At 38.0% G+C, this 576,716-nt stretch overlaps 8 protein-coding genes, 1 long non-coding RNA gene and 1 pseudogene across 21 annotated transcripts; 6 read left to right on the top strand and 4 right to left on the bottom strand.

Annotated features, from left to right (window-relative positions):
• The first annotated feature begins 28,584 nt into the window (after positions 1 to 28,584).
• YPEL2 (yippee like 2) lies at positions 28,585 to 86,852 on the top strand. 2 transcript variants are annotated; one of them, XM_033089168.1, is made up of 5 exons: positions 28,585 to 28,809; positions 47,015 to 47,328; positions 76,676 to 76,719; positions 77,761 to 77,869; positions 82,102 to 86,852. In XM_033089168.1, exons 2-5 carry the CDS (start codon positions 47,212 to 47,214, stop codon positions 82,189 to 82,191), a joined length of 360 nt encoding a protein of 119 aa, XP_032945059.1. In that variant the 5' UTR covers positions 28,585 to 28,809; positions 47,015 to 47,211; the 3' UTR covers positions 82,192 to 86,852. The 2 variants fall into 2 exon arrangements, with proteins under 2 accessions (XP_032945059.1, XP_032945060.1); XM_033089169.1 differs by lacking the exon at positions 28,585 to 28,809 and adding an exon at positions 42,468 to 42,585.
• A 17,629-nt stretch (positions 86,853 to 104,481) lies between these two features.
• On the bottom strand, positions 104,482 to 125,230 carry LOC117013930 (uncharacterized). The gene is made up of 3 exons (XR_004421387.1): positions 125,023 to 125,230; positions 111,692 to 111,803; positions 104,482 to 104,964 (listed from the first exon to the last, which is right to left on the bottom strand). It is a non-coding gene; the product is annotated as an uncharacterized LOC117013930 (long non-coding RNA).
• Positions 125,231 to 192,714: 67,484 nt separating this feature from the next.
• DHX40 (DEAH-box helicase 40) lies at positions 192,715 to 228,588 on the top strand. Its single transcript, XM_033090843.1, has 18 exons — positions 192,715 to 192,964; positions 193,780 to 193,947; positions 195,041 to 195,186; positions 196,670 to 196,789; positions 196,984 to 197,211; positions 197,425 to 197,491; positions 198,414 to 198,545; positions 207,560 to 207,659; positions 209,301 to 209,387; positions 209,524 to 209,706; positions 213,327 to 213,407; positions 214,050 to 214,207; positions 221,888 to 222,002; positions 222,517 to 222,625; positions 223,082 to 223,176; positions 225,721 to 225,790; positions 226,058 to 226,286; positions 227,304 to 228,588. Exons 1-18 carry the CDS (start codon positions 192,853 to 192,855, stop codon positions 227,441 to 227,443), a joined length of 2,340 nt encoding a protein of 779 aa, XP_032946734.1. The 5' UTR covers positions 192,715 to 192,852; the 3' UTR covers positions 227,444 to 228,588.
• An 8,289-nt stretch (positions 228,589 to 236,877) lies between these two features.
• CLTC (clathrin heavy chain) lies at positions 236,878 to 301,236 on the top strand. 4 transcript variants are annotated; one of them, XM_033089105.1, is made up of 34 exons: positions 236,897 to 237,151; positions 257,463 to 257,670; positions 258,683 to 258,685; positions 260,463 to 260,731; positions 261,203 to 261,364; positions 264,007 to 264,120; positions 264,544 to 264,717; positions 268,561 to 268,758; positions 270,581 to 270,781; positions 272,892 to 273,044; positions 273,543 to 273,665; positions 274,317 to 274,454; positions 274,675 to 274,839; positions 274,987 to 275,167; positions 276,547 to 276,710; positions 281,077 to 281,202; positions 281,837 to 281,979; positions 283,657 to 283,891; positions 287,274 to 287,396; positions 288,362 to 288,507; positions 288,732 to 288,915; positions 289,116 to 289,308; positions 289,764 to 289,921; positions 290,134 to 290,298; positions 290,423 to 290,530; positions 290,616 to 290,783; positions 290,906 to 291,055; positions 291,150 to 291,281; positions 291,399 to 291,509; positions 292,391 to 292,561; positions 292,950 to 293,171; positions 294,406 to 294,426; positions 298,036 to 298,111; positions 299,862 to 301,236. In XM_033089105.1, the coding sequence occupies exons 1-34, from the start codon at positions 237,110 to 237,112 to the stop codon at positions 299,984 to 299,986; spliced, it is 5,052 nt and encodes a 1,683-aa protein (XP_032944996.1). In that variant the 5' UTR covers positions 236,897 to 237,109; the 3' UTR covers positions 299,987 to 301,236. The 4 variants fall into 4 exon arrangements, with proteins under 4 accessions (XP_032945000.1, XP_032944996.1, XP_032944997.1 ...); XM_033089106.1 differs by lacking the exon at positions 258,683 to 258,685; XM_033089107.1 differs by lacking the exon at positions 294,406 to 294,426.
• LOC117012717 (ran-specific GTPase-activating protein-like) lies at positions 244,795 to 245,277 on the top strand (annotated as a pseudogene).
• Positions 301,237 to 305,044: 3,808 nt separating the features above from the next.
• On the bottom strand, positions 305,045 to 310,811 carry PTRH2 (peptidyl-tRNA hydrolase 2). Its single transcript, XM_033090201.1, has 2 exons — positions 310,598 to 310,811; positions 305,045 to 305,705 (listed from the first exon to the last, which is right to left on the bottom strand). The coding sequence occupies exon 2, from the start codon at positions 305,703 to 305,705 to the stop codon at positions 305,166 to 305,168; it is 540 nt and encodes a 179-aa protein (XP_032946092.1). The 5' UTR covers positions 310,598 to 310,811; the 3' UTR covers positions 305,045 to 305,165.
• A 25-nt stretch (positions 310,812 to 310,836) lies between these two features.
• On the top strand, positions 310,837 to 417,995 carry VMP1 (vacuole membrane protein 1). Its single transcript, XM_033090200.1, has 12 exons — positions 310,837 to 310,967; positions 323,897 to 323,998; positions 326,301 to 326,436; positions 327,726 to 327,816; positions 329,226 to 329,336; positions 350,206 to 350,373; positions 357,708 to 357,839; positions 390,966 to 391,046; positions 394,471 to 394,587; positions 399,525 to 399,586; positions 416,029 to 416,131; positions 417,168 to 417,995. Exons 2-12 carry the CDS (start codon positions 323,923 to 323,925, stop codon positions 417,309 to 417,311), a joined length of 1,221 nt encoding a protein of 406 aa, XP_032946091.1. The 5' UTR covers positions 310,837 to 310,967; positions 323,897 to 323,922; the 3' UTR covers positions 417,312 to 417,995.
• Positions 417,996 to 429,160: 11,165 nt separating this feature from the next.
• Positions 429,161 to 448,631, bottom strand: TUBD1 (tubulin delta 1). Of its 4 annotated transcripts, XM_033091188.1 has the most exons (9): positions 448,495 to 448,631; positions 447,439 to 447,661; positions 445,754 to 445,901; positions 444,770 to 444,986; positions 443,807 to 444,038; positions 440,881 to 441,045; positions 433,474 to 433,614; positions 431,970 to 432,153; positions 429,163 to 430,435 (listed from the first exon to the last, which is right to left on the bottom strand). In XM_033091188.1, the coding sequence occupies exons 2-9, from the start codon at positions 447,608 to 447,610 to the stop codon at positions 430,333 to 430,335; spliced, it is 1,362 nt and encodes a 453-aa protein (XP_032947079.1). In that variant the 5' UTR covers positions 447,611 to 447,661; positions 448,495 to 448,631; the 3' UTR covers positions 429,163 to 430,332. The 4 variants fall into 4 exon arrangements, with proteins under 4 accessions (XP_032947082.1, XP_032947081.1, XP_032947080.1 ...); XM_033091189.1 differs by lacking the exons at positions 445,754 to 445,901; positions 448,495 to 448,631 and having other exon boundaries at positions 429,162 to 430,435; positions 447,439 to 447,573; XM_033091191.1 differs by lacking the exons at positions 444,770 to 444,986; positions 445,754 to 445,901; positions 447,439 to 447,661 and having other exon boundaries at positions 429,161 to 430,435.
• RPS6KB1 (ribosomal protein S6 kinase B1) lies at positions 441,943 to 482,860 on the top strand. Of its 4 annotated transcripts, XR_004421370.1 has the most exons (16): positions 448,886 to 449,119; positions 455,984 to 456,033; positions 457,055 to 457,175; positions 458,387 to 458,455; positions 465,550 to 465,697; positions 467,823 to 467,880; positions 468,508 to 468,760; positions 469,331 to 469,431; positions 471,216 to 471,306; positions 471,491 to 471,581; positions 472,071 to 472,178; positions 472,465 to 472,527; positions 472,705 to 472,782; positions 475,382 to 475,489; positions 477,933 to 478,045; positions 479,021 to 482,856. XR_004421370.1 is itself a non-coding variant. In XM_033091186.1 (15 exons), exons 1-15 carry the CDS (start codon positions 441,951 to 441,953, stop codon positions 479,256 to 479,258), a joined length of 1,449 nt encoding a protein of 482 aa, XP_032947077.1. In that variant the 5' UTR covers positions 441,943 to 441,950; the 3' UTR covers positions 479,259 to 482,856. The 4 variants fall into 4 exon arrangements, 3 of the variants coding, with proteins under 3 accessions (XP_032947077.1, XP_032947076.1, XP_032947078.1); XM_033091186.1 differs by lacking the exons at positions 448,886 to 449,119; positions 468,508 to 468,760 and adding an exon at positions 441,943 to 441,962; XM_033091185.1 differs by lacking the exon at positions 468,508 to 468,760 and having other exon boundaries at positions 448,840 to 449,119; positions 479,021 to 482,860.
• Positions 482,861 to 483,848: 988 nt separating this feature from the next.
• RNFT1 (ring finger protein, transmembrane 1) lies at positions 483,849 to 495,791 on the bottom strand. Of its 3 annotated transcripts, none has more exons than XM_033091182.1 (9): positions 495,728 to 495,791; positions 493,908 to 494,361; positions 493,613 to 493,689; positions 492,416 to 492,516; positions 491,379 to 491,532; positions 490,594 to 490,752; positions 489,829 to 489,894; positions 486,668 to 486,769; positions 485,307 to 486,052 (listed from the first exon to the last, which is right to left on the bottom strand). In XM_033091182.1, exons 2-9 carry the CDS (start codon positions 494,305 to 494,307, stop codon positions 485,918 to 485,920), a joined length of 1,194 nt encoding a protein of 397 aa, XP_032947073.1. In that variant the 5' UTR covers positions 494,308 to 494,361; positions 495,728 to 495,791; the 3' UTR covers positions 485,307 to 485,917. The 3 variants fall into 3 exon arrangements, with proteins under 3 accessions (XP_032947075.1, XP_032947073.1, XP_032947072.1); XM_033091181.1 differs by having other exon boundaries at positions 495,622 to 495,778; XM_033091184.1 differs by lacking the exon at positions 495,728 to 495,791 and having other exon boundaries at positions 483,849 to 486,052; positions 493,908 to 494,333.
• Positions 495,792 to 576,716: the final 80,925 nt, after the last annotated feature.

Here is a 576,716-nt window from a genome sequence, read left to right as displayed (position 1 = left end):
CTCTTTCAAGACGGAATGGGTTGTAATTTATTCAACAAATATTTACGAATGCCTGCCATGCCTGGCGCCTGGGTTACAGCTGTGAACCCTACAGAACAATTCCTGTCCTCCTTGAGGCTTTTAGTCTCGTTGGTAGGTAATCAGGAGTTGAGAGAAGAGAAGAAAGCAGTATCTTTTTTCTTATACTCCAGGGCAGAATGGGAGTATAAAAAACTGGGATGTTTTGCACTTGAGAGAGGATAGAAGAACTCAATTGTATTAGTCCGCTCAGGCTGCCATAGCAAAATACCACAGATGGGTGGCTTAAACCACAAATTAATTTTCTCAGTTCTGGAGGCTGGCATTCCAAATCAAGGTGCCATCAGGGTTGGTGTCTGGTGAGACCTCTCTTCCTGGCTGACAAACGGCACCTTCTTGCTGTGTCCTCACATGGCCTTCTGTCTGTATGTAAAGAAGAGAGAGGGAGATAGAGATAGAGATAGAGATAGAGAGAGAGAGAGAGAGAGAGAGAGAGAGAGAGAGAGAGAGACCTGGTGTTATTCCTTATAAGGACATTAGTACTATGGAAATAGGACCCTACCCTTATGACCTCACTTAACCTTAATTACTTCCCTAAAGTCTCTGTCTCCAAATAAGTCACATTGAGGGGTAGGGCTTCAATTTATGAATTTGGGGTGGGGGTGCACAGTTCATAACAGGTGGGGATGGGGGTCAAAGTGGCAGAGGTGGAGATGGGAGGGGTAAATTGAGGAAACCTGACAGAGTTGGAGAATGAAGTGCTAGTAGCTGACCATGGAAGGGCTCACATGGGAGGAAGTCTGCTGTGGCCAGGAATTGTCAGAAAGAAGCTGATGTGTGTTTGTTTCTTAGTTTCCTAAGTTACCTACTTGGAGATTTACAGACAGCTTATGCTAAGCAAGCCCGCAGATTGCTAGAGAAGAACAGCAACAAAAACAAAAAACCTTTCAAATGTTTAAATTCAGATTAAGCTTCAAGTGACAGTGAGTTCGAAAGTTTGGGTATTGCTGAAAAATAATGTCACATTTATATAAATATTTAGATTTTATTCACTTTTACATACATTCTCATGTGTCTCTTACAATAAGTTGGTATCACATTCCCATTTTTTAGATGAAACGGAAGTGAGGGAATTTACAAGTTTCCCTGGTTAGAACTGGTGTGGTTGGTTCTTCTCTTCCTCCTCCTCCTCCTCCTTCTTCTTTTACTCTCTCAGCCACTTCTTTTTATTTACAGTTTGTGTTCAATGCAAATCAATTCCATAACACAAGAAGTTACTATGAATCAAAGCATAAGTGCACAAACACAATACACAATCCAAAATAGATGTACAGCATGCAGGTATGAAACAAAAGGGAATGTTCAATTCACACACACAGGAGCTTGAGATCTGTTGGTGTCTTGTGTAAGTTTCTAAAGATGGAAAAAAATGACTTGAATTATCAAGTCTACTGTGGCCATATTAGATATTGGAACATATAAGCATCCGTGTGTGACCACTGCGAACAAAAGACTTGGGGGAGTGTCTATTTTTAAAAAGGTTTCTGTGCATAGAGGCAGTTGTGAAAAGATTTACTTTCCAGAATCTAGCCCACAGTAGGAGCAGGTTCAATCTAAAAATATTGAACGATAACTAAGTGTTCCAAATGTGGCTATTCGGATTCATAGTTTTTTTGTGTTTTTTTTTAAGTATATGCAGAAAAAGTATAAAAGTTTTTCTGAATTTAATGTAAGTAAGCTTCCAGGCTTCACTTTCCAAATACCTGATTTACAGTTTTGGCTCCTTCACTATTTTCCTTTTCTGTTTTAAGATTTGTCAGTTTTACCTTCAAAACATACCTTTTTTTTTTTTTTGTAAAAAGTGTTCAACATACAAAAATAAAAAGCATTTTGAAGTTAGTTGAGGGTCAGTGTTCTTCCACTCTTTGGAATTAGTTTAGCTAAATGAATCCGGCACTCTTGAATAGGAATAACTGGTACCGTGTTTCCCCGAAAATAAGACCTAGCTGGACAATCAGCTCTAATACATCTTTTGGAGCAAAAAATAATACAAGACTCAGTCTTATTTTGCTATAAGACCTGGTATGATATGATATGATATGATATGACATGACATGACATGACATGACATAACGTAATGTTGGTCTTATATTAACTTTTGTTCCAAAAGATGCGTTAGAGCTGATTGTCTGGCTAGGTCTTATTTTTAGGGAAACACGGTAAGGAAATAAGCAAAATTTACTCATTATGCTTGGATTTGGGGTGGATTCCAATCCATCATTGCTCTGGCATATGTCAATTGTTATATAAAAAGTCACATGCAATGTCCAATCCAGAGCCTCAAAGGAAAGAGTTCAGTACCCAAGAGAACAGTAATCACTTAACAATGTAAAACCTGATCCAGAGTTACATATACTGGGGTACCAAAAAAATGTATATACATGACTTGTATTCATTTTTTGCTATCGGTATATATTGAGTATTACAATTTTAATACAGTTTTTTCCTTTCTTAAAATGTGTACACATTTTTTTTGGCACCCTCGGTATATATATTAGTTTTTTCTAATGGAAGAAATAAAACCTTACAGAAAAAATGGTATCTGAGTCCTATCCCTAGTCCTATTCTCCTTCCTATTTGGCCAGTGGGGATTCCTAGCATGAAATCAGAGAGAGGGAGGAGAGGGAGGCTGGCACTGATTCTCTCAGGTCCCTCTCTATAAAATCACTTCGGGCTGGCTGAGTCCCTTGACTGAAGGGCAAGCTTATTTCACGGTGGTTCTGTCTCCAGGACCTTCTCCCTCTTGGTTCCAGTAACAGCTTCCAACTTTTCTCCATTCTAGCCTATGGGTGGTAAGAGCTCTGCTATTACTAGTCCTGGGCCATTTTATTATCCTTGTGGTTTCCTCATACCTTTGTAAATGATCTCTTATTAAACAATACTCAAATTATTATAATTTGAATATGCATCTGTTTCCTGCTTTTCCCTTACTGATTCACCAGGGAAGCTAGCCCAAATACAGATTTTTGAGACTTTCTCTCGCCTTTCTTTTCATTAATTCACTTAGTTATTCATTAATTCAACAAATATTTGAGTGCCCCACGTGGCAGGCACTGGGCAAGGTGCTTATGGATACAGTGGTAACAAGACCCAGTTCCTACCTTTGGGAGAAGACAAACAATAAAAAACTTAATTATGGGCAATTATAAAGTGATAGAGGGTTAAGGGGGCCGAGGGCAGCTTTAGATTTAGTGGTCAGGGAAGGCCTCTGAGGATGTGACATTTCAGCCTGAAGTATGAGATAAAACCTGAAGGAAGAGTGTTTGAGGCAGAAGAAACTGCACGTGCAAATGGTGGGAAAGCACTGGGCCTTTTCAAGGAGCAGTAAGGAAACCAGTGTGCTTGGAGCAAAGTAAACTGGAGGTGCAGCATAAGGCTAAAGAGCCAGGCAGGCGTCAGATCATGCAGGGCCTTTCAGCAGGCCATGGTAAAGAATTCACATTTTATTCTAAATGCAAAGGAGAGCCGTTAAAGGGTTTTAAGCAGATGAGAGAAGATATATATATATATATATATATATATATATATATATATATATATTTTTACAGCTTTATTAATTTTTTAAAAAGATTTTATTGGGGAAGGGGAACAGGACTTTATTGGGGAACAGTGTGTACTTCCAGGACTTTTTTCCAAGTCAAGTTGTTGTTCTTTCAATCTTAGTTGTGGAGGGTGCCGTTCAGCTTCAAGTTGTTAAGTTGTTGTCCTTTCAGTCTTAGTTGTGGAGGGCACAGCTCAGCTCCAGGTCCAGTTGCCATTGCTAGTTGCAGGGGCGCAGCCCATCATCCCTTGCGGGACTGGAGGAATTGAACTGGCAACCTTGTGGTTGAGAGCCCACTGGCCCATTTGGGAATCGAACTGGCAGCCTTCGGAGTTAGGAGCATGGAGCTCTAACCACCTGAGCCACCGGGCCAGCCCAGTATTATATTTTTAAAGATTATTCTTGCTGCTGAGTAGAAATAGATTGGAAAGGGGCAAGATGGAAACCGATATGGCAGTGGGAGTGGAGACCAAGAAAATGGCTGGATTTGAGATATATTTTAGAAGTAGAACCAATGGACTTGGTGGGTGAAGAAAGGAGGAAAATCTCTAGGTTAATTGATAGGTTTGGCTTATTCAACTGGGTAGTTGGATGATGGGCAATTTACTGAGATGGGAAAGAAATATATTTCTGGAGGGAATATGAAAAATTCTGATTGAAGTCACTCCTTGAGAAACCCTCTCCAAAACCCTAGGATGTATGCTTTAATCTCTACAAAATAACAAGGTACTCTCCCTACTTGGTATCACATCTGTTATCTTATTTAATATTTACCAGAGTCCTATGAAGTAAGTGATATTATCTCCGATATATATATGAGGAAACTGAAACTCTGATGGGTTGAGTGACTCACAGATTGCACAGCTAGTAAGGTGACGAACCTAGTTCTTCAGAAACCAAGTTCAAAGCTGTTTTCACCGCACAACACTGCTGTTCACAGGCTAGTTCTTTTTCCATAACCTTTGTCACTGAACTTCTTAAATATGAACATGGGAAGAGTGTGTTAAAAGGAATCAAATTAGCTCATGTATTTTCCTTCCTCTTCCAAGTAAGACTTTTGTTTAAACAAATTAGTGTTTAATATACATCAGTGCCAGGCCTCTTCCAACTGTTGTATAGTGTTACATGGAGGATTTGTTTTTCAGTTCCTTATTCTAACCATTTTAACCATATTATAAAATAAAGAAATTTGACTTTTAAAAAGTCCGGAGTTTCATCTTTCCTGTCTTCTGTGATGTTTGAAGTCGAATATTAAAGCTTACCAATGATGAAGCTATATTCTGTGTACTTAAGTAAAAGTTCAGATGAACATATAACTTTTTTACAGGTTCTTTCCCAGTGCCTTCTCCTCTGTAGCTAATTCACTTCCCTTTTTCTTGGGTATATTTTTGCAGTGATCATGTTTAAATCATGTGATTCTGAAATAAGAAATATTGATGTGGCTTTGCAAAATGTAGCAGGGTACATCCAGTCCTATTAATTACTAGCAGCAATCCGAATTTAACCTATCAAAAACTTAGATAAATGATACCATCTTAGGAGAAGAATACCTCTTGGTTCAGGTTGGAAATGCTGAGAATTATGGCAACATTTTTCTCAGGAAAAAAGGTGTCTTTTTCTAAATTCAACAGCTTCTGGAATAACGTCACCCAAATAACTTGTTTTAAAAAGTTATTAGAACCACTTCACAATCATTAGAATGGCTACCATAAAAAAATTCCCCAAAATAACAAGTGTTGGCAAGGTTGTAGAGATATAGGAACCCTTGTGTACTCTTGGTGGGAATGTAAAATGGAATGGTTGCTATGGAAAAATAGTAGGGTGATTCTTCAAAAAATTAAAAATAGAATTACCATATGATCCAGTAATTCCACTTCTGGGTGCATATATGAAAGAATTGAAAGCAGGGACTTGCCAAGATATTTGTACACCATGTTCATAGCATTATTCACAATAGTCAAGGGGTGGAAGCAACCCAAGAGTCTATTGACAGATGAACGGATAAACAAAAGGTGGTGTACATACAGTGGAGTATTATTCAGCTTTAAAAAGGAAGGAAATTCTGACATATGCTGCAACATGGATAAACCTTGAGGACATTACGTTAAGTGAAAGAAGCCAGACACAGAAATACAAATAATGTATGATTCCATTTATATGTGGTACCTAGAGTCATCCAATTCATAGAGACAGAGAGTAGAATGGTGGGTGCCAGGGAGTGGGGGGAGTGGGATGGGAGGAATGGAGAGCTTTTGTTTAATGGATAGAGTTTCAGTTTCTTTTTTGTTTGTTTGTTTTTTAAAGATTTTACTGGGGAGCAGTGTGTACTTCCAGGCCTTTTTTTTCCAAGTCAAGCTGTTGTCCTTTCAATCTTAGTTGTGGAGGGTGCCGTTCAGCTTCAAGTTGTCCTTTCAGTCTTAGTTGTGGAGGGCGCAGCTGAGCTCCAGGTCCAGTTGCCATTGCTAGTTGCAGGGGGCGCAGCCCACCATCCCTTGTGGGAGTCGAACCAGCAACCTTGTGGTTGAGAGGATGCGCTCCAACCAACTGAGCCATCCGGGAGCTCAGCGGCAGCTCAGCTCAAGGTGCTGTGTTCAATCTTAGTTGCAGGGGGCGGAGCCCACCATCCCTTGTGGGAGTCGAGGAATTGAACTGGCATCCTTGTGGTTGAGAGCCCACTGGCCCATGTGGGAATCGAACCGGCAGCCTTCGGAGTTAGGAGCACGGAGCTCCAACCACCTGAACCACCGGGCCGACCCTAGAGTTTCAATTTTGCAAGATGAAAAGAGTTCTGGAAATAAATGGTAGTGGTGGATACACAACAATGTGAGTATTTTTAATGCCACTGAACTATACACTTAAAAATGGTTAAGATGGATTCAATAAAAAATGTGGTTAAAAAAATAAGCTCAAAATAAATTTGATAATTTTGGGGTGGTGGATAATTAGGGTTTTCCATCTATAGAGTCATCCACAGAGGTTACCAGAAGGACCTGTACCGCCAAAGCAGAAATTACTTATTTGAAAACAAAACATGAAGAAAGCTTATATGTGTAAAATTGGCCAACTGACATTTTATTAAAAGTCCACTCAAATCTTTTAAAAAAGTTTTTAAGATGGTAAATTTTATGTTATGTGTATTTAAAAAAATTATTTTTGTTATTTAGAAGACTATAATAGGACTTTGACAATATGGGAAGATAAATATTTATTTCACCTGTCTTTAGATAGAATTTGGGTTTATGAAAATATTTTAGATTTTTAATATTTTTAGAATGTTAGTATTTATTAATCATCTATTCTAAACTTACCCAAAAAGGAATAGTTCTATCCCTGATAGAAGAGCATTTATTCTCTAATCGTGCTCTTTCTGCGATTGGGAGCTCTCATAACCACAGAGAGCAACCCATTTCAGCTCTTTGATGCCCACTTTGGTTTGCAACTTAAATTCCATAAGCTGTGCTGCTTTGTCCACCTCTAATCTACAAGAAAATCCTTATAAAATAGTCATTTTGTTGCACTAGAGTCCTATCCTGATACCACCATTAAAATGATTACCTTTTATTAATGAGTATGCTTTTAGTGTCTGTGTTATACTACTTTTTCAGTACATTTTCTTGTCTACCGGAAACATCAGAGGGTAAAAATGTTGTTCTTAAAATCCAAAAATTATAGACATATGTAGAGTAAAAAATGGATCTCTCATTCTTCAGCCAGTTCCACATCCCAAAGATGACAATTACCTGCCATGTGTTCAGAGTATTTTCAAGAACAAACCATTCCATTTTATCACAAATAATATCATACTATTCATATTGTTCTATAGCTTACTTTTCTCATATCGCCATCTAGTTTGTGTTGATTTAGTTATTTCAAAGTCGTCTTTCTATCCACAGGACATTTTCAGGCATTAGTGAAAACATAGTGTAGGCTACAACAATGGACTGTGAAGGATTTTCATGATACTGCTTTGTCTTATTGTTCCCCCAATTGTGAAAACTTGCTTACAAACCAAGGATTTGATTTGAGTAATATCTAAACCTGAGCTCTGGTAAAACAAATTTAAAAACCTGGCAAATTGCTTTTGAAGAGCTCCTGTAGGAAAACATAAAAGTTAATGAGCGTTACTGTATTTTGATTTTCTGGTGTCATTCTTTTGGGTTCTTGAAACTAATTATTAGCACTAATTCCTGAAAAATCCCTGAGCAATAGAAATCCTGAACCTTGCCAGTACCTTGTTTTCTGGGGACACTCATTGTATCTTCCTGCAGGATCAGGTAGAGGGCACTTGCTCCATGTTCTTCCTTCTACATTCTATTTGAAATATTGTTCATATTTTGCTACCTGACATCTACTTTCCTGTGCAACTGGCATTTGGTTTAGGGTAAAGTCTGAGATTCTGCCAGGTGTGGTAGAAATGCCTTCAGTGACATTCCTGCCTATAGTCATTCAAATTCAAAGTGGAAACATTATTGTTCACTCCAGGAGCAAAATCTCAAGGACTGAAGGAGGAGCCCCAATAACTTTCCTGCACAAGTAAAGATCTCCACTGTGTTACCACTTCAAGATTAAAGGATTTGTAGGACATAATCCCCAGATGCATGGTTCTGGATTAAATCCTGGTTTTGATAAGCCAGCTATAAAGGCCATTTTGAGATTGGTGAAATTTGTATGTGGGTGTTAAATGAGACGAAAAGTTATTGAACTAAGTAGAGATCATTAAATTGAAGCAGATTGTAAGGCAACATGTATGTAAAATCTCATTTTGGTAAAAATGCATGAATTTATTTATCTCTCCATAGAAAAGTATCTCAAAAGAATATACAGTAAGGTATGATAAGACAGGGGATTGTAATGGTGGCACTAAATCTTCTATTTTGAGATTTGGACCTCTGGTATGATTCGATTTAACAAGTGTAATTTAGCTTGGGATTTTAAAAAAGTTTTCTTTGCCTCCCTCCCCTCCTGCCAACTTCAGATGTAATTAGGACTCAAGGCAGCAGTCTCCAGCAGACTCTGCCCAGCCAACTCGCCTCTTACTTTAGTAAATCTTCCTTCTGTATTTCTACCTGCCTCATGAATTAGGTGAGCAGCCGCAACAGTGTCTTCTATGTACCAGGCACTGTCCTAGATGTTGGAGATTTAATAAGGAATAAGATGCAGTCTCTCTGAAGGGATGGGTGGGGAATTATTATTTCTAAGGCATTTTTATATATATATTACCTTCCTTGATTCCTGTAGAAGTCCTTTGAGGTAGTCATAAAGAAGCAGGCTCAGAGAATTCTGAGAATTGCTCAAGGTTGATGACCAATAAATTGCAGAGTATCCAAACCAAGGTTTTCTGATGGCAAAACTCATGATATACACCATGAGGATTAATATTTATAATCTGAACTTGGAGAGAACCTGGAGACCTGACTTACTCCTCTGTGGAGTAAGGATACTTTTTTATGGTAGGCACAGGAAATTTTCATTCTTAGCTGGTAGTGCGTTTGTATTTAATATTTTGGAGAACCAGTAGGGTTCTGGCTCTTTATGTTTTGAGACTATTTAGGCAACATTCTTTAAAAGATCATAAACGATAGCATAGACTCCAAAATGCTCTTGTTGGAATTTTTGTTGTCGCCATAAAAAATAAATACTCTTAGGCCGGCCCGGTGGCTCAGGCGGTTGGAGCTCCGTGCTCCTAACTCTGAAGGCTGCCGGTTCAATTCCCATATGGGCCAGTGCGCTCTCAACCACAAGGCTGCCAGTTCAATTCCTTGAGTCCCACAAGGGATGGTGGGGCTCTGCCCCCTGCAACTAAGATTGAACATGACACCTTGAGCTGAGCTGCCTCCCAGATGGCTCAGTTGGTTGGAGCGTGGGCTCTCAAACACAAGGTTGCCAGTTCAATTCCACGACTCCCGCAAGGGATGGTGGGCTGCGCCCCCTGCAACTAGCAGTGGCAACTGGACCTGCAGCTGAGCTGCACCCTCCACAACTAAGACTGAAAAGGACAACAACTTGAATCTGAATGGCACCCTCCACAACTAAGATTGAAAGGACAACTTGACTTGGAAAAAAGCCCTGGAAGTACGCACTGTTCCCCAATAAAGTCCTGTTCCCCTTCCCCAATAAAAAAAAAAAGTAAATACTGTCCAGGGCAGCCAAAATTTCTTACATTTTTCTTTCTGTCTGCAATGTGTAGTGTAGGTATATAAATTTCACTTTTCCTTGGGGTGTTGCAGTCATGTACAACAAAACGAACTTTTATTACACTGAGCTTCTGGAGTGCTGGAAGCTCATCTTATGCACCTCTGCTATTTCCCTCTTTCCCACATGAGGTACATGGTAGATCCTCATTAAAACTTCAGGTTGAAAAGAGCAGGAAAAGAGAAACCAAATTACGGAAACTCTGTATTTGGGTGGACAACAACATTCTTCAGAGTTAATTTGCAGATACTTTAGTGAATCTAATATTTTCAATGAGGGGGGAAAAAGCTAGGGATCTATGAACTTCTTTCAGAATTTAATGAATGAAGATAAAATAGCTTCCCTTGTGTAAATAAGAACATTCCTGTTTGGGTTTTGCTTGGTATTTTCTTGTCACATAGTCAGCAGTCTTTGAAAAACACGTCGAGGGGGAGGAGGACTGGAGGACTGCGGGAAGAGGCAAGAGGCGATAAGGAGGTGGGTTGAGCAAAGTTGTAAACAGGACTCTGCTCATACTGGCCTGAGGCTTATCTGATCTTGGCCAACCCAGTAAGCTGGAATCAGAAATGAATCTTCCTGAGGGGCCTTCACTGAATACTTGCCCTTTGACCTAAGCTCAGAGAGGGGACTAGGGGCCACTCTGTTCTGGAATGCTCTAGTCCTGAGATTGAGCAGAGGTCTCAAGTGTTGCTGCTGCAGTTTCCCCAAAGCAATGAGAGGCCAAGGACAAAATGGTTCCTTTTGTTCAACACCACAGCTTGAAGAAAACGTGAGATGCAGTAGCCAACTTTCTTTATAAGTGTGTGCACAGAGTTTATTATTATGTGTTCATTCAACAACTCTTTGGGTGCTCACAATATGGAGGTTCTAGGGATAAAGGAGTAGAAAAAGCAGGCAAGGTCTCTGCTCTGAAAATCTGTTCTGAAAGTTTTAAGCCAACTGTGTGCAGGCTGACTAAACCACCATTGTGTATTATCTGACGCTAAACACCCTTTTTTCTTTCACCAACTCACCATGGAAAAGGACAATCTAAGAGCAGAAAGCATGAATAGTATCTGATTCTAGCCGATTAAATGGATTAGTATCCCTTTCCTTTCTTGGAAAAGTGATCACTCTCCTTTTTATTGCCTGGAAAGAATGAATGCCAAGGGCTGCAGGTAAAAGCTATAGACATGCAATATTAACCAGTTTTGTTTCTGTGCTTTTCCATTTCCAGGATGTGTCCTCAATTGCATGTTGGAAATACAAATTCCTCAACTGTTTTTTTCTACCTTTGTACATCAGTGTGATATTGAACAGGAAGTCGGCAAACTTTATCTGTAAAGGATTAGACAGTAACTATTTTAGGTTTTGCAGACTCTAGGGTCTGTCACAACTACTCAACCCTACCATTACAATGTAAAAGCAACCATAGCTCCTACGTAAGTGGATTAGTGGGGTATGCTCCAATAAAAATTTATTTATAGATATTGAAATTTGCATTTCATCTAATTTTCACGTATCACATAATATTATTCTTCTTTTGATGCTTTTTCAACCACTCGAAAATGTAAAAACTATGCTTAGCTTGTGGGCCATGAGTTACAGCTTGCCAATTCCTGACATAAGGGACTGGTTAGTTCAGTTAATTAGGACCTGGTGATCAGGCCACGGCTGCAGATTTGAATTCATGTGAGTGATCCCATCAGCTTTGCACCGGTGAACCTGTTGCAATCTCAAATTCCACCCTCAGTGTTTGAATATGACTTGAATATGTAGGCCATTAGTTGTCACCAGGGGAAGCTTTCATTTCTGTTATAGAACAGCTTACTGATGATTAGTCACACTTTTTCTGTCACTTGAAAGTTTTTTAATTCCATTTTTTCAGACTAGGGTGACACAAATTGTAGTGTGCTCTTCTCACCCCCTTTGTGAAGGCAGTAAAGGCAAAAATCTATGGGTTTTTGTCATTGTTAGGTAAGAAAACGGACTCGTAAGCATTTTGGATAATTCTCTGAGAAGGCCAAACAGCTGTGCTGTGCATATTTAATATTACTCTTGTACTGTTTCTTGACCAGGAGCATTTTATTCCATTCCCTTAGGTTTGCTTTGCACTGGGAAATAAGAGGAGTACTTTTGTTTCCTCTTGAGGTCATTTCTGTGCACTTTTGTGAGACCCAGAGCTCTGTTTACCTTAACTAAGCATTACGGATAGCTTTGTGCTATTTTCTTGTGAGAAGGCATTACTTTTCCCGACCTAGATTTCCTTGCCTCTTCCACACCTCTTGCGTCTCTGCTTTTTACATGGCTTTGTTTTTGAGGTGAAGCAGCTGGCCATGGGGGATTTGTGAAGTGTAAATCACAAATCCCTTGGAGGAGATTTATAAACAAAGCCGCTCTTTGTCAGGTATAATTGTAAACTGGCTGAAATCCCTCCAGTATAAATGATTTTTTGATTACAGGTATAAGTAGGTTCCAGGCTGTTCCAGCAAAGCTGTCTCATGGACTATTGCCTAAACTTGATGTTATTATAATGAGGTTTGAAGGAGTGACCCCTGCTGGATTCTCTGTGTGATCAATTCTGCCAAAGAGTTTGTACAGAAGACCTGGGTTCAAATCAGTAACCACAAGATGGCCACGGGGTTTGAAAATTAATCTGGGGAACGTAATTTAGTGGTTACCAGAGGGTAAGGGGGTTGGGGGGTGGGAGATGAGGGTAAGAGGGATCAAATATATGGTGATGGAAGGAGAACTGACTCTGGGTGGTGAACACACAATGTAATTTATAGATGATGTGATACAGAATTGTACACCTGAAATCTATGTAATTTTACTAACAATTGTCACCCCAATAAATTAAAATAATAATAATAATAATAATAATAATAATAATAATAATAAAGAAGACCTGGGTTCAATCCCATCCTACCCAAGCTTGAAAACCTGGAATTATGCTTGATATTAAAACTTGCTTTTCTTGTACTCCAAACCTATCAGAGAACCCTGTCAGGTCTACCTTCAAAACATATCCAGAATCAGATGCCTTCTTACTTCTTCCTAAAATGCTGCAACCCTGACCCAAGCTGTGGGGACAGAGCCCCAGAAAGCAGTTTCCAGGCTCTCGGCCTCATGTGGAAAGGTGCTGGCTCAGGTAGTAGATGGCCATCAGCTGTGGCTGGTTGGCCGTCAGTTGTAATCATTGAGCCATTGGCCACTAATATAACTGCCGCGGCTACGGAGAGAGGAGGAGAGAGGAGGAGAGAGGAGGAGAGTCGGTCAGTTGGCAGCAAAGCGGACAGCAGGTCGCACGTCGTGTAAACCCAGCGAGACCATAGTGGTATGACTTCCCTACCTATGGCTCCGTGGGTGTTCCTTTTTGGCCTAGCCATATCCTGCGTTCTTGTGTGGGGAGCGGGACCAGAGACCCTGCCTGACACCCCGCATGACACAAGCCCAAACCATCTCTTTGCTAGATTACGGCAGAAGCTCTCCCTGCTTCTTCCTTTGCTCTTCTTCAGTCTTTTCTCAGCAGAGCAGCTAAAGGGGTCCAGTTAAAAACTTAGGTCATATCTATCCTCTGCTCAAAATCCTCCAATGATTTCTTCTCTGTCCCAGCATAAAAGCCTTACGATGGCTTATTTTGTCCTTCCCCCCAGCTCCTACTTCTCTTACCTCATCTCCTGTTACTCTCCCCATTGCTTACTCTGTTCCAGCCCCACTGGTCTCTTTGCTTCTCTGACAACACACTTCTGCCTGAGGCCTTCCTACTTCTCTTCCAGAGGCCAAGTGTTCCAAGCAGAGCACAATCCTTCAGGTCTCTGCTTAAAAGTCATTTTATAAACACGTATTCGTAGAATGGCTAAAATGAAAAAGATGGACGCAATCAAGTGTTAGCAGGGATGTGCAGGAACTGAAATCTCATACTTGGCTGGCAGGAATGTAAACCGGTTCAATTGCTGTTTGTCATTAATTACTAAAACTACACATACACCTACCTATTCCATGACCCAGTAATTCTACTCCTTGACATATACAAGAACACAGCAGTTTTATTCATGATAGCCTCAAATTGGAAATGATCCAAATGTTATCAACAGGCGAACAGATAAACTGTGATCTAATCATGAAATGGAGTAGTACAAAGCAATAAAGAGAACAACTGCCTTTACATGCAACAGTATGGATTAATCTCACAGACATTATGTTGAGTGGAAGAAGCCAGACACAAGTGGATACATACTTTAGGATTCCATTTATTTGAAGTTCAAGAGCAGGTAAAACTCACCAATGGGTAATAGAAGTCAAAATATGTAACCATTTGCTTTCAGAGGGAGCAGACAGGGAGGGGGCACTAGGGAACCCCTCTGGGACACTGTAAATGTTCTATTTCTTGGCCTGGGCAGTGGTCACATGAGTGTATGTAAAAATTCAAGTTATATATAGTTGTACACTTTACATACTCTACAGCATGTATGTTATACCTTCATAATTAAAAAAAGAAAAATGAAAGAAAACAAATGCACGTATCTAAAATAGCCCATGCTACCTTCTCTTCACCTCTCCCTCTTCTTCTGTTTTATTTTTATCCATAGTACAAATCATCAACTAGCATATTTTTTTGTATTAATGCACTTGCTTATTTATTATCTGTCTCTCCCACTAAAATGTAAGCTCCATGAGAGCGAGGACTTTGTTTACTGCTCTATCTCAGAGCTCAGAACAATGCTTGGCAAAGAGATCGCAATAAAGATTTGTTAAATAAATGAATACTGCAGCTTCAGCTCTGGATATGCTTACAAATCAATATTTATCCAGGACACAAGATACTCCTCTTTCTTGATAATCAGCACTATGACAAATCTACATAATGCAGTTTTTGTTTTGTTTTGGTTTTTTTACAGTGAAAAACTGATTACAGATTGCAAAATGGGTTTGGGGACAATGATGTCAATCTTTGGGTTGAGTTGCAGGCACTGGGATTTTATTGACAAAGACATTATTTGGTTGACTTCTGGGCCCAAACCTAAGAAGGCAGAAGAGTGGGTGATATCGGTTCATATTTCTCACTCTCCCAAGATGTTTGAGTTGTGCAGTATTATTTTCTCAGAAGCCGGAAGAGGGAAATGAATAAGACTTTGTCTCCCTAAGCTAAATGCTTGTGCTATCAGTCAAGATCTTTGACCCTGGAATCAGATAGAAAGAATGAGCAAAGCAAATCTTAAGAAATGTGATATAGTGAAATGGACTGGGGGGGGGGGCGGGGGGAGTTGGTCCCTTCAGATCTAGAATGCTCTTGTTGATTTGAAAGGTGAAACAGAGGGAGAGGATAAGGAATATACAAGAAAAAGAAATTTGTCTTAAGGTAGTGTTTAAGTGCAAGAATGTAGACATGAAAAAGGGAAATGGGTAGAGGATTTTGAGAAGTACAGGAACATGAAAACAGTGATAAGTAAAAATACAAATTTCTCAACTATAAACTCAGTCAAGGTGGGAGGAGCTGGCATGGTTGGAAATAAGGTTGATTGAGTACCTACTATGTATTTCGTATTTAATACGCTTTTCTCATTTAGTCCTCGCAACAGGTGTTTAGGTAGGTATTATTGGCTTCAGTGTTTTATTAGAGATCAGGAAATTGAGGTTATAAAATTTGTTCACAGATGATGAGAGAAAGAGCTGGGATTCCTGCCTATGTCGAGATTATTGTGGTGATAACTCCCTCCCCTGAATGCCTACAGTTATTATCTGTGCCACTCATTGTCATGGCTTATTTTACGACTTGATTACTTATTTGATCTCATCACTGTTGTCTGCAAGTTAAGGTCCAAACGGCAGGTTTAGCTCCCTTATGGCATGCCATGCTTTTCAGTCTGACTTCCACCATCTTTCCAGCCTTTCTTCCTATTTCCAAGCTATCCTTGGTGCCAGAAGGAACGATTTTTGTCAAAAAGTAATTCTAATCAAAACTCCTGCTGCAAAACTTTTCCTTACTGTATTACTTTGATGATCAAGTTCAAATTCCTTACATATTATGTACCTCTCCCTATCTTTCCAGAATCCACTCCCATTTCAAATTCCCCAAACTTCAGCTTCACCAAACAAAGGCACGGTTCTCTCCAAAGACAGTGTTCTTCAACGCATCCCTAGCAACCCTCATTTGCCTTCCCTCAGTCTTTCCCACAGAAATGACCCAACTTCCCTACCTTTACATGAATTCTTTCTCCACTTTCTCCTTTCTTTTCCTGGTGAACTTTTGTTTACCTGGCATTGTGTGCCAAATATTATCTCCTCGGTGCAGCCTTATTGACCTTCCTTGTGGCATTTTATTGCCTTGCTTTATATTATTTAGACCATCTATTCATCTTTCCCAAGAATCAACTCCTCAAGGACAAAGAAACAGACACATTCATCCATGTGTCTTCAGAGCCTGTCATACCACATATGCTCACTAGATGTTGAGATAAGTGAATTAATTAACAATTCTTCTACAATTCTAGTACATCCCTCCACTAGATGATACCTTTTTTAAATATTAATTTATATCCCCAATGCCTGACAATAACCAGTGAAAATGTCACAAGAAGACCTTCCTCTACACCCTTTTCACCAAGGCAATCAAAAGAAAAAAAATCACTCATTAATACTAACAAGAAATTTGAGTGACAAAACAAACATAAATTACTAAGAAACACAAAGAAATACCTGGATAGGTGGAGAAATAAACCACATTTCTGAAGGAGAATACTAATTCATACTAATATTGATGTTATCAAATCAACCCTTAGTGTGGATTAGTTTCCATCGAATCCTCAAAAGCAGATTTTGTGGATTTGTTTTGTTTTCATTTGAGTTTTGAAATACATTATTTGAAAGTTTATCTAGGGTGTTCACTATATAGTTCTTTTTACTTTTCTTTATATTTGAAATTTTCATAATTAATTATGGGTAAAAAAGTCTGTTAGGAAGAATGAGCAGGCAAGACCAGTAAGGAAAGTGCTACAAAAGCATAGTGTGTGTGGGTATTGGCTTGCCCTAACAGATTTTAAAATGCTATTTTAATCATCAAAAATAGAACAGAAAAATCCAAGACAGATCTTGAAACAGATCTTAGGATAGGTAAGTCCATGACATTTTCATTGCATTTACTAAACAAACATTTATGCAAAGATTACTGTAGGCCAAACACTGTTTTAGATTCTTTACAAATATTAACTCATTTACAATTTAACTAATTTAATTAAGAATGGGTCTCTGATGCCAGTCTACCTGTGTCAGATTCCATCTCTGCCATTTATTAGCTGTGTAACTTTGGACACCTTACTGAACCTCTCTGTGCCTATTTCCTTAGGTGTAAAATGTGGATAATAACAGTTAACTATCTCATAGGATTTTTAAGAGATTAAGTAAGTTAATATTTTGTAAAGTATATGTCACAGTAGGTAAGAAATTGTATCATCAATTGTGCGTAGAAAATTGTATAAAAATGCCTCACTGAGGCTTTACCTCATACCATACACTGAAAATAAATTTTAGAACTTGAAGAAATATATCTAAAAAATGAAAGTATAAAATATTTAGAAGAAAACATAGATGGATATTTGATTAATTCTAAAAATGGATGACTTTCTAAATATAAAATGAAAATGAAATAATAAACTTTAATGTAGCAATAAAAGTTGAAAGTTAAAAAGAAAAAAACTTGGAAATAGATAAAACAAATGGGCTAGATGACAGGTGAATATAATTTTACATCAACTTTTATAAATCAGAACAACATAGAAAACAGGCAAATACATAAACAATTTACAGTCGAAAATACAAATAGCTAATATCTATAAGCATGTGAATAAAATGTTCAGTCTCACTAATCAAATGCTGGTCAATTAAACCAGTGAGATAACATTTTTAACTGATAAATTGGTTAGGATTAAAAAATAGAATATTTAATGCTGACAAATGTACCATAAGACAGGCACTCTCACATACAGAATAAATTTGTTATGATCGTCTGAAGAAAATTTTGGCAAAATGTATTGAGTCTTGAAAAATGTTCCTATGTGTTGATCCTGTGATTCTATTTTTTATGGTTTGAATTGTTCCCATCTAGGAGGTATGTTGATGTCCTAACCCCCTTTAACTCAGATTGTAACCTTATTTGGAAATCGGGTCATTGCAGATATAATTAGTGGAATGGGAGGGTTATTAATTCAATATGATTAGTGCCCTTATAAGAAAAGAGTATGAGACATATCTACCAGCCAAGGAATATCAAGGATTTCCAGGAAACAACAGGAGATAAAATAAAAGAGGGAAGGAAGGATTTTCCCCTCCATGTTTCAGAGGGAGCATATCTCTGACAACACCTTGATTTCTACCTTCTGGTCTCCAGAGCTGTGAGACAATACATTTCTGTTGTATTATAGTAAGTCACCCAGTTTGTAGTAGCTTGTTATGTCAGGGCTAGAAAACTAATACATTATCCTTGGGGAGTAATTGATATAAATAAAGATATATGTTTAAGGATACTCATCACTGGATTATTTATAATTATGAAAATTTAGAAATGACTGCAATGCATAACAATTGTAGAATCATTAAGTGAAATATAAGGTAAAATAATGCTAATAATAATAATCATATTTTTGAAAATCTGGGTAAAAGTTTCATAATATAACACAATATAATAGTGAGAAAAGGCAGGAAATAACACTATATAATACCATATGATTCAAACTTCATTTAAAAAATCATAAATTATATACTTATAGAAAGAAAAGCTGGTGGTAAATACTCTAAATAATTTAACAGTGGTTAGGTTTCCTTTCTATAGTTTTCTATAGTTGTCATAGCAAAGTATAGATGTGAGAAATGTCAGAAAAAAAGAGACAGTATATATAACTATGATAATCTCAGGGACAAAAATGCAGAGACAAGAAAAGGAATTATACATACACATTACACAATAGAAAACTTATACTATTTCCCCACACACCTGGGACTTGCTTTACCTTTAAAATGCAGCCCACTTCTAGAGCAGAAGGTGGCAAAGACTTAATTCAGGTCCAAACCTTTGTCCCCTCATACAGAACCTAAGGTAGAGGCTATCAATTTGACTCTTGTATTTTCTTTTCTTTATATTATAGCCTACACAGCCTAAGAGAAAGCACTTAAAAGAATCTAATGAGAGCCAGAGGATATTCTTTCTTGCTTGAAGTACTCAGTTATATTTAAGGATTACCAATCTCCATGTGACCCCAAGTCCCCAGGAAGGAGTGAATCCTCACAGACCTACAGAAAAGACAAGAAGGGCCTTGTCTTTGTTTATAGGAGGAAGGATGTGGTGCCATAGCTGCAAGTGCCATGGACACTAGCAGGGAAGCAAGACCTAATCCAAGGCCAATGTCATGCAGCTAAAGGCTCTGTATAACTGCATGGATGTTAGATACATTCCTTCACCTCACTGCATATCTCTCTCTCTCTCAGTCTCTCTCTACACACACACACACACACACACACACACACACACACACACTCCCTATCCTAATTCAAATGATCTCAAAATGTTATTTACCTACAGATGTGTACTTTTAGGAAGATAATTCATCCATGAAAGCAACATAAGCTAATACAAACTTATTCCTAATAAATAAGCAAACTTTTAAACAAGTTGCGGGTTGTACGGTAGTGAAGGCCAGCTTTTGTATTGCCTGTGGTTCGGTAAATTGGTACGATCTTTTGGGAAGGCAACATGACAATAAGTATCAATAGCCTTAAGGAAAACAAGGAAGAGAATAAGAATAGCAGAAATGGTAATTTGTCTACTTGCCAGGATCTATATCATGTACTTGGCATACATAATCCAACTTAATCATCACCACAATCCCCAGAGCATCGGGAGCTTAAGCAAATCACTCAAGTCATGGGTAATAATGGGCAGAACTGAGTTTTGAACCCAGGTTGTTTAATTCCAAATTCTGTGTTCCTATGCTCTCTGCTTGTTGCTATATACTGTTCACACTCTTTGACTCTGGAATCTGCCTCCTAGAAAGGTGTCCTAAAAAAATGCTGTAACTAAAGAAGAACACTGTATTGCAATGTTAGTTAGAAAAAAGTCTGAAACAACATAATTGTTTACCAATAGAAGAATGGCTATAGTATGGTTCACCTACATTATGGAATATCATATAGACATTTAAAAAGATAATGGGGACTCTAGGAATATGAAAAACACATTTCAGATACAACATCATTGAAAAAAGCAGAATATGAAGTAGTTGTACTCGTATTCACTGATTGCAACAACATAAAAATATGTATGTATAGGAATGCAATTTTCAAAGTAGTTGTGAAATGTAGTCGTAACAGCCCTGGGTGCAATCCCCCCACCCCCAATTCTTCGTAGTTTAAAAAAATTATCTGAAATGAACAATTTTATTACATAATCCTCTCCTCAAACCACTGGCCCTGGTTTAGTTCCTTTATCTACTTGCACCTCTTCTGCTGAGAACAATTCCCATTGACCATTTGCTTGTGTGCGGCTCCACAGCATGAGCTCTTGCCATTCGTATTTGTGTGCCCAAGGTTGGCGCAAATAGAAACTGCACATTTACAGAAGTGACTTTACCATTTCTTCCATCTCTGCTGTGATCAGTAGTGTAGAGCTGCACATTCTATTGAAGAAGTTGTCCTCTTTTTCTCACAAAACAGGTCCTTCCCCCTCACCCCATTATAACAGTATGCTTTTGAGCACGGCTGTACCCTTTAGACACGTGTATATAGCTGTTGGCCACAGGGCTTCTCAACCTCGGCATGACTGACAGGTCAGTTCAGAGAACGCTTTGTTGTATGTGTCCTGTGCATTCTAGGATGTTGAGCAGCACCCCTGGTCTCTTGTTACCAGATGTCAGTAGCATCGCCTCCCCACAGTGTGACAATTGAAGATGCCTCCAGATGTTGCCAGATATTCTCTGGGGCTGGGGGGCAAACTCATGCCTTGTTGAGAATCACTAGACTGAAGGAATGTCAGGGGCATAAAGTGAAAACCTGTAGCTGGCTGGTTATGCCCTCATTTAACCACGAGAGGTCTCCCTAGACCCCATTATGGTTGTAATCTGGAAAATACAGGTCTATGGCCACCACCAAATAGATTGTCGTGACTTGGTGGGTGGTGACAGCAAAAGGTTTACAAACAAAAGCATATGATCCATTTCCAGTGTACAATAATTCCAAATAAATTATCTAGATATACTACTCTAAAGGAGGGGACCATAACTCCCCACAGTGTGGGCTGTTCATAGTGACTTCCCCGCCAAAAAGTACAATATGGAAAGTGGAGACACCTGAGCCAGGTGATCAAGGTCAACATCAACACTAATAAATCATATAGATAGCATTTACCCTTGATATGATGTGATGAAAATGCCATTTTACCTCTGTGATCCTCCTCCCAAAGCCCTATAACCCCAGTCAAATCATGACAAAAAACATCAGAAAAATTCCAGGAGAGAAGGGCATCCTACAAATACCTGACGAGAACTCCTGAAAACTGTCAAGGTCATTAAAAACAAGGAAAGTCTGAGAAACTGTCACAGCCAAGAGGAGCTTGGAGAGTTGACAAGTAAATGTGAAGTGGTATCCTGAATGAGATTCTGGAACAGAAAAAGGATGTTAGGCGAAAGTCCGTAGGTATAACTATGGACTTAATAAGAAAGTATCGATATTGGTTCATCAATTATAACAAATGTACCATATTAATATAAAATGTGAATAGGAGAAACTGTGTGAAGGGGCAGGATTATAGGGGAACTCTATTCTGCTGAATTTTTCTATAAATCTAAAATTGCTCTAAAAATTGTCTATTAATTTTTTAAAAAGCATCTGATCAAGCACTGCCTTGGTAAAAAAACAAAGAAGATTTCAAAATGGTGGATTTACTAGGATTCTGATTTCTGATCGAAATGAAATCATTTGGTGAGTGTAACGAGAAATGCCACCATCACGAACCCAATCAAGCCCCTTTATACAGTATCTGGTAAGAAAATTACCAAAGATTGCTGCCAAAGAAAACTTTTAATGGAATAAAGGAGTCCAACCACTTCAAATAATTCTTAGAGATTATTTCATTCTAACAAGTAGGTAAATGTGGCATGATTATATGAGAATATCAACTATTATATCTCATTGATACCCCTTTGAAGATGGTGCTGTATTTTGTTTTATATTCACACAAGGAAAATTGAATCTCAAAAAGATGATATATGTGCCTAAGATCATAGAGCTAATAAGTGGAAAAACTACAATTCAAATTTTTATGTCTGATTTTAAAATCTTTGCTTTTAACTCCTGTGCAGTATTTCCTCCCTATATGTGACAGCCGAAATTATTCACTGTCACTTTAGAGTATGTGTTATGTAATTAGAAGAGTGCTGAACAAAAACCAGGAGTCTGGGTCCTCAGGATATTAATTTCCTTACCAGAAAATGGTGGATAATAATACCTGTCCTGCTTACCTCACTGGGTTATTTTAAGAGTCAAATGAAAGAATATATGAGAAAATGTCTTGCCACCTGTGAAGCATGGCATTGTATCATTAACACATTTTTACTTTTGCAGCTTTTTGCAAATATGTCTGAGAGCTAATTGCAAAATGGTATGTGTGGAGATGTTGGAGGGGAGCTTCCGACCAGAAGGCTTAGAATTGTGCCAACTTCAAATCCTCCCTTTGAGCAGAAGATGCCAAGTCTGTGGTCTTCATCACTGGCTGCACTTATCACCTGGGAACTTCTAAAGGCATCCATGCCCAGGTTCCACCCCAAGCCAATTAAGTCACAAGTGCTAGGAGTGGGGCACAGGAATTGCTATGTTTAAAAAGCTCTCCAGATGATTCTAATATGCAGCTAAGGCTGAGAACAGCCGTCCTAAGGGATCTAAAGTCAGCCCAATTCCATGGGGCCCACCATACCCTTCCTGCACAGGCAGCTCTTCACGCCTAGAAATTGCTGGAGTTGGAACATTGCCATCAGGCAATGAGGCTTAAAAAAAAAGTCTGGTTAGCCAAGCTGCTAGGACAGCTGATGATATTGTCGTTTGACTAAAGAAAACGGATCTATTTCAGTTTTATTCAAAGAAGGAAGAGTCCAGTCGTGGGAGGGCGAATGCTACCGTGTTTCCCCGAAAATAAGACCTAGCCAGACAATTAGCTCTAATGCGTCTTTTGGAGCGAAAATTCAGACCCGGTATATATTATATTATATTATATTATATTATATTATATTATATTATATTATATTATATTATTATACCTGGTCTCATAGTATAGTAAAATAAGACTGAGTCTTATCTTAATTTTTGCTCCCAAAGATGCATTAGAGCTGATTGTCCAGCTAGGTCTTATTTTTGGGGAAACGGTACAGAGGGCAGCTATGTAATTATTCAGCACTCTGCCACAATAGCAGGCCAGGATAGCAGAGAGGCTGCTCTGAACCTTCGTAAACTCGATTCTGTAGGTCAGTGTATCTTGGCTATCGTGTTGTCCTTCAGCCTTTGTCGAGAGCATGGAGCTTGGTGTCTGGCAGACCAAAGCAACAATCAGCTTACAAGTTAGTGAATAAACACTGTTCAAAAACTGAGGCCAGAGAAGAAATAACTGTCGAGCAAGAATAATATTAGGTGTGCTACAGAATTAATACAATACAGCGCTATAAACTCCCTTATTTTAGACACAAGGCCCAGGTTTCTATATGTATTGCCTCTCAGGGTCTTCAGTGGAAGAATGTAGGTTATAGCACTGCCGGGAGAGAGTACCGAGATGGAGAAGACATCTGGGGAAACTGAGGGTACCTGTCTCTAGGGTCTGGGCATTACCTTGACAAATCCAGGAACTTCCATTTTTCATAACACTCAGAGGTGAGCAGTCCCTTGGGGATGGACCCACAGGAATCAAGCTCACAAGAGTCCAATCTGAATTATGCAATGACCAGACACGGGATGGCACATTCCCTACCAGTAAGAAAGGTAACAGCATGGGGAGTCACATTTCACCATAAATTGTACTTGAAAATCAAGGCTATAATTAAGAAGTGAGTTGGGCAATCTTAAAAGATGGTATCAGCTGGATTCATTCAGTCTTTCTGTAGGCGTGAGCAGTGAAGCAGGATGAAATCCCCCAGACTCTGGGGCACCTTCTCTCTGGACCACAAGGTTGTTGTGAAGTTTGGATTAAATGAAGCAATGTATGTAAAGTGTCTGGACCAGCTCCTGGAGCATAGGAAGCACCAAGTACCAGTAAATATTACTGTTGTTGTTTTAGGATAGAAGTGCTAAGCCCTTAAACTCTTGTTTCCAGGACTTTTAGCTTGGCGGTAGGATTTTGCTTTGTGGGGTGGTTTGATGTTCAAATGAGTTTCTTTGTAAAGGTAACTGGGATATTTGAAGAGAAGAGGAGAGAAGCATTTTCACTCTTTGATGGTGTAGAAGAAAGAAGAGGAATGGGCTTTGAAGCCAGAGAGATCAGGGCTCAAATTCCATAGGATCAGCCTCTTTAAAAAAAAAAAAAAAAAAAGGAAAAATACCTATCTTGCAGATTGTTTTGAGGATTAAATATTAACTAAATAGAAGAGAAACTGCTCTGTACACAATATGTGCTCAATAAATGATAGTGACTGTTTTGTTACGGTATGTTCAGGAGGGCTGAGGGACAACCCTTAGCCATGTACAGTTGAAAAGCATATAATCAGCCACTTTCGTGAGTGAAAAAGCGGGACTTAGACAACAATCAGAGAAAAGTGGGACTTAGACAACAATCAGAGAAAGCACTTATTGGACACAAAGAAACAAAGCACCGTTACCACGATCTGTCTGCAGGAAGACAGCACCAGGCCCTCTGCTGTGATGTAATCTCATGGGACTCTACGTGTGTGTGGGGGGAGGTGATGGACGGATGGAGAGGGTACAGTGAGGCCTTCAAGGAGCAACTCCTCCTCCCCACACAGACAGAGGGGAAAGCTTTCCCAGGTGGTGGTGTATGTGAGAGCCTGTAGCCTTTAGCCTTCAGGAAGTTCCCATTGTACTGTGGTTTTAAAATGTAGGTTTCCCCCTTTATTGTAGACTCTCCTGCAGCTTTAGGTTTAATGTCATACTACAAAGTAAGACTGCTATCGGTCGATCAGTATACCCTGAGGACAGACCCTATCCATTTCTGCTCAAATGCCTACTGGATTCTACTGAGATATAAACTTTGGAGAGCCTACCATGTGCCAGGTGCTGAAAATACAAAGACGATCTGATAAGTTTCCATCCCAGGAGGGGCTGGCAGAGAGGATGGATAACTGATAACTCTTAATAGGGAGGGCAGAGTGTTGAGTGATGTAACAGAGCTATGAATAAGTGCTATGGAAGGTACTGAGAAGAGAAGAATTCATTTTTCCAGGTTGGGGGAAACTCCTCCAAAGAAGTGGCATTTGATCTGATCTTTGGAATGACTCATCAAGCAAAAGGCTTTGAGAAGGAATGAGGAAAGAGCAGAGGGAGGGAAGGGGGCATAAAGGAGAAAATAACATTCCAAGTGAAAGAAACTGCAGGGACAAAGGTATGAGGCAGTAGGCATATTCATTCATTTACTCAGCTATTTATTCAACAAACAGATATTGGTTGAGTGTCGGACACTATTTTTAGTGCTGGGGATAAAACAGGAAGCAAGACAGACAAAGCTCCTGATGCTCTCATGGAGTTCACACTTTAGAGCTGGATAGGACTGAAAACAAATAAATAAGTAAACAAGGTAATTTCAGAGCGTGATATGTGTGGTGAAGAAAGTAAGTTGGGAGAAGGTAAGATAGAGAGTACCCTGGCAGGGGGTGGGGGGAGATATGTAAGATTGGGTAGTCAGGGGGGTGTTCTCTGGAGGGGACATTTGACCTGAGAACCAAGTGTTGAGAAGGCAGCCTTCTGGGGGCAAAGTGTCCCAGGTGGAGGGAACAGCAAATACAAACGCTGTAACAGGACTTGGCTCCATGTATTTCAGGAATAGTAAGGCAGCCATCTTGACTGGAACAGTGTGAACAAAGGAGTGATGGGGGAAGAGCAGACAGGGGCAGACCTGGTTAACAGGGCCCTGTGGCCATCATAAGGAGGTTGTTTAGAAGAAGTAACATCTGGCTGCTGTGTAGAGAATGGATTGGAAGCAGGGAGATCAATGGGGAGGCTGTTGCTTACTCTAGGCAAGAGATGTTGGTCTCCAACCAGGGAGGTCGCAACAGAGACAGACGCATTCAGAGTATATATATATATATATATATATATATATATATATATATATATATAGAGAGAGAGAGAGAGAGAGAGAGAGAGAGAGAGAGAGAGAGAGCTGATAGGACCTGCTGATGAATTGGTGTAGTAGTGAGGGAAAGGAAGATGTAATCATATAGAATGTTATGAGAGGTCGAATGAAATGAGCACATAAAAGTGACCTTATTCATGGTAAAAGTGACATCTGTGTGGGAACAGTGGGAATATGAGATTGAATAGAGAGGATGCTGGAAAAGAATGGCTGTGAATGCTTTGGAATGAATGCATCTGGCCTTCCACAGAGGAGACAAGGCTACTGGGCCATTGACAAAGCCAGGCTGATAATCTGACTGTGAGGCCAGGAATCTCTAAATTTTACTACCAAAGGTTTTTTAAAAAGAGCCCTTTGGCTAAATTTGAACAAATTTGTTTACATCTCTCCATCTCTCTCTTTTTTTTCCCCGGGCAGGATACATATCTATCTATACTTACACACTCTCCATTGGCCTCAGCTTTTCTCTTCTCAGTAGATTCTTTAGTATGTGTACCATCATCCAAGTCAAGCAGGAAATTTTGCACATTATAGGCCCTAAGTAACAGTGTACCGAGGGGCAATTAGAGGTGTTAGCTTTCAAAGAGGAAGAGAAGTCATTTTTACTACTTTGTTTCACTTCTACCTTCTGGATTAACAACTTGCAACACTTGGTTCTTTTGCCTGGGAAGAGGCATGATTAGGTTTATGAAATGTATTTTTTTTTTTTTTTTTGGTGGCTGGCGGGCTCATTCTATTGTTTTCTGGTCCTACCGTCTGATTGCCTCATCCAGTCCCCTGCATACACACACCAGGCCTGCAGGGGTCCTCAATCTCCCTCTGAACCTCGGCACCAGGCTTGTCCTCCTTAGCTAACATCTTTTATTTAAACAGAAACAGTAGCCACCAATTTGTTACATAACATACCAATATCCTAGGGTGTTAAACTGATGTAGTACCTGCTGTTGGGGAGTGGTAATCTGTCAACACAAATATTCACTAGGAGAATATTACAGAAATGTTGTAACAGATTTGACTTTCTGGCCCTAGAACTTAGAATTTTGGAGCTGGAAGGGACTTTAGAGATCACCCTATTTCAGTTTTCTTTCTTTTAAACTGAAAACCAATGCCCAGAGATACAAAGACATTTGCCCAAGAGGCAGATCAAAGGCTAGAAATCAAGCTCTGGATAATCTAAAGAATCTATCACATTTTAGATTATGGATTAAGTGTTAAATCTTTCTTGTTCATGATTCTTTCATATCTCAACAACCTTTTTTTTTTCTGTTCTAGACTTCGAAGTTTGTCAATTCTGAACAGTGACCTGGTGTTCCTGCTTTCACCGAAACACCAAATTTGAGACTGATACATAACATTCAATACCGTTGTATTTGAGGTAGTTTGGGATTTTTTGCTAACATTTGACTAACTGGATTGGGACTGGATTCACACCCAACCATGCAATGTATATTAACTGAATCAAATATATTTTAAAAGACAACAGGGTGGAGTTGCCAGAATGGGGTGGGTGTAGTTTAAACCACCTGCGGAGGAATGCATCCCAGTACCATTCTCTTTCTGGTCTCTGAGGAATTGCAGGAACCTCAGTGACCAAGGGAAAAGGCTAGGCTGCTCTCTTTCCCTGACCCCTGCCAGCATTCTTTCTCAAACGACCTGTTTTCCTGCTGGGAGAATGCCCCACTCCACCCACCTGGTGCCTCCCTGAATTTCCTGACGGCCAAGGGCTTATTTTTTAACCTTCTGTTCCTTGAAAAGTGCCACACCACTGACCCAGAACGTGGGCTCCTCCACTCTGGTCCCCGACCAACCTACTCTCCTGGGCTTACCATCCTCATCTCCCTCTAAATGCCTTGGAAAATCAGCAGTCATAGGGAGCTGAGCGCCGTCCAATTTCCCTAGGGCCTCTTTCCTCTTAACTCGATGGAATTACTAGCAGAGCAAAGCAGGGAAATGCCTTGCTTTTGAGTAGGGCCTGGCTGGGCCAGGTCGGGCTGGCACTATTTTATTAAATTCAACTGCCCCAGGTCCTGAGGGCCTCCTCAGGTAACTTCGGCTCTGGGTTAGGGATGGCTAAGGTGTAAGGAGGAAGTTACCATCTTGGTCCTCTAAGAAGAAGCAATATAAAGCCTCCTTCCTCTCTACTCCAGGTTCTGGGAATCCCAGTCTTGACCTGGGGACAAACCCCAAATCCATATAAACAGTTCCCTCACAGACGCCGAGAGCCTATCCATGCTCATCACCCTTTCTCCCTGTTCCTTCGGGCAGTCGCCCTGCTTAGCCAGGCTTCGCTGGCTGAGCCTAGAGGGGCCAGACCCGTCACTCACTGCACTCCCCGCACCCAAGCCCGGCCCGGGCAGAGGGGTGGGGGGTGGGAGGTAGGGGAAGCAGGGGGCGGAGTTCCGTCCTTCGCTGATTGGCTCGGGGCAGATGGGCTGCGGCCGTGCCGAGCCAACCCGCGGCGTGTTGCTATGTGCTGAGCCGAGGGGATAGGCGCGGGGGCGCGTCCGTCACAGGGCAGCCCCCGGCCCCGACCCGGAGGGATGCGGAGTGGCGGCGGCGGCGGTGGCGGAGACTGTGGCTTTAAGAGCGCGCCCGGAGCTCGGGATCCAGCCGGGCGATCCTTTGCTGCTGCGCACCCCCGCGGAGCCGAGCCCGGCGCTGGCCGGACAGGGCAGCCTGCTGCCAGGTAAGCAAACCCCGAGCGCGCGCGGGTAGGGCGCGCGTGGGCGTGGGGCGCGCTGTCAGTGCGGGTGCCGGGCACCAGGTACTGGGCACCGATCCCGTGGCCCCTCGGGCTCAACCCCTTGGAGCTCGGCGCCCTGTGCCGGACGAAACCCAGGCGGGGTCGAGCGTGGGGTCCCCGTGGGGGCTGCGGGTGCAGGGGGCGGGGAGCGGGCCGCCGGGGCCACGTGACCGGTTTGTTTACAAACACAGCCGGGGCCCGGCGGCGGCCAGCGGAGGGAGCAAAGGTGCAGTGGGTCCCCGGGTCCAGGGCGGGAACCTGTTGGGGGAGTCAGGCAAGTGTGGGGTGCGCGATTTGGCGGAGGGGACCTCGGGTCGCTGCTTCTTCCTTAGCATAGTTCCCGCGGGTTTGGACTCCGGGGGAGAGGGTGGTGGCTGCGGAAGTTTTCTGTCCCTGGTGACGCTGGGTGTCTGCTGGACACACTGGGTCCGGGTGCGCCGCCCTCGGGGGCCCCCGCCTGCGGGAGACTGGCTGCTCTCGAAACTCCCCGGAGTGCTCTGCCGGCCGTGGGCCGAGGTGACCGCAGCCGAGTTCCTGCCTGGCCGCTTCCCGGCGCCGCCTCAGTGTCCTTGCCAAGGGGGTGGGCACGAGTTCTCGCCTGCCCGACGGAATGTCGGGGCCTCTCCTGCGAGTACCTCTCGGTAACTGACGCTGAGGGGCAGCCCCCGCCTTTCCCTGCTTCAAGTTCATCCTCCTTGGCCGCTGACCTCTTCGAAGTGTCTTTATCCAAGTGGTGGCTTTTTTCCCCGTAGGGGGATGGGGAGAACCACCTGTTTTTTACCCAGCCCAGGAGACTGCCATCTCTGACTTCACCCTCACCTTATAAGCTGTTAAAAAGCCAAGTGAGTGAGTGTCGTCCGTTTTTCTCTGTTCTGCATGTAGCTGACCTCCCACAGCCTTGAAGCTCTGAATGGCACACGAAACTGCTCCTGGGCTTTGCTGGGGTTTTTGCTTTCTGGCCTCCTGGTCAGTTTGCTCTCCTGAAGTCTTGAAGCTCTCCTCAGTGAGTCTTTGTTTCTGGTGAGTCTAAAGGATAACAAGACAGCTAGCCACTCATCCTTTTTCCTTGCCTTTCCTCCCTTGTTCCTCTCTTCTGGTCCAGCAAGATGTGCAAAATGGGGCTCCCTGTCCTAGAGTACTGGCCAAGAAGGGAAACTGTCTGCTACCCTGTACCCCTCTTGCTCAGAGAACATTAGTGGTGCAAAGAACCTAGGTTGAGAAGTTAAGCGACTTGCCTAGGGTTCCTCAGGTCACTGACTTGTGCTGGGACTTGACCTCACACGCTTGTTGCTCTCCAGTGCTGTCTGGGTTCTGAGAACTCGGCTCTGTGATCAGTGGGCTTGGACTCAATCTTCACTGGCTTTCCTTTGACTTAATCACTGCCACAGGACTGCACATGTGTACCAAACCTGAAACTGAGTTCTGTCCATCCTTCCCCCCTTTTCCTTCGCACTTAATACTGAGGCTGAGTCTTGCCCTGATGTATATTTTAATTCTTCTGAACTATGGTATGAGTGGCTACAAGTTCTTTATCAAAGAACAGGTCCAGCCTGAGGAGAGTTGTGCAAACTTCCCTTTGACACTGTCCCTTGTCCCCAGTTCCATAAGTGTGTCCTGTAAAAGGAGTGAAGGTCTTGGGCTCATTACCCTCCTCAGTTTGCCTTTGCCTTACTAGTTTAAGATTTGATAACAGCACTTCTGGGATCTGTCTTGATATCTTGTGCTTGAACTAAAATCAAGAAGCTTAGAGTTAGGGGTGGAAAATAGAAAATTAAACACCACACCCAGGAATACTGTTTTCCTTCCCTCTAGGAGAGTGGTTTTCAAACTTTGAGTGGGATCCACAGTAAGGAACACACTTTATATCACTGTGCAGAATAAGAACTGCAATAAGTTCCAGGAAACAATTGCCCTTACTACCTGCAGTGTGCTCTGTTTATAATTTTTTTTCCTACTTAATTAAAAAAGACCAACTGCTGGTCATGACCCATTAATTTGATTTCTTGACCAAATGGCTCATGGCCCACAATTTAAAAAACGTTGCTCTAGGGCCGAGGTCCTTAAACTTAACGTGCATGAAGATGACCTGGGTAGTGTTTAAAAATGCAGTTTGTCAGTCCACTCTGGAGATGTTTATTTTCAGTGGAGCATATTTGTAATAAGTGGACCATGAGATTGCAATGCAGGTGGTTGAAAAGAAACCCTCATCTAGTGGGTCTTGGGGGCAATGAGCAATGAAAAGCTTTCCCTCGGACATGAAGCCTTAGGTGTGTGAAGCCCTGTGCAAACCCAAGATCACTCATCTGCTAGTCACACTAGCTTAGGCTTTGAAAAGTCTAAGGGTGTAGTGTTGGCTTTCAGCTTCTGTGAAGCCTTGGCCGTAAGAGACAGATCCCCCTCCCTCCCGACACCTCTCCAATCTGAGGGCTGCTGATCACTGTTCTGTGCCACTGGATGTTTCCAGATGCATGGGGTTGGGGTTGTGAGTAGAGCTGATGCATTAGTGTACTATTCACAGAGACTTGACTTTTCACAGTTTTAGTGATTTTAAGGCAGCATCGCAGTCTTTGTGCCTGGGATAGTCACAACTGGTCATCAGAAAAGGTTGATTTTATTTAACATGTGTGTATTCCAGGCTGTGTAGCCTGGGGCAAAGGCAGGTAGGTGATTTTATTTTTGTTTGAGGGTGGTGATGGGACATTGTCAAGGCTTGTCTATCAACAGTTGTTAATGAGAAGAGGCACAAGGTCCCCTACCTCATGGCTTCCCTCAGCTCTGGTTCTTCCTGTGGTGACAGCTCTGCTCTTGTGTGCAGTTAGATCTCGTTAGTCATCCAGTTTCTGATGCTGTTACCTCCATCTCTACATTTAAACACAAACATACACACATCGAATGCATCCACATGTGGGATGTTTTTCAGTTATTGTGTCCAGATATGCTGGTAAAAGAAATTCCCTTAGTTAATCAAAGCTTCAATTTAGCTTCAAAAGAACTCTATAGTATTCAAATTCAACCCTTGTCCTTCCTGTCAAAGGTATGCCTTATATGGGAACACTAACTGTAGGTTTGTTGAAATTAACTTTAGTAATGCTCAGTTTGGTCAAGCAGCACCCATTTAGAATGTTTAGTTTTGAGCCTGTGGAAAAAAAGAAAAGAACAAAAGGATAGCAACGGATAGGATATCCTAGGATAGGAAAAGCAGAGGGAAGAAGTGTTCAGGTGGGATTAAAATGGAGGACCAGGATCACTTTCCTTTGTATATTATCTTGGCATTTCCTTAGGGTCTGTTGACCAAACCACTAGGTGCTCTGACAATTGCATTCCCTTAGCTTGAAAGGGATATTAAACTCTGGAAAAGAAGCATCTTTTTGACGTTTACTCTCCAGTGATGGAAAGCCAGGGCCTTCAGGCTAAAGGTATTTTGTAAGAGTTTTCAGTGACATTATCCTTAACAAAAGGTGATGGTACTTTACTTTCATCCTAAAGGACTTTACTTTCATCCTACCGGAATTTCCCTGGGAGCTGTGAAGGGAGCCCTGGAGGGTTTAAAAGTAAATTGGATTATGCTACTCCCCTGCTTACAATTTTCCAGTGGCTTCCCATTGCCGCCCTTCAAACATAATCCAACTCCTTTCCAAGCAGGGCTTGCCTTCTCCCAACTTTTCACACCTCATCCCCTACCAGTTCTTACCTGGTCCACACTGCTTCATTCTGCTCCTACTGCACCAGCCATCCTGAGATTTCTAAACTGTGGAAGGTTTGTTTTAGTCTTTGGGTCTTTTCTACTGGTAGTTTCTTTTTTCCAGAATGCCTTTTCTCCACATCTTTGCATGATTGGCTTCTCTCACATGGGTCTCAGAGAACCCCTCCATGCCCAGTTAGCTAGAAGAGCTCGTCCTCTCCCTGCCCCTCAGCCTCTCTTAATCCCTTTAACTTTATTTTTTTCAAATCTCTCTAATACCATCTGGAGATACATTGTCTACTCGATGGCCAGATTGGAAGCTTGAGAGCCTTTGTCTTGCTCTGACAGTGCCTGGCATGCAGTAGCACTGGACAAGAAATCTATCTGTTGTTGGAACGAATGAATGAACGACTAAAGAGAGCCAAGGTTCAGAGTCTCTTAAGAGTAGGAAATATTACTTTATTTTCAAGAGAAGAAGAGGAAAAATTTTTTTCTCTCCCTTTTCCTGGGATGGGGTAGTATTCCTTTGGGATTTCTGCTTTTCACCATGTTTGTCATTGTTTGGTTCTTTTTATAGGTTGCCAAAGTCTCTGAAAAACTATTGTTATTTTGTTGTTAATGAACAACTCTTTCTTCCTCCGGTATTTTTATTCTAGGGCTCATTGTTCTGACAAACGTAAGCATTTCTCCCAGTAATCACATTTCATTAATACTTGGAGGCACTGTAAGTAAGGGTTAAGAGGCTGGGTTTTAGAACCAGAAAGATCTGGATAATTGGCTCTGTGACCTTGGGCAGCTGGCTAAAATTTTCTAAGTCTCTGTTCCTTACTGTAAAATGGGACTAATACCGGGGGTTCCAAAAAAATGTAAACACATGACTTGTATTCATCTTTCGTTATCGGTCTATATTGAGTATTACAATTTTAGTACAGTTTTTTCCTTTCTTAAAGTGTGTACACATTTTTTTGGCCCCCTCTGTAGTTACTATCGCACAGGATTGATGGGAGGATTAAATGAGAGAATGCACGGAAACCAGGCACAGAGCTCGCCACATGAGTAAGCACTTGGAGGTAGCATTAAAAACAACATAAATGTTAATAGTTAGATTCTCCTTCTCGCTGACTGGCAGGAATTCCCAATTCCATTGACTTGGGAATGGACAGTAAGAGGCAAAAACTACCAATGTGATTGACTGTTGACCTAAGAAGTCCAAACCTGTAAAGAATTTCTATTGAGTTTTATTTGAACCAATTTAAGGAAGAGTACGTGAAAGTGGGAGAAAGCAAGGCAGGGATTGGATTACAGGGTAAATAACAAGATTATGTGCTCTCTTGAGGGTGATTACACTTATTTCAAAGGTATGTTAACTTGGATGCCCAAGAATTATGGACAGGGCTTGCTTTAGGCAAAGATAAACCTTTTACTAAAAAAGTTATATGCCTGGGGCATAACTACCCACCATGATCTGCCCAGTTAGGAATTTATGATCAGATCATCCTGTGAGGTTGCTTAGAACTCCTTTTACGTCCACAAAATCTTAAATTCGTGTAAGTAAATGAAGGCCAAAAAATGTTGCTTGGATCTATTAGAATTGGAATGGAATTTAGAAATGTGCAAGTCTTAATAAACATCCATTGAAAGAAGTAATATTTATAGAAGCTTTTGGAAGGGCTTGTTGTCTACCTGTTCCTCTGGCCATTCATAGTTTCATCCTTGGATTAAGGTGGGGCCACTGAAAGCTGTATACTTGGGCCATCTATCTCAGCTCCTCCGTTTCGAGGTACACTGTCTGAGATAGCCATGTATAACTTGCTACTATATTTAAGGGTTTATATTGTTGAAAATTTAAGCTCCAGTTTCACTGAATATCCCTTTTAAGAAGTTAATTGGAGAAACTTCTTTCAGAATCAAGTGCCAGGGAAAGCTTTGCCTCTTCTAAGGAACTGGTATGGTTTTTCTTTGTGGACAATTGGAAATTTATAACTGATCCTGTTTCTCTCTTTTTGCTTCGGCTACCAGGAAGCACAGACCCAAAGTTGTGGCTGAACTTAGTAACTGGAGGGCCCTACATCTTAATTTTCTTTTGTGGTGTTAACCTTGTAATTTTTATTTTCTCTAGTTTCAAGTTAGTGATTTATAACTTCTTATTAATTCGATATATGCTGGAGTGGATATGAAAATCTACTTTCAGTATTGCATTTTAGAGGTATGAACATTGAGGCTCAAACAGGCAAAAAGGATTTGCTTAAGACACAGATTTAATTAGGGCAAAACACTGACTAGAAACCATACCTTTTGTTTCCTAGGCCCAGGGCTCGTTCTACTCCTATGCGTTCTGGAATAATACCAATTCCTGACTAAAACCCCAAATAATCCATAATGTCTCAATACTAGGCAGGGCCTACTTCCTTTCAGTGATGGGGCAATGGAGCAATGCCAGTCAGGTGGGACACTACCACCCACGTCCCTGCCGCCTGGCTGAGTCAGCAGCATCATGCCCTCCTGTCTCCTGAGCTACAGGGCGGCCAGCCCTCCTCTGTGGTCTTGGGAATGTGGTGAGTCCAGATTTAGTGACTCTGATCTGAAACCCAGATTGCCAGCTCAGAAAGAAAATAGCCTCTAGTGTCTGGAGTTCCCTTATCTGTTTCTTGATATCCAGGAAGGAAGGCTTGATGGCAGATGGGTGCCACTGAGGCTCAGACAGGGTCTTCTGGGGGTGAACGGTGGCTGAGTTTGGTTGGCCTGAAGAAAGTAGCTTTATTTTATCTGATATGAAATTTAGTTATAGGAAATATTGATCTTCCTCATGATTTGTTTCATTTTGTTTTCCCATGGTGCTCTGGTTGGGAGTACCTGGGGCAAGAGAGCATAGGCTTGGAACACATCCTGCCAGAGTCAGGAAAATTTTTTGATTTCTATTTTGAGCGAGAGAAAAGGAACCTCTCTCTGGCCTTGGCCTGAAACTCAACCTTGGTTTTGTTTTGTTTTTTTTCCTGGGTAATAATCATTAAATAGGTAATAAGACCTCTGAGAGATAAGGATAAATTAAGATATGGCCCCTGCCCCTAGGAGCATATGGTCCAATAGGAGCAATTAAGCCATATGCATTAGTTAATAACCAGAGTACAAGGTAGAGTTTAAAGTCATTACAGAGATACAGAACGAAGGGGAGGCATTTTGAAGACGGGACTGTGAAGGATGAAGAGGATTAAAACATGCAGAAACACTGTGGGCAAACAGTGCGTGCAAAGCCAGAGGTATGGACATGAGAGGTGGTGTATGAGGAATGTTCAGTAGGCTCGTGAGGTGTGGGGAGGGAACACTGGGGTATTGCGTGGGCTACCATTGCTGCAGTTCGGAGTAACCCCATGGAAGTGGACTGGGACGTCCATTCCCAGTGGAACCCTTGAGGATGAAGCCCTGTGAACAACGGCCAGTGGACATAGACAATGTGCATCCTCAAAAGTGACTGTCCCTAGGGGTTCTCCATCCTGGCTGCCCTAAGTGTCCTAGTCCAACCAAAAGCCCACAAAATCAGATTGTTCAGAATGGGGGATCTAGTAAAGCAGGCAAATAATAATCAAAAGAAATCTTTCCCAGGTTTTTCTAATGCTGCCCACTCCACGCAGGCCTGAGATCTGGAAATCGCTGAGGTGCTTGGTCTCCATGGCAGGAACCAGCCACTTAGCATCCCTGACCTTTGGCCCCCTTTCCTAAACTGACCCTTTTTGCCACTTCCTTATCGCCTGTGTGTCATCCATTATATTTGCCTCCCTTTATCTCTTTTACCACTTTGGTCTCTGTCTGTTGGGGATCCCTCCCTAAATTGAGCCACTGCCATTGGACCATAAGATAAAAATGAATTCTCTTTCAGTATTTGCCGCATTAATGGTATAAACATGTATATTATGTAAACATAAATTAAATAGGGCTTTTGGTTAGTTTTGTTTACATGAGTCTTAATTTGTTTACCTTGGGATTTGAGGGTAAAGTACGCCCACACAGACTGTAGCCTTAAAGCTAAATATCCCATTGGCAGGAACACAAGAACCGAAAACCAGCTTTTTCTTGGGCCTAATCTGTTGATCCACCTTCTGCTTCAGGTTATCCCCTTCCCTCATTTGTTTTCTCAGGTTTCTGCAATTAAAAGTTGAAGCTCTGAGCCAACCCTGAGAGTCTGAAGATGTTTTAAGAGAACTTGACATCTTTGTTTGGCATTATAATTAGTTGATTTAGACGCTCCCTCTGGGAGATATTCTATTTGTTGCTCTAGAGGACTCGGGGACCAAGGATGAGCGTCTTCAGAACCCCTCTTGCTTGTCTGGGTTGCAGGGTCCATGGGGGGTGGGCGATGGGGTCCCAGGATTCAAATGTTGGCTCTGGTCCTTTCAAACAGGTAGTCATAATAATGCCTGCCTCCCTGGGTTGTTGTGAGGATTGATTGAGATAATGCATATTAAGTACCTGGCCCCTTCTGGGCCCCCAATAGGAAATTAATAAACGATAGCGTCCTGGAGGCTTACTGACAGTTCCTGCAGGGCCTCAGATGACTCCTGCTTACCTCTGCCCCTCCTCCCCCTGTTTCAACCAAGGCTTTTTGAGCTCTTACTGCCAGCCAGGCTTTGGGCTAGGTATGAGGGTTGATTAACCAGTCCTGGTCTCTGGCCAGGAATGGCTCACAATCTAGTGGGAAGACTGACCCATAAACAGCTAGCTTTGTGGAGGTTTCTTAAATTATATGAAAAAGCTGCACTGGCAATGCGCATGGCTCCCCTGATGTGCCAGGCCTGAAAGGAAAAGAGGCCGTAATTCTTGTTAAAATCCATCTGCCACTCGCATAAAAGGAGAAACCCAGAAATTTGCTCTAGAATCAGTCTCTCTCTCCCATCCTACTCCTTTTCCTCTCTTTCAATAAATGGCAACCCTAGATGACAGTTTAATAATTCTTAGAACAAAATAATCCTTCTTTGGGCTGGTGAAGGCTGAGACTTTAGACGTACAGGCATCCTTTTTAAAGTGCCTCTGCCCTTTCTTTCTCTTGAGTTTTAAGTTTAATTTCCAAATTCCAATTGTGGAAAGGCAGGGAGCCCAGCCACAGATGTCAGAGTCTAGAGTTTTGGATTTATTTGAATTGAGAGATTAAAGTGAGAAAGCCAAAGGCATGCTGACAGCTGAACAATGAAATTGTATTGGCAGATTTGGGATGGATGGTTTGTAACTAATTGGGGCCCCAGCTGTGCCCTGGGGGAGCAGCAGTTAAAGAGAAATCAAGGTCACACAGTGCCAAAAGACATTCATTTATTCAGTAAATAATATTTGATATTTGAGTGTGGGACACAGACGGCAATCAAATAATTACCTCAATAAAAGCAAAACTACAACTGAAAAGTGCTACACATGTAGAAGAGAGGACCTGACGTAGTAGGGGTTGGAGGAGGTGAAGGGGAGGGTTCCCTGGTGAAGTAACTTTTGAAGATTGGCCACATCTCTTACGCTGTTTTCCAAAATGTTGTTTTTTTGATAGATCTTCTAAATGGCTGTTTTACATTATGGTTCGAGTACGGTCTTGTCTGAAGGCAGAGGAATGGACTGAGCCCTCTCTAGGTCCCCGATCGTGGGGAAAATGTGTTTGTTTTGTTTTAACCAGGATTATCATCTCTGAGCATGGCCATATACAAAGCGAAGAACTGATGCTTAGATGGCAATCTCTGGTGGCTGGAGGACAGGGGCAGAGCTGGCCCTCTTTCCCATGTGGAGCAGAGGCAGGGTTGAGGGACCGCTTTTCTTCTTGGCCTGAAGCAAGTCTGACACTTCAGTTTTCTCTATTTTGGTCTCACCTAGAGTAGTATCTCAGACTGCCCTGGGGTTTTGTGGGGACCACCTTGGGAAAAAGAAGGTTCCTGGGTTGGCAGTGGGTCCAGAAGTCAATGCCAGCCTGGGGAGGGTTCCTTGAGATGGTGTGAAGGGCCAGGGAGGTGGAATGGGAAATGTTTCTGCCATCAGACAACAGCCAGGTAAAACCGTTAGAGGTTCGTGCGGTGTGGCTTATTGGAAATATGGCTCCATGGTACCGAGTTTTATTAGACTCCTGCTAGCCCAACTGAGCTGATGTTACAAGAGTTTGCTGCCGTTTTAACTTTGTGGAGCATGAATGGCGTGTGAGTCCCATGTAATGCTCAGAATTAGGTATTTTAAGTGTACTGGGTATGGCAAAATAAGGAAATTATAAAAATCACTGCGTACAGCGCAGCTCTGTTTCACTGATGGTCATGGTCCTGATATTAACACCAAGAATCTCCAATGTTGTGGACACCAGGAGCCCTGGGGAAAACGTGGCAGGTGAAAACTGGACTTCTGACTGTAGGAAGTTACCAGTCTAGTAGAGAGACAGGCACACAATGTGCTAAAGGCTATTCCAGAGAAAAAAATGGTTTTCTGCATGCTGGAAGAAGGAGGCCACAGGCACTGCATAGGGTCTCGTTTAAACTAGGTATTATGGGGTGAGCAGGCATTTCCCAGGCGGAGAAGATGGGTTGAGGCAACTGCAGGGGCTGAAGCAACTTGAGAAAAGGTATCGAGGGAACTTGGTCTGCTGGGGAAACGGGTTTGGAGTGAGGTGGAAAGGGGATGAGAAGATAAGCCACCAGGTTCTTGGTGCCACTAGAGGGGTTGGACCTGGTTCTATATGTTGCCAGGAAACCACTGGAGGTTTTGAAACAGAGATGTGATCAGATTTTGTTGCATAAATAGAATTCTAGATGGGCTGGAGAGGTAAGAGCTGAGTCAGTGAGTCCAGTTAGGAAGCCGTCATGGCTATTCAGGATGAGAGAGGACAGTGCTGCTGGCCGGGTGAGGATGGCCACGGGAGGCTGAGTTTCAGAGCCAGAACCAACTGTCTAGGGGACAGATGAAGTACGACAGAAGAAAGGGAGAATAAAGGGTGTTTTCTGTTTGAGCAACTGGGCCAAATAGCATTAGCATTAAAAACTATTAGTGTTTTGGGCAGCCGGTTAGCTCAGTTGGTTAGAGTGCATTGCTGCTACGCAGCACCAAGTTTGCCGGTTCGATCCCCGCATGGGCTACTTTGAGCTGCGCCCTCCTTAAAAAAAAAAAAGGAAGAAAGAAAAAGAAATATTAGTGTTTGGACCTGGCACGTTGGAGGCTGCCCATGTTTTTGTTCCTCAAAAGCCGGGTTGTGATAAATGACATTCATGGAGCATTGCCAGAAGGTTCTGTAGCTCTTCCATTTCTCCCGAGAGTCTGTAACACTGGATCCAGCCAGACCATCAGAAAGACATGTTCTTCCCTGATTTGATCCCATGTGGAATCCCTTTTACTGCATTGCCCTTTGGTGTTGGTTAGGCTGTCCGTTTTCATGGAGGGATTTCTCAAAAACAGTCTTGCAAGAGGGTTACAGGGTAGGAACTGTTGGGGTGTGTTGGGGATCTTGTCTGCTGGGTTACCGATTGTCTCCTCTATGACTACCCAGAAGAGAAATGTCTCTCATAAAATCTGTATCCGGAACAACCCAGGTTCTTTTATTTTATAGGAAATATAAACCTCATAACTGCTGACATTTTTTTTTTCTGCCTTGGTTTCTGGGGAACTCGAGGCCAAATTTGCAATTAAAATCCAGTAAATATTTAGCAACTTAGCAGCATGCATTTCTATGCCCCAAACTCTCCTTTTTTCTTACCCTAATTTCTTAACCTATTTTATAATGGTATTGTATTGTTTATATTTTTGTAAGCCACCGTAAGTCCTTTTTGGACTGGGAGTTGTATAAGAAAAAGAAGGAAGCCATGAATGAACTATTGGCAAATGTCTTTGGTAACCTCTCTTCAGACGGGTTTTTCACATTATTTTTGATTGAAATCGTAGAAACAACCCAAAAGATATGATGTCTTCATAGCCAGCCAGCAACAGTTACTTCTATCTAATATTTAGTAAATTACATGCAAGTTTCAGGATTTTCAAGGGAAACTGCCTCTTCTCTATGTAGATGTTCTAACAGATGCAAGCCTCACTTGGGGGCCTCCCCAGGCAAAGTGCTGAATGAAGGGCCATATGGCAAATACACTGCTGTGCTAACAGATGTTTCAAAGGCATAGTCCAGCAGCCATCTCTGAGTGGACTCTGTGAGACTGGCATGTTCTGTGACCTCATGGAAATCAAGGTCTTAACAGAATGATGGTTGATGGATGGATACGTACTCTGCTTTAGGGCAGAATTCAGCTGGCAGAGACATCATTACAATATACTGTGTTTCTCCGAAAATAACACCTAGCTGGACCATCAGCTCTAATGCGTCTTTTGGAGCAAAAATTAATGTAAGACCCAGTATTATATTGTATTATATTATATTATTACATTATATTACATTATATTACATTATATTATATATTATTACATTATATATTATATAATATATAACATTATATTATATTAAAATAAGACCGGGTCTTATATTAATTTTTGCTCCAAAAGATGCATTAGAGCAGATGGTCCAGCTAGGTCTTATTTTGGGGGAAACATGGTAGAATCAGGACTTTAAAAACTGAAGGAATACTAGAGATCATGTAGGATTATCATCTGACAGATAATCCCCCTGAAATCAAGACTAGGCCCTGTATCCAGGATAGAGATGAATGGTTGGTTTTGTTTACCAGAAGGTAGTTACTTGATATCAAAGCTGGTTTTCATTATTATCAACTGGTTGGATTTGCAGTACACCTGGGTCCACTGCTTTACACTGGGTAGCGATGAAATGATGACATTCAGTTTCCGGTGTGCCTTGCACATTAGTTACGTGGCAGTTTGAATCCGGGCATTTCAGTCAAGTTTACACCCGTGGCCCCATCCTGGGATTAGTCTCATCAGTGCAGACTGCAGAGGTAACTTTTCCTCTGCATTAAGGGATGGAATGGCCTGTTGTTTGGAATGACATCCATGTCATTCCCCAGTTAATGTCAGATCCCCAGTTAAGCCACAAAAACCTACTTAAACCACAGTGTACCTTTAAGTGGATTAATTTAGGTCCTAACCCTCTAAACACCATGAGTCAGCATCGGAGGACAGGAACATTGCTTTGTTTGGGTGTTGTGAATAAACAGTTCCTGTGCTTTTTCACGCTCGCTGGTAAGGGTGATTATAGCTAATCGAGGTTATTGAGTACTAACCATGTACCAGGTGCTGTGCTGAATGCTTCACTTGCATTATGTCATTGGTTCTTTTGTCTCCTCCGTGAGGTAGGCACTGTTGTCATTCCCTGTTAGGCAACTTGCATAAGGGTGATGCAGCTCGTGAGAAGAACCAAGACTGAATCCAAGCGCATCTGCCTCTAGATCCTGTACCCCTCAACAGTGGGCTATGCTGCCTCCCACTTCTCTTATTTGGAAGCCCCGGGAAAGGCGTTCTCTCTGCTCCCTGGCCAGGGTTCAAGGATTCTGGTGAGATTAGGAATGGGGAAGGAGGTCAGTCCTCTTGGGATGAAGGCCTCCCACAGCCATTCTCTCTCTCTCTCCTAATTCTGTCTCCCAGTTCCTGAAATGGCTGGTCTGTTCCCCTATTTATTGCCTCCAGTAAGGGCTTTTCTCTTTCCTCACCCATGATGGAACAGAGCAGGGCTACTCCGTCATGTTCCTCCTCTCCTGTCCTTAAAGCTAGCATACAGCCCTCTTTAGGCTTTCTAAGAGTTCCTACAATAAGTAAACGATGGAAAAGTTGGAAAGTGGTTCAGTTGTTACCCCAACAGCTATACACGTATTTAACCTAAACCCTGCAAATGCAAAGAATGGGCATCAGTGCCAATGACAGGCCTTTAATTAATACCCAGGACTTAAAAATTCACCCATAGCCCAGATGAACCATAGTTCTGGGCATCTCAGCACAGGGTCTGAGTGGAGAAGGGTCTGGGCCTGAAGATCCAGAGTAACTTTGCCTCCTGCCTCAAGGGAGGGGCCTCAGTCATGCCTGCCACCTACACAATGGATGGACCGGTCTAGTCATCAGCCAGATGCGAAGCAGTGGGAATTGAGGTAAGTGACGGCCTCTACGGTGTGTCCTGTGCTGCTGAGTTCAGGGGGTGCAAAAATGATTAAAACGCAGTCCCTACTCTTGGAGCTTACCTCTAGTAGAGGCAGGAAAGGATAATTTCAGTTTCAGTAGGGTAAATATTAAGATAGAGGTGAGCGCAGAGGAGGCGCCAATAAGCCCAGGTGCTGAGGTGACATTTGAGCTGAGTCTTAAGAGACACCAGGGCATGGTGAGCAGTGGTGGGAAGGGTGTGTCAGGCTGAGGGAATGGCATCCACGAAACCTTGCAAGAATGGAAATACATGTGGTGTATTAGGAGGGACTACAAAGAGTTTGGTTGCCAAATCTGAGCACTTAAGAGAGTTCTTGACACATGGTTGACCCTTAAATGTTGGTTCAATAAGGGGAGTACAGAGCATGAGGTGGTAGAGATGAATCCGAAGCCATTTATGGGTGTCAGTGGTCGATGGTTTTCAGTAATACACACTTAGAATTTGTTGTATACTTACTACATGCTAGCCAGACGCATGTGTTGAGTACTTTATATGTCGTAGTTAATCTGCACAAGAGTCCCACAAGGAAGATATTACTCGTATTTTTTAATAAGGAAAACGAGGTCCAGAGAGGTTAAGTAACTTGTCCAAGGTCACACAGCTAGTAAATGATAGAACTGGGATTCAAAATCCCTGAGTCTGGTCACAGAACCTGTCATTTTAACTGCTACCCCATATTGCCTTTCTGAAGGCAATGAGAACGGTGATGTGGTCAAATCTGCTTTTTAAATAGACAATATGGGCTGAAATGCAGAGGGTAGGACAGGGGCTTAGGGGCCTGCCAGGGCTGTGTGCCAGCACTGTGTACGCCCTTACATCATCTCATTTAATCCTCATAATCCTATATAGGTTTTTTTTGTTAGAGTTAGGGAAGCTGAGGGTCAGAGTGGTTGAATGATTTGCCAAAAATCACTCAGCTAGAAAGGAATAGAACTGGTTTGTGATTCCAGAACCCACTTCTTTTCTAGGCAGTCTTTGCCTATCCTCTACCAAAACACCCCCCAAAAACAGAGGCCCATCTAAGGTTGGTCCCATTCTGTGGCTGGAGGTGTTACTTCCCCTGAGTGGGTTCCACCTACTCAGTTTCTGTGGCTCTGTGTGTGGCAGTACAGTCTTGCTTCCCACATTATTCATTGAGTTCCTTCATGGCTTACCTGAAGAATTCATATCTCTTACCCCTCCTTCCTGGGGACACTCAAAAAGTTCTGTTTTGAGTCCCAGCTGCTGTTGTGGCTCCTTGGAAAGTAGGCCTGTCTGTCAGGTGGGCTAGCAGGTTTGGTGAGTGCTCGCTATGCATTTGGCTCTCAGAGTGGTGTATTTAAGGTCTTTGTTTTTAATCATAATAGTTCACATCTTTTGTTTCCATTCTGATCAGCGGGAGGTGGCTGGGGATGGTAGCAAATCTTTCTTTAATTTCCACTGTGATGGATTATCACTTCACTTAAAATGGTGTTTAATTTGCACATGTGCCCTGATTTTAAATATTGAGCTCATTTGATTATTATTGGAAATCAATTTGGACTTCACAATATGTGCAACGAGTTGGACTTATGAAGCCCCATGGAGCCTGCAGCTCCATGCCCTCAAATTCTTTTTTTTTAAAAAAAAATTCTTCTATTTTGTCTTCTTCCTACAAACCCAACTCACAGAAGCAGTTTTTAAAATTTTCCCACAAGAGGGAAGAAGCCAGTAACAGGTGATTATTTTTTGGTCCCTACTTCTTATCATTTTTTTCCTCACTCAGCCTACTCTCTTCTTTCTTCTCAGGTACAAGGACCCTTTCCTGAGCCTACTTCACCTTGCTTTCAACTCACTCCCTCTCATTCCCTCTTGTTTGCCCTGTACCAGTTGAACAAGATTCATATTTCAGCAAGCCACTTTTTCTTTCCTTCTTGGGGAAGGAGTCAGCTTTTGGACGCTTGTGAATTCCTATGAAAGCAAGAAGGCAGAGTGACTGGAGCAGCAAAAACTAATGCCTTCTGTCGAGGCTCTCCAGAGTTTTTCTAGCACCAGGCAGCCTGGGATATTTTTTATGTGGTCGATTTTTCTCTTGTTTTTTTAAGTTCAGAGCTATGGTGTGCAATGAATGTGGGTGCATGGGTATGTGTTTGTATGTGACATATTCACATTTAATACAGACTATAAATGCTTATTGCTCAAAAGGTAGCTTTGTATAAGTTTCGGAATTCAGATTTGAAGCTGAGCATAACCAGAAACCCCTGCCTGCAAACTTTTTTGGGGGTTTCCTACAGAAGAGAAGTAAGAGAAGAAATAATTCTGCTCTGGGGAAATGCATAATTTAGAAGCCGGCTGCATGTATAAGAAAACAGACTCTGTGGCTGCTCTATAAACCCAGACTGGCAGCCAGGGCTCATTGTTTCCTTTTCTTCCCTCAGTGTTTATATAAGACTGAAGGGGCCGGTGCTCCTTGTGCTCCCCACTGGGCAGCTAAAGTTGTGGACTTCAGAAGCGGCTGGCCTCCCTGCTCGCTTCCTCTGCCTGTCTTTTTGATTCCGTACCCTGACCTACCACCCCTTCCTTTCCTGCAGATACTGTTTTTCCTGAGAGTGCAACAGCAGGAGTATTGGAAAGTATAGAAAAGCCCAAGTGGGGTACATGGCTCTTTCTACTACCTGTAATGCTGCAATACCCAACAGCATTGGTCTCCTGTGGGCTTTTGTTTTGCCCACTCACCTTACCCACTCCCAGAATATCCCCAGGGTGAGATGAAGGGTCTCTGGATCCAAGGGATCATGTATCTTCCTTCCTCATCTCCTATTATGGCCAGGCCTAACTCCAAGGCAAAGCTGGGGAAATTAATTCTCACCTCCATATGGAAGTATTTCTGTAATGTTCAGTTTAACCTGATTTTACATCTTTAAAAATAGACTGAGCAGGGAAGACATTATGCCCCCATAAGTCTGAATTTCTCCAGCAGTTGGACATCTCATGTAGAATTGGTCCCCCCTGCTGTGGAGCCTACTTGTCTCCGGGCTGCAAAAGGGACATGCAGGATAAGGGGCAGTGAACACTGTTGTCCTTCAGCCTGGTGCTGGGCAGTGGTGTTGGACGCTCAGGAAGATATACAGAGTCCCAGGGGTAGAGTGGCCTTCAGTGATTGCCGCGGGGGAAGGAAGTCAGGGATAAGGGAGCTTCCCTTTGGAAGATTTGGTTCCCGTAAGGTTTAGAAGAAAAAGAGAACTGTGATTTGCGGGCTTTCTCTAGACATCCAGATGGATCCCAGACATAATCCAGCAAGGAAGGTTGGTTTTGTTTGTCTTCCTCCCCCATCTCTCTAAATAATTTTATCTTCACAGCATGGCAGGTGTTAATTAGCAGTCTGGCTCTCCTCGGAGGTAGGCAAGTGGGAACACCACCCCGCTAGTGAAGGCCAGGGAATAGGCGGGTCGAGAAGCCTCAGGTAGGTGACTCTGAGAAGCAGAGTGAGTTGTAGATCTTGGGGCTTTGCCGTCAGACCTTTACTTGGACATATCCCGAGAGTTACCTCACTTTCTCAGTGTCCTTGGTTCCCAATAGAATAAAAGAGCTGAGGTTCCGGTAGGAGAGCTGTTGGGTACTGTGGGATGATTAATGGGAAGTTTGAGGGTTGAGGAGAAATTCTGGTAAAATTCACTCTCCTAGTGAATTTTAGATGTGGGAGTCTTATTATGCCATTGGTTTCATTCATTCATTTGATTTTTCAACAAAACAAACACACAAACAAACAAACAAATACAGAGCGTCTACTTCTGGACAAAGTCTTGGACAAAATCACTTCTCCCAAAAGAGCCACGAGGGACCCTGCTGGTTGGGAACTTGATCCTTTGTATCCCATGCTTAGTCTACAAGTAAAGGGTGGTAAAGGGTGGTGTGGGGGTTTATTGTCTCTGCAGGTGGGGATTTCAAGTTTTGGAGGATTGCCGGCATCTGGAGATGGATGAGAACTCCATATGTGGCTGTTGATGTAGTGACTCTCTAGAGGCCGAATTTCTTTTCCTTTAGCCATTTATCTTAGTTGGCTCAAGAGAGTAGCGGGGACTTAGGAGTCCTCTCGTGGGGGCTATAGTTAGCACATCTTTAATCTGGCCATTTCTAGAACTCCCGAGGAATGGTGATCATGCCTGTTTGCTGGATGTTGGTGAAGGGTAACTAGGGACTGCTGAGAGCTCTGAGTTGATATTGAACCTCCAACTCTAGAGAAGTAGCAATACTGGTACCTCTAGTGGTTTCTTCTTCATTGGGTATCTTGACACCGTGCAGGAAAAGGGGGTCATTTTATCCTGGACATGTTGCCCTCTTGGTGGCAGCTGGACTCTACTTGCTTTGTAGAAAGCCCAGCTCCATCAGCTAATGCTCCTCCCCTTATCTTGGCACTGCAGGCTGCTGAGAACCAGCCCTAGACCTCTGCTTGAGGCTCCTTCCTCTGAAGACATCACCAGTGTGTGGAGCCTGCCCCACACCCACCCCCTGCCAAACCACGGCCTTTACCTGTGTCTTCCGGTGTTTCCCGTGCGACCCATCCTGTGGGAGTGCCTCGTGGGCTGCCCCAGAGTTCACTCCACGCTCAACAGCGCCAATGGTGAAGATGACAAGATCCAAGACTTTCCAGGCCTATCTGCCCTCCTGCCACCGGACCTACAGCTGCATTCACTGCAGAGCCCACTTGGCCAATCATGATGAACTCATTTCGAAGGTACAGGTTCCCTGCAGGCCTTCCTTGCCTACCATGGGGGAGGGCACGTCCTGCCCCTAAGGTTGCAGAGGTGTACAAGCTCTCCCAGAGAGCCGGGGATATCTGTACTCCATTTTCTGTACAGGGAGGGCTGACCCACAGGGCTGTCTCATTCAACCGAGAAACAGCTCTTGAGTTGGAGAGAGAGTGTACTAGTTCTCTCGGTTATTTTGGAAATTAGATGTCATCCCTGTCGGAGGCTGTGGGCCAGCGGCTTGCAGGCCGGAAAGGAGAGGCGTTGAGGAGGCATTGGAGGCTTAGGTTGGCAGAGGAACTCTGTGGAGAGGACTGCCTACCTGAAAAGTGAGTTTTCAGAAAGGTGATGGGGCCAAGATGTCTTGTAGCGGGGGTTTGAGCTGAGATAAGGAGGGTATTGCCTTCCAGGCCCCAGAGAAGGATGAGACTGTTGAATTACTAAAATGGGCGGCCCTTGGGGAGGACCAAAAGTGGCTTGGTGAAGACCTGATTCACTGCCTTGTGAGGACCTCTAGGGCTTCTAAGATAGCAAGACATTTGATCACAATCAAGAAAAAATGGAACCCTATTTTCCCGGAGGAGCCTTGGCAACTGCTTCCCAAAGTTGGGGCAGGGGAATTATTAAAAAAAAAAAAAAAAAAAAAAAAAGAAAGAAACCCAGCATCCCAGTTATGCAATCCAGGAACTGGCTCCTCAGGCAGCAGTCTCAGGGGAGCTATCTCCTTCCTGGCCCTAAATTCCCAGGAGAGGAGAAACAGGTTTTACTAGGCTTCATGAAAAGGGAAAGATCATGGGGGACTTTTCCCTTTAAAAAGCCTGTTTCCTCAGAACCTGTGCTACCTGCCATTCAAGTAAAAAAAAAGAAACAGACAAACCTTTATGCAGACCCAGACTAAGTTAAAAAAAAGAAAAAAAGAAAAAAAGAGTGTTGTTGATCCGTCTACAAGAACTGCTAGAAAAGGTGGCATCACTTTCCCTGCCTCTGGCTTGGTAGCCGCAGCCAGAGAGGAATGCAGGATCCACAGTTACAGATCAGCCCCATCCAGCTGGCTGATTTGACAGGAAGTGAGGAAGGCTGCCTGAACCACCACATCTGTGGTAGTCGGGATTCTTAAACCAGGACTGAGGACCGACCTCCTCCTTTTACTGCGCTTCCAGGGTCTCAGGTTACCATAGAGCTTGAACCCTGGAGCCCTGGCATCTGGCCCACGTTCCCCTCTGTTACTCTCCTTTGTGCTATTTATGTTCCAGCCAGCCTATAGTTTCCTTCTCTATCACCTAACTCATCTTGTCTCAGATTCCTTGGATCTTTTGAGAACCCCTTGAGTCTGCAAGTTTGGAAGTGGAGAGGCTCTGTCAGTGAGGGAAGACGGGAGTTAGTCCTCTTTGCTTTGGAAGGGTGCCTGCAAGCTTGGAGGGAAAATGTGAGTTGTCCTATTTCTGAAAGTCTCCAGAGAAAGTGGAAGCCAAGACATTTTTTTTAGCATCAGAAAGAAGTGTGCTATGTATCATAAGAAATTGAGGTACTAATAAAATGTATTTTAGCACCTTCTCTATACTAAGAACTCTGCTACTTGACACTTTACAGCTGTTATCTCACTTAACCCTCATAAGCCTTTAAGGGTAGGCGATGTTAGTCATTTTTTATATGGATAGAGAAATTGAGACTCATAAAAGATATCCAAGAACTCAAGTCAGAGGCTCAAAGGAGAGAGAGCAATTACTTTGAGCATGTTCAAGAAGGATTTCTGGAAGAGGTGGTATTTGAGCTTGGCCTTGTAAGGTGGGTCGAAGTGAATATATGAAGATGGTAATGACCTTCGAAAGTACTGTGTCTTCTCTCTTTGGCCTGGTATACAGGGTCTTGGTGATCTGACAGAGCTGGTGTTTTTAGTTACCGTTTTTCCCCAAAAATAAGACCGGGTCTTATATTAATTTTTGCTCCAAAAAACGCATTAGGGCTTATGTTCAGGGAATGTCATCCTGAAAAATCATGCTAGGGCTTATTTTCTGATTAGGTCTTATGTTCGGGGAAACACGGTAAGTCTTCTGTCAGTTCCCTTGCTTTATATTTCAACTACTTGGAACTAAGCAGTATTCCCTGAATATACAGATAGGGGAATTTCAGGCCTCTGTGCCTCAGCCAAGAGCAGCCCTCTTTCTTCACCTTCTTCCTCTTTCCCAGGAGCTCTTACACATCCTTTTTCCACCTGGGGCCTTTTCCTACTAGCTTTGTATCTCTGGCTCAGAACCTGACCCATGGCAAGAGCTCAATAAATGGTCAAATAAACGGATGGATGGAGCGTGAGCCTTGGGAGAAGACAAATGATGAGCAAAAAAGACTTTGTTGGCTTCATGTCCTTCTTCCTGCCCCCTTTGGGGCAGAAAGGCTTATTCACAAATCCAGGCCAAAGTCAGCACAGGCTTCAATTTCATTGGCTACAACCGGTGCACAGATGGGGTGCATTAGAGCTCGATGATTTAAAGAGTTGGGTTAAATGCCTGGCTGTGGGGAAAGACTGAGGGAACTATGGCTGGCATTGTACAAAGATTCTTTTATTTCACTCCACACACAGCCACCCCCGGCGTGAAATCTATAGATTCTTATGCAGGTCTGCTTAACGGAAAGATCATTGCCACAGCCCCCTCCTTGGAAAATGGGCCTTTCTTTTCATTTTGTTTCTCTCTTCCATTTAAGAAAGTTCAGGGAGAGAATGTTTCTCCTGTTCTTCCCTCTTGACATAATCTCCTATGCGGTTTCAGAATCCGCCCAGTGGGAGTTAGGAGCTGGGAAGCAGATAACTGGAGCAGCAGTGTAATTAAATGATACTTTGTACTTGTAATAGAGCCTTTCATCTGGAAGCTTGACATTCCATTGTTTGGTCTAACAGGAAAAAAAAAAAAACCAACCCCCCCCACCACAAAAAAAAAACACACAAAAAAACCCGAGTCTGCCTTCCTTAATGGAGAAGGCAACACAAAGGTCCAGAGAACTAAAGCTCTGAGTATGTGGCTAGCAGAGAGCTGGAGGACAGAATCAGGATTTCAGGCTCCCTTATCCCTTATCCTTATCCCTATCAGAGTGCTAAGCCCAGTGGAAATGTGTAATTGTCAAGACGTAAAACAATTAGGGTCTGCATTGAAATGGTGGTGGAAAGAATTCTGCACTAAGCATTCCACCTTCCCACCTTGCTCTAGATTTCTTAGAGGCCTCGTTGCTGGGAATCAACTGTCCAACCTCTGATTCTCAGTTTCTAGCTAATAAAATCAGTGCAATAATAGTTGCTGTGCCTAATGCCTAGCAGCTAGCAGTTGTGTGCTTACTATATGCCATCCCCATAACAGCCCTATGCGGTAGGTGTACCTTATTTGGCTGGGGGAGGGGAGCAGGTTTACCTCATTGGGTTGGTATGAGGCTGCATGAGATCATAGATATGTGGGTGGTTTGCAAATCAAAGCTATATGTGAGTATAAAGTAGTCTCTTTGCTTCTCTTGGCCTTGCTGTCCAAAAAGGAAAGAAAGAAAAGAAAAAAGAAAAGCAGGGGTTGGGGTGGAGGGGATTTAGTTTAGCCAAGCAAATATAGTTTAGGCCAGATAGTTTCACTTTAGAACCTGGAACACAGGAGTTGACTGTAAGAGAAGAAATAGACAGGAAAGTTGTACATGTCTGCAGAAGCGTGACAGCACTTGCTCTGTAGGATGGGGGTGGGGGGGAAGGGAGGAACTCTTTGAATTGATGACAGAACTATCTAGGGAATGTGTTGAGTCTCCTCCGATTTCTTCTTGGGGGTGTTGTGGTCTCGGTGCTGGAGTGTTTGCAGGCAGAGGTATTTTGTGTTGGCATGAGGAATTGCTCATACTGTTGTTTCTTACCCAATGGTGCAAGCCCCAGGATAAAAATATACCTTGGTTTTATAAAATAATGATAGTTTCAATTGGAACAGTTGCCCTGAGTGAGAACAAGCTAAATGCTCATTTCTGTGTCTCCTATTTCGCAAAGCATTTCCATGAAAATTCCTGTCTGTCGTTCTTACCTGCCCTCCCGCCTGCTAACTTTTTGATGGCATCTTGGAGGAGCCCATTTGGGACTGGTGAATTGCATTAATCTATCACGATCCCACTTTAGGGATGGTGGCTCCACTCCAAGACACAGGTTGCTCTAGTGTGCTGGGTTCTTGGAAGGAAGGTGTTATAGGAGGCTGTAGAGTGGGGGTCCAGTGAAGGTGACAGGAAGAAATCTTTTACTCGCCCCCCCCCCCCCAAAAAAAAAACCACAAAAAACCTGTTTACTACTATGTCAAATCTTCAGGTCAGATTATCGTGTGTGGACAAATAATAGAATTCCCAGAATTGCAGATCATCTCGCCCAGCCCCTATTCCTGAGGAAACAGGCCATGGGCAACTCAACGATCAGCCTGAGGTGACAGCCTCAGAGCCAGGCATCGCTGCTTCACACCCCTCAACTGCGTTTTGTGTGAAGAGCTCTGGTTTGTCTTGTTTTCAAGAGTTGGGCCTCCTCAGGTGGGGTGCTTTTAGGGGGTAGGTTCTTTTATTTGTGGGATTCCGTTGGGTTTACAGTGGTGGCATTTTGGTTTTCCCTTCTTGCCTACACATTAGATGAAGTATTGCTTTGAGAAAAGTGGCAGGGAAGAAAATGTTCTGAAGCCCTGTATTGATCTAGTAGCTGCTGAGAGGCCCACTCTGCCCTGCGTTTCCTACCTCTGCTTCTGAGCACTAGTGTTCTACACCAGCGATTTGCATCAAGACTTGTACCCCCAACACAGTAGCTTAGAGGTAGTGGACATGGAGGGGGTGCCAGTATGGAATTACAGAGATCTGTCCCATCCTGTCTCCTCTACCTGTCAGGGATTTGTTTCTACCACCAACCAGCTTGTCTTTAATGTACAATAAAACCAACTCTCGGGGTGGCCAGTTAGCTCAGTTAGTTAGAGTGTGGTGCTGGTGGCACCAAGTTTACCTGTTCGATCGCCGCGTGAGTCACTGTGAGCTGTGCCCTCCTTAAAAAAAAAAAAAAAAAAAAAAAAATTAAAAAATTAAAAAATCCATATTAAAAAAACTCTCCAGATTATTAATGCAATTATTTAGGTCCAGAGAATTTTGTGTAAAACATAAATACAGGAATAGAATTTTTAAAAATCTACTCACTTCTTCTTGTTATAGTGAGCTTTGGATTATATTAGTAGTGTTAGTGATTGCTAGGTCACATCAAACAGAATAAGTGATAAAGTACATGTACAATAAGATGTGTCACTTAGATCATTCTGTGAGCTTCTCTAACTTGAAAATTATATTTTGAATTGTAATTTTATTGAAGGATTTTTGTTATCCAATGGATATATGCCAATGATTTTTACAAAAACCATAATTCAATAAAATTAGTACTTCTATCCTAGCAAGACGAGAGAAACCAGGTTGCATGTACACCTATAAATGTCGATCATAAAAAGTGAACGTTTTGTTTTTGAAATAGTGGGACCCAGGCTTTGACCACAGTGATTGATGAGCTTTCAGCAACGCAGTAGGAGTCTTTGTTGCTTTTGCCATGTTTGTAAACCATTGTTGAATGTTTGTCAGTGTTTTCCTAAAGAGCATTTCTGAGGTACAGAAAAGGCAGAAGTGATAAATTATAGAAGAGTTCCAACATAAGTCAATAAGCCAGTTTAAAAACACATTCAATCAATTTTGCTTCTGTAAATAAAAATCACATATCTAACCTAACATTACTTACTACTTTTCCACAACTATTTGGCCTTTGAAAGTCCTAATCTCCTAACAATGAAATATTAGTTCTGAAGGAGTGCAAAAGAGCTATCTGTTGACCACCCAGGAAGGGGTGACAGGTGAACCAAGTCTGTACAGAAAATCTCCAGACAAAGGGATGTCATTAGATTACTGTGTGTGTGTGTGTGTGTGTGTGTGTGTGTGTGTGTGTATGAAAAGAAACCATCTGGAGCTTATAAAATATAATATCTTACGGCATCTTCCCCCTGTAGGGACAGAGATTGAATCACTTCAGACTGAGATCAGCCATAAATTAGGCTGGGATAATTTGTATGGCATTATTCTTCCAAGATGAGACGGCCATAACTGGATTTCAGAGGCCTGTGGGGTATGTGGGTGGTGGCAGTGGGCCTGTATACTTGCTTTTTTGTCTCACTGGTTCTATCCTATAATTGTACAGAAACTAAACACATATTCTGCGTGTGTATAGAGCACTGTACTAGATACTTTGATACCACCCTTAAGGATTTTATCCTCAAGGAACTTTGATTCTAGTTGGGGAGTTAATAGGTTCATAACTCATCCCTTGAACTCATCCCTTTGTACTTCACCATATATTTATCTTAAAGCAGTTATCACAGTAATGATGCATGTCTAACATTAGCCTGTGAACTTCCTGGGGAGATGCTTGTGATACTGCTTTGTGTCTCTAGCACCTGGCACAGCTCCTAGAGACTGGTAGATTTTCAGTGAATATCTGAGTGAATGACTTAGTACTCGAAGACAGAGACAGATCACAGGGGGGGCTTAATCTGGAGTCCATGGACTGGCTTTAAGGGATCTCTGAAATTGTATGTTTAATCTGTGTGCGTGTATATTTTTCTAGGGAGTGTTCCCTAGCTTTCATCAGATTCTCAGAAGGGTTGTTGGTCAAAAAAAACCTTTAAGGGATCAAATATATGGTGATGGAAGGAGAACTGATTCTGGGTGGTGAACACACAATGTGATTTATAGATGATGTAATACAGAATTGTATTCCTGAAATCTATGTAACTTTACTAACAATTGTCACCACAATAAACTTTAATTTAAAAAAAGAAAAAAGAACACCTTTAAGATCCATCTGTCTAGAAACTGAAGATCTGGGAAGACTTGGTAGAAGTGACATTGAGATGTGTCTTGAAGCAAGAACCTAGACAGGTAAACATGGATGGAGTGGGGCCAGTAGATAGAGCAGAATCAACAGAGAAATAGAGGCAGGAAGTATGCAAAAAGTAGCCGTTCTTTTGAGTTAGATATTGAGGAACTGTGTGCCAACAGATTGAAAGGGTAGGTTGAAGCCAGATTGTTGGAAGAATAGAAGTTTAGACTGTATCCTGCTGGCTGTTGGGTGCTACTGAAGACCTTTGAGTACCTAATGACATGATGAGAGCTTTGCTTTGAGATGGTAAATGTTGTTGTGGGGTGGTAGTTAAACTGCAGAAGAGACTGGAAATGGAGAAACTGGTGCATACGCATTGCAGTGGTCTGAAAGTGTTCCGGGCATGTGTGGTGATCCTTCAGTGAATACTTATTGACTACTGCTTGGAAAAGAAACACAAGCATTCTGGGATTTAAAAAAAAAAAAATTCTATCATGTATAGCCATGAGCAAGAGGAACTGAATTCAGGAAGTCATACTCTTGGGATGGGAGGTAGACTTATCCGACAGTATTGCTTGTTCCCTGTGAAAATTAATCTGGGCACAAGTAGAATTGCTCACTAATTTATTGTCAAAGGAGCTGCCAGGGACCGAGCCTGGTGAATTGTCTGTTTTTCGCTGAAGACAGGCAGCTAGAGCACACGGATCTGCTCAAATGTGATCATTTCTATGTGGTTGCTTTAAATACCAAAAGGAAATGACTTGAGCTATGAAGCGTACCCTGAAAATTTAACTCTGTGGTTTGCAAATACCTATAAGGTTCCAGTCATAAGATTGGTTTGTACATTAGTGTCTCGGCATTCAGTAAGGACGCTAGTGATGGAAGCTTGTGTCCCTAGTCATAATCCAAAGAAACTCTTTTCAAAAGGGTGTTCTCTCTGGAAAGCAAGAAGTGGGTAGAGGACCTCTTCCCTTGTGTTTCTGGTTGAGCATTGGCACTCCCTCCATCTCTAGAGTGGTAAAGTTGCACCATTACTGGTTTGGCTGCTTGTATTTTGGGGCCTGAGCAGAATCCACTGTCATACACTGATTATTCAGTTCAACAATGTGTGTGTGTGTGTGTGTGTGTGTGTTTCAAACAACATGCTAGGCTCTAGTCTGGGGCTAGGGATAGGGAGATGAAGCCAGCATGATTCCTGCATCTTTGGGGTACATGGGAATGAAAGGCTCACGGTGGAGGGAAGAAGAATGGTACAGATGAGGTTGTACTGGTGTCATCATTTAACAAAGTATGAAAATCTACGTTGCTGCTATTAACTACTATTTATTGAACATTTACTATGTGCTAGGAACTTCTTTAGACATTTTCCTTACCCCATCACTTAATTTATAATATCCTTTCAAGGTGGGGATGAAGCAACTTGTCTAAGGCCACAGGTTACCTAGAAGTCATACGGGATACAGCTCTAGATAGGTCTGTGCCCTCTTTACATAGCTTGACCTAGGTAGCTCCTCTTGGCCTCAACTATTTTCTGGTCTCTCTCGGTAATAGTGGTGATAAATCCTACCTTGTCTTCCCTCCAATCATTTCCTTTGCCTGAAGGATCCTTCTTTCTTTCTCTGTTCAGTTTCTACCCATTCTTGAAGACCAGCTTAAGTTTTTTCTAGGGTATCTTCTGGACTATAGAATTCTCTCCCTCTACGGAACGTCTGTAGAACTCACTGCCTGGATAATGACTGTCTTGTAATAATATGGTCTGTGTTATTGTGGTTACATGCACTTTTTATGTATAATTGTCTTGTTTCCTAACAAGATTCTAATAACCTGGAGTCACAGGCTCTCAGAACATTAGAGCTGGAGGGACCTTTGAACCTGGGTTTTCTAGTAGACTCCTCCGTTTACAGATCAGGAAACCAAGGCCCAGAGAAACTGACTGCCTCTTGACTTTGTACTTTGCCACCTCCTCCCTGCCACACCGCCTACAGCCGTGCACATAACGGGTGCTTGTAAATGCTGGAGGCAGCCCTGGGGGAGAGGGCTGGCAGCTGGGAGAATGAAAGTAGCAAGCTGTGTGATCTTGGGCAAGACTGTTCTCTCTTGCTCTCCTTTCTCTTCATCCTTCCAAATGAGGCATTAGATTAAACAGACCTTAAAGGTTCCATCACCTCCGTCATCTTCTGATTGTAATATAGCAGCAAAAGGTGATCTGAGGCACCGTAACTTGGAGGTGAACTATAACCTCTGAGTCAGAACATTCACTGGGTTCAAATCCTGGCTTCTTCACTTAGTAGTCAGGTAAGTTAAGTAACCACTCTGTGTCTTAACACCCTCATTGGGAAAATGAGACTAGTATTAATAATTAGATAGATACCCGAAAGGATTTTTGTGCAATTAAATGCTGTAATCAATATAAAGTTCTTATTACAGTATCCGACATATAGTAAGTACTCAATAAATGCTGGTAGCCATTGTTATCTATGACTATTCATGAAGCAAAATAAAACAGAAATTGGCACCCAAGCATAACTAGGTCCTGGCACCCATTAACTGTCCTGGTATATTTGCTCCTTCCGTCCTTTTGGAGACACTCAGCTTTTGCCCTTTAGCTCTATAGCTGGTCTTCTGAGGCCTCTGTGATCTTGAGTTTCTTGTTTGTTCCTTATGATTCCAAAAGGACCGGCCGGTCTCCGGAGGTAATTAAATCACAGCAGCAGCCTCCACCTTGCTCTCTTAGGGCCTTGTCTGAAAGCGGGTATGAAGCCTCTCTAGAATTTAAATGGAAAAATCTGCCCCTGCCCCCTTCCCTTCTCTTCTGTCAGGTGGTTATTTTGCCTCTGACCACACATCAGCTGGTTACAGAGACCTCAAACTACTGTGACAACCGCAGTCCAGGCAGCTGGAAGAGAGTTCCCGGCCTGGGTATTGGAGCAGTAGCTAAGAGCTGTTTGTCAGTTTGGTTCACTCTGATGGTTCACGGTGGGGGTAGGGTGAGCTTCCTTTGAAAGAAGCCATTTTCCTTATCCTTTAAAAAAAACAGAACCAGAAAAGACTCTCCGATGCCATTGTTTCCAAAGCACTGCACCGGTTCCTGAGGGGAGGGTTTGACCTGGTGACCCAGAGTATTGTCTCAGGTCAGGGCTGCCAGGCCTTAGAGAGCTTTAGCGCTCTGCTTCCCCTGTTCTGGTGGCTGGATGGTGACTCAGGGAAGGAGGGGGGAGGAGAGGAGGAGACAGCTCCGCCAGCTGCTGCTAAAAACAACATCTAATCAGTCCACAAACTCCCTCCCTCCAGACCACAGTGATGTCAAGAGGCAGAGCAGGTGGCCCTGTGCTCCCCGCCCCCTCCTTCCCAGCACCTTTGGGTCTTTGAAGGGGCTACTAACAATTGTCAAAAGTTGAATTATCTATCTTTTGGGGCCAAGGAACTCTTTCTTCCCAGGTAGGGCTGGTTCCATTAAGAGCATTTCACTGTAACTTCAACTCGCCAGCCCATAAAGGAGGGGACAGAAAAGCATTTCCTTGCCAAAACAGAAGACCCCAGAGTGAACCCTCCTGCACTAAGTCCTGTCATTTGTTCTACATTTAGCCAGCTCCTCTTAGATGTTAGGTATTGGGGCAACAGTGGCAAACGGATGTATGCCTTACTCTCACCCAGCTCGTACCCAGTACCCTTTGGTTACTGGAAAGCCCACTGTGTGAAGGAGCAGCTGGTGGCAGTAGAAGTGGAGCTCTCCATCCTGAGCCGGGTACCCAGGGTCGTTTGAGGCAGCTGAGAAGCCATCATTTCCATATTGCTTTCCATCCTATTTGCCTGATTTTCATGAGACACCCAAACGTGTACAGCTTTTTCCCTCACTATCCCCGTCCTCTCCTGCCATGTCAACCTGGGCTAGCCCCGCCTAGTAAAACTGCCAGCTGGGCGCTTGCAGCTCAAGGTGGCCAGTGAATGAAACCTGCTGTTTTCTGATTGTCTTTGGAGGAATGTCAGTTCTCAGGACCAGGCCTCTCACCCTTGAGTGGTGGCTGCTTTGTTTACTTCCTTAGCTGGCCCCTCCCTTTTTAATGCCACTTGTTCCAAAGGACAAGTAGGGCTCTGAAGAGTCTTTCAAGGTTCACCCTGGAAAAATTTACCCAGGAAACCTGAGGAGAGAGGAAGCGAGAGAAACCAGACTTCCTGCAGCTCCTTACACTGTAAGTCCCCGTATATTTATGGGGGAGGAGAGCTCCTCCCTGTCTGTCTCCTCTGTAAAAACTACAGGCCAGTCTGCCCCGGGCACTGTGGGGGCAGGTGCTGGGTAAACACACCAGGAAGGAAAGCTGATAAGATATGGTGTGACAAATCTAGGTCACCAGGCTGCTTCTAGGCACTTGTGCGACTGGTCACCTTGAAACTGACAGGAGAGAGAGGGTGGACTTTTGTTCTGGGCACAAACTGGCCAATTTCCCATGCTTTTGTTTGTTTGTTTATTCAATAAGTATTTCTTGAGCAGCATTATATTCCAGGCCCTGTGCTAGGTGTTTTAGGCTCCTGTGTGTCTCCCTGAAGCAAAATCTCCTGGATCCCCAGCCTATAACTGGTGCTAAAAAAAAAAAAATGACATCATGCAAAAGCCAGTTGGTCCACTAACTTCCAGAGTGGGGGCAGCCGGTCTCTTGGTAGATGAAGGCGCTATTTGAAGTCTTAATTTCCCTGTTCCTTCAGCTAGATCAGGAGTCGGCAAAACTTTTCTGCAAAGGCCAGATAGTAAATATTTTAGTCTTTTCTGGCCATATGGTCTCAATCAGTCAATTCTGCAGCCATAGAGAATGCATAAACAAATGAGCATGGCTGTGTTCCAGTAAAACTTTATTTACAAAACAGGCAAGAAGCCCAATTTGGCCCTTGTGTATTATTTGCTGACCCTGAGGCTAGCTAGTTGGAATGAGTGTTGGAGAAATGGGTTTATGCAATTCTAGGAGGGATCCCAAATCAACAGGTCTGGAATCTCAAATCAACAGGTAGCTACATTTGGTATGAATAGCGTAGGAGTTGATGCACTATCACTGACTAGGTCTAATTGACAGTCTGGTGTCAATAGAGCTACAAGAATTCCACTCCACAGGCCACATTTCATCCCTAGCCACTTAGCACCCACAGGTTCCCACCAAAGGTTACAAGGTGACCAAGCCAAACAGTGCGTATAGTTTCATACAGTCTCAGCACTCTAATGGGAAAACAATGTGGGGCCCTGCTGATGGAGAGTCAGCGGCACCATTTTTAAAGCCCTGAATGAAGGTATAAGCTACCTCTGCTCTACCCTGTTTCCCCGAAAATAAGACCTAGCCGGACAATCAGCTCTAATGCGCCTTTTGGGGCAAAAATTAATATAAGACCCGGTCTTATTTTACTATAATATAAGACCGGTTCTTACATGATATAATTAATATAATATAATATAAGACCGGGTCTTATATTAATTTTTGCTCCAAAAGACGCATTAGAGCTGATTGTCCGGCTGGGTCTATTTTCGGGGAAACAGGGTAGGTGTGGCTCTGCCATTCACTGTTCCGTGTAGCACTGGATAAGTCACTGAACCTCTCTGACTATTCAGCATATATTGAGTACTATATAAAGCACTGGGGATATAGAAATAGATGCAGCAAAATTCTTGGCCTTAAGTAGCTTATGATCTAGCAGGGAAGACACATAAGATGTAGTGAAACGCAGGCTTTGAGGAGGTGATTGTTCAGGATGCTATGGGGGCAAAGGGCAGGATGGGTGTCTACTACTAAGTGAATAAGAAAGGGGAGTGCATTCCTCATAGAGGCAGAGAAACATTCTAGAGGAGATCAAGCCTAGGGAGCCACAGGTAAGAGATGGAAAGGGCATGTGAGAGGGAATCGGAGATCGGGGTGCATGCGGCGGTGTGGGGGTGTGGAGGGTGGGTGCAGAGTCCCAGGTGAGGGGTTCAGACTTAATTCTGTGTGCTATGGGGAGCCACGAAAAGTCTTAAGCAAGGGGTTAAGCATTTGATTCAGATTGGACTCAACTTCTCTCCAGCTTCTATAAACTGTATATCCACGAGCTTTGTGTGAAAAAGAATGTTGATAATGTGTAAAGTTAATAAGCATGATAATTAAGCCAGTGGCTATAATTAATAACCAGTCCCTTGCTGGTGAAGACTTCAGCTAAACAGCAACCAGATAAATCATTGATCTCTCCACCAAGCACCCTTAATTCTGAGAAGAGGGCCTTTCAGAGTTCCCCAGGACCTGGGTCCCCTGGTTTGCTGGGCCACTTACTCCCTCTCGTGTGACCCTCCTGGCTTCTTGAGGCTCACTGAGTCATCATTAGCTGGCAACTCCACATGTATGGGTTTTTCTGTCATAATAAAGGGAGAACTGAGTTGCAGAATACAGATAGCTTTTGGTGTATGTAGCTTTGAGGTTTGGGACAGGGCACAGTGAAGGGCGATGGGGAATAAGTGGCTTCTGCATTCTTCATGTATTTTAGAGCCTGCCTGAGAATAACTGAAACTGGCATTAGAAGATGGGGTTTCTTGGGCAGTGATTCCCAAATCTAACAGCACGTCAAAATAACCTGGGATGAAAAGGCTGATCTCCAGGTCCTACCCACACGGATTCCTATCTGTAGGTCTGAGTGTGACTAGGAATTAGGGCCCTGACTAGAGGAATGAAACAAGTCACCTAGGATGTAAGATTTAAGGAGGCACGCACTCTTAGGGATGTGCAAGTGCAAAGGCAGCACCTCAGAGTGAGTGCCTCCTTAAATGTTGTGTTCTAGCTTTCTGGCTGGCCTCACCCTAATCCCAGCCCTACTGGAGATCTGTGGGTTTTTTTGTTTTGTTTTGTTTTTTAAAGATTTTATTGGGGAAGGGGAACAGGACTTTATTGGGGAACAGTGTGTACTTCCAGGACTTTTTTCCAAGTCAAGTTGTTGTCCTTTCAGTCTTAGTTGTGGAGGGAGCAGCTCAGCTCCAGGTCCAGTTGCCGTTGTTAGTTGCAGGGGGCATAGCCCACCATCCCTTGCGGGACTTGAGGAATCGAACTGGCAACCCTGTGGCTGAGAGGACGCACTCCAACCAACTGAGCCATCCAGGAGCTCAGCGGCAGCTCAGCTTAAGGTGCCATGTTCAATCTTAGTTGCAGGGGGTACAGCCCACCATCCCTTGCGGGAGTTGAACTGGCAACCTTGTGGTTGCCCATGTGGGAATCGAACAGGCAGCCTTCGGAGTCAAGATCATGGAGCTCTAACCGCCTGAGCCACCAGGCTGGCCCGAGATCTGTGTTTTTAACAAGCATCTGTCCTCTCCCCCTGAGACTCTGATGCAGCTAATACTACTATTGGGAGCCACTGCTCTAGGACAAATGTTCTCAGTACTTGGAAAATAGCTACACGTGCTGTCCCTACCATCCACAACCTACCATCTAGCCCTTTCCATTCCCTGGAGGCCCAAAGGGTGGTTTTGAGTAATATTTGTTTGAAAAAGGAAACAGTTCTTTGGAGACATTCTTCTAATAATGATGACAATAGTTATCATTTTACCGAACGGAACGTTTACTAAATGCCAGGCACTGTACTGGATACTTTTTTAAAAATGTGACTCACATCTTTTGCCTCATACCAACCCAGAGAGAGATGTGCTACTATTGTTTCCATTCCAGATGAAGAAAGTAAAGCTTAGAGAAATTAAGTTGACCAAGCGGGCCCAGCTAAGAAATAGTAGAACCAGGATTGGAATTCCGGTTAGGACCCCTAAGTATTCTACCACACGGTCTATTTCTTGCTCTGAATTAGCAGAGGAACCTAGCCCAGCCCCCTTTCCTGGTAATTCCCAGGCTGTCTGCCTGGCTCCTAAATCTCTGTGTAACTCCCTGTTCCTGGGGTTTTTGCACTTGGACCAAACATGGAACCCCAAATTTCCTCTGGGTCTGTAGGGTGTTTTGTTTTTTTAAGTAGCGTTTCCTGACCCATAGAGCCATGGCAAACGAGATGGAATGGAAGAAGAGCACAGGTGACCCTCAGCAAGGGCAGAAGAAAAGTTATTCTTTCTTAAGCTGTTTACTGATTAACTGCCTTTGCTCCTAAAACCAGAAAGAAGAGTCAGCAGGGCTCAGAACCCTAATTAATTTGTGGTCCAACTGGGTCAGGAGGAGTGACCCTGTGCAGTGGCCTTTTTTTTTAATAGATATGTGTGCCCAGCTGACTAGAGCAGAGTTCCGTGCACTGAGGGCGAGATTCCAGGTCTCCCCCTCCCCCGGGGGGGAGTTAGAGCTCCTGTGAAGCACATGTCTGCCTATTCAGTCCCTTCCTCCCTGGCCCTCTGGCTGGGCTCCTGCTGGTGTTAAGTTGCCCCAAATACCCACTCTCGTATTTCACATCCTCAGGCAAAGAGCCCACAGCCAAGGTGCCCTTTCAGCTTAGCTTTCCCATCCCTGCTCACTGATAGATAAGCTTCTAAGAAGAGGGAAGAGGGAGGGTAGAGAGTTGGGTAAAACCTGGAGCAGACCCCTTTGTCCCTTTGTCATGGGGCACAGTGGGTCCTACAGCTCCCTAGCATTGCGGGTTTGTCGGGATGGTGGCTAGCTGCCTGGCCCCAGTCCTTGACTGGCAGGTGGAGCTCTCCTTGGCGGTGAGCCACAATTGGACATACGCTTGGGCTTTACCTTAGGGTAGAAATTGGAGTTTGCAAGTGTCAAGAAACAAGGAAACTCTGTATTCAGCGTGTGGGCTGGGAGAATGCAGGGGCTCCTGAGCCAGGCTCTGTTTCTGCATAATCTGCCATGGCCGTGCCAGACTCCCTGTCCAGACTTCGCAGAGATGTTTCATTCCTTGGGCTGGGTGGAAATGAGACGTGAGTGCTGCTGTGAGTCGGGAGGGGGAATGAGCCAGTGGACACAATGTTCTTGCGCCTGGGTGGACCAGCCACAGCCCAGGCTGGGCCTCTGCACGGCGAGGTGAACCCTTTCTCCTTTCTTTAGCCAATCCATATTTTGAGTAACCAATTTACTGCTGGATGAACTGGTTTTAATTTACCTTTCTGAAGTGTATAAGTACTTAAAATAAAAATGGGAGTGACCAGGAAGTTTGTACAGTTAGCTCTGCCAGTCTCACTGCTTTGGGGGAACGAATTTCTTCCTCTTCTCCTCTCTTCCCTGCCACTTGCAACCAAAGCAAATACTAGGAACCTAGTTATAGGGATTATTATGTTGTGTGGGTGCAGTTAGTCGATATTCCAAACAATCTCAGGTAATTTCCCCAAGAAGAGGTCCCTAGCCACGGCCTCCAAAGATAACCCTGTAGATGGTGCCAAAGTGACAGAACCGGGCCTCTGTGTATAGGCTGGTACCCAGAATATATATCTCGAGTGTCCAGAGGCTATTTTAAAATGTGTACATAAAGGTAGCGATTAAATGTTTGTCTTGGAATAAGGCTGGCCTCTGCATTCTCCCAGGAGCCCTTGCGTAGGAATGATGATTAAAAATAGATCTGAGTAGCACTTCCTGCTTGGCAGATGGCTGATAGCAAACGCTAGGGCTTTCAGCTGACCTTTCCTTTCTGAAATCTGCTCTGTGTTTCCATGATGCTAATTGAGTCCCTCTCTAGACCTAATCAAAGAGCTGGCTGAAAAAAAAAAGAAAATAAATTTTAGAATCCATGGCTCCCTGTCCTGGCTGGACTGAGTTCATGGAGCAACTTGAAAGTGCTGGAATTTGCATGGAAACACCCACTCTGTGGTCCAACTGGCTGGTCCTTGTTTAAAAACGAACAAGTTATGCTTTCAAATTTGCTGTCCAGTGCTGTTAAGGAACCCACACCCTCTCCACCCCCATCAGTAAGGAAAGATTAGTGGATAGGGGAGTAATAAGAGTGGCCTGTGTTTAGACGTGTGCACAATAGACAATGCTCACATTCACTAAAACAAAATAGATGTCCAAAGGGGGCAGGGGCTTCTTGAGATTGGCTTCTAGGAGTGGCTCTATCCCCAATGGCTGTTGCCTTTTCTCACTTATAAAGCACGATACTACTTGAGACAATGCCTTGAGACGGCATCAAACGATGGAAGATACAAGATACCATTGTTTCTATCATTATACGTAGCAAACATCTAGGGACTGCTAACTTTTCATTGAGCTATTATCCTCCCCTAGGAAAGAGATGAGGCTAGGCACAGGCTGGGCTGAGTCCTCAAGCTTCTTCAACCTCACTTCCTGCCCAAGGAGAGACCCCTGCTCTGTCCCCCGGTGCCCACCTAGAGTGCTGTCCTCTCCAGTCCCATCCATGTTCTCAAAATTCTTCTAACATCCATAAAGTATTATAGCAACATACATTGTTTTGTACGTCTTTTATGTATTGTAGTCTCGTGTTCTAGTTGGCTAGATTGTAAGCAGCTCCTAGGCAGAGCTAACTTGCAGTATTCTCCATGGTGCCCAGCTAAGTCTGGGACAGAGCTGTTCATTAAATATTCCTTGATTTATAATTACGGAGGCACCAGTTTCCTTTATACTCGTATGACCACATCACACGATTCTGAGCCATACCCTCCCTATTGGCCATTAGATCGCCCCCCTCAATCTTTTGGTATCATAGATTATTTTAATGTGACACAAAACTTTTTTCTCTGGGAGATGATTTTTCCAGGGTCTGATATTTCACAATGTGCCGGAGACTTTTACACTGGCCAGGGGAGAAGGTTGAGCACCAGAGTACGTGAAAGGGAATTAAGTGTCTATGTCTTGAGGATGAGAGTCTCAGGGAGAAATTAACAGAGACGATAGATCAGCTGATGAGTAGAAAAGACCCTTTATGCAGATTAACAGGCAGTTTAAAAACGCAAGGGAAGAGGTCTACCTCTGAGTCAGAAATGTTTGTTTAATATGCGAGGCGTTATTCTCTCTTGAGAATATGGACTCACAAAATGTTCACCCTTGTAAGAGACCTTCCTCAACCCCCTCATTTCACAGATGATGCAACTCCCGGCTGAGAAGATCAGGGAACTGCCCAAGGACGTCATACTAGTTGGAGGCAGATGATCTAGCCTCGCCTGGCAGGGCTGGGAGTGTTCAGGCTGGTTATTCTGACCCAGTCATATTCTGTTTCTAGAGGGAGTACCGACCATCACCAGTGCCCAGCTTTGACGCTTTGGCAAGTACCCTGTGCTCAAATCTTTCTAACATTTACAAGCTCATATCTCTTTCATAAGCGCTCTTTGGCTGTGATTTCTTCAAGCCCCACCACGACCCTTACTTACTACTGTCACCCTTTTAAGTAACATCATCCTTCATAACTCTGCTCCTAAACCCAGTCCCTAGAGGTTTGTGAATACAGAGGTTAAATGTAAATATATGCTAATATGCTCACGGGAGGAAAGCCTAATGCTGGGCAACTGCCACAGAGGGAGAACACAGTAATCAACCTACTTTAGTTTGTATGTGCAACCTCAAGCTCAGTTGTTTAAGTAAGGCCTTATGCTTTGGTGAGCATTTCCATGAGAAGAAAGTGTTTAGGGAAAACCTAGCATGAAATGAAAAACCAGGTTAAGAAGACAGTGGTGAACTTGGTGAGGGTAAAGCCATGCCATATATGGGAAATTTGAAGGAACTGGTAGAAGAAAGGGTACTACCATTTACTGAGGCCCATTAGATGCCAGGCACTGTACTTTCTGTGAAGTGGGCATTATCCCATTTGGCAGATGAGGAACTTGAGACCAGAGAGGTGGACATATCCAAGAACACACAGTAGAGAAAATGCCAGAACTGGGAACTGAATTTATTTCATCCACCTGCATAGTTCTTTCATTATACCACGCTACTAAACTGGGAGAAGTTTAGCCCACAGAAGGAAACCTTGATGTGGGCATGATAATAGCATTAAAGCTGTAACCAGAGGTGTTATTTGGCATCCAAGGATGTAAAGAGGGAGGATTCAGGGAGCTCTCAGGAGACAGAGTTCATTCAGCTCATGTAAGGAATTTTGGTACTATCAGAACAACTGGCAGTAGAATGGGCTTCCTCTGGAGGTAGTGGTTTCCTGTCCCTGAAAGTATTTAAGCAGAGGTTTGGTAGAAATGCGGACACAAGCCATGTACCAGGTGAGTGGTTGGCCTTTGGGGCTCCTTCAATCCCTGTGGTCTATGGAATTAAAACTGGATAGTCATGTGCATATTTTATTTTGAGATCCTCCACTATACTCTACTGCATGATATTCTTGCAGACTGCAATTAGTTAAGTATTTCTCTTTTTACAAACTCCCCAAGCATTCTTCTGGGTTCTCTACTCAGTCTCGGTCATAAATTTCAGGTGGTGCCAAGGACAGAAAGGATTTTAAGGGGCTCCTTCGCTTTTAATTTTTCCCCCCATGGGTTGTGAGATGAGAATCATTCATTCTGTAATGAGCTGGAAAAGCTGTTTTTAGGCTGGGATACAGAGACCATCCCTTGGTGGTCCTCAGTCAGCCTAAAACATTGTAGGTTTACAAATTTAATTTTATCCTGTCACTCAAGAGTAACCAAGCTCCGGTGAAGAGATTCCCCTAACAACTCACAGGAAGCTAATTCGTAGACCAGAATTCTAATTCATTAATTTACAGTGGAGCAGATAATTCTGAAAGCTGAGGCTGTGTGTTACCTTCCTTGAAGGTAAACCACTTGAGCGAGAGAATTAGATTTAGGCAGTTGCTAAGTAAATATAGAATCAGAGTAAAGGAAGTTGACTAGCCTAAGAGATTTTCATCAGTTCTGATGGCTTGATCCATCCTTCTTCGTCAAAGAGACAGATTTTCCATGTGAACACACTCTAGAAAAATCTTGGGACTTGGAGTCAAAACCCATAGGTTTAAATTCTGGCCTTGACTTTGACTTACAAGCTGTGTAAAAGTGAGCAAGTCATTTGAGCCTCCCTGGGCTTCAGTTTCCTCCTCTGTTGTTTTGGAGGTTGATTCAGTTAATATACCAGCGGTGCCAAAAAAAATGTATACACATAACTTACAGGACTTATAGTCATCTTTTGTTATCGGTATATATCGAGTATTACAATTTTAATACAGTTTTTTCCTTTCTTAAAATATGTATACATTTTTTTTTTGGCACCCCCTGTGTGTGAAAGTGCCTGGTACATTTTGGGGTATTACATATGTGTCGGTATTAGTCTAACTCTGTTAGGCTCCTTTCTTTTAGGAAGTCACTTAGACAACAAACACCTTTGTTATCCCATCTTCATTCTCCCCTAGACTTTGGCGCCAGACTGCCTGGGTCTCTGTCATGTATTGGTTGTTTGACCCTGAACACATGTCTTAACCTCTCTCTGCCTTACTTTTCTCATCTGTAAAATGGGGAAGATGATTGCACCTACCTCATTAGATTGTTGAGAGGATTAAATGACCTGGCTTATATAAAACAATTTGAATCCTGCCTGGCATTTAGTAAGCACTATATAAATGTGAGCTGTTATGGTTTTTTCCCCCCACAATTTCCAATTTAATGAGCCACCTCAATCTCATCTATAAACTCTCTCCAATTTCACTGTAGGCATTGCTTGTTAGAAAACATTTTAAAAGCAATCCTTTCTATAGCTTAGTCTTGGAGGGAAGCCTGCCTTTTCTGGCCTTTTTGCCTGGATTGGTTGCAGGGAAAACTTACTTTGAGAGTCTGTAGGTTTTGCCCACTGATTTCACAGGCATCTTTTATAGTGTAAGGACATTTTCATTTGCCAATGCCCAGTTGATTTTATAAACAGAAATGTAGATTAAAACATAAATCTAATAAATTGGCAATTGTCCTTCCTAGGTATATTAGCTTGCACTATCTTTTTAACCTCAGCAGCTCATAATGAATTGTTTTAAAAGGCCTTGTGGCTTTGAGAGAAATTTGAGCTCTATTATTTCAGCCCTCTTAAAGTTTTAGTTTTATATTTGAATTAAATACAAAGGGCCCAGCTAATGACAGCTGGTCGTCATTACATCCTGATTCTACCACCTTGGCTCTCTAACTCAGAAACCAGTCTCCCTATACAGAGGGTGACATGTAGGGCTTTCTTCTCTAGAGTATGGGGCTTGTATGATTGTGGGAATCCCCTGCTCTTTATCCTTCTCAAGAGACATGTTTTCCATGCCTTTTCTATGGAGAGCAAGGAGGGAATGCAGGATGTTGCGAGCTGGCAGCATCTGTTTTCCCACTAGCTGCATGTTTACATTGGCACTTACTGTCCTGACCATTTGCCACAGACTAGAGAGCCTTATCTACCCTTGGTTCATCAGAGACCAACCACACAGCCCCAAGCCACATCTGACGCCCTTGGACAGCTGGGAGAGGTGTGGGAGAGGAGCTGTGGAGGTCTGTAGCTAGAGGGGCGGTTTTGGAAGAGAGTCTGGGGAAGCTCTGGTCAGACAGCCCAGCCCTTCCAGACTAGTCATGCAATTCCCATTTTAAATCCTGAAAGCCTGTGGTGGTGTGAAAGGAAACAAACATTTATTAAATGCTTTTGATGAGCCAGGTACTGTGCTTTGTGTTCAGGCACTCATTTAACACTCACAATATCCCTTTGGAGGAGGGCATTATGGAATAGGCATTATGTTTCTCCCTTTTGTAGGTGGGACTCTGGGGCCCAGAAAAATGAAGTAACTTGCCCAAGGTTACACAACTAGTAAGGGCTGGATCCAAGGCCTCCCGAGCTCCAAAGCCCTCATCCTTTCCACTAAACATCAGGCAGGCGTGAAACCACGAGGGAGGAGACCTTGCAGGATCGTTCTCTATTTCATTTCTCTGTTCTAGGTCCGTCCCTGAAAGTAGTCATGTAGGTCAATAAGGAAGGTAAATTTAAAAGGTCTGATCAATAAATAACTTAGATCTGAGAATCTCCCCCTTTCAGCAATAAAATGTGGCTCTCATGCCCCTCACACACTTTTGTTTTGGACGTTCCATTCCTTATAACGTGTATGCTCCCATGCCCTTGGAATTTTATGACTCCGCACAGCAGATATTTCCTCCTTTAGAGCCAGTCTCTTCCCTGCCCCTCCCTCCATCTGTTTTAGGGAATGTGAGGGTGAATTGAGACCTACCAAAGCTCAAAGCCATGGGAAGAGAACTGTAGGAGGCTGGCCATACTTCTGCCCCAGGCAGCACACATGGCTTTTTACCCCATTCAGTTTCTAGACAGATTCGTGAAAGCTTTGCATAAACCATAAACACATACAGATGGCTTTGTCCTTTTCTAGTCTTTCCTGGTGACCTGTGTCCTAGTGTGGAAGTCATACAGAGTCAGGAAATTCCTCCCTTATAATTAACCCGAGTCTCCAATTTCCATCTAAGTCTATTTCCTCTTGCCCTTATTGCAAAGAAGAGGGAAGAAATCCCCTTTATTCATCTTTCCTCTTAGCTAAATGTTCAGTTTCCTTTTCAAGTTGCCCTCGGGTTCTAATCCTGGAAGTTTTCATAATTTTCGTTGTTCTTTATTATCACTCTTTCCGCTTTCTCCATATGCTTCCTCAGGGTGAAATCCAAACAGGGTCCAGTATTATTTTGCTTGTGTTTCAACTCTTTGGAATGGAGCCTGTAGCTTACTTTGCCCTAAATAGGAAACTCTACCAGGTCTAACCATGGAGAAAAGAATGAGAAAGGAAAACGGACTGGCCTGACCCTCCCCAGCCTAATGTCAGTTCTGTTGAGGAGGGGGTGTTTAGCCGACACCCCAAGGGCAGGGGTTTTACTAACCCTCCTTTGTATCGCTCTACCTAGTACTTCTGCAGCCTTTCACTGAGATGATATGTAGTATAGTATATCGTTCCTTGAGCAAATCGATACATGTAGAAACTAGATGTGTGGTTGCCAGGATTTAGGGGCAGAGGAAATGGAAGGTGACTAGTAATGATGTGAGATTTCTTTTGGGGGTGTGAAAATGTTCTAGAATTGGGTCGTGGTGATGGTTGCACAAACTTGTGAATATACCAAGAGCCACAGAATTGTATACTTTAAAAGGGAGACTTTTTTTTTTAAAAGGGTGACTTTTATAGTACTGTGAATTACATGTCAATGAAAAAAACTCACTTTCTGTTTGTACCAAGTTATTTTATAGCTATATAATAAAACAAGTTCTAACAACAACAACAACAAAATTTATATAATGTCTTGAAGTTTAGGAAGCTCTTTCTTTTATACACATTATCTATTTCGTATACAAATCTGGTGTGAGTGTGAATACTATTTTATTGTGCCCATTTTACAGATTAGGAAATTGAGCCTTAGAGAAGTTCATTGCTTGCTCAAATTAGTAACATGTAGCTAGTACATGGCAAAACTAGGACTCAAACTCTGGCAGTCTGCCTTTTTGAAGCCCATGTGATTAAAATTGTGTGGATTGTAGGTTGTAGAAACAAGCACCAAGTACTTTAAAGGATTCACAGAATATTATAACTGGAAAGGATCAATCCTATTCCTCCATTTTTATAGGACATTGAGTTGCAAAGAGTGGAAGACTTGCCTTTTGTCATAATAGTAGAGAAAGGGGAGAACAGCATCACCAAAGAAAAGGATGTTGAAGAACTGAGTAAATTATAATAGAATCAGCCCTTTCATCTCTCTTCTCCAGGCTCCTGAACAGGTCAAAGAGGAAAGATAGGGAACTGACCTTTTAAATCGGCACTTCACTTGCCTTGTTTTACTTACTATTCTCAACAACCCCGTGAGATACAGGCATGGTTTCCATCTACAGATATAAAAGATGTGGAAGCTGAGAGAGGCCCAATAATTCTCCCAAGGTCAAGTAGCTAGTAAGTTGAAGTTATAAAACCAGAATCTGATCCTGAATTTCTGGTGCCAGGACTAGGTCCTCTTATCATATTACAGCTGTGTAGGCAGGTGGACATCTGCTTCCCTCATCTCTTTGTGCACCTCCTGAGGCACATGCCATGTTGATAATGGCTGACCTTCCCAGTGAGAGAAGGGGCCTGTGTTTGAGAGGTTGTGCTTCATGCCTGGAGGATTTCATGCCTGTGTCTTTCAAGAGAATAGATCTCCAGGATGAAGACCTGCGCCTGTCACCAAGGGGAATGAACCTACATGTTTGCTCTGTTGTCACCTCCCCCCAAAAGTATTCAGTTTTCAATGGCCCTCCTACTTTTAAAAGGAATTGCTGTCATCCAGACTTTCAGAGGGGCCAGAAATCAGTGGTTTTGGTTACTAAACAGGAAACTCAAAGCCCTTTCCGTTCCTTTGAGCTGGCTGGAAGGGCTGGGCCTGAAATGATTACTTTCCTTTAAAAGGACAGAAGAAAAGTTTTGTGTAATTTGAAAAATAACAAAAACCCTTTCCTGGAACCCTGAGCACCAGCCTTGGTTAACACACAACACGGAAAAGAGCTGCTTTGTTACCTGGCAGTAATGACAGCAAACAAATGTGTCCGACCGTCTGTTTGGGATCTCCTGGGCTGAGGTTCTGTTTGCTTCGTGCTAATGGGGTCCTTAACCTCCTTTCAGTCTCCCCACCTTTGGTACCATCCTCACTCAAGGGAGTCAGGCCGTGCCTGGTTGTGCCAGGCTGGGCTGGGCCCCACAGGATACAGTGACCCAGCCGGGGCTATTTGTGTCTGTGTCTATTTGCAAGATGCCTGTTGTTCTCAGTCGCTGTTTTTCCCATCATAACTGTTGACTTGGCAGGAGCCCAGTGTGGAAGCCATGGGGGAAGAGCTTCCAGAGTCCTGCCCCAGGATATTCAGCTGTCCCTGAGTGCCAGGCTGAGCAAATAGGTTCACAGACACTGTTGCTCAGCGGTTCCTGCATAGATGCTGCCACTAAGACGGCCTTGCTTGGGTTCGGCAGCCTTTGCAGAGTGTGGACCTCTGCCAGCACACTCTCGGAGAACAGGCCTGGAGGAACCCCAGTGGCTCGGTGAGGCGCCTCTGGGCCTGGCTGGCGTTACTCGTCTCTGCCGTCTGTCCTCCCCTACCCCCACTCTCTAGGAATTCTAATCCGTCAGGCTAGAGAAAATTACTCTTAGGCCCTACCCTGGAACCCCCAGAGCAGTGGCCTCCAAGCTTTCAAAATCAGTAAAACGTTTGAGCATATACTCCTAATATATGTATACTTATAAAAAGTATACGTGTGCTGCTATGTAATATGTACATTATAAACATAGATAAGAAGAAACGTTTAATAATTGATGTAATTTTTAAGGATGGAAGAAAAATAAAACAATTAATAAATTTGTTTTTAGTCTTCTTTTATTGAAGGTATACGAATATGTTCTTTTTCAAAAAAAACCCCCACAAACCTTGCTTATCACTTTCTGATACAGTAATTCAAAGGTGTGCCCCAAAGAAAGTGCATTTCAGTCCTTCATTGTAACAGTTTCCTTTTCTGAAAACCTCCTTACAAAGAAAGGTAGGTTCAGACAGGACATGAGCATCTTTGTGCTTACAAAAATCATGACTCCCCATTTTCCACTCCTTCCTCTAGTTATACAAAGGTTTTTGCTGAATTTTGCGGTTGCTCTTGCAAATTTTTCAGAAAAGTGGTTTTTAACAAGACTTCAAATCCCCCTGAAACTCTTTGTTTGGAATTCTTTTAAATAGATTAGGAAATTATTTACAACTCCTAATTGTACAAATATAGGGGTACAGTGTACAGAGATGGGAAATTTTAGAGATGGCTTATTTTAAAAAATTTTGTTGGATTAAAAAAAAAATCATTTCTAATTTTACACAGTAAAATTCACTCTTTGGTATAGGGTCCTATGAGTTTTGACAAATACCTGGTCTTGTAACCACCCCTTCAATCAAGATAACGGAACAGTTCTATTGCCCCTGTTACCCCTTTGTAGTCAAATTCCCCCCTCACCCATAACCTTTGGCAACCACTGATCTTGTTAGCCTCATACATTTCATTCAGACTCATCCATGTTGTTATGTGTATTGATAGTTTGTTCATTTTTATTACAGAGTACTACTATATGGATGAACCAGTTTATCCAGTCACCAATTGAGAAACATTTAGGTTGTTTCCAGTTTTGGACAATTATGACTAAAGCTGCTAAAAAACATTCTCATACAGGTTTCGTGTAAACATAGATTTTTGTTTTCATTTCCCTTGGCAAAATGAAACCGCCAAACTCTTGTCCAAAGTGGCTGTGCTGTTCTGTAATGTAGGACAGTTCCAGTTGCTATGCATTCTTGATAGCACTTAGTTTTGTCAGTTAAAAGAAAAAAATTAACGATTCTAATACGTGTGTAGCGCTATGTTATTGTGTTTTTAATTTGCATTTCCTCTAATGAATAGCAATATTAAGCATCTTTTCATGGGCCTGTGTCTAAGATATCTTTTTTTTTCCCTCCCCCATCCCCCAAACCCGCTCCTATCTAGCAATCATCAGTTTTTTCTCTGCATCTCTGAGACTGTTTCTGTTTTGTTCGCTCATTTATTCTGTTCTTTAGTTCCACATATAAGTGAGATCGCATGGTATTTGTCTTTCGCAATCTGACTTATTTCGCTTAGCATAATGTTCTCTAGGTCCATCCATATCATAGCAAATGGTAAGATTTCATTCTTTTTTTATGGCAGAGTAATACTCCATTGTGTAAATGTACCGCACTTTGTTTATCCGGTCGTCTATTGATGGGCATTTCGGTTGTTTTCATTGTGAATAATGCTGCAATAAACATAGGGGTACATATATTTTTTCGAATTAGTGTTTTTAAGAAATCTTTTCTAATATAAGGTCACAAAGATTTTTCTCCTGCATTTTCTTCTGTCATCTATTTTGAATTAATTTTTGTACAGGCATGTCAATTTTAAACTGCAAAGATCATATAAAATGAAAATAATACCAAATTCCAGTTCTCTCCATAGCATAAGTTTCTTTTGAAAAGGAATTATATTCCCATTCCCTGTTAAAGTGTCATCTTTACTTTGAAGGGACAGATTTAGTATGTTTTATTTATTTATTTATTGGAAAATACTGCAAAGTAGTCTACTATCTGCTACTTTTTACCACAAAGGCCAGCTGCTTGCGATTGCTCATCTTTTTGCAAAAGACAAATGCATAATTTATCTTGCCATCTTTAAGTACTTTGATGTAAGTGAACCTCTTTGTGGTACTTGATCCCAATACAAACAACTACAAGGATCCTACTGTTTAAAGATCCTGTTTTTATAAGATCAGTGTCATTACTGACATCCTATAGCATAGAAACCACAGGATACATGATGTGCTAAAAGCAAAGGCAGAAGGGTCCCCCCCACACACACACACAGTGAGGGCCCCACACTTCCTTCTAGAAACCTGTACACACATGACACAGACTCGTTCAGGAGAGATCCCAGTGGCAGTCCATGTAGTATGACTGGTAGATAAAATTTCTAGTATTTTTTCCCTACCCTGGAGGATTGTCTTGTTTATCTTCTGGGGATACTGCTGCCCTGAAAAATCTTCCAGTGCTGCCTCTCTCCCTGCATTCGCAGTTGTGCCAGATAATAGATGACCTGTGAGTATCTGAGAAATAAGTGGGTTGCTTTATGTTGTCATTTTCCTGTCCGCTTTCTTCTAGAATTTGTTTTCCCGTAGCCACCTTCTTCTAAGCTCTGAATTTAAAGGTCTTGGTAAAAGTTTCTTAGAGGATGACACTCCCAGTTAGCCATAATTTAGGACCATGGTATCAGAAGAGAATATGGTTTTGGAGCTAGAAGGGGACTTGGAAGTCAGCTGGTCCAAATTCCTTCTTAAAATCAAAGAAAAGAAATGACGGGGAACGAGAGGAGTCCAGAACCCGAGTGCCAATGGGTACCTCTTCCTGGGAAGGTCAGGGAAAGCCTTACGACAGAGAAGAAGCTGAGCTGAGACTTAGGATTGGTCCGGTGAAAGAGCCTCCCCACCTGCGGGAACATAGTGGGCAAAGTTGGTGAAATGCAGGAACTGCATGTGGTTTGGCCTGAGTAGAGCAAAGGACACAGTGGGAAAGTAGCAAGAAAAGAGACTGCAGAGGTTGGTGGGGCCAGATGGTGAAGCTTCTGCTGCACTGGCAGTGCTTGGGTGTCTTTGTGCTCCCAGGTTGAGCTGTCAGGTTGGCCAAATCTATGATTTGCGTCGCTGGGACATTGTCTCATCCAAACACTTGGCAGGGACTTCCAGGTCCCAAGTTTTGAAGCTGTGACACTCGTATTCATGCTCAATTTTAGTCTGGGAGCTCCCATGTTCCTGAGAGATGTTTTAAGACCCAAAGGGAAAGAGAAAGCGCTGGTTTAGGATTGAGCAGCAGCTGTGGAACATCTGGAGCCACACCTGGAGCGAAGGCTTCTGGTGCATATGTATGTTGGAGGCAACCAACATTCTAGCTGCCCCAAAGGCAGTTTTTCAACAAGTCAAGAATTTTGCCTTTCTCTCCGGCTGGCGACACTGATCCCTAAAGTCCTGTGCTTCTGACAATGACTGTCTTGTGTGCAGTGATCTGTGTCCTGTCTGGTTCTCTCCTACCCTCTGGTCATCTGTTAACCAATCACCCCCGGATTTCTCCAGCTATTGAATAACAGAGGTCATGGGAGAGCCCTTTATTTGTTTGTTTGTTTTTCAGAGTGGTTTTCAGAGCAGACTAGGATTTTTCATTCAGGGTACAATTGTCAGATCACATTAAAAATGCAGGCAGCAATGCAGAACACGGCTGGCTCATGTCAGCCAGACATTTCAGTGTAACCAGAGGAGGAAACCACGGATAGGGGCTGTGTTAATGGAAGTAGATGCCAAATTGCATGGCAAGCTCTGGCTCCTGTTTCTCCTCTTCCCTACCACCCTCCCGCCGGAAGAAAGAAGCTCATATTTAAGCTTGAAGTTAAAATGGGATTGCTGCTTAATGAGCATTCCTGTGATCTAGAGATCAAGTTGCTTACACCTCAAAAGGAGAGCTCCCATTTAGAGGGTTGTAACTGTCATGGCAGTTAGGATCTACAAGAAGGCAAGACAAGTGAGAAGGTGGGTTTGGTGGTTTATTCTCATCTAGGGGATTCTTTGCTGTCTTCTGCAGGATTGGACCCTGCAGGGCAAGCAAAGGTGCTGGCAGTGGTTTCCATACCTTAGACAACTCAAGGAAAGCTATGGCCAGCACAGATAACTGAAATCAAGTGGGTCTAGGAAAGGCCAATGTGGATTAATAATCGCAGGTGGATTCATTATATCAGACCATGTGAGGAGGGAAGAAGTTTTTAACGATACTGTGGAGTTTGGGCTTTTCATATCTTCTCACCTGGGCTGGTGAAAACAGTCCCAAGTGTGGGCTGGCCCTGACGCTGTAGCTCTGCTTATTCTGCTTTCTCCTCCCGCTATGCCATCTGCCAGCTGGACTATTAACTGGCCTACTGTTTTCTTTCTGTTGTGTCAGTCCTGGAAGATCATGCCTGTTGTGATTTGGGGCTGGTTTCCCGAATGGGTGAGTGAAATGGACATCTAACTATCGATTTGTTTTCTTGCATTTCAGTCGTTCCAAGGAAGTCAAGGACGAGCATACCTCTTTAACTCAGTGTGAGTGTCTCTGAATAATACATCCACTGTTTGGTGCAAATATTAAGGGGTGGGGAAAAAAAAACAACACTCAAAGATAATTCAATAATGGACCCTGTCCTCTGTGCCACAAGAAATAAAAAAAATTAAAAACATGGAGCATTACTCTGTACAAATGGTAGTTACCTTTGGGGAATTTATTTTTTTTTTGGAAGCATCTTTGGCTCAAAATAATATATTCATTACCCCCAGTAGGTATATCAGAGGGCTGTGGTCTCATAGGGAAGAAGCTGAAGTGCTTCTGAGAGCCTCAACATGAGGTCTTCTAACCAGGTGTGCAATATGTGGTTGGGATAGAGACAGCGGGTGAACAGAAGATACCAACCTCTGTTGAAGGACCTAAGGCTGGAGGGAAGGCCCAGTTAGGAGACAGTCTTCATCCCCTCCTGCAGACGCACAATCTACCACAGTCCTCAGTCGTTACCTGGGCACATCATGTATAGCCTCTTCTCTGGGAAAGGAAGGTGAAGCTCACACAAGCCTGATGACCTGTGAAAATAACAATCTGGCATGTTTGGCTTGAGACAATGCCTGCTCTGTGGAGGAGGAGAGTGTATTTGATCCCCAGGGCTCACTCAGCCTTGATCAGGACGAGCCTGGCCCTACATGTTTGCCATCTCCGGCTGCATCCAGTCTTCAGTAAGCTCTGAGGCTGGATGGGCTCGTGGCTGGACTTCACAGTGTGGTTGTCAGTTTGTCCCCTTACATCACAAGCTTAAAAGCATTTTTTAGAATAATTCCAACCAGAGTCTCAACCATAACGACTCTTTTCAGTAGACTCATTGAATCAGACCTGAAATTCACTTCAGTAGAGATTTTCCACCTTTTGGGGATTGTAACTGATTTCAGTGATAGAGGATGCCCTCCCCGGTGTTGGCTTCCCTTGAGGCAGCCATGCTCGGTTAATTTTCTGCTGGAAGCTCAGCTTGAACAACTGATGAACATGTGACTAACGACTCTCCCTCTCTTTCTCTCTCTCTCTCTTTCTGTCCCTTGGCATAGAGTTAATGTGGGCTGCGGGCCTGCAGAAGAGCGAGTGTTGCTAACAGGACTGCATGCAGTCGCAGACATTTACTGTGAAAACTGCAAAACCACTCTGGGCTGGAAATATGTAAGTACTGAGGAGTCTGGTTGATGGAGAGAAGGCCACGAAGGGGACAGCTGAGAGCCTCACAGTAGAAGAAAGCTTTCTGTGGCCTGGGGGGATTGTCTTAGACCAGGACGGGAAACTGAGCTCAAAGGGCACTTCCTGGCACACTCTGTTTGCCACTCTCATTCTTCCCCTTTCGCCTATAGTTAGTTCCCTTTTCCTACTCATTCCTTCACACCCGCCCCTGAGATACGTACCCTTTTACCTTTTAATGTAGTCAATCATAATAATAGCACATAGCATTTCCTGACAGCTTACCATATTCTAGACATGCGTTATTTTATTTGCTCTTCACAGCATCCCTAGAGAATCGGTCATATTTTAATCCTTATTTCATGGATGAGGAAATTGAGGATTAGGGAGGTTAATACCATGTGTCCCAGAAAATAAGACCTACCCCGAAAATAAGTCCCAGTGAAACTCATCAGCCAGACGGACGCATTTAGTACGTTATGACGATGTTCCAGAAGAAGATGACATGACTGTATTGGAATAAATGTAGATTGTTGTACATGAAAAAATCAGACATCCCCTGAAAATACGCCCTAATGCGTCTTTTGAAGCAAAAATTAATATAAGACCTGGTCTTATTTTCGGGGAAATACGGTATAAGACCCGGTCTTATTTTCCAGGAAACACAGTAGTATGTCTAATGCTATCTAGCCATTATGTGGCCAAACCAGGATAGAGTCCAGGGAATGGTCTGGCTGCAGAGCCCATGCCCTGTAATGCTGGCGTAAACGTCCCCAGAACATTTCAGGTCCCCGGCACTGTGCTAGGCGTCCTCAAACATTGTTAATTACTGTCCACTGTCAGACATAGTCATGGCTGGACTTTCCCAGCTGGACGGTCATACCTTCATTGCTTAACTCAACAAATATTTATCACATCTTGGTACCTAGGAGAGTGCGTCCTCTGCCAGGGTAGGAGGAGGTATACATGTTCACTGAAAATAAACGTGTACTATTGTTACTGCTGTTATTATTATTGGAAGCTCTTCCCACAGTGCTCTTCTTTGCCCTCTCTGTCATTATGGGGATATTGAAAAATGAACCTTCCCATCTCTGGGAGGGCATTTTATTTCATATAAAAAGCCTCACGGCCGGCCCAGTGGCTCAGGTGGTTAGAGCTCCATGCTCCTAACGCCGAAGGCTGCCGGTTCGATACCCACATGGGCCAGTGGGCTCTCAACCCCAAGGTTGCCGGTTTGACTCCTTGATTCCCGCAAGGGATGGTGGGCTGCGCCCCCTGCAACTAAGAACGGCAACTGGACCTGGAGCTGAGCTGCGCCCTCCACAACTAAGACTGAAAGGACAACAACTTGACTTGGAAAAAGTCTTGGAAGTACACACTGTTCTCCAATAATGTCCTGTTCCCCTTCCCCAATAAAAAAAAAAAAAATCTTTTAAACAGCCTCAAATTTCCTGTCCTGTCAGTTGCCTAGGGTCAGTGTGGGGCTGGCTCATATGGACCTGCATTAGTTCGCTTCAGAAGGAGCGTGAAGGAGTAGTCAAAACCGCTGGCGGAGTGATAATGCTGTGTCAGTGTAGGTTTGTTGACTGTCACAAATGCACCATTCTGCAGGACTTTGATAGTGGGGGAGGTTGTTTATGTGGGAGCAGGGAGTGTAGGGGAAACCTCTGTGCCTTCTGCTCCTTTTTGATGTGATCTAAAACTGTGCTAAAAATATGAAATCTATTTTTAAAATGATGTTGAGCAATGGAAGCCAGGCATAAAAACATGCTTCCATTTAAATAAAGTTCAAAATAGTGCAGATCTGAAAAACTGCCGCAGGTGGAATCCGCCGTGGAGCAGCAGCACTGCCTTTAGAGTCCATCTTTTACGTCTCCCTGGATGTGTTCAGGAGGAGAAAGAAGAAACACCTAGACAGTGTGATTCATGATGCCAGCATGGTTTAGCCAGAGCTCCCTATGGCGGCCTTGGCTGTTCCTTGTGGGAGAAACTGGCCTTGGCCATTCTGTTCCTTCTGTGCGGCCACTGGTCCCCTCTGGGTGATCTGGGGGCCACGGTTCTGGTGTTGATGATCCAGAAATGTCCTGCCCCTTCTGTTTCCTAACCTCTTGGTTATCTTACTCCTTTGAGGAGGTGTTGGATTACAGACAGAAGATAAATCTGACTTGATTGGTTTTACTCCTTAAAATAATTCACTCCTTTGACAAAGCTTTATTGAAAGCCTTTGTGCTGGATACAAAAGCGAAGAGATCCCGTCCTTGCCCTCAAGGGGTGTACAGTCGTGACACCAAGGAGGAAAAGATACAGGTAAACAGATAAAACAGTTTGACAAGTATAGTGATATGCACGGGACAATGGAGAGACACCTGTCGCCCCAAATGTTTGTTTATTGCTCACCTCTTAGGTGCCACGCCCAATGCTCAGATCTTTCATTCCATTATTTCTTCTGACCCTCACAAGAAGCCTGCGAAGTGTCTATAATTATCCCAATTTGGAAAGTTGATAATTCTGTAAATTGTCAACGCTTCTGATACTAGGAAGCAGAAGTGGGATTCACTCTGGGGTGTTGTAAACTCCAGATGGTAGTACTCTGTCCACTGGAGTCCAGTTGTGACAGTTTGCAAATGCCCTGTGCCTTGAGGGCTGTTGATTTTTTTTCTTTTGTTTTCTTTTCTTCTTTTTGTTGTTGTGGAATAGAGATACAGTCTCACTTTCCTAGTTTTGTTTTTATTTCCTCTCTCCTACCCTGAACACAACTACTATGGAACAATGGGTCTTATTCCTGACCCACATTCTCTGCTGTATACACACCTCTTATACACACATACGACACCCACTCACTGGGGAATAATGAAGTGTCAGGGAAATTACTGCTGAGTCCTCAGCTCGTGTGTGTCTGTGGTGTATTTGCTCATTCTCTCTTTGGTGCCTGCCCCTCCCTTCTCCACTGTGTGTAACGATTCCTCTCTCAACAAGAGACTCAAGTCTGAACTCCTGTTCTGAAACCCAAAGCCCCTGAGCTCCAGCACAGAAGATACAGTTCATACAAATGCTGCCCAGAACCTATCGACTATAGGATTTAGTTACTTATATGGGGACTCGGGAGGAAGAGCTGATGTCCACTGCTTCTGTACAACCAGCTTAGCCATCTAATGATTCTGATGATGCACCAAGATGTTTGGATGTATCTGTCTGCTAGTAAAATAGCCCTTTTATCCTATACCTATACAGGACTTCTTTCTGTGAGGCTCATTATAAGCTGGGAAGGTCCCCCACAATGCAAGTTTAGGATGGTCACCTGCCAGGTGCTTTGTACTGAGCTTTCCCTCTGGAGGCCTGGCAGCGGGGTGGGGCTCGAGGGCTGCCAGATTCTTCAGCCTGGAGTGCAAATAGCTCCTGCCTCCCTAGAGAAAGGCAGTGAAGGAAAAACAGACTTCACACATTTGACAGAGAAACAGCAAGATAAGAAATTAAAAGGAGACCTGTGGGGCCCCACAATACTTTTGCTCCCTGAGTGTCTTTTTCTCTAAACTTAGCAAAGTACAGTTTAAAATTATGACTCAGAAATTTTATGGATACACCATAGGACAGATTTCTGCTAAGTGTCAGAAACCGAGTTCCCCTAGGACAAAAGCTATGTATGTGCATTCATTCTTTCAGCAGCTGAAGACCTATTTTGTGCAAAGTGGTCTTCTAGGCATTAGGGACACCGCAATGAGCAAAACAAATGAAAATCTCTGCCTTCCATGAAATTTATACTGTAGTAGTGGGAGACACAGGACACAAAATAGATAACCAAATTATATTGTATGACTGAAAGCTGTAAGTGCTGTGGAGACAAAGCAGGAAACGGGGAGAGGGATTGCTGCAGTTGTGATTTTAAGTAGAGTAATTGGGAAAGACTTCACTGAGATGGTGACATTTGGACAAAGACTTGAATGAGCAAAGAGCCTAAAGAAACTCTACTGGAAATATTGAGAAAATATTTAGAACATTTAAATTCACAATACTTAAATTCTGTAAATACTGGGAAAGTCCTAGTGTTGCCTGCGTGCTATAGTGAATTGAAAGGGACAGCGTGTGCTTGCGTGGTGGGAATTCTCTCAGTGCTTCCGTGGTCCTGATGCCTGTCATTGGCCCCACTTTTGCTCATTTGCTACAAAAGTCACCTGCTTGTTTTTCGGTCATTCAGTGTCTTCTCTCTTCCTTGTGTTTCCTAGGAACATGCCTTTGAAAGCAGCCAGAAATATAAAGAAGGAAAATACATCATTGAGCTAGCACACATGATCAAGGACAATGGCTGGGACTGATCGGAGAATAGCCACCCAACCCAGTGTCCACGTGAACGCCATCCAACTGAACATTCTACCCAAGCGTGAGAGAGTGACTGAACACTTGGTTCCATCCATTTAGGGGCCTTGCCATCTGGGGCATTCTCCCACCTTGCTGCCGTCTCTCTGGTGACCGGCCTCTAAATCGCTGTCCCTCTGTCTCTTTGCTTTGTATCTGTTTGTGAGTTGATCCTGGCTTCTCTCTCTGTTCTAGTGTTGGCTGAAAAGAAAACAACAAAAAGAACAGACGCCTCACCGCATGGCAGCAGCCCACCTTGATGAGGGCCCTAGGGCCCATGCAAGAGCTGCCTGATGGCCTCTGGCCAGTAGAGCAGTGGCACAGCACGGGGGTGTGAGGAGGAGGGAAAGGGGGGGAACCTCGAGGGTGCCGGGGGTGGGCAGGGGACGGGAGGGTAGAGGTAGGAACAACATTGTGCTGCTCCTGGAAGACCTGGGAACTTTAGGCTTGAAATAACCAACTTGTCTAAAAGGACAAAGAGAAAAAAAAATACCTCATGACTGCATTCTCTCTGATCAGAAGCTTCTCTGTTCCTGACACCAAATGTGCCAGGTTAGCATGTGAGCACAAGAAGTGGCTCTAATTCTAGCTGGCAGGGTAGTAGCCTGGTTCTCCTGGGCAGAGTTGGGGGCTTGTCTTGGCAGCAGTGAGTAACTCGGGGAAGAGCCCAGATGGGTTTTGATGACTCTGATGCCTCACTGCTCCTCTCGTCACCTTCTTTGTCTCTTCAGCCCCTGTAGGTGAGCGGAGAGGGGACTGCCGTTTGCAATGAGTGCAAGATCCAAAACACCCCAAAGGCTTTGACCAGGAACCAAGTAAAATCAGTAATTGGGGAGAAAGGGAACAAAGAGGGCTGCAGTTTGGGAGCTCCTGCAGAAATGGCTCCAATATTGGGCCAGAAGAAAACAAGTAGAACCAGTTAGCGTTTCTGACTGTCTGACCTTTCCCCCTGACCCTCACTAAGAAATGAGCATTGTGGCAAGGAAGGGGTGGGGGTGGGGGAATGGCGGGAGTAGTTTAGATTTTGAACCATTACAGGTTAGTTGAATCGTTCCTCTTTGGTATGCAATAGCATCAGTGAGATCAGCAATTATTTGTACGTAGAGTTTTGGGTGTTTTTCTCCAGTTCTATCATTGTAGATTGTGGAAGACAAAGTCCCAAGGTTGGCTGGTAGCTTCCTCCTGCCCCTTGCTGTTCTCCTTGGACTTGAATGTTTTGCATGGAGGAAAAAAACTGTCAGAGTGGTCCAGCAGTGGGGAGGGTTTAATTTGATGTCACATCTCAAGTTACAAATTCTAATATTACCCCCCACCCCCCAGAATCCCCACTTCCCTACCCAAAGTTTGTTATATTTGGGGAAGTGGAGAACAAACCCTCGTAAGGCTCATGAGAGAGAAGAGTTCGTTACATTTAATCAACACTGTGAAGCCTGTTCTACAGCGATTCAGCCAGTACACGGTGCATGACCGAAACTCATCTAAGTGAGTTAATTTCATTGCTGAGACTGAAAATATTATTGTTCAGATATGAGTAGGTTATGTAAGGTAATTCTCAGTATCTCACTCTCCAAGTAGGCTGACCCTAGAGGAATATTCATCTTAAAAGTCACAAAAGTCTTGGAGATAAGAATCTGTAAAATTGATTCACCAAGATTCAAGCAGCCAACCCAGGACATTTTCAGAATTGAACCAAATTCCCACAGGGAATGAGTCCATGTGGAGATGTCTTTTTGTGTCTCTGTGTGCTGATTGCAGAACGGGGGACCTGAGATGGGCATGGTCCTGGCCTGACAGTGGAGTGGTGGATGGCAGCACTGACAGGAGGCAGGGTAGCTCCAGATTCAGCAGTAGACTGCCTCTGTAAAACGAAAGGATTCTTAGAAATCGAATTGTGTTCCCAAAGGCTTCCTGCCCACATCTTTTGGTGCTTTACTAGGTAGTCTTGGGAGATGAAGTTGTTCTCCCCATATAACTAAAAAGTAGACTGAGGTTCAGAAAAAGTATTTTGTTTCTGCTCCCAGAGAAACAGCTCCTCTGGCTCCCAGGCACTCCCAGGCCCAAGATCTAAATAAAAAACGTTTTCAACTTACACATTCCTAAGCTGGCTTGCCAGCACAGAAGTCATAGGTTTCCCTCTCTATCCCTCCTGAGGGTAGTGGCCTTTGTTTATGGATTTTGATTAGCCCCTTTGCTCAGGGACTGTCCTGGCTATTGATACTCCTTTCCATAAAAAGAAAATGGGGATTATTAAACACAGGTAGGTGTTCTGTCTAAAAATGGAATGTGGTGACCTAGAAACCAGACATGGGGTGCCCTAGGATTTTCAGTGGGCAGAAGGGACCGATGTGTCACTTCTTCCTTGGGGATGGGGTCTCTGTTGCATGGACCAGAGCAGGCTCCAATGAGACCCTGATTTGGATTTTTTTTTTCAGTTACTATCCATTGAGTATCCAGTGGGTGCATGGTGCCATATTTGATGCGAGAGATCTGAGTAAAATATTGGTTTTACCATAATTACATGGGGAAAAAAACCCAACTCATTAGATTTCCCTTTATGTCAATGAAACCAAAAGTGCTTCTTATAACTTTTGACTCCATTCATGGCTTGTCTATCTAATGTCTAGTCGTTTTGGAGAGACCGCAACTGAGCAATGGAGATGCATCAACTCATGGCCTCAGTCAGTTCATTTTTTAATTTCCTCACCAATTATTGACTCAGAGCATAACCAAAGACCTCATCCATTTACCCTCCGTAGGTTCAGGGAATTGGAATTCGATGTAAAACTTAGGCGAGGTACAGGGAATAGGAAAGGGGAAAGGGAGAAGTGAGAAAGGCATGGAGTTTATACCTCAGCCAGAAGCTGCCTTCATTTTCAACTGAAGTCCAGCCATAGGCTCTCTAGTTCCATCTCCCCTGTGCCACCCAATGTCGTGTGGCCTTGGTGGCTCTGGATTACACCCCATCCCCCATCCCACCCTTGGTATTGGTCTCAGGCTGCTGATGGGCTGATTTGACATGAATGAAATACAGCCAACGTTGACACTCACAGACTGTCAGCTGGTCCTGACCGAGAACTGCCCCAACTCCTGTAACAGTAAGATCATGGAAATAGGATAGAATGAACTTTACTGGTGGATCGGTGAAAAAGAGGTGTCCCCTTTATAAAAAGATTTTCAAGTGGATATATATAAAAGAAACAGTTGCTTGTGAAATATACTTTTGTAAATAATATTTAATTTTTTAAATAATATATTTGGTGCTGTTTTCTCAGATCCCCTGAGAGCACTTTTTATTTTCATTTTTAAATTCTATGGTTTCCTCTGCATTTCTTGAAGTATATTTTAAGGGAAACAGTGATCACCAATGAACTCTTTTTTAAAAATAGATTTCCTCACTTTTGTCTGGATGGAGGCAATAGAGCAATGCCTCTGTATTTTTCCCAAAGGAGCAGACTCATTACCAGGTTGAGAACTGAAATGTTTTCTTGCACCAGTACTGGCTAGAAAAGAAAATAAACAAAATCAAATAAATTTAGTAACAACTTAGAGTGAATGATCTTGTTGGAAGAATTTCCAACAAATTAGAATCTTGAGAGAGAGAGAGAGAGAGAGAGTGAGTGAGTGTGTGTGTGTGTGCGTGTGCAAAAAGCACTTTGGATTGTGCCTCCTGTTTTCTTTTTTACTGGGGACACTACACCTACAGTTTACACCTTGGGTTTTTCTTCACTTTCTCTCTGGTAGTGGTTTTGTTTCTGAGTGGACCAACAGCACAAACCACGAGGATTTTGTTTTCCTGAGCATGGAGCTGTTGCCAGCTTGTTCTTTTTTCTTTCTTTGTGTGATCAGCTTCTACAGACTGTAAAGGAAAACTGTTGTTTGTGAAGATCAAGCAGAGTCAAATCTGCATTGCTGAGATGTGTGTGGTGTACTCATCACATATGCCAGGGCACCAGTTGTTGTAGAAGCCACATCATGTAAAACACTGACTGGCTTGGGTCAAGAGAACATAAATCAAATAATATACATACTTTATTGGTAAACAGCTTTTTTTTTTTAAGGTCAAACTGCCTCAGGTTCAGTAAGAGGCTGAGAAATCAAATGTTGAACACAATCAACTTACATATTTTTAAAAAGAGTCCACCTCAAATGAGAAACCATGCTAGTGTTCTAGGTAGAGAAAAGAGAGGATTAATTTTTAAAGTTTAAATACAACCATGAAATCTGCCAGTAGTGAAAGGCAAAGCCAAGGTGAGACAAGCTATTCTCATTTTACCAAATTCTATCTGCCCATATGTTTTTGTATAACGTTTTGGTGAAAGTGAGAGTTCCCTTTTCCAACCTGCAGAGACTATCTTTCAATACAGAATTTATGCTTGTGTTTACAAAGTGTATTTGTTGGGTTTGGGTTTTGTTACTTTCTATTGTTTGTCTTTTTGTTGTTGTTGGCATTTTTCAGGTCACTTGGCTTCAATAACAAAGATAATTATTTTCAAATAATTTGTCTTCACCTTTTCCTGTATTTGTACATAGTGACTCAGTATTAGAGAAAAGTGCATTGTTTCTCTCCTATTTCCAATCTGTGTTGGTGCTCATTTGAGAAAATAAAGTTTTCAAATATTAATTCTTTGGAGGACTCATCTTTTTTTTTAAATTTAAAGATTTTTATTAAAAACAAAAAGCTAACATACAATATTACATGAGTTTCAGGAATGCCCCATAGTTGTTCAACATCTATACACCTACAGAAGTGATCACCATGATAAGTCCAGCAACCATCTGACATCGTACTATGCTATCACAATATTGACTATAGGGGTGGACGGGTGGCTGTGTTGGTTAGAGTGTGAACTCGGCACAATGGGCTGCTGGTTCGATTCCCACATGTGCCAGCGAGCTGCACCCTCCGCAACTAGAATGAAGTCAATGAGCTGCCGCTCAACTCCCAGGTGGCCAGATGGCTCGGTTGGTTGGAGTGCAAACCACAGGTTTGCCGGTTCGACTCCTCGACTCCCACAAGGGATGGTGGGCTGCACCCCTGCAACTAAGATTGAACACGGCACCGTGAGCTGAGCTGCCACTGAGCTCCCAGATGGCTCAGTTGGTTGGAGCGCGTCCTCTCAACCACAAGGTTGCCGGTTCGATCCAAGGGATGGTGGGTTGCGCCCCCTGCAACTAACAATGGCAACTGGACCTGGAGCTGAGCTGCGCCCTCCACAACTAAGATTGAAAGGACAGCTTGACTTGGAAAAAGTCCTGCAAGTACACACTGTTCCCCAATAAAGTCCTGTTCCCCTTCTCCAATAAAATCTTAAAAAAAAAAAAAAGAAAAAAACAATATTATTGACTATATTTCTCATGCTGTATGTTACATCCCCATGACTTATTTGTTTTATACCTGGAAATTTGAACCTCTTATTCCCCTTCACCTTAACCCCCTTTTTAATTTTCCAATGACAGTTGATATTCAATTTTATATTAATTTCAGGAGTACAGCCTAGTGGTTAGACATTTATATAATTTAAGAAGTGATCCCCGTGACTAGTCTAGTACCCACATAGAACTATACGTAGTTTATTGACTGTATTTCCTATGTTGTACTTTACATCCCCATGACTATTTTGTAACTACCAATTTGTATTTCTTAATCCCTTCACCTTTTTTGCCTTGCCCTCTTACCCCCTCCCATCTATCACCCCAACAAATCTAGTACCCATCTGACATCACACGTAGTTATTACAATATTATTGACTATATTCCTTATGCTATATCCTACATCCTCATGACTACTTTGTAACAATCAATTTGTACTTCTTAATCCCTTCCCTTTTTTTCACTCACACCCCCAGCCGCCTCCCCATCTGGCAACCATCAATATCTTCTCTGTATCTATGAAAGTGTTTTTGATCTGTTTATTTTGTTCTTTAGATTCCACAGATAAGTGAAATCGCATTGCATCTGTCTTTCTCTGTCTGACATACTCCACTCAGCACAATATTAATACCTTCTAGATCTATCCATGCCACTGTGGATGGCAAGAACCCATTCCCTTCCATGGCCGAGCAATATTCCGTTGTATATATACACCACCTCCTCTTTATCCATTCTTCCATTGACAGACACCCAGGCTGCCTCCACATCTTGGCCACTGTAAACAATGCTGCAATGAACATATGGGTGCACATGTCACCTCAAAGTAACATTTTGGGTTTCTTTGGATAAATACCCAGAAGTGGTATTACTGGGTCCTTCTTTGTGTCTTGTTATAGCCTGTTTTAAAGTCTATTTTGTCTGGTGTAAGTATTGCTACCCCAGATTTTTTGTTAGTTTCCATTTCCATGAAATACCTTTTTCCATCTCTTTCCCTCTGTGTGTGTCTTTCAATCTGAAGTGGGTCTGCTATGGGCAGCATATGTAAGGGTTTTGTTTTCTTATCCATTCATCCCTCCGATGTCTTTTGATTGGAGCATTTAATCCATTTATATTGAAAGTAATTGTTGATAGATATGTAGCTATTGCCATTTTATTCATAATTTTGATTTTTTTTCCATCTTAAAGAAATCCCTCTAACATTCCTGGTTTGGTGATGATGAACTCCTTTAGCTTTTTCTTGTCTGGGAGTCTCTTTAGCTGTCCTTCGATTCTAAATTATAGCTTTGCTGGGTAGCACTCTCATAGATAAGGAGAACATATTGATGGTTGCCAGATGGGAAGGGGGTTGGAGGTGTGAGTGAAAAAAAGGGTAGAGTAATCTTGGTTGTAGGTCCTCACTGTTCATTAAGTTGAATATTTTGTGCCGATCCCTTCTGGCCTGCAAAGCTTTGGTTGAGAAATCAGCTGCTAATCTTATGGGAACTCCCTTATAGGTTACAAGTTGCCTTTCTCTTGCTGCTTTTAGGATTCTCTGTTTGTCTTTAACCTTTGCCATTCTAATTATAACGTGTCTTGGTGTGGGCCTGTTTGAGTTCATCTTGCTTGGGACTCTCTGCACTTCCTGGACTTGTACCTCTATTTCCTTCACCAGGTTAGGAAAGTTTTCAGCCATCATTTCTTCAAATAGGTTCTCAATCCCTTGCTTCCTCTCTTCTAGTACCTCTATGAGCAAATGTTGTTATGCTTGATGTTGTCTCACAGGTCTCTTAAACAATCCTCATTTTTTTTGGATTCTTTTTTCTCTTTGCTCTTTCAGTTGGTTGTTTTTTTTTTTTTTTTTTTTTTTTTTTTTTTTTTTTTTTTTGTTACCTTGTCTTCCAAATCATTGATTCAGTCCTCTTGCTTCATCTAGTCTGCTGGTGATTCCTTCTAGTGCATTCTTCATTTCAGTTATTGTATTCTTCATTTCTGAGTGGTTCTTTTTTTATGGTTTCTATGTTCTTTCTGCTTGCTATCTCTTTGTTGAACTTCTCACTAAGTTCCTTGAGCATGCTTATAACCACTGTTTTGAACTCTGTCTCTGACAGATTGCTTGCCTCCGTTTCATTTAGTTCTTTTCCTGAGGTTTTTCTCCTGTTCATTTAATTGGGACGTATTTCTTTGTTTCCTCATTTTGGCTGCCTCCCTGTGTTTGTTTCTATGTATGAGATAGATCTGCTCTGTTTCCCAGTCTTGGCCAGGTGGACTTATGTAGTTAGTGCCCTATAGGGCCTTGGCACTCTCCCTGGTCACCTGCTTTGGGTGCTACAGGAGTGTCCCTTGCGTGGGTTGTATGTGCTCTCCTATTATAGTTGAGCCTTGGTTGCTATTGGCATATCAGTGAGTGGGATTGACCCTCAGGCTGATTGGTTGTGGGGTTTGGCCATGACCACAGCTTATGGGCTGCTGTGTGTGGGGTTTACCCCAATGAGTGGGATTTTCCCCAGTGGGCTCTGGTGCTTACTGAGACTGCCCTTTGTGTATGCTGCTTGTGGGGCTAATTGGGCGGTGCTCTGCTGTGGTCTGAAGCCAACCACCAAGTATGTTGGTTCTGGGGCCTCTTGGGAGGGGCTCTGGTGCAGGCCTAGGTCACCCACTGCCTGTGACCAGCTGGGGACTACTTGGTAGGGTCTACAAAGCAATGGCAAGTTTTCGCTGCCTATGGTAAACCTGGAGGCATGTGGGAGAGGCCACACTGCAAACTAAGGATGTCTGCCACCAATACCGGGCCTGGGGTAGCTCCGCAAAAAGCCAGGACACTTCGAGGGCTGCTGCCACCTGCTGGCTCCCTTAAAGTTCAGCCACTGATAAAGCCTCATGCAATATGTGAGTTGGGTGAGGCAGGGTCTCAGAGTCACTAGTGTGGGAAGAGTTTTGTGTTCACCAGGTTAATGTAGAGTCTGGTTTTGCGCAAGTGCTGAGCCTAGAGCTACTCACGAAAAGTCTCAGAGCCCACTGAGGCCAGTGGTTGCCCACCTGGATCCCATGGACTCCTATAGTTTTCGAAGAAAAAGTGCTATATGGGCGGGGCTGGCTTCTCACCTGAGTACTTGCATCGGGCATTTGGGAGTTGTGGGGGGTGGGGTCTCAGTGAGTCAGCAAGGTGGAGCCCCAGAGCGCACTAGACCAATCAGATTCACATTTGGCCGTAAGCATAGGGGGAGGGCTCAACACATTAAAGATGGCAGCTGCCTGCCTACCTGCAGGGGAGTAGGACCCCCACACAGGAAAATGGCGACTGTCTTCAGCCCTGGCCTCAAAGCCTCACACCCCATTCTGCTCCCCGTATGCCTCTGACACCCCCCAAGTCACCATCCCTCCGCTGGAGCCCAAGGTGAGTGCCTACAAGTGAGTGAGTCTGTAAGCAGGCTGTTTAATAAGAGGACGTCTGGGTTTCCTGCAGCCTTCCGTCCCAGCCAGATGGTTGCAATCCCCGTTGGTTTTCACAGCCTGATATTGTGGGGGCTTCTCTTCCCGGCACCAGTACTGTGGGCTGGGGAGCCTGGAGTGGGGCTGGGGTCCTTTGCTCCTCCAGGGGTGCACCTCCTCAGCTGAGGTATCCCTCTGTATTTTCAACCGCCACATGGAGGTTTGGGACGAACTTGATTTGCGTCTCCATCCCTCCTACCAGTCTTGATGTGGCTGCTTCTTATCCTTAGTTATAAAACTTCTGATGGTTCTCCAGGTTGATTGTTCCGTAATTTAGTTGTAATTTTTTTTTCAAGACTTAGTTCTTTCTTTTTCTTTTTTTTAATTGGGGAATATTGGGGAACAGTGTGTTTTTCCAGGACCCATCAGCACCAGGTCAAGTCGCTGTTTTCAATTTAGTTGTGGAGGGCGCAGCTCACTGGCCCATGTAGGATTCGAACTGGTGATCTTTGTGTTATGAGCACTGCACTCCAACCACTGAGCCAACCGGCTGCCCTAGTTGTAATTTTGATTTGTTCATGGAGGGAAGCAGGCACGGTGTGTCATCTTGGATCCCTGGAGAATCTTAAACCTCAGGGCACATCTGTTTTAATTCATCTAGCAAGTTTTATCTTGACATTTAACATTTAAGTAACTGAAAGGCCTGTAGGAGGTCATCTGTCTAACCCCATTCACAGATCTGTCAACTGAGACCCTGAGGGGTTATTTTTTCCAAGGATAGTTGGCCAATTAATGAATAAAACTCAATATCCTGCTTGTCTACAAATGTTTCTCCTGGCTTTAAATATCAGAAATACATGAGTGACCTTTATCATTTCTGTCTATTAAGCCCCTTTTTCTTAGAGTCTGCAAGCTTTTCTGCTTACACAAATTGCTTTGGCGGAGCTAGGAATGCATTAGGTGAATGGAAAAAAGTAAACAGCAAAAATTATGTCAAGAAGAGGCAGCATTATCTCTGAATAATTGCCTAACAAAGGGAGATAAATTTTCACAGTTATAATATATGGAAAATCAAGTCTTCTCATTAATCATTGAACAAATATTTATTAAACATCTATTAGATTCCAGGCACAGGGTGAGGCAATTCAACCGTCCTAATAAATCTGCTATTTTTGTTTTCCTAGTATCTTTTCTGCAGTCTTGTCCATATGCACACACAGCCAGTTGTTGTAAGCACAGCTTTGTATTCTGGTGCCTTCATTTAACAGGCTAAACATTTTTGCCTAAATATCATTAATTTATACTATATTTTAAATAACTTTTTCCAAAGCTTGCCTCCATAACCTATGGAGTTCCCACATTGTATAGGCAACCTAAATCGCAAAGAAAAAAATATTAAAACCACACAAGGGTATATATGTCTGTGTGTTTTCTTATTGGTGATAATATTTTAAAAGCCTATTCCTAGAAAATAGAAAATCCTTTCTCTACGTCCCATGAATTTTCACCTACCCATTTGGGCCCAGCTACCGTTGACTTTTCTTTGTCCTTGAGTGTGTTATCTTCTTCCTGTGACCTGTTTTGCTTCAGTGGATGTGACTGTTATCATTTCATGCTTGTTTGCCTTTGGCAGATAGGGCAGAGAGAAAACATAACATGTGCAGGAGATAACCAGTCTCAAACCGGCAATCCTTGGGTCCTCACTCTTCCAAGCTCTTACTCCCCACTGTGACTGTCTAGGAGATCAAGCTGGGAGAAAGAGAAGGGAGCACATTAGTGTTCATTGAGGGCCTGGTTTGTGCCAGGCCCTTGTGTTGGGTAACTTTACATAGGATCCTTGCAATGAGGTACTTTCTCACATCCTCCTAGGCATCCCCACCACCCTGTGGAAAAGCTGATTCATAGTTAAATGCTGACTATCCTCATTGTATAGATGATGAAATTGAGGTTTTGCAAGGTTTCCTTACCAGTGACACAGTCAAGACTTGGCCTGTCTGACTTCACAGCCCTGTGCTCTTTCCCTGTACCGTGTTCCAAATGTCATCCTCTCTCTTCCTCCAGCCTTGTCAATTTTAGGGTGGCTTCACAGGACACTGTCCCAGTCTGCCCACGTGACTGCCTAGTATGTAAGCGTTCAGGGAATGCAAATTAGAAAATTAGTGCCACAAAAGTCAGTGCTACCTGAAAAATGCAGTCTATTCCATAGCTGAATATAAGCTGGGCTTTGTTGTTTAATCATCAGTAATGGATAACATATGTAATCCTTGGCCCCTTGATTAATAGTAGGCACTTAATAAATGCTTTGGTGAACATTGAATTAATGTGGACGGTGGAGAATTAACAGCTTTAAAAAATCTGTTTAATGTGTTAGTGTCCCTAAGAGGAGAATAGAGATGAGGTTAGCATTAAATGTTTCCTGTGTGAAGTGAATGATTACACTGTGAGTGATCACTTTATTATTTGCGTTTATTTATTCAACAAGCATTTTTTTTTGACATAATAATGTGCCTAATCTAGTCAGGAAACTAACCTCAGGGAACAGAAAATCAGTGGTACTAGTTGTGCAGAGTGGGAGAACAAAGGATTATGCATGATCCTCCCTACTGTCGCCCAAATATCCAGCCACATCAACCATGACCCTCACAGGCAGCTGTTTCCTGCAGAAGCAATTGGTCACAAATTCTTTCACCTGAACTCAATAAATGGCTCATGTCCTAGAGCAGGGCACAGGGCAAACTCTGGAGTTAAAGCACCTGGTCTCAAATACCAATTTCCCTTAGTGAAAAGGTAAGAAGTCAATAATGAAATAATTGTTATTATTGCAGATTGCTCAAGGCTACTTTTAATTGGGAGTGGGGTAAAGAGGAGTATTGTATTTGTTCTTTATGTATGTTATTTGTTTAATTTCACAACAATCTTATAAAGCGAATATCCCCTGTTTATGAGGAGAAACTAAGGCTCAGAGAGTGTAAATAACGTGCCCATGGAAGAGCTGGGATTTTTTAAACTCTTGTTCTGATTCTGAAGCCTACACCCTACCTGTGGCCCTGGCTTGCCGTTCAGGAAACAGGAATAACTACAAAATAGGAAACTATCTAGTAGATCTAAGCACACACCCAAAATTTCATGGCTATTTTTCTCTCTTATGTTTTATTCTTTTTTCATGAAATGGAAATCCTGGCTTTTCCAGTGGGAGTCAAGAGCTTAGAACTGAGAGAGAGTGGAGTTGTATTATACCTTTATTTTACAGGCTATCAGGCCTGTTGATTGCAGGGAACAAAGTGTTGCCTTCAGTTGTTTAGATGTGTTTAAAAGACAAACATCCCAAAACTTGCCCATGCAGAACTGACTAAAGTATCCTAACATATGACAACACCTCTCTGGGGCCATTTGGAACTAACTCTTCAGGGAAGCTAGGAACAAGCCAAGGATTAAAAGTTCTTGTCACATGAAGACACTTCTAATTCCCAGGTGATATGGGATCATGTTAATGAGAGACAGAATAGCTAGAGACGCTGGATTTTTCAAGGTATTAGCAAATTATTTGAAAACTCTGACAGAACTCTTGTGTTTATTTTAAATTAAAATCTGTTAAGTGATTTATCCCAAGTTCAGAAATGAGCAGGGTCAAGTGGAAAGAAGGTTGGCTTTAGTGTTGGACAGATGGGGATTTGAAGCCTGACTGCATGCTTGTACATTGATCACTTTGAGGAAGTCACTGTCATTCTCAGGACTAGTGCCCCTCGTCTGTAAATCGAGGGGATATCAACACCTACATATAAGTTATTGTGAGGATCACAGAACAGCCATAAACTAGACCAGCACGTTGCCCAGATCGAATATGATTTAGCAAGTGTCACTTGTCTTGTTTTGTTTTTGTTTGTTTTTTGTGTGTGTGTGTGTGTGTTTTTTTTTTTTTAGTGACTGGAAGTCACTATGATGGGCATTGCTAGTACATAGGATATTTAGATCCAACATTCACCCCTCTGACCTACCTCCACAAAGGAGACTGAAACCCAGCGAGGTTAGAAAGCCAACACTTGGTCACGGGCCTGGTAAGTAGTGGAACTGGAACTGGAACAGGAACCCAGAGCACATAGGCCATCAATCAGGCCAGTGCTCTCTGCACCATGCTGCTTGCTTCTACTTCTAGAGGAGAATGTGTACATTTATTGGGGCGGGGGGGGGGGGGGAACGATGTCAGCTAGAAAAACATTTTAGGACCCTGTTTTTGTAATTTTATAGTAACCATCTTCGGTGGTCTTCAATAAAGCAAAATTTACTCGTTATCCTTGCACCTTGCCTGGTGTGATGGGCAGGCCACATGTGGGAGAGGAAGCAGAATGCTCTCAGATTTGCTCACTTCCTTAGCCTCCCCTAGACTGCTTGCCACCAATTCCAAGCCACTTCTCCAGAGCAATGCCAGGTAAGCATAGCAAATGAGCAGTTGCAAGAGGATATTTTATTTATGGCTTTAATAATGGAATCTCGAGAAAATTTTGGTGTCCCGTTCCTAGAGACAAAAATGCATCTACAGAATGTTCTTGAAATTTATTACTGCATATGTTTTTTTTCCTACCACATTCTTTGAACCACCTTAATAAAGTTTAACATGTCCCTTTACAAAAGTAGGATTATTTCAGTTGTCATTTACTTGGCTGGCATGTTCTGTACAGTGTTGAAAATTGAGAATATTGGTTGACAATGCTGCTGATCATAATATGAACATAATCCTCTGTTAAACATGCCATGTTTATTACCCAAACTGCCACTAATCCAGTAAGAGTTTGTTTTAGCTTTGTCCAGTCCCCAGTCCCTTATTTCCATAGCCTTTAGGAAACTACCCACATCTCCTGGAGGCACACAAGCTTTAGGTTGTTTACATGGTGACAAGACCCACCCAAGGTTCACATTTCATTTCACGTTTTAAATCTCAATGATATTAAAAAGAAATAGTACCAGTGAGAATGCCAGCCATCTGAAGGAAGAAGATTGAGGAAAGGGAGCACCACTGACCTTCTGGGGCCCTCGCTGTAGGAGAGACCTCTGGGAGTTTCTGTTTAACAAGGGGAATGGGTATTCATCCTGCAAAGAAAAGGTCAGAATAACCACAGAGTTCATTGGTTCGCACCTGTTGTATCCAGTGCATCGGATATTTCAACTTGCCTTGGGTAGACCTAGGTTTAGTCTGAGGGAGACTTGCCTGAAAAAGCAGTGCTACAAGGCAGGAGAACTCAACCTGAGAATACCTGTAAAGATCCTTTCTGCCTGTGGACAGGAGTCTAACAGGCATGTAGGAATTTAAAAAGCAGACCTCCAAGTTCTAGTTAGCTTGTGACCTTGGGTAGGTCGGTTAGCCTTCCGAGATTCAGTTGACTCATCTGTAAAAGAGGGTTGTAAGCAGTAAGTGAGATAATGCCCGGCTCTCTAGAGCTGGAGAAATGTGGATTGCTGTTGCTTCAAGAGTGGTGAAGGCAAGGCATGGATGTATGTTTTTCAAAGTTGAAAAATATATGCAACTCCCTAGACAAATCCTACTGGATTATTAGTAGGATGGCTTGTAATTTGGCATACACTTTCTAAACGTGTTTCATATTTCTTCCCAGGGAATTTGGCAAATATTAAATATTCCCCAAAACAATAACTTACACATTCTTTCAAAAACTCTTTATGAGCCAGGCATTATGCTAGGGATAAACAGACAAGGTTCCTGTCCTCAGGGAGAGTTCTCAAGCCTTTCAGGGAGTGCTTATTTAAAAAGTGGGAGTGGGTAGTTGCCCACACACACAAAAAAAGTCAGAGTTACCACAGAGTTACTGGTTTGTATTCGAAAGTATAATTCTGATAAGGCTTCCCAGGGGTCCCTTGCTGCCCATCTTCCTCTGGGCCCCTATAGCACGTGTACCAGGCCTCTGCCATGGTCCTTTCCAGGTTATATTGTCTGTCTCCTTCCCTAGGTCTCCCTTCAGGGCAGGGGCCCAGACTCTTAAACAGGTCTCAAATGGTTTAATTCAGTCCAACCTAAGTACAAGTACTGGGGAGCCTGGGGTGCCTGGCAGTCACTCATGTAATAGCAAGGAGGAGGATTTTCCTACATGGAGTATGTTGGACAGAGAGCTGAGCAAAGTCTTGGGGTGGCACAAACAAGAGTCATTTCATCTGGCTCATCAGAAAGTGATGTGCTATCTGCTGCCCAAGAAAAGGTGTTACCAGTCTGGCCTGGATGCAGGCAGTGTACAGGTTCACTCAGTTGTAAGCTGGGCTATTTGTGAACGTGGACTCTAACCCTTTCTGTGAGGTCATTTTTGGTTCAGCCTTTTTTATCTCCAGGCCCCATAGGTCTCTCTGATCATTTTCTTTTCCTCTCTCTTTCCTAATGTCTTTGGTCTAGGGAATCCCTTTCAGGTAAGAGATGGAGGTGGAGAAATGTAGCATTCATTTATAGTGTTTTCTACCAAATACTTTGTTCTTGCCTAGAGACTTCTTTTCTTACCCTTGATGGCCTAGGAATTTGAAACTCCAAGCCCAAAGAAATACAAATATTTTCAAATTAGGTATAATTTACAGATAGCAAAATTCAGTTATGTAGCTCTGTAAGTTTTGACAAATGTATACAGTCACGTAACAAACCATCACCACAATCAAGATATTGAATATTTCCATTATCTCACAAAGTTCCTTCATGTCCCTTGTATAAGGAACCCCCTGCTCCCATCCCAGACCTCGGCAACCACTAATCTGTGTTCTGTTCCTGTAGTTTGGCCTTTTCCAGAACGCCATACATTATGTCGCCTTTTGGGTCTGGCTTCTTTCATAATGCTTTAACGTAATGCTTTAGAGATTCGTCCATGTTGTTGCATGGATCAGGAGGTCATTAGTTTTTATTGCTGAATAGCATTCCACTGTATGGATATACTGCAATATGTTCAGCAGTTGGTGGACATTTGTGTTGTTTCCAGTTTCTGGCTATCATGACAAAGCTTCTACAAACATTTATAGACAGGTTTATGTGTATATTGTGTATATATTTTCACTTCTCTTGGGTAACTTTTTAGATGTGAGATTGCTGGGTCATATAACCAAAGTCGTTGTACCATTTTGCATTCCCACCAGCAATGTGTGAGAGTTCCAGTTCTCCACATTCTTGCCCGCACTTGGAATTGTCTGTCTGTCTGTCAATTTAGTCATTCTAATAGATGTGGATACTCATTATTTTTCCTTTCTGGTTTCTACTGCCCCATTCCTACCTAGGGATAAATGCACAGAAAATCCTATCTGACCCAACAAGGTAAAAAGACAGGAAATTTAAGAGAAACTTTACATAATAAGCAAAAATATCTTTTGCTTCATAAGAAAACATAAAGACGAGAATGAAAAAACTAAGAAGTAAAAGCGCAGGTGTTGGAAGAGGGGCCCAGGTGTGGGATCTCATAAACTTTACAATGATTAGATTTTGCCACCCCTTTAGGTAGGAGACATGCCCTTTGGCCAAATTTTCTGATTAATCCATTTGGAAAAACCCATTCTGCTCTTGGAATAGATTATAAAACCAACCATTTTTTGTTAACTCCTGTTTTCCAACCAAGTTTCCTTTAAACCAGAAATGCCAGTTCTCGCAGAAAGATGGCTGGGATAATAGCATGGTTAAAATAGCCACATACAAAATGGTCATAAAAAAAATTGCACATTTAAAGGAAAACATCACCCTTGACCCAAAACTGTGTTATTTCAGAGTTCTTTAGAAAGTAATTTGACATGAAGAGTCTTTGAATCCTTTTGAGGAATCATCTTGTTCTTTTCCTTGTCACTCCTCATTCACTTCATTGGCACACACATTTGCAGGATAATCTTGCAATTTATAACGTTGGCCATTTAGTTCAAAGCTCTTTTGAGACTATTGTGACCTCGCAAAGAAGCTGCTTGGATAAAGATCTAGAAAAGTCAGATATGAAAAAGAGACTACAACCCCCCCTTGTGCATGAGAATTGAAAGGAAAGCATTTCTTCCAGTGGTTTGTGGAACACACACTGGTGGCTCTCTTTACCCAGGGTTACTTCTTGTTCACCTTTGCACAGCCAACAAAAGGAACAAAACACTCCACAGCCTACCTGGAATGTCTGTATGTCCCACTTCTTTTCCTCCAAGGAGAAATTGCTGCTTGTATCCAAGACTTGTATACTAGTCACTTCTCTTTTACCAAATACAAAGGAGAACAAGGGTCAGAAATGTGAAGATTTTGAAGAATTCAAGTAATCTGCGGACTGGTTGGCAATGGCTACTTTTGGTTTCTAGACAATAAACCATGATTCACAAGCAAAAGGCTACCCCTGGTTTCAGCCACTATCTGCATCCATATTCCCCAAGACCTTGTATCCAGGGTGACCCAATACTATGGCAAATGCAGGGTCTGCTGAAATTGAACATCCATGTTCAAAAACCACATTTGGTTCAAAAAGTGATGGTGACACAATGGGGTCAAGTGAAGCTGTTAGGAAAACAGGTACTAATAATAGCTCATATGTACTGAGCACTGGCGCTGTGCCAACCACCAAATGCTCCACCTGTTTTTTCTTCATTAGCCTTCAGATTAACCCTAGAAAGTAGGTCCTATTACCAACCCTGTTTTATAGTAAAGAGGCTTAGTGAGATGGCAATTCCTAAGGGCCCACACCTAGCTAGATGGTAGAGTCGAGTTTTAAACCAAAGTAATGTGTCTCTGGAGTCTTCATTCTGAACTACTATACCAGGGGTGCCAAAAAAATGTATACAAGTGGACACTTTGGTCAACATTGCTCAGGCAGTAGTTCGCCGTAATCAGAAGTGTCTGGATGCTGATGATAACCACTTTGAGCACCTCTTGTAATTGCAGAAGTCAAACGTGACTTATATTCATCTTTTGTTGTCAGTATATATTGAGTATTACAATTTCAATACAGTTTTCCTTTCTTAAAATGTGTATACATTTTTTGACACCCTCTGTATATTCTACCTACAACTAGAGCTCCATTGCAACAAAAATCCCCAGGCAGATAAGTCTACCAGTGGGAAAATGTGAGGACAAAATGATTTCTAGTTTTCAAATTCTACTTCAAAAAACAGATTAATTTCAACAAGTCATTAATTTAACAGAGATTTATCAATAGGTACAGATGCTGGGGATACAACAGGAATAAAGTAACTATGGTTCCACCCTCATGGGAAAATCTTGAAGAGAGACTGTAAAGAGAAAATTACAACTAAAAAATGATGCATTTCATCAGAAGTATGAAGGGGCAATGCCAAAGAGGAGGAAGAGCTGCCTAAATCTGATTGTGAGAGGAGAGAAAAGGCTTCACAGAGGAGGCATCTTAAGAGTTGAGTCTCAAAGAATAAAGAGGAATCACAGAATGGATAGGGTGCATGCAAATGCTTGCATGTATGTGTGCGCATGTGCACGTGTGCTCATGCATATGGGGTGGGGGTTTTGAACAGAGGAGAAAAGGAAGAAGCTCTCTGGGCACAGTACAGCCCCAGCATTCAAACCTGAGAGGGCACATTTGGTAATGCCTGGAACACAGGGCTCAAGGAAAACAACAGGAAAGGAGGGTAAGGCTGCACAAGGAGGTCAGGGCCAGGTTGAAGGGATTTGTCGGGAGTGTGGGTTTTAACTCCCAGGCAACCATTAAAGGATTTTGAGCAGAAGCCTCACATGGTCAGATGGACATCAAATTCTAACTTGGCCAGTTATGGAAAGGAAAATTAGAGAGAGGCTACATGAGGACAGGGAGGTAATTAAGGAATATGTAGCAATATTGCAGATGAAAAAAAGATGAAATGCCTAACCTCGGACTGAATCCATGAGGATAAAGAAGAAGAGACAGATGAGTATGATTAAGAAGGCAGAATCCCTGGGATCTGAGGATGGTTTCCCCATGAGGTAGTAAAGTGATTAACCACACAAGCTGTGGTTCCAGACTGCGTTGGTTCCATACACTTACTAGCAGTGGGACTTGGCTGAGTTACTTAATCCCTTGGCCTCAATATCCTCATATAAAATGAGGATGATAAGTACTTACAGTATAGGGTTGTGGTACAGATCAAATGAGATCCATGCACCTAGAACAGTGCCAAGCACAGTAAGTGCTCAACAGATGTTCTATTTATGCCATTTTAGTGAGAAAAGGGGATTGATCTAGGCTGGTTCCCAGCTTTCTGACCTGAGTCAGAAAGGTGAGTCACCTTGTCGATATGAACTAGGAGCGGGGTTCCTTCCTTAAGAAGGCTGCAGTCTAATAGACCACCTACTAAAAACATTGTGAAACTGATCCTAATGGGCCACGACAAAGATTGGATGAACTTGTTTGGCCGTGGAAGTAATAAACGACATTCCTGAGTAGCTCCAGATTCTGGGCGGCCTGACTCACAGCAATATTTTCTGCCTTTGTTCTGATCAAAGTTCTCAAAAGTTATTTTTCAAACATCAAAAATATTTCATGTGATCCTGAGGCTCTTAAAGTAATCCCAGATCATTGAAAACAAAAATACTAGGAAATGCTTCCTGAAAAGATAATTTTTTTCAAATTTCTGATTTTTTTTGTGTTTTTTTTTTAAATAAACCTTTTTAGAGCTTTCTATGTTTTTTTTTGTTTGTTTTTTTTTCTCTCTCTCAAGTGAATTCTATCTCCTTTGAATTCCTGGGAATAACCCCAGTGGGAATTTACATTTGGCTCTTTTATTTTTTTTCTTTTCAGGAGATCTTTCCAGTTTGAAAATCTGCCACTTTCAGAGAGACATTTTGGTACCAGTGATTTTTAGCATGCGATGTTGCCATCTGCCAATTCCTTGATTCATCCATCCTTTGAGCCACCTATCCACACACCCAGCCATCCATCCATCTACCCATTCAGACTATTTGACCGTATAGTAAAGTGGTGAAGAGCCTAGAATTTGGAGCCAGACACACCACTTAACTTAAAGCTTATTAAGCTTTACCACTTAATAACTATGAAATTTTGAGGCTGTCATATAACCTTTCTGAACCCAATTCCCTGTTTGTAAAATGAGGATTCAAGCAAGTATCTCCTCACAGGTCTCTTGTGAGGATTAAATGAGAAAGAATATAAAGTATGAAGGAGAGTGCCGGGCATGCATTAAACACTCAATTATTGGTAGTTTATTTTATTATTCTGCAATCCATGTGTTGAACCAGACACTGAGCACATAGCAGTGAACAAGAGTTAGGGGGCTTGCTGTCATGGAACTTACAGTTTGAGGAGGAGAAAGATGTGGAACAAGTAATTTCTCCCAAACAATCCCATCTTATTAAACAATTCTACTATCCTCCTAGTTTATTAGGTTCAAAATCTAGAAGTTATCTTTGATCCCTCTTTTTCTATCACCACACACACACACACACACACACACACACACACATCTAACCCACAGGCAAGTCTTTTAGCTCCACCCCCCAAATATATCTTAAATCTGGCCAATTTTCACCATCTTCAATGCTACAATCTGGTTCAAGCCACCATCTGCCCTTGCCTGCCCTCCTGTAACAATCCCTACTTTCACTCATGCCACTTACAGCACATTTCCAAGAAAAGCTGCAGGGATCTTTTCAAAGCATAAATCATACTTTGCTGGGCCCCTGCTTAAAACGCTGCAATTAGAATAAAATTCAACTTTTCAAGATCTACATACTCTGGCACCTACATTTTCACTACCCACAACCACATGGAAATTCTTTCAGTTCCTTCGAACACATCAAGCTTGTTTCTTCCTGGAGACTTTTCACTGAGGTCTCTGCTCTGTCTCTGATCCTTTCATATCTGGCTCCTTCTCACCCATCAGGTCTCTGCTCAGATGTCATCTCTTTGAAGAGGACTTCTCTGGCCAACATATCACATAACCCTTTTACCCCCCACCAATTTCCATACTGTTCCCTTGTTTTATTTTCTTATATCACTTTTCTTTGTTTCTTTCTCTCTCCCCCGTCTCCCCTCCCTCCCTTCCTTCCTCTCTTTTCTTTTTCTCTTCTTTTTTTTAAGGAGGGCGCAGCTCGCAGTGGACCATGCAGGGATTGAACCGGCAACCTTGGCGTTATTAGCACGGCGCTGTAACCAACTGAGCTAACCCGCCACCCCTCTTTCTTTCTTTTTTAATCTTTACTTGTAGCTGGTCTTCATAAGAGGTAAAATTTTGTCTTTTTGCCTCCATGTCCCAGGTGCCTTGAATAGTACTCAGCACATAGCAGGTATTCCATAAATATTTTTTAAAGTAATGATTGAATAAGTGATGTAAATACAGTGAAGTGTGTGTGGTCCCAGGAGTAGTACCACTGGGGCAGCATTGGTGGTGGCTGCTGAACTATGTACTGGAGAAGATTTCCATCTGTCTGAGATTTAAATTCAGTCCTGCCCGATAGCAAAAACTTGGACTCGAGTTTTCTCAGGATTCCTTCCAATCCGAGATTCTGGGATCCATGCCCTTTACCATGTCCTGAAGTGTCCTCCTTTCACCTGGTTCTTAGCAATATACAGATTAAAGAGCTATTGTAGCCAAATGGATGGTGAAATGGAGACCTGGCCACCATTCTTAACAGTGCTACAATCAATCGTTTTCCCAAGAGGCACTGCCAAAATGCTAGTCAGGTTATTTTATAGCTGATACAATAACAAAGGTTCCCATTTGTAAGGCATCTACTACATTCCATCCATCTTGCCTACCTCTTGGCTAATTCTTATACAGACTTCCACAGAGTAGAAATTATCCTCCTCCTCATCTTGCACATAAGGAACCTGAGGCCCAGAGAAGACTCTTGACTTGCCCAAGGTCATAAAGTTGATAAGGGGTGGGGGTGGGGTGGGGGAGCTGGGATTCAAACCCAGGTCTGTCTATCTCCAATGTCTGGATTGGTTCCAAACAGTTAGAAGGCCGACTCCTTAGAGCAGGGGCTAGATGGCATTGATATCAACCTAACTAATGCTAATTTAGGAAAACAATCCTGAGATAAAGAGTGATAGAAAGAAGACTCTATAATTAGCCTGCTGGCCCAGAGGAATGGTGAGTTTTATCTACTGCAGGTTAGAGCTATTTGGCTTCTGGAGATTCAAGGGCAGGATTGTGGGGACTTTGGAGAAAACTGTTTTCAAAGACAATGAGCCCATGAAGAGCTTCTCTAGGCTGAGCCAGGAAGGGCAATGTCCTCACAGTGATGAGAACATGTTGGGGGACAGGAACAAGGAAACACTTGTAAGGAAACAAGTGTGCCAGGAAGGCCCTGGACAGAGGACAGATGGGTGTGGGGGTTGGGGGTGAAAGGGAAGAGAAGTCTTCCAGCAAGAAACTTGGAAGGAGGGTTTTGTAGCCCCCTCTGTTCTCCCAAAATATTCTTTACTGTATCCCTGGCTGAGGTACCCTTTCCTTCTTAGAGCTGTCAACAAAAATTCCCAATCCGAGGCATGGAAAAGGAAAAACTTTATTCAGATGAACAGTTTGCAAACCAAGGAAATGCAGCCTTTGGTGGAAAATTGAAAGTGCACTCACTCCCCAGAGACAAAGGGGAGGCCACCTTCTATAGAGAAAGTTCCCACCCAGGTTACTGATTGGCCTACTTTTATGCAAATGAGGTTTTCTAATCAGTACAGTACTGGTCAGTGTTGTGCATTCTGATTGGTCGTTATAGAGCAGTTCTGATTGGTCATTTTAGATGCAAATGACAATATAATTGTACAGTTCTGATTGGACGGGGCAGGTCTCACTTCATTGGTTGAAAGATGAAAACAGGAACTTCCTTATAATAGTTGATTCAGATGGCAGGAGCATAGTACAAGAAGTTGAAATCTCAGTCTGTGGCAGAGTGTGTGAGAGACTTCTGTTAGCAATGGCCGCTAGACTCTGGTTATGAATTTAAGCCCAGTTAACCATGAGAAGTCCTTCTTGGCAGATATATTCCTCCTTGGCGTTCACAGAGCCTGGCATTAGGAGAGAAGGGAACTTAACTGAGTAGAGAGAGGAAACTTTATGGGCAATTGCCACTGAAGTCCCCCCAAGTCCTTAAATATCACATCCTCAGAAAGGCCTTCATGACCTTCTTATCGAAATCAGACTCACACACCCCACTCACCACCACTATTCTCTACTGTTGTACCTGAGTACTTCTCTCACAGTAGCATTTCTCACAATATGTAATTACATATTCATTAATTTTCATATTCATTGTCTGGCTCTCCTCCTAGGGCAAAGACCATCTTTGTTTTATTCACCAATGCGTATTCAGAACCTAGAACAGTGCTGGTGTGAGGTGAACGTTCAAAAACTATTTGTTGAGTGACTGAAGGAGTGAATGGTGTCCAGGTGGCTGATCCTTAAATTGGGTGGTCTTTGTGGCATGTACGTAAATTACAGTGTGCTCATCCCCCTTCAACATTTGCATATAGATAAAATCATGTTAGGGTTAATACTAAGAATAGGTCCACAAGAGAAATAAGGACATTCCCCAAGAGGTGTCACGGGAAGTCCTGCTCCTTTGCCTGCTGAGGTGAGGGGAATTCTGGGCTGCTTTTATGGACATGAGCCTAAGTCAATTTAGCCCCAGCTTTCTCCTCCCCCAAACTGGCCCCCAGTCAGTGCCCAGCTGGGGGCAGGTCATGCTGGGGCTTGCCCCACTTGTTCTGCCAGGAGCTCTGGCTGGCTCCCATCAGATATATGACTGCTGTTGGCAACCAAGAAGGAAGCAAGCCGTAGCAAGAACAAAGTCCACCCCACCACCGTCTCCCAACACCCCAACCAGAGTTGAAGTAGTCAGCTGAAGGAAGCCAGCTTGTACTGGGTTAAAGAGACCCAGTTATTTGCCATCTAATAAGCAGGTGTTTGGGGAGCCGATTATTTCTCAGCAGGTTGAAAAACAGGGCATGCATGCTATTTTGTTTCTCCTTTAGCCTTGCTGATAGCAGGGTTCACCCTAAGGTCAGGTCAACCTGGTTCTACATTTCAGGAGACTTTGAAATGTAGGTAAGCACACAGTGGTAAAACAGACAGATACCCTTCTCTATCCTTCACCTACCCACTCTTCTTGATGCCTTCCTTTGTTTATGAACTGAGACCTCTGATAAATGTCATTAGGGACAGTAAATGGAGCCAGGAGACTCATTGTGGCCTCAGCAAGACATATCACTATCCAGATTAGGCCTCTCTGTGGGACTTCTAAATGGAATGAATCTAGAGAAGGGAAACAAAGTTCTTGTTCCCATGTCTCTTCATATCAGAGACATTTATGTCATGGGTCTGCACATTTAGAAATGCTGGTCATTTCTAGTATGAGGGGCTTGGATAGCCTTGGTTTGCCCTTTTCCCTGCCTTTCATTTTCTGGAAAGAAAATTAAGACAGTTTATTGATCACCTACTATGTTCCAGGCATTGTACTAGGCATATTTTCCAAAGCTGTCTCATTTCATTTGTATTAAGACCATTTCAGGAGAGATTATCATTTATTTCATATACATGAGAAGATGGAGGTTCAGAAAAGTAAATAAGTTTGTTAAGCCATTTCAGGTGAGTCAGACTGAGTCAGAATTTGAACCCAGGGTGTCTGGTTCCTAAACTTGAGTGTTCTTCCCACCGAGGGCCCACAAAGAACAAGAATGCTGGAACAAATTACAGGGTGATTCCATACATTGCTTATCAGTGTAAATCTAACACCAAATATTGTTTAGTGTGTCTGCTTTTACTGGGAGAGACGGGGAGGTGGCATGAAAACTTTTTGTGTGCTGGAGTTCAATCAACTCTTGGAACCCTGTGCCATCCAGACAACTCCATCCTCTCTGAGTAGGCCACCTTGTTACTGTAATGTCAGAGGAAAGGTCACCTTGGTAAAGACTAACCCCAGCTTGGCCCAGAGGGTAGTTGAAGGATCTGCATTATTGGATAAAAAAACAAAACAAAACAAAAAACACAGTTTTTCAGCCCTGCACAGGAATATCTATGGGAATAAAAGCTCCAATAAAATAAAAGTTAGCTTGCATGCTTGTCTCCTGCCCTAAACTAGGGGCAGCTCAGCAAGAGAGAAACACTAAAGCAGTGACTTATTTCAGAGGTGAGTGACTCCTCTATCCAATTGCTCCTTCTGCAGAAAACGAGCCCCAACCTCTGCCTTCTGGATGGAGCATGAGCTCTATAGGCCCTTGGAAACCCAGCTCCAGGAAGTTTGCTGCCTCCTTGTTTGAGATGTATTATTAAACTGTAATCATACTGTGAGTGAAGCCAGCCAAAGCAGTGGCTAATAATAGGAAGGTGAAGAAAGCTGACTCAGGAGGAAGCTGACTTAGGCTGGAGAGCAGAACCTGGCCACCTTGGCCTATAATCCTCGGCAAGAGGTCAGTGAGGGAGACGGAGACCTGAGCTCATTCTGTTCTTGGGCTGGAGTCAGCGCTATCTGTGTTTCTCAACTTTGGAAATAGAAACCCCAAGCAGTCCTGATCGAAGGGATATATAGACGTCTTTCCCAGGTCCTTAGGGAGTCTCATAGCCCTGAGAACAAATAGCTTAAATAGCTATGACACAGCAGAGCAGCAACTCTTCCCTGACGATGTCATCAGTTAATGAAACTTGGAAAAGCGTGCTGGGGCTGCATTTCTGTGGCCTCCCAGAACCGAGAAGCCAGCCAGTGCTGACCCAGGCCTTAGCTGGCCAGAGCTCCTGTTGGCAGTGATGTCTGAGTAGGAAGACTCTATTTCTGGCATCTTGATAAGGCTTGGGGAAGTGGGAGGAAGCAGAGAGGTGAAGGTCCAGAGCGAACAGAGGCCATGGTGCAGAAAGTCCTAATGATCTGGGAGAAAGTTTTCAGTAATTTTTGTAAATGTAATGCATTTCTCACAGTTAAGACTTTAGCCGTTCAGTGGACTTACCATCATCTGGCAACTAGAAGCAGGATAGATTCCAAAATCTGGCCCAAGGTATGTCAGAGGGAAAACAGAACTGCTCCTGGATGCTGAATGCATAGTGGCTCTGACCCTGTACCAGCCACTGAATACATGCTCTCCATTAGTCCTCACCAACCCCCACAGGTGGCTATTATCATCCCTCTTACTGGAGGGAAAAGTGAGATTTCAAAAGGTGAAGTGACAGTCACGCAGCTAGTAGGTGACAAAGATAGAACTAAAACCTAGGTCTGTCTGAGGCCAGAGGAAAAGCCAGGCTGCAGTGAGAAGTCTTTGTACCCGAGGTATGTCCCCATCTTTTCTGTTTCTTCTTCCGAGACCCAGTTGTCTGTCCCTCTGTGGCTATTCCAGTGCTCACACTGAGGTCAGGGTGATGAAGGTCGGTGTGTCTTGATGGGAGGTGCTGAGAAGTTGGGGGAGTGATAGGTTGTTATCTTCTCACCTTCCTTTTAGTCGTTTAGGTGGGCCTAAGTATGTTTCCTAAAACTGGAAGATTCGTTTTGGTTCCTGGATCTTTGACAAAGGACGTACAGGTGGAGATAGGATTTGGGAGATTTTCCCCTTTCTTTCTAAAAATATTTATTAAGCACCTATTGGGCTCAGCTCTGGGTGCCCTGGGCACTTTCAGGCTATAGAATAATTGAATAACATTGTTGATTTGGTATTCTTCTCTACTGTTCTTCACATATCATAGGAACTATCTACATGTATATATCTCTTTAGAGTTACACAGGTATCATCAGCTACGTACGTATGTGTATTCCTAAAATACCTTTTCACGGAAAAGAAAGAAGTGGCTTTCCTTTTACTGATGGTCACGGGGGTCACTTCCTGAACCTGAAAGCAATCCCAGGACCCCAGACACCAGTTTCTAAGCTCTAGCAAGTACATGAAGAAAGAGTTTCAACTCCCCTATCTGTCAGGAGGCTCCAAGTACAGAGGTGGGACCAGGCCAGGCTTATGGGAATTTGTTCATCATTTTATAGCCATAGTATGGCTCATCCCGAGAGGGCTAGAGCGTAATTTCCAAGCTCTCAGACAGTAGATAATCTAAGCTATTGTTTTGGGGTCTTATGTACTCTTTTGGTCAATTCTTTTTTCTTCCTGTTTTGAAAGGCCAACAAATGGCTTAACAGCAATAATAAATAGGATGATGGCAGCATCCAGGGTCAGACCGTCACCTCCTCTCACTGTTGTCAAAGTTAATTAATTCCCATTGTACCTTGAGCTAGGTCACCTGCAGGTCTGTGATGGAGCCTGACCTGACAGTCAGGGGAAGGCATTTCTAATCTGGGTTTTGGTGTGCTTTCCTGGGCCGAGGGGTGGAGAAGGGGATATGTTTCACCTTTGCATGGGATTGTCTCTCCTTTTCTCCTCTAGGGAAGTGACCGTATGCAAATCTGTAGGTGGGGAGGAAAATCTTCTCTTCCAAAAATGATCTCTTTCTGCAGTGGGGTTTGAAGCTGGACCAAGCTGCAAGCACTATTTTTACCCAGCTTGCAGTTCAGAGTGTAAATAGCAACTCTGGCTGTTTTTTCCCACAGCTGACAACAGACTCGACCTCTTCCAGGCAGAGGCATTCTGGCATTTTGCACAGAGGAAACAGAACGAAAAGTTGCCCTCAGGCCCAGGGAATGATTCCCTGACCATTGGGTCAGGATACAAACAGGGGCGGCATCTCCATGATTCTTTTTATCTCGGTCTCTGCTGTAAACACCAGGTCCCATGATAGCTGCTTGGCTGATGCTGATTTAAAGAAGCGCAATATGGAATCATGAAGGAAAGGCAGGCCCATAAATCTCTACAGAGCATGCTGAGGGTTCCAGGAGCTTGAGCAACTCTAAGCTCCAGCTGGCTGTCCTCCTACCCTCCCTCTTACATTAACAAGTACTTCTCCAAAGTTGCTGCCCTTGGAGGATTTCTTGCCCCAAACCCACAAGATTAAGAGCTGAGGAAAGACAGCAAAAACATCCACTCCAGGCTGCCCAGATGACAGAATGCCTCTAAAAATATATGCCTCCTAGTTCTCAAGTGATTGGAGCTCCCACAGTCTTCAGGATTGGCACGTGTCATTTAGAGGTCATGGTGAGAAGACTGGCTTCCTCCGTGCCTCATGTGAACAGAAGCTGTGAAACCAACCAAAGCCTCACCAGTTGTGTTGGGGGAGGTGGGAAGATCAGCTTCACAGAAGCTTCCTCGTTGGTATTTTTGATGAGTGAGATAAACCAGCGAAGACTGAGATGTGTGCCCATCTCGTTGGCAATTCCCTATTACTTCTCTTCTGGGGAAGAATAGGCTTCAGTGGCTTGTCCCTAAGGCCAAGTTCCTTACCCAAATCTTTCCCCGGGGTCTTTGATTTGAAATTAGGCAGGATTTTATGATTCAGCAGGAAAATCGCTCTTCATTATGAATTACACAATTCCTTGTGGAGCTGCCCGTTCCCTTCCTCTAGATACACATCAATCAATCACAACTGGCATTTAGACACATGGTTCAAGTTTCAGGTTCTTCCAGCAGATGACGTGTAGGGCAAGAAAAGGATTGGAAGATAGGTAAGCAGCTGAGTAATCCCCAAATCTGCTTTTTTGGAAGTGGTTTCTGTGCAGCTTCTTGGAATGGATTCTGGGCAGTTTTATTGGAAAACTCATTGCCAATTATCGATAACTAAAGTGGCATCGGAGAACGTCTGATGGTAAAAATAGGGGCAGGTAATAGGAGAGAAAATAGCCTTGCATTTGAGAAGAGAGGATGGGTACATATTGTCTCAATCTGCTATGTTGTGGGTTTCCATTGTTAGCTTGGGTTCTCTCCCAGGACTGGCCAGAAAAACCTCCTTAGCAACCTCCAGCAAAAAGTCCATCAGGGAGCTGCACAGGACGAGATCAGCCTCTGTCTTAGCGGCCAGACCAGAGGAGAGCCATGCTGGGTTCTCACTGGGCTTAGAGTTACATTCAACAGCCAACACCACAGTTTTCAGGAAAACCCACTGAGTTTTAAATGTCTTGTTGGCTAATTTGGGTTTTTTTTTTCCTTGCCCAGTTCATCTGGTAATTCATTTGTCAACCAAACATCGAATTTACAAACAATGGTTTTTTGGGAAAGCCTCTTGAAGCCTGGATGGTAAATGTTTACTTTAAAGAAAGAAAGAAATTTAAAAAAAAATAAATAAAAAAAATAAAGAGCTGAAGCAGGAAAAATTTCCCTGATAAGTAAAACCAAAAGCATGTGGCAGACAGTCCCATTACTAGACTGACCATTTGTTTTCAAACATGCTCTCAGCCCCAGCCTTGACATTGGGGAAATTGGGAATATGATAACAGACTTCCTGTCTAGTATTTCCCTAGATTTCCTGGAATCCAATTTGAAGTGCCATTTCCCCTGTGCCACCAAGGAGTTAAACTTTGGCTGTGCTCTCATTGTGACTAACAGGCACAGTGTGGCTCTGAGATCATCCAGAAAGAAACTGACTGGTGTGGGAAGTATGTGAGATGTCTGTGCCCTTCAAATGCCTTTGATGGGAGCGCAAGGATTACAGTCACCTAGGGCCCCTGGTTGTGTAATTTTATTGTGAATTCTTGTCTCTTCCTTTGAATTTTGCATGATTTTAAATGATCTCTAGCTCCTTTGGGAGATTGATACTACTGTGGTGTGTGAGTTATTCCATAGAGAACGATAATTTAGACAGCGAACCAATTCCACCCTGTTGAAAACTAACCCATTTTGATTGAAAACAAAGCAGCATCAACTGATTTGAGCAAATTACCCTTGGTGGTGTTTGGGAGACCTCATCTTCTCATTCTGGTTGTTTTCTTCCTTGTGAAAGGAGCTCAATTATTATAACACTCCTGGCTTCTCTCCATCCCCCTCATTCTTCCCTGGAAAGGAGAAGAGGTTTACTATGACTGGTACGTTTGTAAGGAGAAACTGTTTCTCATACCATCTTCCCTTTCTTCTTGGGAGTCAATGCTCCTCCCTCAGGGTGGGGAAGGGAGGCCTATTCTGGACCAGTCTAATTCTGAACTTGCATATTGGGAAGCTCATTAGCCGGATAATATAAGCCACATCCTTTAATATCAACTTCATTAGTAATAAAGGTAATCTTTGGTCCTCATCTAGCTTACTGCTATCTTCTAATTCAGTTGAAAACTCACAGAGAAGGGGGACTGCTGTTTTGGGGCCTCCTCAAAGACCCCAACATATTTCCTGGGAGGCTTCCTGGTGGTTAGAAAAAGCTTAATATTGGGGTGAGATCCTGCCTCTCGATCCACAGCAATACTTTCCTACAGAACACCAGGTTCCTTAATGGTCACATGAGTAAAGGGGAGTTTATAGAAGGTGTTCCTTGCAGCTGAAATGTATCCATTGAAAACAGATTTATTGAATGCCTACTGTGTGCCAGGGGATAGATACAATGGTGATAAAGGTAGACACAGTCTCTGCTGTCACACACTCACTAGGGTGTATCAGTTAGAAAGTTTAATGTTCCAAGTGAAATAAAACAATCTCAAATAGGTGTAAGCAATAAAGAGACTATATTGGCTCATGGGGGATCCAGGCACAATGTGACCCAGGACTCAAACTACAGAGATCCATTTCTTGGCTCTGCTTCCTCTGGGTAGATTCATTCTTTTGCCACCACATGATACAACCCCTTCCTCTCTCCTGGCTGCTTCAAGCTGTCCACTATGGCTGCAGCAGAAATATGTGCCATTGCCCAGGCTAAGAAGTGTCCAAGTCCCAACATTCCCTGCAAACTCCTGAGGTCCACTCTGATGAGAGCATTTTAGGTCACAAGCCATCCCTGAAGCAATGATTGGGCCCAGTGTGTCAGGATACACTGAATGGCTCAAATGCAGGGGCCTCAGCAGGATGGAGGAAAGTTGGGTCCTTCCCACATAGCCATGTGGGAACCTATTAGGAAGAGGGAAGGGCAGCAACAGATAACTCTCTATGATAGAGGGAAATTATAATAAATGAGATGATAATTCTGCTCTGAGGGAACAATTCAACCTGCAGAAAACACAGACATCCTGTTATCACCTGGTGAGTCAAGCCCAGGCCTGGGAATCCAGAAATTTGGATTCCAAATTCTGTGCAGGACTCCTATATACTACAGGCCCAAAGTTTTGGAGGTGAATAGACTTTACTCCTTGATGGGGCCCCTCAGGAACTGCCCTGGGGTTGGATTTTCCAGCTCTGTGGTCTCTTTTCTCTTTTTGGAAAGGAGATAACACTGCCTGAGAGGAACATTAAAAGGATAACTAAGGTGATATGCACAAAGCACCTGTCACTAAACAAACCCAAGCTGTCTATTGGTGTATGTTTGTTATTCTTCCAGACTTAAGGCCATTCAGCCAGTGGTTTAGGAGGTAAACATTAATCACACTACATCAGCACTACAGGAGCTGTGAGCTGTGAAGATACACAGGCCGTTAGTGTTCTAAGTTCAAAGATCTGTGTGAAACAAGATATAACAAAATGAACTAAAAATGGACAGAAATGCAGTCAAACCTGCAGGGTAGGAAGACTGCTTCAGCTAAGTACCACAGCTAGTTCTCAAGAGGTATGAGTGCTTTCCAAACAACTCAAAAGTACCAGTGGGTCCTGAGAAATCCTTTACTTCTTTATTCAATAAACATTTATTGGGTGCCTTCTATATAAGAAGCTATAGCAGGAACATATTACCAGTTATAAGGCTGCCACTTAAATCCTTTTTAGAAAAACGAAAAGATCTTCATTTACAAGTAGGTAAATTATTATAAGAAACCGAATTAGTACATGCAAAACTAAAATGAACTAAAGAACTACTATTACACCAGAGGCAGAAGCAAAACTAATTTCATGTTGGGGTGGAAATTGGAGGAGTGGGCCAGGCCTGGATCTGAGTGAATCTTGCATTAAAGCATGAACAAATATATAGGGTTAAACTGAAAGACTAATCAATTACAGAGTCTTTTTTGGTCTCCCAAATAAATATGACTCAGTTCCCTCCACACCCTACAGCAGCAGTTTATTTGCACTTTTCTTACTGCTCTTATTTTCTCTTGTATCACTGTCAATTATTTATTCATTCAATTATTCGGTCAGTCACTCATTGAACATTTATGGCAGGCTTGAGGTGCACCAAGTACTGAGCCAAAGGCCAACATGTAAAACAGAGGAGACATGGTTCTTACATTCTAGGCTCTCAGTCCAGGAGGGAAGAAGGCATATAAAGATGATTATAAAATAAGAAATGTTATAATAGAAGCATGCACTGAGTGCCTGGAGGTGAAGTCTTTACAAGGGAGATGACATTTGAGTGGAGTTTGGAGATAAATAGGACTTTTCTAGGCTGAAATTTCCAGCATCTGAAAAGTCACTGAAGGAGGAGCCAGCACAATGTGCTGAGGAAATGGTAGAGGTAAGGTCTGTAGGGAGAATGTCCAAAGAGGAGGCTGAAAAGGTAACTGGGGTAAAAGGTACGTCACGCAGAGTCTTGTAGCTCCTGCTATGGGCTTTGACTTTATTGGAGAAATAAAATGGATTTGTTGAAGGACTTTAGGTAAAGGAGGAGCACTACTGGGTTTGAGCTTTAGAAAAACATTCTGACAGCAGTCCGTCTGAAGGCACAGTTATCCTGGAGAGGCACTGGAGGCAAAGAAATCAACAGGAAGGTTATTTCAATAATCTGGGTGAGAAGTTATAAGATATTGATAGTTGAAACGGAGGGAAGAGAATGGGCTCAAGGAAGAATTGAGAGATTGAATGAACAAGACTGGATGACTGATGGGAGAGGCTGTGGGAAAGGAAGAATTTAAGAATGACTAAGAAATCGCTAACCTGCACAGCTGAGGAAATGAGGGCTCCATTAACTACAGTAAGAAAGAGAACAACAGGTTAGGGAGGAAAAATAATGACATGTTGCATTTAAGATGCTTGTATGACATTCACATGGACGAGCCCCACTGGCTGTTAGAAATACCTGTCTAGAGTTGTTGAGAGAGATAGAGGCTAGAGATTGACTCAGGGTTAGGTAGGTATTGAGGTCATGGAATTAAATGGCACAGACCAGACAACTAAGGGGCAAAGCTTTTGACAGTGAGCGTTTGATAATCCCCATAGGCCCTGGCCCACTAGTTTTCATAAAGCAGGCAGTAAATATTTTTACTTTATGTAAAAATAATAAAGTAAAAATCTTCAGATACACATACAGATGAACCAATGTGGAGATTGCTAGTAACAGCTAGATACCCCAAGACTTCCAATTTGGAACCCCTGCAACTTTAAAGACTTACTTTAGGGTCAAATTGACAATAAGAAGAGTACAACTAGCATACAGATATTCAAAGAAATTCTAGCCTCCTGCTAAATTTTATTTAAAAACTATTGTTATCGCCTTGTGTATTTCTTTGCATTGGGTCTTCCAGGGAAGATCCTATAAAATGAGGAAGCTGGGGAAGTACAGTTTATCAGAATGGAGGAGTTCAGTTGCTGGAACACAGAAATTGGCGTCAACGTGTTTGACCTTTTGAAAAGTCATTCTGAGGACAACTTCATGGTGTTTTAGGAACTAAGCAATGTATTCTTCAAATGTCATACACTTACATTTTGCATTTGCTCATTCTTTCAACAAGCATTGTCTGAGCGCTTCATATGTTCTAGACACTGTGGTAGGGACAAAAGACATCGTCTCATCCTCAAAGAGCTTACAGTCTAGTAGGAAACATAAACAAGGGGATACAATTAAAACATACTGTGAAGTGCTATGTTAGAGGTAAGCACTGTGTGCAACTGAAAACAAAGAAGAACAACGTTATACAGAGGGGAGGCTATGAGGGCGGCAACGTGGTTAGAGAAGTCTTTCCAGAAGAGACAATGCCTGATCCAGGTGAAACAATGAGAGGATGTGGTTCCAGATCAAGGGGAGAGCAACTGTACAGGCAAGGAAGAACAGAATTCACTATGGCTGACCAGGGAGGGAATGGCTAAAGATGACCTGGGAGAAGTGGCCAGGGAGTCCCTATGGAGTCTGAATTTTTAGCCTGAAAGCAATGGAGGGCCACTGACGGATTCTTACAGAAGACTTCAAGGGAAGTCCTTTGCTTTTGATTTTTCTCTTATTTCCCATTCTATTTTTACTACTTGCCTTTTCCTTCTTTCTTCCTTCCCTCCTTCCCTCCCTTGATTCCTTCCTTCATTTCTTCTTGCTTGTAAGCATGATTTTGGAAAATGCTTCTGATCTGGCCTATACCTAAAGGACAAGGGATTTATTTATGGTTTGTCCATGCTTGGGCTGGAGAAAAAGAAGCCATTGCAGATCCCTGAAACCGGACTTTTGATGGCAGTAAGAAGCAAAGTGAGAGGATCCCAGAAATAATTCATATCACCCTGAGACTCTCCTTCCACTGAAACCCAGAGATGCCTGTATTCAGTTTTAATGAGGAGGCTTTTACTTCCAAGGTGTGGACAGGAGTCTCAACTAAAGAGAGGTCTATACTCCTGGCGCTTAAAATGGAATCCCTGGACCGGTAATCAGCAACACCTGGGAGCTAGTTAGAGCAACAGAAGCTCAAGCCCCACCCCAAACCTACTGAATCAGAATCTCTATTTTTAACAAGATGCCTGAGTGATTCCCATGCACATTCAAGACTGAAAAGCCCTGATCTACAAGATAGGAAAACTGCTTAGCTAGGAAATCTTATGTCACCATGTTGCAATCATGGCTGATTGATATGTAATCAGTTTGTCAGCCTCTATGATGATAAATTTATGTACAAAAGTAAACTCCATCAGGGGTTAAACCTTTTGTACCCTACTGAGCATTTCTAAGAAATCTCCTTGAAGCAAATGATGTTGAGATCCCTTTACATAAAGGGCTTGATCTCTGGCTGATGGATGAAAAATTCTTTTTCTTTTCTCCTATTGTGGCAAAATATACATAACATAAATTTACCATTTGAACCATTTTTAACTATACAGTTCAGTAGCAGTAAGTACATTCACATTGTTGTGCAACCATCACCACCATCCCTCTCCAGAAAATTTTCATCTTCTCAAATTGAAACTCTGTAGCCATGAAACAGTAACTCCCATCGCCTCCTCCCCACAGCCCCTGGAAAGCACCATTCAACTCTCTGTCTCTATGAACTTGACTGCTTTAGGTACTTCACTTAAGTGGAATCATACAGTATTTGTCTTTTTGTGACTGGCTTATTTCAGTTAGCATAATGTCTTCATCTACGTTGTAGCTCATACCAGAATTTCCTCCCTTTTTTAAAACTGAGTAATATTCATATATATATATGTATATGTATATATACATACATATATATATATATATATATATATATATATATATATATATCACATTTTTGTTTACCATTCGTTTGTCAATGGACACTTGTGTTGCTTCTGTGGTTTAGCTATTGTGAAAAATGCTGCTGTGAACATGGGTATAGAAGTGTTTCTTCTTATAACCAGCATTCATGCCAAGCAGGCAGTTCCTCTCTCTCTTGGCTTCTTCACATTATTTCCTAGAGGCGTGCCACAATAAACATTGTAAAATTCACAGTTAATGAATGTTCTTGGTGAATTGTCTTTAACGTATCAAGTCTCTACTTGACTCCTCATTAAGAAAAGGGAATTTGCTGTTGTTGGGAACAAAATGTCTGTTCCATTTAGTGTCTCCGTTTGGGAGCAATGGCCTCCTGAATATAAACACAGATCCAGAGCCAAGACATTAATCTGTGAAGCTCAGGTATTGATTTGGTGATGCCATTGTCTTTCCCTGATGCTATTCCTATCAACCCAGATTATCTCTGTGAACACAGGAACCATTTTCTCCAGGTGCACTAGGCAGCTGGTGACAAGCTGTTTGCTGACAGGCTCTGACAGAGATGAGCAGTCAGCTGCTCCTGGGCAGTCCAGGCCCTCCCTGCCAGTGTGTTGCTGGGCAAAGGAATTGGCAGCCCTGAAACCGAGGGGCAGATAACCACCTGGACACACTCAAGGCTCCATCTTGATTTCAGCGACCCGCGGTAGGGCTCAGAGAAGGGGAAGACTCCCTGAGCTTATAGTGGAACTATTCTAAAGAATTATGGAAAGGATATTATCTCCTCAAAATGATCCTATTTCTCTTCTGGAGTCTCCAGTTTACTTGTGCTGCTTCAGGAAGCCGGGGGACCGGCTCTCCTTCTGTGCTTTCCCTCAGGCATTCAGTGGCGGCGCTCTTACACTCTCCATTTCATACCCACTACATCGTGGGACAACCCTTCTGGTTATCAGACATGTTTATGAAGAGGAGAGTATTACAATCTCACCAGCTCATCTGGAAAATAAACACTGAAACTCTCGGGTTCATCTGTGCAATCACTTTTGTTTTGCAATCTAAATCTAGACATAAAGACTGGGAACAAGCAAGTTCCCCATTTTCATGTTAATTCCTGGCCCTCAAGGATGATTAACTTTATCTGGAAACTGAAAACACATTTGCACTAACCTTTTATGAGATCTGATTAAGAGCTTTACAGAGAAGATTTGTACTACATTAGAAAGGCTCTAGCAATTTAGGGGAGTGCACCTGTAAAGAATTTCTTTTCACCTGATTATAAAAGAACTAGAAATCACAGCCAAGTGCACAGGAAAGGGAAGCATGAGGACCTGCTTGAATCGAAAGAAAAAAGTTTGCATATTGGTGAGTACGTTCGAAGAATTCCCAGGAGAACCACTGACAAATCAAAATATGTAGCATGAGATGATGTTATACGCATGTTGCAGCCACAGCAACATCTGATGCACTGGAAGGATCCAATGAAAGTCTGGGGACGTACATAAGATAATAAAATATCTGTAGGCCACTGTCTGGAATTTACAACTTGTTTCCTGTCCACTTGAAATGCTCTTCCCTGTCCTTCCCCTCTCCGTTTAGACATGCTTATCAAATTCTCACCACCTGTGGGAAGAATGTCCAGACTGATCCCTCTGAACTGTAATCATTCTTTTGTACTCTCTCAAAATATGTATGTTCTATTTGTCCTGGGGCAGCATGCATGGCATTAATTACACATTCCTTAATAGTCCTTTTCATGACATTTGTCACATGTGTGGTTTGTGCTCCTAAACCAGTCTATAAGCTCCTTGAGGACTGTTTGGGGGAAGCCGTGTTGTGTGTTTGTTGTTGGTTTTGGCCTTTTCTCCAGGGTGCCCTAAAGCAGTGCTTCTCAAAATTTAATGGGCATAGGAATCAACAGGGGATCATTCTCAAATGGAGATGCTGATTCAGTAGGAATGGGTTGGTCCTGAGATTCTGCATTCTTAACCAACCAGTCAGGTGTTGCTGCTGGTTGGAATACCACAATTTGAGTAGCAAGGCCCCATAACACCCCGTGTGATGCTTTGATATAAGCAAGTAAGACTTTATATTACTAGCTGTTCCCAGGGAAGTTTCTCTTCTGAGGCCTGACCCCTTCCACAAAAACTACCTCACTATAATGACTTTTCCCTTTGATCATTAGACTACTCTCTAAATGATTTGAAGCCGGTGGACATGATTCTGTTATAATGCAATTGTTTGAATTTGTGTTCAAATTCTAGGAATATGAGTGGTTTTACTAACGTGCTTTGAGAGGATTGGTAACTTACTTAGGTGTGCATGGCCCAGGCCTGTCACCCTAGGCCATTCTTGCTTAATGAGAGCCATAGTACTACTAGCTGGTCCCATAAATGGGAGCACACTTAAGCCCGCATAGAGTGCTGGGAGCCATAACTTCCCTTCTGGATTAGAGGCCCTCACTTTTCTCCATGGTGAGGTAGGTAGGTGGGGGCAGAAATAAAGCTTACTTTTGTTTACCTGGGTTCAGTAACTCTGTTTCCCGCTAAAGTCCTGCTCTGTCAGAGGCAAAAAAAGAAAAAAAGAAAAAGGCAACCCTCTTAATTTCACCTTCAAAAATAGAAAAATTAGTCTTTAAATATAATAAGCAGATTTCTGCAAAGACATCTATGTGACTGGACTGGTGGCATGGCGCCAACAGGGGGATGAGTCAAGTCTGTCCGGACTTCAGACTTCGGGTTACTTGTCTGTCACATCAAGGTGTTAGATGGGAAGATTCTTATCAGCCCTAACAGTCTGCTTCTAATCAACACATCAGGGAAAGGTTCAGAAGGAGACAGGAATTCCACACCAGGCTACTTGACAGCACAATGTGACTGGAAGCCTCTTGGCTGGCCCTTATCCTCTGTCTGGTCTCAGCCCAAGTGCTTGCCCTGCTGTGGTACTAAGTTATCCCTTCCTAGACAGTTTGGTGCCTCACATGCACCAGCCTAGTGTAGAAAGACTAGAAAAGATATGCCCTGTGCTGCCACCTAATGGTTCCTATTCCATCAAGGTGATTCTTCAGCACCGGTTGCATAGGATAGAATTTTTAGCCCCTTTATACAGAATCCACCCGCTGTGAGCATCTAACAAGAGGAGAATAAAAATAGGATACGTCCAGGTGCCACCTCATTAAGGGAATTGGGGACTATGACTGTAAGAACTATAAGGTTTTTGTAAACTTTGTAATTTCCTCCTTACTGTTATTTCCTGTCTGTTTCCTTGTAGTGGTTAGCAGTAGAACTCTTAAAAACAAAAAAGGCCAAGGTATTTGTTTTCAAGGGCAGCAGGGAATTGGGGAGACAGTATACCAGGGTTTTAGGTAAACAACTCCAGGAGATGGAGTGGGTGGAGGGAGCCAAATAGCTGAAAGGAAAGCAGGCTGAGTCCTCCAGCTTATTTGAAAAAGGAAAGAGGGGGAGGTGGGAGAATGAGGTTGCATTCTAGTAGTTGAAATGAAGGTAATGGTGTTAATAGCACTGGCATTCTTTCCTGTTTTGTCTTCAGATATACCAGTCTGTTTTCAAGCCACGAAAATGAAGCAAATATATGGCTATCAGCTGCTGTTGTAGTTCAGGAGGCTTTGTAGCAAATGATACTCTCTAAAGTAAGGATCTTAAATGCAACTGTCTGCAGAAGGGCCCGGCAGATAAGGTACCTGGGTGGGGGTACCAGGGGTAAGACTGTAGGGAGTTGCGGGAACTGTGATGAACTGGAAAGCATCAATCCAATCTAAGGAGGCAACAGCTATTCAGCCTCAGGTGGTTATGGCCCTAACCAAATTGTGTACGCACACTGCCTGATCTTTCAAATTTTCAAGAGAAGATGAAAGTTTGGATTATTATGTGAAGTCTCCTTATTTTTATTTTTAAATTTATTTTCTTTTCTTAAGTCTCCTAGTTTTAAATGTTGGCAGCTAATGCCGCTTTAAAAACAAGCAACAGCATAAAAAAAAAAAAAGCCCAGCAACATTGTGTGGATCAAATGAAATATGTGTGAAGGTTAATAAATAGAAACCTCAATTAAATTGGAGTTGGGAGAGTCTGGCCAATAAAAGACTGTTACAACTCAGCCAATGAAAAGCCACTACATTTTGAACTTCCAGTTTCCTCCAATAGACTCTTTGTTTACAACAGCACCTCTGAACCTCCCCTTTCCTCTATAAAAGAACTTTCCCCTCCTTTGTTCTCTGGACTCACATGTGGTTTGCCATTAGATAGCATGTCCTGAGTTGCAATTTTTGTTGTTCCCAAATAAACCCCTTTTGCTGGAGAAATATCTAGTGTCTGTTGGTTTAAGGTCAACACTTATCAATGAGACATATTTAGCCCAGAGGCTAACTCTTTGAAGACTTAGATCTAGAGCAATTTGCATTCTAGAATCTCAAAGTACTAACATGATTCTTTTGAGGTATGTGTCAATGGTAGCAAACTACCATCAAATAAGCAAATACCAGATAAATTGGGGAAGTAAAATGCTTTGTGTTTAGATTTTTTAATTTGTCAATTTTTCATATCCAGCTGTAAAGCCTTGAATGCACTTATTCAATGAATCCAGAAACAATTATTGAGCATCTAATAGGTGCTAAGTAATGATAAATAAAACTTTTTCTGTAAAAGGCCAGGTAGTAAATATTTTAGGCTTTGAGGGCCATACAGCCTCGATTGTAACTACTTGGTTCTGTCAATTGTAGTTGAAAAGCAGCCTTAGACAATGTATAAACAAATGAGTATGGCTGTGTTTCAATAAAACTTTATTTACAACAGACAGTAACCCAGATTTGGCCAATGGGCCATCATTTGCCAACCCCCTCATGTAGAAGATCTACGAGATCTTGCAGCCTAATGCAACAGTTTTCTGTAAGGAAACCTACATGTTTATGCTTTGCTTATAAAGACAAGGAATTAGGGTGATATCACTATGATTTTAAAGTTATATTTGTAAGTAGGATACCAAAAATAACTCCCTATAATTACTTAGTATAATACAATATATCATAACTATCCTGTAAACAAAAACAAGTTACTATAAACATTGGGAAAAATGCTGGTTCTACCTAGCTACTGAAGTTAGTTTTGCAAGGCGGTCTGAATACAAATTTAATTTAGGGTAATTTCACAAAGGGAACCATTTATACAGGAAAACATTAAATATTTGACTGAGATAGTTATCTCAATGGAGTGATTCAGTTCCTGTTTCAATTGGATTTGAAACTGTTGTGAAGAGGCAACATAAAGCTGAGTACACCTGTTTGTCTCCTGAGTCCTAAGACTTACTATTTGGAACTTTCAAAAATATGTTCTGAAGAGAACAAACAAAACAATATATCACTTTCATCTTTATATTCTCAATGAAGTAATAGTACATAGAAGATGCTTAAAAATTTTTTGCTTTATGAATGGAAAGCATAGACTATGGCCATGTTAACTTCTTTAGATGTAACTTTCATGAAATAGCAACTAAAGATGCCTAGCTATTTACATGGCTGTCGATACTATGTATTGGGAACCAAAAGCTATGTGTGGCCCCCTTCTCCTTTGTGTTCTTCTAATATAGACTTCCTTGCGAATAAGGGCACCACATGTTCCAATTTTGGCCATCAAAATATAAACACAAGTATCTGCCTGGGACTTCTAAGAATGTTTCCTAATAGGGACTGATTCATTGTGGCCTCTTATTCTTTCCCTCTTCTTCCTGGCTTAGAACACAGGTGTAATATCTTAGAGGTTCGGTAGCGTTTTGTAACCATGAGGACAAGAGCAACAGATTGAAGATGGTAGAGTCTAAAGAAAAAGGAAAACTTGAGGATGTCATTGAATAGTTCCACTAACCCTGGGCTAACCACCTTTCGGTTTTTTATTACAAGAGAAAAAATTTAGTCCCTGTGAGGTAAAGTCATTATTATCTGGTTTTCTATTACGTGCAACCCAACACAATCCTATTAATTTGGGGCTATTTAGTTTCCTTCTATTCTCACATTCCTCAACATTGCTCAGGAAATAAAATTCCTAGTGTCCAATGCGGTTTTATTAATTCTCCAACTCTTGTTTGCCACTATAAAAAGTAGGGTTAATGACATTTAAAATTTTGTTGCAAACTCAAATACTATCTAAAGATCAAAATTCACTGGTATTCTTAGGAAGAAGTCCGATTACAATACATCAACATCAAGTTCAAAGCAAATGTTCTACAGTATCGCTTCTAATATACTGTCAACAGATTCTTTCTGAACTTTTTTTAGGTGGAAAACATTTTATTCCAACAAACTACCCAGAAAGTATTTAAAAATATATGAATATAGACTACATTCTAGAGTTTCATGGCCCCAAAATCATCATATTTTGTGACATATGTATTAGGTTATTATAAAGACTGTTCAAATTTTAGATTTTAAAAGCTCTCAGTTGCCAAATTTAGGACAATTTGAGCATCAAAGAAGTTAATGATTGTAATGAATTTTATAACACATTAAATGAAATGTAAAAAATTTATTAGTTCACAGTGATTCGCAAGCCAGCCAGCTAATAAATGTACGACGTGACAAATGATAGAATTAGAGTTTGCAACTGCCAATCTAATAACATTCAGGGTAGCATCATTAATGGATGCTAAAGCCATTAAGTGAAAGGATGTTTGGGAACAAGATAGTCGTGTGATTTCAAAGTAGCATCCCATATTAATTGATGCTCAATTAATAATTCCAAAGGGAAAATTTATCTTTACCATGAAGAGATCTCACCAGTGGTAAGATGGGTTAGTACGTGACCTCGTGCAAATCATTTAGCTTGGTTTCCTCATCTGTAAAAAGGAGATTCTCTACATACTTCAATGTGGCTGAACTTTGAAAACATTATGCTAAGTGAAAGAAGCCAAACACAAAAGCCACACAGTATATAAATGATTCTCCTTATATGAAGTGTCCGGAATAGGCAAATCCATAGAGACAGAAAGCTGATTAGTGGTTGCCAGGGCCTGAAGGGAAGGGAAAAGGGGGAAGGACTTCTAAGTGCTATGAGATTTCTTTTTGGGTTGATGAAACGTTCTAGAATTAGATAATAGTGGTTGCACAACTGTCACTATGCGAAAAACCACTAGCTTGTACATGTTAAGAGGGTAAATTTTATGGTATATGAATTATATCTCAATAAAGTGGTTATTTGAAAAATTCAGTAACATACAGTTACCCAGCAATTCCAATTCTAGAAATAGGCAAATGGGAAAGAGACAGAAAGATTAGTAATTGCCTAGGGCTAGGAGGGATGGAGGACAGTGAGGAATGACTGCTATTGGGAATGGGGATGATGGAATTGTCCTAAAATTGATTATGGTGATGGTTGCACAACTTTATCAATATACTAAAAACTTGAATTGCACGCTTTCAATGGGTGAATCAAATTGTACGGTATGTGAATCTATCTCAAAAAAGCTAAAAAGGTAAAACATTAAAATATTTTAGGTGAAAAAGGGAGATTGTAATATCTATATATGAGGTCTCAATGAGTCTTTGCTCTCATCACACCCCATACTCCCCTCCCCAGCACCCACTCTTCATCACACGAAATCCTCATCGTGTATGCCTTTGTCTTGCCCTTGAGCTGCGAGCCCTTTAATAACAGAAACATTCTAATGGACCCAGGACCAGCTTCCCGGCCATGCAACATGTACAGTCACACAAGACCCCAGACTCAGAAGGGCCCCACATTTGGATCCATGCTCTGCTGTCACTGTCTTGAAAGTCTTACCTTTTGAACAAGGTGCAGGTCATTTTTATCTTGCGCTGAGCCCTGCAGAATTTGTAGCTGTCCTGAAGCCACCTTTGTACCAGCAGAGCTTAGCGCAGTACTGATGCTCAGTGAGTGTTCAATAAAGGTTCATTCTCTTTCCCAGTCCCAGTACCCTGAGACTTCCCTCAGAACAGTGCATTGACCTTCAGCACAGATTTCCCCGGAGCCTCCTGTGTGCCAGCAACTGTGTCAGCAGCTGGGGATACAGCAAGGAGCCAAAGCAGGCAGCTGAAGCTCTCCCCCCCTCCCCCTTTACAGTAGGGAAACTGTCCAGAAGGAGGCTGTTCACGCAGTGCCTACCTCACCACTTATCTCAAACAGCAATGACAGCACTTGACTCATTTGTACTTTCAGTTAGAGAAAAACACATCACTTTGGGATCCTAATTTTGTGAGTTCTGCTTTGTGACAGGAAGTAGAAGGCTCTGATGAATGAGGATGGGACTTCAGTTCTTTTCCACGGTGTGAAATAAAAAGTCAGCTCTACCTTTTGCAGTATGCCTGTGGTCTATCACGTTGACATCTATTATTAAAGAGATCTGTCAGCACCTCTTAATTCAATTCAGTTTCTATGTATAAAACACTGTGCTAGGCACTGCTGATAGGGAGGTGGTAGCTGGAGCTTTTTAAGCTTGTCACAAGAGCTCTTTGGAGAAAGATTATGGCGGGCTACATCTCCATGGGGAGTCAGCAGAAAGCAGTAGTCAAAACTGACATCCCTAATAGACCTGGCTTCCACAGATAGATGTTCTGTACTCGGGGTGGGTCCCGGAAGCAATTCCTTCATCTCTATAAACTTCAGTTTTTCAATCAGTTAATTACAACCCTGGTGTCAAAGGGCTGTTATAAAGATTAAATGAGATAATGCATGTATAACAGGGGCACGGTGTCTGGTAGTTAGTAAGAAAGCCACAAGAAAAAGAAAGCCTGTAAAACTGTGCTGTTTCGCCTCCCAATGCCTGAATACCGCAGTAGTACTGTCTCTGGCACCCAGCCACATGTCATAAAAGATCTCTGCCTGCAGTTTCTATTTTTCCAGCTAGAGGTGAAGGTAAACAACTCCAGCCAACATCCCCTGATGCTGTGAAGTCAGTGAGGTCCTCTTCCTCCCTCTCAAGCTTGGTGGTGACGCCCACCCCAGGCTCCCACATCCTCAGGCACAGTGTCTTGTTGAGGAGAGGCTAAGCAAAGCAGCTGAAATGCCTGCAGTTTCCAGTGGTGCCACTTGTGGGGAGAGGGCTTGACTGGTCCTGGCATCTTTAGCTTCTTTGGAACCTGGAGCCGCTCATCTCTAACACAGTCTGCCCACTGAGCAGCTAAGAACTTGGGCTCTTTCCCCCACTCCCAGCCGCCCATCATTGGCCAGTCATTAGAAGTGGCTGCCAGCCTGCCACCCAGGAGAGCAACACAACCTTGAGAAAGACGGCTTTCTTCAGCCAAGGGAGGGCAATTCTTGAGGAGACACTCACTTGAGAGCTGTCAGCCACCTCTCCTAGCAAGTTGGGAAATGAGTTCCTCAGTCCTGAAAGAGGATTCGAGGTAGGCAGCATACCACAGAATCCACTACAATAACTGAATGGTGGGAATTAGTGTTCTAAATTTCAGCCATTCCTAGGAGTTCTGGAATAGAAATGGGTTTGGGGGAGGTTAGAGAATCGTAAGGTATGCTGTCTGCCAAATTTCATCGTTGATTACATGAGAATATTCATGGAAAACTGCACATATTATTGTTTTATGTGTATTTAACCAAACTTAAAGTTGATCCAAGCAAAAAGTTTCTAAGCAGATCACCAGAAAGTACAAACAATGCCTTGATCATAAAATATTCACCCTTTATAAGATTCTGCTTGCCTTCTTTTTAAATCTCTATTGTTGTATAAAACAAAAACAAAAACTTGGGCTCTGGAAACAGACAGGACTGGGTTTGAATTCCAGCTCCACAACTTATGCTCTCAGTGCCCTCTCTTTCGTGACCAGTGTAATTAGATAATATTACCTACCTCACTGGATTAATGAGATAATGTACCTGAAGTTCCCACCATATACAAATTGCTAAGTAATATTTCTTCTTCTTCTTTTCCTTCTCATTATTATTTATTCTGTTTCCCTATCTGAGCACAGGAAAAAATACTGTGTTCTCACTTTCCAATTCCTGCTCTAATAATCCACATTATTAGTTTATTTTCCAGCACATTGATGTTTTGCTTAATATTTAATGATATTCTCATCCAATATCCATTTTCTGATGTTCCCACCTCTGATAGTAATTTGACGATAAAGTGAGGCCTCTTTGTTAACAAATTTTGGTGTCACTGAAAAAGCATCTTCACTAGGTAATCTTCTCTATAGCTGACCCCAATTCTAAGGGGTGTTGTGTTCTTTAACATTAAGTCAACAGTGTTTTACTTGTTTCAAACCACTTGGTCCATTCACCATAAAACTGGTTTCAAAGATCATCTGTTTTGTTTCTCCAGTAAGTAGAAACTATGTCAGCTGAGAAGATCATTGTGCTATAGGGGAGATAAGATGTATACAGAGAAATATAAAACAAGATAGAAAGCAGTAAATGTCTATTATAGACTAAATGTTTGTGTTCCTGTAAAATTCATATGTTGAAATCCTAACCCCAAAGTGCTGGTATGAGAAGGTGGGGCCTTTGGGAGGTGATTGGGTCATGAGGGTAGAGCCCTCATAAATGGGATCAGTGCCCTTAGAGAAGGAACCCCAGAGAGCTCTCTTGCCCCTTTTGCCATGTGAGGACACAGCAAGAAGGTGGCCGTCTGTGAACCAGGAAGCAGGCTCTCACCAGACACCACATCTGCTGGCTCTTCAATCTTGGACTGACCAGGCTCTAGAATTGTGAGAAATCAATTTTTGTTTTCTAAGCCACCCAGACTACGGTATTTTTGTTATAACAGCCTGAATGGACTAAGACAGTATCATAAGACAAATAGAGAAAAAATACAATTGAAATTCAGGAAGAGATTTATTTCTGACTGGGAAAGTTAGGAAAGGCCTTTTAGAAAAGGTAACCTTCAGACTGGCCCTCATACGTGGGCCTCAAAAGATGGGGAAAAATTAGACATACAGAAATGAGTTTCATGCGAAAGGAAAATTACTATTCGTATTTAAAATTACTATTAGTATGATGGCAACAGTTTACACATCGTGGGAAATGCTACAGATTTCTTCTTTGTTTTAGGAAAAAATCAGTGATAGGCCTTTTGCATATGAAAAGTAAGGCCTAGGGCAAAGAGGGAAAGTAGAAGTCAAGAGGAAGCTGAATTCCCCAGCAGAATTTGATAAACTGGTGTCTTCCTGAGATAAAGAGGTTGTTCCAGTATAAAATAATATTTACTTCCTTTGGGCAGGTTACAGGATAGGCTCCAGGACAGGAGTTCTGAGGGGCTTAGAACTCAAAAAGGTAAGAAGGTAATGAGATTCTATGAAAAGAGAGCAGTCAGCAATAGGGCAGCAGGTGGTGGGTCATGAAAAAATGGCTAGTAAATAAATTCCCTATAGCAGGAGGGGCCAACTAACTTTAGCCATGGCAATGCCTATTAAACACCTCCATTATCCCCAAAACTGCAGTACAAGTTATTGATTATTCAACAAGTATCTATGGTGAACAAGACTGATCAGGTTTCTGCTCTCGTGGGTTTGCAATCTAGTGGGGAAAACAGATAAAAGTGAATGATTAAATATCAATAATTGCTTTGTAAAGCTTTAATGCAGATGGATATGATAGTGTTGATGGCTACTTAACACAGGTTAGCCAGAGAAGGTGTCTCTGAGGAGATGCTGAGGTCTGAATGACAAGCAGGAGCCAGGTACCAGGCAAGGGAAGACTGGAGGGAAGACCATCCTAGGGAGAGAACTCAGCGAGTGCAAAGCTAGTGCAAAGGTCCTGAGGCTGGAACAGGATTGGCTTGTTCAAAGAACCAAATGGCCAAATGGCTGGAGCATAGTGAGGGGGAGGCTGAGGAACACACACTGTAGTCAGAGGTTGACTTACCATGAAGCCAAGCCAATGGAATGAAATTTTTTAAAATTATTATTTATTAAATTTTATTGGGTAATATTGGGGAACAGTGTGTTTCTCCAGGGCCCATCAGCTTCAAGTCATTGTCCTTCAATCTAGTTGTGGAGGGCGCAACTCAGCTCCAAGTCCAGTCGCCGTTTTCAATCTTAGTTGCAAGGGGCGCAGCCCACCATCCCATGAGGGAACTGAACCAGCAACCTTGTTGAGAGCTCACGTTCTAACCAACTGAACCATCCGGCCGCCCCAGAATGACATTTTGCAACATTTCAATAAACAAGTGAGAAGTTATAGATTCCTCATTTGGATATGAAGGGTACCTTCTTTTGAAACCTTTACATTTATTTATTAAGAAACTGAAAAAATTTCAGATTAAAAATTAATAGATTATAAAATAAAAGTGATAAAGATTAGTGATTAATTCAATAGTAAATACTCTGATATTGAGAAATGAATTAAACAATAACAAAACTTTCCGATCCTATAGAAAGTACTAATGTGTTAAGAAGAGACAAAACTTGAATACAAATAATAAACTCTTAGATTGTTTTATAACTCAGTTAATGAAGATGAGGGAATTGTGGGAACCCATTAGAAAAAAATTTGAGTTCTTGTTGATTTGACATGAAATATTGTTGATGAAAGTAACATAACATTCAGATTTACCACTAAAGCAAGGACTTCAACAACAAACCAGTTAAATGGTTATTGTCAAATAAAATAATACTTAAGATTAATTTTTAACAAGAAAACATAAAATGCCCTGAAATCTTATAGCTCATCGGTGATAGAAATTTAATAGAGGTTTGGCCAATATGAAAACAGTCCTAAAATTTTACATAATGATAGAGGAAGATGAATGATCTTTTTATCATCTCCTTAGAAAATTAAATCTAAAATGATATTAAAAATTGTTATCATATGAAAAGACAAAGAATCTGTAACCAAAAAAAGTAGGAAAAAGTATAATAGTTGTTAAGTAGTTAACGCATAAAAATGTTATACGCTGTTATTTTTCTGAACTTGATGATATTTTGTAATATTTGTGAGCTTTTGTAAATTTGAAATTTATTGTGGTTTCTTCTCAGATCCTAAATAAATTCATTTTCAATTTAATTTTTTTTGAAAGGAAAAAGAACTTTTTGTATGTATTATGTAAAATGGATTAACAAGAACATTTAAGTCCAGATTAAAGTGATATAGATCTAGCATAAGTTATTTATTTGTCATGTAAGAATAATTATATATTATTTTTCATTAAATAATTTGTAATAATGAAGTATGGCTAAAATAACTTTTTTATTAGGATCATGAGTAAATACACATTATTTTTCAGTAATGTGAGTGAGTGGACATATTAATCAGGCACTTTTAATTTAGTTTTTATTTGTGATTTTGTATTTTTCTCTTTACGAGTCTACTCCTTCCAAGAAATAAATTGTATAAGTTTCAGGCCCTTTGAAACTTAAATCTATCCCTGGTATGGCTTTGTTGGCAAAGGGAGGGATTTAGATTATTTTCTAGGTATGATGGGAAGCTCTTAAAGGGTTTTGATTAGACAAGTGACAAGAGCTGACTTACATTTTTAAAAGATTGCTCTGGATGCTGGGTTATATGCAATAACATGGTGTTAGTGGGGACATGAAGAAGAGAGGCTGTGGCCCTGTTTATGGTGACATCTGTGCAACAGCCAGAGCCTATGGAGAGAAAACCAGGACAGGGGTTCAGGGCAGGAGGTCATAAGCCCCAACTGGGAGAAGGTAAAATAGCCCTGGGTGGATTCAGAAATACTGAAGAAGAGATTGAATTTCCTATAGGATGGTGGTTCAAGTGAAGGAAACTGTGATCTGAGAAGGCTAGAAGATGGGGTTGCTAGAAGGTACTTGATTATCAGGGAGAAAATAAAAAGACACAGAGGAAGTGAAACACAGGACCTGCAAGGATAAAGGGACAACTGAGAAACTGGTTGGACTGAAACAAGGGACAATAATAATAATAATAGCTAACACTTCCATAGTGTGCCAAGTACAGTTCTTTGCACGTATTAACTCATGTATTTTAGAAAGATGGGCTGCATTCAGATCATGGTATGCTCTAAGTGTTAGGCTAAGGAATGTGGACGCATTTTATTGACACGGGAGCCACTGTCAAGATTACTTACATGGGGGAGCTGAAGACCCCCTGAAATTTTAAGTAAATATTTGTGTGTCTAGCCATGTTTCTTTTTCTGGGGAGAGAGTTGATAACAGTCGTTCAATCTCAAAGGTGTCTGAGACTTCAAAAAAGGCCAAGAATCACTGACGTAGCAGTTTCAGGCTTAGATGAGCAGCAGAATAGTAGTAACATGCAGAAGGGGCTTTAGGGCGACAAGTAAGGAGGTGGAGTTAGCTGGAAGAGAGCAGAAATGACCACTGCCCTCTGAGATCTCACTTTTAGGACGCCGTGGGTGGATTTTCCAGTGGTTCTAGAGGCAGAGAACCCCTGCAGCCCTCCCGAGACTGTAAGGCTGCAGCCAGAGGCAGGGCATGACCTCCATCACCAGCTGGAATTTGAATGACTTTGTCAAGAAAAACAGAAAAGAGGGCCAAGGACAGATCTTTGAATATATTTAATCTGTCTGCTGTGCCTTTTCCTAAGTGCTTTCCGACAGATTATTTTTCTCGACACAGGAAAGTCACATTTCGAACTTTAGTTCCTAAAATCAATTACATCCCACTTTAGCTTCTATGGAGGGGCAGGAGGGGATGCACATAATGACTGCTTATGTGGGTCACTTCTCATCTGAGGAAATTCTCCTTCCAAAATAATCAGGTGCTGCTGCCCCTGTCTGAAAGCATGTGGGTATTTTGCCGCTAAGTTTGGAAGTGTATAGGATAATTGTTAGCACTCAGAGGACCTAGTTCTAGCCCGCTGTTGAAATCTCAGGAACCCACAGAATTCTTCCTCTCCAGGGATACCTGGAGATACCTGTTACTCCCTCCCTGCTCATGCCAGGAAAGCTATTTAAAATATTTGGGTAAAAGGGATGACTTCTCCCCATCTATACATCCTGTTATGGGTTGAATTGTGTCTCCACAAAATTTATATATTGGAATCCTAAGCCCCAATAGTTCAGAATATAATCATATTTGGAAGTAGAGTCCTTGCAGATGTAATTAGTTAAGAAGAGGTCATTAGGGTGGGCCCTAATCCAATATGGCTGGTGTCCTTTTACAAAAAGGTAATTTGACACAGACACACAGAGGGCAAATGTCATGTGAAGGTAAAGGCAGAGATGAGGGTGATGCTTCTACAAGCCAAGGAATACCAAAGATTGCCAACAAACCGCCAGAATCTGGGGGAGAGGCATGGAACAGAATCTTCCTCACAGCTCTCAGAAGGAATCAGTGGTGCCGACCCATTGGTCTCAGACTTCTAGCTTCCAGAACAGTGAGATAATACATTTCTGTGTTGAAGCCACCCAGTTTGTGCTTTGTTACAGTGGCCCTTGAAAACTCATAGACTCTCTTTCTCTAAAATTGTAGACCTGTTCCATTCTGCTTCTGGCAAACCTAGTCCTGGTTTCCTAAACCAGGTCACAGAGGAGCTGAAGCTACGAAGAAGCTTTTCAATCAAAATGGCTTCTGCGGAGCTTGCAAGATATGCAGAGCTCATTGGAAGTCAGCAGGCAGAGTAGCATGGGGACCTCCAGCCTTGTCTTGTACTATAAGGACACGCTGTCCTATGTGCACATGTTTATGAGAAGGCATTCCCAGAGTAGCTGCGTGCTAACTCTCTTGTGGGATCAAAATATTCAACCCCAAAGTCTGGAGCATGGCTTTTGCTTAACCTGGCTCTTAAAAGTCTTTGTTCTCAGCCTCTCTCCCCATCATCAGGCTGTTACCAACTTGTCTTTAGTCACCTGATAAAGGCAGCAGGTTTCCATGGTTACCTACAAGCATGCAGCAAGGTGTCATTCCTAGGAGGCGCCAGCATAAAGCAAATAACAAGACAGGGCCTCTGGCACGATGAAAATAACCTGGCTCCAATGATCAGAATGGAATCTGAGGCCACTGGGTCTCCAAAGCAAGTCAGAAGCATAAAGGCAGAGGCAGAGCAAGGATCCTGTTTAGGACTACTGTCTGCCAGATAGTGAGCCCTTACTATGAACTGAGTGCTACACCAAACACTTCATGTGCATTGCCTCCTTCTGTCCTTGCTTACGAAAGCCCTCTCTTTGATCAAAGAAGAAACTGAGCTTAGGTGCCATGTTGAAGATCACACAGCTGCTAGGTACGGAGCAAGGATTTGAACCAAGGTGCTGACACTTTCCATCTATCCCTGCAGGTCTGCTCTCTGCTCGTCTCCAGCCCAGAGGCTGACCTGCATGGGCTGCATCAATAGCCTCCCTTGTCCTCTAGCTCCAGCTGAGTCTGTTACTGGAGAGACCCGGAGATAAGAGGGAAGAAAGGAGAGGTCGCTTTTGGCTGGCTGTGCCTTCAAATGGCTGCCTCTACAGAATTCTCTCCTTCCATTTCCTCCCCGTGTGTCTTGGAGTCCAGGGTTGCTATTCTTGGCTACTGCCCTATTCCTTGTGGTTGTCCGGGACCCACTCTTTTGTAGGAAACCCTTTATAATCAGTCCTTCTTTAAATGATCTTTCTAGTGAGACCCTGACCGCTACACCAGATCTGTCTATTGCGGGAGGTTTTGCCTTTAATTCCTATGCCATGCTTCTCCCCATTCCCAGCCAGTGAGACAGTGTTGAGTCCCAGTATTGGGTCAGTGCTCTTAAACCCCTACAATCTGGGGTCAGGATTGGTCTCTGAGAACTGGGGCTGCGGGAAAGAGCTACTGAATCTGAGGTAGGTCCCCAGTGCTTATAGGTATAGGGAGAGGGTCACAGCACAGCCTAGAGAATTAAGCAGCATCTGCTATTCACCAATAAAGACCTTCAGGTTTCACACGGTCTTTCCTGTCCTGGCAACTCCCCAGTGTTTAGCTACTGCAATGAGTTTAGCTAACTACATTTTGAGTGAACAGTCCCCACAAGACCGCCCTCAATCAGATACCAGCTACAAATTTGTGGGTTCCCAGGACCACCCTCACTTCAGACCAGTTGGCTGCAAATTCAAAGGTTCCCACGACCACCCTCAAGTTCCATAATTTGCTAGAACAACTCACAGAACTCAGGAAGTGCTATACTTATGATTATAGTTTTCTTACAGCCAAAGAATACACATTAAAATCAGGGAAGAGATGCAGGGGCAGAGTTAGAGTCCAGGAGGGTGCCAAACGTGGGACGGCTCATTGTATTCTCTTCATGGAATCGTGGAGTCCTGACCACAATGTGTGTGTGACAATATGCTCGTAGAACTGCCAACAAGAGAAGCTTACCCAAACCTTTGGTGTCCAGAGTTTTTACTGGGGGTTGATCACATACTGCCTGTATGGCTGATCTTTAGTCTCCAGCCCCTTCTGGAGGTTGGAACCGATATGGCGGGGCCCAGACCTCTGTCATAAATCACATTGTTAGACTGTTCAATGACCAAAGCTCCTAGGCAAACGAAAACACTCCTGTTAGGCAGGACATTCCAGAGACCTAGAGATCACCTCACCACAGCGGAGGGCAAAAGCCAAACTTCTCTTGGGTCAGTTTAATTCTTCATTACACATCTGCTTTATTTCCTCCTCCTGTTTGGCTGTATTCTTGGTCCTCTCTCTCCTGGTCTGTCCAGGGCTGTCACCATTCACGTGTCCATTGAAGTTTGGAAAGACGCTAAGGAGATACTTGATACAATCCATGGTGAGCTTAAATCTTACCCGTTGCAAGATTCACCCCTGCAACAACCATCTCTACCACTGTGCTAGCAGATTCCATGTTTGTATCCATTTGTTGGGAAGGGAATATGATTTATAGAAAAGTTCTCCTTTGTGGCACTGGAGGAAGAGTCCACAGTCTCCTTCTAAATACCTGTACACGAAACAAGTGTTGCCACACAGGGTGGCCCCACTCAGTGAGTCATGGCAAACATGTTCCATTCTACCTTTATTCTGTCACCTACCACATTATATGTCTGCTTCCTCCTCTAGTCTCAGGCCTCTTGAAGGCAGGGGATGTGTCTTATTTATCTCGTACTTCCAGTGACTACCATGTGCTAGTCTCTCACAGGCATTCTGTAAATGAACTACCCAGTTCATCTACTCAGGAACACCACTGCATTTAGTTTCTTTAGATAAGAGTTAGCAGAGAATCCTCTAACTGCATGCCTGCCTGCTCTTTAATGATAGTAACTCACATTTATTTGGAAGATGGACCCTGTTTACAAATATTATCTCTTTTACCCTTTGCACCTGCGAGATTGGTACTTTTACTGTGACCATGAATAGATGAAGAAATTGAGGCAAAGAGAGCAACTTCCTCAAGGTTGTCTACCTCCCAGGTAGGATGGAGCCTGGTCTGTTGTATTCCTGAGCTCCAAGCCCTTAACTACTATTTCAAAATGACTGGGGTAGCCCAGTGAGAACAATGCCATTGATAGGCCATTTCCAGAAGAGACTTTAGCTTGAAATCAGATTTAGAGTTGGGAATGAAATAGTAAGATAAAGTGACTGAAAAATCTGCAAAGGACTGAAGTAGAAGCTAGTGATTATGACTGAGAGCGTACTAGTAGAAAAAAATAAAGATGGTGCCAAAAAATGTATACACGTTTTAGGAAAGGAAAAAAACTATTAAAATTGTAATGCTCAATATATACCGATAACAAAACATGAATACAAGTCACGTTTGACTTCTGCAATTACAAGAGGTGCTCAAAGTGGTTCCCATCAGCATAATTTTCATACAGTTTTTTCCTTTCTTAAAATGTGTATACATTTTTTTTGGCACCCTCTGTATATTGATCCTGTTTTTATTTTACTTTTTTTAAGGCAGTAGAAAGCCACTGCAAGTGGGTGAAAGAGATCATTGTTAAAGCTACAGGTAAACTATAAGCTGAAACATTTCTGTGTGTTGTTTTTTCTGACCTTAGAGTAAACTTTGTAGCCCTCTTTTTTGCTAATTTTTCATATTGCGTGGACAATCCATACCTTTAGTTTTAGGTTAATTTCTATTTTTATACTTGTAATTAATGTATATAATAGTATGAAAAGGTAATACTGTCTAAAGATTTCCAATAAAATCTTTATTAGACAGCCCAAGCTGAGCTCTCAGCCAACTGCCAGCATCAACTGCCAGGCACATGACTGAGCCAACTTGGACATCTGGCCCAGTTGTGACTTCAGACGACTGCAGCCCCTGCCTCATCCGTCTATACCTCCCAGTTCTACTCCCCAGAGGCAATTGCTTCCAACTCTTTTAGCTGTTTCTTTTAGTATTTATCACCATGCTTTCATTTAACTTTTTGATTAATTGACTTTAGACATAATCTATCGACTTCCAGTAGTGAGGGTTTCACTTGTCCATAATACCACTTTGCCCATTTCCCTTTCTCCCATGTTCCCTGCAAAAGTCATATCCCATGATATAACTCTTTGTTATATCAAAAGTCAGTGTTTACATTATTATGGCCAAGCAAATATTGTTGAGAGAGAAGCCAAGTAGTATTCTCAACCACACTTCCTTTCTTGTATAGTTTTCATTGTTGCAGTGTTAGAAATTGCCATGTTTTTTTTATTTGTATATTTGTCCATCCAATTTTCCCCCAAGTATTTCAATATTCCTGTCATCTACATATCACCAATGTCTCCCAAATATTCACACATGCCATTTCTATAGTTTTCCAAGAACTCTCCCAGAATCTTCCTTTGTGCTCCTGTCTGGACAGAATGTTCTCTAGGGCTGTACACAGCTGCCAATCTGGGAATTCCTAGCCTTTTATTTTTGTGTGTTATTAAAATGTAAAAACCAAAGCAAGGAACCACTGATGTTTGTACACTATACCTTCTAAAGTTTATCTTTCTTGCATAACAAATCCCTACTTGAATTTTAAAAGGTAATCTACTAACTCACTATTTAAAAACTGGAAAATGAAGGGAATGAACCAAGCATTTATTCTGCCATTTTGCTTTTCTTCTTCAAACTGTATCCTTGGGTAACCAAATGGCAGATAAAGAAAAATTTCTCTCTATGGAACAGTTCCAGATAAGTCAAAAAAGAAACTTTGAAACAAAATATCACAACTTTGTAATTCTTAGCAAATTAACAGATCTGGGCATTGAGCATCAATGACTGCTGATGTCAAAATAAAGAGAGACAACCAGATATGTGCCTCCTGATGAGAGAACTCAATACCACCTATGAAGTGTGTTGCCAAAAAAAAAAAAATCAATCTGATTAAACATTGATATCCAACTACCAATATAGAGGATATACAGATTTTTAAAAACTAAAATTGTACTACCGGGGTGGAGACAACAAAATGCAAATTATGGGACATTTTATAGGACAAATAACCCAGGTAATTCAACTAATAAATTTTAAGGAATAAAAAAATGGGATGGCAGGGGAATTTAAAATTTATAAAGACATAGTGACAAATTGCAATGTGTGGTCCTTATTTGGATCCTGATTCAAACATATTAAATGAAATTATGACATTTATGAGACCTTTGAAATTTAAATGCCAACTAAATATTTGATGATACTAAGTGATTATTGTTGATAGTTTGGGTTGATCAGACTGTTTTTAAAAATTCTTATTTTTAGATACATATGAAAATAATTGCAGATAAGTCAATATAATATCTTAGACTTACTTTAGAACATTATGGGAGTTGAAGATGGGGAGGAAGGTGGAGGAAGGAGGGAACAAAATTGGCCATGAGTTGATAAATTTCGAAGCTGGGTAATGGGCACACAGGAGTTTATTATATCATTCTGTTTGCTTTTATATTTGTTTGAAATTGTCTATCATAGAAAGGCAAAAAATGTAACCTAGAGATAATTACACCCAAAGCGAAATTAAAAGTCTTATAAACGGTAAGCTGACTATGCCAAAAATTATCAACCTGGTTGTAGTGATTTTAAAGACATGGCCCAAAAATTCTTTCACACTTTTCCCATTAAGCAGTGGGCTCCAGGTCTTTGCCTTTTGAATCTGGACGAACTTGTGATTGCTCTGTTCCATAAAGTTCAGAAGAAGTAATGGTATATAACTTCTGAGGCTGGGTCATAAAAGGTGCTGCAGCTTCTTCCTGGTTCTCTTGGGATGCAGGCTCTGTGGGAAGTCAGCCACCTTGTCAGAAGTCTGACAATACTGAGACCACCTGCTAGAGAGACCACTTGTAAACAATTCAAGAGACAGCCCAAGCTGAGTGCTCAGCCAACTGCCAGCATCAACTGCCAGCCACATGAGTGAGCCAACTTGGACGTCTGGTCCAGTTGTGTTTTCAGATGACTCTAGCCCCAGCCAACATCTAATTGCAGACTTGTGAGAGATCCCAAGATAAATGTACCCACCAGAGCTCTCCTCAAGTTCCTGACTCATAAAATCACAACCAAAATAAAATGGTTGTTTTTTACTAAGTTTGGGGGGCAATTTATTATAGAATAGTAACTGAAACACTGGGAAGTATAAAAACCAAAATTAAGAATATATAAAATAATAAAATTGTTTTTCACTTTTTGAAAACATGAAGGTTGTATTTTAAAAAGTTATTAATCTCTTTGGCTATTCATATTTTCATTTACGAACTGAGGTATAGAAAGAGGTTTAGGTCACCTTTAAGAATCCTTCTAGTTCTAGCATTTTCTAATCAATAACAACAAATAGGCAAATATTTATATTATTCATCCCATTTTTCACTATCTTTTATTTAAACAGCATCGTTTATTAATTATTTCAATTAATATTTGACTCAGGCACTTTTGCTAGCTGCTGGGCACTGTTCTCGTATTGTCTAAGGGAATTTGTTGGTTCAAATTTAGGCATGGCATAAGCAGAGCAGACTGTCCCACATCCCAATCGCCCCTTTCTCCAATCCCCTTCATGCCTTTGCAGGTTAACTGGAGTTGGTACTAAAACACTCTTTTCATGGTTTTTCATCTTTTCTGAAGAAAAGGCCTTTTTACTCAGTAATTACCATATACAACACTGAACTCTGTTCTTTTGGGTACATAAATATCAATGAGAGTGGCTGAGCAGGTAAATATCAAGGAAACTGGCATTAAATTCCAGGTTTTTCCATGGCAAAACTGCTACAAAAATAAATAAAATTATTATTTTACGCAACACTGTTTGGTACTCTTAGAGTACATTTCTAGTCTGACATTTGGAGCTTGGGCTTTGTTCTCAGGCTGGAAATGAGTAGAGCTAAATGAAATGAAAGATTAATGTCTTCTTTACCTAAGCAATATGATGAGACTATGGGCCTAAGGGAAATCAATTTGAATTTTAAAGAAATGCTCCAGGTAAACCTAGGCTCCAGTTCAAAAATTGTGTTTGCTTATTTTGGTTTCATTAAAAAAAAAAAAAAATCCCCACCAAGTTTATAATGTTTATCTGTGTGTGTTTGTATGTGTATACATACATATATGTGTGTGCATGTGTGTGTGTGTGTATATGTGTACATATTTTTTTTCTGTTACAAAACACATCTATAATACTTAGGCCGTACATCCGAGTTTCAATGCCCCTCTCCTTGGGTTTGATAATTTGCTAGACTGGCTCACAGAACTCAAGGAAACACTTTGTTATATTTACTGGTTTATTATAAAGAAAATATTAAAAGATATGAATGAACAGCCTGATACAGAGACACATATGGAAAGGTCCAGAAATGTCCTAAGCATAAGAGCTTCTGTCCCTGGGGAACTGGATGTGCCACCCTCCTGGCATGCAGATGTGTTCATTAACCCAGAAGCTCTCTGAACCCCACATTACTGGGATTTTTATGAAGGTTTCATCACATAGGCATAATCAATCACTAATTCCATGTCTGGCTCCTCTCTCTTCTCTGAAGAACTGAAGGGAAGGCGGAATCTTCCAAGCTTCTAATGATGGCTTAGTTAGTCTCTTTGGTGACCAGCCTCCATCCAGGAGCCCACCAAGAGACACCTCATTAGAACAAAAGACATTTCTATCACCCAGGAAATTCCAAAGGATTTGGGAGATCAGTGTCAGATGCTCCTATCATTCAGGAAATTATAAAGATCTTAGGAGCTCTGTGTCAGAAACCTGGATCAAAGACAAAATGTCACAACAAAAGATTCTTTTAGTGCCATTATTTACAGGGTTTTAGGAGCTTTGTGCCTGGAACTGGGGGTAGATACACACACACACACACACACACACACACACACATACACAGTGTGTTGGTATACATTGAATATTGCAATTTTAATACAGTTTTCCTTTCTTAAAATGTGTATACGTTTTTTGGTACCCTCAGTATGTATCTTATTATTTCTATAAGATGGTATCTCACTTTAAAAAATTTTTTAAATTCAATTTGTTTAAACCAGTTCACCCATTTCTACCATCCCCTATCCCCACCTCTTAAAACCACCAATCTAGTCTGAATCTATGAGCTTGTTTTTTTGTTGTTGTTTTGTTTTGTTTTAGATTCCACATATAAGAGAGATCATACGGTATTTGTCTTTTTCTGACTTATTCACTTAGCAGAATGCCCTCAAGATCCATGTTGTTGCAAATGGCAAGATTTCATTCTTTTTTATGGCTGAATAATATATATATACCGGGGCTGCCAAAAAAATGTATACACATGACTTGTATTCATCTTTTGTTATTGGTGTATATTGAGTATTACAATTTTTTTTGTTTTATTGGGGAAGGGGAACAGGACTTTATTGGGGAAGAGTGTGTACTTCCAGGACTTTTTTCCAAGTCAAGTTGTTGTCCTTTCAATCTTAGTTGTGGAGGGTGCCATTCAGCTTCAAGTTGTTGTCCTTTCAGTCTTAGTTGTGGAGGGTGCAGCTCAGCTCCACGTCCAGTTGCCGTTGCTAGTTGCAGGGGGCACAGCCCACCATCTCTTGCGGGAGTCGAGGAATTGAACCAGCAATCTTGTGGTTGAGAGCCCACTGGCCCATGTGGGAATCTAACCGGCAGCCTTCGGAGTTAGGAGCATGGAGCTCTAACCACCTGAGCCACCAGGCCGGCCCGAATAGAACAATTTTAATACAGTTTTTTCCTTTCTTAAAATGTGTATACATATATATACATATATACACACACACACACACACACATATATGTATATGTATATATACATACATACATACATATATATATATATATATATATATATGTATCGAGGGTGCCAAAAAAATGTATACAAGTGGACACTTTGGTCAATGTTGCTGAAGCAGTAGTTCGCTGTAATCAGAAGTGTCTGGACACTGATGATAACCACTTCGAGCGCCTCTTGTAATTGCAGAAGTCAAACGTGACTTGTATTCATCTTTTGTTATCGGTATACATTGAGTTTACAATTTTAATAGTTTTTTTCCTTTCTTAAAATGTGTATACATTTTTTGGCACCCTTTGTGTGTGTGTGTGTGTGTGTGTGTGTGTGTGTGTACAAAAAATTTTTTTCTTTATCCATTCATCCATTGATGAACACTTAGGTTGTTTCCATATCTTGGCTATTGTACATAACACTGCAATAAACATGGGGGTGCACATATTTTTTTAAATTAGTGTTCTTGTTTTTTCAGTTTAATACCCAGAAGTTGCTCAGAATTTCTGGAAATACTTAGAATTGCTGGATCATATGGTAATTCTATTTTAAAATTTTTGAGGATCATCCATATTTTTTTCCATAGTGGGTGCACCAATTTGCAATCCTACCAAAAATGCACAAGTATTCCCTTTTCTCCACATCCTTGCCAACGGTTATTTCTTGTCTTTTTGATAACTGCCATTTGAATAAGTGTGAGGCGATAGCTCACTGTGGTTTTGATTTGTATTTCCTTGGTATTTAATGATGTTGAGCATCTTTTTATGTATCTGTCGGCCATCTGTATGTCCTCTTTGGAAATATATCTATTTAGAGCCTCTGCCCATTTTTAAATCGATTGTTTGGGTTTTTTACTATTGAATTGTATGAGTTCTTTGTATATTTTGGATATTATCCTCTTCTCAGATACGTGATTTGCAAATATTTTCTCCCATTCAGTAAATTGTCTTTTCATTTTTTTGATGGTTTTCTTTGTTGTGCAGAATCTCTTTTGTCTGATGTAGTCCCACTTGTTTATTTTCACTTTTGTTGCTTCTGCTTTTGGTGTCAGATTCAAAAAGTCATCACCAAGACCTATTGTCAATAAGCGTACTGCCTGTTTTCTTGTAGAAGTTTTAGATATCTTACTTTTAACTTCATGATACAACCTCCAAGATTTTAATTGTCAGGATGCTATTTTATTCAAAATAACAGCATCAGTGATAATAATAGCTAACATTTATGGAGTACTAGGCACTGTCAAAGCTTGCTATGCATTATCTCATTCAGTGCTCACTACAACCTTATGAGGTTGATATTATTATTGGCTCTATTTCACAAATAAGGAAACTAAGGTCTTATATCAGTGGAAAGTCCCAGACTCTCACCCAGGTTCAAAGCCTGTGCTTTTAACCTCTATGCTATCTCTCCTCTATAATTAGGAAATTAAGCTGAGCAAGATCATTTATTTATGTATACTGTTGTCTTATCCCAGAAATGACTTCAAGCATCTGGTTAAGTAACTTGTCCAAAATCACCCAGACAATTAAGTGGCAGAGCCAGGAATCAAATCTCTTCCTCTCACGGACTGTGTAAACTAAGTGAGATATCACAGATGTAGACCCACATCATATATTTCCTCGTAAACATGAGAAAAGGAAATGGGGACATTTGCTTTGGCTGCTTTTCATTTTCATTCTGGTTGGATATGTTCTCAGCATTAGAGTTCCTTGCTCTACCTTTTGAGAAGGGACAACTAGGACAAGAGAGATTCAGGAATAATAGGACTTGGCAGTACGTACATGGGCTGTTCATGACGAGATGAAAAGCCTGAGAGTATCAGGAGGAAAGTGCTTGGTATACGGCAGGCAGCCTGTAAACACTGCTTAGTAAATACACAGTCTTCAGAAGGAAGGGTAAGAAAGAGCAAAGAGAGGGTAAAATAAGGAGACAAAGAAAGAGCTGGGAACACATTAGGGGAAGTGGAGGGAAGGTGGGGGTAAGGGGAGACACTAATATCTGTTCAAGAGTGAAAATAAAAAAAATTTAATTTGGTTGTACAAGGTTTCAGAGAAGAAAAGTATGAAAGGTAAACACCACTAAAACAGCCATTTTTAAAATACCACGTAACCTACAGTACCTCAGATTAGGGATAGTCCCTTCAGATCTGAGCAACTAACAGTTCTGTCCATCACTCTCAGTGCTCTCTTCTTGGGTCTGTAGCCTCATCTCTGTCATGACAAATACTTAATCCTTTTTTTTTTTTTTTTTTTACCTCTAAGACTAAATCCAAACAAGGTTATGTAAAGAACTGTCTTTTCTTGGCAATAGCTTGAAAAATAAATAGAATGAAATATATACTTGTTCTTTTTTGTGTGCCTAAAAAGTGGAGCATTCATTTGCTTTCAGTTTGAATTATTATTAAAACATTGCAGAACTTGTTCTCAATCTTCTCTCTCTCTCTCTCTCTCTCTCTCTCTTTCTTTCTGTTTTTGTTTTGTTTTATTTTGTTTTTTTCTTTTTGAAGGAGCCTGTCTCAATTTAGTATCCTTAACCAAACATGTTTTAGTCTCCGGGCAAGAACTGGCTATAAAGAAAATACAGCTCTCTTAACAGCAGCTGTTTAGCCCTGGTTGTTCACTGAAAGCTAACCGTAAGTGCAAGATGCATTTGAAACCCTTCTCATTAAGAACCATGATGTTTTACTTAAGTTTGACTTGGCTACTCTGGTTAATGCGAAACAGAAGTCACTTATTGAGAGGCAGGGACAGGAAGAGGAAGTGGTTGACTTGTAACTAAAGTTCTCCAAAGGTGATAGGTACATTTATTAATCTCCTGGGACCTATATTTAGTTAGCAACTTGAGCTGACTAGCACGTGTATTGAATAATGTTTAAATCATAAGAGTATACATACACGAAGTAAACATCACAGGAATTTATTTCCTTTCCCATACCACCTTTTTAGACATTTCCCTTTTTTGCCTAGACTATGCAAACAATATTCAAAAAAAGCAACTCAACTCAGGCTTGTTGGATAGAATACTGTGGAATATTGATCATTAGAACTTCTGTTTTGCCACCAGAACTGGACAAAGAGTTCTCTGTTGTAAGTGAATTAATCCAGGGCAAAGAAATTTCCACATTTCCTTGAGTTTAGTTTGGAATTATTCCCTCTTTCTCTAAAGGTGGCATAATGTATATATTTATTTTTAAACATATGTATTATATTTTTAAAATGCAAGCAATTTAATCTTTTTTAAGGATTAAAAAAACCTCTCTGAGATAATTTAAGGAGTTGCAAATTCTACAAAGTAAACAGCAAAACCATGATGTTCTGGAAATAGATAGAAACATGTGCATAGTAGAAAGTGTATCATTATGATAACCAGTGACTAACAGCCTGACCTAAATTAAATTTAATCCCTCATAGACTAATTCGTAAACAGGTCCAGTGCAAGCAACAGCCCTGACACAAATGCAACAGAGGCACAAATGTATTAGACTTAAATGCCAAATAAAATAATTTGAGACCTAGAAGATCTGTGCCCTGATACTATTTTTTAAAATTATGACTGATAAGATGTTCTCAGCTCTGAGAAACACCAAGAAAAAAAAAAGTGACTCATTCCATAAAGGCATTTTTATAGGGGAAGTGGATTTAGAATTTAATGGTGACATTTAGTCATTTATAAAGCAGATAATTTCATGAAGAGTAATTTGATATTTATAACAGCATTATTGTCAATTAAATTTATAAAGAGTCAAAGTGAATCAAAAGTTCTTGATGAGCAAAGAATGATGAAGTGGAAGCTCTGTAATAGGGTAGCTAGCTGTTAGGAGAATGAAGCAAAACAGAGGGGAAGATTATAATTATTATAGTTGTTCTTGTGTTTAATTGCACTGATCTCTAGATCTGCGTCATAACAGAATCAAAAGCCCTTCGTATTAGGTAAATGTATGTAAGTTCAGATTTCTTGATGGCTATATCTTCTTGGGGATTTCATTGTCTCCTTTATTTTTTTTCCTTTGGATTAATCATCTAATGTACTAGTTTCTCTTCTGCACTGCTTCCTTAAGATTTTGTTTTGTTATAGTTTTTGGTTGGTGAGCCATCCTTAAAAGATGGTAGTTTACCACATTCTAGAAAAGCCACAAACAAGGAATGTTTCCATTGTCCCTTGGTGACACATTCCAATCTATTCACATGGTGAACCAACTTGTTTTTCTGTTTGTAGTCTGTAGCCTCATATACTCTGTATTACCTTGTGAGGACAATGTAGGTTTTGTAAATGTCAGAAACATATGTAAGCAATCAAACTCCATTGTACAATATATTGTGCCAAGAATGTATTTTTCACACACATGGTGTGTTAGTGAAGAAACAAAATCTTAACTATAAAGTGTTTTCTATTAGGCTATTTAATATAGAAACAGCATGTGCCCCAGGGCAAAAATTAATTGGTGCTTAGACATAACCTATTGACTTTTAATTGAAACCTGGCTTATTTTACAAGTGTAAATCTATGAACTAAATCATATTCTGAGTCTAAAGATTTATGACTGGAATAAGTTTAATGCTGAATTAGCTCTTATAAAATATGCTTTCTTAGAATAGTAGCATTAGCTCCAGTATCTAAGTTCTTTGGTTGCTTTTATGGCACCTAAGACAGAATAATTGAAATTTGGCAATAGTGTAAAACATTTGCCTTAATTAATAACAGCACATATTTTTAGAATAAAGTGTGTTCAATGATTGTTTTCTAAGATCGCAGCATCTGGAAATGCATTCACAATATCACCTGACCAGCAAACAAATATTTCATTTTTAGGACTGAAAAATGAAGCTCTAACCCCTAATTATTAAGGCTATGTTTTCCAGAAACTATAGTGTATTGTTATAAGGCTTATTTTCTTTGTAAATGTCAGCTTTGAATTTTAATTTATTCCTTGGGGTTTGTGGCTTGGTAAGACATAAATGGCCAATATATTTATCTAAAATTTTTTTTAAAAAATTTTCTCATGACTCTTCTAATTCACCAATTGGAATTTTAGAAGATCAAAAGGAAAGTAAGCAATAAATGCTAATTATTTAAGGCATAAAATAATAGAATGCCTGGCTCATTTATTTCTAATTAAGACCTGCATGAAACCATAAAAATGAAAATGTTTTTATGTAACCCATTTAAAATCCAACCAATCCAGAGAAAACATCAGTCCTCACGGGGTGTGTCAATATGCAGTTTTGTAATATAAGAAAAGAAAAAGTAACCCAAAACTTTTTCCAGTGATAAAGGAGATCCAGTGGTAATCTTTCTACATAATAGTTTTCCCCACCAGATACAGCTAAGAAACCTTTGCATAAGTACTCAAATGAATCAAATTAACATCTGCACATGGTGGTTGCCTCTCGGTATTAGGGGAAAACAATGATGGATACATTGTGCAGAGATATTCATTGGTTCACTCACCCCCACTGGGTTAGTTATTCAGCAGCCAGAATGTGCCAAGCACTGTGCTCAGTCTTTCCAAGTGCCAGATGAGTAACAGAATTGGGTGAGTTAGCAGATGTTTTTGTAGTGAAATTATAAATGTATCTATAGGTTGCCTTTCTTTTTCGACCCATTGTTTCCTTAAAATCCATGTTTTTTAGACATTTTCTGTCATGGTGAAGGCTAAATATATTTTTTAAGAAAAAGTTAGTATTAGTTCTCCACTGTATAGACTCAGTTTGAAAATGTTCTTTTTCACATCACCCCAAGTGAATTATCCCGTGTTTTCAGGTCTGAGTTTTGAAGCTGTCAGGCCTCCATCAAAGCTCTGTTTGAGCCACTGTCTGTTGAAAGGGTTAGTAAAATATCTGTGAATGTTAAGAGCACATGGGTCAGTGTGTTACTTTGATCAGAGATTTTTGCCCAACCCTGAGGATGAGTTTGACATTTATTCAAAACCCTGAATCGTTTGGTGGCAATGTACACTTTTCTTTCTGGGGTATTAGCCTATGAACCTGTCAATGCTAACTTTTTTTTCATCGAAAAATTTAGACTTCTTGGCATTTTTATTTTCATAGCTATTCTCTACAATAGTCTCTGTTTATCAGTATTCAGATTAGACTTTCCAGATTTGTTTCTTTAGAGTCGGACCCTCATTTTAGCTCCTTGATTTGCATTCTCATGTTCTCGTGAAATAGGATTCTCCAGTATTCAACCAAGATATCTCCAGGGTAACAAAGCAGAGAAGTCTGCTTTAGTATAGGATATACTAAATAAGACTCTGAGCCATTTCAAATATTATGTGGAGAGCAACCAGGAATAAGCAAAGGCACTATAGAATTCCTAAGACAGGCACTCTTTAAATGAACATAGATTGAAGGAATAAAATGCATGTAGAACAGAGCCAAGCATCCTATTTTTTGTGTAATGAAAAATGAGAATAAAAAATATATTCCTATTTGATTATATTTGCATAAAGAAACACTGGAAGAGTAAACAAACAAACAAACAAAAATTGTTATCCATGAAGTAAAAGAGCTGGGGGTGAGGGCAAGGAAAGGAGTAGAATCTATTTGTGTATACCTTTTTATTTAGTGTTGACTTTTCGATCATGAAATACAAAATTAAAGTAAAAATTACTTGGCAGATCAGGATTCCCAGTCAGCAGTTGGGATCTATAAAGTTATCTTTAGGTCTTTCTAGGTAGATCCTCTCTCTACTTGCTCCCACCAGCCCGACAAATCCTAAACCTGTTCTCCTCTCTTGCTCACGTACTACATTTTCTGCAGGCTCTACCTACATTTGATGCAGGTTTCCGAAAACCCAACCCAAACTGACCTATGGGGGAAAAAAAAAGAATTGAGATAAGCCAAAAAGTCCAGGCACAGACTTTCAGGAACAGTTTGACTCAGGCATTAAATTAGAGAACGTGGGGATCCAGTCCTCCACTCTACTTCCTCAGAGTTACTTCTGTCCTGTAGTTGCCAGTGGTCCCTGGCAGCTACAGGCTATCAACACCACACCAACCAGTTACAGAAGAAAGACCCACTTTTCCTCTACTAGCTCCAATAAAAGTCCCAGAATCAAGTCTTAAGGGTTTTTATTGGCCTGTTTTGAATCATGTGCTCACCTCCCAACCAATCACTGTAACCAAAGAGAGAGCATGCCATCATTGGCTTAGTCTAGGTCACATGCTCCACTGAGGGAACAGGCAGTCAAGTGAGGTTTATCTGAAGTGCTTAGCGTAGAGAGAAGGAGAGGAATGATCCCCCAAAGTGACAGTGGGATTCACATTGTTAGGAAGGGATGTTCAATGCTGAATGGACGGCAAAAACACTAAGTATTTACCACACCACCTCCTCAGAAAGACACCTCTATCCCACGGGGATTTTACTGTTAGTGCTCCTTCGCTCTAGATATCTCAGGTTTGGGGGAGATGACCCAAAGTAGCTTTTTAAAAAAGATTTGAGACTCCTGAATCAAAATGAGTTTCTCAGCCTGAAATAGGCTACTAGGAGTACATTTTTCTTTTCAAAGCAGGTCAGAAACATTGCTAGTTGAGTCAAGAAAGAGCAGAAGTTAAATAAAAACTGCTTATATCCCAAAGACTGAAATTTATGAACCACTTAATGATGAACAATTTAATAGAACTGTTTTTCTTGAGTTAGACAATAAACTATTTTTGTGTTATTCTTTTGTCAAAAAAGCCAGATAATTATTTGGGGCTTTAAACTCTCTTTTAATATGTATTATTTCTGAACCATGACCACAGCCAGTTTTTAAATAAATAAATACTCCACAAGGAAAAGACTGAAAGGAGGCATTCTTTCCAGGCGAGGTTTTACTCTTATTCTGTGGCTGGTCTCAATTAGATTTCTGCCGCCACCACGGATTAGTGAGAATGGCAGTGGGCGTAAAGAACATGTCCATAGGTCCGTGGAAGATTTCCATTTCCTCTTCACTTCTGACACGCCTGGAACACTTCAGTCCAGCACACATAACCAGTTTGAGTGCATAAATACAACTCTACTATATATAGTATGAGCAAATTCCAGGATGCAAACTATATATAGTTGAGCTAAATAACAAGTTCTGTCTCATGTTATTCAGCTTGGCAATGTTTAAAACATTAAACCGTTCTTTCCAGTCACTCCCTGTTGAACGCTGGTCCTTACTGGTGCCTCCTTGGTGCACCCTTACTTTGAGCGGGGCTGTTTTCACAAGTCCCTTTTTGGACTTTTGTCAAGTGGGAGCTGTTTCTCTCTGACTTCCATGTCCAGAGATGGTGGGTGCTAGCTTTTCTAGGCAGGAAGACCTTAGGGCAGCAATCTTGTTGAAGAATTACCTGGAATCTTTTTGGGGGTTACTTGTGGGTGCTGATGGAGACTGCAGAGGAGGGAGGACTCACCCTAGGCCATGTTTTGGTGCTGCCACTACCCACACATACTTTTTTGTTTTCTTGTAAAAACTGCTTATTCTGGCAGGCAGTTACCCAACCAGTTAAGCCAAGCTCACCCAACAGAAACTCTCTCATTTTTCTCTGAGCTGCCCATTTCCATCAGCAGGGTATTAAGGGATCCTATAAACATTTATTTGGACATTGGGGATGCCAACAGGAACAAGGCCCTTGTCCCCAAGTTGGTCATGGTCTAAAGTGGGGGCAAAGGGATATACAAAAACCAAAATGAAATATTATATATGCAATGACTGGTAGTGTGATGGTGCTTCGAAGGAGTAAGAGTGTGGGCATAAGGGAAGGTTCCACTTACCTCATATCTGCTCTCCCTATTTGTATCTCCTCTCTTGAGTCTAGATCCACTCATACTTCTTTTTCCCCACATTCAACTCATTTAACAAATATTGAGTATTGACTCTGTGATAAGTGCTGGAGCTGTAGCTGTGCTAGATTTTTATTCCCGTTAGGGGAGCAGATAATAAGCAAGTAAATAAGTTATTAGATAGTGATAAAACAGGCTACGGGGTAAACAGTGACTGGGGGGAATGTTTCCATACAAAAAGAAAGTTTGCTACAATAGGCACAGAAATCGGAGAAGGCTTTGTGAGGGGAGGTGACATTTCAGCTGAGACCTGACTGGTAACAAGTAACAAGCCCTGGAGAGGTCTGGGGGAAGAGCATGGCTGGCAGGTAAAACTGGAACGGTGGAGACTGTAACATGGGAAAACGTTTGGGGTGTTCCTGGAATGAAAAGAAGGCCAGTTTGACTACAGCCTAAAGCAAGGGCAGAGAGTGACAGGACCTGAAGTCAGAGAGATCACCAGGGGCCAGACCATGAGGGCTGAGGGATTTTTGGTAAGGAGTTTGAATTTGACTTCCGGTGCAATTTGGAAGGGGAATATACTTTTCCAGTTATCAGACTTACATGTTTCTTATCCAGGGTACCCTCTTCAGCATGGAAAGGAAACAGAATTAGTGACTAAGATATTGGCTGCTTGGTGAGCATAGAATTAGAGTCAAGATAAATGAAAAGGTCTGGAGGGATATTTTACATAGGCTACTGAAGGATCCACATCACTGGGGATTTTCCCTTTGAGATGTCTGAATATTTATGAGAACCAGATATACTACACTCTCTTGAACAAATTTTCATTCCCCAGGTCTCCTCGTGTTTTGGGGTTGACAGAGTCCCTGACCATTGGTTTCTATTTATTAATACACCTTTCCTCATTTGCACAACTTTCAATAGATCAAGTATCCTCAGTTTGTAGAGGATATTTAATCACCTCAAGAATCTAACCCAAAGCCTATTATTACAATGTATCCTCGTGGGAAGTACATAGTTGTATAATATCCCATCCATGGTTCATGAGTAATTGTCAGTATCAACCTCAGAGAGTGAGATTTCCTGACTTAGTCTTTTGGTTTGAGGTGAGTCTTCCTTTCAGGTTTGTCACCCTGTAATCCCCGACCACAATATGAATGTGATTTGGATGTAAAGTAGAATTTTTCCCCAAAGGATGTGTTTACCTAGCAACTTCGGAACCCGTATCAAAGAAGTAAAGTAGTGATTCTTCTTTTGGGAACTTCTTAGTTCATTCATTCAAGTACCTGGAGCCCCAGATAATGCAATGGGCACAATGAATAGAACAAATGCATGGCATGCACCTAGCGCCCAAGTCTGATAAAGCTGTCATGTGTATCTCTGGTCTTAAAATGAACAAATTGTCCACTTACAAACTGTATATTTATAACTGCCCTGGATTGAGAGGGTGTGTTCTTCATGCAGCTTACAAATATCTGTCTTTAATTATCTTCCAAAGACTAACAGCCACCACAGCTTCAGATTTCTCCTCTCTACCCCCTCTGCCTCCTTCCTACTACCTCCAGAGCTCTGCTGTTGTTGCCATGACAACTGAGATGAAAAGCCTTGGAACCTTATCTGTTCCTATGGGTATAAGTCTTCCCATAAGGACATTATTGTATGCCAGCCAAACTGGACTCGCCTGGCAGCTGTGCTTTAAATATACCATTAAGTCATGTGGAAATTGGGACTCTAGAAGCAAGATTATGATGGTATTTAGTCAGGGACCTAGGAATTTGCAAATCCTGCTTTCAACTAGCCATTTCTTTCTTTGAGGTCTTCAAAGAAAATATGTGTACTAAGGACAAAGCGACATATAGAAATACTTTTCACTAACTGGAGCTTCACAGCTGAACCCTAGGTAGAGTTCTCGTGAGTACCCGCAGGCCTCATGGAGATCCCTTTCAGCCTAAGCCAAGTTGGCCTGAGAAACCAGCTTGACCACTAAGAGACTGGAAGAAAGATCCTTCAGCTCAAATCTGTCCCCTGAACCTCGGGCGCTAATAGCCATCTGCCTGCTTGACCTTTTCCCGTGGATGATTCGTAGACATCTTCATCTTATCACTCTTTCCATCGAGTCTTCCTCCTCCCATAAATAGCTCCACCACCTAATCAGGGGCCCAAGCTGGAAACCTGGGAGCCACCCTTGATTCTTCCCTTTCCCATTCCTCCCCCATATTTTATCCCGTCAGCTCTACCTTTGGCAACAAACTCCAAGTAGTCTGCTTCTCTTCATTTCCACTCTTGTCACTTTAGAAGAAAATGTAGCCATTTTCTACCTGGATTATTTTAACAGCATTCTAACTCTTTCTCCTGATTCCACTTGTTTTTCCCCGAAGCTCTTCTCCATAGAGCAACTAGAGTGATCTTTGAAAAAGATAGATCAATTCATATCCCTTTGCTCTTTAAAACTCTTCATGGCTTCCCATTGTTCTTGGAATAAAACACACGCTCATCATCCTGGCCTAGAGGGCCCTACCCAGCCTCACCTCGCACGACTCGCCACCTGGCCCCTACTCCAGTTACACTTTTCTTCTTTCACCTCTCTGTACATCTTGCAAATATCTGTCTTTCATTTCCTCCAAGTCAAACAGCTGCCATAGGTCTTGGTTTTCCCACCAATCTCTTTTCTCAACTCCGAACCTTTTTCACTTTCAGCTCCTTCTGCCTGAAACACATTGCCCTCACTGTGGGGACAGAGCCAGGAGTGCCGTTTCCAGGCTCTCGACCTCACATGGAAAGGTGCTGGCTCAGGTAATAGATGGCCATCAATTGTGATTGGATGGTCATCAGCTGTGGCTAGTTGGCCGTCAGCTGTAACCAGTGAGCCACTGGCCACTAATATAACTGCTGTGGCTACGCTAGTAGAAAATGGGGGCTGGCAAGAAGGTGGTGGCTGAGCTAGCAAGCGTGGATTGCGAGAGGTGGATGCCACCAGCGAGAATATAATGGTATGACTCCCCCCATCTATGGCTCCGTGGGTGTTCCTTTTTGGCCTCACCATGTCCTGCGTTCTTATGTGGGGAGTGGGAGCTGAGACCCCGCAGGCCGCCCCGCATGACACTCGCCCTTTGCCAGCTCTTCGCATGGTAACTGTTTCATTCTCAAACTTGAGGTCTTAGTTAAATGTCACCTTCTTAGAGGACTTCCCTGACCACCCCACCCAAAATTGCCCTCCGGCACCAATGACACTTTATCAGTTCACCCCGTTTATTTCCCATTAATATTTCCCAGAACATACAACAATTATGTTTATGCATCTGTGTATTTACTAAGTTTGTCTTCCCAACTAGGAAAGTAAATTTCTTGAAGGTAGGGATTAGCTCTGTTTATTTACAATGAGTGGCATATAGGAGAAACATAATTAATAGTTAGATACATGAATGATCCTGCCTGAAATTCTGCCAGTGACTTCTGCATGCTAGAAAGGAATAAGAAATTCTTTTCCTCTTCTTCCTTCACTCTCTCAGGATCTTGATGGATGGAATTCCACTTAGATGGTACGAATGACAAAATTTAATGAAGGGCTTATTAATGGATATAGGGGCAGGATTAACAGAACCAACACAGGATGTTGAGATACCAAACACCAGCAAGAGCAGTGAGCTAGTTATACCCCCAATACTAAGAGCCAAGAGCAGCGAGTGGTGTTTCTTGAGCCCTGTAAGACCTGGCACTGTCGGGGAGGGGCTGCCCAGCTAGAGATGTAGCCTTGGAAGGACACAGCCACTGCCAGAAGAAAAATACCTCATCCTCTCTCCCATCTCAGATCAGTGCCCCCCCTTGGAGCACAGAGGAGGTGATAAAAGGAGAATAAGCAGTACACATGTTGACTCCTAACATCTGAAGCTCAGGCTCCTATGGAACTTGCTCCTAGGACTCAGAGGTCCATCAGATTTGGGATTTATGCTTGGAACTTACCTACCATTTATACCCTTGTGCCTAAAGAAAAACCATTTGGGTTTCTAAACAACTTACTAATAAACCCGAGAACACAATTCACTAGCGCGTTGGAGTGAACGAGTGGGTGAGGTGGTTTTATTATTAATGAGCACAGCACGGCCTACTTAAGGAAAAGAAAATTCCTATAATCTTGTTTGACCACCTCATAAATTGAATTATGGAGCATTTTGATGATACATAGTATCCTCATAAAATACATGAGACCAGTGTTTGTCAAATTAGATTTCTAAGTTCTGTCAAACCAGTTAAAGAGAAAATACAGCTAGATTTTTTTTTCCCTGAGTCAAAAATGCTTAAAGTCTTTGAGTTCCAGTTTTTCTCCTGCTCTGAACAGTTGCTGTGTGAGAATGCCCATTTCTGACTCATTTTACTCTACACATACAGAATTACAGCCAGCTGATTTTAGGGATATCGGTCATCTTGGAGTTTGGGTAAGGTTTTACAGGCGTATGCTGGGGTAAAATAAGAAGTGAAATGCAAGTCTTCCTAAAAGCTGATAATGCAGCTTGGAGCAAAAAAGCCATTTCATCTTTGTAACTGTAACAGTAGGAGCTAGGGCTGGGTTGCATGGCCGGGAGAATCACACTATTAATACAACTACTCTCTAAAACTCTTTATTTCAGAGTATGACTTAAATGCTCAGACAAGCTATATTGAGTATTTCAATAGGAGTACAGTGTTCTTAGGACAGAAAGGCAGCTGCCCAAGTTATGTATCTTTGTTAATGAAGTGCTAGATCTCTGAATGGAGCTCCATTGTAGCAAACAGCAACCTCACTTCCAATTCATTTTTCTCTTTGTTTAAAATGTTCTAAATATTGGAGACAAGAACTACCAGTATGTAATTAGAATGTCCCCCTTCGTCTAATCTCTGCATTGTGTGATAAGAAGCATACAATATGTTTATTGCGTTTATTGATTTATTTATGCTTAGAAAATACTAGAAAGCCGGTTTAAGAGAAGCTGGATTTTTATCCTTCCATTGTGTAGAAAAAAGGCAAATTGCTCTAAGCCCTCAAAGAAAATTCAAATCTGTTTCTGATTTTGCTGCATTCTGAGATTCCACAGACAGAAAGTTCTCTATTAAAAGAACTATATACCACCTGGCACATACTCCAAGAGAAGCAAAGCAGGTGGATGGTGAAGTGAAATATAAGCTCAGTGGAAAAATACTTGGAAAGCCCCTTTGTAACAAGAAAGATCTTAATTAAATCACCCAGGACCTTATTCCTTCACAATATGCACCAGGTGTTTCTGCTTCCATTTAATCAGTTCAGCATTATTCTCCTTTTAGAAACGACACATACTGTTGGGGTGTATCAAGCTGAAACACATCAATATAAAGCATAATACTTTTAAAATGTGGGGTATTTTCCCCCAATGTATATAATATTAAAATGGTCTCATTTCTTTTACTATCTGTGGACTAACCTTAATGGGTCAGGATGATGGATAAAGTAGAAATAAGGCAGTTCCACATTTAGAGACACAAAAACACAATAACTGTAGTTTTATGGAAACTAAGATTAAGAAAGGCAACGCATTTACTATTTTTCTTAGAAACCTCTCAGATGTGGGAGAAATATGTGTAAGATTTGGGCTTTCATTTATCCAAATGTGAGGAATTTGTCAGCTAAAGTCAACCGACTGATAGTGGATGGAAAGGATTAATGCAGGCCCTATTTGGCAGGCATCTCAAAAACCCATATGCTCTCTGACATTGATTATAATTATTTTTCCATCATTCCCAAGTTACGTTCTTAGCAGGAATGTGAGCCAACTCTCTCCCTAGAAAGTTTCCTGCTGTGAAGCCATCTTTGGCAATGAATCTTTAACAAAAGATCAGGAACTTGACGTTTATTTTTAAGCATGAGAAGAAAATGTGTGCAATGTTGGAAGCAAATAAAAGGGAGAGGAAGAGCTTCTAAACGGTTGCAGAAAGGAGCAGGGGAAGAGGAAGAAGCATTACATGACATGACAGTGGCTTTACTTTTGTGAAATATCAACTAATAACTAGGTCTGGAATGTGTAGACTATATAATGTTAAGCTTTAATGTATTTTTAAAGGAGCAGTGTGGGAGCAATGTGTTTAATTGTTATTTTGGACCAGGTGTGTCTGTATGATTTTATATTCAACTAATCATCAAAGAGATTGTTAAGACTGTGGTTGAAACAGAAATTTAGGATGATATTTAAGACACAGAAAAGTCAATCATTTTTGTTCTAATTGACAAACCAGCAGAGATTTAAAAAAAAATTTTTTTCCCAGAAAGAGCATGTGCATTGAAATTTGTGAATTCATTCATCCGAGTTGGGGGGTGAGTTCTTGGTGGAAAGGTTAAATAAAGTACTCTGGATGTTTTCATGGAATGGGAATTTTTCATCCTTACACTGTCCACTTATAGTAAGGAAATTTCTTCAAAATTAATTTAAAAAGCAACAGATGCAAAAAATGGCATGGCTGTTAGAAAATTACCAAAGTAAACATAAAAAGGTGTCAGTTTCTCTCCTAAAGGATGCTTACTTCAAGCTCATGGCTTAGTGCACTGTAATGATTGGTTTCTCCTCTAAAATCCAAAGGAGAATATAATTAAGTAAATGTTATGTGATTATATGTCTTTTAAAATTCTACTAGCTGAAGGACTCACCAGAGAAAATAATAAGTACTTTAATAAATGTCTTGTACCATAAATTGTGTTCAGATGTGACTTAAGATCAGCACAAACCTCATCATAGGTAGTTTATAGCCACTGGACCGCTGAATTTATTTTATTTTATGTTTCTGCTGAGTTAGATAGACTCTTCTGACCTTTTTGATAAAGTTCCTAATGGTATTCTTCTTTCTATATTCGTGAAAACTTTAGCCCCAATAGATGTAGGCATGTTTATACATGAGAATGAGAAAAATTTTGATTTAAAAAGGAAACCACATATTATTGAAAACTGAAATGTATCATGATAATGGACCTGGGCATGCTACCTTGAAATTCATTGCAGGAGGATAAATTAATTACCCACCCTTGTAATAGAGTTTTTAGACATGGAAAATTACTGTTTTTCATGTTTCAACATGTAGCTTTACATTTGGTTACAAAAATCACAGTTCAATTTCCATCTCAAATTTTTATTGTCACATATATGTGTGTGTGTGTTTGTGTGTGTGTGTGTGTGTGTGTATCAGCTTTCTAGAAACCATTATTATTATTTGTACTTTGTGTTTTTTTCTGCTTTCTTAATTTGGCATAATCAATGCTTCTTTCCTTATTGCAGATGAAGATATTAATGTAATGGGGAGAAAATAATAACAATTCTCCACTGCTAGACAAAGGAACATACCCACCAGGATGCAAGAAAGCAAAAGAATTTCCATTCTTAGCTTACCTTATCTCTTCCATTAGCATAACAGCTAATGTGTACCAAAAGGGCAAGGTTGTCTGCTAAAATTTTATATGCAGTCCCACATTTAACTCTCATTTAAAAAATCTTCAGTATTTTATATATTAAGCCTCCCAACAACCCCATAAGAGAGGAAATAATATCCTCATTTTATACTGAGAAAACTGAAGCTTAGAGAGTTGAAGTTACTTGCCCAAAGTCACACAGGGAGGAAATCATCTTTTGTAACCAACCATCTGTGTCTTCCAGGAAGCAGACACTGAGATGGAGTTAAGAGCGCATGGAGTTGATTTCGGTAAAATGCCTGTGAAAGAAAAGAAGAGGAGGAAACAGAGTTGGACAGGGAAAACATTTGGACCATGATGAGACTCTGACACTTGTGAAAGAAAAGTGGGGAGGAAACAGGCTTGAACAAGCAGTGACTCAGAACACAGTGCAGAGCTGACAAAGTTTTGGCAACTCAGTGGGAAGCTCTACAGCAAAGATGGCCAATGAGAGGGATCCATGTTGGGCAGAAATAGCCTGGCCCTAGTTAAATAACCATGTTTAATTATGCTCTAGGGGTTATTCAGGAAAAGGGTGGCCTCAGCTCAAAAACTGAAGGATGTTCTGAAGATGTTGCAGCTGGGGTTCTCAGTTAATTACTCTCCTTGGAGCTTGATGGGAGTACTTTCTGGAAGGGATACCCAAGTGGGGCATCTTACTGACTGCCACAGTTCACCCTCTTGTACATCCTCATCACATTTGGGGAGCAGCTCCTTGAGGGTTCCGGTGGACCTTTCTTCTTGCAGAGAAACTTAGAAGAAGGAGGTTAGTGGGATAAACTATAGTCCTCATCACTGCAGTTGGTCTTGGGGCCACAATTGGTACTCATCCTCTCCCTACTCCGTGATCCATTCTAAATTTACTTGCCCTTTGCTGTTATTTCTCCTGGTCTCAGTAGACCAGGTGTCACATACCCGGGTCCTCACCATGGCATAATAGACTGACCGAGCCAAGCAGGCAATCATGTTTGAAGCTCTGCAACGCTAATTATTAAATCTGGAGTTTGGTCTTCAGCTTTTTCTGCTCTCTCCCTTCAGGAATAAGGGCCTCTTTGTAAGCTATCAAAGAGGCCCTCTCGCCTTCATACTTAGTTTTCAATTGTTTCTTAGTGGTCCTCAGTTTTTCACTATCCTATAGAATATCAGTGCAACTTACTAATAACCCAGCAGTTTACTGCCCTTCTATATATTGTCCCATCCTCCTCCCTAGCCAACATCCTATACTTTTCAAAGTCTAAACTATTGTACCTGCCAGGGCATTTCCCTCCTCTGAAACATTCTCCCAAGTCACCACCAGTGAAAGCTTTAGCAACTGGGCTGCCACCGTGGGCCACCAACTCTCCATGTCCCACCTTCCATCCTGGATGGGGTCCCTTTTGCCAGCCAAGTGGTCGGCCGTCCAGTCTTCAAACCCCATCTCACCACCTGCTTTCTCAGTCCACTCCTGGAAGCAGATGCTGCGAAGGACTTAGGAACACAAGTGATAGATTGGTGGAACAGATAATATCTGTGAAAGATAAAAGTGAGGAAGGAAGATTGGGCAGGGAGAGCGTCAGCACACTGTGCAGACCCGACAAAGACTCAGCCAAGCCAACAGGGAGCTCCAGAGCAAAGATTGCCTGTGAAAGGGGACCTGCATTGAGCAGCAATGACCAGGCCCTAGCATCACTGCTGTGCTGACATTGGCTGGGGGCTACCAGAGACAGCTGGTCGAAAGCGGAAGGGAGGTGCTGCAGCTAGAGGCTCTCAGCTAAATGCTCCTAGTAGCTGAACTGCAGGCGCTTTCTTGGAGGGAGACAGGAAGGGCTACATGGCTGTCACCACATCATGTTTAGAAGTATTTGTGCGGCAGCCTTTGGTAGATGATACAAAACAGTTCCACGTGGGTGAAATAGAAGTTCTGAGGAAGAGGCTGTACACAATGGTGTACAGAGCATGAACCCTGGAGTCAGAATACCTGTGTTCAATACCTACTTCTACCACAACTAGCTGTGGGATCGTGGGTGAGTTATTTAACCTTTCCGTGCTCCATCTCCTACCCCGGGGATAGTATGTCCTTCCTCAAAGCTGTGGGGAGGCTTCAGTGACTTATTTTATGTAAAGTATTTAGACCATTGTCCAGTAATTAGTGAGTGCTCTGTCGCTATTAGCTGCTTAGCATATCATAAACACAAGACTGGCATATGTTATATAAAAATACAGTGGTGTTCAGTGGCATACATAAATCCAAGGGAAGGAAACTAACTTTTATCAGGTGCCTGTTCTCTGCCAGGCACTATGATAGCTATTTTCTTAGGATACCTCCTTTAATCTTCACAGTAACCCTATGAGGTAGGTATTACTATTTGCATTTTACTGAGAAGGAAACTAAGGCTGAGAATTGTTTTATGCTCAAAGTAACAATAACTTATTAGCCACGTCGAAGTTAAGAAATGTCCCAACCTGTAGAGAGAATTTTTATAAGATCATACATTTTTATTTAAGCTAAAACTGATGACAATTGCCGGGAAGCAAGATCTAAAATTTTCCAGAGAGTAACAGTTTTGCAGTTTCTTTTATGCATTTGAGATTAAGGAGGGAATTTAGGGAAGGTTACATGAAGGTGGGAGAAAGCAAGGCGAAGTTTGGATTACAAGGTAATTAACCAGGTTATGTGCTCTCTTGAGGGTGGTTACGCTTATTTCAAAGGTGTGTTAACCTAGATTCACTGAGATAATGGACAGGGCTGGCTTAAACCCTTTCACTAAAGAAGTTATAAGCTGGGGACGTGACTATCCACCATGATTTGACCAGTTAGGAATTTCTGGTTTATTACAGCACCCCTTTTCCACCGACAGCCACAATCTGGATATTCAGTCTTTGTCCTCACACTGAAAGTATTCATGTAGTTGTGAGTCACCTGGTGAGGATCCTGACACATCGCCCTTAGACTGCACTGCCAACACTGCAGGCACATTGTGGCTGATCCATGTCAGCCAAGCCAGATGGCAACTTTCTTAGGGATTGCCACGCCTATAGTTAGACTGGGTCTCTCCCACAATCTTGCTACCACCACGCGTTTGCTGTAGTGCTATTTCAGGGACTGCCTGATGTAGGCAATGGGCAATATAATGGATAGTCATTATTTGCTGCCCCAGCATCCACTGCCTTTTAGTCAGCTAACAGCATCATGATTTTCCTCCATGGAATTGGCTCCACCCTCCGCTCCAGGAGGGGCTGTGTGTGACTACTGGCACCTAGGTAACCATAGTGGTGCATTCTCAGCCACAATGATTGGTTTGGGATGCATCCAGACCGTGCATGTCAGGCCTGTGGACTTTATATTGATGGGAATGAGAAGTCTTCTCTTTTTCTGCTTGGAGCTACAAGGACATTAGCCCGCCACTGCTGGTCACCATTTTCCTCCTATGAAATGAAAGTATGCCTGAGAACAAAGCCAGCGCAGAGGGAGGAAAAGCAGAGACATCAAGACAGCTGTGGTCCTGATAACATCATTGAAGCCCTTGACTCCAGCTATGCCTGAAGCCAGAATATTACTGGACTTTTTAGTTACGCAAGCCAATACATCCCTCTTTCTTCTTTTAGATCATTTGTGCTGGGTTTTAGATCATTTGTGCTGGGTCACTTGAACATAACTAACTCCTGATAGTCATTCATTCAGTCAGTCAGTTGAGTATCTTTAGCGGGCCAATTGTTCCAGTGGGAATATAGAAGCAAATAAAACAGGCAACTCCCTGTTTGCCTACAACTTACATTCGGAACTTACATTCTTGTGGGAAGAAAAGAAGAAGGAAAAAGTCAATATGTAGACGCATATCAGTTAGCGATAAGTTTTGTGGGGGAGAAAATAAAGCTGGGTAAGAGGAAGGAAGTTTTACAGGGTACTCAAGAAAGGCATTAATGATATGTGACTTTGAGCAGAAGCCAAAGATATGAGGAGGGAGTGAGCCACAAGATAAGCAGTAGGAGGGCTCCAGAAAGAGCGAACAGCAAGGTCAGACGCCCTGAGGCAGGTGTCTGCTTGCAGAGCAATGAGGCCAAAGCTGTGGGGTTCTGCTGAGCAAGGAAGTGGGGGTAGCAGATGAGCTCAGAAAAGTAGCAGGTTCAAACCGTCTAGGCCCTTGGCAGCCATTGGAACTTGGCAGTTTTATTTAATGTAGGGTGGGAATCCATTGGAGGGTTTTAAGAAAAGGAATGACGTGGGTTAACATATTTTAAAGGAGTTCATTTGGTTGTTGAATGCAGGGGGCAAGGGCAGAAGCAGGGAATCCAATCAGAAGTCCAGGTGAAAGGTGAGGGTGGTTAGGGCAAGGTGGTAGCAGTGGAAATGGAAAGCAGTGGACAGAGATGGGATATATTTTGGAAGTAGAACAGACAGAATTTCCTCATGAATTAGATGTGGGAAGGAGAAAGAGAGGAGCCAAATATGACTCTAAGGTTAGTGGCCTGAGCAACTGAAAGTTTCAGGTAAAATTACAGTCCTTTTTTTTAAGTCTGAGATGCCTATTAGATATCCAAGATCTGACACTAAGACATTCAGGGGAGAGGCCTAGAAGAGATATACATAGGCCTATGAGATATACATGTATCTAAAATTTGGAATATTTTTTTGAATGAAAAAATTGTAAAAAACAAGAAAAAGTTTTTATTTCTCGATTCCTCTTTGTACAATGATATCTTGCATTTTATAATTTGGTACAGGAAGTAATGGTACAGCACTAGACTTTGAATTATGTTGAAAATTTGGCAAGGGCTTTAACCTCACTAAGTTTTTGTTTCCTTATCCATAAGAAGATAGATAATAATATGTTTGAGAATATACCCAGAACCATGTCCAGCACATAGTAGGTATTCAATAAATACTTTGTAAACCTGAAGATGTCACATGGACCAGACCACACAGTGACGTGCAAATTTATTCCAGATAAATAAGTCATTTGACATAGGAGGTTTCATTTACTTGAGAAGTGAGTCAGAAAAAAGGAAATGTCGCTGGTAGGTTGCATTTCCAACAAAAAGCATCTGAGTGTGTCTCAAGATGGAATAAGGACCGTAATGCATTGAGATTAGAGTTACTAGTATGGTTACTTCCTATAAAAATGTAATAGTTTTGAGGGGTTTTGTTTTTTGGTTTTTGTTTTTGTATCTTCTGTCTTATTATAGATTCTATAGTTCAAGTATCATTTTACTATAGACCTAAAACGGGTAGAGTTTGGTGAGACCAGTCCCCCTAGAGCTGCACCTTCCTCTAGATTGCCCTGATTTGAATTTTAGGCACAGAGTTGGGTAGAGCAAATGCCATGGCTTTAAAAAACTGCAAATTCATTGTGATCCAAGTGTTAACCTCAAAAGGTTAACTAGGAAGCTCCTAAAGGATCTTGTAGGTTTAAAGTAGGTAATGATTATATTTTAAAGGAGATGGGTCTTTTAGCAGGGGGAAAAATACACTGAGTGAGGCGGTTTAAAGGGAGATGAGACAACCAGTCGGAGAGTTATTCTGGATTATCACTTAAGTAGCCTGGGCATGCAGCCAAATCTCTTGGGTTAGTATTACTTCTCCTTTGTTGTTCATGATTAAACAACAACATGGACTTCTATCATTCTGTTTCTTTGTCTTTTAAACCAAACCAACAGATGATAAACAGAAGTTTCTTTGGATCCTGAATAGTTGGCCATCATCTTACCCTTTGTAGTTGCCCATAATGGATGACATTTTGGTACTGATGTGTTGATACTGGACATCCGAGTGAGGGGGTGCCAAAATGATGACTAAAGTCCTGGGTCTTTAGAAATCAGTGCTCATGGGCAGGTGCTAGACATTACAAGATGCTCAGAACTTGAAAGACCAATATTTAGAGAAAATCTCCAAGGATAAACTCCCAAATTGGGAGAAAGTTTGTATGCCGACCCTTTTCTCTCTCTTGATAATAATATCTTTTGCCATGAAATGTGAGTTATTGTAGTAATAAGGGGGAAAAGGCTGTATTGGAAAGGATGTTGAAATATGGCAATAGGAAAAAGGATTTTTAAGTCTTCAAGTCTTAAAAATCAATTTTTAAGACTTAAGTCTTTAAGTCTTCAAGGAAACGGCTCAAAGTATCACATTGTGAATTGTGAAATCCTTTTTTTTTTTTTACTTGGGCTTCACAAGGACAATAACACCTCCAAAATTACTGAGTCTGACTGGTCTTTGTCATTATTATTACCTCATTTATTAGCACTTCCTAATATTAGACATTGTGCTAAGTTTTTTTGCATATATTATTCCATTTACTTCTCACACAAGAACCTATGAGATAGGCACTAGTAACATTCTCACTTCATACAGAGAAAAGTGAGGCTTAATTACAGCATCAGTAAGACCTTGATGATGTGTAGTATCAGAGTAATGGGAAATAAGTGACTAGAGGAGGCGCTAGAAAGGAAGAACAAACCCAGTTAAGAACAAGTAAACAAAGGCTACGGTATAGTAATGGTGGAATAAGAGAACTCAGAAAAGTGCTTTCCCAATGTTTCTAAGACTTTGATGATAAGAAACAAATACATCAGATTTTTTATCCATTCATATTTTGCTTCCTTCCATGAGTTGGGCACTATTTTGGGAGAGGGAATGCAATAATGAATCAATGCAATTCGGAAGCTATTGAAAGACAGATAATTCAAAGAATGGTAACATGAGAAGTGTTACAGGGATGTTTCCAAAACTTTTCTGAAGATGGGAACCCATGGGTGACTTGTTAAATATACAGATTACCAGTCTTCTCCCATGGAAATGCTGAGATCCTGGATTAGTTAACAAACACCATAGCTGAGTCTTATATTCAGGAAAGTTTGTGTGCCCAAATGCTTTGAGAGATCAAAGGCGGGGTGTCTATCCAGCCTGGAAGAGTTATGGATGGCTTCAGAAAGGAGGTGACAGCTGAAGAGGAGGTACGAGGACAGGAGGCATTCCATCCCCCAGCAAGGGGACTCTCATGTTCCAAGGTGTGCAGGTCTGAGCAAGCACTGACCTATTTAGGATGCTGAGAGCAATTAGACACCGTTGGAGCACAAAAGATACAAAGGGAAATAGCAAAGGACAAGGCTGGAGAGAAAGTTGGGGGACAGATTATAAAGATCCTGGAATGCCATGTGAATAAATTTAGATTTTAGGAGATGCATTTTAGATTGCCTTGGCCTTTATATTGTTTATATTGTTTTTACATATTTATATTAAATGTAATATATATTACTTATTTAATAATTACAAGGTATTTATATATGCATACATGCATATTACATATAATATTTATTATTATGCTATAATATATTATTGTATATACACAATTTTTATTTACTGAAATTAATTCATTTTAAATTTTCCTTAGACAAGACTTGGTGGTGTGTTACAGAGGAATGAATGATATTTGGCCTTCTGCAAAAGGTTGTTGGCCACTTTGCTGGGAGTAAATGTGATCATGGGAATCAAAATGAGAGAACATAGATAGAGAAGCAGGTCTCACAGGCAATAGGTCGGGGAAGACAGGTGCAGCCATCGCCTCCTTCTTGAAATATTCTCTGTTCAAGCCCAAAGAGGATTTTTCTACTTAGTTATTATAAGACTGAATGTAAGTGGAATCATACAATATTTGTCCATGTTTCTGGCTTAGTTCACTTAGCATAATGTTTTCAAGGTTCACCCACGTTGTAACAGGTATCCAAATTCATTCCTTTTCCACTCTGCAGCATCAGTAGTTTTAAAAGGTCCCCAGGTGATTGTAACGTGCTGCCAGAATTGAGACCCACCTCCCTCCTTATTCAGATGACAAAACTGAGGTTCAGAGAGAGGAAGTGACATTAATTTATCATCCACTCGTTCCGCACATATTTGCTGCCCACCTACCACATCCCAGGCATTATAATGGGCACAGTTAGACTCACACAAAGCCCTGTAAATTGGAGCTCAAAGCTCCTGATTCGAACTCTGGGAAGCATCAGTTTCCCCTGTTATAACACACCCTTTGTGTTTGAAAAACTTCAAACTTTAATAGCAGTAAAACAGTATTTTCCACTCTGGGGCGATTTTGGAAACCAATTTTTAATATGCTTTTATTTAGACTTCTATTTAAAATCATTTTATTTTTTCTAATTATAATCAAAGTTGAATATAGTAACCAGGAATCCAAATGAACTATTAATTCAGTTGGCAATAGCTGACTTACGGTGTCTTTAAGTTTATCCTCTATACCAAAAACTACCTGGTAAATAAAAAATTAAAAAAAAAAACAGAAAATCCTTAAATTGCTGTTTCTCTAAAAGATGGTGGAAAAATTCCAGCCTTCAGTTTAATTTCATCTGGCCACGGGACAAATCCAAAGAATTTATACCTGAGGCCATTAAATTATAACCTTATCTTAAAGTATATAATAGCAATACCCTTTAAATGTATTTACTGCATAACAAAAACCAGCCAACAAGGTTCGAAAAAAATGTTTAAAGCAAACAAAAGAAATATTTCATATTTCTTTAGATAAAATAATGAATCCATTTTACTAGATTTTTTTGTGGTAAAATTTTTTGTTGTGGTAAAATATACATGACATAAAATTTACCATTTTAACCGTATTTAAATGTACAATTCAAAGGTATTAAGTACATTCACAATGTTGTATAACCATCACCACTATTTTCAGAACTTTTTCATCATCCCAAACAGAAATTCTATACCCATTAAACAATAACTTCCATTCCCCATTTCCCCCATCACTGGTCACCTCTTTTATACTTTCCATCTCTATGAATTTGCCTACTCTGGGTACCACCTATAAATGGAATCATACAATATTTGTCCTTAGCGTCTGGCTTATTTCACTTAGCATAATGTTCTCAACAAGGTTCATCCATGTTGTAGCATGTGTCAGTATTTCTTTCTTTTTTAAGACTGAATAATAATTCCTTTGTTTGTATATACCACATTTTATTTATTCATTCATTTGTTGATAGACATTTGGATTGTTTCTATTTTTCGGCAATTGTGAATAATGCTGCTATGAATGTGGGTATAAAATGATCTATTTGGATCCCTGCTTTTGATTCTTTTGGGTAGATACCTAAATGTGAAATTGCTGGATCATATGGTAATTCTAAGTTAAGTTTTCTGAGGAACTGTCATACAGTCTTCCACAGCAGCTGCACCGTTTTTCCTTCTCAGTGGCAATACACAAGGGTTCTATTTTCTCAACAACCTCCTCAATTTAAGTAAAATTTTACCTTTATTTATATAACCCTTGATATAAAAAAGTTTTCTAACCCCCTTATCTTTATTTTGCATTTCTACATTGCATGGTCCTTTCTTAGTTAAACACAAATGTTTAAATTCTTATTCTATCTTAAACAAACACCTTCTGATTATAAAATCTCATTGTTCTCATTGAAAGCCTGTTTTTCCAGGTTTCACCATGCTGAGAATACTGATGCAGTCACATTAACAGTAATATATGCAATTTTACTGCTTTTTGTTGTCTCTTGTTCCCAAACAAATCTCCTTTTCTTCTGCCCTGCCTGGGATGTTTGTCCCTGGAAATCTTCAGGAAGTCTCTGCATGAGCTGGAGTACAGTCACTGATGTACTTACCTGAAAAGCCACTGGAGGGCAGCAGCTCTCTTTCACCCCTGACCCCAGTCCTGGAGAGGAAACTCCCACGTGGCCAAGAGCATTCCCGAAGCAGCAAACTGTCCAAGTGCTGCATGGCAACTCTACCGAAACAGGGGGCTAGCCCTCTTTCATACTCTTGGTCACACTTTGTCATCTGGGTTTCATAGAGTTCCATGTGGAAACTTGAGTACAAGTCTGAATCCAATTAATAACTGATTGAGAAAGTGGAGAAAAAACAAACATTGTGACAGCTGATAGCTGGCAGCTAATAGCTGGCCATCCTGGTCCCCCACTGATGATAAATAGTTTTCACAGCGTAACAATAATTAGACAAGGTCACTCTGTGACCACAGTAGAACAAGACAATAACAGGACCACACCATAATCATATCCGAACATGGACAGAAATAAGGACATTAAACCACCACGAAAGTAACCAAATACTTCCCTGTTCTAGCTACAGGAGTGACTCTAGCCTCCTAGGTAAAAATTAAGATAACCAATCATTGAATTGCCCCTGCTTCTTGACAGAACTCAATCTAGGACAATCCCTTGCTTCCCCCCCAAATCAACCAGCACAAGCCCAACTCCTAATAAGACTCTCCCAACTGATTCTAAACCTAGACACTCCCAGATCCTGGAGTGTGCATTCTCCCTTTGCAGCAAGCTTATAAACCTAACTATATTTGACAACAGCTGTATTCTTGGTGGCCTTTGGCTGGCAAGCTTTAGCATGCTGGAGCCACCAGCTATTGTCCCCATCTGACTACTCTGCTTCCTCACTGGCTTCAGCCCACTTCCTCTCAAAAACACTTTCATGCAAATTGCCTGTAGAATGGCTGAGTTTTAGGTGAAAAATTTTTTTCTGTACTTTCTGAAAATATACATATTCATTCACTTTTATGGTAAAGGAAAGAATTATACCTTTAAAATAATAGTACCTAAGAATATACTCTTTTGCCAACTACTCCACTGGTTAGAAAACTTTGAAAACCCCTGTAATTTTCTTCTAGCCTTACACAGCAAAATTAATACCGTACCCCTTTTTCTTTTTGTCAGTTTTCTCTCTCTCATTGCTCGTTACTTTTTTACTCTCCAAACGCTTCTTTTCTAAGCTCATGCACAATTTTCCCTTCTTTTACTTCATTCTCCCATCTATAAGTTCTAATGTAGGGCCTGTGAGTTCTCAAATGGATAGCAGTTTCTGGCAGAGATGGCACCAATTCTTCCTGCCCCCCTTGGCAAAAATCACTACTTGATCATGGGTCCCCTTCCCATGGACCCTGAATGGGACCTCAAAATGCTGCTCAACCCAGCAGTCCTGGTAGCTACAACTGACACACTGGGTCTGACCTTTAAGATGAAAATGATTCGTCATCTCCTAACATAGGTAACAATCTTGAAAACTAAAATTCCTTTCATAATTTGCGATCGCTTCACTTAGACTGGTATAAGACTCTTGAACAGTCTTTAAAGAAAATGATATTGGCTTGATATGAATTCCCTAGTGTTAAATTAAAATCGAACCCATTAACTATTCAGTCTATTTTATGTACCCTCACCACATGTAATTGCAACAACAAATAGAAAATGGAGGCAAACAGTGAAAATGATATAATACAAAAATTGATTCTCAAATGTCCGTAAAAACTAATAACACTTATCTCTGGTCAGTATTCATGTGGTGACCAGGGCTAGTGATAGTGCCACAAGCTCTATGTGGCGGAACTGTTGATTTTTGAATGTCCGGACTCTTTCAATTATAAAATGACAGAAACTTAACTCAATCTAATTTAAGCAACAAAGAGAATACATGGGCTCTTGGAAATGGGAAGTCCAAGTAATGGGTCCTGCTTCAAACTTAACTGGATCTAAGAGTGCAAATCATGTCATTAAATCTCTCCTTCTACTTTTCTCTTTACGTCTCTCCCTCTTTCTTCTGTTTTCCTCTGTGTGGCTTCACTTTCAGGCAGAATTTCTCCAATGGGAGCAAAGATAGCCACCCACAGCCCAGGCTTATATTATTTTCACGGATAGCAATTCCAAATGCCCCAACATTTTCATTAATTTTTGGTAAGAACTTAGATTATGTCACTTGTTCTTTCCTGGACAAGTGTGTGTCTAGGGGAATTAAATATTCTGCTTGGGCAGCCTGATTCACAAACCCATGTAATTGACAGGGCCATCAGAATCCTGTGGAGTGGGAGAGTGATAGCTTTCAAAAGGAAAGGACGGAAGAAGACTCCTCCACACCTCCCTCCACCCCCCCCAAAATAGTAACAGATGGCCACTTACCTGAGAGTTTCCCCTAGGAGTCACAATTCTTCTTGCTATAGGAAACTAAATAAAATTCAACAGTTTTAAGAAGAGCATACTTGAGAAAATTGTCACCTTGAAGTGATGGATGGCTTAATTAGTATTTTAAAAAGAAAAAACAAAACAAAACTCAACCCACAACATTATCCAAATTACTGGAGGTATAACATCCTTGGTTTCTAGATGTGTAAATGATTCACTTGTATTTTTAGTTTGTAAGGAAATGGTGCCAGGTTTCCATTTTGAAACTGAAGCCACATTTTTATCCATACAACTTCACACAGAGAGGCTCATCTTGGAGATGAATATAAATCTCAAATTATTCTTATCCAAATATGTCCAACATTGTACCTAATATTTACTAGTCATGATATTCTCACAGCCATGGATTCTTCAAATCAGATGTGGACTCTTCCTTTAAAAAAAAAAAATCTCCCTTGAAGTACTTTAATGCAGCTCTGGGACTTGATTTGATCAAGACACATTCTATTCGACTTGCATAGTAAATAATCTTTCATTGTTTCTTTCAGAACCTGCCTGACTCCCAAATTCTATATTCTCCTTCTCTCCAAAGATACCAACCATCTGGTCCTTAAAATAAATCTTAACCTCTAAAAGATACTCTCTTACTCATCACGCAGGGACGTGGCACACAAAGCATACTCACTGCTAGACCAGCTCTGACCGCCTGCTCCAATAACTGGGCTCCTGACTTGTCTCCAAGACCACAATTTCTGGTAATCAGTTCTCATAATGACATCTGTTCCCTGTGCCTGAATCACTAACTTAGAAACTCTCTCTATACCTGGGGGCCATGCCTTCTTCTTACCAGTCCCTATTCTTATAACAGGGACTGAAGGTATGCACCATGACCTCAGCCTAGATACCTACCTGACAGGTGACTCTCAGTATTTGGAGATCTATGAAGGGAAGAATTCAACATGTACCATCTGAGAACTTCAACTTTGTGCTGGGCCCATGCTTTCTTGGATTGTTGCCTGCTGTCTCTTACTGTACCTTCTGGAGGTAAATCTAGCCCCAGTATCTGTAGTTCTCTCTGTCCCTTTCTATACCTCCTTTACCTCACTGGGGAACCCACTTCCATCCAGTTCTTTCCCTTCTCTACACGGCTGAGGAGAGCAAGATTATTTCTTGTCCTGCTGCATTTTCTCAAAATTCTGAGTTTTAGTTCATGAAAAACTTACTCTTTAAGAAGAGTAATTTAATTGAGTGCTGGAAGAGGAAGGCCAGCCTAAATTGTAGTCATTTTTACTCTTCTTTTGCACTGCTCTCATAAAGATAATTTATCCTTAACTTCCCTTACCATCTGGATTTGATTGTTTTTGTCTCTCTAGCATCCTTAGGATTAGGAACTAACCTTTCCCGTTTCATAGGACTTTGGGTCACAAAACTCTTGACAGCTTTGGTCTGAGTGGCTGGACGCATAACCAGGATCTGGCCAATTAGAGCCCCTCCCTATGAGTAGTGTGTTTGGTCCTGAGGTTAGAACTTGACCAAGCATGGCCATCCAGAGACCTTCCCTAGGATTTGATGTATACAAGTTTGGAGAGAAAAGCGAGGTTGTTATGCTGTGTTATAGGCCTGGGGATAGTGGAGCTATCTTCCCCACAAAGTGGTGGAGAAAGGCTGAAAACACCAAGAATGAAGATGTGAAGTCAGAGAATGAAACCAAACCAAGAAGAGATGAGAAATTAGGGGCAGAAACTTTTAATTTAACACACACTTCTGTTCTTCCCAGTATGTGATCCGATAAATTGCTTTTTGCTTAAGCTAGCTTGAGTTGAATTTTTGTCTTTATAATTAAGAGTCCTGACTAACAGAACACTATTTCAAAACAATCACATATCTAACCAAAATCTGCTGGAGATCTGGGGGCTATCCTCTCCCCCATCTCACTCTTCAACTTTTCAACCATTGAAAAGTGGGTCTAGGGACCAGTTCTGTGTAAACTGCATTGAAACTTGCTTTAGCCTGAGGCTAAATTAGGGCTCCTCCTAATTCCTCTCTCATCTCATCCTTCCAACCCATCTCTAAGAGTTGGATCTGCAAGGAAGACACACCCTCAGCCAGCAGTAGTTGGGTTCAGGACCTACCTCATAAACCCTGTCACCAGCAGAGCAGAGAGCATATCAACCATATTTGATGATATAAGCCTCTGGACTCCCTTTTTCAGTGCAGTGCTCCTGTTTCCAAGGCTTGCCCTGATGTCACTGATTATGTAAGTCAGTCTTACCTGATGGTGCAGAAAATGATGGTACCCTTAGGGAATCAATTTCTATAAAAGTCTTTCTTCTGTGGGAACATGAAGAGGAGTCACCCCGAGTCTTGGGTTCCCATCTCCTTTCCTGTGGTCTTAGCACCTCACCCTAGTTCCTCCCTTATTATTCGTAGTACCTTACCCACATGGATTGGCATATGGCTCAGAACAGACCAATCAGAGCCCATCTCTCAACTTTCTGAATTGAATTAGAAGGAAACCTTCTACATTTCCTTCCTCAGAAAATGCCATCTACAGAGTTACTCTCCTTTCTCAGAGCCTTCACACAAGCTGTTTCCCCAAATGGAATGCTTTTCCCTCTCATCTCTTGATGAGATTTTGACTAGATTTTTGTCTTTCTTTAGACCTCAAAAACTTGACTTCCTCAACTTAAAAATTAACTCCTCAGAGATGTCTTCCCTGCCACTTCTATTAAACAAGGACTCCCATTGTGATCTCCATCTCAGCTGCTTATTTCACAACAAAAAGAAGTGATCACTATGTTTTAAATATAGACTTACGTAAGAAAATAGAATATATTTACATCTAAAAATTGAAAAGAAGTACAGGTACTTTGAAATGTCTTTTAAAAATACACTGTAAGAGAAAAATTGTCCCAAACCTGGACTGGGAAGAAATTAGCATTCCTGATAAAATGCTTGGAAAGTTTTCTGAAATTTAACTGGATTAGGATTTATCCTGGGAAAACCAATCACCCCCTCCATTTAACTGACTAGAGTGACCTTAAATAAGCATTCTTTTATATGCAATCTAAAAAAATGATTAATTTTTCTATTTTCCTATAAAATATTTCTTTTTTTCAATTTTAATAATGTACCCATTATACCCAAAATAATATTATTTCAACATATAATCCACGCAGGTGGGTGCCATGATTTCTTATAAAATATTTCTGCCAAGAGTCAATCTTTGGTCTCCTAGAAGCCTTTCCCTTGCAGTCAGATTGTAATAAAACTGCAATGTGCTTCTAATTGAATTGTCTGAAAAGTTTTGCTTTTTTTTTTTAGGAAAAAAAAAACAAAAACAAAAGTACCATCTTATAGTACATTTACGTGCTCTATTTGTTCATAACTTGTTTTGGATCTTTTCCTTATACTTGACCATAAACTATTAAGCTGTGAGCTCCAATAGGGCACAGGTTTGTATTACTGGGTGCTTATCCCCAAGAACAAGTAGCACAGTATCTGGCAAATAGTAGGGGCTGCCGTGATAGTTGTTAAATTAATGAGTAATCAGTGAATGAGTACAATTTAAATGTGTGCACATTTACAGACTAGATAAAAAATTAGTGTGATCCTCCTCTTTGCTTGTGATGGAATTCAGGACATGCTACCTCAAAAGGTGGCACCTTGGTATATGGAATATTTTAAGCTGATGGCGTGTGAGAAAACAGCAGAAGCAATAAGTTTACTCTGACCTTCACCTCCCTCTTGGGGGCTGAACCGGGTCATCAAACACTCAGGCGAGAGGTGCCCTCCTTATACCAGGAGGAAAGTTGCTTTCTTATCAGATCTGAAGATGAAGGGATGCCAAGAAGAATTCAAACAAACAGGCCTTACTTACTAAGTTTCACCAATTTACTACACTTAGATCAAACTCCTTAACTAATCATATTTCTATATGACTGCCCGCTCTTCCTCAAACCTCACATAAATTCACTCAGGTCTAACTGTTTCTTTGGATGTTCATTTCCTTATGAAGTCTCCCATGTTACATAAAGCTTAAATAAATTTGTATGCTTTTGTCCTATTAATCTGTCTTTGTTAGTTTAATTTTCAGACCCAGCCAGGGACTCTAAGAGGAAAACCTTTTCTTCCCCTACACTTCTAAAAAATACACATGAAGGAAAGGAGTTCCTTTTTCTCTCTCCAACCTGTAACATGAATATATCTGACATTCCTTGGCCCTCTCTAACTCCCCACAGAGGTCACTCTCAAATGTCATCACATCCAAACAGAAATCCCACTGCAACAATATTGGCGAGTAGTGATTTTTTAATGAAGGTTTCAAGGGAAATAGAGAAGTGGTTATGTAACACATTACAAGCAGCCCCTTTTAAATACCTACTGGAAAATTTCTCTCTCCCCAAAGTTTCTCAAACATCAGCCTCACATTTTTTTCACTTTTCTCTTCCTCACATCTCTTCACCCTCCTTCCCTGTCTTTTGCATTCTTACTTCCTCTCCTCCTCCTCTTCTTTCTCCCCAAGATCGTCCCCTTTATGTCTCTTTCCTTTTCCAAAGTAGAGCAAGTGGCCCTTTTTTGGCTTCTTCAGTTGCATTCCTGCCTCCTCAGTAGGTTCTCTGAAGAAAGGCTTTTCTCAGGATGAACCATTAACAGAAGATGGGAGAGAGAAAGGGATGGCAAATTACTAATCATTTTTCTTTTTCTTTGTTTATATTCCTTCTGTTTGAAATTGCACAAGGGAAAGGGGGATTAATTGAGTGTGCAGTACAGTAGAGAATAACACCAAAATATAAAGCCTGCACCCAAGAGTTCTGCAGAGACAATCCTTTGTACGTAGACAGATTGTCTGCTAGAGAACTAAAAGGATTAGTGATTTGTCTTGGCTTTTGTACTCTGTTAGTGCCAAAATGGCTTGTTATAAGTCACTTAATGACTCAACTTGTTAAGGCTTCTCTATGTAACTTCTAAAAGAATGCATTACAAATACCTTCTGTATGATTTTTAACTCACTCAATGCTCTCTCACTTTAAGGTGTCTTCTAGTGTCTTCCAGATGCAACCTTTCTCCAATTAAAAAAAAAAATGTATTGCTACATCCTTCACTGAACTAGTAAGTGCTCGAGAGGCAATAGGCCTCCTGCACGTCTTCCATCCTCTTGCCAGTGTGGGCTGTCAATTATATGAATGTAGGTCTAAGGACACTGGAGGAGACATTTGCAGCATTCCACCATTCAAGCAAGTGTTCAGTGTCCAACCAAAGCTAATTCTATATGGGACAAAAATAGATGGAAATGTGATATTGTGGTTCAGCTTGGCTTGCTTTTTGGACTTTAGCAGAGAACTGGTTTCATTTTTATATGCTGCTATATTCTCTACAGTGACTTTAAAACATAATATAGAATCTTTAAAAAGAATATCTGTTGTTCCCAATGGCCCCAAATGGATATTTTAAAGAGCCTAAAGCCAAAATATAATGCAATTCATTGTAGTGCTGCTTTCAGTATAATTTGGGTCTTTTAAAAAGACATACTATAATTTTTTCACTAATTATAAAAGTAGTATACACCTCTTGTGAAAATTTATAAAACACATGAAATAAAAATCATCATTAATTCTAAAATTCAAAGATAGTCACAATTGGCAATTTGCAATATATTCTTTCAGTTTTTTTCCTACAGTCAGGGCCAAGTTCAAGGGAATAGGACCTGATTAATCACACCAACTCATATTCAGAAGGGCCCAATGCTTCGTAGAAGGCTCTACTGTTGTTGTCTTGGAATTATTAATAAGTTTTGAACAAGAGGTCCTGCATTTTCATTTTGCACGGGGCCCTGCAAATCATGTAACTGGTTCTGTTGACAGATATTAATGCACACATACATACTGATTATATATACATATACATGTTATATTCATACACACATATCATATACATCTATATTTATAATCTGTGTTATTAAAATTCTAAAATTTTTTGTAAATGTTATTTATAATGCTTGGAAACATAATCGCTTATTTAATTATGTTCCTATTTATGCAACCTAGATTGTTTAAAATTATGTGTTGTTTCAAATAATGATGAGAAACATCTTTTCGTATTGTGTGTTTTAAATGTATTCCTAATTAGTTGCTTAAAATAACATCGCAAAAGTAAAACTGAAAGGATAAAGGGATATGAACATTTCTGGACCTTTGTATTTAAATTGCCAAATGTCTTTCCAGAAAGATTGCTATTACCAGCAGAGGGTAAGAAACTCCCTGTTCATACGCTCAGCAGCAAAAAATATCATTTAAAAATATTTAGTAATTAAATAAGTTAAAATATTTTTCAATTACCTTAATTTCCATTTACTTGACTGCTAGTAAAAGAAGTTAAAATATATTTATTACTCATTTTAATTTCCTCTTGGAATTGCCCTAGAATACAAACTTCTCAACGTGACTTTTAAGGTCGTTTGTGTCCTCCCACTCTAGCTTTATCTCCCACCACTCCTCTCCTTATCATTCCCCCACTCTATTATAAGCTCCAGCCATACTGAATTGTATTTATCCTAGAATTTGTCATGCTTTCTCTTGCTTCTGGCCCTTTAAACATTCTACAAACATTTCTGAACACCTCTTCCTATATCTCTATCTGGTTAATGTCTGTTTGTCCTTCAGTTCTCAGCTTAAACATTACTTTCCCTGAAAGCCTTCCTTGACCCCCAAATTAGGTTGAGTGTCACCCTGATGTCCTTCTTCTCCGCTTCCTCCTCCTCTCCTCTTTCTTCTAAGCAAACTTTTTATTTTGGAATAATTTTAGATCAACAAAAGAGCTGCAAGGATAGTATAGAATTTCCGTATACGCTTCACCCAGCTTCCTCTGATTTTAACATTTTATATAACTGTGGTACATTTGTCAAAACTACAACGTGAACCTAGATGTGATAGATACTATTAACTAAACTGTAGACTTCATTTGCATTTTATTAGTTTTTCCTCTAAAATTCTTTTTTTGTTGTTGTTCCACAATCCAATCTAAGATACTGTATTGCATTCTCATGTCTTCTTAATCTTTTGTGCTACTCATGTTATAGTACTTTTACACTTTTCTCCACTTGCTGCCTCCCCTTCTAGAATATAATCTCTGTGAGAGTAGGGACTATGTATTTTTCACCATTGCATCCCCAGTTCTTACAGTATTCATTGTAAACTGGTGCTATATATGACTGAATATAAAGCAAGATTTTAAAAAAGAATCTCTCAAAAAAGGACAAACCTCTTTCCATTTAAGTTCATAGAAAATCTCTTATATTGTGGTACATTTTCTCAATTATTCTACTTAGAGCAATAAAAATAATGTTCAAGGGACACATACTAGCCTGAAATGACTTCATTGAATGTTTGGATGCTTGTAGAAACCACCTGTTGGAATCAGTAAAAATGGAGGCAAAGACATTTAAAAATATTTGGTTATCTGTGTTTTGGGGGTTGTGACCTCACAGTTGTACAGGCTGGATGTCCTTATAAATGAAGTTTTTAAAGGGAGATGGGGGGGAGGGGAAAAGAGATGGAAACTTAAGGAAAAAGTCTTATTATAAAGTTCATTTTAAAAAAGCAATGCAGCTATTTAGGCGATTAAGTGGACAATTTCTGGATCAAAACTATTGTCTCTTGCCTGGAACTTGCTACAATAGCCTCCTAAATGGTATCTCTGAAGCTTCTCTTGTCCATCTACAACCCGTTCTCCATCAGAATCCAGAGCAGTCTTTTCAACATTTAAATCTCCGACTTAAAAACCTGCAATTGTTTTCCAAGTGATCTTCAAATGAAGATCAAAATCCTCGAGGGACTACAAAACCTTGAATGCTCACTCTCCTGCTCAATCTTTCCACCCTTAGCCTGCAATTCTCAGCCCAAGCCTCACTTCCCTGACCATGTCTGTCCTCCAGGTCTATGCAAATGAGCTTTTCTTATTAGCCCTTGTTAGTTATAGTCATAACTATAAACTCTATGAGAGCAAGCCCCAGGTCACATTTTGCTCATGTTTGTATTTCTAACATCTAGCCAAGTACCTGGCATAGGTAATTTGGGAGCGCTTGTAACTAATTGAAATGAATGAACCCCTTCAGCAAGAGTGGTCTACCCAGTGGTCTAACAGAGTATCCTTTAATATTTGTATTTTTCTATTTCTGGGTACCCACACTTTGAGTTTGACATCATGAGCATTGACCATCTAACTTTTTGAGACGATTTACCTTTATGATTCTGGGATTAAATACCTGTCCAGCTTAAGTGAAGTCTTATTTAGAGATCTTCATTTTTAGATGTCTATATCAAGCTAGTCATCAATAACTGACATCTGCTGTCTGATTCTCTGAAAGATCTTTCATCTCCACCTAATTTCATTCCGATATTTACCATATGAGAATTCTCCCCCTGAGCTCTCTTGGCCAGGGTCCTTCTTTAGACTTTCCAAGTTGTTCCCCTGGTTAATGACGGTTCGGGTATCCTACTTGGAAATGAACGCTCACTTTCCAGTATTTGTACCTGACATAGAGAAGGAACATAAAGCTCTGTGCAGCAAATACGTCATGAAATTTCCTTGGAGAATAAATGGTTGCTTTTCTGTATCTCATTCAGTTCTGTAGCTTGTGTACTGCTTGTAAGAATGAAGAGTACAGTTAGCCCTCCCTATCTGAGGTTCCACATCTGCAGATTCAACCAGCCATGGATCAAAAATATTCTGAAAAAAAGTTACATTATTATTGACATGTGTTATGTAGTTAGGCCTATGACGGTTGCATCTGTACTGAACATGTACAGACTTTTTTGTCTTGTCATTATTACCTAAACAACATAGTATGACAACTATTTTCATAGCATTTACATTGCATTAGGTATTACAAGTAATCTAGAGATGATGTGTGTAGGTTATATGTAAACACTACACCATTTTATATAAGAGACTTGAGCATCCTTAGGGGTCCTAGAACCAAGCCCCCAAAGGTAGACTGTAATTCAAGTTACCAAGCAGCTGTATCTCAGCTATATAGAAGAAATTGCCAGCTTCTGTAGGGTGTACTGCATGGTATTCTGTTTGTAGAGTAAAGCTGAGTTAACAGCAATTGTTTATCCCAGTGATACAATGCTCTATGCAGTGTGTCCTGCCTATAATTTCCTTAGAGAAAGTTGTTATCAGAGTTGCACAGAGAAACCATGATGTTCTATCTCCCCAGGCTACTTCCTTACTCCCTGGCCACAGGCCTCACCCAGAGTTCCAATCCTACAGAACTCTTTGTGCCCTAGCCCCATTCATATCTTCTTCTTCTGGCTCTCTGAAGGGTTTCATAGTTGTCTATTCAAGAGATCATTGAGTTAAAAAGGAAACCTCCCTTCTTTATTTTTCCATAACAATCATTATCATCCAACATAACAAATATTTTATTTGTTCCCATGATTTATGGTCTGTTTTCCCTCACTAAAATGTATGCTCCGTGAGCAGGAATTTCTATTTTATTCATTACTGTAGTCCTAATGCTTAGAACAGCGCTTAACACATAGCAGGTGCTTAATAAATCCAAATACCTGTTCATGGAATTCACGATGCCCAATCTAAAAAATAAAGAGTATTCAAGATTAACTATATGATGCATTTAGTGCAATTTTTTTTCATTTTAAATTGCTGAACAAAATTTTCAAAATTAAAAAAAAAAAGCCACGATTCCGGAAGAGAATGTAGACATATGGAAGAAATGAGGTGCAGAATTATGGAATTTAGATGAGAAATACCACTGAGAAGTGAGCACTTGGAGACAGGCTGGCTAGGTATAGCTATATAGCACACATGCATCTGGGACCTTGGTTGCTAAAAATAATTGCCCTGAATAATTTCTGGGAGTGTATATCATGCCTGATCTTCTTGGCTCCTCCTGCATCCCAGGGCTCAAACACTTGGCTTACTTCCTTGGCAGAGAAGTATCAGGAGATAATAGCAGAGTCAAAGGCTTTATAACAATGGGAATGAGGTGAGGCGAGGACTGGGTTGCAACAGCAGTTTCAGGAACCTGGTTCCGCCTGTCTGAACCTATGAAGGTTCTGGCTTCCCCAGGGGCTTCTTGGAGAAGCCAGATAACTCAGCTCAGAAATGCATGAGAGATGAGTTTTTTGCCCTTCTTCTCAGCCCTCCAACAGATAGTTCTGAGACTCACAGCCTCTCCAGAGATCTCGCATGTGACCAAGCAACCAGTTGTGTCTCTTTGAGAAGCTGTGGCTCTTTGCCTCTTCCCCTTTCTCCCTGGATATGTATTCATCTCCCCTCACCACCCACCCCCCTCCCTATGCACAATAAAAACGAGTTCTCTGAGCTTTGTCTCAGGCTTTGTTTTCTAGAAAACTCAGGCTAAGACATAGAGAAGAGGTGGAAGTTGGCACAATTCGGTTTCAGAAACCTTACACTAAATCATAGACACACCTTACAGTTCAAATTCTTCTGTTATAGCTTTACTGCAAAAAAGTATATTTCCACTTTAAAATATTAATATTAAGATATTAATATCTAGCAAATGTCAAATAACCATAAAGTGAAAAATTGGAAGAACTTCAAATGAAAACTGAAAAATGTGGAGATGAATTCTTGTAGTCAGAAAGACCTATCTAAAATTCATTCATTCATTCACTGAACAAAGAGTATATACAACACTAACTGAGGTGCTGGAGACACAATAATGAACAAGACAAATGGGTCCTTACCCAAGGAGCTTAAATACATTATATTAAACGGACATATTTAACATAATGTCTGACGGTAATAAATGATATGAAGAAAAATAAAGAGGAAGTGAGAGCTAGAGAGTGAGGAAATACTCTTTTAGGTAGCATGGTCAGGAAAGGCCTCTCTGGAAAGGAAACCAAAGCAGAAAGCTGAATGAAGTAAGAGAGGTATCCATGTGAAAGTCTAGAAAGATTAGCATCCAACTAGGCACGCTCTTACTAGGTTGTTTGTTAGATGAGCTTTGAGCTGAAAATAAATAAATAGAGCAAGGGAAGGAGAAAAGTTTTTGCTTTTCTTTTTTGATCTCACAATCATCTAAGCCTGAACCTCTTCTAAATTCCTCTTGATGGCTGGTTGTGTTTTTTAAATTACTCAGTATAGGCTGAAGATACTTCCTCCTTCTTCAATGTAAGATTGTTTCTAATCGTATTCTAGCCCCACACTTTGGGTGGTATTATTGCTATTTATTTATGCATCTCATATCCATGTAATATGGAATATGAAAGCAAAGTGCATATATTTTCAGCATTACATTCTCTGAACTATTTGGCATACTGCCTGTCACAAAGTAAATAAATAATTATTTGCTGAATTTAAAATTTTATTTTTATTGCCATAGGTACTTTTTGCATCAAATCATCTGACACCTTAAAATTCCTAAATCACAAATAAGAGTTCAGTTTAGTCTCTTTGAAACTATGTTTATGCATGTACTGATTTTTAAAAAATAAAATATCCGGTCTTGGACAAGTTTACCTAATCTCTTTGAGCCTCAGTGTAAATCATACAGAAATAACAATTCTTATTTGACAATACTTGTTGGTGCAAGAATTTAAAAGAGAACATAAATCATCTAGTATAGCACAAAACACATGGTAGTATTTAATAAATTGTTGATCATTTGATCAAGAAATTAGGAATTTTCAAGGTTGATCCAAAACCAGGTTATTTGATCATGTAAAGAATGTTCTAATTATTTGTTAACAGCATTTGTGTGTTATCAGTTATTTCCTATAAGAAAACCATGATATTATGACAAGATTCTTTTAAAATCAGGTTTATTGAGATAATTGCAATAAAATTAATCATTTTTCAGTGTACAGTCTTTGAGAATGCATACAGCTGTGTAATTACCACCATAATTAATTTGTAGAATATTAACATCACTGTAAAATTTCCTTACACCCCCTTTGCAGGCAATTTCATCCTTCCATCTCCAAACCTGGCAACCACTGATTTGTTTTCTGCAAAAGATATTCTTTATTTATTAAGCAAATATTTATGAGGGTCTTCTATTTGGAAGTCCTTGAATATACAAAGATAAGAATACAGAGAGCAGTGAGACAGTTTGTGTCCTTAAATAACTTAAAATCTAGCCTAGTTTTATGGAATTTTGAGATTACTTGTCTACAAATAATATGGGACTGAATTTCGATATGAATTATGCCTTCAAAAGAGGAATAGGGAGAAAAAAATATTGCAAATGATTCCCTTTTAAAATACAGGACAAAATCGTACATTCATGAGTGCAACTAATTATGATTTTCTTTAAAAAGGCACAAATTTATGATTGCTCGATGTTCCAGATAATTATTAAAAAGTAAACTTTTAAAAATTAAGTAACATATACATAGGAAAAAAGTGCAGAAATCGTTAAGTGCACAGCTTGATCTTTCTAGGTTATGTAATGACATCCTAGGCCGGCTCTTTGACCAATACAGGAAAAAGGCAACATCCTAAAGCCTTTTGGCTTAGACAGAATAATTACATCATTGAAAGAAAGAAAGAGATAAGAGAATAATATTCTGCAAAGGCGCACAAAGAATTGTGGGGATAAGTCGTGAGAAAATGGATGGCACATTAAAATTCATGAGGAAATGTCGGTTAAGTTCCATGAATAACAAAGCGATTATTATGCAGGATCAGGTTTTTTTTTTTTCCCCATCGTTACAGAAAGACACAAAATCATTATCATGATCTGCCATATGTTTTTCTTTTGTTATGAGATGCTGGGACAGGCCTATGAAATGGCTTGTGAATGGTCACAGTGGTGAGGAACCATGGTTGTGGTGCACGTGGCTTTCTATGGTTCTAATTATAAGTGCATTTAGACTCGGGGAAAGGAATAAATTAAAAAGGGCAGACCGGCTGGGTGGGCATTTTCTTGTGATTGCAAAGAACAGAGTCTATTCTTTGTTGTCGTGTTGTAAAATCGCATTAATTTTGTTGAACTGAGTCTATTCGTAACCTTACTGCCCCTTGCTTCATGCTTTACACCTGCCAATTCCAGAATAGACAAAGCTGGTATTTGCATCTGGAGTCACCACAACGGGGACTACACTTTATTTCAAAAGGGGTAATACATGTGAATTGAGAAAGGTATTCACATCAGCAGAAAAAAACAACCTGGAAACATAATCCTATAAAAATGTGCATCGTGGGGTCAAAAATGTACCTGCATCATGATTCCAATACACAAAGAAAATATTGCTCTTTATTTTCTTTGATGGACCTAATTTTCCTTGCTAGCTTCTATAGACGGAGGAAAGAAACAAAAACAAAAACAAAACAGACTTTAAGCTTGTCAATTCAAGCTAACAACCTTTTTCAGTTGAAATGAATAGTCACTTTTGAATAATACATTTTCTTTTGGGTAGAAGCAAAATGTTTCACATTTCTCCCCCTTATCCTTGCTTCCCTTCTATATCGTGTCTAACTGTATAGAAGGATTCGTGACCTTATGGTGGTGAGAAGAGGAGGACCCCCTGTAGGGGTCTCAAGATGGAAATTTGTCCCTGTGGCAGAATGGCATCTCTGTGGACTGGTGGTAGGTCTTACCTAGCTGTTGGACAGTCTGCTGGTATCATTACTGCGTCTGTTGGTTAGGCCATTTGTTCTACGCACTGCAGCCTCACAGTTTCCATTAGACTCTTCCCCATTTCTGTCCTCCCTCACCAGGACCCCCTGTAGGCCACAAAAGAACCAGGGCCACTGCTTCAAGCTAATCTATCCACCCACTTCTCTGTCACCGCTGAACAGTTCGCTGTATTGGATGTTGCACCAAGTCAAATAGAAGCAGGGCATGAGCCCTTTTTTACTTTCAGCATTTTCTTCATGCTATACTCTCTAACATACGATGAGTGTCTTCCTTCTCTAGAAAGCTGACCTGGAGAAGAGCACTCAAGACACAGAGGTCTAACTCCTCTTTCCCCGCCCCGTTCAGGGCCCCCTTCACCCTCCACTCTTTCTTAACAGGCTTTCTTTTTATCCTCTTGCTTCACTAGAAGGAGGTGTGCACTGTATGGCTCCATCTTAATGGCAGACAGGGCAACTTTTCTGTACCATGAAAGAGACCATTAGCAGTGGATCCTGATAGGGTTACTAGTCTTTCCTTGCAAGACAACTGGGAACTGGGGGTTTATGCAATACTTATTTATTTTCCCCAAATATTGTTCCAGTTTCTTTTTGAGGGAGCCTGGTAAATGTTCCCTAATTATATTTGCCACAGTGTTAAAAAATTATGACTATCAAGGAGAGAAAAACTAAATTTATGATTTCACATTTTAAACTGTTCATTATTTCAAAATTGTATTCAAAATGACTCACAAAATTCCTATTTGGAGCTTGAGATGCGTCACATTGAGGAAGAGTGCATTCTAATTCTTATTTGAAGGATTTTATACCTTTTTTTTTTAATTTGGTCCCTTCCTCTCTGCTCTGTCTTCTTTGACATCAGAAAAAGATTAATCTAATTCTCCCAATGACAAAAGAACTACATTGCCTCGAACCTATGAATAGCCAGATAAACAAAACCACTGAAGCACCAAATCACACATCAAAGGAAGTGTGTACCTTTTATATGCTTCCATTTCTTTCCTTCCTTTAAAGAATACTAAACATTGGTGAAGGCACTGTTTTGGATGCATCATAATATACAGAAATATAGTCTTGGAATTCAAGGATCTTCTACTTTCAATTTCTCTGCGGTAGTTAAGTCATAGAGATAATTGGGAAGGCATGTGGTATGGTATGTGTATTGCCTCCCCTATAAGCTATGTTTACAATTGATGTCAAAAAGATATTTTTGCAGTCTCCTTCAATGTCTTCATAACCAGTGAGAAGGTGTTTATAAATATTTAATTCTTTACTTGCACAACAGGCTTATTCACTGAGATTTTTCTGTGAGATAATGTTTTGGGGTTTTTTTAACGTTGAGTTCATATTCCAATATACAAAAACGATAGAATATAACATGGTAAACATTTATGTATCCAATAGCAAATCTTAACATGTTATATTATTTGTTTCAGTTTCTTTTAAAAGAAATAAAATTTACAAATATAGCTGCAGCAACCCTCCCTCATTCTCTTCTCTACTTACTACAGGTAACCAGTATCCAGAAGTTAGTAGGTATGTATCCCATGTTCTATAATTTTACTACATAGGTATATATCCATAAGCAATATTATTATTTTTTGTGTTTAAATTTGTATTTGTATGGTATCATGCTGTAAGTATACTTTAGCAACTTTACTAATATAGCATAATTTATTTCTGCTCTCAGTCTACAGTGTCAGAAAAAAACCCTTGCGATTAGTTCAGAAGTTAATATTTGGTTGGAAAGGGTAAGTAAGCACTAGCCCAGAGGAAGAGGAAACCCCTGGGTTTCTGGATATCAATGTAGACCCAAGATCTTTATTGTCTTTTTCCTAAATTTTTGTTGATGAGAAATCTGCTGAAAAATGTATTATTGTTCCTTTGTAGGAAATCTTTTTGTATCTTGTTGCTTTTAAGATGTTCTCTTTCTGTTGTGTTCTTTTGTTTCAGTGTATATGATTTTTGTTTTTTTACTGTATGGGGTTCAGTGATTATCTATTCAACTTTGCTTCTTTCCTATTCTGTCTATTCTATGACTCTGGAACTCCTTTTTTTTTTTTTTTTTTTTTTTTAACAGGACTTTATTGGGGAAGAGTGTGTACTTCCACGACTTTTTTCCAAGTCAAGTTGTTTTCCTTTCAATCTTAGTTGTGGAGGGTGCCATTCAGCTTCAAGTTGTTGTCCTTTCAGTCTTAATTGTGGAGGGCGCAGCTCAGTTGCTGTTGCTAGTTGCAGGGGGCGCAGCCCGCCATCCCTTGTGGGACTCGAGGAATCAAACTGGCAAACTTGTGGTTGAGAGCCCATTGGCCCATGTGGGAATTGAACTGGCAGCCTTTGGAGTTAGGAGCATGGAGCTCCAACTGCCTGAGCCATTGGGCCAGCCCCTGGAACTCCTTTTAAGCATATATTGGGCTTTCTCTTTCTATTTTCCATACGTCTGAATTTCTCTTTCATATTTTCCATCTCTTCATAGTTATGTGCTACATTCTGGTTGATTTCCTCAAGCCTGTCTGAAGTAGAAACTTCATTATTTTCTCTTGATTTGTTTGAGCTGTCCATTGAGTTTTTAATTTCAGGGACTATATATTTTTATTTTTAAATGTCTAAGATTATTATTTTAAAAATATACTCTGCCTTTGTCTAGCTATATGAACTTGGGTAAGTCACTGAAGATGTTGAAGTCTCAGTTTTCTCCTCTCTAAAGTGGAGAATGGCACTCTCTACAGTTTACCTTTTTAAAATTCTCGTTAGTGTCTTTTGAAAATGCCTCAAAATCGACACTGAGAAGTGAAATAAAATGAGAGATAGGAGAACCAAGACACAAATTGCTCTTTTAAAATGGGGTGTAATATTTGGAAAATAAAGTGAAAACAATCTTTTTATTTTAAAATAAATTTTATTGGGGAATATTGTGGGACAGTGTGTTTCTCCAAGGCCCATCAGCTCCAAGTTGTTGTCCTTCAATCTAGTTGTGGAGGGCACAGCTTAGCTCTAAATCCAGTTGCCATTTGCATTCTTTAGTTGCAAGGGGCGCAGCCCACCATCCCATGTGGGAATTGAACCGGCAACCTTGTTGTTAAGAGCTTGTGCCATGTGAGAATAGAACAGGCAACCCTGTTGTTAGGAGCTCGTGCTCTAACCAAATGAGCCATCCGGCCGTGCAAAAAAAATCTTTTTAAAAAGTTGAAAAAACTCTCAAACAAGATCAATCACAGATTTCAACTGTATAATTTAAAAGTGTAAGTCACTTCCTTTGCTAAATTTTTCTTCTATGAAGAAATGGTGCTTGAACAACTGGACATCTACCTGAAAAACAAAACAAAAACTTAACCCATACAAAATAATCAACTCAAGATGGATTAAAACCTAAATATAAAACCTAAAACTATAAAAGAAAACATATGAGAAAATCTTTCTGACCTTGGATTAGGCAAAGATTTCTTATCACCAAAAGCAAAGTCGAAAGAAAAAACTGATAAAATTGGACTTCATCAAAATTGAAAATTTCTTCTTTTTGAAAGACACAATTAAGAAAATGAAAAGATAAGTCGTAGACTAGCCAAAATATTTGCAAAGCACATATCTGATAAAGGATTTGAATCTATAAGGAACTCTCAAACTTAATAATAAGAGAATAAGCAACACTTCTCTCCCACACACAAGTCAGCAAAAGATTTGAACGGATACCTCACCAAAGATATAAGGACTACCAATAAATACCTAAAAAGATATTTAACATCATTGTCATAGGAATATGTAAATTAAAACCGTAATGACATACTACTGCTACCTAATAGAATGGGTCAAACAAACATACAGACAATACCAACCAAGCCCTAGCAAGGATGTGGAGCAACTGAAATCTCATACATGGCTGGTAGAAGTAAAAAATGGTCCAGCCTCCTTGGAAAAACAGTTTGGCAAGTTTCTTATAAACATACATTTATCATTCAACCCAGCAATACTACTTCTAGGTATTTACCCAAGAGAAATGAAAATGTATGGTCATCTAAAATCCTGTACATGAATGTTTATATGACTTTATGCATAATCACCCCAAACTGAAAACAACCTAAATATCCCTCAGCTAAGGAATTGATAAATCGTGGTACATTTATACAGTAGAATACTACTCAGTCATACAAAGAATTGAATTATTCATACACACTACAATTATATTCAACTATAGATGAATCTTCAAGTAATTATGCTGAATTTTCATTCAGACCAAAAAAAGCCAGACCAAAAAAGAGTACATGCTATATGATTGCATTCATGACATTCTGGAAGAGGCAAAAACTATATAGACTGAAAACAAATCAGTGGTTGTCAGAGCCTAGAAGTTAAGGAAGGAGTTGACCATAAAGTAGCACAAGGGAATTTGTTAGAGTGATAAAACTGTTTTGTATCTTTATTATAGTAGTGGTTACAAACCACATGTACTTGTCAAAATTCATAAAACTCACAACTATACACTAAAATGGATGAGTTTTATCATTTGGAAATTATGCCTTGATAAACCTGACCACCCCCCCAAAAGACTTATAAACAATATTTATCACAGATTTCAATAATACTTAAAAGGATAAGCTCCTTTTTTCTTGTTTTTCTCTAATGAAAGAATTGTGTTATTAACTGAGAAATCAGTAAGGACAATAAAATTTTAAATATAAAGTGAAAAATATTTGTAATGTAAAATCTATGTGCTTTAAAATGAGTAATACTAAATATATGCAGTATTTAATGATCATGTTCGTAATTTTTTTAATCTTTTTCACGTTTTGATTTTTTGAGTTAAATGTCAATGGAAGTTTGTTTTTTTTCAGAGAAATAGAAGTTTCATTTTTCTTTCACATCATGTTGACGCTGAAGTTTCTCACATAAACCCAGCTTGCCACCTTCAGGCAAGTGAAAGACTTACAGAGACCATCACCAGAGATAGAACATTAATTTTGCAGATTTCTCAATAATCCATAATTAACAAAATTTTGATCACTCTAGTAGTGCCTTTGTGAGATTTCCTCTACCCAGGATCTTTCCCTGGCATTCAGTGAAATCTTCCCAACTTTCAAAGCTCAATTCCAATGCCACTAACTCCAAGCCTTCCCTGACCACACTAGCTAGTTTTTCCTCTTCTAAATATTTTATCTCCTTGAATACATATAATGCCTTTAAAGGTAGTGATAATGTAGAGGCATTTCTATGCCTCTGCATGGCTATTTAATAGGGTGCATATAAGAGTTGTGCATTCTAATACTGAGAGAATATATGAACGAATAGGAAGTTAGCGTAATCATTGAGCCTTCACTTGAAAGAGGCCCTATATTACTAATAGAATAATGGGAATCCTACACATGTATTTGATTATATGCATATGTGTAAAGTATCAATTTCATTGACAATGGCTAGAAGTGTCGCAATCTTTACTAAACTCTCAATTAAATTATATCATTGATGAGTTAAATGACTGCTTGATGATTGGTCCTGTGATACTAACTCAAATCTTAATATCTGGACACTTGAAACATAAAATCAAAAAGAAAGTGAAAGAAGAGTGATAATAATGTCTTTTACTTTTGGACTGAAAGGTGGATACAACTCTAAGCTCTATTATATGACCATTTAATTATTTTCCTCCAGATTTCCAAATTGCTAACATCCCATAGGCACAATAGACTATATAACAGTGGCATGGGGTCCAACACTTCACTGAGAAAATTCCCAATTGTTTCTCTCTAGTTATACCTGGTTTAGGGAATGAGGTTCTTCTTCATGCTTCCATTCCCTCCAGAATGCACAAGCTCCTCTTCCTCTCTTTCCAGGCCTACATGACAAATGGGTCATTGGTTTTGGCTTTTTAATTTTTCAGGAAGTGGTCCGCACTTCAGGATGGCTCATTGTCTTGAAATCCATTAGAACTTATTAATGAAAAATCCTCTTTCTCCTGCCTATGTTGAGGGCTCTTTGTGACTTCTATCTGTTCTTCCTTTCTTATTACATTCTCCTTTCTCTCTGCCCTCTCTAAGTCCAGCCTTATCCATCTTAGAGAGGAAATAACCAGTTCTTCAAATATGCACAGGAGGCTCTTGGCTTACCGCTTAGGTCAGCGGTGTTCTTGGATCTGTTTCTGCTCTGGTGAGGGGTGGAAGAAAGTCCCTTGGTTTACAGGTAAGATAGAAATAGGGAGGGAAATACAAAGAAACAACCAGATCCATACTTTGGAATACACATCTGTCACCAATGTAGATTTATAATACTTACATTGACTAAAAGTTTGTTCTCTCTCCTCCGGTCCTGCATCCTTTCTCAAAATGTAAACTTGCTTTTTCTCCATCATCAGTACCTCTGTGTTTCAACTCTCCTAAACATACCTTCTAATTGTACCCCAATAATTTCATTTGACCAAGCCTTTTTAAAATCATACATAAACTGTAACAGCAGCATCTTTTTCTGGCTATTCTTTTCTCTCCCTTTCATTTACCTTAGTTGATTCTAACCAGACATCTCCAAATGCATTAAGTACATTTTTGATTTGCTTTCTAATTCTCTTCTCATCCCTTATAATCTAGCTTCTATCTTCTTCTCTTTATCAAAACAACTATTGTTTTGGTCAAATTCATTAATTTAGAAAAAATCCATATACTTTGATACCATTACTCTCTTTCCGTGACTTCCTATTATGATTAGCTTTCTACATATCGCCACTTGTCTAACATTTTTAACTTTCTGGATTTTATTGTATTAAAATCTTTGATAATTTTCCTGTCACTTCAGTTATTTATCTTAAATTATAACTGGTTTTATGCTCTTCTTTCTTTCCTGAAGATGATTTAAAATTTCATTTCCATTTTTGTAAACTTTTAATATTGAGCTCCTTCCTGTGCTTTGGATGCTCAAAAACATTATTTGGATTGAAGAACATTTTGAAAGACTGCTTATGAAGCAATAACAGCAGGATGCAATTCATACTTCTCACACTTTCAATATAATTTCTTTCAGGTTTATTTTTGTTGTTGTTGTTACCCAAAATCAGGAAATAGATTTAATGTTGTTGGAACCACTAACCTTTCTTCTCAGATTCAACTCATGTATTTTCTGTTTTCACTCTATATTTGTATCTTGTTTGCCTTTGTTATTTGTAAACTCACTGGGCAGGAAATAATTGTTGATCTTGTAGGCTTGGAATAGTCCTCCAGCACATAGATATTAATGGTAACATATTTTAAATGTCCTTGGTTTTAAAACCAACAATGTTAGAAAACATTTAAGTTTTTCATGTTTACTTTTCTTCATTCTTGGTTTGCAGGTTTTATTCTGGATACTCTCATTAGGTGGTTCTCAAACAAGAATGGAGTCATTCCACAAGAGCTGATAAACAAAGATTGGAAGAAAATACTATGTCAGGCACCAAGATAATTCCATCTCCCATTACAGTACAGTGGTGATTAGTGGGGCTTGAATTATAGTCCTATTACCTCATTGTTTTGTTGTCTTGGGCAATATGTGAGCCTTGATTCTCACATGTGAAAATTAGGGATGATAACAACCTACCTCTCTGGGTTATTGTGAGGAATAAATGAAAAAATGTGTATTAAATGTTTGACTACCAAGTGCTCAATAAATGGTTAACTATCATTGGTCTGAAATGATTCTGCTCATTTTCTTAGAAAGTGACTTTATTATGTCACTGATATAGCTGTCTTGTACTGAAATGCCTTGCTCTGTGCTCACCAATACTTTGCCTGTACTACAAATGTATTTTTGCTTTTTTTGGTTTCTTCTTCTGATTTGTAATATTTTGAATTTCTAACAGAATCCAGAAGGTTGGGAGATTCCCTTAATGGATGAGAGAAATGTGGGATGTTCTCCTATAACCAGATTTATCCTTGTACCACCAGGTTTTGAAGATATAATGTTGTTAGAAAGTTGCACTTCATTGGGTGTCATTCAAAATTTGACAAACTTGCATTTTAGGAGATGTTAATTAGACATTTTTAAAAAACTTTTGTAAATACCGTTTATTGGAACATCCACCAGCTCATTTATATATGTTTTTGCAAAGATCTTTTTTTAAAATAAAATAAAAAAATTTTCGGGGCCAGCTTGATGGCTCAGGTGGTTGGGGTGCCGTGCTCCTAATGCCGAGGTCACCGGTTCGATTCCCACATGGGCGTTAGCTGCACCCTCTACAGCTAAGATTGTGAACAACAGCGCTCCCTGGACCTGGGCTGCCATGAGCAGCCAGAAGTGGGTGTGAGCTGCTGTGTGCTGCCTGTAGGCTACTGTGTGCTGCCAGGAATGGCAGGTGGCCAGTGTGAGTGGCAGGTGGCTAGCGTGAGTGGCTGGCAGCAAGTGTGAGTGGCCGGCAGCCAGTGTGAACGGCCGGCAGCTGGCAAGAGCTGCCGTGAGCTGCTGTGAGCTGCCAACCCACCACCAGCGATCAGCTGCATCAGCCGGAGGGGAGTGCAAAGCTCCCCAGCATGGGCCAGGGTGCTGTGTCCTACATAACTAGACTGAGAAGCAATGGAGTAGGGGGGTGGTGAGGGAGGCGGAAGAAGAGGAAATAAACACTTTTTTTTCAACTAGTTAGCATTCATTATTTTGGTTTCAAATGTGCAGCATACTGGTTAGACGTTTATATAACTTACAAAGTGATCCCCTCATAAGTCTAGTACCCACCTGACACCATACAGTTATTACATAATCAGTTCATTTTAAAAGGAGTTGATTAAAGTACATTTTTAATGAGCACAGAAAAATCTGGGGGACCAATGACATCTTTTGAAGCCTGGTCAGATAGGAGAATAGTGACCATTAGTTAATGGTGAAGTGACAATTTTGAGTTGTCTTCTTTGGCAGTGTTGTTTAATTCTAACAGTAGAAATGTCCAAGAAACAATCTTCTTGCATTGATTTTGTTATATTGACACTATTAACAAAACCGCAAAGTTCTATAACAGAAAGATCTGCTCCCCAAAAAACCTTTTCTGAAAAGTAGCCCCATCTCTGATTGTCATGTATCTAGTTACCTTTTCAGTTCCTGTGGTTTCCAAGGAATCCACATCCATTGAAAGAGATCTTAATTCCTCTGGAGCCCAATCCTTCGTTCATCCATCCAGCAGATCCAACGAATATTGTCGGCCCACTTTGAATGACTTTGCTGGGCTCTGAGTGTATGGTTTTCTAAAGTTCCCACCCTCGTGATTAGTTGGGGGAAATGGGAAGTCAATAAGCATGGAAATAAATTAAAATACAGGATCCAACGAAAGAAATGAACAGCGTAGGGGACCTAAGTTTTGGACACAACAAAAGTAGAAGCCCTGCAACTCCGTAGCTGTGTGTCTTGAACAGGTTATTTCAGCACGAGCATGGTGAGAGTGTATTGTGAAACGTCGCATCTAGGAAGGTTCCAGCTCCTAGCAAAGGGTCACATTACGTTCGGTGTGTGAAGGCAGAATAGGCGTGCAGTGACCACTGTGGATTAAGAAAAGGCGTGTCGCATGGCTCTTTTGCGCACAAGAGGAGAAACAGGAGGAGGTTCTTCCGGACCCTGAAGATGGTTTCATCAACTGAGGCTCAGCGTACACCCGCAAAGGGCTGGAAACTCTCGGGGGTGGGTCCTGGGCTCTTGGCCCCGCCACGTAGCGAGGGTGCGGAGCTTTCCGGCCGCCACGCGACGCGTCATCAAACAGCTCCCCCATCCCTGTTTTGAGTCGCACGCGCGGAAGTAAATACCTCAACGTCATCAGGACGCGTCTTCGTCTTTCCCCTCCCATCTCCCCGGATCGGTGGACGTGCTCACCTCCGCTCCGGGCCAGGTCTATGTCCCGGTTTCCCGCCGTCGCGGGCAGGGCGCCAAGGCGGCAGGAGGACGGTGAGCGGTCAAGAGACCCCCCGGAAGAGCGGCCTTCGGCTGTTTCCATCGCTGATAGAGGTGCGTTTCGCGGGACGCTACGAGGCCAGCGAGAGTTAAGGCATGGAGGTTTTGGGGGGATAAAAGTCTGTCTTGGGCATGCAGAGAAGAGTGCGAAAGAGGCCGGAGCGTTCTCCTTGTCCTCCAAGCCAGAGGCGAACTTTGCGTCCAATGAACACTTTGGTTTAGAGGGGGGCGGTCCCAGACCCAAGTTGGGTGAAAACCCAATTGGGGGACAGAAAAGTGAACCCCAACGTCGAGACGCGCTCTGCTGTTAAACAGGCTCTTAAAGCCTTTGTTCTCTACCCATCCTTCCCCCTCCCTCCCTCGTCGGGCCGCCAGCCTGCCTTTGGGTACGGTATAGAGGGAGCCAGTTTCCAGGAGCCAGTTTCCATGGTTACGCACCACTTGGCCTTCTGGGATATCAGTCACTCTGAACAGGGACCTAACTTGAACCATGAATTAGAAGCAAACACAGGTGGCTTTTAATTCAGCTGAGAGTTTTCTGCTGTGTTGCAGTTTCTGGTCTATTGTTTCATAAAATTGGGTTTTGTGCTGCTATATAGGTATGCTTGCATATACATTGCCTTGTGTTAGGCTTACTTTGTTAAGTACTTTTGAGTCGCATTAGCAAATGCTCAAGTTGTTAGATTTCACTAAAAAGTTTTCTGGGTTTGTAAACCCTCACTTAAAAATTGGACATAGGTGATTTAATTGAGAAATCATGGCTTGATCTCTTCCAGCCCTAAAATTCTTTTGTATTTTTCTTTTCTGGAAATTTGAGTCAGAGATATCTTTACAGACCTTTAAATTGCACAATTGTTTTTCTATTACAGAAGAGAAAGGATGCACATCACAGGAAGGAGGAACTACTCCAACTTTTCCTATTCAAAAACAAAGAAAAAAGCTTATTCAAGCTGTGAGGGACAATTCATTCCTTATTGTTACTGGAAATACAGGAAGTGGTAAAACAACTCAACTTCCAAAATACCTATATGAAGCAGGTAATTTTATTCTGGGGTAATATTAGGAGTATTTAAAAAAATATCCCCTTAAAGACTGTAGGACTTCTGTATTGCACAAATGCCCACTATTTGTTTTACAGTCCTAATTCTTCTCTGGACATACTCTCTCTTCATCTTCCCTGCTTTTTTGTGGTTTTATTTCAGATTCAAGAATTAGTTGAGATGACATTTTTTCCCATTTTAGTTACCGTAATAATTCAAAATAGAATTATAGGTAGATATTGATTCTCTACTATGAAATAAAGTTGTTTTGCTGTAGACTGTTAACCATTGGGTATTGAAATAATTTTCCGAGGGAAGGGATATATTGATATCTGTTGCTGACATTACTATTTCTTGGTTCTTTCTCCAGAATGTTATCAGGTAAATATTTATTCCCTGACTCTGCTAACACCAAGCCAGCTAACAAATTACCTTTAAAGAGTCTTTTGCTTCATTATAGTAAAACTTTTTATCGTAGTTGGTATAGAACAGAGTTATATTGGATATTATTCATTTAAAAATAACAAAAATTTCTTGGTTTATATTAACTTACTCTAATGCATCAAACTTAAGAAGCCGTCTATTAAGACATACCACTATTCTATATAGTATTAATAAAGAAAAAATGTCGTCAATTGTAAGAGGCATCTCCCTTTCAAAGATATTTAAAATGGTAAAAAAAAATGCCTATAGAATCTGTGAAAGGTAGTATATTTAAACTTCTTTGGCTAAATTAAATCTATTTTAGGAAGTGTGTGGAATATTATGAATTCCTAATGATTAAAAAATCTTGGCTTACTCTTTAGAGTAAATTTTTAGACTGGACTTGGAAAGAAAACCAAACCTAATTAAAACATGTACATTGTTTTGAATGGTTATTAATATGTATTGTTATTTTTAATTAATACTTAATATCCATGATACAAATATAATACAGAATGTTGTTAATTTGCAATTTTCTTTTGGAAACAATGGAACAGTTTGTATTGATTAACTAGATACAATTTAGGTCTAATAGGAAGCAGCTGTTAACATTTTTGTGATTTTTTTTTAATTTTTTTTTTATTTTATTTTTTACCTCTTTTGGTAGGGTTTTCACAGCATGGTATGATCGGTGTGACTCAACCACGAAAAGTAGCTGCCATATCAGTTGCTCAAAGAGTTGCTGAAGAAATGAAATGCACTTTGGGATCCAAAGTAGGATACCAAGTTCGTTTTGATGATTGCAGCTCTAAGGTACCAAAATTTTGTTTGTATTTGTTTAAGTACTGTAAACTTACAGAAAGAGTGGAGAAAAGTATGAAAGATTTTTAACTTTGAAATTTTATTTATATTTTAACAAAACAAAGCCTCAGATTAGAATTAATTCTACTTGCCCATAGTTAATGCTTTAGCTCTGGAGTTTCTAACATTTAACCCATTTTCTCCCTTTCTCAATTGGTTTATAAGTGACAGTTATGTTTATTTTTCTTAGGATTCTCTTACTTTATGTTTTTTTAGCTGTAAGGATTCTATATGTAACTTACATTTATGTTCTTTAAACTTTTTTTATTGTAGTAAACTATACATAACAGAAAATTTACCATTTTAACTGTACAATTCAGTGGCATTAAGTACACTCACAATGTGTGTAACCACCACCGCTATCTAGTTTCAAAACTTTTTCATCATCCCAAACAAATTCTGTATCTGTTAAACAGTAACTCCCCATTCTCTCTTCTCCTGAGCCCCTGGTAACGTCTACTTTCTGTTTCTGTGCATTTGCCTGTCTTATATAAGTGGAATCATACACTATTTTGTCCTTTGGCTTATTTCACTTAGCATATTTTCAAGGTTCATCCATGTTGTATGTTTGTATTCTTGAAGTCAGTGGAAAACTGACAACTCAATTAACAAAGTCTATAAGAAAGTATTATATATTGGGCATCTTCTATATTCGTGGCACTAACAAGTTTATAATTGTTTTTTTTTTTTTTTAGTGGTTTATAGTTATAATTTACATTATCTCAGGATTTCTTAATCCTAAACCAGATACAAAATGTTCCCTGATTTACATATGGTCCCTAATAGCAATGGCCATCAATTGTGGCCATAGTTTTTGGGGAGTCATTCTTGACTCCCCAAAAACTATCGTTTTCTTCGTAGTGGTCACTGCTGTGGTTCTTTTTCTTCCGTTGTTTTATGGATTTCACTACTGTTAACTTCTAGTCTTTGGACCTTATTCTCATCTTATTTTAATGCTAGTCGACAGACACTATTTTTTTAATAGGAGAATGAGCAGGGAAGAAGAGATGAGAAGAAATTGTGTACTTAATCATATCCTCTACCTTTTCTCCCGAGTTCTCTAAAATAGTGGTTGAGATAGGGCGATGAATCCCATTTCATTGCTGTTTCCCACAACTTATTCACCTGAAACCATTGCATTACCTTACCGCTTTTCACTGACTTCATTGTGTTTCCTTATTGGTCACTTTTTTTGCTTTGTCTCAGAACGTCTACCTTAGTTCTTTATTCCTGTCTCTGTATAGATCACAAGTTTCATAATTTGTCATCCTTGTTATTAGACTATTTTATGTACTATTTTATTGAGTCAGGTTAGTTTGATCACCTAATGTCTGTACATTTTGGGGAAAAATTTAGTTTGCGAAGTAGGGGTAAATTTCTGTAATACTATATGTATGTATGTATATAAGTTGATACACTGTTGTTTGAACATTAGGAAACAGCAATCAAATATATGACTGATGGATGTTTATTGAAACATATTCTGGGAGATCCAAATCTTACCAAGTTCAGTGTCATTATTTTGGATGAAGCCCATGAGAGAACTCTAACTACAGTGAGTATTTTAATATATTGGTATTTATTGGACAGTTTATATTAGGGCAACTTTTTACTGTATAGAGAATTGCCTCCTCTTAGTTACATTTTAATCTATTGAAATAGGAATCTTTGGTTAGAAAAGGAAAATATTTAAAATAACTTTCTTTTTAGGTACACTTGTGACTTATTAGAAATTTACTTTCCTTTCAGGACATCTTATTTGGTTTATTGAAGAAGCTATTTCAGGAGAAGTCTCCTAACAGGAAGGAACATTTAAAGGTCGTGGTGATGTCAGCAACTATGGAATTAGCCAAGCTCTCTGCATTCTTTGGAAATTGTCCAATATTTGATATACCTGGAAGGCTCTATCCAGTCAGAGAAAAATTCTGCAATTTGATTGGGCCACGGGACAGAGAAAATACTGCATATATTCAAGCGGTATTATATGGCATCCTTTTTTGTCTTGTTTTACATCTGATTCTAATTGATTGAGTAGTTTGATAATTCATTTGGTCACTATTATTTTAATGGCAGCCCTCATAGGTCCTAGAACTTTTGAGAACCAAATTTAATTTTTCAGTGGAACAAGGGGAGGTGGGGAGGGAGGACTGTATTTCTACTAGCATATTATGCTTATGTTTCTTGCTTTAGATTGTGAAAGTGACCATGGATATCCATTTGAATGAAATGGCTGGAGACATCTTGGTTTTTTTGACTGGTGAGCATTCAGTATCAGGTTTAAATTTACCGCTTATAAGAAGGGATGTAGCACCATGATAGAATATTGTCTTTGTTGGGAAATCTGGGTTCTACTCATGGTGCTCTAGCTTTTTATGATAATCTAAATAGTTTTTATATGTTATATAAAATCTAAAATATATAATATAATTCTGCACTGCCATTAAAAACGTCGGTCTCATTCGTAAACATGTAAAACACAGTGGCCTTTTAGTAGAAAGATAGTAAATGTTAAAGTGTTAATATTTTTATTAGTCTATCTTACATAGAGGTGTTACCACACTAAACAGTTCTGGATCTGAGTAATTCTGCTATGTCAAAAGAAGTCCTACCAGCTCCTTTCTTCTTTGAGTGGTGGGATGGTACTGTATGATAGTACATAAGGTGTGGAATCCATGTCTCATAAACGAGCCTTTTTTGGAGGTCAAAAGTAGATTAGTTAAATCCCAAATTAATGTGGTTCTTCAAGTAGCAGCATCCTACTAATGGAAATGAGTCATTTCACCACTCACCTCCTACTCTGCTTTGTACTAATGTTAGAAGTGAGACGTTGTAACAATCTCTGCATTTTCAAAAGCTTAAGTATTTTCAAATGCACCTAAATGCAGTATTTCCTGAGCTATGTTCATGATTACTGAGTCTTCCTCAAATACCATATGAATAAGATGAACGGCTTGAATATTATAAACAGTTTTTATTCCTGTAGAGATTTAAATTCCTTGGAAACTGGCTCTTCTATTTTTTATTGTTGAGGTTTGGTACAACTTATGTGTTCATCTCTTTTAGATCAAATGAGAGATTTAAAATAACCATTATGCAAAAATGATTTTAATCTAGAAGGCTTTGTTTCATTCTTAAATTAATTTTGCTGATGTTATCTCCACCCCCGTACCCCCTTTCAGGTCAGTTTGAAATCGAAAAAAGTTGTGAGTTACTTTTTCAGATGGCAGAGTCTGTTGATTATGATTATGATGTTCAAGATACCACCCTAGACGGCTTGTTAATATTGCCATGTTACGGATCTATGACGACAGGTAATTCCTCACTTGAATAGAAAAATTGACTTGATACTTTAGAAACTTTTTATTGAATAATCACATATGTACAGAAAAGTACACAGACCCTAAGTGTTTAGGTCAATGGTTTTCACAAACTGAACTCACTTTTGTAACCAACACTCAGGTCACAAAACAGAAGGTTAAGAAAATGATCATTAAGGTAATTTTTTGACATGAGGACTGTAATTTTTTTTTTTTTAAGTGTGTGTTTTTCCAGGACCCATCAGCTCCAAGTCAAGTAGTTGTTTCAATCTAGCTGTGGAGGGTTCAGCTCACAGTGGCCCATGTGGGGATAGAACCAGCAATGTTGTTAAGAGCACTGCGCTCTAACCAACTGAGCTAACAGGCTGGCCCTGTAATTTCTTGATAGTACCATAAATCAAACATTTGCCATGGCCACAGAATTTCTAGAAATCGTACATATTCAGTTATATCTGAGATTAAACACAGTAGTTTTTTTTTTAAGTGACCACCCATTAGTCTACTTTTCAAGAATGATGCTATTCTTTTGTAAATTCAGAGAGATGTACAAATTCTTATTCTGATATTTGTTCATAATAAATGTTGTTAATGAGGCTTAGAGTTGGTTTTGTAAAACTATTTCATTATAGATTTTGATTTGTAAAACTAAGGGGAAAATTAACCGTAGCTTCCTATTTAGAGTTTGACTGGGAGTTTTACATTCACATTTAATGTAATGTAAAAAGCATTTAAATGTTTTTATATTTTATGTATATTTTTGTTTTGTTGAGCTCTTATCCTTATATTAACAAAAAAAGTTCAAGAATGTATATGTTGGTTAAATAACCATAGACCACATACTATTTTGGAAATCTCTTTTGTCATATTAGGCCCTGGCTCTCAATATTGAAATCTATTTTTAGATTTTTACATCTTAAAGGGAATTCTTAGTTGTTTAAGGTTCTCATTGTTTTTTGGGGATTTGATCCACTCTTATAATTTACTTTGTAACTGATACGGTAATTCAAAACCATTACGGTTGCTTTATAATTAACCATTAACTACCATATTTCCCCCAAAATAAGACTGGGTCTTACATTAATTTTTGCTCCAAAAGATGCATTAGGGCTTATGTTCAGGGGATGTCCTCCTGAAAAATCATGCTAGGGCTTATTTTCCAGGTAGGTCTTATTTTCGGGAAAACACAGTAGTTACCACCCATCAGTCTACTTTTCAAGAATGATATTTCCCCGAAAATAAGATCTACCTGGAAAATAAACCCCAGTTAAAATCTCAGCCAGACGGATGCATTTAGTACGTTATGACGATGTTCCAGAAGATGACATGACTGTAATTGAATAAATGTAGATTGTTGTACATGAAAAAAATGAGGCATCCCCTGAAAATAAGCCCTAATGGAGCAAAAATTAATATAAGATCCGGTCTTATTTTGGGGGAAACATGGTATATATTTTTTCTACATAAAGTAAAAATTTCATTCTTCTTACTGCCACATTGAAAATAATGTTTTGTATGTGCTTTTGCTTCTCGTTTGACATCCTGAAATCCAGTTTTTATACTATTAAAGGTTGCTAGTAACCTATTTCTCAAAACTCATGGCTTTTTTAATCCATTAGTTTGTAGTTTGATTTTGTGGTAATGGTAAGTCTCCTTCTTGAAATGCCGTCTTCGGGGATACTTTTTAATTATCTGGTTCTCTTGACCAATCTTTCGCTGAGGCTTCTGCCTTTCCACCCTCCCCAGCCTTTGTTCCCTTCTAAATGTGACTTTTTCCTAAGGTTTCATTCTTAGCTTGCTGTTTTCTTAGAATTCTCTTTTTTTTGGTGAAGTTGTCTCCTAGGACTCACCTGTCACTTCTCTGTGGATGATTCCTGAAAGCCGTCTTTAGTTCAGACTCTTGTGATCTAGACTTCCTGGGACTCCTCAGAAGGCTTTTTGGTGTGTGCATCAATCATATCACCCTAGATAATTCAATCCAAACAAGTGGCAACTCCTACAGGTTTTCTTTTACCCTCATCCTATCCAGGTCATTCATTCTTTTTCTTTTTTCATTATCATTGTTAGATTTGATATCCTCAGTTTGCTTTCCTCAATTGTTAACATAGTCTGCTAGCCTGTTTTCCCTGATTTCATTTACCATTCTACATAATCTTCCAAAAGCCCAGCTCTGATTGTGTCAGTCTCCTGTTGGGTACCTTTAGCTGTTCCTTATTATCTACTGAATTAAAATGCCAACTTAATAACTTGGCATTCATTATCCTTCCAGCATGACTTCAGCCTGCTTTCAGTCTGAATTCCCAGTGTGTGTGATTTTCTGTGATGGCGCATATGTGTAAATAGGAAAGATGTGGGACTGGGAATGAGTAGAGCCATTACTGAAGGGTTTCGTTTATTTGAGTGTCCTTTCTGGTTCTAAGGGCACTGTGTGGGTGAGCTACTGGTGATGTATTCTGAGCATAATAATGTTTATTGCAGCAATTTATACCAGTGCAGAGAGAGAGGCATACAGATGGAGCCGATGGAGTCCTGAGTCATGGGTGAGGTGGGATTGGGTGAAGCAGTGTGTCAGGTTCCTGGGACCTTAGGCTTTCTTTTTAAAGCCTGGTTCACACAATACAGCATTTATTTTATTATTGCTACTTTGGGTGGTGGGCAGAGACACGATTTTAATGTTAATTTTCTTTATTTCCTGTTATGCTTCAGGTACAGAAAACTTGCACCTGGGAATGAGGAGAGGGAAGAAGGGTTTCCTGCTTGTAGCCTGTAGTGAGGGGAGTTCACAAATGACCCATATCTAGGCTTAGTGAGTAGGTAAAAATTAGGAGGTGGATATTTTATATTTGTTCTTATTTTGGGGCTAGTCATGAGGGTGGGTGACTGTTTTAAAGAGCTTAAAATGTGTCCTTAATTTACAAAAAATTCTCATCTGTCAAATGTGAAGAGGTACTGTGGTATCCTTTCTACTGCCAAGGTTACGTGATCCTGCTCCCCGGCTGAACTCCTTCAACCCCCACCCTTTGTCATCAACATTTCTTTCAAGCTTGAAATGTTGGTGATTTTTTTTATTCCTTTTCCTCCCACATCTTTTTTTTGTAACTGTGTTTGCTATTTCTTTAACTTGAACTCCTCCTTTCCCTTTTATTCTCCCTCTCACTGGCTGAAATCCTGCTATTTTTTTTCACCAACTCCATAAAAACCTTTCCCGATTTCCCTCCTCGCAACTGGCTTTGATCTTTTCTTCATTTGAACCTTACTGTGTTTTGCTGTACTTCTTGTGGCACTTAACACATTCTACCTCGTGTTATGGTTGTCTCATCCTCTCTATGAATTGTGACCTTCTTGAGGGCAAGTACAATATGTTGACAAGTCTGGATGAAGTAATTGTTAAAGGGTGTTCCAGATTTTTTTTTACTTTCCGCTGGACATTCTGTTAATGTCTTGCATCAGACGCTATATCTAGAAGCTCATTCTTACTTCTCTCAAACCTTTTTGCTTTTCGGACTTCCTCTTTTGGCTCAAGGTATTACAGTCCTTTAGGTTTTTCCTAGATAGGAAAAGCTGAACCCCACAAAATTAATGAACTGAAATATACCTGTTACTACTTAAGTGACAAATACTCGCATGGAATTAGACAATTTTAGAAAATAATTATCTAATTCAGTGCTTCTTAGCCTCTTTTGGAAGGTAGAGTCTTAGATTCTTTTAAAAAGGTAATGAAAGTCATGTCGTCTTTCTCTAGAAAAGCACATATACCTATATATGTTTTTGCATAATCAGACTTCTTTATTTTACAGATAGAGGCTAAGTGATGCTCCTGAGGTCACATGGTAAATCTGTATTTGGTAATTGGTTATTTATTCAGTAGTGGATGATAAAACAGTATATGTGTTTCCAGAATACATGAAGAAAAGGAAAGGAGTTTTACCATGAATTAGTGTACAACATTTTGAAAGAGGAAAAGCTGCTCATTTAGATTATTGCATAAATTCCCAAATAGTTTACTTTCTTCTTCCTGCAAAGCAAAGACATAACATATGGCAAGTACCTACAGTTTGACTTTGTCTACAATAGTTTCCTTAACTGTTAAGATTAAAGGTGTGGGGGAAATAAGGCTAGTGAGCTTCACATCACAATTTTTGCTTTATGTGGAGTCCCCCAAAACAGGAAAAAAATTTTTTTGTCTTATAAAGAAATACATACTTAAAAAAAAATAAAATCAGCAAAGTAAGGAAAATAAACTCAGATCCCATCAACATGGTTAAGTGATAATCACTATTAATGTTTCGAGGTATATCGTTCTGAACTTTATACATTTAAATATATTTTTACTGTTTAGTTTTTTAAATAAAAATGGGATTATGTTATATATGCTCTTTTATGTTTTGCTTTTTTGCCCTTTGTGGGAATTTTAAAAGTACAGAAAAGTCCAAAAAACAATCAGTTTCCCACTATGCAGAATTAACACACTTGTTAGTTTTTGCTCCAGTTTTCTTCAAAGAAATACTACTCAATTGAGGAAGAATGATAGTTTCATTTTAAAGAATTCAGGCAGTGTACAAAATTACAAAGGTAAAAGTAAAAAAATCACCTCAAATTCCTCCATCTAGACATACCATCTTTAATGTTAGGAAACCATTATTCAGAGGTAGGTGTGTGTGTGTGTGTGTGTGTGTGTGTGTGTGTGTGTGTGGTGTGTGTGTGTGTGTGTGTGTGTGTATGTGTGTACATATAGAAGGATAAGTAAATAGGTAGGCTGATAGAAATGCTTTTTAAAAATGAGATTATACTATTGCTTTTTTAAAAGGTATTTAATTTTACTTGAAGAAATTGTTAAACTTCAAGTAAATCTTTACCACATGAGATAATATTTTATAAAAGATTGCTTTAAAGTTTAAAAAGAATATCTTCTTTTTAGACCATATTTGATTGGAGATCTTATCTGTTGACTCTCTGATTTGAAAGATGAGGACTTAAGTACTTTTCCTCTTCTATATATATCCTCTCCTGATTTTTGTTAGTTACCTTTATTCAGATGTATTCAGTGTTTACCATCATTTTTGTTTTTAAACCATGGTTTGTCCATTCCTATGTTACTTTTGGTTAATTTTAGATAAGGGTGGATTTTAACTTGTTTTTTAGAAGGGCTCTTGAGTGTTATTTTTGTTGCTCTTTTATGTTTGAGAATGTCTGGCTTTTGCCTTTATACTTGAACTACATCTTGGCTGGGTTTTATGTTCTTGGGTCACACTTTCTTTTCCTTAGAACTTGGTAGACGTTGTCCAGTTGTCTTCTGGCATTGAATGTTGCTGCGGAGAAGTCTGAGGCCAGCCTGATTTTTTTTCCCTCCTTGTAAGTGATTTGCTTTTTCTGTCTGATTGCCTGAAAATTTCTATTTTTATCCTTAAAGTTCAATAGTTTTAATTAGGATATTTTTTGGTGTTGAGTGTTTTACGTTAACGTTTCCTGGAATTTGATGTGCTCTTTTAAAAAAAATCAACCAGCTTTATTGAGGTATAATTTACATACGATAAACTATGCCTATTTTAAGTATTACAGTTCAATGAGTTTTGACAAATGTACATGCCTGTGTAAACGCAACCACAAACACGATGAACTTTTTTGATGTGCTCTTTTGATCTGCAAATTCAATTCTTTATTTCAGCGAAATTTTCTTGTGTTATGTCTTTGAATATAACTTTTGTCTATTTATTGGTTTCTCTATATCAGAGGTACCAATTATTCTTATGTTGATTGCCTGTCTTCCATATTTTTTAGCTTCCTTCTAGTTACTTTATCGTTTTCAACTGCATTTACTGATTATCTCAACCTTTTCTCTGTGTCAGGAATTTGATTTTCAGCTGTGTTAGTGAGAATTTTAAAGCTATTTTGGACTCACTCAAAAATGACTTGTGGCGCAGGAGTAGAGTTTGAGCTGAGCAGTGTTTTACCTCTTTATTCTGCTCCAGAATTGTCATCTTTCCCCCTCTTTGACAGTTTCTGTTTATTGCCTTAAGTAATGTTCATTTTACTCTCTCTCTCTCTCTCTCTCTCTCTCTCTCTCTCTCTCTCTCTCTCTCTCTCTCAGACATATTTCTGCTTTGGGATCTTTTTGCGGGTAATTTGGGACAAGAAATTCTATGAGAAGTTTCAGTTGGCCTCTACATATAATATGTCACATACATATATCTTAGGAGCATTATTCCATTAAGAGTGTTGAGTAGTCTGTCCTCAGTGTCCTGATTTCTTGCTAGATTTTGGAACATCTTTCTGTCTCTTGGCCCATTTTCCACCCCCTGTTAATAGCATCCATTATTAGGTACTGGGATAGATGGGGTAAGGTATATCAGAATCTTTCTTCGTAGGTAGGAAATTCAGGGAATGGAAGTCATCAGGAGAATTACTACATCTCAATGAAAGCTTTCAATTTCCCCTTTCCTTTTTGGAGAGAGAGAGAGTGAGAACGTGCTTTAAGATAATATGGATTTAACTTTTACCAAACCTTTATAAACAAACATAACTGGCATTTGCTTATAATTCTGGAATATGTTGTTAAAGTATATGGATAAATGTAAATGTGAAACAAACACGAGTCCTGTCAAAACAGCAGTTTCAGGACTTTAATTGATTATAGTGAACAAAATGAAAAGTGAAAGAAATTTTGCTTAAAGCGAAGACTACAACAAATTAGGTAGTTTTAGAAATGGGTTGATTGAAAAACAATTGATTACAGATAAACATGTTCAGAAAGGACATTTCTAGCATACGTAAAATTTTAGGGAAATGTAGGATTTTAAAAGTAGAAAGATCTTTATTTAAGAATGCATTTTTAGTTTATCAATTTATTCAAGTTTATTGAGCACTTTCTATGGTCCAGGCATTAGATACTGGGAATATGTCTTATATAAAAAGTGTTTTTATTCTCATAGAGCTACATTGTAGTAGAATAAATAGACAATAAATAAATGTATAAACACATAATTTGAACTGCAAAGTAGTATGTAACTCCTTTGAACCATGTAGAAGATAGGAGCTACCTAACCCTAAGAACTACTTAAGTAATTTTTAGCACTTATGTTTTTTACCAGATTAATCAAAACTGAAAGAAATAGATCTTTCTGGAATTATTTTTATATTTATATCACAACTTCTCTTCAGGTATCTTTTATAAATTGCCTTTTTAGTACTTTTTTATTTGTGAAATTAACTGTGGAATGATGTGGAAGAATAGCAGCATTACTCAACTTTTTAAAAAATGTATTATTTTTTTTTCAATGACAGTTTCAACTTGATTTGGAATTTTCCTGTCTGTATAGACAAGCCATTTAACCTCTGGGCTTTAGTTTCCTCACCTATAAAATGAGATGGTTGGCCTAGTTCCATGATTTTAAAGCTGTTCATCTGTGCCACTCCTTTTCTCTCTCATAATGGTTCAACTTTTGTCTGTTTTGTGTATTGAGAATGCATGGCTCTTTCTAGGATTTTATTTGAAAACATGCTTTGTACTTTATTTGAAAACAGGTTTTGTTAAGATTTTCTTGGCTGCTGAAAAGAAAACAACTTGAGGTTGCTCGAGTAGAAAAGTGAATTTTCTACACAAATATGGGTATATCTCGTGGAAATCAAATGCAGCCAGACATTAAAAATTTTTTCTTTTTAAAGTATATATATGTACTTACTGTTCTAATATGTAATGTACAATAGTAAACACATGTAAAATAAATAGTTGAAAAGGATGTTATGAAAAATATAAACAGAAATGCTAATAATTTCTTTTAATACCCCAGTCAATTGATTTGTGTACTCTCTGGAATGACTATTCCTAATTTTTGGAGAACATGGAAATGGGTGATTCACCCAAGGAAGTTCCTTGACCTCTTTAGCTTACTTGATCTTTTCCTTCAATCCACTTCAGCCACTCATTCAAAAGCTTACATCTTAGACTTTGTCATTACCATCATTTCTGGTCTCAGTTTTCAACATCTTTCTAATGATTACTTCCTGTTTCTGCCAACTCACTCTACTGTTGCTGATTCAACAATTTTCAAAATGCACTGAGATTTGTCCTTTACCAGCCTTCACTTACCTCCTTTCGCCCATACTGTAATTATTTCCTTACAAATATTCTTAACTCTCTTGTCCTGTTCTCTGTGTAACTGGCAGAAGAGAAGAAAGTCTAGTTAAGTCCATCCTTCTACTTGTTTTACACACAGAAGTGCCAGGAACCCAGAAATACTCTCGTCAACTCTCATTAACGATTCATTTTTTTCTTTCTTTAGACTAGCTTTATCTCCTTCATGTCCATTAGTCACTTACTTCCCTATGGTTCAAAAGTTTAGTTTTCCTCTTTGCAAGGGACTAGGCTAATCAAAATCGAGCATCTCTTGGACCTTATTCCCGATTCATTGGAGAATCCGATTGGCTCAGCTTGGGGAAGATGTTTATCTTTGGTGCCATAAATTATGGCCAGAGGAGCAAGGTACCATACGACAAGCATTGCTGTTGGGCTTCACCCTTTAGAATGTGTGAGTAGTGGAAATGAGTGATTACTTTAAAGAGGTAATCAATCATGACTTAGGCAGACACAGAAAAAACAAAAACCTCTTGGCTAATCAGTTTTTAAGGCAGAGAGAGGTCCTTCATCTGTAGTCCACGGATGGGCTTCAGAGAGTCCCTGAATTCCCTGAAATTGTTTGCAAAAAAATTTTTTGAGTGTACATGTCTGCCTTTTAATGGAGTAGAGGTCCACGGTTTTAAAATAGTCTCAAAAGGAGCTATGACCTACATAAAGGACTCTGCTGTAGGGTTTATTTTAGCAATAATAATCATTCCATGGATGTAGAAATCTTAACAGTGAAAGGTGAGGAAAAAATAGTTTTTGCTATTATATTTTGAATTCAAGATAATTAAAGAGGTGAAGAAAATACAACTTTTAGTGAAAAGAAATGAGTTTTTCAAAATGAGTTTTACAAATGTATGTTATAAGTATTTTATCTTTGCATGTATTTTAGATCAACAGAGGAGAATATTTTTGCCACCACCACCTGGAATTAGAAAATGTGTCATATCCACCAATATTTCTGCAACATCTTTGACAATAGATGGAATCAGGTACAACTTTTAATATTTCTTTTAAAGCCAAGGAAGCCACTTAGGGAATCATAAAACATTGTGTTTGCTTCTCTGTGCCCTCTACTAATTCCCTTCTCACCTGCTTAACTTGTAATCACCTATCATTTTTTGTAGTTATTGATTAGCTATGAATAGGAGATGGAGATGTGCACATAATATTCTTGTTCACACTTTTGAACTGCTTGTGCTTGGTGATTTGTAGCTTTCTCTTCCCAAATTTAAGATTATACTTAATGCTTCATTGGTTTCACTAAATAGGAAGCCAAATCTGTTTTTCTATTCTCTCATTACTAGCATATACCTACAGTGATATTCTCTCATTACTAGCATATACCTACAATGATCTGATAACCCTTTTCTCACCTGGCAGCTCCACTTGATAGAGTAAGCTTATATGTTGAAGTATTTATTGGGCAGTACTGTTTTTCACTTTTCGCCTTTTTGTGAAATGAACGATGCAGGTCTCTTATTTTTTAATGTAATCAACATTGCCACGAAATTTTTGAATAGATATAGTCGAGAAACACTTGGAAATTTAAAATCTATACTGATAGCTAATGTGAAGTTCTTTCAGACTCTTGAACAACATCCCTTTTGGATATTTATCTTTTACCCAATGTATTTTATATCCTTACCTAAATCTGTCTGCCATTGGAAGTCTGGAGCTGAATCCCCCAAATCCTATGTATTTTGGGTAAAATGATCACCCATATCTGAGAGGAAGTCTAATTTCCGCTCCTATTCTCCTTTCTTTAAAAAATAATGGTTTTACTATAGTCTTAGCGGAAAGCTCACCTGAGTAAATTTCTGTTTCTAGCAAAAATTATTACATAGCGTGTTCCAGAATGTTCCCTTAGTGAATGATAGACTTATTGCTATTCCCAATTTGTTTTTTTACTTGACTTGTTCACCGTTTAATTGGCTTAAAATGGCATTGTTAAAGGCTGGCTGGAATTAAATTCTGAACCTGTTAGAATGGTCTAGAGATGAATTTCAATTTTGATTTTTTTTGTTTTAGAGAAAAAATTCATATAACAAAATTTAGCAATGAACAGCTAAGTAGTATTTAGTACATTTACAACATTGTACAACCACCACCTCTATCTAGTTTTAAAATATTTTCATCACCCCAAAATAAAACCCTGTACCCTTTAAGCAGTTACTCAGAATATAGTATATGTTCCATTATATGCATGTGCCATAATTTGTTCATCCATTCATCCCTCAGTGGGTAATGAACATTTAGGTTGTTTCTGCCTTTTGGCTCTTAGTGCACATAGTGCTGGTGGTGCTATTATGAACGTACGTTTACAAGTATTTATTCAGTACTCTTTCAGTTGTTTGGGGTATGTATACTTAAGAATGGAATTTCCGGATCATATGGTAATTCTATGTTTAGTATTTTGAGGAACCTCCAAACCGTTTTCCACATTTGCTAAACCATTTTACATTTCCACCAGGAAATGTGAGGGCTCCACTTTCCTGACTTTCAAGTTTTACAGTTAACGTCAAAATCATCATGTAGTTGTTAGTTTGGTGGGAAAGGGGAACCCAAAGTAGTTGAAAATTAACAAGTCTTTCCTTATTGTCTAGAAACTTAACTGTTTTCATTCTCCTTAGATATGTGGTAGATGGTGGCTTTGTGAAGCAGTTAAATCACAATCCCAGGTTAGGGTTGGACATCCTGGAGGTGGTTCCAATTTCAAAGTAAGTCTTCATGTCAAGCCTTTTTGTTTAAAGAATAGTGGATTACATAATTTCTGGTTGGTTCGGGGATGGGAAGTTAATTACTTAGGAAATCCGCAGAACATTTTGGGGACTTGTGGTTTTTTTCCTTCTAAAGGAGTGAGGCCTTACAGCGAAGTGGCCGAGCTGGCAGGACTTCCTCCGGAAAATGCTTTCGGATCTATAGTAAAGATTTCTGGAACCAGTGTATGCCTGACCATGTGATCCCTGAGATTAAGAGAACTAGTTTGACATCTGTAGTTCTGACCTTAAAGTGCCTTGCCATACACGATGTTATAAGGTATGTAGACAACTTTAAAGAGAAAAAAAGAAAAGTTTGTCACGGTGGAGCCAGGTTATTTCTCAGAAATTCTTTTGAAGTATTTGACCCAGACATTCCTACATCTCAGGGTTCAATTAGACCCTAATAAAAGGCTTCTTTGCGTTGCTTTATTGGAATTTGATCTCTTGCCCATATTTTAACTTTGGCTTTATGGTGTGCCTCATGCTTCTATTATTTGGATCATTTAGTGACCACTGTTTATCTATTATGAAAAGTGTATAGTGACCCTAATTCCAGCTCGAAAGTGTTTTTTTAATAGCATCTTTTGTTTGGCCAGCATTGTACCACACACTGTGAGAGACAGAGTCATACTGTGTAGTTTTTGCTTTCAGTAAGCTTAAGTTATATTGGGAAATAAGATTCAGACACACGAAGCAAAAAATAGAACAACTGTTAAATTAGTCAAATGTTAAACTATATAATTCATTGGTACAGTATAGAATATTACTGTAGGGACTTAAAATTTCATATTATACATGGTAGAGGAAGTAATGAAAGAAAGTAATGTCTTGTTCTTAACTTTGGTCTTAGTTGTCTGGGAATGTAAAGTGTCAAGAACTTGGGAAAAGGTGAACACACATTCTTTAAATTCACAATAAGGGGAAATAATTACTAAATGCATCCAAATATGTATTGTATACTCTTGGGAAGCCAATTAAAATTTTTTTGGATACTATCATGAGACTAGAGATTTTTAAAATGAGAATATAGGCCCTAGAAAGAGGAAAGCATGTAATACATGAAATTCTAATTATAAATGATACCAATGAGAAAGCAGAGGCATTTAAAGAAATCTAAATGGCCAAACAACTTGCAGATGAACCCAGATTTAAATGTAATATTCACTAAGGATAGCAGAACAGCATATGACCAAGAATAAATATATATTAGAAAAACCTATGTTAGAAAAATAGGAACAATAATTACTTAATATCATCTGTACTGAGTTATTTTTCCATCTTAAGTTTTAAGACTTAGAATATACTAAAAGTCCCCAAAGTAGAAGAAAGAAAAAAAAGACTTCGGTCCCTTTCTTTTTAAGATGTTTGTAGAATAAGGTGAGATAGAACCAGTATTTGGAGTAGATGGTATACTATTCAAGGATGACAGAAAGAAAATGGAGCTTTTTAGTTATTTTGCTTCCCCTTTCTCTTCCATCACAAATGATTTTAAAACCGGAAAGATAAGAACAAGTCTAGATAAGAAGGAATTGATGATGAAGATGGATTAGAAAATAATAAGAGAAAACCTAACGACCATAAATGAGTCTGTCTTGAGGATTTAACCATTATTTTCATGGTACTAAAAAAATTTGCATGTTAGAGGTATTGTGGGTCGTCCATGAGAAATTATGTAGAAAATGGTGAGAAATGCAAATGCCTTGATTTTTCCATTTAAGAAAAGGGCAGATTCTGGAAACAACTGCCCAGAAAGCTTGACATTGATTCTTAGAAGACTCTAGCATAGTTTATTGGAAAATGGTTTAAGAGAATTTCATGGTGATTTATAATAATCAGTGTGAATCAAAATGGTTCACAATGAATGTGTCATTATAAACCACTTCCTTTTCAGTTTGAAGACAGGACCATCTACACAATGCGTACATTAAAAGAATTTGTTGAATAATACCCTGATGTCTCTTGTTTTGAACACAATATTTAACAAGATCACATCTGACATCTTTGTGAATAAGGAGGTGACAGTACTGCTGAATAGTATATATTTGCCAAATAGCCAAATCCAGAAAGTATTGATTAATTGCTTAGTGTAGCCGAGATGGAGGTTTTACTGGTAGTATGCTGAACTTTTCTCTTTCCTAATAAGCATTTTGAATGAAAATATTAAAAATATTGAAGCCCTGATTATCAGATTTCTGGAAAAATGTCTGGATATCTCATTGGTAGATGATTAAAACCAAGATCTAAAATGATCTCAACAGGCCAGAACCTTGGGCAAAAATTAACAAGGTAAAGATCTGAAAGGATACATTTCGTATTCTGTGTTTTGGTTGCACATTAAGAAATTCATTTGAAAAATATCTGAAATTATCAGATTACCACAAACTTAATATGAGTTTGCAATTATTATTCTGTTTGAAAAACGATTTAAGAAATCCCACTGGCATAGACTTTGGTTATATTAATAGACAGCAATGTCCAGATGACTGGGAATGATAGCATCCCTGTTCTGTGTTGGTCACTACATTTGGAGTTCAGTTTTGGATATTACTATGTTTTATGAGCAGTTTGACACTAGAGTTTTTCTAAAAGATAATAATTAGGTATGGTAGGTCATTTAGAGACCAAATAATGCAAGGAGTGCTTGGCAGATTGGGAATTGGTATAATCAAGGGAGAAAAATAATTGTAGTTTTCACATACCTGAAAGGGCTCTTACATAGAAGAGGAAGCTGACTAGTTTGGTATTGCTGTAGGGCAGGGGTCACAAACTATGATTCAGGGTCACTGACCATTTTTGTAAATAAAACTTTATTGGAACATAGCCATGCCCATTCATGTGTGGCTGCTTTCGCTATAACAGCAGAGTTGAGTAATTGTGACAGAGACCATATGGTCTGCAAAACCAAAGTATTTGCTCTCTGGCCTTTTACAGAAAGTGTTTTCCAACTCTTGCTCTAGAAGAGACCAGGACTTATTGGTACAAGTTGTAGGAAAGCTGACTGGAACAGTCTGTGAGGTTTTTGTTTATTTGTTTTTAAATAGAGCTGTTAATCTTGGATTGGACTTTTTAAAAATAAGATATTGGATCTTTTGTCCTTTGTTGGACCTTTTTCAAGGTACACAATTGGAGCAGATGATTTATCATTGCAAAGACCTATGGTGGAAAAAATAATACAGTGCAGAAAATATTAATTGTTCTTGTGTAAAAGTGTGTGTGTGTGTATATGTATTCATGCTTGGTTATATGCTGCTCCGTTACTCTTTAAGAATAGCTTTTATTGTCCTATGTTCATTAATGGTATTGCGGTTATGTAAGAGAATGCCCTTATTTTCAGGGGATTCATGCTGAAGTATTTTGGGGTTGAATTAGCATTATATTTTCAACTTGCCTTCAGGTAGTTCAGGAGAAAATAAGTACATATACATACATACATAAAGCAAATATGGTAAAATTAATTGAATATACTTACCGTTTTATCAGAAGCTATTTTGAAGTACTGTTAAGTAATTTGTAATTTTTGACCACTTGCAATTAATTTTTCTCCACTGTTTTATAAAATTGTAATAAAAATTGTGGACTACAGAACAGAGTAGAGGTGACACTGGCTATGAAGAATGGGGCAGGGTTAAGGTAAGTAAACAGGAATGATGAAAGTATTCCAGCTAAGGGAGAGCCAAAAGAATTGCTTCTTGAATTAATAGAAGAGTATAATTCAGAAAAAATTATTTCCTCCTTTGCTGAATGCTGATCATGATCATAGAATGCTTAAAAAGAAACGAAACAAAAACAAAACTAGAAAAATAGGACAAGTAAAACTTTTTAAAGAAATTTTCAAGTCTGTATAAAATTTACCATATTCAAGGAATGGAAACTCATTTTATATCTCATTTAACACAGGTTTCCCTATTTGGATCCACCTAATGAGAGACTTATTTTGGAAGCTCTTAAGCAACTTTACCAGTGTGATGCTATTGACAGGTAAAAACAAACAAATAAAAACCCCCAAAACCTGACCACAGCAGATGTTAATCTCTTTTTAAAATGGGTTCTTAATACTTTCATGTATAAGTAGAAAATGATTTCTTTGAATTGAAAGGATTGTTTTAGCTGAAATTAGAAGTTGTCTTCAGTCTTTCTTCACCTCGATTCTAAATTTAAAAATTATACCGTAAAACTATTTTCGTTTGATATTGGTGTTATTTGACAAGTAATTTCTGAGTACCGTTTCAGTGCCAGGCGTTATGCTGGTGCATCAAAATGATAGAACCAGAATCCTTGTCTCTCATGATTGTGTAATGGGGAAAGATCTAGTAATTATCATTCTCTCATTTCTTCAAGGACACTCTGTTTCTATAACATTTTGTGTCTTTTATTATACTATTTTATTCTGCATCATTGTTTAGTTTTTTTTTGAATGTATTGGCTCTTAACAGCAGGGAATTAATCATCTTTATATTCCTCTTATCAATGACCACAGTGTATCATGTTTCCTATATTGAATTGAATTTCTGGAGGTGATTTAAGGTAATCTAAATTATGTCTGATTTATTATGAATGATGAACATTTCATTTGTACTCTCCTAAGATAGAAAGACTTAAGAACTTTTTCTTTCTATTAAGGAGTGGCCATGTGACCAGACTGGGTTTGTCTATGGTGGAATTCCCTCTCCCTCCACATCTGACATGTGCAGTAATAAAGGCTGCTTCTCTGGACTGTGAAGATCTATTACTTCCAATAGCAGCAATGTTGTCTGTGGAAAATGTCTTCATTAGACCTGGTAAGAAGCTTATTGATGAGCTTTATTTTTTAATTAATAGACTTTATTTTCTAAAGCAGTTTTAGGTTTATAGAAAAATTGAAGGAAAGTACAGACACGCACTGTTTCCCCTAGTATTAATATCTTTTTTTAGCATGGTATATTTTTTACAATTGATGAACCAATATTGATACATTATTAATTAAAGGGATCACTGTTTGTGTTGTATATTCTACGGGTTTTAACAAATCTGTAATGACACATATCCATCATGACAATATTATACAGAATAGCACTGCCCTAAAGATACCCTGTGCTCCACCTGTTTATCTCTACATCCCTTCCCCATACCCCTAGCAGACATTGATCTTTTTACTGTTTCCACAGTTTTGCCTTTTTACTGTTTCCACAGTTTTGCCTTTTCCAAAATTCCATATAGTCGGAATCATACAGTAGGTAGCCTTTTCAGATTGGCTTCTTTAACTTAGCAATGTACATTTTAGTTTCCTCCATGTGTTTTTGTGGCATGATAGCTTTTTTTTTTAATTGCTCAATAATATTCCATTGGTTTGGAATTTATCCATTCACCTATTGAAGGACATCTTGGTTGCTTTCAAGTTTTGACAATTATGAATAAAGCTGCTGTAAACATCTATGTGCAGGTTTTTGTGTGGACATGGGTTTTCAGCTCTGCTGAATCGTATGATAGGAATATGTTTCGATTTGTAAGAAACTGCCAAACTGTCTTCCAAACCTTCCAAAGGTCTGCAGCATTTTGCATTCCTACCAACAAGGAGTCTGAGAATTCCTGTTGCTCCACATCCTCACTAGCACTTGGTATTGTCAGTGTTTTGGATTTTGGCCATTCTAATAGGTAATGTAGTGGTATCTCGTTGTTTTAATTTGCAGTTCCCTGATGACATACGATGTTAACCTTATTTTCATATGCTTATTTGCCATTTGTACATCTTTGGTGTCTGTTCAGGTCTTTTTAAATTGGGTTATTTGTTTTCTTACTGTTGAGATTTTTTTGTGTATTTTGGATAATAGTCTTTTATCAGATATGTCTTTTGCAAATATTTTCTCCCAGTCTATGGCTTGTCTTCCCATTCTCTTTACATTGTCTTTTGCAGAGCAAAAGTTTTTAATTTTTTTTTTAAAGATTTTATTGGGGAAGGGGAACAGGACTTTATTGGGGAACAGTGTGTACTTCCAGACTTTTTTCCAAGTCAAGTTATTGTCCTTTCAATCTTAGTTGTGGAGGGTGCCGTTCAGCTTCAAGTTGTTGTCCTTTCAGTCTTAGTTGTGGAGGGCGCAGCTCAACTCCCGGTCCAGTTGCTATTGCTAGTTGCAGGGTTGCAGGAGGCGCAGCCCACCATCCCTTGCGGGAGTCGAACTGGCAACCTAGTGGTTGAGAGGACGTGCTTCAACTAACTGAGCCATCCGGGAGCTCAGCGGCAGCTCAGCTCAAGGTGCTGTGTTTAATCTTAGTTGTAGGGGGCAGAGCCCACCATCCCTTGCGGGACTCGAGGAATTGAACTGGCAACCTTGTGGTTGTGAGCCCACTGGCCTATGTGGGAATTGAACAGGCAGCCTTCGGAGTTAGGAGCACGGAACTCCAACTGCCTGAGCCACTGAACTTCTTAATTTTAATGAAGTCAGCTTATCAATTATTTCTTTCATCGGTCATGCCCTTTGTGTTTTATCTGAAAAGTCATCACCATACCCAAGGTCATCTAGATTTTCTCCTATGTTATCTTCTAGGAGTTGGATGTCCATTTGTTCCGGTCCATTTGTTCCTTTGTCAAAGATCATTTACCTGTGTTTTTGTAGGTCTGTTCTGGGCCCTGTATTCTCTTTGATTGGTCTATTTTTCAATTCTTCTGTCTGTACCGCACTGTCTTGATTATTGGAGCTTTTTAGTAGCTTTTGAAGTTGGGTTGGGTCAGGTCTTCGACTTTGCTCTTTCCCTTCAACACTGATTTGGTTATTCTGGATCTTTTCCCTTTCTATATAAACTTTAGAACAGTTTGTGGATATCCACAAAATAACTTTCTGGGACTTTACTTGGAATATCGTTGAATCTATAGATCAAGTTGGAAAGAACTGACATCTTGCCAGTATTGAATCTTCCTATCCATGTACACAGAGTATCTCTCCAGTTATGTAGCTCTTCAGTATTTCACTGAGCATTTTTTGATTATTATATACCTAGTCCTGTGGGACATGAAACTGAGGACAAACAGGTTTTACATTTCGTTATCCTTTAACCTAGTTGTTTGAAATAGGGAGTATATAATGTTCTTAGCTGAGAGTTAATTTCCTTTCACTGGTAAGGAAAGATAGTATGGTGAACCTTTGCCCTGTTATAGTACATTAGTAATATATTAACCTTTTTTTAAGAATCAAAAGAAATGGTGGTTTGGCCCTTGTCCCCTTAGAGAATTTGAGGTTTCCATATCTTTAAACTTCTGCTTCTTTCCTTTCTTGGTGTGTCAGTATGGGACACAACTTAGTTTGTCACATGTCAGCTTTGCTTTCTTCTAGTTGGGGGGTGGGGGGTCCACAGTTTTTCATCTGTAAAACCAGTGAGTTGGATTAAGGTGATCCAATTCTAATAGTCTTATAAGACCAGAAAAAGGAAATGTTTTTCTTTGTTGGAATATTTAAATAGATGAAACCAGTCTGGTGTTAGCCTCTTTTTTTTGGGGGGGTCACATTTTATAGAAACACAATTTCAAACTTACAGAGTTGTTGAAAGGACAGTAAAGGAACTCCTTTATACCTTTTATCTAGTTTCAGCAGTTTTTAATACTTCAGCAGTTTTAAGTACTTGCTTATTTATTCTCTCTCTCTCTCTCTTTATATATATATATATATATATATATGTATAATTATATGTGTACATATATACATGTATATTTATAAAAATACATTTTCTTTTTCTGAATCATTTTAGAATAAATTGGAAACATTGTGCTCCTTTACCACAAAATATTTACATGCATATTTACTAAGAAAAAGGGGAATCTCTTATTTAATCATAGTACATGTATCAAAATTAGGAAAATTTAACATTGATGTAATACTATTACCTAGTCCAGAGTTTGTGTTGAAGTTGTCCATTGTCCCTAGAACATACGAAAGTTTCAGATTTGCTAAGCTATACCACTGTGAAAGGCAACCTGTTATAACTAGAGTTCAATATTTGTTGCATTTTTTTTAAAGTGAAATTTACATGTAGCAAAATGTAAGTCTTAGGTATATGATTCAATTAATTTTGTGAAATACATGCACCCATAACCCAAACCCCTGTCAAGGTATATACAGTCTTTGTATTCCGTGCTTTGATTTGATGAGAAATTTTAAGTCTTGTCTTTGTGAAGCACTTGATTTCAGAGATGTTAATGAATATGAAACATGAATTACCCCCAAAGCACTAAGGTAGCTCAGAGATTTATCAGTGTTTCTAGATTCCACACAGCAAAAATATAACTATAAATAAAGCAGTAGCCTTTTCTATTGTTATGTTAGTTTCAGGATTGGGTTTATTTTGCTTAGACCTAGGCCTCTTTTTAAAAAAATAGATAATATGTGTGTTGTTATTGTCCAATATATTACATTTCTATGTTATAGGACCAACAGTACAATTTTATAGATAATGTTTCATGTCATTTCTTTTTAAATCACATAAGGGAATATAATAAAAAATCATATACTCTTTTTTATTTTCATATATATTTACTTTTATTAGTACTGTTTTTTTAGTGTCACTCAAATTACCATCTGGTGTCACTTCCTTTCAGTCTGAATAATTTCCTTTATTATTTCTTACAAGGCAGGTATGCGAGCGAAAAGTTCTCTCAGGTTTTGTTATATGGGAATGTCTTTGTTTTACCTTCATTTTGAAATATAGTTTTGCCAGATATAGGATTCTTAGTTGACAGTCGTTTTCTTTCAGCGCTATGAATATATCATCCCTTAATCTCCTGGCTGCTATCATTTCTATTGAGAAGTCAGTTGTTAATTTTATTGGAGTTCTATTGTGAAAATATCATTATTCTTTTGCTGCTTTTAGTAGTTTGGCTATTATATATCTGTGGCTCTCTTAGGTTTTATCTTACTTGGAGTTCATTAAACTCTTTGAATGTGTAGATTTTTTGTTTTAATTAAATTGTGGAATCTTTCAGCTGTTATTTCCTCAAAAAGTTTTCTGCCCTTCTCTGCTGTCCTTTTGGCACTCCCTGTGCTTAATGGTGCCCCACATTTCTCTGAGACTGCTCATTTTTCATTTTGTTACCTCTTCTGTTCTTTGGATTGCACAATCTCCCTTGATCTATATTTTGATGATTCGGTCTTCTGCCTGTCCAAATCTACAGTTGAGCCACACCGAGTGAAGTTTTCATTTTGTTTATTGTACATTTCAACTCTAACAGCCAGCCACTGATTGGTTGGAGGTTGTACCTCGACCTCTTAAGCCAGTGATGTTTTTACCCTTTACTATTGGATCAGTGTTGTGTGGTTTGAAGACAGTTTTCACGGTTCATGGAATTTATGAGTTTGTCCTGTCTTCAGCCAAAAACCAGAGACTCAGATGTTCCCTTTCCTTTTGCTCCTCCAAAAGTACAACCTTGGGCATCTGCACAGTCTTCCAGAACATTGGACAACTATAGCTTTAGCAGGTTTCTCTGATCTGTTAAATTTTTGGCTGCTCTGCCACGTTTTGTACCATACCAAACTGTTAAGTCTCCACTAATTGCTCTGTTGTTTTTGACAATGCCCTAGGGCATAAATTGCTCCATAGTCTGATCCAAATGAAGTTGAGCACCTTTGCAGGGGCAAACTATTGCCAGTCTTTGACAGTGTGTGTCCCACCCTGCTCTGGGAAGAATCCCTGTGCTATGGAGCATTAACTGGGGCTTGATTGGGAACCTGCTCTTCAGTGGCTGCCCCTCTTGGCTCCTCCCCATAGAGCAGAAGCTTGAGGTGGGAGGTGGTGGGAACTTGAGCTCCCACCTCTGACTAGTATGTATCTTCCTCAGCACAAAGCTTGGCAAGATGGGCTCTGTGGATATTCACTGTCTGCCAGAAAAATAATATCTGAATAGCTCTAGGAAACTGGTAGTAGTGGGAGCTTCTCCTCAGCTGCTGAACTCACTGGAAACAGCTCTTCTACAATAGAGCTGTAAAGAAATGGAGGGCTGCACTGTCCTTAACTGTTCCCCCATTCATTTAGCTGCTCAGCCTTGCTCCTCCCTACACAGTAGGAACTGTGGGTGAAAAAAAGGGTGCCATTCTCAGGCTGCCAAGCCCTCTGGAATAATCGTTCTTCACACAAGCTTTGGGGGGATGAGTGTCATTCCTATTTGAATGCAATGCTTCCTACTGTTCTTAGGGAATTCCATAGATTCAGTCACTCTCCAGAGACCTTGAATGACTATCTTTGATACTTTGACTAGTTTAATAGATGTCTCTCTGAGAGAGAGGTTCTGCCTACCTCTTCATACCACCATTCCCAATATATGTATATAGTTAAAAATTCAAACACAACAAAAATTAAATTATAGTCTTTATAGGTTAAGCGGTCTCTTCTGGCTTGGGTTTTAGTCATTATAGATCACCTAACTTAGTTTACTATATACTTATTTACTAGCTAGTTTACTATATACTAGCCGGGTAAAACTGGCTAGTATTCTCAGATATAACATTGAATCTCGATTTTAAACATCAAAATGATGATCTTGTCAACATTTTTAGTAACCTCTTTGGCTGTAGTAAACTGTGTGCACAACGTCTGTTATTATAGATGTAGCTTTAGAAGTCAGACAGTGAAGTGAGGGCTGTTAAATATTTTTTAAGCGGTGAAGAACATTGCCTTAAAGTAGAAAAAATTTAAAATAACAACATTAGATTGGTTTTAAAGTTTTTCTTTTAATTATTTTAACTGTGATATTTTTAGAAATAAAGGGTACTTTATTGGTATGTGACACGTATAGCCTTATTCGGCCACTTCAGTTCTGAGGACCATTATTGAAACTCTGTGTAAGGTTTGTTTTCTGATTGATTATTATATAAAGAAATATTGAATTATTTTCCCAAAGGGAGTGATATAGCCTTGTTTTGCTGCTTTAGCTTTTTATTTATAGTTTTTGCCTCAGTAGCATCTACCTATTTGCATGATGTAAAACTGAATAGAATTTTATCTGGGCAAAGATAATAAGTTAAAGAAAATGCCAAGTCTACCGGGAAAGTAATTAGAGATGGATAGTCAAACTACTGTTGGGTCAGAGGATAAACTTGCTGAGATTGTAGGAACTGTGTATGATTTGAACTTCAATATTACTTTAGTCTCTCTCCTTTTGTCTCTAGCAGCTTCCTTCAGTGTTACCCAGGTAACATAGGTAGAAACTACTTAAAGTCTGGGATGGAAGTCTTTATATCTTTATGAGTATTTTTTAAAAATCAGATTGCTTTCTTCCTAATACCAGGAACTGTTGCTTTACAGATTCCCATTGTAGTTTATATAAATACTGCTCCCTGAAATCAGGCAACGTGATACCTCTGCTAAATCTAGCTGTGATGGGTATACTGAATGAATAGGAATTGTGGTATGATGTGGTACAATGAAGCAAGAAGCCCTAGGAAATTTTGAAAAATGGGACTGAAAGATTAGCCTGGGTAAAGTGTTACGTGGTGAACTTGGGCAGTCCTGAGTGGAATTGGGTCAAAGTCAGTAACAGATCATCTCAAAAAGAAAATGTTGAGCAAAAGACACCAGACAAATAAAGTGCATTTATACAAAGTTTAGAAACAGGCAAAACCCTTCTTTGGGGTTAGAAGTCATGAAATAGTTGCCCTTGTGGAGGTTAGTTATTGGAAGGAGAGCAAAAAGAGGGCTTCTGGAATGTTGATAATACTCTATTTGTTGATCTGCATGTTGGGTACATTAGTATGGTATGTTTATTGAGCTGTACAGTGATGACCTGTGTAGTTTTCTGTATGCATGTTATATACTTCAATATAAAGTTAAAAAAGAAAACTAAAAAGTTCATAGTAGTTCAGTTCTGCCTATATGGCTGTCCTAATTGCCCATAATTAGGAATTGGATAAATAGGGACTTGGTTAAATTGTGTTATGTTCCTTATACCCCTGGGGAATACGATGTAGCTATTTTGAGAAGGAATAATTCTGTATGTACTGACATGAAGCTGTTATTAAGTGAATAAAGGAAGTTTCAGAACACATATCCCATTTATGTAAAAATAAATCACGATATACATATGCTTATTATATACATAGGAAATATCTTGAAGGACACACACTAACCAGTGGTTAGCCTTGAGGATCGGTTTATGGGTAATGTGACAAAGTGGAGAACATTGAACTTTGACACAATTTTTAAACATGTAAGCTGGGTTACTCTTATGATAAAAATGAATTTAAAAAATTCCAAATACTATTTTAAAGGCAAATGGATTGGGAGAAATAATGTTACTATTCTGGTAAAATCTCAGGAAGTGTCATTAAAAGAAGAAAAAGAAATTACGGGAGGAATTAGAGTCCCCCCGAGAAGAGTGAATATACTTGCACTTTATTCCACCCCAGAGGGTTAGACAGATTTTAATGAGCTTGAATAAACAAAGTGAATGTAAACACTTGATGTAAAGAAGAACTAAATTGCCTCTCCAATTGTCATTTTAGTTGATCCAGAGTACCAGAAGGAGGCAGAACAGAGACATAGAGAACTGGCAGCTAAAGCTGGAGGATTTAACGACTTTGCAACTTTAGCTGTCATCTTTGAACAGTGCAAATCTAGGTATGTGAGTTCTATGTACTGGAAATTGTCAATTTGAAATATAGTTCCAATCTGTACTTACTACTATCATAGGTGACTGTAGAAAATTCGGTTCAGTGAGGATGATATTGACCTCAAGGTATTTTTATGAACATTAGTGAGATTTATCTATGTCAGGTGACTGTTAACTCAGTAGGCATTTATTATATAATATTAGTTCTCTTCTCTCCCTAAACCTTTCCAGAAAAATGACCTTATGGAATTTTGGTTCTATATAAGTAGCTCAGATGAGAAAATGATTGGATATTTGTTAAATCATGTGATTAAAGAGATACCCATTTGCAAATTATTTTTTAATTCACTCAGCATTAATTTGTTTTTTCAAATTCTTTAAAGTGCTTTTTTCAGTAATTGGACAGTTCTCATAAAAGGGCTGACAATTGCTTATGGGTTTCTAGTTTTGTAATAGAAATGAGATTGTTAGACTTTCACTTAAAGAAGATATTTTTGAGATACCAGTACTTTTGTCTTACAGTGGAGCTCCAGCTTCGTGGTGCCAAAAACATTGGATTCATTGGAGGTGCTTATTTTCTGCATTTCGTGTTGAAGCTCAACTTCGAGAACTAATCAGGAAGCTTAAACAGGTGATTGTTATAATGGCTTTTTTCTTGAGTAGCATTTTGGCAAGACCCACTGAGTACCAAAATCATATAAATTATGAGATGTTCCAGTTTGGCTTGTAGGAACAGGCATCATTCCTAACCCTGTGTGAGCACCAAGCATTGTAATCTCTTATCTTTGTAGGAGGTTCTTTTCCTGGCTTTGGGCAGTTTCCTCACATTGCTATGCTGATCAATACTCACCTTTTATTTCTCAGAGATCACTAACCCTTATTGCGTGATATACAGTATTTTGGAAATCATTACTTCATACGTTTTGTCCATTTTTTGGTTGTTTCAAGCAGAAGGGTAAGTCTGGTCCCTCTTACTCCATATTGGCCAGAAACAGAATCTTTAGAAATACTGATTTTTCAAAAGAAAAGATTATTTTAAATTGTTCTGTGAGATTTACCACCACATATATATATATTCTTTCAATAGCAAAGTGATTTCCCAAGAGAGACTTTTGAAGGCCCTAAACATGAAGTACTACGAAGATGTCTCTGTGCAGGTTATTTCAAAAATGTAGCCCGAAGGTAAGCAATATTAGTGTGACTACATTATTGAACTATTTAATATTAAAGATTGACGGTTTGATTTAAGCTCTGTGATTATGATGACATCAGCTACGGTGAACCTTTTCATAACTTGTGCAGGGGGAGCTGCAGCGATTCAGAGTGGGATGTTGGAGTTCAAGTGGGGCGACGGGGGCGTCTGTAGGACAGCTGTCCAGCACGGGGTATCAGTGCCTACGTTGAATTACAAGGTTTCTTGTAAAGGGATGGCTCTGTGGAGTATGAAAGCCAGACAGGTTGAGGTGGCATCCCTGAGGAAGGGAAAGTTGGTATGGGGTATCAGAGCTTGAGCAGGATGGGGAAAGCATTCACATGGGAATTGTTCAGTGCTTAGTGTCCGAGTTTGAGTGTAGTGAGAGAAGGCATCTTTGTAGGGAAAGGGGTAACAGTGGTGGTGATGGGAGATTCGTTAGATACAGAGGAACAGATCACATAATTAAATACATTAAAGATAATGGCGCAGAGAGTTAGAAATATGGAAAAGGAGACAACGAGAAGGAACTTTGTAGTCCTGGAATGGAATTTCAGGGTATCATTATGAACGTATGTTTTTTTAATATAGTTGGATGGATAGTTAGATATGAGAATAAAAATAGATATTACTGTGTGTATATATAACATATATGTGTGTCTATAAATATTTATATACACATATACCCTAGCTCTAAAATGAACTGGGAGCAATGACACCATTATAGCAATGAATATACTTAGTACCCAGATCTTGACTTGGAAAAACCATCTGCCACATAAAGGACTCAGGGCTCTTTGGAGAAATAGGACTGGGAAAGAACAAGATGAGCCCAGAACATCTTACTTTGCCTGCAAGCAAAGAAGTGATCAGTGAAGTTTGAGGCCGTGTCAAGTACACGATCAGTCAGTCCTGTACTGATCAAATATGGAAAATTTTGAGCATCAAAATAAATAATGATAGTAAGGGATTATACAATCCATTGCATAAAATGTGAAATCCTGGGTCTGTAATCATAAATTAATAAATGAGTAAATTAAAAGTTTAATGACAAATGGAATTATTTACATAGTTGAGCATCTCTCCACAAAATTCTTATTAATTACAAGGGAAAAAGTAACTTTTCAGTGGAGAAGCCTGGCAGATGCTTCTCCACTGAATCCAGCAATCAAAGTGAACATTATCAGTTATGAAACAAATCAAAATCGTGTTCTTCCTGATAGGATATAATGAAAACACAGCATCACTTCTGTGATATTCCTGCCAAAGATGCATAACCTGAATCTAATCATCCTAAAACAGACAAACTCACATTGAGAGACATACTACAATATCACTTAACCTTTAAAGGTGTCAAGATAATGAAGGTCAATGAAAAACTGGGGGAGTATTCCAGAATGAAGGAGACTAAGAGGACATGAAAAGTAAAGGCAATACATGATTCTGAATTGGATCCTTTTGCTATAAAGGATATTAAGACATTTGGTAGAATTTCAGTGGAGTCTGAAGAAATGTTAGTCATGTATCGTGTTAATTCCCTAGTTTTGTTGGTTGTATCATGGTTATGTATGTAAATGTCCTTTATTATAGGAAATGCACACCCAGGTATTTGGGGGTGATAAGGCATAGGTTGGGAATTAACTCTCAAATGGTTCAAGTAAATATTTTTATACTATACAAATACCGGGGATGCCAAAAAAATGTATACACGTGACTTGAATTTGTCTTTTGTTATCGGTATATATTGAGTACAATTTCAATACAGTTTTTTCCTTTCTTAAAATGTGTATACATTTTTTTGGCACCCTCTGTATATACTGTACAGATATATAAAAAAATAATTATAATGCAGTCTGATCTGGGTTATAATAGGAATATATATAAGTTCTATAGGAAATCAGTTGTGATGATTGAACAAGGGTTATTTTTTTGACAAGTTTTTGGAATAACATTTATGTAGGGAAGTATAGAAGAGGATACGAATTTGATATGAAGACCATGAATTAGAAAAAGGATAGATGAGATGTTGTAATTGTCAGATTTTAGAATGGTGAAACTCATACCTTGAAAAAGAGATGTAACATAATATAATATAAAGAATACTATGTTTAAGTTAGAAGACTTATGTTTGGAACTTGCTTTCACCAAACATTAGCTCTGTGACCTTGAGAAGGCTAGCTAATTTTTTTGAATCTCAGTTTTGATCATAAAGTGCCTGGCTCTCAAAACTTACAGGTTCTTTTGAGCCTTTATTATAAAAACATTTTGGAAACTCTAAAACACAAAGACAATATTATTGTTAATATTACTACTTATTAACCAAAAATATTTATACTTAACTGAAATGACTGTTTGTTTAAGTTGTATCATTAATTTTAGATGAATTGGCAGAGAAATTATAGTGACAATTGAATAAACCTGTTTATAGTGTTTTTTGTAACAGAACATATTATAATAGTTCATTGTTTGACTTAGTGCTTTACTTGTTTGTTTTACAGTATTGTCTTTATCCTTTGGTTTTTTTTTGTTTTTAGATCTGTTGGGAGAACGTTTTGCACAATGGATGGGCGTGGAAGCCCAGTTCACATTCATCCTTCCTCAGCAGTAAGTACCTTATTTTTAATAAGGAGAAGAACTTTGTAAAGGTATAGGAATAAGTAATATGTAAATGTCTTCTATTTTTCACTTTGAGGTTAAGTTTAGCATACGTCTATATTACATAAAACTGAAAAGGTGTTGAATAGGCCCATACCTCCTGTTTGAAGAATACAGGGATTAATTCAGGAGTTTGGGCTATTAGTATTTGATTGATCTAATGTGGAATAAGGCAGTTTATTGAGTTATCATCCTCAAATTAATTCTTTTATATAGCTTCATGAACAGGAAACCAAACTTGAATGGATAATTTTTCATGAGGTATTGGTTACCACCAAAGTCTACGCAAGAATTGTGTGTCCAATCCGTTATGAGTGGGTGAGAGATTTGTTACCCAAGTTGCATGAATTTAATGCACATGATTTGAGCAGTGTGGCCCGACGTGAAGCAAGAGAAGATGCAAGAAGGAGATGGACAAATAAGGAAAATGTAAAACATCTAAAGGGTGAGTGTATCACTTGTTCTAGTGATATAAGTCCAGAGAACACAAATGTCCAAATTCTCATATAATTACAGAAATATTGTTACACGGCTTAGATTCTGGCTCTGTCTACTCAGAAAGGAAAGAGTTGTCATGAGTCTCAGACTTAGTTATTTTGACTTCCTTCTTTCCTTTCAGTTAATCTTGTTTTTCTTAACCCTTCTATCCAAAAACATTATTAACAACAGTATGTACTGAGGTTTTACCATTTGCTAAAAGCTTGTATTACCCCCATTGAATTTTCACAATAACCCTATGACATAAGTACGTATCTCCACTTACAGAGGAAGTATTTAGCAGTGTGTAATAATTTGCTGAACATCCCATAGCTAATAATTAGTGCGTCTGGATTCTGAATCCAAGAAACCTGATTCTTTGTCCTGTACTCTTTCTTAACTATTACGCCATAGTGCTTCCCAGTATACTTTACTATTTTTATTTGGTTTATAAAATTTTGTGAATTGTTACTTCAGAAGATCTTTTATTTTCCATAAAATGTTAGGTCCCTAGTTGGGAGGCTGAAACAGTTGTGCTACTGATCTAGGACACAAAACTTATTTCTCAGCTCACACTTGTTTCTTACTTGAGAAATAAGGAAACTTATTTCTCAGTAAAGCTTTCAGAGGCTGATTGATGGAGCAAATTATATTATCCTTACTTGATATCCCTGAGAAATAGAATGGTGGGAAATTTTGCTCAAGATCATGGAACAGTCATTTTAGAAACATTAGACTTGTGTTTTGTTGCAGGGTGTAACTGCACTACATGCTTGAATAGGGTCAATTTGTCTGACTCCTTAGGACTCAGAAAACTGACCATTTTTTAACCATAGAATACATCATTTTTTTTGAAAGGACAGAATTTAATTTTCTTTTTTCTCTATAACATTAAAAATCTGGGCATCTTTTTCTCTTTAACTTAAATTTCTAGTACTGAATCTCAAAACTAAAGTTTTACTGAATTAATTTGTAATGTTTTCAGATGGAATATCAAAAGAAGTCCTAAAGAAAATGCAAAGAAGAAATGATGATAAATCCATATCAGATGCACGTGCTCGTTTCCTTGAGAGAAAGCAGCAGAGGTCCCAGGATCACAGTGACACACTGAAGGAAACAGGCTAAGCAGTTAACCCTCCAATTCAGGAAGTAGGAAAAGCAGCCAGGAAGTGTGCTTCTACTTTGCCATTTATGTCAGCACTACCAAGAGGGAAGTGGTCAGCAGCTGTCATTAGCATACGAGCTAAAAGTAAATCAAAGCTCGTCAATGCTAATAAATGGAATTTTCAAAGGAAAGATTGGATTGCCATAGTCGTAGGTAATATTGTATGAAACCAATGAAAGACAGGACATGTGACATTTTTTCCTCACTTCAATTTTGCTGGCCTTAACTGGTTTCAAATGCTGTCGTTGAGATATTTTCAAAGGACATTGAATTGTATGTAATCAACGTGTATTCCATTTGCATTGACGCATTAAAAATTATTTTCCTTAAATCTCTTTAAGGCCTTCTTGTTGCTGTTAGAATAGTATTATATCAGGTTATCAGGTATGTGACCATTTCCTTCAGAAGGCTGAACATAAGAGGTTGTTACTCAGCAATACTTAGATGTCTAACTGTTTAATTGCTAAAGAGCTTTATAGATATTTAGAGAAAAGAGTTAATCAATTAGTAAATAAGAAAATTGCCTATGGCAAGATTCTTTGTTGAATTAATATTAATCCTTAAATTGATTTTTCTGGGATTATACAAATTCCTTTTTATATAAAAGTATATTGTTTAAAACAGTAGCTATAGCCATTAACCAAAGGACAGATGATATATATATATGTTCTTTTTTTAGCTGTCCCTGCATACTTGTATCAGCACCATGTATGTAGGTATGACAGAGTTTCAAACAGCCCCTCCACCTGGCATACTCTCTTGCCTCCAGCTGCTTGGGTAGGACCACTTAAACATCTACTATGCCAATCTTGAGATGGGATTTTCAAAGCAGCCAACACTACATCCCCAGTGTCTCAAACTGGAACCTTGAGGCTAATTAGCATCACACTCAGGCCACATTCGACACTTGCCCACTCTGTTGTTTACTGCCTTGTATTCTAGTTATTTGTGTACTTGTCTCCCCCACTAGATTATACGCTCCTTGTGGGCAGGGACGATGTCTTTTTCATCTTTGTATCTTTCATGGCACCTAGCACAGTGCTTTGCACATAGTAGTCACTCAATGTTTGTTAAATAAAGCTATTAGTGTCATTAAAATTCAAAAGGCAGTAGAATGTGTGTTTTTAGATTTTTATTTTTTTTTTTGGTAAAAACTAATAATCTAATGTTTTTATAGGTGACTAATACTTTTGCAGTTATTTCCTTTGGCAGCTAAATAGTTTTCTGTTCAATATTAGAAACTTGAAGCCTTTATTGAAAAATCACATGTGGACCATGTGTTTGTTCTTGAAGTAAGGTGAGTGGTGATGGTTTCTGTGAACATTCCCAGAATTGTTAATTTGCTCATTTTAATCTTCAGTGTTCCAGACACTGTTTCAGCACATTAGTCCTATCAGTTTCTCTTCTCAGGTATATGTATCTTTGCATTTCCTTAGATGTGGATTCTTGGAATGAAAGCTCTTTTATTTCAGTAAATATTTATTAAGCACACGACCTGAATCTATAGTCCATACTCAAATTTCATTAATTCTCCCAATAATGTCCTTAGTAATTTCCCCTGTTCAGGATCCAGTTAAGAATTATGTATAATTTTTAATCTGGAAAAAGTCCTTAGTCTGTCTTTCACATTTAACATTTTTGAATAATATTTTAAAATAATACAGGCTAGTTATTTTATAGAATGTCCTAAGTTTGGGTTTCTCTGATGTTTACTCATGGTTATGCATTTTTGACTGGAATACTGCATAAGTGATAACAGTGTCTTTCTCAAGACATCAAATTTGGAGGCACGTGGTATTTGCCCCTTATTGATGATATTAATTTTGATTAGTTGGTTACAGTGTTTTTTTTATTTCTTCAATTTAGTTACTCTTATAAGTAATTTGGGGGAGGGATACTTTGAGATTATGTGAAGTAGCCTATTCCTCATAAATTACCACCCTGTGGGTTTTCATGAACTGATGATTCTTGCCTGAATGAATTTTATTCATATGGTTGCAAAATGGTGATTTTTTTTTCTAATTCTTTCCTATATTTATTTGTTGGCATTATATTATAAGGAAGAGCTTTCCTTGAAGAAGAATTTCCTATAATCAGATGGGTGCTAGGAACTGCATAGATCAAGACAGAATTAGAAAGCAGGGGGTATCTGAGATAGGTGGCAAACTGTCCAGTTTATTTGGTGCATAGAGTATATATAGGAGAGTAATAGGCTGAAAATGTTGGTTGAGGACAGATTATGGAAGGTTTTGAAAGGCACATTATGGAATTTGGGTATGTTCTGTGCTATATGTAAATATATTGGAGGGGAATGGATGACATCATTACAGCTTTAAGGTAATTGTGAAAATGGTGTCAATAAGAGGAATTTATTTCCATTGAGAGGGCTGTGAGAAGTAGTATGAATGGAATAATACTGGATCTAGTTAAGATGGAAGAGCTTTGGAGGAAAAGTGGTGGTTATAAAGTTTGTTCTTAAAAGAATGAGGATTACATTCTGAAAGTACACACTGTTCCCCCAATAAAGGCCTTGTGAAAATGGTGTCGATAAGAGGAATTTCCCAATGAAATCTTTAAAAAAAAAAAAAAAAGAATGAGGATTCACCTTCAAATTACTCAATGAAACAAAACAAAAAGAAACAAATGAAGACAAATGTTATCATAGAATATTGGGCAAAGGACCTGATCAGTCACTTCATAAAGAGGAAACATAAATGGTCAATAAAGAAGATACTGAATCTTCCTAGTAATTAGGAAAATACAGTTGAAAATAACAGTGAGATGCCATCAGGTTGGCAACAATTCTCTTCCATCAGATTGGCAATAATGAATATGTCTGAAAAGTATTGACATAGAATAAATTGTTCTTATTTTAGAGAACATTTTGGCACTGTCTAGTGAAGTTGAAGGTGTGTATAACCTGTGGCCCAGCAAGCTCACAGAACTCTGAGATTATATAAAATACTCTGTTTCTTATAAAATGTGACTCCCATAGATTTAGTATCAGTTGATTTATGTTAAATACATTAAAATCTTTAAAATAAAGCATTCATAAAAATGTTATATATTCCATTGTTTCTATAGTAAAACATTGAAAATATACATATAGCTATCAATAGGGAAGTGGTTGAATAAATTGTGGTATGTTTTTATGGTCAAATTCTTTACAGCACTGAAAGTGATATTTGAGACTCCTGATACCTATTCCCAAACGGCTTCGCAGAACAGATAAACCAGTTTACATTCCTAACAGCAATGTAGTAAAGTGCCTGTCTTACTGCAGCTTTATAGTCTCAAAAATATTATGTTAACTAAAGACCAAAAAAGGTGCCTCATTATTTTGTTAATTTACATATTTAGATATTCCACCATTTTTCCTTATGTTTAAATTGTCTACAAGAAATAAAATTAACTCATTTGACTTTGATAAGGCCAGACAGTAAATATTTTAGACTTTTGGGTCATAGTCTCTATTGCAACTACTCTATTGTAGTATAAAAGCAGCCATAGATAATACATAAACAAATGCGTATGTCTGTATTCTAATAAAACTTTATTTATGGACAATGAAATTTCAATTTTATATAATTTTCATGTCAGGAAATATTCTTTTGATTACATTTTTTTAACCACGTGCATTCTAATCCAGGGTAGCAACTTTTCATATACCTAATTAAAATTATTTTATTTGAAAGAAAAAAATCTTAATTTCATGAAATACCCGATTTTCCTGGTTTTCGCCTTTTCTTCATAGCAGAACTGATGGGATTGAGCATGTCAGGAATCAATAATTTAAAATTTTAATCTTTATTCTCCCAAAGATTTTTAAAATACCTATTGCTTGTTAGCTGTTCCTTTAACCTTAAAATATGAATACAAAACTCTCTTGTGAAGCTATAGAAGATTTTTCAAAGAATCACATATTCAGATAAAATCTCTGTATGTTTCTTAACCTAATACTGCTTGGTGCTCAGCTGAAACATAGGAAATGAGATCAGTCAACCCAAAATATAGCCTACCACCCAGTTTGGTGCTTTTTGTATATGGTGGTATTTAGAAATGATTGTTGTGCCAACTCTGGGTGTGATTATTAACAACATAAGTTAGCCAAGCCTTCGAAATAAATAGGTGGTGCAGTCAATAAATGCTATAATAGCTTGAGAAGTAGGGTAAATAGATTTTAAACTCAGTTTTTTAGGGAAAGTAGGACTTGGACTACAAGAAAAAAGACAGGATTTGTGTGGTTGGGGAAAGGAGTGAGAGTTAAATAATGGAAAGATTATCAGTATCACCTTGAGAGGGGCTTTTTTGAAGTGTTTTGCAGTTTCTAGTCTATAATTTGGATTAACACTTAGTAGGTCAAATGAAGAATAAGTTGAGTGCCACTCATTTTGCAGATAGTTAAATTTGAAAGTCATCTTGGACTGGGGTTTTCCTTTTAAAAAGTGCAACATTTATAGACTGCCATTGCATGCCAGCTCACTATCCCAATAGTTCCTTTTCAAGAAATGGAATTTTAAAATTATTATTATTTTTTATTGGGGAACAATGGGAAACAGTTTTTTTTTCCAGGACCCATCAGCTCCAAGTTAAATCACTGTTTTCAATCTAGTTGTGGAGGGCACAGTTCAGCTCCAAGTCAAGTTGTTGTTTTCACTCTAGTTGAGGGTGAAAATTCCCATGTGGGAATTGAACCAGTAAGCTGGGTGTTAGGAGCACTGCGCTCTAACCAACTGAGCCAACCCGCCACCCCAGAAATGGAATTTTTAAGGCCTCCTCAGGCAGGGGGCATGTAATCAACTGATCTAATAGTTAGCTATAACTGATCTAATGGTTAGCTAGATAATCTGAAAATATAGAGATGATAAAGGGTTGTCTTTATCAGATTTTTATTTTCACCCTGTAGAAAGCTGTATATTGGTACATCTAACCTGAAGAGACCTTTTCATTTTTCATGCCTTTTAGTGCTAACAGGGTTGGTTCAAAGAAGAAAAATAAAATTTAAATCAATAACCATGAGGTAGGTTCATATGAATACTACATATTTTTCATTACTGGAGTGTAATGAATAGTAGTTGTATGATTGTATACATTAAACTCACAATTATTTGGAATATGAGCAACCAGGAAAAGAAAATAACCCGGTTTTGGGTTTATTTTACATGATCCTCTTTTATCAGTCATGACATGTTACTAAGGCAATTTTTAAAAAGTCATTTCTAGTGTGTTCTAAATTTGGTACATACTCGGACCAGGCAACATTTGCAGGAGTATTGTACAAAAACATCACAGTGATGAACCTGAGGCCTTTTTAAGTTTCATAATTGCTTTCCCTACATAAAACGTTTTTTTTTTGAAAAGCCTTTTCAAAAGATTTTAACATTATTTTTCATTTTTTTGTACTGAAAAGTATTTGTTGACCATGTAAATTCAATTTTACACTTCCTTGAAACTTTGCTATTATTCAGTTAGTGAAAACTTTACCAAATCTCAGTCCTTAGCCATTCTGTTCTGAAGTAGAGTTTACTACCATAACAAGGCCACATATGTGTACATTGCCACTGATGGGAGTACCTACCCCTGGAGTGTGACAGAATTTTAAGATTACTGAGAGAACACGTTTGTGGGTCATGCCTTATTTTGAATTGGAGACAGTAATAACTCTAGAAAGTGAAAAGACAGTTCCACATGTTTAGAAAGGAGGAAAAAAATAGCCCTTAACAATCATTCCCACGCCTTGAGCCTCATTGCCCTTCATTCTATAGATCCTCTCAAGCTTCTTGTGACTTGTTTTTGGTTGTAAAAGAGATGTTGTGATGTGGCATTTGATCCCCTATTGATCAGCAGGGTTATAACTTCTGGGTTTTCTGTCCACAATGCTCTATCACTATATTTGAACCAACCTTCCTGAGATGACTTTGTAAGGTAGTGTTATTATAAGCTTTATTCCTCTGCTGGCCTCTGATTTAACCTTTAGAAAACATGCGAGGGGCCTGTGTAATATGAATAGATTCCAGACCGTATTCCCACAGGACTAGTCTTGGCTATCCTGACATGGAATAAAGATTCACTATAGATCTTATTGCCATCTTTGAAGCATTATAAACTTGTCTATGTAAATTAGGTTTAGGGCAAGCCTGAGTGAATGATACTGAGTATCCGAGTTAAGTTCGAGAACATTTCATTCTAAAAAAGGCCACAAAATTTTTTTTCTTTTTGTGTCCTTTTGGGTGAGCGTTGCCTATAATCAGTGCCTTATACAGGGCTAAAATAAAGCGAGCACTGTATGTTGACTGATACCTGAGCCACTTACTGTGCGTTTGATGTACTGCCCTTGATTTAATCCTGCTGGGATTCGTATCAGTGGCCCTAGAGGGCTGAGATGTTTCAAAGCTGCGGTTTAAATGGCAAAACCACTTATCTTACTTGGGTAATGCTAAAGTATATCCTGTTTGGTTTTGCTAAAATCTGAATTTTAAATATTTGGTACTGGTGGATTAGGTTTAAAGTTCTGCTTTAAAATTAATCTCTTAATGTTTGAGGAATGCCTTTACGTTGTGGTTTTTGCAATGCAACTAGCTCACACTGTTTTTAAAAGGTCAAGTTAAACAGCAGGGACCTTAATTCAGGGACTGCTTGAAGATGAATAATACAGAGGAACTTTCGACAATGATAAGTTTTTCTGAGGTGTCATTCTCATGTGAGGTTAACCTGTATTATAGTTATCGGCATAAAACATAAAAAAGGTTTTGAGAAATTGGCACGCCTTAAAATAGATGAACAATGCAGTTTTTGCTAATGGTGCTTGCTGTGACTCAGAGCAAGGATATTCTGCTAAAAAAATAGCTTCAAATTGAAAGAACTTGGACCATTTTTTAAACATGGCTACCTTACCTAAACCATTTTCTGAAACCAAAGGATGATGATACATTTATAGTAGTACTCTTATTAAAAGACTTTGTCATACTTAGGGGGGAAAAACCCCCAGCATTTGTTTTCTGGTTTATTAGGCTATTTATTTTCTTCTCTAACTTAATATGGTACCTGAAAACAAAGCCCTTCAGTTACTGCTCAGGTAACTGTTCATAGTGACTCAGCCTTTGGGGCTTCTAAACCAAGGATTGACAATCTTTTTTTCCCTGCCTCTGCATCTTTAGCGACAACAGCATACTACCATACAAAGCTCTTATTACCTCAGCCAAAATTACTGATTTTTAAAATGCAATTTTGGTTTTTCAATTTTTTACCATCTGGACCATTTTTTTCTCTTGAAAAATTTTGGATTTTTTGATTTGAAGTATACAGTGTTCAAAATGAGCGGGTATATTGTAATCTATTTTTATTCTCCCTAAATGATTTCTGAGAACTATGCATTCACTAGATTTCTGTGTGTGATGACACAGCAGTCACTTTAACACAACCTCAGTGCACTTTTGGTTAGATATTGCCCACCAAATATCCAAGCTAAAATCAATTCCTTTGGGGATTCTAAATGTAGTTAAAATTACACAGGTCTGTACGAAAACACAAGTTATTAATAAATTTCAGTGGCTTGTTCATGATATAATTTGTATCCCAGATTATAATTGGAAACGTTTCTTAAGCTATAGCTTTTACTGGAATAAAACAATAAGTCCTATAGATTTTTAATTTAGAATTTGTCTATTTCCAGAAAGGATTGAAAGTAGCTATTATACTGGTATTAGGAAGGTCATTTACAATGTTGCAGAATACAGAACATCTTCAAGTATTTGGCTTAACAAAATGAAATTTTGCCAAGCATAAATATTTACTCTTATGACATGGTGGCAAGGCTTTTCTTTGCAGAACGTTCTCTGCTGTTTCTTACCTGCCAAAGATTCTTCCCTCATCCTCAGTATGTGACATATATTTTGGAAAAAACAAAGCAATTTAAATGATGAAGCAAACTTCTCTAGGCAAAACTGCTTAACACACAAAATCATTGCATACTTAATAGTGTTCTACGTTTTTAACTGGGAAGGGCACTAAAAATCACTGTATACTTGAGTATTTCCTCAAGATCTTTCTGGAAAAATAATCACATCTCTTATCAAGATGAAAGGCACGGAACTAAATTTTTTTTTGTCATTGTATTTGTGCTAGTATGAAATATTACAGCTTACAATTTAGCAATAAAGTACTGGGAAGGTTATTAATCGTTAATTAATACCATAGATACATTAATGCTGTTAGAAAGACATGACACTCCTGCTTTGAAGCGCTTACATTTCCAAACAGTGCTAATTTATAAGCAATGTGGAGGTGGCCCTGCCAATAGTTAGTTAATCCCTTTCTCCAAGAGTGTTCATTAGCCACACCGAGGAAGAACCTTAAGGTTTTACAAACCACCCTTAACCTAATTATCTAAATCTTCCGAGTCTCGTGATTTGATGTGGCCAAAAGATTCCTGCTACAATTTTGGTCCAGTTCTTCCGCGTATTTATGATACTCAAACCCTTTAACACCAAAAAATGTATTACTAAGCTAGGCCGATATGCATGTCCGCCAAAATGTCCGCAGAAACGTTAAAAGCTATCACAAGGCCAGTTTGAGATACCTCAGAAATGGCCTTCACTGTCCTTCGAGCCACTTTTTAAAGTAACATCCGAAGAGACTGCTAGCTCTTAGTTAAGAATCCAAGCGTGTCTCTCCAACCGTCAGAAGGGTGTGCATAGGGCAGGGAGGATTTTAAACCCCATTTCACTCCCCCGTCCCTGAGATGTAAGAAAACACCCACTATATGAAACTAGGCGGGGGAGAACTGCAGCCAGCTGCCAAAAAAGCGCTCTGCAGGGAGGTCGTTTCCCTGAGTCACGGAGAGGGCGGGAGGCTGGGCCCATCTGCCCACTCCACGTTCTCTTCGTAAGGGATTCAGTTTAAATAGGCAGGACCCACAGGGAACGGGAGCAGCACCACCATTCCTCAAGGCGGTCCAACAGCCACCGCATTCCCAGGAGACTCCACATTTCTCTAGAACTCGTTCTGCATTCTGGCAGCAATCAGCCAACCCATCCTGACCAGCATCACGTGCACCCGGAAGTACGTGGGTGGGACCTAAAGCGCCCACGGAAATGACGTCGGTCGCCCCTAGTCGCATGATGTGGCAAAATGCAAAAAAAAAAAAAAAAGAAAAAAAAGAAAGGAGGGAGGGAAAAGCCGGAGGCTGGGGAAAGTGATGAGTCCAAAAAAGTAGTCCCTTCGCTTCCTCCAATTCCCCTCATGTGTCAGCAGTAAGCGAGTCCCACAGCGCATTGCGTCCAGAATTCCTGCGCCCGCAGCACCGCGGCGCTCCGTGGAGGGGTACATAAGACGGAGGGGGTGAGGTGACTTGGGCGGAGTTCTGTCGCCGGGATCCCTCCGCAGGGCTCAGCCGTTTCCGGAGTCTGCGCTGCGCCCGGTTCCGCCATTGCGGCTCTCCCGGACCCTGGAGCCTCCGCCCCCGACCCGAGCTCTTTCGTCTGCCTGCCAGTTTCCTGCGTCCCCGGAGAGTATCCTGCTGAGCCCAGCCTACCCCCTCCCTTTTCTCCTCCTCTCCCTTGGAGAGTCCGGGCAGCCACTGCCCCGCAGCCCCAGTGACAGGAGGAGACCATACCCCCGACAGCGCCATGGCCCAGATTCTGCCAATTCGTTTTCAGGAGCATCTTCAGGTGCGACTGGGCCCTGGCTGGTCAGGGCTGTGGAGAGGGTGGTAAGGAGGAGAAAGCTGGAGTCTAGGCCAAGCAAAAAGCTGAATCGGAGGTGGGGGTGGGGGTTGTCGGTGTCCGGGGTAGATGGAGGATGGGGGCGCTATTTTGGAAAGCTTAAAGGGTTAAGTGATGTGGGGTTTGGATGGAAAGGACGAGAGTCGGGGTGCAAAGTGCCGCGAGGCCTGTCGTGGGTTCGAGGGCCTTTCTGTCTTCGCTTCCTGGATGGCAAGAACTGCGCATACTAACTCCACCCCTCTCCCCGTTTTATTCAGTTCATTCATTTGGATAGGTTGGAGCGGGGGGAATTCTCCGTGTTTCTTCCGGAGCAAGGGTTTCATCGCCTAGGTCAGTGCAGGGCTGTCACCTCCCATTGCTCTTTTTCCCCCAACGTGTCTGCACCCAGGAGTTGTAGGGCGGGTGGGTTGGGGAGGAGCAATCTTTTTCTTCCTTCCTTTTGCGGCTCTCATCTGGGAAAGGCACCTTCCCCTGGGGGTGGGGGGAACGGCGGTGGTTTGCCTCTTGCCATCCCCGAGGCAGTAGGAACAGAAGGTCACTGAAGGAACTGGAGGATAGAATGGAGGAACGTATTTCTCAGGGCGGTGTCAATCTGAGTGCGTGGGGTCAAGGTCCCTAGGGGAACTCGCCTTTTTTCCCCTCTCTCTTGAGTCCTGGGCATGGAATGGCCCTCAATCCCCTCTTTGGTTCTGGAAGGTAGGAAGGGTTATGGAGAGGTTATCTTGGGGTCTGCTGGAGTGTAGCAGGTAGTTGTGGGCGTGAGTACCTCCCTCAGGTTTGCTGGAATCAAATCAAGCCCTGAGGATAAAGCACACCTGCTCTGAGATATGCAAGGTTTTGGGCCTGTAATTGGCTTCCTTTTCGTAGGTTCTAGAATTCTTCCCCATGGTGCGTTATCCTGTAGACAACATACTGTCTTATCTGGCAACATGCCCAGGGAGGGCCCAGGCAGGTGATCATTGGAAGGTTTGACTGAATTAAGCCTTTTCTGAGCTGATTTCCCTGGTTCACCAATCCTGGTTTCACTTTGGCTGAAATAATTTATTAATATTAATGTGCTTTCTTCCGAAATACCCCTTAAAGAGGCTTGCCTCAGCTCAATCTTCTGAAGAGCTAATTTCACAATGATAAAAGAGACTGGTTTGACATGACACTAATACTAGTGACCTATTGGCTATCGGACACTTTACCACTAGAAGGCTAATTTTATTTACTTTTTTCCCATTGGTATAACATACATTAAGGATTCTTGTTAATAAAAAGGTTTAATGTATCAGTAACATAATTTCATATTTCTTTACAGGTATTATCACCTTTGCTTGCATCAGCAAGAAATTCTTTTCCTTTTAAGTCTTGAAATGTAATGAATAATCTTTACTCAGAAAATGAGTTAAGTAATGCCTTTTCTTCAATCATCTATGGTTTTCAGATAACTTATCTGAAGTAATGGAACACTATTTTACAAAAGGTTAAAAAAATGTTAAGTGACCTAATGGACACGGAGAAGTTATTGTTTATGCTCAATCTAAATTTTAATTGCTGTGCTTACTTCTGTTCAAGTGGGGTGTAAATGAATGTGTAGGTTTAGGGGAAAAATGTCCTTGGGTGTGGGGGAAAACACAGGCTTCTCACACTGAAGTGCATATGATGTATAATCTTTCTGCAGACAGAGGTTTGTAAAATCATACACAAGAGAAGCAGGTATAGTTGCTGATTACAAGGCAGAAATACAGCCCACTAGTAAGTCTTATTTCTTAACTAGTGGTGGTTTGAGCAATAGCTTGTCACACCTAATTAAGAAGAAACAAGAATTGTTAAATAATCCCAACGATTGGAATCCAACCTTTTAACTGATTGAAGACAGGTTTAATGTGAAGACGGTCTGATATCTAAAGTATTTGAAATTTCTGCAAATACTTGAGTGAAGCCATTTTCTTCTCAAATAATTTGAAGATTTGAGCATAAAGCAGCTTTGTAAATATACTTGAATAATTTAGTCATCCCTTTTTTGGACTAATATGCCATGCCTAAACTTAAGCTTGCTACTGTGACTTTGTACTCCAACTGGTAGTGATTAGTTGTGCAAGGATCCCCAATCACCAACCTCTTCCAGGAAAATATACTCCTGACTTCTCATTTTTATCCCTTCCTTTTTTAAAAATAAATAAGAGTTGTTTTAATTAGCATTTTAGGTCTTTGACCTCTGAGTCCTGCCAGTTTGCTAAGTAGCAGAAAACTTTCTGAAGCACGTAGGATAAAAATTGGGAACAAGAATTGAGGAACTTGAGTGTAGAGTTAGCTTGTGAAAGGTAGACTGTAAATGAATTTATTTCTATACTATGTAACTACTTTGGCCAACTGAAGGATCTATCATCAAGGCTTGAAATTGCAGCAAATAAATAATAATATTTTAAGTTATGAAAGATTTTTTTTTTCTCTTTTAGGATGTTTAGGCTGATAGCAGTCAACAGATGAGTGCCTATTTGAGACATTGCTAGAGTTGCAGATTCTAAAAAAAACAAAACCTTAGGCTACATATAAAATGTTGCCTGCAATTCTTAATTCTTTGCACATTAAGTATCTTTATGTCAATGAACACATTCCACTGTTTACCAGGTTTCTCAGGTCTGTAATTAAAAATCTCCACTCTGTTTTCTTCCCTTTGATCCGTAGACTCAGGCATGGAATATGTTGTGAGTTGAATGGTAGGAGTTTTTGCTATGGTGGTTTTGGTTTGCAAAGAGACAGCAAAGCTAAGTATTACTGGGATATGGTGTATGTTTAACGGTACTGCCTGGAAGAGGCATACTGCTTGGAATTGTGCTGCATTCTATCCTGGGAATAGCTTCCAAGTTTAAGATGTATCGTGTTTTTCAGAATTTTCCTAATGATCAATTTACTTGGCTTAAAGATATGGCTAATTCTAATGACTGTGCTTTTACTCTTTAGGAAATAATTTAAGACATGGAAGTGTGTGTGTGTGTGTGTGTGTGTGTAGAACCTCAGTCATTTTCAGTTTTAGTGTGCAGTGAAATACATGATTTCACAAACCTTAACCTGTGATATTTGAATTATATTTAACAAGATATTTTCTTCTAGCATTGTTACAGATGTGGTTTTTGCTTCATGAGTGACTGTCCAATAGAACTTGCCTTCATAATGAAAATTTGTGTTAGGTACAGAGGGATATTGAGCACTTGAAATGTGGTTAGTGTGACTGAGGAACTCAGTTTTTACTTTTATTTCTTTTTAATTGATTCAAATGTAAATAGCCACAGGAGGCTATTGACTGTGACATTGGACTATGCAATTATAGGCCGTACTGATACGATTTGTGGGAGTGAAGATTTAGCTAACCACCCATATTTATTTGTTTAGAACATTTCGTTGGCTAAAATTAAAACATTCATTATTTGGAAGTGTTAGTTGATTGCTGTCTCTTGGAGAAGTAGTGGTCATGAACAATGATTAGTGAATGGAGGGAGCAGCGGACTTCTTGTGAATGCCTGTTACAGCTTGTGAATGTGGCTGGAGGCTTTTAGGCCTTTACTTAATCCCCCAGCATCCTGAAACTGCAGAAAGTGAGACCCAAGGTAGTGCCCAAGGGAACACATTGTCAGAATGGGGTTGGAACCTAGGTCTTTGGGCACAAAATATTTCAAAGAAAGAATGATTGGCCTTAAGAAAAGTTATACAGTGTCCTAGTGTGCTTATTTTTTGTTGTTGGACTTTGCTCCAAGAAGTTAGTTCTCTACTGGTTAAAAATGTGATTGATGATGTGGTATAGTAGACAGATTAGGGGTTTGGGGGTTGTTGAGACACCACTGCTGTTCAATAGAAAAATAGTAAGAGCCACATATGTAATTTTACGTTTTCCAGTGGCCATATGAAAAGTGAACAATAGGTGAAATTAATTTTAGTGTTTCTAAAACTCAATATTCCCAAAATGTTACAATTTTAACATATACTCAGTATAAAATTTTCAAGTGAGGTATTTTACATTCCTTTTTTTGGGTGCTGAATTTTCAAAATCTGATGTATATTTTGCACTTAAAGCTCATCTCAATTCAGACCCTTTTTTCATTGTAAATATTTGATCTGTACTTGGCTTTCGTAAAATTTACAGTTGGAAAAGCAGATTTGCATACCTACCATGTTTCCCCGAAAATAAGACCTTGCTGGACAATCAGCTCTAATGCGTCTTTTAGAGCAAAAATTGATATAAAAACCAGTCTAAAAGACGCATTAGAGCTGATTGTCTGGCTAGGTCTACCGGGTCTTATTATCAGTTTTTGCTCTAAAAGATGCATTAGAGCTGATTGTCCGGCTAGGTCTTATTTTCGGGGAAACGGTACATTATTCCAAACATACTTGTTTTTCATAATTAATCATCAGTAACTTGAACTTAAATTTTAAAATACATTCAGTCACAGTAAGCACATTTCAGTTGCGCAGTACCACATGTGGCTTATGACATGTGGCTACAGTATTGGAGAATGCCGGGTAAGATTTAACCTCTTTTTTCCTCCGTTAAATAGGTAGATCTGCCGCCTCACAAAGTTACCGTGTGTGTGAAAGTACTTGGTGTAGTGCTCTCAGAGCATGGTTAGCTATATCATTTTTGTCAAGTACAGTTTATGCAGGTATCTCAAAACCAATGATACATTTCATTTTCAGACCTGGCTTTTCATGGCTCATAAATATTAGGTACTCACCTAAGATTTGATACTTACCATATATCAGCAACTGTATTAGATGAGGGACAAAGTGCTGAACAAGACTGATTGTAGCTTGCATTCATGTTTGCATTGATTAGTTGACAAAGACTGTCCCCACATAATTGCAACCATGGATGTCATTGCATGTTTGATATTGTACAGAATTTGATACAAATACTAATGGGATACAAAATTGATCTTGCTCTGAAACTGTGCCCAAAAGAAAGAATTTTAAAAATCTTTTATTGTATTCCACAAGTGCACATTGTTTACATTTTGGTACATTTTTAAAATTAGTGTTCCTTAGTTAGATATATTTGAGAGACCAAAACATATCTGAGGAAATACCCATGTGGAACACCCGTGAGGCTTTTGTTCGTGTTGTTATATATGTCCTTCTATAAGTAAATGTCCTTATTTAAATGGGAAATGAGTTTATTACTGATAGATGTTTTAGTCCTGTATGTTAGAATGAAGCTCTAGTTCATTTATCTCTAATTCATTTACATACATGCCATGCTAAAGCTACTTCATAAAATCAATTTGTAAACCATAGCAAAGTTTACAGCTCTAGGTATCTCTTTTCTCCCCTCTTGGCCAAGTGCCTGTGGCTAATGCTCTTAACTCAAAGGGATGGCAGGATGCTTGGGTCTGAATGTATTATGCAAAACCCATCTGTCAGACTTGGATTTCGTGTCTCTTCTTTTGTGTTAAGGAAAGACATAATTTAAGATATTTTGCCCTAGTTTAGAGGGAATAACTATCCATCACATCTTAATTGCTCTGAAATCTACAAGATCAAAATAAATTGACCATTATAGCTGTTAGAGTACCTACTGTGTGCCAAGAACTATGCTAAATATTTTATGTTTGTGATTTAATTTAATTAAGATAATCCCTTCAGGTAGGCGGGGTTAGACTTACTTTGCATATAGGGAAACTGAAGTTCATAGCAGTTAACTTGTAGAGTCACACAGCTTGTGAGTGGGTGGTCAGACTTTAATATTTGTTCTTCTTTCAGTGTGGCACATTGCCTCATTTGGTGAATGAGCTGTATTGTTTGAACTACAAAATATACCACAATTTGTATCTATGCTGTGGTGGTCTTTGATGTACACATTCTACTCGCAGTTTGTCTTTAGGTCAGTAGTTTTTATAGTATGAGAAAAATAGGGGCCAGTGAACCAACATTTGATTTTATATGCCTTAAATGGTTATTTAGATTATGTTTTTAAAGACTTTATCCAGGTTCCTAGCAGAAAATTGAGCAGAATGATTGGGACCAGGTTAACTTCTAACCAGGGATATCAATCTATATCCCTTTCATGAGGCTGAACTTCTTAAACTTCTCTATAGATTTTTCCTTAATGACAAGAGAATGAATGTGTTCCAGACTGAAGCCACTTGTGAAAGTAGCTTTCTATTTTACTATATTATTCATTCTTTTTATTTATACTAATGTAAAACTTGAGTAGAACTCAAGAAAAACAATTGTGCTTGGGGGAGGGAGAGGAGGAAAATGGGAGTAGAATATGCTTGCTCAGGTTGAATAGCATAACCAGAGGGGAAAGTGTTTACAGACTTGTAGGGTTGTGCTTGGAGGCAGAACTTCCAGTAATATTAGTACTTCCTCTTCTGAATCATTGGATGAATAAGGACTTATCTTTAAGTTCTGTAGTAAAGCAGATTTTAAAGCTTATTTCTGAAAGAATAGGAAATGAGTTCATTAAAATCATTTCATCACATTAAGAAATTTAGATTCTGTAGTATGCTATTGTAGAAGATATCTCAGATATTTAATCCAAGCTGTCTTTTTAGTTTTCTCAACTTCCTCATTTATTAAATTAATGCTTTCTGGCAATTGTAAAGTTAGACTATAGTATATGTGTTCGTATTTATCATACTATTTGTAGCCCTTACAGACACTCAAATATTAGTTCTATGCTGAAGGGGAGCCTCTCTTTATCCAGTTGAGTTGAACATATATATGCCATGCTAAGAGAAAAACTACCATCTACCCAGTTACTGAAGGCAAGATCTTGGAGTTACACCAGACTCTTTCCTCCTAGTCCATTTCTGGAGTAGAGACGGCAAGAACTCTCATAGTGAACACACTGGGGGTCCTCAGCATTGCAGTTTTTGATGACCACCATCTATTGAAACTGTTGGAATCTTAATATAATAGATGAAAAATGGGAATTGGGTTGAGAGTTGCTTTCATCTATTTTTGACCAGCTGCTCATGTAAGAAAGGGTTTGGGTTGGTCAGATGGCTCAGTTGATTAGAGCATGAGCCCTGAACAACAGGGTTGCTGGTTCGATTCCCACATGGGCCAGTGACCTGCACCCTCCACGACTAGATTGAAGGACAACGACTTGGAGCTGCTGGGCCCTGGAGAAACACACTGTCCCGTAATATTCCCCAATAAAATTAAAATTTTAAGAAAAGAAAGGGCTTAAATACCACCACAGTGGGCAGAGTAAAGCCAAAGACTATCATATCCACTCACCTTGGCAAAGAGCTGACTTTGGATAGATCCCCTTATTTGAAATCATCTGGATTGGTAAGAGGTACATTGATCCCATCTAATAATTATTCCTCTCTGTATGGCCTCAACAATTACAACTGTTACAAGCATACATTTTAAATATCCCTCAAAAAGCAACCTGTTAGGGAAGGGAACAGCCAATGGTCAGGTGGGAGGTGCCGGCGCTGTGCACAGAGGGAAGGAGCACAGCCAGGCCTGCCCGTCTGCCGCCTCCACGGCACCAAAGACTCCATCCACCGAGAATGCAGAAGAGTCCAGCCACCACCTCCAGTTTGAGCCTGTAGTTTCTCGAGCAAGAAATTGAAACACTGGAAGAAGGTGATGAGGAGCTTTTCAAAATGCGGGCAAAGCCATTACGATTTGCTTCAGAGAACGATCTCCCAGAATGGAAGGAATGAGGCACTGGCGGCGTCAGGCTCCTGAAGCAAACGGAGAAAGGACCATCCGCCTCATGCGGTGGGACAAGACCCTGAAGATATGCACCAACCATTGTATCACGCCGATGTTGGAGCTGAAGGCAAAAGCAGGCAGTGACCGCCCAGGGCTTGGAACACCCATGCAGTCCTGGCTGGCCCACAAACGACCTAAGCCAGAGCTGCTGGCCATTCACTTCCTCAAGGCTGAAAATGCACAGAAATTCAAGGCAAAGTTTGAAGAATCCAGGAAAGAGATGGAACAGAGAAAAGAAAGAATCGGACAAAAATGATAATGCAAGAGAGTGGCTGAAAAGCTAGAACCTCTCTTGGTGAAGGCGGAGAGCGGCGAGTCTGAATGAGACCATGGAAAAAGCTGAGAAGAAGCAATAAGTCTTCTGCCCTTGTTTTCTTTTCCCTTAAAAAAAAAAAAAAAAAAAGGCCCTGCCTTTTTGGTTTGTTTTTATTGTTTTGTTTTTACAAGGGACTTTATATAGAGAGAACTGAATTACAACAACAACAACAAGCAATCCATTAGGGATATGTTTCTGGAGATCATAATCCAAAAGTAAGTGACAAGACAACTCATAATATGCAAATGGAATTTGAGGCATGTTGTACAATTCCCATGAAAGCACCATAATGATTTTAAAAAAGGTTTGGATTGGAGATGACTGTCAACTGCAAATGAAGACACTGATGTAAAAAATGCATGTGAAGAGTTTAAGTAAAATGGTGTCTGAAATGTGAAAAGTAGAAAAACATTTCTGAGTTAATTATAATTTTAAGTGTCTATAAATTAAGTCAAATGTCTACTTGAATTATATATTAAGCATATATATCTATATGTATATAGATATAAGCATATATATCTATATATACAGCTATATATACACACATACGTATACATATATAATATCTAATCCTTAGGAGTTTGTAGTTTAATGGGACCAGAAGCCTTTTAAAATTAAGTAAAATTCATTAAGTTTAAAATTACCTCTTTTAATGTGAACAAATTTAGTGGTATTTAGTACATTCACAATGTTGTACAGCTGTCACCTATATCTAATTCTAAAGTGTTTTCATCTCTGCAGAAGGAAACCTCATATCAAGCAGTCTTTTCTTCCCCACTCCTCCCTAGCAAGCACTAGTGTGCTTTTTGTCTATGGATTTACCTGCTCCTATAAATGGAATCATACAATACATGTCTAACTTCTTTTACTAAGTAGAATATTTGAGATTCAGTTATGTTGTACTATGTATCAATACTTCATTACTTTATGGCTGAATAATACTCTATTGAATGGACATGCTACATTTTATTCTTTTCATCAGTTGATACTTGTGTTCTTTCCACCTGTTGGCTATTGTGAATAGTGCAGCTGTGAACATTAGTGTGCAACTTTTTGTTTGAATACCTGTTTTTCAGTTATTTGGAATATCTACCTAGCAATGGAATTGCTGGGTCACTTGGTAAAATTCTGTGTTTTAGCTTTTTGAGGGACTGCCCAGCTTTTTCAGAGCAGCTGCACCATTTTATATCTCTACCAGTAATGTATGAGAGTTCCAGTTGGTTTTTGTTTTCACATTCTCTTCAACGCTTGTCAGAAGGTTTGTTGGGTGTCTGGGGAATAGACTACTTGGGAAAATGAATACCCTATTTGGTCATGTATTATATTTTTAGTTCTGTGTTTTCTCCCAAGCTTTGTAGCCCTGCCCTTCCTTAAATTGTGTGCCCTTCTTTAGATTTTGTTTCCATTTCTTCAGAGATACCACATGTACCCCCACGTATATCCGGGTTAGGCATGCATCCGGTTCACCGCACGGCACCTTTGTAATTGTTGTGTGCCTGTTACGCAATGAGCAGAAGAGACCGTACCTCGTTTACTGTGGAATTCTCTGTATTAGTATAGTGTCTGGCATACAATAGCTGTTCTGTAATTGTTTAAATCTGTGATTATTGGAAAAAGTACTACAGAATTAGGAAGAGACTGGGGGAAGTACTTTAAAGGCTTCTATAAGAACCAGAAGAAAACTGTTGGCATCATCTGTGGCATGCAAAAACACTTCATACAATACAAACAGAAAGTCCCATGGAGATAAAGGGTTGCAATAACAAAGTGTACAGAAACAGTTGATCCTGATGGCAGTTAAAAGCAGAATTGGCCCTGTGGAAATCTGCAATGTCAAAGATTAACTTGAACATTTATTTTGAACATTTTTAAATTTAGAGGGAAATTACAGAATTAAATAAAATGGGAGGTGTGACAGAATAGGTTACAAATCTTAAGAATGATAAAAACCAAAGTAATTGGAAGGGAAGCTTTTTTCAGTTAATGGAAGAAAACTTGCCTGATATGAAAGAAGCAAGATTAAAGAGTTTGGTGTCTGAGACACCTGGGGAAGTTTTAGTACCATGAATTAAAAAAAAAAAATTAACAGAAACAAACTCATAGATAATAGAGAACAGTTTGGTGGTTGCTGGATGGGAAGGGGGTTGAGGGACGGGTGATTTAAAAAGGGGAAGGGATTAAAAAGTACAAAGTGCCAGTAATAAAAACAGTCATGGGAGTATAAAGTATAGCATAGGGAATATAGTCTATACGAGTAATATTGTAAAAACTATGTATGGTATCAGGTGGGTACTGGACTTACCGAGGTGATCACTTTATAAGTTTTATAAATGTCTAACCACTTATGCTATACACCTGAAACTAATATCATATTGAATGTCAACTGTAACTGGAAAAAAAAAAAATCAAGCGTCCAGGGCACACCCTATCCCTAACCAAAAAACTCAAAGCAATCTTTAAATGTCACACAGTGAAACAGTATCTAGGTTGTTACCTCAGTAGTAGTTTAACACAAAGGAAACAGTTTAACGGAGAACTTGTACTTAAGTAACAGGTTATAATATATTGAATTGATACTAAGTTGCCAAATAATAGGTGCTCAATAGGTGTTAATAGAAAATAAGCCTTAGTCATGTAATCATTGTAATGCTTGGAATTCCCTGAATTTGTTAATATTAAGTGATTTTGAGATAGCCTGCAAGTCTTTGTGCTGAGTGTTACCTCATTCATTCAACTGAACTTGACATTTTTGCCCTTTCGGTTTATAAGGAAATATTCCAGTGACTCCAATGTAAAATAAAATCGTTCTAGACTTGTAACTTACAGCACCTCGGTGCTGATCACGCTTTAAATGATTGATCCAACTAGAAAAATAAGCGACACAGCATAATGTCTAATTTCCTAGCAGGTTTGTCAGTATAAAGTAGAAAAATACATGAATATGTGTATCAATACTGAGGTTGAGTTGAAACAGCTGGGCTCCCACTTAAACTACGTTTTGTGAAGTTGTTGGTAAGTTGTGTTATAGAATAAAGTTTCTTTGGGACCTTTACAGTTTTAATAGTAAGGAAACTGATCACGTATTTTATTTGTGATCATTCTAGGAAACCAAGCCCTTGGTGTCTGCCCTGGGACACTCAGATCATCCTTTGAAGGTCTTTATGTTAAGTCAGCACTAAATATTTATTGTAATCTTGAACCTTCAAAGTAAGCCTCATTTGTGGATCTTTGAAGGGAAAGTGGATAAATTGTGACCCCCATCCCCATTGCCTACTCCCACACACACCTATAATCTCTTACAGTTTTGGTAGCATTCCGTTGTTCTGTGCCAGCTGAATGGCATTTATACCAGAAAGGGGATGCATAACATTGGAGAGTCATACCCATCTGCAAGATGTGGGGTGTAAAAACTTGTATTCCCTTGCAGCTTGGTCAGAATTGATATGTAGTATTTCACCTAATTATTGGATTATTATTTTTTAAGAATGAGTCAAATCTAAAGTTTTAAAATTTTCTAGTCAGTAGTTGGCTATAAGTAGGAAAAATTCCCTTTGAGTCTCCTGATCGTTTACCAGAGCTAAAAGTCTTATAGTCTGTCTCCAACTGTAGTTCCTTTCTTAACAATTGGGAGTGAGTGATGAGAATCAAAAATTTTCCTAAGAGATAGTCATTGCCTCAGAGGCTATCGTGGGGTATAAATTTATATATTTTAAGTGTGGGGTCAGCAAATATTAAAGGCATTTTTCTTTGTTGCTTGAAATGTGTGAAGCACACAGAAAACAATGGCTGATACCCTATTGATGGAAGAACTAAAGGAATGCTGCATTCTCAGCATTTTTCTTCATTTCCTGTAGAAGACAGCTACTGCAGTATTTATGTGACATTCTGCTAGTTTCCTGGAAGAGCTTAATGAAGTAATCACTCAGCATTTTTTCCCTTTGTGATTGATATTAATGAAGGTAAAGGATGTTTGGAAATTTTAAAGGAAATTATGCTGAGTGAAATTTGGGGTAGGAAGTTAACCAAATCTTCAGCCACTTAAAAATATCTGTATTGCGTGATGTCCAAGTATCAGCAGTTCTTTCTAAAATTGTTGACTGCTTAACTCTGTAGTGGTAACACCTATAAAGTTTATCAAGATACGTGATTCATTTACAGAAAGGTAACGGAAATGGGACTATACATAGAACATTTACAAAATAGCCTCATCTGAGATACAGTAACTCATGCATACTTCCTTTACATCCTAACTATTCAGATGAAACAAGGAGGAAGGATCTGGAAAGTGTAAAGCCAAGCACTTAATTGTGAAACATAAGTTCTTAGTAATGCTGTCATAAACACAAGTTGTAATGTATTTTGATTTTCAGCTGATACAGCTGGTAGTTCTGATTTGAGTTTACTAGTCATTCATTAGGAGGCAAACTTCCTGGTAAGCATATAAAAAAGCCTGTTTCCCATGAGTGTTCCTATCTGACAAAATGTAAGAACTGCTGGTAGGCTGAAAGTAAACCTATTGCTCCTTTAATTATGTGATCTTTGTAGGCACAAAATTGTGATTGATTGCTGAGATAGAGACTTTGTGCTAATGGAGGGTCTTGTCTTTAGCTAGTCAAAGAATTGGACATTGAAAAATACTGTGGTTTTACTTGGGTGTGTTGTCTTATGCTAGCATTTTCTGCTCTTAAATGTGTACCATTTGGATTAAATATATTCATTGTCCATTCTGTCTCTTTAACAGTGTTTTCATAGTTTGATCACTAATGTATTCTAATGTGCTGACTCAGTGCCATTGGATTTCCTGATTCCTTGAATATAAAGGTTTTTCTGTCTTTAGTAAAATGTTTTGAACAAAGCAAATTGGCCCACCCTAGGTTTGACTACGTGTTAGTAGCCCTACATCAGAGCCAGTCTGTTTTACAATACTATGTCATACTACCATGACCCCAGAGCTAGATAACTGCAAAAGGACAGAAATCCTTAAAATAGCGAGTGCTCATGTACCCCTACACTGTTCTAAGTGTGTGGTGTGTGTGAAATCACTTTCATGCAACACCTTGGCACGCTTTGCTCCCCATAAAGCAAGAATGGACAATTTTTTCTGTTTGCCACATTTACAATCAATTATAGTTTCAAAAGCAAGACAAAAAAGACAAAGCTTTAAAGCATTCAAAACTGATGAGCATTTAACTTAGAATCTTTTTACCAAATTTCTTTGATCTTACCACAATCTCTTTTCATACTGACCATTTTTGAAATTGAGGATTCATCTTACAGTTGTGTACTCTTTCCCCAAAAGCTTTATGATATTGGTGAATATCTTAGAAATTGCGAGAGTGGGAGTTGACCAAACACAGAGATGGGCCTCTCTTTTTCTCCTGTTCTTTGAGGAAATTGCATCTTAACCCCATCTGCACATTCTCAGTCCTCAGTCCCTTATAACACTGGGCCCCTGGTGTTTGAATGTTTTGTGATTTCTTGAAGGGAAATGAGGTGCCCATACTGAGGAGTTTTCCCTTGGGCTCTCACTTCTGCTAGCTTTGAACTTTGCAGATTAAGCTTCCCCCAAGCCTTATAGAGATATCTGGACTCTGAAACCTGAAAATTCTGGGTTTTTTCTGTGTTTCCTTTTCTTGTCTGAAATCCTTGCATAAGTTGAATGTGTCTCTATACCACCTGTTCTTCATATTTTGCCACAGTTTAATGTTAAAGATTTCCCTTTTCTCTTTGTTGGACTACCAAGAAAAACTTTGAAAACAGTACTCTCCAGTAGAACTGTATGATGATGGAAATGTTCTATATTCTGTGCCTTCTGGTACAGTAGTCACATGTGGCTGTTGAGTACTTGGAATGTGACTAGTGTGACTGAGGAACTGAATTTTAAATTTTATTTGCTTAACAAAATTAAATAGCTGCATGTAACCCATTGGATACCATATTGGACAGAACAGCAAACCTCTCAGTTCTAATTGGGCAGACATCCAGTGTACAGCTCCTTTACTGAGTGTAAACTCGTGTGCTTGAATTATTTCACTCTGGTTTGATTTTCATCTTCACCTTTTGAAGTTGTAGTCTTCCTTCCTGCCCTACAGGTAAATTATCTAATAAAAATCTGATCCATACAATTTAATTTTCAATTTCTATAACCTATAGAAGAGTGGAGATGAATCACTTTTTGAAAACTTTAAAAAAAATAAATTTGTAAGCCTTCATAAGACTGAGGAGAGTCATATACCCAATCATTCAGATTTTTAATAATGTTTTGCTTTTTTTTTTTTTTTTTTACTTAAACATTTTAAAGAAATTTGGGCTATCATGACATTTCACCTCTAAATATTCCAACATGCATCTTTAGAAAATAAGGAAATTTTCTTATAATCACGGTGTTATTATAGCAACCTAATACTTAACAGTTCCTCAATATCTAAACGCCAGTCCATATTCCATATTCAGATTTCTCTGATCATCCCCAAATGTTACTGGTTTGTTTAAATCAGGATCCAGGCAAAATCTACATGTAGCTTTCAGTTATGTCTCTTTTAAAAGAGTCTTTTAAAAAACACTTTTTTTTAACAGAGTTCCAGATCAGAAGGGTGTAAAGAATTCCCATATATACTCTTTACCCAGATTCTTCAGTTCTTAACATTTTTTTAATACCTTTGATTTATCCTCTTTTGTCTCTCTATACCCATATTTTTTTACTAAACTGTTTGAAAGTAATTTGTAGATATGGTACCTCTTTACCACTACATACTATAGAGAGTATGTTTACTAAGAAAAACAAAATGGTCTTAATAGTCACTCTAAAATGATCAAAGTGAGGAAATTGACAATACTGTTATCTAATCTCAGGCTTTATTCAGATTTCATCAATTGTCCAATAATGTTCTTTATATCAAAAGAAAATCTGGGATCATGAGTTGTCCTGTCTAGGTTTCTTTAATCCGGAACTCTATTGTATTTGAAGGCATAAATATTTTTGAAGAATATAGACTGTTTATTTTGTGGAATGTTCTTCATGTTAGGTTTACCTGATGTGCTGTCATGATTAGATTCAGGTTGTATGTTTTTGGCAGGAATACCACAAAGGTAATGTGTTCTTTGTAGCTCACACGCCCTCGAGAAGCACAGGCTGTCAGTTTGACCCATTCCTAGTGATACGAACTTTTATTACTTGATGAAGTCTGTGTCTGACAGATTTCTTCACTACAAATCTCTCGTTCCCTTTGTAATAAGCATCTTGGGAGATACTCTGAGGATATGTTACTCCTCAAAATTTCAGTCATTAATTTTAGTATCCTTTATGATTCTTGCCTGAGTCAGTTATTATGATTACAAAATACATATAGTGACTTTAAAAACAATTCTATCAGTCTTTTACCATTTTTAAATTAAAATTTAAAAAATTTTAAAAAATTTTCAACTACTGTTGACATACAATATATTACTTTCAGGTGTACAACGTAAATCTTTTACCATTTTTAAGTTAGCTTTCTTCTCTAAGGAACAGTTTTTCCTTTATTATATATATATGTATTTTTAAATTTTATTGGGGTAGAATTGGTTAATAAAATTATATAGGTTTCAATTGTACGGTTCTATAATATGTCATCTGTATATAGCATTGTGTGTTAATCACCCAAAGTCAGATCTCCTTCTGTCACAATATTTTCAACCCCCTTTACCTTTTCTACCTGCCCCCACCTCCCTTTCTCTCTGGTAACCACCATTGTCTGTCGTCTGTGTCTGTGAGATTTTTGTTCTGTTTGTTTTGTTCATTTGTTGATTTCAGTTTTTATATCCCACATATGAATGAGATCATACAGTTCTTGATTTTTCCATCAGACTTATTTCGCTTAGCATGATAACCTCATGATCCATCCGTGTTGTTAATGGCAGTATTTTATCTTATGGCCAGGTAGTATTCCATTGGGTATATATACCACATCGTCTTTATCCAATCATTTATTGAAGGACACTTTGGTTGTTGCCATGTCTTGGCCACTGTGAATAATACTGCAATGAACATAAGGGTACATATATCTTTATGAATAAATTTTTTTAAGTTTTTTGGATACCCAGGAGAGGGATTGCTGTGTCATATGGCAATTCTATTCTTAAGTTTTTGAGGAACCTCCGTACTGTTTTCCATAGTGGCTGTGTCAATTTACATTCCCACCAGCAGTGTGTGAGGGTTCCTTTTCCTCCACAATCTCTCCAACACTTGCTATTACTTGTCTTTTTGATAATAGTCATTCTAACAGGTGTGAGGTGATATCTCATTGTGTTTTTAAATATATGTATATATATGTGTATACACACACACACACACACACACACTCACACTCACACTCTTAGGTTTCATAAATCTCTTAATCTAGAAGTGTCCTGAAAAGTATTCATACAGTAAAAGGAATGTTGTCCTGTGTAAGAAGATTCTGGATTCTGTAACTTTAGTTAGACATTTTGAAGAGCACAGGTAGAAGAGGTTTTCATTCTTAAAGAAAATTCTTTTACTTGAGTAGCTTAAAGTTTGGTTGGATAAATTGAGCTGGAATTGTGGGCCATGGGCAGATTGGGAAACTTTGGTTTTGGAAACATGTAGTATAGTGGGGGGAGAGAGAGAGAAAGAGTGTGTGTGTGTGTGTGTGTGTCTCTTTGAGTCTTTGAACCAGGTGGCTTCAACTCTTGTGCACAGTGAAAAGAGAAATGCTGTGCCTGCTTTCCATTTTAGTACTTACTAGTTTCTTATTCTTGAGCTCTTTAGGGTAAAGAGAATTTTTGATGATGCTGACCTTATGCCATCTGTTTATGTTAGCTTTCCGAGCTTGCTTCCTCAGCAAACGTGTTGGAGGCATGTTTTCAGCAAGTTTGTTAGAACTGTTCCATGATGCCCCTAAAAATAGGAATTAAAATAAAGTAGGGTTACTTAGCATGAACATGTTACATGGTTTTGTGTTACATGTTTTGAAGATTCTGGTGTCTGCCTAACTAGGTAGGCAAATTAGGGAGCAGAATTTGAAGTCTTTAAGTGTAATTTCCTTTTGTCAAAAAAAAAAAAAAGGCATTTCAGTGTCTGAGTAAGTTAAGCACCCAGAGACCCCTTATCTGTTATCAGTAGTCAAAAGAAATTCACACCCAGAGTTTCAACCAACGTTTAGGACTGCTGAATTAAGCAGATAATAAAATGGAAATACAAAAAAAGCTAACCTTGAATTGTGTTATATGTACTAATAGTATCTACTGAGCCTTTACTATGTGTCAGGCATTGTTCTAAGCACTTCACATTAAATCCTCACACCCTGGGATAGGTTACTATCATTTCAGGTGTTTCAGATGAGGAAACATATACAGAGATAACTGATTTATCCATGATCTCTTAAGTGGCAAAACTGGGACTAAACCCAGATATTTTGGCTCTTAGGAGGTATCCACAGAACCTACTAACTCTGGATGGCACTTATATTTTATAATCAAAGTTATACATTTGTACAATAATTGACTACTTGAATGAAGAACCTTGTGTGTTCTCTAGATTATGGGGAATCTGAAATACCGTGTTTCCCCGAAAATAAGACCTACCCGGACCATCAGCTGTAATGCGTGTTTTGGAGCAAAAATTAATATAAGACCCGGTCTTATATAAGATCTGGTATTCTATTTTTATTCTACCCAGTCTTACATTAAGATAAGATCAAGTCTTATATTAATTTTTGGTACAAAAGACGCATTACAGCTGATGGTCCGGCTAGGTCTTATTTTCGGGGAAACATGGCACTATTTCTCACTAAAAAAAACTAAGAAAGTAGTGTCTTTTTTCTCCCCAGGCATGTTAATCCAAATTAGGGTGAGGGAGAGAGGAGAGGGGAAAAGGAAACATTTTATCATTTGTAACATGTGATCGGGGCACTGTAGAGTTTTGGGTTGGCTGGTTAAAAGTAAATCTGTTACTTTTTGGAATCTAAGCTGGGCAAAAGTATCATCTCCTACAGTTGTGCCACTTGCAGATCCTGTCACAAATCTAGTCTGTAAACCAAATGAGTTACAAAGTGTGTCTTTTGTTTCTTTTAAGGGAGCAGTTGATAATTTGTACTTTTGTGCATGTGCTGTTAGTATTTTTTTAAAATGGAGGATGGAAATACATACTTTCATATGCATAGGATATTTCTGAGCTGAAGTATCTCAAATTGCTGGACAGTAGTATTACTATAAACATAGAGTTGGTGACGTTTCATGTTGCTTTTACGTATGTATTTCTAGTTCTATGAGCTGGAATATTTTCTCCAATTATTGGAAACAGTAACTATCGATTAAACGTACAAGAGTCTGAGAATGGTCTTCTCAGAAAAATAGATGTATACATTCCCCTGAAATTAAACTGACAACATGGTTTGTATAAGGCCTCCCTGAAGCCCACCCACAGTCCCTTTGTATGTTTTTTGGGACCATTTCTAGTTTATCTTCCTCTACTAGTTCTGGAACTGAAAGTCAGTATAAAACTTATAGTCAGCAAGAAATGAAAATTAATAATTTATAAAGTTTCATTATAACCGAATTCATTATAAGTTACATATCTCACAGCTTGTGTACTTGCCTTGCATGGCAGCATATACTTGAGCTTGTAAAGCTAGTTAATCTTCTACTTTATTACCATGTTTGTGTTAATAGACAGTTGGCTTGAGTCCTTGCTCTGGTGTTCAGTGACTGAGTTACTGTGACTATTGCTTTTATAATTGGTTGTGCCAGCAATCATTGAGGTATAAGAGGGAAATGAAAGTAAAATGTAGTCTCTGAATCTTATGTTATATCTTATTCAGATCCTGGTCTGGTTATATAGTTAAGCACTGTTAGCAGATGTGCTTGACAAAAGAATTTAGAGAAAATACAATTAACTTGGCTTAGCCAGTCTGTAAGAGCGTAATGACAGTGGTGGTCTCTGGGGAGGAAAATTGGCTATCTGGAGGACAATGGGAGGAGGAAGACTTGATTTTTTTCTTTTTCCTGTGATATTTCATTTTTGTATTTTGTTCCGTGTGAACTTATTATACAGTGGAGGAAAGAAAGGAAAAAACAAAAAACGAAACGAACTAGTCTGGCCAAGGCTAATATAATAAAGCCTTCTGGCAGCCAGTTAGTGGAACTTATTCTGTTATACCACATTTAATCACCTAGAATATTAATGACCCACTCTGGTAGAGAGATCTCTTTCTAATGGGTGCCTTTTATTCTTACACACTTAACTGGTTTTCAAAGACCTACCTTCCTTAGAGCCTCTGTATTTGTTTAGCAACTACTTGAATGTCTTCTGAGTACACAAAGCAAATCTGATTCCATTATTCCTTGTTAAAGCCCTTAAATAGCCTCCTTTGCCTAAAGAATAAATTTAGGATTCTTAGTGGGCTACATTTAGCTTTATCAGCCTGGCCCTTGCTTATCTCTATAACCTTAATTCTCCACTACTTTATTACTATGTTCATAGTCTATACTCCCAATGTTACAAAAGTACTTTAGTTTCCTTAGCAGACCATACTTTCACCTCTCTGGGCCTTAGCATTTGTTTTTCCTTCTTGTTGAACATTCTCTAGCCCACCTCCCTTGAACACGTTCCCTTACTGTGGGCCTTCTTTGGCAAGGTCCCTCTTACATACCTTTGTTTTGGAGTACTTTAACTCTTTACTTGTCTGTCTTCTTTTGCTAGTCCAGGTTCCTTTAGATCAGGAGCTTTGTGAAATTTTAAATTTCTCTCTTTTTATGCTGTAACTTAATTTTCAGATTCCTGAGTTCTAATGCATGTGAACAAGTAACTACTAAATATTAAAGAGGGTAGGAGAGAACAGATCCAATAGTTCAAAAATCTTAAATTAAGAAACACTGATGACCTCAAATCCTTTGAACCATAAAGGCTAGCTCTCAGATGTAGCTCTTTCCTTTACCTTTATGTCTATTTGTTCTGCCCCTTAGTTATAACCTCAAGGTTATACATCTCTAATTATAACTACAAGGTTATAACAAACAATTGGATGCCATATTTGTTGTAAGAGCAACAGGTCCATTATTTGGCTATTAATTGGCACACTTGAATCAATGTAATGGAGTTTTCACTATTGACCTTGAAGCATTAATGGTTAAATGAGGATTTGTAATGATGACAATACATGAATATCAAGTCTAATTCACTTTGTAATGTGGCTTACTAATGTTTTTTGTTTTTTGTTTTTCCTCTAGCTCCAGAACCTGGGTATAAACCCAGCAAACATTGGCTTTAGTACCCTGACTATGGAGTCAGACAAATTCATCTGCATTAGAGAGAAAGTAGGAGAGCAGGCCCAGGTGGTAATCATTGATATGAATGATCCAAGTAATCCAATTCGAAGACCAATTTCAGCAGACAGCGCCATCATGAATCCAGCTAGCAAAGTAATTGCCCTGAAAGGTATAAAAGATTGTGGATTTTTTATTTTTCCTTAAAACTCTTCCTATGTATAGTTTATTTAAATATAGTAATTAGGATCCGCCTCTTTTAGTATTGTGATTAAATTTGGTTAAATAGATCTGCAAAGTTAAAGCTATTACTGAATTTGATTTTAACTACTTTCATGGTTTTTACTTGCCATGTTTCTATAAAATGTCTTACTTTTTACTCATCATAGATCTGCTTGGAAAAATTTTAGGTTTTAGAGTGAATGAATGTAAAGTTTACACCTTCAGGGTGATAGGACTGCTAAAAAAAAAATAACTCCCTATACAGAAGACATAAGAAATTAGTGATTCATATTCTGGAATAAAATATACTTTGCTAATATTAGCACCTAAACATTTTGTTATGATGATAAAATTGCCATTCATGCTGTGCCATTTTTGTACTTCAGACTTGTATTTCATTTAGATTATCAAGTTTTTCAAATAGCTTGAATTTACACTGATTTTGTTAAAAGTTTATATATAAGGGGGTATTAAAGCTTTGGAATCATGCATGTTAAAGTTTATTCAGACTAACTTTTTAATTGTCACAGGCGGGAACTATACAACCTATTAGTCTAAACAGAGTTCAAAGAACGTGATGCTAACTGGGAGCCTATATTAATTTTTTCTTTGAATTTTAGAGAATGGAATTGATCCTTGAAAACAAGTTTTTAAGAGGGCTAGGTGACAAACTGATTGACTCTAAAAAAGACATTTAACTGTCTATTTTTTGCTTGTTTTTCTTGGTAGTAGTGGGAAGAGTACAGGTTTCTAGTAATTTCTTGATATATATTGTGGGTGAGTTGTTAAAAGTGCTGAAATTTTTAAACAGACTTTTCTTTACATGATTTAAACTTTGTATTTAGTAATACTGGTTGGAGGTTAAATGGGGGGGTGGGGTGGGCAGGGAGAGGGCCAAGCATATTCAAACAGATGTCACCATTACATATCCAAGATTAGAGTTGATCTCATCTCAAGAATAGATGGTCCAGCTTTCACCTTGGACCACATGTTTCTTGGCAGTAAGCGTTTGCTTCTATCAGAAAATACATATTATACTTTAAGATATTAAGCTTCCTTCAGCCTCCTTAAAGAATTTAAATTCAACTGCTTATCAACTCTCACACCTCTATTAAAAGGCCATCGTTTTAATTTTCTCAGAATTCTTTTCTATTTTTAATGTTGTTGTTATCTTATCACATTTCTTAATGCTTTCTTATGTGTGCAGATGGTGAGTTATCTTAAATTAGATTGTATTAGTTATTGTCCTGTTCTATAAAAAGAATAAATTGAAAAGATTTTCAGAGCATTGTACAATAATAGCATTATAGGTTCGTGCCCTTATGTCTACACTGTGGACGTAAGCTGTCATTCCTTGCCCTCCTCTCCAAACCACCCTTTCATACATATACACCAACCTCTTTCATGTAAAAAAGAATAAAATTCTGACTAGGGGTTGGGAAGGCAGCAAAGGAAAGTAAGTAATTTTCAGAAACAGCAGGTCCTGGAATAACGATTTGTTACAAGATTGTTGAGATGCCATAGGAATTTAACTTGTTTATATCAATTAGCCTATGGTAAAGTTGGTTTTGTTTTTCCGTTGTCATTTAAAGTTAGAGATCCTATCAAGGATGAAGCCAGTTTTAAATGCCTTGGCTTCTTTTTATAAACAGGACTGTAACTCTCACAATTGTTCAAGTCTGGTTGTGGTTTACATATTGTGTGGGATGGAAATAACATTCTTTGTTTTATGGAGGAAGTTCTTACACATGTGGTAAGAAGGCTCATAGTGCAGAGCTGTATGTTTTGTGTCCCATCCCATCCCCGCCCCCATACTATCTTAAAATTTTTGTTATTCAGGAGCCAGATTCTCTGTGGCTCAGGAATGGAGTTTTCCTTTGTTTCTATTGACTAATCTGGATTAGATAGCCTATTGATAGCTGTGGGCTATGATCTCTATTAATATGAACCAAATCACTTTTCTGACTATGATGGCTTTCAAATTACAAGTACAAGCCTTTGCATCTGATTCAGTGAACTCTTTACACTCAAGGCAAATTTCATCCTTCTTTTACTAAATGCTTGCTGTCTTCATTGGATGAAGCTTGAACTTTGTTCCTATCTGCAGTGTATTAACAGCATCTGAAACTGTCCTCTGTCTCCCTCTCCTTTCCTCCAGTACTTCTACCTTTCCCTTTGTATCTTAAACCAATTAAATGTAGCATGCACTTCTCTTATGTGCTGGTGGTACAAGGCAGAGTTGAAGTGGATCCTCTTCCAAAATTCATTTCCACAAGATTTCGTTGGATGGGGGATGACTGCCTTTTAAAAAGGGAGATTTTCCCCACGTGTTTGTATCAGATTTGCTTTGTTTTGTGTACCTACAATTTTGTTAATGCATAAACATGCTTAAGTATAAATACGAAGATTACAGCCTTGTTTTCCATCATTGTTAAGCAAGCTGTTCTTCAGATTCACTTTTAGTTGGGATTTAGAAACTTTAGAATTTGATGCTATCTGTTTAAAATGTCTGGTAGAGGTAATACAGTTTTTGCTTCACATGTAGATGTGATTGTTTGCTCAGTCTCGGCCATCTTTTCAATGGTTGCTGCTCTATCAACTTCTGTAGTTGGTACTTGAGTAGTCTCATGATAGAATCATTTTGTTTAGAAGTTATAGATCTTGTTACAGAGCTAGTCTAGCTAGATATTAATTGATCCTGAACTTTGCTTTCTTATCATAATTCTTAATTTTTGTTTTTAGCTGGGAAAACTCTTCAGATATTTAACATTGAAATGAAGAGTAAAATGAAGGCCCATACCATGACTGATGATGTCACCTTCTGGAAATGGATCTCCTTGAATACTGTTGCTCTTGTTACGGATAATGCAGTTTACCATTGGAGTATGGAAGGAGAGTCTCAGCCAGTGAAAATGTTTGATCGCCATTCTAGCCTTGCAGGTTGCCAGATTATCAATTACCGCACAGATGCAAAGCAAAAGTGGTTACTGCTCACTGGCATATCTGCACAGGTAACATTTTTCTAGTTGTAAATAAAGAAAAGTTCTAGAGAATTAATACGCCCAGAATGCAGTTTATTTTGAAATTAGATCTTCTGTGTTCAGTCAACATTGAATCTGACTTATTTTGGAAGACTTTTTTCCTTTTCCTTTTTAAGAAATAAAGGTTGCTGGCTTAATGCCGTTATTCTGACATATGATTTCAGACTATATACTCTTACCAAGTGTTTTTTTAAGTCTTACTTGCAGATTGAGTGGGATTGAGTTCATGTATGATTTGGAATTTATTACCGCTATTACTGCTGAATAAGATGATGTTTGGAGCTAAACTTTAAGAGGTATCAAATCTACATTAAGAGACAAAATAACAAAGAATTATAAATCCTGCTAAAGATGATAAAGCAATGCTAATTATTTCACTAGTAGAATCTGGGAGTTATTGGCTTATTAGGTCCCCAAACTATTCTTTTTGATCTTTTATAGCAAAATCGTGTGGTGGGAGCTATGCAGTTATATTCTGTAGATAGGAAAGTGTCTCAGCCCATTGAAGGACATGCCGCTAGCTTCGCACAGTTTAAGATGGAAGGAAATGCAGAAGAATCAACGTTATTTTGTTTTGCAGTACGAGGTCAAGCTGGAGGGAAGGTAAGGTTTGGCTTTGGAAATTATTTTAGTGGGAATTTATTTGTATTTAACTAGTCATCTAATTTCAGAATAGTCTTCGCCTTTACTTGTTAATTTGTTTTTAACATTCAGATTTGTGGTGACTTTGTTAAATTTGGCTTCCAGTGATACTTATCTAAGATGAATAGTATTCGTTCTACTTTTTAAAAATTTTATTTTATTCTTTTTTATTTTTATTTTTATTTTAAGGAGGGCGCAGCTCAGCTCACAGTGGCCCATGTGGGGAATCGAACCGGCAACCTTGATGTTATTAGCACCACACTCTAACAAACTGAACTAACCAGCCACCCCATGAATAGTTTTCTTTTTTAAAAAAAAATTTTGGGGGGGAATATTGGGGAACAGTGTGTTTCTCCAGGGCCCATCAGCTCCAAGTCCAGTTGCCGTTTTTTAATCTTCAGTTGCAGGGGGCGCAGCCCACCATCCCATGTGGGAATTGAACCAGCAACCTTGCTGTTGAGAGCTCGCGCTCTAACCAACTGAGCCATCCGGCCGCCCCTCCAGCAGCTCAGCAACAGCTCGTTGTTTTCAGTCTAGTTGAGGAGGGCGCAACTCACTGGCCCATGTGGGAATCAAACCGGCAACCCTGTTGTTCAGAGCTCCCGCTCTAACCACCTGAGCCACCCGAACGCCCCATGAATAGTATTCTTTAACAACTTTTTTGTTTCAGTTGTTTTATAAGTAAGACTTCATTTTGATTGCCTTTTCCTAAGGCCTTAATTCTGTGTTTTTCAACTTTACCGTGTATAAGAATCATTAGGGTTGTAGAACTGTACTTTTTTTGTACTTTATATCTAGGGAGTCTGTTTCAGTAAGTGGAGCTTGTAATCTGCGTTTCACATACCCTGCATGACTAGATAGAGTGTAGCCTGCAATTTGAGTAACATTGACTTAAGTCAGAGCTTCTCAACCTTGGCTCTCCCATGGAATCACCTGGACAAATTGAAGTACTTTGTATGTTAGGGTTCTTAGTTGCAGACAGCAGAAACAAGGTCTGGTTGATTACAGCGTAGAAAATTTAATGAAAGGATAATGCATAGTTCACAATAGCTAGGAATGTTTAGAACCAAGCTTGGAAGGTGAGGGGGAATAAGGGAGAATGGGCAGTAGCCAGGGCCCAGCCAAAAGCCCTGCCGCAGAACCCTAAGGATTCTGCCACTCCCGTGACTGCAGTGCTGGATGACACAGCACTGTGACCTCTGGAAACTCAGTTTGACTGCTGTTTTCACTGCTAGAGTAGAATCTTAACGTCTTCATATTTTTCCATGGGAACTATTTAAAAATAGTAACACAGCAATTGCTGAAAACATGATCATCTATACCCTCTCAGGAGGGAGAGACAGTATGCACAGTTAGAATTCTGGCTAAAATTTCAGAGTAGGAATCCCTGAACCAAAGAAGGATCCTACCAACCTTTTAATATGACAAGGATAGAAAACACTGATATTTAGATCTGAAATGGTGTGATATAAACAAAAAGACACATTGTAGGTTTTAGAAATTAGATATTATCCTTAAGAATAAGGCTGAGACCTTTTTTGAAAAGTCCTCCTGGAAAAATAACAACTTCAGTATCACTTTTTTGTTCCTTTTTTCCAATATCATTTTTATAGTATCTGAAAATGTGTTTATAGGTTCTTGAGCCTATTTGATTCATTTTGCTATAGCTTTTGTAGTATGCCATGGTTTTTGAAAGAAGACATAATTTTTTTCTATATGGCTAGTCATTCTAATTAATTAAGGATGAGAGCCTGTAACTTTCATATGATGTATATCTTGGAAACTGAGTTATTTGTTGTCTGAGGCCATTCCTGACGTGACTAAGTAAAATGTATACTACTCTTTCATTGACGTTGTGTACTTTCTCTTGCCTGGCTGATGTGTGGCATCAGACATTTGAAACCATAATGTTCTCATCCAGTTTATGAGGTCCATGTGATGAGAGCTTAGGTGCATACTTTCCATTTGTATTAGAGTAGAGGTAGTGGTATTCAATTGACTTTAAAGTTTTTATCTTGAAATAGTACACTTTCATAGGAAGCTGCAGAGACAGTACAGAGAGATCCCCTGTGTCCTTTACCTCAATGGTTACATCTTCCCCTCAATGATTACAGCTTACACACACACACACACACACACACACAGTAGTGTAGTTTAAAAAAAACAAAAACCCATAAGTTAACATTGGTACGATTGTGTAATTCTCTCACTTTATCACGAGTACATTCAAGATACTATTCCATCATCACGAGGTTTCCCTCATGCTACTCCTTTATAGTGACACTCCCATACCATTTCTAAACCCTGACAACCACTAAGTTACTATTTCTATAATTTTGTCATTTCAAGAATGCTATGTAAATAGCATCCTGTAGTATGTGACCTTTTGAGATGAGCTTTTTTTTACCCCTCAGCATTATGTCCATGAGAGCTATTTTTATTACTGAGGAGTATTCCATAGTATGGTTGTACCATAGTATATAATATTTATCTATTGTAGGAGATTTTGGTTGTTTCCAATTTGGGTCTACAGATAAAGCTGCTGTGATCAACTGCTAAAAGACCCAGGTGTATATATGTTTTATTTCTTTTTTTTTGAACAGTTACATATCATTGAAGTTGGCACACCTCCTACAGGGAACCAGCCCTTTCCAAAGAAGGCAGTGGATGTTTTCTTTCCTCCAGAAGCACAAAATGACTTTCCTGTTGCAATGCAGGTATTTTAAGCAAAATAAAGGGACTTTCGAAATCTCTCCTCTTAACAAAATTAATCCAAAAATTGGTATTACTTATATTCAGTAAAATTTAATTGGTGCTTAAAAGAATACCTTTTATTTGAAAATAAAGTTTTTTAGTGATACTTTATAATGTAATACTCTAATATAAACTGGGTTATCCTGAATTGTTCAAAATTATGTTTTCTTTTTTACACATTTTATTCATGTTCTTGTATTTTATGTAAGAGCTTGGGATATTTAAATGTGCTATAAAAATGAGGAAACCATTAATATTAGCTTTTAATTTTTCATATGAGCCTCTTGTGAAAGTTCTAGAATTTTACCATCTCTAAAATGGGGTTGGAGTAAAATTTCTGTTTGTAGATTGAGTATTTTACTGAAGTGTTGATTTTCTTTATACAGATCAGTGAGAAGCATGATGTAGTGTTCCTGATTACTAAGTATGGTTATATCCACCTCTATGACCTTGAGACCGGTACCTGCATCTACATGAATAGAATCAGTGGAGAAACTATCTTTGTCACTGCACCTCACGAAGCCACAGCTGGAATAATTGGAGTAAATAGAAAAGGACAAGTAAGGAAATATTGGAACTTAAATTAAGCAATAAAATCACACTTATTACCATTAGCTTTTTTTTTTTTTTAAGTGAATGGTTACTTTGGATGTCAGAAAATAATATATTCCTAAAAATACAGACACATATGATACAAAGTCTCTTTAATCCTGTCTCAGAGAGAGAAACTTGCCTATTGCCACACAGGGTTGTGTTTATGTGTCTTTATTGTCGAAAGAAATGACTTTATGCAAAAACTAATAGGGTCACATTTGACAGACTTTTTGTTTGTTTGTTTTAGGTTTTATTGGGGAAGGAGAATAGGACTTTATTGGGGAACAGTGTGTACTTCCAGGACTTTTTCCTAGTCAAGTTGTCCTCTCCATCTTAGTTGTGGAGGGCGCAGCTCAGCTCCAGGTCCAGTTGTCGTTAGTTGCAGGGGGCGCAGCCCACCATCCCTTGCGGGAGTCGAACCAGCAACTGTGTGATAGAGAGGACACACTCCAACCAACTGAGCCATCCGGGAGCTCAGCGGCAGCTCAGCTCAAGGTGCCGTGTTCAGTCTTAGTTGTAAGGGGCAGAGCCCACCATCCTTCGCGGGAGTCGAGGAATTGAACCAGCAGCCTTGTGGTTGAGAGCCCACTGGCCCATGTGGGAATTGAACCGGCAGCCCTCGGAGTTAGGAACATGGAGCTCCAACCGCCCGAGCCACCGGGCTGGCCCTTGACAGACTTTTTATAGGGGTATTCTTCCTACAACCTCTAAGACATTATCAACTACAAGGGAAAGAATTTTTCCTACATCTCTTCCTAATTCTTTATTACTAAATATTTAATGTTGGAAGTTGATATGTTAACAGTAGCTATTGTGGAGTACCTGGCAAGATAGATAGGGAAAATATTAGCTGTTCTAAATTTGTCATGATTGACAAAACCTCTTCGCATCATTAATAAATAATCCTTTTTCTGTGTTTTCTATTTTAATGTAATTAAAAACATTTTACCTGGAGGTATCCTATTTTCTAAAAAATTGTTAAAACTTCAATAACAATACTGTTACTGGTCTTGCCTTTTACTAGTTTCCTCCAAATTTGTATTTTTCCCAGATACCGTGTTTCCCCGAAAATAAGACCTAGCCGGACCATCAGCTCTAATGTGTCTTTTGGAGCAAAAACTGATATAAGACCCAGTCTTATTTTACTATAATGTAAGACCCAGTATAATATAATATAATATAATATAATATAATATAATATAATATAATATAATACATAATATGATATTGGGTCTTATGTTTTTGCTCCAAAAGACACATTGTGTCTTATTTTCGGGGAAATAGGTTAGTAAACAAAGGAAATAGTAGGTATTTTTTTCCTTTGTTCTGTTAATTTCCAGGAAATGGGGTATATAGGAGTATGAAGAGGCAAATACCCGAGAGAAAGGGAGTCTTTCCCTTCCTGTCCACCCCCTACCTCAACTCCCCACCTGGTTAGGTGCTTCTCCTTTATGCCCTTAAAACTTAGGTAACCCTCCTCATAGCACATATCACAATGAGTTACAGTTGCTTGCTGAACTGCTTCAGTCACTGTTCTTCAATAAGAAAGGGGCTTTTTTGGTTCAAGTGTAGTACTACACCAGTCAGTATCTGGCACAAAAGCAACTTTAAAAATTCAGTAGCTTTCATTTATTCAGTTGCACATGTCTCGGAAAAATCAAGTTCACTTTTGGTGAAATAGGTTAGTAATAATTTAATAATCATGAAGTTGATAAGCCAGAGACCTTTTTAGTTCGACTGCTTTGCTGATGTTTTTAAGATAATGCTTCAACTGAAGTTTCTTGAATAATTTCATCAATATATTTGATATCCATAACTGATTCTGGGAACTTACTGTTTTCCTTAACTTCCCTTACAATTTTCTGTGCCAGCTGCTTTGAGTCGGGAGGTTGGGTGTTTACAGTAACCTTAGGCTCAGGGCTTTTCTTTGCTCTTTTGATCAAAGCCAACTATAGCTGGACATGTGCCCTGAAGTGTGTGGTTTCTATTGAGTTGAAAAATCAAAGGTGATCAAGATGTCATTATTGCCAATATCTAGCTTAGCTTGGTAGGACTGAGTACTTTAGAAGATACTGGAACCTTCTCTGTCCTCTGTAGATCTTAAGTACTATTTGCTAGAAATCTGTTAGAACAACTAGTGGACATTTGGTCCTGTCCAAAAACGTCCACTGAGACATTTGGTCTACGCGCAAGGTTTTGGGTATTTGGTCCTCGAAATGTGCCATTGCCAGCTAGGCTAACCAAGACAAGAAGAGTTATTATTGGCTATACAGCCACAGGACAATTATTGGACCTAAAACGTGGTAATATCTTTTCTGTATTAATCCTGTAAACTAAAAGTATTTAAAAAAAATGCTCTGGGCTATTTGTACCTAGGGACGTTTTCTGAGCATGGATGTTTTTGACGGGACCATTTGGTGTGGACCAACTAAGCTCATGGACATTTTCGTTAGGACCAAATTTCAAGTACCTTTGGTCATGGACCAAATATCTCTGTGGATGTTTTGGACAGGACCCAGTGTTCTGCAAGGGCTAGAAGAGTCTAAAAGGATAAAGATGGAACCACGGATTTGGTGTTTGGGGAAGAGTTAAGGTAGTGATCAGTAGGAAGCTTCAGAAAGTATAGTTGGAACTGGATTTGATCATTTTTCTTATTTTTCCTAGGAGGTCACCATTTAATTAAAGGTGGAGGTCAGGAATGCAAATGACTGCATATCTTAAGAAAACATGTCTTACTATGGAGTAAAATGACACATTGCAGATACAGGATGGTCTAAGTAAGCTTTGCGGATAGGGCTCTGACCTGTAGCAATGAAAAGATTTTGGAGGTGAAAATTTCTTCATTTGTCTCAAAAGGATACAGGATAGACTTTTACCTACCTTTGGTTATTGAGTTTTCAAATTGTATTCAATTCCTTTTGTTTGAGACAGAAATTTCTCATTTTCATTAAAGCTGGGGTGTATAACCAGCTCTGGTGTTGGAGAGAGGAATGGATGTGTAGTGAAGGGTGGGTTCCCTTTCTCTATGGCAATTGACAGTAGTGCAGCTTTTCGGCAAGTGGGGCAGCATTCTGTGGCAGTGACTTTTTAGGAGGACTGAGGGTGGGTAACTGTACTCCAAATACAAGCAATTAGAAATTGCTTCTTACCGATGCCAATTTATTTAGCACCTACTGTATACCTTGCATTATATTAGGTGCATGAGGATTTGGTGGTTCCTTCCCCTCAGTGAGTATATAATCTGGCTTATAGGAATGTAAATGTAATTAAAGAAAATTACTGAAAAATCCTTGTGAAAAAATCCTAGAGTTAAAAGGAATATACCTTAAACTTCTTTTTAAGGAATAAACCTTAAACTTCTACGAAACAGGTGAGTCCTAGGTTTCGTAGCTTCTTCAGAGTCATTTTCTGTAGGTTGTCAAGATTGTGTTCCCCAGGAATCTATAAACCATATAGAATTATCTTTCAGACCTTAGTTAAATGGGAGCCTTAATCTTTGATATTAACCACATTAAGAATGAACGGATGGTAGCAAAGCAATTAGAGTTTGGATAGTATGAAGTAGGGAGTTATTTATATTACAGAATGCCCATATTTTAGGAACCCCCATTGGCTTAGCACCCTTAGTTTTCTCTCTTCTGGCTTCTTTTTTGTCTTTTTATTGAACTTTTTTTTTTATGGCAATAAGAAAGCCATCACAATTTTAATACCTTTGTGATTTAGTAGTAATTAACTCTAAACAGATTTTGTATCAGTGATCTCTAAATGAACATGTTGCAACTAACTATTCATTAATCTTTACACTTCAGGTTCTGTCAGTATGTGTGGAAGAAGAAAACATTATTCCGTACATCACCAATGTCTTACAAAATCCTGATTTGGCTCTGAGAATGGCTGTACGTAACAACTTAGCTGGTGCTGAAGAACTCTTTGCCCGGAAATTTAATGCTCTCTTTGCCCAGGGAAATTACTCAGAAGCAGCAAAGGTGGCTGCTAATGCACCAAAGGTAAATGTGTATGAAAAGAAGTTGCTGTGATTAGATTAATGGTAATATGCTCTATTTCTAAGACTTAGATGTAGAACCAACTCTCTGGAGAGAAACTAATCTTCTTTTGGGTTCATTTTCCTGTAGCAGAATATGAGTTGTCAGTGCCTCTAGATTCGCTTAATTAGTTTTCTGTGCTCTGGATTTGGTTAGCTTTTTAAAACTCAGAATGTTAGAAGGATATGTAGACCTAACAAGCTATGATTTGCATAGATGTAAAAACGTTTACTTAGTTATAATACTGTTGACCTCATCAATAATATCTACCGATTATTTTTTTTTTAATGCAAAAAGCTTTGTTACCATTTGGTTCAGAGCTTGGAAGAGGGCTCCAGGGTGATTAAAAAGCTGCCTAGTAGCTGCAAGGAGAGGCTCAGGCAGAAGCCCTGACACCAGAGGGATGTCAGTGGGCCCCTCAAAGGCCACTGGGCTCCAGAGGCTCCTAACCGTGCATAACAGTGAACCTTTCATAGGGGATACTCAGCCCACTCAGCCCAGCCGGGGGGCCAGCCTGCAGAGGATAGTTAGGTGGTTGCCCATCTTATTGAGTTTCATCTCATCTAGTTTGTGACTCTCCAGGAAGTCACAGAAATAGGGGTCTATTTGGGCAGAATTCAGGGCATGCAGATCCAGTAGAGCCTGGTTCAGGTTCTTCTTTAGGACAATGGCAGCTTCCGTGGTGTGCATGGTTTTACCCCACTTGTCCTGGGACGGCTTTTGCGTGTCCTGGAAGAGGGCATGGCCATTGTGCTGGCTTTACAGTCAAGAGATTCTTGGTGCACTCTTCTCCTGAGCCAATTTGTGGAAAAAGTGGCCCGTGCACTCCAGAGCCACATCTTTGCAAAATAGAAGCCCAGAAGAGAGGTAGGTGTAGGAGGCTCTCAGATGCAGGTTAACCACTTGCACCTTTGTGGAACAACTCTGACAAATCTTGCAGCTCATGGTTGATCAGCAATAAGAGGAGCTAAGCTCAAAAAAAGGTGTTGGCTGGTCCTGGAGGCAGAGGATGACAGAAGGTGGTTCCAAAGTTTGCAACTGGAAAAGAGTTTGGAGGGTGATAGGAGGCTGGAAGGGGAGTACAGATGGGTCCGTTCTGTCCAGGCACTATTGAAGCAGAAGACAGATCCATGGTACTGCAGGGCCAGTGCTGATTGAACTGATTTTATTTGCAAACTTTGAAATTAAACAGATCACGTTCAACTTACGGTAGGAAGAGTTGTCTGAAATTAAGCTGTTTATTCTCATCACCTTTGTATTATGTTGGACTGAATTAACACTTACACCCTGACCACTATTACGAAATTTGTACTTAATGTGAACCTGGAATAATGCTAGCTCTAACAACTTTATGCTTATTCTCTTACCCATTGACATTGTAATTAGGTTGGTATATTTCTGATTCTGAATAATCACATCACATTGAACCAGAGTTGTGATGAATGTTGACTGAATCTTTACTATTCAATGAATTGAAGATTTGAAATTTGTTGTTAGTAAATGGAATCATGCTTTTAAGATTGACCTAAGAGACCCAGGGAGTTATTAGTGTGATGTTGGAGATCACCTTTAAAAGGAGTCTTTATCGTTTCTCTTTCTTTTTTTTTTTTTTTTGAAAAAATTTTTTAAAAAAATTTATTGGGGTGACAATTGTTAGTAAAATTACATAGATTTCAGGTGGACAATTCTGTATTACATCATCTATAAATCCCATTGTGTGTTCACCACCCAGAGTCAGTTCTCCTTCCATCACCATATATTTGATCCCTGTTTCTCTTTCTTAAAGGGAATCCTTCGTACCCCAGACACCATCCGTCGGTTCCAGAGTGTCCCAGCCCAGCCAGGTCAAACTTCTCCTCTACTTCAATATTTTGGAATCCTTTTGGACCAAGGCCAACTAAACAAATATGAATCCTTAGAACTGTGTAGGCCTGTACTTCAGCAAGGGCGGAAACAGCTTTTGGAGAAATGGTTAAAAGAAGATAAGGTAGGTTAACTTCTCTTAACGTACTCTTGCTTTGGTTACATTAAATACCATGTTAGCAAGTTAAAAACAGCTGCACCAAAACATCTCTATTCATTATTTACTGCTTATAGGACTAGAATAAGAGCAGACATTGCATGAGATGCATAAACTTACTTCTTTTTAAAGTGTATTTTTATAGCGTATTGAGGAAGGATATCTTTGTTTAGTTTTTGAAATGGAATCCAGGATTCTTTCTTGGTGGTTAAAACTACTAACCTGGAAGCAAATTGCTGTCCTTTTGCTTTAAGGGAAAACTTAGTGTGAGACGCTTACTTCCCTATGTGTTCATGTTTGTCAACATATGTAACACTCATTTGGACATAAGAATGTATTCCTGTCTCTCACATCCCACACTTGATATGCACAGTAGTTTCAACCACACAAATACATCTTTTCTTTCAGAACCAAGTATCATCAACATTGTGGTATTTGCTGCTAGTCACCATGTTTGGGTGTGCAAGGGAAACATGTTACTTGAAATGTAGGATCATAGATATGTTAACAAGACAGCAGGGTTGTCTAATTAGTGATAGAGATTTCTAGAGTGATTTCACAGTGTTAATTGCCATTACATGGGAAAATATTTAACTCAGTTTTTTGAAATTTATTTGAGTATGAACCTTGAAAAACTTGTTAACCAGCTTTCTTTACTGTAGAATTTCTCTATGCCTTTTATATTCAGTCAGTACTTAACTAATTTCTTTTTACATAGAGCATCTAATAGTACTGTTTTTTTAGAGCACATTATGGAAAACATTGCTTATTTGTAAGGCAACTAACAAGTGTGAACAATCCATTAGTGTTGTTATTCCTTTCATACCACTGTAAAAAACCTTTCTTCATGAAATGGCAGTACTGAATTGCCATGTTTTATGCCATTGTCAAGAATGAGGTGGTACTGTATGACGCACTTTGAGTAGTGAATAACTTTTAATGTTATTATACCTTTCAGCTTTAGTGGAATTGGTAATATTTTTTACATGACCAATTCTAAGTCCTTGTTTCTTGACCCAGCTTCTGGCAATCTTCTAGGATACTGGAGACTAGTACTTCAGAGTTGGGATGCTTAGGTAGGCGTCTTTGCTGAAGAATAGTTACTAGCCACACTAGTGAGTATTTGAGATCAGTCCTGATTGCTAAGATAAGGGAGGATGGGACAGCCAAGGTAACTGAGTTGACCTATATAACAGTGTGAAAGCTTTTCGGATATCATTACTTTTTTTTGTGTGAATGGTCATATGGAATCCACTTATAGTAAAAGGGACACTGGTCAATGCTTAATTAGTTAGTATGTTCAGTTAAGAGATACATGCTCCAATAGAACTTCTTACTTCTCAGTACTGAATATAAAAGATAAAGGCTATTCTCTGACATAACCATTAAAAGTAGAAAACTGCAGTATGTACGAACAACTCTTGTAGGGAAGCTGCTTTCCAGATTGGGCAGTTTACTAAGGCAGGTTGAATAGTACAGAGGAGGGAATCTGCGTGTATACCACCTAAAAATTCTAAAATTTTTATTTGTTTGACCTTGTGAAATTAGAGTGTCCTGCTTTACAACCTTGAATCCAAAAGTCAAGAAGTTAATGGAGCTTAGATCCTTCAGACATACAGATTATACTCTAATTTTAATAATGGTCCTTATGGTAAGCTTCATCTGGTTCCTTAATATCAAATTTTCATATGATAACATTATGTTTAAAGTTGTATTTTTTTGAAAAAATGGGAGCAATGTGGGTCTGATATCTGAATATTCTTAATAGTAAAAAGTACAAGATTCTGCTTTTTAAGTAGTTATGTTCCTAACAAGGTATGTGGTAATATTTATGAGTGTGACATCTTGGTGGGCTTTTTTATCCTTAAGTAGGATGCATTGAGAATTCTACTGAGACATTGCTGTCAATACATGATCAAGAGCCTTTACTAATCACAACCCCTGAATATTTAAAATACATTCTAGGACAATTGAGTAACTAAGTGCTTATCGTATTATTTATAGTGGAAATAGTATCATCCGCTCATTTGTAAAACAACTCATGGATTACTCAACAGTCTCTTTTTTCTTTCTACAGCTGGAATGTTCTGAAGAACTGGGTGACCTTGTGAAATCTGTGGACCCTACATTGGCACTTAGTGTGTACCTAAGGGCTAATGTCCCAAATAAAGTCATTCAGTGCTTTGCAGAAACAGGTCAAGTTCAGAAGATTGTTTTATATGCTAAAAAAGTGAGTTCAATGTAACAAATTCTCAACATAAATTCATTAAAGCATTAAAGAGAAATTAGCCTATGGAAACTCTAAGTGACTTTAATAGTACATTTCCTTACATTTTGAATTACTTGGAAAAGTATAAAAACCTATTTTAGTTCTCACATATAGAATTATATTTACTAAAAAATGGAGACAGCTACTCTTATATGGCTCATCAGAATTTAAGACGGCAGAGGCATGTTTAATCTGTTAGAACAAACTTTTGAAACATTCATCAAAAGTGAATGAGCCAATTATAAAAGTCTATGGCAAATTGTTCAAATATGTTATCACTTAAAGTATCTGTCTACTTGCCTAATATTAGCCATGGTCAAATTGAGCATCTTAAATTAAAACTGAATTTGTACTTTCACCAGTAGTTCTATATTAGTAAGATTCTCTTGTAGAAAAAAACCTTTAAATGATATAGAAATGAAACTTTGAGGCAGGATTTAAATTTTTGTCTATTTGTAGGTTGGATATACTCCAGACTGGATCTTTCTGCTGAGAAACGTCATGCGTATTAGTCCAGATCAGGGACAGCAGTTTGCTCAGATGTTAGTTCAGGATGAAGAACCTCTTGCTGATATCACACAGGTAAAGACGTTAAAATGTATTCTGTAGATGTCAATTTAAATAGAGAATGGGGGGATCTGAGTTTAAACAACTTGGAGTAGAATGGGTTAACCATTCAATTTGTAGAAATTAGAGCTCTGTCTAGATAGACAAAAAGCAAGTTGCAGAAGAATGGGCAGTAAGATACCATCTATATACAGGTTTAAAACGTACAAAACAAACTCCATCTTTAGAGATGTATATGTATTAAAAATATAAGAAATATATATGTAAATAATAAAACACAAAGGATAATTGCTGTCTCGGGGTAAGGGGAGAAGGAAGAGGTGCATATATGAAGTGGGAATCACTCCGTATTTATGCTTTTGTATATTTTAAATAGTTCATCAAGAATTTAAATCCATCAGTTTGATTGTATTCTATTATATTGTCTTGAAATATTTTGTAGTTGTTTTTCACCAGAACTGAAAGTAACTCCAGACGACAAAAATTTATTCTTAAATTATGAAGTTATGTTGCCTAATAATATTTTTTAAATCTGGGATTTGGTCTGGCAATTTTTTATATGTAAAAAAGATCATGTTTCCTTTCCTTTCGTTTACATATTACAACAGTATCATAAAGCAATTTTTAAACATCTTAAAACAATATCCTCTCAATCTTCTTTTGCAGATTGTGGATGTCTTTATGGAATATAATCTAATTCAGCAGTGTACTGCCTTTTTGCTTGATGCCCTGAAGAATAACCGCCCATCTGAAGGTCCTTTACAGACGCGGCTGCTTGAGATGAACTTGATGCATGCGCCTCAGGTACGCGTTTCCATGCTTTTGAGGCTATTCAGGGCTTCCTAGATTAAGTTACTTGGAGCTGCTGAGATGCCTATTCTTCATTTGAGAAAATTTAGCTAACATTCCTTTGTACTTTCTCGCCTTTATCAATTCACTATTGAGTCTTACATGTAATCTGGGTATAGAATGACTGATATAAATGGGCTGGTCAAATAAACTCATCCTGTTTGTGTTTTTATAGGTTGCGGATGCTATTCTAGGGAATCAGATGTTCACGCATTATGACCGGGCTCATATTGCTCAGCTGTGTGAAAAGGCTGGCCTCCTGCAGCGTGCATTAGAACACTTCACTGATTTATATGATATAAAGCGTGCGGTTGTTCACACTCATCTTCTTAACCCCGAGGTACTTCAGTTTCTTACCTAATAGATGGTGTTAGTCATGATTAATTGGTAGACTGAAAATGTGTGGTACTGAATGATAGTCGTTTCATACCACTGTTCAATGTTATTTCATTTATTTATTTGCTTCTTTATTTATTTTGTCCTCTAGTGGTTAGTGAATTACTTTGGATCCTTATCAGTAGAAGACTCCCTAGAATGCCTCCGGGCCATGCTGTCTGCCAATATTCGTCAGAATCTGCAGATCTGTGTTCAAGTGGCTTCTAAGTATCACGAGCAACTGTCAACTCAGTCTCTGATTGAACTTTTTGAATCTTTCAAGAGTTTTGAAGGTAATTAGGAGTTTGTGAGTTGTTTTTAATTAAGATAGCCAAGAGTGGCTGTATTGTTATGATTACAGGTTTGGAAATTCTGTCTTCCTACAAGCTTAATTTTATGGGACAGTGTAAGTTTTATTATGCAATAAGTGTTGTCATGCATCTTTTATATCAGGTTCTAGGGATGTGCGCTGAACAAGACTGCTTGCATATTTTATAGGCGAAACAAAGGCAGAATTTTAAGATACAAATATATGTAGTATCTTTGTCATAATTGTGTAAGATGAGAAAATACCAGTGATCAGATATAATAAAATTTCATGCTTATGTTGACAGTCCGACTCTTAATGATGGCAAATGTTTCTAACTAAGGACATTTTATGACTTGTTACTATACAACAGGTTTTCTCAACCTTAGCTCTAGACATTTTGGGGTGGATATTTTTTTTGGGGATAGGGGTGTACATGCAGGATATTTAGCAGCATCCCTTGCTTCTACCCACTAGATGCCAGTGGCATGAGCAGCACTAGTTGTGACCGCGAAAAATGTCTCTAGACGTTGCCAAATATCTCCTGGGAAGAAAATCGCCCCCAGTTGAGAACCACTGCTGTACTGAGTACTAATATAATCATTGCTGGGTGGCTCTTAGGTTCATTAGCTAAACTTCTGGTCCTCAGTTACCTTTTCTTCCCTCTTTTTGTAGTATTGCTTTCGACAGAAGGAATAAGATTTATACCAGTTTTCTTAATTTTCTCAGTTTCTGTATATTAACTAGGCACTAAATTTATACTATTCATTCAGTGCACTGGCCACATGTAGCTGTATAAATTTAACTAAAATTAAATACAATTACACATTTAGTTCTTCAGTCACACTAGCCACATTTCAAGTGCTTGATAACTACATGTGGTTAGTGGCTACTGTATTGGACAGAACAAATATAGACCATTTTCATCATTGCAGAAAGTTCTGTTGGACAACACTGCATTAAATTCTTTTCAAACTACTTTGCGCTGCATATGGAAAAATACCAGGCTATAAGGGACTTCATTTAAAATTTCTCATATGGAGTATGGAGTGATAATTAGCTTTGATATTAAGTTGCTGCTTCCTAACTATTTTTCAACTACTAAAGAAACATTGGATTGAATTTTCTGTTCTGTAGGGATTAAACTGTAAATCCATTTATTTAACTGATTACTGGACAAATTAGTATTTTTATCAAGTTTTTGAGTAACTAGTTTTTGATTTGGGAGTATTCAGTATAACAAATTTTTTTTTTTTAATTTGAGGTATAATTGACAATGGTGTTTTTTAATTGTTTAAATATTGTTCAGTTCTGTCATTCTCAAAAGTGCACCTATTCTTAATTTCAAATATTTGTTTTTTTAAGGTCTCTTTTATTTTCTGGGATCCATTGTTAACTTTAGTCAGGACCCAGATGTGCACTTTAAATATATTCAGGCAGCTTGTAAGACTGGGCAGATCAAAGAAGTAGAAAGAATCTGCAGAGAAAGCAACTGCTATGATCCTGAGCGAGTCAAGAATTTTCTCAAGGTAAGTGGTTTTGAGTAATGCATTTCGTGTTGGGTTGAAGATCAGCAGTTCTACAAGGGTTTGGTTTAAAAAAAATTTTTTCCCCTAAATGTAAAATTCTTAGCATTCACAAATTGCGTGCTGAATTATTTTTTCCAAATTTAATACTCTGTGGTTTCCTTTGAAATAGGGAAGGAAATTGGTAAGTAATACTTAAGAAAGACCATCTGTTTAAAAGAAGAAAAAAATTAGCACTGTCTCAAAGGAATTTTCTTTCTTTGACTTTAAATTTAGAAGAAAATTTTGAAAGTGGTTTTTGACTCTCAATGTCATTTTAGAATATCATTTAGGCTCCTTTTAAGTCTTAAGATCAACTTGCCCTCAGTGTCATTTTTAGGAGCCTCTATTGTATGCAAAGGGTTCTGTGATCTAAAGAACATAGGTTTATCCCTCTCATCAAATTAGCCTGACTCTAGAAACTAAATATTAATCATGTGTAATTCATAAATTGAAGGTAAGGTCAAACAAACAAACAAACCCTCAGCTTTTTGACACATGAATTTAGTTATAGAGAAGTAAGAATTGCCTGTGTTGGGATAAAGGTTAATGGTTTAAAGATTCTTAGCTCTTTAAAACATGCCTAAGGGTAGTTAATTTTGTTTAATGTTTAATGTTTAACTTAATTTTAGCTTTATTCTCATACCTGCTAGTTACTTTGTGAGGAAAAGAAAATTTTACAATTGGCAGTTGTGTATAAAAATCAGGAAAACAATAGAACATTCTGCTTATCCCTGAAATATATATTAATACATTTTACATTTATGTTATATATATGAAATGATTCCAGAGACTGAATGTAATTAAGCACTTTTTTGTCTTCTAGAAGAATTTTAGATTGAAACTAAAACCAAAATGTTTATTGTATAATTCAGTAAAAAAATAGGCTTTTCCTATGCCTACACTGTCATCATTTTTAGATAATCTACAGTTGTATCATTAGCTGATTATTCTTTTGAAGAACTTTACTACTGGAGCTCTAGATTAAATAGCTAACCCCTTGGTTTCAGTGTTATGAGACAGTCAAAGTGCTGAAGTTACCCTATATTTTAGAAAAATAAACTTTCCCCAAAAGTGTAGCTTTATAATCTCTTGGCCATTATGAATATTCTGAGTGGCTTGGCTAGTATGATATGTTTGAACCCAAGACTTTCTGATATCAAAAAACTCTCCAAATGAGAAAGATTGATGCTTTATGCTTGACTAGTGTACCCCTAACACCAGTTCAGTTCCTCCTTTGAGTATCAGTACTGTTTCCTTTTTTTAAAAATACTACCAGTTTCTTAAACTGATTTGTTTTTGTTTTTATTAAGCTCTTAGTTCTTATGCTTCAGTTGTAATTTCTTTAGCATTGGGTTTTAATTTTTCAATTATGATGTATATGTAAAGCAGGACTAAATGAACTGTTTTCATTTTATTATGATCTTGAGCTTCAAAAAACATCCTCTGGATACTAGGATGGTGCAGCCTTAGGTTGCATAGCACGTAAGGTCTAATTACGTAAGGATTCTCCTTCCACACTTGTGAATTGGGTGCAGACTTGATAAAGTAGGGGAGTGGATATGGATTGTGGACTTATTAGCTATTGTTTGTTCTACCTCTACCTGTTACCTCCAGCAAAGTAACTAATGTGCCTCAGCCCCCGTTTCTACAACCACACACTGTGTTTATCAAGTATCTTGTATGCCAAAGGTGTTTAAGTGATAGCCGTTGTTAATAAGCTATGTTGGTGGGCCTTTGAAATAAGGTAGCATCAGTCTGCATGTTAATTCTATCAGGCAAATATTGTTTCTTTTTGATTTTAAGTTACTCCTGTCTCCTTGAAGGAATTTTAATTCCAGTCTGAGTTAAAGGTAAACCTGGTGTCCCGTCTTTAGATAATCTGAGATGGGAGCTCAATACTGAGATGTTACTATTGTATCCAGCCTTTCACCCCAGTAGTGAGAATGAACATACTAGACCATTTGCTCACTTTCCTTATTGACCTGTAGTGTGGTACCTGCAATGCTACATCTCATCATTACTATTATTAAAGTTCATTTTGGAGGTACATGATAATTGACTGGTGTTGTATGTAAACTCTGTGATGATGAGAAAAATACTTTGCTGCATCTGATCTTGAACATTCAAGTGTCAATTATATGCTAGCCACCAGGAATACAGAGATTGGTAGACTATCACCTCTCCTTTAAAGTAACTTGTGAGTAGGTTGATATGGTGTCATTGGCATCATTTGGCTCATGCCCTAACCTTGTAGAACTGTAGCTCTCTGTAGGAAGCATGGGACTGTTCTTCAGACTCCTGATCTGCTTCTGGCTACCTTTGATCTTATTTTCTATCATTTATCCTTTCCTGGTTTTACTTCAATTACACTGGCCTGCTTGCTATTGGTTTCCTGCCCCATTGCCTTTGCTTGTTCCCTTTTCCATTTTCTTCTCAGACCTTCATGACCTGCATCCTTACCTTTCGGATTTCTGACCAAATGTTATGAGAAAGGATGTTTCAGATTACCCTATCTAAAAGAAAACCTATCCTTCTTCAATCCTTACCTCCCTCATATCATGCTTTTTTTTTTCTTCTTTAAAATAACACTTAACACTATGAGACATTGTCTCTTCCCAGTACAATGTAAGTCCCTTGAGGGAATGCTTGCTTTGTTCCCTGCTGTATCTCTCATGCATAAGAACGGTGTCTGGTACATAGGCACTCAGTAAATATTACTTCAATGAATAACTTCATGTTTATCAAAACCTCTGACTGTGTTTATATAATTTCAATTTTGATCGTAAAATCTTTTCCCGTAATAGCTAGAGGGTAAACTTTTAATAAGTAAATAATTTAATAAGAAAATAATTTAGAATATTAATGCATTATTTACACATATGAAGTCGTACAAATTTAGACAATCCAGAAAGTATCCTAGTTTTTCCTACTTTTTCAATCTTATGTTTTCTTTGGGAATACAGTATAGTTGCCTTCGCCAGCAGAAATCTTAAGCACCCATGCATAAGAGTAGATTACCCAAGTAATCTTAGATTACTTGCAAGTGTATTTTCTCCCTAAATGGTAAAATAAAGTATGCATATTTTATGTGTATATTAAATAGATAAAGAAGATTAGTGTTGATCCATTAACTTTTTGATGTTTATTTAGCAGGAAAAACTTAGCTTACTGAAATCATTTGCGTAGGTAGATCAAATGTTCTTTCTAGAAATGATTGTAGCAGCTGTTTAGTATAGAGTCTTCATGCTGCTAAGTAATACTTGCTTTAGACTTTCCTTAATGTGAAAAATCTGCAGCTGGACTTCCACTTCAGATTTATAGCCATTTTGATTTTTTATTCAGGATTTTTCATGACTCAGATTTAGTCTGGTGTTCTCTTACCACTTCACAGACTAATCTTCGAATTATTTATAATTAGGTGGCTGACAGGCGCTAGACTCATTTTATTCTAATCTTGCAAATAATGTTTTTAATGGCTGTCATTGGGGAAAGTCCTATCCTGCTTAGTTCTACTTCCTTACTAGCCTATAATAGAGGAATCGTTTATTGAGGAATGTTTCACTGTGTGTAAATGAATTCCTGATGGAAACTGTTGTTTTTTGTGCTGTACCTTATGTCTGTGGAATGTAACAGGACATGTATCAGGTAAATGCCCAGTACAGGTCTTACCCCTGTCTATAATATTCGTGTCAATCCATAAAGTAGGATTGTAGCTTGACATTTGTAATGGTAAAAGCAATTGGCAATTTAAAGTTGTCTTTTTTTAAAGTGCTTTCTTTTTCTTAACCTTTTTCTTACTATAGCAACATGTGGTGTATTTAATTCATGGCCATCACCATCATGTTGCTCCTTGTAGACATTATTATAATAGAATGTTAGAGGCTAGCCATATAGATTGGAATTAGGGAGGGGTAAAAAAGTAAGTCGTTGGTTTGAAACAAATGTGAACCATTTATGTCATTTTGACAGTATATTGGTCTTAATTCACTTGAAGTATTGCTCTTAATGAAAGTCCCATTGTGATGATTTTATATCCTGAATGCCACTGGTGGCTCACAAATCTTAATTTGTTATTTTTTAAATTTTTTTGGTAAAGAGGATGTGTGGGAAGGACCTGGTATTTTGCTGTGAATCTAAGTGTTGATTAGTAAAAGTTTACCAAAACTGGGGTGGGCATTCTCCAACAATTAGGACATTTCTTTTTTTAAGAAAAGAGCTGAGGTTATGTGACTGTCTCCCACCAGTATAAAACAGATTCTCATATTTTACGTAGATTTGATACCTCACTGAGGAGAAAATTACGGTTTCTTTTTGTTCTTTTTTTTAGGAAGCGAAGCTAACAGATCAATTACCACTCATCATTGTGTGTGATCGATTCGACTTTGTCCATGATTTGGTGCTCTACTTATATAGAAATAATCTTCAAAAGTATATAGAGATATATGTACAGAAGGTAAGTAATATTGATGTAACTTAAAAAAATTAAATCTTACTGTAGATGTTACTTCTCACACTCTGGAAATCTTCATCCTTTTGAAAGTCTGTGCCCAATATAGTGGTCTGCTACAGTGGCTTTCAATATTTTTTTTCCACCAGAATCTTTCTTTGATTAAAAACTTTACATGCATGCCAAGTATGTAAAATAAAACAAAACTACTATAGTTGAAAAAGTTGGGTGGCTTACGCCCTACTTACTTGATAGCCCCTGAAGGGTCCATGTAGAGGTCATAGACTCCAAAGCACAGTTCTAAAATCATCTTAGATATAGATATTAGAAACTGTACCATCTAACTCCAGAAATAAAAAGGAAGTTTTGCTATAATGGAGGACTTTTTATTGGACAGTTTTCCATAGTCATTCTGTGACTTTAGCTTCTTTGAACTTATCCTTTGGAGCAATGCTGAGGTAATTAATTAACCAAGTCAGACTTCCTGCTGAATTCCTCGGTCTAGTTGCAAATTTAGACTCTCAGTTTATTACTGAATTTTAAAACTGAGCTTAAAAGAGGGAAATGTTTTATTTTCTAAAACTCCTTTTTACTTTGCTTATTAATAAAATAATGGCATTCTTCTATTTTTTAACCTTAGGTGAATCCAAGTCGACTTCCTGTAGTTATTGGAGGATTACTTGATGTTGATTGCTCTGAAGATGTCATTAAAAACTTGATTCTTGTTGTAAGAGGTCAATTCTCTACTGATGAGCTTGTTGCTGAGGTTGAAAAAAGAAACAGGTGTAGTACCGTTTTAACCTTCTTAAGTGGGAGAAATTAGTCTCGGCATGGTAATGGATAAAAATTACTTGTTGTCTAAAAGCTACTCAGAGATACAGTGTCCATAATTCCCTGGAAACACCTAATTTAGAAGAGATAAGCTAGCTGTAGCGCTGAAAAAAATGTGTTTTCTAGAACGTTACATCTGTCAAATAGAAAATCTGTTAACCTGGTTGATCACTTGTTTGCATATTTGTAATTACACCTACATGGGTTGACCTTGTGTATGTTTCTAATGTAAACTATGAAAAAAACCTCCTTTTACTTAGGTAAGATACCCTTATATTTAATAACTAATTCTCTCTGATAAATTGTTCTCAAGTGTAATAACAAAAAGAGTTCCCTATGTAATTCTGGGTTAAATTGATTTTTTATTTGGACCTTAGTGTAGTAATGTGAATTATGAATTAATAATATAAGTGCTTCTATTACTTATACAATGAAGTCTTGTTTTCGCTGGGACATTTTGATGAACTCTAGTGTTTAGAACATGTAGTAAATAAGGTTTGTGGATTGATACAACAGTGGGAAGTTACTATAGTTAGGAAAAGATATCAAGAAAGCCTGTGGATATGATTTTAACCTGAGTTGGTATAGGTATCCTATTAATGGCATTTATAAAATTTGTATTTGAATGTTTCAAACATGGAAAATTTCTGCATGTAAGGTCAATGGAGATAGAGAATATAATACTGATTTTAAAAGTTTGAGCCTAGTTTGAAGTGATTGATAATAACAATTTAACATGTAGAGAGATTTCAGTTGAGTCTTATGTCTAATACCTGAAAACAATCTTCTTTGTTGTGTATTCCAAGGAAAGAGCCAGACAGTTACAGTTAGACAATTTGGTCTTTAAGTGACAAATTATATTGTGATAAATGAAATTCACATCTAAGTCATTAGTCTAGATGTGCCTTAATCTTTCTTGTTTCAGTTAACATGGAACATCTGCTTGGCTTGCACATATTTATAGGACCTTGATTTTTTGCTTTTATTAATAGAAGAGTTAAGTGTCTTTACCATAATGGGAGTGTGTTCATAATAACTACATGAATTTGATAGCCAAAATAATGGTCGTCTGCTCTTTTTCTGGGTGATTTTGATATTTAATGGAATTCTAGAATTATTAAACCCAGAACTTCTAAAGCCACCAGATTTTGTTCCCAGTGTGCGTTTAGAGTACTGCCTCCTTTGGCTGTAGGTATTGCATATTAACTGTTAAATTTGAAAGGAACCTCAGATAATGTGACCTATTTTCTCATAGCACATCCCCAGCCTACCCCTAAACAAAATTTATCTGAAGTCTAGATAGTCTACTGTGAAAAAAGAACAGTCTATGAATCTATAATCTCTTCTTTCAATGTCTTATCTAGATATGTAGCAGATAAGTCTGGGAGAGTATAGTCTTATATACCTTCTGTGTACTCTTAGGCAAATCATTTAACTATCTCTGAGCCTTAATTTCTCAATTTGTAGTAGGATTGTTGAGAATTCAAAATAATGTATGGAACGCACATTATAGATCATAAAGTACTTACATAGTAAACTTACATAGTAAACATGTCAAGGATGTGTTATTTAGATAATGCAGTATGTGTGTGCATGGGTTTTTTCGTTTGTTTTGTTTTTTCTTACTAGATTGAAACTGCTTCTGCCTTGGCTAGAGGCCAGAATTCATGAGGGCTGTGAAGAGCCTGCTACTCACAATGCCTTAGCCAAAATCTACATAGACAGTAACAACAACCCAGAGAGATTTCTTCGTGAAAATCCTTATTATGACAGTCGTGTTGTTGGAAAGTATTGTGAGAAGAGAGATCCACATCTGGCCTGTGTTGCTTATGAACGTGGCCAGTGTGATCAGGAACTTATTAATGTGAGTACTGCTTGCTGAGTATATAGAGAGAAGGCTACATTTTAAAACACTTGTTAGATAATGTTAGATTAGTGAATTTTGAGAGTGATTTTAGTTAATATAAAGAGCTTTTGGAAGACACGTGCTTTTTTCATTTTTCAATTAGAGTTGACATACAATACTGTATTAGTTTCAGGTGTACAACATGGTGATTAGTTTCTGGTGTACAACACGATTACGAAGTGATCACCCCAATAAATCCAGTACCCATCTGACACTATACATAGTTATTACAATATTATTGATTATATTCCTTATGCTATACCCTACATCCCCATGACTACTTTGTAACAATCGATTTGTACTTAATCCCTTCCCCTTTTTCACTGACTTCCTAACCCCTCTCACATATGGCAACCATCAAAATGTTCTCTGTACCTAGGTATGAGTTTGTTTCTGTTTTGTTTGTTTATTTTGTTCTTTAGATTCCACATATAAGCGAAATCACATTGCATCTGTCTTTCTCTGCTTGACACTCCACTCAGCACAATACCCTCCAGGTCCATCCATGCCGCCACAGATGGCAGGAACCCATTTCCTTCTATGGCTGAGCAATATTCCATTGTTTATATGTACCACCTACTCTTTATCCATTCATCCATCAATGTACACCCAAGCTGCCTCCACATCTTGGCCATTGTAAACAATGCTTCAGTGAACATATGGATGCACACGTCCCGCTGAAGTAGTGTTTTGGGTTTCTTCAGATGAATCCCCAGAAGTGGGATTACTGGGTCCTCCTTTGTCTCTTATTGCAGCTTTTGTTTTGAAGTCTATTTTTGTCTAGTGTAAGTATTGCTACCCCAGGTTTTTTTTTTTCTTTCTTCCATTTTTATGAAAATTTTCGTTTTTGCTTTCAGTCTGTATGTGTCTTTCAATCTGAGTTGCGTCTCTTGTAGGTAGCGTATGTAGGGGTCTTATTTTCTTACCCATTCAGCCACTGTGCTTTTTGATTGGAGCATTTAATCCATTTACATTTAATGTAATTGTTGACAGATATGTAGTTATTGCCATTTTATTATTCATATTTTTTATTTTCTTTCTCTTTTTCTTGTCCTAAAGAAGCCCCTCTAACATTTCTTGTAATACTGATTTGGTGGTGATGACTCCTTTAGATTTTTCATGTCTGGGAAGCTCTTTTATCTTTCCTTTGAGTGTAAATGATAGCCTTGCTGGGTAGAATACCCTTGGTTGTAGATCCTTGTTTTTCATTGCTTTTAATATTTTGTGCCAATCCCTTCTGGGCTGTAAAATTTCTGTTGAGAAATCAGCTGACAATCTTATGGGAGGTCCCTTTAAGTAACTAACCGCTTTTCTTTTGCTGCTTTTAAGATTCTCTCTTTGTGTTTGAACTTTGGCATTTTAATTATGACGTGTCTTGGTGTGGTCCTCTTTGGATTCATCTTGTTTGGATTTCTCTGCGGAAGACACATGATTTTTTAAAAAATTTATTTGCCAATAGTTGTGATCTTAAAATGTCCAAAATAGTAGATCAAATCTGTATTCACTTATTAACATTTTAACCCCACTAGTTTTTTCACTTGTGTTTTTGTGTGCTATCTCATACATGCACGTACACACCATGCATACATTTTTTTAAACATATGAGAAATTTCATATATCATGGCCTCTTCAGTGTGTATTTCCTAACAATAAGGATGTGTATTCTCTTTCATAAGGACATTATAAATACCAATTTCAGTCAGTTTGACACTGATGGAATACTTCTTAAAATTTATTTTATTCCAGTTTTGTCCGTTGACTAGCAATTTTTCCCTCCAGTCTAGGATTACATATTGCATATAGTTGTCATATCTCTTTAGTATCTTTTAATGTGAAACAGTTCTTCAGCCTTTCTTTGTCTTTGTAAAAAGTCTTTTTTTTCTATTTGTAACTTTTTATTGCTGTGGAATTCACATATCGTGAACCATTTGAAAGTGACACAACAATTCAATTACAGTACGTTCACAATGTTGTGTAATCTCCACATCTATCTAGTTTGAAGTTTTCATCACCTCATAAGGAAACCAGGTAATCATTGAGCAGTTGTGTCATGTTTTCCCTTCTTCCTATCTATCCCCTGACAACCGAGCTTCTTCTGTCTCGATGGATTTACCTATTCTGTATATTTCAGATAAATGAAAAGTCTCTTTTTTAAAAAGAGAGTGGTGTTCACTTTGAGTTTCTCTGATAGTTCCTCCTGATTAGATTTAGATTGTACATTTCCATCCAGAATATTGCTTAAGTGATTTGTCTTTCTCATGCTGTTATATGCAGAAGCACCTGACATTCTTTTGTCCCTCATTTGTGGAGGTACTTTTTATCAAGTTGTCAATTTCTTTACTGTGTAATTATTGTATTTTCCCTTGCAGATATTAAGTAGTCTGCAAGGAGACACTTAAAACCATGCATATACCCTGTCCCCATGTCTCCCTTCCTTCACCAATTTAGAATCTATTGATATTTCTTGAACCATTCTTCATGTGTTTATTGCAAAATGACAATTTTTCCAACTCCAGCACTTTCTCCGCATTTATCAGTCAGTACTCATGTATTCATGTACTCATGAATTTCTCTTTTATTCAATAGGTTATAATCAATCCACCACTGTTGTTTTGGTACTTCAATTCCGTTTTGGCTAATAGAAACCCTTTCAGCCTGTTTCCCAGGCTGTTTTGTGTCATGGTCTCATCATTCTTTGAGCACTTCTTTATTTTTTGGCATAGCAAGTTACAACATGCTCTTTTACTCTCCCAGCCCTGGAATACACCATTTTTCCCTGGGGAATGCCATTAAAAATTCAGATCTGGTCTATTAGGTGTATTTGCTTTAAGGATCGTTCAGTGGTCAGAAATATATGCATATATGTACATACATCCTTTCATATACATGTATACATATGTATGCATGTACACATAGAAAAATAAACACACAGGACTAACTAGTAAAACACTGGAAAGAAAGCAATGAAGTTGGACTAGCCCTACCGTATATTAAAGCACGTTATAAAGCCTCTATAAAACATACAGTACTGGTACATGAATAGACAGACTAGTAGACTATGAAGTGCAAATAGAAGTATAGATCCAACATCTATACTTGGGATGCTTTTTAAAGGACTCCAGAAATTAATAACTATGTTTTTTCTGGTGATTGAATTTTAATTTAAAAAAAAAAGAAAAGCTTGGTTGTGACTTATTCAAGATTATATGTAAAAATAGTGGGTTTTTTTCCCCTATAAACAAACATGGTTTAAATGATAGGAAATAACCTTTAAAAGTAAAGTCAGTTATAAAAAGTCTTCACTTCTTACCTTGAAAATAATCTTTAATATCTCGTATAGGTTTGTAATGAGAATTCCCTCTTCAAAAGTCTTTCCCGCTACCTCGTGCGCCGAAAGGATCCAGAATTGTGGGGTAGTGTGCTGCTGGAAAGCAATCCTTACAGGAGACCACTAATTGACCAGGTAAAATTGACAAATGTGTTTCAGGCTCATCTTTTTAGCTATGATAAAACCTTTCGCTTCATATACCCAAATATACTCAAATGGGTCATATTTAACTGAAAGAAGATAGTAAAAAGTAGAAAATTTTAAAAAAATTAATTATAAGACAATATCATAAATGTTAACAAAAATAAAATACATCCTCCACAAGGAAATACATCCCAAAAAAGATTATTTCATTATGTAAAACTCTAATCATCATAGTTCAAAAAGAAAACAGCAAGCTAAACATTTAATGAATAAGAATTGCTATTACTAATACCTGAGAAATTCTAAAATTGATTGGAAATATTCAAGACAGTGGTAAGTTAGCCAAGGATAAGAATTGATAACAGAAAATACAAAAGACCAAATGGGTCAATATTAAATCTCCCTAGTAAGCAGAGAACTGCAAAACAGATGTGGGCTTATAACTATATAAAATTGAAATATTTTTTAAAACCCTAAAATTTGGAAGTTATAATGGTTATTAAATTCTTATAGAAGTATAAATATGGAAGAGAATAAATTAAAAGCTGTTAATTTTTTGTTCCTCTTCTAAGCATTTCTAAGGAAAATTTTCAAGTAGATACAAAGCTTCCTGGAAAAAATATTGCAACACCTGTGAACCGTACAAATAGCCAAAAAGAGAGGAATTACTGAATATAGAATGCCACCGCTATATGGCTATTAAAGTGATACTGGGGAATGGTTATTATGAATAATGTTTTAATCAGGGAAAGGATAGAAATAGGAAGATATTTCAAGAGAATGGAAGTATACGTGATATGGGTATACATGAATTTGTGTACAAAGACCTTTGGCTGGTAAATTTAAAGATATTTTCCTCCATTCTTTTCTACCTATTTCTACTAAAAGGCCAATTTAGTAGATATCTTCAAAATCACCTTGATTCTCAGTATTTATTGGCTATATACCCTCTCTAGGTTGTACAAACTGCCTTGTCTGAGACTCAGGACCCTGAGGAAGTATCAGTGACTGTCAAGGCTTTTATGACTGCAGACCTTCCTAATGAACTCATTGAACTGCTGGAGAAAATTGTCCTTGATAACTCTGTATTCAGTGAACACAGGTATGCTATGAGAGAGGTCCATTGGCTATTTATATTCAGTCTTTAATTGTGGCCTTGCAGTTTTGGGAAGGAACAAAGACACCAAGATTGGAGAATGTTGTTTTCTACTACCCTCCTCTTCTCATCCTACCTCTTGAGACAAAAAAACTCTTTATAGCTGCACTGTTGATCCTTTATGACTTGTGAGCTTTTAAAATGTTGCATTCAAATCTTTTTTCTTAAAGGAATCTGCAGAACCTCCTCATCCTCACTGCAATCAAGGCTGACCGTACCCGTGTTATGGAATATATTAACCGCCTGGATAATTATGATGCACCAGATATTGCCAACATTGCCATCAGCAACGAGCTGTTTGAAGAAGCATTTGCCATTTTCCGGAAATTTGATGTTAACACTTCAGCAGTGCAGGTGAATAAGTCTTTAGACTACCCAACTTGATATACTAAATATAATGACTTCTCTTCATTCCATATATGCACTTTCCTATGAAGGTAGGCACATCTGATTGTGGTGGCAGTGAGAACAATAAAATCCTGACTGCTTAATCGTAATTGCCATGTGTTAAGATACATTTTACTGTAACACTAATTCAAAAATTGGTTGTGTAGGTCTTAATTGAACATATTGGAAATTTGGATCGGGCATATGAGTTTGCTGAACGTTGCAATGAACCTGCAGTCTGGAGTCAACTTGCGAAAGCCCAGTTGCAGAAAGGAATGGTGAAAGAAGCCATTGATTCTTACATCAAAGCGGATGATCCTTCGTCCTACATGGAAGTTGTTCAGGCTGCCAATACTAGTGGTACGACTTCTTTTAGGTGTTTGTGATATCAGAAAATGTACTTAAGCTATGATTAAGCTAGGCATTAATATGTTTGTATATTCTGAGTTATGTAGGAGTTAAGACACTGTAGGATTACTTGTGAAAACATTTAGCTCTCCATCTTAGTCCAGATAAAGAGAGGCTACATCTTGTGGACTTACAAAGGTCCATGGAGACAATTAATTTTCTGTTTTGAAGGCTCATAAAATCCTGATCGAGTTCTAATCTTACAACTTAAAAGGGGAATTCAACTGTTCTTTGTGGTAATAATACAGAAGCGTAATAGTTTTGCTATTGTAGATGTATTTCACTGATTACATGTGTTATTGTCTATAATGTTTCCTTGAAAAGGAAATTAATAGCAATTCTCATTTACTTGGGTGAAAAGTTAAATGTTAGTGTTAGGATTAATTTTTTTCTTTTTTCATACCTAGGAAACTGGGAAGAACTGGTAAAGTACTTGCAGATGGCCCGTAAGAAGGCTCGTGAGTCCTATGTGGAGACAGAATTGATATTTGCACTGGCTAAAACAAACCGCCTTGCAGAGTTAGAAGAATTCATCAATGGGCCAAATAATGCTCACATCCAGCAAGTAAGTTTCCTGTTCAGAAATTTTGGCAGAGCTGAAAAATAAATAGTTGAGTAATTTTATTTGTTTGGTAGGATCAACAGATCACAACCGAAGATTTCTAAGGAAAAAAAAATTTACAGGAAAAGTATTATTTCTCAGTGTTAAATTGAATTTTGACTTTGGAAAGAGAATTGAGTTTAGGCTTACCTAGACTGAATTGTCTTTTTTTCCAGGTTGGTGACCGTTGTTATGATGAAAAAATGTATGATGCTGCTAAGTTGTTATACAATAATGTTTCCAATTTTGGACGCTTGGCATCTACCCTGGTTCACCTGGGTGAATATCAGGCAGCTGTTGATGGAGCTAGGAAAGCTAACAGCACTCGAACATGGAAAGAGGTAATCTCAACACCCGTTTGAATGAAGAACTCAGATGCTCTTTAAAAATGCTCTTTAAACTGATTGATTGAATTAACCAGCTATGTTTACATTTGAGTTCACATAATTGAAACTTTTATTGTAGGTCTGCTTTGCCTGTGTAGATGGGAAAGAATTCCGTCTCGCTCAGATGTGTGGACTTCATATTGTAGTACATGCAGACGAGTTGGAGGAACTTATCAACTACTATCAGGTAATGAACAGGAATCTTTTATATTAACTGAGATCTTACGTATGCCATGGATGTTCTTATCTTATTTAATGTTTCCTTTCTTTAGGATCGTGGCTATTTTGAAGAACTGATAACCATGTTGGAAGCAGCACTGGGCCTTGAGCGAGCTCATATGGGCATGTTTACTGAATTAGCCATTCTATATTCTAAATTTAAGCCACAGAAAATGCGGGAGCATCTGGAGCTTTTCTGGTCCAGAGTGAATATTCCTAAGGTAACCAACCTTTAACATTGTGAAGCAGTTCTGAAGCTGACACTACTTTAAAATATCTTTTTTTAGGCTATTAGCTAGAATTAGAGACTCGTATTTAAAGCAATTAAATATGTCTCATGCAGGTGCTAAGAGCTGCAGAACAAGCTCATCTTTGGGCAGAATTGGTATTTTTGTATGACAAGTATGAAGAATATGATAATGCCATAATTACCATGATGAATCATCCAACTGATGCATGGAAAGAAGGGCAGTTCAAAGATATCATTACCAAGGTGTGTACCTTTTTCAGAAGACAAAGACTTCAGAAGGAGTAAGCTCATTAGGAAATAAATGTGACTGACTTACATATGCATTTTCCCATTTTAGGTTGCCAATGTGGAACTGTACTACAGAGCAATACAGTTCTACTTAGAATTCAAGCCTCTGTTGTTAAATGATTTGCTGATGGTGCTGTCTCCCCGGTTGGATCATACTCGTGCAGTCAATTATTTCAGCAAGGTAATCATTTTTAAAACTTCAGAACTTTATGACAAGGGTCTAAAACATACTTGGATTGCTTTTGTCCATGGAACTTGAACAATGTGCTATATTTGTAAGAAACTCTTTATTTTAAAGGTTAAACAGCTACCACTGGTGAAACCATATTTGCGTTCAGTTCAGAACCACAACAACAAATCTGTGAACGAGTCATTGAACAACCTCTTTATTACAGAAGAAGATTATCAGGTAAAACCTTTTGGTTCTTGCATCTGTTCTCAAAACTCAAGTTATGACTGGGTTGTAAAGTTGGTATGTTTTGCAGTAAAAAAGCCCATTATACCTCAAGACTACAAACAGTAGGTACTTGTGTGCCGAGGGTCTAAATTTAGTGAGGTTTTCAAGATTGGTAAACCTGCTTTCTAATTAAATGCCAAGGTTGCAGAATTTTGCTTAGATCTTGACTTGCTTTAGGTTACTTCATCCTAACCTAGATTTTAGGTAGTTTTGAAAGTCTTTGATTTCTTAAGTAGTCCATAAAACTTCTTTAGTATTAACTGTATTTTTTCACTGCTTTTCTTGCCCAATACCATATTAGTATCTTTTAGTAAACTTTACCTTGTGAAGCATTTCACAAAAACAAAATTAATTAGAGATAAGGTTCAGCTAGTTGCCTTTTTTCTTTCTCTCAATACCATTTTCTTTTAGGCTCAGATGCCATGCCCATCTGTATGACTAAATATCATGTTGAGTTGTATCAGAAGTTTAAATCTTACCCTCCAATTACAAATCTTAACCCTCCAAATTACAAATCCTCCCAATTTCATAACCAGTCAGGTTAGTCCTTGATACTGAAAACCTTGGAGAAAATTATACCATTAGAGATTTTAGAGTACCTTTGAGGAATTTATTTGTTATAACATTAGATTGAAGAACCTTGATGCTTGTTCAAATTACAACCTTGTGGTTTGATGCTTGAATCTAGGCTGTCATATTATAATGATCAAGTCATGTACAATTAGTTGTGTACAGTAACAGCTTATTGATCGAGAATGGTAGAACATAGACTTTAAACGAAAATGAAATACTGAATTGGCATTTGGATGGCTTTGTTTTATTATTTTTTTAAGGCTCTGCGGACATCAATAGATGCCTATGACAACTTTGACAATATCTCGCTTGCTCAGCGTTTGGAAAAACATGAACTCATCGAGTTCAGAAGAATTGCTGCTTATCTCTTCAAAGGCAACAATCGCTGGAAACAGAGTGTTGAACTGTGCAAGAAAGATAGCCTGTACAAGGTGGATAAAGTTGGTGGGGGCAGAGCTGTTAAACCAAGTAATAGATGATCTGTGCTAACCCTGAAATGGTATATTACAAGTGATTATAGTCTGTGAAAGTATTAAGTTTGTTAATTTGAGAATTGCTTTTAAGCCCCCATTTGAGGAGATGGCAGTTAAGTCAATTTCTTCATTCTAGGGAGCTCTCTTAAGTTTATGTCAAACCTCTCTCTGTTTTTTTTTTAAAAAAAACAACACAAAGGACATGCTTTACACTGACCTTTTCTTTCAACAAATCTTTAATTTAAATGATATAACTGGGAGGGTTTTTTCCCCCATTGAATTACTTGGGTTACCAGTTTGGTATATTTGAGTGGAATGTTTGATCTTCATCCTTTCCTTTGACTAGGATGCTATGCAGTACGCTTCTGAATCTAAAGATACTGAGTTGGCTGAAGAACTCCTACAGTGGTTTTTGCAGGAAGAAAAAAGAGAGTGCTTTGGCGCTTGTCTCTTTACCTGTTATGATCTTTTAAGGCCAGATGTTGTCCTGGAAACTGCCTGGAGGCACAATATCATGGATTTTGCCATGCCCTATTTCATCCAGGTTATGAAGGAATACTTGACAAAGGTAATGACACCTCTGGATCTATTTAGAACTAATTATCTTGAGCATATGTAAAACTCCATGTGCAGACTTACTTTTTCAAGTGTTTTTTCTCTAGAAGTGAGTCATTTTATTGATCATAAAATATTCCTGTTCTCCATAAATTTTAAATGTCTGACAAATGACATTGCATAGGAAAGGGAATTAAAACATGACTTGTCAGAATGTTTATCCTCAGTGTTTTTCTGGGGATGAATAGTATTCTATATTGTATGTTTGTTTTTTTTTAAACATTTGATATATTTTTTTTTTTCAAAGTAATGTCTTCCTCAAATTAGTTCTTTTAACTCAGATGTCCATAACTTAGTAGTGTAGATTCCCTTTATTTGGTTGGTTCTTGACTGTAATATGTATGTCTGTTTCCCTTGGGGAAGCTACATCTGTATTCTTAATATCCTGTTAATCTTCTCAATATTTTGATAGTTTTGCCCCTAATTAAAAATATAATAGGAGGTTAACAATTAACACATTTCCTAAAAGTGCATTAAATAATCTGGGCGTGTAATCACATAAAATTCACTTATTCATCTTAGTGTCCCTTTATGATATTAGAATATTTTTTACCCTGTTTTCAACAGTTACTAGTTTTCTTGCTGTAGAATGTTTTAAAATGGTCCTAAAGGATCCATTTTATGAAAGCGAAACATGCTTATTAAAATCAGTTTCACATCTGATCTCTTCAGCATGCCTATTTAAAGGGGGTAAAATAGCACACCACTAACAACCCCTCGTATACGGAGTATTTGCTTCGGCAACCATTTAATTAGATACCATTGTGTCCAGTTAATTGAAGAATTAACACTTTCTGTGTATAAACTGCTTGACGTTCAGTGTAAGAGAAAAAACAGTTGCCTTATCTTAGCCATAGATGAGATAGCTTCTTTTCTTATGCATAATGCCAACTTGAGACCTGGCTCTAAGCTGCTGTTAACCGAAGTGCTATAAATTTTACTAGCATTTAAGCTGCTTTCTTTCACACTGACTCTAGCATAAATTCTTCTGCGATAAGCTCTGAAGTTAAAAAAATACATATATATTCTAAATTTTGCTTCCAGTATGCCCTTTATTTTCACTTTTCTCATACCTTTTTTAGTGGTTAGATGTTTCTCCCCTAAACCTTTGTTGCTGATTCTACCTTTTTATGCTCAATATGGAATTTGATTTTTTTCTAAGCTGCACCTTCTGAATTCCTTTGCAGGTTGATGCAATAAAGGAAAAGGTGAAAGTTGATTCTTTTCCATCTTTAAGTCTGGAGGACTAAGTCTAAGGAATTTGCATGATTTTTTTTCCTTCCTTTTCTACACTGCTGCTGCTGCTTTTTCCCCCCAATAAATTTTCACTAAAGCCTCTGCAAGTCCCTTGAAACATAACTATAATAGAGCTGTAGGACGTTAGTAGATGTTTGCTACTAATCGGCTAATAGGCTTTAGGAAGGGCAGGAGGCTAATCAGTAGTTGGTTCACAGTCTCTTAAATATATTATTAAAAACTGAGCATGGTGAGTTTCCATATTCCAAAGTTTCAGGAAATTTCCCTGTCAGGGTATCCGGACTGTAATAGGATTTTCTTAATACTCTAAATAAATTTAAACAGCCTCTGGTTTTATTTTGTGAGCTTGCCTGACAGTTGTTGAATTTATATATGTATATACATGCCCTAAAAGGCTTTTTGGGTTTTTTTTTGGTATTGAAGGACTGTGATCCAGTTTCTGATCTCTTGATTCTTACTAATTTTTTGCTGAAAGTAGATACAAGAGATACTAGCTGCTTCCGAAGAGACTTTCCTCATGTTTCTCCAGGTGTCCAGTTCTTATGGTGCTAGTCCATTTTCAAGAGGAATCAAAACTTTTTAAATCATGAGAGTAGCTTGCTATCATTGTTGCAAAGCAACATGGATTATTTCTGTATATAACGAAGCAATATTAACTTCTACTTTTTGTAATAAGACACACCTCTGAAGCTACCTAAAATTTGCTCTCTTGTTCATCTGTTGGCTTGTCCAAGGTCAAATTTAGGCACCTTTTGGTTGCTGCTTCCTGTATTGGCTTGTCTCCATCCCAATATAAATGAAACCAACTTGCAAGTGTATGTCTGGTATCAAATTGTGGTAAGAGGGGGGGGGGAGGTAAAGGAGAGTTGTAACAAATTTAAAAGAATTTGGGTGGGGGACAATGCCTTGGGATTCTGTTGAACCAAACTGGAGTCACCATTGGAACTTAGGGCAAACCTGAGTAAAATACATTGTGTGTGAGGCCCTTCAGCAGCTAGTAAGCAAGGCAGTTAGAAAGCGTGTGTGTGAAAACCAGGTAAATGAACTGCAGTGGTATGCGTTGTTTTAAATCAAGCATGTACAACAGTCATTGCAATTACATCATACTATTTCTGAAACTCTTAAAGCATTGCTGTGGGCTGTGTGTGTTTCTTGAGAGCCTGTAAAGCAACAGTCATCTTCAGATCTCACTTCTTGCTTCAGTACTTTTGCCTTTTTTTCATGCACACATACACCAAAATAACTGACTGCATGTTAACTTTTCTTGTGCAGCATATTGCAGTCTTTGTGGAAAAGCCTTTTACATTATAGTGAATTTTCAACAGTGCAGATGGAACTGAACTCAGTGACGTGCTTACGTGTAATTTTTCTTTTTAAACCCAAGGATCAGAAACTTTTGTTACAGCTCTTAACAAAAGCTTGTGTTCATAAAAGCCTTCTCTGCTTTTCTTTTCTGAGCAATCTAAATTGGGTCAGTGGAAACAAAAATTGGATGTTGCTGTGCCAGAGGCTGTCCCATTATACAGACAAATCAAAATTTTTTGCTTAGCTTGATGCTACTCCTTCAGAGTTACTTTTTGTTTTTTCCCCTTGTGCCCAGCCTGCCTATGTCTATGCCTGGGCGTGTGTATTGCTAGCTTTTCTAAGTCTTACATGTCCTTCTGTAGTAGGACTTCTGTCCTCAACATCTGTGTGAGACATTAACTTTTTAAACATGTGTTCACTTTAGATTCTTTTCCTTGAAAATCTGGAAATGTATTATGTGGTTGTTGGTTTTTTTGTTTTTCATTTTTCTTCTTCTTAGAAGTTATTAATGTATACACATCCGTGTATTTTTTTGTACAACTTCTTTAGCTCACTTTTGGATACCGTTTAGGTTAGCAGAACTCCATCTGACCCTTCATGGCACAGACTGTGCTTTAAAGTATATAGCTATAATAATTTTTGTTTATAAGTTTGGATGCCAAACAGTGGGTATTTCTTGTGGTATTTATATTCCATAGCAGTCTTTAATTTGATACTGAGGTAACTGAACGAACACTTAGGTTATAAAATAGGAAAATAGTCTACAAAAGCAAATTAACCCATATTCCTAAGGTAGAAAAATGACATTTTACCTGAAGGTGTCTAGAGTCTATTTCAGTTTACTTTTCTCAAATTTTGTTCCCTTACAAATTAGGATTAGACCCATATTTATGATACTTAATGTGAAATAACTAAAACATATACGAAATACCGTCATAACCTGAATGGCTGATCTGAAGACTCCAACACACTATTTTGAATAGTTTCAAATAGAAACTAGGGGCAGCCTTAACCTTTTTAGGACCCAGTCTTCATAGCCTTTTCATTGAAGTTGGCATGTCTTTTATGCCTTTTTGAAGAACATGTAGGGAACATTCGTAAAAGGTTCCTTCCTGCACTCTGCCCCCCATCTCACTCAGCACATTTGTGACTTTGAAAAACACTAGTAGGAATAACATCGAGACTTGAAGTTTAATTTTACTTCAGGTATGATGTAGTGCAATTACAAGGCTTTGGTTGAGATACCAACTTTTAAATATAGTTTAAAAGACAAATATAGTTTCAAAGGCAAATGGAAGTTGTACAGTGGAGATTCTCTAATCCTAGTGTCCCAATGTCACTTCTCCCTAATTCTTCACAGCATTGAAGAATCACGTCATGTTAGTCCTAGGAAGAACTTTGCAGATATCTCATTCACCCATCTCAGGAAATTTTTTGAGGATCAGTGCAGTGGTTTGCCAAGGTCACACAACTAGTTAGTAGAAGGACCTATGTATTCCAGCTCCTTTCTTTCACTAATACATTTGGACTCCTCTACAGTATTATTTCTGTCTGATCTATCCACTTCTATTTAGAGTAGCTAGCATATAATAGCCATTTACTTCTTTGGCTTAATTAAAAGCAAAAAATTTCTTCCTTGAAGAAGTTGAGGCAAAATCGGGTATTCCTAATTACTTCTTAGAAAATTGAGCATAAAATCATGCAGCCTGTCTTTATATAAAAAGATCAGATACGGAGCCACTTGAGTCTTAAACTTCAGTCCACACCTGTAACCAGTATCAGCAGAAGCTGTACACACTGGGCAAAAGGTAGCTTATTCTGCACAAGTACTTGTCTAGTCCTTAGACTCATTTTACTTTTTTGAATACCATTTCCTTTTGGGAGGAAGTCTTGCCAGGTCATGAGTTCATTATTACTATCTCTGATAGGGTTTAGTCTTCATTTGAAAAAGTGGTTCCTTCTCATTATCTCCCTCCCTCAGGCTGGCTGCATCCTAGCATGCCCAGTTGTAGCCTGGTGTGCGCTTTTATGGCATTTATAAATCCCTCCTTCCTGAGGGTTTATAATGACAGTGCTAAAAATCACCTTGACTGAAGTATGAACATTGCCATTGAATTTGAGGGGCCTGAGAATGTTCTTTCTAGTCCGTTTTATTTTGACAAAATTTAACATACTAAGGCTTTTCCACTTTCTGCCATAAACCTAGGTTTATAATACTTTTGAGATGCTAATTAACATTACCTGTTTTTCTCCAGGTGGACAAATTAGATGCTTCAGAATCACTGAGAAAAGAAGAAGAACAAGCTACAGAGACGCAACCTATTGTTTATGGTAATCTCTGTCTCTTTTTATCCTCACAGAAATACAGTAGACAGATGTTTCATTCTCTAGGGATTCTACCTCAAAGATAATCTGCTAAAGTGTAAAAAGTCTCTATGAGTTAAGAAATAATACTTTAATTTTTTTTTCCTGCAAACAATCTTAAAGCAGGCATTGACATTATTCACTAAGATAATCTTAAATGAAAAGACAATCTCAAAAAACTTATGATCATAACCTAAATTTTCCTGTGGTCTGGTCACTGATTGATTATTCCTAAATTACTGAGAAAGAAGTATTAGTGAGTTCAATTTTCAGAAGCGCCAAAGCTTTTTTAGTATGTTTTACATAAAGAGAACATCCTCTCTTTAAATTCTAACTGGGACAAAGAACTTGTATAGAGTTTCCATTTGAGAACTTTCCAGAGAGGTAGGATATTGAAATTCTCAGTGAATATTTAAGGTAATGCAGTTCCTTCTTACATGTCTGAACTACTTCCCGTTTCCATCTCACTCTTGGTAAACAGATTCATTTGAACAATGAACTTGAAAGGTATAGGTTATACCAGTATGACCAGGTGTTCTTTGGAGGAGGACATAAAATTGTGACCATTGTATCTCATCCTGCTAAAGAAAATGATAATATACAAATCTATTATGGTATTGTCTCCTTTATATTATAAATAACAAGGACTTCAGAAATTTAGTGGACCAGATAGTTTTGATAAAGTTGGAGAAGATAAACTTTAAATAGATTCTAGACATGGGAACAAGATGTTTGACATATTTGAGATGGGAAACACAGGAACAAAAACAGGGTAAGTATAATAATTTGGGGTCACCTACTGAATTTGGCTTGCTTCGGGGTGTTTAAAAGGACAGGCCTTGTAGGCAATTGACAGTGGGGTTGAAATTTTAAGAAAATGTCAAAACAAGGTTAGAAGAAATTTTTTTTTAATACACTGTAGGTTTGCAAAAAGAATTTGCTTACTAAAGACAATTTTGGTTGCTATTCACAAAAAGGAGAGACATGAGGTCACTTGTCTGGGAGAAATCTTGTTCAAGGTTTACATTCTAGTGGGAGAGTACTTTTGTGGGGGCTGAATAGAGGTGTTATGTTTTCTCCCTCTAAATAAGCCAGGTTCTCTACAGGTTGTTTTCTGTATGTGGTCAACTACTATTTAAACGTCATTAGAGTGTTAGCATAGTATTTGAAAGAGGTATGCTCTAGTGGATTTCATACCTAATGTATATTTGAATATGTCTTATTTTTTATTGCTCTCTCTAAGTACTGGATTCTTTGCTCAAAATGCGTTAGGGTTCATGACTGTTTAGATGCATTTAAATTTAACTTTAAAAGCTCAGTTGTGTTGAAACTATGTTGTTAAAAAATTGTTTTCTGTGTTAATTATGTATAATCACCAAATCTAATGTGCGAGTACCATGTGGTGATAGGCTTATTAGCAGATGTCTTGCCTGATCATGTCAAGCATGCATGTGCATATTGCTTTAAAAGATACGAAGTAACGTAATTATTGTGACAGTTCTGGCCCTCGGCCCTGCACTGTGTTAAGGCAGCACCTTCTTAGGGTGACTGTCATGCCAAAATTGTGACAGCCTAAAGTGCCCCCACAAAACTCATTCTAAATTGTGATTGTGCTGCTAGAGTAGGGGGGATTGGAGTGTGATAGTCCTACAACGCTAACAATTTTTACCACTCCCTTTGCCCCCCACCCTTGCTCCTTTTTGTTTCCCACCTTTAGGTCAGCCCCAGTTGATGCTGACAGCAGGACCCAGTGTTGCAGTCCCTCCCCAGGCACCTTTTGGCTATGGTTACACTGCACCACCCTATGGGCAGCCACAGCCTGGCTTTGGGTACAGCATGTGAGATGGAAAGCTGATCCTGTAGTCGCCTATTTTCGTACTGAAACATCGTCTCTACCCGCTTCTCAGTTTATAACAGAGGAAAACAGGCACACATTCTTATAACCTTTATTTCATGAAGGACTACTTTTTGTTTCTAACTATAGACTTGGATCATCTATGTTAAAAGCTTATTTCACATTCCGCATCATTTTAGAAGTTATTTTCAAAGGGGAATAGTTTCAATGTTTTATTCACTTGGGCTTTTTTTCTTCCCCCTCATTCTTTGAAAAACTGCTTAATATTCAATCTGTTGTGAAGAACCTGATTTGCACTCTGTAGTGTTTAAAGAAAAAAACTCTAATATTGAATCTCTTAAATTTAGTGTATGTAAACAGCTTACAATATGTATTGTCTAAATGCATTTAAATCTCCTTTATTCAAAGAAAAGCTAAGGTGAATATATTGGTATGTGACCCTGCGAGGCTGTCAATGCCAACAAAGACGACACTAATCAGCATCTCCTACACTGGACTGCAGTGCTCTCCAAATTATTTGAAAAATGCATTACAGAAAACTTGCCTGAATTTTAAACGAGCATAAAAGGCCCTCTGACCTATGCAGGTTTCCTCATTACGCGTATAGAAAATGCTAGTGTGTTTTTGCTCACTTCACATGTAACAGGTGCCCTTCTGTTGTGCTGTATCCTGTGCTTTTTCTGTGGGACCATTCCATTCAGGAACAAAGAGCACCATGATTCCAATCTGTGTGTATTTACTAACCCTTCCCTGAGGTTTGTGTATGTTGGATATTGTGGTGTTTTAGATCACTGAGTGTACAGAAGAGAGAATTCAAACGAAATATTGCTGTTCTTCAGTTTTGTTTGTGGAATTTGAAATTACTCAAATTTAAAATAAATTACTGGACTGTGGAAATAACATGTAGAATGGCAGTTTTAATTAAATACCTCTCAAACTGAAACCAAAAGAACCATGGTTTTGGTAGTTTCATGTTGGGTTCTGAGGGTACAGGGAGGTGTGAGAGTGGAAGCGGAACCCTTGTTGGGACGTGGAGAAGGACTGTATACATCACGTGCAGAACTGCAGTTAATAAGGGACATGCAGTAGGTGAAAGAACCAGTCAGGTTCTGCATTTCAGCTGTCTCCATCATTTGAACCAAGTGACACTTTTAGGTTTTATCTCAGCTTTTCACTAAAATGAACAGATCATGACTGTTAAATTTTATTAACTGAAATAAAAGTATATAAACATGTAGTTAACATGCTGTTCCTCGCCATGAAATTGTAAGGGTCCCCAAATGACACTTTAAGGTGATTTTTTTTTTTTTTTAAGTAGTGTCTAAATCCAACTCTTCTGGCTGATGGCTGAGATTCTTACTTTAACTATTAATACTTAGTAGAGTTAGACAGCTGCCTACCTTGTGTTGACACAGAAGGTTTTTAAAAACTTTGAAGCCCTGCTCTTCCCCCATCCTCAATTTCATCCCCTTTATTTTCCTATAGGAAATTATAGTACTACCTGGAAAATCCCTTTTCCTTTTTTGGTTTGTCACAGTGAACACATTTTGCTATTTAGGCCCTGACTGTATTTGTTTCTGCTGGATCTCTGTCCCCTCTCTTCATCATTATCAAAATCAAGAGAGAGAATAGTAATGGTGCCTGAGAGCTCATTCTTTTCAGAGTCAAGATTTGTTCTCCTGGAGCTTTCTGTACTTTGAATCAACTTTTTTATCAGCAGAATTATTCTTCTCTCTTTTTCTTCCCTAATAGAAACAGGTTAAAATACTTTAGTAAAGATTTCCTTATAGCATACTTAAGAATTTTTTTTGAAAGAACAAGAGTCTTGTGTTCCTCAGGTGCTGCGTCCTGTGAGATTGAGTTGCCACTTAAGTCATCCATAATGGTCTATAGTAGAATGACAAAGTGCTGTAGTGTAGAACTTATGTTCTAATCCCGAGCAAACTTGTTCTGTCCTGTGTATATTAACGCTATGAGTACTTTTCAGAATTACTTGCAGGAGTTTAAATCACAAAATGCTTGGCTCAAGACTGGGCAATAAACTGTAGTTTAAGGGGGTGGGTCTTCCCTAACACTACTCTGAATAGGATGATGGTCTGGGAGAAGGAATTAAAAACAGAAAACTAGGGTACTAAGAGTCCTTAGCACCCTAAATGTAACTGAAACAGGAGAGAAGAGGGGAGACATTATTGGGAAGCTTTTCAGGATGTAAATTTGCTTTTAGTGATCTTCCTCTCTAGTATCCAAATATAGCCTTTGTACAGGAAACCAAAAAAAATCTGTGATACTTGTTGACAACCATTTCAACATAGACATTAGTACAATAGCAAGAGACTGATGCTCTCCAAGTAGGGCTGCTGGAATGTTCTGTAAATTGATTTACTCATGCAGATATTCTCACAGTAGTGGGTTCTCAAACTTTTTCTTAGGATCCTTTCATACTCTTAAATTATTGAAGATCCTTTAGTTTATGTGGGGTTGTATCTATTAATATTTACCGTATTAGGTAAAACAATTTTTAAAAATTACTAATCTATTTAAATATAACTAACTCATTCCATCTTAACATAAATAATTAGGAATTAACCATATTTCCCCAAACAAGTCCAGTGATAAGAGTGGCACTGTACTATTGAACAGTCTCTTCAGAGTTTGTCTTAAGACAGATGGCTTCTCATATGCACTTCTGCATTCAATGGTATGTTGTTTTTGTTGAAGTATATGAAGAAAATCTGGCCTCATATGATATGTAAATAGTAATGGAAGAAGTATTTTAATAGCCTTTTCAGATACTTGGGGTTAGTTGAAATGTGGAATCTGAAACCATAAAAGTGAACTGTTTGTACTGTTATATAAAATCTATTGGTCTGTCTTTACTTTGAATGGATCTTTTACCCATGCATGATTTGTACCCTCATGCATTGGTTATGTGGAAAATACTGATTTATTACGTCAGTTTTTCTACATGTGGACACATTTTAGTTTTAAAAATCGTTTGTGAGGAATGCTGATTTTATCAGAAGTCTTACATTTTGGGTAGCTTAGAAGAGAGGCAGATACAAGTTTCCCTAAATACTGTCAACTGTTACTTATGAGGAAATATCTGCCAACCCCCCCAGATCTGGATAACCAGTTTGTCAGTTGTTCTTGCCAGTAAGGCTGTTCCATGACAAAAATAGCTAATTCATCTCACGACTCAGCCACACAAATCTTTTTCAAATCATACTTGGTGTACACCAGAGTGTTTAATGTTAAGAGTATTGAGACAAATGGTCATGGTCAAATTTAATATTTTTATTGCTTCATCGAGGATATTAAGTGAAACTGGTTTTTGACTGACTATAGGGCAGTGAAAACTACAATGACTACTTATTCAGGTAGGTACCCTGGTCTTGATCTGTGAAAAGTGCCAGCAGGTTTACCCACGATTTCTTTTGTATAATCAGTGCAAATGTCAACACAGTGAAAAAGAAAAATAATGTCTTAATATTATGAAAATAGTTTGGACCCCCTGAAAGTGTCTGAGAGAACCCATGGGCTCTGCCCATACTTGGAGAACTGTAAGATGAAACCTATAAAAAAAAATACTAAGTACAGGTAAACTAGAAAACAAGCATAATAGATTCCCAGAATTACCAGAGTTTGTATACTATTCATTCTAGCAGATATACCATGATTTATTACAATTATTTGAATCAGCCACAGGCCATCCTGTTGGGAATGCACTGTTCTTTGAACTTGGAACCACCAGTCTCTGAGGCACGCCTCAGAAATTACCTGAGCCAGAATCATGCTTGAATTCTCTTCAACCCAGTTACATGCTGTTGCATCACTTTTGAATGTAGTAGTAAAAACATTCTGTTTAGAAACAGTGCCTACTGTGGCATCATTCACAGTTGCAATTTCTCCTGTGCTGTCATATGCCAGTATAAAACTGGCCAAATATTAGAACCTTTGTGACTAGCTGCAGTAGCTTTAGTGGTTTCTGCCCACAGACTCCACTGAACTTATCCTTAGTTGTGCTGTCATGCTGCTATGTTGAAGTTAACTGCTAAGTAATGCTAATTGTTGAAGTTCACCACAGAGAGTTGGAGCCACTTACCATGTGCCTATTAACAAAATTCTCCCTGGCACCATCATCCTACTCAGGGAGATACTGAATTTAGAAAGACTGTCAGGATCCTCCCAAAGGAGGCTTTCAGGAAAAATGGCTTTTTGCAAGAACAGATTGCAAAAAGGATGAAAGCTACGTTGCTTTGGGAGCTGGGAACTTCCCCTTTATATTCTGGGCAGCTGGTATGGCATAGTAATTACTGGAATTGTGTCATGCTATGTGTATAGGGATCAAAAGGGAAATAAAGGTGCCCTTAAATAATTGAATTATCTGATTCCTTAAATTCCAGGCAAACAGTGGGATGTTGGGATGACACACTACATTCACTTCACAATTACCATAAACGCGTATGCATGCCTACCACCACCTTCAAGGTCTGCACAAGTCACTTCATAAGTTTCAATGCCTTCACTGTTAAAGCGTATAAAGCAATTTTTCCACGCTATGATACAGAACGGCTGCTGAGAACCTCTGGCCAGTGTGGGTCAGGGACATGAACGTAGAACACTACACAGGTGGGTTATATCAATGCTATAAAACATCAACTTTGAGACGTTTATTTAAAAATCCAGGTTAGATTCTAAACCCGTTGTGGGTAGCTATACCATCATCTACAAAGGAAGTCGATCTGTCAGTCATCCAGAAAGTGACAGCGGGGAAAACTGCAGTTTGAATCCAGTGGGTCTACACTTGAACCCATTTCCAAGGGGGACAGCAACATAGTCTTGGGGAAGAAGAGCTATTAAGACACAGAGGGACCTAACCATGCATAGGGAGTGCTGTTTCCCCCCTTGTAATCCAATATTGTTGTGACCTATTCCTCTTAAGTATTTTCTGTTTCAGCACGTGGCCCTACTAGGACCATCATAACTAACCTTTTTTCCCCCTTTAGCCCCAAGATAACTGGAACTGTACCAAGTACATGACAGAAGAACACAGGAACAGATTTTCATCTACAGAATACTTAAACTGGGGGAAGAAATTCAGCTTTTATTCAATTTAACAGTTTCAAATGCTTGTGGTAGTGGGACCATCATCATACAAAACTCCACTTAGTAAAGTTTTAGGTGACCAGTGACTTTGTCAATTAGGTCTGCTGGTCCTGGCCCAATTCCTAGGACGGTTTGAGAGCCTGGTGCAATCTGAGTACGTCCAGCATCTTGGATTAAACTTACAGTCAGTCCCAGCATTTTCGCGTGGGTCAGTAATTGAAGCAGAGTTTCTTCATCAGGGGCTTTGACCACCACTTTGGGTTGGCCACAGTATTCCCACTGTTTGAGCAATTCAGGATTTCTCCTTTGAATTTGCTTGTAGGCAGAAACAGCAGCATGAGAACACTGGGCAGCCACTTTCCCTTTTCCCATCTTTAAGTCATTTCGAACCACAAGAATCATTTTGTACTCCCCACTCTCTCCTAAGATGCTCGTTTCAGTTCCGGTGTCTCTGTCTGTCTCACTCACTGAGCTTCTGGGGATCGTCCCGAAGCGTATGCGGAGGCCCCAGCCCAGGCACATGCCACAAGCAACTCCGGCAGCCAAGCTGAGTGCACCAGGATGAGCCAAATACTCCATAACCAAGGATTTGGAAAGCATCTTAAAGGAAAGAAAAAAGTCATTACTATCTAGCAGTGAAATTTATAGGCTTATCAGATAAAACACCTTAACAGTAAGTATATAAGCAACATTTAACACTGTATGAGGTCATCCAGAGAAAATGCAAAATATATCTTGGATCTTACGCATGTACTGTCTTTTCCTCCTCTGAACTAGAAAAGATTCAAGAATACAGGGGAAGCAGTTTAGGTGATTTTGAATTGCAATGTGAGGAATCTCTCCTTGGACACAACAAAGCTCTGTTCCTCAGTTTTTCTAACTCTTGTGGAGAAAGGAAATTTTCTGTTTTACCATCTAAGGCGCTAAAGAAACCAAGAATAGCCCCCGTAACCCTTTCTGAAATACAGTTTTATTTAATTGTGTCTTCATAATGCAGTGGTTTCAATAGGGATGGGACCAGCCCCTCAGAGAAGTTCCTGGCTGTCAAAATCACAGGCCTGGAATAAGGTGCCTGGCTGACATTTACGGCACCCGAGCATGGAATGCTAAAAGTCTTTAGAGTGAGGATTTGTCCCACTGGACATCATTATAGTTGAAAAACTATTAATACTCGAGACTGGAACCCAACTTCATTTTACATATGAACACAAAGTATTTTCTGGATAGTTTTAATACACACTGAATTTACCAGAAGTCTACCATATAAACCAAAGGAAGTTCATCCTTTATCAGAAATTCTTGTTACAAAAAAAAAAAAAAAGAAATTCTTGTTACCCTAGCAAAGTTTTTCATGGTATTTGAGTCACCAATAAAACATCAGTCTACATTTGAAGCTGTTGGAGTCATATGAGTCTATGAATAGGCCCAAGTCCTAGAAATACACATTTTATCAAATTTATTTTTCTCATTTATGTTAAAATTAGGAAATATTTTTGAAATTACAAGGTAGATTATATAGTATTATCAAATATTTTAATATCAGGATAGTATTGGGGAAGGGGATGTTGAACTTTGATGTAATTCACATACTGTAAAATTCAGCCTTTTAAAGTATACAATTCAGTAATTTTTAATATATCTACAAGATTGGTTAACAACCATCACCACTATTTAATTCCAGAACATTTTCACTGACCAAAAAAGAAACCTCTGTACCCATTAGCGGTCATTTCCCATTTTGCTCTTTCCTAGCCCCTGGCAACCACTAATTTACTTGCTCTTTATGGATTTTCCTATTCTGGACAATGATATAAATCAAACCATACAATACGAGGTGTGATCAAAAACTACGGTGAATGTTTCAATTAAAAAACATATTACGGTATAAGACATTGCCATTAATCCCCCTCAAAATACCCCCTCTTGCTTTGAACACACTTATCCCATCGTTCTTGCCACTTTCTGAGCAGTTCTGGAAGTCCTCTTTCGTGTGTGTCTTTAATTGCACTGTCGTGGCTGCCTCGATGTCCTGAATTGATTTAAAATGTTTACCTTTCATGATCATTTTGACTTTTGGGCAGATCCAGAAGTTGCATGGTGCCAGATCCGGTGAATAAGGTGGACGAGGACAAACTAATGTTTTTATTTGACAGAAATTGCCGTACCAGAAGCGATGTGTGACATGGAGTGTTGTCATGATGGATGATGAAATAAAGACACAAAAGAGGACTTCCAGAACTGCTTCGGAAAGTGGCAAGAGCGATGGGATATGTGTGTTCAAAGTGAGGAGGAGTGTTCTGAGGGGAATTAATGGCAATGTGTCTTTTACTGTAATAAATTTTTTTATTTAAATATTCACCGTATTGTTGGATCATATGTATATCATTTTAGAGATCAGAAGATAAGCCTAGCCTAGAAATACAGATTTAAGAGACCTTAACATATAACAGGTCACTGAAGTGATGAAAGTGGATGAGTCCACTGGGAAAAGTATATAGTGTGAAGAAAGGGCTAAAACAAGGAAAGAAACATTTGAGGTTCAAAGAAAAGTGACATGGAGTAGATATACAGACATACAAGACTTTAAGGCTCTAGATACCTTTGTAGCCAGGAAAAAAAAATATAATGTATCTATCATTTAGTTACTACGTGATGCTTACATATCAGCAGGATTTCTCTGGTAATTAACAATCAAACTCCAAATAATATTGAATTATATTAAAAAGTCTACTAACCTTTATGTCAACAATTAGAAGGACTCTCTCTCTGAACTAATTTCTAGGTTGCAAAGAAACCAAATATCCCATATACTAAATTCAGGTACTACCTGGAGAAGGGAACTATATGTAGAGGACCTATTATGTGTTGGGTAACACGCTAAACCCTTTGCTTCTATTACTGTTGCTATGAAAATGAAAGGAAGATAGTACCCTCATTTTAAAGATAAGAAAAATAAGAATCAGAGAAGTTACTTATCCATAGCAACATACTAATAAGAGCAATATAAAATGTACTCAATCTAAAGGTCATGATGGAAAGCTTCTCATCTTCGAAACTTTAAAAACAGGTAAGCAGAAAAAGTTCCAGAAGTTACCAAGTTTGTTTATCATTTCTTTCCCATATCTCATGAGGTCTCTAATTCTAAAATGTTCAAGTTAATACTAACATCTTTGTTCTTTAGGGTGTTCTAATCTTCTAACAGCCTGATCAGATTATCATGTAACTCCACCAAAAGGTGTTTCAGCATGTCCCCTTTTCCTGCGTATCTTCTATAAATATACCAATAAACCCAGCGCTTGAAACCAAGGTAAAAATAACTATTCTTAGTCTCACAGATAATACTGGGCAATGATGGCACTGAAAAATAAATGTGTCCTGTAAAACCATCCTCTTAGTACCTTCTAATTCCTCTGCCAGACTAAATCCCTTTCACCAATCCTCTTGAATCCCATTACCATCCATTAATCCCATTCCACTGGCTACTGCCCCTTGGCCTTTTCCAACCTAAAACTTCCTTTCCTCTTGGACCTTAAACCACTGCCTCATTTTTCCTCTTCCATTTACCTCTAACCTTCTTCATTTACCTGCCTCCCTTCCCCGCTCAGCCAAAATTGCTAAGGAATCAGACACTTGCTAATTGCCAACTGTAGTTGCCTCTTTTTAAGCCTCATCTAGAGTTTTCTGCACCACTCACTGAGAACTTTTCTTTAAACTTTCCTCCCTTGAATTCTTTAACTCAGTTTTCACACCATTACCATCCTGCCTTTCTGAATAGCTGGTTTTCCAGGTTCCTTCTCTTGCTCTATCTCCTCTGTTTTCCCCTGATGTATGTATTATTAGCTTACACATTTGGTTCTCTTTTCGGTCTACACCTACATTGTTCAACACAGTAGCCATTAGCCAAACGTAGTTACTTAAACTAATTGAAACAAAATAAAAATTCATTTCTTCAGTTCCACTTAGCCACAGTTCAAGTGCTCAATAGCTCAATAACTTTAAAGTGGCTAGGGGCCACTCTACCAGACAGTGATATAGAACATTTCCATGACTACAGGAAGTTCTATTGGACAGCGCTGGTTTATATACTGTCCTTCCATTCAATTAATATTTACTGAGAGCCTATTGTGCCCCAGGCACTATTCTGGACCCTGGATATATATAGAGCACTGAACAAAACAAAATTAACATTCATGGAGTTAACATTCTAATAGGAGGAGACAGACAACAGTGTCAGATGAACAATCTCACTTATCCCCCAAAGCATCATATGCTGAGGCCCACTAAAGCCTCTCTTGGGCTCCAAACTTGAATGTCCAGCTTCTGCTAGATGTCACCACTTAGATGTCTATGAAGTACTCTAAGCTGTGTCCTAAACTGAAGTCAGTATCTTCCCTTCCTTCTCAAACCCCTTTTTTCTGTATTCATTTCTGAGTAACCCTGGACTTTTCATCTTCTGTCTGACCACATCCAGTCACCTACACTTGTTGAATTTATCTGTCTTAAACCATCTCCTTATCTCTACTTCCAGTGCCCTAATTATCTCTTGGCCAAAAGCCTCCAAAATTAACGTCACTACCACTAATCTTTCCCCATTTGCTTCAGTCATGCTCTGGTTCATTCTAGTCCATTTGCCCTTATCATTATACTTCTAAAACACAAATCTGATTCTGTAATTTCCCTGCTCAAAAATCACTGGATAAACGCCTAAAGAATAAGACATAAACCCTTTTGCACGAATTTACAGCACTACACAATTTGGTTACAACCTACTTTATCCTTCTGAACCACTTTCCTGCAATATACTGTCCCACCAAATTACTAGATTCTTTCAAGTTGCGATCTTTCCTTGAAACTATTTTCCATTTTTCTGCACTTGAACACACAAACGAAAACATCCTCTTCACCCGTGAAGACGTAGTTCAAATGACCCTTCTCTCTGGTCTTTACCACCCCGCCCCCCGAGTCTTTATTCTCCAGATCGGCTGTAACATACATAACTACTGCAGATCATATTCTCAGCGTCCAGTACAGTACCTGGGATAGAATATTAAAGAATTAAATACTTTTCGAGGCATTGTCTGTGTGACACGGGGGAACCAAATTTTCGATCATATTCTTAGAAATCTTTTCTTTGCTCGTAGAACTCAACTTGATACGCTGTGTATTGAATAAATACTCAGCAGAGTGTAAGCCTGCTCGGTGTTTTCTCACATTCGGAGCGAGCACATCGATGCTGCCTGACTGGAGGATTTGCCTGGGAACTAAAAATTCTGGTCCTTCCCCTCTCCAGCATCTTGGTCCCTTCTTCCAAAGAACGACTGGCAGAACCAGAAGAGTGGCTCCAGCGGCCAGTGGGCGTAATAAAGTTTACGAAGAAGATGAAGGGTTGGGGGGTGGGGGGTTACGGAATGAGGTAGGAAGAAAGCCGCAGTCCAACTGGAGAGGATGCAGAAAGACATTCCTCTCCTTCGCCCTGGGAGGGCCCGACCTACCTGGAGCACCTCTCCACCTCACTGGCGTCTTCGCGTTCTTCACTTCTGAGTAGCTCGCACGCTTCGGTCGCGGGGGTTACCTTTTCCGGGATCCCTTGACAACAAGTTCCGGATCAAGAACTGCATAGAGAACAGTCATTCTTCCTCTCACCCCGCCTGCGGGTCCGGAACCGAAATCCCGCGACGATCCGCCAAGGTTGCCGAAAGGAGGTGGGAACGTTTCTCTTTTGGAGGCGGTCTCCTGGGGGGGACACGGACCGGAAGTGACGCGAGCGAGTTCCGCTTGGTCGTAGCCCAGCGGCGGGTGTGAGAGTCGGTGTGGAGCCGCTTCCAAGGATCCTGAGATCCGGAGAAGCCCGGGTCAGAGCGGGTAAGTAAACGAGCGCGGGGAAGTGGGGACGGAGTCCTGAGACTGTCCTCGGAGCTTGGCTTCCGGAGCTCTCCCACTTAGACCGTGCAGATCTGGGGCAACGTGATTTCGACTTCAAGCGGGGTTTAGGGTGTTGCTGACCTGGGTGTCTCAGTCAGGCGGTAGCCGGGTTATTTGGGACATCTCTCCGTGGTGGGCCACTGATACTTTGAACCCATACACTGGGCTCCCGACCTTTTGCTTTCAGCGCCGCGGATTTGGAAGCCGTTCTAAGCCTCTGTAGAGTACCCATTTCTTTTTCTCCGGGTGTCTAGGACCTTAGAGTAAATGGAGATCTTCCCTGCTGATGACCAAGCTGTTTCAGGAACTGTCAGTTTGAGTTCTTGCCTTACCCAACCACTAGCGCATGACGCTAAATATATCCGCTTCTAAACAAAATTCAGGCGTGCAAGTTCCATCTAAAGCGTCGGTGGCCAAGGAAATGGGGCCTTCGTACCGTAGATCTCTTGCAGAGGACTTTCACGAAGAATAGGTTTCTCTGCCTTTTCCAAATCTCTGACTCCTCCAACCCCTGTACGAGTATTTCATTACAGTGGAGGTATTTACAATAAAGCATGAAGGTCGGCTTAATCTCTAACATTCCAAAAACTCATATATGGCCCTGTATTTACACTGCTAAGATTACTTATGACCTCCAATCCAGTAGGTTTTACACTATTTTGTTTTTCTGCAAATCCACTGGAAAATCTTATAATATATAGGTTCTAGCACTGTTTACCTATCTTGGCAGCATATCTCCTTTTCCTAAATTTAATCTCTCAGTTCTCCTTTGAGGCTTGTCAGAAATTTTGTAGACAAATTGCCCTGATCTTTTGGAGAAGCTTGTATAAGTTTTTCTAATGTTGAAGTGATAGAAAATGTAATGTTCTGACTGCTACTGCCTATTAACTGTATTATCCTTAGTTCTGATTTTAGTTGTATATTCTTAGCTGTACATTCTGTAAATGATGATACTAAGAAACTTATTTACTAGGTAACACTTTATGCATTCTCTGTGTTTTTATTGACCTTTGGAAGAGTGATGATGGTACCCAGACAAACGTAGCCTAATTGTGTGAAATTGCTGTACTGTAGAAATCTTTTATATTTTGTTCTTTGCCTGTATTATTTTAAAACACTAGAGTATTTTCTTTTTCTATGAGGAATATATCCTACTTGATTAATACACTTTAATTTCTGTGACATTCCAGAATCACCAAGTTTCTGAACTGCTTCATAAATAAATGGGTTAATGCCTTTTAGCAGCTTACCTACAGCTAGTTTAATCGATTTATTGTTTAGTTTACATAGTATTCTGATTTTTGTTTTAGAAAAAATTTTTACACTTGTCTGAAATGAGGTGACAAAATTTTTGAGATGTGGAATTATATACATTAGATGTTATCATTAGTTTTTAACATCTGGGAAATGTGCGTATTGACTTTATAACAGCCTAACCTGATCTTATATTTTATATTCTTTTTGTTCATTTCAGTTATCTAGTGATTGATTATCCAAATTTTTTCTCTTTTCCAACGTCTTCCTGCTTTTGTCTTGAATAACCACTTTTTAAGATTTCAACAGGTCATCAAACTTTAAATCAGAAGACCTGGATTGAAGTCTGGGCTCCAACACTTATTGAGTGAAGATTGGCAGGTTACATAACTTTCTGAGCTGACCTGGATTGTGTTGATTAGCAGTACTTGTTCACTTTACTTCATAGGATTGTCACGATGATTAAGTGAGATAGTAAATGAAATCACTATATAAATGAAAATATGGTCATGTTGTCATTTTACTCTGCAAGCTGGACATATGTCAGTGCAGAATACTGTTACTTTGCATCATTTCAAAATGTGATGTTTTATATTCAGTGTATTGTTTATCTGAAAATATTATCGCACTTTTCTGAGATGATCTTTGTCCTACTTTTGAACATAATAAAAGCTAGCCAGGAAGAGTTTGATACTGTAATCCATTGAGTTAGTCACCTTGGTTAATAAGTAGGTGACTGGAAAATGATTATAGCTTTGCTTTGGGGAATTTTAAGTCTGATCTCTTTTGGTCATCATGTATTGTCACTTAAGAATTTTCAAGTGCAGAGGGAACTGAAGTTTTTGGTGCTTAGAGGTTAGAAATAGCCTTACTTATATTAAATAAGGAACTTCATGATTTCACTGAAATCTACTGAACGCAATATTTAGAATTAGAAGCAACTTCTGTGAACATGTAGTTAGATTCTTCTCATTTAACTAAGGAGAAAATTGGGGCCCAGAAACAATTAGTAATTGGTTTGCCAGAGCTCATATGGTTTAGGTAGGGCCAGAACCTGAACTGGAAATGAGATCCCAGGTATTCTTTCTGTTCTGCTAAGGTTGTCTCCAGCATCTTTATATAGTTTGGTAATATTTTCTGGTTTGCATGAAAATGGTTTCTCATATTAAAGGGATCTATGTGTGTGTATACATTTTCTCCCCTCGATCTGATTTAGTCTTGTAAACGCTATAAAAACAAAAACACTGTGCTTCACAAGATTTGCAGTAGACTGTAATAAGAAAAGAAAAAAAAGAAAATTAGTTCTATTGAGAACAGTTATTCTGAGTTCTTGCTTCATTACTATCAAGTATCGAGGTGTCTTCTTTCTAGCAAGTGGAAAAGACAGAGGATCTTTGTAACACATGTCTGTACTGAGTGAATGTTGTTGCTAATGAGTAGGAGGAAGCTGTATTAATTCTTTGCTCCTGCTAAAAAATTTCCCCAAGCTGTTTGCAATTGTAATATTCTGTTGTGTTAATTATCTCTTAATCTATACAGGCATTTCTTTGTTTCATTCTGGGTAGATAGCCACTATAGAAGAGTTAATGCTTTGTCTTTTTGGGAACTCTTGCTTACAGTGATTTCACAAAAGCTGTTTCGTCTCTCCCCTTTCTTGGAGATTATAGTGCCAGTTGCTTATTACCACTGCTGTTTTGCCCAAGTGTTTGTTGGTTCCTCCTTCCCCTCCCTCACCTCCTCCTCTTTTTCCTCTCTCCCTTTCCCCCTCCTTCTACCTCCCTTCTTCTCCTGACTAACCTCAGGCTCAAACTATATGAATAGGAGAGATAATTTGTTTGCTGTTGTGTTAGTTAACAAAATCTGCTTTCACAAAGACTTGCAGATATTTTGGGGGTAAACTTTTAAAGAGTTTATTGCAAGAAACTCCTTATTTTGTCTGGGAAAACAACTGTATAAAGTTTGCTGACCTGATATCATATATTATGTAAACCCTTATGTAAAGCTCATTTAAAAATATTATGCTCCTTGAAGGCTTTGGAAATTTGAACAGGTGATACTTTTCTGTGTCCGATAAAAGATGATACTTGAAACTTCAGGCATTTTTTTAAATTAAGCAAGAGCTACCTATTGAGTAATCCTATCTCTGCTGGTCTATCTATAATTGCCAAGGATTTTGTCAGTAGTATTCCAGAAATACGTATTTTTTTCAGTAGTTCTTTGTGATGTTTTCTCTTTTTCATGAAGTTCTTTAATAATAATAACCTTGGTCATTATAGATTTTTCTGAAAGACTAGGTAGATAGTGATAAGAACCAGGGCTATGAAACTAGATTGCCTTGGTTCAAATTCCAGTTCTGCTACTGTGCTACCCTTGGGCTAGTTACTTAACCTTTTGCTGTCTCAATTTCCTCCTTGACAATGAAGTCAGTACCTTTGTTGTTAGGGTTAAATGACTAGATTTAAGTAAAGCATCTAGACAGTGCCTGGCATATAGTTAACCATGATTATCATCGTCAACTGGCCTCCTGAGCAGTTGCTAAGGACTCCATCCCAACCCTCTTTTGAAAGCGTGTCTTTATATTGCTGCTTACTTGATTATTGTTTGCTCACTATTAATGAAGTTTCAGTCAATCATTGTACTAATGTACACAATTTCATTTTGTGAGTATTTTCTACGTGGGATTCTTAAGGATATGAGGCATTCCTCTAGGCCATTTTCTCAGCCTTTTTATAGTATTAACAATTTACATTGTAGGGGTTCACAGTGACTTACTCCCTGATGTGTCTTTGTGATATGTAGATTATTTTGAGCTAAAGGCAACAGACCTTGCAGACTCAAGAGAAACTTCTGCCTCCCTTAACTACTTTGCCCATGATAGGAGAAATACCCTCTTTGGGCCTATCTATGTGACTGCAAACTAGTAATCCCTGAACCATCTGCTCTTCTTCTTGTCCTGCAGTGACACTCTGAAGCCCCAATGTGCCTTACTTCATCCTAAGCTCAGAATGTTACATACACCTCATTTTCCCTTTCTGTCTCAGAAACTCTCATATATGCAGGGTCTCTGATTCTCCAATGTATGTGAGGTTCCCATGTGTGTGAAATTAAATTTGATTTTCTCTCGTCAGTCTGTCTCATGTTGATTTGATTATTCAACCAGCCAAAAAGAATCGTGTAATGGCTTATCTGTGTAAGCTATAACACAGAATTTGAGAATTGAAATTTGGGAATTTGATACTTAGTGATGTCTTCTAGCACTTGCTTTCTTTGCATGGGAAGATCATTTTGCAATGACATCTGTTGCCATATCTGTTCATTCATCCAATCAGTGAATAAATAGTTGTGTCTTAGGCCTTTTACCAGGTTCTGGAGAAAACAGTGGGAAACAAAGACAATCAGATATTTTAGTCAGGAGCCTGGTAGAGAAAAAAATAAATACAGAATTGAAGGAATAAACACAGTATAATAAATGTTATAAAATAAGTAGACAAGGGTTTGAGAGAGAATTAATATGGATGTGTGCCTGTTTGAGTCTCTAGCACAGAACACCTGTAATACAGCAACATGAGATGAGATAGGAAACATACTCATGGTCCAGGTTATATAGAACTTTGCAGGCCGTGGAAGTGAGTTTAGATTTGACTTTGAGTGCAATGGGAAGTCATTCTACAATTTCAAGTAGGGAGTATTATGATTTATATGAAGTTCACTCTTGCTCATATGTGAAGGATGAATTAAATGGAACAAGAACAGAAATGGAGAGAGAAGTTAGGAGTCCATTGAAATAATAATCCAAGTGAGAGATGAGAATGGCCTGGACCAGAGTGGTAGCAAAAAAGTTGGAGAGAGTGGGTGGATACTAAATATACTTGGAATGGAACTAGGTCCTGGATTAGATGTGAAGAATAAGGAAATGAGAAGAGTCAAGGATGGCTGTGCTTCTGGATTTAGTTACTGCGTGGCTGGTTGTGTCAAGTACTGGAAATGGGAAGGTTTGGGGAAAACCAGGTTTGTTACAAGAAGAGGGATGGGGTTGGGGGTAAAAAAGGACGTATTGTACTTGAGATGCTTAGGAATCATCCAAGTGGCGCTATTAGGATACAAATCTAGAAGTCAGGACCAAAAATATAAATTCAGGCTGGTATATTAAACTCTGGAACCCAATAAGCCACTTGGAAAGACGGAAGAGGAGAGGGCCCAGATGAGGTAAAAGAGAGAGCTGGCAAAGGAGACTAATGAGTGTTTGAAGAAAGAATAATCAGATACGAGGTGTGATCAAACAATATGGTAAATGTTTAAATTTAAAAAAAAAGTATTACAGTGAAAGACACATTGCCATTAATGACCCTCAAAATACTCCCTCTTGCTTCAAACAAACTCATCCCATTGTTCTTGCCACTTTCTGAAGCAGTTCTGGCAGTCCTCTGTCATGAGTGTCTTTAGTTGTGTTGTCGTGACTGCCTCGATGTCCTGAATTATTTTGATTTTGGGGAACAGCCAGAAGTCCCATGGTGCCAGATCCGGTGAATAAGGTGGATGAAGACACACCGTAATGTTTTTATTTTACAGAAATTTCCATATACTAAAAGCGATGTGTGACAGAGCGATGTCATGATGGAGGATGATTTATGGTACACTTTACAACATACCTTCTCTCAACCGTAGCTCACACCCGACTGATTGCTCTGGTCAAGTTGAAACTTGTCACACACTGTTACTAAGGTTTGATGCACAGCTTCCCGTATTGAAGATCCCTGCCTTTCCGTTGGATGGCTCTCGGCAGCAGCATTCACCGTATTTTCTGATCACAACAGAAAGGCTCTGTCACACATGACTTCTGGTATGGCAGTTTCTGTCAAATACAAACATCCTGTCCTCATTCTGTCCTCATCCACCTTTTCACTGCATCTGGCACCGTCTGACTTCTGGCTCTTCTCCAAAGTTAAAATGACCATGAAAGGTAAACATTTTGAATCAATTCAGGACATTGAGGCAGCCATGACAGTGCAACTAAAGACACACATGAAAGAGGACTTCCAGAACTGCTTCAGAAAGTGGCAAGAACGATGGGATCAGTGTGTTGGAAGCGATGGGGAGTATTTTGAGGGGAATTAATGGCAATGTGTCTTTTACTGTGACAATTTTTTTTAAATTTAAACATTCACCGTATTTTTTGATCACATGTCGTACACAAAAATAATTAAAAGTGGTTGGTTACATCTAGTCGGGAGATTACTAGACAGATGAGGGACAGAGGAAACAAGATTTTTCACCTTTTTGTGCATATATATTTTAAAGCATGCGAATGTGTTTATTTTTCACTGTAGCACTTATCACTATCTAATTTGAATTTTTGTCTCTTCACTGCTATGTCTCTGGAATCTCACTTTTCCTGACTCAGAGAATGTACTCAATAAGTATTTATTAAATGAGTAATAAAATACATTTTCACTGCTGTATAATATTTCATTATATAACTGTACTCCAATTTATCTGTTCTCCTGACAGTGGACATTTGAGTTGTTTATAGCTTTTGTTATAAAAATAATAAAAGACAGATTAACAGGAGAAAACATACCAGTTTTATATGTAAATTGGGCCCTTCACAAGAGAATGAAGACCCAAAGAAGTGACCAGAACAGGAAGCTCTTTATACCTTGTAGACAAACAGTAAATTTGTGAAGAATTGACCATACAAAGAGGTTTGGGCCAGGTGTAGTGAATGATGAAACTTAAAAAGCAGTCTTTACAATCTTGGGATGATGAAACAAATACGAAGATAAGGGTTAGTTTAACAAGGTTTGTTTGTACAGATTTGTGGGCCCCAAAATCTTCATCTTTGGTGCTAAGAATGTCTTCCTCCTTGTACAGGGAGGGTACCTGTCACATGGGAGTTTTATTTCCTGCTTTCAAGAAGAAAAAGAAGAGTCAGAGTGTCCTTGTACCTGCTGTTTCTCAAGTGCTTTTAATTCAAAGTATGCAATATGCCAAAGTGACATATCTTGAGGTGGCATATTCTGCATCTGGGTCTTAGCCCATCTGGCATGCGATTTAGCCCAGAGAGAAAGCCACAAATTCAGCGTCCCGCCTCCAAAGTTAATCTTCCTCTAGGGATCTTGTCTGAGGGTAGCTTTGGCCTTCCCAATTGCTGTTACTCCTGTTGGTTTCCTTCCTGCTGCTCAGGTTCCCTTCTGTTCCCACCATGCCTCCCAAACACCCCAGCTCTTAGCCATCCAGCCTCTTCTGGGTCTGCTGTATAGTTTGCCTATTTTTTTTGAGGGACAGAAGGGGACTTGGGAGACTCTCTCTAACCTTTGAGACCAGGGATATCTCAAAGAATATCGCCAATCCAGGATGTAGTTTTTATGGACATGAAAGGTCCCTCCAAGTTCCTAGTACATGTACCTGACTCACATAATACATGTTACTAAAATGTTTAATTTCCATTTTTCCAGGTGCACTATTTTAGTTTATTCTATACAATCTTATCATAAAGCCCTTTGAATGCCAAGAATTCAGTGATGCAAATAATTACACCATAATTTATCTACTCAGTAGGTTCTAATTTTCTTAAGACAGAAATGAAGGTCCCTGGCAATTATTATTGGGAAGCTCTTTAATATTTAAGGGAAAATGAAACCCAAAATATCCTTTAAAATGGGCAAAGAATGTAAAATGTACAATGTAAAAAGTGCTGTGGGTAATTCTGGCCTTAGGAAATGTTGAATGACCAAAATACCAATAGGTATCTCCAATTATCCATCTTAATGGGTGGAGTGAGGACATTACTACCATTTTCATAGATAGAGAATGTGTAGCAAGTTCTGGTGTTTTTCCAAACAGTGGATAATAAAAAAATTCTGTTTCACAGATCATAAATTTTAGAATTATCTGCATCAAATCCTTCATTTTAATATAATCGGAAGCATGTACCTTTATCATTTGAAAATATTCTGTGATTTAACTTATTAATGACTTGTATAGGCCAATTTATATTCCACACATATTTGGGAACAAAGTAAAGAGGTCTATTAAGCAGTTTGAATTTTAAATTTTGTCAGAAAAATACACAAACGGTAATAATCCACAAAGAAATGACCAAAAGAGGCAAAAGTGAAGACATCTGATTTTCATGACAGCTAGTTTAAACAGTGAGAATCAATAGAAATGAGTGTTCTCTTAATTCTAGTAATGAGGACCATTTGTAAAACAGGACCAGCTAAATTATTGGGAAGACTTTTTCATTACTTTTTTTCTGTGACTCCAGAATTCCTCCGTGAGAATTAAAAATACTCTCACCAGACTGTTCTGTGTACTAGAAGAAACATTGAATTTGGACTTGGAAAAGTGAGGTTGAATTCTCACTTTGCCATTTACATGCTGCTGAATTTGCTGTTTGGGCTTGTTTGAGCCCTCCATTTCTCATTTGTAAAGAGCAAGGAAGAAAACTATCCCTACAAAGGGTTTGTGGGGACAGAGCCCCAGAGAGCAGTTTCCAGGCTCTCGGCCTCACGTGGAAAGGTGCAGGCTCAGGTAGTAAATGGCCATCAACTGTGATTGGATGGCCATCAGCTGTGGCTAGTTGGCCGTCAGCTGTAACCAGTGAGCCACTGGCCACTAATATAACTGCTGTGGCTACGCTAGTAGAAAATGGGGGCTGGCAAGAAGATGGGGGCTGAGCCTGCAAGTGGCGCAGTGAGGGTTCTGGATCGTGTGGCTCCTGTTTCCTGTGTCTCATACCCAGCCGCCAGCGAGACTATAGTGATATGACTCCCCTATCCATGGCTCCGTGGGTGTTCCTTTTTGGCCTCACCGTATCCTGTGTTCTTATGTGGGGAGCGGGAGCTGAGACCCCGCAGGCCGCCCCGCACGACATGGTTGTAAGCATCATGTTGAAAATCTGTATGTAAACTGTAAGTCACTATACAGAAGTAGTTGTTATTACATAAATCCAAACCCTAGCTTTGGGCTGGGTAGAATTCTTAGACTATTAGAATAGAAAGAAAATTATGACAATCGTTTACTCCATGTGCCAGATAATTGGATGAGCAAAGAGAGAAGCATGTATGTGAAGTGACATTCCCAAGGTCTCACAGTCAATGACATTTCCCAACTCTGGGCTGTTATCCTTTTTACTGTCTTCATTCTTGACCTTACTCTTACTCCCCCATCTTTTTGGGGAAAATGTTTTGCTACGATTGCATTTATTATGAATAACTGAGTGAAGATTTAGAAGTATATTGAGAGAAAATGAGAAATAGGGTTTTTACAAGCAGTGATTTTGTAAGTTACTCATTTTCTCCATGAAAATAAAATCATGTTTTTACACAAAGTAACATAAAATGATATTTTACATGTTGAAAGTGAGAGATGAAAAAACAAACCTATGAGACTCCCAAAACCTATCAGACTCTCAAAAGGGGAGTCCCTAAATGTCTTCCAGGTTGTGTCTTTTTAAGATTTAGATTTTTAATTACATCTAATTAAAAATTAGATATGGAGCAGTGGCCTTTTTCAACAATTAGAAGACTGATGAGTTGAATGTATTTTACACTTCACTAAATTAAGGTGATGGACAGTTTAGGCCAGAAATACTGGGGGTGCCCAAAAAAGTATACATATGACTTGTGTTCATTTTTTGTTATCATTATTTATTGTTACAATTTTAATACAGTTTTTTCCTTAAAATGTGTGTACATTTTTTTTGGCATCCTCTGTGTATACCCTCATAACCTGCTAAGCCAGGAGATATATTGAGATTTTGAATGCTTTTAATAGGTACCCTTACTTGGAGTTTTAATTTGGCTAATTCTCCATAAAGTTCAAAAAGATTCAGAGAATTTTTTTCATATATTCTCATTTAATAATGAATTTTCAGAGAACACATTCTTAAACTGTTAGAACGTAGATAACTCTCTGGCTCTCAGAGTCAGATCATCTGATGACAGTCACTGATACCGTGCATGGTGTTTGAATTATCTTTGGCTTTATACCCCTTCACAGGTGGAAAGCTGTATTAAAGCTTCACTTGTCAAAATATATTACTCTTCACTTAGGTTATCTGTTAAGTTTCCAAGAATAAGTTGCAGTTTCTTAATCTTCATAGTTTTAGGGGAATCTGCAGCTATTTTGGAGTAGTCTGTGACTGAATGTACTAAATAATGCAGTTAAAGATACACACTTCTGAAAGTAAGAAAAGCTACTGAAAGATTTAATATTCAAATTGGCTGTCTTTGTATGCCTTCTATGAAAAGCAGTGTGTTTTATTGAAAAAGCCAACTTAACATTTTTGTGAGAAAGAATCATTTGGATAGATTATTTTCTTAAGAGGGAGTGTGTTCATTTTATTTTGAAACACAGCGGCCAAGAAAATTAGAATCAGTGGCTTCAGTGATCTTGCTTTTCCTTTTCATCTTGTTAAATTCTCCAATAACTCTTATGTTATGTAGGGAGTTGCCATTCTCATTTTAGCCTTAAATGTTTTTTTGTGTTGCTTTGAAAAACTCACAATAATTTAGTTTCACATTGTTTTTGCATTAACAAGTGTAGCTAATGTTTAAAATGAATGGAGTATTATAGTCTTAGCACTGGATGTACAGCCTACAAAGAACCTTTGTGAGCTGATTTTAACAGTATTTTTTATAAGCATTTTTGCCAGAACACAACAAAACCCCCACATATTTTCATATCAACCTTTTATTTTTAAATGCTTCAGCTGTGTTTAAAATCTGTAAGTTACAGCCTTTTAAAATATTTCTTATATCTAGATGTAACTTCACAATGAAAATTATTATTTGATGTTGAGTTATGCTTCTTTCCTATTTCTGTTGTCTTATCCCATCCACAGACCAATAGAGTTGATGTCAACAATTTAATTGTTACAAACAAAATTTAGATACACACTGTTAAAATTGATACTATAACACTCTCACTGCAAAGAAAAGCACCCTTGAATGTCAGGAATATACGCTAGATTTCTGTTTGAGGAGATTTCAATCCTTTAAACACTCTAGGAATACTTTGGATTTTTTCCCACATCCAGGAATCTGACTGACATTGTTTCACCACAGATTTCCAAAATTAATGCTACTACATAGAACTGTGAAAAGTAGCTCTCCTTAAAAATTATTACTTTATCTTATCCCTAGCTACATAAGCTAGAGCCCATTTACCCCGTAATAATTCTTAACAGATTGTCCTTTAGTACTTTTCAGAATATTTGGATTGATGAAAAATAATTCATTTCTCTTATCCAATATAACAAACAACGGTTTTTCTGATTCTGTGGAAACCAGTTATGCAGGCTTGTATACTATAGAAATATGGAAAACAAATATTTGTAATAATTGAACACTCAGGGTAGAATTTACCATGGTTATTTTGGAAAATTGTGACATTCATGAAAAGAGCACGGAGAAACTAACATTAGCTGCCTGCTACTTGCCAGTAACCGTGCAGGACAATTATACATAATTTCTCTTGAAGTAGAGAAACTAAATTACTGAAGAGTTCCCCAACGCAACACAAAAACATTTAAGGATGTCATGAAAATGGGGATATTTTACAAATAAACTCAAGCACAAAGGCTTAAATTGCTTACCCAGTGTCATGCAACTAGTAAGTGATATTGATAGGATTCTTTTAGCTCCAAAGAAATAAAACTACTTTCAGTTGGTGGATGCATTCAGTCCCAGGGTGTGGAATTCAGGTGAAATACCTCATCTAAATACTGTTTGTCTGAGTATAGCCTCAAATCAGCAAGATGTTGGCAGCTTTGAGGCACCAAGTTTTTCTCTTGTCGTATAAAATTAGTCATTTTATGATGATGAAAATGGTAATGAATGAGATTAACAGGGTATGTTGACGCTAGATTGAGTAGTCACTGTTGGCAATTTGAAGACACATGAAGTAAAGTACATGGGGTATTTCCTGGATAAAAGATAGGCTGGCCTACACATTTACGTCCCCTCAGGGCATCTCGGTCTTGGTATAGATGCCACATTTCAGTGTCTGATCCTCAGCTTTGCAGTGTATAAATTTGAAGTAGTAAACATAACTGAATGGACTCCAGAAGATGGAGTTATTCTAACCAGATTCATAAGCCAGGATCCCAGTTTATTAAATTACAACGAGAAATATTATCCTGTGATCTGGTTCCCCTTATTTATACTAGTCAGCATTGTATTAGTCTGCTGTACAGAATACCACAGACTGGTTGACTGGAACAACAGAAATTTATTTTTCACACTTCTGGAGTCTGGAATCCAAAATTGAGGTGCTGGCAGGGTTGGTTTCTGATGAGACCTCTCTTCTTGGCTTGTAGAAGGCTGCATTCTGGTGTCCTCACATGGGCTTTCCTCTGTGTGCATGCTGAGGAAGGTCTCTGGTGTCTCTTTTCACCTCTTCGTAGGATGCCACATCTATCAGATTAGAGCCCCACTTTATGACCTCATTTAACCTAATTACCTGCTTAAAGGACCCAGCTACAAATACAGTAAACATTATTCAAATAGCATGGGTATTATACCATGTTGCTTCTGATTTCAGTTTTATTTAGTCATAGAGACAAAACAGAAGTATGTAATGTATCACTGGATTTTATTTTGCTTTATTAGCTCCTCAAGAGTTATTGATCTATGAAATGGCAGAGAATGGAAAAAATTTTGACCACAGACGTGCAGCAATGAACAAGGAACAATATAATGGAAACTTCACAGGTAAAGTGTGGTTTGGAGGGAAAAGATCTACGAATTTAAGTAATATCCTTTTCATTGGAATAAAATAGAAATATCTAATATTTATTATTTTAATAAAATAATGTTTTACATAATATAAGGCATATAAGCTTCTCACATATCTTATATAAGATTAATTATCTTTTGTTTACTCTTCACAGTAAATCAAATTATGGGTCACGGCCTATAAGGTGATTTTTCACAATGATAGCAGAAGTAGCCTGGCCATAGTCACGTTACTTGTTAATCTTACAAGTATAAGTATTTATTTGGTGCTCAATTTTGTCATCAAATTTATGACTTTAGAAGTAGATTATAAATTTACTTATACCAATCCTAAAATCACAATTATAAAAAAACTCTGAATGTGATTATTGTGAATTTATTTAAAAATTTTAGTTTGAGACAAATAAATTTATATTTTAACTAAATTTGTAATTTATGGTAAATTTCCCTATATTCATGCATTTATCCTGAGAATTACAGGTTTTATTTATATAGATAGTCTAAGTAGGAACTTTCCTTTATGTGGTTAAAGGGAAATGAAAGGTTTTCCTTTTCTGTTAATTGTAATGATTTTCTTTTTAACTTCTAAATTGTTTGGCATCTCAAACACATTTGGCATACTCAAATAGGTAATAAATACTCTTTCGTGATACCTATCATAGAAATCTTCTATTGGAAGAAGTGTGATCTACCTGAAATAGTCGTTTCCATCTGTTTGTTTTGATAACTACATCGCCTTGCAGAACGCATTTTGCAGCATTTATCTGATTTCTGGTTTATTCTGGTTGCTGATAAGTTTTGCATTATTTCACTTAGTTTCAGGATTCAGAGACAAGTTGCGTATGTCATAATCTCTTCCCATTAGTAGCTTTTACATGTTTTTTCCCTTTTCTTCAGCAAGCACATACGTTTATATATTCTTTCCCTACTGCCCACCCCCTTGGTATTAAAATTAATGTTAATATGACACACTCCTCTTCATGGGGTTTTTTGTTTGTTTTTTTACTTAATATTTCCTAGAGATTGTGCTATAACTAGACAAAGAATTTATTCTTTATAATGGCTGTTTAGTATTCCCTTGTATGTATGTACCATAGTTTAATGACTCCTCTGTCCTCTATTGGTAACATTTAAATTGATTATAATCTTTTGCTAGGACAAATAATGCTGCATTGAACAAGCTTGTGCAAGTCATTTCACCTTATACTTACTCATTCTTAGAAATGGAATTACTGGATTACAGGGTACAGTAGTCTGCCTTTATCCGTGGGGATACATCCCAAGAGCCCCAGTGGATGCCCAAAACCCTGGATAGTACCGAACCCTGTATATACTATGTTTCTTCCACACGTGCATACACTTTATGGCAAATCCGAATTGCTACCATTACTACTCTTGTGCTTGGGGTCCATTATCAAATAATAGAAGGATTAATTGAACACAGCACTGCGATACCACAATAGTCCATCTGATAATCAAGACAGTTACTAAATGACTAATGGGTGGGTAGTGGATACAGCATGAAGACGCTGGACTAAAGGATGATTCACGTCTCAGGTGGGATGAAGCAGTTGGCGTGAGATTTTATCATGTTAATCAGAGCAGTGCATAATTTAAAACTTACTTATTTCTGGAATTACTTATTTCTGGAATTTTTCATTTAATATCAGACCAAGGTTGATCGTGGGTAGTGAACTGCATATAAGTGGGGACTATTCTACGTGCATTTGTAATTTCGATAGATGATGACAATAATAATTAACCTTAATTGTGCACTTACTGTCAGACTTCTGAGAGCTTTACATATATTAACTCATTTAACCTTTATGATGGCCCTAAGAAGTCAGTACTATTTTTGTCTTCATTTTAGAGAAGAGAAAACTGAAGCATCGAAAGGTTAACTAACTTGCCCAAAGTCATGTGACCAGTAGGTGGCAAGAACCAGAATTTGGAACTAAGTAGTTTGCCTTTACAGTGTTTTAGCTCCAAACAGCTTTGCTGCACAAAACGATGCTAAATTGCCCTTCACAGAAAGTAGAATAATTTAACATTCCAGTGACGTACAAGAAGAGAAACTTGTGTCCTGACAATGAAATAATTGCATAAACAATGGTAGGAGTAGAGTAGAAAAACCTAGCCCATTGTCACAATGTGAACTACATTGTTTTTTGAGGTTTATATTCATTCTTTCAAATATGGGATGGGAAGGTAGATGAGTTTTGAAAGTGATTGGAAAAAGTGACCATTTTGTTTTATCTTCTGCACTAATGTTTTTCAGACCCCTCTTCAATGAATGAAAAGAAGAGGCGGGATCGGGAAGAGAGGCAGAATATTGTCCTGTGGAGACAGCCACTCGTTACCTTGCAGTATTTTTCTCTGGAACTCCTAGTAATCTTGAAGGAATGGACCTCGAAGTAAAGAATCTTCCATTACCTTTTATATAAACCTTATTTACTAATTTTTGAAATTTTCAACAGTCTCCTAGTCTCTGCCACCTGGTCTATCAAAATGGATTAATTAAATTTAGACTGTTATGGGAACATGTATTTTCCTTTCTATAGTTTGAAGAAATAAATTAAGGGAACATACAGTTATTTGCTCACTGGATTATTTACAGTTGATCACTGTCTCAGGTTAAATCTTTTATGCAAAGGAGAACACTGAAAACGAGATTTTTTTTTCTTCTGGCTTTACCTTCAGGAGAATTCAACACTGTGTATATTACTGTGTTTCCCCGAAAATAAGACCTGACCAGACAGTCAGCTCTAATTCGTCTTTTGGAGCAAAAATTAATATAAGACCAGGTATTATGTTATGTTATGTTATATTATATTATATTACATTGTATCATACATATCATATTATATTATATTATAAGACCTGGTCTTATAGTAAAATAAGACTGAGCCTTATATTAATTTTTGCTCCAAAAGACACAGTAGAGCTGATTGTCTGGCTAGGTCTTATTTTTGGGGAAACAAGGTAGATACATTGATTCTTTAGTAGGACAAGGTTCAGGAGACGTGGCACTTTTACTGATAGTTTGAGCCAATGAGAAAGGGCTCTGCCAAAGAAATATGTTCTATCTTTAAATTTAGTATACTTGTAAGCCTTATTTCAGTATCATAAAAAGCAAGTTGAACTTTGGTATGCCTTATCATTGTCTGGCTTGTTGTTCCAAGTTATTATCTGAAATATTCTGCATTTTTCTGTATTTACAGTTTATAAAACATTTTGTAACATTTTTCAATTAGTTTGATCCTTAAAGCAACTCCACAAAGAAGGTAAAACAAGTATATGATTATTATGATATTAAAAACAAGAAACAGAATCAGATTGGTTAAGTGTCTTACTCAAAGTACAGTATTTAAGGGACTCTGACCCAAGTCTTCTGATTTGAAGGCCAGTGCTCTATTATATTATAACGTCTCTCCCAATTAGAAGTTGGGTGTAAACAAGATCATTCTTTGGATAAGGGAAAGGCTACCATGGGGTTTATGATAAGAAATTGGCCATCTTCCCTTGACCCACCTCAGTCCTCCAAGAGACCATGTGTTTAAGGACAAAAGAGCTCATCCCAGAAAGAACTGATTGTATAGCTGAGCTAAATAACCTAATTGCTTCAAACAAGCAATTGTTTTGAGAACGATGAATCCTGAAAAATGAGACATTTCATTTATTTTTTTTTAAATATGTTTTTAAGATTATGGCATCGTCAAAACATTGTGGTGTGTTTTTTACTGCTGCTTGCTGTGCTTATAGCTACGTATTATGTCGAAGGAGCACATCAACAGGTAAGAGGCTCAGCAACTCTGCTTCTATTCTGTGCCTTCCCTAATCCCAGACAGTTTCAGAATTGGGACTATTGTGGATTTCGTAGACTTTCTACCCTCTACAATATTTAGACTTGGTTTTATTTTTTAAATTTATCTCATAACTGACATCTTAATGTCTTACTTTTAAGGCCAGATATTAAAAATATTCTTGTAGTTCATGGCTGCTCAGCATTTATATTTGGTATTTGTCATTTCTTTTTACCCTTCAAGGATTTAACTTTCCTGAAGTGTTTAGTCAAAGCAGGACAAATTCTTGACTTACTACCAAAATTGTCATATTTTCCTTAATACACTCCTGTGATCCATCCAAACAGATATACTCATCCTGAAGGTTAGGTTTTATATATATAAAAAGGGAAGTTCATTTGCCTATAGTCAGCATAACTGAAGGGAAAAAGGGACATTTTGTTAAAATAGCAAAACATTAATGTATTCTAATAGGATAATGTTCTAAAATGACATCATTTCATATTTTAAAGCAGTTTACCTCTAATCTCAGAGAAGTTTTTATAGTTTTAAATGCATTTCTTTTAAATATAGAGGGTGCCAAAAAAATGTATATGCATTTTAATAAAGGAAAAAACTATTAAAATTATGATGCTTAATATATACCAATAACAGAAGATGAATGGAAGTCATGTTTGACTTCTGCAATTACAAGAGGTGCTCAAAATGGTTACCATCAGCGTCCAGACACTTCTGATTACGGCGAAGTACTGCTTGAGCAACATTGACCAAAGTGTCCCCTTGTATACATTTTTTGGCACTCCTGGTATTTTACAGAAATCTGTGTGTGCTACTAAGATTTTGCAGGAACTGGCTTGATGAATTTACTTGCCAGTGTGGGAATCTAGACTCTAAAGTCTGGTATTCTTTCAACAAGTCCATATCCCAGTGGACTTTAGTTTGCTCTTGTTTGAAAAGCATCTTGGTCTTAAATATACAAAAATAATTTGATTCTCATTTTTTACTTGGATAAATAAGAATACATTCTCGTCACATATATAAATAGCTGCCCCCCTCTTACCACTGTGTATTATTATCATTCTTAAAGTTTTTGTAACTTTTAAATATCTTTAAAATTTTTATTCTTATATTTATCTTATTAGTAATTTGCATTTTTCCTATAAATGTCATTGCAATAGTAGGTCTAGAAACGAGCTTTATTTGAATGAGACCAATTTTTTGCCATCTCTGCTATCGCTTACTGAAGGAATTAGGCCTTTTCAAAAGGCTTTTAATCTTAATACTTTTTGCCTATTGGACACTTAGTTGGTTTACCTTATTTTGGTTGTAGTTGATAAGTATTATATTTCTGTTTAAGAATTCTGGTTTTGTTTTTTCACCTCATCCCTTTTGTTTTCCAGTATGTGCAACGTATAGAGAAACAGTTTCTTTTGTATGCCTACTGGATAGGCTTAGGAATTTTGTCTTCTGTTGGGCTTGGAACAGGGCTGCACACCTTTCTGCTTTATCTGGTAAGAATAACTTTTAATAAGCAAGTTTGAAAGAGATTATGTTTTAATTAGTCCTTTTATTTCAGATTTTTATTTGATTACCTTTGTGTTTTAGAAGCATTCTAATCCGCAAACCAGTGCTTTAAGTTTGACTTAGAATTCTGTTTTGTTTTTCCTTTGGTTGAGGATTTAAAAAAAAGGGGGACAAATCCCTTAGGCAAATGAGATTTTGTTTCCTTAAATTAATTCAGCCAGGAAATGTTTTTTTCTTTCCAGATTTTGGAATAATGGTTCTCTTGCTTATGCAAATGTCATTTTAATAATTTAAACACACAAAATTCCATGTAAGGCTTAGAATTAATTTGGACAGTTTACTTTCTCTGTTAAACAGAAAACGAGAAACAGGGTCTTCTCTCATATCCTCAAACACTATGTACACACCTGAATAGTTATTTTGGTATTCTTATTGAATGTAGTTGATGAAGTATTATATATATAGAAGTAAATGCTTTCTTTCTTTTTTTGGGGGGGGTGTGGGGAACGGGGAACAGGACTTTATTGGGGAACAGTGTGTACTTCCAGGACTTTTTTTTTTTCCCCCAGGTCAAGTTGTTGTCCTTTCAGTCTTAGTTATGGAGGGTACCATTCAGCTTCAAGTTGTTTAGTTGTGGAGGGCGCAGCTCAGCTTCAGGTCCAGTTGCCATTGCTAGTTGCAGGGGGTGCAGCCCACCATCCCTTGCGAGAGTCGAACTGTCAACCTTGTGGTTGAAAGGATGCGCTCTAACCAACTAAGCCATTTGGGAGCTCAGAGGCAGCTCAGCTCAAGGTGCCGTGTTCAATCTTAGTTGCAGGGGGCGGAGCCCACCATTCCTTGATGGACTCGAGGAATTGAACTGGCAACCTTGTGGTTGAGAGCCCACTGGCCCATGATTGAACCAGCAGTCTTCGGAGTGAGGAGCATGGAGTTCTAACCACCTGAGCCACCGGGCCAGCCCATAAATGCTTTCTTAAATCCTTTTAAACCAAAGTATAAAATCTATTCCTCCTAGAAAATATTTTTTTGCTTACTTGAAATTAGAGAGATAAAAAATAGGTTTTCTTTTTTTTTTATTTTTTATTTTTTATTTTTTTAAAGATAGGTTTTCCTTTGGACATTGACAAATATACTGAAATAATAGCAGAGCTAGGACCAGGGCGTGAGATAAGGATGACATTTAGGGCACAGAATTTAAATAGGTACTTTCAGGGTCATGTAAGTATGGGGTTGATGAGTGAGCGTCTCATTGAATTTTGTGCCCTGGATGACTCTCTTTGTTTCATGCTATTCCTGTGCTTGAATACATTGTGAGCAATTTCATATTTGAAAACAGCTTGATCTTGATTGAGGAAAAACAGGTGAAATGTTGTCACAGCAGTACTGACTACTGAATAAAGTTGAACACTGCAAACGCTTCCAATCTGTGTTCTTCAATAGAGATTGCTACTCCAGATTAAGGAACTCATTTGTAGCCTTGTATTAATTTGGAAGTATCTGACAAGTAACAGATTCTGCTGAACCTTAAAAGGGATTTTAATAAAGATTATAAATTGCACAAAAAGTTAGAATAAAGAAATATGAAACATGGAAGTTTCTTCATATCCATGAGAAACCTTTATAAAATGACATTTATAAAATGTCTTGATGTGAAATCATTTTTGGTTTAGTTCTGTTGATTCGTGTGTCCAGTAAAGGATTTAGGAACATACAGATAAGCATTTGTTACAAAATTCATTTGAGTGAAATAATCAAGTCTTTGCTTCCATAAATTAGGTAGTTATTTCTTCCCTTGATCAGAGTGCAGGTTTAATGGAGTGCGGTTAGACTTTTCACAAGTTCAGAAGGAATTCTTCAAGAGCTATTTGAAGGGTATCACTCTCTCACTATACTCAGTACTACATACTGGGTGTGCCAAAAAAATGTATGCCAAGTGGGCACTTTGGTCAGTGTTGCTCAAGCAGTAGTTTGCCGTAATCAGAAGTGTCTGGACGCTGACGGTAACCACTTTGAGCACCTCTTGTAATTGCAGAAGTCAAACGTGACTTGTATTCATCTTCTGTTATCAGTATATATATTATTACAATTTCAATAGTTTTTTCTTTTCTTTAAATGTGTATACATTTTTTTGGCACCCTCTGTATATTATATGAGTTCAGCAGGTATGAAAATATAATCAAGAAACATCTGAAACTATTGCATTATACATAAAAGCTATACAAAAGCTTTGTAGTGTTATCACTGCTGACAGTAAACTGGTCTAGGGTCGATCAGGCCACTTTTTCAGCATTAGGTAAATTTGATATTTGTTTTTTTGTAAGCATTTAGAATTATTTTAAATGTTCTAAAATTAAATACAAGTAAAGTAACTAGATCTTCATTTTATTAATATATAATTCTGGCTCTTAAGTGGGAGATAGATTGAAGGTAGGAGAGGGATGAGTAATTATGACAATCCTTCTGAGAAACACAGGCTTCCATGGGGGTGGCAGGGAGTATGGAGAGGAAGGGGTATTTCCACAAAAGAATTTGCTGAGAGAAGTCAAGCAGAATGAAAACAAGATGACGGCTGGCCCTTACTACAATCTTTCTTGGACAACTCTTGGGGTTCTGTGGGTCCCACGTGGGCAGTGACTGGCATCATTGTGCTCTGTGTCTTTCGCTGAGTGGTCTCAGGCTCAGCACTGGTGCCAGTCTGAATCTGCATTAATCTTGTGAACACCACTCGCCCCACCCTGGGACTCCCTGAGACCCTGCTTCACCCAACTTTGTACCACCTGACTCTTTCAGCGGCAGAACCTTAATCCTAAAGTTTTTATGGAACCATAAAAGACTCTGAATAGCTTTAGGATTTTTTACATAGATAATCATCTCATCTGCAAATAAAGACTTTACTTTTATTTCTTCTTTCTTACTTTGTATATCCTTTCATTTCTTTTTTTTGTATTACTGCGTTACCTTGGCCTTCTAGTATGATGTTGAATAGGAGTAGTGATTGGGCCATCCTGCCTTGTTCTCAGTCTTAGTGGAAAAGCCTGTGGTTTCTCACCATTAAGTGTCGTGTTAGCTGTGTGTTTCTTGCAGATTCCTTCATCAAGTTAACGGAACGTACTTCTAGTCCTTGTTTGCTGAAATTTTTTTTATCATGAATCGGTGTTGATTTTGTCAAAAGAACACGTTTTTAGACAATAGTGATCAGAAATGGATGGAAGGCCAATATAGCAAACAAATTCAGTATGTAAAGACTTGGGGAGCAATATATAAATGTTAAATGGTAAGACACTCAGCATATGCCATTTCCATTTGACCAGATTGTCTTTAGTTCTTAGATCTTTTCATTTAGACATAGCCTTTCCTTCCAGGATTCCCTAGGTGTAACAGGAAGAATGAAGAAACATGAGCATTTACAAAAAATAATTTTCAGAGAAGGCAAACAAAAGGGAAACGAAATGTCACTGGTCTTTGTTTTTCAATTGCCTGGTTGGAATGGAAGTTAGATTGCAGGGAGTTAACTAGTATTATTACTACTACTAACAACAGCAATCATTATCATCGTCATTATCATCAAAGTAATACTAGCTGAAGTCAGTTCTTTTTTACCTATATTTGATGTTCATTTTTGTGGTATCCATACCTGTGGGGAACCCCATCCTATTGACCTCCAGCCATATGATTTGCTTTGATCAACAAAATGTCAACATAAGTGATAGGTGTTGCTTCCTGGCTGAAGGCTCAAGATTTGTCATACTCTCTTTCATCTACCTGTTGTGTCAAGATGGAGCCTGAGTCTTTGACTATGATGAGCTGATTCCATTTGCCGGCATGTGATGGATACGTAGAGTAAGCTACTGAGATTTTGGGGTTGTTATTGTAACCTATCTTGACTGCTAGACTAGTTAACATTTATTAAATATTTACTATGTGCTGGACTCTGTGCTCAGCACTTTACATGAATTATCTCATGTAGTCCTCCAAAGAGCCAAGATAGTCAATAACCAGTAGAGTAGCAAATGCATAATAAAAAATTTAATAAGTATAGACTATCCACTTGTGAACTTTGGCAGTTATAGAATAGAGAAAAATAGCCAGGAAACCAGAGGCAAAGTGGAATTAAATAAAGGTTTAAAAACTTGATCTGTGTTATTATTTAAGAAACTATTCCAAGTAATTGGGTTCAATTGTAAAAACTTAACATTTTTTTGGTGCTAGATGGTTGACAGGGTTATCCTTATAGATCACCATTCCTTTTGTTTTGTATCTGTGAAATGTGATTGTGTTTGGAAAGTCCTAAGTATACCTTCTTTCTTTTATGAGGCTTTACATAATCCTCACTTGGGAAGAGGTGATGTTAACATTTTCATGTCATACACTTTTGAGCCAATGAAATAGGCACCGTTACCACGTACTCATATAACTCCTCAGTCAAGAAAACAAGTGACCATGTTAGGAGAGTAGCCTGGTCAGAAATAGAACCTTCCTTTTGACAATAATTTGCAGCAAAATAGGTGAAAAAGAAACCAAGTTTAAGAAAGGGAAAATATTTAATTCATTCTTCATCGTGGTTCTCCTTCCTGGAACTCATGGCTTAAAACTGAAATAGGAAAATTTTTCCCAAGTAAACAGAATTTCCCAATTAGGTTCTTGCCAGTATGGAAGTTACATCTTTTGGAAGTATCATTTAGTTAATGACAACTCATTGTACAACTAAACGCTGATCTAAAAGTGTTGCTGTATTTCCAAAAATATTATATACCTGTATATCTGTCTTTAAAATGGAAAAGTTGTCTTGATTTTTTTTAAGTCTATCAATAAAAAATTTCACTTATATTTTTAGACATATTTGAAAAGTTATACAACTTAAATCCAGATGTCCTGGAAGTCCTCATCATTTGTTCAAACATTAGAAGTAAGAGTAGTTGTTTGACCTACATTAAATTTAATGAAAGTCAACAAGGATAAATGACTAGTTTGGGCCAGCATCAAATTTTGTAAATTGATTTGAGAACAGTGGAAATCTCGTAATTTGCAGAGAACAGGTATCTAGCCACAAAGGAAAAATTAGGTACTGTTTATGCAGTAATAGTGATTACTAACCAGAGAGGAAGAGATGAAGGGAAAAGTAAATGGATTCCTTCTCAAGGCTCAAGGGCAATTAGTTGGGCCTCTAGGTTACTTCCATTAATTTTAATAGTCAACAGATGAGCTTCAGGAAGTCTGTTAATTCCCTGAAATACTATACATGGTGTTATGTGTCTTTGGAAATATGTATCTTTCTGACAAACAGGACCTGTTAGGTTGGTGCAAAATTGCAGTTTTTGCAATTGTTTTTAACCTTTTAAACTGCAATTACTTTTACACCAATCTAGTATTTAGATTCTCTAGAGACTAACCCATAAGAGGTTAAGAATCAACTTTTTTCCAAGTATGTCTATGTTTCACTACCACTAGGTGGCATTGCCAGTACAACCAATATACTGTACTGTGTTTGCAAGTTCTATTCTGGAAAAATATACTCTCAAACAGCTCTTATACTTAAATTAGAAGGATATTCTATTATTTAGCTGTAATAATGCCCACATACTAATACCAGTTAATGCATATGAGTGGAAATATTTTCTTAATAGTTTTCCATGTACATTGGTTACTTTAACAGTTAGCAGTCAGCCTTTCTTCCCATTGTAACATATATATTCACATGTAGGACATGCTCCCATGGCATGCCCAATTTCAGAAATAATGCCATAATTTCATCCTTTTCTTTACTATGCAAGAATATACAAGTGATTGAAGGTAATTTTGTTACGGGACTGCAATCTTTCATCCCTATCATGAGAGGTAAGCATATTCAGAGTCAAAAGGCTGGGTTTAAATGCCCGGCCAAATATTACTAACTGTAAAGATTTGTTAAATTTATTAATTTTTAAACCTCAGTTTATTCAACTGTAAATGGAAATTACAATATGTATGCATTCTTAATAAAAGATTCAATTCACCAGAAAGATGTAACAGTTCTAAATTTGTTTTTATCTAATATACTCAACATGTGAAAAGCAAAACTTGGTAGAACTACAAAGAGGAAGGGATAATTTCCATTAACTTCGAGAATTACTAGGGGAGTGTAGTATAGTTATTGGATATAAGGTCAACATATACAGAACAATTGTATTTCTATATATTATAGTAAACATTTAGAGACTGAAATTTTTTAGAATTTACCATTTATAATATTTTTAAAAGCAAAATTCTAGGAATAAATCTAATGAAAGATGTGCTTGGCCTCTACATAAAGTTTTAAAATATTATTGGAAGCAAAAAGATCTAGATAAAAGAAGGGATATATCAAAACAGCCTTATGGCACATATTATTATCATTTCCATTTATAGTTGAATAAACTGAGGTTTAAAAATTAATAAATTTAATAAGTACGTGTACACTTTACAGCTCAGTAGCTAGTATATATAAGATACTCAATAAATGATAATTGATATTATGATTATTATTATTCTTACTCTGACTTTTAAAAGCAACCATTATTATAATTTACATGCTTTAGCCATTTTTACAAAATTATAAGCAACATTTCCCACAATTGATTTTAATGTATCAGTATGTCATAGGATAGTTGAAAATCACTGATCATTTCCATTTCTAGTGATGATAGATTAGACACTTTGGATGAACTCTCTCATGAAACTGTCATAAAAAGTTGATACAATTTAAAAACATCTGTTTAAAGGCATCATAGAGATTAAAAAAAAAAAGTAAAGAATTACAAGGTCAACATCTGTGTAAAAGAGGAAACCTAGAGAGGTGAGACTGGCCAAGGATATGCCCTGATAAACCCACAGGCTTTAGATAAGCCCTAAGAGATCACACATTGAATGTAAGGAACTAGATATATATCAGCTCTTCTGGAGACTGAAGTTCAGGCTTAAGTCTTAAGTCTGGAGGATATATCATGTTCATGAATTATAGGACAGAATATTGTAAGGCTGTTCTTCCTGGTTTTATCTACAGAATCAGTGCAATATCAGTCAAAATTGAGTAGGTATTTTTGTGGGAATTGACAAACAAGATTTTTTTCATTACAGCGGCTTTAGGGTTGATAACCAATAGGGTGTGTCCCTCTACTGTGTGTTTCTGTTTCTTGATCTGGATAGAGGATACCTGTGTCTGTAATAATTCATTAAGATGTATGCATTATATATTTTGCCATATGTGCTATATTTAAATAAATATTCTATTTTAGTACATCTCTTTTGGTTTAGAATTTTATAGTCTTTTTTGCCTTAAGTACATCTGAGTAATGTCTGCTGTAATTGTTTTAAATTGGCATCGAACTGCTTCCTAAAAACAGAAATGTTACATTAACATTAATTTTTCTGAGACTTTCTCAAACTAGGACTAAGAACAATGAGCTGTCTTACATATCCTCAAAAAATTGAGTTCTTTCATAAGATCATCACTGTAGTAATTCATTTTAAGTTCACTTCAAAAAACTTGAACGTTCACTCTGTGTAAAACACTCTGAAATACTACGTGAATTACAATAGGAATTGGACACATAGAGCAGAAGATATTTATTACATAAATAATTACACTGCGGGACATTGTGAAAATACTATTGTAGTGATATACATGAATTAGGTTATGGGACTCTTTTAAAATAGGGAGGAATTCTCTTGGAGGAATTAAAAATAGGAAAAGTTCATGAAGATGGGTTTGTTGAGGGAAAGGCAGTCAGTCGATGCAGAGATATTAAAGTAGGATATCTTGGAAATGGAATGAAGACCCATATGAGAAAAATAGGTTGGTGCCAAATTATGGAGAGCTTTGAAAGTCAGACTTAGGGAGTTTAGGTTTTATACGTCACAAAGAGTTATTCAAACAAACATTAACATACCTGTTTCAGGGACAGAACAGGCAGCATGGTGGACAGTAGATTTGGTGGGGAAGCAACTAAAAGTAAGGAGCCCAGTTAGAAGGCAGTGGTCCAGGTGAGAGGTAGTAATTACCTGATCTAAAACAGTAACGGTAGGAAGGGTTTCAAATTTGGGGGATTGGGTAGTATGTGAGCCTGCAAGTACTGTAGCTGAAATAAAAAAAAACAAAAACTGTTGAAATAGGAGTTTCGCTCCTATAATATAGACTCGGCAGGGATTTTTTTTCTACTTTGCTGACTGCTGTCTTGCAAGTATTTACAACAGTATATGGTGAACGCTAGGTGCTCAATAAATACGTTGAATAAAGTAATAATAGAATAAAAACTTTGAGAAATCCTGGGGGAAGATTGGGGGAAGCAGAATAATTGGAGTTCTTTTATTGGTAAAACAGTCTCTTCCTAACATTTGAGTATTATTTGTGACTGTTAATGCAAAATGACCTAATCTGTGTGTAGCTTTTTCTTATTTGGCATAATACAGTTGATCTTTGAACAACATGGGTTTAAACTGTGGGGAAAACCACTTATACGTGGATTTTTTTCAATAAATACAGTCAATGTATTTTCTCTTAAGATTTTCTTAACATTTTGTTTTCTCTAGCTTTATTATATAACAATACAGTATATAACACAAAATATGTAATTGACTTTATGTTATCAGTAAGGCTTCCGGTCAACAGTAGGCTATTAGTTAAGTTTTAGGGGAGTTGAAAGTTAGACGCAGATTTCCGACTTGCAAGGAGGTCAATGCCCCTACCCCCTGGGTTGTTCAATGGTCCAACTGTAGTTTCATATTGAACATCAGTACATCCTCTTTATAATTTCCCCAGCAAATAAAATTGCATCTACTCCTGCCTTTATAAATATTTAATATGTCTTTGCTTTAAATTTAATTTAGATAAACAACAGGCACGATGAATGATTTAAAATGTGATTTTTATTTCTTTAGTTAATGTATACCAACACGCTTATAATCTCTAGTATATCTGTAAAGTGAAGTAGGTTATATTTTGATATAAGGAAATAATCCTTATTAAATAACAAATAAGAAATTAAATAGCATTTGTAAACTGCGTTTCTTCTGATTTTATTTCTTATGCAGGCATCTTTTTGATCCTTTGTTTGATGTCTATTTCATGAGCAAATTTTGCCTGGAAAGTAGTGTGATTTAACTGATTTCATTCATTTGTTTTTTATAAATAGATCAGATCCAAAAAAAAACAAAAAACAAAACTTTGTGGCTGACAGATTTTTCTATGAATGTACCTTCTAAGCATTCTTCTTGGACTTTAATTTCTAGAAATCCATGAGCAAACTTATTTCAGTCTTAGCAAACATGGTCATAGGTTTCCTTTCAGAAGATTTGGAACATAAGTGATCCAGGAATGCTTATTTACTAGTGGAAATTATCCTCAGAGTAAAAACAAGAAGTTAATGAAGGGAACATGGCTGCTGTTAACCTCTTTGATGCATCTCTGTGTTTGGATGAGTCAAAATTTCCACCTTAATAACGGTCTGACCCAGGGCTAGACAACCCAGGGGTCAGCACTTTTTCTGTAAAGAGCCAGATAGTAATTAATTAGGTGTTTTGTTTTTTTTTTTTAATCCAAAATGTGTTTATTGGATGGTTCTTCGCTCATTCTGATTTAGGGTGCTTTTAGTGCTCCTAATGGAGAATCCTTCTATTAGCCTTGCTCTTCCTCCTGTAGGCTGGCAGAGGACAGTGGAGCAGCCAACACAAAAAACTACCATTTGTGCATGGGTAAAGACGGTGGTGATTCTATAGCATCCTGGGCTTCTCACATCCATGAAGTAGGAATTGGAGCTCTGCACCAGGCGCTTCTTCTTGTGTTTCCTCTTCTCTCCTGAAGAGGGCTGCAGGAGATCCTTAGTGAAAGGCATGTTCTCGTGGGGAGGTTGTCAGCCCTGGAAAGGAAAATAATTAGGTTTTACAGTCTAATCAGCCTCTCTTACAACTCCTCGGATCTGTCCTTGTAATGAGAAAGCATCCAAGGGACAGTATGTAAAGGAATGAATGTGACTGTTTTCCAGTCGATAGGTGGCAGTCCTGACTGACAGTGGTACACCAGACGCAGCATGTTGAGCTTTCTAAGGGTTTTTACATAACACGTTGTGCGTTTGATTCATCCATTTGCCAAAAAAGGATTATTTCTTTTCTGGGTCATAATCTTACACTTAACATGATGTTTGTTTGTTTTTATTATCTTTTTTTTTTTCAGTTACAGTTGACATTCAATATTATTATATTAGTTTCAGGTGTACAGCATAGTAGTTAGACATTTATGTAATTTATGCAGTGATCCCCTGATTAGTCTAGTACCCACCTGGCACTATACATAGTTGTTGCAACATTATCGGCTGTATTCTCTATGCTGTACTTTACATCCCCGTGACTATGTTGTAACTACAATTTGTATTTCTTAATCTCTTCACCTTTTCACCCAGTCCTCCAGCCCCCCATCCCTCTGACAACCATTAGTTCTCTATGAGTCTGTTTCTGTTTTGTTTATTTATTTTGTTCTTTAGATTCCACATATAAGTGAAATCATATGGTATTTGTCTTTCTCAGTCTTACTTATTTCACTGAGCATAATGCCCTCTAGGTCCATCTATGTTGTCAAAAACATGATGTTTTAGAAGAAAATATATTTGTGCAAGTACTTGAGTGGTCTAGAAAACCATCAAGGGAAAAAATCAGTTTTCATGAAGAGAAAAGTAGAAGAAGTTTTCCAAATGAAATGACAGCCTGATGACTTGCCTGATGACAGCAAGATTTGGTTCTAATTTTATGTTTTAACCATTGATGTGTATAGTTATTAAATACTGGTTTTTACAATATTGCAATCGTTTTGAGAAATAATTTATGATTGAGACATAATTTAGATTGTTATAAACAATTGGGAGAAGTGATGGAGTTATTTCAGTAGCCACCTTAGAATTCTTTCCATTACAAGAAAAACACGATTCATAATTCTGTAAACAACCAGGTTAACAAAAACAGGAACTTGGGTACTTGATAATGAGAAATGTATCTCAGACGTGCTCCTAATATGTACATACATTGTTATTCGTCAAGTTACAAGACAAGCAGAAGATTAAAGAGCCATTTTTAAAGTGTATGTGCCATTAATGATTTATAAAGTTTGTTCTATTTAACAATAACAAAGAGAATGAGTCCTTCAGCAAGAATTTAACAAGCTCCAACTAATATGGTATATGAACAGTTTTGACACTAGGTGGAGCAGTTTCCTGGAGAAAGACTTAACAAGCCCTATATTCCTTTTAAATAAGCCCAGTTCCTAGACAAAGAACTCTAATGAGAACAAAGAATATCAACAGTCATTTTACAATTTTAAAAGGCAACCAAATGTTGTACTATAAATAGAAGCTGAATATATCTTACAGGTAACTTTTCTCTTTGGCATATATTTTAACCATTGATTCCCCCCACCTTTGGGAATCAAATAGAAGGAATTTCAAAGCATTAGAGTTGTCCTATCCAGATGCAGTCGGGGTATAGAAAAGTTTTGGAATTATTTAATTACATTGTAGAATAGACCAGGTTTTACTAGAAACTATAACATTAAGGTGTTATCATCTGAATGGTAGCTATGAGTCATTTGTTTAATTATGACCATTTTAAAAGAAAAAATATTTAGCTCTTTGTTATAAAATAAATACAAAGAATTTAGTTGTGAGATATTTGCCCCTGTGTAAGACTCAGAGGCCAGTTTCTGCTTTAAAGTTTAAGATTATTTCATCACTAAAATACATGGTAAAATTGTACATTTAAAAAATCTGGCATCTTGATTGCTATCGAATATTTATAAAACACCTCTGTATATAGTGTCCTGTTTCCTTTAATGAACAAGTACTTTACAGTATGTATTTAGTACTTTAGCTTTTTTTTCCTTAGACATTTCTTATAATCTTTGACTCATGGCTATTTATTGCCTAAAATAAATGTTACTGGGAAAACTGCGGGATATGGATTGAAATGAAATAGTGCAGTAGTTTCAAAAAGAGAAATATTGTAGGAATTGTTTAATGCCGTGAGGTGTAGTAACTTTTTTTTTTTTAAGTTGTAGCCAACCTCTTTGCTTTTTTCCTGCGTGACTTCTGATTATTTCTTCATTGCTTACCTGTCTGTCCCTCTGTAAGACACAAAAAAGAAGAAATGGCCAACAGTAACATTCTGGTGTGACTTGATGTTGCTCTGTATAGGTAGAATGACTCTGGCTGTAAGCATGCAGTGACTCAGCGCTCTTGCGGGAAGACCAACAGGCCCTTCTTAGAAAAGGTCTGTTTGCCCTTTTTTGATGAGTGCATGATCAGCTCTTTGCCTTGTCTTTCCCCAAGGAATGACTCGTATTAAGTGTTACTAGCATCACCACATCAAAGAAGAAACCAAGGTCTCCAGGACATAGTCTGGGTTTTCACCAAACAAAAGGGGTATGCACAGACTGGATAACTTCCTGCCCTTAAATCACTATTTATTAATGTGTGCTTAAAGCTAAGAAGACTCAGTTTAGCTGAAATCTGTTTTCTTGGATATTTATATTTGAAACAACTTATAATAACCTTTTTTTAAAGCTCCATAAATATGTGGTCCATTTTTCCTGGACACTTAAATCAACTTTATGATCAAAAGTTGCTTAGGTTTGATAAGAAAGGTGAAACTTGTCTTTATTTATGAATTGATTTAATATAATAAAAATGATTTCAAAGATAGGTCCTTATAACTTGGATGGAGCATGACCGATATAGAGTTTATACATTTCTTGTTTTGGTTAGCAATTTTGTACTTACTGTTTTACTTTTACTATATAACCTCATATTGTCCTGTTATTTGGGTTGTGCAGGCATTATTATCATAATTATTATTACTAGACTTTTCATCAAATGAGGAATGTGAGCTAGAAGTCTGATTACATCTATTAAGTTACTAACAGCTTCAGAAAACTAAAACCCACTTTAACTAAATGCCCAGATTACTGCTTTTTGACATACTGTACTGCATTTTACAGAGAGAGACCAGAGGCTGAATTTGTAAACTTGGGACCTTTTTCACAAAAAGAATATAAACACTAGTTAAATTTCTCAGTGCCCATTTGGAATCAGTAGTTTTATACTCTTGCTTTCAGGGATTTGCTGTATACCATAATCTTAGCTAAGTTGTTTTCTGACTATAATGAGAAAAGCAACGATTAGAAGAATTTGAGGAATAGAGTTCCTGTTTGCAAAAGCATTTCTAAAGTCGGACTTAAAGAAAACAACGGTTTTGCAAGTCATACAGACAACCATTTGTCATCTTTAATTTATTTATCACCAAGATACTCCTAATGAATCACATTCCAGACTAAGCACTGACTCCTTTTGTTCCTCTAGTGAAGGAGTGTGGCAAACAAATGTTTTCCCAGTGAATCAGCACAGGATTCTTGATTTTATTACCTTTGCCCTAAACTTTCCAGACAAAACTAATTGGAAATTTTGCCTTTGGGATCTCACTTGACTTCTGTGTATGGATGATGGATTAGGCTATGAATTGACATTACAGATGTTATGCAAACAGCTTCAGTCTTTAGGAATGTTTTATCAGTACTGAGGGAGCCATCAAGGTTCGAAGAATGTCGGTCGGTCAGTCGGTCTGTCTGCTCATCTTCCTTACAAAAACTCACACATATACATACTGCACTCTTAATGTGATACCGTGTTCTTCATCTTGATTAATAAGGCTTGGCTAAATTAGGCTCATAATTAACTAATATGACCATTTTAGGTTTGTACTTTTTAAAAAATGTCTCTGGAAGGCGGGGCCTTAAATCCACAGTGAAGTTCAAAATCCAGAAAACATTTTTTTTTTTAATGACTCAGCCACGATCCCCCATCTTCCTGACAAAGACCCTGATTTGTGTTTGTAGCACCAGGACTTCTTTCTCAAGGCTTAGGTAGGTACTGCAGTATTGTCAGGGCACTGACTAGAACTTACCTTCACTACCAGATTACTATATTCTTGTGTGGTATAATTTCAGGAGTGAATTTTATCTCTTCAGGATAATTTTTTTTAATTCTAAATTTCTCTTAATATTATTCCTGAAGCTAGAGTAAAATTGATCCCATGTAATTGTCTGTTAATTTTTTTTCAATCAATCACTGAAACTTCCTCTTTTACACTACTCATGAAGGAATATAAATTGCAGAAATGTAACTTAAAATTTAAAGAGAATATTTTAAAAGTTAAAATACTTTCCCTCAAATACCTGTATCTGCCCTTATAAGAAATCTTACCCCTGCTCTAAGTGTGGGTTTGCTCTCATCCAGACATATTCTTGCCTGGCCAAGCACTACATCTTTTATTCTGGACAGGCAAGATTATTCCATTATCAGAACATTGGAAAATATAATGTAATGCAACTCATGAGACTAGATACATGAAGCTTTGAACTGAAGCAGAACCAGATGTTCAATATGTCACAAATAACTGAACTATCTTGTTGAGTTGACTTCACTTAGAATGACTATACTGAATTACTTGTGCCCCTCAAAAAGTACCCTAAAAGCTATCACTCTGATGAGAGTATAACGTTTCATCACAAAGTTTAACCTCCTTATCACTAAAGGGAACTTCATTGGCAGTAATTAGGAACTCTCAGGGGCTATGTGTGCAGTTAGTGAATGTTACTAGTGACCTGATTGCTGGCGAGGGAATTTAGAGTTTTGTGTTGGGGAATAACAGTCTGCGCTGTATTCCCCTTTGATTACCACCACAAAGATTAAAGGACACTGTTCTTAACTGGAGAAGTTCTTTGCCATTTTTCTTTAAGCAGTACTCCTTGTATTGATATTTACCTTGCCACATGGCACATTCTTTTCAATGTAATGAGACTCATTTTATACCCCAGCATATGCTCTATCTTGGTGAATGTTCTATGGATACTTAAATATGTATTTGGCTTTTTTTGGATGTAGTGGTTTACACTGTTCAAATCTTCTATATCCATACTAGTTTTCACTTTATTTGATCTATCAATTAAGAAGAGAAGGGTGTTGAAATTTCCAACTATAATTGTGGATTTATTTCTTGTTTCAGTTTTGTCAGTTCTTGCTTTATGTATTTCCAGTCTGTTATTAGAGTTCCTGCACATTTAGGATTGTTCTGTCTTCCTGAGACTTAACCCTTTTATCATTATGAAGTGTGCTTATTCATCTCTAGTAAGTCCCTATCCTGAAGTCTACCTTATCTGATATTAATGTAGCCACTTCATCTTTTTTATGATTATTTTAAAATAGTTTATCCATTTTCATCCCTTTACTTTTACTTCTGAATCTTGATGTTTAAAATGTCTTGTAGATAGCATATACTGGAGTTTTGCTTTTTAATCCAGTCTGACACTCTGGTTTTCATTTGTATGTTTGTTTGCTCCATTTACAATTAAAGTAGTTATAAACATGGTTGGGTTTAAGTCTACTGTTCAACTATTTTCCCGTCTACTTTTTATTCTTCTTTTCCTACCTTTTTTTTGATTAAGGATTTTTGTGTTATATATACACTGACTATATATAATATAATGCAACCACCTTACAATATTATATTCCATTTTCTCCCTTTCTTACTTTATGCTGTTGTAGTCATATATTTTACTTTTATATGTGTCATCTTTTTTGCTTTAAACAACTAGTTATTTTTTTAAAAGAGATTGTAAAATGAGAAAAGGTCTATATTTCCAGTGCTCTTTACTTCTTTGTGTACATTAAAGTTTCCATCTGGTATCAATCTTTTCTTCTGAGAATTGCCTTTAACGTTTATTGTAGTGCAGGTCTGCTGAAACAAATTCTTTTGGCTTTCGTTTGTCTGACAATGTTTTTGTTTCTTTATTTTAGAAATATATTTTCTGTGGATTCTAAATTGACAGATTTTGTTTTCCCTTTAAACATTTTAGAAAAGTTATTGCATTGTATTTTTGTTTGCATTATATCTGATAGGAAATCTTATCTATATTTCCCTGTAGATAGTGTTATTTCTATCCCCTCTGATTGCTTAAGATTTTCTTGTTATTACTGAGTTATAGCAATTTTATTATGATGTCATTATGATTTTTAGAAGTTTTATTATATGTTTTATTTTCTTTGTGTTGATTCTGACTGAGCTTTGTTGGGTTTCTTAGATCTGTGAGTTGATGGATTTATGTTTTTCATCAAATCTTGAAAATATTTGGTTACTCTTTCAAGTAGTTTTCTGCACACAACCTTCCCGCACACATGCACACACTCCCCTTTCTTATCTTTCTGGGTTTCCAACTACATGTATATTAGACTGATTGGTATTATTCCTTAGGTTACTGAGGTTCATTTCTTTCATAGCCTTTACTCTCTGTTCCTTTAGTTTGAATACTTTCTATTGCCCAGTCTTCAAGTTCTCTAATATTTTCTTCTGCAGTGTCTAATCTGTTGATTATTTAATGAGTTTTCCTATTAAGATATTTTTAGCTCTAGAAGTTCCATTTTGTTATTTTTGATACTTTCCATGTCTTTCCTCATTGTTTGTATGTTTTCCTTTAATCAGGGATCAGCAAATTGCTTCTGAAAAAGGCCATACAGTAGATATTTTAGACCTTGTAGCCCATAGAGTCTCTGTAGTAGCTACTCAGTTTTGTCCTCGTACCAGAGTTAGCCAGAGACAGTATGTAAATGAATGCACAGAGCTGTATTCTTGAAAAATTTATGAAATTGGTGGTAAGCCGAATTTGGCCTTGGGGCTGAAGTTGCCAACTGCTGCTTTAAAATCTTAAATATTCACTGTTTTTAAGTTCCTGCCTGCTAATTGTATTATCGCCAACATTTCTGGGTCTGTTTCTTTTGATTAATATTTCTTCTGGTTATGGGTCATATTTTCCTGTTTTATGTACTAGTTATTTCTTATTGGATGCTCGATGTGTGGTGTTAAATAGTTGATTGCATGATTTTGTTGTCTTCCTTTATAGTGTCCAGTTTTTGTTTTGTTGGGCAGTAAAGTTACCTATGGATCAGCTTGATATATTTAAGGCTTTTTAAAAATCTTTTTTGGCCTATCTGAAGTAGCTTTTACTCTATGCGCTTTCCAAGGTCTTCCTTGAATGCTGAGTATCGTCATTCTAGCTGGTTGAAGCTCAAGTGTTTCCCAACCCTGTATGAACTCTAGGAATTGTTTAGCTTACAATTGCCTGTTAGTTGTTCTTTTCCCATTAGGTGTACTTTTCCTGGCCTCATGGAATCTCACCCCAGTTTGCAATGCAGCTTTTTGCCAGTCTAAACGAACTCTAACGTAGAGCTCGTTCTCTACATAGCTCCCTCTTCTCTAGGATTCTGCCCCAAAAATTTCAATTATTTAGGCTCCCTGAACTCAGATTTCCTACTCAACTCAGCAAGACCATCATGCTGTGCGTGGGTTCCTCCTCTTTGGGCCATTGCTTTTGCTGTGGACAGAATGTGTCTACAAATCAAAAGTCAGAGTCATCATAGGGTTTTCTCATTTGTATTCCTTCTCTCAGCAATCAGAAGTCCAGTACTGCCTGTTGTGCAATGTCTGAAAAGAATTGTTCCATATATTTTGTCCAGTTTTGTAATTGTTTGCTGTAAGAGTGAAAATCAGTACCAGTTACTTAATGATCTAAGGTGGAAAACCCTCAGCCACAGGCCAGGATCTCTAGCCCATACATAACAACATCTCCATGCTGCCATGAGAGCTACAGCATCCTGTTCAGTACATTGTGTTATTTTTATGTCTTATGATGATTCTGGCCAGGTAGTCTTTTCTACTTATACTATAGCTGCTTGTCTTTATCCCCCTTGTTTCTTCATTTGTATGAAGAAATGGTTGAAGTATGGTTGAAATGTGATCTTTCATATTTGATACATAGTAGTGGATCTTGTAAGTTTTAGAAAATAAAACTTAAAAGGTGGTTTGAATATGTATAACTTTTAAAATTCTTTTAATCAAAATGATTTTTTTTAGTTCTTGTGTTTGGATTTTTCGTGTAAACTAACACTTATTTCAATCAAGTCAGTTATATTTAGGAACCATTAACCTCTAACGTTGAAAAGAATTTGTGAGGTTTCCTATCAGTTAACATAGTTTAAACTGAAATGTCAAGGTACAGGCTAAATGGACTCTTGAGAATGAACAAAGGACAAGAAGCTGAGTTATTTGTGTTTCTTTTGTCTGGGAACCACCACATCTGCCTCTAAGGCTGAGTAATCATGACTTAGTAGTGTGGTTATGGAAAGTATATCAGTTTAGTTGTGTGAATGAACTGTCCTTTCTTTAGGGAAAAATTCTCATCAGATTGCTGAAAGTTTCCCTTTTTAGATTTAGAATCACTTAAAATTAAAACTGTGAATACATCTTCTATCTTCTTTAATCTCTTGGGGTACATATTTTATCTATATTTCTGGAATATAAGTGTAGTTTTTTTCCTTCCTGTGTATCCCAGAAATGTCATTATTAGCATCCAGGACAGTTAAATATTTGGTCCCTGTGATTTCATTCCTAGAGTTGAAGGGTAGACTGTTCCTGCAGTCTACAGGGGACAGTTGTGTGGCGATCTGAACAAACTCTTGAATTTCTTTTGTTTTACTTACTGGTATCACATTTCTCTTTTGTGTCTTCAAATAGTAAAGGTGAAGGTTATAATTTTTTTTTTAATTGCATCTGATACTTAGCTATATGTACAGTGAGAAACTGTTCACTAATTTTTCAGTTATTCTGAATTCCCAAATCTTTAAACTGGGTTTTTAAGGTTCTTTTGGAAGAGTACAAGAATAATCCTTTTTGCCCCCATTTGTGAAACCACTTTTATGCACATGGTATTCAAAGAAACAGTTGTAGATTTTATGGCTAATAACTTTTCTAAAAAACCTGAATACTCTAAAGTATTCTTTAAAAAAACATACTATAATTATCTTTTAAACTTAACTATTACTATTTATGGATTTCTATGAGTTAAAAACCCAAGAAAAAGAGGAACCAACTAAAAATTCACATAGATTTTGTTGGTTCAGAAGAAACCTAATAATTGATTCAGTGTTAAGTGTAGAACTTCATTATTTAGATTTTATTTGAATAAAAATGCCTATTGCGTTTAGGGAGAAATGTAGCTTAGATTTGTGAATATATTTTTCATATTAATATGCAACAAAAATTTTGTTTTATATTACTATTTATCTTGATAGCAGTAGGAATTCTTTAATGTCTTATTTTATCATTGCATCTTATGCCCTTTGTCTTTGAACCACGAGTTCTTTCATTATGTGATTTTAAAAGACTCAAGAGACCACTTAATTGTGTTTATATTTATACATACACATGTGTATATATATATAAGTGTGTGTATATGTATATATAATTTTATTTTACAAATATAATATTTTTCTTCATAACAGCTAATGGCTGGTACTTTTTGAGGGCTTACTGTATCACCACCTCCATTCTAAGCTGAACACTTTACATGAATTGACTAATTTAAACTTCACAACATCCCCAGAATGTAGATCCTGAAGGTATTTTATTATTCACATTTCATGGATGAGGAAAGCATGAGTCAGAAGTTAAGTGTCAGAGGCCAGAATCTAAACCAGAATATCTGGCTCTCGAAGTTATGCTTATGGTCACTACACTATAAACTTTGTATACAGTATGCTTTAAAGTGAATACTTATACCGTGTGTGTGTGAGAGCAACATGTTAAGAATGTCCAGCTCTTAAATCTTACACCTCATGAGAACTTTGGAAATTAGCGTTAGATTTTATTGACATTTGATTATATTTGGAGTTTTTTAATTTTGAAGCTAGATGAAACCATTAAATGAGTCTAATTCTCTTGCTTTTGCAGAAGAGTAAACTGAGGCTCAGAAAGGTTAAGCGACTTGTTCAAGATTGCTTATTTTCTGACCCTTAACTTACTATTCTCCCAATCGTTCCTAAACCTACCCTATTAGAACCTAACCTATTTGAAAGAAGCTTGTTTATGACATACAGGTTCCTATCCCTACCTATTGAATCAATCTATGTTTAGGGGACCCAGGAATTTATATTTTTAACAAACTCCCTAGTTGATTCATATGCAGACACCTCACCTTGGCACCCATGTGTATTTGGGAACCCTTGTGTTTAAATCTTTATCACACAACTAAATATTAACCCATTTAGTCTATATGATTACGATCAATTTTAATATTTCAAAATAAAGGTACAAAGTAGCACCAAAGCTTCCATAGAAAAAGTTACTTTAAAAGAAATAGTCACTGATACTAGTTCCACAATTTTATTTTTATTTTAGGATCTCAGTGAGAAAGATAAGTGAGGTAGTTACTTCACCAACTGTTTTTTAAGGACAAAAAGTGATATTTTCAAATTATACCTAAAGGAATAAGGCACAGGACGTTTTTATCGAAGGGGCTAGCATTCTTATAAATGAGAAATATGGATAAGTAAAATGAGAATCAAGCCAGAAATCATATGGTTTCCGAGGGCCAGTGTTAGGGGAGGATTGACTGCAAAAAGGACACAAGATAACTTTTTGCAGTGATGGAAATATTTTATATCTTGATTGGTTGTGATTATATCGCTGAATGTATTTGTCAAAACTCATTTAATATATACCTAAAAAAGTGACTCTTAACTATATGTAAATTATCAATAAACCTTGATTTTTCTTTTTTTTAAACAAGCCAGGAAGAAATTCTGGGAAAGAAATTTCAAATTACCAGCTGCATCTTGAAATATTTAGTTAGAAAGATTCTTGTTCTTTAAAAGGTTTTTCTATTAATATATAGTGATTGAGGGACCGTTAAAATAACATGTGTATTGATTCCTTTTTCATTAATATTTCTAATCAGGTTTCTCATTTGTTTTATAGGGTCCACATATAGCTTCAGTAACATTAGCTGCTTATGAGTGCAATTCAGTTAATTTCCCTGAACCACCTTATCCTGATCAGATTATTTGTCCAGATGAAGAGGGCATTGAAGGATCCATTTCTTTGTGGAGCATCATCTCAAAAGTTAGAATTGAGGCCTGCATGTGGGTAAGATGTCCATTTTCATATTTTTCTGAAATTAACCTCTCTTGATACTTTGTTGTCCCTCATTGAAATTGAATCCGAACATATACCAACTCAAATAATTAATTCATGGTGTAATGAGCTACCAACTTGCAAGTAAAAGAAACCTTTTAGAAAAGCCTTTTAAAGCTTCTGTTTGTGAATGATATTCAGAAGGAAGGAATGAAACCATAGGTACCGCAAAGCAATTGATGCCAAGTAGACAACAGCAGGATAAAGGAGTATAAATGATGCAACTACAGTGCTTTGTAAAATTTTACCAATGTATAGTGTGTGTATATATATATATATATAATATATATATAACATATATATATATTATATATATATATTTGATAAACACGTAGCAGTGGTTGTTTATCAGTCCAAAATTGGCAAATGTTATGTCTGTCTCCTAGATTTAAATACTGTGTTTATTTTTAGAGAACTCATTTCACTTTCTGAGTTGTTATACAGAAGTAAGGTGAGACATTTCTTAATAAACCAAGCTTTACTTTAGTGGTGGTATCAGACTATATGGTTGTAAGTTGTGATCTTCCTTTCAGTTGTATTAATTTATTCTTTTTATGAGTTGCTTCAGTATATTTTGGAAGTTTTTGGACTGTGTGTTCAATGGCAGAAGTATTTTAACCCACACAAAGCATTGGTTTTTTTCTCCCTACATACTTAAATTCATTCAGGTGCCTATCATTGAGGAATAAATCATTTACTAAAGAATTCCTATTACCATCTGAATTATTTTTTAATTCATCATTTGGATTTATTCAGTTATATATTCCCTGTAACTTTATGCTCACAGAAAAGGCAGAGTTTTCAAAGACATTTAAATGATAGCAATTATGTTGTGTTTTAAAAGAATTATAAAGGAAATGCCATACATTGAATTGGTTGAATATGAAAGACAGGAAAAATTGTCATGTTTCCTGTTACTCTTTTATAAACACTGAAACAAATTCATTGTACTAGTTGCATATGTTTTTTGAATTTGACCATGTTAGTCTTTTGATGAAAAATTTTTATTAAAATAACAGAAGATACTTGGAACATGCTCAAAAGTGATTATGTGTATAGACTTCAGTTTTCTATTTTTCTTTTGTGCTTTCAAAAATGAATTACTTGGCTGAATTAACACTAATGTCAATAAAGAAACACTTCCATCTCAGCTGGCAGTGATAACTGCCTCCTCCAAACTCCCATAGTGCATATTGTCTGTAGCGCTCATTTGGCCTGGTTCCATGGACGCCTTAAATTAGTCATCCTGGCTGGTTTAGTGGCTTACTTCCCCAAATAAATTTTAAGCTACAAAAAAATACAGACTGCACCTTAAATTTATTGCTCATAGAGCAATCAGCATTAGGTTATGCACTTAGTACAAGAATTTCAATAAATACTGACTATTGGCTGAATGTTTGCTTTTCATAGTTCCTTTTTTGAAAATGTCTTCTGTCATGTAAAAACTGTAGCACATATCAAGTTATGTTTATATTGGTTCCCATTGTTCTCAACATTTGTACAGACAGTCCTTTCAACAAAAAGTGCTACGAAAACTGAATATCCACATGCAAAAGAATGAAGTTGGAGCCTTACCTTATACCATATACAAAAATTAACTCAAAATACAGCAAGGACATAAACTTAAGAGCTAAAACTATAAAAGTCTTAGAAGAAAATATGGAGACAAATCTGCATGGTGTTGAATTTGGCAATGGTTTCTTAAATATAACAGCAAAAGCATAGGCAACAAAAGGAAAAAAATAAACTGAACTTCACTAAAATTAAAACATTGTGCACACCACAGGGCACTATGAAGAGTGAAAAGGCAACCCATAGAATGGGAGAAAATGTGTATAAATCATATATCTGATAGGGTTTAATATGCTCAATGTTTAAAAACTCCTACAACTCAACAGCAAAAACACAACCCAATTTAAAATTGGACAAAGGACTTGAATAGACATTTCTCCAAAGAAGATATACAAATGGCCAATAAGTACATAGAAAGATTATCAACATTATTAGTCATTGGAAAAAAGCAAATCCAAACTGCAAGGAAATACCCATTTATTCACATTAGGATGGCCTATTTATTTATTTATTTATTTATTTACTTATTTATTTATAAAGCAAAATAAGTGCTCGTGAGGATGTGGAGAAATTGGAACCCTTATAGATTGCTGGTGGGAAAGTAAAGTGATTCGACTGCTGTGGAAAAGAGTTTGGTGGGTTTCTCAAAAACTTAAACATAGAATTACCTTATGACCCTCTAATTCCACTCCTATCCAAAGGAACTGAAAACTGGGACTCAAGTGTAAGTACAGATATGTGTACTTCACTGTTCACCAGCATTATTCATATTATCAAAAAGGTAGAAACAGCCCAAATATCCTTAAACAGATGAATGGATAAACAAAATGTGGTATATACATAAAACGTAATACTATTCAGCCCTAAAAGGAATGAAGTTCTGATACGTGCTACAATATGGGTAAACCTTGTGAAAATATTGTTAAGTGAAATAAGCCAGACATATGAAGACAATTATTATATAATTCCACTTAGGTGAACTGTCTAGAAGAGTCAAGTTCATAGAGACAAAAAGAAGATTAGAGGTTACCAGGGGTATAGAGAATGAGAAGTTAATGCATCATGGATACAGAGTTTCCATTTGGGTGATGAAAAATATTTGAAATCGACAGTGATGATGGTTGCACAACTTTGTGAATAAAATTAATACCACTGGATTTTATATTTAAAAGTGGTTAACTGATACAAACTCATAAAAATCAGTAATATTGAGGTTGAGAAACTTGATTTAGAATGTGTTGGACTTGATTCTTACAGTTTACCCTTCCATAAATTTGATCCCATTTGTATAGTTATTACATATTTAAGTACTGAAGAGTCAGCGTGAACAACACTTAATAGTTTCTACCCTCATGGAGCTTTACATTCTAGTGAGGGAAATACTTACCAGGGAAAATGTATATATAAGTATCATACACACACACACACACCACATACATATACATATACACACAAAGGGTGCCAAAAAATGTATATACATTTTAAGAAAAGAGAAAACTTTATTAAAGTTGTAATAATATATACTGATAACAAAAGATGAATACAAAGTACATTTGACTTTTGCAATTAAAAGAGCTGGTCAAAGTGGTTACCATCAGCGTAATTTTAATACAGTTTTTTCATTTATTAAAATGTGTACATTTTTTTGGCACCCTTTGTATATATACATTTCTCTCTATATATAAATATTTAAACAAAATATGATAAATTTGCTGTATAAGACAAAAGTGTTGTCTGATTCAGTTGAGATCTAAGGATAATAAGGAGTTAAGTAGGGTGGAGGGATGGCAGCAGGGCAGGGGAAAGAAGAGCATGTGAGATGACTTTCAGATAGCATCACCTTTTAAGGGCTTTTATTTGTTAAGTTCATTTTTTTTTCTTGTAGTTGAATGTACATCACATAAAGTTTACCATTTTAACCATTTTTAAGTACACAACTTTCTGGCATTTGGGACATTCACAGTGTTGCTTAACCTTCACCAGTGTGTACTTCCAGAACTTTTATCATCCCAAACAGAAACTCTGTACTCATTAAACAGTAACTCCTCATTCCCTCCTTCCCCCAGCCCTTGGTAATCTCTATTCCACTTCGTGCCTCTATGAATATGCCTATTCTAGTTACCCCATATAAATGGAATCATACAATATCTGTCTTTCTTTGCCTGGCTTATTTCACTTATAATGTTTTCAGGTTTCATCCATGTTGTAATGTGCATCAGAACTACTTTCCTTCTAAGGCCTTTTAAAAACTGACCTCAAAGGAAAACTAGAAGCAAATTTTCTCTTTTTCATTGATAAGACAATCTGTTAATTTTACTAGAGTTGGTGTAATTATTTTTTAAACATTGCTGCAAGAGCCCCGAATTTCTCAGTGGTTTCAAGCTTACCTTCCAAACTTCTGCTTCTAACCTCTGATTCATATTTGTAGTTGGAATATTTAATAGACAAATGATTTTATTTTTAAAGATTATTAACTCTGGGCTGGCCCGGTGGCTCAGGCGGTTAGAGCTCCATGCTCCTAACTCCGAAGGCTGCCGGTTCAATTCCCACATGGGCCAGTGGGCTCTCAACCACAAGGTTGCCAGTTCAATTCCTCGAGTCCCGCAAGGGATGGTGGGCAGCGCCCCCTGCAACTAAGATTGAACACGGCACCTTGAGCTGAGCTGCCACTGAGCTCCCGGATGGCTTAGTTGGTTGGAATGTGTCATCACAACAACAAGGTTGCCGGTTCGACTCCCAAAAGGGATGGTGAGCTGTGCCCCCTGCGACTAGAAAATGGCAACTGGACCTGGAGCTGAGCTGCGCCCTCCACAACTAAGATTGAAAGGACAACAACTTGACTTGGAAAAAAGTCCTGGAAGTACACACTGTTCCCCAATAAAGTCCTGTTCCCCGTCCCCAATAAAATCTTAAAAAAAAAAAAGATTATTAACTCTGATAATACAAAACTGTCATACTTTCTGAATAATAAGCATATATGTATAAAAATTTCAGTTCTCCATATTTTTACCATTAAACTTACGATTTCCTGCATAGAAATGCAAGATAATATTGATTTGCTTATGAATCCACTTGACAAAACTTTTTAAAAGCACAATTCAAGATTTTTCTCCTCCAAAAATCTTTGAATAAAATGAACACTCCAAGAAAATGTTGTTTCTTTTGGTTTTGCATGTTTTGTGCATATTAAAACCTCCAATTCAAGCAACAGAGACTTCAGGGTAATAAATTGATATGTAGTAGAGGGTTTTTAGAAGAGCTTTCTGAATTATTGCTTGACTGAATACCACTTGTCTTTTGCAATAAGGAAACCAGTCGTTTCTTCCCCTTAATTAAACCTAGGCAGACAGTTTTCAGTGTTCCACAGTTTTGTTTTGATTTTGTAAGAATTATAAAATTATTTTATAAGAATCATGAGATTATGGTACTTCAGTATCAAATTTGAGGACACTGGCTACATAAACTTCTATGTCTGGAATATAATGTGTTTTGGGGGACCTGCCTGGATGACCATATTTCTTTTTTATTTACTTGCATAAAAATAGAATACTGACTCGTGATCATCACTCTTGTTCCTTGCTAAAATGGGAAAATGAGCAGAATTAAAATATTACAGTAAATATGGTCAATTAAGTATAAGACATGTAGCTCTTGATTTCATTTCAATCATCAGTACTTCCCTTTTAACTTTAAGGAAACTTGTCATGAGTTTGAATCATATGATTGTTTTCAGAAATATTAAATATTTGACTTAACAGGTTTTAAGAGAAGTTCATGTTTTGGGTAAAATTTGGCAATTAGCTTTTCTTCCTGCTCGTTGTTATGGAAAATTTTTTTATAAGTACAAAGAATTATATAATTAATTCAGGATATTATCACTGAACTTAAGCTAATATTACCTCCTAGGTAATATTGTTTTACCTATACCCCTCTTCACTTTGTTCTCAATTATCTTGAAGCATATCCCAGATAACATAGCACATTTTATTTGTAAATATATCAGCCATAGGACTTTAGAAACATTATTACACCTAAGAGAAATAAGGAATAGTCGCTTCAAATCAGTTAACCAGTTAATGTTCAAATTATTCTGAGTGTATTTATGTCTTTGTTTTTCTTTTCAAATTTATTTGTTATTGAAACTGGATTGTTTGTCTATTATAGTTTCCCACAGCATGGATTTTACTGGTTGTGTTCTAATTGGTGTAGTTTAAACTGGTTTCTCTGTTCCGTGTATGTCCTGTGTGTTGATAGATTGAGAAGCTTGAAAAAAATGTTTTTTAACAATTTGGCATTTTTTTGGCACTTCAGAATCTTGTGTATTTCTATCACGAGGTACAATAAAGTCTGATTGTCTTTTTTGTGTGTGTACATTATTATATAAGTACATTATTTTATTGGGGGTTATAAAATGGGGATATTTTAATTACATCATTTTTTTCCTTTCGTTATTGATTGGAATAATTTTATAAAGAAAAAGTTCTTATCAGCAATTTGGTTACCGTGCGTTGTCTTTCATATAGATAAAACAGGATAATTGATTCTTTCTCTTTATTTACTAGTTTTTCAATTAATAAGTTGGTTTTCTAACATCGCCTATAGTTGACTAGCACTAACTTTTCTTGTTTGACAAAGTATGATTTGTATTTCATTTTGTATCATTCTCTGTATATGTCTCTCCTCCTCCCGTCTCTCCGTTCTTTAACTAAATATAGTCTTACTCTCTTGGCACATAAGTATGTCCTTTTTCAGAATTCTTGTTTCACGTGTGGATAATGCACTTTCACTTGGAGATCGTTGATTCCACACATTGGAATATAACACTGTGATCACAAAATGTTTGAATTTGATAATGTTCCTTGGGGATTCTTTTCAAGACATTTGTAAGCAGAGCCATTGGACAGAGCAAACAGACCTAAAGTTACTTCTGAGAACTAGCAAAGCTTTTTCATTCACTGTGACTCAGGGCAGAGAAGAATGGCTCAAAATTGAGAATATTCCTAGAGACCATGTGCCTCTTACATTATTACCTATCCTATATTTAAGCCATTTAAGTCCAAACCTAGCTTCTGATTATTTTTGTTTTAATCCATATATCCTAAATTGATTGAGAAAAAATTATCATCAAAAAATAAGGATCCACAAAGAGACGGATACATATCATTCAATGTCCTGAGGAAATAAACATTTTTCCTGTGGTGAAAATTTATCTATCCTAATGTTGAGTTTTCAAGGGGCTTCCTGACCACAATTTGTTAAAAGTTTTAACTCTGCACAAAAATGTTGTATTGGGATTAAAACAACATCTTAAATCCCAGTAGATTTTCTAAAATATTTGTCTAATAGCTATAGTAGTAGTATAGTGAGTGCTCACTATCAAATCAGTTGAATATTTGAAAATAGGGGGGGAAACTGACAAAAATAACAGAGTATAAGTAGGAATGCTAGAGAACTAATATTAATTTAGTGTTTGCAATACACCAGGGATTGTCTAAGAGTTTTATGTGTATTATCTTGCCTGACATTCATTGCGTAGGTCAGTATTAGGGCCAGGATTAAAACTCACATCCTCCTGATTATTTACTAATACATGCTTGCCTCCCTGATACACACATCTTCACATGCTTTTGGTGATATAGAAACATATAGACTTGATCTGTTTACTGTCACTGTGTTAAGAACAGGATCTCATGTGTGTTTGGTTTTTCACATAGGGTGTCGGTACAGCAATTGGAGAACTGCCTCCATATTTCATGGCCAGGGCAGCTCGACTCTCAGGTGCTGAACCAGATGATGAGGAGTACCAGGAATTCGAAGAAATGCTGGAACACGCAGAGGCTGCACAAGTAAGAACAGCGGGAAAACATAAATACAATACTTTAATTATCCCTAAAGAGGTTATGATTAAGATGAAGATGTTAAAAGTTACTCTAAAGAAGAAAACTGCCAGTGTGAAAACAGAACGATACATGGTTTGGGATAGAATATTCAGAAAAGCTGAAATATAAGTGACTATAATCTTGATCTTAGAACAGAGAAATATAGAAATAGTCAATAAGACCACTCAGACTAAGCTAAAAACAACACCTTGCCAGGAGCCAGGGTAAATTTCTGTTACCAGTGAAGTTAAGGAGAGGAAACATTCTTTGTCCACTATGTGTTTATAAGTGCAGTAAGTCCTCGCTTAATGTCGTCAATAGGTTCTTTGACTTTAATCGAAACATCCCATAATGAAACCAAATTTACCATGGGCTAATTGATACAAACAAGAGTTAAGTTCCTACAGTTCCTACAGTCTGATAATGAAACGATGTTGAAGGAAGCAATGTTATTCAAGGACCTGCTGTGTTACCAAGCAGAGCACCAAAAGAATAAGGGGGACCAGGCTGGGAGGCCTAAATAGTAGAACTTCCGAATTAATATTTTGAAAATAACATAGTTATTCGTGTTTATCGTGTTTAGAGGAAATTATTTGGAAACTCACAATTAAGAAAAAACAATTAAGATAAACTTACCCTTTATCAGTGGGGATAAAGGCCTTTTACACTTGAGCACAAAGTGTATATCAACCTATATTTTAATGTTACAAAATAGTTGTTTTATTCTTTGCAGGGAAATTCCTAAGAATATTATTAACTTACTGAGTCTCCATTTCAGGGATGATGGCATAAATCAACATAGACTAAATAAAAAGGATATAAAGGAATTTTGAAAGATTATATATAAAATGCATCTCCCTCTCCAGATTTGTTCATTAACCTATGAAATTGTTTGAAAATTGTCTTATTGTGTGTTTGTAAGTATGTGTGCCCACATAAATGTACACACATTATTTTGAGGACTGGGTATATAGTTTTCTGCTCAGTGGAATCTGAGACCCCCCCCCCAAAAAAAAAAAAAAAAAAAACATTACCCTGGAGGGGAAATATATATATATTTATTTTAATGCTAGATGGCCTTTTTTAAAAAAAAAGCACGTTAAGTGGAAGTCAACTAAGGATAGTTATAGGTTTTAATTGAAAATAAAACTCTCAAATATGAATGTAGAGTATTCAAATATAAACAAATTAATCAAAGAGCTATAGACATCTGCTCTACATGGCAAGTTATCCTTGTATCTGCTTTGCCTTGTTTGCCAACCAAATATTATGCCTCTCTCACATCATAATGCTTATATTAAGGCTAATAATTATTACTCACATAAACAACTTTTTAATTATTTTTAATGCTTTTGAAATTCCAGTATCTAATGTGACCCTTGTGTTAACTCTGAGTTATTATGGAAAGGTACCCTTCTGATTTTATAGAAAACTGCAGATCTGGAAGTTGTCCCCTGCCTAATTTACATGCTTAGAAGTAGAGCAAGAAGCAGAACTCAGAATGCAAGCATCACTGGTACATTCAAATTACTGAAACCATGTCCATCCATATACCTACTTGTAAATGGCTAAGTATCCCCACTTGCAACCGTTGATACTTCTGTCATTTGTGGCACTCATTAATGTATGTCATTTAACATCTTAAAAACTCTTCATGCATATACAATCAGCAAGTTGAAGTAGAATAAGTCTAAGATGGCTTGCAGCTTTAAATGTTTATGCTATGGCTTGGATGCCAATATACCTATTGTTTTCTTTTAAGCCACCTAATGTACTGTGATTATTTTCCTTTTTTTAAAGTTTTTTATTTTGGAATTAACATTTTTTTCATTTACACAGTTTCTTCAATATCTTCTCTCCCTTCTACCAGCTCTGTAAAATACCTCTCGTATCACTTTCCACTTGGTAACACCTATAAACTAATAACCAAGTATGGATGGATGTTCTGTTGGAATCATCACTCTGGAGTCCTTGCCCCCACTCCAATCTGGACTTGCTGTTGTTCTCTTGGCCCTCTGTACAGTTGCTTCTCTCTTGGTTTGGATCCCTTGTCTTCATCTTTCATGATTTACTCCCACATTTGGTTGAAGACATTCTGTAGTAGCTTCCTGAGAAAGTATGAGTAGATGGAAAATTCTGAAAATGATGTTTTTCTTCATTTACAATCACTTAACTGAACATAAGATTCTAAATTGAAAGTCATTTTTTAAAAAGCCCATCTATCAAAACTTAGAATTTGGAAAGCATTGCTCAATCATTTTCAAGCATCTGGTGTTGATATTGATAGGGCTAATACTGTGCTGAGCAAGGCTGTTTGGTTTTGTTTTTTTTCTCTAGAAGCTTTTAGATTCCTTATCTGAGGTATGGATTGTTTTACAACAATTTATTCTCCTAGGCATTCAGGAAACTTGTCAATTTAGAGTCCATTCGTTTTGGGAAATCTAAAGTCCATTAGTTCTTGTATTTTTTTCCTGTGTCAATTTGTCCTCTTTAATCTCTATTCTTTCTTTCTGGAATTCTCATTATTTTGATGTTGGGCCTCCAACACCTATCGTTTTAATTTTTTTTAATCATATTGCTCCTAATATATATCTCCTTTTACTTGTATGTCATTTTCTCAACTTTGTCTTCTAACTCTAATATTAAAATGTTTTCGACTATCATATATTTATTTTGAAAAAAGCAATTTGCATTATATTTCCATGAAATAGTTGATCTTATCCTTTTGAAGGTATTTCATTTTTTCAAGTTTTCTGTTCCTCTAGGCATAGTTTTTTCCCCCTTTGTTCTGTTTCTTCTTGGAAGCTTTCCTCAAAGCCTGGAGATTCTTGTTCTTCCGTTTATATATAAGAATATGGCATGTAAAAGCTGAATGGAAGCTATGTGTGTGGAGACAAGGTACAGGAGTGGCAGGCTGCCTTATTTATTGGAACGTCCATATATCAGGTCCTATACATCTGTCCTTTGTGATAGTTCTGTTTCTCTAGTGATGAATCTTTTGATTTCTTGCTTGGGGAATATAAACCTTGCTGCTGACATTCTAAAGCGAGTCTGTGGAAGGGGAGTTAGAGATCTCCATTTGCCATGTCGGTTTTAACTTAACCTGCTTTGTGTTCAGTCTGTGGAACCTGCGCAAACATAGCTTGAGCCCAGAACCTTTGGTTCACTTTGTCTAGAGACTATACTTGATGTCTTAGATGGGGCAAGAGGAGGAAGTTGTCTGGCTGCAGTAGGAGTAGGACCTGAGAGTCTGCTTCTTATACTGTCTCTTTGTTTTCAGCGCTACTCCAGCCTCTTCTGTAGTTGTGCTGTAGATTCTTTTTGGAGTTCTGTAGTGCAGATCACTTTGTTTTTCTTTCATACTGTATCTTCCACTGCAGGCTCTCAGATATAATCTTTTATTCCATCTGCCCCTACTTCATTTATTAATGCTAGTTTCATCAAAGAGAGAATTTCTGTTATTTTAGGGTTATTATTAAGATAGGGAGTATTCTGGTTATCTATTGCTGAGTAACAGACTACCTCAATATTTAGCGGTTTGAAACAATAATCATTTATATTGCACACAGATACGCAATTTGGACAAAATGGCTTGGCTGTAAATTGGAGAGATCTACTTTCAAGGTGGTTTACTTACATGAGTGACAAGTTGATTCTGGCTGTTGGCTTGGAGTTTGGCTGAACTGTTGGTTTTGGACCTCAAGTTATTCTGCATGGGGCTTCTTGGGCTTCATCATATTGTGGCACCTGAGTTCCAAGAACAAATGTTTTGAATGAACCTAGGTAAAAGCTGCAAGGCTTTTTGTAACATAACCTTAGAAATCCCAGTCACTTTGCCACATTGTGTTTGCCAAGTATATCATCACTAAAGCCAGCCCATATTCAGAGAGGGGAATTAGACTCCGCCTCTCAATGACCAGATTAAGCAAGAATTTGCAACCATCTTTATTTTAGCAGAATGGCAAAGGTCTTACTTACTTGGTCATCTTGAAGTGGGAAACTTCCTATAATATCATTTTTAATAGGAAAGAACATTGACAAAACAATTTCCCTATAGGAGGAAGAATGAGATGGTAAATAATCTTGAAATTTTATAATATGAGAAATTGTTGAAAAGAATTTAGACATGTTTCCTTGAAAGGGTGAAAGGATGAGCTTGTCAAATATGTAAAAAGTTGTTTGTCCTGTGGTGAGAGGATATATTCATGCTGATAAACTGCAGAGGTAAGGTTTGTCTTAGAATTGGTGGATGAAAGTTTTCTGAGGCCCATATTGACTCAATATTAAAAATAAAACAAAACAAAAACTTCCTATTAATTTTAATTGTATACAAATAGAATTGCTATTTCAAAAAAGAGTGAGTGCCTTGTCTTTTTTCTAACTTTCATGGATCCATGCATAGCACTCCCTATATTGAACAGAATATTAAGCTGGGTGACTCATTTCATTCTTTGCAAATTTTTTAATTCTAGGATTATAAATAATATATTCTATAAACTTGTTACCATCTAAAGCCTCAACTTCCAAAAACTGAGATCTTCTAGAATTGGATAAAGAAGTAAATTATACTTCATTTTATACATATAATTTGAGGTCATAAAGACTTTCGAGTCTTGAAGACTCTTAATCTTTATCTACCATTAGGGTAATAATCTTTTTCATTCATGTATTATGACTGATTATTTTAGTTACTTTTTGACTGGATCTTCTTTAATTCTACTCTGTCTGGTTTGAATTGTGGAAACCAGACTGCACAGAATACTTCTGAAGGTTATGAGGTTTGCTATTTTCATCCTATAAAGCCAATAATTACAATCACTATTTTAGGATAAACTATATATTTCTTATTCTCTAATTTCATATTTGCTTATATGAAAAATCAAGTAAGCAAAGTGTGCACATTCTTGCATGTCATTTAGTCAGAAATTATATATTCTTTATGAACACTTTATTTAAAATTTTTATACAGTATTGCATTTATGTCTTGTCAACCAATTATGCAGTCAAACTAGAAAATAATTAAGTGAAGTAATATGAGAAAAGAGTAACTCATCCCTGACAATTTTGTGATCTTCCCTATTTTCTTTCTAAAATCAATAAAAATCTATGTATAAGTCACGTGAATGAATTACCTTAGTACAAACTTGAAGTAGAAAGTATTTTCCCTGATTTGAATGGGAAACACTTTCAGGAACACACACCTAGCGAATCTCAGCCAACATGCAACCCAATTTTCTGAGTTGTACATTTGAAACTTATATAATTGTATTAACCAATGTCACCCCAATAAATTTAGTAAAAAAATAAAAACTACCAGGCCATGTGATACAAAAATGTAGGAGGCCTATAGAAATTTACATTTTTAAATAACAGTAGCATAGTTTGAATATGCTTATGATGAAATGTTAAATGAAAAAAATCGGTCAATAATCTACACAAATACAATTTCTATTATGTTATAGAGATATATATAAAAGTTGACATGGAACTACATTTAAAAGTTAGTATTGTTTATATCAGGTGGTGGTGTGCTGTGAATAATTTGATTTTTCTCCTTTATATTTCTCATATTTTAATACAGTAAAGATATGTCATTATTATTACCAGTGAACAATATGAATTAGGTAGTGCTCTGCTTACCACAACATAGCAACATTTTCATCTAGGTTAATGCAATAAAAAATAAACTAATTTAAAAATTATTTATTTCTACTATATTTAATTGTTTTTTCTTTCTTTACTGCCTTTTATACCTTTTCACCAGTTTCCATCAGTTGGGGCTTAATAGAGATTTCAGTGTATGTGAGTGTGATTATCCCTGCATGCTTTTTCCCAGGTTTAGAAAAGGATTAACTTATATTTATTTATTTTGTGTTTGGAGGAGGTAGAGGAAGAATAGTTGGAAAGAGATTGTTGCCAGTTTTCAACATTATATATTGTCTCCGAGATCGTACTAGTATTTTAATTCGTTATTCAAAAAAGAGTTTCTTGCTATGGCTTGGCAAAATAAGTTTTTTGTTTTTGTTTGCTCTTGCTAACACTGCAGACTATTACTATATCCAAGCAATATCTATTATGCCTCTCTGTGTTGGTACACTGTTGTGATACATTCTTGTTTTGGTTTTTAAGGTTTTCACTACGCAAATAAATTTATAACAATTTAAGAAGATTTTTTGTCATTTTTAAATCAGCTATCTTAAAAATATTTGTTTGCAGTAACAATTTTGTCTTAGCTCTTTGCTTTTATGTTTTCCAGATTTGCATATTTTTAAATTACATAAGTGCTGATAGTAATAAGATTGAAACATTCCAGAAGTATTAAAAGTAAAAAGTCCTCTCCAAAGTAGGATAATAATCACCTTATTCTAAACTGTTTTCTTTGCACATATAAATTTTTGAAATAAAAACTAGGATCATACCATACATATTAGTCTCAAGTTCTTTTTTCACATACATGTCATGGACATTTGATACAGATTTTTAATACTGTGTTTTTATTATGAAGTGACACAGCTCATTGTAGACATTTGGTAAATATATATATGTACTTAAAAATAATCCCTCCATCCTACAGTCTTTTTCTCTATAAATATTTATAAGAGTGAGTCATGTTCTGTTTATTGTTTTGTGACTTGTTTTGAATATAAAAACATACTGTGAACATTTTTCAGTGCCATCAAATATTTTCTACATCTTTGCTTTGTATAACAATTTTCTGATTACAAAGTATGTTTATTATAGAAAATGTTGAAAATACAGATAAACAAAAAAAAGACAAACTTTGTCTAACTGGTTCATTTACCCATTGTTTTATACTTAGTATATTTTTCGTTTTCTTATTGATTAACATTTAGAGGAAATTCATATGCTGCCAATATTTTTTCTATATTGTTTATTGTGTGTTTTATTGTTTTACTTTTTGAATAAAGAAATTTACACTTTTTTTTGGTATCAATATCTTAGAGTTTTCCTTTTGGAATAATGCCTAAAATTACCTTCCTGAACCCTTCCAATTATGTAGTAAATACTCAGTTGTATGTTTCTTTTTAGTATTTTTATGGTTTTATTCTTTTACCATTAAATCTTTAATCTATTAAAATACTTTACCTATCATATAGGAATCTTTCTCTTTTTCAGGTAATTTGCTATTTGTATATTCCAACACTATTTTCCCAGTGAGATTAATACTAGTTTTGTCTTACATTTTGTTATTGTAAATTGGGTATTACATTGTTGTAAATAGTTATTAATGGTATATAAAAAGATACTAGATTTTTATTTGGTCACCTATAACTTTACTGACACCTTTTTAGTCACATTTTATTGATTGTGATTTAAAAGTTCTTGTAGTAATCAGTTTCACAAGGATCCAAAAGTTTATCTGACTTTGGTGTTGGAATTTCTTCATAGATACATGTATTTTGTAAAACCCCAATTTGATGGGAGCAATAAAATATAGAAAAGTTGGATCAACAGTGGGTAAAACAGCAAACTAAATACAATGAATAATTATGAGTGGGTATTTGAATTTTAAGATTGTCTGAGACTAGGTAGAAAATACATTTTTTTATCCCTTTGGTAGAGTAAGTTTATCAGCAGGAAGAGTGAAAAAAAATACTTGGCTCTCAGTGCTTTACCATGTGCTCTCCAACTAGGTTAAAGGGTGTATATGCTTTTACTGGGAAATTGTTACTAGGTAATAATTTTGAAGCTAAGCATTTTCTTTAAATTCTAGTTTTGACTGATGGTTGGATTTTGTACTATAGATATTTTGAGGAGGTAAAGATTATTAACTCATTTATTTGAATTCTGATTCCTTATGGTACCTAATTTATTTCCACGAGTACAGTATTGAGACTAGGCAGTATTTTTCCACTAAGCTGACTTCCTTTTGCTCTTGGCTTTCTATCATGTTTTCACTAGATGTCTGTGGGAGGTAGACTTGAATGAATGTAGCTTCCTATGACCTTGAGCAGTTCTAGCATCATTTATAAAAGTTAGGTCATCTGACTCCTTTCTTGCCTTCCATATCCAGTCATTCTTAAAGACATGGTGATTCTATCTCCACAGTATCTTCATATCGGCCCTCTCCTTTCCCTTCCCACTAGTGATTCAGATCTTTATCACCAGTTCCCTGAACATTTCCAGTGACTTCCTAATAGGTCTCCTCTTTACGAGTCTTTTTTTTTTCCTTTGTAATCAGGTCTCACACAAAGCAAAAAAATTAATTTTCTGAAAAATACCTCTAGTCATGGAACTTTGCTTTTCAAAAATCTTCCCAATCCCTGGAAATTGTCTCTTGCTCTATCTTCCTTGTGTACCTTTCACTTTATTCCTGCTTTTAAAACTATTTATGGACTTTGCTTATGTCTCCCAGGAGTCATTTAAACTCCTTGAGAGGAGGCCACAAAAATGTGTGTATTTTCATCAGTGTCCGCCTGGTGTGTCCGCCTGGTGTTGCACATACAACTCAGGAGGTAGATATTTGGAATAAACTGAGAAATGTCAATTGTGAGAGAAAATGTAGCATTACACAAAACAGGTTCTTTTAATATTGTCTTACTCCACTGCAAAATAAAATGTAAAACACAGCGAACACAGAAATCATTTTACATAAAAAAAGATTGAACTGTGTTGCATCTTTGAGTTTAATAGTCATCTGAGAGCAAGGGTTTAAAGATAATATGGAAGACATCATTAAGTTAAATGACATAATTTTCAATTCACATTAAAAAAAATAACATTTGTAAAATTCCATACTTTAGAAACAAATGAAGGTTCTTGTAATTTGTTTATTCTATAAGATGTATAACAAAAAAAAAAGGAAAATTAAAGGCATTAGGAATAAGAGTTTGAAAAATAAAGAACTTATTTGCTTGATGTATTCTAAAAAATTAGGGCAGCCAGTATTATTGAAGTAATGGGGAATGGGATCATGGGGGTGGTTGTGGTTTTTTTGTGTTTAAAGCTTACACAATAGAGAAGGAATGTTGTACATATTTACTTGGAAGAATATGGTTTGAATAAGTGTGCTTTTTTAAACACCATCTGTCCAAGTGACTTAGCTACTTGGATTCTTTTTTACAAAATGTTAGTTTGCTGACTATGAAACTGTTTCTTAATTCCTATCAATATAGGAAATTGAGAATTAAGTCAGAAGTAAGAAAATTAAATTTCTTAAAACTTCATCTTTTAAAAGAATGCAGTTTTTTCCTCCATGATTTATATTGACTAGCTTGTCTTTCTATTGAGTATAACTCATGAGTCTGTACACTATCTTCGGTTAAGCATTTACTCAAAGGTTATTTTACAGTTTCTATATTTAATCTTATTTTAAAGGAGCATTTTTTTAGCTTTTGTTTAGTGCTGCAGTATTTAAATTAATTTACGTTTGCCACTTAACCTGACTTATTGAAGCTAAACCCGCAAGTTAAGTTTAAATGCTAATATCTTTTACCTTACTAGTTTGTACTAAACATAGTTAAGGCTGAAAAACACCTTTTCTTATCTTAATATAATTTTTATCCTGTTCAGAAATTTTGAGTTTATTTATCATTTTATTAGTGAAAACATAATTCCAAGAAAAAGTACCCAATTGGAATGGTAGTTCTCATGGCTAGTATATTTTCTTTTTATGTAGTAGAATAGATTACCCAGTAAACATCCCCCCAATACAAGGGGGATAATTAAAGGTTCTCTTGACATTCTTTTGATGACAGTATATGTGTTTGATCATTTGAGTTTAGAGACTGTGGGAAAGCATTTAATAATGATTATTTATACACTCACTTAAGTGCTTTAACATTCCTTTGATGCTATTCTCTGTTAAGCACATTTTCCTATGAAGTGTTTGCAGTTGCCCACACCATGTCAATGCCTGCTGGTTTTTCCTTGTGAAGTATCTGTTCCTTTACATACAGATATTTATGAAAGAGTTCATAGTGTGGATGATCTAGAACCCAACAAGACTGATTTTCATATAATTTAGTGCCATTTGAACACTCTGGGTGTCAGTTGTTGCTGGGACCTGTTTTTGACTCTGTTGAACCTTTACTGACTGTGGTTTGTCTGGCCATCACATGACTTCTCTGAAAATTCCCCCTCCCCTTCATTTCCAGTAAACTGTTTGAGTAGGAGTGAGTCAGAGTGAAACCAGCTTCCCTGTAACCACAGGGCTTGTTAAAGAATTTGTCAACGTGGACTCTAGAGGGTTTGCATTAAGCTTTGCTGTAACTGCTATGGTTTGTGTTGCGTCAGGAGTTCCACAGAAAAGCTTCCTGCTCTCATGATCTCTTGCTTGTTTGCAAAGGGTTAAACTGATAAACTTTGCCCTAATGAACATGAGAGACAAGTTAAACACATTTCTTTATCATTTAAAGGCCGTGTCAAAACTACCAAAGCTTATTGTAGTTTCTCTTTTCAGAATCAACCAACCACACCCAGCAACGTTTAGTTTTTGAAAAGGCAGGCCTTTTTCTCTTTCAGAGCTGGCTCATGATTTTACCACAAAGTACCATCAAGATTAAGCAATTTTAAGTGGTCTCTTTTGAAGGATTCTGTTGTAGGATATTGCCACGAACTAGCAGAGTTAGCTTTGGTACACAAAGGTCGCTTCATGTGGTTGGACAAGAAAAGGTAGCAGCACTTAAAGTAGTTCTGTAGCTGTAGTCCATAGAGGAAGCCATCCGCCTGCATCTACAGGAGTTGAGCAGGGCTGTCTGTTGAGGACAGAACATTGTGGACTTCACTCCTTCCGAGGGTCGCCAGGACTCCGAACCGACTCAATGGCACAGAATACACAGTTGCAGTCTCTAAACACACTTAGCATGATTTATGGTGGAATTCTTAGTGCTGCTTTTATTTACTTTCTCAGGAAATTTTTGCTTTATTTTGAACTCTTCTCTCGCCACCCCAATCCCAGAGTTTTAATCTTTCTTCCTTTTCTGACTCTTCTCTGGTTGTTTAATCCATTCCTATAATAGTATTAACTAACTGAACACCAAAGAGAGCTGAACCTTGATGCAAGCTACCGAATGAATGGCCACTGGGAAATTGGTCATTTTGCATTCCTGAATCCATTTGTTTTTACATCTGCATTTCTGTATTTAACCATGCCGTTTCAGCCACTTTTATTTAAAACATAAATTTAATGAATTCATTTAAAACCAACCTCCTAAAAATCACTTTTATTTTGCTCAATTTTTTTTAGTAACAAAACTAGTTTAAGAAAAATAACAAGGTAGAAAATTTTGAGCTAGTTATTCCTCACAGGAAAGAATGCAGACTAATGGAAGATTAAAATTGTTTATATTCTAGCAATACTAACTCTCCATGATTAAATTAAAATACAAAAAATTGATAAAGAAAATTCTAATTGAAATTAGATGATTTTTTTAAATGAAAAAAAAAAGTTACTATCGCCCCATCATTAACAAAGCGCAGTAAATAATAAAAGCTTAAGATTTTTCTTGTTAGTTTGCTGTGGACATTGGAGTAGAATTATGTCTGCTTTTTTTCTTTTCATTTGCACACCTGCTTACAGATACGGAAAAAATAAGCAAGGGGCAAGGATTAGGTTACATCTGGTAAACTAATTTAAAGATTTTTTTTTCAGGTTTGTGTTTCAAACACCTTTTGTAAAATGCCTTTAGAAAGGCCCCTTTCTTTGAAACTGACCAATAGACTATGTATGCTGTGTATGTGGTCTTGAGTTTGCAAATCAGTTAACACACTAAACACAAACCCACACTCTGTTACAACTGCTGAGTGCTCCCAGGGGTCCTAGCTCAAGATTAGAGTTTAATGCAAGACATGGATGGCAGAATAACTATTGTGCTCATTTCCTATTACAAATGATGTTTTTGTTTTTAATTAGCCAAGGTGTTTAGATTGTCATAATCTGTAGTTTTCTCTTGGTGAATATTTAAGGAACTTTGTTTTTGTAAAGTATTCTTCCCATTTTCCTGTCTTGGGCCTTGCAGTGTAAAAACATGACTTGTCATGCTTTTAAACCAAAACTAGCCCTTTGTAGAGATATCAGGAAGTGGGCATGATAATACAGTGCTCCCTTCAAAAGTAGGCGTGTACTCTAGACTTCTTTGTCCCTTTCCCTGATACGGATCTGCATCAATTAATTTATCAAAACTTGTAAAAATTTGTATTTTTACTGCTTCTTGAGGTAACAGCTTCAGAAAGTTAAAGCAGTGCTTCCATTTCTTTGTTTCAAATTTGCCTCTCATTTTAGTATTATAAGATTTTTAAACACTTCCTTTTCCCTCTGAAAACTTTGTAGATTTCAGTTTGTTGCCTTTTCAGCCTTTCTAGAGAAGGTAATCATTCACAATTTATATCTGACAGCCCCAAAAGACTTTGATCACTGTAACTTTTTTTTTCCCGTGAATCTTTATCTAATTCTTTTATATCTTTTTTACCATGAAGTTATCAGAACTGTGCATTATTTTCCAAGGGTAACTACATTACTATATTCATGTTTTTCAGATCTCTACAACTAAAGTCTTCTTTGGCAATGTATTTTGCTGATATTTTTAATAAATTGTTTATTTCAATAAACTGTTTACTTGGGAGACTACTCCCATTTCCTTTTTCTTTGTTCATATCTTAAAACTTTTCTAATCCATCATTTAATATTTAAATAGATTTTCCCTAAATGTGTTATCTTACTCTTGTTCACATTGAAACTCACCTGCCGCTTTTCTTCTTTCTCGCTCAAGCTTACATGATTTTCCAATTTATTGTTATATATTTGGCACTTCTGATTTCAACTGCAGATTTGAAACTTAAACTCTCTGCTCCTTTTTCCAGGGCCATTTATAAATTTATTAAGTTCTATCTTAGGAAAAAAATCCCGCTTTACATTTCCCATCATAGAGAAGATCCCATTTATTTCTATCCTTTGTTTTCAGTATCTTAAGTTTCCTGTTCCTGACATATTGACTTACCATGTTTCCTCAAAAATAAGACCTAGCCGGACCATCAGATCTAAGGTGTCTTTTGGAGCAAAACTTAATATAAGACCGGTCTTATTTTAATATAATATAAGACCAGGTATAATGTAATATAATGTAATGTAATATAATACCGGGTCTTGTATTAATTTTTGCTCCAAAAGACACATTAGAGTTGATGGTTCGGCTAGGTCTTATTTTTGGGGAAACATGGTAGTTTTCGTAGCTTTGGAAATTTAAGTCAGGTTCATTCCAGCCATTTTTCTTTTTTTTTTTTATTCACCCACAGACTAGTAATATTGCTGTCTTACATACATAGCAGATTGTCATGTGCTTTTTGTTTTTTAGATTCCAGTTTGATTCTAGAAATAAATGTTATTCATTACTTACTTGTAACCAAAATATAATCAGTAATAAAGTGCTCAAAATGAAAGGTGATTCCCCCTTCCGCCTCCCCATATCAACTGAGATTTGGTAAATAACCCTTTTTGGGGAGACATAAGGAAATCACATGAGATGTTGGCTTCAGACAGGAAGAAGAAAGAGAAGAAACAAAAAATTAATTACTTGTATGTGTCATTTCTAATAAATCTTGCATTTTCCAAAATCAGACATTTTCCCTGAGTGTCTAGAACATTTTTATTCTTCTTGGGCTTTAGAGTCCGTTCTTATTTCAAGTAGAGGCTAGGCAAGCACTGATCAGAGTAGATGCCTGCCTGCCTACCTAAGAATTACCTACCGTTAGGTTTCTTTTCAACAGAGACAGAGGAAAAGAAAGGAGCAGATACTGGCCAATTTTAATGCTGGTAACTTGGACTTTAATTTGTCTGTGAAAAGGAAGAAAAAGCACTGTATACTTACCTGAACTTCCAAAAATACTTCTTGGTTTTATCTGAAAATCTTAACAAATGCCGATGCTCAGTCCCTGAGAAAACCTCCTGAAACCTTACTTCTTTCCATCTCTTTCCTCCTACACTACCCAAGAGATACTTTGTTTAATAGATTATTTGTGAGTTTTAATCCTAGTGAGTTTTAATCATAGTGAGATGATCATTACAGGTATACATAACGAAAAAATTTCCTCTTATTTTCTGGAGACAAGAATATATTGATTAAAAACTAGCATTCAGGGGAGGCCATTTAACTCAGTTGGTTAGAGCATGGTGCTAGTAACACCAAGTTTTCTGGTTCGATCCCCACATGGGCTACTGTGAGCTGTGCCCTCCTTTAAAAAAAAAAGAAAACAAAAAGTACTAGAATTCAGGCGTAGTAATCTAATCCATTTCTACCCTCTTGTGATGGAGGATTTAATAAACTCATTGGGGGCACTGCAGGGCAGATTTGATAATTTTTAGTTCTTAATTCATTTCCTTCCTTCCCTCCTTTCTGCTTTACAGCCTCTCTTCCTTCCTTGATATTAACATGTTGCTTTTCTCTTTCTGAAATTAAAAACCAAACCAAACAAAAACCTCTTATCCCTGAGTTATGAGATTGCACTGGAACTGAGATCATCATAATGTCTAACTGAGAATTCTGACAAGGTATTTTGTTTCATGGGTCTTAGGTTTTTTCATCTTTTGACGGTAAGTTAATATAACTTCAGTTTAAACAATTGTGTCCCATAATCAGTTTTTGTCTCTTATTTATCATGGTGGTAGATGTTATCACCATTTTATAGAAAAGATGACCAAACTGTAGTTCAGAGAAGTTTGAAGGCAGTATATTCGGTGCTGTGTCATTTTTATGTCACTGGAAGTCAGTACAATTGGTATTTGTATTCTCTTTTTCCAAGCACTTTTCATCTTTTTTGTTTTTCCGTGCTCTCCCTATACGTTTCCTGAGTCATTCATCATCTCTTTCCCCTTCTCTTTACCAATTGCAATCTCTCTCTCTCCTCTCTCTCTCTCTCTCTTCAGTGTCTCTCTCTCTCTCTCTCTGTCTTATTTCTTAAAGGAAGAAACTTCCCGGAACTCTCTTCCTCTAAACTCTTGGCCTGGATTAGTCCTTTACCTTCTTTAGGATTTTGTTCAGATGTCACCTTTTCTGTCAGGCCTTCTCTGCCTTAAATTTAAATTTCAAATTATACCTTCCCTGCCACCCCATTTATAGTTTTTCTCTCCTCCCACTAAAATGTAAGCTCCATGAGGGTCCATATTGTTTGACCGGTTTGATTCGGTGTTGTATCCCCTGCTCCTACAATAGTGTTTGACATGTAGTAAACACTTGGTAAACATTTGTTGAATGATTGAATCACTATGTCCTCATCCTTGTATTTTTATTACCTTGCATATAGTAGTGACCAGCTTTATTTGGTTGAACTTAATTGCTTTTAGATAAGAATTCTGGTTTTTGAAAAAAGATTCTAATTTTCTTCTAAAATTCTATGAAATTTTATATTACAGAAAATATGTGTTTTTCCATAACTTTGCATTTAAAATACTTAAAGCTTTTCTTTTCCTCTTGATTTCATGTTTGACTTTACTTAATCTTCATATGTGTAAGTTTTCAAAGCTGCTAATGACCATAAACACTCAGGAGAGCCATCTATAGCAGAAGAAAAACCTTTAGATTTTTTTTCAATTGAGATTTATTATCAATTGGCAGCATGGAAGCAATATTAAGACTAACCTATGTTACAACCACTTTTGAAACATTTTTGGCACTATCTGCTAAAGTTAAGCATACACATACCCTATGGTGTGGCAATTCCATATGTAGATTAATACCCAACGGAACGATGCGCTGGGAGACTTGTACAAAAATGTTCATAGCAGCATTATTCTAATAGCCCCAAACTGAAAACAACTCTAGTGTTCACCAACAGTAGAATAAATAAATTGTGGTATATTAATGCAGTGGAGTAGTATACAGCAACAGCAACAAATTTATAATTGCTAAATACAGCAGTATAGATGAATCACACGGACATAATGTTGAGCAACAGAAGCTAGACATAAAAGAGGACCTACTGTATAATTCCATTTATGTAAAGTTCAAAAATAGTCAAGCTGAATCTGTGGTAATAGAAGTGAATGACAGTGTTTATTTTGGGGGCAGGAATAATTACTAGGAGTGCCACACTAGGGTTTCTAGAGTTTTGGTAATGTTCTATATCTGGATCTCAGTAGTAGTTACATGGGTGTGTTCATTGTAAAATTCCATCAAGATGTATATTTTAGATTTGTGTACCTTACTGTATATCTGTTGTACCTCAGTTAAAAAAAAATACTATTACCACCCTCCCCTCAAAGTAAATATGGTAACAAATACCTCAGTACATGCAGAAATCCATTTAATCCTGATATTGACACAGATATAGCTGATAGCCTCCATTTTTGACACAACTCTACAAAATGTGTGTTGTTCACAGTAGATTATATATTCCTTATGTGTGTATTTATGTGGAAAAAAAACTGATCATTCTCACATAATTTTTGAAAGGTTCAATGTGGATGAAGTGTCATGGAACCTACTTATTACGGGCACAGTTGCTTTTAGGTGAATGACTTGGGCTTTTATTTTTACTACAACCCATAATAAAAAAAATCAATTGACTGTACTTCACAATGCAGAGCCTATGCATGTGTAACTGAAACAAATGTTTCATGAAACAATATTTACTGCTATCACGTGTATTTATTGATCTCACATTTTTATTCTCTTTATTAAAAAACGAGATGCTATATTTAACCTAAATTTTCACAATATGCAGTCTAATAAAACTGCAATAAATAATAGAAGTATATGAATATGAACAGAAACAAAATCTGAATTTTCTTTCCAGATTTCTAAATGGATCTAATTTTTTTAGTACTTATTAAATTTAGCTAGTTGCCAAAATAAATGTTTCTTAGACGTTTTCAAAGAATACGCAAGATCCTCTTTGCTTGTGTTCATTTTTAGACATGCCTTCATTTATTTTGCTTGATGTGACATCTGATTTTTATATTTTTACATATAATCCCTTCCCCTTTTTTGAAGGAGAAAAGATGGTCTTTGTTTTATGTTCTGTTTTTTTTTTTAATTTTAGTTTTTTAATGTTTTTACGAGGTAACATTGTTTAATAACATAAGTTTCAGGTGTACATCATAATTTGATATCTGCATACACTGTACAGCATGCTCATCCCCAAAAGTCTAGTTTCCATCCATCACCATACATACCGCCTTTCCTTCCGGTAACCAACAATCTATTTTCTGTATCTATGAATTTGTTTTGTTTGTTCATTTGTTACTTTTTTGTTTTATATTCCACATATGAGTGAAATCATACATTTTTTTGGTCCTTTTTCGTGTCCCTTATTTCACTTAGCATAATACCCTCAAGATCCATCCATGTAGTCGCAGATGGCAATATTTCATATTTTTTATGGCTGAGTAGTATTCCATTTTATGTATATGTGTATATATACTGTGTTTCCCCAAAAATAAGATGTAGCCGGGCAATCAGCTCTAATGTGTCGTTTGGAGCAAAAATTAATATAAGACCCGGTCTTATTTTACTATAATGTAAGATCGGGTCTTTATAATATAATATAATAATATATAATTAAAATATATATAATTAATATAATATATAATTAATATAATATCATATAATATAAAAAATATACTGGGTCTTAATGTTTGTCCCAAAGATGCATTAGAGCTGATTGTCCGGCTAGGTCATATTTTTAGGGAAACATATGTATATATATAAACACCACATATATACATATATATATGTGTGTGTGTGTGTGTGTGTGATATATATGTATGTAAGTGTGTGTGTGTGTGTGTGTGTGTGTGTGTGTGTATGCCACATCTTTATTCTTTCGCGGACACAGATTATTTCCATATCTAGGCTATTGTAAATAGTGCTACAGTGAACATAGGGGTACATGTATCTTTTTGAATTAGTGTTTTCATATCCTTTGGATAAACTACACAGAATAAGAATTACTGGATCATATGGTAGATTTATTCTTAATTTTTTGAGGAACCTCCATACTGTTTTCCATAGTGGGTGCATCAATTTACATTCCCACCAACAGTGTACGAGGGTTCCCTTTTCTCCACATTCTCTTCAACACTTATTATTTCTTGTCTTTTTAATAATAGCCATTCTGACTGGTGTGAGATGATACTTCATTGTGGTTTTGATTTGCATTTCACTAATAATTACTCATGTTGAATATCTTTTCATGTGCCTGTTAACTTTCGGTATGTCTTTCTTGGAAAAATATTCAAATCTTTTGCCCATTTTTTAATTGGGTCGTTTGTTTTTTTGTTGTTGAGTTCCGTGATTTTTTTTTCAGGTTTTAAAACTTTGTTTGCATATTTAAAAAAACTATGCATTCCCAATAATTAAAATCATGTAAACAACAACAACAACAACAAAAATGGCACTCTGATTAAGCTGCAGTTTACAGCCTGCAGGACACCAGCGGGGTTTTTACTCTAGATTTCATTGTCTTCACACCCAGCTTCTGCCTGCACCAACATGCAAGTTCGTTTCCTTCCCTGCCAAACAGGCATAGGAGAGACAGGTGTGACCTTCGTTGTCAGTAGTTCTGATGTGAAAGGGGGCAGCACAGTTATTTTAAACTTGATCCAATTTCTTTGCATCTTACAAAGTTAAACAGGTAGAAGAAATAAAATAAGAATGCAATACTTGTGGAATGTACAGTGCATATTGGCGGTGCGTGCCTCATTATGATTCGCCTGCTTGTTTCTCCTCTTCAGTTGTTTCTTTTTTTTTTTTTAATTTTTTAAAAAATTGGGGAATGTTGGGGGAACAGTGTGTTTTTCCAGGGCCCATTAGCTCCAAGTCAAGTCACTGTCCTTCAATCTAGTTGTGGAGGGCGCAGCTCAGCTCCAAGTCCATTCGCCGGTTTCAATCTTTAGTTGCAGCCCACCATCCTGTGTGGGAATTGAACCGGCAACCTTGTTAGGAGCTCACGCTCCAACCAACTGAGCCATCCAGCCGTCCCTCTGGAAGCTCAGCAGCAGCTTGTCTTCAATCAAGTTGTGGAGGGCGGAGGGTGCAGCTCACTGGCCCATGTGGGAATCAAACTGGCAACGCTGTTGTTCAGAGCTTGCACTCTTAACTGACTGAGCCATCCGGCTGCCCCTCAGTTGTTTCTTTTGAAGACAATGGATTTTTCTCTTGCGTTTCTGTCTTCAGTTTCGGCTTAACGAATTTCTTGATCTCAGCCTTATTGGGTTTGTCAGACATGGTTGCAGAGGAAGCGGGGCGAGGCACACCAACAAGTGAAGTCCGATCTGTTCAGGGTCGGTCGCTGAGTCTGATTTCTTCATATGTATTGGATATTAACCCCTTGTCAGAAATAGTTGCAATATCTTTTCCCATTCAGTTGGCTGCTTTTTTGTTCTTCTATATTACTTTTAATAGTCCCATTTTTTGATAGTGACAGATCAAGCAACAAATCATTTTAGCTTGATAATCCAATATTGTTTTGCAATAATTATCTTTAACTCTCTAAGAAGTTAGTGTATGGGGGTGGTCGGTTAGCTCAGTTGGCTAGAGCTCTGTGCTCTTAACAAGGTTGCTGGTTCAGTCCTCACAGGGGCCAGCAACCTTGTGAGCTGCGCCCTCCACAACTAGATTGAAACAACTACTTGACTTGGAACTGATGGGTCCTGGAAAAACACACTTAAAATAAATAAAAGTTTAAAAAATAAATAAAAAGTTGGTATACTGGCTGGGATATGAAGAAGACAGGACAACTGTTTGCTCACTACACATTGGATTACCAAATTTCTCATATTTGTTATTTACAGGCTTGATTTTTGTCAAATCTATAAACCATTAGTTATACCGTTAGTTCCTTATTTTTTTTTAACTGCTATTTTTAAATTGAGATATTATTGACATATAACATAGTATCAGTTTTAGGTGTACAACATGATTTGATAAACATATATTGCAAAATGATTACTACACTAAGTTTTGTTCACATCCATCACCACACAATTACAGTTTTTTTCTCTTGTGATGAGAACTTTTAAGATCCACTCTCTTAGCAACTTTCAAATACACAATACAGATTGTTCACCATACTGTACATTACATTCGCAGAACTTATTTATATTATAACTGGAAGTTTATACCTTATGACCACCTTTGCCCATTTTACCCACTCCTTAACCCCTCCACTGGCAGTCAACAATCTGTTCTCTGTATCTATTACTTTGGGGGATTTTTCAGATTCCACATACAATTGATATCATATATATATTTGTCTTTCTCTGTCAGAGTTATTTTACTTAATACCTTCATGGTTCACACATGTTGTTGCAAATGACAGAATTTTCTTTTTTATTTATGGCTGAATAATGTGAGAGTGTGTGTGTTTTATGTCCCACATTTTTTTATCCATTCATCCACCAGTGGACACTTAGGTTGTTTCCATATCTTGGCTATTATAATTAATCCTGCAATAAACTTGGGGTGAGCAGATTTTTTTTAAATTTGCATAATGGTTTTCATTTCCTTTGGATCAATACCTAGAGGTGGAATTGCTGAATTATATTGTGGTTCTAGTTTTAATTTTTGAGGAACCATCATACTGGCTGTAGCATACATTCCCAGAAACAGTGCATGAGGATCCTCCTTTCTCCATATGCTCACCAATACTTGTTATCTCTTCTTTTTATTGATAGCCTTTCTAATAATTGTGAGGTGATATCTCATTGTGGTTTTGATTTGCATTTCCCTGATGGTTACTGATGTTGAGCACCTTTTCGTGTACCTTTTGGACATATTTATGTCTTTTTTGGAAAAATGCTTATTCAGATCTTCTGCCCATTTTTTAATCAGATTTTTTTCTTCTATTGAGTTGTATGAGTTCCTGCTGTGTTTTGGATATTAACTCCTCGTTAAATATATGGTGTGTATATGTTTTTTCCCATTTGATTTTGCCTTTTCATTTTTTTCAATGGGTTCCTTTACTGTATAGAAGCTTATTTCTTTGTTTGTTTGTTTGTTTTTCTGTTTACTTTGCCCATTTATTCAGTTCTTTAGATTTCACATGTAAGTGAGATTATGCGGTATTTGTCTTTCTCCGACTGACTTATTTCACTTAGCATGATGTTCTCTAGATCCATCCATATCGTTGCAAATAGTAAGGTTTCATTCTTCTTAATACTCCGTTGTATAAATGTACCACAGTTTCTTAATCCAGTCTACCTATGGGCGTTTTGATTGTTTCCAAGCCTTGGCTGTTGTAAATAGCGCTGCAATAAACATAGGGGTGCATATATTTTTTTGAATTACCATCTTGGATTTCTCTGGATAGATACGTTAAGAGTGGAATTGCTGGGTCATAAGGTAGTTCCATTTCCAGTTTTTTGAGATACCTCCATACTGATTTCCAAAGTGGCTGCAATGTATAGAAGCTTTTTAGATTGATGTATCCCACTTGTTTATTTTTGCTTTTGTTACCTTTGCTTTGTTGTTATACCCAAAAAATCATTGCCAAGACCAGTGTCAAGAAGTTTACCCCCTATGGTCTCTTCTAGGAGTTTTATGATTTCAGATCATATGTTCAAGTCTTTAATCAATTTTGAATTGATTTTTGTATCTATGGTATAAAATAGGGATCCAGTTTCATTCTTTTGCATGTGGCTGTCCAGTTTTTTCAGCAACTGTTTATCGAAGAGACTATGCTTTCTTCATTCTATGTCCTTGGCTCCTTTCTCATAAGTTAACTGATCATATATGCGTGGGTTTATTTCTGGGCTCTGTATTCTTTTCCATTGATCTATGTGTATGTTTTTAAGGCAATCCATACTTTTGATTATTACAGCTTTGTAATATAGTTTATAATCAGGGAGTGTGATGCCTCCAGCTTTGTTCATCTTTATCAAGATTGTTTTGGCTATTCTGAGTCCTTTGTGGTTCCATACAAATTTGGGAATTGTTTGTTCTATTTCTGTGAAAAATGACATTGAAATTTTGATAAGGTTTGTATTGAATCTGTAGATTGCTTTGGATAGTATAAACATTTTAACAATATTAATTATTCCAATCCATGAGCATGAAATATCTTCCCATTTATTTGTGTCTTCTTCAGTTTCTTAATGTCATATAGTTTTTTTCAGTGTACCGGTCTTTCACCTTCTTGGGTATTTTATTCTTTTTGATGCAATTGTAAATGGGATTATTTTCTTTGTTTCTTTCTGATAGTTCATTATTAGTGTATATAAATGCAACTGATTTTTATATATTGGTTTTGTATCCTGCAGTTTTACTGAATTAGTTTATTCTAAGAGTCTTTGGGTAGGGTCTTTAGGATTTTCTGTAAATAATATGACATCTGCAAATGGAGACAGTTTTACTTTCTGCTTTCCGATATGAAAGCCTTTTATATTTTTTTTTCTTGCCTAATTGCTCTGGCTAGGACTGTTGAATAAAAGTGGTGAAAGTGGGCGTCCTTGTCTTGTTCCTAATCTTAGAGGGAAAGCTTTCAGTTTTTCACCGTTGAATGTGATATTAGTTGTGCTTTTCTTTCTGTCAAAAATGGCATTTGATTATGTTGAGGTACATTCCCTGTCTGCCCACTTTGTTGGGAGTTTTTTTATCATGAATAGGTGTTAGATTTTGTCAAATGCTTGTTTTGCAACCATTTGAGGTGATCATATAATTTTTATTCTACATTTTGTTCATGTGGTGTATCACGATGATTGCTTTGTGGATATTGGATCATTTTTGCATCTTGAATAAATCCCACTTGATCATGGTGAATGATATTCACCATGTACCTTTTTATGTATTGTTCAATTCAGCTTGCTAGTACTTTTTTGAGGATTTTTGCATCTGTGTTCATCAGGGATATTAGCCTGTAAGTTTTTGTTTTTTTCCTTGTAGTGTCCTTGCCTGGTACTGGTATTGGAGTAATGTTGTGTCCTCATAAAATGAGTTTGGATGTCTTCCCTCCTCTTCTATTTTTCAGAAGAATTTGAGCAAGACTGGCATTAGTTCTTTTTTAAATGTTTGGTGTAATGCACCAGTGGAAGACATCTGGTCCAGCACTTTACTCTATTGGGAAGTTTTTGATTACGGATTCAATGTCTTACTAGCAGTTGGTCTTTTCGGATTTTCTATTTCTTTATGATTCAGTGTTGGTAGATTATAAGTGTGTAGGAATTTTTCCGTTTCTTTTAGGTTGTCCAGTTTTTTGGCATATAATTATTCATAGTAGTCTCTTATGATCCTTTGTATTTCTGTGGTATCGGTGTTAATGTCGCCTCTTTTGGTTTTGATTTTATTTACTTAAGTCTTCTCTTTCTCTTGGTCAATCTAGCTAAAGGTTTATTTTGTTTTATCTTTTCAAAAAATCAGCTTATTTCATTGATCTTTTCTACTATCTTTCTAGTCTATATTTTATTTATTTTCACTGTGATCTTATTTCCTTCCTTCTACTAACTTGGGGCTTTGTTTGTTCTTCATGTTCTACTTCCTTGAGGTATAAAGTTAGGTTGTTAATTTGAGATCTTATTTCTTTTTTCTCTGTTTTGTTTGTTTTTTTCTCTTTTTAAATTTGTTTCCCTTTTTCTGTTCTTTATTTCTTAATGTAAGCATTTATCACTATGAATTTCCATTTGAACTGCTTTTGCTGCATTCCTTAAGTTTTGCTATATTATATTTCCAGTTTTATTTGTCTCAAGATATTTTTTTGATTTCACTTTTTGAGTTCTTTGTCCCACTGGTAGTTCAATAGCATATTGTTAAACCTCCACTATTTGTGAATTTTCCAGTTTTTCTGCTTGGAATTGATTTCTAGTTTAATACCATTGTGGTCGGAAAAGATGCTTGATATGATTTCAGTCTTCTTAAATTTATTATTTGCCTTATATTCTAATACATGATCCATCCTGTATATTGTACCACATGCACTTGAGAATAATATTCTGCTGCTGTTGGATGGAATGTTCTGTAAATATCTGTTGTGACTGGTCTTAGTATGTGTCATTCAAGTCCAATGTTTCCTTATTGATTTTCTGACTGGATCTATTTATTGATGGAAGTGGGGTATTGAAGTACCCTATTATTGTGTTGCTGTCTATTTCTCCCTTTAGATATGTAAATATTGCTTTATGTATTTAGGTGCTCTTATGTTGGTGCATAATGATGGTGCATAACTATTCATAAATGTTATACCCTCTTGTTGGATTCACACCTTTATTGTATAATGACAGTCTTTGCCTCTTATTGCAGTCTTTGTCTTAAAGTCTGTTTTGTCTGATAGGAGTATCATTACCTAAGTTATCTTTTGGTTTCTACTTGTGTGGAATAACTTTTTCAATTTCTTCATTTTCAGTGTGTGTGTCCTTAAACCTGAAGTGAGTCTCTTGTAGGCAACATATGAGATGTGATCAAAAAATATGGTGAATATTTAAATTTTTAAAAAATTATTACAGTAAAAGACACTTTGCCATTGATCCCCTTCAAAATATTCCCCCTTGAGGCCGGTCTGGTGGCTCAGGCGGTTGGAGCTCCGTGCTCCTAACTCCGAAGGCTGCCGGTTCGATTCCCACATGGGCCAGTGGGCTCTCAACCACAGGGTTACCGGTTCAACTCCTCGAGTCCTGCAAGGGATGGTGAACAGCGCCCCTGCAACTAAGCTTGAACACGGCACCTTGAGCTGAGCTGCCTTCCGGATGGCTCAGTTGGTTGGAGCGCATCCTCTCAACCACAAGGTTGCTGGTTCGACTCCCTCAAGGGACGGTGGGCTGTGCCCCCTGCAACTAGTAATGGCAACTGGACCTGGAGCTGAGCTGCGCCCTCCACAACTAAGACTGAGAGGACAACAACTTGACTTGGAAAAAGTCCTGGAAGTACACACTGTTCCCCAATAAAGTCCTGTTCCCCTTCCCCAATAAAATATTTAAAAAAAAAAAAAATTCCCCCTTGCTTCAAACATACTTAACCCATCATTCTTGCCACTTTCTGAAGCAGTTCTGGAAGACCTCTTTCATGAGTGTCTTTACTTTCATCTCCATCATTACAACGCTCCGTGTCACGCATCACTTCTGGTATACGGCAATTTCTGTCAAATAAAAACATTATGGTGTGTCCTCATCCACCTTATTCTCTGGATCTGGCACCGTGCAACCTCTGGCTCTTTCCCAAAGTCAAACTGACCATGAAAGGAAAATGTTTTGAATCGATTCAGGACGTTGAGGCAGCCACCACAGCGCAACTAAAGACACTCACGAAAGAGGGCTTCCAGAACTGTTTCAGAAAGTGGCAAGAATGATGGGATCAGTGTGTTCAAAGTGAGGGGGGAGTATTTTGAGGGAGATTCATGGAAATGTGTCTTTTACTATAATAGTTTTTATTTAAACATTTACCTTATTGTTTGATCACACCTCGTATACCTGGGTATTTTTTTTAATCTATCTAGCTACTCTGTACATTTTTATTGGAGAATTTAATCCATTTAAAGTTATTATTGATAGGTATAGAGTTATTGCCATTTTATTTATTGTTTTTATCTGTTTTGTTATTCCTTTGTTCCTTTCTTCTTCTCTTGCTGCCTTCCTTTGTGATTGATGATTTTTGTAGCGGTATGCTTATATTGTTTTCTGTCCTTCGTGTATCCACTGTAGGTTTTTGCTTTGTGGTTGCCACAAGGCTTATATAAAACATTTATAAGTCTATTTTAAGTTGATAACAACATAAGTTCAAATGCTTTCTAACGTTCTACATTTTTACTTTACACTACTTGTTATGTTTTTGATGTCACAATTTATATCTTTTTATCTGTGTATCTATTAACAAATTACTGTACTTATAATTATTTTCATTTCTTTTGATTTTAAACTTCATACTGGCTTTATGAGTGATTAACCCACCACCTTCACAACATTCAGTTATTCTGAATTTAACTGTATATTTACCTTTAGCAGTGAGGTTTATATTTTCATATGTTTTCCCTAAACTCCTTCAACTTTTGCTATCTTCCCTTCTATTCTGAAGGACAGCTTTGCTAGATAGAGTATTTTTGGTTGGCAGTTACTTTCTTTCAGTACTTTGAATATATTGTGCTACTCCCTTATGGCTGTCAGAATTTCTGTTGAAAAATTCACTTATCATTTATGGGGTTTCCTTATATGTAACATGTTTTTCTCTTGGTGCCTTTAAGAGTCTCTCCTGGTATTTAACTTCTGACAATTTAATTATAATGTGTCTTCCTGTGGATCTCTTTAAATTCATCTTTTTTGGATCTCTGGGCTTCCTGAGTCTGGATGTCTCTTTCCTTCATCAGGATAGGGAAGTTTTCAGCCATTATTTTTTCAAATAACTTTTCTTCCCCTTTCTCTCTTGCTTCTCCATCTGGTACCCTCTTTAATGTAAATACTCGTTCACTTGGTGTTATCCCATAAGTCTTTTAAGCTGTCTTCACTCATTTTCATTTTTTTCTCTTTGCTCATCTGATTGGATGAATTCCACTGCCTTATCTGCTTGAAGTTGGCTGATCCTTTTTTCTTTATCTAGTCTGCTCTTGAACCCCTCTATTGAATTTTCCAGTTCAGCTATCATACCGTGGTTCCCCGAAAGTAAGACCTAGCTGGACAGTCAGCTCTAATGTGTCTTTTGGAGCAAAAATTAATATAAGACCCAGTATTATATGTTTTATATTAATATATTATATTATACCCAGTCTTATAGTAAAATAAGACCGGGTCTTATGTTAATTTTTGCTCCAAAAGACGCATTAGAGCTGATTGTCCAGCTAGGTCTTATTTTCTGGGAAACACGGTAGTTTTTACCTCTGTGACTTCTATATGGTACTTTCTTATATTTTGTATCTCAGTTGAAATTCTCACGTTGTTCATACGTTGTTCTCCTGATCTCAATGGGCATGTTTATAACTATTGTTTTGAACTGTGAGGTAAATCACTTATTTTCATTTTGTTAAGGTTTATTTCTGAGGCTTTATCTTGTTTTGTTTTTTCCCTTTGGATGGTATTCCTCTGTTTCTTCATTTTCTTTGACTGTGTTAGTTTATATGCATTATAAAACAGCCACCCCTCCCCGTCTTGAAGGAGTGGCCTCCTGTAGGAGATGAACCTTATTCAATTCTGCCCTAGCTGTTGATTGTCTCTTACTCTTTTCTGGTTGTCTAAGAAGCTTTCTTTGTCCTTAGAGTCCTCTGTCCTTTGTCTCAATTGTTGAGGGTGTGTCAAAACCTGTGACTATCTTGTCAGCACCTAGGAGCAGGCTGAGGGAAGGTGTTCCCTCAGGCAGCAAATTTTAAAGTATTCAAATGCACCCCTTTCCATGAAAGACTGGAAGATGGGCATTTCTGTTTGCTCTCTCTGCACTAAGCCCTGGGGGAATAGCCAGCTACTAACTTTCTCTGTTTGCTACCATCCTGTTGAACCCATGAACACAATCCCTGCTGGCCACTAGAGCCAGACTATCAAGAGATATGTCCTCTGGGATGGCAGCCACAAAAGCTGGGGCATCAGACTAGGAGTCACTCAACTAGTTACTGAATGTCTTTCAAAGGGAATTGTTACTTATATAACTGTAGATTCAGTGTATTCCAGGGAGGAAATGAGTATAGGATCCTCCTATGTCACCATCTTGAATCAGAACTCTATAATATCTTCTTAAAACTTCTAGATCTCCAAATTACTCTCAGAATAAAATTTATTTGCTTTTGGATTTATGTTTATGTGATGTATTCTGTTTACACTATTATAGAATTTTACCCTCATTTCCAATTTAAGTAGAAATTCTAGTGAGCTCTCATTGAATAATGTAAAGGCCATAAATTGTGTATTAAAACATTTCATTTTTAGAAAATAGTTGCACAACTCTGTTCTGATTACTGTTTTTTGGTAACTGTGTGTATATTTTGTAATCCAGCATCTATCAGTACTAAATTTAAAATTTACTACTTCTTACTGTCACAATCACTATATTTCATCAAGTTAATATCCCTACTTTTTCTTGTAACCCTAGAATTTATTTCCTAATAATCTTCATCTCATAAGTGTGTCTGGGTCCATTATAACAGAATAGATGATGTGTAACTCTTTGAAAATGTACCTAATTTAAAGGAGACCTACTCAAATATGCAATATTAATAAAGCAGTTACATTAATGATATTGTTGAGGAAGTCAACAGTAAGATAAAATATTTTACTCACTTTAACTTTAATGAATTAATGCTCTATATTTTTAGATTAAAAAAACCGTAAAGAACCCTGATAACAGGTAGAAAATTGCTATTAGACAGGTTTTAGTCTGGTTTTAGGAGGAGAAAGATTTAAAGATTATGAGTAATGTTTCATTGCCATTTCCATGAATAATTAATTGTGCTCTTTAATTCTGTTATTTACTGTGTGTAATATGATTTCATTGCAGAAAATATTTAATTACATGGTTAGTAGAATCTTAATAACAAGTTAATAGTTCAGAGTGATTGTCCATGATGCTGAAACAACTTGTAACAATAAGTCATCATTACTATTTAGCTCAATTGCTGATTAATAGAGTTTTACTAGCTTGACACAATATAATTAATTAGGATACAGGAACTAGCAAGTCATTTTAAATGGCAAAAGAACTTCACAAATACAGTATATTTTAACATAAATTCAACTTGTATGCAAGGAATTATTTGCAATAGTTGCTCTGTGGTTTTTAATATTGGAGCAGGGTTTAATACCAACCACAAGAATAGCATTTCAGCAGAAATTTTTAACATATACTGGGTTAAGAAGGCAGATAATGTATTAAATTGCTGGATGTTTACTATTATATTGATAATAGGTCAGTTCAAACTAACATAAGCTATTAAACAAATGCATATTTATCTCCAGTAATATTGCATTCATTTAATATCTTTAGGGATTTTCAGTTTCTTTTTTTAAAGAGATCTTGAAATTTCATGTGGTCACTTATCATGAAAATGAAACATTACTGTTGCTATTTGAAAGTAAATACATTTATTTCATATGTTTAGATCCAAGCTGACATATTTAGATTCAAAGATTAGTATTTTACAGGTTAATTATTATTAATTCTACAGTTTCTCTTTCTCCTTAATCACAAATATATTTCTTAAGAAAAAGAAATGTGAAGTGAATGTAGTGCAGGAATATTCATACTTGAAGACTTTGTGTAGTTTTGTATTATTATTAATCCTTGAAATCTCAGTGTTAAGGACTTACTGTAACTTTTCTTCATCTGTCTTGCAGTCATTGGGAAATGTTCCTAGTGTCTCTCATTCTTACTTTTAGAAGCATGATCAGTTACATACATAATCACTGTTGGTGGGAGTGGGAAAGATAATTTTATTTACTTGTATTTTGTTTATTTATTTTTAAAAAGTAGAAAGTGATATATAATTACTAATTGTAATTGCTTGCTGATTATTTAGGTAGAGCTAGAGAATGAAACTTTCCTCTGAGGCACTTAAATTGTGAAATAGGTAAACGTTGTGAAATGTGAATCCAGAGAAATGAAAGTATTAAAAGGAATTTGGTTTTAGTTGTACAGATTTTTTTTTTTACGAAGAATGACAATTGAGGAAGTATTCAAACTGAACTTAACTACATTGTTCCCACAAATACACCAAAACCATTAAAATGAAATAATAATTTCCTTTTATATTTAACTTGAATATCAAATACATAACATACTAATTTGTTAAACTTTTGCTTTAAAATATTGTTGTTTATTATTAGTACACACTTTTTGGCTTATTTGATGGCCTAATAATAATAGCAAATTTTATTTGAAATGATTCTTTTAAACTTTAAAGAGAGGCTTTTTGTTAACATTGGTATGTGTGTATTTAAGATGGGCTTATTGTCGAATAATATACAGTACAATTCTCTCTATTTTAAAGCAGGTGGAAATATAAATATTTTAATGCCTAGACAATGTTACTTTAAAATCAATATAAGAGCTGTCAAATTATTCAAATAATAAAATAGTACAGAAGTTGTTAAAAAAAATAAAGAACTTTTAGAACTATAGAGCAACAAACAAGCAAAAGTACATTACATTTAACATGTAGAACATTTTAGACAATAATAAAAGAATGATATTTTCAACAAAATTATGTTAATAAAGACTTTAAAGCCATATCACTAAGTTTTGAATATATGGTTTTAAAGTAAAATAAATTTAAAATAAATACAACAAAATTTGATTGTGTTTATGAAAACTAAACAAGTTATTTTGCTATTTAATACAAATACTAATAACAATGATTCCTTGAGTTTGTTTTCATTACACTGGCAAGGAAAACCATCAAGAAAAATTTGCCCTCAGACTGCATGTTCTCCTACTGTTGGTTTCTTGTAATGAAAACAATTGTGCAGACTTCACATTAGTTTAATTTAAGTAAATGTTCATGGATGGTTTAATGTATAAATGTAATTTTAATTCTGAGAATATTGTGAAAGACCTGGAAAATAAATTATAGGAACCGAAAGTAGCATGGTCACTGTGTGCGTGTGTGTTAAAGACACAATAAGATTTATGAAATCCATTTTCAGTAGATGACTTTCAGACTTTTTTAAAAGTAAGATTCCCCATTAAAAAGGCACTTAACTTGTTTTTCTTGTAAGATATGCCAGCTGAAAGTTAATTTTAAAAAAGGTTAGGGAGATTTCTACTTCACTTATTTGGATAGAGTAACTCTTTTGCCTCAAATAAAAATTCTTGAAGCACTGTTAAGAATAATTGATGATGGGTACCCAGGCATCTGAAAGAACAAGGAGTCTATTTTTCTTTGTTTTTGTCTAATTTCTGTTGAGTAAAGAGATTTCTGCCCCAAAGGGATACAATGGCTCCTTACTTTCAGGATGACTTTAAAAACATAATTCCTTGAACTTCTGTAGGTTTACATATTTTTTTATTTTGTATATTAGGTGCCCTATATAATGTTTAATCATTTGTTTTTTACATAAACCAACTGGTATATTTATACCTGTTTTCCAGTTTGAGAGAGAGAGAGAAAGAAAGAGAGAGACTAGTAGAAAAATACCATCGGTTTAAAATGATAATACTACCATAGTCCACTTGGTTTAAATAAACATGAGATTCTAAAGCCTTGAAGTTAATATAAAAGGAAACAGGACACTGAAACTTCTAAATACTTTGTTGCTCTTGTCGATGCCATTTTATGCAAATATCGAATTTTCTATAATTTTATGTATTGAGGACTAATAAATCCTGTGATAGAAAAATGTTCACACATATGTCTGACTTGGAAGACACATTTATAAAAAGCGTGCTGTCTTTGAAATAAAATTTGTGTGGTTTTTTTTTTTCTTTGTTTTACTTTTTCTTAGCAATTGAATACCATCTTGCCTCTTATTAAAATAGATTTGCTGTAAAGACATCAAAGGCTATAAAGGAAGGCATTTTCCTGAATTTATAGTTTTAACTCTTAGACTTTATTAATGAAAATTTCATAACTAGTTGGTAATCTAATAATACTGTTTGATGTTTTAAAAACTCAAAACATTTCTATTCACTGTGGCTTACCAATTTTTATTTCATACCTCTAATAATAAATTTAGTAATTTAGATTGTGTAAATTATTCAAAATAAATGAAAGTGTAATTTATTTTAAAATAAGTTTTTTTGGAAAACTGATTTCATTATATATTCTTAAACAGTTTTTAAATCACAATCAATATTTCACTCTTAAGGCAGTAGTTAATTTAAGAAAAAAAAGCCTTTAGTTAGAAATCTGAAAATCGAAAGTGCCTTTTGCTACAGTAGTTCAGTTGTTTAAAATATTAAATCTGATGTAATTGACTTACTAAAAAAGTAAGCCTAATTCCCCCCCAAACAATTCTCTCTTTGGAAATAAATTGTAAAATTACAAAATTGCATTGCAGAATTTAGTTAATGATTAACTTTGAACTTGAAAAGTGTTTATATTGATTGTTGATATCATTTAAAATATACCATATTGGTTTAATTCCTTTCACTTTTTCACCATTCTCAGCAAGTGAGTAGGAGGAAGATATTATTTTTTTATTTTAATATTCAATGTGGTAATTTGATAGGGCTATGCTACATATTATTTGTTAAAGGAGTTTTGTTTGTTTTTTTAAGTAGGAATAAACACCTTCTGTTGTGGATTAGAGAAGTGTTTTAAACCCTGTTACTATTCTATGAAAGAACCTTCTATCTTATATTCTGACCTTTCTATAAGATTTCTGTCTATTAGAGTATTGAACTAGAGAGGGGAAGAAGATCTATGATATGAATTACTATTTAAAAAGACATTTACACATTAGCTAATATTTTTTATTGTCTCAATCATTTTCATTGAAATTTTGATTGGAGTACATACCATTTCAAAACCATGAAAGAATTAGAGTCAAATTTCAGATTGGTACTTTTAAGAAAAAGTGTAGACATATGTATAATTGTAGCATGAACATGTTAGAAGTAGAAAATTGTGAAAATAAACTAGCCAGCCAAATACATGTTTCAGCATGGGAAGTGGCCATGGAGAAATAAAAAGAGCACTGGTTTCAGAATCTGAAGAGTCTACTTTACCTACACCTCAGGATTATTGAAAGGCTCAAGTACAATGTTTGTGAAAACGTTTTATAAAACTAGCACAAGCTGTGCAAATGTAGGATGTTATTTTGCTTTGGGGTGTAATGAATGGCTTAGTTATTGCCACATAGCTGTTTTTTTTCCATCTTCTGGCTAGTGATCAGCAGAGGTGTCTTTACTGGCTGTCTTGAAAAACCCTATGATTTCTTACCCTGATATAAATCAAGGAGTGAGTTGTAGAAGGAAAGAGAAGTAGAGGTGGTAGGTCAGTATTTCCAAAAAAAATGTGTTGGTTCATGGTTAGTTTATAGCACTATTTTCATCCCTAGATAATCCAGAGGGAATAAAAAAATAATTAACAATGTTTTGGTTTATTCTTGAAATGTGGTACAAGTTTATCTTTACGGATGTAATTAAAGTTCTATCAAGATTTTATTTGCATGTTTTCCAGTGCAGCCTGTTGTGATTTTAAAAAAATCATTCATCTTATTAAATGAATCAATGCTTTCAGATTGTGAGACGTTTCATATAACTCTATACTATAAAGAACTATCTTTCCTTCTCTTTTATACAGGACTTTGCCTCCCGGGCTAAACTGGCAATTCAAAACCTAGTACAGAAGGTTGGATTTTTTGGAATTTTGGCCTGTGCTTCAGTAAGTGAATTGTATTAAATATGAGAAATTCCAATAAATAGTGGATTTATGTTTTGATCCAACTTGTTTTTAAAGATACAAGCCTAAATGTTGAAAAATGGTATCACTTTTAATGGGTATGTAATTTTATTAATCATCTTACTCATCAAATGAGCTGTTTTCTGTTAGATAGGTTCATATTTTGTTTATTGACTTCTAAGCATTTCATCATGCCTTGATGACTTCAGGCCTAAATGGCTTGATTCAGTAAGAACAAAGGAGACAAAATCCATCCTTCCCATGAAGAATTTATAATGAAGTGCATTTAACCAAATAACAATGACTTCATTCTTTCCAGAGTTGTAGATAAGTAGTCTTTTTCCAAAGTTTCAAGCATTAGTTATAAAGATGAATTCATATAAAACCCGTCTTAAGTGACATTAACACCTAGTTAGGTAATTGGAACATCTGTGGCAAAGTTAAGGGCATCTTTGGTTACCGTGAACTCAGAATCCATTTATGTCAGAAACTTAATCTCTCAAATTGCAAAATTTGTGAAATTGATGTTCTTTGATGAGTTGGTGTTTATCCTTGTCCTTTTCAAATATAATAAAAACAGTTCCTTTTGAAATGTAGCATTTTGAGCCAAGTTTTCTTTGGTAGTCTGTACACGCTTGTTGGTAGTTCAGTGGTGGATTTGGCCAGAATAACTAGGTGAACCTAGTTGATATGATAAAAGCTGTAATTAAAAGTAAAATTCACAAAATTATTGTCTACTGATGCATAGCTACTTTATCTATTATGTACGAGCACATGAATATATCTCTGAGTACCCACTTTCCACGCCATAGCAAAGCAAATGGCCAACAAAGGAGAACATTTGGTGCCAAAATTTCAAATGTGGTATCAGCGGTCTAGAGATATTTTAAAATATACATGTGCCTGAATTATACTGTCTTTTGACCTTGGCAATACTAGAAATTTTCATAATCTAACTTTTTAATATAGAAGCTCTTTATCACAATATTGATCTTAACTATTTGAGCAATGTATAGGTATGTTGTAGTGTGATATTACAGAATTGGCTTTGGAGTCAGGCTTACTTAAGTTCCTAGTTTTCACTCTTACCTAGTTATGTAACCTCAGTCAAGTTACTCTCTTTGAGCCCTAGTTTTTTAATTTTCAAATGGGGCATTAAGACATTGCAAAGGCTGATGTGAGGATTATATATGTGAACTAACACATGCCTAGAACATAAATGGTCAACCACTTTTTAATTGTTATTCATCAGCTTTCTATCAGCCACTGAGTGCTTGGAATAAAGAAGAGAAAGGAATATTCCCTTTCCTCAAGGATCCTGAAGTCTAGTGAGGGTAACCATTGAAATATATCGAGAAGTAACAAGTGCTGTGGAAACTCAGCAGACCGGGATTAGCTGAGAGGCTTAATGGATAATAATGTTCTTAGCTTCAGGCTAAGACAACAAACCTGGGAACCAGGGTTGTTGCCTGGGTGGAAATCTTGCTCTGCTGCCATTTACATTGACCAAATTGCTTAACCTGTCTCACTTTTCTTATCTGTAAAATGGATGGAACAGCATCATCCATAGCCTTGTTTGGGGAATTAAGTAAGTTGATGATGTAGAAACCTTAGAAAAGTACCAAGCAAATCAAAGCATTCAATAAAAGTTAGCTTTCCTTATTCCTAGGGAAAATACAAGTATCTTTGATTTATTAAAGCAAAAAATACTTATTCCTTGGCACTCGTCTATACCTGTGTCCAAACTGCTAAAAATCTGCTTTCTATACTAGCCAGTCCTTTTTATATTTGACTAGAATAGTCAATATTTAACATAAATCAATAGATTAATTTTGCCCTAAGAACTGTTTTTAGGGATATGTTTAATACATTTAGGTATTAAAGATATATATACTTGATTTAAGGTAAAAGCCTTATTAGTTAGTTATTTTGTTGTTAATATTTAAATAGTAAATATTAAGGTAAAAATAAAACAGTAAATATTTAAGGTAAAAATAAGTAAAATTTGTAGTTGAGGGAAAATCTCAAAGCTACTTAATAGTTCTTTTAATTCTAATCTTTCTGTCTGTATTTAGTTAGAGTTGAAGAAAAGAATAAATAACATGCACATGTAACAACCAATTCATTGATTACAATCCTACTTACACTGAGGTGTCCAACATGTTAACAAATTCCAATTTTTATCTACTCTGATTTACATATCTTGTATAGTTTAATTTGCATCTCAACATGAGGTGGAGCCTGATAATAAAGGAAAACAATGAAAATTAGAATTCATAGAGTTCTAAGGGTCGAATGAGAAAATATAAGAAATGACAGTTGTAATGCTATGCAAATGATACTGTTATTACGTGGTTGTAAGACAGATTAAGTTGTGTAAACACTTTGAATTTGGATGGGGAAAACAACAGTTGTTGAATCCGGTTGTTACTAACAAAAGAATACTTGAATTCTAATTTAGTCATGGCACTGTTTTTAAAAAAGAACATAAATGACAAATATCTTTTAAAACAACTAGGCTTTTCTTTGAAAGTTCAAAAATGAAATTATATAAATTAATTGACTTATAATGGTTCGGCCAACAGCCACTTCTATGGGAGTACTTCTGTGGGAGAAAAACGGATGAAGTGCTGAAAAACAGCTTGTGGTTTCTTTGCATTTTTACATGAATTGTCTTTTAGTATTCTTGAAATGTGGGACTGTTTGGAAAAGGTATTTGTTGTGAATCACTTCTTTGTCTGGGACTGAGTGTTCAAAACATCTGAATCAGTGTTGTATTTCCACACTTGATTTTCTTTCTAAAACGCATCACACAGCTCCACAGCCTTCGGCTCTCATAAAATAAAATACAAATAATGAATTTTTTTTTTTTTATGTTGAGAAGTAAAAGTAGATCAATATATAAATGTGTTTGTGAATTTACAAGAATGTTTGCTATAGATGTGAGAACTTTCTAGATAGTATTTATTTTAGTGTAAAGCTCTGCAAACCCCAGTGACTACTGAAATAATCTTAAGGCTTTTTTTCTTCATTTATACCTCACCTTGGAAAACAGCGAGCTCCCAAAAAGCCAAGTATCTACTGAATAGTATTAAATTCCTGTGAATCCATTGGCTTTGTCCAATTCTAATATGATAGAAAAAAGTATATTTTGGGGACATTAGCTATAAGTAATACAAGCAAAAGGAAAGCTGAGTTTGCTTTGAATAGATTGAATAGTCTGAGATAAATATGAGACCCAATTTATAGACACGTTAGAATACTTGCCTAACCTAAACAGTCTAGTACTGATAGGGGAACCCATACTTCTCTTTGCAATGTAAATAAGGCTTTACCTATAGGTGGTGAAATTAACCTGTTCTTTGGATTACATGTGGAAGTCCCATTTTAATTTTTTTTTTAATAGATTCCAAATCCTCTATTTGATCTGGCTGGAATAACATGTGGACACTTTCTTGTACCTTTTTGGACTTTCTTTGGTGCGACCCTGATTGGAAAAGCAATAATTAAAATGCATATTCAGGTAATTATACCCTCGTATTCCCTGCGTAATGGTGATGAGTCGATTAAAAGGCATTAAAACATATTTCCCTTGCTCATTCCAAGGCAAATTGTTAAGATGTTGGTTCTGCTTCTTTTGGTTGGTAGCTTGCTTAGGTATTCAACTATGGTATGTCATTTAGAGGTTAGTGAATTTTTGGTAGGTTTTCCCTGTCCATTTTGGAAAATTGTGATCCTTTATTATTTTTCTCCTTGTTTTCTTTCTTCTTTCTTCCTTTTTTTTCTTTCTTTATTTCACTTTTTTTCTTTGTTAAACTGTTTATCCAAGACTTTTACCAAACAAAAATAGTGTTCCTATATAGAAAAATACATGTCATTTTCACATACATAGCCCCAAAAAATGTGTCTTTGCTAACCATAGCCCCCAAAAATGTGTCTTTGCTAACCATGAGCTGAGACAATATTTCCTTTCGCTCCTTCTACTTTTCTTTTATACACTGCATATAGTAATACTTCCTCTCAAGACACCAATATCCTTTACAGAAAACAGCCAGATGTTAGTGTGGGGTAAAATGGAGAAGAAAGGGGTCTCCAAAGAGGCAAAAAGATGTGGATTATGGTTAGAGAAGTAAAAATCTGCTAGTCTTCAGAGCCACTCTTAACAAAATCTTTAGGACAGCAGGTACTGTGTTTCCCCAAAAATGAGACCAAACTGGAAAATAAGCCATAGCATGATTTTTCAGAATGAAATCACCCCTGAACATAAGCCCTAATGCGTCTTTTAAAGCAAAAGTTAACATAAGACCCGGTCTTATTTTTGGGGAAACATGGTATGTTTTGTATATACTATATGTACAGAGGAGATAAAAGAGACTAAGAATTTAAATGAGCTGAAAGCGTGTGTGCTTCTAGGACTGTGATATAAATTGTTTCCTTCTAAGGGCAAATCTCACCAGAATAAAATAAAATTAACCTGGAAAGAATTTCTTAATCAATGAGATTTGCAACAAAGAGGCATTCACCAAAGGAAAGGCAAGAACAGTGAGTAATGTCTATGCCCTGGTATGATTTCTTAATAATGAAAAGCATGTCTTTCCTCCAAGCTTCTTAGCACTTCTCTACCTCTAGTTCTTAGAAGAAAATAATAAAACAGAAAAACTTCAGCTGCTTCTACCTGCACAGTTTCAATATTAGATTTTGGCATTTGAGATGAATTTTTTAAACCACTCTCCTCCCATAATAACCACTCAAAATTTCAAGTATATGTTTTTTTCTCCTTCAGGGAGTATATTTTCTCCCACTTACATTAAGTATATTGTTCTGTGAACATGAGTTTTTTAATACTGGAATGCTAGTTAGTTTGGTAAATATTTAAAATACCATAACAGGATTTTTCAAATAATAAAATATTGTAGTGAGTAATGAATTATTTTACAATGTATCTGAAGGTAATGTTTTCTGTGATCCTTTTAGTTCTTTCTGGGTGAAGAAGAAGCTATCATTTAGCTTTTCAGAGTCCTTTGAAAGTAGTAATACCCAAGGAACAATAACAGATCATTTTAATTCCCTTGCTAACAGCAACTTCTTTAGGAATCCATAATCTTCATGCATCCTGCTTTCTGTAGTAATTTTTTATAAATTCTAGTACAATTTATTATGCTAAAAGTACCCTATAGTGATAAGGTATGCAACTTATATCAGACCTTTCATTACAGAATATTCACAAGTAGTATATTTTAAAAACATTCTCAGTAGATTTTTTTCAAGTTTGGACAATGCTTGATATTTTTTACATAGTACTTCATACTTTAAAGTGCTTCGGGTATGTCATTTGATTTAATCATTATAATCTTGGGCTAGAGGGATTATTGCTCCCATTTTGTAATTATCAAACTTGCAGACGTTAATAAGTAATAGTTACCTAAGAGAGTAACAGCTGGAATTTGAACTCTAGTCTTTTGGCTTCAAGTTCAGTGTTTTTTCTTCCAGTCCTTTGCATTGCCTTCTTAACTATAAATTATTTATATGATTGAGGAAACGGAATTGTTTGATGCCTGCTATTTATAAGGACTTGTGCCAAGCAGTTGGCACTAGTTATTTCAGAACAATTCTGTGAGGTGGTTATTATCCATAGATGGGGAACTAAGTGTTAAAGAAGATAAAATACATGCCTACGAGCCAGGAATTCAAACCAACCTCTATAAAGTCAAAGCTCATTCCCTGTTTCTATATGGAAGAAAAAAGAGAAAGCTAAAATCCGTCTATGTTTCTGAAAGGAAAGAATCTGAGTTCCTTCACTAAACTGAGACCATGGGATGTGTTTGCTGTTTCACTGTTTCCGAGACATACTTTCTAAAGGCATGTCACTAGATGTAGCTCAGGGCAACAAACATTTCGTGTTCCTTGGGTAAGCAATATTAGTGAGTAATATAAACATTATAACATCCTGAAATAATGGGAAAACACCATGCACAGATTTTTCTATATTCTAATAGTAAGCCTGTCTCCTCTTCTGGTTCTCTTCTCTTTTTTTCCTCTTTTTAAACTTTCTTTGATAAATGTTGTTACTTTTATTGATATCTTGCTATCTGTTAAACCTCCCCTAAAACTTTTAAATCAGCCCACCTAATAATGTTAGATCAAGATTGCCCCTTCCACTGGACAAGTTTAAGACTCTGCCTGTAGAAGGACCCTTAGAAACCTTAATAATGAAGAAGGTGAGAAGTCAACATGCTCATGTATAATATTTCATGCACCATAGAATTTACTTATCATGTGAATTGCTTACTGCCTCTCTACCCTCCCCCCACCACCTCACATACATACACAGGAATATAAGCTCCAGGAGGGCACAGATTTTTGTCTCTAGGATCACTGAGGTATCTGCTGCCTAGAGTAGCATTGGCATGTAGTAAGCACGCCTTTCTTTTACAGATAGGTTGTTCTTTTTTTTTCATACTCTCCCCTTCCCCTTGTTTCCTCTCTGCACATGGTCGAGTGGGCTGTTTTGTGGTCTTTTATTTGGTAGAATCCCCACTCAGACCTCTAGCCTGAGATTTATGTTCTTAAATGTCTGACACATTAAAAACAAGACATTTACGTCGTGCCGAGAACAATAAATTTTCAAGCTGTTGCATATAACAAGAAAGTCTTGTTTTGTTTTCAAGCAATGAAATTGTGCAATTATCTGGGTATTGGCTTATTTTGAATGTTAGGAAATGATGGTAGGGAAAGCTTATGGTGGTGAGATCACTAAGAGACAAAACCATTAGCTCTGTTTTTTAGTAAAAGATTTATAGCTCTAAGTAAGCGGCTTTTAGTCTGGATAGTAGAAGGACCCTCATATAGTAATGCTTTTATCCTAAATGATCTATAATAGTTTTATTAGCTTCATAATCTTCATATACTGTTTATGTAACATTGTTTATAAAATCATCCGTCTTGTAGCTGTTTGACATCTATATGTGCTTGTTTTTTCCATGAGATAGGTAAGTATCCTTTTCAAATTAATAGGAGCATAAACAAACACCAAAAAAGTACTACGAACTTTTTTTAGACTTTTTTCCTTATACTATGCAGCTGCCAATGTCTCTTAACACTAGTACATGAAGAAAATGTCGGTGCCTTATTCTTCTACCTAAAATAATAAGCTTTTTAGTCTAAAGTAGGCACTCTCCTGAGACTTACAATGAATGGATAAAAAGAAAACTATTGCCGTGTTTCCCCGAAAATAAGACCTAGCTGGACAATCAGCTGTAATGCTTCTTTTGGAGCAAAAATTAATATGACCCGGTCTTATTTTACTATAAGACCAGGTATAATATAATATAATATAATACCAGGTGTTATATTAATTTTTGCTCTAAAAGACGCATTTGAGCTGATTGTCCGGCTAGGTCTTATTTTCGGGGAAACAGTATTTATTTCCCTTCCTTCCCCTTTGGTTACATAGGCTAAAGTTATTATTTAATAAACAATAACAAAGCACTAAAATGTTATTAGGAATTTGGAGAGATACTATAGAACTACTCATATTTAATCAGTCATCAATCCTATAAAGCTAAACTTTAATATCACCTTCTTGAGTCTCTAATTAATTGTATTTATGTGACCTTTTCTTTCTTGAATGTCTGTAACACATTGCTTTTACCACAAATGGCATATGCATTCATATATATAGTATTTACCGTGTTTGTACTGTGTATAGAAAAAAATTGTCAATATCTTCAGGGCATTGAAGAAGTATTCTTCTCATCTTTGTGTTCTCTGAAAACCTGTAATAATTCCTTATAGTACTTTTTGTAACACTTGTTGAATTGAGTTAAGAATATTTGCTACCTATTAGCCCTAAAGGCATCTTTACTTGTAAGAAAGGTAAGGTATCAACATCTTTAATTAATGGAGAGTACCTCAGTAACACCAAATTGAAAATGACCTGGGTCTAATAAATATCCTCAATAATTTGCTGATGCCTTTGTTTGTATCCTAATCCTGAAAGTCCAAGCTCATTCGGAATCTGAAAATGGAATTTTCATACTTCCATGAAGGATGTACAGTCTTTCCAAGACCCTTTGGATTTGATTTAGCCAAGCCCCTATCATCAGGCTGATCAGCTTTAATTTGAGTGGAGGGGAGTATATGGGAACCCATGATTTCAGTTGTATACACCATTCTAAGATACATAAAACATGTGGAATGTCCTCCCAGTCTTGGGTTTCATGACTCATATTTTTCCCTCAGACATGGTCATGTATCTCAGTAAGTCTAGAACAGTGCTTAAGGAAAAACATCTTTAAAATACCACGTAGGCAGCAAATGGTGTTTCTTATTTTTTTATGAAGAATTTTAAAGATTGCAATTAAAGGCAGCACCTCACCTTTTTAGACTTACCAGAATTGTGAATTTATATTGGGTTTTTTTCATGAGAAATACTTATTGTAACTGGTGTTTTCTTTACAGAAAATCTTTGTTATAATAACATTCAGCAAACACATAGTGGAGCAGATGGTGGCTTTCATTGGGTGAGTAATTCTTTAAGGACTAATACTAATATCACCGTTTGAATGGGAGGAAATGTATAAAAAACTTTATTGGGTTAGAACTGTTAGATAACTCTCCTTTTGAGGAAATATCTTTTGCCCTATTATTAGTTAAATTGATGAAGACCCTCTTGCCCTGCAGCAGGGAAGGATAAAGCTCAGATTATCCTTGTTTAATGTTAAACCAAACATGTATCAAGTCGTAAAATTCTTGATTTGAAAGAGTCTTTGGAGTTGGAGACTGTTGCCCTCCAAAGAAGTAAGAAATTCTCTTTATATAAAAGGCATGTGTGTCATTACAGTTTAATAGTGCTTTATAGTACAGTGCTTTGATTTTTAGCCAGATACACAGTTGCATTTAATTTAAATAGAAACCTTACATAAAATATTAATATTTCATTAAATAAGATATGATAAGATAGTATGATATGATGTCTTGAACCTGTTACTTCGTTAGAGAAAATTCAGGCTATTTTAAAAAGCTAGTATTCAAAGCTTTCATTTTTGTATTTACAGAAGTAAGACCAGTTTTAACATAAACTTTAAATAATAATGTCATAAATTTGTGGTGTTGACTTTGATAAAACAGTAAAGAAAAACTCATTTTGTTTGGTTAGTCAAATTAACTGTCAATTGGAATGTGAATACAGTGAGATAATCAATGAGATTTTTTTAATATATGATTTTAATTCAATGTTTATAGCTGAGAGGTTTTCTTTTCATTTGATAGTATAACTGCCCAATGGTGGAAAAGTATTAAGTTGAAATACCCTTTGTGTGGTTTTAAAATCTTTATCTTAAAAGCTATTTATAAAATAAAACATTCATGAAAGTTTTTTGCTATTTTTTAAAAAATTGCCACTTAGAGGTTCATGAGTATTAATTTTATTCTTTAAGCCATATATTATATATTTCCTCTTTTTTTATAATTACATGTTTTATAATAAAATATTTTTTAATATTTTCTAGTTAGTTTTAGTAATTTAGTAATAATTGAGGAAAAACACACTCTTGAGAATATACTCAGTGGAGCCAAACATTAGTTTTATTACTTCCTAAGCTTCTGATTATAAATATAGATTATAGCTTGTACATTAAAGTTTAATTACTCCAGTTTTTGGTTGCTTGAATCCTTACAAAAAAAGTGCTTTACAATTAACCATATGTAGCATTTGAAAAGAAAGGACTATTCTTGGGCTTTATTTTTTAACTACAAAGAAGATGTTTTGTATCTGTTCTTAGAGATTACTGTTGCGCCCTGAGAGAGTTCTGAAGGACATGTAGCTAAATGCCACACAGACCCACACATTGTAGGACTGGGTTCGCAGCACCCTATATTTTTCCTTTCTCCTTTCCCCATACTGAACATTTTAGAAAGAAGTTTCTCGGCTACTTCTATATCCTCACCACTACCACCTTTTGTTTTTCCAGCCTTTGGAGTTTCTAAGAAGATAGATTAGTTAGCCACCTATGTTATCCACCCACATCCAGTTTCATTCCCTTCCAATCTGTTCACCATACTGCAGTTAGTAACTTTTTAAAAATTTTTATCTGAGCAGGTCACCACCACTGTCCTCACCCCCCAGTTCATCATCTTCTTGAAACCCTTTACTTTTTTCCCCCCTTTATTTTTAAGAAAAGCTAAAACTCCTTAACATGGTCTATAACGCCTTGTATGATCTGTCCCCTATAGTTTTCTCTGCTTGAGTCTGCTACCACTGATCTTGGCTTGTGCTTTTTCCTTTGCCTAGTTCAGGATTTCTCAGAAAACCTTGCTACTATTGACATTTTAGGCCAGATAATTCTTTGTGTGGGGGGCTGTCTTGTGTGTTGTAAGATGTTTTAGCTGCATCCTTGTTCTCTACTCACTAGATGCCCACAGTGTCTCAGTTGTGACAATTAAAATGTCTCCAGACATTGCCAATTGTCCCACAGCAAGTAAACCCTCACTACCACCACCAAACCACTAAGAACCTCTGGTCTAGATAACGTCCTTTAGATTTCCGCTATTATATTCACAAAATGCCTTTCCTTACTAGGTCAAATACGCTCTTACAGGCACTGACAATTGTACTGTTATGTCTGTGTTTAAGGGTGTGTGGTTATTTTCCTACCACTAACCTGTAAGCTTTTTATTGACAGAGGCCAGGACTGTTTTTGTTCACCATGCAGTCCACAGCACTTGGCATCTTGATTGACATAAAGCAGATACTAGATAAATACCTGGTGAATAAATGAACACATGGTGTCTAAATAAAGATCTGGCCAATAAAAATTAACAAATTATATGTATAGACCAGATTTTTGTGTTTCTCTAGCCTTTGGAGTTTTTAAGAAATTATATTACTTATCTACAGTAAATAGAAATAAAAAAGGTGTCCTTAAACCGACATTTTAAAGTTAGAATTTTTTATGTTTTTCAGAATCAGTAAGTAGTTCCTTACCCTTATCTCCTCTAGCGCAGCCCCTCAAAAAAATCCAGTGATCCTTTCTTCTTAAAGAAAGTTTTACATAAAGTTATTCTAAGGTATTTAAGATCTACTGAATTCTGATTTTTATTGAATTAGATGGGTAGTGTCATATTTTTAAAATTGTTTTCAGGAGACATATGTTGGAATATCCTGATACCTTCATCTTTTCCCCAGCACTGTCTGTAGGGATTACCTCAACTTCTTTTCAAGACAATATATTAAATAGTATAAATAATAAATGTTCAAATGATAACTAATAAATAGACTCATCAAACCTAAACTGAAAATTAAGTTAAAACAGAATGAATTTTCAGTAGACCTAAAATTATTTTATATCATAATAAGTAGCTTAGCAGTTTATTTCAGAAAAGGAAGAGCAGTCACATTCCGTAGACCCATTGCTGAGTTGAACTCAAAATACGGCCTGGAGCTTGCTGTAGAAACATTCTCCTTTGATTATTAGTTCCTCCCTCTTAATACTGTTAACACTCTAAATGGTATAGTGAATCATCAAACTAAACTAGTAAATTTTGGAATACAACCTTTTAAAGAATATTTAAAATTTTCGTGCCTACAATTAAGGGAGTGATGAATTGCCATCGCAGAGAAAAAATGTCAAAAGACAAGACCAAAAAAGAGGCAGCAACAGTTCAAATATAAAATTATGAGATACTAAGGCAAGAAAGAATGAAAAATTAATTTCAAGAGTAAGGACAGCTATGGAGTTGAAGATGAAGAGAACACACAGGCTTCAGAGAAAACAAATCTAGATTTGAATATGAACTCTGCCACAGTTACTTGCTTGTGTCCACTTTTATTTGCTGTTCTTTCAAACAACAGGAGTAGAGTAGCGTTTCTTTTTCCAGTTTAGGAGACTACTGATAATCTTTCCAACTTCCAGTCAAAATGTGAAGTGTCCTATATCAAAATATTTTCTAGTTTAGTTGAAACATACTCAATTCAGTGATTTAACATTCTAAGACATGTGGATTTTTAAAATGCCTTTCCTCTGAAGTTCTGTGTTGCCTGTGTTCTTAAATGTCTCATTTTCCAAAATTTCTACTGACTGCGGATAGAAAGGTATACTACTTACTAGTAACTGTTTTTGTGTGCTCTCGGGGAAGATTGAGGGAACGCATTCTTTTCCTGCAGGAAGTTCTCATTTCTTTATTTTCTAATCAGTAAAATGCCTTTAACCGGGACAAAGTTTTTCATCAAAGTATATATGAGCATACCTCAGTGTTTTTGGTTTTTTTCCAATTACAGTTGATGTTCAATATTATTTTATATTAGTTTCAGGTGCACAGACAGCATAGTGGTTAGACATTTATATAATTCACAAAGTGAATCCCTGATTAGTCTAGAACCCACCTGGCACTATACATAATTAATAATAAATTATTGACTATGTTCCCTATGCTGTACTTTACATCCCCATGACTGTTTTGTAACTACCGATTTGTACTTCTTAATCCCTTCCCCTTTTTCACCCAGCCCCCCATCTTCCCTCCCATATGGGAACCATCAGTTTTTTCTCTGTATCTGAGTCTGTTTCATTTATTTTGTTCTTTAGATTCCATATAAAAGTGAGATCATATGGTATTTGTCTTTCTCTGTCTAACTTACTGTACTTAGCATAATACCTTCCAGGTCCATCCATGTTGCCACACAAATAATTCTTGAGGATACAATTTTTTTAACATAATGAGTATTCTACATACAATTATTATTGTTACTGTTTACTTCTAATTGCAGCCATGTAGATGGGTGTTTATCCCTCTTCTATTGATAAGAAAATGGGCTCTAAGTGGTTATAAATAACTCACATAATTTTTTATTTTAGTTTTTTTAATTCATAAAAAGGAGTTCATACTATATGTAACCTTTTGGGACTTTTCACATATTATATTGCCGATATATTGTGTGTTGTTGAAGATTATTAATTTTGACTGCTATATATTATTCCATTGGGTAATTATTCACCTACTCTCTCATTGATGGATGTTTGGAATGTTTTCATGTTTTTTGCTGTTTTGAACAACAGGAGCATTTCTTAGTATAAGATAGGTTGAGCACATAGTAAGTAGCCTAAGGGTATGATGAAAGGGACAACACTAAAGAGGGAAAAGGAAAATGAAAGAGAGATTGGACATAAGCAACATAACCCTTTGTTGTGATAACTTAGTTTCAATAATAACTTAGTTTTGTCTAGGGCCAAACTTGGGTAAAATCTCACCACAGGTGTGCCTGTGTCCTGCCAGGCCAGGCTGCTCACCTCCCCGCCCTGTGGCAGTTTGTGTTGACCATTGTATCGCAGGTGGTAAGGTTTAAGTATTAATTTTATATAGGTTTGAATGCTATACTGATGACTAAAGGAAATATTCCTTCCCCAAAGGGCTTTAGTCACAATGCCCATGGAGTGGCCTAGCTAAATGCCCTAAGTATGCTTTGGTCCCGTGGTATTTTTAGTACAGTATGTCTTTGTATGATAGTCCTAAGGTTCCAGAGAGAATGTAAGCCCTACCTTCAAAATTTACTGTAATTGTAAAAGTAAATGATTCTCCTCGGAAAAGTAATTAGTAGATTTATTTGTTGGACAGTTCTGGAAAGTAATTGGCAATGTCATTAGGTTTAGAGAAAGGTATCCCAATTATCTAGTCCTAAATCAAAGGGTTTGTCTAGTTATATATGGACATCTGAACAGATGTAATGAATCAGATATTCTGAGAGAGATTAGAATACAAATAATAGCCTTTAAAAAGGCTTTTTGGTTTATGGTATATTTGGCAGGAGGACAGAAAGATGGTTCTGAAAAACGATTAGGCATGTAATGGAGTTTTTCACTTTTTGGTATCCTGGCTTGAAATAAGTCAGGGGGCAGTACCAAGAACTAGGTAACTTAATAGCTTCAAAGGCATTATATTTATTGCGGGTTTTTTTTTTTTAAATTAAGGTTTGAAACTGATTTTTATTTAATTTCAGACTTCCTCCAGTGAGAGAGACCTGGAGATATTTTAAACAGAACCAAGTCTAGCTTTAAAATCATGATTAAAATGACATGTTCCGGTATTTTCACCAAATAGAGATGAGAATTTCCAGAAAATAACATTAAGCATATGACCCATAACAAACCATATGCAGAACATTGGCTCATTGTCAGGTTGCCAGGGTCTTATTAGAAGACAAAGTCTCCAGTTTTACCACACAAGAAAGTTTCCATAACTCAATCATTGAACTTGGGGGGTGGGGTTGGCTGGAGCAGGGACTTTTTACCAGATACAGAATGTTCCATACTCTTCTGTGCTGTCTCCTGTTTCCGAGTAAACTTGATGTTTGACCTCAGAGTCTTACTTGCCTGTGGCATAAGATATCATTTTAACCAGTGAGTAGTTAAGTATTTGAATCTTAATGCTGTTTCTTGTTCCTCACTCAATGACAAGTGATCAGAATGAGCTATGTTGTCCCAGACTTTTTCTTCTACAAAAAGAAAATCTATGTGCTTTCATTTTCAAATATAAAGTGGTTCATGTACTTGATTCTCTTTGACTTTGATCACTGTAAAATAATCAGAAAAAGTTATGGAAGTGAAGCACGCAAATACGTGTATTAACTGAAAAGGGACACATAGATCTTAAGACCCCAGCTGCTGAGATTGGGCTGTACACACTGATTTTAATATAATCTTACGTAATTCAGGTAGTATTAAAAAAAGAGACAACAGGCCAAAATGGAGTCACTTGTGCTAATAAGCCCACGATGCCAAACTGAGACTTAATATCTAACAATTAAAGTTTCAGAATCTCCCAGGAGTGGAATCTTAAACCAATCAATCTGTAGTTACCTGGTCAGCACTGATACGGTAACCAACCTGATGGACCCCTGCCATCCCCCAAAGAAAGATGACCTTGCCTGAAACAAGCCACTCTTTGCTAGTAACTTCTTGGTCCTATCCTCCTTCTGTCTATAAAACTTTCATTTTATATACCTCTTCAGAGCTCCTGCTAGATGGGATGCTGCCTGATCCATGAATTATAGAATAAAACCAGTAAGATCTTTAAAATTTACACAGTTAAATTTTGTTTTGTAACAGTAGAAAACTCCTTCCTTTTCATGTCCTCTTCATATAGTTTATCTTCTATTTTGACTCTTCTATATTTTTGTTACAGATATTAGGAGACAGCATAGTTAAAGGCTAAAGAGGAATTCTGAAGTTAGACTGTTAGATGAGAATTGGTGGTTACTATTAGGTTACTGTTAGCCATAATTAGAGCATTTCTATAGAATGGTGAAAACTAAAACCCAATTATATTGGATTACATAGAAGTGTTGGGTAAAGGAAAACGTAGGCCAAGGTATACCTGACACATTTTAAGTGTTCTGTAAATATTTGTTGACTAAGTGAATTCATTCATTCATTATTGGATGAGACCTCTGTATTTTAGGCTGAGGGAAAGACTAGTAAAAAGCTAGAGATGGAAAATACAAATGAAAAAAAGGAAGGATGTGGGTTGGAAATTAGCATTTAGTAAGTACACAGTGTGTCAGATGCTTTACATACATTGTTATTGAATATGCATAACAAAACCTATAAGGTACTATCACTGCTGTAGATCAAGATACTGAAGCACAGAGAAGTAAAAAGCATGTAAATAGCAAGATGAAAGGAGATAGGATTAAAAGCCTTAGTGGATTGATTATCCTCCTTAACCACTTCTTCCTTCAGAAGTAAAGATTCTAAGATCTTTTGAGGGAGAGAAAAGGGACATTGGGGGAGCACTGTAGAAATCAGTGAGGTAATGTGCTTGAAGTGGAAAATTTGGAGGAGATTGTCAGTTTCAAATGGCTGCTTTGTGAATTGGATAGGGAGTTAGCATGAATTCTTTTCTGTCCACGATCCTCTCATTCACATTTGTTAACTAGCTGAAACTAGTTACTGCTGGTGTTACTTTGAGAGAGAAATCTACTGGTTTTGTACTTAGGTTAAAAATGATCTTTTTGTCTCATTACCCTACTAGATTAAGTTCAAAGAGGGCAGAGATCCTGACTGTTTTTTTCTTAGTTATCTATACTGCATTTAGTGATCTTTTTGCCTAAGTAATAGTTGGAATAACTAGGTTGTTCTTAGATGACATTGAATTCCAATCATTACTGTCACCTTTTTAGTCCACTCATCATCATGCCACTTTGAGTGATCTAAAGGCCAATCAGCTTCTGTGCCATTTTACCTTAAATTTAAAATTCTACAAACTACTCGTTATTCTTGACCTTTGGGTCTATGGGTCCTTATTGCTGATTTCATTCTTAGAACTCAGTGGGTCTTCAAGCCTGTCAGAAATTGATTTGTCACCATATAAGGCTGCCACCAGTCTGTCATTTTCTGCAACTGAAATCATTTGATTTTTAACACGTTTTGTGTTAGCAGCCAGTCACTTTTACTTAGTTCTTATAGACCATTCCTTCATTAGCACTGGCCTTATTCATTAACATAAATGCCTCTTTGGCTGGTACTGCTCGAGTCCACATTCTGAAACAAGGTTTTATTTTCAAAAGCTTCCCATTAATGATAGTGTTGCAGAATCCAAGACTGGAAAGAACTCAAGAGGCACTTATAAAGTTAGGGGAGTCAGCTTTATTACGCCGGCGGGCTCAGCGGGATCCTCCCCAAAAGACTGAGCCCCTAGCAAGGTTTTGAGCAATTTTTTATGGGTTTGGGACTTCCTTGACTTGGGGAAGGGGTAGGTGTCGTCTGGTGATTGGCTCAAGGTATGGCTTGGAGGGGGTTATGCGGAAGTGGGCTGGGGCTTAGGCTGGGGCCTTCCCTCTCCGCTCGGGCCACCATTTTAGCTCAGTCACACGTGGCAGGGAACCATTTTAAGGTCAGTTTCCCCATCAATAGCATATTTCAAAGAGAAGCTGCTTATAATAAGGAGATCTTACCTCCATTTTGACTCTTGTAGAATATAATTCCAAATGCAAGGGCAGTTGCAAATTCTTGTTTTGAAGGACACCTGTAATAGAAGTATGCTGTGAAGCAGTAGCAACAATACACCTCATATTTCTAGATAAAGCAGTGGTCTTCCTTCTACACAGCCACTAAGAAATGGATGGTGTCATGTGTTTATAATACTAGTCTGCACACAATGGACTAACGAGTACAAAAGAGGTTTTAATAATTTGAAAGGGACACAGATGTGAATGAAATTCAAGATGTTTTAATTCCAAATCCTGAGGTTGAATCACAACGTATTTTAAATGGTGCCAGAAACTATCAACCCAAACTTGTATATAGGAGACAGACCTAGATTTTTTTTATGTATCGCATATTTTTTATTCTGAATTTATTCTGAGGTACTCTTCTGACATTCTGAGATGTAAAAGAACTTGGTTTGGGTGGGCTACCACATTTCATATCCAAATGCAATTAGAATACATCAGTTACCAATTTTTCTTATAATATCAGCTTCAAAGATTCAGATTCTCCATTCAATTAAGTGAGAAAATTAAATAACACTTCCATTCAAGTCACCCCGGATTACTGGATCCCATTTTTGCTAGGTTAAAGTTGATTTGCAGTTAACACCAGTTCATTTACTTGTCATATTCCTGGGTTAATAAGTTATTAGTTTGTTTCTCTTTTTTCTTTCTCTAATCTCTGAGGACTGGAAGCCTATAGATATTAATGGAAGTCAGCATGATGGCCTTTCACTTCTTCAGAAAGATTGCATGATAAACTACTTGCACTTTCCCCGCTCCAGAGCCTTCTACCTTAGGAGGAAAGACAGTTTCATTTGGAGGGCAATCTGTCATTGTTGAATCAGGTCAAGAGCCTGAGATCCATTCTGAGTCACTGTGAATAGAGCTCTAGTATTGGTTGGGCCGGTGGTTAAATACTGTGAGAATCGTTATCAGACAGGAAATGACAACTCATTAAAATACTAACCGTTAAGCCTGTTTAGATCACTGCTTGGGGGGTGGGGCGGAAAATTTAACTCTATAATGTTTGACTAAAATGTGCACATTTCTGAAAACAGAATTATTAGTAAGACTGTTATTAAGAAGGGGAATTGCTAGTCCATCTTGTTACTGAACTTCTATCATGCAGTCATTGTCTGTTTTGTACCAAAGACAGATAAGCATATAGTGGGGATGGGATGGGGAGGGGCTTTTATTTAATCATTGAAAATACATGCTACTTAGTATCATTGCAGAGTCAGTTGGCTTCAGTCTAGAAGAGGACCATTTTCTATTTAGGGCTCTACTCCCCTGCTCCTGGGCCAAATCTCAATTGATAGATTTCGCTGGAGTCAGTATAAATTTGATCTTTGATTTACATACAATAATCCTCACTCAATCAAGAAAATTCGAAAGATCCTGATATTCATTTGAAACATAATTACAAGTTTTAACTGTGGGCACAGGGTTTCAATCTCTTGAGGTTTGACTATCCAGATTCTTGAAGGCTCTCTTCATAGTGGCCTATTGGAAGGATGAGTGAAAAAGAGATATCCAGTCCACATCTTTGTAGAAATAGCTTTTGTTTTCTCTAATATGTTACCAAACAGTCCTGCATTGAGTTGATCTGCTAACTAAGTCTCAAGGTATTTCTTACCTTTTGGGAACAAGGTATAATATTTGTACCCCTTGGAGTTTAGCTTCATGGTCTAAACCAGTCATTTTTACTATTGGAGTGGTACTAAAATTATAGAACTTCTATTTATATTTATTTTAACCTTTGTTATTTTCTTTTTGTGTATTTTTGAAACATATGTAACATTATTATGGCAGCACATCTATGTAACTTACATGGCTATGCATATAAGGAAGATAGAGCTTCCCGTCAGTCTGATGGTAAGGTGCTCCCTCAGTCCACATGGCAGAAGGTTACAGAACTTAGGCTGGGGAAGACTGGGTGTTCCACAGTACAAAAGGGACTTAAAATGGGCACATTGCAATTTATTTTGGTTTTTTCTGTCCCCATTAATCAGATTTATAGCTTGTAGTTCCTAGTTTTAATTAAACTAACCCACACAGACAGATGAGTGGCTTAAAAAGTTTCCTATAGATAATGGAGGATAATACTAAGAAAAGACCCACAAGAAACAGCAAAATAATTGTAGCATTGACATTTTACCTGTTCCTAGTATATGTCTATAGAAGTCAGTCAAAATACTTAGTAATTATCAATCTTAATAAAGGACAAATGTATAATATGCCTTGAAATAGTCACTAATGGAAGCATGAAAGCCATCATAATTAGCAAGACATTTAACGTAAATAAGTTTTTAAATTTAATCTTTATTTTCTCTTTTTTGATTTGTTTTTTGTGCATTTTGCAGACCATTGATCTAGGCTCCTCTGCCCTTAAAAGCCGCTATCAAAAAGTACTGGTCATTATTGGTAGTCTGCTTCCAAAGCTCTTACGCTTTCTGAGTTATAGCAGCGGTAGAATCGATGAAACCCTTCTCCTCCCTGTCTTTTAATATTACCCCTGACTTGAATCTTATTCTAAAAACATTTTCTTGCTAAGCGAAATAAGTCAGACAGAAAAAGCAGAGAATCATATGATTTCACTGATATTTGGTATGTAAACCAAAAACAACAAAAGAACAAGACAAACAATGAGAAACAAAAACTCATAGACACAGACAATAGTTTAGTGCTTACCAGCAGGTAACAGGGAGGGTGGTGGCAGATGAGAGTAAAGGGGATCAAATATATGGTGATGGAAGGAGAACTGACTCTGGGTGGTGAACACACAATGTCATATACAGTTGATGTATTACAGAATTGAACACCTGAAATCTATGTAACTTTACTAACAATTGTCACCCCAATAAACTTTAATTAAAAAAACAACAACAACAAAAACATTTTCTCAGATTTAGAAGCTTTAAAGCTTTGACTAATCACACTCTAGACATTCTGATTAACCATCAGAGGGATGTTAAACAAATCAGTCTCAAAGTACTTCACAAACAGTGAAACAAAGGTAAAAAACCATTGTGCCCACACTTTTTCTAAGAAAGTTAAAGGCTTATTACCCTATAACGGTACCAGGAACCTGTGTCAGACAGTATGTTTTCTGGAAAGCCAGTGTAACTTACACGATCACATTAATGCTAAGATCCTCCAAAAAAGTGGTTAAGAAAGGAACATGGTCTATATTAAATACAAAATTTACTGTATTAATACCTGTTTAAGTCCCTTAGGCATTTCAACAGTTTAACCCTTTTATAGTCCCTGTGTAAATAGGGCTAAACAATTAAGACAAATCCATTTTTAAGTTCATGTTATTTCTGTGTTATTATGCACTGTGCCCCAGCTTTATAATGGCACATAGTAACAAGAAAACACACCTGGCTGGAAAAACCCAAATAGAATCGTAAACAGGAAAATTTTAGGTCTTCTAATAACAAGTCCTAGTTTGATGACTGTCTCCATGATGGAGAAGAGATTCAAAGTAAATCAAATGGTATCTTTTTTATATCTGGTGAACCAGTTTGTATGAGAGTTACACAATTTGAAAGGGGTTCCCTGAAAATAAGAATAGTAATGACTGATGAATTTTTGGAATGGGTGTATGCTCAGGACTAACATGAAAATTTAAGCTTTGTGAAAAACAGGAGTAATCACACTACCCCACTCTCTGTGCAACATCTGCTAATTGTGGTGCTTCCTCTGGAAGGTTTTCTGGCTTTTGTGGGTACAGAGAATAATGCAGACCTTTATTTATAATGGGTCAATATGGGGAGAATTTAAAACACAAATTTCTCATCAGATAAGTGATTTCCAGAAGCAGAGTCACATATGTATTAAAAACTATGAAAAAATATTAGATTTTGTTTGCATATTGATCAGGGCCCTTGACAGAATTTTGCAAAGCAGTTTATCTTGTTTCTGTTTCAACACATACAAGGTGTGATCAAAAAAATACAGTGAATGTTTTAAAAAATATTTATTACAGTAAAAGACACATTGCCATTGATCCCCTCATAATACTCCCCCTTGCTTCTAACACACTTGTCCCATCGTTCTTGCCACTTTCGGAAGCAGTTCTAGAAGTCCTCTTTCGTGAGTGTCTTAGTTGAGCTGTCGTGACTGCCTCGATGTCCTGAATCGATTCAAAACGTTTACTTTTCATGGTCATTTTGACTTTGGAAAGAGCCAGAACTCGCATCGTGCCAGATGTGGTGAATAAAGTGTTCGAAGTGAAGGAAATATTTTGAGGGGGATTAATGGCAATGTCTTTTACTGTAATAAATTGTTTTTGTTTAAACACTCACCGTTATTGTTTGATCACACTTTGTACTTATGTATGTAAGCATGGCAAAATATTGTTCCCACGAAACCCACTTGTGAGCTCTGGGTTTGGATTTCTGTGGGGTTTTTTCTCCCCCCCTTTTGTTTGCCTTTTTTGAGGGTTTGGTGGGGGTTTTTTTGCCTTTATTAAAATCAGTAACAAAGGTTGAAAAATTGCCATTAGAATAATTTGTTGCAAATTTGTTTTTTAATGAATTACATTATCTCAAAAATGTGTGTGTGGAGAAAATAAATAACAAGATATTACTATTCATAATGCTTTTTCTGCCTATCATGTTGAAGGTCTGCAACAAGGAAAAGCAGATGAGATCAATTTTTGTGTTTCTTTTTCTTTTTTTAAGGCTTTTTCACCTAGATTAAGTGGCTATTTACAAGGCTAGTGTGAGCATATTTAAATCCAACCATTGACTGAAAAATAATTCTGCAAGTTCGTTCACCTCCTGCTTTATATTCTTCTGTATCACAAAACTGTAATACTTTTAGTTTAATCAGCTCTTAATGGCAGATGGAGGACTTCACCCACTCACTCCGGGTTGAGATGAGAGTTCTTAGCCAGGTGCACAGGGTACTCTGAATGTAACGGTTTTCAGAGAATGGCATTTAAGCTATTTCCTAAGCCAACTATAAAAAGCCACTGAACTGTGATGCCAGTTATTCCTATCCTCTCCCACCCCCAATATGTGTACTTAAATTAATCTTAAATGTCAGAAGGGACTCTTAACTTTTGTCTGCTGCTTGAAAATAACTTGAGGCTGTGGGCTGGCATTGTTTGCCTTAAATGCATGTTAATAGTGACAGCTGTAATTTCAATTTTTATCTAGTCCATTGCTGAAATAGCTTTAGTGTCAATTAAGAAAACTGTAGTCTAAAAGTGCTTTGTATAAGCTGAGGCATCTGTGGCCTAAGCCATTGTTTGTAGAGATAAAGGAAAACTAAAATTTTGATGAATATGTAAAACAGGTTAAGAGGATCTGACAAATAATTGTATAACACTTAATACCCAGATTTCAAATATGTTAATTTTTTTAGATTTATTTGGCATTTGTTCATGATAGTTTTGATTAAAAACTATAAAAAACTATAAAAACTTTAACATCTCTATTTTCAACCGTTTTTCTAGTCTTTTGTTAGAAAGTGCGTCTCCCACCCCACCACCAAAACTGAAAAGTATGTAACACGATAGCACCTTGAAAAATTAATCTCAACATTAACCCAAGATATATCTTTGATAGTTGCATGTCATATAAATATATAATGACATTTTCTGTAGCGGCTGATGTGGACTTACAATGGCAAATCATTTATCTTTTCAAATTATTTTGAAGGGAGTCTAGAATGATCATTCCCCTCAACAACAACAAAAAAGTAGAAACTTTCCAGCATTTGGGTCTTGGTTCTTAATTTTTTTCTTTAAATAATGACTTGACTCTGGAGCCCAAGAATAATTTGAAGGAAACTAAGCATTTCTGCTCAGCTCCAGTCTGAAGTTAGAAAACTGAAGAAAGAACAAGACACACAATGAAATCCAGCTCCCGAGAACATCAAAAAGGAAATTTTCAAGTCATTTCTTGTACAACCTAGCTGTTCAAATTAGCATACAATCATTTCAACCTTTTAAATGAAAGGGTGTTTTGTTTGTTTGGGGTTTTTTTTTTACCTTCAAAAAATAAATAATGGTGTGCCCTGTGGCTATCCTTGGGAGTGGAGTTTAAATTAACTAAGTGTGAATGAATCAATTTCTGGAGGAAAGTTCTTACAAATCTGCAGTCTTCAATCCAGTCTTTTTGTGTATGTATTTTACTGGAATTGTTCCCCTCCCTCTCGCCCCCCGTTTATGCGGTTTGTTTCAAGTGTCAATGGATGAGCTATTTGCACTCCCTTACGCATCATATAAGGAACTCCACAAGGAAAATCTCTCTCTTAAAGGGAAAGTTTGTGGTACTGTTGTTGTTCCTTTGCAGTCAGTCAGTACTGATACACAGCAACACAGCTCAGATACAGCTCTTCTGGTTTACCGCACTAATGTAAGGCCACTTAAAAGTCAGTGAGGGGGAGAGAGACTGAGACTGTGAGGTGAAAGACCTCGCCCTTCTCCATCTTTGATGTCTATTGGTCTGATCACTGTAGCCATTGCCTCAACTGCATAGTCTGTTCAGGGCTTTTTACATATCCTTCAGAGTGCATTAAAGGACAGCTTCACAGAAACTCGCCACCCTGATCTCTCCTTCCTCCCAGGTCCTTTGGAAAATATCTTCTGTATGAAAAAAATTTAGTATTGGTTTGTAAATTCTTCCGTCCCCAAATCAGTTTTGGGGTGTGTGTTGAATCCTCATAATGAGGATTTTTAAGTCGTTGGGGGGCATAGACTATTTCTTGCAGTTTTTTTCCTCCCATGGTACCAATTACAGTGTTGGACACAAAATAAGGACTTCATTTGAAGTGTTTGGTGGTTGACAATGAAAAGGATTAACGAAAATTGTCAGCCAGGAGTTATGTATTTATGTTCGCTTCTGGTAAATACAGTAGCACAAAATTTCTCTTCCACTACTCCTCTGCTTTTTATTACAGAAAGCAGCAAGTGAATTTTTCTAGAAACGAGGAGGTGAAATTAATTTAATAGTTACTTAAAAGGGAGAGCATTAGGCACATGTTGAAATACTTTTTTCTGGCCCCAGGAAAGAGATTGGACCCATTTACCTTGTAGCCCTATTATGACGATGAGAAAATGAAGGGTGCAGAAAATAGAGATGTTTGGTTTTCTAAATTGCCCCAAGTTACCATTTTAAAAACCGCCTGCAAGCATTTCTAAAACGGGAGTCGGTAGCTGCAGTTGCCAAACCGGTTTAACAGCACAGTCTCCACTTATTCTGGGTGAGAGGGAGCTCCGAGTACATAAACTTCTCAGAGATCACTATGCCAGTCATCTCAGAACAAGTTGTTTAGTAACGTACTGTAGTTTCTGTGCAAACCGTCTACCATAAAACACGAAGTGATTCAAGGTTCATAGTTCCTTCTTTGTTCCTTTGTTAATCACTGACTTCTGACTAGTGGGAGGTGCCTCCCAAATTTGCTAATGCATTCTTTTTGGAAAGGGATGACGCACAGATTGTCCTAATAAGGACTTAGATTGAGAAAGTACCGCCCCCTCTGAGAAGATGGGACAAGTCAGAGAGAGGGCGGGCAGTTTCTTTTTCAACTAGGGATGACACAAGCATAAGTCATTTCCTTATTAATCGGTTCAAACCAGTTCTTACAGGAACTGGTGGTGATAAATGTGAGACTTCTCCGAAGTCATTCATTTTATTCTTTTTGCCACACCAGTATGCACCATCAGCTAAGCTCGCTTCACTCTGAGGACACTCTCCTGCTAGAAGGAAGGAGCTCAGCTCCTACTTTCTCCCAGACATGTTGGTGGGAGAGATTTTTCTCTTTTAACGGATTGTTAAAGGATGAATTTTAGCCACTAAAAGACTTCACAAAATTTCACCAGCTCTGCTGATAGTTTTAGGTTTTTCAAACTCTTTCTATCCATCCCTACTTTTTGATTCCAGGCGGTAAGTGGATTTTTAACATTTTTCCTTCTTTTCTTCCCAAATGTATCTTTTTCCTTGGGGTATTGTATCCTGCTTCCAGTGCTGTCCCTGGCATAGGTCCATCTCTGCAGAAGCCATTCCAGGAATACCTGGAAGCCCAGCGGCAGAAGCTTCACCACAGAAGTGGAATGGGCACACCACAGGTGAGACTCTGTTTTCCTCTCTTCCCCACCCCCACAGTTTCAGGCTGAAACTACTTTCACAGCAGTCACTGGCATTTTTAGGCATTTAGCTTTGTCAGGCTGCCCTAACAGAAGTTGAGGCTCCATTTGCTCTACTGGGAAATTTGTCTTTGTCTAAATCAGAAAATGTAACTTCTGTTTTGTACATCGTCTCTCCAAAACAAGGGTAGGGCTAATGGAAAATAATAGATTTGTTGTGGAGAATGAGTTACTGCCTTGATCTTAAATGATTTATTAATAAGCAAGGATACTTCCTGAGTGGATTAAAAAGTTAAAATGTATAGCATAACAAAGTTTCATTTTGGCACTATTTTCTCTTCAGAGGTGGGAAAATAATCATTTTTTAATAAAGGCTCTTAATATAGCTGAACATAAAATCTTTAACTTCAGCTAAGCCTGCCGTTTTTGTAAGCAGTTCTGTGACAAAGGGAAATGATTAGAAGAAGATGAGTAAGCAATAACCTGAAATGGGAAACTTGAAGGAAGCATAGTTTTGTTTTTTTGGGGGGGTGGGGGATAGCCTTATACTCCTTATGTGGACCTTTGCTGCCCTCAGTTGACTAAATATGATTTCAGAAACAGATAACATTTATATTTTAAAAGCTGCTCCCAATACTGGAACAAGAGTATATAACTATCTTGACACTGTCCTGCACAAGTGTCTGTGTGGTGCCTTCAGATAGCAGAAGTTAATGAAAGACCAGTATGTAGAAAAAGACACAAGATGACTTCACGCTTGCCCCATTCTAAACTATATGAATCAAAATTGACTTTATACCCAACAAAGTGAAATCTTAATAACTGGGTGTAAAAAGGTCTGAATGTAGATTTCAGAGTAGCTGGAGACACAAGACTTTTCATCTTTAATTGTTCAGTCTTTATAGGTTATAAGCTCCAATTCTCATTATTTTCCTTAAAACAGTGTAGTTGATCCCTTTCTTACTACTGAAATGATGAAGTATTTTTCTCGTGGATTGTTTTGTATTTGTTCCTGCAGGGAGAAAACTGGTTGTCCTGGATATTTGAGAAGTTGGTCGTTGTAATGGTGTGTTACTTCATCCTGTCCATCGTTAACTCCATGGCACAAAGTTATGCCAAAAGAATCCAGCAGCGGTTCAGCTCAGAGGAGAAAACTAAATAAGTGGGAAAACTTTTTAACAGCAGAAATTATAATGGATGGGTTCTGCCTTAATTGGGAGGACTCCAAACCAGGAAGGAAAATTCCCTTTTCCATCCTGGATCAATTTAAATTTTTTTTTTTTTTTCCTGAAAGCAGTTTAGTCCATATTTTGCACTGGCATACTTTTCCTTTGTGTATTAAGGTAAGGTATCCACCCTCAGTTCAATTCAAGTTATATTTTATTAGGGTGGAATGTGATGTTCAGCAAACTGAACAGAAACTCGCCTTCTGTTTGTTACTTTCAAAAGGCCCCCGTGGTACAATTAAAGAATTCCGGACACCATAAAAGAAGTTCCTCAGTCTGATAAATATGTCAAGCTTTTTAGGCTTGTCACAAATGACTGCTTTGTTTTTCTAAGTCATCAAAATGTATATAAATTATACTAGATTGGATAACAGTCTTGCATGTCTATCATGGTAAAATTTAATATGCCATCCTGCCCAACCCTTCCTCTCACACATACAAAAAAGGGCCATCTTATGATGCATTGCACACCCTTTTGGGAAATTGATCTTTAAAGTTTGAGACAGTATAAGGAAAATCTGGTTGGTGTCTCATGAATGTACTGACACCATTTTTTATTCTGTATATTTAGAATGAAGTCATGAAAAAACTTTATAAAGACCTCTTTGATCATTCCAAAATTGTGTTCGTTTTCTTGAGCGTTTTGATGTTTTACTTCCTTTTAGCTTCTACCAATTGAATGGCAGCCTTGCCAGATCCACTTACAACCATAGTTTAAGCCTTCATTTGTTTGCATGAAAAGAGCCACCACCAAGGCATTTTTTTTGTTAGGCTGGAATTGAGCTGCAGGCTGCACACTGCTGAAATGGCACCTTAGGGATTGGCTAAGTGAGGTGACTTCTTGGTTAGTGAAAACGGGAGAGATGGTAGTATGCAAATCAAAGAACACTGGCGAGAGAAATAACTCATTTAAAAAAAAAGCACTTTTCTCGTTAATTTTAGCTCAGCATGTACTCTGATTTTTAACAGAAATTTATATGTAACCTAATTTTCTTGTCTTTTTCAGTGTGTGTTTTGCTCTTACGTGATTTTTTTTCCTTTGGGGTGTTTCTGGTTGAACTTGGTCATTTTGTTTTGCTTCGGAGGAAAATAAACAATTTCACTTTTTTCCTTTAGGAAAATTGGTACTGACATTACGTTGAGAGTAGTTTAAATCTCAACAGGCCAAAAATGCCTGATTTGTTTTATCAAATCCTGCCTGAATGTCTGCTTGTTTTGCCTACCGTCGTGACATCTCCATGGCTGTACCACCTTGTCGGGTAGCTTATCAGACTGATGTTGACTGTTGAATCTCATGGCAACAGCAGTCGATGGGCTGTCTGACATTTTGGTATCTTTCATCTGACCATCCATATCAAATGTTCCCATCCAAACATTGCCCAAAATCATGGTTTATTATCAAAAGCTCTGGTCCTTATGTCTAGTGGTACTTTGAATCATTTGTGCCGTAGTATTGCAGCACTGTCAAGAGAATTTTATGGAAAATTGGGATAGTCTCCATAACCACAGCTCAATAAATAAAGCATATAAGCAACCTGCCGTAATCTTTGAAAAGGTTATCCTCAATCTTTTTTTTTTTTTTCCACCCAGGGACTTTCTAGCATTATGACTTGAAAAGCAGTAGTACCCAAACGCTTTTAGATTCTCTAGGGTTAGTGTAGTTTCTAAGTCAGCTTCCAGTTGTGTTTCATCTTCACCTGCATTTTATTTGGTGTTTGTCTGAAAAAAAAAAAGGAAAGAGGAAAGCAAATACAAATTGTGCTATTTGTACTAAATCGTTGGGTTTTATTGCTAAATTTATTTCAGGATAAGGTGTTAGAAAAAGAAAAACTTTGTGTCTTGGGCTGAAGGTCTAAGTGATTAAAACATTTGACTTGATGATGTGTTCACTCTTTCAAACGAATTTGCTTTGGAAACAAATGAAGAGCAGCTCTCCTCCTTTCCTCCACTCAGTGTTCAGGTGTGATGTGAGATGCTCAGGTGACACTGCTGGATTCCCGCTGGAGCAGTATGCCACCCTTGTGTTCCAGTGGTTGGTTTGTTCCTTTCTTGTATCCACCAAAGTGGACACAACTGCATGGTCCCAAAGACATACCTAGTTAATTCCAGCAGGTAGGAGACCAGAAACTTTGTAAATGGATAGTTTGATATTACTGCAAATAAAAAAAAGTGGAGGGGCCTGGGAATTCTGATTCCATCTCTACTTTGTTTAGGTTTCATTTTGTGCCTTAAATATCTGCAGTGTTATATCATGTCTCCTCTCAATGACTATGGGAGTACAGTACAGTGCAATAAGTACATCAGCAGTTCATACACTTGGTACTGAAGCACCTCCCTTGAAACAACATATTTTGGAAACTGCAGTGTTTTCTATATATACTTAATCAAGTGGGAGCTTGGAAGAAGGGGAGAGTTTTATTTTCAGGTGGATAATGGCCATTATCTCCATGAAAACGAAATCCAGAAAAAGAATGCTCGGGTGAAGTTTCTGAAGTACACTGCTTAATTCAGTGTATGTAGTAGCAAGTGCTCCTATGCAGACAATGTGCAGCCCACGTTCCCAGTGTGCCTTGTGCTGTCCTTACAGCTTTAGGGGGACAGCATAAGGCTTGTTTACTTTGACTAGTCACTCAGCACCAATTCCACTGAGTACAAATAATGGTTAAGCTAAATAATCAATTGCCCTCTTGTACCCTGGGGTGAGCTGTGTTTTGACTTCCCCGAATGTGAAGAGCTCATAGAAGTTCCCAACCTTTTGGCATTAAAAGGCCTTTCCATATGTTTTGAAACCTACTTTCCCCCACGTGCAATAGTCTGGTAATGATGGTTTAGATTTCTGCCTCTAACACATGTGACCTTAAGGACATTTTTTACTTTAAGCCTAGATTTCATCTATAAAAATAGATAGGAATATAGATAGCCAGATTGTCCTAAGGGTTAAATCAAATACAATGTAAAATACTGCCATAATGTTCGTATGTTCCCCATTTTTAACTCATCAAAGAGCATTTGATACCCATGCAAGAATTTCACAACATTGTATTTACTCCCAAAACAAACAATTTTAATGCTCTCAGCACATTCACCTTTGTTTTGGAGTAGATACACTCTGTTTAAAGAAGTTAAATGCAAGGTACAAATTAAAGAGAAAAGCAGAAATGAATGAACTAATGACTTCATACATAAGACCAAAACCTTTTAAAATAAGAAAATAAGTCCCCACCTAGCCTAGTTAAAGTACAAAGCACAGATACACAAAATAAACTGAAATAATTGAAAATAACTTTTCTAACCTTCCCACCTTAAAATGTTCACACTTCCTACTTAATTATAAAGACAGTTAATAGTCCCCGCCTCCTTTCCAGTTTTTTTACTATCAACTTTTAATTTCTTATTAGGAACTTACCATCTAGATTATCCAGTGAGATTTGCTGGGTGTAAATAAGTTTTAAACAGTTTAAAAAAAAAAAAAAAGATTTGGTAGCATGTAAGCTATTCCTCAATAGGCCTCAAAGTCTCATTCCTATTAGAAAAACAAAATTGGTTTATTTTATCCCTAAGTAATTAGTTATTAATGTATTCACAAAAAGTTAAAACAGCCTAAGCCGGAGTTTAATAGCTATTTTTGAAAGCTAATTAACATTCCATTTCTAATATTGATCAAAGCTCCGGCATTCACAAAACATAGTAAATGAAATGCTGCACCAAACAGGCATCTGAAGTGTTTTGTTCCTTTATTCTCAGAGACAACAAGAAAAGAAAGCACATAATGTACTTTAAAATTCTAGAAGCAATTGAGTCATTTATGTCTGGTAGTCAGGGGCTTGGGTTCCTGTTCCTCCCTTCCCTGCAAGGCCAAGAGTTCACCTGAGGTAATGTGTTTGCCTTGGGAGTGAGGCCTTGAATTGCAGCAAATAACGTGTATTTGCATATATAACCAGTACTACTAAGAGGGATTGTAAGGAAAACCTGTTCTGGACAGCTGCTTACTCATTGCCTTTAGAATGGCGTGGTGCTGAGATAGGCAGGTGCCAACTGCTCATTCTCTTTGACCTACTAGCCTTGCAGTTTGTTCTGTGGGTGTTGATACTACTAAACTAAAAGGAAAAAACAAAACTTTTAGATGGCTCCCACTCTCCACCCAGACACCCTGGATTCATCTGAGATCTGGGATTCTAATTCTGTAGTTGGGATACTGGTCCAAACTGTGGCCAAGAGAGAGTGAGTCAGTTGTAAGTGGCCGACTCTATGGGAACAGAAACGAAGTGCAGCTTAGGGGGGTTTGTCAGCCAAATCCACAAATGTGTGGCTTTTTGAAACATTGGACATCTGTTCCTCGTAATTCAAAACAAACTTTAAAAAGCACAAAGTTGCTTGGCTCCTTGTTTCTCTGTGTCAGCAGCAGTTATTGCTCTAACTTAGGAAGGCTAGAATCAGCGTTAGAAAATTTGGAATCTTGAGGGCACACTTCAGAGAGGGTGGAACTGAATTGCTCTGGGAAGGGAAGAGATGATTGTACAATATAGTGTGGAAATCCCCTTCAGGAGTAATCAGCCCAGGTGTTCAACCCATTAGTTAACCATTTCCAAATGACTCAAAGGACATGGAGAAAGTTTGGACACACTCCAGCTCTATTTCTACAACCTTGTCTGTATTTGCGTCGAAGAGCACAGTCCTGAATTCTTGACGGGAAGCCTCTGGCTTATTCCGGGCATCTAAGAGGGACCCCTGGGCCACCTATCTAAGCTGACAGTCACAGCCTTCTTTTGAGAGTTTCCAAGGAGAAATATCTACAACTTGCTTTGATGGCTTTGCACCGAAAGGCCTTTGAGGAAAAAGCCTGGTTTAGTCTCCTTTTCTCTCCCTCAGCCAGTGCCCCATGCGGCATTTCCCTTTGTTGCAATACATCCCTTTTGGGGAATAGCAGAGCAGCTTTTACCTTCAGGCCACTTTTGAGTAACTCAGCCGTACAGCACTGCTTATCTCTCCTGGTCTGTTTCCTATGGGGGGGAGGGGACGGTTTTTGTGGAGTGTGGCCGTTGGGGATGGGAAAAGGGAAAAGGGATGGTTCCGCCTTTCCCTGAAGGTGGGGGACGACTGGTCAGTTCACTGTTGTCTCACTGGTTGTGTACCAATCCGTGACAGGCCCACCCCTGGCAGCAGTGCTGAAGGCCAGTGCACCACGTCACCCAAGAACCATGCTCTGAACCTCTTCATGAGCTAAAAAGACAAAAGGCAAACGTAACCAGAGGAGGCCTTGCTCCATTCATTTTTCAGTGTATCTCAGTCCCTCAATAGTCACTTTTACTTGAATGACGATCCTAAACTTCTTACAGCATCAAACTTTCTGTGCCTGGCCTCATTGTTTGGTCACACTCTTGAGACTTCCCACACTTCTGTGCCATTCTGCCCATTGCACCAACGCTTCCCACCCCTGAATCCCCTCCGTGGGATATCCTTTGTTCCTACCCACACACCACCAGCAATCAAGATTAGCAACCAGGAACCTCTGGTGCCTTGTACCAGGAAGCACACTGGACTACTGTAACTTTGATAATGATTGATGGATTGCTTTGTACCAGGCATTGTTTTCAGTGTTGTTTTACGTGTAATGTATTTAATCATTAAATCCTTACAACCCCCTGAGGAAATTGAAGCAGAGAGGTTCAGTCATTTGCTGGAAGAAGCAAGGAAGCAAGCAGTTAGAATTCAAACCCAGGCCTTCTGGCTTTCAGCCACTCAGTTCTGCAGAATTGCCCAGTGCCAAAGTCCAAGCTTCTTGGTGTACTTGTTTTTATCTTGTGATCATAAGTAGATAATGGAGAAAGGGAGACAACAAAACATCAAGGCCACAGCCTCAAAAGTTGTGCTATTTAAATAGATGAGCAGCCTTTGTGTTTCCCTTATACCAAGGGTTGGAAAAGCCAGCTCCATTCTTAGCCATACTGTGTAGGCAGGTTCCCAGAGTGGTGCTTGCTATCATGATTACAAAGCAATTTCTGTGTGTACTGACCTTTTTTTTCTTTTTCAAAGCACTTTCACATCTTGAATTTTATTTGATCTTCATAATAACTCTATGAAACAGGGCCAGTAGTGGCATTAGCCACACTGGGTGGAAAATTGTTTTTTATTCACTTTTAAAATTTCTACTGGTTTAAGGTATAGGGAAGAGACAAAGGTGTTGGAAAAAACGATCTCCCTCCAGGAACTTAACAGTCTTGTGGGCAGTATACATGTATGCAGATAACTATGTAGAGAGAAGTGAATGGTGTGAGGAAGAGAATCGCTGAGTAGGAAGGATCAGAAAAGGTTTCTTGAGGATGTGGCATTTGAATTGCCAGGTAGGCGTGGAGAGAGGGGAGGTATTCTAATTAGAGGAAGCCCTGTGAGAGACACCAGGAAAGCACAAGTAGGAGAGCTATGTGGGGGGTGGCTCGAAGAGACCAGACCAATGAGTCATAAGCTTCCTTTGTTGTTCTTTGTCTTAGCCCCGTTTTGTTTCCTTTAAAATACGGACATAATTCATAACTGGTTTGTCTGTTTTCTTGTTTTTGCTCTGTTTCCTCCACCAGAACCTAAGCCCCGTAAGGGCAGACACTGTTGTGCTCTCCTTTCTATGCCCAGAGCCAAACACAGGGCCTGGCCCTTGGCAGGCTCACAGTGAGTATTTGCTGAGTGAATATTGCAAGAGCCCATGTGAGGCCGGGGTGGAGAGTCAAAGGCAGGCAGGAGGTGCTACCTGAGTAGAATCCTGGCTAGTAAGCAAAGCCAGAGTAAAGGAGGTGGGTGGAGTTCAGGTGAAGAAGGAATCAGAGAACCCCGAGAAGATGGCAAACCGGATAGGGTCAGCGAGCCAGGAATGTAGGAGGGGCAGGTTTGAGGGAGGGGGACGCCACTGTGTTTTGAACATTCCGAGGTCGGATAACTGACCAATCCACTGGTGGGGCTAACTGGTCTGTACCTCAGGTTTCCCGAACCCCAGGCCCGCAGTGAACATGCTGTCCATTAAACCACTCTAACTTCTCCCTGTCAGAGGAGAAACTGGACTTCTCTAGAGAACTCTCTAGGGTAATTATGTCCTCTGTACTTTCCCATAAATGATCATCTAAGCCTTAAATGGTTATGTAGCACTGTTCTTGAAGAGATGGCACTGTAACTGGACCTTGGGGCCACAGGAAACTGCTTTAAATTTCCTTTTCCCGGTTGTATCCTGCTTACTAAACCCGTGGCTCCTCCCTGTGAGAACTGGGAGGATGGTAATTCCTGGATAGATTGTCTTTATAAGGAGAAAAGTTTGGCAATGTGATTTCCTGTGTATTTCTACTAGAGTCCAAGATTCCAGTGCTAGCCTAGACAGCAGTGGCAGCCACCTAGAACCCAGATGTCACAAGTATTCCCAAGTAAGTATGAGGGCATCCTCCCAGCTCGCCATGCCAAGCCAAAAGGCAGAATCACAGAGTTATTACACCTTCTAGTGCATGTGGTTAAGGCAGCTTTCCATTTGGCCGCTCTGGTGCTGGGGTTGTTTACATGTTGCAGTAAAGGAGTTACCCTTACTGAAGTTGGCTGGATAGGCGTTCAGAATAAATGACATATGACCACAATTATACCACTCACCAGGAGCACGAGAGTTCAGAAAAAAGAGATTTACTTGTGTAGTAATCCTTTGGTGAGGAAGCGAAGTACGAAACTTGACTCTCTATTCTCAGGTGGGTGCACAGTTTTCGAAGCCTGTGAGAATTGGGGAGTCACTATACCTGGCTTCCTGATGGAATCAGACATCATGGGATGCCTGTCTGAGAAAAGCATGTGTGTGGGAGTGCTTTGCGCAATTTCAGATATAGGGGGAAAAAAGGGAAGCTGAAAAATAGTGCTTTTAGAGAAATGGAGAGATCAAAGAAATCTTCAGATGTCCTGCATTTTCTTCAAACCTGAAGAATCTGTCAGCATAAATGACATCCCTGGTCTGTACAAGGAGGAAGTAAAAAGTTGTGTTATACACAAAAGCTTTCCTACCTCATACACTTTTTTAGGCTTTAGGCTGCTCACAGACTGTGTGCGTGTGTGTGTGTGTGTGTGTGTGTGAGAGAGATATTCACTAGTCTTTTCTGTAGTAGGCAGTGTTGATCAGAAGAGCATGTTGAGACAATAGGACCACAAACTTAGTCTTTCATTTCTCCCTTCCTCGAACTCTGGCCCTGACTGACCCTGGAGCATCCTGTAGTCCCTACACATGATGTGATAGTTTATAAACAGTGATGCTGCTTGCTCCTTCCACCCCTTGTACTGCCTTCTGATTCATCGGACTCATTCCTCCATTCTTTAAAAACTGTCTCTAGGTGTTAACATCCTTTTAAAAATCATTTGAGTTATCTTCCCATTGGTTTTTTTAAGGCTTTGTTTTAAAAATGCAAGCAAAAGAAAGGCATAATGTAAAAAAAGAAGGAAATCTGAGAAAGACACTCCCCCCAAAGAAATTGCTATGGTATCTGTGTGTCCTTTCAGTCCTGCTCAAAAACTGCTCTGAGCCGCCCGTTCTTGGTCTTAAGGGCCTGGCCGTGGGGGCAAACTGGGCAGGCAGGATCACTGGGGGCTGTCTCTCATCTGTATCTTCAGGTCAGTGATAGACTCTTCTGTCCCTGTCCTTACTGAACAAAATTACCATTACCATAGAGACAAATCTGTGCGTATTCCGTAACAATATGTAATGGCCATTTCTGTCTGCTTCTGCTACTATAGCACACATAAAGGGAACAGTGGGAGACGGGGAGTGGCCAGACATCAGAAGGCTTGGAGTTCCAGAACAAGGAATTTAGATGTTAGGCAAAGAATTCAAACAAAGGCAGTTCTTCATTCTCTTAATATACTGTTTGAATTTATATTGTCTTAAGTGGCTTTTACGTATGTAAGTTCGTTTCAGAGACAAAATAGTCTTAATTGTATTTCCAGGTCCTTAGTTACATCTAGCAGTTGTGAGATCTGTGGCATGTATGGCAGCTTTGAAGGGCTTCACTGTGTCCCTGTAGTTTTGCAGCTTTACATCTCTTCTGCAGTGTTTTGGACATTTATTTTAATCTGTTCAGTAAATGTGGAGTCTCTACCGTGAGCCAGGCAGATGCTGTGTAGCCAAGAATATACGAAATGGTGAACTTAAGGACAGGCCAGGTTTAACTCATTTTTTAAATCTCCCTATCCCAACACAGTGTTTTTCCTTGCAGGTGTTCAATGGCTGTTTGTTGAATTAAGCTCACATCCTGCTTCTTTCATTCTGTTCACATGAGCCAAGCCTAAGCAACAGCCTTTTTTTTTTTTGCAAAACGGAAACACCCATCTTTTGCCTTATGTCATGATTCTCACTATCATCTTCCTGTGACCTCTCTCACCTAGTAAGGACAAGCTTTGTTCCACTCGTTTCTGCAGTTCCTAGGACTTTGCTCCTGAAATGTCTGCAATAACCCTGTCCAATAGAAATACAGTGCAAGCCATAGATCTAATTTTAAAAAATTTTAGTGGCCACATTTTAAAATCTAAAAAGAAACAGGTATACCAATTTGAATAATATGTCCAAAATATCATTTCAACAATTAATTCAAAATATTAGTATTTACATTCTTTTATTCATATTGTCTGCAAAATTTAATATTTTACACTTACAGCACTAGCCACATGTGGCTAATGGCTACCACCTTGGACAGCACGGATACAGAACCTTTGAATTTTTGTGTACTCACCATGTAAATAATTAAATTCAAATAGGACAAGAGCGCCATAGGAATATCCATCTTTGGCAAAAGAGATAAATTGAGGTAAGATGGAATTATTTGCTAAGTGACATGTAATTTAACTTACTGTTTCTTTTTAAACTATTGTAAGCGATCAGATTTTTTATCATTGGGTAAAGTCCATAATTCAAAACCCATCAAGTCTGGTTTGGAAATGCTTCTAAGCGATTAGCAGTTCTTTGGGGGCATCATCAGTTCCCTCACTCTCCTTTTTATCTCTTTCTGCCTCACTAGCTCCCTAGAGTCTAAATGATTCGGATTTTCCCTCTTTTTTCTCTTCATCCTTAAATGCCGTATCTTCTCCAACACTGACCCCACACTGTGTTCCCCAGAAACTTGAAATATTTACATTATTTATCTTAATTTGTGCAAGCATTCATGCTAGTGGAAATGGAATTCCACTGATTAATAAGGCTGACACTGTATCATCTGAGACATTTCAAGGGTACAGGAATAGGAAATGATTTAGTTAAAAAAGTAAAAACATTTTTTTTTTTAAGCTCACATTCCTAAAACTCATGGGAAACTGTGATTAATACAGATGAGTAAATATCTCTTAAATAACCAATCAGTTGCCAAAAACGACGAGTTTGTGGGTAAAGCCATATTTGGTAGCTAGGTAGGTAGAAGACGACAGAAGGGTTGACTGCCAAACCTTGAGCTCATGGGGAGAGAATAATGGGGTAGGAACATATGGAGCATGTTGTTAAAAATTTTGGACAGGAATTCATGTGTGATAAACGTGGTGGTCAGGAGAAGAATCACTGGTATGTACCCTGCAGAGTAGATGCTGCAGAGCCAGTGAGGAAACTTTCCCAGCAAATTTAAAGACTAGACTGAAGCTCCCGGCTCATTATTCTTCCCATGTACCACGTCCTTCCTGTAAAAAAGCTGAATATGGACATGGGCAAGATAATAAGCAATAAGGAGGAAGCTAGAATTGTAGCACCAGATGGCCAAAGAAAATCGGACGCTTCTTCATTTAGACTATGTGGAGTGCCTGGCACTGAATAGAAGATAATGGTTGAATGAATGAACTGACTGAGAACAGGGAATTGTGGGCACACTTAATGAGTTCTAAGTGACCGGTTAAATAAAGGAGAAATACGTTGCCAACTGACTGATGGTCTTCGGTGGGGAGCACCCAAAGCAAGAGGAAATGATTGGGAAGGAACAGGTTTTACAGTTTAAAGAGCTTTTGAGAAAAACACAAATGGGGGAGAGTGAAAAGGGTTCAAAATAGAAAACAGTTTGAATTACACTGTACTCACTGCCTATGGGGATGCATCCTGGCTCTGTGGGATAATGTCTGAGTGCAAACAGGACTCCAGTTACACAGTAATCTAAGAAATGACATGTTCGAAGCTTCTGTATGCCCAGGAAGTTATGATTTGAATTTTGTCCTGGCTGATTAGCCATTTTGTGCAACAAAGTACATTTCCAGTGCCAGCCCCTATCTTCAAGTTTGGAATCAGCTTCTTTGTGTTAATTTTTTAGGTAAAATCCAAACTCTAATAGGAAAATTTTATATTATTTCAGATTGGCAAGAAAAAGTTTTCCATGTAAATGTTAAAAACAAGTTTGCAGGGAGAATGGCCTTTGGACAGGAGTCCTCCATCCTCCCAGAATACCAGCATTTTGAATAAACCTGCTTACCCTCCCCACCAAAAAAAAAACAACTTTGCAAATATTTAGGTATCCACATATATCAAATAATGCGATTGTGGATCATGAAAAGGGTCAACTCATGTAAGTGAATGGACCCAGAGCTCTGTCTAACTGGGGTTTACTTTTAATATTCACCTGCCATTGACTGCATGAGTTGCCAAATTAGAAATATACCTGTCCCCAAGGTACTTCAGGGTACCTTTCTCAAATACAAAATGATTTCAACTTATGACTTTGTTTAAGCTTAACTTTTAGCAAGTTTCCTCAGAATCAGCTTAACCCCTAGTGAGATCATTCATTTATAGATCTTCATTAATTCTGGTTTAGTCTGGGAAAATGCTTTATTTAGCTTTTGGATCTCTTCAATGGTAAACAATTTTAACTTTATTTTGTAAAAATTATGATCTAATTATTTTCAAGTACACTTGGGTTAACAAAATGCAGCAGTGAGGCGTGACTTTTAGCTGAACAGACCCTTTTTACATTCTTTAGAAATAAGATATGGTTCAGTATTTTAAATCATAGCAACAGTTGATAAGAAAAACAGCAAAAAGGTAATCATTTCCATATGGAAAGAAAAGGAAGAACCAGTGAAGCTGTGAACTGTCATTGTTCCAAATAAAAATAAGTCACCACTGGTAGATTTGGCAGAAAGGGTAAATGTTCCTATTTGTTTCCCATTTTACATTTGTTAATACATTGCATGTGATGTTTTATTGAAATACACCATTCCCCTTCAACTCAGTTGCCAGTTTCCAAATGTGTTTTGTCCTTCTGGGTGAAACCCTCTGTATATGCCAATTTCATCAAGCACAGTAGTTCCTTGGTGATAATTTTCTCAACTTAGTGATTTTGGTGAAAGCTTTTACCCCTTTTATTGAAAAGCGTAGAACCATCTTCCACATCAGCTAAATACCTATACATTTATTAACAAAATACTAACATTTATTTTTAAATACCTGCTTAAAATGGGAAATCTTACCTGTTACAGAATAAAATATTCAAAATAGATGGTCACTCACTGTAGCATTAACAACAGCTCCCTCTTGTGGTTCGCAGCATTCATTTCAAAGACGAATGCATTTAAAGACAGAATTGCAATTTCTCAGCTTAAAATTGTGCTGTGAAAGTTTAGTTCATATTTAGTGAACTGAATCCTTTTTGGAATAAAGAGCGAAGAGTTAGGAACATAGGGACAAAACAGAATATTCCCTTTTTTGGATGGTTCCAGAGTTTCAACATGTCAGCCAAGTCTCCACAATTCTTTATAGAAGCACCCATTTTTTTACTTACAAACGAAAATACCAAGTAGATGTTTTCACAGAAAACATGCTATTCTCCATTTAAAAGGTTTTCCACCTGTTCTGTGGGCATAGTATGTAGAAGGAATCAACATTTTACTTTGTTGCTTTTAAAAGACTGGTATTTGAAACCTTACAGAGAAAGCAGTATTGAAAATATTTTTGTCCAAAAATGATGTAAGGTACTTTTCCCCCTTTGTTCAAGATCAGAGATTGCGGTAACTGGCAACAACCTGTTCTAATAATGTGAAACTGTCCAAAAAGTCCTCTTCTTCAATTCCAAATTTTGTGTACTGATGAATGTAGGCTCTGGTAAAAGAAACAGAAAATGTAAAATAAAAAAATCTCAGGCAAATGAAGAACTCTTAAAAATCAAACAATAAATAGATCTTCGCTAGCGTATGAACATTTGAAGATGGCAGAATCTCTTTCAAGGCTTATATCTGCTTCAATGTTTGCTGCAAAGATTAGCAAACTTTCAAAGTGTATGCAGGCCCCCTGTCTTCTTAGTGTCCAAGCCAGTGGCGATAGCAGCACATAGGACACAGAAGCAGGTTCCCATTGGGTTGTCTACCCGGCACATATTCATCACCCTACAGGCAATGGCTGCGTTTCGTATAAACTCAAAAAAAGTGCCGGAGAAGTTTTATGTAAGGCTTGAAACTGCAGACACTCATTAATCCAGCTCTAGAAATGAAGTGAAGCCTCCCAAGTGTTTTTCAGACAATACTTGATTTGAAGCTACGCCAGCTTCTCCTAATATCTCTACCCTCCCAAAGGTTCTGACACAGGAGAAATACTAGAATGAATAGCAAGGGCAGCTATGAATTTGATTGCTGTAATAATGGCTGCTACCATTTAATGCGAGTGGGAAGAGAGGGATACCAGGAAAGGACAGAGTTCGCGGTCCTGAGGAGTGGGGGTTATGGAATGGCCATGTGCACGGTGGAGGTGCGGCGGGGGGAGGGAGGAGGGTAGGAATCCTAGCTAACCAGAAGCCTGGTCCAATCATTTGAGGAAGTTTGCTTTGACATTCAGTAATTGTGGCAGTGGTCAGGAAACCTGGTAACACATTTCTTTGTATCAAGTGGACATTTCTTATTATCAAGTGGAGGAGCTTCTTACTGAGCAAGACCAGGATCTCTTCCATTCTTCCAAGGATCTTATTTTGGCAAACTATCTTATTGTCCCTGCCTTATAATGAAATTTCTACTTGGGTTTCATTTAGGCGACAACAATAATACCGAACAATTATTAAGTATTTACTCGTCAGCCACTGTACTAGTGTTTTTATGTGATTATCTCATTTAATCCTTGGTCTGTACCCGTTGTATAATACAAACAGGGAAATGAAGCCTGAGGTAACATGCCTAAAGTTTCACACCTACGAAGTGGTAGCCAGGCTTACTCTATGCTGTGGATTTAATGTTTGGGTCCCCCCAGTTTCGTGTGTTGAAATCCTAACCCCAAGGTAATGGTATTAGGAAGTTAGGCCTGTAGGAGGTGATTAGATCCTGAGGGGAGAGCCCTTGTGAATGGAACTAGTGCCCTTATAAGAGAGGACCATGAAAGCTCTTTTGCCCAGTTCTGCCATTTGAGGACAGAGAAAAGACACCACCTATGAACCAGGAAGCGGGTGTTTACCAGACATCGTATCTGCCAGCACCTTCATCTTCCCAGTCTTCAGAACTATGAGAAAAAATTTCTGTTCATAAGCTCCCCAGTCTACGCTATTTTTGTCATAGCAGCCCAAACGGATGAAGACACTCCAAATCCTGCCTTGTATTTTTAACATATTTTCTGCCCAAGGTTAGAAAGATTTGTGCATTTATCTTTTACTTACTTTGAAGCAAACATATTCCATGCTTTGCCCACAATCACATCAAGTGGTTTTACTAAGAACTGGCTATTGCTGACCAATGCTGCAGACTTCTCGTATTTGCTAAAGGCTCGCTGGGTTTTCCACACATTGAAAGCATTATCAGGCGCTAACCAGGAAGTATAGAGAGCTGGATCTTTAAATCCCCCTGGAGTAAAACAACATAAGCCATTGTCTACAGCATAAATCATTGATTTTGGAAACAGTAAATATTTTCTTATCCATTTTACCAATGAACTTTTGTTTTGCCTTTTAAAATTAGCTTTATATTATTTTTGGATAAATGATTCACATTCATCATTTAAAAAAAGTAATAATTCACACCATTCAGAAAAGTATTACGAAGAAAATGTAAAAGTCAGCTGAACAGATGAAATGCCACCAGGCAGAGAACGACCATGAACATTTCACCGACCCACTTGTGTATATAATTTTACACACATGCTCTTCTGTAGTCCGCATTTTTCATTCACCAATATGTTGTGAACCACTTTTCCATGTCAGTAAATATCACTCATATTTAAAGGCTGCTTATATGAATATACCATAATTTATTTAACACATTTCCTACTGTTTGGGCATTTAGGTTGTTTCCACATTTTTGTTAGTGTGAAAGATACTGCAGTGAATATCTTTGCAAGAACACCTCTATGCATCTGTGTCATTTGCTGTGGGTACATTTTTAGAAGTTAGGTTATATATCCTTTTATTAATTCTCTTATTTGAAAATCTAAAATGAAAAAAAAAACTAAAGTGAAGATTATGAAGATAGTTCACTATCTGATTGACTTGAAATGATCTCTTTTTAATTGTTATTAGATTTTTACCTAAGGGGTATTACAAGGACTAGACTGTTTGGTTTTCCTTATAGCCAATTTGATACTGCTGAAATCATCCAATAAGGATCATATAAACCTAGAAACTTGCCAATAAGAGTATTACTCTTTCAATATCCTGAAAGTTTTGTAACAAAATGCTTGGCACAGAGAACACTAGTCCCACAATACCTGTTCTCCCCTTCTTTAGTAACAGAAACCATAATTTTAACTGGACTCATGAAGACCCTTGCAGCTAGGTGTGGCACATGATTCACTTCCAGTCAAAAAGATATAAACACTATGTGGTATGTGACTCTGGGAGGAGGAGGTATGTATGCCCTTCTTTGCTCATTTCTAGGTGATTTGATAGCTGAAGCTCCAATACATGTCTTGGACCAAAAGGAGGAACCCACAAGGTAAGGACAACAGAGCAATCATATTCAGGAAGAAAGAATTAAACTTGTATCTTCTTTAAACCACTTCTATTTTGGTGTTCAGTCACAAGATAATGTTACATTTTGCTACTGTAACAGATAATTATTTTACTTTGTCTAAGAATAAATTCAGGGACTTTTTTTTTTTTTTTTACCATGTGAACCATGTATATGTCCAAAATGTACATCTTAATTTTCACCTTAACTTCTGCTTACCCAGATCTGCACTGTGCACATCTTTCCCACGAAGAATGAGTAAGTTAGCAATGGAAGTGTTAAAATGAAGCTCCTTGTTGAGAGACGTTTTACCAAGAGTAGGAAGTCCTGATAAAGGAGGCCGTACCTGCCAATCAATACCTACCAAAAGAAAAAAAAAAAAAAGCCAGAGACATTATAAAGGGCTTTGAACAAGAAAAGAATAATATATTACAGTATGTATATTTTACATAAATTTTTATTTGATAACAGTTTTTTCTGAAAAAGTTTCAAAATTATTATCTGGTTAACCCAAAGTGATCCAAACTACTCAATCCTGAGAAAGGCATGAAATATTCTTCAGTGAATATTAAAGGTTGGTGGTAGTAGGTACATATGATAGAATTCTACTCAACAGTAAAAAGAAACTTAAGTCCTGATACACGTAACGACATGGATAAATCTCAAAAGCACACTGAGTGAAACAAGCAGGACTCAAAACATTACATACTGTATGATTCTAATTGCAGGGCATTCTGGAAAAGGCAAAAGCATAGGACCAAAATTCAGATCAGTAGTTGTTAGGGGTTAGGGGTAGAGGGAAGAAACTGGCCACTAAGGGGTATGAGGGAACTTTCTGGGATGATGGAAATACTCTATCTGAATTGTGGTAGTGGTTACACACTATGTATTTGTCAGAATTTACAGAACTATACACCTAAAAAGGGTGAACTTCACTCTATATGCCATTATAAACAAACAAAATACATACAAAAATGTCACGGGATGTAGAAACACAAAACCCAAACAGGACTGCAAATGATCTAGTCATGTGGAAATATTAAGAAAATACTCTTAAATTACACACAGGCTAGGGTAAAAGTCAGTGTGCAGTGACATTGATTTTCAGCAAAACCAAATGCAACAAATCAAAAATTTTGGCATACTGAATTCAATAAGGCAAACAAACCAATTTAAAACTTGCAAAGATGTTTGAGTAGAAATTTCACCAAAGAAGATTAACAAATGACTAATAGTACATGAAACTATACTCAACAGCCCTGTCATCAGGAAAATGCAAACTGAAACCACAAGGAGACCCCCTGCACACCTATTAGAATGGCTATGATCCAAAAGACTCACAGTATCAGATGTGGGCAAAGATGTGGAAAAACTGAGACCCTCTTAACTTACTTGTGGGAATGGAAAATGGTGCAGCCACTTTGGAAAAGAGTTTAGCAGTTTTTTAAAAGTTGAACGGGACTTATCCATCAACCTAGCCACACAGTAAAAACAGAAAAAATCTAAATGTCCATCAACTGTTGGACATACAAAGAAAATGTGCCATATCCATTCAATGGAATACTATTCAGCAATACAAAGGATTGAACTACTGATACATACTACAACATGGATAAATCTCAAAAACATTATGTTAAGTGAAAGAAGTCAGACACAAAAGACTATATAGTGTAAAATTCCATTTAGACGAAATGTCCAAAATAGGCAAATCTATAGAGACAAAAAGCACATCAATGGTTGCTTGGGGAGAGGCATAAAAATGGGGATTGAATGCAAATGGACACAAGAACTTTTTTGGAGTGGTGGAAATATTCTAAAACGGATTGTGATAATGGTTGCACAACTGTAAAATTTACTTAAAAAATCACTGAATTGTATTCTTACAGGTGAAGTGTATGGTATATGAATTATACCTCACTAAAACCATTAAAAAGTATGACATGCTGTCAAAGCTATATTGTGAAATAATTCATCCTTCTAGATTACTCAGAAATAAAGGTAATTAACTCCATCTAAAAATTTCAATACGAAAAAAGAAATGAAGCCAATCTAAAGTTGGGCCCTTGAAAGACTGATGTTCGAAAAATAAAAAAGGAAAAGATAAGCAAATAAAATTTGAAATGGTAGAGGAAGTAGGTAACAAAAAGGGCATTATCAAAAATAAAAATAAATCCCAGATGGGTTAAAATTTAAATATTAAAACTATTAAAAATACTGGGAAATAATAGAGAATATTTTCATATCTTTGGGGTAGGCAAGGCTCAGAATTGATAGAAGATTTATAGAGTTGCTCACATAAAAATGTAAAACTTCCATATGGTGAAAAATATACAAAAGACAAAAATGATAGATATAAATATTTGCTATTCACGCAACAAAACGGATATAAATCCATAATATATTTCCCTCCATCAAAGATAATATTATGATGAAAATATTGTCAATTAAATTATTCACTTATATTATTAAATGTTATACTTATTGAAAGAGTTCTTTTAGAGTAAATTTGGTTTAGATTTTAAAAAAATCATATACCATTCTCGAGCATGCATTTTATTTACATTACCATATATATGTGTGTGTATACACACACACACACACACACACACACACACACATATATGACATATAACTAAATACATTGGTTAAGGTTTTCTTAAAATGTTTTCACATTCATTGACTTTATTACTTTTTGACCCAGCATTAATGACGTCCATGTTTTCACACATTATTATTCTCTGTGCCTTCAGAACACTGGTGATACAGCATTCTGTAAGGGAATCCGTGAAAACACTAAGTTACTGGCTCTTAAGCTGGCTTTGCAATCATGTAGAGCACATCTACCTTTGACTCCTGCTTAAGGAATGCTGCTAAACTTGTCTGTTTATCACGATGACTGTCTCTTCCCTACCCTTGCAGAAAACCAAAGGTTTATTTTCTGGAGAAGATATGATTGAGCGTCTCTGGTCTGGAGAACACTAGGCAGAGTTAAGGGCAGGTACATACTGAAACCAGAGAGATCAAGTGAAAACCAGGAAAACCATGACCCCTCCCTCCTCTTCTCCCAGATCACTGGGTCTTCGTCTAAACCCTCCGAGCAGAATATCCAACACAGGAGACAGGCAAAGAGAATATCCAGTATGACAAACGCACACTCACTGAAGAGAGCAAAGGCTCCACCTTGAAGCATATCAGAAGACTCTAGGAGAGATTTCTTACAGAAGATGAAACTGATGCAATACTTGAATATCAAGAAAGAATTTAGACAAGTAGAAAAACACTTAAGGTTGAATAATTGACAGTACACAGAAAAACTAAGCAAACAAGAAAACAAAGCAATTATTAACTCCAAAGAAAGTTTTTAAAATTATACAGGAAAGGAAAAGTAATCACAGGATACCATGTGGCTCAGCTGTGAGTAGCATTTACTTGGTCTTGATCGTGAAAAACTGGATGTTGCTTTAACCCAATGATGACACTACTATATCGGACTGGTGACGAGACAGTCATCAGGGTGTCTATAGAGCTTAGGGTCAGCCAGTGTGGGGAAAAAAGCTAAATCCTAACCCTACAGTGGGAAGTAAATAGGTAATACCTAAATAATTGAAAAACCAATAAATGACAATGAATAGACAAAAACAGTAAAAGAACCAGCAAAAGAATTTTGAAAAATGGTTGCCTCTGGGAAGGAGTAAATATAGGAAGGTTATGGGCTAACAGTTTTAACAACCAGCTTTGTAGAATTTCTTGATTCTTTATGTGCATATAATAAATTAGGGTACACAGAGTAGAAAACTATGTAGCTATTAAATAGAGGAAGGCATTTAGAAGGCAGTCTAAATGTACTGAATTGGAAAGCAGGCCACAAAAGATTGTTACACTGAAAAAAAGTTATAGAACAGAAAATACATATTATGTGATGCTAGTTCTATTTTTAAAATGTCTGTTTATAGACCACCCTCAGAACTCTGGCTCTCTCTAGTTCTCACATGCATAAATTAATCCAAACTAGCAAAAATAAATCAACTAATAAAATTTAAAAATAAAACGTTTTAAATAAAACAAAAATAAATAAACAAGTAAAATGATAATTTAGTTAGCTTGGTTCAGACGGGCAAGCGAAAAGCCATGGAAAATTATTCCCAGGACTTAAATTTTAATCAAGAAATTGCCAGCATGTGCCCTGATGAATTATTATGGACCAATGACTCCTGTGTGCCTTCCATTTACCTATTTTTGAAAGAGAGTTTCCACCAGTTATCCTGTGCTCGTTCTACCATGGTCTGTTGGCGGGGTCTGTTTCATGGTCTGTTATTTCATGGTCTGTTATACCCAAGAAATATCACCTGGGAAGTATAAATTCACACTGAGACCTGCTTTTAGATGACGGAATTCTGGACTTTAGACTGATGTACTAATGGGATATAGCTTTTGGGGTCCTTGGGAGGGGTTAAATATATTCTGCATATGGGAGGACATGATTCATTAGGGGACAGAGGGCAGAGTGGAAGCCAGCCTCCAAGGTGAATCCAGTGACCCCGGCCTCCTGGTATTCAGGCCCTTGTGTGGTCCCCTCGCACACAGGATAGTGCCAGAAATGATGCTTGTGACTTCCAAAGCTAGGTCGTAAAAGACATTGTAATTTCTACCTGGCTCCCTCTTGGATCACTCATTCCTCCTGCTGTTAGGACGTGTGGAAACAGGTACTACATTGCTGATGGTGGTATTAATCGGGTCAAATTTCAGATAGAGCAGCCTGATAACATTTGAAGACTTTTAAAACTATATTTTTCAACCTGGTTAGTGATGTATCAAGGTCTGACAATTAAGTTTGCGAACTCATCCTAGAAAAAGTGCTACATACCTCATTGCTGAATATCATTATGGTCACCTTTAAAGTATTCCCCTTGGGTAGTTATGCACCCTTCAAAACAATTTTGGAACTCTTTTTCTAGAATGGCCATCAGAGCTGTCCCTGCATTACCTTTGATGTCCTGATGTCATTTAAATGTCTTCCTTTCAATATTTCCTGTATCTTCGGGTAAAGAAAGAAGTCACTGAGGTGAATAGGGAGGGTGTTCCAATACAGTTATTTGTTTACTGGCTAAAAACTCCCTCACAGACAGTGCCGTGTGAGCTGGTACATTTTCGTGATGCAAGAGCCATGAATTGTTGGCGAAAAGTTCAGGTCGTCTAATTTTTTCAGGCAGCCTTTCAGCACTTCCAAATAGTAAACTTGGTTAACTGTTTGCCCAGTTGGTACAAATTCATAATGAAGGATCCCTCTGATATCAAAAAAGATTAGCAACATCATTTCAACAAGTTCTGGAACTTAATTGTCAGATTTCGTATATTCATATACATATATAAAAATTTGTATGTTCAAAGCTCTATCTGTAACTGTGAAAATATTAACCCCCTGAAATCCCACATGGGAAAATGACTAAGCAGACTGTGGTTTATTGACCCAAGAGAGCTCAGTGCAGCATGCCTTATACTACCCTGAGGAACATTGTGTTCCTTGAGAAGTTAACAGGTGTCGCTAGAAAAACAGGTATGTACTGTGGCCAAAAAATTGGTGAAGCATTACTATAACATGGGAACTATCTACTTATCTCCAAATCTCAGGCACTATCATCTAAAATTGTAAAAATAAGGTATTACAAGTGAATCTACCTTCAGAGCATTGAAACCTGTTATTGTAATTTGTGGTAAAACATGCTACAAAGATAATATAAAGTAGTGATTTCTAGTTCAATATGACAGACCGAACATACCAGTTTATTACCACTCTCTCCCCAGATCTCACTAACGAGACAATAGAGGGATTTTAAAAAAGGGAACGGGAGGAGATAATGGCAACAAAATTTGGAAGGTGGAAAGCAAATGAACCAGTGGTTAGCAACTTAGTGACTAGGGAAAGCTGAAACTTCTGTCCACCTTCTGTGGAGGCCCTGGAAGCAGCAGGCACTTCCGAAAGAGGAAGACACAGGAACATTAGCTAAAAATCTGTATGAGAAGCAGCAGGGCCCCAGACCCTTCCTACTCCCGGCGGCAGGAGGAGTGCACCCCTCCACCCTAAGCTTGTGCTCAGGAAAGGCTAAACCCCTGAGGCTCTGGCTTCAGTGACACCACACCCGAGGTCTCTGTTCCAGGCTCTGAAGATATAGCAGTAAACAAAATAGATAAAAACCCCTGCCCTCATAAAGCTTACTGAGATAAACAAAAGGTCCACACTAAAGAATTCCAGAATGCTAGAGACAGAGAAAAATCCTAAAAGATTCTAGAGAGAACAAAAGAGGATTATGAATCAGATTGACACATGATTTCTCGACAGTAACACTGGAAGCTGGAAGACCATAGAGCAATGCCTTCAAAACAGTAAGTAAAAATGATTCCCAACCTCGAATCCTGTATCTGGTCAAACTGTCAACGTGATGCAAGGCCAGAATAAAGACATTTGCAGCCTTAAAATTTTTACCTTCCCTGTACTCTTCCTTAGGAAGCTCCTGAAGGGTAAGATCTATTAATAATATAAGGGACTAAACTGAAAAAAAGGAAGCTATAACACCTAGGAAATGGGATAGAAAACAGAATGAAGCAGACATGCCAGTGCTGGTTGCTTATCAAGCCAGGAGAGCAACCAGTGCAGCCTGGAACAGGAGGACAAAGTTCTCCTAGAGGGATAGCTCCAAGCAGATAGAGTATGAAATTACTTGGGTTTGAACATGTTGAGAAGGGATTCGTTTTTATGAAAAAGTTTAGGGATAGATTAATGATAGGTACATAGAATATTGACCAAATAAATATAATTAACAACTCTAGGAGGAAAATATAAAATGTACATGAAATAAAATATAATCTGTATATATAGTACATGGTTCAGCTGTGAAAAATAGTCACATAGCGTAATTCAAACACTGAAAACTGATCTAACCCAAAAGAGTTTGTGTGTGTGTGTGTGTGTGTGTGTGTGTGTGTGTGTGTATGTGTGTGTATTGTGTGTATAGGGGGGGGTGTAAGAAGATTCAATACTTAATTTTCACAGTAGGAAGGCAATTGATAATATCTAAACCTGGAAAATAAAACAAATAATAGTAAAGCAAGATATTTAGAAATATGGAGGCAAATTCCAAAAGAAAACATTGAAAGTGGGGCATCAGTTGGGCAGTGGAGAAGCGTAGGACAGGGGCCTGCTCTTTTCCTCATTATAAATTCATGAAGGACAACTACTTGACTTTTCTAAAAAATTGAGATGTAATATACATACAACAGATTGTATATAAACAAAATCTGTAAATATTATGGATATGAATCCACAAAAATTAAAACAGATTTAGGTATATACTTAAGTGAATTTTGACTACTTGATTTTTTAAAACTATGTTCATATATTACTTTAATAAAAGTAAAAATAAATGTCACACTCATCTGAAACTTTTTTGGGGAAAGGATACTGTGAAATGATTAAGAAGCACTGGGATGTCCTGGTGAGTTTTTGCAGGAGCTTCCGTGGCCAGAAGAAGGGACCATTATTTCATCTGGCCCAAGCCAGTTTATATTGAGAACTCCAGTACAGGCATTTTTCCCAGCTTGTGGGCTACATATTTTTAAAATATCCTTTACCTTCTTCCATTTTTGCGTTAGAAATAAGCATCTGTCTCAAATGCTTGAGGAGGCCAGCCCAAGTAAACGTGCTATATGCCAGTGAGTTCTCAGACATCTGAGGAATGTTACGAACACCCAGCATCTTGAATTCAGGATGGGGAACTAAATTCTCCATTAAGTCTCCTGTAAAGAAAAAAAAAATCTTAACTAAATTTTTTCATTCCACATTGTTCCCGTTGGCCTATACACAACTATGATTTGATGGTCTTTGGGTGTTTTCTCTTCCTAGGGCAGAACTGCTTAAATTTTTAAATGTAAATAAAATTTCAGAGACAATGTCTATTATAGACATTGCATTTGCTTCATTTTGGCACCTATTTTAGCATGAGGGAGAATCCAGACTTTGCCAAAAAGGAAACAAGAATTTATGAGCTAAGTAACTGGAAATATGAATGCAATATTTAGCTAAACCCCAGTAAAACAAGGTAAGAATGAGCGTTAAATTTTTTTTAGTGTCATTCTGTGTTCCCTAAATATTCTTTTAGAAATTTTTCCTAGATCTTGTATTTATTTTATCTAGTTAAATGATAATCAGAATCTGTTAACATCAAATCTTCTATAGAAGAGCACAGGTGTAGTAATTCCTGTAGACAGGAATATGCCTATCTTCAGAAACCTGTATTTGGAGCACAGATTTCCCTCTGGTCTTGATAGGCTATGCTTCCTTCAGCCATAGGGCCCTTCCACATGCTAGTCCCTCTGTACGTGCTATTCCCTTCTCCTGCCCTTTGCTTAGCCAACTCAAGTCCTCATCAATCTCTTCTTGGCTCAAGTGCTATTTCCTCAGGGCAGCCTTCTCTGCCTCTTCAGCCTAAATCTGGTTCTTTCATGACACATTTTCTTAGAACTGTACTCCTTCTGAGCATCTGACTCAGTTTTTAGTTATACATTCTTAGTGTAATTATTTGTTTCATGTCTCTCTTTCACAGTGAACACAGTGTCTGCAGTAGCTCCCCACTGGATCCCCAACATTTAGCATAGTGCCTGGCACAGAGCTGGAAGTTAATCAATATTAGTTGAATGAACAGATGTGCAATATGGTAAGTACTGTGGGGTGTGCAGACATTAACAAGACACATGTCTCCAAAAAAAGCTGCAAAGTAGTGGGGACTACAAAATATGCAAATGACAGAATCCCTCTCTAAAGAAATACAACGGTGCTAGTTACAGTGGTAGAATCTGGGAAAGAGTGGGGGGGAGACTCACCTTTGATTGCATATTCTTTTGTACTCCTTAAATGTGTGTGAGTGTATTATTTTTAAAGATACACAAACACACTTAAAGACATAATAAAGGCAAAAAAAAAAAAAAGACAGAAAAGAGATACAGAATACCACAGGAGTTCAGAGAAAAGAGGGTTACTTTAGGTAAAGGCCTCAGTAGGAAAGCTTTATGGAAAAAATATCCCGTGAATTGGATCCTGAAGGATGAATAAGGTTTCAAAAGAGGTGATGAAGGAAAGGAGGAAGCAATTTTTAAGAAGAAGGAATACAAAGCAAAGGGACCAGGGCAGGAAAGTACCAGATTGGAAAAAAACAGTGGAGGTAGGATGAAAAGTAGGTGGGCAGCCATGCAGAGGAGGCAATAGGTAATGACACTAGAAAGTTAGGGTTCAGGGCATAATGTGGATGACAGGATAAGGTGTTATGACAAATCTGGCAGATAATATGTGAGCCATGGAATGAGTGTGAGAGTATGAAGATTAGATCTGAACATTGGGGAGGCTCATTTGGGATCAGTGTGCGAGATGGACTGCAGGGAGAAGAGGCAGGTAACAGGAAGGAAAGCAGGATTAGGACCACCTTAAGACAGGAATGTCCTTATACCATGTTTCCCCGAAAATAAGACCTACCTGGACAATCAGCTCTAATGCGTCTTTTGGAGCAGAAATTAATATAAGACCTGGTATTATATTATTATATTATATTATATTATGTTATATACCGATATTATATTATATTATATTGTATTATATTATACCTGGTCTTATTTTACTATAAGACCGGGTCTTATATTAATTTTTGCTCCAAAAGACGCATTAGAGCTGATTGTCCAGCTAGGTTTTATTTTTGGGAAAACACAGTAGATATAAGCATGTTTTTATGTCACAAAATAGAAGGAGACTAGAAAGAGGCTTGTTTGCCTTGTATTCGTATGCAATGTTAGTTGAGAGATACTGATACTCTGAACCAGTGTTAGAAAGATATGGAATTAGGGGAAGAATGCAGATGGCACAGGTGGCACCTACAGGTCTGAGCATACTGATGAGATATGAGGACAGTGGGAGAAATCAGGTGATAGGAATTGAGGGACGCGGCGGGGAGAGAAGAAGGGAAACAAATGATGAATCCATTCAGAACATGCTAAATTTGAAAAAGCAGAAGGCAACTGAGAAAACTGGGACAGGTAACTATCTGGAAAAGAGATTAGAACTGGGGGGGGATACAGATTATGGAGTCATTTACGTCTAAATGATTTGAATTGATAAGGCATCACTTGCCAAATAAGCTGAAAAAGCAACGATGGGTTTCTTTATGAGTGATGAAAATGATGGTTGTACAACTTTGTGAATATTAAAAAAAAACACAAAACACTTTAAATGGGTGGATTGTAGGATATGTGAATTATATCTCAAAGTTTTTGTAAAAAAAAAAAAAAGGAGAGGATCCTAAAGAATGGAGAAAGTGGGTATTAACCACTCTTTTGAGAAATTTAGTAACTTCTCAAAACTTTTCAGAGCGCTAAGAAGCTCTTTAAGGAAGGTTTTTGAGATGAGGGAGACCTGGGTGTATCTTCAGGCAGAGGGGAGGAGCCAATGAAGAATAACTTTGAGGCATTCGGAACATAAGACTTTCCTACAGATAAAATACAGAAAGACAAATACCTAATGGGTTTCTTCTGTAGTGAAATGAGCCTTCCGCAGAATAAGTAGGCTGGAACACACTTCCCAGCTGATGGGCGAGGACTTGATTTATATCACTAAAGGAGATGTGCTTGATATTCATCAGTTTTGCGCAGATCTTATGAACAGCATCATTCTCATGAACAAGGAGGGCGTCTGAAGATCGGTACAAGTGGGAAAGAGTCAAAATGGAGTTGTAGTTCTGAACAATAACCTGGAGAGAAAAAGGTCAGAAATAAGAAAGGCAATTAAGAGGTTCGATATTAAGGGCATCCTGCCTAGGATCAAATCCTGGCTCTGTCACTGTCTAGCTGTATGCTCTTGAACAAATTATTTAATCTATTTATGCCTCAGTTTCCTCATTTGTAAAATGGGAATAATAATTATACCTGCTTCCTAGAGTTGTGAAGGTTAATGACAAAATGCAAGGAAAGCACTTAGAACAGTGCCTTGTATATACTAAGGGTTCAATAAACGATGACCATTACTATCACACTTTCTTCCTACATAATTTACAATAGTGACTTATCTCACCTCTGTTTTAGTATTTCTCCTACTAGGCTGGTCAACAAGAAATGGGCCTATATAGAAATTTCCTTGTAATGGAGAGAAATGAAAATTCTTTGAAGGTTGGCAATGGCATGATGCCCCCTAACATGAAGTCAAGGTCCCTGCTTTACATACTAGAGACAGAAGGATTAACTCAGGAATGGATTCCTAAGAGAAAATGCACAATTGTCTTCTTTGAAAATTTTAAAAACAGGGACACTTCATTTGTTTGGAAAAGTTAAAGCAAAGTTAAATGAATTGTTCACGCAACTACCATATTGCATAATCACTCCTGACACAGTAACTTAGCATTTCCAAAGAAAGGGTCAGATCAGTCTTTTACCTACATTGATTTCAACAGCAAGGAATACAAAATATAAAAAATTCAGTTCATACCTCACCAGTTCCATAAGGCCATATAATCTGATTCATTTTCAAAGAGCTGGAGTACTGATCCTGTAAATTCTGTGTAACAAAGGCTCCTAGTCCTGATCCTGTACCCCCAGCCATACTCATTATGATGAAAAAACCACTCAAAGAGTCACATTTCTCCGCTTCCTTCTGGATTAGGTTCAATATAGGTTCTTCATGCCTGGGTCCATGAACAGAGTAACTATGCAATGCAAAAGGAACAAATGCAAACACCTTTCAATTTAACCAGAGAGATGCAATGCAGAATAGAGAAGTCTTTTTAAACCTAGGGAAGTGAACTAACTCTCATGAAAGGCACAAAATTTAAAATATTCAAGTTAAAGATATTTAACAGGTAGATAGGACTGTTAAGAGAGTGAATTTACTGGGTACAGAAATTCTCTTTTATAGGCCACTCCTTTAGCTGTAGACTTCAATTACCAGGTAGTTCTGTAAGTTTATGGTACAACATAATATTCGATGTTCTTAACAATACACCTTAAACAGTGGTTCTTGAAATTTGCTGCACATTCCAATCACCTAAGGAAGCTTTGAAAAATCCCAACATCCAGGCTTCATGTCAAACCAATTAAATCAGAATTTCTCGAATTGAGCCCTAGGCACTGAAATTTTCCAAAGAACCCAGGAAACACTACTGCCCTGCTGTATCCCATATTAGCTGGAATACCTGCCAGATAAAGATATTATATTGATAATAAGTTAGTTGGCAGAACGACTGTGAAGAAGTGGAAAACCCTACTGCAAGAGATCCTTGGTTTCATCATTGTTTGGACCTGAAGCATATACATACGTAAGGTAGAATTTCTTTTGAGTGAAGTCACACCCTAAATTTTAAAATAGCAATTTAAAGATTCTTTGCTCAGTATATCAACTTTTTACTTGTAACTACACTATTTATTAATTGACTATGTAGCTGTACCTAAACTGAAAATCATGAGTTATTCTTACCCATATGCCCAGTTGTTTCCAGAACCTTGTTTTTGACAGAAGCCTGAATGCTGGCCATATTTCCATCGGCCAGACTGGGCAGCCTTTAGTAATGTTTGATTGATAACTTTAGGTTCCATGTCAACAAGTACAGCTCGAGCAATTGGAACTAGAGAGGGGGGAAAAATATTTCACAGTCTTATTTGGGTTAACACAGAGCATAAACTCCTAAGTACAAAAAAAAACCCCAAAGGTTGAGGATACAAAGATCTGTCACACTGCTTAGAAATTGAGGTGGGCAGCAGCAGGTATGTACAGATGGTTCAGAATGCCTAGCATTCTGCTAAGCAGGATGAATCAGTGTGGGCTAAAATAATCACTGGGTCAGGTCTACAAACATCTGTTGCATTCTTACATAATGTAACATGTACTGTGCTGGGAACACAGAGATGAAGATCAATCCAGCCCTAGAAGGACTAGTGGGAGAAATGAAAGACATCGACGCTTAATCACTATATCAGGTGATATGACCCATGACGAATCTACAGTGATAGAATAGCATATTCAGAGGTACAAAATACCCAGGGCACACAAGCAGTTTAGGATTGTTGAAGCAAAAGATGGAGAAGGAGGGGGTAGAAGTGATGGACGGAGATGGAAAGCAGGCAGGACTCAGATCTTGAAAGTCCTTGTATGCAATCAAAGCTTGAAATTTATCTTTTACGTTATGTGAAACCACTGAAAATGTTCAAGCAGGGGAGGAACAGTCAGATTTAAAAAAAAAATTTTTTTAATACAGCAGTGTGGAGGATAGCTATGATAGACACAAGAGTGTAGGCAGGGAAACTCAGAAGGACTGTCTTGAAACAATCCAGGTGAGAGAAAACAAGAGCCAGAACTAAGTCCATGACAGTGAAGATGGAAAGGCAAGAAGAATTTCAAGAGATATGGAGGAAGTAAATTAAGCAGATGTCTGATGTTATGTGTATAGTAGGAGCCCAAGTTTTAAAGGAAAGATAATGAATGATCTTGGGTATGGAGATGTTGAATTTGAGGTACACATGGGAGATGCAGGTGAGTATGTCCACTAATCAGTCGGCAGCTTGGAAGAGAAGCTAGGCTAGAGATTTGAGAGTCACCAGTGTAAAAGATGTAGCACTTAGAAGAATAATTGAAATTGCCTAGAGAGAACTATACAAATCAGGACAGAGAGCCTGCGGTGCAACCACTGGAGAAGAAAACTTCAGACAGTAAGGAGGAGTTTTATAATTAATGTTATCAAATCCAGTAGAAAAGTTAAGTGAATTAAAACAAAAATAGTCATTGGATCTGGTAATTAGGAGATCATTGGGAACTTTTCTCAGAGCAGCTTTAGAAGTGAAGAAGGGCAGAAGCAGGATTATAGTTGGTTAAAGAGGGTTCTCCTTTGAGAATCTTAGATGAGAAGCAAAGGTAAGAGAAGAAAAAAGCTATAGACGAGAGATACGTTTTGTTTGTTTTTAGATTGGCAGGGTCTGAGCATGCTCTTGTGCTGAGGGGAAGATGCCACGGTAGGGGCAAATGTTGTTAACATAGAAACAAAGAGTCAAGAGCAAAGTCATTCCCTAGTAAGATGGGAAAGTATGGGGTTCAGACACCACGTGGATGGCCTGGCCTTGAAGTGGTTGGTTATGTCAGAGTAAAAGAGGACTGTGGACCACACATACCTCCATTTTCCTCCTCACTGAAGAATCTTTCTTTGCAAGACGCTTGATATGCTTCATTCTCTCTTTTAGAGCAGAGTCTCTGGGGACAGTGTGAGTCACTAAATAAAGCATCAAACACTTCAAAACCAATCTGATTGCCACACTGACCAAGTTGCAGTGTTACTATTGACATGTTGAGGCCTGACAAACTAGGCCTATTTCCTCAAAAAAGTGAGGAACCAACCTGTAATAGAAAAAAGATAGGTGTTGAGAACTACATTACTAATAAAGAATAAAATGCTATATGTTAATATACATCAATAAAATATATATAATTTTAAAATGCCATATATGTATATGGTTTTATAGATGAAATAGCTATGTTGTCTAAGATGCCAATCATTCAAGGAAATTATTCTCTTTCTCCATATGGCTTTGGGATTTGGGATTTACTGTACCCAAATCCATTCACACACAGCTCAATAGTTTCCAAAATCTGATTTCTAATCACTATATTCCTATGTATACATTTAAACAAAACAAGATGAATGCTAGTTGAAGGAATAAATACTATACATTTCCCACCATAGGAACACACAGAATGCAGAAATTAGTTCAGAAGTTAGTACATGTACTTAACATTAATTCTCTTCTGAATAATGACTTTCTTCACCAATCACCTTTCTGGCCTGGTAACTACAGTAACACTTATAAGGAAGACTTTGTGTTTAGCTCAGGTAGGACAGCAAGGAAGATGAAGCTTGGAAAAACTAGACCAGATGAAACATTAGAGCAGGTCTTCATTATTTTTTAACAATGAAAAGAAACAAGTTTTGGTGAACGCCTCACACCAGGTCTATGCAGCAGTGAAAAGAGCAGTGGCTTGTGAGTCACACTCTGCAGTTACAATTTTCAAACAACCCTGCAAACTAGGTACCATGATTCTCATTTTATAGATAAGGAAACTGAGTTTCTGAAAGGTTATGTGACTTTCGCAAGGCTACTGAACTAGTAAATAGCAAAACCAAGACTCCCTTTCCCCACCAACCCTAGGAGTTCCCCATTAAGCCCACTCACTGACAGCCCCAGGACCAGCCGTTTCTATCCTGTTCAAACTTCAGAGGACCATCATGCGCATGCTCACTTTCAACACCCAAAAAGCTATGGAAAACGAATGCGCATGTTCCACAAACGAAGAGTGTTGTGGGCTTTTTTTTTTTCCCTATTCAGAAAGGTTAATTACGCATGTTCAATTTCAATTTATCAACTTCAGACACGTTACGCATGCTCACTGTCCATCAAAAGCTTTAGCTGACAATGCGCATGGTCTAGATTCCAAGAGAGGCTTCGGCTGGGGTTCTGCGCATGTTTCTGCCCGTACCTGGCTCTTGGGGATAGTTCTACGCATGTTCATTGCCCACAGTTCGGCTTCAAAAAACCCTGTACGCATGCTCTAGCGCTGAATTTGAGGAGCAAGTCTAAGGCCTAGGCGCAGACGCACTGAGCCTAAGCAGCCGGTGATGGCGGCAGCGGCGGCAGTGGCTGCGGCGGGTCCGGGCCCATGAGGCGACGACGGAGGCGGGACGGCTTTTACCCAGCGCCGGACTTCCGAGACAGGGAAGCTGAGGACATGGCAGGAGTGTTTGACATAGACCTGGACCAGCCAGAGGACGCGGGCTCTGAGGATGAGCTGGAGGAGGGGGTGAGGCCCGAGGTCCCGGGGGGCCCGAGGTGACAGGGCTGGGGCGGCGGCGCGGGCCCTGGAAGTCGGGCGCGTCCGAGAGCGCAGAGACCCAGGGGGCGCGAGAAGTCTCCAGGAGGAGCTGAAGCGCCGCGCGGCCCGAGGCAGGGGAGCGGGCGGGGCGGACCTGGCCCTAGGTGTGAGGCCGCTGCGGGGCTCGCAGGTGCAGGTCGCGCCCCTAGCTCTAGATCAGCGCAGCCCGGAGCAGTCTGTGGAGCGAACGAAAAGGCGCGTGGTCGATTTCTCCAGCTGTTCGACTTGAGTGTGGCGGGCCGTGAGTGGTGTAGCGTGTGTTGGGGGAGGGGGACTGCGCTTGCTGGGTGTCCCGTAAGTGCAGGTGAAGTGCGGAAGGGTTTCCCTCCGAGTGTAAGATTTCAAGCATTAAATCTTCAGACCTCCCACAACCACCTCTCTTCTCGGCCTGTCGCTTCTCTCCTAGGAAGCGCTCAGCTGTTAGAAGTGACAGCTGAAAACTTCTGTCGGGAGTAGCGCTGCCTCTGCTGTTACAGCCACCAGGAGTTTTATTTCGGGAGCAAGGGGGCTCTGCTGCATCTTCCAGGGTTTGTTTGTTTGCTTTTTTTTTTTAACCCCCTTCCGTGTGACTTTTTAAAAAACGCTTTTATAACGACACACGGTGTTTGTAACTTACATTTCCCCCAGTTGAAGATGTCTACATTTTTTCAAAATACTTTCTGTAATTTTGGGGTGGAAAAAAACCCAGCGTTGACAGCTGTGATTTGGCTTGCCAAAAATAAATTGCTTGAACGGAGACTTGTGAATGGTGGTGTGAGGGCTTTCCTTGCTGTAATTTAGGGTGCTAAATTTAGAATTGTTTTTCCTAATGCATAGCTTGGTTTCACCTTTGCTGTCTTAGTAGCTTGTTATTCTTTATGGAATAGCACTCGTATTTCAAGACAAATTTATTGAAAAAATCACAAATTATACCTAAGTTAAAGAATGGTGTTGTTATACAAAATAACTAATTCTGGGCAATTGATCATGTATAATCTCGTGGTAATTTAGAGTCTAAATTCCATTGTCTAGATGAGTACACATGGGTTGATGACTGATGTAAGATGTTTGTTCTAACTACATAAGGGGCTTCCCTTTCTTTCCCTCACTCATTTTTCTTCCTCTGGCAAGTAAGTTGTGCCCTGCTTGTTGACAAAAGATTGAGATGCTATGTATACAGAACTTTGGAAGCTTGATGAAACTAACTGGGCTAAAATAGTTGATCTTTTCATAATCAAATGAGTCTAAATCAAAATTACACAGTTTGGAAGGTGGGTATTGAGATGTGTATTTTTTAATATGTTTGCATATGGAATTCCAGTTTGCCTCTTAATTGAACATGTGATACACTAATTACAATTGGAAACAAAATGGGATTACTTTCATTACATATATAATCCTCTCATCAATTATATTGGCTCCATATGGCAGTGGCTTTGAAGCAGGGCAGGGGAGAAAACTTGATAGGAAGGATGCTTTATAAAATCTTCATTAGGTGAACTGATAGAATTTCCAGGCCATGGGTTCATCAGGAGAAGTTAAAGGAGTTGGAAGTAAAATACTGTATTAAGATTCCTGTTATGAACTGGAACCTCGTAGGATTTGGGCCTATTCCTGGACATTTGTTTTGCTGGGTACAAGCAAATAGGACTGTGAGAGGGTGTGGAAGAGGAGGCCAGAAAAATTGATGGAAATAGGAAAGAGAAAGAAATGTGGCCATTATTCTAGGGAGAGGAACTTTGGGGAAAGAGCAAAGGTAATTAAAGAGGACTTTGAGAAAGCTTTCGGCAAATTATATTATATTTTAGCAATGCTTTTGGAGTTGAAAATGTTTCTTTTGAGTGTGTTATTCTAATAGGTGCCTCACGGTGGAAAAGAGTTGGAGTGGGATTGGGCTGGCCACCCAAGGAGATTAAGTGACATCCAGGTTCCTCTAAAATAAAATTGTAAAATTTTGAAAAAATGAGACAAGTTTAGATTTTTGGAAAATCGGGCTTTTGTGAATTTATAATTATATAAGTAATATTCTGGCTGCTTGTGAATTTATAATCTTTAGTTTAACACAAACTTTTTAAAACATTGGTATCATATCAGATACCATTGGTAACATATCAGAGTAGCCTCCCTTCTTCGTTTGATAGTAAGGAAACTGAGGCATAGGCCAGAGAGATGATTGCCCAAGGCCATATAGGTAACTGGTGGTAGTGTCTTGTGACTCAATTCAGCAAGCTTCACTGTACAGCTTTTTCATTGCATTTATTAGTCTTGTTCATAATGTACCTCTTTGTGGTGTGTCAAAGTGAATTCAGATCCTTCCAGGTATGCTCACTGACGATGTGACCTAGAACAAATTGCTTAATCTCTAACACTTTTTTTTCTCTGTAAAATGATGATTGCATTAGATAAAGTGTATACAGTACTCCAAAATATCATGGCATATTAAGCAGTTAGCTAGTTCTTGGAAATAAAGCTTGTCAGTGCTACGCATTGCCAAGGAACCAATCATTCAAGTTTACTCTCCTCTATGCCTAGAGACTTAATAAATACAGTTATACTAGAAGGGCTGTACTTTTAGAGCTTTGTATCTTTTTTTTTTTTTAAATTAAATCATTGGTCCTATTTAGAGATACATGCCTACACTGAGTCGGTCTGTATTAGTAAGTAATATGTATTTACATAGCATAGTTAATTCTTCAGTGAATAAAAGATGAGGAGAGTAATTTAAAGTTGAATGTCTGCTACTTAAGTACAAAAAAAGACCCTGATTGAATACCTCAGAGGACTATTAAAAACCAATGGATAAGAGGGGGGGGGGGGGGTGTGTGTGTGTGTGTGTGTGTGTGTGTGTGTGTGTGTGTGTGTGTGTTGGCGGGGGGGGGGGTCTTTTTGGGTTTTTGTTTTCACTGGTGATGGTATAATTTGGGGACAGTGAGTTGTAAGGGAAAGCTTTTTTCTAGAGGTTTTCATTAGATTTTGAAAATGTTGGAAATCTCTGCTTTCTGTGGAGACAAGTTAAAAGAGTAATAGAAAATTGAAATGCAATATTAAAAATCCTCAATTTTTACTCTACTAATTCAATATTTGAAATAGTTGTGAGCTTACTGCACGAGTTTTAGATTGGGATATCAGATTTTTATTGAGCGAAAAGTATAAAAAATTTTAGTGCTTTGAAAAACAGTGCGATATAGACAGTATGTATTCAAACATTCATGATTATGAAGTGTTATAGGAAAAAAAACTCATTATCACTGCTTCAACTTACCAAAAAGCATTTTGAAATAGCCCAAGATTTTGGGCAGGTTTACTCGTTTTTCCCAATTCCTCTGAATTACTTAATCTTATAAGGAAATGTCTGTGAACAGACAGGCAAGTGGATATAAGATTTAATGATATAAGATTTGGATTAAGAATATTTCACCCATTCTGTAACAATTTATTTAATTTTTTTATAAAATGTGCTTTTTTATTGGGATTTGAGGCACATTAACTTAAATTTATAAACAATTTTAATTTAAAACTCTGGAAATATTCATTCTGGTGGGTTAGTTTGAAACACTATCTTGTACCTTAGATGAGCAGAATTCCACTTTGTCAGCCATAGTGGCATACAAAAAAGTATTGGTTAGTACGTTAAGTTTAAGGCAACGAAAAAAATCTGAAAAAAAGAGATTCCTGTGAAAAAGAGTTGTCAGTATGTATTATATAATGTTAGTTTATTGCTTCTGGTGTGAGACTTTTCTAAAAGTAACTTTGAGTAGCAGAAAAGAATTGTGCCTCAAATGCTTCTGCTCTAGAAGGTAACGGTAGGAAGTTATAAACACAGATGCAGGTTATAAACACATAGGCCTGGCCGGCTCTGGAAGTGAAACACAGCCATGGGGCATGTATTTCTAGGTAGGTTCAAAGTCGTGGTTCAGTGTTAAGTACTTTGTAGCCTTTAATTTAGAATTAAATGAAACTAACATTAAAGAAACAACAATTATATAATACCAGTTTTATTATAGCTGAGAGAAGTTAGTCTTTTGTCTTTAAAGTGATGATGCCTCATAGGTGATTTTATGAAATATCAGAGACAATAAAACCTTTAGCCATAATCACTGCTACACCACCCCCAAGAAACTGTATCAAGGTGAAACTGAGAATTTTTTCCCTTGATACTGCCCCATCCTTAAGCTTCAGTCTAATATGTACATCTCTGGTGTTAGATGTCATCTTAACTTGCTCACACCTTGAGCAAGTTATGACTAAAAACTTGTGTTATTTTGGGCAGTTGAACATTCAGAAGAATACTGTCAGTTTTCTTTGTGTATCTTGACTGTGTACTGGTCCCTTTGAAGAGAGATGTGTTCACTTACATATTTTTTGAATTATTCTAAAATTTTCAGTAAAAACTTAAGAAATTCTAATTTTATAGAGCCTATTTTCAATTAGCGATATTCTTTTGTATAAGTTGAAAGTTCATAATCAGACTATATTCAACAATAATCATTTTAAAGCTATATTTTAAAATATTAATATAACAATTTTTGCTATAACAATTTTACAATTCAGTGACTTTTAGTATATTTATAAAGTTGTACAGCCATCACCACAATTTAATTTTAGAACACTTCTGTCACCCTAAAAAGAAACTTTGGGCCCATTTACAATCATTCCTCATTGCCACCCTTAGCCCTAAGCAGACACTAGTCTACCTTCCATCTCTATACACTTGCAGTTTCTGGACATTCCATGTAAATGGAATCATACAATATGTGGCCTTTTAGGTCTGGCTTCTTTCACTTAACATATGTTTTGGAGGATCATCTATGTTGCAGAATGTATCAGTTCTTTATTCCTTTTTATGGTCAAATGGTATTTTACTGTATGGATCACCACAGTTGATGAGTTCACCAGTTGATTGATATTCATTTGAATTGTTTCCCATTTTTGGCTGTTGTGAATAATGCTGCTGTGACAATTTGTGCCCACATCTTTGTAGAACATATACTCATATTTTCATTTCTCTTGGGTAGATACCTTAGAGTAGATTTGCTGGATCATAAGTCTGTGTTTACATTTTTGGAGAAACTGTTTTCCAAAGTGGTTGTGCCATTTTACATTCTTCCAATTTATCTACATTCTTGCCAAACTTGTTATTTTTCTGTTTTTTTAATTACAGCTATCCCAGTGGGTATGAAATAGTATCTTGGTGTGATTTTGGTTTTCATTTTCATAATGGCTAATGATGTTAAACATCTTTTCATGTGCTTACTGGCCATTTGTATATCCTCTGGAGCTATACCTATTCAGATCCCAACCCATTTTTTAAAAATTGTGTTACCTGTATTTTTATTATTGACTTGTAGAAGTTCTTTACATATTTGTATTCTTTGGTTTTCTTTTCACTTTCTTGATGGTGTCTTTTGAAATACAAGAGTTTTACATTTTGAATGAGTTCAATTTATTGATTTTTTTTTCCTTAAGTCGTTTGTACCTTGTGTGATATGTCTTAAGAAATGTTTGTCTACCCGTAGATCATGAAGATTTACTCCCTCCTAGGTTTCTTTTAAGAATTTTATATTTTAACTCTTGTATTTAGGTCTGTGATTTATTTTTGTGCGTGGTGAAGTAAGGGTCTGTCCAAAGTAATTTTTTTGTATGTGGATATCTAGTCCCAGCACCATTTGTTGAAAGATTATTTGATTATTTTCTTTCCCATTGAATTTTTTTGGCATCTTTGTCAAAAAATCAGTTGACCCTAAGTGTAAGGATTTATTTCTGGGCTCTCAGTTCTATTAAATTGATTATATATATCTGTGCTATGCCAATACCATACTATCTTGATTGCTACTGCTTTGTAGTACATTTTGAAATTAGAAAGTGTCCTCCAACTTTGTTCTCCTTTTTCAAGATTGTTTTTGCTATTGTGGGTCCCTTGCTTTTCTGTATGAATTTTGGGATCAGCTTGTCAATTTCTGCAAGAAAGGAACCTGGGATTTGGATAGGATTGAGTTGAATCTGTAGACCAGTTTGGTTAGTATTGCCATCTTAATATTAAATCATCTGATCCATGAACATGGAATGTCTTTTAGCTCTTCTTTAATTTCTTTCAACAATATTTTATCGTTATCAAGTGTACAAGTTTTGTATCTCTTTTGTTAAATTTTTTCTAAGTATTCTTATTGATACTGTTGTGAATGGAGTTAATTTCATTTTTGAATTGTTCATTGCTGGTGTATAGAAGGTTAATTAAATTTTGCATCCATTTATACTATGGTCAGAATAAATGCTTGACCAACGTGACTCCCAACAATTTGAGAGCGTTTCTGTATTAGTTTGCTTTGATCAACCACATTATACACTACAATATCTTGGACAGGTTGTCATTACCTCAGGCTTAGTTAGGTTGTAATTACATAAGGCTTATAGTATTATGTTAGTCTTGTGTGTCAGAATAATACTTTATATAAATCATTGGATTTAGTAAGTCATAGTTAGAATATATTATAGTACCTTCAGTGTCATAATACACCAAATATATTTTTTGAATAAATGTAACTTTTAAAGGAAAAATCACCTGGTTTTATTTGTAGATCGTTGATGAGCAGCATCTGTAGTTTAGTTGTCATATAAAATTAAAAGTGAAATCCCCATAGTATTTTTTTTTGTGTACCTTATTTTGTTTATCATGACATCTGCCTGTTATTAAAATATAGAGAATTTTTAATCTGGTTTATTTCATTTATTCTTTAGTAATGGGGTGAAGCATTAAACATTTTTATTTTATATTTATGAGATTATTTATCTTAAAAACTTTAACATATTTTTCAGGGTCAGTTAAATGAAAGCATGGACCATGGGGGAGTTGGACCATATGAACTGTAAGTTTATATGAAAAGATTTCATTGTGCTGTCTTTCTTACAAGTAGGTTATCAGCTCTAGTTCATAGCCATCATGTGATTCCAATAACCTGTTCTTAAATATCTAGTCATATATAGAGATTTGGTTTATTGAGTTTGGTACCAATATAATAACATACCCAGCGATCATGTCTGGATTTTGAGAAAAAGATATTCATTCAGATTCAGAGTATACTGACTAAGAACCTGAGTGGGTTAGGAATTTGTACTAGTGTAACATAGAGAACCACCTTCTTTTACTGAAAAATAAAAATTTTAGAAATGTCCCCAAAAGTTAAAGTGGTTCTTGTTCTGTTTATAATATGCCATTCAATCAGGTTTGTGCAATCTTGTCATTTTAGGCAAGATCCATTAGGTGAGTATGGTGATGAATCTGCTTTGTATTCCAGCCCTTGGGTTGAGGGGAGACTGAGAAGATCACATATAGAAAGCATTTAAGTGACAGACAAAATTGCCACCCTTTTTGGAGTCTTCAAATCAAGCTCATAGCAGATACGGAAGGATGTGTGAATATATTTTGTTAGCAAGAATTTTTGTAGCATAAAGACTTGTACTAATTGGATATTTTTAGATAGCTTCCAGGGTTTTTGCTGAAGTTACCAGATGAGGCTGGATAATACCTAATCTTGTAGACATTTTGAATGAACTAAATTTGAATAACTGAAGACTTTTTTCCTTTGTCAACTTCATAAACTTCTAATTTATCTTAGTTTGGAAGTATGTGATATTTACAAAAATAAATAATTGATAACACATTATATAAACGATCAGATAAACAATTTATAAAGCCACTCTAATCTTGACCTGCCATGTCATTGAATCATTAGTTTACTTAGAGAACAGGTACTACTAGATTTATTATCATGTACTTTTTTCCTTATACTAAATTGGATTACATTCCTCTTTCTCCTCTTTCTAACAATATGCTGAAAGTAATTTAACTTTTTGCAAATTTACTTTTGGTTTTGCTTTTCTCCCCAGTGGCATGGAACATTGTGAGAAATTTGAAATCTCAGAAACTAGTGTGAACAGAGGGCCAGAAAAAATCAGACCAGAATGTTTTGAGCTACTTCGGGTACTTGGTAAAGGGGGCTATGGAAAGGTAGGAAGTACTTTTGAAATGAGAGCTGTTGTCTGTCTTGGGTAGATTGATTTTTATACCCTGGTTTCAGCATTCCTCTTCAATCTGTTTGCTAGCTGTCTATGAAGGATATGATCACTTACCCTGTAATTCTCTTCCTATCACCATATCCGTAAAAGCCTGACACATAGTAGACACTCAGTCAATATTTGTTGAATAAATAAATAGACAACTGTGTTAGGCAGAGTCTGTTATTAGAGCATTCATTTCTTCCTTTGGTTAAATGGTACCCTCTATAGGTATCCTCTTAAAAAACAAACAAACTACTCCTTATTTTCAAGAGACATAGCACATTAAGTTATCTGTTAGTGAGACCTTAATCTGAGATGGCTTTTTTTTTTACTTGCAGTATCTAGTACAATAGAGTTAGGGAAGTTGAAGAATATAAGAGGGGAGAAGAAAAATGAATAGAATGTCTTAGTTTCATAGTTTTGCCCAAGGCTTTCTAATTGAAGATCTCATCTTTGTGTGTTCTGCCCAAGAAAATTGACACCTAGCCATTCTCTATCAAAAGACAGAATTTGGATAACATTTTAGTTAGGATTAAATTTGAGAACTATTTATCTTTTTGTTTAGTGTTAATTTTTGCAAAGCATGATATTTGTAGTTTATTCTTAGGCTTACGGACACGTTCTTATATGTTCTAATCATCTTAAATGTGTAACACATGCACTTTGAGTCTCTCATATATTAGCTGTTGCATGAAAATGTTTTATAGCTAGCCATTTTAAGGATAGGTAAATGGTAATTCCTGTCAACTATTAGTAAACAGTTTTATGTGAAGCAGGAAGAGTGGCATCCTTGGAAGAAATTTGTGAAATATTTTATAATATTGTAAAATATTGGTATGCTTCTGGGAACCCTGATTATAGCTTTTTCTAAGCAAACTTGGATTTGATGTATAAAGTAACACTGAGTGCTCATCATTAGACGGTCATTGCCCAACTTTGCCACCAGATGTCAGCAGACCAAATAGGAAAGTCCCCATGTTGTGTAACATCTCACTACTAAATCTTTAATATAGTCTACTCTTTTAACCCCTCATTTTTGCACACAGCCCTTCTTGGTACTAGTTTTTATAAGAATATAAACTACTGTGTCATTTGTTAATTAAGGAAGTGAGATTAGCATAGTGCAGCCTTTAATAACACACACTTTTATTTTTTATACAGGTTTTTCAAGTACGAAAAGTAACAGGAGCAAATACTGGGAAAATATTTGCCATGAAGGTGCTTAAAAAGGTGATTCCTTCCCTCTTCTTTCCCCCCCAAGCTATTTTTTCAATTGCTATAAAATCACATTTTGGCCTAAAATTTTAGTTTAAAAAAAAAAATGTGTTTCTAACGCAATTATAAGTCCCCTTAGAATGTGAGGTATGTTGATTATTATTATTCCTATTTTATTTCTGTTTTGTGAGGGTGGAAAGGAGGGCTCTTTCTTTCAACTCTCCTCTGAGGGAACTCGATTAGCTCTTGGTCTCCATGTTTCTAAGTAATAAGCACATTCTACTATCACTTAATTCAGCAGTTTTAGAATTATGTATTGACTTCGTATTTTACTCTCTTTTACTCCTTCCTCCCTTTTCCCTTTTGCACTTTGCTTTGTTTTCATCGAATCTACTATTGTCTTCCCATACTTTCCAACAACTCTGTAAAATACTTTTCAGGCCAATGTTCTTTGTTCCCACTTACTAGATAATTGATCAGTTCATTTACTTTTCTAGAGACATCCTATAGGAACCTTCTGTACTGATAGCTCTCTAGGCATAGCTGTCGTTACCACGATCCTTGGTATCCTCTTGGCTCCTTCACTGTTGTATCCGTTGTTTCCTGGATCCCATATCTTCCTTTTTCTTAATTTATGTCCTTGTTCCCGTGTTTTGGTGATCATCTACTAGTGGCTTCCTGAGAAAGGATGCATGAAGGTAAATTTTCTTTGCAATATTGCATATGTGAAAATTTCCTTACACCTTTCTTATTTGATTGGGTGAGGTTTGGAAATTGAAAATAATTATCTCTCATGAATTTGCTCCATTTTCATCTAGCTTTGAGTGTTTCTGTTGAGAAGTCCCTTGCTATTCTGATTCCTAGTCTTTTATAGATCTGTATTTCTTGGAAGATACTTAAGATTTTCTTTTTATTTCTGATGTTCTAAATTTTTACAGTGATGATTCTCATTATTTTGTTTATTTTTACTCTTTCAATCTTAAAAGTTTCAGTCCTTCCGCTCTACGAAATTTTCTTATAATCTCTGATAATTTATCCCTCTACTATTTTCTTGTCTTGAAATTGCAGTTAATTGGATGTTGGACATCCTGGACTGATCATCTATTTTTCTTCATTTCCTTTTGTCCACTTTCTTGTCTTTTTGTTTACTTTCTGAAATTTTTCTAGAAATTTGTTTTCTAATCCCTTTACTGATTTTATTTAGATATCATATTTGTGGTTCCCCAGAGCTCTTTTTTTTTCTCTCTTTATAGCAACCTATTTTAGAAATACAGTACCTTTTCTTGTCCCTCTGAGGGTTTTAATTATAATTCTTTGAAATGTTCTGTTGTCCCATGCATTGTGTCTCTTCTAAGTTCCTATTTTCTTTGACTTTGATTTAGTCTTTTTCTTCCACGTCAGAGGCCTTCTTTAGATTTCTGATGTACTTCATTGACATATTTAAGAGTGGACCTCTGAAAACCTGATCAGAAATGTTATGTGTGTAGGCTTCTTTGTAGGGCAGTCATGTGGTTACCTGGCAATTGCCTGAGAACCTCCAGATATCAGTGTATAGGTCTTTTTTCTGGTATGGATAAGCTGGTGCTGAGAAAGATCCTCTATTGCTTTGCCTAGAAAAGCATTCTGGAGCTAGATGAGAGAGGAGATGAACATCTTACCTTTCAACACACAGACTTTCACTGAAGTCTGTTTACTTTAGCTCTACACTCTGTATCTGAGCTCTGACTCTTGTTTTTTTTCTTCAGGAGAGTACATGTCTCCCAGTGGTAGTTCCCTGGCTGGTTAGTGTGAGAATGGGAACCTTACTAGTGTGCATGTTCCTTATACAGACTTCGATAACCTCCATTTTTAGTCCTCCACCTTGTGCTTTCTGCAGTCCTGATGACTAAATTTTTTCCCCTTTTTATTTTTGCTTCTAATTTTTTAACTCAGCTAGGGTTCTGTAGATGGAATCAACTTCTTTTGAGTTATTCCTCTTTTCAGGCACTTAGTTTTGATCATACCCCACTGTAAGTCATATACTATTGCTTTATCCCCATTCTGTCCTTGCTTTCTGAAGTGTGGGGTTATGCATGCTTCCTAGTTGTATTGAAGATAGATTATGTGTGTTTGGTTTCTTGTCTTTGTTTAGGATTGATTTCTAAAAAGATCGCACTGTCTTAAAACAAGTATTAGTAGAAAACTATATTAAAAGATAATCAAATGACTTTTAAAAAATCATGGAGTCTGTAATACTTTGGTCCTTCTTGATTTTCACTTAAGAAATATAAATAACTTCTTAATTTAAAAGCTGAGGAACAAATACTATGACCACACTTTATTGGTGATTGTTTTAAAGAAGCAACTTAGGTATTCTGAACATCACTCTGAACATCACTCTGAACATCAATTTAGGCATTCTAAACATCAAATATCAGCAAGTCAGGATTAATCTGCTATCTGGCTTTTCCTTTGGAATCATTTGAGATTAATGATTTTTAATTTGTAAACCATGTGTTAAATATAGAATTGGAGACACTATAATAATGCTATTCTAGAAATGTTGAAAGAAGTACTGATCAAGATTCTTGAAGTAGTCTGTTCCTTTTGATATGTTGCTTATTTATGCCTGACAATCAGGGCTGACCATAATGAGTCATAATTGTATATTGAGTGAAGTATGTTCCTGGCACAGGTATCTAGAATGAAAAGAAGAAGGTGTTTTTTTCCACTGTTGGTGGGTGGGTCTGGTGTATTGGGAAATCCATAGACTTAATTACTGCTAAATGTCAGGCCTCCTTTTTGGACCCATGCATTTAAGACCTAGCTTGCTTGCCTCTCCTTTTATTTAGTTACCACTCCTTCCCACTTTAAGGGTTGTTCTTTCCCCAAAAGCCTGACTAGAGAATCAGATACTGTCCCATTCTTTTCTTGCTGTCCCTAAAAAAAAGCTCACAGCAAAAATAATGAAAGTAAAGAGGTTGCTAGTATTTAGTCCAGGTTTTTAATTCCTAAATCCCTAGGTAAGATGACTGTTTGTTCCCTTTGAGTTTCTTCCTTCTGATTTTTTTTGTCCTAGAAGCAGAGTACTAACCCTCCTTACCTATGAGGTAAGAATATAACCTCTTTCCAGCCTTGAAGATGAAATCAGAGTAGAACCAGGTGTCCCCTTTTCTTAAATGAATTGTTTGTATCTGGACAGTCTGTCTGGATTTACCAGTTGTCCTGGGTTTGTTTACTCCTTATGGGAATGGTCCCATTTGGGTATTTGCTCATAGTAGAATGTTGAGGAAAAGACTATTTCTAACAAGTATCTCTCTACCCTACTAGTTGCAAAAAAATGTACTCTGAAAGCAAATAACTATTGCCCATGGCATTAATTTGGCCCACACTGTAAATTGTAGAACCTATGGCCAAAGGGGTCACAGATGGGTCATACTTCTTTCATTCCTTCTTTTGCTGAACCAAGTGAGAACCTGCAATGTGGCAGGCATCATGCTAGATACTAGGATTTAGCATTTTAAACAAGTGTGGTCTTTGCCTCTCACTCTGCTTACTGTACAATTCAAGGGAAGAACTGATAAGCTTATTTTTAAAATTGCTTTTTCTACCCTGTGGTCAAAACCCTTTCTACTTTGAGGTTTAAGCATGTACCACTCTCTCGCCTTTTTATTTAATAAAAAATAATCTTCTTTATTTCCCCCACTCCCAAGTCTTGTTTCCCTGGATGTCTTCACTGTCTTTGTATTCCATAACTAATCAGTAGTCTAGCTTTCTAATTCCTTGATGCTTTCAGTTCCATTAGCTTTGTCCTCCTTTCCATTTCACCAGCCCCCATGGCTGTATCCTCCACCTCTGAAATATTGGGCTAAAATAGAAAAATAACTTTCTCACTTCTTTATTTCCATAATGCCTGGTCTTTGGCCCTAAACCCTTTAGTCCTTTGACTTTTCTGTTTTTTTCCTCAAGTTCTTAGCCCTTTTCTTATTTTACTTTATTTTGAATTCAGCCTCATTATGATATGCCACTTCAGTACTTGCTAACCCCATTGCTAACGAAAGTCCTAATCTTAATTGGTTTAGTTGTTAATGCTTTTTTCCCCTTGTATTTCAGCTACTAAGTGAGCATTACTTGCAGAAATTGCACAAATTTGTAGATTGCTGCTGGAACAAATTCATAGTCCCCAACTCACTTGGACCCTCAGTACTCACCAGCCATTTTTCAACTTGTCCCTAGACAACTCCTTCCATTCTCTACAACTGTCAGAGCCTTTACTATCACTCCCTCTACTCCTCTTAGCAGACTGCCTCTCGTCCTTGTTTGAGGCTGTCAGATGTGATTCCCGTTGACTTCCTGTTCTAATCCCTACCCCAGTACTCTGTTAATCTGCATCTTCCCCAGTCTTTACTTCCTTCTCTACAGTCATAGTGTTCTTCCTTTCCAAGATTAAACCCTCTCATTATGTTTTGAATCGCATCCCTTTCTGCCTCTTCAGGGTCTTTTCTCTGTCACTTCTCTTTCTCTTTTCCATCCTCTGTCCTGGCTTTTTTTTTTAAATTAAAATATATTCATGTCTTTGCCTCATTTAGCAAAACAAATCCTTCCTTCACTCAAGATCTCTCTGTAGCTTTTACCCTCTATGCCATTTATAATCAAATTTCTTGAGAAGTCATGTTTTATTCTTTTTTCTCACTCACTATATTTTGACTTAATGACTATTGTTTCAATGAAATACTTGTCCCCTAGGTCACCACCACTCTCCTAATTGCTGAATCCAATGGTCTTTACTTAATTCATCCTAAATTTACCTCTCTGTTGCATTGAAGCTATTGATCACAGCATTTTGAAACACTGCTTCCTTGACTTCTGTGATTCTGCTTTACTAATTTTTCATCTTGTCTCTTAGTCCCTCACTTCTCAGACTTTCTCAAAATTACTTATTTAAAAAAATTCAAACTCCTGAGTAGTTAAAAAATATCTTTGAAAATATTCAAACTTTCCAAAGAGTTGCAAGAATAGTACAGTGATCCCTGTAGTGAATAGTACAGAGAGCTCTGCTAAGATGACTTCTGTGTCCTTTTATCATACCCCTGTCAGGTTTTGAGCACTTCCTTACTTTCTGGTACAATATAGCTTGCTCCAGGTTCACTCTGCACTTTCCTTACCCTGACCCAGAACCACCCATTTCTCCAAGGAAGCCTGGTTTCTTTTGCTAGAGAAATCAAGATACGGGTGTCAGCTATGCTCCTTGCTACTAGAATGTCATTGTTTCTGGCTCTTTCAGGGGACAGAGCTAGGAAGTTTGGTTTTGTTTTAAATCATGGCTTCATATAGTTATCCCTAATTCCAGTCCAGTTCCATAGGGTTCTTCTTCCTTCAATCCATATTTGCATTTCCATTTTTCTACTGAGAAGCCTGATAACATTGATAAATTTACTCATTTGCTCAGTTGTACAGTATATGCATAATAGTTTGAGATTACCAATACTACTAGCAGCTACAAACCTACTAAGAGTGTACAGTGTAAAGTTATTTAAATATGTTTTTTTCCTGTTGGTAAAATTATCAATGTAACATTCAATTAAATATATGTATTTCTGTTGTATTCAATTTTGTTTCTCTCCCCCATCCTTGTTGATTTAATTTTATTTTTGGAATGTATAAAACATTAACATGGTTTAGAATTCAAGATCTTCATTTTATAATCACAGTAATACTGGATTTAGGCAAGAAAAAAATTGAATGATAAAACCATTGAGGTTTTACTCAGAAAGGTATATCTCTTTCCCTTTCTTACCTTTCCACTGTTGTTAGCTTTGGTTTATCTCACTTGTGTTTATTATTGCAGATATAAGCAGCTACATATATGTATTCTTATTCCCCCTTTCTTAAACAAAAGGTGGCATACACTGTATACTGTTGTGCCATATATGTTCTTTTTTGTACCTTGCTTTCATAGAGATGTTCCTCATTCTTTGTAGATCTTTTTTATACATTGTGTAGCTAGTCCATAGCTTTTCAGCCAAGATCCTATGCATGGACATTTAGGTTGTTTCTAATGTTTCACTTCCACAAATAATATTGTAGCTAATAACCTTGTGCATATGCTTTTCTTCATGTTGCTCGAGATGCACCACTACTTAATCATAGAACTTAGACTCACCATGTCCAAAACAATACATTATTTTTTCAAAACTTTTTTCTTCGCTTCCATTCCCCATTATGGAATCACACCATTATCTAGCCTATTAAACAGAAACCACGATATTATTTTTTTCTCACATCTCGTTACTCAGCAAATGCTAGTGATGTACCGTTACCCTTTCTTTTTTTTCCCTTTACCTTCATTTTATTAGTTACAGGTCTTCTTGCTTGGTTTACTGTACTGGCCTCCTAATTGGTCTCATTTTTTTCTCTAGAACTCCACATTGTTACTAGAACTGTCTTTCTTAAAGCCAAGTGTTACTCATTTCCCTTACCTCAACATTGCTCCTCTGCCTCTAAAATAAGATTCAAACGCCTTTGCTTAGATGCCCAAGCCTTCCATTTCCTGGCCTCCACCTACATCTTTAGCCTAATCTCTAACCACTTCTAACCATACTGACCTACTTGAAGAATCCCTAGACATGTCCTGTCAAGCCTCTTTTGCACTGGGGATGCTTTTTTATGTCCTCCACATTTCATCTTAATAACTTTCCATGGTACAGCTTAGGTATCGCCAGGTCAGCTGCAGTTCCCCCGTTCACCCCTAGCACCTTATGCTTACCTCCACTGACTTCTCTCTCTTTCATGAGACTTTGGGCTCTTCTGGGCTGGAGACTCCTGTTAATTCTGTTTTCTTGTTACAGAGCCCAGCGCATAGTAGATATTCAACAGTTAATGAATATATGAATAAACTCATCTATTTACATTTTTAAAAAGTATCTTTAGGTTTTTATTTATATGTTCACTGCAAAAAATCCAAACAGTGCAGAGTAGTAAATGTCTTCCATTTACTCCATCTTAATTTCTAGTGTGAACTAATGATTAATAATTTAATATCGGAAAGAAAAGCACAAATTAGATTTTCCAGTTACTATAGAATAAAATGTCTACTATTTTGTTCTTATAGATCATCTCTTTTCCTTTAGGCAATGATAGTAAGAAATGCTAAAGATACAGCTCATACAAAAGCAGAACGGAATATTCTGGAGGAAGTAAAGCATCCCTTCATTGTGGATTTAATTTATGCCTTTCAGACCGGTGGAAAACTCTACCTCATCCTTGAGTATCTCAGCGGTCAGTACACAGAGTTTGGTGTAATTATTTGCATTTGCTCCAGAAACAGGGTCAAAACATTATTTTCCAATGGAAAAATGCTTTTTCCCAGTGTGCTCAAATAGTTCTTAAAATTGACAAATACATTGACATAAGGAATTCAGATGTGACTGAGTGTTTCTTTTTGCCGACAAATATGAAGGAAACTTTAAAGGTTAAGTTTTTTTTCCACATCCGTAAAATTTAATCCCTATATAATCAATTACTTAAGTAAATAACAAACACCTAATTGATACAGAGCCATCAAATTGACTCTACTTGGGTAAGATACTATAATTCAAATAAACCATTAAAGAATTTCTTTGTAATCTGAAATGGGAAACTTATTTGAGAGTATCGTTTAAGATATTGAGTATTTTGGGGATGTGTTTTTAAACAGAAGGCTCTTTTGGTTTCACGTATCTATCAATAGCTAGATAATACAGTTTATGTTAGAAATCACCCACATTTTCCAGGGTTTACCACCTCCTTGGAACTAGTTGTTCCTTATATCATTTCTAGATCACAGGTGTCTATTTCCAGAAAACATACTTGATTTTTCTGAAAAACAGAGATTTCCCAGTAGCCTGTAACATGGAACAGAAAGCTGCAGAATTTAGTAACTTCTTTGTGACTTGCCATTTTTTTCTTGTAACTTTATTTTGACTTAATTTCCAATTTATATAAAAAAGTTGCAAGTATAGTACAAACAGTTCCCACATACCCTTCACCTAGATTCTCCAAGTGTTACCATTTTACCATTATTTTTTTGTTTCATCCTTCTCTTTCTCTCTCTATATATATGTATGTGTGTATATATCTGTATATATACACACATGAATACATATATACATAATTTTTTTCTGAATTGTGTAAGAGTGTTGCAGATATGATTTCCCTGTACCCCTAAATACTGTAGTCTATGTTTTCTTAAATCAATGACAATATCTTACATAACTATACTAAACTTATTAAAAATAGGAAATTAACACTGATACAATATCTCCTTAGTTTTCTTTAATCTGGAACAGTTCCTCAGTCTTTCTTTGTCTTTCATGACCTTGACATTTTTGAAGAGTACAGGCCAATTATTTTGTAGAATGCATCAGTTTGGGTTTATCTGCTGTTTCCTTGGGATTAGATTCAGGTTATGCATTTTTGGGAGGACCATCGAAGTGACATTGTTTTCTTCTTTGGGTGTCAGATACGGAGGTACATGATATATAGAGATATATATGTATCTATATATCTATATATATCTATATATCTTTGTCTCATTACTGTTGATGTTAACTTTGATCACATGTATAAGGTGGTGTCTTTTTACCTGGTGAGGTTTTTCCCGTTATAATTAAGTCTCTTGAGATATTTTGAGATTATTTAAATATCTCATCTCTCATTAAGCTTTCACATATGGTTTTAGCATCCATTGATTCTTGCCTGAAACAATTTATTGTGGTGGTCGCCAAGTGATTTTTCTTATTCCATCATGCCTTCTTCATTTATTATTTGGCATTCAGCTGTAATGAAGAGCTTTCCCTTCTCCATTTTAAAAATTAATTTATCTATTCATTGATTTATATCACTGTGGACTCGTGGATTCTAAGATTATTCATAGATTCAAGATTATTATAACCCTTTATTATCATTTATTTTGATACTCAAATCATGTCATGCTTTTTACAAGGCTGCTGCCAGGTTCATCCAAGTTTAAGAGTTACGAGAATATGGACATTCACTAATTTCCAAGGGTGGTTTTAATTAAATATATAATTATATACTAACATTTTTCTACTTACAGGTAAAATGTTAGAGAAGGTTTAATCATGATTTCTTTTTTAACTCAGTTCTGGAATCTAAATGTTTTGAGGTTTATAGATGTAAAACCCAGAGTTCCAAAACTTACATATTTCACATAAGAATAAGAACACTACTAAAAATAGAATCCTGAGGATTTGGTTTTAAACCTATGTTTTTTAAGATCCGTTTTCTATTGTTAAATGGGCTGATGTCTTTTAATTATGGTTAAAAGGAAAGCACAAACCCTCTCATTAGAAATGGGTTGTAAATAAAGATTGTTTCATTTCTAATGTCTTTTTCTTTACAGGAGGAGAATTATTTATGCAGTTAGAAAGAGAGGGAATATTTATGGAAGATACAGCCTGGTAAGTGAAATTTTTATGGTTGCATGGATTCAGGTAATGATTCATATAATTAAAGCAAAGTCCTAGTCCTACTGTGAGCAGTCAGATGATTCAGTAAATTGGTATGGAGCCAATCAGTCACTTAGGATTTAAAGGGGGAGAAGCAGCTTTGGGACTGGGCAGCTATCGGAGGTCACGTCATTCCTTTGCCCCCAGGCCTTGGGTGGACCGCCCTTCATTCACGCCAGTTCCTAACTGAACCATTTTCACTGGGGTTTTCTTTCCTTGAATTGGTAAACTGCCTGCCTTGGCTGTGGGTGAGTGTGATATTCCAGTGAAACTTTATGTGGGAACAATGGAAAGTATCAGCAATCATCTTTTCCGACTTTCCAGTTCCAAGGTGCAGTCTTAGGGAGGTGATCAGCCTGTGCACATATCATCTATGGATTGGGTCTATGGCCAGGATGGGATCTACCCTTTTATTTCTTCAGATGGCATCTGCTTCAGATTAAAAATATACGCATCCTTTTGTGAGATAACAGTATTGGGTAACAATAAATCAGTTTATCCTACACATTAATTGAATAGAAAACACTAAATGTTTTTTCTACCTTAATTACCAAACTGCATTCCATTGTTTAATTTCAGGCCTTTTCTAACACAGAAGCTGCATTTAAGAGCCTTAGGGATGAAGTGCCCTTTTTTGGAGGAGGCTCTCTGAGCCCTGTTGGAGGCTGTGTTTGTGGTCGTGCTGGCTGTGAAACTGCCTCAGCCCTGTAGGACACACCCTCTCCATTCTGGAGTAATCTGCAGGATTGCAACCTTGTTATGCAGCCAGTATTGCAGTGCCTTGTGCTTTTCGAATCCAGACAGGGTTGACTCAGCCCTTTATTCTTTTGAGGTAGATAAATTTGAGTGTCACACAGTTTATAGTTGTGGGCTGGCTGGCAAGAGGGAGGGCAGATACCGTGGGCATGAGCTGTATATAATATGCAGCTGTGTTAAGTAAGGGATGAGTGGGCTTCAAAGGGTCAAGTTATAAGGTATCTTTTGAAACTAAGATTTGCTCTCTGAGAATAGCAAAATTCTTACTCTATGGGATTTTAAAATTGGGGGTGGGTGGGAGAAATTTGCTTTGATCTGAATGACTATTGGCCCAATTCCTACACTGACAGAACAAAACATGACCAGTAACAGTTGGGCATATTCTGGACTTCTTTGCAATTTTAGGAATATGTTCTAATGATGAAATAAAACATATAGTTTCACTAAATGAGTGAAACATAAATGTCTCCATGCCTTTTGGCAGCATCCTATGCCATCTTTTCCCCCCATATTGACCCTCACCCTGCCCCCGCCACTAATTTGGTCTTTGGTGCATGTTTATTTCTTCCAGGGTATTTTGCTCCATACATAAACTGCTTTGAGTAGATTACTCTTTTTAATTTTATTAAATCACTTTTGTTTCCAGCTTTTACTTGGCAGAAATCTCCATGGCTTTGGGGCATTTACATCAAAAGGGGATCATCTACAGAGACCTGAAGCCGGAGAATATCATGCTTAATCACCAAGGTGGAGATATACTGTAAACAATTCTATAGTAAATAATCATCTTAAAGTCCTCCCACGCAGGTCATGGTCATTTTTAAAGCCCCATGTTCATGTGACTATTATTATAAATTCCTCCCTCAGAATTTATGGCACCATGATACTTAGTGAGATTTAAGTATTTAGGCATTTATGGTTGATGAGATTAAAGGGATTTGAGAATAACTGGCCACTCAACTACCTTTTTTGATTTAATCCTTACTTTTTATAACTTGTCACTCTAGAAATCCTTACATAAAGCCAGTACAAACACAAATTTTGGGTTATTCCTTAAGGTGGAAAGTGAATCTTGACAGGTTGAGTTGTCTTTAATGATGAAAATACATAAATGTTAGAAGCAATACTTTTATGATAATTTTTATTGGTGCTATAAAAAAAGGACAGGATTAGAATTGAACCAAAATATTTGATGTAGCCTTGGAAATAAATGTTTAGTAGGCATCGGTTTATTCCTGCTGTTTATTTGTGACAACAGACATGAAAATCAGACCGACTAATCTATACAGCTGTAGGTACAGCGAAGTGGGCCTTGATTTTAATTGCATGCTGCTACACACAGTTCAGTTTACGCGAGAGTAATCTGGGCTGGGCAGACTTGGCAGTTCACTCACACCCCAAAGGAGCAACCAGCCAACCTGGGTACCTGGGGGGCTGGAGGCAGCTGCTGATCCTTAGATGTCTACAAAATAGTACACGAGGTAGTTAACAGTTTTAAATTCTTGGGCAGAAAATGGTATATGGACAACAGACGCTTTTATAATTGTTTCAAATTGTGCTTTCTCCCTAGCCCCCTCCCTTTCTTTTAAGGAGAATGCTATACTTACCCAAGTACATAAAGGGAATATATGAATTTGCCTCCCTCCTAATTCTGCATCCATTCCCCCAAACATGGATTCCGATTCTGAATTTTAAGGCAAAGGATAGAATAGAGAAGTGACTAGTTAACTTCTTTGATTCATAAACTTGAGTGTGTCAAGTGGTTCTGTGAAAATGAACTCATTTCTTTTGTGTCAGCAAAGCACTCATTTACATTTGAATCAACAGGTCGAATAGCCTTTTCTTTTTTCTGAAATAAACCTGCAATGCTGAGTAGGATCCCTGGGGTTGTTGAACCACTGGATAGCTAATGACAGTTCAGGACAGCTTAACCTGGACTGAATGTTCTTTGTGTGAGGTGGTGAGTTTTTCACTTTTCTGGACCAGAGATGATGGTCTCATGCCATGTAGTAATTTCATTTCTTTTTCTGAACTAGTAGCATTGGCAGAATAAGCTAACTTATTATAGTGACTTTCTGAGACCATTTTAAAAAGAACTGTTAAGTCACAGTTCACTGTGGTAAAAGCTATATATTTGAAGTAGTGTCACACCTTTGTTTAAAAGGTGCAGAATATCTTTATTAGGGTCTGTGTACTTAAACCAAACTTCATCAAGTTTTCCCAGGATTTACTTTCTCAGAATGGTATACGTATAGGTAAAGCTGAAGCTTTAGATACGCTGTTTCACTCTTTTCTCTATTTTCCTTTACCAGATAGATAATATCAGCGGCAAAAGATGACTCTGCCCTAACATTAGAAAGTTAACATCCTATTTTTATGGATGGCACCTCACTAGTTCTTGATATCTTCACACAAAAAAAGAAAAAGACAGGAACAGTTAAATGGAAGGATGGATTGTCTCATATGATATGTTCAAACACTGCACATACCTAGAATTCTCAGAATAACCATGCTGTAATCTTTCATTGTAGGTCATGTGAAACTAACAGACTTTGGACTCTGCAAAGAATCTATTCATGACGGAACAGTCACACACACATTTTGTGGAACAATAGAATACATGTGAGCTGCACGTTGAAAGAAATCTAATTGGTGTGGGGGTAACAGCTAACTTTTACCTGGTTTAAGTAATAGTATGCTACAGTTTCTGTAGCATCATTGGGCTTCGTATTTTGTTTCTAAAGTTCTAATTCAGGTGATATGCAAGTGGATGAATTTTTTAGGCGTATTATTTTTATTATTTTAGGGCCCCTGAAATCTTGATGAGAAGCGGCCACAATCGTGCTGTGGATTGGTGGAGTTTGGGAGCATTAATGTATGACATGCTGACTGGAGCAGTAGGTGCACAGTTAAAAGCTGCATGTATTATGTGCTGAGTAGTTGCCAAATCACAATATAGCAAGAGACCTTTCCTGTGCTTCCTGATAGTTTTACCCATGGAGTTATTTTTTAAAATTAAGCACTAAAAATGCTTTATTAGTAGTAATACGGGCCCTATACTTTTTAAAAAACATTTCTATTTAAATGATCTATGTCATGGCAGTCCTGTGAAATAGATGTAAAATAGCTTCTGCCTTAATTTATAAATGGAGAAAATGAAGCATAAAATCAACATGGCTCGCCCATTATCTCAAAGTTTAATGGTAGAAACCGAGTTCCTTCCAGAATTGCTATTTCCTCTTTCCTGTTGTTTAAAAGCTATAGGTCTTTTAGTAGCCCCCATATCACAACATACATTTCTGATCTCTATGCATAACTGACTAATTCAGGAAATGGATAATTCTGTTATTTATATGCTAATTTTTCTCACTCTCTTCTACTCTTAGCCCCCGTTCACTGGGGAGAATAGAAAGAAAACAATTGACAAAATCCTCAAATGTAAACTCAATTTGCCTCCCTACCTCACACAAGAAGCCAGAGATCTGCTTAAAAAGGTAGGGTTCTTAAATAGGTACTCAACTACTAGGATTTACATAGAATTGAACATAACATTTTGAATAAAGAATCATACACAGATATTGAACAAAAGTGCCTGCGGTTTTTGTAGGGAGAGTACAAATTTGTTTGTTTAAAGATTTTATTTTCTTATTCCCTAACAATATTTAATAGTTATTAATAAATCATATTTTCCCAATGCAAAATAGACAAACAAATGCTATAAAGAAAAACTAATAAATTTAACTAAGTAAAGTTCATTAGTGTTTTTTTTCCCCCCTAAAGCTGCTGAAAAGAAATGCTGCTTCTCGTCTTGGAGCTGGTCCTGGGGATGCTGGAGAAGTTCAAGTAGGGGTTGGCACGTTTGGTGGTTTGAGGGGAAGATGATGCTAATTTCATGTATTTGTGACAGTTGTACAGTTACTTATAAGTATAGCTATTTTATGATTGGTGACTTCAGACAGGCAGTTGTCAATCCAGTGAAGTCTGTTCCCCTTGACTTTTCTTCCTGCTCTTTTTTCCTAGGCTCATCCATTCTTTAGACATATTAACTGGGAAGAACTGCTGGCTCGGAAGGTGGAGCCCCCTTTTAAACCTCTATTGGTATGTATACATGAAAGTGTATAATTCGAGGGACCTGGTACTTTTTTAGAGTAAGATAATCTAAGAGAGGTTAGAAATATTATGTTCAGTAAACTTTGGTCTATCCTCTCTTCTTTTCAGAATCTTTATCCTGTAGTCTTTTCAAGAACTACTGACAGTAGCAATTGATGACCATATTAAGTATTTTTAGGTTGGTTGCCTAAGACAAATATTTCAAGTACTTAGGACTTTTTTTTTTTTGCTTTCTTTTGCTTAATTCAACCCTATTTTATATTTGATTTTCTGCGATTTTTTTTCTTCAAACTACAGAATATATGTTTGCTAGGGTTGCAGCTACAAAGTACCACAAACTAGGTGGCTTAAACTACAGAAATGTATTGTGTCACAGTTGTGGAGGATAGCGGTCCAAGATCAAGGTATTGGCAGAGTTGGTTCCTTCTGTGCAGGAGACTGTTCCACGCCGCTCCGCTAGCTTCTGGTGGTTTGCTGGCAGTCCTTGGTGTTCCTTGGCTTGTAGGCTCATCACCCCGATTCTGCCTTCATTTCACGTGGCATTCTCCCTGTGTGCTGGTCTGTGTCCAAATTTTCCGTTTTCATAAGGACACCAGTCACCATGAATTAGGATTCTCCCTACTCCACTATGACCTCTTAACTAATTACATCTGCAATGACCCTCGTTCCAAATAAGTTCGCATTCTGAGTTACTGGGGGTTAGAACCACAACATACGAAGGGACACAATACTGGGGGGACACATTTCAGACTATAACAGTATGTTTATGAGTAAATGAATTATTTTGTTAGTTCTTGTCTTTCTCCTACCTCAGAATTTGAGAAAATATTGTTTCTTTTTCCGTTTCTTGGGATGAAAGTAGAGGGAAAGAAGAAGATAACGATGATGATGATTTGGTCCTTGAAGCACAAGGTCACTTGCTTTAAAATTTCAACATATATAATTGTAAGGAGGATAATTAACCCTCAGGTACCAACTGCTCAGCTTCAAAAATTACCAGGTCATCTTGTTTAAACATGAACGTAACCACCATGCTGTCATCACAGTTAAAAAGCTGACGATTTTCTTAGTTGTTTCTTTTTTTTTCTATTGGTTGGTTTCAACATGGATTCAATCAAGGCCTATACAGTTTTGTTACAATGTCTCTTGGGTCTCTTTCTATCTATAGCTATCTCTTCTCAGTTCTTCCCCTGAGGACTTACTGAAAAAACTTAACCATTTGTCCTGCAGGGTTTCTCACATTTTGATTTTGCTGATTTTAACCCTGTGGTGTCATTGACCATGTTCTTCTGCTCCCTGTATTTCCAAAAACTGGCGGTTAGATTTCGATGCTTGATCTGCTTCAACTTTTGGTGTCATATGTTCTGATCAAGAGACGTAATGTGTATTTGTATTTCTTTTAGTGATGTTAGTGGTCACTGGTCATTGCCTGTACCAGTGGTTCTCAGCCAGGGTCAATGTGGCAATGTCTGGAGACAAGCTGTCACAACTTGGGAAGATGGTGCTACTGGTACCTAGGAGTAGAGGCCAGAGATGCTGCTAAATATCCTATAATGCACAAGACAGTCCCCTACAAGAATTATCAGGCCCAAAATGTCAGTAGTGCTGAGTTTGAGAAACTGGCATAGTTCTAGGATTTCATTAGGGGTTTATAAAATTATCTTATTTTAATACTGTTGTTCATTATTTATTAGCTGGAATTCTTCCATAAAGAGAAACTTTACATCAGTTGTTTGGTTACCTGAGGTACAGTTCATACAGGAAAGGCAGGATATGTTTGTTTCTTTCCTAAGTTTCAAAATAATGAATTAGTTTTCTAATAACTTCTAAAATTAATCGATGAATTACGTGATTTTTTTTTTTTTTTTTTTTTTTTTTTTAGTATAACTGTGAACTCATGCCTTTAAACACATTTGTGTTTCAGTCCTCTGTAGTTTCTTTTAATTGGTGTTCAGCATTTCCCATTTTTGGACACTTTGTGCTTAATTATGTTGGTTCCTGAATTCTTTTGATACAACCACTTAGTGTGATGCACCAGGGAGAAGGAATTGAACAGATCTGGTGGTTCAATTTAGGCAAAAATATTCTTTCACAAGATAATATACTCTTGCAAAGTAGAATATTATTTTTGCTCCTTGAGAATTCTAAAGGAATGAAGTAAGTTATGGGAAGAAACTTTAATAGAGCATCTTACAAAAATGTGTTTTGTGTTTAAATTCTGCTTCAGTAGTTTTTCAGGTTTACTACAAACCTTCAGTGGCCAACTGAAATTATCTCTAAAAAGGGATTTAGCCAGTGGACTGGGCACACTGAGGCTTTGTGAGAGGAGAAGATTAATACTCAGATTTTTAATAGGAATGATAACTGTGTACTAAAATCTATTTTGATACATGTTTAAAATTTGAGGTTGTAATTTCATACTTTCCACGTGTATTTATTCTTCAGTCTGTGCTTGCTAAGACTATTCTCATACTACAGTCAAACCCTGTGAAAGAGCTGTATCCTAGAGTCTTGTCTGATGCACGTAATGCATTTGATATGTATAATACAAACTATTCATCATTTTGTAATCATCTTTTTTATACAGCAATCTGAAGAGGATGTGAGTCAGTTTGATTCAAAGTTTACACGTCAGACACCTGTTGACAGCCCAGATGACTCAACTCTCAGTGAAAGTGCCAACCAGGTCTTTCTGGTAAGTGAACGAATTTCTATGTAGCCGTGGGAAATTGAAGTATGAAGATGGGTCCTTTTCAATAAGAAAAGCCATTTTGAATAAGAAAATTCAATTTTCTTGCTTTGCAGTTTCATGTAGATAACCTGAGGTGCTTTTTTTGTTCCTAAGTTATTCTCTTGTAACGGACTGATGTTAAAAAATTCTCATAATTCAGCATTCTATTTTAGCAATTACAATAGGAGTGTATGATTCTTCAGAGTGAATGATTCCTTTTTTTGGATGGACCACTGACTTAAGGTGATGTTTGGCTCAGCATCTCAATTGAAAGCCACATAGCAATAGGAAAAGAACTCACTGTAACTATTTTAGTCCGGAAAGAGCTATAGATTTTGGTACTATTAACATAAGTCTGTAGGGGATTTCTAGCCTGTTAATTATGAATATTTGACATCAAATTATTCACATATGATGATTAGTAAATTAATCCTCAACGTAGAAGTATCTGTATTGATTTATACCTTGTTTCCTCAGAAAAGCAAAACTTAGATTTTGATCAACAGAAATAATAGATTTATATCTGATGACCATCATTGCATATTATTTTGCACAAGTATTCTTATATTTATTTTATTACTATACTTATGTGTCACATGAACATCTACCTCATTTTGTGACTTTTGTTTCCTTTGTCATTTGTTTTTGGACTACCTCTAGAGAGAATGGAATATGGGGAAAGTAATCATTTGGAAGTTGTTTCTTTTTTTTTTCTCTATTTCTGAGTTCACTAGATTTGTCACTAACTTAATTCTCAAACTGTTTTTATACTGCTCACAGTATAGCAGAAAGCAATGTTGTATATTTTGGGGTGGAGGGTAAGTTTTCAAGTTAGCATGGAATGCAAAAATTATGTAGGGTCAAAGTTACTCCTAAATCACCGTCGTACAGTATGGTTTTGAGTAAACATTGAATAGAAAAAACTATAAATGTATGATTATATGGTGATATAAGAATAGAGCATATACGCAAAATAAAATTTTACAGTATTTTTAATGACATGAGATGAAAGATGAATGCATGTTGTAAAGTTTATAACTAACTACATGATACCAAGTCCTTGTATCCCTCCTTAGTAAAATCTCTCATGTTCAGTTAGGGAAATAGGCATTATCCATTTTAATTCTGGCATTGCCTTATTTTTTTTCTCTTATGATGTGGAATTTTGTTTTCTACTGATGTAGAATTTAGACCTTTAATTTAACATATAGACCTTGTCCTCATTTGGGCATTGCAGAATTTCAACTAGTTTAACAATTTTTTTCCGCCATAAAAAACAGTCTGGAAACATCTTACCTCGCTGAAAAGAAATCCAAAATTGTGGTGGCAAAAGTTATGTAGCTAAGCTTTCATTGTCAAATTATTGTTGAGCTGTTCATAATTAATTCAATTGGCTACCTAAAGAACAATTCATTTGTTAGGTTATAGCCAGAATTCTATAGATAAAGTGGATCTCTTTAAAAATTAATAAAAATAGTTACATCCACTTACCTGGAGTTTGGGGTCGTAGCAACTTTAGCTCAGTAAATAGTTAACTTCTTCTCACAGAATTAAAAGAAATTCAAAGATGATTAAGGCACAGTCTGGTCTTCTTGGTAGCTACAGCTTTAGCCCACAAGAACATGTGGGGAAATGGCTTCTGAAAGTCTACATGTAGCTGTCATAAAGCATATGCTGTACAGAATTGCACCTCACTCTTTAGGATTTCACCCAGAGCCTTATTGAATCTCTTTATTGTGACTCATAATGCCTACTCATAGGTTAGAATAATAAATAGAAAGGGAAATAGGTGGCGGACTGATTGTTAAAGAAGTGAACATTGGCTGCAAGAGATGACAGCTGGTAGCCTAATAGCTACATCCAAGAAAGAACTAAAGCTAACAAAACTGCATATTGCCTATTGCAATTGAGGGTTTTCACAATGCTGACATTTCTTCATCAAGAAAATACCAAATCTATCCATCATTGGTATAAACCAGAAAAATCACATGTGCTAAGTTAGAGAATTCTATTTTACTTTGCCCTAATAATAAGAAAAGGCGGGTCATAATCTTAGTTGCTTATCTGCATATGGCTAGAAACACTAGAATTTTCTTTGCATTTATCTTGATATTTAACTTTTTAATATGGAGCCTACATTTACCTGTTTTTTTCCTGCTCCTTTTAATAGAGTAAAATTTTATTTGCTGGTCTGAGCTCAGTAGAATTCTCTCTTGAGGTCTGTGCCTCAAGAAATAGCTGGAAAGAAGTTAACAGGTGTGAAATGAGCTTGCGTTGATGGGAGAGCATACAGATTAGTGATTTTAGGCTTGCATGATTGTGCTGGTGTGTCAGAGACCGAACAACCACATTTTCTTGGTGTATATGACACAGTGCCCTTTTATAGTCCACTGTTACTGTCTTTCAGGGTTTTACATATGTGGCTCCATCTGTACTTGAAAGTGTGAAAGAAAAGTTTTCCTTTGAACCAAAAATCCGATCACCTCGAAGATTTATTGGCAGCCCACGAACACCTGTCAGGTATTTAGACTTTATTATTATTATTTTTTAAACCAGAAGAGCCTGCTTAAGAATATGCCAAGTTACATAAATGAAAGATCTGTCATCATATATCTTTGATTGACATAAGCACAGCATCTATACCTTCTTAATATTGCAAGTGACTAGTCTGTGACTAATCTATGATACTATGCTATTGAGTTTACCTTCCCTCCTAAAAGTAAGCTGATACATTGGCAAATGTCTTCTTTACCCAGTGACTCAACATTTATTGTACCAGGGGCTGTGCTGCGTGCTGGGGACACATGATTCGCATAGGAATTGTCCTTGTCCTGATGATGCTTACAACTGAGAGGGAGTCACAGTAAACAAAGAAAGAAATGCAAAAAAGATGTAATTGCAAGTAGTGCCAACTGCTATATGGAAAAAACAGTGTGGTGGTGGAGAGCAAAGAGTAACAAGGGGGCTGCTATTCATGGTGGCCAGACAGGCCTTCCCGGTGATGTGATATTTAAGAGTGAAGAGAAAGAGTGAGCCATACAAAAAGAAGAAAGTACAGGGGTGTTACAGGTATAAAAATAGCTCGTGCAAAAGCCTTAAGGGAGGAAAAAACTTGGCCTTTTCTTGGAAATGAAAGGGAGCTCAATGTTCCTAAAGTGTGGTGAATAAGGACTAGAACAGCAAAGATTTGGAGAAATATTTTAAATATAATCGGAAGCTGTTTTAAGTGGGGGAGGAATTTTTTTTTAAAAATTAAGTATCATTGAGGATTTTATGCGTGCAAGAATAGAGGTAGAGAGAGAGAGCAGTTAGGAAACTAGCAATTAGGCTAGAGGAGAGAGATAGCTCAACTTTTGCCTTTGTGCTAATCCACACAAAATAAACGGAAATGAAAATAAATGGCATGTTACCTCGTTCCCTTTAAATGTAAGGGAAGTATTTCTTGTTGAAATAATCTTAGAGACAAATGAATGATAGATTTTCCTTGTCTTAAAGCCCAGTCAAATTTTCTCCTGGGGATTTCTGGGGAAGAGGTGCTTCAGCCAGCACAGCAAATCCTCAGACGCCTGTGGAATACCCAATGGAAACAAGTGGAATAGAGCAGATGGATGTGACAATGAGTGGGGAAGCTTCAGCCCCACTTCCAATACGACAGCCGAACTCCGGGCCATACAAAAAACAAGCTTTTCCCATGATATCCAAACGACCAGAGCACCTGCGTATGAATCTATGACGGAGCAATGCTTTTAATTAATTTAAGGCAAAAAAAAGGTGGGGAGAGGATTTGTGAGCATCCTGCAGTGTGAAACAAGAGGACTCAAAATGACAGTCTCGAAGAGTCAGTGTCATTACACAGAACACTTTGGACGGAGGAAAAATAAAGACGGATTTTTAAAAATCAATCAATGGTGCAAAAAAAAAAAAAAGGAAAAACAAGCAAAATAGTATTGCAGAACTCTTAGGCACATCAATTAATTGATTCTTAGCGACATCTTCTCAACCTTATCAAGGATTTTCATGTCGATGGCTCAAAACTGACAGTATTAGGGTAGGATGTTGCTTCTGAATCACTGTTGAGCTCTGATTGTGTCGAAGAAGGTTATCCTTTCATTAGGCAAAATATGAAATTGCCTGTAAAACTTGCAACTAAGGACAAATTAGCATGCAAGCTTGGTCAAACTTTTTCCAGCAACATGGAATCAAAGACAAAAGAAACTTACCAATTGATGTTTTACTTGCAAACAACCTGAATCTTTTTTTTATATAAATATATATTTTTCAAATAGATTTTTGATTCAGCTCATTATGGAAAACATCCCAAACTTTAAAATGCGAAATTATTGGTTGGTGTGAAGAAAGTCAGACAACTTCTGTTTCTTCTCTTGGTGAAATAATAAAAATGCAAATGAATCATTGTTAACCACAGCTGTGGCTCGTTTGAGGGATTGGGGTGGACCTGGGGTTTATTTTCAGTAACCCAGTTGCAATACCTGTCTGTAATACCTGTCTGGGAAAAAAATCTATTTAATCATTTCTATTTGCAGTACTGCTATGTGCTAAGCTTAACTGGAAGCCTTGGAATGGGCATAAGTTGTATGTCCTACATTTCATCCTTGTACTGGGCCTGCATTGCACTGGAAAAATATCACCACCTGTTCTTATACCAGTATTTGGTTCAAGACGCCAAATGTGTTCAGCCTGTGGCTGAAGAAGGACGGAAGAGAGTCAGGATAAAATGCATACTGAAGGCGGCAAATTGAGGGAGTTAGGGCGATCCAGGGGAGGAGGGTGTTGCCATGGTCCACTCTCTATCTAATCTCTTTACAGCAAATTGCTAAGGTTTTAGGTTTTACTTCTTTTTACTGTTTTTGCTACCTACCTTCCTTACATTTTCTTCAAGTTTTAAAAGGAAAAAGGTTTTTTCTCCTATACTGGGGCTACATTTTTTGATTGTAACAATATTTGATGGCCTTTTGATGAATGTCTTCCACAGTGAATAAGAAAACTTAGTGGCTTAATTTAGGAAATATGTTAACAAGACACTATGTTTTTGAAATTGTAACAAAAATCTACATAAGTGATTTACAGGTACAAAGAATAAAAATAAAGGTAACTTTACCTTTCGTAAATACTTCCTGCCTTAAAGAGAGCATTTCCATGACTTTAGCTGGTGAAAAGGTTTAATATCTGCAGAGCTTTATACAAATGTATTTCAGTGCATACTGGTATAATAGATGATCATGCAGCTGCAGTTGAGTCTTATCAGCTCTTTGTCTTTTCTAATGTCTTCAGTCTGAGTGTGCAGTCAGTTTGTAGTATTTGGCAACCCTATGATTTTTTTAAATAGATGCTGCTTGCTGTGTTCTCCAAACCTTTCTGAGCCATAGGATCCAAGCCATAAAATTCTTCATGCATGTTGAAGTCAGTCAGAAAAGAGCAAAGCTTTGCTTATTTAAATGGCAATTCAAGTAAGATGAGATGAAATCCTATGACACTAAGCAAAAACAGAATCCTGAAAAATGATTGGAAATATACCATTTCAATTGTGGCAATAATGAAAGAATTGATAACAGTTCATTTTTCGACAGAAAACTTTTTTTTTGATCATTCCCTCTCACCCCCTATCCCATTATTGCAGCAGCCTACTGAGAACTTTGTAAATGAGAAGCTAAAATAACTGCAAAAATTGTATTTAAAGTACAGATCTTTGTTCTCTGACAGTTTATGGTGTCTGAAAAAAACGGACCCCAAAAAGCTATGGTGATATATATAGGCTTTATTTCAGACTGTAAATGGCTTGTGCTATTCTAATACTTGTTTTGAAATGTGTTTACTAACTGTAGTGTTGACTGCCTGACCAAATTCCAGCAAAATTTTTACACCAAAATATTCCTCCTCAGTCCTATTTGCTAACATTTGCACTGTAATTGGCTGGCTATAACCACCCCAGTTAAACCATTTTCATAATTAGCACTGCCAGCAATAGTGGCAAACACTGCAACTTTTCTGCATAAAAAGCATTAATTGCACATCTACCATCCAGGCAAATACAGGTTTTCAAACTTTAAGTGAAATTAATTCCTATGCTGTGGCAAGTTTATTTAGAAATTGTGTTTCATAAATGGATATTCCTACTATGACTGTGAAAACATGTCAGGTGCCACTGTAGTGTCACAGACAGAAAGCACACACCTATGCAATATGGCTTACCCTATATTTATTTGTAAAAATCCAAGCATAGTTTAAAATATATGATGTCAATATTACTAGTCTTGAGTTCCTAAGAGGGTTCTTTATGCTTCTTCCAGGTAAGTGTATAAAAGAGATTAAGTGCTTTTCTTTCATCACTTGATTATTTTCTTTAAAATCAGCTATTACAGGATATTTTTTTATTTTATATACATGCTGTTTTTTTAATTAAAATATAATCACTGAGAACTGAAGTTTTACTAATTTTGATTTTATAAGGTTTGTAGCATTACAGAATAAACTGGGATTTATAAACCAGCTGTGATTAACAATGTAAAGTATTAATTATTGAACTTGAACCAGATTTTTAGGAAAATTGTTATTTCTTTTTCCCCTTTATGGTGTTAACTAGTTTGAATCCTTCAAGGAATTTTCCGTACTATTTTTTGAGATAGAAGATAATGGGGGTGGGGGGAAGAATGCATGTATTATGCTCTATAAATTCAACATTCATTAAGTAATAAATGATTATAAACAAGATGTATCTTCAATAGTATTGATGTACTGAGCCTTGGATTTTATATTTAATATAGAACTTAACTATTTTGGTTACTAGTCATATGGTTCCTAGCTTACAAGGGCTAGATCTAAGATTATTCCCATGAGAAATGTTGAATTTATCAAGAATGGATTTTGAGGCTTTGAAAATGGTTAACTTCTTAAATAAAAACATCAGTGTCCAAACATTTACCTTCTTTCATAGGAGTAGACACTAGTAAGCCAGACAAAGCAATCATAAAAGAATTTGTCGCACCATGACCTATGATCTATTGCTGATTGATATAAAACTTTTCTTGCGTGATTCTTAATTTACCAATGCAACACAAGTATTATCTCAGTGGATTATCTGAAGTACACCTGAAAGATGGGTTCATTATGTTTGTTTGCTTTTTATTATTTTTTTCCTATCCCAAGTTGGCTTTGCGTCTATCAGAGTAAAGAAATTCTTCAGCTGCCTTATTAGGAGTGCTATGAGGGTAAACACCTTTTCTGCTTTTCATCTTGTATTTAGTTTACTGTATTAAGTATTTGATTTCGGATTGAATGACTGTAAATAGAAATTAAATGCAAATTTGAATGAACATAGAAGTGATTTTTTTTTATTAGATAGGAAGAAATAACTATCAGATGCACAAATGGTTTCAATAATTTTTTTCATTAACATTCCAGTTGTATTCAGGTTCTCATATTTAATAAACTACGGTTGATCCTTGAAGAAAATAGGTTTGAACTGCATTTGTCCACTAAGGCACAGAATTTTTTTCAATAAATACGTATCTGCAGACGTGAATGGCCAACTGTAGAGTCAAAAGTTATATGCAGATTTTCAAGTAATGTCTCACTATAGGAGATGTGATAAAAAATTATGGTTAATGTTTAAATAAAATTATTTCAGTAAAAGACACATTGCCATTAACCCCTTTCAAACTACTCTCCCTCACTTCAAACGCACTTATCCCATCGTTCTTGCTACTTTCTGAAGCAGTTCTGGAAGTCCTCTTTCATGAGTCTTTAGTTGCGCTGTTGTGGCTGCTGATGTCCTGAATCATTTTGACTTTGGGAAAGAGCCAGAAGTCGTACGGTACCAGATCTGGTGAATAAGGTGGATGAGGACACACTGTAATGTTTTTATTTGACAGAAATTGCCGTATACCAGAAGCGATGTGTGACAGAGCATTGTCATGATGGAGGATGATTTACAGCATACTTTACAACACACCTCTCAATCAAAGCTCACACCCGACTGATTGCACCGAACAAGCTGAAACTTGTCACACAGATACTAAGGTTCAACATGCTGCTTTCCGTATTGAAGATCCCTGCCTTTCTGTTGGATAGCACTCAGCAGCATTCACTGTATTTTGTGATCACAACGGAAAAGCTCCGTGTCACACATGGCTTCTGGTGTATGGCAGTTTCAGAACCATTACAGTGTGTCCTCATTCACCTTATTCACTGGATCTGGCACCGTGTGACGTCTGGCTCTTCCTGAATGTCAAAAGGATTCAGGACATTGAGGCAGCCATAACAGTGCAACTGAAGACACTCACAAAAGACGACTTTGAGAACTGCTTCAGAAAGTGGCAAGAATGATGGAATAAGTGTTCGAAACAAGGAATATTTTGAGGAAGGTTAATGGCAATGTGTCTTTTACTGTATAATTTTATTTAAACAGCGTATTGTTTGATGACATCTCATATCTAACGTAAGATGGGTAAAGTTTTGTATAGGCTACTTCTTATTAGGCAGTTCTATCACACTTGCCAAGATGATTTCTCTATAGAAGTTCTCAAATTGACTTTTTTAAAATAAAACATAGTAGCAACTCTTAGTGCTGATGAAACAATCTTTCAGATGTGATTTACAAAGAATAAATGGGTTTTTGAGTCCCTGTTCCTATTTTTGAGGTGAAGGAATAGAAGTAATGTTTCCAGTTCATCAGCATTGTTAATGGATGGCATGGCTCTCCTATTACATTTTCTCCCATTAAATTTATATATGAACTGCTTTCTTGTTCATATAAAAAACCCCAAAAAACCCCGCTATCCCCCAGTGACTTCCTTTGTTATTAAATCGTATTAAGAAACAAAGCTAACCCTATAGCCATAGGGTAAGTAGATATAATAAGTGGGTATTATAACCCATGTAGTAAGATGCTGTTCTTGTGTTTTTCACAAGAAGTCAGTTCATCTATCTTTCATACCCAAATTCTAGTCCCAAATTGCCTAAGTAACAACTATTAGCTTCACCACAAAGTCAGGAAGGTGACACAAGGCCAGATAAGCTTGTTTCAATATTTGCAATGGTTCTCCAAGTAGATAACAGTTAAATACATCATCACTGAATGAACAGAAACAGGTATATGTATAACCTGGCAATATTTACCTGAGGAAAAAAGTTACAGGCTTTCTAACATTCTAATGCCAATTTGGGGACCACATAGGCATGAAAGTGATTTAACCTGTAGCTGGTTGGTTATTCTCCTTACTAATCTATGCTGGTTTAGCCTTTGTCTTATCAACACTACAAGTTTGTTTTCTACCTCTACCTCCTACTTCTTCCCACTATGTCTTCCTTGTATACAAACTGATAGATGATAATAGAGAAAATGGGTAGAGGCCTTGTATCCAAACTTAGATATAAGCAACCCTTCAGACTTCTGTTATAGATCTTGGTTCCGCCTTAGAGGTTTCAAGAGGAAAGTGCTTCATTCCCTTCCCACCACACTGCCCAAATACTCAGAGGCCAACAACCCACACTAAGGCTTTAGGTTGCCACTGGGTGCATGCTTTCATCTCCTAAGGAATGGTGATTCAAACTTTCTTGGAGAAGACTAGTTATATAAGGGGAATTCTTTTCTAAGATTTGAGTTTGTCTTGTTACACTATTCAAATCATCAGTGAAGCCAGTTATTATCTGTATCAATTATTTTAATAGTTACTTCAAGACAGTCCATGGCACTATACAGGAAGCAAGAGCATGAACATTAAAGTTGATGGCGGGATTGTATGTATGAGGTCCATAAACAAAATGAAATTAAATCATCTATTCTCACTGATTACTAATAACACTACAGAGAATAATACAGTATTAAAATATATCATCCTCAGTTAATCTTCACTTAGAAAATCTGATATAGGTAAAATATAGCATTTAGAACTTTCATTTAAAAATACAAATTTTATGAAAATTTTAAGAATTTTTAGAATGGGAATTATAAAAGTCAAGCTAAAGAAAATTCTACTTTCAGATAATGTGTATCTTAAAACATGAAAAATATTCTTTAGTCTGGAAACATTGTCAGGAAAGAATACCTGAGTTCCTCTAAGATCTACTCGTTCTAGTTATCCAATTGCTGTTTTGGTAACATTAACAAGAAAACACACAATTTAACACTGCAATCACCTGTCAAATAATTAGGATAGAATAAATGTTCATATGCATCAGGTTGAACATTGCTTACATATTTTTTAAAACATAGGGTTCTTTCATTTAATCTTTTAAGTCTTATGACAATATTCTAAAACCATTTGGAAACATTTTCCTTAACTTCTAGCCCTGAAAATCCATTCTAATGTCTTTATCAATACTCACTGTAACCAAATACAATCAGTGTTTTGTGGCCTTAATACTTTATACAACTTAATATATTTGAAGGTGTGATGAAGTAGCTCCATCTTTCCATTTGTTTATATGGTCTGAAATCACAATTCTGCACAGTGGACATGTTTTCTCTCTGTTAAACCATAAGGTAATGCACTCTTCACAAAATATATGCTGTAAGAGAATTAAGAACTACATTTTATTCTTGATAACATTTTCATTTTAAATTTATCACTTTGTAAACAATCATACTCTTCAGAGCTGAAGGATTTTGGAGAGCACTAATCCCTTCGTTTTACAAATGAGAAAATGAGAAAGGATGACATTCAATGGTCTTAGGGGCAGAGCCTAGTTCTTTTGAATGTACTATCCATTTAATCAGTTTTAATCAAACATAAGCTATCCCTTGGTGATAACTTTAAGATCAAGTATAATGATTTATGCTCTGCCATAAAGTATAGGAAAGGGCCTTACACAATCCAGTAACAAATGCTGATATTCTAAAAGACTAGTATCCAGTTTTTAAAAATAGCCTGTTTTCCAATTACATTGGTAACCAGTTTGCCATTTGAATTATTTTTCCCCTTCATAAACACTCCTCTGCATGAAAACCATTAGAACATAAGGAGCAAGATTTAGCATATCTACCAAACCCCTAATCACAAATTACTAGTATGTGCCTTGAATAATTTCTGTTAAACACGAGTTTTTTTTTCCCTTATAACTAATAGGTGAGTTTTGCAAATGACAGAAAAGTGTTGTATTTAAGTTGCTCAAAAATATAATTACCTGACAGATGAGAAGAACTGGCTTTTGAAATTCAGCTTGACATATTGAACAAATATCATCCACATCTGCACATTGTCTCTTGCTGGCAGCCACTCCGTAACTCTGTGAAGATAAGAAGTTTTGTTCATCTACAAATTTCTTTCGTGTTCTTCCAGTGTGGAGGTGACGCTGTATTTCTCAAATCTCTCTGGAACTACCCTGTTTCCCCAAAAAGAAGACCTAGCCGGACCATCAGCTCTAATGCATCTTTTGGAGCAAAAATTAATATAAGATCTGGTATTAGATTATTATATTACCCAGTCTTATAGTGAAATACCAGGTCTTATATTAATTTTTGCTCCAAAAGACGCATTAGATCTGATGGTCTGGCTAGGTCTTCTTTTTGGGGAAACACGGTAGGCATTTGAAAACTCGCCCAAAGGATACAAACATTTCTAAGCTCAACTACATATGCAGAACCACGTCTTGATGGACTGAATCAAAGTGAACTCATTAATACATAATAGAATCTTGAAAGATTTTTAGATTCACTGGATTCCCAAAAAATGACAGTGCTCCAAATTCACTGATTCAATACTGGTTTAAGAGATTAAGTAATCTGAACTATAATTAAGTCTATATTAATGTATCAGGTGACCCTGTATTGCCAAATTGAGCCCACTTATTTATGGCATTTATTTATGGTTCAAAAAAGTCAATCCAGAGCTAGACTGATTGAATATAACTCGTGGAGATATTGCTTTAAAAATAGATTTCTGTGCTCTATGCTGGAGATTGATTCAATAGGTCCAGACATACTAGGATGTGACAACAGGAATCTAATTTTTGAAAGCTCTGCAGGTGAGTTCAGTGTGAAGGTGTGGGGACCACCAAACAATGTCCTGCCACTCAATCTAAAAATAGTTTTAATTATCAGTTACCACAAAAGAACATTTAGTACAGGAAAGTAAAAAATTTTATAAAAGAGCTGTAATTGCAAAATGTCACTTAGGTAGAGATACTGTCAAAATTAACTGGTTGAACAATACAATTCTTGGAATTTCCTTTTCTTCTAAGGTGTTGAAAATGTTTCTGATTTCTTCAAGATCTTAATAACTTCCTCAAAATTCAGTAGAATTTAGTTACTTACTAGATGTGACAAAATATTACAAGTGAGATCAGCTTTCTGTAGAAATGACTGGGAAAAGGTGGCTGAAGAGAAGTGAGAACATGGTAACGAGAGCAAGGCATGACTTGATTCAAGAACCTGAAGCTATGACCTAACTTGTACAAAACTGTACTAAATATTGAGGGTTACAAAATCAAACAGACTCAAAGAGGATGAAAATTTAAAAAACTAAGATGTTTTCAAGTTACAGATGGACAATGACCTTGGTTCAATTCCCCTTCAGTAAACTCATTTAGCAGAATATACTGCAAATACTTGTGCTGAGAAGCTTTTAAAATACCACTCTTGACTGGCATTTTGCAGACTCTTCCACTGAAGGTTTATCTTGGTGGCGATTGCCATTTCCCTGGCAAAGTTAAGGAACATATGTATACTCGTACATGTCATGTATTTATTCCTGAGTGATTCAGGAATAAATCAGAGTATTGATGACTGATTGTTTCTCTATGCCTCACAGAGAAGGAATATCAAACTATTGCAACATAAGCCTTACTAAATTATGGTAAAATGTCTGATACATAATGAATAAACTTGATCAAAGCTGAACTCTCAATTATATTGTATCTTGTCTAAATAAAGAAGTCTGAATAGTATGTAGCAAAACTTGTTACTACATTACTAATTTTATTTTAGGGAAAGGGTGCCTTGGCCAGTTAGTGTGGTCTACTTTGTAGATATAATGCTTTTTTCTCCTCAGCATACATTACTAGATTGGCATTCTTTTAAATCAGATCCCGAGTCCCAACCAAATAATTGTTGAAGTACCGAATTGATTGCAAAACTGAGGCTCAAACTCTGAAATCTGGTGACCATATCTAAGTACTGAGAACCTTTGAGGCTACTACCGTATTTTGCCGTGTATAATGTGCACTTTTTTGCCCAAATTTGTGAGGGAAAAATAAGGATGCGCATTATACATGGGTAGTACTAACTCCATGTCTATATAAATGTTTTTAATTCTTTTATTTATGCGTATGAGTTAAAAGTGTAACTCTAGAAATCAATAATGATATCCATATGCATACCCTGGAATACGACAGTAGGCATTGTTGAACTTATGACGAACATGTAAGCGACGAAGAGTCCCTGGCCTTATAGGATGCATAAATATCATAAATTTGTTAATGGTACATAAAATTTCTTGTACCTTGTGTCTGTTCTTGTGTTTTGTAATTATTTGTTACATAAAATTTCTTGTACCATAACATGTTAAAAAATAAATGCTAAAATTCCTTTATAATATAAAAAACAAGTACCTAAATGTAAACAAATAAAAATTTGAATTAAAAAATTAAAACTAAAGATTTTTTCCCTGAAAGTTGGGGCCAAAAACGCGCGCATTATACATGGGAGCACATTATACACGGAAAGATACGGTAAATAGCAAATGAGCCTACGACATCCTTTCTCTGCAATTTGTAACATCAGTAGAATAACATAAGTTTATAATTGACATCAGAGTCTCAATTTATTGTTAAATTCCATGCTGTGAACTTAATTGTGAACACAGAATTGAGTGTTGGTGGGGAAATTTTTCCAGTAAGAAAATTTCAAGGGTCATTATTTTGGTAATGAGCTTTTCCATATACACAATGAATTACAGTGGAAGTGCTTTCATAGAAGCTGAATAAGGAGTTAATGTAACTACACAAAGCCACCATCTGTGGATTAAAAAAGGAAGAACAAAAGTTCATGACAAGATTTTTAAGGGAATGTTTATAAAACCTTAAGACTGTCAAGTGATTTTAAGGGGTAAGAGGCACACTCAAATACATAAGCACTGCATTAACTATCAGGTGGCTGTTAATGTGTAGGTCAAGAAATTGATCATAGATAAAACTCCTAAATTATTCTCATAGCCCCAAGTGCTATGAAAAATTAAAAAAAAAATGTAATTATGAAATCCACACTAGTAAAACTGCTGAGTTAAATTTTTATAATGAAGAAAAAAAGGTTAAAAGTGTTTCCTCTTAACAGATTAAAAAATACTTACTGGTCGTATAAAAAATATTTGCAAAACCCGTCTGAAAGTTCTTAGATGTCCAAAAAAGTCCAAAAGCTAAAAGAGGAAATAAATAAGAGGTAATTCATTAATTCAAAGAGCTTTATCTATTAACCCCAGATATCAAAGCTAAAGTCCCATAATATCAAGTACAGATATAAAATTAATGCTCACTGCATAGCACAGCTAATCATTTCAATCTAAATATATTTAAAGTCCAATTATGGAATATTTTACTCAATTTATAGATTTCAGCCACTCTTAACCAAAAGTACATATGAATACCCAGAATTACAATTTGGTCAAGCCAAATAGAAAGTTAACTATGTAACAGACAAGGCAATTCTACCTGGTTCACATGTTTTTAACATAATTAGATTTTAAAGTTTCATAAAGTAATTAAGTTCAGGGAAGCAGGCATAGAGGGAACAGGATAAGAAACCCCACTAGTTTGAGAATTATGTGTATGACAGATGCTACTGTTGCAGATGGGTATGCTCTATTCACCCTTTCCCCCTGGTTTAGAAAATCCATGTTATATGTGGAAGTCCACTCCCCCAAGAAAATTTGAGAACCACTGGATTAAGGTAAAGATATATATTTCCATTTCTCCATTTCTAAGTAGACATAGAACCTACTATTACTTCAAACTAGTGGTATGACGATAAACTAAAAGTTAAAGAGAAAAGTAGTATGTAAACTCTGTAATCATGATATGAGTCATTATGCAATGACAAGATTTATAACGTTACCTACTTTCAGTATGAGGTAGAGTAAAGCCAGCAATATCCCAAGACTCCATCTAGTTACATTACCAAAGTCCCCATAGCTTATAAGGTAACGAAACCAAACTGGTATGGGAACAAAAGTTCGGTAATACTGACATAATTCTTCTAAAAGCATATACCAGTAACCCTAAAAAGGGAGGAAAAATATACAAATTAAGCTACCCAAGCTGCTTATATACATATCACAAACACTTCGTATTGGACTGAACATCATGAGAATATGGCACAATCACAGATACCTATAAAATTCATCTCCATGACAGTGGTTAAGACACCACCTCAACCTGGTTCTCACATAATCACTGAGTGGTTTGTTTTCGAATAATTTTTAAAGAATGACAGTGAATGTTTTATGTATACAAGTAAAACTTATGTATGTTTTTACTGATTAGAAACATATTAGTTTTTATTGACTATGGTAAAAACACTGAATAATAGCATACAGTTATCAATTATGAATTGATAATGCCCTGAAGGAGAACAGAAGTTCAAATCTAAATAATATTTTTCCACGTATGATGTGGGGACTGATTTTTAGGTGATTCTGAAGCAAACGTAATTCTGCTTTTATTGGAATAGATTAATATTTAGGTTCAAGTCTGAGCAAATGGTTGCCAGTCTGAGATAACATAGATAATTAAAATTAGGTTATTTAGCAAACTGAAAAATTATAAATGAAGTAATTATTTAAATGAATACTAAATAGCATTAATGTAGTCTGTTAACATCGTTCCAATAAAACATGTTTCTTACCTTGGATTTAAAAGGCATGATGAAAGAAGGCACCAATAAAATAAGGCATTTTAAGCCCATGAAGAGGAATTTCAGAATGAAGTCTGTAATTCCAACAATCCAAAGTACTTCCCAGAAGCTTGAATGGTCCAAAGCAGGATTTAAAAAAATTAAGCTACCAAGAGAAAAACATGAAAACTTACCAGAACAACATACAATAATGAAGAATTCATAGGGGTTTTTAATTTGCTACTGAATATTTTAATTTGATGTGTAAATATATGAATTTGAAAAATGTTAAGAGTTCACATAAACAAAATGGAAGATCATTTTGCTTATTTTAAAGAGACTTTTAAAATGTCTGAATTTCAAATCTTTCCTCCATAGAATAGAAAAAAGAACAGTCTTCCTAGCTTGTCATGGTTGATACCTTTTTAGCCTATAATCTGAAAAATTCACTAATTTTAGATATCTGCCATTTTCTCAACCAACTCCCAATCCAATCTGAGTGGTATTGGCTCCACCTACAAACTATATCACAGATTGTCCATATCTCTCCAACTCTACTGAAACCAAGACTTAAAATTATTTGATTAAAGCCAAAAATTCAGAACACTTCTATCTAACATGGAAACTTATCAACTACTGTCCTTTAGCAAGTCTTATCCTTATTTCCAGAAACAAAGATCAAGTGTTCTTACCACACAATGTATACCTATATCAAAACATCATGTGGTACAACTTTGAAGTATATATTTTTGTCAAAAAATAATAAAAATCAAAAAACAAAGACTACCAACAACCTAAAAGTACTTAATAACTACTAATTATGTAAGTAAAAATTTAAGTGTCAGAAATATTTATTGAGCACCTGCTATGAGCCAAAGCACTGGGTATACAAATCTGAATAAGTCACTCAGAGCTTACAATCTTGGAAGGAGACGGATAGGTAAAAATTGAACTCTAACAATAAATATACACAAGTAAGATATATGCAAAGTGCTATGGAATACATGATTGTATAAAAAATGTGATTGTGTACTTGGACCTCTAATTACCTGTAATAAAGTGACTGAGAATGAAAGGTGTAATATAAAAGAACAGAAGATCCTGCTAAGAATACCAGTAACCAAGCACATTGAATCTTTGAGCACCTTTCCTGAAAAATAAACAATTTTATGATTTGTTACTTTGAATTATGCCAGAATTTTAAATATCATTAAACTAAATTATTGTACTTTAATGACTATTAGCTTAGAATGTTTTAAAATGATTAATCTTATTAAAAATAATAGAATATCTGTTAAATTGTACATCACCACACTATTTTATATATCTTTAGTGAACAAAATAGAACTCATTTTTAAACAAATTTTAAAATACATGTTTCTTCATTGTACAAAAACATTACCTATGTTTCAAAAAAGCCAAATCTACAAGCTGATGTAAAGGACCCACCCGAATATAAACTTTACTTCTGCAGTTCCCTATTTTTGCCTGACAAAACAGAATTTTTAAAAATGCATTTAAGTTATCAGGATTTATAAGTATACTTTTTAAATTCTCAGACATTCAATAAGAATTTAATAAGGTGATTTGTTTTTAAAAATTGTTTTAATTACTAATTTCATTAAAAGTTTTACTGTAATAGTTTTAAACTCTGAATTAAATTTTTATGGTTTGATAGGTTCTAACTACAAATTTCCAGGTCAGAATGCGTGATGCTTTACACAGATACTGCTCTTTAAAGTTGCTTGAAGGTGAAATTTTATACACTAATTCTATTTTTCTCAATAATTTATATGAATAGGACTCATAAGTTATGGAAAAACTTCTTGTCCTTAATTTTCTTTAAATATGAGAGATATAAAAACCTCAATATCCATTTATTCAGTTTAACTTTTAAATTTTACAGTGCAACAGCTAACGTATTTAATGATGATTATATTACTTGTTATAGTTAAACTAATAAAACATGAAGGCGCTTGACAAATCAGATCAAATAGTGCTTTCTAAACCTTTTAATTCTATTTTTTCATTTTCTATCAGGAACCCAACATATAATGAAAATAAGGTGAAATAATTCAGCATTAGGACAGATAATTTATTCCAGGTCATTTAGATAACAATGTGTCATGGATGTTACAATATATTTAAATTTGCCAAATAAAACTCTTAATTCCTATTTCTCTCAAAAATGAGTATATAATCTACAGAGAAACATTTAGTAATTTTTAGTTGCTTGTTATACTTACTCTTAGAAAAACCTGATTTACAATGCTTTTGTTTGCATACATAAAAGTTGTAAGCAGCCCAATTCCAACAGAAATTCCTGTTAGAAAATAAGTTCCAGTTAATTGAAAGAAAAAAACAACAACACAATGAAATGAATTTAAAGGAAACACAATCTTAAAAGCAGAAAATAAGTAACTGAAATACATAGTTTAGATTTACTGTAAATAAATAAAATTTATTAATAATAAATTCAGTAAATAAATAAAATTTACTGAATTTAGCAATGAAACAATTCAGTATTTTATTATAACCTACCTGTTATATGCTGCATAACAAGTTTGACACCCAGAATCAAAATATATGGAAGGCTTTTTTGCAGCCACTTAAAGAGATACCGGAATTCTGAGAAGGAGCTACTATTATGATCTCCATACTCCATGGCAGTATCATCAGGCTGCCTTGCTTCGTTATGGGAGTGAATCCGTGAGCGACTGTGTACACATCCATGGGTACAGCTATGGACACCTGACCTTGTATTTCTGGAGCTTGGATTTTCAGCACATTCTTTAGGTATGGAGTTTATCTGGATATGCACATCTCCAGAATGACGACAAGAACTTTCTGTCAATCTTGTATGGACACATTGGGAGGCTGAGGCATCTTCACTGCCTGCAGCTCCTGGAGGACTGTGCAGTGGGCTATAGTTGGCTTGCATGACCCTTGAATACTTTCTTGTGATCCAGATTTCTTTGCTTCAGGGCTCTGTCTCCTAAAAATCAAACAGCAGAAAATAGATTCTATGTGAACAGTTAAATACAAGCAATATATTGCTCACTAGCAATCTTTTATTCACTAAAGGAGATGCTGATAATCATAGTAGATGAATTATTTTCAGGCTATCACTTGTTACTAGACTCCTCCTCCTTTACTTAATGCAGAGGGTCTGCTGTCCTACACAAACTATCCCTTAGGGAACATCTGCTACAAAAGGAGTTGAGTTTCAAATGCCTCCAGTTTTCTAATGAAAGAATTAGCAAAACAGTCAAACTATGGGTGACCAGTAGATGTGAATAATGTGAGTACTAGTTCTCATTAACATTTGAATACTTCAATACATTCACTCTGCCCAACTGGAGCAGTTTCATCTCTACATTTCATAAAAATCGTGTGTTTTAATGCTTGGAAAGGCTAGGAAAATAAATCTTAATGTCTTATTCAGTATCATCGTGGAGAACTAATAAACATTTCACTTAGGCGACCTATAAATTTCGTTTTATGCTGAAACAGCTTTCCCAAAGCTACTAAAAAGGCTTCCAGTAATTAATACCAAGAGTATTACCTCCCCCCCCCAAAAAAAATATTACCCAAATACCTTTAATAGGGAGACTTGGGGAGTCACCACGTAATTGCTAGGTGCCTCTGGTTTGAATAAGGATAGTTACACAGTATGCCCAATAAAAATGCTACCGTGGTGGGTGTGTGGGTGTGTGCATGTGTGTTGCAGGAAAGAGGACACTGGCAGGGAAGGATCCCTAAATGACCAGTGTGGGCAGGCGTCGAGAGTTGGAATCCCAGCTCACAAAACGCAGAGCCTTATCCCAGCCTGCCTTTTCTATAGAAGAAAGCTAGGGTTAATGTCATGGCAAGTTCTGTGTCATTCTAGTTCATTTCTAGGTTTGAATTTTTTTTTTTTTTCAGTTACAGTACGGCGGTTTGGTTTTTAGTACCTTTCACTAAAAGCTTTTACCGATGCTCGGATGCCACGGGTACTACTTACTTCGTTAAACCTCTGAAAACCGAGATTGGGCGCAACAGTGTCTTTTGTATCAAAACAAAACAAAACAGAACCCTCGCACTTTCCTGCCTGCACGAGCAATAAGGAGAAGAAAAAAGGAAGGAAGAAAAGTAAACGAAAACACTTCCGGAATCCCCAGGACAGAATTTTCCACCCACGTTCGAGCTTCGAGTGCTTCAGTTATTCTCCCCAGAGCCCATTCGGCGTCCACCGCCTGCTCCCCCCTGGCCTGACCTCTCATGACGATGAACAGACGGAGCCGTCGGCAGTGATCGCACAAGGAGCGGGAAACGCGGCCTCTCGGCCCTCAGTCAGGGCCATCACCTTTAAAACACACTACCTGCAGTTCCGGCCCAGCTCGGAGGCGGAGGTGGTGGTGCTGCTGGCGGTGCTGGTGGTGCTGGTGGCGGCGGCGGCGACGCGCGCGCTCCCCGGACGTCCTCACGCGCGCGTGTCCGCCCCTGCGCGACGCGTTGAGGGACAGGCTGCGATGTGGGTGCCCGACGGGCGCGAGACCGCGTGGGGGAGTGGGCTGTGGGGAGGAGTGGGCTGCGCCTGAGACGGCCTGCACAGGTCTGCATTAAGCAAAACCGCCGACATGTATGTGCGTCTATATGTGTAATCCGCCACACGTCTCAGCGGTCTGGATATTTTGAAGTTAAAAATGTTTTGACTTCGAGAACCTGCCATCAAAGGAGGAGCCTGATGTCGGGAACTGTGCTAGTCCCGCCCCCGGCTCGTTCCTCAGGATTCAGGGCCTCGGTCCCGGGTACCTCCCCACTAGAGGCTCCGGATCTCCCAGGTCTCGCTTCGCGGTCGCCTCCCGTGACCCGAGTTGGAGGAGCCACGTTAGCAAGGGTTTCTGCGCGTCTCTGGAAAAGTGGGGCCGGGCGGAGCGACAGCGTTAGGGTTTCCGCGTTGGGTTTCGCGAGCTTAACTCCTGACCTAGTTGTGGCTGGGCGGTGAAGTTTGACCAGAACTGCGTTTTCGTTACAGTCCAAAAGTTGCACCATATGAACTAGGCCCTGTCAAAAGCTGAGTTCAGAAGCATAGAGAAGTGAGGGAGAGTTTAGGTAGGGGATGGAAGTAGAAGTGAGATTTTAAAAACCTTGTCTTGTACGGGATATAGGGTACTTTGTACTGTCTTCACTATAATTCTGTTAACCGAAATCCGTTCTAAAACAAAAGGCTCATTAAGAAAAAGCTTACGCAAAAGAAACAGTATACCCTGCCTCTTTCCTCTCCCGCCAAAATATTCTTTAAATGATAAATGTAGTCCATGATTCTCTCCCATCCCCCACAACCACCAATAACCTTTCCAGTTTGAACCCCAAGCTGTATACCGTTAGTTTATAGAAATTCACGTTAAGTAAATAACTTGATCGTCTTCCTACAATTCTTGAAATTAAATATTTCATGCCATATGGGCTTAGTTAACTTAGGCGAGGAGTGAGGACTTCAGTCTTTCCTCACTAGAGAGGATAAATTTGCATACATATACACACGTTTTGAGTTGAATCTCTAGTGAAAAGTGTGCTACTTTGTCTTTTTATTGGTCACTACCTGAGTTAAAACCATTCACAACAACTTTGCCCAAGTTAGCTTGCTGGCTCTTTGAAACCCCGGAACAGTGAAATTGTGTGTACCTCCTTTTCTCCTACATTAAAGCTGAATCCACTGTTTAACCTCGGTTATCCACTTTGAGACTGTGCTTAAGTCAGATTATTAGTTCTATTACCAAACCACTTCCCTTGGTTGGAAAGCCCTCCACCCTGGCCCCACACCACCGGTATTAGATCTGCTTCTCACTGTGGATTAAGATAACTGGGTTTTTAAAATTCATAAGTCTCCATGAATTTGGCTAGTGTAAGTCTTCCCAACAAATTAGGTTTGTGGGTCAGTAAGGCAGTCTTAGTCCATTTGGGCTTCAATACTATAGACTGGGTGGCTTAAAAAGAACAAATTTATTTCTTACAGTTCAGGAGCCTGGGAAGTCATCGCGCCAGCAGATTCGGTGTCTGGTGAGTACTTGCTTCCTAGTCCATAGACAAATGTGGTTTTGCTGTGTCCTCATATGGTGGAAGAGTGGAGGGAGCTCTTTGGAATATCTATAAAGATACTATCGGTCGTCTCATTCATGAAGGCACTACCCTCATGACCTACCCCTACTTCCTAATACCATCATATTGTAGGTTAGGATTTCCACAGGTGAATTTTGTGGGGGACACAAACATTTGGTCTATAGCAAAGGCTGAGGGCCAACTGAAGTGAACTTTTCAAGGAGATTTATTTGTATGTAATCTACCATTCTAACTGCAACATGGGTGTTTTTACTTTAAATATTACAATGTGGGAGAATTCAGGAAACAACAAAAGAGAATCTCACATAATCCAGCTACAGTTGCAATAGAGCATCAGTATGTTTTAGTACATTGATAATTTTAGCATATTTGGTATATTTGTAAATTTAGTACATTTACACACCTTAATGTAATGTTTAAATTCTCATTTTAATGTATTCATAACACATTGAAGGTATATTGAAGGTATACATATACACATTGAAGGTATACATATTGAAAGTTTATTTGTACATTTAGAACTGCATTCCATTCAAATAACTTGACTGAAAGTAATGTTTGAAGAAGTAAAGAGTGCTGAATTGATGAAAAGATTTGAGACTTAACTGATAAATTTTCTTTCTACTGGCATCTAGAATGTTGGAAACGGACACTTTAATTGATTAATTTAAAAAAGGATTTGCTGTATAGCTACTAAATGTCAAGAATTGTACGAGAATTTGGAGAGATAGACATTAAAAAAGACACAGTCCCCATCCCACAGTGAAATAGTGGTTAGACAGGTCTCCAAGCAAATAATTATATCGGAATAAACACTATAATTGAAAGTTGTGTGAGATGCAATGGAAGCAAGAAGTGGGAGCATTTAACTGTTTCAGGCAAGAAATGCTTCGTTGAATTTGTGGTATTTGCGATGAATCTTGAAGAATAAGATGAAATTTGCCAAGACACAAGCAGTAATAGGACATTCCAGATAGAAACAACATTATGTGTAAAGTTGTGGTATTGAAATTCCATGGCCCTTTGAAGGACTTCATGTTTGTTTCTGAAAGAGGAGGGTGCATATGAGGGACTAGTAAAAGAAAGTAGGGGCTAGAATATGAAATAATTTTTTGGGTCTCATTTAGGAATTTATTCTATAGTTTAATAGTCAAAGGGAAGCTATTAAGTTTTAAGCAGCAGAGTTATATGACCAGATTTGTATTTTCCAGAAAATGTACATGCTGATAGCTTATAGCAATGCAAGCTCAGTTAGGAGACTACTACAAATAGTTGAGGTAAGAGATGAAAAAGTCTTGAACACCTCAGTGAAATGGGATTTAAGAAGAAGAATGGGATTGGAGAGATTATAAAGAGATAGAATTAATAGGATTAAGTCTGGTAGATTGTTGCAGTTATGCCCCCCTTCTTGAGCCAGTTTTCCACACCTACCTTTATCCACACACTTGGGTAGTCCTCTCCCTGAAACTCACGTGACTTTCATATGTGAGTCAGGTGACTCTTGTATGACTTGCTTTGGTCATTGGGATAAAAGCAATTGTAATTTAGCAGAGGCTTGAAAAATGTTTGCACACTGGGGCTTGCCCTCATTGCTGACAACCCTTCTGCCACCATGTAATAAAATCAGGGCTGGCCTCCTAGAAGATGAGGAGCTGCTTGGAGAGAGGCCCCAGGTGTCCCAACCATCTCAACATTCCAATTGAGGCCCCAAACATATGTGTGAGGCCATCCTAGACCATCCAGTTTCAGCTGAGGTGTTTCAGACCAGAAGAATCAGCTAGTCAACCCACAGAATCACAAGGAATAATATTTTGTTTCTAAGCCTCCAGATTTGGAGCAGTTTGTTTCATAACAAAAGTGAACTCTAAGTGACCAAGCAGATGTGGAGTGGGTAAGAGGAAGTCTAAGATGAATCTCCATTTTGTACCTTGGGATGGATGAATCAATATTGGAAAACTGTAAATTTTACAACGAGTAAATTGGTGGCATTACCAAAGACAATAGGGAATATGAATATATATATATACAATTTAAAAAATATTTTTACTAAAATACACAATATTATATTAGTTTAGGTATACACAATAGTTATTCAATATTTATATACCTAAAGAATGATCACCATGATAAGTCCAGCAACCATCTGACGCTGTACTACACTATCACAATGTTATTTACTATATTTCTTATGCAGTACATTACATTGCCTTGACTTGCTTGTTTTACATATGGAAATTTGAACCTCTTATTCCCCCTCCCTTTCCCCTCCCCTTCTTCAATTACATCTGACATTCAATATTATATTAATTAAGTGTGCAGCATAGTGGTTAGACATTTATATAATTTAAGTAGTGATCCCCCTGACTGGTCTAGTACCCATGTGGCACTATACATAGTTGTTATCTTGTTATTGACTATAATCCCTATGCTGTACTTTACATCCCCATGACTATTTTGTAACTACCGATTTGTACTTCTTAATCCCTTCACCTTTTTCACCCTGCCCTCCAAATCCCCTCCCGTCCATCACCCCAATAAATGTAGTGCCCATCTAGTAACACCATACATAGTTATCATAATATTATTGACTATATTCCTTATGCTATACCCTAAATCCCATGACTAATTTGTAACAACCAATTTATACTTCTTAATCCCTTCCCCTTTTTCACCACCGTTTGACCCTCCTCCTGTCTGGCAACCATCAAAATGTTCTCTGTAGCTATGAGTTTGTTTCTGGTTTTTTCTTTTTCTTTTTTTTTCCAAGATTTTATTGGGGAGGGGGAACAGGACTTTATTGGGGAAGAGTGTGTACTTCCAGGATTTTTTTCCAAGTCAAGTTGTTGTCCTTTCAATCTTAGTTGTGGAAGGTGCTGTTCAGCTTCAAGTTGTCCTTTCAATCTTAGTTGTGGAGGGCGCAGCTCAGCTCCAGGTCCAGTTGCCAGTTGTTAGTTGCAGGGGGCGGAGCCCACCATCCCTTGCGGGAGTCGAGGAATTGAACTGGCAACCTTGTGGTTGAGAGGATGCGCGCCAACCACCTGAGCCATCCGGGAGCTCAGGAGCAGCTCAGCTCAAGGTGCCTGTTCAATCTTAGTTGCAGGGGGCGCTGCCCACCATCCCTTGCAGGAGTCGAGGAATTGAACTGGCAACCTTGTGGTTGAGAGCCCACTGGCCCATGTGGGAATCGAACCGGCAGCCTTCGGAGTTAGGAGCATGGAGCTCTAACCACCTGAGCCACCAGGCTGGCCCCAAGCACAGCCATCTTGACCAGATCTCTCTGGGGAATATATTTTTTAAAGACCAGTTTGGTGAGATAACAAGTTTTGGAACTACTAAGTCTTAGGAGTTCTTGGCACGTAGAGATGAAGATACCCAATTGAGAGATATAAAGATCTGGAGATAGAAAATTTGGAGTAAAAGCTGTGGCTTTGAATGACATTACCCATTTCTTTCTTACCAGTTTTTGGAGCTTTGTTGTAGATTCCTTGGTATTTTATACATAGATAATGTTGTCTCCAAATAGAGACAGTCTCTTCCTTTCAAATATGTATGTCTTTTATTTCTTTCTTTATTGTGTTGGCTAGAACTGCCAGTAACATGTTGACTAGGCATGATAAGAGTAGACATTTTTACATTGTTCCTTATTTTAGGGACAAAGCATTGTCTTTCACTATTAAGCTATAGTTTTTTTGTAGATGTCATTTTTCAGGTTTGGTAAGTTCTCTTCTTTTCCTAGTTTTATACTGAGGTTTCTTTTTTCTTATCATTAATAGATATTGAATGTTTAAAAATGCTTTTTCTGCCTTTATTGAGAAATCATGCAGTTTTATCTGTTAATATGGTGAATTATGTCAATTAATTTTTAAATGTTGAAACTGCCTTGCATTTCCAGGATAAACCCCGTTGGTTTGTAATGTATAATCCTTTTTATATGCTGCTTTTGATTTACTAATATTTTGTGGTAGATTTTTTCACTTATGTTTATGGAAGATATTGCTTTTCTTCTGCTGTCTTTATCTGGCTTTGGTCACAGGGTCATGCTAGCCTGAATCAGAGATGTTTCCTTCTTTTCTATTTTCAGCAAAGATCGTATGGAATTAGTATTACTTCTTACTCTATGATTTGGTAGAACTTCTTGGTGAAGCCATCTGGCCTAGAATTTTCTTTAGGGAAAGGTTTTAAACTGCAATTTTTTAAATAGATTATTCAGATGATATATTTCTTTTTGAGTGAGCTTTGGTAATTTGTGACTATGAATGAATTGGCATAAAGTTGTTTGTAATACTCCTTTCTTATCTTTTAAATATCTATAATGTTTGTGACGATGTTACCTCTTTCATTCCTAATTTTGGTAATTTTTGTCCTTTTTTCCCTTGGTCAGGATGGCTATAAGTTTATAGATTTTGTTGATATTTTTTCAATAAAATTTGGTTTTACTTACCTTAGTTTTATTTCTTTTACTCTATTATTTTTCTGTGTTTAATTTTATTGATTTCTCCTCTTTATTATTTACTTTTCCTTTATTATTTCCTTTTTGTGTTTGTTTTGGATTTAATTTGCTCTTCTTTATCTGGTTTTTAAAGGTGAAAGTTTAGATCGTTGATTTGAGATCTTTATTTTTTTTTTAATTTAAGCATATAATTTTATACATTTCCCTCTAAGCACTGCCTTTATTGATTCTCACAAATTTTGATATGTTGTATTTTTATTTTAACTCAGTTCAAAATATTTTACAATTTCCTTGTGACTTCTTAGACCCATAGATTATTTAGATGGGTTGTTTAACTTCCAAATATTTGTGACTTTTTCAGATATCTGTTATTGGTTTCTCACTTGATTGTGATGTATACAGAAAACATAATTTTTATGACTTCAATTATTTAAAATTTGTATTATGACTTAGAATATCATATGTTTTGATAAATGTTCCAGGTGCACTTGAAAAGAGTGTTTGCTGTTTGGGTAGAGTGTTCTAGAAATGTTTTACTAGGTCAAGTTGGTTGATAGTGGTGTTCAGGTCTTCCCAGTCTTTGCTGATTTTCTCTCTACTTGTTCTATCCGTTGCTGAGAGAAGTACTGAAGTCTCCAAGTATAATTATAAATTTGTCTATTTATCCTTTCAGTTCTTTCAGTTTTTGCTTCATGGGGGCAGATACTGCTGTACATGGGACCCTTTTAAATTTCACCCTGTGTACCTCTTCATTTGGCCGTTCATCTGTATCTTTTACAATGTCCTTTATAAGAAACCAGTTAACGTAAGTAAATGTTTCACTGAGTTTGATGACCCATTCTAGCAAATTATCAAACTTAAAGGGATGGTTATGGGAATCTCTGACTTTGTAGCCAACTCAGACAAAAAAGTGTGCATACCCTGGGGACCTGTTACTTGTGACAGATACTTGATTGAGGACAATCTTGTGGGACTGAGCCCTCAAGTCTGTTGGCACTAACTACCTGGAGATGAATTAAATTATAGGTCACCCAATTAGTGTCTAGAGAGTTGGAAAATTAGTTGGTGTGATGGAAAAACCCTACACACTTTGTGTCAGAAGACAAACAGTTTTCCTTTAGTTGATGTAAGAGAAATGGGATTTGCTAAAATGGTGCTTGGCTCAAGGAAACATGTGGTTTGTGAAAAGATGAAAGGGTGGTGGATGAGGAAAGTCTGATCCCTGGATGGCTACTTAGTCACCCATGGTATGAAACTGCAGCTGCACTTCAATCAGTTACTAAAGGTAACAATTATTAATGGAATTTAGAAATGGTGGTAGACCCTACTCCTGAGGAATTGGCTTACTAGATATGTGAGGAAATGCAACTTAGTGCTGCAAAATCAAACAACAGTCTGAGAAGCTGTTTGCTGTCTCAGCTTTCCAATATGGGTCTTACTCAATCCAAGACTATTAAAGTAGTTGATAAGAAAATGGGGGAGAGACAGAGGGAAGAGTCAAGGAAAGGACTTGTCTCAGCAGAGTGGAAGTCTTTAGGTGGTTATTGAGAAATGGGATGAATGTGGTGGACATTGATGGTGTTGAAACAAAGATGTTTATACAGAACTATCAAAGTTGAGTGGACCAATGGGACCTTTTGGTAGTCTCCCAATGTTAAAAGGCCCCAAACAAGTCTGCTCCATTTACCCCAGTTTGGGGTAATTTAAAAAGCCAAAAGGCATAGATTATGATGAGAAACCCTAACTAGAATTGCCTCGAGTGATGGTTAGGTAGATTAATCAAGGTAAAGATTTACCAAGGGGCCTGATTCATCTGGCCCAACCCCTGAGGCCTTGTGTGGGTAAAATGGTCCAGGGCAGAAAAAATTCTGGGACTCCGTTTCAACAGAGCCCCATGCACTATGGTATGGAAACCCATTTATGAAGCCCTAACTTGGACTATAATCAGATTGAGAAAACATAGAAATGTAAGAGTTGAAGATTATAGAAATTGGAATGTTTACATTGACTTGATGTAAAGAAATTGTGTCTCCTTTATCTTAAAGTTTTATGGGAATGAATATTAGTCCGACTGGGGAATGCTTCCCTTAGCTAGTATTGTAAAACCAGAACCTATTGATAAAGTCCTAATGGAGGCGATTGCTAGGAATATAAGGATTGGTAGGTATTAAGGTGAAAATTTAGAGGCGAATTGGTATGTGTGAACAGACTTTATGTCAACTGGTTGCATCTCTGTTACCTGATTGTTTTATGGCGATGAACATTGGATCTGACTGGGGAGCATTTCACTTATGTAGCATTGTAAAACACAAGGCATGTAAATCTGCCCTTCATGCAATATTAATTGGACGTGCTAAATGGGAACCAATAAGTTTGCTTGAGTCCACACAGTATAGAGTAGAAGCTGGAGTGCTTATGTGGACAAATTCCTTGTGCAGTAGCTGTATGTGAGCACAGACGGGGGCTTATCACAAAAGCCTGTGAGCATCTCCCAGCATTGACGCCTGGGACTTTGGTCTAGAGAATTCCCACGTGAGGGGCAATTACTCGCTTGCTGTTCAGACATTAATTAAAACTGCCCCTATTCACCTGAAACTAATGAAAAAAAGAGAAATTAAAAACAAAAAACTGTCCCTATTACTCCAGGATATAACATAATCTTGACACCTGAAATGCTGATGTCTTGGATGACATCAGGAAAACACTTTTGGGGAGAGCAGTGCCTAGAAGAGTCATAAAATGGAAAAGGTTTATACAGGGTCATGCTACCTGTGGCATGAAAATATGATGTACATACAAGCAGGGAGCCTCTTTTCCCCTAGGACTGACTTTGAAGCTGTGTGAGGACCCGCCAGATTCTGTCATTACTTGAACAGTGCCCTGTAAACAGCTCTCAACTGACCAACAAAGAGCTGCTTGATTTATGGATGGTGGTTGTAAAGTAATTGGACGACATCCTGTGTAAAAGGCCACCACACTGATCAAAGAAGGTAAAAATAAATCAGCGAGGTGGGCTGAATTACATGCTATTTTCTTAGCAGTGATGGAAGAATTGAACAATGATGAAAGCCTTTATATTTTGTGTTTTACTAACTCATGGATGATGGACAATTAAGAACAATGGAAACCTCGCCTATTACAGAGATGCCCACATGAGACACAAGCTCTGTGGAAATGACTTTGGAAATTTGAGGAGTACCTTAAGGTAGGACATGTTGATATCCATTGGAAGAACCCCTTTCCTTTCCTAGATATTTTGAATATTATTTTGTGATACTTTGGGTCCTATTAAAATTTTCTGAAGATTGATTTTTGTTGTTGTTTTCAGCAGTCAATCATCCTGATTGGATTGAGACTGAAAGGTCTATCTTGCCTTTTTTCCCCTATGGGTTTCAATGTCAGGACAGTTTTCAAAGCCGGTGCTGTGTTGCTTTAGATCTGTCCTACATCCATGCTACTTCGGGGTTAGTCTCAGACTTGTGCATTGCTTTATTTTGTTGTTCAGTTGTCAAGGATTTTGCTGTGCTGCTTTGGGGTGTTCTGTGTATGTATACCTCAGAAATGAGCTCGGGGGGTATTCTGGTTTGTATATGAAACTAGGAAAACTGGTTCTCCAGCTCTCTCCTCTCTGGAGTTTTGCTTAACTTCCTGCCTTTGTCCTATAGTTAGGATGGTGGAGATTCTCTGGGAGTTTTAGTTGCCTGTGTCATAGCAAGAGAGAAAGAGAGAAGAAAAAAATGGGGATTTCTCCTCCACAACTCTTTGAACCCCGGGGACCCGTTTTCTTAGTTCCTCTGTCTACAAAGATGGGGTTTCTCTAGGAGTTTTAGCTGCCACAGCTTCACTGGGCACCCACCCTCAAGTAACACACACACACACACACACACACACACACACACACACACACACACGGAAATTGACTGCTATATGGACCCCTTCTCCAAGTTAGACTTTTCTCTCTAATATTGCCTTTGTTTACTTGTCGGAGTGCTCAGATAATTGCATTTTGCTTTTCATCCAAAGTGTTTAGTTATAATCAGCAGTAAAGACAGTCTTTAGTGGATTATTCCTTGGCTGGCACTGGAATCTCTAAACACTTATTTCTTAAATTAGCTATTTAATGTCTGTCTCTTCCACTATACTCAATGTCAGCAGCGACTGTTTTGGTTTTGTTTATTACTGTATCCCCATGCCTAATACAGTTCTTGGTGTATACTAAGTAGCCAGTAAATATTTATTGAATAAATGAATGAATGGATACTTTTCAGACCTCATCTTACTTGATATTTTACAGCATTCTACACTGTGGCTTGTTCTCATCTGGAGTCTTTCTTCCCTAGGCTTCCATATTACCTGTTATTCTACTGGTTTCCCACTTCTTTAGCTTTCCTTTAAAAGCAAGTTTCTACCTCTTCATGAACCTTACAGAAATTGCTTTTGAAAAGGGCACACCTACACAGTCAGCCACATACGCACAAGTCCAACCTTAGTAATTAGTAAAAACCTCAGTCAGCATTTCATCATCCTAGAACAGAGTAGATATTTGTTAACTGTATGGTGGTACTCCTTTGCTGTCCTCTTGTTACACAACTCTTTGTATTCCCGCTTATCTAGCTTATTTTTACTTTCCTACACAAACTCTTGCTAGAATATAATTTTCAAAAGTTAAAAACACAGTCTATGAAGTGATCTCCTTGATAAGTCCAGTGCCCATCTGGCACCTTACATAATCTTTAAACATTGTTGATTATATTACCCATACTGTGTTTCATATTTCCATGACTATATTGTGTCTACTAATTTGCACTTTCAAATCCCTTCACCTTCATAGACTGTGTAGATACATGACCAATGCGCTGTACACCTGAAGCTGAAGTAGAATAATATTGCATGTCAACTATAATTACATATTTATAAATATATATATATACATTTCACGGGAGTCACGGGAGGTGGTGTATAGCATAAGGAATATAGTCAATGGTATTGTAACAGCTATATAAGATGTCAGAGGGGTAGTAGCTTGGGGGAGGAGGGTTATCACTTTGTGAAGAAGGGTAAATGTCCAACTATTATGTTGCTTTGTACACCTGAAATTAATATAATAATAATAATAAAAAGAAATACATATCGAAAAAAAGTTAAAAACATGACTCTTATTCAACTATAAAAGGAAAATATTTCAAAGACTTAATTCTCATTCATTAATGAGAGAAAATATAAGATACTAAGATTGGTTCATAGAAGACGTCGAGGAACAGAGAATTTATATAGTGAAAGGAATGGTGAAATAAATTTGTCAGTAGGTGCAAATTCTTACAAGGCAAGAGACATAATATTTGGGGTTGTATTTTTTACCAGATGTGAAACAATTAAATTTCTACCAGGAGATTTGTATTTGTATTGCTGTGGACAGGAATCATTTGCATTGCTCTTTGACAGAAAGAGCAGTTACTTTGTTATCAGTTATCTACAAGTTAACTACTACCCCTATAAAGTTGTAAAATAGCCTAGTCAAGAGAAAGTCAAATTAAGATGCACACCTCTTCATAATCAGATAATTCCCAGAGGGTCTGCTAAATTACATCCAGCGTTCCATCGAAAGGACCCCAGTATTTTCAAGTTTCAGATATTTTTCTTAATACTCTTTACCCTAGACAAAAAGCTGCTTTCTCTTTTCCTTTGTATCTGTCCTCCTTCCCTCATAGAATGTTTATTCCTCTCCTCTTGCCCGGTTATATCTCTTTCTTTAAATCTTGGCCCCAAGTTACTTCCTTTGAACACACATTTTTGTTTTTTCCTTCTTTCACCCTTATGTGATGTGGTTAATCCTCAGTTCATTCTCTAAACATTTGAAGTGTTAGTTTTTCGTTTGGGGCCATAATGAGATGGTATTATTTTAATTAAAAGTGGTCTTTATTGGTTTGACATATGTATATTCTAAGTTTCATATTCAGCTGTGGGTATACACTACAATTGATTTTTTATTTTTTTACAGAAATAGTATCCATTAATTCAGGGAATGTAAATACATAGCACTTGTACTACCACTTGTACTGCCCACACCTATGGCGGATACTGACAATTGATATTAAACTTATTCTTTTTCAGCCTGGACTCAACTTCAGAGTCTTTCTTAACAAAGAATTCCAAGCATTCACTATCAATCAGTTGAAGTTGGCACAAGGTGGACGTGTTTTTAAAAGAATGCTTTTAGGAAAAATGCCATGGAACAGTCTGGTTCTAGAGTCAGTGTATAGGGGGGCAATTTTTATCTCTTCCCCCAAATAAAAATGTCTTTTGGGAATTGTTCCAAGATAATTAGATGTATAAAGTCAAATATCTTTATAAGCTTAAAATATGTTTTCCTTTGCTTTTTTAGCTAAAAGTCCAAATTATCAAAGTGGATAACATTTCTTACATAAAAATTTATTTCTATCATGTATTAACCATCTTGAAAATAAAGATACGGATTTATTAGCCTTACAAGAATGTTTTGGCAACTGTACAACTTTCATTTGTGGTGCTTGGGCTTTGTTTGGACTTCTCCCTCTGCCTGGACAGTGGGTGTGGAGGGAGTAGCAAAAAGTAGAAGACATCTCTATTTACTGTTAATAACACATGGGCCCTATATACAGGCCCACCTGGCCAAGGCTGGGAAGACTCCTGGCACATTCTCAGAACCGTGTTCAGGAGGGGGATGGGGGACTGTGGTGGCATCACATGTGAGAGCGGACCCCTCCCTCCGCCTCCATCCTGGACAGCCACTCTGATCCTGGGTGCTGGTCCTTCTGCTTTCTGGTCCTTGATGGCTTCCTGGTTCCACCTTCAGCCCTAGTCACCCCCCAGTAGCATCCCCAATGCATTTTTTAAAATGTATTTACATTTGATTGTAATGTGCTTTAAACTGAAAATTTGTTTGGATTCATTAGATTTAGACAGTTTTGTCGTAGATCAAAGAGGGTCCTAAAACAGAAACTATTTCCCTCCTTTCTTACAGAAGAACTTTACAATAAAACTTTCGATGTGTCATATGTCCAAAGGAAGCACTTGATGTTTGGTGGAGGGCAGTTCAGAACAACAGATAGGAAGGATCTATGGCTGTTTAATGTTCTCCTCAGATATCTTGGTATGTGCATAGAGTAATTATGAAAAACATGAGCTGTGGTGCCCAACTCCCTGGATTCAGCTTGGAAGAATTGTTTAACCTTGCTGTGTCTCGGTTGTCTTAATGGGGTGGTTGTGGGGAATTTTTATTTTATTTACATAATTGTGAGCAACATGCACACACATAAACATTCTTACACATATGCATGTATGCATACATATATACACATACATATATACACATAACATTCAGAACAGTCTATGAACATGGTAAGTACTGTATATCTTAGTTGTTATTTATCTTTACAAATTAAATTTAATACCATTCCTCAAAAGCTTACCATTTCTAGGTCTTTTCTCATTAAAGAGTATTAAAATTTATTTTAAGTATTTACACGTATATCATAATTATGTCATTTTAAAATTTCTTTTTATAAATAGGTTTCTAGAAAGCTGTTTGCTCAAGAAAAGAAACTCAATTTATTCAGATCCAGAAAGAATAGATTAATTTGAAATATTTTTCACAAGATAGCTGTAAGTGGTAGCAGTGCTAAGAAACATGAATTTATGAACATAGCAACGTGCTTTTTTTCATTTCAATTTTATTTAAATTTAATATCCTCCCACAATGGAAAATGATTTACAATAAAGAGATAAACTGGAAGGAATAGGAAACTAGAAACAAGATTTCATTTCTTTTTACTATCCAACAGATTCACCATCTGTTTTAAAATATTTGACCATCTACAGTAAATGAAACAAAATGCTTTTTAAAATAATGTAACGCTTTAAACTGTTTTTACTACCAAACTCTTCCATCCCCTGTGAACACATTCATCTTACTGAGCAACGGTTTATTTAAGCTCCACTTACATCTATGTTGTTTTTAGCTCATTTCCTTTTTAAAAAAGCAATTGATGAGTTTATTTCCCAGTTTAGCTCTTGTAATAAAATATAAAAGGCATTTCTGTTTTGGCCTTTTGTATAGCATTATCAAAAACTATGAAAGTCATAGCAAAATATAGGACAGCATAAAATTAGAAACTGCTGGTGTTTCTTTAGCCACAGTTACTGCACTTGCAGTCCCCAGCCTCCTCAACCCTGCGCCTTGCTACCAGAACAAATCTGAAAGTCACCTCTGTGCAGCAGATAACAAACCCTATGTGTTTTTAATAACAGCTTTATTGAGATGTTATTCACATAACATAAAATTCACCCTTTTAAAGGATACAATTCAGTGGGTTTTAGTATATTCTCAGAGTTGTGTTACCATCATCATTGTAAATTTACAACATTTTCTTCACTCCAAAAAGAAACTCAGTGCCCATTGATAGTCACTCTGCATTTCCCCATCCTCCTACTCATTAACAACCACTAATCAACTTTCTGTCTCTGTGGATTTGCGTATTCTGGACATTTCATATATATGGAATCATACACTATGTGGCCTTTTGTGACTGGCTTCTTTCACTTATCATAATGTTTTCAAGGTTTATCCATGTTGAAGCATTTTTCAGTACTTCATTTCTTTTTATTGCTCAATAATATTTCATTATATGGATATGCTACATTTGTTAATTGATTCACCAGCTGATAGACATTTGAGTTGTTTTGCATTTGTTGGCAATTAGGAACAATGCTGCTATTAACATTCAAGTTTAAGTTTTAATGTAGACATGTTTTCATTTTTCTTGAATATATACGTAGAGTAGAATTGCTAGGTCATATGGTAACTCTATATTTAACCTTTTGAGGAACTATCAGAATATTATCCAAAGTGGCTGTACCATTTTACATTCCTACCAGCCGTGTGTGAGGGTTCTAATTTCTTTACATCCTCTCCAACACTTGTTATTACTTGTCTTTTTTTTTATTGTAGCCATCCTTGTGAGTGTGAAGTGGTATCTCATTGTGGTTTGGATTTGCATTTCCCTGATGGCTAATTATGTTGAGCATTTTTTCACGTGCTTATTTGGCCATTTGTATGTCTTTAGAGAAATGTCTTTTCAGTTGTTTTTTTTGGACTTCTTATTGACTTAAAGACTTCTATATATATTCTGGATACAGGTTCCATATTAGGTCTATAATTTGCAAATATTTTCTCTCAGTCTACAGATTGTTTTTGTTGATGGTAATTTTGGAGCACTAAATTTTTTTATTTATTAAAAATTTTTTAAATTTATTTTTTTAAATTACACTTATTGGGGGTGACAATAGATAGTAAAATTACATAGTTTTCAAGTGTACATTTCTATAATAACATCAGCTATATATCACATTGTGTGCTCACCACCCAGAGTCAGTTCTCCTTCGATCACCATATATTTGACTCCCTTTACCCTCTTCTACCTAAATTTTTATTTTTATTTTTATGAGGTCCAATTTATCTATTTTTTTCCTTTCTTTGCTTGTGCTTTTAATTACATATATAAGAAACCATTCTTCACCCCAAGGTCACAAAATTTCTTTTTGTTTTCCAAGAGTTTTATAGTGTTAGCTCTTACTAAGATGATCCATTTTGAGTTAACTTTTGTATATATTGTGAAATCGAAGTCCAGATTAATTGTTTTGCATGTGAAAATCCAATTTATTGAAAGTGTATCTCTTTCCCATTGAATTTTCTTCACATCTCGATTGAAAATCAGTTGACCATAAGTGTAAGGATTTACTTCTGGGTTCTAATTCTGTTCTATTGATCTACATGTCTGTTTTTATACCAGTACTACACTGTCCTGATTGCTGTAGCTTTGTGGTATGATTTGAAATCAGGAAATGTCAGTTCTCCAACTGCGTTCTTCTTTTCTAAGATTGTTTTGACTAATTTGGGTCTCTTGCATTTTTAGATGAATTTTAGGATCAGCTTGATAATTTATGCCATTGTGTGTGGCTTTCATATCTTTATCTGTGCATATACAATAGGTTCTCTACAACATTTTATGTTTTTTAAAAGAAATTACAATGATGTTATGTTTTTCTGCAACTTTCTTCCCTCCCCCAGCATTTTATTATGAAAAATTTCAAATATAGACATAAGTTGAAAGAATTGTGCAGTAAACACCCATGTACTCCTCCCCACCTGGTCTATATTCTACAGGTAACGTTTTGGTATATTTGCTATATCATATAACTAGCCATTCCTAACCATAACCAGCTGGTCAATCGATCCATCAAACCATCTTATTGTGCATTTCAAAGCAAACTGCATATATCAGTACACTTCACATTTAAACACTTCAGCATATGTGTTGTTAACTAGGGCTCAACTTTTACAACTTTTTAACACAAAGTGAAATGCATAAATCTTGAATATACATTTGGTGAGTTTTGAAAAATACATTCACCTGTGTAACCCTAACCCTTATCACGATATAGAACGATATTTTCATCTCCACAGAAAGTTCTGTATGTTCCGTCTCAGTCAATTCCTGTCCCTAACCCTTGCCCCACACCATTACTGTTCTGATTTTTTCACCATAGATTTAGTTGTTCTAGAACTTTATATTCTTATGAAGGCTTCTTTTCCTCATTATAATGTTTTTGATATTCATTAGTACTGTTCAGTCCTTCATACTGTTTGTAATTCACTCATACTATTGTGTATCAATAGTTTCTTTTTATTGCTGAGTAGTAGCCATTGTATGGATGCCCCACAGTTTATTTATCCATTCTCCTGCTGACAAATAAATTTCCATTTAGCTATACCACCACAAAGTTCAGATAACTGGCTTTTGTGTACATTAAAGTTATGATTGTCATAGTAATAATATGGAAGCTTTGTAAATGTAGAAGTGCTCCCTGGATTGAATAAATACTTTTGTCAGAGTCTTTAAGTATCATACGAAGTCTGGCAATTAAGTTCGCAAACTCATCCTAGAAAAACTGCTACATACCTCATTGCTGAATGTGAAGTACTCCCCTTGGGAAGCTATGCACCGACGCCAGAACCTAGTCCACACTTCGAAACAAATTTGGAACTCTTTCTGGAATGGCCATCAGAGCTGTCCCCATATTACCCTTGATAGGTTGAATGTCATCAAAATGTCTTCCTTTCAATATTTCCTTTATCCTTGGGTAAAGAAAGAAGTCATTGGGGGCCAGATCAGGTAAGTAGGGAGGGTGTTCCAATACAGTTATTTGTTTACTGACTAAAAACTCCTTCACAGGCAGTGCCTTGTGAGCTGGTACATTGTTGTGATGCAAGAGCCATGAATTGTTGGCATAAAGTTCAGGTTGTTTATGTCTAACTTTTTCACACAGCTCTTTCAGCACTTCCAAATAGTAAACTTGATTAACTCTGTCCAGTTAGTACAAATTCATAATGAATAATCCATCTGATAGCAAAAATGTTTAGCAACATTGTTTTGACTCTTGATTTGGACTGATGGAACTTTTTTGGTCATGGAGAATTGGCTGACTTCCATTGTGTACTTTGATGCATTGTTTCAGGGGCATTTGGGTGCACCCATATTTCATCATCAGTGATAACACAGCCCAAAGCATTGTCTTGCCTCTCCAAAAGATCTTGGCAAACTTTGACTCTCCTTTGCTTTTGTTCATTGGTGCGCTCCTTCGGGACCATTTTTGCACACACCTTTCTCATGCTAAGATTTTCAGTTAAGATTTTCATAACTGTTTCTCTATTGATGTTTACTTGGTCTGCTATGCTTCTCACAGTCAGCCGATGATTTTGACGCACAATTCGATGAATTTTTTTGCAATGTTTTTGTCAGTTCTGCTTGTTACTGGCTGCCCTGACATCTCTTCTTCAGTGACACATTCTCTCCCCTTAGAAAAACGTTTAATCCATTTGTACTCTCCCATTTTCTTCATGGCATTATCCCCATAAACTTGGACTAACATGTCCCTGATTTTACTTCCACTCTTGCCAAGTTTAACACGAAATTTAATGTTTGTTCGTTGCTGTAATTCAAGCTCAGACATTCTTGCAACAGCACACAAAAACATGCAACAACAATAATGAATGCCACTCAGCAAGACACCGCCACATGTCGACATGAACACAGCTGTGAGACCCTGACATACCAAGGTTATGAAACCTTACTGAGCTGTATGTACAGTGCTGCCAGTATAAGCGCACGGTGGCATGTTTGCGAACTTAATTGTCACACCTTGTATATTAGAAATTATGCACACTAGTTGTGTTCATTTACCACAAAGGACTAGACTTGAAAACTAAAACAGCAAACTAGTCTTACTGATCTCTCGAACTTTATTACTTTCTCTTCCGTTACAGCAGGACTCCTCAAACTTTTATGTGCATGTGAATAACCCCAATCACCAGGGGATCTTGTTAAAATGCAGATTCTGATTAGGTAAGTTTGGGATGGAGCCCAAGATTCTGCATTTCTAATAAGTACCCAGGTGATGCCAATGATGCCGGGCTATGAAGTAGCAAATATCTCCAGATATAGGTCAACTTCTGGAAAAATAGGCACCAAAGGTGTAAAAGTCATCAGAGCTCCTTTTCCATCTCTCTTCCTTTCTGAGAAACTTTCTTTTCTTTCTTTCTCTGCAGATTGACTGTCTCTGCCTCCCTATTCTATCCAAAGGGAACAAGACTGCCAATAGCTTCAGAATTTTTTACTTCTAGCTCAGCAGCCACTGGAGAGAGACTGGCTCAACTCTTGGGTCCAAAGTCCACATATTCCTGGATGTGCTCTGACACACCCAGCTTCAGTCAGATGCCTACCTCCAGAATTGTGGCCAGGGATGCAGGATTAATTTTGCATAATGGTTGCTTTCACAATAACAATATGGATGGGAGTGGAGATTTGCTAGGCAAATAATACCAAAGGAGTCCTGTAAACCGGTGATAAAAGATTTAGGATATTTTGTGTATTCATGTTCTATCCCCCACAAAAAAATGACAGTACAGAAATGGGGGGAAGGGATTAAGAGATTGCATATTTGGTTATTAAGCAACATAAGGTTTCTAAGTGCCAAGCTGATCCGCTGTATTTCATTCCCTGATGGAATAATAATTGGGAGCAGGAGACTGGCCTTACTTAGAATAAAAGAAGGAACACCAAAAAGTTTCTATGTTCAAAAATATTTTTCACATGTTCTGTTGGTTAAATATTGTTGTGGCTTAATGAGTCTGGGCCTAGCAGAGTTGGCACTTAATAAATATATGTGGACTTACATATTTAAAATGAATATTTTACATAAAAATGTAACTTTTTAAAATTGCAAATAAGTAATTGGTGGTTAGAATTTAAGAAATACAATAGTACAAAAAGACCTGTTTTGAAGAAGTAAAATTCTTCCTTTATATTGACTCCAGAAGTAACCCCAGTTAGTAACTTGTCATGTGTCCTCCTTTTTATCTTATTATTTTTATTTTATTTTATTTATTTTATTTTAGCTTTTACATTAGCTTTCAAAAGTAATTAAAAAATTAATATACCTTTATATGAAGCTGATACAAAAATATATAAAGAAAAATATAATCTCCCTTTCTTCTTAACCTCAAGTGCCTAGCAGGCAAAACAATTTTAACAACTTGGGTTACATCCTTCTACCCCATTCTACATGCTTATGTACACGTATATAGCTTTTCTTGAAAAAGAAGAAAGTGTTGTGCATGGGGTGGATCATACATTTGAATCTGTATTGTAGACTGTCCCCTAGACCTTTGCCATTCAGTATGGTAGTCACTAGCCACATGTAGCTAAATGAGCACTTGAAATGTAGCTAGTCTGAACTTCATTGTGCTGTAAGTGTAAAATACGCATCAGATTTCTAAGACTTAGTGCAAAAAAAGAGAATATAAAATATCTCACAAATAATTTGTTATTGATTACGTGTTGCAATGATAGTATTTTAGATATATTGAGTTAAACAAAATATGTAATTAAAATTAATTTCATCTGTTTCCTTGTACTGTTTTTAATGTAGCTACTAAAAACAAAATTACACATGTGGCTCATGTTACATTTCTATTGGACAATGCTGCCCTGAACTAACAGATGAAGATCCTAACACTTTAATAGTTGCATAACAGTCTACAGTAGGAATGTGAAACAACTTATTCACCATTCCCCATTGATTACATTCATTTTTTTTGTTTGTTTGAGAGGATGGTTTGTTTCAAGAGTCCAATTGTGCAGAGCAAAGATTGTACTGACACAGGTGGGGTACATTCATTTTTCTTCGTAGCTTGTTTTATTTGTATGTTTCACTACTTTATCAATTATGTTTTGCTGTGAAATAGGTCATCTAAGCTGGGGCTTAAAAGAACAAACATTCATTATTTCTCACAATTCTGAGGTCTGGTTGGTCAGTTCTAGTGTGGGCCAGTTCACCTGGGACTGGATGTTTAGGATGGCCTCACTCACGTATCTGGGGCCTCGGCTAGGATTGTTGGGATAACTAGGGCCTTTTCTACATGATCTCTCATCCTCCAGGAGGCTGCTCTGGGCTTGTGTTCACATGTGGTGGAAGGGTTTCTAGCAGCAAGAGAGAACCAGCTCCAGAGTGCCGTTCTTTTAAGCTTCTGCTTAAGTCATGTTTGTGTCATCCCATTTGCCAAAGAAACTCATATGGCCAAGTCCAAGATTCAAGAGGTAGAAAAATAGACTTGACTTTTCCATAGGAGGAACAACAGCAAATCACATTGCAAATGGGGAAAGCATACCATGAGGTGTGAACAATTAAAGGCCGTCATTACAACAGTCTGTGATAGCCACAGTAATGCTGATTGTCCTCAGAGTGTTTATCTGCATGTTGATGCTTTTATTTCTGTAGAATACGAGTAGATTCCTCCAGACTGCTACCTCAAATATTTTCCAAATTGGTTGATGCAATTTATTTTCCCACCAGCACGTATGAATTTCCTTTACTCGTCCTTTCCAATAACAGATATTAACACTCTTTATAATTTTTACCAATTAGTGACAAATGTTATTTTACTCTTGTTTTTATTTGCATTTTCTTGACTAGTGAGGCTCAGCATCTTTTCGTATTTTTATTGACCATTTGAATTTCCTCATCTGCAACTTGTCTATTTGTATCCCCTTTTCTGTTTTTCTATTGGTCATTTGTTTCTAATTAATCTGTAGAAACTTTTTATGTTAGAGACTGTAACTTGTTATAAATATTTTCCTAGTCTGTTGTTTCTTTTGATTTTATTTTTGCTTTCACCATAGAAAAAACTTTAGCTTTCATATAGTCAAACACTTTCCTTTATGATTCCTTTTAATTAAGGCCTCTCTATACCTGCATATTTTTATTATTTTATATTTATATACGTAATTTATTTGGAGTTCATTTTTGTACACGATATGAGTTAGAATCTGAATCGATCACAATTTGTAATCAGCTATACATAATAGAATCCCTACTACAATGCCTTAAACAGATAGGTTTTTTTGTTTTTGTTTTTTAATGTAGCATGAAGAATAGAAGTAAAAGATCAGGACTGGTGTGGTGGCTCCACCATGCCATTAAGGATCCAGACTCCTCCCATTCTGTTTCACAATCCTTAGATTATGATTTTGTTTCTCATGGAAGACAATTTCTGTACTCTTTAAGTATCACATTTATGTTACAGTGAGGAAGAAGGTGTCAGGGGTGAAGGGCAAGAGGCAGATTCCTTTTTTTTTTTTTTTTTTTTTTAAGATTTTTTTTATTGGGGAAGGGGAACAGGACTTTATTGGGGGAACAGTGTGTTCTTTCAGGCCTGTTTTTCCAAGTCAAGTTGTTGTCCTTTCAATCTTAGTTGTGGAGGGTGCCGTTCAGCTTCAAGTTGTTGTCCTTTCAGTCTTAGTTGTGTCGGGTGCAGCTCAGCTCCAGGTCCAGTTGCCGTTTTCTAGTTGCAGGGGCACAGCCCACCATCCCTTGCAGGCGTTGAACTGGCAACCTTGTGGTTGAGAGGACGCACTCCAACCAACTGAGCCATCCGGGAGCTCAGTGGCAGCTCAGCTCAAGGTGCCTTGTTCAATCTTAGTTGCAGGGGGCGGAGCCCACCATCCCTTGAGGGAGTCGAGGAATCGAACTGGCAACCTTGTGGTTGAGAGCCCGTGCTCCAACCAACTGAGCCATCCGGGAGGCAGCTCAGCTCAAGGTGCTGTGTTCAATCTTAGTTGCAGGGGGCGGAGCCCACCATCCCTTGCGGGACTCGAGGAATTGAACTGGCAACCTTGTGGTTGAGAGCCCACTGGCCCATGTGGGAATCGAACCGGCAACCTTCGGAGTTAGGAGCATGGAGCTCCAACCGCCTGAGCCACCGGGCCGGCCCTAGATTCCTTTTTATCAAGAAAACAATAGCTTTCCTGGATGCTCTACCCATTAGCTCAATTATGTCTCATTGAGCAGGACATGGCCACCCTTATTTTCAAAAGAGTCCAGGGAGGTGAATAGTTTTGACTGGGCACATTGCTGCCCTAAACAAGATCAGGGTTCTGAATGGAAATTGGGAAGACAACTAGCAGTGTCTGCCATAAGAACTAGGTTTATTTTCTTCTAAATGTATACAGTAGTCCCCCCTTATCCACTGGGGATATGTTCCAACACTCTCAGTGGATGCCAGAACCATCGAGTGTATGAAACCCTATATACGTATGTATACACACATACACACGCGCTATGTTTTTTCCTATACATACATACCTTTTCACTTAAAGGAAGCACTTTATGGCTTCTCTTTGGCATACACGAATAGCCAGCATCACTACTCCTGTACTTTGGGGCCATTGTTAAGTAAAATAATGGTTACTTGAACGCAACCACTGTGATACCAAGACAGTTGATCTGCTGATCGCCAAGACAGCTACTAAGTGACTAATGGGCAGGTGTGTATACAGCATGGTATGCTAGCTAAAGGGATAATTCACATCCCTAGTGGGACAGAGAGAGGTGGCATGAGATTTCATCATGCTACTCAGAACGGTGTTCAATTTAAAACTTATGAATTGTTTATTTCTGGAATTTTCCATTTAATATTTTAGATCACGGTTGACCTCAGGTAACTGAAACCTGGGAAAATGAAATTACGATAAGGTGGACTACTGTACCCAGTTATGCTAGCACTATATAATAAACAAAACCATCTTCATCCTTTGTTAGATTCCCATACATAGTTTAATCAATTTCTGAGCTCTATTCTTTTCTGCTGATCTATTTGTCTATTCCTGTGCCAATACCATACTGTTTTGTTTACTGTAGCTTCATTTTAAGTTTAATTAAGGTAAAGTAAATCTCATGTTGTTGGTCTTTTCCAAATATTCTTGAGTATTCTCATTTATTCTTCTATATGAATGTTAAAATTATTGTCCAGTAAAATCAAGGTCTCAATCAGTACATTGTTGATATAAAATCAATGTATTCTGATTGGAATTGCATTTATATGTGAATTTGGGGAGAACTGGCATCTTTACAATTTTAATTCTTCCTATTCAAGATCATGGTATGTATCTGTTTTAAAAGTATTTATGTTTTTTTTTAAAGGTCTAAGTTTGATTTTTATGTAGCTAAAATTTAGAAAAAATTTTCCTTTATAGCTTCTGAATTTAGTAACATATGCTTGAAAAGGCCTTTTCTGCTCCAAGATTATAAAAATATTCATCCATTTTCCCCTTAGTACTTTTATGGTTTCATATTTTATGTTTAAATTTTGATACATGTGGACTTTATTTTGCCATAAAGTAACGAAAGTAATGATTCAGCTTTAAAAAAAAGTCTAACCAGTTGTCTCATTACATTTATTGAACAATCCATCTTTCTCCCACTGATCTGGAATGCTGGTTTTATCATATATTAAATTCAGTGTGTGTCTGTGTCCAGATTTGGTTTTTGCAGTTTGTCTTGTTTCTATACTAATACAGTAAACATTTAGCCTCTTCAGAGTGCTAGGTGATTTCACCAAGATGTTTAACCTTCAAGTCCCTGTGACTTCAGTGTTTTTCTTCCATTTTGAGAGAAAGGAAATGAGCCTAGAGAAGATAGGTTATTTCTTATGTGTCTGGATATGGCAGGGAAGCCTTTTGTTCTTTTCCCATGGATGGCAACTAATATTCACCTTAGGGTAAGGATGAACTTCGATATTAGAGACCACAGATGAAGTTCTGAGGTATTTTTATGGTATTAATCTAGAGCCTGCATCCCCTCCTCCCTTTGATGTTAGAGATTGAGGGAGCGATATACAAGGAATGAGAATCCAGTGATTCCAACTGTGGAATTCTGTTATCTTGAACTTTTTCTCCCTTTTCCGTGAACTAACATAGCACAGCTTGCAGAGGAGGCGTCAGTGAGAGGCAGAAAAGAAGAGAGACCTGAGTGAGGAATAAGAAACAAATACGGCCCAATGAATGCCTTGACTCTAACCAATTGTATTAACCACTCTTTCTAAGAGTTGAGTAGTCCAGGAAAGCCTTTTGGGTTGGCAACACAAGGAGCAGAAGTGTTCCCCTCCCTGAAATCTGCAAAAGTGATCCATATACCTCCAGTGTAACCAGAATGTTCCAGAGAGTAAAGGTTGAGGAGGTGTTGGTGGTAATTGTGGTTAGAGCCATTGTCCCCGTAGCCTTTTGTGTTCTCAGACTATGAATTATCACAACTTTTACAAACTTCAGTTCCTCAGAATTTCTCATTAGAAATTTTAGGGTATTTGATACTTCCTAGCTGCTGGTATTTTCCATAGTCTCTCTCAAAATATCATTATTTCAAGACCTTTCCTTAGGTAGTTTTGCGAGGAAATAATTCTAGGTTGATAATTATTTTCCTCTCAGACTTTAAAGATATTATTCCACTACCTTTTGGCTTCCACTGTTGCTGTTGAGAAATGTCCTATCATTTTCATTTGTTCCATTTGTAGGTAAGCTGTATTTCTCTCTAGCTGTTTTAGGATCTTTTTCTTGTCATTTTCATTTGTTCCTTTTGTAGGTAAGCTGTATTTCTCTCTAGCTGTTTTAGGATCTTTTTCTTGTCTTTGGTTTTCTGTAGTTTCATTATGATGTGTCTCGAAGTAGATTTATTTTTATTTAGTTTCTTCAAACTAAGAATTTGAGTTTCATTAATTCTGGAAAATTCTCGGTCATAATATTTCAAATATGGCCTCTCCTCCACTTTCTCCTTCTGGAACCTCAGTTGTACGTTGGACCTTTGCACTTTATTATCTATGACCCATAGTCTTTCCTCCTTTCCATTTCTTTGTCTCTGTGTTATAGTCTAGGTAATTTCTTTGGGGCTGTCTTCTAGGTCACAAATTATTCAGCTGAACTATTCAGCTGCTTAATTTTTCCATTGATTTTGTACTTTCAAATATTTTTCATTTCAGAAATTTTGTTTGATTCTCTAATGACTGCCCACTCTAGCGCTATGTTTTAACTAAGTCACACTGCTTGCGGTTCCCCATATGTTGGTAGTAGTTAAAGCTGGGTGATGGGTATGTGGGGGAGTAATTATACACTATCTATTTTTAATATGTTAAATAATTTACATAATAAGTTTAAAAACCAGAGGGAGTATGTCATCAAACTTTAAAAGGTTGGAAACAGTTGAACAATAGGGTATATGAAAACATGGGAATTTAAATTGGGGCATGGAGAAGACAGAATTGTGGGGCCTAGAGAACTGTGGGGGCGTGCAGTGGAGGATTCTGAATGGGTAGAGGACAGTAGGAAGGGAGGCTGTTGATATTGGTGGGAGGACACCAAAATAGTATATTCAGTTTTTCACAGGGCCTAGAATCAGAGTCACTAAGAATCATCTCATTTGCTACCTTCATTTGAATATCGGGAATTGCTAGTTTTGGTTTCAGGCAATTTTGGAAGGTGAAAACTCTGGCTTCTGCCAGGGTAGCAACATTGCTCCATTCTGGTTAGTCTAGTATAGCCAGTCAGACCTCTTGACTTAACTGGTGTCATCACCAACCAAGCCATGCCTTGCCTTGCCAAGAAAAAGAGGGTAAGAGGTAATGAAGAATTTTTCAGTCTTCTTTTCTTAGGAGACATAATTCTTTCTTCCTGTTTTCTCTCCTGTCATGACAATTTTAAGAAAATTTTTTAACTAAAAAAAAAAAAAAATTACAGCAGAGCCTCACATTCAAGGATTTTATACAGCAACCCCTAAACTATGTCTTTGGAATCACCAAGATTTCTCTTGTAAACATTTTAATAACACTTCTCTCTTTAGAAAACATGGTTACATATGTCATGTTATTAGATCTTGACAGCAACTCTCTTGGGTAAGGCAGTTATTACTAAGTCATTTTATAGAAGGAAAAAAGCCCAGTACTTTTTTGCTTTATTTTAGTAGCTTTGGTTTCCTTCAGTTTGACATCTCATTCCTGGCAAACATAGTGTGGGCCCTCAATAAATATTTGTTGGATAAATGCCGTTTAAAATATGATTGCATTTGAGAATTTTTATTTTATGTCATTTTCAAAAAAGTGAGATTCTTTTTGGCTCCTTCCAATATAGCCTTTTTGAGTGGGAAGAAATTTCTTTGAAATGATTTAGACAAGTCAATTTTTACTTGGAAAAGCTGAGTTAGAATTGGCCCCTTGAGCTGTTATCCACCCCTAAAAAGGTACTGACAAGCTATCACATATAATTAACGACTTAATTGGCTACATGTTTTCTTTCAGGAATAATAATAAAATAATATTATAATGAAAAACTTATGAATTTTAAGGGAAAAAACCTTTTGTTAATTCATTAAAATTTAAACCAGCACAATAACTTCATAACTTTAGAATAAAATTTGGCATATGCAATGTTTGACTGTGAACTGTAGTAGGATTACCACACTTCTTAGAATTTACTGAGTGATACTTAAAGGTATTATAAATGGAAAAATAAAGACATAATTGTATTGCTGCTGAGATTATTTTCATGTATCTAAAACATTGCAACAAAGACACACATGAGGGCGCTCTAATCAGTCAGAAACTGCAAGTGCATAAACATTTGTTGGCTAGGAATTAGACTTAAGAAGTCAAAACCAGTACTATATTTTTACAGCTGGAAAAATTAAGGCCCAAAGCGATTGTGACTCTATATGACCTATTCTTTAAAGTAAATAAATTGGGTATTACGATTTTTAAAAAGATTGTACAGCAGTCCCTTGTCAGTGAATTTATGCTGGAGAATTTTGACTCATCTTGTCAACTCTATTTAAAATCTTTAGCCGTGGCGTGATTTAATTTATTTATAAGATGTGGGAAGAAACAGTTAGAATATTTACTTTTATAAATTTTTGCTACACAAAATGTTAATTGTGCTTTATTTATACTTAAAGCTGATTTTTAACTGATTTCTTTGGATATGATCCTTAGTCTTTTCCCCATCTCTGTTATGTTCCTAGTTCTTTGGCTTTCCTGTAAATATAGAGTTACTAGGAAGCCTGCAGATTTTCCAGAGAGAAGGCCTATAAACATCCACAAAAATTTTATTAGAGAGATGCTATGATGAGAATATAGAATGTAGATACCCGGAGCAGCTGGTTAGCTCAGATGGTTAGAGCGCGGTGCTCTTAACAAGGTTGCCGGTTCGATCCCCACATGGGCCACGATGAGCTGTGCCCTCCACAACTAGATTGAAACAACTACTTGACTTGGAGTTGATGGGTCCTGGAAAAACACATTAAAAATATATAACAATTTAATAATAATAATAATAATAATAATAATAATAATAATAAAAGAATGTTTTAAAAAAGTAAATACAGCCCCCCATATTAGTAGGAATACGGCAAAATTTAAAGGCAAATTTTCTTCAACGTAAGTACTACCATTGTCACAGGAAGAGTTGCTTTATTAGGGCATCCCATACAACTTGGCCAGTTCCACATTTCTACTTTTTCAAAGGAGTTTCTTTTCCTTAAATAATAAACTCTTAAAAAAAAACACAACAACAACAAAGTGAAAAATGAAACAAAATCCATGGCTCTGAATGAAAAAGATCTCTCCTTTAAGGGGCTAGGTGGTGGGAAAGAAAGTATATCATGAATCTCATTTTCTGATTTGTCTATTTTAATGACATACATATATACATATATATAAAATTATGTTCAGTTAAAGACATGGCTATATGTTTGATTATCTGAATTTATTTGTCTTTTATCAATTGGAAATTAAGCCTTTTCCATTCCTTGAAAGTACTTAACAATCCTATAATACAAAGCGTGGAATTTTTAAATCAAGGATGCAAACAACAAATTACATTACAGATACTAAAAGTTGTGTTTTTATTTGTGTTTTGTCTATATTTAGTTAAGTGTATCAGGCAAGTAAAAAATTAATAGTATGCATGACTTTATATGATCTGACCCTGTCCACCACTCTGCTGCTTCATTTCTTATTACTCCCCATTGTGTCATTCCATGTTGGTCACACTTTTCTTTATGCACAGCAGACATGCCACACATCAGCCTGAAACAGCACCATTGCAATCTCTGTTCCCTCTGCCTGGAATATTCTTATTTATTTATTTATTTATTTATTTATTTATTTATTTATTTATTTTCTTTGACCGTTGGAATGAAAACTCTAAGATAACAGGGGTTTTGTCCGTCTGGTTTAGTAAAGATCTCAATAGAAAACAGATGGCACACTCAAAATAATTCCAGAAAGGTTTATTTACAAAATGGTTATTTATTTATTAAGAAGTTTTTACAAAGATGCAAGTATAAGGAAACCACAAAGACTACTGAAATATCCTGAAATATACATCATAGCAGCTATGATGTTACCATCTTTCGACCCAAAATGGCTAGAGGTGTAGTTATAGTAGTAGTTGGTAGAACCTGAAAGAGACAGTATGCAAATTGGCTGCCTTGGAAGGTAAGTGACATTCACTGGAGAGATACAGCAGGCCCAAGCTGCCCTCTCAGTGAGCAAAGTCCTGATCCCACTTTGCTCTCCTGCCTGGGCTCCCTGTTGACCAAACTCAACCAAGGCATGAGCACGCTTTTGATGTAGTCTGTTAGGTCAGCCTCTAGGGAGGCGAAAATGGAAGACAATATGTCATCTGCATTTGCTGCACCTAGAACATTGCCAGGCACATAACAGTTTTTCGAATGTAACAGTTTTTTTGAGGTATAAATCATATACCATACAATTCACCCATTTAGAGTGTATAATTTAGTGAGTTTTAGTATGTTCCCAGAGTTGTTCAACCATTGTCATAATCAATTTTAGAACATTTTATCATCACCCCCAAAAGAAACCCCATGCCAATTAGTAGTCACTCCAATTTCATCCATCCCCCAGCCTCAGGCAATCAGTAATCTTTCTGTCTCTGTGGACTGAAATGGCGTCATAAAATATGTTATCTTTTGTGACTGGCTTCTTTTCCTTAGCTTGTTTTCAACATTTGTCTGTGTTGTGGCATATGTCAGTACTTTATTCTTTTTTATTGCTTAATAATACGAGGGTGATCAGAATATACAATGAATGTTTAAATAAAAAAAGTATTACACTAAAGACAAATTGCCATTAATCCCCCTCAAAATAGCGCCCCTCACTTTGAACACACTTAACTTACCCCATCGTTCTTGCCACTTTCTGAAGAAGTTCTGGAAGTCCTCTTTCATGAGTGTCTTTACTTCATCCTCCATCATGACAGTGCTCCATGTCACTTCTGGTATGGCAATTTCTGTCAAATAAAAACATTATGGTGTGTCCTCATCCACCTTACACATCGGACCTGGCACCGTGCAACTTCTGGCTGTTCCCCAAAGTCAAAACGACCATGAAAGGAAAACGTTTTGAATTGATTCAGAACATCGAGACAGCCATGACAGTTCAACTAAAGACACTCACAAAAGAGGACTGCCAGAACTGCTTCAGAAAGTGTCAAGAACAATGGGATAAGTGTGTTTGAAGCAAGGGGGAGTATTTTGAGGGGAATTAATGGCAATGTGTCTTTCACTGTAATAATTTTTTAAAAATTTAAACATTCACTGTATTTTTTGATCACACTTCATATTCCATGTATGAATAGACCACATTTTATTTATTCAGTTATCAGTTCGTGGGCATTTGAATAGTTTCTGCTTTCTGGCCATTATGAATAATGCTGCTATGAACATGTGAATGGACATACGTTTTCATTTCTCTTGGAAATAGGCCTAGAAGTAGAATAGCTGGGTCATATGATAACTATATGTTTAACCTTTTGAGGAACTGTTAAATGTTTTCCAAACCAGCAATGTATGAAGTTTCCAGTTTCCCCACATTGTCTTCAACATATCTGTCTTTTTAATTATAGCCATCCTAGTGAATGTGATATGGTATCTTATTATGGTTTTGATTTGTATTTTCCTGATGGTCAGTGATGTTGAGCATCTTTTCATGTGCTTATTGGTCATTTGTATGTCTTCTTGGGAGAAGTGTCTATTCAGATCTTTTGCCTAATTTTAAATTGGATTGGATTCTTTCTGTTTTTTTTAATTGAGTTTTTAGTGTTCTTTATATATTCTTGGTACAAATCCATTGTAGGTATATGATTTGCAAATATTTTCTCCCATTTTCTGAGTTGTCTTTTACTTTCTTGATAGTATTCTTTGAAGCATAAAAGTTTTAAATTTCAATAAAGCCCAATTTATGTAATTTTTCTTTTATCACTTGCATTTTGGTGTCATATCTAAGAAGACTTTGCCTAAGCCAAGAGCACAAAGATTTGCTGCTATATTTTTAAATTCATCTGTTTGGGCTGTTATAACAAAATACTGTAGACAACAATAGATATTTATGGGTGGCTAATCAACAACAGAAATTAATTTTTCACATTCTGGAGATTGGGAAGTCCAAGATCAAGGCGCTGGCAGATGCAGTGTCTGATAAGGGCTTGTTTTCTGGTTCATAAACTGCTGTCTCTCACTGTATCCTCATGTGGCAGAAGGGGCAAGGAAGCTGTCTGAGGTTTCTTGTATAAGGGCACCAATCCCATTCATGAGGGTCCCACCTTCATGACCTAGTCACTTCCCAAAGTTTCCCCCTCCAATACCATCACTTTGGGGATTTAACATGAGTTTTGAGGGGACGCAAACATTCAGTCTATAGCAATTTTCTTCTGTGAATTTTACAGTTTTAATTCTTACATTTAAGTCTATGATCCATTTTGAATTCATTTTAAATGTAGACATTTGAATAAATATTGTTGGTACATGGGAAATATACATGTTTCGTGTATAATGCTGAGTGATCTATACTTGCTTTATGAAGATAGGCTTCCTGGCACACCACCATCTTAGATAATTCAGTATTCAGTGCAGCAGCAAAACCTTAGCACTTTAAATCTGGCTGGGTTGTAGATAGAGGCTGACATGTTAGATTTAGTACAGCTGTAGAATTAATACTCAAAATCTCCATGTTGCACATTTTCCCAAATGCTACATAAAAATGCTGTATAGTTTCTCACTCATGAGCTTCTGTATTAGGGTGCTAGCTGATTTTATGCCTTCAACTTGCTTAATGTTTTCATTTATATATAGTAGAGTTTTACACCACATCAGTCAAACAATCTATTGCAAAATAATTTACAGTAAAATAATAATACATTTATACAAAGTGTTGATTTAACATTAATTTTCAAACTGTGAAAATCAATGAACCATAAATCTGTAAATAAATTGGTGAATCAAAAGACATAAATGACAAGAAAAGTTAGTCACTGTTGTGTATGTACTTTTTAGATAGCTGCATGAGGAAGATATATGGAAGGAGGCATCATAAAACTTAAAATTAGTAACAGACAAATAACATAATGCACAAAGAAGTAGACCATCTCAACAAAATTGAAGACAACCACCCAAGAACCTGGTTCATAATCTTGACATACTGGCATCACAATTCAGTTGAATGATACCCTGCAAAGGAAAGAATCTTCACATTCTTGTGCTTCCAAAGAAATTTTGGAGTAGATTGATAGCACAATCTATTTCATTTTTAGAATATCGTGTTTCTGTTTGTGTGCATATGTTTGAAGATCTTTACTACGAAAAGACCACATTGAGGACATCACTTGGGTAACGTAATAGTCCATGTTCCCAGTGGATGTTTGAGTCCCCTCTACTACGTACTTTATAAGCAATCACCCAGCCTGGGTTTGATCATGGGCAGTGATGGGAACTCACTCTCTCTGACACATTATGATTTATTTGTTCTAGCCTTGACTTGTTACTTAGGGACTGTGGCAATGACAGTTCAGTCTCCATTTGGGTTAGAGAAAACGTTTTTTCTAAGACCATGTTTACCAGACCCAATCTCAGTGGTATCCACTAGGCACGAGAGAGACCAAACAAGGGATTCACTAAGTTAACGATGATACCATCATCATTGCTTCAAGAAAAACATACGTCCTTCATTCTGACACATTTAATTTACAGTTGCTGTCTTCATTAGGTACTGGTAGTGTTGGAAAAAAAAAGGTTTTTTATTTGGAAAATTATGTCATAAGGGTGTACATTCCTATCGAGAGTCCTGCGATGCACTCGGATTGGACTAGTTCAAGTTTAGTTCCTGTGCCCACCACTACCCAGGAGTCGGGATGGAGGCCTTAGGCCTTGTCATGTGCTCTAACTCAAGGGTCAAGGGTAGTATCCTATTAGGTCATGTTGACTATGACGGGGTGACATTAGGGCTGTGGCCAGATCTACTGTGAGTGCTGTGCAGGTTGCACCCTTGCACGACTCCAAGGGTCACTGTTCACAGTCTGCAATGTGGTTGGTGCCCCTCCTGAGGTACTGCAGTACATAACCTACGAAGCTGTTTCAGTAACCCTAGTGTGACTTGGAAAAGGAATAATAAATGCTGGGAAGCTAATTACAAATGACCACTGTTCTGATTAACTCTATTTGCTTATTTATTTGTTCCCCCAAAGCTTAAGAGGGTACTTAAGATCCCGAATCTTATCTCTTTCTCTGGCCTATTTATATATCCTGTCTCTATAGCAGTGGTTTTCAATTCTTTTTTTTTTTCCTGCTACAATATGCACAAAGAAGGACTTTCATATCAGTTTTTATACCTAGGTTACATACAATCCTGAAGCATGTTCTCAAACTCCACTCCTTTGTCACTCACTCAAGAAAGCACACCTGTAATCTCTTGAGCACCATAGAAGAAGAGAGCAGTGGGCCGGGTGGGGAGTGTAGTGTTTGTGGTAAAGTGTGAGTCCCTCCCTAACCCATAGCAAGCCAAATAAAATGGGAGATGCATAGTGGGTCTCTTGTAAACTGTTTTGAGGGAGATGCCTGCAAGAAGGGGTGATTGGAATTTTGGTATCCCAGATAGCCACATCTGCTTAGACAGCACACCTGAAATATCACCTGTGCCCATCTGAGCAAGGAAAGAGTAACTAGGAGAGAAATGGAAAGACAGAGACAGGGACCAATGGAGCAGCCTGCATTTCCCGATATCAGGACAAAGATGTGAGCATTTCCCAAGGGATGGGGAGCTGCAGAAGGCAGCTACTCGTCTAAAAGAGCTACCCCCTGGGTGAAGGTACCCCCACAGTAAGAGGCTGAGGGAGATGGGAGCAGACCTCTCAAGACCGGGAGCTGAGTTGTGATAAGGCCCCACCAGGCTCCCCAAAGAACCTATACAGTAGCCTCAGGAGGGCAGCTGGATACCTGCCACACAGAAGATACTGTGGCAGGCATCATGGTGAGCTGTCCAGATCTGCATTCAAGAAAGAACTGCTTTTCACTGCAAGGTGTGCAGCTGCAGCATCGTTAGGATGAGCTGCAGCATTTGAGCTGGGGTCCGTGCTTTTCCTGGGTACCCCATCCCCTCCTCACTGACAGAGTATAGAAGGTGTACTAAGACCTGGGCACTTCTGCCCAGTGCAAAATTCCTCTAATGTGCAGTCTTTGCGCCAGAACTCCCTATTGCTTAGCTGAGACTTCCTCATACCTGCATGACAGTCTGAGTTTCTCCCTGCCAGATTCTGTTTCCCTCGCCCTATCCTTTATCTTTTACAGGTATTACTCCTCAATAAACCTCTTGTTTATTGAGTTATTATCTAACTCTGTCTCGTCTACTTCTTGGAGGAAGTGTACTGGCATAGTATTCTTGACCAGTTAGCATTTACCAGAGAGATAATGACAACCTACTTCCATACCCAGTTTGAGAAAGAGAGGTTTTCCTTGTTCACCCTTCCTGCCACCATCCACAGCAGGGGAGCAGGACCAGAAAGGTGAGAAGGGAAGAGTACGCAAGCAGACCACACCTCTTCCTCACTCCACATCCTTCCAGCTTTGGGTCAGGCCTGCTCTGAAGTGACGCGGGTGAAGAAGAAATGAAGTTAAAATTAAGGTTGCCAGATTTAACAAATAAAATACAGGATACCCAATTAAATTTGAATTTCAGATAAACAATGAATAATTTTTAGTGTAAGTGTGTCCCAAATATTGCGTGTTTCTAAATGTAACACTTGAGTTTGAAGGGTATAACAGGAATTTTTAAAGGGCTAGGTGTTTAACATTCACAAGGAATCAGAAAGTTACAGAATTTGCCCAGGATGTTAAAGGAAGAGATTCAACACAGCACAATTGGGCCCATGCGGGAAAAAAAAAAAAAAAAGTTTTACATTTATACCCCGAGTTGAAACTCTTCAGTACACTGGTTACATACATAAGCATATATGTAAATAAATCTTTCAAAGACTTCCATAGTTTAATTGTGATTAGTAGCAATTACTATAGTGCAACAACAGCTTGGTGTTTTCTAGGGAACCCTGCTCTCCGAAGGCACTCTAGTGGAACATGATTTATGTAAGTCTGAGGGTGTCAAAAACTCTCTTACTCCCCAAAACTCTTCGAGCTGTCCAAAAGAAGATAAAAGAGCTTCGTCCTTAATAAAAGAGTTTTGTCATTTTGCCCTGCACTTTCTTGAAATTGCTGCACTTTTAACCTCAGGTACAAGTTTCTACCCATTGTTGCCTGCTGCAGAAAAAGAGATAGCTACGAAGTCCCTTTCTCTCACCTCTCTGTCAAGGTCAGCAGCTAGACAGAGCCCAGAGTGGAGAGTGTAGAACTTGAAATTGCTGATGAAATACATTTGTTCTGAGGAGAAGCTGAGGGGTCAGTTTATGAATGGCAAGTTTCAAAGGAATAAATAAGAGACAATTTCCAGAGAGCAAGAGAATAAAGCGTCATCAACAAATATAGCGCGCACACACACACACACACACACACACACACACACTGTGCTATGTATGTATAGGGGGCAGGCCATTATAGGTATATGGTCATGAATGAATGAATTAATTGAACAAGCAGATATTTCTTGGTTCTTTTGATTTTAATCACACCTAAAAAGAGTATGTCTCTAACAATTTGAAAAACTTTATTTCAAATCAACAGCCAATTAAATACTTAGTGGCAAAACACTAGAAGTATTTCGATTAAAATGAGGCATCTGTTAAACTCCATTGTCGTATAATTCTAGTTACCAATACAATGATACATGAAACAGAAATATGATAAGTTAACAAATTATGACATATCCATAATTGAAATATTTGTATAGACACTGAAATGATGTTTCCATGAATTTTGAAAGACATGAGGAATTTTATATTGTGAGTGAGAACATAGGATGCAAAACTCTGTTCATGGTCAACACCAATAATCGGACAGATTGACATCGTGTGCCTCCTAACAGGATATACTGAAAACATAACATCATCTATAACTCGTATGTTGTTTTTGCCAAGAAAGCGTAACTTGAACCTAATCACGAGGAAAGATCAGGTAACTCCAAATTAAGGGACATTATACAAAATAACTGGTCTTTATTCTTCAGAAATGTCAATGTCATGAAACATTAAGAAAGACTGAAAATTGAAAAGACATAACTAAAAGCAAAGCATAACCGAGGACTGACTTTTGTTATAAAGGACGTTGTTGAGAAAATTGGCAAAACATGAACAAGATTAGATATGGTATATTGTATCAATATTAATTTCCTGATTTGATCATTGTACTATGGTTAGTGCAAGAGAATTCCTTGTTTTTAGGAAGTACACAATGAACTATTGAGGTGAAAAGGGGCATCATATCTCTAAGTTGCTCTCAAAAGGTTCAGAGAGAGAGTGAATGAGAGAGAGAAAGGAAGAGGGAAGGATAAAGCAAGTGTAGTCAAATGTTAACATTCAGGAAATCTGGGAGAAGGGTAGATGGGAGTTCTTTGTATTATTTTTGCAACTTTCCTGTAAGTCTGAAATTATACCAAAATCTGAAATTATATCAAAGTGAAGAACATGTCCAGTGTGATGTTTGTTTAAAAATACATATTATGAATATAAATATTATATTCATATATAAAATACATATTAAGTAAAAACACATGTTATGACTGGGAAGAAATATACCACAATACTATTTCTTAGTTGAAAGATTTTGAATGATTTGTGGTATAGTCTCTCTTTCTATGAACTGTTTATAAATCATTTTTATGATTGTTAAACAGACCCATTTGTGCTAGCATTTTAATGCCTTTAAATAGGTGCCCATAAAACAAATTTTTAAACGTGCATCTTTGACTCTTTATTTTCAATGTAGTGATTAATGAATAATTTTTTTCTTCTGAAACTGACGTGCAAATAATTACACACTTGCCAGCATCAAACAATTATATAAGTGGAATGAGTAATGGATAATTCTGATTTTACCCCCACGTACCCTCATCGCCTTATTGGAAAGGGTAGATTTCTCAATTAATAATTTTATATTTGGGTGTAAAAGACCAACATAAATAATTTGTGTGATACTACGAGTATGTTAATGCAATGTAGTATAGCTTAAGTGAAATAAGTACTAGATTGATAAGAACTATCAAATTTATTATTCTTTTAATATCAGACATTTTATAGAGAAATATTCTATAAAAACTGTGTTGAACCTGGATTCCACAAAATCCAGGGTGTAGATTTCCCATCTGTAAATCAACAATCTGATCTTTACATGGATGCATTCCATTATATGTTTCATAATAAATTTAAATTTAAAACTATGCAGGTTTTATATTTTATTCAATAGAATGATAAATCCCAGTGTAGAAGTCATCAACTTAGCCTCATGCCTTTAGGCAGAACCATAATTAAGTCATCTTAGACAGGTAATTGTCCATCCAGTGAGAATCTATAACATACTCAGTAATCCATTCCTGTAATGATCTTTCATGAGAAGCTTCTTTTTAAAAATTATTTTCCAGTGTCAGTTGACATACAATTATTATATTAGTTTCAGGTCTACAACATAGTGATTAGACATTTATGTACCTTATGGAGTGATCACCCCAATAAGTCTAGTACCCATCTGACACCATACATAGTTATTACAATCTTATTGACTATATTCCCAGTGCTGTACCTTACATCCACATGGAAGTTTCTTTATGATGTCTAATTCAAGTATTTGCCTTTCAGTTTAATCACACTTCATCTGACTTTATATTACATATTGGACTTCATCCTGATGTAAAAACTTATGCAATAAATGTCGTCAGACCATAAAATGTCTTTCATTTTACCCAATATCATCCTGATGAGAAAATATTGTTTCATTTCATATTCATCATTAATGTTATTTGCATATATTAACTTCATTTTCATTTTCTTTCTTCTCTCTTATTAGAGTGTAAGGATTTGCTATTACATTGCCTATTTAGTTGATATCTATATATGGTGCTTTAAAAAATATGGTACATTTTTTTGCTTTTGATAAAACGAGAAATTACCTTCATGTATATGTCCGTAATTTATGACTATACTAGGTTGTAGTAATTTGAGCTCATACAGATGACTTACTTTGACTTAAATTATTGAAGAATGTTGAAATGTATGTAGATCAGAGAATACAATCATTCACTGTCATCTCCATGATTTCTAGTAACCTGTCATTTGACTAGTGTTTAGTTGTTATCAGTGCCTGGCACAGTATTTAGGACTGGGGGCAGAAATGAGCATGGATAATAATCTAGTCACTATGACACATCTTCCATTCACAAAATGTTCCTTAAAAAGAAGACAATACTAGTCTCTTTTCTGTCTGGAGAGCATGGTGCCCTGCAGTCTCCTTCCCTGTCACATCGAACCACTTGTAGTTCTAGATTTCCTGAATATTACATGTAAGCATAGATGGGTTCTCATCAAAGCAGGCCTGAGAGATGAGGAAATATCCAAGGTACCAAGCACGTAGGTTATGTGCAATAGGGAACGTCTAGCGACGAGACCGAAAGTGCCACATAGTGAACAGCCTTGTATGCCACACAAGAGAGTTTGGATTTTATTCTTAAGAAGAATTAACTGAAGTATTTTGTAGGGACATTGAAGAAGTATTATGCAGATTTAGATTTTAGAAAGAGCACTCCACATGAGAGCAGTGGAATTGGAGGGATCCAGATGGAAAAATGGCAAAAGCTTGATCAAAGTCAATGATAGGGGAATGAAGGGAAGGGGTGGAATTGAGAATATGAAAGGAGTAGGATAAAGAGTATTAGGTGGTTGATTAAATATGGATGGAGAAAAAAGATACGGGTGACTCCCAGGTTTCTGCTTTACACCATGGGGTGCATGTTGATGCCAGAGCCTGCTACATTATGCTGCCTCAAGTCATTTCACCAAGGTTTCCTCATTGAATCAAACATGATTCTTTGTTGGAAGAAATAGCAACCATCTCTGACTATCATAAGTTAAAAAAATAATTAGGGAATGTGTGTGTGAGAGAGTGCTAGTTGTTACTTAATTTCCCTTTTTCCTATTACAGGGATGTCCTATTTGATTATGGTGTATGATCCTTTTAATGTGTTGTTGAATTCAGTTTGACAGTATTTTGTTGAGAATTTTTGCATCTACATTCATTAGGGGTATTTGCCTATAGTTTCCTTTATGTAGTGTCCTTGTCAAATGTAGTGGCCTTGTAAAATGAGTTTGGGAGTGTTTCCTCCTCGTCAGTTTTTGGAAGAGTTTGAAAGGATAGGCTTTAATTCTTCTTTAGTGTTTGGTAGAATTCACCAGAGACCATCTAGCCTGGGCTTTTCTTTGTTGGGAGATTTTTGATTACTGTTTCAATCGCCTTACTCATTATTAGTCTATTTAGATTTCTTGTTTCTTCATGATTCAGTCTTGGTAGGTTCTATGTTTCTAGGAATTTATCAGTTTCTTCTAAGTTATCTAATTTGTTAGTGTATAATTGATCCTGGTAGTCTCCTATGATCCTTTGTTTTTCTGTGGTATCAGTTGTAATATCTCTGTTTTTCATTTCTGATTTTATTTACTTGAGTCTTCTTTTTTTCTTAATCTAGCTAAAGGTTTGCCGATTTTGTTTGTTTTAAAAAAATGGCTCTTCAGTTTGTTGATGTGTGTGTGTGTGTTTGTGTGTGTGTGTGAAAAGAGCAGATTTATTCAAAGTGCCAGTATTCTGTGAGGATGGTGGACTCCTGTCCAAAATCCATCTCCCCTTCAGTTTGTTGATCTTTTAAATTTTGTGTCTGGTCTCTATTTCATTTATTTCTACTGTGATCTTGGTAGTTCCTTCTCCTAACTTTAGGCTTGTTTAGTTCTTTTCCTGGAGGTTTCTTCTGTTCTTTCATTTGGGACATATTTCTTTGTTTCCTCATTTTGGCTGCGTCTCTGTTTGTTTCTATGTATTAGGTAGATTTGCTCTGTCTCCCAGTCTTGGCTGGGTGGCCTTGTATGTAGTAGGTGACCTGTGGGGCCCTGGCACAGTCCCCCTGGTCACCTGCTCCAGGTGCTCCAGGAGTGTCACTCGTGTGGGTTGTGTGTGCCCCCCTGTAGTTGAGCCTTGATTGCTATTGGCACATCAGTGGGTGGCATTGGCCTTCAGGCTGATTGGCTGTGGGGTTTGGCCACATCCACAGCTTATGGGCTGCTGTGAGGGGGCTTACTGAGTGTGATTTGCCCCAGCGGGCTATGGTGCCTATTGAGACTACCCTTTGTGTGTGCCGCTTACAGGGCTAATTGGGTGGTGCTCTGCTGTGGTCTGAAGCCAACCTCCAAGTATGTTAGTTCTTCTGCCTCTTGTGACGGGCTCTGGTGCACGCCCATGTCACTCACTGCCTGTGACCAGCTAGGGACAGTCTGGTAGGAGCTACAAAATGATCCACAGTTGTTTGCTGTCTATGCTAAACCTGGAGGTGTATGGGAGAGGCCACACTGCAAACTGAGGACGTCTGCCACCAGTACCAGGCCTGGGGTAGCTCCACAAAAAGCCGGGACACCCTGAGGCTTGCTGCCACCTGCTGGCTCCTTTAAGGTTCAGTTGTGCAAATTGGGTGAAGCAGGGTCTCAGGGAGTCAGAGTGGGACCAGTTGTGGTCACCAGGTTAATGTAAATTCTGGTGTGGTGCCAGTGCTGAGCCTGGAGCTACTCAACAAAAAGTCTCAGAGCACACCCAGTACAGTTGCTATCTGCCTGGGGCCCACGAACTCCAGTGATGGAGAAACCTAACATGGTGGCCTGAGCGAAGAGAGAAGTCCCTAAGCCCCAGCCCACTTCCGCATAACCCCCTCCAAGCCATACCCCAAGTCAATCACCAGATGACACCTACTCCTTCCCTGACTCAAGGAAGTCCCCAACCCATGAAAACCTGCTCAAAACCTTGCTAGAGGCTCAGTATTTGGGAGAGATCCCGCTAAGCCCGCTGGCGTAATAAAGCTGACCTTCCTAACTCTCTGAGTGCCGCTTGGGTTCTTTCTGGTCCTGGTATCCGTAACATTCTTGGTTCCCTTACTGGGAAACCCAACCGTGCTGACCCCTTGAGCCACCGGTTTGGGGAAGAGCGGGCCGTAGGGTGGCGGGAGAGCCGAGATGGGGCTAGGCGCGCCCTGCTGATTTTGGCAGGCCCGGGACCAGTGACCTCCCGCCAGCTCCGGCCCACGACTCCTAGCTGGACCCCAGTAGAGAGAAAGGATGGACAGTGAACCAGGACATCGGACACGGTAAGACCCCGGGGCCCGGACACAGTTAGGCCTGCCTAAGGGCAGAAGGGGAGCCTGATCACCTCCCCCTGAGTCCCACTTCAGATGCTAGTTAGGGCCGTTGCAGGAGAGGGCGTCTTTCCTCCCTGAATGAATGTGTGTGTGCTTGGTCCTGAATGGGATTCTGTGTGGATCCACGGCCTGTCGGCTACGGAGCCTGAGTGAGCCCCAACCTGTGTTCCATGGTAGCATTGTATAGCATAACGGTGATTCACACTCTCGGAGTGCGACCAGGCCCAGGGCTTATACGGGCACACCTCAGCCAAGACGTACCCAAAGTTCCTGCGAGGGACACAGACAGGAGGGCGCCTGATTGAGACCCTTCCCTTGTCTACATGACACCGAATATCATGGGAGGGAGTCACGGGAAGCCCACGGTTCGAGACTGCATGTTAAAGAATTTCAGGAAGGGTTTCGGAGGCGACTATGGGGTCAAAATGACCCCAGGATGTCTCCGCACTTTATGTGAACTGGAGTGGCCAAGTTTTGATGTGGGATGGCCCTGAGAAGGCACTCGACCTCCCCACTATTAGCCAAGTCTACATAGTTGTCACCGGGACCCCAGGACATGCAGACCAGTTCCCTTACATTGACTTGTGGTTGGAAATAGCCCAAACCCTTCCTCCTTGGGTACGGTTCTGCTCCAATAGTAAGGGACAGTCCAGGGTCCTCGTTGCATGGAACCCACGAGGCCGCGCCCAGAAAGACATGACGAAGACCATTTACCAGGGAGACCCCGACAAAGAGTTGCCACCACCTCCCTACATACCGCGGCCAATGGCTGGCGCAGCCCCACCACTTCCAGACACTCTGCTTCCAGCCTCGGCCTCCCCGTGGTCCCAACCCGACCAGCCCAAAGCCCAACTTCATAGGATTAGCGGGAATCAAGTCGGACTGAAGAGGACTGGGCTCGTTCGAACTCGGCCCCCATGAGCCTACGGTTGACTTAGATGTAGGGGGCCAAACAGTGACTTTTATGGTAGATACCGGAGCAGAACACTCGGTAGTCACCACGCTGGTGGCACCACTCGGGGACCGCAGAGTCACCATAATGGGAGCCACCGGGGATTAAGCTAAGAGCCAACCGTTCTGCCAGGCTTGGACTTGTAAATTAGGAGGACACACCATGTCGCACGAGTTCCTCTACTTACCAGACTGCCCAATCCTGCTCCTGGGATGTGACCTCCTTACCAAGTTAGGGGCACAAATCTCCTTCGAACCATCAGGCCAAGCCACTATGTCCCTGCAGCCCCCGTCAGAGGGACTTATTCTGTTTATCACCACCCCAAGAGAAGAAGAATGGAGTCTCGACGGGACCAGCAGTGTAGAACAGAACCCAGAAGCCTACAGGGCCAATTTCCTGGAGTTTTGGGCTGAAGATAACCCCCTGGGCTAGCAGTTTTGGTGGAACTGAGACCCAGAGCTCAACCCCAACAGCTACGCCAATACCCCATCTCCAGGAAAACCTGGGCCGTTCAAACATACCTCACCCGTCTCAGAGCAGCACGGATACTCGTAGAATGCCAGTTGCCATGGAATATGCCCCTCCTGCCAGTAAGGAAGCCTAATGGAGAATACCGGCCAGTACAAGATTTAAGAGTGGTAAACCAAGCCACAGTCTCCCTACACTCTGTAGTCCCAAATCCGTATACTCTCCTCAGTTGGCTGGCCCTGGAGGCTGGATGGTTCACCTGCCTGGACCTGAAAGATACATTCTTCTGCATTCGGTTGGCACCCCTGAGCCAATCACTCTTCTCTTTCAAATGGCCTGAACCTGATACCAGCCGGCAGCTCCAGCTGACATGGACTCGGCTCCCACAGGGCTTCAAAAACTCCCCAACCCTCTTTGGGGAAGCGCTAGCCTCAGATTTAGCCATCTTCCCTCGAGAAGAATAACGCTGCACTCTATTACAATATGTGGATCTTAGCCTGTGCCACCGAAACCGAGTGCCAAACTGCGATGCGAGCACTCCTGTCCCACTTAGCCAAGACGGGGTATAGAGTCTCCTGGAAGAAAGCCCAGCTCTGCAGAAAACAAGTACAATACTTGGGCTTTGTCATCTCCAAAGGACAGCGGGCCCTCAGCACCGAGCGGAAGAAAGTCATCATTTCCCTCCCTCGGCCCACCAACCAGAGAACACTCCGTGAGTTCCTCAGGGCCGCCGGCTTCTGCCGGATCTGGATTCCCGGCTTTTCGGCAATAGCCCGGCCCTTATATGAGGCTCTAACTGGTCAGGAAAAGGACCCCATGCGATGAACAGAAGATCAAGAACATGCCTTCCAGCAGCTCAAGAGCTCACTTGGACAGGCCCCAGCCCTTGGGTTACCTGATGCTGAGAGGCCATTCCACTTATTGGTCCATGGTAAAGACAAAATAGCCTTAGGACTGCTGGCCCAAACAGTTGGACCATGGCTCCGTCCCATCGCCTACCTCTCAAAGAAACTAGACCTGGTAGCAGCGGGTTGGCCACCATGCCTGCGGGCCCTAGCAGCCACTGTGATTCTCATCAAAGAGGCAGATAAGCTTACCTTAGGCCAGAGACACATAGTTAAAGTACCCCACTTGATCACCACCTGAATGAATAGTCAAGGACCCCAATGGCTGTCGAATGCACGGCTGACTCAGTATCAAGGGCTACTCCTGGAAAACCCTCGGATTTTGTTAGAAACTGTGTGCACCCTGAACCCAGCCACTTTCCTGCCAACTGAGGAAGGGGATCCAGAACATGACTGCATAGAACTTATCAAAGAGGTCTATGCCACCAGACCCGACCTCTGAGACAGCCCACCTCCTAACCCGGACCTTACTCTGTATACTGATGGCAGCAGCTTTTTGAGGGATGGAAAATTTCACGCGGGGTATGCGGTAACTACCACAGATGAGGTACTCGAGGCAGGGGCACTACCATCGGGATGGTCGGCCCAACGGGCAGAACTATGGGCACTAATAAGAGCCCTTACTCTATCCGGGGGCCGAAAAGTCAACATCTACACCGACTCTCGGTATGCCTTTGCAACTGTCCATATCCATGGGGCTATATGTAAAGAAAGAGGCCTTCTGACTGCGGAGGGAAAAACTATTAAAAATAAACAAGAAATCCTTAAGCTCTTACAAGCCATTTGGCTTCCCCAGCAGGTTGCAATTATCCACTGTCGGGGCCACAAGAAAGGCAGCGAGCCCTCAGCAGTTGGGAACAAGCTCGCCGATACCACGGCCAAATCAGCGGTGATGAGAAGCCCTAGTGAACTACTCTTGGTCACTAACACTATCACCATGTCCCTCCCGCGGTACACAAAAGAAGCACTCAGATGGGCAAAGTCAGAAGGGGCCACCAGATTGCTGCAAGGGTGGTGGTAACTGCCCGACGGAAGACTCTTCATCCCAACCCTGCTAGGTCCTCAAGTAACCACTGAATATCACAAGTTAACCCACTTAGGAAAAACTGCTCTCGAGGACCTCCTAGCCAAAACCTTCTACATTAGCCAGCTTTCAGCTCTTTGCAAGTCAATTGGAGAACGCTGCCTCACTTGTGCAAAGAACAACCCAAAGTCCTGCCCCAACCCTATCCCCGGGATTCAGAGAAGCGGTACCGCACCTTTTGAGGACCTTGCAGTAGAATTCACTGACATGACAGACTGCCGTGGTACTAAGTACTTGCTGGTTCTGGTCTGTACCTACTCCGGGTGGGTCGAAGCCTTCCCCAATCGGACTGAGAAAAGCCGTGAAGTAGCCAAGGTCTTCCTCAGGGAGATTATCCCCCACTACAGGATTCCACTTTCTATCCACAGTGAGAACGGCCCGCTTTCATAGCGGAACTCCTCCAGACGGTAACCAGAGTCATGGGCATCAACTGGAGACTTCATTCAGCATACTGACCACAAAGCTCAGGGAAAGTTGAATGCATGAACCATACCCTCAAGGAGACATTAGCTAAACTCCACCAGGAGACCTCCCTAGGGTGGGTGGACCTCCTACCACAAGCCGACCTTCGGGCGCGCTGCACCCCTGGCCAATCTGGATTCTCTCCCTTCGAAATTATGTTCAGGAGGTCCCTCCCTTGCTAACCAGCCTCCCTGGTGACATTCGCCAGCTGGGGTTCTCCAGCCTCCAAAACCAGATGGCCGCGCTAGGCAAGGTCCTCACAGATGTACATGCTTCCATTCTGGAAATGGAACCCATTCTGGACCCATTTCCTTCGGGTCACCGGTATACCCCTTTAACCCGGGAGATCAAGTCTGTGTCAAAGATTGGAAGCGCGAGCCCCTCCAACCCCAGTGGACAGGCTCTCACACTGTCATACTTGTTACTCCCACTGCTCTTAAAGTTTCAGGCATCGCTCCGTGGATCCATCACACTCGGGTTAAAAGAACCCAGCCGGAGGATGACACCTGGATCGCCCAGCCTGACCCAGCCCGTCCACTCCATCTGATCCTCAAGAAACAGCCTGGATGAGCCTTGCCATTGTCTGCCCGGCCTCCGTCTTGGCTGTCATTGGACTCCTACTATTTCTAGCCTTTGCTGGTCCTCTTGGCTCCTACCCCTCGCTGGCCCACTCCTCACGATCCTCCTCCTTGCTACCATCGGGCCATGCATTGTTAATGCTGTCATACGTCTCATAGAGACCTCCGTCACCCGTTGGGCTACAGCCCGGATCCTTGCCTTACGGGGTTATCGTCCTCTTAGCCAATATGATGATCTCCAAGTTGTTACCACTTACGATCATCAACAGGGGGTACATGATGGAGAAACTGACCTAAAATGGTGGCCCGAGCGAGAAGTCCCTAAGCCCCAGCCCACTTCCGCATAACCTCCTCCAAGCCACACCCCGAGCCAATCACCAGATGACACCTACCCCTTCCGCGACTCAAGGAAGTCCGCAACCCTTAAAAACCTGCTCAAAACCTTGCTAGGGCCTCAGTATTTGGGAGAGATCCGCTGAGCCTTCTGGCGTAATAAAGCTGACCTTCCTAACTCTCTGAGTGCCACTTGGGTTCTTTCTGGTCCTGGTATCCGTACACCAGTAGTTTCCAAGGAAGACTGCAAAGCAGGTGGAGCTGGCTGCCTCTGATGTTGACCCACCTGCTGGCTGTACAGGAGGAGGAACTCACACAGGAAAAATGGCGACTGTCCTCCAGCTCTTGCCAGAGCCACAGTCCTCAGTCGGCCCCGGTATGCCTCTGATGCCCAACCCCTGTCCCCTGAGTCACCTTCCCTTCGCTGGAGCCCAAGGTGAGAGCATGCGAGCAAATGAGTCTGTGTGCGGGCTGTTTAGGAGGACACCTGGGTTTCCCACTGCCTTTTGTCCCACCTGTTTTGTCCCACCTGACGAATCCCCACTGTTTTTCATAGCCAAATGTTGTGGGGGCTCCTCTTGTCGGCATCAATACTCTAGGCTGGGGAGATCTGCGTGTGGTTGGGGACCCTGGCTCCTCCCGGGGGAACTTCCGCAGCTGAGATAACCCTTCTGATTCTCGTTCCTCACACACAGGTGTGGGGCCCGTTCCGTGTCTCTGCCTCTCCTGCCAGACTGGGCATGGCTTCTTTATATCCTTAGTTATAAAACTTTTGTTTAGCTAGACTTCAGATGGTTCTCCAGGTTGATTGTTCTATAATTTAATTTTAATTTTAATGTGTTCATGGAAGGAAGCAGGCACCATGTTTACTCCGCCATCTTGGATCTCCTCTTCATCTTTCTTTTATTTAACGTAGGCATTTATTGCTATAAACCTCTCTTAGTACTCCTGTTGCTGCATCTCATAAGTTTTGGGTTTGTTGTGTTTCCATTTTTGTTTCAAGATGTTTTTTTATTTTATTCTTTGACCCATTGATGGTTCAGGAGTGTTTTGTTTAATTTCCGCATATTTGTCCAATTTCCAGTTTTTCTCTTGTTAGTGATTTCTAGTTTCCTACCGTTGTGGTCAGAAAAGATACTTGGTATGATTTTAATTTTAAATTTGCTAAGACTTGTTTTGTGTTCTCAGCACATTTGTTGCATTTATCCTGGGGAATGTCTCATGTGCTCTTGAGAATGTGTATTCTGCTGCTGTTAGATGGAATGTTCTATATATGTGTATTAATTTGGTATACAATATAATTTAGGTCTAGCATTTCCTTACTGATTTTCTGTCTGACTGATCAATTCATTATTGAAAGAGGATTATTAAAGTCCCCTGTTATTATTGTGTTATTGTCTATTTGTCCCTTCAGATCTGTTAATATTTGCTTAATATATTTAGGTGCTCCAGTATTGGGTGCATACATATATGTGTATATATGTTATATCCTCTTAATGAATAGGCCCCTTTGTCAAATTCCTAGAAGTGGATATTAATTCAAAGGATTTGTGCATGTGTAATTTTTTTTTAGATATTTCAGAATGGCTCCATAGAGTTATGTCAATTTTCATTGCCTTCAAAAGTGTATGAAAAAGCCTGTTTTCTCACATCATACCAATAATACAGTGTGGAATCAACTTGTTTGCTTCTTTTTTTCTAATCTAGGTGAAAAATGGTATCCTAATTGTTGTTTAAGTGTACATTTCTGTTATTCTGAGAGACTTGGAGCATCTTTTCAAATATTTGAGTCATTCATATTTCATTTTCTATGAATTGTCTGTTTATATTCTCTTTTTTCTGCTAGATTTCTGGTCTTTATTGATTTTTTAAAAAGAGCTCTTTAAAGAAATTATGTCTTTGTGAAGTATGTTGCAAATTATTCCCAGTTTTTCATTTTTTTCCTTTGCTTATAGTGTTTTTTCATCATACAGATTTTTTTAAATTGTGGTAAGGACATTTAATATGACATCAATCCTCTTAAAATTTTAAGTGCACAATAAAATATTGTCACCTATAGGCACAATGTTTACAGCATAAAATTTTTTTTATGCAGTTGAATTTATTAGTTTTATTTTTGATAGCTTCTCAGTTTTGATCATACCAAGTAGAAAGTTTCAACCCTCTAATCTCATGGTTTGCTTCCCTGGCAACCAGTCCCCATACTTAGGTGCTTTCCAAAAGTCACCTCACCTTGTTAGAAATGGACATTTCTAACATGAACAGTACAGAAGCAAATTCTGGTGTGGTTGAAAGGGGTTTGTTATGAATATCAAAACACCTTTATCACTTAGGAAATTCTAAAGGTTTTAGAAACCCTGTGCCAGGAACAGGGACAGAGACCAAATTACTCATATGTTTTTTATTATAAATCATAGTATCACATAATAGTATTAAAGAGTTACATTCCTGGAAAACTGAACAAATTATAGCCTTAGATTTTCACATTTTTACTATCATTTTTAAATGTTTCTAATTCTTAGTTCTGAATTTAATATCAAAATTCTACTTCCAAGAAGATAGTGGCAAGTAATGACAATAAATAAAGTTATGAATGTCAATATATTTTCTTAAATTCTGGTGATCTGGTTATAATTTGTTAATACATTTATTTGCCTTGTTTATTTTCCTCTTGATATTTTCATTTATTTTTATTTCCTTAATATGGAGAACACATATTTTAAACCATTATGAAGGAAATAAACCATTGATATTAGAAATGGACATTTGTTATCAACAATACAGAAATAATGTTCTGTTAAATATATTTGCCACTTACTATAAACTTTATTAATAATTTGATAATAATTTATTAGAGCTACACTCTAAGTGGGTCAGTAGATGGTAAAATAGTTTAAAATCTACAAATGTAAAGTGAACTAAGAAAAGAAAATCAACTAAGATATCTGTGCTAGAGAATCATCATTGAAGGTAGTATTCAAAAAATAATTAAAAGTTTGGTCTGAAAAAAACATTTAATTTTTAAAAAACAGTATATGCAAACAATGGAAAAAATCCAATAGATTTTTGGATTGCATATGGCGAGGTGCTGGTTTGCATAGTTTCTAAACCTCGAGGATCTGGTCTGGAACACATTGAAGATTTGGGCGAGCAGATGCTTTATATATCCTGGTATAATTCTGTCGCCAAGTGTTTCTTTCACATCTGTCCCTTTATTTCCATTCTCAATGCTACCAACCTATTTCAGCTCCTTATGTCTTCTCCCACAGTCTATGGTAATAATCTTTTAATTGGTCTCTCTTTGTTGGAGCTTCCCCTTCTCTGATTTCTTTGTACAGATCTCTGGATTAATCTTAATATAGTTCTCTTCAATTGTTCTTCATAAACTCTTGAATAAAATCAAGCTTCGCAGCTAAGCATTCACAATTTACTGTGAATTCTAGCCCCACTTCCTGTCTGGCCTGAATAACTCATGGCTCCTGAGGACTCAGAGACCTGGGAATAAGAACAACAGGCTCGCACTCACAAAAATAAACAGCATTCTCCTAGTTCAGCCCCATCCCCACTGCTGCAAAGACCCCTATTATTGCTCAGGCTCCTTTACCTTTTCTTTGGTTCTATTGTCTTTCACTTGGGTTGTTTGCTGAGGTATCCACATCCTGATGAGCCCCTTAATAAGAATAATACCACTAAAGATTGATCACTTCTTAATGTACACAAATATCAAATCATTATGTTGTACACCTAAAACTAATACAACGTTATATGTAAATGACACTTCAATTGGGTTTTTTTTAATAGGAAAAGATAACACTAAACATTATTATGAACCAGACACTGGGTCACATTGTTCACATATGTTACCTGAGTAAATCCTTACCACCCGCTGTGAAATTGGTACCAGTCAGAACTGGTAAGTAAGTGGCCATGCCAGGATAAAGCCCAGGAAAGGCAACTCCAAAAGCCAAGCCTTTAACCACCAACCACACTATGAGGATTCCTTCTGATGTCACCGTGCTCCACTCGGAATGAGGAATTCCAGAAATGCCATGCCCCTGAGCGGCCTTCTCTTGTTTCTACCTTGTAATGCTGCTCTCCCTGCTTAGCAGGGTTTAGTGCTGGTGTCACCAGAGCCTCAGGCCTGGACCTGCACCATTTGAGCCACTGGTGAGCTGGAAGCTTCACTCTGCTTTCTGAAGCCCTTCTAGTGTCATGCCTTGTGGGTCCCTACCCAGGTGGGCAGAACACAATCTTGCCCTTCAAACTACACTCTAATACCATCATACCCAAACTGTCCCTCTGACCATCTTGTCTCTCCAGATTCTTTTAGAGAATTTAGTGAACAGAGATCTTCCACTTTTAACTTTGAATCCCCTCTCTGTACTTGGCACCAAAATGTGGGTGCATGGGATGGGCTGGAAGATCTAATGTGAGCAGTCGCCACCTAGAATGAACTCAAAATCCCTTCTTCCCTCATTAGGGGAACTGGGATGGGAGGGAGAAGCACTTTTCATGGAATACCTCTTTGAACTGTTAGACTATGTGTCTTCTGTTTTCAATTGATAAAATCTAGTTAAAAAGAAGCAAATCAAGTCCTCCCTCTTCTAACCCTCCATAATATGGTTATCAGGCAGAGGTTGTGTAATTTTTTTCCTGGGAGGTTGCTCAATCTCTCATATAAACAGAGTCCTGGCAGGTTCCAACTCATGAGACTCCTGAGTTGAGCTCTGTTTAGACGCAGAGTTGAACCCCACTAATTTCCTACAGTTCCCATATGAACCCTCTAGAATACACCAAATGGGAACACACCCCAAATGGGAACACACCCCAGTCCTGGGCTTCTTGCAATGTCTTTCATGACCTTTTCTTCACATAAACCTCCTTACCACCTCCACCTCCTAGAATCTTATCTTTTAATCTTATCAGGTCCAATGTTCTTCTTTCAGGAATCCTTCACTGAGCACCACAGAAGTGAACTCTTTCCTGCTCTAAACTCCTACGTGCTTTAAGTCACTTTACTGGCACTTGTAATGGACATTTGTTTTGTTTGCCCATCATCCCTTTCCACTATCTCTAGTAACAGGATCTACTTCCAATTCTTCCTCTCCAATTCAGCCATTTAATTCTGATGCAGGTACGAGTCACAGTACCCCCATTACACTGGACATGGAGTAACGTGTACCCTGCATTGCTGATCATAAAACCCTACTGCTTTGGCTTCAAAGATTGGTGGGGGATGGGGTTGTGTCCAAAGTAGACCTATCAAAGTCTTTTCCTGGGATCTACATTTATAGATATGAGAAAAAAAGGCATTCTGTCTTTCCTCTGGGTCAAAAAATTGACATGGTATTAACAGGTGCCTTGGTGTGTGTGTGTGTGTGTGTGTGTGTGTCCCAACAATTTTGTTTGAGTTCCTCAGTCTACTGCATCCTTCCTAATTGCATGAGACATTAATTCTTTATTGCTTAAGCCAGTGTGAATTGGTTGCTGCTACTTGTAACAGAAAGAACATGACTATAAAAAGAGTCTGCCCCTATGTATAGTTAATGTAATTACAAACTCCTGCTGGCAAAGAATACACCTTTTTCATATTTGTATCTCCCTAGCACCCAGCGCAATGCAATCAATTGCATAATATAAGCCAATAATATGTTCTATGAGTGAATAATTTTTTATGCTATGCCTCAGTTGACAAGCTAAAATTAAACTGTTTATTTCTTCTTGGACACATTGTCTCTACAAAACTCTACCCTTCCACGTAAATTTTGTTATATGGTCTGATCTGAATGACAAGGCTGTACTAGTTAGGGTTCTCTGGACAAATTAAGCAAGAAAGAAATTTATTGGAAAGATGTGGGGTAGCTTATATATTTATAAGAAAGGCTGAACATCCAGGCTTTGGATGTTCCTAAGAGACATTGTCCAAGGTTGAATCAAGTGCTCCTGGTCCTGGGGGAAGGAACCAGTTAAACTATACACACTTAGTGAGAAAAAGGGTGATTTATCGAAGAAAAATTAATACCAGGTGACAAGACCCTTCTAAGAGGGACAGGTAAGTCCACCTTAGGCATGTACTTTTTAGTTAGGTGCAATTTAAAGCACTTTCTATGAGCTGAGAATTATAAGGGATAAAAATGAAGTGGTGCCTGCTTGCTCACAAGAATAGGGACACAGGACCTATAAATGTGGAAATAAATGTAATGAACAAGTTAAGGCAGCATACTATTAGCACTGGATTGAAGGTACAGGAGGTGGATGCTGTGACAGCAGGACTGGCTTCTCAAAGACACATGGCAGCTTAGCACATGTGCCAAGCATTTCCAGGCCTCTATGTTTCCTTAGTCAGAAATGCCCTTTCTTCCTATCAAAATTCCATGTATCCCGTAAGACTCAATTCAACGACCTCTTCCTCGTGAAGTCTTCCCATTGGCACCCACCAAAAACTCTACCCTTCCATAGCAGTTTTTTTCTTGCCTCTGGAGTATAGCATTTGTCCCATTCTTCTGTATTTCCTACCTGTCTTTTCCTATATGGCCTATCACCCCTCAAGAACATTATATTTCTTTAAGTATGAGTTCAGCTGGGCATCTTTCCATATTCTTAGTCCATTTTTCTATTGGATTAATATTTTTATTTTATCTTCAGTTTTATTGAGGTATAATTGATATATGACTTTATATGCACATAAGGTATACAAGATAATGATTTGATATATGTATATATTGCAAAATGATTATCATGGTAAGTGGTAAGAGATTGGGTAGCTTTCTATTATTATTATTATTATTATTATTATTATTATTATTATTATTATTCGTGTGTGTGTGTATACTGAGATGGTTAATTTTATGTGTCAACTTGGCTAGGCTATGACCAAATTGTTTGGTCAAACAGCAGTCTAGATGTTGCTGTGAAGGTATTTTTTAGACGTGATTAATGTTTACAATCCATAGACTTTGAATAAAGCAGATTACCCTCCATAATGTGTGTGTGGCTCATCTAATTAGTTGAAGGCCTTAAGAGCAAAGACTGAGGTTTCCCAAAGAAGAAGGCAATTCTCCTCAAGACTACGACAACATCAACTCTTACCTGAATTTCCAGCCTGCTGGTCTGCCCTACATATTTCAGACTTGCCAGCCCCCACAGTCACATAAGCCAATTCCTTAAAATCAATCTCAAACACAATCTCTTGCTCTCTCTCAGTTTTGCATTTTTCTCACATATTTAGTGAGGACGTACTATGTACCAGGAATTATTTTAGGCCCTAGGGATACAGTAGTGCACAAATCAGAAAAAAGTTCCTGCTCTCATTAATTTACGTACTATAGATAGAGACAGATCATAAATAAATACATAAAATGCATAGTATATAAGATCGTGGTACATGCTGTTAATAAAAGTAAGGCAGGAGAAGTAATAGAATATACCACTAGTGGAGGCAGCATGCTGTAGTATTAAATAGAGAGGACAGGAAGGCTTAATTGAGAAGGTGTCATTTGAATAAACACAGAAAGGAAGTGAGCAATCAAGCCATGTGAGTGGATATTTGGAGCAGGTGGGAGGATGTTCCAGGCAGAGAGAATAGCAAATGTCAAGACTCCGAGGTGGGAACATGTGTTATGTGTTTGAGAAACATTAAGGTGTCTGGTGTCACTGGAGTATAATGAACAAGGGAGAGAAGAAAATGAAGTCAGATCATGTAGGAGCTTGTAGGCCAAAGATTTTCATTTGTACCTTAAGTGAGATGGGGAGCAATTGGATGGTTTTGAGCACAGGATATGTGTATACATATATATATATTATTACTATTTTTTATTTTGACATTGTATTTCTTTAATTATGAGTTCAGCTGGGCATCTTTCTATATTAGTCCATTTTTCTATCGGATTAATATTTTAATTTTATTTTCAGTTTTGCGATATAATTGATGTATGACTTTATATACATTTAAGGTGTACAGCATAAGGATTTGATATATGTATGTATGGCAAAATGATTACCACAGTAAGTTTAGTGAACATCCATCAACTCACAGTTATGAAATTTTTTCTTTGTGATGAAAATGTTTAATATCTACTCTCTTGACAATTTTCAAATACAAAACAGTATTGTAAGCTATAGTCATCAGGTTGTACACAGGAGAGTTATGTTTAAAGGAGCACTGACTGCTGTGTGGAGCATGAATTCCAGCGAGGCAGGAGTGTAAGTGGCAGTGACGGTTGCATTGGAGGTGAGGAGATGTAGTAGATTGTAGAAATCTTTCGGAGGTTGAATCAACAAGCTTTGCTGAAATGGATGGAGTATGAGAAAAAGAGTGGAGTTATGGGTTTTAAAATTAAATAAATGAACATGGTAACACAAATCAAATTGTGTGGAAGATCTTGCTATGAAAGCCAGTTTCCCAGCCCTCCCTCTCCACACAGAGTGTCCTTCATTCCCCACAACTAACTTCCTTTTAACAGTTTCTGGTTTTGCTTATCTCCATAGCTCAAGATAAAATGTTTATGGTTTACTCTGCAGCCATTCTCAACTCTCTTCTCATTTACCACCTCCTACTATAAAGTGTAGAAGACTAGACTCATCTTCCCAACCTCCCTCACAACTAGGTTGGTCAGGTACCCTGTTCTGGACAATGAAATGTAAAAACAAGTCTGCAAATGTGGTTCCCTTACAGGAAAAAAAAAAAAAAAAAAAAGACAAGAACGAAGGGAAAAAAACCCTAAGCAAATAAGTGTTTTAAAAAGCCATTGAGGCAGAGCACAGATGATTTTTCTGACAGTGAAAATACTCTGTATGATGTTACATTGATGGATAACTGTCATTTTACATTTGTCCAAACCCAGAGAATGTACACCAGCAAGAGGGAACCCTAATGTAAACTATGGACTCTGGGTGATTATGATATGTCAGTGTAAGTTCATCAGTTATAACAAATGTACCACTCTGGGTGTGGGGGGCTGCTAATGGTAGAAGCTGTGCGTGTGTGGGGGCAGGGAGTATATAGGAAATCTCTGCATCTTCATCTCAATTTTGCTGTGAATGTAAAAGTGCTCTAAAAACATTGTCTTTTAAACAAAGCCATTGAGATGTTTTATTTTGTTTCTTTTCAAATAAATACAGTTAATGGAGAGATTAGTCAGATTTTGGTACCTTTACTGAATTTGATAAATACTGTTATTCTCTGCTTGGGATTGGATTTATCTTATTTCCTTTTCTAGAAATGAATGACAGTTGTGAAGGGTATTTTTTTGTTCGTTGAGTTTTCATAATATTTTTAGCGAAGACTCGAAATGGTCTTGCCATCTATATCAATTTGCTCCTCTGCAGATATTAAGAATGTAACCACAAATGTCCTTGAAGTAATTACAATATGGATTTATGAAATTTTTAAAAAGAAGTCTGCAGAAGTGAGGGACACTCAAAAAAACCTGTTTCCTCGTAAAGGAAACGGATCCTGGCTGGTATTCCTCTGTTCCCTTCCCTCATGCCTTCACCTTGTATGTGATAACTGGAGACACAGCAGCCATCTTGAAACCAGAAAATGATCAGCATGAAGACGAAGGGACAATATGCTAATGATGGGAAAGCAGAAAGAAAGAGCATATCCTTGATAGCGTCTTAGGGGAGCTGAACCAGCTGTAATATCCACCTGTCTTTAGGTATATAAGGTATGAGACATTTGTTTTTTGTTTTTTTTTGACATTTGTATTTTTTAAATCAGTGGTTCTTCAAGTATCATCTTTAAACCAGCAGCAGCTCAGTATCATCTGGAAACTTGTTAAAAATGCAGATTCTCAGATTCCACTCTAGACCTACAGAATCAAAAACTCCAGATGTGGGGCCCAGCAAGCTGTGGTCTCACAAGTCCTCCAGGTGATTCAGATACACATAGAAGTTTGAGAACTAACACCAATGCTTCTCAAACTTTAATGTGCATAAACGTCACCTGGAGATCTTGTTAAAATGCCGATTCTGATCGGTAGGTGTATTGATGCAATGGTTGAACTGGATCCTCCCTTCAGAACTCGTTCCTCAGTCTCCTAGGGGTGTTGGCAGATGAAGACTCTCAGCTGAGTACCTCCTTAGGAATTGCCTTCAGCCAAAGAGAGCTACCTCACCCAACATCATGGCCCCTGTCATGGGGCAGCCTGCATCCAGTGGCTGGTTGATGATAAAGTCCTGCCTCACTTCCCCACGGGGACCTCCGATCTCCAGACCTCCCTGTAGAGTCCACTGAATCCTCTCTTGGAACTGCTTCATAGTTCAAGTTCTCCCCCTTCACAAGCCTGCTTTTCTCACCTCTCATAGGTGTTCCCTAGATAGACTTGACAGATTTAGCAAATATAGACACAGAATGCCTAGTTAAATTTGAATTTCAGATAAAGAAGAAAAAATTTTAATATAAGCATGTCCCAGATATTGCATTGTTTGTTATTTATCTGAAATTCCAACTTAACTGGGCATCCTGTATTTTATCTGGCAACCCTAGTCCTATTGCACTCCCAAATAAACTTCCTGCATGTAAATCTCAAAGTCTCCAAGTCTGTTTCCCAGGGAGCGTAATTTATGACAGTTGGTACCAGGAAATATCATGAGAAGTAGACTCTAAAATGGGGTTTTGGATCTATTTCACCTAACAGCTGGTTTACAATGAAGACCTGATCATTGGTGTAGGTGTTGACCCTTGGCAAATGGTTGTGGTATAATTGTTAAAACTCCGTAAGTGGGGAACTGGGAGAGAAGACTGGTGGAAGGGGATGCCCTGGAGGGTCATTTGAAAGTTTCAAGGGACATAATTATACGTATAAAGACTTTGGGATTGGATGGCTGTTTTTTTCTGACTATTAATGCATTAGAGAAAGACAATGAAAGACTGGGGGTCATTAATCACCTATGTGAAGTGAGGTGTGAAACCTGAGACTCTCCTTGCTTGTAGCTGGAGGGCAGAAAAGGCTGAGGAGCAGGAGCAGGACTTAATTATTTAAGAGTAGCAGAGTTCCAAAGAAAATTGGATTGTCTGTCATGTCAGGTTTGCTATACCAAGGTCTGGGTCCTGATTGGGAAGGAGTGGGAGCCTGAGATTTGGGATAAGGACCACTGGATCAATGAAATGAAAATCTTCTGGTCTGTGCACTAAAAATTCCACTGAGTCCCTTGAGCCTGCAGTAGTCCCCCCACTCCTTCCTGTTAAACGCCAGCATTCTCCACTTTCTTGAAGACAATACTGGGGATTCTGCCTTGCAGGACAATCCACGCCCTCCATAGGATCCGTTTACATTTCCTCTCCTGGCCACAAAACTGAGAACTAGGGTCGGCACAACATAATCCAGCAGGGGAAGTGCTAGGCCTGCTGAAGGAGAAAGGGACTTACACCAAAGCAGCTGCAGGACCTAGCTAACCTGTACCCTGGGAGGCTACATATAGGCCATAGATTGGGTTCCCTGGGAAACAGACTCTGAGGTTGCTGGGTCAAAAGGCACTGAATAAAGTTGGGTAACAGAGTTTATCAATATAGGATCCATATCCATGATACAAGATTTAACATCTGTTAAGGATCCTGGGAAATGGTGTTATTAAGCTGCTTGGTTGCCTCTTGGAGGCTTGAGGAGCGACGATTCATTTTAAGTGAAGTAGAAATGTTAGAACTGCCATGGCATATCACAGAGGAAGGGATCAAGGCTAAAAGAACTGGGCATGTTAGAGCAGATAGCCTGTATAATGCCATAAAGTCTACCAGCCAACTATATGCCATGGAAGCCTGCAGGACACTATTTACCAAAGCAGTGAGAAATGTGTTCACTGAGCGCACCAGCATTGTTAAGAAACTTAGTGTGGTTGTTACATATCGGCCAGTGTTGACGGTAAGAAACGCTGTTACACAACAGCCCAAGAGAGACCTGAGAAGCCCTCATCCTCACGTCTGGCTGACTGAGGCGCTGCACAAGCAGAAGCATGGGGATGGCAGTAGGCGCCTTACCACGGGACCCAGTGGTCCTGTCACATTCCATACCACCCAGAGGCAGCTAGCTTAGCCTGACACTGATGAAATGGACTTTTGGAAGCATAGTTGAGACACAGGCTTAGATAGAGTACTCAGTGGAAAGGGGGAGGCATCCTTTGGTTACAGTGTGCACTCTAAGTTGATAACCATTGTATGTCCCTAATAGGTAGGATAGATGAGTCTAGGACCGAAGAGTAGAACTAGGAGTGGCTGCTTACCATCACTGCAGCAACTCACTTGAGGAATTTGTGCTTCTAGGCTCTGTGGGTCCAGGCCTAGTTCCCAGGGGGGAAATAGTTCCACCAGGGGACATACGAGTTCTATTAAGCTGAAAATGAGGACAGCTGCCCAGTCTCTTTAGCCACTTTGTCAGGATACCAGCAGTCAAGGAAAAGAGTAGCTATCCTGGCAGGAGTAATAGACCCTGATGATCAAGAGGAGATAGGACTGTTGTTACAAAATGAAGGCAGGGAAGAATACGTTTGGCATTTAGGTGATCTCCTGGGGTGTCTGATATTCCCCTGCAGATGGACAAATGCAGCTTCTACAGCCTGAGAAAGATGTGGTGGTCAAGGACTAATATCCCTCAGGGATGATGACCAGAATCCAAGATCAGATAGGCCTTCTAGACTAGAAGAGGTGCTGGCTGAGAGTGAAGGTAAGCTAGACTGGGTAGTAGAGGAGATGGTGAGTATCAGTCACTGCTTGAGACTAATGGCAGTATAGTTAGGGGAAGGGTTGTAGTTCATCCCACGACCCTTATAAGTTTCCCCAGGAAAAGAGACCACTAAGAACTCTGGAGGAGCTCTTCCCAGACAGGGTGAATTTGTTATATGAAACAAGTGGATTCCAGGGGTGCAAGGGGTGAAATGTAGTGGATGCTATGGTGAATTGCTTCGGTTTCTTCTTTAGGTACTCACTTACCCAGCTGTTGGAGTGTTGGCAACTAAAGGATCTCAACTGAGTCTTTTGTTGGGAATTTCCCTCAGCTAAAGAGAGCCATCTCGCCCAAGATCAATAACTGGTTGATGAGAGGGTCTAAAGGCTCTGCAGATGGGGTAACTCTGAAGGCCATTCCAGCTCCAGAGCTCCCTGTAAGCTCAGTTAATGTTCCTGTTACAATTGCATCGCACATCAACTTCTCCCTTTACACAATCCTACTCCACGTTCCCCTAATGTCACCCCTTAATACATCTGCATGCAAATTTAGAATCTCAGAGCCTGTTTCCTAAGGAACCTGACCTATAATAATAGGTCTTCAGTGGGGGTGGGTTTCGGGGTTCAGCATTTCTAACAAATTCCCAGGAGATGCCAATGCTGACAGTCTGCAGAGTTCTATTTTGGAATCAGGTTTATTGGGATATAATTTATGTAAAGCAAAATGCACTCTCTTTTTTTGGTTTACACTTTCATGAGTTTCACGAATGTGTAGGGTCATGTAATCACCACCACAATCAAGATATAGAACATTTCCATCACCCCCAAAAGTTTCCTCATGCCCCTTTGTAGTCAGTCCTCTCTCTCCACCTGCAGCACCTGGCAACCATTGATCTGATTTTTGTCCCTTTGATTTTGCTTTTCCAGAATATCATATAAAAGTGTCATGCTATATATAGTCTTTTGAGTGTACTCCCATCATTTAGCATGGTGTTTTGAGATTTATATATTGTTGAATGCATTGGTAGTTCACTCATTTTTCTTGCTGAGTAGTATTCCATTGTAAGGGTATACCACAATTTATTTATCCATACCCAGCTAATAAATATTTGGGTCATCTCCAGTTTTCGGTGATTATGAATAAAGCTGGTATTCACATTGGCTTAAAGTTCTTTGTAAGGAGATATATTTTCATTTCTCTTGGGAAAATACCTTGGAGTGAGAAAATACCTTGGGAAAATACCTTGTTGTGTGGTAAGTGTATGCTTAAGCTGCCATACTGTTTCCCAAAGTGCTATACCTTTTGTATTCCCTTCAGCAATGTATAAGAATTCCAGTTGTGCTGTATTCTCTCCAAGACTTGATATTGTCAGTTTTTTAAAATTTTAGCCATTCTAGTAGATGTGTAGTTATAATATTGCTTAAATTTGCCTTTACCCAGTGACTTATAATGAAGTGCATCTTCTTATGTGTTCACATATCTTCTTTTGAAAAGTATTTATTCAAATTTCTTACTCATTGAGGTGGGGCTAGTGGGATGGCTTATCTTCTTATCTACTGAGTTTTAAGCATTCTTTATATATTCTGGCTATACATTCTTTATCAGATATATGTTTGCAAATATTTTCTCCCAGTCTTGTCTTTTGTTTTGTAGTTGGTCTTATTTTCTAACAGTGTATTTTACAGAGCAGAATTTAAAAAATTTGATGAAATCAATCAAATTTGTCAATTATAAAATTTTTATGATTTATGCTTTTTGTATCATGTCTGTGAAATCTTTTTGTACCCCCAAGGTTACAAGACTTTCTCCTACGTTTTCTTCTAGAAGTTCTAGATTTTTGGCTTTACATTTAAGTCTATAATCCATTTCCAGTTAATTTTTTCTATATGGTATGAGGAAAGGGTCAAGATCAATTTTTTTGCATGTGGATGTTGAATATTCCAAAACCATTTGTTGAAAAGACTATTCTTTTACCATTGAATTATCTTGTTACATTTATAAAAAAGAATAACAGTAGACCAACCATGTATGTGTGGTTTTATTTCTAGATTCTCAGTTTTGTTTCATTGATCTTTATCTATCCTTATATCAATACCATGCTGTTCTGATTACTATAGCTTTGTAGTCTTGAAATCAAGTAATAGAAGTCCTTTAACATTGTTCTTCTTTATCAAAATGGTTTTGGCTATTCTAGGTACTTTGCTTTTTTCAAATAAATGTTTTTGACATTCAGTATTGTTTTATATTAATTTCAGGTGTATAGCATAGCAGTTAGACATTTATATAATTTAAGAAGTGATCCCCCTGACTAGTCTAGTACCCACATGGCACTATACATGGTTATTACTATATGATTGACTATATTCTCTATGTTTTACTTTACATCCCCATGACTATTTTGTCACTACCAATTTATACTTTTTAATCCCTTCACTTTTTCATCCTGCTCAAACCCCCTCCTATCTGTCACCCCAACAAATCTAGTACCCATCCAACACCAATCATAGTTATTACAATACAAGTGTATTATGATGATATTCCTTATGCTATACCTTACATCCCCATAACTACTTTGTAACAACCAATTTGTACTTGTTAATTCCTTCCCCCTTTTTCACCCACACCTCTCCGGTCTGGCAACCATCAAAGTGTTTTCTATATCTATGAGTTTGTTTCTGTTTTGTTTAGTAATTTTGTTTTTCAGATTCCACATATAAGCAAAATCACATTGCCTCTGTCTTTCTCTGTCTGACATACTCCACTCAGCACAATACTCTCCAGGTCCATCCATGCCACTGCAGATGGCAAAAACCCATTTCCTTCCACGGCTGAGCAATATTCCAATGTATATATGTACCTCCTACTCTTTATCCATTCATCCATTGACGGATACCCAGGCTGCCTCCACATCTTGGTCATTGTAAACAATGCTGCAATGAACATATGGATGCACACGACCCCTCAAAGTAACATTTTGTGTTCTTCAGATAAATACCCACAAATGGGATTATGGGTCCTTCATTGTATCTTCTTACAGCCTTTGTTTTAAAGTCTATTTTGTCTGGTATAAGTATTGCTACCATAGCTTTTGTTGTTTTTATCATTTTTATTTTCATGAAATATCTTTTCCCATCCCTTTATTGTCTGTCTGTGTGTGCCTTTCAATGTGAAGTGAGTCCCTTGTTAGGCAACATATGTAAGGATTTTGTTTTCTTATCCATTCAGCCCTCCTATGCCTTTTGATTGGAACAGTTAATCCATTTACATTTAAAGTAATTGTTGATAGATATGTAATTGTTACCATTTTATTATTCATATCTTTTTATTTTTTTTATCTTAAAGAAGTCCCTCTAAATTCCTTGTAATGGTTTGTTGGTGATGAACTGGTTTGGTGGTGATGAGTTCCTGTAGCTCTTTCTTGTCTGGGAAGCTCTTTATCTGTCCTTTGATTGTAAATGGTAGCTTTGCTGGGTAGAGTAATCTTGGTTGTAGGTCCTAGCTTTTCATCATTTTGACTATTTTGTGCCAATCCCTTCTGGCCTGCAAAGTTTCTGTTGAGAAGTCAGCTGACAGTCTTACGGCAGCTCCCTTATAAGTAACTGCTTTTCTCTTGCTGCTTTTAAGATTGTTTGTCTTTAACTTTTGGCATTTTAATTAAGATGTGTCTTGGTGTGGGCTTCTTTGGATTCATCTTGTTTGGGACTGTCCAATGCAATTCCTTGTACTCTCTCTTCTGGTTCCTCTGTGATGTGGATGTTGGTATGCTTGATGTTGTCCCAGAGATCCTTTAAACTATTCTCATTTTTTTTGTACTCTTTTTGTCTTTGCTGTTCTAATTGGGTGTTTCTGCTACCTTATCTTCTAAATTGCTGATTCGATCCTTTGCTTCATCTAATCTACTGTTGATTCCCTCTAATGTATTCTTAATTTCAGTTATTGTATTCTTTATTTCTCACTGGTTTGTTTTTATGTTTTCTATCTCCATTTTTATGTTTCCTATCTCTTTGTTAAAGTTCTGCCTGAGATCACTGAGCATCCTTATAACCAGTTTTTTTCCCCCTTCTTCCGCCTCCCCCCACCAACTCCAGTTCAAGCCGTTGTTTCTTAGTATAGTTGTGTAGGACACAGCTCCCTGGCCCATGCTGGAATTATGAGGCTTGCACTACCCCTGGCTTAGGCAGTTGGTCACGCGTAGTCCGTCGGATGCTCAGAGCAGCTCACGGCAGCTCTCACCAGCTGCCGGCTGCTCACGATGGCTGCCGGCCACTCATGCTGGCCACCGGCCGCTCCTGGCAGCACACGGTAGCCCATGGCAGCACAGCAGCCCACGGTAGCTCACACTGACCTCTGGCTGCTCATAGCAGCCCAGCTCCAGGGAAAGCTGCTGTTTACAATCTTAGCTGCAGATGGCGCAGCTCACTGGCCCATGTTGGAAATAAACTGGTGACCTAAGCATTAGGAGCATGGTGCTCTAACCACCTGAGCCACCGGGCCGGCCCATAACCAGTTTTTGAACTCTGTGTCTGGTAGATTGCTTGTCTCATTTTGTTTAGTTCTTTTTCTGGAGCTTTGTTCTGTTCTTTCATTTGGGACATGTTTCTTTTTCTCCCCATTTTGGCTACCTCCCTGTGTTTGTTTCTATGTATTAGGTAGGGCTGCTATGTTTCTTGGTCTTAGTAGAGTGACCTTATGTAGTAGGTCTCCATGATCACCTTGCTGGGTGTTCCAGGTGTTCCTTTTGTGGGTTGTATGTGCCCTGCTGTTGTATTTGAACCTTGGTAGCTGTTTGACCCTTGATCTGATTGGTTTTGAGGACTGGCCATGACTACAGTGGAGGAACTGCTGTGCAGGGGCTGACCCTACAGAGCAGGATTTGCTTTAGTGGGGCTCTGGTGCCTGCCCTTTGGGTATGTCATTTTTGGAGGCAGGTGGGTGATGCTGTGGCTGGGTCTGAAGCTGAGCACAGCTGAGTGCCAGCCTTGGGGCTTCCTGGGAAGGGCACTTCCACAGGCCAAGTTTAGCTGCAGCTTGTGCCCTGTCCAGGGCCACCTGACATGAGCCACACAGCAATCTGTAGGTGGCCACCACCCGCACTGGGCTTGGAGGTGCCTTAAGAGGTCAAGTCATGAACCGAGGTCAGCTGCTGCTAGTGCTGGGCTTGAGGCTACTCACTTACAGGTATGCCAAAGCCAGCTGCCTCTTGTTTGGGTTTTGTGAACCATTGAGGACTTTTGAAGCATGAGCCAAGACAAGTTGCTTGTATGGAAAAGCCACTGGAAGCAGTTTGGGTATGCCCAAAAGTTGGGTGGGGCAGGGTCTCAGGGAATCACTAGGGTGGGGCAAACAAATGGTGTTAGCCAGGTTGATGGAGATTCAATATGGCAGCCGCCTGCATCTACACACTGGTAGGGGGGAGGGCTCGACAAAGAAACAATGGATTTTTCCAGCACTTCTATCTTGGAGAAAGCTTTCCCTCCTGCCCTCATCCTAAAGCCAAGCAACTCAGTTCCTCTGTATGTCCCTGGCACCTTCCAATCTTCTACTCCAGTGCTGGAGCTCAGAGTGAATGAGTCCATCAGTGAGTAAGTCTGTGCATAGATCCTTTAAGAGGAGTGCCTGGGACTCTAGTCACCCAGCCACAATCTCCACTAGTTTTCACAACCAGAAGTTGTGAGGACTTCTCTCCCTGGCACTGGAACACTGGACTGGGGAGCCCGGTGTGGGGTTGTGTCCCCTTGCTCCTCCAGGGGGACCTATGCAGCTGAGATATCCCTCCTGATTTTTAATGGTCTGTCCAAGAGTGTAGCAATCCCGGGGTAAGATGTCCACGAATGGGAGCTGGAAGAAGATGTGTGGAGCCGAAGGCAGAGTAGACATGTTTTATTCATTGACTTTCTGGGCACAGCCAGGCTTTCTGGGCACAGCCAGGTTTTCTGGGCACAGCTAGGTTTTCTGGGCACAGCCAGCCTTATCAGGGTACCATCAGCTTTGTATGATGGCTGGGCTTTATACTGTGCTGAGACAATAGTGGTTCACAGCCAAGGTGCTTACATAAGTGTACATAAACAGGGACATCTTCAGGATGAACAGTGCCTGCGCAACATGTAACTGGCGGGCTGCTGAGTCAGGTCCACCACAGGGCCAGGGAGGGAGCCTGACTGACTCTATTTTTCCCTACATGGTCACACGCAGGTGTGGGACTAGCCCATTCTGTTTCTCTGCCCTTCCTACCAGTCTTGAGGTGGCTTGTTCTGTATGTCGTTAGTTGTAGAACTTTGGTTCAGCTAGATGTCAGGTGATTCTCAATGGTGGTGGTTCTGTAGTTTAGTTGTAAATTTGATGTGGTCATGAGAGGAGGCAAGCACAGCATTTGCCGACTCTGCCATCTTTATTGGAAAAATCACATCTGAAACCATTTCAATTGAATCAATGACTTGCTATCTTTTGACAAAGTATATTGGCTCCCCAAATATGAAAGAGGAGGATTTAGCTCACTTATGAATATCTGTATTCTCTCTTTCTCAGCAACAGTCCAGTGGTTTCCGAGTCTCTGACCTCTTCAAGGCAAACTGGCTTCTTCCTTATGTATAGTCCCATGCATATTCCTGCTGCGTACTCCTTCACTCTGCTTCATCAATTAGTAACCGATCTCCACCTGCTTTTTGTCTTCACAAATTTTGAGGAAATGTCTTGTTTGCTAATGACTCCTGTGGTAGAATACTAGCTGCCTCTCAGTTCCCTCTTCCTTAATAATAGAACTAACAACTTTAAAGTGAATATGTGGCCACTCAGAATCAAGTTTATATCTTTTATTCTTCCTGCAGGTAGTTGCAGCCCTGTGACTAAGTTTTGGCGAATAGGATATAAGTGAAAGTGTTCTTTTACTAAGAAGCATCCTTAAAGGGAAGGGTGCAGCCTTCTTTATCCCTTCCTTCTTTCTGTTGACAGTGTTGCTATTTACTGGATATAAGTCAAGCAGCTATCTTGGACCATAGGTGATCTTGGGACTAGAAACAAGGTTGAGCAAAAAAAATTAGGAGTCTGAGTTCTCCAATACTGGGCTGCCCATCTCTGAACTTTTGGAACATAAAAAAGAAATAAAATTCTATCTTGCTTAAGACATTAATATTTTAGATGTTTCTGTTATTCAAAGTGAACTTAGTCCTAAGCTTACAGAGCTCCTCTGCCCTTCATTCTCTTTATTGTGTTTTTAATACCTTTTTTATTCTTTTACTATCATTTTAAGGAATCTTAATAGAAAAAAGATTCAACTCATGGGTCTGCTCAGGTATCTTGAATCTGAATTCTATATTATTCTTTAAAACAATTATATAAGAACAGCATTAATATGGCGACAATGGAATTCAAATAAAAGAAAAAGAACCACCTACCCTCTCACTATCCCACAACCTTACAAATTCTCTTTCTCTAGCTCCCTTTCCAAGTTTCCAGATTTAATCACAATTTTCTCTCCTTTTCCTATTTATCATCAGCATTTCCATAAAATATATAGTGTTTCTCATTAATTTTAAATAGCTGTACTCTATTTTTATTAAGTATATGTATCATAATTAACTTAACCTTTCCTCTATTTCTGTTTATTAGGAAATAAATTCTCAGGAATGGGATTATTAAATCAAGGATTTGAACATTTTTTTGAACATTTCTATGATTATTGAAATGTATTATCAAATTGTAACTCCAAAAGGGTAGAGAATTTCTATGTAGTAAAATTCATTTCTGTGTAACACACAGAGCTAGCACACTGATCTGGAAGACAGACTAAATTCAGATAAATGAATGGGAGGAAAGTTAGATAGAGTTAAAGCTGGGGTAATGATGTTGAGATGAGCATAGTCCATAGAATGTTCAGGGATGGACAATAGTTGTAGTGAAGTCTGAGTAGTGAGTAGTGTAAGTGTAGACTCGCATATTGAAATCAAGTTGTGGAATGTTAGCCTAAGGACTTGGGACTTTATTCTGTAGGCAATGGGAAGCCGGACAAAATAACAATCTTATTTTATAATTATAACTATGTTTGGATGAATTGGAGGGTAGGGAGTTGAGAGAGAAAAGATGAGCAGATGAGGAGATAGGGAAATAGGGAGACCACTTTGACATTATTATAGTATCCCAGAGATGTGAAGACTGATGACACATGACATGGAATGAAAACCTTCCAGGTTAATGGTGGCATATTAGTTGGTCTTGATATGCTTTCTTTCAACTTCTCTTGAAAAGCCCAAACAAACAAAAAATTTGTAAAGATACACACAAAGAATCAAACTGGCAGTGATAATATAAATTAAAAAATGAAAGTCTATGTGCCAAAATTGTAGGTTCTTTCTCCTAATTGCATCATGATATTGTGGGATAGAAACTCTCAGTGATTCTTTTTTGGAACCTATAAGTGTCTAAGAATAGAAGAAATACTAACTCACTCAACCATCAGCTTCATCATCTGCTCTTACCCCAAGATAGAGGGACTGCACTGGCCAGAAAAGCAAAAAGTCATCTCCCAAATACAGAGGAATGAACCTACTCCAGGGAGCCTAATTGGATGGGAAGAAGGATAGCCAAAGAAAACTTTAGCCATAATTCTAACACTTGCTTTTTTACAGAGACTCATATTTCAATATTGCTCATGTAATTAGAAATATTGGGCAAAACAAAACCCAAAAGTAACTTAGTGCACTTTGCTACATTTTCCACTAATCTTTAACCTTTATCACTTAACACTTTCCTGGTTTTCTCACCAGGCTTGAGTGGAATACTATTTTCTAACTCACCTTAAATCCTTGTCTTACAGTAATATCCTGTCCACGGTTCATATAGAGACTTCAGGATTTGAAGATATTTTGCCACCAAAACCTCTACTTTGGCTTTTCCTGTCTCAGTCACTACCCATTAGGTACCCTGTTTGGGGATTGGGCTAAGTAATGGGGTATCCTGCCTCAGGTTCTGCTTCTTGTTTCTTCCTTCCTTCCTCTCACCTGACATAACTGAGGAGCTCTTTCTAGTCCTATAGGAGTATCTCCACACAAGCAGCTTCTGAGAGAAAGAGAGCACCTCATAGATGATTCTAGCTACTTCAGCTATTCGTTTCTCACTCAGCATAGAATCACCACTTTAGCAATCAGTAATATGCCTCTGAGAGAACAATTTATAAAATCTTCATTTAAGCCAGAAACTCTCTTCTAAGAGTTTAAATGCTATCTTTAAGCTAAAATCCAATATTCAAGCCCAAAACAGGATTTAAAAATGGAATTACATAATTTTTTTTATCATAATTCACTATGAAAGGAACAAAAGGAAATGGGTTAGGTTCAGATTTGCTCAAAGGAAGAACCTTCTCAAAATATAGGTAGATTGTATATTGAAACAGGTTATTAGAAATCGCCTTTCTTGGGGATCTTTAAAAATAGAATAGACAGTCATTTTTCTTGAGTGATTTAGCTGCAGACCTGCTTAGAAGCAAGAACTGAAATAAATGCTCTCCTGAGGTCCCCTACGGTTTGTCTAATCTATGATTTCTGACAACCCTTGCCCCCGCCCACTGACTTTATTCCAAGATCATCATGGCATAGCAGAGATGTAGAAGTTGATGAGAAGCAGATGATGGTAGTGACATTTGGGATTACTTCACCACAGGAATTGAGAAGAAATGATTACAGGGCTCTGTCAGTCCACCAACTGAGCAGTTAATGTAAGCAGGCGGTATAGCATAGCATAATCCTTCAGTTATTTCTAGAATCTTGATGAATCAGTCAATCCATTTTTGAACAAACTAAGAAAAATCATTACCCCACCCCCAAAGAAATACAGTAAAGCTGTGATCCAATCTGAAAATATTGATCAAAATACAACAAAGTTGTTCTTTTCTTTATATTCCTATGTGATGTCCAACTCTTATTGAAAATCTAATACATAATGACATTTTTAAAAAGTGTTTGGTCTGTGGTGCACATTTATTGGAAATTCTGTAGGATACATGTAACTGACGTAAATTTCATAATACAAATCAGATTCGCAAAAAATGTACCTTTCTTCATTCTTCTACAACTTTCTCTCTCTCTCTCTCTCTCTCTCTCTCTCTCTCTCTCTCTCTCTCTCTCTCTCCCTCTCTCTCTCTCCCTCTCTCTCTCTCTTTCTCCCTCTCTCTCTCTCTCGTCATTCTGCCAAGTGAGAGATACTAAATCTTAGTCAGTCGAGGGTTCCCACTGCTCTTTTCCTCTGAGATCTGAGGACGTACATAAGTACGACAGCATCAGGGTGAGAATGGCTAATGTCTCGTCTTTGTTCCTCAGTTCATGCTGGCATCTGCTGAAATGTACCCCATCCTCTCTGATTCCTCTGTCTTTGGCCCAGGTGGCTATTCTGTTGTCTCTCCTTCTGACTGCATAGCTTCCCTGGACACACTCTTTCCCTACTTTCATGCTCTCTCACCATTCCTAGACTGCAGATCACTAGATGGGGTGTCTAAGCTCCTGCCCCAAGTCTATGTTACTCTCAGGTGTGTGGAAAGCATTTTGCTTCTCCCTACACCACACTGAGGCCTGAGGGATGCTTTGAGGCTGCCTCTGTCCCACCTGCCAAGGCACAGATATTTCTCCTGTGCCCTCACCGTGCTTGGTGAGGTGGATTCTGCCATCTTGAAACCTTCCTGGGCTCTTTCTGGGAGGCATCACAGTTTTCCTCTATCCCTGATTCCTTATACCAGATGGGATGAATTGGGGAAGGACTCTGAACTCTTAGGAACCCACTAGTGTCTAGACCTTCTTTCCTTCTGATTTTCTCTCTTCGTCTTCCAGTCTTATTTCGTCTCAGAGGTGACACCTACAGAGCTTCCAAATTGTCCATGCTTGGAGAGTGTAGGGTTTGAGTTTGTCATACTCAAAAAGCTTTTCTGCTGTAACAGCCCTTCCCCAAGGTAATTGATGCTTCGTAGTATAGTTTTAAGTAGGGTGTAAAGGAACTACCAGTAATGAGAAACGTATCTGTTAATATATCAAAGTATGGTGATATGGTGCCATTATATAAATATACTGCTATAAAATAAATTTAACAACAAGATGCAATGAGAGCTGGAAGATTTCAGTCCCAGGTGAGAGGCAGAGCATTCTCTCTCTCTCTCTCTCTCTCTCTCTCTCTCTCTCTCTCTCTCTCTCTCTCTCTCTCCCTGTCTCTGTCTCTCTTTCTTTTTCTTTCTCTTCCCCCTGGCCTCCCACCCCCACCCCTGCTATGTGTAAAAGGCAACCAGCTCTTTCTTGTGGTTCGGCTCAATTTCAGTTCTCAGTGCACTCTCAGGCAGGTATCTATTTCTACATCAGTTGAGGTCTACTTCATCTGCATCTTGAAAACCCCTCCAGAGAAAAGGAGAGTATATTTCTCTGCTACTCAGGGTTTGAGTTAGAGCCTAAGCCTCCTCAGTTTTGGGGGGGGCGGGGGTGTCTCTCAGTGGTTGCATGATGGCTGCCTACATACCCTTAGATTGGAAAACTGGGAAGCAAAAGTAGAAATAAATGAATCCCCCCTACCTTGGAAATCACTTCTTTCAACAGATTGTGTTAGCACTTGAGATCACTGCCTTAACTACTAAAATTGATTAAATTAGCAGCTCTGTATTTTGCCAAGATTTTTATAGGCTTTCCCTCCATTTCTCGACAAATTAAAACCTGGCTTGGAGAGGAGTGTAGTAGACTGGAGACATTTCTCCTCCTGTCACTGGGTGCTGGTGTAGCAAGCTTTTGACAGTTTTTAAAAAGAAAAACTTAATTCTTGATTACTACTCCTTATGGTATCTTAGATCAGGACTGCAATATGGGTGAGTGGGAGGAAAACTGATCTAACATTGATGAGTTTAATAAACATTTGTAATGTGGAGTTTTTAAATCATTGATTCACAGAAGGCTATTATTGTAAGAAATTGAATTATTTTATTATTTCAAAGGTAGTCCTAGATCTTTAGTAATATGTTAATGAATTGAATAAAATAGTCCATGATATAAGTGTCAGACCTAGTGCAAAATAAGAGATTTAAAACATTTTTATTTATTTATTTATTTTAAAGTTTATTGGGGTGACAATTGTTAGTAAAATTGCATAGATTTCAGGTGTACAATTCTGTATTACATCATCTATAAATTCCATTGTGTGTTCACCACCCAGAGACAGTTCTTCCATCACCATATATTTGATCCCCCTTACCCTCATCTCCCACCTCCCGCTCCCCTTACCCTCTGGTAACCTCTAAACTATGAGTTTTTGTTGAGATTTAAAACATTTTTATTTTGTCATAAAATATTATAACTGCTAGCAGTCATATTTATTGTCCAAAAAAAACCACTCTCCAAATCTAGAAAAAATATAATGTTGAACTTAAATAATGCAAAAGGGAGGGGTAAAATGATGAAGAAATATATTTTATGATGTTCAAAGTAATATGTCGACTTCCAATTCAAATGAAACACATATTTTTTACTAAACCTTGTACTCACATCGACTTTCAAAGTATGCATTTTTGCTTGTGTTATAATTGGAAGTGAAAATAGGACACAAAAGTCTATATATTCTATATATATAGGATGAACACAGCAGTGTTTTTCCTTTAAAAACTGTTCATAACTAAAAGCCCCAGAGGAGATGCACTGAAGAATTATTAATGGTTATATTTTGGATGGTGCTATAAACATGATTTTTTAATTTCTTTCTTGTTTTTGACATTTTCAAAATCTTCTATAGTGAGGATGTATTTCGTTTATATTGACCAAATGAATTTAAAACTCTGCTTTTAAAAGTAAGCATTTATTTCCTACATTCACCATGTTTATTCAGTACAATATTTTCTTTCATTTTTTTGTGTGTGTTTCTTACTTGAGTTTCTTTTTATTTTATTTTTTATTAGTTTCAGGTGTACAAAACAACATGATGATTAGACATTTACACCCCTCTCAAAGTGATACCCCCAACAAGTCTACTACCCATCTGACAGCGTACATAGCTATTCCAATACCATTGACTAGATTCACCATGCTATACTTTACATCCCATGACTTTATATACATATATACATATACATACATACACACACACACACACACACACACACACTCATGTATATTTTTTAAAATTATATTTGACATTCAATATTATTTTATATTACTTTCAGGTGTACAGCACAGTGGTTAGGCAATGTTTTCTTTCTTTATGCTCCTCATGATTATTTGCAAAAGTGGTATGAGCAAGAACTAAATGCTAAAATGGATGCTGAGATGTATCAGTGTACTTTATAAAGTGTTACCAAGAAGCAGGTATCAGAACAAAGATCAAACACACTTTGGTCTTCAAAGTAATAAAGACACTGAATTCTCATAATTTCAGTTTAACTCTCCTCCCCCTGTGACTAGATTGTTTTACCTTTGAACTGCCCACTGGAAAGATCCAGGTGTGGAAATAACTCAGATCTTTCTACGGATGGCAACTGCTTGCCTTAACCACATTTCATTTTACCTAGTGATTTCAATGTAAGAGTGGCATGGTGTAAAGAGGTAGGGAATTTAAGGTGCTAAAATAAGGTAAAGCAATATAGTTCAAAGGCTGTGGAGTTGCCTGGTGATTGCTGAGGTTTCTGCAGATTTTATCTGTAGATCCAGTGAATTGTATTGATGAGAAAGGCAGTAGAATCTGAACAGGTAAGATCAAAAAGAGAAGATGTCCTTGATCATCTATTTGACTGAAACTAATAGTCACAATTTACTTGAGTATGTTATAGGTGCTAAACTCGTCCAAAATAAGTCTTTCTCATATACTTGTAATGTAGCTGTTGGAATTGGTTTGTACAAAAGTTTGTTCGAGAGTCTTTAGGAAAACAGGTATGCATTTGCCTGGTTTACCTCCATAGTGGAGTGTAAAAGAAAAATGTCAGGTGTGAAATCATGAATCCTATAAATGTTGCAAAGATTCAGGAAGTAGTTACTTTCAAGTAGATGATAATGAACATGTTTATAACAGTTACTGTTTCTTCAGACCCTACTCTGCCCTAGCTCTGTACTCTAAGAAAAATCACTATTTTATTAAACTTGTATTGAGAGCTTTAGGAGTAATCCATAGTGCCATATCTCAAAGACCATCTTTAAAATGTTGTAAATGAATTGTTAAATTGAATCTCCAAAAATTGTTTCAATGTTTCCCTATCTGAGAGGGCATCTTAGGTCATCATTGAAGATGTTAAGTTAATGAAAGATCCAATGTATACAACACGGTGTAGAGTAGAAATCACAAAAATCTAGGTTTCTAGGACAGAAAGAGCATTGATGGGTGCCCCACCTGAGAGTGTTCAAAATATGTACAGCTCTGAAACCTGCCAAAAAAGACTCCCAAATTTACAGACCTTTGTGTCTGTCAGAGTCCATGTGCTAGGACTAATTGACCAGGGCAGCTAGGAGGGAGAGGATGAGCTGAAATATTGGCTGAACAGAAGCTTTGTAGGCCTAGAACATGGTTAGGAGTGGACAATGACCCTTAAGATCTGACAAGTCAGAAGTGGGCAGCACAGGTGCAGTTGGAACAAAGCCTACCTCTAAGCAAACCTAGATAAGTAAATCAGGCCCAGGTAGGTGCAAGGGTGGAACCAAAAGTTAAGAAATGGTAGCGTTGAGCTGGACGATGAGTCTGCCTATAAGAAGGATTCTAAGAGCAGAGACCTGCTAACCAGAAATGGGTAGAGAGTTGGGATGGATAAACAATGATGAAGTCAGAATCAGTTCCTCCTCTAGAAAAGGGTGATAGTAATAAAACCTACTGCAAGAGATTTTTGAAAAAATTAAATGAGTTAATGCCTGGAGGTTGGGGTGGGGGCAGACTAGGTAACCAAAAATGGATCCAGAACAAGAAGGAGCATAGAAGAAGTAAGCAGGGAACTGGAGTGATGCCCAGGATTCTTTGAATGGTTTTTATGTGCCCAAGTTTTCTAATCAGTGCTCTTTTTCTTTTCTAGAATCTCAAAGCCTTCTGAGACTGGAGCACTTCCTGATATACCTTCCAACTAACACCACCTCTATAGAGGTATGATTTTATTACCGCAGCTATAAGGTAAGGTTCTACATAACAAAGCTATTTCTGCAGCCCCAAAATAATGCATATCCATGGCAATTTCGTGTCATCTGTTCAGCGTTAACTCCCCATAGGGGAATAGTCTGGTAGGCAAATGCATCATCTCATACCTGAGCATACACTCTCAAAGCCAAAGGGGCAATGAAAGACAAAATAGTTCATCAAGATAGCTGAACCAACCAAGGTATCAATTTGTTGTCTGTTGCTGCACAACAAATTACTCCAAAATTTAGCAACTTAGAACAGTTTTGATCTCACACAGTTTAAAAGGGTCAGGAATCCTGGAGCATCTTAACTGAGTGGCTCCAACTAAGGATCTCTGTGAGGTTACAGTGAAACTGTCAGCTAGGGATGCTATCAACTTACGGTATGACTGAGTCTAGGTGACTGACTTTAAGTTCAGTCATATGGCGACTGGCAAGAAACTTTCAGTTCATCATGTGGGCTTCTCTGTAGGTCTGCTTAGTACCTGACAGCTGACTTCCCCCAGAGCAAGTGATACAAGAAAAAGAGAGTGGTGCCACACATTGCTTTTTATGACCTTGTCTCTAAGTCATACATTAGCATATGGCCTAATTCTATTCATTGTAAGTCATTAGATCCAGCCCGCAATCAAGAAGGGGATGACACAAAGGCATGAATACCAGGAGGTATGGATTTTGGGGGTCATCTTGAAGGCTAGCTACCACAGTTCCCTACAAGATGTCATCTAATTGTTGCATTAGCACCTCCCAAGATGAATAGCTAATTTGAGAGGCAGCTCAATACATTTTTAAAGAGCAGTATGGTTTAACGTATAATGAGTTAATATCTCTGATAACTTTCACACATCAGTTCTAATTCAATCCCAAAATGTTTTTCCACAAGACACTCAATTATTTGGAGACATGCTACCCTTCCAGTCATCAGAGGGACAAGCAACTCAAATTCCTTCGACTATGTTTTGTGCGATAAGGGTTTCAGTCTGGTTTTCATTCTGCTTGCTTGCTTGTGGGCATGGTTTCACTTTTCAAGTGAATGGGCAGAAGTAGCTCAGTACTTTGTTGGAGGGCAGAAAGAAATGGAGAAGACAGAGTCCTAACATGAGCTGGAAACTAGTCACATAGATTGCTTTTTGCCTAGTTTTACCACGAGTGATTCTCACCGAGTTTGCAGTTAATTGAAACTTCGAAATCTGTTGGCCTTGTAGTGTTATTGAGCCACATATTCCTCTTCTTGGACTCGATTTTTTGGACTCAAATTCAGGATTTTACATTTATCCCTGTTAGATGGTTTCGTCTTTTCCTTTACTTGTCTAACAATTTAAAATGACTTACATGTATACCTCTCAAATTTTCTGATGACATGAAATGTTGGTAACAGGTTATTGGCAAGCTGATTTCCTCAGCTCTGAGATGTCAATGATTATAAGATGCACCACTGATTTCACAATGGTTTTTCAGGGAAAAATAATACTGAATTATCCAAATAAATTAAGAGATGCATCATGCTTTCAGAGGTAATTACAGTGTGAAAAAAAAATACGTATTAGAACTAGATGTGATATGATGGAAACGAAGAGTTGGGCAGCATTCAAAAACATTTTACCAGACTAGAAAAATTGGACCACGGCCAAGAACATAACCCCACTAAAAGTAATTTTATTTATTTAATGATTTCTTTTTTCATTCAGATGTTCAGGGAACATCTGCTATGTGTCAGAGATGGTTGTGCAGCAAAGATGAACGAGATGGACTCTACCCTCTGGAGCTCAGAGTTTACATGAAAAAAAAAGTTGAGTTCATACATTATACTCGTAGTTTAAACTTCTTTTGAACACAATATTGAATCATCTTCTACGTGGTTTAAGCCTTGAGTCAAGACTTTACCTTATATTTGGCTAAATCCTTTTTGCCAAATATGATGGCTCTGAGAATATGAGCTTAACAAAGTTATTTTTGGGGTACACCTTCTTGAGGCCTTGGTTTTCTAAATAAACCATAAAATGAAGGGGTCATTATATGCAGACATGCCTCAGAGACATTGCAAGTTCAGTTCCAGACCACCGCAATAAAGCAAGAATCTCAGTAAAGTGAGTTGGAATCTTTTTCCTGGTGGAGAGTCTTGCCTTCAATTTGTAAATAATAAATAAATAAAAATGCAACAATGATGAAGTATAATAAAGCGAAGTGCAACAAAAGAGTGAGTTTTTCCTACTCACATGCACAGACTATTATCACTCATTTTATTAGGTTGTGAACAGAGGGCTGAGACCTAACTTCTCCTAAATTTCCTAAACATTGGGAATTTTCTAAGTTTTTGGTATCTATCATCTATCTATCTATCAATCATCTATCTATCTATCTATCTATCTATCTATCTATCTATCTATCTATCTATCTATCATCTATCTACAGCTTCATTGAAATATAATTCACATACTATACATTTCACCCACATAAAGTGTACAATTCAGTGGTTTTTAAGTACATTCACAGATTTGTGCAACCATCACCACAATCAATTTTAGAACATTTTCTTCACCCCAAAAAGAAACCTCATGCCGATTTAACCCAGTAAGCACTCTTTATTTACTCCAACCACTCCAGCAGCCCTAAACAACCACTAATCTACTTTCTGTCTCTATAGATTTACCTACTCTGCACATTTCATATAAATGGATCGTGGTCTTTTATGACTGACTTTCTTCACTTAGCACAATGTTTTTAGTGTTCATCCATGGTGTAACTTGTATCAATTCTTCATTCTTTTTTATTGTCAAATAATATTCCTTGTATGAATATACACATTTTATTTATCCATTGATGCACATTTGAGTTGTTTCCACTTTTTGGTTATTATGAATATTGCTGTTATAAACATACATGTACAAGATGATTTTTTTCAGGACATATGTTTTCATCTGTCTTGGGTAGAATTGCTGGCTCATATGGTAACTCTGTATTTAATGTTTTTATGAACTGCCAGAGTGTTTTAAAGTGGGTATACCATTTTACATTCCCACCAGTAGCATATAGGGTTTTAATTTTTCCACATGCTCGTCAACACTCGTCATTATCTGTTCTTTTTTTTTTTTTTTTTAACTCACATCCTCATGGGTGGTCTCTCATTGTGGTTTTGATTTGCATTTCCCTAATGACCAGTGTTGAACATCACTACGTTAAGAGTATGCCTGTATAATGTTGAGCATCATTTCATTTGTTCTTGGCCATTTATATATCTTTGGAGAAATGTGTATTCATATCTTTTGTCCATTTTTAATTGGGTTATTGGTCTCTTTATTACTGAATTGTAAGAGTTTTAAAAATATATTCTGCATACCAGTCCACTATTAGATATATGATTTGCAAATGTTTTCTTCCATTCTGTGGGCTGTCCTTTCTCTTGATGATGTCCTTTGAAGTATAAAAGTTTTTCATTTTTGTGAAGTCCAATTTACCTATTTTTTCTTTTGTCAGTTGTACTTATTGGTATAATATCTATGAAGGAATTGCCTAATCCCAAATCACAAAGATTTATTCCTATATTTCTTCTAAGAGTTTTATAGTTTTAGCACTTACATGTAGTTCTGCAGTCCATCTGAGTTGATTTGTGTGTGTGGTGTGAGGAAGGGGTCCAACTTCATTCTTTTTCATGTTGATATATAGTTGTTCCAGCACCGTTTGTTGAAAGACTTATTTATGTTTCTTGGGTAAATATTAATAATATCTAAAATTCGTTGAGCACTAAGTATGTGCTAAGTACTGTTCCAAGGCTTTTATGTATGTTACCTTATTTCACCCTTACACAATTGTAAGGGACTTTATCTCCCTATCAGGGAATGATTGAGGAGAGATGTGTGGAGAGAAGAAGGAAGCTGAATGTTAATTGCTTCTCAGTGGCAGAAAGAACTAGAAGGAGTTAACCTCAGCTCTTTTATCTTTCCCCTTGCTTTTAATACCAATGGCAGTGACTGGACTCTCTGATATGGATGGCATAATGTTAAGGGAAAAACAAAAGCAAGAACAGGGTATCTACTCAAATCCTGTTTTGCTGCTATCAAGAAGAATGGTATTATGACCAGAAAAGGTGACAAGATGGTTAAGAGGCAAGCAAAGCTCTTGATAGGGTGACAATGCTTAGAGAATACTGTACTAATCTCATTGAGTTTAAAGCTCTTGGCCCACAGGGATTATAGTTAAGAATGAAAGATTTTACAGATGTGATAACTCAGTTGTTGCCATCATTTAAATTTAAATTGAAATGTGGACAACAGAAGTGTTAGAAGACTGAAGACTTGCTGGTTTTTAAAATAAATTAGGGGCCAGACCTAGAAGTGAGCTTGGTAGCCAGTGCAGACAAAATCTTAGAATGGCTTTTAAAATGGATGGTTTGTCATTGTTTAGGAAGAGAAGGGGTGAGCAGTAGGAGATGGCATGGATTCACCATCCAAACTGACATCAATTTGTTAGTAATCTTCTCTCTGTATATGTGTTAATGACATTTAGTAGTTAACATCAGCTCTCCATAAGTCATATTTTCAGGTTGAAAAACAATATTTGAAGGCATAGCATTGGCATTAATAATTTAGAGAATTAGTAATTTTTTTCCAACAATGATTTGGCACTTTAAATTTGAATAAGGTATAGAAAAAGATTCTATTTCTGTGTGTAACTGCATTCTCTTGTTGACTTAATTAATTAGATCTGTTCCATTTACATAAGACCATAAATATTTAAAAATAAAACCCAATTTAATGAGTGAGCAAACTTATTAAGATGTAATTACTTTTCTAAGTTCTGTGTTTTAAAAGTCATAATTAGAATGTGGATTATAAACTCTTCTCTGTGGAGCCTTTAGGGAGGTTTAGTTTATCTTTCTGTCATTTTATTTGATTTAAAGCTAAACATGTATTAATATGGAATGCAAGGTTTATAATTGGAGTCATTTCATATTGATAAAGCAAAGTTTCATTAAAAACATATGTAGAATTACTATATAAGATGGGCAAATGGGGAAGAAAAGCACCCCCAGCAGAAGGAATTTTTGATTAGGCTTCATAAACCTCACACATAAACAATTGTATATATTATTTATGAAAATAAAGTATGGATAGTATGGATATAAGTAAAGTAGTACAAAAGTGTGCATGGAAGTAATATAACCTTGCTTTAGGATAGTGTTTATCTGTGGGGAGAGAAAAAAAGAGAATGAAGAGGTTAGGGCTTTGGTTGTACCTGGTAATATTTCACTTTTAAGAAGAGTATGAAACAGGGTGGGTTTCTCTCATATTTTCTTTATGTTTGAAATATTTCATTAATTGAAAATTTGAAAACAAAGAGGAAAATAAGCAGCTTAATTTTCTGATTGCCTTTCTAAAGGATTCAAGTGTTTATCTCCTGTTGATTTGAGAGCATAGTTAAATAAGGGTTAAAAGGTACTTAGGGAGTTTATAATGTTAGCATATAATAATAATAACAACAGCTGTAGTTTATTAAGCACATACAGTGTGCCAGGCACATGCAAGGTGGTTTAAATACGCTCTCTACTGCTCTGACAATAACTGTGTGAAGAAGGTATTTCCTTCATTCCCATTTAACAGATGGCAAGGTGAGCTGTAGTTCCAATAATCCATTACTGGTGATAAAATATGCGAAGTGAAAACTCAGACTTCCAAATGTCAAGTTTAATATCCCAAAGATAATTTCTCATGTAATAGCTTTCTTTTTCCCAAGAGTTATTTTTACATTTTAATATGTTTACTTGAGAAAAATCAGAAAATGTGGACAGGGAAAAAGAAGATAAGAATTGCCTGTAATTTCACTACCATCCAGAGAAAATTACTGCTAGCATTTTGATAGGTGCCCTTTCATATGTTTTCCATGGATAAATTTGTATGAACTTCCAAATGCTTTGAGGAAGAACTATGTCAAAAATTTCTCTATTAGTATTGCTTATGGCGCATAATATAGAATAAATTAAAATTTTGGCTTTTATTCCATACATGCCTGTGTATTTTTAAAAGCAGAGTTTTAAACTGAAAAAGATTTCGTTAAAAACTATACAACATACCATGTTTCCCCCAAAATAAGACCTAGCCAGACCATCAGTTCTAATGTGTCTTTTGGAGCAAAAATTAATATAAGACCCTGTATTATATTATATTATATTATATTAGACCCGGTCTTATAGTAAAATAAGACCGGGTCTTATCATTAGAGCTGATTGTCCGGCTAGGTCTTATTTTCAGGGAAACATGGTATATGAAAAAGAATTTTATAGGCTGCTTTTTAAAAAATCCTGGCATTTATTACAGTGATATATCTAAAACAAAGACTAACTGGACAATTACTATATTTTATTTGCCAATAAATTGTAGACTCAATAAGGAGTATATTACCTGTTGTGCATAGTTTATTTCAAAGGACAGGTGGACCATATGACTTCACTTATATGTAGGATATAAAACTGAAAGCAACAAAGGAACAAAAAACAAACAAAGAAACAAAAACTCTTGGACACAGACAACAATTTAATGGTTACCAGAGGGTAAGGGAGGGATGGTAGAAGAGGGTAAAAGGGGTCAAATGGAAGGGGTGATGGAAGGAGAACTGACTCTGGGTGATGAGCACACAATGTGGTATATGGATGATGTATTATAGAAATGCACACTTGAACTCGATGTAATCTTACTAACCATTGTCACCCCCAATAAATGTAATTTTAAAAAAAGGAAAATGGCTATATAGAATACGAAAACCAGTATTTCTAAATTTTAAAAAAGGAAAGCAAAAGTTAAATTAAGAAAAGGTAGAATTTATATATTGTTTTCAAAAATCCATATAGATATTTTATATTTTCCCAAATATTTTTTTCTTAATTCAAGAACTGTGGCATGCAGTTTATCATGACATCTTTCTGCTCTTCTTCATTCCTGGAGAATATCCCCATGAGAAATGAAATATTCTTTAACAAATCTATATTATGTACCCTCACACACAGATATTAATCTTCATCAATTACATAAATCCAAAATAACAATGCAAATTTAGACCATCCAGATATTATTTGTCTTACATGTCATAGACAGGAAACATAGATTTCTACTATTTTTTTTTTACCATGGTAAAACATATATAACATAAAATTTGCCGTCTTAACTATTTTTAAGTGTGTAGTACAGA

Source organism: Rhinolophus ferrumequinum, chromosome 21, assembly GCF_004115265.2.
Source record: "Rhinolophus ferrumequinum isolate MPI-CBG mRhiFer1 chromosome 21, mRhiFer1_v1.p, whole genome shotgun sequence".
Classification (NCBI taxonomy): domain Eukaryota; kingdom Metazoa; phylum Chordata; class Mammalia; order Chiroptera; family Rhinolophidae; genus Rhinolophus; species Rhinolophus ferrumequinum.
This window is presented reverse-complemented; position numbering and strand designations above follow the sequence as displayed.

Excerpts from the sequence above, each read along its gene's own strand:
- YPEL2 (XM_033089168.1), top strand. The coding sequence starts at position 47,212 with ATGGTGAAGATGACAAGATCCAAGACTTTCCAGGCCTATCTGCCCTCC. Across the intron at positions 76,720-77,760 it reads GCATACCTCTTTAACTCAGT|AGTTAATGTGGGCTGCGGGC; the intron begins GTGAGTGTCTCT and ends CCCTTGGCATAG. Across the intron at positions 77,870-82,101 it reads CCACTCTGGGCTGGAAATAT|GAACATGCCTTTGAAAGCAG; the intron begins GTAAGTACTGAG and ends TGTGTTTCCTAG.
- TUBD1 (XM_033091188.1), bottom strand. The coding sequence starts at position 447,610 with ATGTCAATAGTAACACTGCAACTTGGTCAGTGTGGCAATCAGATTGGT. Across the intron at positions 432,154-433,473 it reads TGTGCACAGTGCAGATCTGG|GGGGATTTAAAGATCCAGCT; the intron begins GTAAGCAGAAGT and ends GTTTTACTCCAG. Across the intron at positions 430,436-431,969 it reads TGGAATATGTTTGCTTCAAA|AGCCTACATTCATCAGTACA; the intron begins GTAAGTAAAAGA and ends TTCTTTTACCAG.
- CLTC (XM_033089105.1), top strand. The coding sequence starts at position 237,110 with ATGGCCCAGATTCTGCCAATTCGTTTTCAGGAGCATCTTCAG. Across the intron at positions 281,980-283,656 it reads GAGGTTGAAAAAAGAAACAG|ATTGAAACTGCTTCTGCCTT; the intron begins GTGTAGTACCGT and ends TTTTCTTACTAG. Across the intron at positions 290,531-290,615 it reads AACTTATCAACTACTATCAG|GATCGTGGCTATTTTGAAGA; the intron begins GTAATGAACAGG and ends TCCTTTCTTTAG.
- DHX40 (XM_033090843.1), top strand. The coding sequence starts at position 192,853 with ATGTCCCGGTTTCCCGCCGTCGCGGGCAGGGCGCCAAGGCGGCAGGAG. Across the intron at positions 197,492-198,413 it reads CATCTTGGTTTTTTTGACTG|GTCAGTTTGAAATCGAAAAA; the intron begins GTGAGCATTCAG and ends ACCCCCTTTCAG. Across the intron at positions 213,408-214,049 it reads CAGTGTGATGCTATTGACAG|GAGTGGCCATGTGACCAGAC; the intron begins GTAAAAACAAAC and ends CTTTCTATTAAG.
- RPS6KB1 (XM_033091185.1), top strand. The coding sequence starts at position 448,979 with ATGAGGCGACGACGGAGGCGGGACGGCTTTTACCCAGCGCCGGACTTC. Across the intron at positions 457,176-458,386 it reads GTAAAGGGGGCTATGGAAAG|GTTTTTCAAGTACGAAAAGT; the intron begins GTAGGAAGTACT and ends TTTTTTATACAG. Across the intron at positions 467,881-469,330 it reads TTTATGGAAGATACAGCCTG|CTTTTACTTGGCAGAAATCT; the intron begins GTAAGTGAAATT and ends TTTTGTTTCCAG.
- VMP1 (XM_033090200.1), top strand. The coding sequence starts at position 323,923 with ATGGCAGAGAATGGAAAAAATTTTGACCACAGACGTGCAGCAATGAAC. Across the intron at positions 323,999-326,300 it reads ATATAATGGAAACTTCACAG|ACCCCTCTTCAATGAATGAA; the intron begins GTAAAGTGTGGT and ends AATGTTTTTCAG. Across the intron at positions 327,817-329,225 it reads TCGAAGGAGCACATCAACAG|TATGTGCAACGTATAGAGAA; the intron begins GTAAGAGGCTCA and ends TTTGTTTTCCAG.
- PTRH2 (XM_033090201.1), bottom strand. The coding sequence starts at position 305,705 with ATGCTTTCCAAATCCTTGGTTATGGAGTATTTGGCTCATCCTGGTGCA.
- RNFT1 (XM_033091182.1), bottom strand. The coding sequence starts at position 494,307 with ATGCAAGCCAACTATAGCCCACTGCACAGTCCTCCAGGAGCTGCAGGC. Across the intron at positions 493,690-493,907 it reads TGTTATGCAGCATATAACAG|GAATTTCTGTTGGAATTGGG; the intron begins GTAGGTTATAAT and ends ATTTTCTAACAG. Across the intron at positions 486,770-489,828 it reads AAATATTTTTTATACGACCA|AGTTACGGAGTGGCTGCCAG; the intron begins GTAAGTATTTTT and ends TTATCTTCACAG.